Raw genomic sequence first — 576,716 nt, forward strand, 5'->3', positions numbered from 1 at the left:
CTTGGCTATTGTGAATAGTGCCGCAATAAACATGGGTGTGCAGGTGCCTCTGGAGTAACCTGTGTCACAGTCTTTTGGGTATATCCCCAAGAGTGGTACGGCTGGATCATGTAGTAGATCTATGTTTAGATTTTTAAGAAGCCTCCAAATTTTTTTTCCAGAGTGGTTGTACTAGTTTGCATTCCCACCAGCAGTGTAAAAGGGTTTTTTTTTCCCCGCATCCTCTCCAACACCTGTTGTAAGTGGTGTTGCTAGTGATGGCTATTCTAACAGGGGTGAGGTGGAATCTTAGTGTGGTTTTTTTTTTTTTTAAAGTGAATTTAAGTTTATTTGTAAGGTGCTATACTAAAAAGCTTGAAATGCTCAACAGTAACCATCAATAAGATGACTTTACAGTGAGAGATAATCTTTGCGATCTCAACTCTGAGTACTTGCTTAAAATGAACAATTTTGACACAATAGCTCCCGATATCCCCAAGTATTGAATATTAGGAGACAAATTAATACTGCTTTTGAATATGGAAGGAGATTTTTATGTGGGATTCTTTTTTTCTTTTTTTTTCATTTTCTTTTATTTTTCATATGTGCATACAAGGCTTGGTTCATTTCTCCCCCCTGCCCCCACCCCCTCCCTTACCACCCACTCTGCCCCCTCCCTCTCCCCCCCACCCCCTCAATACCCAGCAGAAACTATTTTGCCCTTATTTCTAATTTTGTTGTAGAGAGAGTATAAGCAATACTAGGAAGGAACAAGGGTTTTTGCTGGTTGAGATAAGGATAGCTATACAGGGCATTGACTCACATTGATTTCCTGTGCTTGTGTGTTACCTTCTAGGTTAATTCTTTTTGATCTAAACTTTTCTCTAGTACCTGTTCCCCTTTTCCTATTGGCCTCAGTTGCTTTAAGGTATCTGCTTTAGTTTCTCTGTGTTAAGGGCAACAAATGCTAGCTAGTTTTTTAGGTGTCTTACCTATCCTCACCCCTCCCTTGTGTGCTCTCGCTTTTATCATGTGCTCATAGTCCAATTCCCTTGTTGTGTTTGCCCTTGATCTAATGTCCACATATGAGGGAGAACATACGATTTTTGGTTTTTTGAGCCAGGGTAACCTCACTCAGAATGATGTTCTCCAATTCCATCCATTTACCAGCGAATGATAACATTTCGTTCTTCTTCATGGCTGCATAAAATTCCATTGTGTATAGATACCACATTTTCTTAATCTATTCGTCAGTAGTGGGGCATCTTGGCTGTTTCCATAACTTGGCTATTGTGAATAGTGCCGCAATAAACATGGGTGTGCGGGTGCCTCTGGAGTAACCTGTGTCACAGTCTTTTGGGTATATCCCCAAGAGTGGTACGGCTGGATCATGTATGTTTAGATTTTTAAGAAGCCTCCAAATTTTTTTTCCAGAGTGGTTGTACTAGTTTGCATTCCCACCAGCAGTGTAAAAGGGTTTTTTTTTCCCCGCATCCTCTCCAACACCTGTTGTTAGTGGTGTTGCTAGTGATGGCTATTCTAACAGGGGTGAGGTGGAATCTTAGTGTGGTTTTAATTTGCATTTCCTTTTTTGCTAAGGATGGTGAGCACTTTTTTCACGTGTTTTTTGGCCATTTGAATTTCTTCTTTTGAGAAAGTTCCATTTAGTTCACTTGCCCATTTCTTTATTGGTTCATTAATTTTGGGAGAATATAGTTTTTTGAGTTCCCTATATATTCTGGTTATCAGTCCTTTGATGGAAAATATTTTCTCCCACTCTGTGGGTGTTCTCTTCAGTTTAGAGACCATTTCTTTTGTTGAGCAGAAGCTTTTTAGTTTTATGACATCCCATTTATCTATGCTATCTCTTAGTTGCTGAGCTGCTGGGGTTCCATTGAGAAAGTCTTTGCCTATACCTATTAGTTCCAAAGTATTTCCTACTCTTTCCTGTACCAACTTTAGAGTTTGGGGTCTGATATTAAGATCCTTGATCCATTTTGAGTTAATATTGGTATAGAGTGATATACATGGATCTAGTTTCAGTTTTTTGCAGACTGTTAACGACTTTTCTCAGCACTTTTTGTTGAGGAGGCTGTCTTTTCTCCATTGTATATTTTTAGCGCCTTTGTCAAAGACAAGTTGGTTATAGTTGTGTGGCTTCATACCCGGGTCCTCTATTCTATTCCACTGGTCTTCATGTCTGTTTTTGTGCCAGTACCATGCTGTTTTTATTGCTATTGCTTTGTAGTATAGTTTGAAGTCAGGTATCGTGATACCTCCTGTATTGTTCTTTTGACTGAGTATTGCCTTGGCTTTTCGTGGCCTCTTGTGTTTCCATATAAATTTAACAGTAGATTTCTCAATCTCTTTGATGAATGTCATTGGGATTTTGATGGGAATTGCATTAAACATGTAGATTGCTTTTGGGGTTATAGGCATTTTTACTATGTTGATTCTATCTATCCATGAGCATGGGAGATCTCTCCACTTTCTATAGTCTTCCTCAATCTCTTCAGAAGTTTATAGTTTTTCTTGTAGAGTCATTCACATCGTTTGTTAAGTTTACACCTAGGTATTTGATTTTTTTTGAGGCTACTGTAAATGGTATTGTTTTCATATATTCTTTCTCAGTTTGTTCATTGCTCATTGTTAGTGTATAGAAATGCTTATGATTTTTCTATGTTGATTTTATATCCTGCTACCTTGCTATAGCTGTTGATGGTGTCTAGGAGCTTTTGAGTAGTTTTTTGGGTCTTTAAGATATAGGATCATATCATCTGCAAATAGGGATATTTTGACAGTTTCCTTATATGTATTCCTTTTATTCCTTCTTCTTGCCTAATTGCTCTGGCTAGGAATTCCAGTAGTATGTTGAATAGGAGTGGAGATAGTGGGCATCCTTATCTTTTTCCTGATTTTAGAGGGAATGGTTTCAGTTTTTCACCATTAAGTATAATGCTGGCTGTAGGTTTGTCATATATAGCTTTTATAATGTTGAGGTACTTTCCTTCTATTCCTAGTTTTCTTAGAGCTTTTATCATGAAATGGTGTTGAATCTTTTCAAAGGCTTTTTCTGTATCTATTGAGATGATCAAGTGGTTTTTGTCTTTCCTTCTGTTAATGTGGTTTATTACATTTATTGATTTTCATATGTTGAACCACCCCTGCATTCCTGGGATGAAGCCTACTTGGTCGTGGTGAATGATCTTTTTGATGTGTTGTTGAATTCGGTTTGCCATTATTTTATTGAGGCTTTTTGCATCAATGTTCATTAAGGAGATTGGCCTATAGTTCTCCTTTTTGGAGGTGTCTTTGCCTGGTTTTGGGATAAGTGTAATACTGGCTTCATAAAATATGCTAGGCAGTTTTCATTCCCTTTCTATTTTGTGGAACAGTTTAAGGAGGGTTGGTATTAGTTCTTCTTTAAAGGTCTGATAGAATTCAGCAGAGAATCTGTCAGGTCCTGGACTTTTCTTTTTGGGAGACTCTCAATTGCTGCTTCAATTTCATTTTGTGTTATAGATCTATTCAGGTGATTAATGTCCTCTTGGTTCTGTTTTGGATGATCATAAGTATCTAGAAATTTGTTGATTTCTTCAAGATTTTCAAATTTATTTGAATTAGGTTCTCAAAGTAGTCTCTGATGATTTCCTGGACTTCTTTGGTGTTTGTTGTTATCTCCTATTTTGCATTCCTGATTTTACTGATTTGGGTTTTTTCTCTCTTCATTTTAGTCAGGTTTGCCAGGGGTCTGTCGATCTTGTTTATTTTTTTCAAAGAGCCAACTATTTGTTTCATTAATTCTTTAATGGTTTTTTTTGGTTTCTATTTCATTCATTTCAGCTCTTATTTTTATTTCTCTCCTATTTGTTTTGGGATTTGCTTGTTCTTGTTTTTCTAGGAGTTTGAGATGTATCATTAGGTCATTGATTTGAGTTCTTTCAGTCTTTAATATATGCATTCATGGCTATAAACTTTCCTCTCAGGACTGCCTTAACTGTGTCCCATAGGTTCCGGTAGGTTGTGTTTTCATTTTCATCTACTTCCAGGAACATTTTAATTTCCTCTTTTATTTCCATTGTTCATTAAGCAATGAATTATTCAGTTTCCAGATGCTTCCATGGTTTTTGTCTTTATTATTGTTGTTGAGTTCTAGTTTTATTGCATTGTGATCTGATAGAATACATGGTATAATTTCTATTTTCTTATATTTGCTGAGACTTGCTTTGTGCCCTAAGATATGATACATTTTGTGGAAGGTTCCATGGGCTGCTGAGAAGAATGTATATTGTGTAGAAGTTGGATGAAATGTTCTGTAGACATCAACTAGGTCCATTTGATCTATGGTATGTTTTAGATCTTGGATTTCTTTGTTGATTTTTTGTTTGGATGACCTATCTATTGATGATAGTGGGGTGTTAAAGTCTTCCACAACCACTGTGTTGGAGTTAATATATGCTTTTAGGTCCTTCATGGTATGTTTGATGAAATTGGGTGCTTTGACATTGGGTACATATAGGTTGGCAATTGTTATTTCCTTTTGGTCTATTTCTCCTTTTATTAGTATGGAATGTCCTTCTTTATCTCGTTTGATCATTGTAGGTTTGAAGTCTACTTTGTCAGATAAGTATTGCTACTCCTGCCTGTTTTTGGGGGCCATTGGCTTGGTAAATTTTCTTCCAGTCTTTCATTCTAAGCCTATGCTTATTTCTATCAATGAGATGGGTCTCCTGTAAGCAACAAATTGTTGGATCTTCCTTTTTAATCCAGTTTGTCAAACGCTATCTTCTGATGGGCGAGTTAACTCTGTTAACATTAAGTGTTAGTATTGATAGATATGTGGTGATTCCTGTCATTTAGTTGTCTTAGTTGTTTGAAGGTTTGATTGTGTGTACCTTAGTTGAGGTTACTCTCTACTTTCTTGCTTCTTCTTTTCCTGTAGTTTAGTGCTGCCTGTCCTTTCATGGTTATGTTGGGTTTCACTTTATGTGTGCAGAATCCCTTGAAGAATCTTTTGTAGTGGTGGCTTTGTGGTCATATATTGTTTTAGCTTCTGCTTATCATGGAAGACTTTTATTGCTCCATCTATTTTGAATGATAGTTTTGCTGGGTAGAGTATCCTGGGGTTGAAGTTATTTTCATTCAGTGCCCAGATGATCTCTCCCCAAGCTCTTCTTGCTTTTAATGTTTCTGTTGAGAAGTCTGCTGTGATTTTGATGGGTTTACCTTTGTATGTTATTTGTTTTTTCTCTCTTACAGCTTTCAATATTCTTTCTCTAGTCTCTGTACTTGTTGTTTTAATGATAATATGTCATGGAGTAGTTCTATTTTGGTCAGGTCTGTTTGGAGTTCTGAAGGTATTTCAGCATGTTGATTGACTGCCATGACTATACAGACCTGAAGTGTGGAATCAGGAGACAGTGACTGTGGAGCCCCCACAGTGTCCTTTGACACTGGTGTTTCCAGCCATGTCGGGGTCTTCAGGAAACATTCGACACCTCCCCCATTTAACCCCCTCTTTGATCATTCATGAATTCCAGGAAGACTGGCTCAGTCTTCCTTCTTGGGCATGGTTAACACATTATTGTTGAATTTTTAAAAATTTCTTAAGTAAATGCAATTAATACTAAAATGACTTGGCATGAATTTTATTTCAAGATCTTACTAATCAAATTGCTGATTTTTTTCAACAAGGATATTGCAAATTTTCACATTCATCAGAGGTGTTTGTGTCCCTATTTCATGACAGTATTACTACTTATAAATATTTTGCTAAACTAACAGAAGAAAACGGTATTTATTTTACTGTATTAATTTAAAAGATCTTTTGTTGGTTTTTTTTTTTTTTTGAGATAGGGTCTCGCAGCATAGCCCAGACTGGTCTTGATCTTGTGATGTTCCTACCTCATAATTTAAAATTCTTTATGTTTTAGAAATGTTGATTTTTGTTTTGTGCTTGTGGGTTTTTTTCTTGTCCTTTGTCCATTCCTTTGTGTTATTTACCTCATTATTTACTAGAACTATTTATGCTGAAAATATGAAAGAGCTATCATGTTACAAATTTCCCTTTGTGCTACTATATCTAAATTTGTTTCATAGCATTTTTTGCATGTTAAAGTTTTCTATTTTGTTGTTGTTTTTTTTTTTTTTTTTTGCTTTTGGTGGTATCGGAGGTTGAACTCAGGACCTTGTTTTGCTAGGCAGGTGCTCTACCACTTGAGTCACTCTGCCATCCTTTTTTGCACTGGTTATTTTTGAATTACTGCCTTGCTTCATGCTCAGGCTGACCTGGACCTCAGTCCTCCTATCTATGCTTCTTGTGCAGCTGGGATGACCAGTGCCACTGGATTGAGACATTGATTGAGATAGGATCTCACAAACTTTTTGTTCAGGCTGTCCTGGAACCATGATCCTCCAGATCTCTGCCTCCTGAGTAAGTGGGATTATAGCTATGAACCACATCACCTGGCCACCTGTTAAAATTTAAAATAATTTTTTTATGTAGTAGTAATATTACTCTTTTCCCTTATTCTTTCTTTGTTTTTGTTTTAAAAGGTCTTTATTTACTTTGTAAATAAAGATAAAAGGAATATTCAATTCCCACACCCCCAAATTTTGTTTTATATTTACTTTAAGTTTTCTAACTTAGGGAATTGATTTGTTTTTTAAGAAAGGTTTTGTAGTTCTCTTCATATAAGACTTATATACTTAAGGTACATCTCTGGTATTTTATCAAGTGCATAACTATTGTGAATAGAATCTTTTTTTCATGTATATTTATATATATGATATTTAAGTTTTCTGGTTATAAGAAAAATTTTTTGTACTTAACTGCTCTACTCCAAATAGTTTCTTTACTGGTTTTCTTAGATATAATAATTACTTACTCATATACTTTATAAATGTTATATTTTATAAATGTTATATTGCCGGACATGGTGGCTTACACTTGCAATCTGAGCTCTGGGGAAGCTGAGGCAGGGAGATTATAAGCTTGAGACCAGCTGGGTTATATAGTGAGAGCCTGTCTCACTAAACAAAGCAAAGCAAAGCAAAGCAAAGCAAAGCAAAGCAAAGCAAAGCAAAATAGCTGTAATGTCATATCCTTATGTCTAATAATTGTACCAGTTATTTCTGTTTCCTATTCTATTTGTGTGGACTCAAGTTTACAGAGTAGGTTAAAAGCACATGATGAGGGTTGGTGGAGTGGTTCAAGCAATAAGAGCACCTGCCTAGCAAGGTGAGGCCCACCTGGAACTGGAGTTCAAACCCCAGTGTCACCAAACAAAAAACCCAAAAAACAAAAAACAATGAGAGTGGACACTCTTGATTGTTCCTATTTTTTAATTTCAGAGTTTCACTGTCAGCTAAATGTTGGTGGTTTATTGATACAATACATGCTAATAGATTTCTTCTTATTATTTCTAGGGTTTTTTTTTGTTTTTGCAGTACTGGAGTTTGAACTCAGGGCTTTGCTCTCACTAGGCAAATGTTCTACCATTTGAATCATGCCCCAGTCCTTTTTGTTTTATTTTTCAAGTGGGAGTCTTTCATTTTTGCCTGGGCCTTACTAGACCACAATTTATACCTTCTATTTATACCTCCTGTGTAGCTGGGATGACAGACACTCATCTCCACATCCAGCTTATTATTGAGATGGGGGGTTTTGCTAACTTTTTGCCTGGGCTGGTCTCAAACTGCAATCCTCTGATCTCCACCTCCAGAGTAACTGGGATTACAGGTGTGAGTCTGTACTCCAGGTTGCATTAATAGATTCTTAAATATCTTTTCTCATATTTATGTAGTAAATACTGCTTAACTATAGATGGTTATTTTAAATATATTTTTCTACTGAATTTATTAAAGGTATTTTGTACTTAATATTTAAGAATGTGAAGTATCACATGCTACAAAGAAAACTCTGGATCAATCCCAGGATCTAGAAATCAGGATATGTAAGGCTGGCAGAGTGGCTTGAGTGGTAAAGCAACTGCCTAGAAATCAGAATATGTTAGTTTTATAATGTGCTCCGGATAGATTTTCATCTGTTTGATCTATTTCAGATGTGGCACAGGAATTCATGAGTCTACGAGGGTTTGAAAGAAGTTGCCTATGAAATAATCACAGCTTTATAAGCAGGCTTTGGGAAGATAATTCCTCAAGAGCTTTTCTCTCTTTCTTTGTCACCAACCAGTTCAAGTTTTCTATTTCCTGAGACAATATTGATTATCTATATTTTCCATGAAATTCCACTTTCCATCAAGATGCTAAAATGGTTGTCATTAGATCATGCATATACTGTGCTTATAATCACAAATTATCATACCCTACACTGTCACTATCCTTTTAAATTTGCTTGCTTCCTCTTTATAAGCAAAAGGATTTTTGTGTGTCTATTTTGTTTGAAAATCATGTTGTTTTTATTTATCAAATATTATAATTTTTCTGATTTTAATTTTATTGATCTTGCCTGGCAGTATTAATAACTCACCCCTCATTACTCATAATTTTAGGAATTTCTTAAGATATTGTGGCTTATGAAATTTTTATAGACATATCTTCTCTAGTTAAGAAGCTTGGTAGTATTTTTATTGGGGTCACTGTAAATACATGAATTAATTCAAGAAAACTTGACAGTTTGTAGCCAAGAGGATAGTATGATTTTGACTTATTCATGTATGATTTTCACCAAGAGTAGTACGGTAATTTTAATCTTCCTTTGTGTTCCTTAAGAGCCTTTAAATTTTTCTTCTTGATGAGGTTTCTTTTTGGGTGATGCCAAGGTTTGAACTCAGGGCCTTGTGCTTGCTAGGCAGGTGCTCTACCACTGTGCCACAACCCTAGCCCTAAATTTTTTTTCTTGTAGATTTTATATATATTCTCTTAATATTTTCCCTTTTTTTGTTTTCATGTTTGTTGTTACTATTATAAATGGAACTTTTCCTCCATTGTATCTCTTAGTCAATTTCCTTATTTATATTAAACCATTGATTTATTAGCTTTATACCTGGTCATATTACTGAATCCCCTTATCATTTGCAACTTCATTCTTCTCTTTGATTTTTGGGAGATGTAATTATATTATTACCAAATACTTATTCTTTCTAATTTTTATCTCTCATCTATTTTTTTTACCTAAATCTACTAGATCTTAATGTCTAGAACACTATTAAATAATAGTGGAGATAGGTGATTCACCTTTTTCACTCTTGATTAATGAAAACACATCTAGGGCTTTCCTATTTAGCCTGATGATGATTTATAGTTTGAGTGGCTATATTTTAATTCATTAGTATTTTAATTGAATGCTGGAAAAAGATTCAGTTGTGTTTTGTTCACTATCAGTTTAATCCATAAACCTGATGAACTTAAATGTATAGAAAGACTCTTTTCCTGATTTATAGATTGTTCTGATATCTGAGCACAGATGTTTTAAATTTTTATTTTTTATTTTTCTTTTATTGATTTATAAGCATTTTACAGTTGTTCCAGGAGTATATTGTGACATTTATAAAAGTTCTTACAATATATCTTAGTTAGATTCACCCCTCCATCTTTTGCCTTTATCCCCCACTCCCCTTTTCCTTAGAACAGTTTCAACAGGTCTCATTGTTCCATTTTCATACACGACAAGTACATAACATTTCCACTGCATTCACCTTCACCCTTCCCTTGTTTCCCCACCACCACTGGTATCAACCCCGGACAGGACTTGCTTAGCCTTCCGAGCCTTCATTAAAAAATTGTTTTGATGGTTATACAGGGAATTTCATTGTAACATTTCCATATATGTGTGTATTATATCCTGAATTAGTTCATCCCCTCCATTAATCTCCTTTCTATCTTAGCCTTCCTCATATGGTGAATTCAATAGGTTTGAATGTTCCATATTTATACTTGCATAAAAAGTACATCAACCATTTTCACCATTTTTACTTTCTTCATTTACCTTTCCCCTCTCATTAGTGCCCTCCCCTTAGCCTGACCTGTTTTATATTCTTGTCCTTCATTGTTTAGGTGTCTATTCATTGTTCAATGGGATTTTTGCCTTGGTATTTTACCTATAAGTATATTGCGCTTAAGTGAATATAACTCCCGTCCACTGTACTTCCTCACCCTTTTCCCTCTATGCAGTCTTCAACAGTTGAATGCAGTTTTTAAAAAATACTTTTTTTCAGGGGCGAGAAAGGGACATGTGAATAGAAGCATACTCATGAGATATAAACTAATAGAGAAGAAAGTTTTGCTTTATCTCGGTATAAAGAAAGTCCTGTGTGATGTAAGTAGATGAAAAATTACCCAAGATGAATAAGATCTTTTTGATTTTTAAGCTAATTATTTGACAGCACTGCACAAACCATATCCAGTCTGGCGATCACACCCACTTTGTGCAGTCTATTTGGAAAATGATTATTAATGGCAGATGCATTTGTTTGAATTTAGAGTTCATGCAGCAGTCATTAGTCAACTCAAAACCAGCATATTCCATGCTATTCTCATCCCTATAAATTTTGATCTTGTTAGGGACCAAATGGTTTCCAGGAAAGGTAAAGCAGAAGACATCCTTTCTAAGTGTTGTGGATATACACATCGTATCCATTTATCTCACCATTGTCTTTTGACTAGTCATTCTATGTTTAAGGACATTCCTGTTTGTATCCTTTTTCCCTAATTTTGGAGTTAGAGTTCAGTTTCTAGTTTTTCTTGACCAAGGATAATGGCATGGGTGACTCGGCCTCTGCCAATGAACCCACCCAAACTTTCTTTTTATAGTAGATGAAAGCAGAATTGCTTTCTAATGAAGGTGGCCGATTGGAGTGGATAAACAACAGCTTTTATAGGCACCTTGGCAGTGATCCTTATGATGAGGATCTATGCTCATGAACCATGCCTGTCATCAGTCTGCAGTTCCTGTCTGGTTAGTACCAAGTCCCATTACCTTGTCTTCCTACATATTCTGGAAGGATACTTACTACCCTCTAAGAGAGTGCTTTTCTGCTTACACTAGTTACAATGCACTCTGCTTTACAACCAAGAAACCTAACCAGCTTGTACAGAAGGGAAAAACCCACTTAAACCACAGTCCATTCAACAAATAGTGGGAAGCTAAATTTTGGCCTATTAGGTATATACTCTTGGGATGTCTCTCTGTATAATACTTGAACAAGTTATAAAATAGAAAAAAGAAAACTTAAGTTGGCCAGTTTGGTCTTTGCTGGGAAATGGTCCACTGTATAGTTTTACATGATGTCAAATGTTAAGTTTAGTTGATTGTTTATGGTCATTAAACTTGCCTTTTGTTTTGGCACCCAGGCAACACAACCTACAACTTAGAGAACACTGTAGATTCCGCATGTGTTTTTGTATCTGGCCTAGGATGAGTTTTATAAATGCAGATAAACAAAATTCCTTGGCTTAAAATTTGCTAACATAAACATGCCTGCCTGTGGGTTCTGGAGCTTTGTGTCTGGACTGTACCCTTTATGGTTCTCATCTTGGATGGTGGCTGATGAGAAACACATGACTGTGTTTATGATGCAGCATGTAGTTTCCACAATGCAATCCTTGAGGCATCTGCTTTATCACCTTACACTATTGAGGACACTCCATTGTATTTTTCAATTCAGTTAGTGACATTTTGATGTGACGAGATAGAGAGAGAGAGAGTAGATCAACAAGGATTAAAATTCCTAAGGTCTTCCCAAGTGTTGGAAGATAAAAATCTTCTGTTTGGTAGAATTTGTTACATAAAATATTATCTGTAAATAGTAGATATAACTAAACCAAATAGCTTCTAGACTGAAAAGGAGAAGCACGTGTATCACTTAGATTGTATGGACTAGTGGTAGGGAAAGTATCAGTTATACTTTTTCCCAATAAAGAACTATTTGCTCCACTTTAATAAAATGAATAGCTATTACATTGAAGGCTGGGTGATACAGCCCCACTGATGGGTTAGTATCTGGTGGAAGTGGTTCTCAAACCAGGTCTGCCTGACAGCAGAACTTGCTTTCTTCCTCTCTTCCCCACTGCCACCCTTTCGTCTGCCATGTTAGTATAAGGAAGGCCTGTCCTGCCTTGGGCATGGCCATCTGCTGCTCATTTGACCCTTGGCATCCTGGCTACGAGTGGCTTCAGCTCTCTGTCCTGCTAAACAGAAATTTGACTGTATGTATTCAACTATTTCTGAGTTTCCAGAAGATACATTTCTGTAGGAAAGGTTTCTTGGAAAACATATTCTCTGGTTTTTTTAATAACCACAAATGACAAGTTAATTTCTCTAAATCATTTGTGTTCTCAAATATCTAGTGCAGGTACTCCCTCTTAATTTTCTGAGCATCAGGAAAGTGAAAGGGTGGCAGTTCAACCCTAGGGAAGGCAAGCACTTCAGGCACAGCAAGTCTTATTTCTTTTTTAGTTAAAAGATTTCTTTCCAGTTTCTTTTTTTAAATTAGTCTCCAATTATAAATGGGCAGAGATGCTGTGAACTTTTGACATGAAACAGCACAGTTTCAAAGGCATTGTACTCAGAAGGCTAAAGGACTCTAATTTAAACAAACTCCTTTAAACTACTTAATCAAATCACAGCTTCAGAAGAACATGGCTATTAGCTAGAATGAGACTATGTATCTGGGTGTATCAAGGCCATTTATTTTTCCTGAAGCTAAAGCATTGCCAAGCTTTTGAGTTAGTGGTTGAGCTGTGTGACATTTTCTTTCACTGAGGAATCTCATTCCCCCCACCACCCCAGGCCCAGAAGAGGCAGCCACCTTCCCAGAGGTCACCCAGGGCTCTCTATTGCCCTGACTGAAGGATATTATTAAATTGTCCTTTATGTCTTCACAGCTTTAGATAGACTCAATTTCCACTCACTTTTAATCTAACTCTGCCCTTTGATGTCTGAAGTTTGCTATTTACCTTCTGCCTCCTTGAATAAGCGAGCCTCTTGCTTCCGAAGTTCCACTTGCCCACAATGCAAACAGACCTCAGCTCCTGTAAATTCTGCCTACCAAGGACAGCCTTGACATCTGTAATTTCAGCTTGCTTGTCATTTCCTTGGTTCAGGCCTTTGTCATTTCTCACCTGGATGGATGATCACAGAGCCTGTTAAGTGGTCTTCCTTCCTCCTCTCTCTCTAACCTTACCCCTCAGTGCTGTCAGGCTGTTCATTGGTGTCAGACCTCTGCTGAAATGCTTCTAATGGCTTTACGTGTCTTTAGGGATAAAGTATAAACTCCTTAATATGGACGAGAGAGAATGAGAGAGGAAAGAGAAAGGAATGGAGAGAGGGAAAGAGGAGAGAGATAGGTCTAGGTCTTTTCTTTCCCTGGCTCCTGCAACCAGATACAAACCATTCCTTGTGCCTTCCATTCTCTTATGCATCACTTCCCTTCAGCCATGTCACCATGTTCCCTCTTATTTCCAACATCCCCTTCCTTCCATCTGGCTTTGTGACTTTTCTTAGTTCCAGCTCCTTGGGAAGCCATTCCTGAGTCCTGCAATTCTGATGAGAACCTATTCTCTGTGTCCCCTCATCATGATTCCCATTGCTCTGTTTTGTACTTTGTATTTATCTGCTGCCCAGTTGAGCTATAAAGAAGAGGCAGCGGCTTCCTCATTCTTGGATCCAGAAGCTTAGCATGTAGTAGGAATAAATGTTTTGATGGTTGCTGACCAAAGGAATCTCAATTCCTACTGTTTGTAAGATAACTTGCATCTTGGCCTCTGCTTCCTGGCACTCTTCCCATCCCAGCACCTGACAAAATCACTCCCATGATTTCATTGTAAACATAAAGAGATATCTTAAAACTCTCCCTCTCCTTTTCCTGCTGCTCTAGTCCCAAGTTACACTTTATTTTTAAGACATTGCTAACTGGTTGCCTAGTTTAAGATGTTACTTATCTTTGTATCTCTAATGGTCGGCCTAGGACTGGCTCATGAAAGTTGTTCAGTCAGAGATAAAGTACATTCTCAGATCCCAGATGAGGAATCTGAGGTCTGAAGAGATTATTGTCTTACCACCATCCTTTAACTGCTGTCTTATGCAGTTGGTATAGACCCATATATTTTGACTCCAAATCCCCCCACCCTCTGTCCCCTAAGACATTCTTCAGTGTTGGAGCCTATGATATGTTTTATAATTATACTATTAATCACTGAGAATGATTTGGGAATTTTCATGTGAACTTGAGCTGGTTTTATATGAGTGTTGGCACTTTCATCCTTCTTCCTTGCCAGACATTGCTCCTGAAATACCATCTTCCTTGTAAAAACTTTTCCAATGAGTCAGCCTATGTCTTTTACGTGTTAAACTAGTTTGTAAACTCTCCCTATTTTAACCAGTAGAGTGACTATATATTATATGAAAATAAACCCAACAAGTAATGAGTCAAATACAAGGAAATATATTTTTTTTACTCATGTAAGATTCATGGTAGATGTTCCAGATAAATGGAAAAATAGTAAGGTGGCTTCTTGTGGTTATTCACATTGACTTTGTGGTTATTCGGATTGACATATCACTCTGCCATCATTAAAACAGCTTCTAAGCTTGCTGTTTTTGATATCTCTACCTAAGAAGCTGGAATACAATGAAAGAGAGGGAAATAAATAAAACAAACATGGTGGTGGTGTGCAAGGAGATGATTGTGGGCTAGGGCAGGAAGTAAGGTGACAAACTTGACCTCATTTTACTTGAGTCATTCTGATTTTAGAACAGAAAATCTCATATCCAGGGAAACTCTCAGTCCCAGGCAAAGAAGGACAGCTGACCATTCTCCATGGACATGGTATACTTCACCTCTACTCATATTCCATTGGCTATAAGTCACCACATAGTCACACCAGACTGCAAGAGATACTGGGAAATGTAGTTTATCTGTGTGCCCAGGAAGCAATCTGAGTCTCACAGAGAGCTTTCTGGATAGACATTGAATGTTTCTTATAGCTATAGACACTGAGCCAGAAGAGTGTAAAAATTGATTCAATAGAGGAAATAGACACAGAGCAGTAGAAAAAAGACCCAAATCCAGACCAGGAGATTCTGCCTGAATAAAGCCTTTGTTGGTGATTGCATTTTCCAATACAACCCTTCAAAGTGCTTAGAGTGGGGATTTTCATGACTTGGAATAAATACAATCATGTTTTAAAATCTCTTCTCTTTTCATCCATACTTGGGTTATGAAGGATTCATTTGGAGAAAGCCTATGATTTCCACTGTATTTCATGAACATGTAGCTCTCAGGAATATCTTCTAGCAGACACAGTTTGACCCATGGTATATATAAATCCAGCCTGTATATAATTATATTATCATTTGTTGTAAGCTTCCTAAGTGCCAAGCACCATACTAAATACTTCGGTTATATCATCTCATTTTATTATCACAACACTAAAGGGCTTTAATTTCTTCTCTATTGAAGATGAGGAAATGAAGGCTGATATAGGTTAAGTAACTTGTTTATCACCATACAGCTTTATGTTACAGAATTAGGATTTAGCTACAGTTCTTTCTCACTCTAATGCCTGATTGCATGTATTATACTTGAGGGACTCCAGATAGGGGAACATAGTGTAAATTTTATCATAAGCTGAAGTCTGTCCCAATACTATAATTCTCTAAGATGAAATAAAAGTTAATATATACATATTCCAATAACACAATACTTAAATAAGTTCTGTATTACAGTATATTTTCCTATTTCTAGAAACACATTTCCAAAATGTGGTGTGTGTGTATATGTATGTGTGTGTGTGTGTGTTTATGTCTGTGTTTCTGCATGTGTGTATGTGTTCAAGGCCAGACTCAGTAAGCAAGTACACTCAGTGCATCAGTCACTCAGTGCATGTTTAGGGAACACTGAGGTGTGCTGTCCCGATCTCCCCTTTTTCAGAACTGGGGTGTTTATTCCCTCAGCTTCCAGGAATGTTGGTGACTGAACTCTCTTAGCTCTGTTCTTGCGAGATTTTTTCTTTCAGCTAAAGAGTGATCTCTTACCCAAGATCATGCCTCCTTCCAAAGGGCATTTCAAATCTAATATGGTTGGTCAATACAAGAATATAATTATCCTTGTTCCATTGATGGACACCTCTAAAGGCCATCCAAGATCTAGATTTATGTGTAGGACTGACTGGAGGTCTTAATGTTATTATGTCTGACAATAATGCTTCCTTCATGCCTTTATGGCCAATGGTTCTGAGAACAATTCCCCAAAATAAACTTCCTGTGTGCCAATATCCATCTCAAAAGTTAGCTTTCTAGAAAGCCCAAAACACATTTTTTTTTTGGAATTACTGATGATTGAACTCAGGACCTCACACTTACTAGACAAGTGCTCTACCACTTGAGACGTGCCTGCCAATCCTTTATTGCTAATAGTTTGATTTTTAGATAGGGTCTCATACTTTTGACCAGGCCAGCCTCAAACCATGATCCTCCTACCTCCACCTCCAACTAGCTGGGGTTACAGGCATGTACCACTACACTCAGTTTGTTTTTGAGATGAGATCCTGCTAATTTTTGCGATCTTTCTATCCCTACTTTCTGAGCAAAATCAATTTTATGCCATGCGAAGTTGTCATCGTTTATACACTTTTAATTATAAAGACTAGAACCTCGAGCACAGGACATTTCAAGCATTCATGTACACTATACACACATTCCTGAAATAGGCATAGCTTATCAAAAAAAAATACCTTGTTATGCCCCACTGTGTTGTTCCTTGTATGGTAGGCCATGTGGAAAAGACTGAATCTGGCATGTGTCTTTGAAAATAAGGATGTGAATATGTACAAAAGTCTTAATTTTGAAATTTTCTTTCTTTCCTTTGTTTTGTTAGTATTACTTATATCTTTCCTCTCTTCCTTTTTTTTTGTTTTTGTTTTTAATAGTGCTGGAGTTTGAACTCAAGAACTTGAGCTTGATAGGCAAACACTCTACCACTGAGTCGTAATCCCAATTCCTTTCCTGCTCTTCTTAACATTCATTATTATGCTGTAAATATAAAAACAGGAATAAATTTAGGGTCAGGGTCAAAATAGGCTAGTTAGGAAGATAGGTATACTTTAGCAGAGCATCCTATAGATCTGAAGATATTACCTTCTAAATGTTTCTTGACTTCATCTATTTCCTTCTTTCTTCTTCATTTTCTTTTGCCTATTTTGATCCACCAGTCTTACCTTAATTACTACAACAGATCTCTGGCATATTTCCTGTCTCCTGTCTTTTTCCCTTCAACAGATTTCCATATTGTGATCCACAGCATAAATCTGACATATTGACACAGCCATTTAAATCTTTCACAGATTGCAAGCTATCCTCCAAAATCCCTTCCCAGAGAATAGCGTTATCTTTAGAAACCAGCTTCTACATTTGACATGATCCCCTTGTTTCTAGGTGTGACCATGTGGTTAGTTTTTGCCAATAGAATGTCAGCAAAAGCTGTGTGGGTCACTTCCAGGCATAGCTTTTAAGAAATAAATGTGGTTTTCCATGCTGTCTTTTCATCTCTTCTGGTGGGAAGCAGATAAGGTGTCAGAACTTTTAGAAGAGCTGTCCAGAAGGTTCTGCTTCAAACTATTACATGAGCAGGAAATGATTTTCTGTTTAGTTTGAAGCAATATAAACATTGAGGTCTCATTGTTGCAGCAGCTAGCCCACTCAAACTAAGAGTATTTTCTACTCCTAGGATAAATTTAAACTGTACCATGGCTGACAAATCCAGTGTGATTTACCTTCTTCTTGCTCTTCAGCCTCATTGCTTGGTGAAGACCACAGGCTCCAAAACACTTCCAGATGGATTCAGATCCTGTTCTCTTATTAGATTGAAAAAAGTACTTAACTCTCTGTGTTTCAATTTACCCCTTAGAAAAAGGACGTAATATGTGTCAAGAGCTGTGAGAGTCTGATATTTTACTCTACTTGCAAGCTCCCTTGCCATACTTCCATGGATCCTGGTAGAAGACATGAAACTCTGGTTCAGACAAGAGAACTTTATCATTCACAGGAAAGCAGACAACATAAACTACATGTTTTCATTGGTTCCTTCTGTCCTTCAAGATCCACTCAGTGATTCAAGTCCAGACAGATCCTGCACAGATGATGGTTTTACATCACAGCTAACAAACCCCCAGCTTAGGGCTCCTAACCTTTCAAAATAGACCATGAGCAAATCTGTGTGAATTTTGCCCCAGCAGGAAACATTTGTATAATAAATAGAAAAAAAAAATCTTCCCTCTGCTTTGAAAGAGACATAACCTTTATCTGTGAAGACTGTTTGTAATACAAAAATCTTTGAAAAACCAATAACAAAAACTGCCCAATGCCTTTGCTCATGAAATGTATAGAAATTCAAGACACCCAAGGAGAAATGTCTCCTAACAGTATTACCTATCTTACTAGATTATTGTGAGGACTAAGTCAGTTACCGTCAATAATGACTTAGAACAGTGCCTGGTACATAAACCCTTGAGAAATGGAAACCATTATTACTATTTTCCCTGTTCCTACTACTTCTTTATGTTGGCCATTCTGAGTTATTTTCATTTACTCAAACATTTCATGCTTACTTTTACTTCTGGACCTTCAAACTGGTCACTATGTCTGGAATATATGTCTTCCACCTCCACTCTATTTCTGCTTTTCCTCCACTTTGGGCCCCAGCACATGGTCTTAGATGCCCCAAGTCTGTGCTCACTCACTCCACTCACTCTACTTTCCTCTCTTACAACACTTAGCAACCATAAGGGGTGATGTTGTTTGTTAAAGTGTCTTACATTTTCCTGGAATGTAAACTCTGAGAGGTTAGAGAAAATATGAAGCAACACAAAGAGATTCTGGTTACTTAAGGAAAGCAAGAATTTAGTGGAAGATTTCTGGGTTATTTCATGAAGTCAAAGTTGGACTTGAACAATTAAAGGGGTGAAGGGACAGATCATCTCATTCTCAGTGACCTCAAATCCATTTATAACTCTAAGAATCTCCAGCGTTTGTGTGTATCTTTTACAAATTTCAAACCAGAAAGACAATCTAAATTCAGCTTAAGGTAGGTAATCCCCCTGGAAAAGTCAGCTGTGGTAAGTGGATGGAGTTAAATAGTATGGACATGCTACTAGTGACTATTTCCAGTGCAGGGACATCAGACCAAAACAGTTATCCCCAGGATTGACTTTTGCTGACAATATGCCCAACATGTACTTTTCACAATTCCAGGCTTGTCTCCTCCAATTTCTTTCCACATTGCTGTAGGACTATTCTACCAGTAAGTTATGTCTCAGCTTCGAACCCATCCTTTCTACTTTCTACCTTTGTGACACTGGGACTGGGACTCTGCAAGCCATATTTCTTCTCTCTTCTTTTTCTTTTCTTTTTTTTTTTCCTTCAGTATTGGGGTTTGAACTAAGGGCCTTTGACCCAGTTCCCCTCTTTTTTTGTCTGTATTTTTTAGGTAGTATCTCATATTTTTTCCTCAAGACAGCCTCAGACCACAATCTTCCTATCTTTGCCTGCCAGGAGCTAGGACCACAGGCATGCACCACCAAGCAGCACACATTTCTGCTTTGTTAGATCTGTAGTCTCTGGCAGTGAGGAGGAGCATTGCAGGAAGCTCTCAGGGTAGAGGTGGGAGAAGTGACCAGCGCCTTCCTGCCAGCTTCCTGTCTTTGTTAGTGTTACTCCCACCTCACACTTCACCCACCACTTCATTCCAGTAGAAGAATTTGGATCCACTTTGCTGTCTTTCCAGCACTCACAGAGCTAGTCTCGTCATGCCTACTCAGAGACACCAGCATCAGCCAGGCAGTGCCTTCTTCAGAGTGTGTGTCCCCACTCCATGGGTCCTAGCCTCTGAGCTGACACCAGCACTAGCTGAGCCGCACCCTCTCCTCAAGGGTCTGAGTGTTAGCTCCATGGGGCTTCTTCCTCAGGCTTCTGTTTTTAGCAATTTTAACCTTTTCCTCTCTCTCTAGGGCTGGTAGCTACTTTGTGCTGTTCTTACTTCTGTGATAGTATGTTGTTCTCCTTTTGCCTTTCCATTTACCTGGACGATACTTACCTTTGTGAATCACTGCTGTGATTTCTGCCTCCTGACTATATACGGACTGATGCAAGGAGTGATTTTTCAAATAGAAATCTGGCCATATTACTCCTTTGCTTGAAATGCTTTGCTGGTTACGCCCATGTTCACAGCAGCATTATTTGCAACAACTACAAGATGGAAAAAATGTGAATATCCATCATAATATGAGCAAATAAATGAAATGTGGTCTATCTATACAACGGGATACTATTTAACTTTAAAAATATCAAAATTCTGATACATTCCATAACATGGACAAACTTGGAAACCATGGTGCTAAATGAGTCAGTGGCGAAAGGACAACACTGTGTGAGTCCATGTAGGTGAGGCACAGGTGTCTGAAAGCAGGTATATTCAGAGAGACAAAGGATAGAGGTAACTAGAGATTGAGGGGTAGCAGAATGGGGAGTACTGTTTAATGAGTATAGAGCTGCTGCAAAAGTTTTTGGAAATTGATAATGGTGTTGGCTGCAAAATAACATGAATGGGTTTAATGCCATTCAATTGCACACTTAAATGGTCAAAATGGTAAATTTTATGATATATATGTATCACATTATATATGTGTGTATATATCACAATAAAACAATTTATATGTATATATATACATATCACAATAAAACAGTGGTCAAAAAGCATGCTTCAGTGGTTGACATTGACTAAACATTGGTTTAATGAATTGAAAAATATAACACCACCACACAGGGTTTGCTTTGAGCTTTCCTTGAGTAATCCTTGGTTGTGGTGGGGTCCAGGCTGTGCATTTGAGAGTCACAATTCCTGGGACTTCCTCTTATGTCCTGGGCACTCTGTCATATTTGGATGATATCAACTACTACCAAATGCAGGATTCTTGGAGGCTCATTTTTCTCTCTCCTCACACGCAATGTTTTTAGTATCTCTTGAGATGACTGTGTTCCATGACTTCCCACCAGTCAGTATATTTATTGCAATAGTCTCTCTCATTGGACTCAAACTGGCCTTCAGCATGGATATTCTTATCAATTTACTTTCTGATTCAAGACGGCCATCCATGTGGTATTTCTCTTTTTATCACATTGATGAAATCTTCAAGTTCTATGGTCAAAACCTTGTCATTAGGCAGGAAGCAAAAGAATATGCAAGTGAAATATCTCTGGCCCACACCTTTGTTTGCCTTAGAAGAGTCATTTGCTTTTGCATGGAAGATTTGGGCTCACTGATTGTCCTAATATTCACGATAGCAAAAAGGTAACTGAGGTGATAATATACAGTTTCAGCCTCAGAAGATTTTTTTTCTCTCCATTATCAATTTTCTTCCTAATATGCTAGTTCAGTGGAAGAAACTTCAGGGATAATAAAATTTCTCTCTCTGTGTCAAGGAATGAGTACAATTTAGATATTTTTCTCAGGTAAAATAACGTCAACAAATGTGAAACCTGTCTGATGCTTTCATTTTCTTGGTGAGACATATCAAGATAAGTGAGCTTGCTGTCAGTCTCTGAATCTAGGTAATCTTCCACCAAGCCCTTTCTAATCTTCCCCTCTTCAGGTCACAGAAGACCCATTTACTCATAAAATTCAATGTTAGGTTAATTTGATGAGTATGTAACATTCAGTTAAAATTATCTCCATAAAGTTTCCTTATAAATTTTGTAGCCTAAATAGTGACAGAGAGAGTACTTATTTCTTTATGAGTGTTATAGTTAACATTGCCTTAAAGGAGGAAATGTATTTAGGGCCAAGGAAAATATAGTCACAAATCAGAAAAAGGAAAGAGTGAGACAGAGAGAGAGAAAGAGAGAGAGAGAGAGAGAGAGAGAGAGAGAGAGAGAGAGAGAGAGAGAGAGAAATGAATTAACATTCATTTTACTTAAAGGTACTGTCATTTAACTTGTGAAGTTAGGGCTAGTTTTGGGATTTGGGATAACCTCTGAGGAAACTACTTTCTGGATTTTTAATCACAAACTCCTAGTGCCTTAGAGCATACTGGTGACTGACAGGAATGGCACAAAGGAGGCCTGATGCATTTTCAACCTCATACCCACAGCTTTTCTACAGAACTTCCTTCACATTGTGCTATCCCATGTGGTGAGTCATTTGTGGAAAGCTATCAGAAAGACTCATGAAATGACTGAGGAAAGGAGCTAATATTATGTGTGGATGGACGATGGACATGGCACTGGGCTAGACTACAACTTTTTGTTCATTAGTGTTGAAGCCTTGGGAAATCATATGTCTTTTGTGTGTTTCCATTTTCCTATCTGTATGGAGGGAGGAGGATAAAAAATATCTGCCTCAGAGGATTCTTTTTAAGAATTGAATGGGATAATACACAGACCTTAGAATAGTACCGAGCATATATTAAGCATTCAGAAATTAACTAATGTGCTAGCCACTTTTTGCCATTGTGACAAAATATCTAAGCAAATCGACTTAAGGGAGGAAAGATTTATTTTGAGTCATCATTTCAGAGGCTTCAGTTAGTGGTCAGCTGGCTCCATTGTTTATGGGCCTGTGGTAAGGTAGAGCATCATGGCAGAAGGGCATGGTAGAGCAAAGTTGCTTACCTCATGTTACTCAGAAGCACAGAAAGAAACAGATAAGGGCACAAGATACACTCTTTTGGGGCATTACCCCAATGACCTGCTTCTTCCAGTGAGGCCCCACCTCCCAATAACGCCATCAATGGATTCATAATTCAAATGAAGTTTGAGCCTGTATGATCCTTTCGCTTCCCAAAAGTTCATCAGCTGGCATCTAAGCCTTTAACACATGAGCCCTTTGGGAGACATTTTCGCCTGTGTAGGTGTTGAGATTGCACAGGGTAGGTAGGGGTTAACTGAACAGATTTTGACACAGCTTGCCTTGGTTTACATTCCTCTCTACCGATTAGTAGCGAAGTCCAACAATGTGTTACTTGACATCTCTGTGCAAGAGTTTCCTGATCTGAAAACTGGAGATAATAATAGTGTCTACCTCATAGAGTTGTTGTGAGGATTTGAGGAGTAAATAATTTAAAAATATTGGGGATATTAACTGCTATCTATATAAACAATTATAGCTTAAAGGATTTATAGTAATTGTCCTTCCCATGTGAGCTTAACTCTGTTATCTACCTGCAATCTCAAATCTTTGAGAAAGCAGTATTTCTGACTTACCTAACATTTTCCTTTAGATTCTGTAACTATGGTGAATCAAAAACACTGAGCGTATACATGATTCATTGCTAAACATTTCATATGTTTCTCAAAAGGCTAAAAGTAAAGGAAGGAAGAAGAGGTAGTCTTGTCTAGTGAGAATGAACCAGATGGCTAAGAAAAGAATAGAGCACTTTCAGGAGACAGAAAAAACATCAATGAAAGGCAAGATAGGTGGTGTGACTGCACAGCCAGACTGATTGGTGAAATTGCTTAAATCAATTTTGGATGCTGCAAGACAGAGCTGTACCAAAATGGTAACATACAGAGCAAGGCTTGTGCTTCCCCCTCCCTCCCCACTGTCTTCCCTGGATGCCTTTATATTTTTAGCCTGTGGAGTTAGAATAATTAATGCCCAAGAGCAAATAGTGGTGGAAGCAAATTTTTTCTTGGCAAAATGGCAGCAGGTGCTGCCGAATATTTTCTAAAATGTAAACAAATCATCCAGCTCCATCAGGGAAAGATAATACACTCTAATCCTGAGTCACTGCAGGATTTCCACCTAGTGCAGTTTTCAGTTTGACTGCTCCCACATCATCATAAACTTTACCACCTGGTGTGCATTATGCACTACATTACTCTGAGAAATCATTGGTGTTCCAACTGCTAGAATAAAATAATCAGGCACAAGTTAGGGAAAAAAAATCTCCTGCTTGATATAACCAGTTTGGGGATCCAGTGGAAATGGCATCAACTTGGGGGTTTGGATTTTCCCTTGGGTTTGCCACCAACTGCCTCTCACTGTGCCTCTGATTTTATAATTACAAAAGAAGGTGTGAGATTCAGTAATACTAAAGATTCCTTCCAGCTCTGAATCCTATGATCTAATGTTCAGTATGACTCCAGGGGACTTTGGATAGAAAGCATCTCAGGTACCTTTATGAAAATACATTCCAGAAATTCAGAACCCATTCCCCCATCTTGTGGAGTATCTTCCTCCAGGGTCATACAGTGCCCTTTCCATGCCTTCTGGAAGTTCTTGGCTTTCCATTGCAATTCATGCATTCTCCCTCTCACCAGGTCTCCCAGGCTTGCTATGTTCTATAATGTACACTATTTGAAATGCTATCTCTGTTTCACTTCCTAGCTTCAACTTCAAGTGCAAATTCATCTGGTTTTCAGCTCCCTTCCCAAGCCATACCCCTAGCTAGATAGCTTTAGAAAACAACATACTAAAAATATTCCTCTTTTAGGCTATCTCTCTTTAATGTGAGTTTAACCCAAAGGAATGGTAGCATTTTAGTTGCTACAAATGATGGGAGATATTTAACTTGAACCTATAACTTTTGGGAATCCCAAATCACACACATAAGCAATTGTCTACATGTAAAGTCTACTTGTATCTATTGGGAATTCATCTGATGGGATGGGAGATATGTCACAAACAGACAAGACTTCCTTCCTTTAAGAAACCGAAGATTTATTTACAGTGATAAATTTTTCATTTTAATGAAAAGCTCTAGATTTTTGTAAAGATATAGAGATTGGTATGTAGGTAGATAGATAGATAATGGAATTTATCATTTTTGCAATTTTGTATAATTCAGTAGCATTAGGGAGATTCACATTATAATATTTTATCCATATTCTTATTTAAAACTGTAAGTATGAGTGTGTAAAAGTAAGTATTAAGTTATATCCTCACTTTGTAGAGCTCATGTTCTAGGTGTAGCCAAACAAATTCACAGGATATTTGTCATGACATCAAGAATTTTCAGGTAGCCTTCCTTCCTTCGTTCCTTTTTTCTAAAATGATTTAAAGCAGATTAAAGAAACATATACAATAAAACAGGGTGAAATAATTTGAAGATTTCTGGCAAACAGAAGGGGACGGTAGTGAGGTAGATCCATATGTAAAGTTAGTACAGAAAATGCCTATGTTAGGGTCCTATAAACATGTTACAGACAGGTTTCAAATTTTATGATAACCCTCCCAGAGCAAACTTAATAGGGAAACACAATCCATTACAAGATTCAGTGTCCTGCCTTTGACATAAAACAAAAACCCATGTTCAATAGCATAACTTTGGCTTGATATGAGGCCAGAATAAAAGTCCTCCTGTGGGTTATAATTGAGAGGATACTATGTAGTATAATGAAAATCCATCTGTACAGCCAATATACTAATGAATCTTTATAGACTATCTCTTATTAACTTCCTTCAACCCAGACTAATGGCATTGCCAGTAAAAGTAGTATGTTTCCAGTGTTTAGCAATCTGTTAACTTGTCTTAACCCAAAAATATATTTTAGGGAGTCTGTTGTGAAAAAAAGATGTTTGTCTCCATAATCCTTGAAGTGGTCTGAGACCTTGGTACATATGTATGTTGAATTGCTCTACCTCAACAACCACTTCTGTTTATTTTAGTGTATCTTACAATGTTAGAATTCTCTATCTGTGTCCATGAAATGAGAAAAAGTAGTATTATTGTCCAGGACTACTCTATTTTTTGATAATGAAGCCAAGTCCTCTCTATGTAAGAGAATGTCTGTCTATATTTATGGAACCCCTAGTTGTATGAACTGCTCTTCCCAAAGGAGGTGACCCAGATCACATGGCTTTCTAGTTAAATGAAAGCCTTTCTCCATCAATTATTAGTCTTAATTTAAGAGATACTATGGGTTAAATTCTAGATCAACAGAAATGACCAGTGTCTCTATGGAGTTATGAAGATTAGCTGTTTTTATTCATCTTAGAGGAAATTAATATCTAGAATATATAAATAACTCCAAAGTTAAACACCAAAAAAAATCCAATTAATAAGTGAGTAGATGAATCAGAAAGACAGCTCTCAAAATAAGAAGTAATAATGTTCAAGAGATACATGAGAAAATGTTCAACATCTTTAGCCATTTAGAGATTTGCAAATTTTAGAGAAATGCAAATCAAAACAACAGTGAGATTCCATCTCACCCCAGTCAGAATGGCTATCATCAATAAAACAAAAATAAACAGCAAATGCTGGTGAGGACACGAGGGAAAACAAAACCTTTATACACTGTTGTAGGCATGTAAATTAGTCTAGCCAGAATGGAAATTAGTATGAAGGTTCATCAAAAAAACTAAAAATAGAACTAGCATATGATCCTGCTATACCAGTCCTGGGTATATGCCTGAAGGACTTTGTCAGCATACAACAGAAATACCTTCACACTCATGTTTATTGCAGCACTATTCACAATAGGTAAATTATAGAATCAGCTTAAGTGCCATCAATCAATGAATGGATTAAGAAAAGGTGGTATATATGCACAAGGGAGTATTATTCAACCATAAAGAAGAATTAAATTGTATTGTTTATAGAAAATGGATGAAAATGGAAGATACTATATTAAGTGAAGTAAGTCAGACTTAGAAAAGACAAAAACCACATGTTTTCTTTCATATGCAGAAACTAGAGTTTAAAAAAAAGACATGAAAGTAGGAGAACCATTTGAGAAGATGAAGGGGACCAAAGTGAGGGGGAGGAAGGCCAACAGAGTGTAATAGGGAAGGGCGAACATGAAAAGAGTGTGTTATATACATGTATGAAAATGTCATAATGAAACCCATTAGTTTTTACAATGAAAAGATTAGCTCATTCGTCATTATTTTTTGCTCTTTAGCATTTCTAGTGTGAGGAATTGTCTTGTTTTGAGAGTCCATTATATGACAGGAACCACTGGAGAAGCCATGAGTTGGGAGAGCTCCTCCCTGACATGTCTAAGCCTTGGCAATGTGTCCAATCAGACAGGTGCTCTGAAGTGAGTGGGTACAGAAAAAGGGACTGTGAGATTATTTCTTGGTATTTCTCATGGTGATTTAATAGCAACCTCTATAGCTATCTGGTGTCTACTTAGTCAAGTGACCAGGAAATATTTGGCAGTACCAGCAGTTTCTTCCTACAGCGGGACTATGCCTTTACCTTGGGTTTTGTGTGATTTTTTAGCCTAATTATTCAGCCTTTTATTAGGATTCTGAGATAAACAGTGTTTTTTTTTTTCCAATAATTCCCTTTCAAAATTTTTATTTATTTGCTTAAGGTAGTTGGGTTAGAGTAACGAATCTTGATCATACAGCCTGAAACTGTTTCCTTCTCATGACACGAAAAACTTGAGAAAAGTTTACTTTAGTTTTGTCCACTTGTTTCAGAAAGTGATACAGAGGTCAGTGCTGATACAAGGTTTAGTATCAAATTATCCATACCTACCATGCCTAACTACAGGCCAATCGTACATCTATAATCAGGTGACCCTTTTTTTAATCGTTTTTTGTTCTGCAGTACTGAGGTTTAAAAGGGTTTCAAGATTGCAAGGCAGGTGTTCTACCTCTTGAGCAATCCTTCCAGCCCCAGGCAAGACACATTTTAGATGGAACATTCAGTTAGCAATTAGGTCTTTAATTTAGGGAACTTTAAAAAGTTGCATAGCTTCTATTCTGGCTTTAACTTAGAGGGCCATATCTACAGAGCTCATAAAGGCAAAACAAATGATCAGCAGTCAAAGTCCACATTGAGAATGGTCCTTGGGCCTGGTGGAATGGCTCTAGCAAGTGTGATGCCCTGAGTTCAAATCCTTGTGCTACAAAAAAAAAAAAAAGAGAGAGAGAATGGTCTTTGCACTTCTCCGGGGGCTGAAACTCTTCCCTAGAATGTTTCAGTAAGCTTGAGTTTACTAATAAAGTGGGAAATCCTGGACTGGAGCACAAGCAGCCTAAGAAGCATAACATCCAGGTGACTGGCTTTAATTTGTGAAGCTGGAAAAGCAGTCTTGCAGATCCAAATATGAACTCGGATCTGAACTTCTAAGCACTTACCTACTGTGTTTACCATATGGCTTGTAGGTGCACAAATAAAATCTAGTCTCCATCTTCACATGAATTTCTGTCTTGTGTGTATATGTCTTGTCTTCTATATCTTATAAGAACATTGTGATTGGAGTTATTCCCTACCCACTTAACTAAAAGAAGATCATATAATCTCAAGATTCTTTACCTAATTATATCTGCAAAGACTGTTCCCAAAAGAGGTCACATTTACAAGTTTAAGGTAGACATATCTTTTGAGGAGTCACTATTCAATCCACCTCAGCATCATTTGGTCCATATGAACATAGGCAGAGTCTGTTGGCTCCTATGCTGACCTGAGAGCTGACTAGAGCTAGTATTGGTTGCTTGTATTCTGTAGGGATTTCTGGAGGATGTTTCTCTCCCTTTCTATACTCCCTGTTGCTGGGAAAGGTCAAGCTTCTGTGAAAAACCAGGAAGGAGTAGTTCATTCTACCTTCATTCCCAATGGAAGCCTTTCATCTCAACTCCCCAAGTAACAAAACACAACACAATATAACAAGAGAAAACCCCATTTTCTAATGAGTCCCATCCTGTTGTAATTTATAACATTAAAGATAAATTTCTAATTATTTTTTATTTCTGTGTTTTTTATTTTAGAGGCTCCTACACATTTATGCATAAGAAAAAATTTATTATCTTCAGACATTTTAGAACTGAATACCAACTTACCATAATTATTTTGTGTCACATTATTTATGAGCCAAATCCTTTTTTGACTCCAAAGAAACCATGGTGTTAACCTGGTTTCTGCACTGTTTTCAGGTCATGTTTTTTCTTTATCGTGGAACTAACCATTGGAGAATGAAATTGATTACAATGGGCACTCACATTCATTTTTTTAGAGGAAATTGCAATTTATGATGTCTTCATATGCATTAGCAACTGTTCCTTAAAATATCCTCTCAAGAGGCAGAAGAGGATGCAGAAATTATAGTCCACCCTTGAGCATGGACCTCCTGCATTTCCTTGCTTTCTTGAAACAGTCAGTGAGGGTAAAGAGGGGAGAGGAATCAAAATTCACCCCAGCCAACTTTGCCACTTGTTAGGCTCTCTGGTAAAATGCCTTGTGAGGAAATGGCTGGAGTTATTGACTACCAGGAAACTTTCAGTGTGGGGTGTGAACAGCTTTCTGAGCCATTCATATCCCATATGTCAGAGGACAGGAAGGTGGGGTCACTATGATATTCTAATTTTGAAAATTCCTGAAGGAGTCTAAAGTCAGAACATGGCATCATTATGAAGTATATTAAAATTATGTAAAGTTTACCCATTGCTTATTTCCAGGCATTCCTGGTTTTCATGAGATTTATTACTGTTATTTTTATTCCAGAAGGTGGTCATCTTCTGGTAAGATGTGAGAGTTGTGGAGGATAACACTGATAAATCACAAAGGTAAAGAAAATGCCTTATAAATCTTGTGTTTTAGAGTTTTTTTTTAATTAAATCTTTTCCAGAACCTTGTTTTTCAGCCTGAGGGTGGTTTGTTTTATAATGAAAGTTGCTCTTCATCAATAGTGCTAGAAGGTAATCAAATTCAGTTCATATAACTAGAAAATCTTTCTTCTTTAATTTATTTTTTAGACTTTGTCACCTAGGAAAGAGATTCAATTCCAACCTATTGGATTTCAAGCCTACTATTACTGCCATGTAATAACTGCTGCTTTAGCAGGAAAGAATACCAATGTTCTTTCCAGACATTGTTTCCAAAATGGATGCTGTGTTGAATGTCAAGAGAATCCAGAGATATTATTAAATAAGAAGATTTCATATAATCTTTAGGAAACTTCCCAATGAGTAAGTTTTTGCATTTATTTTGTTTAAAAATAAATTTCAAGCTTGATGTCAGGATTAGACTATGTCTTTTTAATCCTAAGAGTCTATTGCCCAAGATAAATTATTTTCTAATTTTTCATTTTTTGAGGGGGGAAGTCCAATGTTCTACCTGAGTAATTAACTTAAAAGAGAGTGTTAACAATGTCACCTTACTTCATATTTTTCATGCACTTCTCTTAAAAATTGCTTCCCTGTGCCCAAATTTGGGTTTATTGGTCAAAGTCATTCTTTCACTTCCCTATAAATTTGAGTAGATGCTCAATAAGTTTTAAAATATTTCATATTTTTAGAAAATGCTTTCTAGTGATTGGGTGCCATGTTTTGTCTTTCATTGGCACCTAATGTGGTACCAAGAGCATAAACATGGTTAAAATTCTACCTCAAAGAGTAAGAATCTTTCCAATTAATTTCTTTTCTGCTTTTACTTGGTCAGAACTAATTTCTGCTGCTTAACGTAAAAAACCAAACAAGTACTGATATTCTTTGCAGCCTTACAAAGTTCATACTCTAGTGGAGAATCTGGACTAATAGATACAATTATATTACACATTGAATTTTGAAGCCTACGATTTCTTTTCTAAAAATTGACATGCTATTTGCCAAAGCCAAAGGAACAGAAAACATCTAGAGTGCCAGAAAACCATAAAGCTATCCCTAAATCCTGAGACCTAATATGGAAACCATGAGTTTGATCTAATGTCCTGTCTGATACTTGAATCTGATCAGACTTCCTCCTGCCACACCCGTCCTATGGCTTCTTGGATCAGCTCTGACTTTTAGGAAGTCCTTCTTCATATTTAACTGAAATTTGTGTCCCTGAAATTCCTCTTTTTTTATTCTAGTTTTATTACCTGTGGACTAAATACATCGTTCTTCTTCACTCAGCAAAACTACTACTAGTAGTAGTAGTTTTCACCATCTACTATGGTGAAAAACTTTTGTATTGTGGCTAACAGATTGTTTTTTCCACAGAGGGAGCATACTGACATCCACCAATATTTAGAGGGAAAACAAGTGCTAAGAAGACAGAGAACCATGAGGCATGTCTTCTAGTGCATCTCACCTATATCTCACATGAGAGGGAGGTTTCAGGGAAGGTTTCTCTAGAAAGTGATTCTAAATTTGAACTCTGAAGGATGAGTGAGAATTATCTAGGCAAAAGGAGAGGAAGGGAGAGAGTCTTTCATTAGAAGAGAAAGCAAGTGTCAAGTGTGAGATAGGAAGGAGCTGAGCAATAAAAGGAAGCCAGTTTGACTGAAGCACAAGAACAAAGTTGGGGGACAAGGGAGGAAAGGATCTTTCTTTCTCCCAGAACCAGGTAGAGTTCTGCTCGCTTTTGAGCAGTGTTCATTTGTTCATTAATAAATTCATTCATTAAGTTATTCAACTGATATTTGAGGAGACCTCTCTGTGTGCTGAGTACTCTTTTCAGGACAGACGGAGAGAACAAATGAACAAGATACTTGTCCTAAAGAAACTTATGTTCAGATTAGGGGAGAAAGACAACAAACAAATGGAAGATGTAGTCTGGAAAGTGATAGGTGCTATAGAGAAAAATAAAGCAGAGAAGAGAATGAAAGTATGGAGGTTTGGATTTAGCTCTTAGGGGTTGTCTGTAGTAGAAATCAGAGAACGGTGTTATGCAGGATCAAAGTTGTGTTTTAGCTAGTGAGTGTAGAATAAGTCAGAGGATGGCTGAGTTGGAGGCAATTGTTGAGGTGAAAGGTAAAGTGAACTGAAATTAGGATCAAGCAATATGGCATGGGTAAAAGGAGACAGATTTAGTGATATTTAGAGGCAAAATATTCCTTGCCTCATTGACTCACTAGGAAATAAATATTTCTGCTTATTCAAAGGTCCCATATGTTTGACTAGGAAATCTGCGAAATACTATACCCATACTATTTCTATATATATAAATGCGTACATTTCTGTATGTATTTATTTTCATCGTTGCTTTTGAGTATACAAAAACCAAAAGATTAAGCTGGAATAAAAGTTGGCTATGTTGAGCCCATGTAAATCTAGCCTCTAAATAAAAATGAAATCCCCAGCACAAGGTCATTATGAATAGAACCTTCTAAATTTGGTATAGATGTTTATCTTACTTGCCCAGGGGAAGAGGCTGAGAAAACTCAATGTTAGTGCTCAAGTTACAGCATGGTAGTTTATTCTCCCTTTATTTTGAGATCATTTTTCTACTCAAGTGGAGAATTCTGCATGATGCCAAAAGCACATTGGCATTAGTGAAGTATGGGAATCAGCTCTGGGGTCAGACCCAGTGGAAAAAAATCAGAGCTGCATTTGAGCTTTCTAAGGTTAAACAAAGCAAAACAAAACCAACAACAACAAAAATCAAAATAGTGGATCCAGGTGAGGTAAGAAAAGTAGAAATGGGCTCTTTGGTACTAACTCAGAAATTCCAACTTTTCTTTTGTCCTGTCTCAAATACTTCTTTTTTTTTTTCTTCCAAATACTTCTTGAGTATTCAAAGGCCCACAGCCTTTGATCTGCAGTCAATTCCTTTCTTACTCCAAATTATGTGTTGGCACTTGAGTTCTCTTATTTTTTTTTTCATTTTTCTTTTATTATTCATATGTGCATACAAGGATTGGTTCATTTCTCCCCACTGCCCCCATGCCCTCCCTTACCACCCACTCCGCTCCCTCCCTCTCCCCCCCCAATACCCAGCAGAAACTATTTTGCCCTTATTTCTAATTTTGTTGTAGAGAGAGTATAAGCAATAATACGAAGGAACAAGGGTTTTTGCTGGTTGAGATAAGGATAGCTATACAGGGCATTGACTCCCATTGATTTCCTGTGCGTGGGTGTTACCTTCTAGGTTAATTCTTTTTGATCTAACCTTTTCTCTAGTACCTGTTCCCCTTTTCCTATTGGCCTCAGTTGCTTTAAGGTATCTGCTTTAGTTTCTCTGCGTTAAGGGCAACAAATGCTAGCTAGTTTTTTAGGTGTCTTACCTATCCTCATCCCTCCCTTGTGTGCTCTCACTTTTATCATGTGCTCAAAGTCCAATCCCCTTGTTGTGTTTGCCCTTGATCTAATGTCCACATATGAGGGAGAACATACGATTTTTGGTTTTTTGAGCCAGGCTAACCTCACTCAGAATGATGTTCTCCAATTCTATCCATTTACCAGCGAATGATAACATTTCGTTCTTCTTCATGGCTGCATAAAATTCCATTGTGTATAGATACCACATTTTCTTAATCCATTCATCAGTGGTGGGACATCTTGGCTGTTTCCATAACTTGGCTATTGTGAATAGTGCCGCAAGAAACATGGATGTGCAGGTGCCTCTGGAGTAACAGTCTTTTGGGTATATCCCCAAGAGTGATATTGCTGGATCAAATGGTAGATCGATGTCCAGCTTTTTAAGTAGCCTCCAAATTTTTTTCCAGAGTGGTTGTACTAGTCTACATTCCCACCAACAGTGTAAGAGGGTTCCTTTTTCCCCGCATCCTCGCCAACACCTGTTGTTGGTGGTGTTGCTGATGATGGCTATTCTAACAGGGGTGAGGTGGAATCTTAGTGTGGTTTTAATTTGCATTTCCTTTATTGCTAGAGATGGTGAGCATTTTTTCATGTGTTTTCTGGCCATTTGAATTTCTTCTTTTGAGAAAGTTCTGTTTAGTTCACATGCCCATTTCTTTATTGGTTCATTAGTTTGGGGAGAATTTAGTTTTTTAAGTTCCCTGTATATTCTGGTTATCAGTCCTTTGTCTGATGTATAGTTGGAAAATATTTTCTCCCACTCTGTGGGTGTTCTCTTCAGTTTAGAGACCATTTCTTTTGATGAACAGAAGCTTTTTAGTTTTATGAGGTCCCATTTATCTATGCTATCTCTTAGTTGCTGTGCTGCTGGGGTTTCATTGAGAAAGTTCTTACCTATACCTACTAACTCCAGAGTATTTCCTACTCTTTCTTCTATCAACTTAAGAGTTTGGGGTCTGATATTAAGATCCTTGATCCATTTTGAGTTAATCTTGGTATAGGGTGATATACATGGATCTAGTTTCAGTTTTTTGCAGACTGCTAACCAGTTTTCCCAGCAGTTTTTGTTGAAGAGGCTGCTATTTCTCCATCGTATATTTTTAGCTCCTTTGTCAAAGATAAGTTGCTTATAGTTGTGTGGCTTCATATCTGGATCTTCTATTCTGTTCCACTGGTCTTCATGTCTGTTTTTGTGCCAGTACCATGCTGTTTTTATTGTTATTGCTTTGTAATATAGTTTGAAGTCAGGTATTGTGATACCTCCTGCATTGTTCTATTGACTGAGTATTGCCTTGGCTATTCGTGGCCTCTTGTGTTTCCATATAAATTTAACAGTAGATTTTTCAATCTCTTTAATGAATGTCATTGGAATTTTGATGGGAAATGCATTAAACATGTAGATTACTTTTGGGAGTATCGACATTTTTACTATGTTGATTCTACCAATCCATGAGCATGGGAGATCTCTCCACTTTCTATAGTCTTCCTCAATCTCTTTCTTCAGAAGTGTATAGTTTTCCTTGTAGAGGTCTTTCACATCTTTTGTTAGGTTTATACCTAGGTATTTGATTTTTTTTGAGGCTATTGTAAATGGAATTGTTTTCATATATTCTTTTTCAGTTTGTTCATTATTAGTGTATAGAAATGCTAATGATTTTTCTATGTTGATTTTATATCCTGCTACCTTGCTATAGCTATTGATGATGTCTAGAAGCTTCTGAGTAGAGTTTTTTGGGTCTTTAAGGTATAGGATCATGTCGTCTGCAAATAGGGATATTTTGAGAGTTTCTTTACCTATTTGTATTCCTTTTATTCCTTCTTCTTGCCTAATTGCTCTGGCTAGGAATTCCAGTACTATGTTGAATAGGAGTGGAGATAGTGGGCATCCTTGTCTGGTTCCTGATTTTAGAGGGAATGGTTTTAATTTTTCTCCGTTAAGTATAATGCTGGCTGTAGGTTTGTCATATATAGCTTTTATAATGTTGAGGAACTTTCCTTCTATTCCTAGTTTTCTTAGAGCATTTATCATGAAATGATGTTGGATCTTATCAAAGGCTTTTTCTGCATCTATTGAGATGATCAAGTGGTTTTTGTCTTTGCTTCTGTTAATGTGGTTCATTACATTTATTGATTTTCATATGTTGAACCACCCCTGCATCCCTGGGATGAAGCCTACTTGGTCGTGGTGAATAATCTTTTTGATGTGTAGCTGAATTCGGTTTGCCATTATTTTGTTGAGGATTTTTGCATCAATGTTCATTAAGGAGATTGGCCTATAGTTCTCCTTTTTGGAGGTGTCTTTGCCTGGTTTTGGGATAAGTGTAATACTGGCTTCATAAAATGTGTTTGGCAGTTTTCCTTCCCTTTCTATTTCATGGAACAGTTTAAGGAGGGTTGGTATCAGTTCTTCTTTAAAGGTCTGATAGAATTCAGCAGAGAATCCATCAGGTCCTGGACTTTTCTTTTTGGGGAGACTCTTGATTGCTGCTTCAATTTCATTTTGTGTTATAGGTCTATTCAGGTGATTAATTTCCTCTTGGTTCAGTTTTGGATGATCATATGTATCTAGAAATCTGTCCATTTCTTTAAGATTTTCAAATTTCTTTGAATATAGGTTCTCAAAGTAGTCTCTGATGATTTCCTGGAATTCCATGGTGTTTGTTGTTATCTCCCCTTTTGCATTCCTAATTCTACTAATTTGGGTTTTTTCTCTCCTCATTTTAGTCAGGTTTGCCAGGGGTCTATCGATCTTGTTTATTTTTTCAAAGAACCAACTTTTTGTTTCATTAATTCTTTGTATGGTTTTTTTGGTTTCTATTTCATAGATTTCAGCTCTTATTTTTATTATTTCTCTCCTTCTATTTGTTTTGGGATTTGCTTGTTCTTGTTTTTCTAGGAGTTTGAGATGTATCATTAGGTCATTGATTTGGGATCTTTCAATCTTTTTAATATATGCACTCATGGCTATAAACTTTCCTCTCAAGACTGCCTTAGCTGTGTCCCATAGGTTCCAGTAGGTTGTGTTTTCATTTTCATTGACTTCTAGGAACTTTTTAATTTCCTCTTTTATTGCATCGATGATCCACTCTTCATTAAGTAATGAGTTATTTAGTTTCCAGCTGTTTGCATGTTTTTTGTCTTTACTTTTGTTGTTGAGTTCTACTTTTACTGCATTGTGGTCAGATAGTATGCACGGTATTATTTCTATTTTCTTATATTTGCTGAGGCTTGCTTTGTGCCCTAGGATATGATCTATTTTGGAGAAGGTTCCATGGGCTGCTGAGAAGAATGTATATTGTGTAGAGGTTGGATGAAATGTTCTGTAGACATCTACTAGGTCCACTTGATGTATTGCATATTTTAGATCTTGGATTTCTTTATTGAGTTTTTGTTTGGATGACCTATCTATTGATAATAATGGAGTGTTAAAGTCTCCCACAACCACTGTGTTGGCGTTTATATATGCTTTTAGGTCTTTCAGGGTATGTTTGATGAAATTGGGTGCGTTGACATTGGGTGCATACAGATTGATGATTATTATTTCCCTTTGGTCTATTTCCCCTTTTATTAGGATGGAATGTCCTTCTTTATCTCGTTTGATCAATGTAGGTTTGAAGTCTACTTTGTCAGAGATAAGTATTGCTACTCCTGCCTGTTTTCGGGGGCCATTGGCTTGGTAAATCTTCTTCCAGCCTTTCATCCTAAGCATATGCTTATTTCTGTTGGTGAGATGAGTCTCCTGTAAGCAACAATTGTTGGATCTTCTTTTTTAATCCATTTTGTCAAACGGTGTCTTTTGATGGGTGAATTAAGTCCATTAACATTAAGTGTTAGTACTGATAGGTATGTGGTGATTCCTGCCATTTAGTTGTCTTAGTTATTTGAAGGTTTGATTGTGTGTACCTAACTTGATGTTACTCTCTACTGTCTTGCTTTTTCTTATCCTGTGGTTTGGTGCTGCTTGCCTTTTCATGGTTAAGTTGGGTATCACTTTCTGTGTGCAGGATCCCTTGCAGAATCTTTTGTAATGGTGGCTTTGTGGTCACATATTGTTTTAGTTTCTGCTTATCATGGAAGACTTTTATTGCTCCATCTATTTTGAATGATAGCTTTGCTGGGTAGAGTATCCTGGGGTTGAAGTTATTTTCATTCAGTGCCCGGAAGATCTCACCCCACGCTCTTCTTGCTTTTAATGTTTCTGTTGAGAAGTCTGCTGTGATTTTGATGGGTTTACCTTTGTATGTTACTTGTTTTTTCTCTCTTACAGCCTTCAATATTCTTTCCTTAGTTTCTGAACTTGTTTTAATGATGATATGTCGTGGAGTAGTTCTATTTTGATCTGGTCTGTTTGGTGTCCTGGAGGCCTCTTGCATTTGTATGGGAATATCTTTCTCTAGATTTGGGAAATTTTCCGTTATTATTTTGTTGAATATATTACGCATTCCCTTCGCTTGCACCTCTTCTCCTTCCTCGATGCCCGTGATTCTCAAGTTTGGTCTTTTGATGGAGTCAGTGAGTTCTTGCATTTTCTTTTCACAGGTCTTGAGTTGTTTAATTAATAGTTCTTCGGTTTTTCCTTTAATTACCATTTCATCTTCAAGTTCTGAGATTCTGTCTTCTGTTTGTTCTATTCTGCTGGATTGGCCTTCCATTTTGTTTTGCAGTTCTGTTTCGTTCTTTTTTCTGAGGTTTTCCATATCCTGGCAGTTTTCTTCTTTATTGTTGTCTATTTTTGTCCTGAGTTCATTTATCCATTTATTCATTGTGTCCTCTCTTTCACTTTGGTGTTTATACAGTGCTTCTATGGTTTCCTTTATTTCTTCTTTTGCTTTTTCAAATTCTCTATTTTTATTGTCTTGGAATTTCTTGAGTGTCTCCTGTACATTTTGGTTGACCCTATCCAGTATCATCTCTATAAAATTCTCATTGACTACTTGTAGTATGTCTTCTTTTAAATTATTCTTGTGGGCTTCATTGGGTCCTTTGGCATAGTTTATCTTCATTTTGTTGGAGTCTGGATCTGAGTTTCTGTTCTCTTCATTCCCCTCTGGTTCCTGTACTAATTTTTTGCTGTGGGGAAACTGGTTTCCCTGTTTTTTCTGTCTTCCCGTCATTGTCCTTGGTGTTGTTACTGTCCCTGTACTGTGTGTAATTAAGTATTTTCTAGCTTGTAATAATAACAATGGTAATATTTAGAATGGAAGAGTGAGCTGAGATGGAAAGCAAGAAGTTAAAGAAAAGGGGAAAACAAATATACAGACAAGAGGGAGAAAGCAGAACAAGGTATCAGACAAGAGAGTTTCAAAGGTATAAACAGGGAGTGTTAGTGTACTAATCGACAGTAAGCTGAATAGACATTAGAGAGACAGAGAGAGGATTGAAAATCAAAGATAAAAAAAATAAAAAATAAGTAAATGAAAGTAATATCTATATATAAAAATGAATTAAAATAAAATGGAAAATAGAAAATTAAAAAAAAAAAAAACTTCCAAGTTTATATGCAATGCAGTTTCAGTCTTAATAATTTGGGTGTCCGTCTCAATCTCCAGTCCTGGAGTTGGTGCCTCTGTTGTTGTTCTGTAGTTGTCTCATCAAAGGGGATGCATAAAGTAGAACAAAACTACACACTCACACACACACACACACACACACACACACACACACACACACACACACAAAGCCCCACCAAGTGTCCCCATTTCAAATGCAATACAGTTTCAGTAAGTTTTTCGGCTTGCAGGTGTAATTCGGTTGTTCTCTCATCAAAGGTAGGGAGAAACAGAAAAAAAAGCGTCTGGAGACAGTTCTGAGAGTGGTATCTGCAACTGTGGCTTGCCTGCCTGCTGCTCTCAGCCTGTAGCTGGCGGCGTTATTTATGCAGATCTCTAGGGTGAGCTTAGCACTCACCTGGTCCTGCAGGCTTTATTTGCTCGGAGTTCTCCTGTGCGGGAGCCTCTGCTATAGGCTTTCCCCTTTCCAAGCACTGGGAAAGGTGACACTGCCCCGCGTTGTCAGGCCTGCGTGTTTATTTACAGTTCATGTGGGAGGTGGGTCTTCCCCCCTCTCCTCTGAAGGTTTCCTCCCACTGCCACTTTCAGAGGCTTTCCTGCTCCTGCTTACTGGGCGGTGCTGCTGCTCCTGCCGGCCGCCATGTTTGTTTACACCTCACGTGGGAAGTGGGTCTTCCCTCCTCTCACAATCTTCCCCGCTCCTGGTTGCGCCCCGCTCCCACCAGAGGCTCTCTGGCCTGCCCAGCTTGTTTATTTACAGTCCCGGGAAGGATTCCCTTTCCCCGATCTTCAGCGCTCAGGGCGCCCCACCCTCTTTCCAGCGTGTCTTAACTGTTCTTATTGCTTATTACTCAGTTTCTCTTTTTTTTTTCCTGGGTGGAGGTCAGTCTGTCCAGGGGGCTATGCTGCTCTGGCCCAGGCTTGTCTGTGGGGGTACCGCGGTACCATGAAGCTCACCTGGTCCGCGTCTTCCCAAGCCGTATGGGCGCCGGCCACTGGCGGCCCTGGGGGCCCTCCTCGTTTCTCCGTTTAATGTGAAGTGGAGATTCTCTGCACCGGCTGGAGATGTGGAGGGGTCAAAGTTATGCCTTTTGTCAGTGATTATGCCTGCAAAGTGTGTCTCCAGCATCTCTCCAAGATTTCACTATAGGAGGGTCGCTTTCTGCTTCCTACCTCTAGCCGCCATCTTGGAATCTCGAGTTCTCTTATTTACAAGCAGGAAAATACCCATCTTCCAGAACAGAGAATAAAGTAGTACCATTTATTGAGCTCTTGTTATAACGAAACACTGCTCTACTATACATGTATCTTCTTATTTAATTCTTAAAGTAACTGTGTCAAGAAGATGTTGTTAATGCTATTTTTCAAGTAGAAAAACCAGTTCCAAAGATGTTAACTAGCTTTGTCCCATGTTCCTAATCAATAACTGAATGGGTAGATTTTCCTGCCAACACAGTCATATGCCTAAGCGGTTGTGACACTTCATTCAAAGACAAGAATGCTAGAGTGAGTGTATCGTTCTACTCCCAAGTTCTGTTCTAGCCAAGCCACTTGTGTTGAAGGTGGAGATTGCTAATGATGAGTCACTCTTTTGTCTCTGCCTAAAATCTCTTTGCACATGTTGTTCACTCTGCTTAGATGCCCTTACTCTGTATCTTCTCCATCTGGCCCTTTCTCATTTTATTATTCCAATAAAGGACATTTTACCTACCCCACCTTCTACCACCATCCACTACCATCCTTCATAGCACTTGTCATCATTAAAACTTCTCCTGTAAGGTTTTTAAAATCTTTTCCCTCAGATCATAGGACCTTGTCTCCTTTCCCTACTGCTCTATCTATCACCATCATCTTGATCTTCACCCGGTACAGTAAGCCAGGCTCAGAAAGTCGCATCTTTTCTCTCATATATGGAAGACATATAAATACAAATACAAGCATTTATATCACCGTATTTTATTTTCCTCATTCAGATTCTTAAACCTGGGGAAAAATCCTTGGGGGAAAGTTTGTCCTACACTTTGGACTTAGTTGTCTTTTATTTGTCAACAAGAAGATTAGGTAGCCAGCTGGGGATGAGAGCGAGATCTGTAGGCTTGAATAATGTTGGAGCTTACCTTGATTGCACACAGAATGGTAAGTGAAGGTGATGTGGTTGCTTGCTGGGGAATAGCTGGTTGTAGAGAGAAGAAGTGATCAGAGCACGAATGCAGAGCACTGGCTTAGAAGTGAGGGAAGTAGGATTTGGTGGAGCTGTTAAGTGGATATATCAAAAAAGAAAAACCATTTGTCCTTATCACAGAGCCTTCATTGTCAGGCCTTTCTTGGTGGTGGTGGTTCAGATTTTGTCCTGCGTATTCTTGGCTGTTGTCTTCTTGTTTTAATAGAAGTTAAGAAAAATCTTGTCTCTTCTGATATACATCCAAGCTCAAGGCCATCGCTGCTTAGGTAAATTCCTAGATTATGTAAATTTTAAAGCTTGTTAAGATCTCCTGCTCTTAATATCTCTCCAAATTGCTATTATTCTTGCTTGACATTGTGACACTCATTTCCCATATCAGTGGTGGGACATGAATGTGGTTTCTTATGCCAGTGGATTTAGCATAACTGATTTTCTACTCAGATGCTGTCACTTCATTTCTCTCCTATATGCTTCTTATCACTAGATTCTTGTGGATGGCTCCTCAATAGTTTTGTCAGTTTACACATTTTTCTGAGCTCTCATGAGACATTTCTTACTATGTTGCTTTGATGTCTTTGAAGTCATACACATCAGATTTGGATTCTGGCTTTGTCACTTGCTAGATGTGTAACCTTGGCAGTTTTGTATAACCCATCTGTACCATCATTAACTCATCAAGAAAACTGGGTTTATTCTAGGATTCACCCTTTGCATCCAAGGCTGCTTTGAGGATTAAGTGAGACAATTTCTCCAATGCATAACCCAGTGCCCAGCACCCAGTAGAATCAATGGTACTGGTTGTAGCTGCAACTACACAGAAATCTGTAAGAGATCTGTAAAGATGCATCTGGTGAAAATTGAACCAGGAGCTCCAACATTGCCAATAAACAAAGAAACGAGAATGAAACCTTCTGAGGCTGAGCTTCATCCTCCCTTTGTAGCAGTTTCACATTACTTCTAAGTGACAGAAGAATCTCTGCTGGTGTTTTAATCTAAAATGTCCCCCAAAGGCACAAATATGAAAGGCTTAGTCCCCAGTGTGGTGATATTGGGAGGTGGTGGAACTTTAAGAGGTGGTGGGAGGCATTCTGATCGTTAGGGGTTTGCCCTTGCAGGACATAGTGGGACTCAACTCCTTCCTTATTCTCTGAGCTGCTCCTGGCCATGGATGAATGGGCTTCCTCGGCCATGTGTTCCCACCATGATGAACTGCTTCAACACAGGTCCAAAAGCAAGGGGGCCCAACTACCTATAGACTGAAACCTCTAGAACTGAGCCAAAATAAAAATTTCTTCTTTTAAAATAGATTAATTTGGGCTTTTTGTTACATTAACAGAAAGCTGACTAACTCTGTCTCTCTCCTTCATTGTTAGTTACCAATATCAGAGAGCCAGGCTTTGGTTTTATAAATGGGGCAGGTGGGTTTTCCTTAGAGATGCAAATGGAATAGTTAGGTTTGGCAAGTTCTGGGGATTTCATTTGGCCAACTGAAAAGGGTATGCCATGGCATAAGCATTCAGGAAGGAGAAATGTAACTTAGCTGCCTCTTTCCAAGCATTCATCTTGTTTTCAACCAGGGGACTCTGGGAAAAATAATTAACTTTGTCTTCTGATCAGTCGGTCTCATCCTTTTCAGAGACATCTTGGAGCCCTAAGTTAACTTCTTTGCTGGAGGCTGACAGTTGGAATAAGATATTCACATGATGAACAAGAAGAAATACATATCCCTTTAAGGTAATTTAGAAATAGTTACTAGATACAGCAAAAAGGAGTGAGGTGAAAGAATATTTGAATTTCCTTCCCTGGTGAAAACCATCATCCAGTGCTTATAATGCATATAATAATAATAAGACCTAATTTATAACCAAGTAGCTGAAAGATGCTCTCACATTTGCACCTAGAGATAGATTTTGTGTTCTCTGAGGTGAGTCCAAGTAGGAGCATTGTCAGAAGTAGCTAGGAACTAATGTAAACTGTTCTGGTTTATCTCAATGAACTTGGATTCTTTCCCCACCATCTTGCCTGTGCTTCCATAGGGGCACATGGATTTGCTGGCACTTATTTTACCACATTTGTCTAAACATGTAAGCTGAATTAAGTCTGTCAGATACTCTGTCTACATCTGTCCACTTGTTGCAAGTGGACTAGTCATGGATAATACTTGGGTTGATGCAAAATATAATATCTTTTGTCAATGCTGGGGCTAGAACCCAAGACTTCAGGCATGTTAGGCAAACACCTTACTGCAAGCTATGTCCCAGATCTTAGTTCTCAAGGCAGGGTCTTCCTATGTAGCCCTGGCTGATCTTGAACTCATTATGTAGCTCAGGGTAGCCTTAAACCCACAGTCCTCCTGCTTCTGCCTTCCAAGTACAGGCATGTGCCTGATCACAATATTGGACTTTAAACAAAACTTTCATTTAGTTGATTTGGATCCAAACTTTTTGTCATATGTTTCAGATCTTTATTTCTAAAGTTGGTATTTTACTTATTATCTTGTTCTTCTAAGGATGAAGCAGGTAAGAAAAAAAGAAAAGCTTTCATTTCCTTGTAATCAAGCTAGTACACAAGTCTTGAATGCTTTGCTATTTGTTGTTATTACAGCATTATTCTACCTGGTCATAAATCCCCCTTGAGAATGCTTTCTTGAATGAATTAAAAAATAGTGTAAGAATTTTTTTGAAACATTGGAAGTGAAAACTCAAGAGAAACAAAATTAAAGTAGCTAATGATCCCACTGAAGAAAACAAGGTTCATTTTCAAGACCGATGCATGAGCCAATTCCAACAGCAGTGAAATAATTCACAGAGTTTTACTAATATGGAGATCATGTACTGTTGACAGGTAGGGACATTGGGGAAAAAAACAGTAATTTAAATTTTTTGAGTCATAATTTGATTTTAGAATCATTGTCATTTAGGACCCAGAACATTTTTTATTTAATAAATATGCAGTGTGACTTTTTAAAAGAAAATGAATTCAAATCCATCTTTTAAAACAAATGTGCATACAGCCTAAAGACACTGAGATATCATCTACTGAGAAAACTCAGTAGCATTTTCTTTTCTTAAATGGTTTTAAAGACAAAAGATCAAATATAGTTACATTTAAGTTCTAAAGAAAAGAACACAATTTTCCTGAACTGCTCAAAGCAGCTGTTATCCACAATATACCAGTGACCTAGAAAGGCCACGCCAAAAAGATAACAGTAAAAATAAGTATCCTATGCTGCCATGAAGTTGTGTTAATCATTTCAGGAGGAATAGGTGGAAATAATGTAAAGATGCCCCAAGTAGAAGGAGTCTCATTAGTAAAGGATGGGAATCTATCATGATCATGGAAGAAATGAAGATTGCATTAGTACATAAAGGTCTGTTTCTTTACCATGTCAAAAGTCAATAAAAGGAGATTGCATTACAAACTGAAGCAATCCATTAAACCAACCAGAAGAGAAATGGCTCAAGGTTGTTTTCACAGAAAAACAAAAAACAAACAAAAACCTCAGGCTGGGAGTGGTAGTGCACCTCTATAATCTCAGTTACTCAGGAAGCAGAGATAGAATTGTGGTTTGAGGCCAACCTGGTGAAAAAGTTAGTGAGATCTTGTTTCAAAAACAAGCTAGGTGAGATGCATCTGTAATCATAGCTACTCAGGAAGCAGAGGCAGAAGGATCCCAGTGTGAGGCCAGCCTGGGCAAAAGTGTGAGACCCTATCTGGGGCATGGCTCAAGTGGTAGAGTGCAAATGTGAGGCCCTGAGTTTTATCCCCAGTACCACCAAAACCAAAATCAAAACCAGAACCAAAACCTCAACTCATCCAGAAGTAGGAGTTGGTGACTCTGAAAAGACTAAGGTGCCAGCATGGGAGCATCATGTACTCTGCATGGCAAGCACAGATAGCTTCTGCTTTTGAAATTTCAGAACTTCATTGATCTTGACCTCTAACTCAATGATTCTGATTTCCCATGTCTTTACATCACAGGCTGCTTGACCGAGTGGTTCAAGGTGCCCTAGGAAGGGAATAAGTGTCCCTTCACCACAGTCAAGTTCAGCCTTCATTCAGTGGTACCCAAATTGCTTTCCAAGGGCAGCAGACTCAATGGATGCTGAGCCGACATTGGCCATTGGAGAATGTGTCAGTGATGGCTAGCACAGGTCTGGAGGTGAAGGCTCTCCCTGTAGAAGCAGTTGGGTTTTCCTTAGAGATGCAAATGGAATAGGTAGGTTTGGCAAGTTCTGGGGATTTCATTTGGCCAACTGAAAAGGGTATGCCATGGCATAAGCATTCAGGAAGGAGAAATGTAACTTAGCTGCCTCTTCCCAGGTATTCATCTTGTTTTGAACCAGGGGATTCTGGGATCAGTTGGTCTCATCCTTTTCAGAGACATCTTGGAGCTGTAAGTTAACATCTTTGCTGGTTGCGGAGTCTCATGGGCAAAGATGGTCCCCAGGACCCCTGTTACACTTGTGGTCTGAGTAGAAGTATTAAAGAGCAATTTCTTGTCTGCAAATTCTCCCTAAAGGATTCAATCCAGAAGGACAAGGGCCCACACCATGTGCCTTTTCTTTTCTCTTTGGCATTACACTTCAGGAGCTGACTAGTCATAGAGATCTTCCTAAAGACCACTTATCCATGTTGCCTAAGAAGGTGCATCAGACTGCCTTGGATGGATCTGCTCTAGCTCACTGACCAAGGAAAGTCTAACTAAGGAATTACAAACTGCTATGTCATCTGCAGAATCTTGTCACTGGTGACTAAGGCTATAGTTTCTCAAGACTAAAAAATCTGTCTTCAAACTAAAATATCTCAGACCATAAAATGGCTTATCAGCTATAAAACAAATTAAGACTTTCTGCAAAGTAATCTCCAATGTTTCCTCTAGTTTGTAACTTCTGTTTCTAAGCATGTGACTAAAATGAAAATGAACTTCACTGTTGTTTGTGAGTCATGATTATGAATTGAATGTAAAGTGATATCTCAAACTTCAGCTACGGACACCAAGTTTCCTGCACTGTACTGTCCTCTATCCCTGACAATTTTCCTTTTAATTAAAATGCAGCCTGATAGGTAAAATCTTGGGAACATAAAGCAGTTATGTGATTCAAGCAACAATCTGTATGCATGTGTGACCTATTTAGCTTTTAAAATCCTATTTAAAATGTCAAAAACCACATGAGAGAACTCAAACAAAAGCACACAGGGAGTCCCATAAAGAGACTGTTTTGATTATTCCAGTGATTAGCTCATTTCCTCTCCTTCTAGTAATTTCATTTAGAACAGTCTTCATCTTAAAGAACATGTAGATTTTTAAATTTATTTTCTAGTATGCTATAAAACTGGCAAGTGGCCAACCATCTATGAAACTGCAATTATTACTATTATTTAAACTTTATCAGACCTCTTCACAAACTGTGGAATTAATTCTTACTCACAGAGTCAAGGTCAAGAAAGGCAAGAAGGAGACCCACCTTTGCACAAAAATAAGTATTATTACTCCATGTTTCAACCTATCAGCCCACAGTCCTAGAAATGGTATTTGTGGACATTGTTGGGAAACTTCCAAAAGAAAAATGGTTTGATTCATTGCCATAGGCATCTATCTGCTCTTCATCCCCTAGCAATCTATTTCTTCCCCCATGAGGAATATGCATCCATTCGTGCATGCGTTTACTCATCATTCAACATTTCTTGAAATGTGTGGTTTTGTTAGTGTCTGAATAATTCTAGCAAAACTTCGTCCTTTAGGCTCACATGGTTTTTTCCTTTGGTCTTTTTTTTTTTAAAACACATATTTACCAATGAAACAGTAGTGATGACATGTGAGATACCTCCATGAATGAGAATCCACCAACAGTCTCATGATGGTGAGAAGGTATACAGCCTGGCCTGCTATTTTTACCTCGGACAGTGACATATAATGGCAAGAAGGCATGGCTTCCCATTGTGTTGCCAACCTGCCATGGGGAGGGACAAGTTCTCTTAAAGTCAGGATGACCACACTTCCATCCCGATTGGTTGGGACAGACTGGGTCTACACCTGTTGTCAGGGGTATTACCAAGAGTAGCTGCTTTCTCAGTTGAAAGTGTGAATAGTGTGAATAATGAGTTGTATCTCAGCCTACTTAATGCTCTATTGTCGTTCTCACATCTATTTGTCTTAGCACATTTTTAGCTTGTGCCATCAGTTTGGGACAATGAGTTCAGGAAGATTACTTTCCATTGTGTAGAGTAACACTTACCCTTTTTCATCCTGAAATGATCCTTCAAGCATTATGAATTGGTTCTAGCTCTAATGCTGAGGCTTGATGAATGAACTTATTTTCATGCTCTCACAGGTTTTTGTCTGTCCATACCAGCTCTTTGTCCACCCAGACAGAAGGGCTTAATTTCAGAGCTTATTCCCAGAGACTTTCCTCTTCTGATCATTAGTTTTCCTTGTTAATCAGGCTGCATTAGTGTTGGGAGGAGACTTGTCTAGATGTTTGATAACTGATGCACAATGGCTTGTCCTTTCAGGCAAAAGACCTGAAAGGAAGATCTGGAAGGGCAGGGTTTTCCAGCTGTATTATAATTTTTTTTGAATTAAAGACTTTTTACCACAAAGAGAATGAAAGGCAGAGACCCTTGCTTAGGAGGTCCATAGTGAGTCCTCTGTTGATATTTGCAGAAATAAGAAAGATAGAAGGAAAAAGAAAACAAAGAAAAAAGGAAGAAAAAGAGAACCATGTACATAATTAAGATGATACATTACACATTCAAAACCTTATCTGCAGGTAAAAGAACTTTGTTGTATTATACCCTAACCCTGAACCCAAATGACCAAACATTGTAAGTGACTTTTAAAAAGCTCCCTAAAAGGGTACATGTGGGTAGAAATGGTGATTTCTTCCTAAGAACAGAAATTTTATACGAAGAAAGTCCTCAAGAGTAGTAGAAGAAAAAAAAAGAACATTTTGTAATAGAATTTCTCACTCTTGTACTTTGTACTTATGATTAAGAAGACAGAGTTCATTAGAATAAGATGTTCAAGTGCCTTCCATGTTCAAGGTGTTTTGTTGGACACTGAAGGAAGAAGAGCTGGATCTGATTTCAGCACCTGCTATTTCACACATTACAATTTGTTTTTCTGTGTAACAGCTAGACAATACAGTGAATTATAGCCCTCCTGCTGAATTTTAATTTTTTTCTATTTTTCCTCACATTAATAGTCATGAAATTCAAGTGCTTCCTTATCTTACCATTGCAAGAGCTTTCAAGTATTTGGGAAGCCCAGTGTTTTAAGAAAATTATAATTCATTGGGGAACTAAATGCAACATGACATATACATTTATTGTTTATGCTAATTGGGCCCCAATTTGGAATTGGAATTTCTTTTGGAATTGCTGAGTATTTGGTCAGAAGCTGGGCTAAAGTTCAACTTTATTTCAGCTTTGATCAAGGAGCTTACTAAATAAAATTAAACAATACTTTAAAGAGTTAAATTTTCAGGAAAACTCTTTAAAACCATGAGTCACATTTTTTCTTTTTTTAAATTCATTTATTCATATGTGCGTACACTGTTTGGGCCATTTCTCCTCCATGCCCCCTGCCCCCTCCCTTTCCCCCCTACCCTTATTTATGTTAAGAAAATGTCATTCTAACTATCAAAGCAGATCATGATGGATCTTGATTTAAGAGCATTTTATAGAGTACTTTTTAAAGCACTTGGTGTGCAACTGTTCCTCTTCTTCCCGAAAACTAAATATTTTTCTTTAAGAAATATTTTAACTATATAACTCAGACACAGTCGTCATGGATCACTTAATTTTTTTTTTTTGGTGGTACCAGGGTTTGAACTCAGGGCCTTGCACTTGCTAGGCAGGCAATCTACCACCTGTACTATACCTCCAGCCCTTAATTTTGAAGAGCTGATTGCGAACACATGACAAGAAATGATGTAAATGTTTATGCAATTTACTGTAGGTACTTAAAGGGGTACAGGGTGAACGTAGGTTGGGGGAATGATTTAAGGTTTTCTGTAAGTTCTGAGCAGGAATGTGGGCAGTCTCTACTTTACAAATGTTCTACTCTGGCTTATCCTTAGGTCTGCTGTTGTACCAAGGGCAGCAACATAGAACTTTTTTATGAGAAAAAGTTTCTCAAGGGTAAAGTTATATTTTCCTATATGAGCTTTCAATATTTTGCTACATGAGTTATAGCCCCAGAACTTCTTTAGTACCCTAATAAATAATTAATTTCACAAATTACAAATGTGTTTAATTTGGCTTTTTTGAAACTATAGTTCTGAGACCCACTGTGCCCTTCCTAATTTGGAAATATTTTCTCTCTGGATTTTATTTTGATGTGTACCCAGCTATCTGCTTTCGATGCTATTTCTAGCATCCCAAGGGACCTGCTTCCAAGGTTGTCATAGTGCAGATAAACACACAAGAAACCCAAGAACCTGGTGCTTTCATAAAGCATTTATTTTTATTTGAAAACATTATACAGGCATTACATTTTGCCACAGCCAGTCCATAGGGGAGCATGCAAATATCAAAATTGGACAGTTTGTTCAACTTATCGGTGTAAATTTCTTTTTTGGTTCATATTTTCCATCTGTAGTGTCAGGATTAGTGTGCTTTGTTATGTGGCTTAACAACAGAATCCTACCCATGGGGTAAAATCTGTACTGATAGCTAGCTGGGGACTACTAAATGGTTACAAATCAAAAATAAACCCCAAACAAACAATACTACAGGCTTGTCAAAAGGTTAATAGCACAAGTTAGCAATATCTAAACTAAACATTGAAACATTTTCATGGGACACAGTGGTGCAAATTTTCCATTGCTTGGTCTACCTGGATGTGTGTTTCAGAGTTTGAAGCTGTGGGAGGGTATGACCAAGGCAAGCACTGTCCCCCGTGCAAGTGTTCACTTATATCTGGTGAGGTTTAGGAAGAGCTGTGGTTTGCTCTTGATCAAGTTTTATACAAATTGCTAAAGTCTCATTCCATGAAGAGAGAGTGGTGGTGGATTGAAAAGCTCAAATTCTTGCTGGTGTCTACTAAGGTTATGAAATCTCAGAAACTAAAACCGCTGGAGTTAATAGTGCCCACTCCCATTTCCCACCCGCTCCCAAAGGATCAATGTGTTTATACAGAAAAAGCATTTTCCTTTGTTACTTTTTGTGTGTTTTTATTTCTTTAAGGGTCAGTCTGGAACTCCTGATCTTGGACAATTCAATGTTTCCAGCCTTTCTAAATGGAGACAAACCAACACAGTGAGGTAACTCAGTGACATGAAAGTCTGGTGACAAGCATAGTGAATGATAAAGGGTTTGCAGTGAGTTCATCTTGACATTCACACTTGGTTTCCATACAATGGAGTCAATTAAAACATCCTATAAAATAATTCACATGGCAACTTTTAGCCATCAATTGATTGCAAACCTTTTGGAATTAAAATTTTACAAAAATTCCCAGTCCACTGGGTGGACTTGGAAATAGTTTCAGCTACTTGCTTCTCATTACTAAGTGTCTACGAATTAGTGTCATAAAAATGAATCAAAAAGACGAAAACATTTGGTTTAAAATAAATACTAAAAATTGCAATAAATCAAGCAAATTATGCAAACCAAAGGAATGTAAACACAAAAATAAAACCACAGTCTTTAAAGGTCTTCAGATCTGAATGGACAAAATATTCAGAGAAAGGTATTTAACTGGTTTAGAAGGCAGCAGAAAGCAGATGTTGGCAAGGTTGTTTTGATGTGATCTAGCTTTAACATTGACCTCTTCCCCCCTCCCATACACGCACATAAAATGAAACATTATTTCTGAGGAGAAATCTGCATTATCAGAGATCGGTTTTCTTCCCCTCTCCTAGGGCAGTACCACCCATCCTTTGTAGAAGGCAGGCAGATGGTATGGGCTACCTTTGCTTGCCATATTTAGGTCTTGTTCAAGCCTTGCTCTGTGATCTGTCCTCTGTAGAGACGTCACTGGTGTTTTGCCTTGATTTCTTGCTTAAGGTATATGGATTGGAATTGCCCAAAGTTTCACAACTATTTATACGAACCCTGTACACTATCAAGGATTTTTTTGAATGGTATTGAAGTCAGTCAAACTTAAAGAGGGCTTTACATACTGACACCTAAAATCTATTCTAAATTTTAGAGATCTGTGGTGCTTCTTAATTGGTATGTATGGGGGGGAAGGGACTTTTTTTCTTTTTAAGGGCAATAGATTAGATTAGTGACATATCAAAGTCTTATCAAGACTCTGCAATTTTCTCTGTATCTGTTTGAATGCTGTGTTAATATATTCTACTACTGGATGGATACCTTTTGTGACCAAAATGCCAAACTTTTCAGTGATAACATCTTTAACACTACCAAGTGACTAGAGCATTTGAGCTGTTCTCAGAAACTGTTCCACACCAGCACCTTGACTTTAGGAGGTGGTATAACCACTGACACTCTACAATAAAGATAATTTCCGTGCTGGCATATTTCAAAAAGAGGGCAGAGGACCACCATAGCTTTTCTGGTGCCTTGAGTAATTTCCATATTATCAGTAAGAAAACCTAGAAAAAAAATTTAAAAATAATTTTTAAGGAGAGGCTAGAGGGAGGGGCATGAAAAGTTTTTAAAAAACATATATAACCATAAATGCAAATGATAGTATTTCTGGGGTTCCATGAGCCACAGAAATGAAACAGTCCTTATCCTGTAATTATAGGGACTTGATTAGCAGAGTCACATGGCACAAAAGAAAGGCAATGGCCTAGAGTGATCAGAGATTGAAATATAAAAAAATTTCAAATGTTTGTTTTATATCTATTCCTAGAATAGAGAATTATATGGTCAGTTGCCCCTCCCCACAAGGGTCACAGCACAAAATACTTATTGAGCAGGCAATCCAACAGGTAACAGAGGAAACCATCAGCCACCAAGTCCCTAGGATGAGGAAACTTCTCAGAGGTGGAGCTCTTGTGGCATGTATTATTCATATAGTCTGTGCAAAAAAAATAAAGTATGATCCTTAAAAAGTGACTTGCCATAGAAAAGTGGGATTAATGCTGACTACATGTGGGTCTGGCAATAGTTCCTGTCAGGAGTACAAAACCTCCCCCTGAAAGTCAGTGTAATAACAGTAACAACAATAATACAAATCATAATAACAATACTACTTGCTTTTGATTGAAAAATTTTCACAGTAACTAATGCAGAGGGGTCGGGATCAGGACACACCCTAGCTAGGCATCTCTCCAAGTAAGGTGAGTTGGAGCCTGTGTCTCCAGTGATCTTTAGCTTGTTCCTTTTACAAGTTTTCCGAGGATCTGCTACCTGGCAGTCCACCTGTGTTAACTGCACCCAGTAAATACCTTTCTCTATGTACAATACAGAGGTGATGGGCAAACACATGGCCCCTGAGCTGTCCTCAGTGGGCAGGATGGGCCTCATCCTAGGCCACACGCACATGAGGCTCCTCTTCGGTCTCCTGGCCCAGGCTGGTGTAGGTGACTGAAGGCTCCAGCTGAGCTGTGGTTGGTAAGTCCACAACAGGTCCTGAAGGATTGCGGAACTGCTTATACACTCGGGGGTCCTGTGCTATGTACGTGGAGGTGGAGGAGTAGAGCACCAGCCCGATGAGGATGGTGAAGAAAGACAGGAGATAAAGTCCTGAAAACTAAAAAGCACAACAGCAAAATGATTGAGCAACTGGAGCAGAGCCACTGACACATTACCGAGACTCAGGGAGGCAGGTGGAGTTGCCTCCTGTTGAAACAGGCAGTTTGATGAGTTGGCTAATATTCTTGATGGAAAGTGAATTTTCTCTTCCTCAACTAGCTTGGTCTTATTGATTCCCCTTATCTTTTTTCTAGGCCCCGTGGCTAACAAGAGGAACACTTAGCTAATTGCTAATTGTCCCTAATGCCAATCTGAGTACTTAATATGTTTGGAGGGCTAGTTAAGCACAAATTAAAATATATCTAGCTACAAAAATCTCCAACATTACTCTGTAAAGAGTTGGTTGTCTATGGCCTCATTAAACTCAGAAGAAATACAGATATTCTATTTAAGGTTGTAATGAAGCCATAAACAATGAAGCTCTCGGTGATAGCTGCAGCTGGATACTGTTCTTTCACCTTAATCCAATGCAGACACTATTTGTCTTCCCAGTAGGAAGTGGTATTGACTTTGGTAACTATCTTTGCAAGATTAGATTAGCCTTGGACAGAAAAAATAGCATAACATTCCATTCCTGCCCCACTCATCTAAAAGCAAACCAAACAGGGAAGAATATGCATCATTCTTCTTCCTAAATTGCTTGACAATTCAGAGGGAGTGTGTATGTGTATTGGATAAGGATAGCTATTGATTTACATGAGACCCAAGAATTACAACTTTTGGGCATTCCTGAGTAGCTACACTGGAAGTAATTACCAGGGGTAATTACCAGTTTACCAAGGTAAAATTCAGTGTTTCCATTTCTCTTGTTTCACTAATTCATTCACTTCACTCAAGAAATAGTTTCTTGAAAAGCCTTCTCTGTATTGAACATTGAACTATGTACTGGCAAAGAAAAATGAAAAACACAGTTGGTCCTTGCCATCAAAGAGTTAGTAGTCTCAATGGAGAAACACAGTACAGATAGAAACAATACCATGTACTCAAGAAATGCCAAATCTCATTTCAGTCAATAGCTATCATTCCAGTCTTGACCACATCCTGCATCTATGGGAAATAGGGGATCAATTTTATTTTCTTATTCTATTTTTTATGTTCACACTCTAGAAGAACAACTAGCAAAAAGAAGACAAAAATTCATGGGAAACCCTGAGATCCTATAAGGTTGCATAGCTCTAATAAAAAGTTAGAAAAGCTGGTTATAATTGGTAGTTCAAGAATAGGAAAGGCAGTCTTGAAAATGACACACAGAAAAGGCATCCTTGTGGCTAAAAGTCCTTGACACAGTGTTTTTTCCCTGATCGTTTTCTGTCTGAAACAGCAAGGTAGCTAAGACTAAAGGTGATTTTCTAATTTTCTTTCTAAAGCACTCCTCATCTTGTCCTCTCCCCACACCATTCCTTTATTTTTCACAAACCATATAATAATTCCTCAGTTGGATTTACTACACAGCTTGTAAGGTATTTACTTAATTAGCTTGCAATGCTGCAGTTACTTTTCCCCAACAGAAATAAATGTGCCTTGTTCTTTGATTCATGAATTTGTTAAATAAAATGGGAGGGAAAGAAGGGCTCCAACTTTGTACTGTTGTATAAGATCTCAGAAAACCCATTTAATCCTAAATTTGCTTCCTGAAATTCTACACTCAAGAGTTTCTTCAGTTCTTCAGTTTACACTTTAGTGCACGAAATGGATTTATTTTAATTTTTATACCATGTAAGATATTTTGTTAGTGATCCTCACTTTTGAAACTCCATTCACATATTTACTTTCAAGCAAAGAACCTTGCAGGGTCTTAGGTGTGAGCCCACCTCTCTTGCTGCAGTTGGAAATAATGCGATTAAGAATGAGGGAACTTGCAGTTACCACTTGCCTTCTAACCACCAAACTGGATTCAAATCCTAGCTCTTATCCTCACTAGCTATACTTCAGATTCATGCTTCCTCATCAATCAAGTACACCAACTATGTAGAGTGGTTATATAAATTAGATAAAGCATGTGAAGTAGTTATATTGTCCTTCTTGCAGCAAACATTCAATTCATACTAGAATAATTGTTGTTATTGTTTCAGTACCACTTAAAAGGATCAACCCTTTTTGGACATGGAATCATAAGACTGCATGATAATCCATCACAAAGTGTTTTCTTGGGACACAGCTTCAGAATGATAGTTCATAGTGTATTTCCAATTTATTTCTGTTTAATTCACACAAACTAACTCCAAAATTGTTCAAAAGATAGATAGCATGGAATTTTATATGACAGAGGCATTTTGAAAGTCATCCAAAAAGTTTTATTAATTTATAGTAGAGAGAATTTTCATTTCCCCAAAAAAGGAGCAGTTAGGCAAGCATTATAATTAATCAGGATAAATACTGAGTATTATAAATGGTGACAGAAAGGTTTGGCTTATTTTTTAAAAGTAAGAAAAGATTTCATTTCCCCCTTCTTTTTTAATGAGGGGTAACTAATAGAATAATACCCAATTGTGGATGCTGCACTTACCTTGCAGAGCATCCACTTCAAACTCCAATCAAACAAGACTTTTGTGCAGTCAAGACTACTTAGCTTATTAATTGCAGAGAAATACTTATTTCTCACTCCCTAAGCCAAGAGAACAGGAGGTTCTCTAGAGTACTCAATGAGGACTGAAAGCTCCCTCTGTCTTTCAGATGAGCAAGTTTCAGTCAGAGGTTTGTGGTCTCTGCTGAGGAAAAGGACTGTTGTCTGAGAGTCTCTGTGGTCATAGAAAGGACATGCCCAGTATTTACCCTGCCACTCTGCAGTTAGCTTTGCTGCTGTCATTTCCCATCTTCATGGGTCTTTGTGACATTCCCATGATGAGAATCCCTGTGTGTTGCTTAGAGAAAGTTGACTGAGACACATGCCACTATACAGAATGGGATGGATTTGGAGCCTGTACAAAATCCTTTAACGTCCAATCAGGGGTTAAGCCTAGCTCTTAGACAGTTGGCATATCAGTGTGATTGCTATTTAGTTAATGTGGCATTCAGCATATCATTAAGGACAGACCAAATTTTCATCTTATTTCTGGCATTAAACATCAAGTTGAATTTTAATAAACTTATGACTTCAATGAACTAAAACCTATCAAGTAGAAAGATCACATGGTTTGAAAGTCATTTCAAAGTAGATTTATAAATATATCAGCTACAATATGTGAGGAAGGGAGCAATTTTTCAAGGGCAGCTTTCTTTTCTCTTGCTTGATTAGTTCGACAGCAGAGGTCAGCAGAGGAAAACAAGGGTAGTCGCAGACAGGCATAAGATAAACTAGGAAGAGACCCTGATTTAAGTTCTACTTTTACTGAGTGTGTACACTAGTGACTTGATTTGTTGGGCTTGTTTTTTATTTCTTTCCTGGGAAGTGTTCCTTAGAAGAGATTCTTTAGGACATATGCTTCTGTGTAATACAGTTTCCTGATGTCAGACTTGGATCATTTTGCTAAATATCTCTGCTTATTCTTATTAATGATGAGAACTAATTGTAATTTAGTGTGTAATGGAAACTTAAATACTTTTATCTCTTAAAGCAATGTATGACAATTTCTATATCCAAAAAAGATTTAATTGAAAAACAAAATATTATTCATGCAAGGCAGAAGGACTGGAAAAGAGTAGCCAGTGAGATTTCCTAGAAAAGGGGGTTACAGGGGAGTGAAACTTGGGGTGAAGCTCCCAATGTTATATGAGAAAAAAGGAGAGATCTAAATTTCACTTGGAGAGCCAAGAAAGCTCAGAAGTAATGAAGTGTGAAAGAGGGAGAAAATCAGGCCAAATTAGATAAGAAAAAGTTACAGCAAAGAAAACTCAATAGTAAGAAGGAAAGGGGACTGCAGAACTGGATAAACACAAAATGTTATTTTTGTTTAATTATGCCAGTTTTTGTTCTGTCTGTCTCTCTCTTAACACACACACACACACACACACACACACACACACACACACACACACAGAGCCTGTATGACCCTATTGCTGACCTATTGTGATTTGTCTTCTGAACTTGCATTCTAATAATGGACATTTATTTCTCTTATGATTTTTTTTATGATGGTGGAGATCAAACCCAGGACCTTGCACATGCTAGGCAAGTGCTCTACCACTGAACTGCATCCCCAGCCCGCATTTAGTTTTCTTGAGAGAAACTGATTCAACACTACCCTGTTTGGCTTCTCATGTGCCACAGATATATGAAGAGCAATACCTTCCAGCCCACAGGTGTTTCCCAGATCATCTATTGATACGCAGAAGAAGAAAATACAAACTACCTCACATAATGGCTCGAGGGTGATATTATCTACTTTTGCTGGCCTGCTGTTGAAAGAGGCATAGCATTTGGAAACATGATAATGCTGACACTTGAAACTTGTTTCAGAGCCGCATAAGGAGGCTACACAGAAATGAAATCAAGGACATTTCTAAGTGTTCTTAGATATGGCTTTTGATGCTGAAATATTTTGCTTATTCCATGGATATAGGCCATAATGTTTACTTTCTAGTTATTATTCAGTTTATTCTTTTAAAAAGATACTAATCTAACTAAGCCTTCCCATATTTTTAATTCTTTGGCCAAAAACATCTTTGAGGGCACAGTATGGGAATCTGCAGTTAACAGATGCTTCAAAAATCAGTGCAACCATGGGTCAGTAGAACAGCAAATGGCAGTGACTGGTCATTTTCAAGGTTATGTGGCATCAGCTGATAAATGTGGACTCAAGAGCTTCTGGGAAGAATTTCCATGCAAGGAAATTGACCAGGCGTTTATGCCTAGAAAACATTAAATTTTTAAATTAAGCTTGTGAGAACTGTCCTGAGTACTCTTTGCAAAATAAAACAAAGTGTCCCTTATTTTCCTATACTTCCCTACTGTGTAATATAAAATGCACATATAAGATTAAGTCAACTGGCACACTGAACAGTGATTTATAGATCAAAAAAAGAATAAATAAACCCAATTCTGTTTAAAATGGAAGCAAATGACCAGCTTGGAGGTCCTGGGTACCAGGGTGGTATAAAGATGCATCAGTGACTAAGTAAGGTAAAATGCAAGTTGAAAGAGTAAATCATTAGTTAAAGGTGATGCTTCTCTAGTGGAGAATCATGAAAAGCGAGTCCTTGGTGTGTTGAGTCCCCACGTTACATGTGGATTGAAGGAAGGGTCCTTTGGTAAAGTCTTGGAAGGGATGTAGCCAATCTGCTGGTGGCCTGGGGTAGGAGTGAGAAGACCACTCAGCAAGAACAATGCATATGGCATCCATGTGCTTCTCAGAGGGGGAGGACCACACCTTGAGGCCAGGAGTACAATGATTCAGATGCAGAGTGCAGAGCTGCGATAAGCTGTTGGTCAATGCTGAGCCTGCTGTAAGCTCTGCTCTGGTTAGGATCTTGTGACGAAAGGCTCTGTCTGGGTCTGATCTACTGCCACTGGGTCAATGCCAGTTACTATTCAGGCCAAGGGAACAAGACAGACCTGGCTCCACAGAAATACCAACACAAACAAGTTGATGCTGGACCTTCTAACTTTGGCTATGCGCTAAATTAACAAGATCATTTTTGTTATTATTAAGTATATTAAAAATATAAAAGCTTGACTTCTGGGTTAGCTGAACTGGAAATAAATAGCCTGGAGAGAGATAAGCTTTTTCAAATACTTTCCAACACCTCAGTTATTACCGTACTCTTGTCTTCTGTTATTTTTCCTCTTCTTTTTTTTTTTCTTTCTTTGTAAGGAAGAAAAGGTCTAACTCTTTCTGGTTCATTATTATAATATTGTTTTCTTTTGGGTTATACCATGAAAAATACTGAATGTGGGCATGGCACACAGTCTACTGGTAAACATTGAAATCAGTTGTCCTCATAAACTAAGAAAACTAGCTCCCGGTCCAGTGCCTGTTCTTTCTCCAGGGAATTCAAATCTCAAATTCGTGCTAACCTAATCATGGCAGAAAATAAAACACTGAATATCTTACTCAGAATGTTAACTTGCTTCTCTAACCAAATTAGAAAACCAAGATATTGCTAAGATTTAATACTTGGAAAACATTGAATTGGTAAAAAGAAGAGAAGTAGCAACCAGGTCCTATGCCTTTCTGTGCGCCTGGCATTGTCACCCAGGGCAAGTCCATGCCCTGAGCACAACCCCAGTTCAGTTTATGAGGCCTTCTGTTTGGTTTGCAAAACCAATTCATATGACATTATAATTTGTGCAGCCAATCCCATCTAAGACCAATAAAGGTTCTTTTACAGGCAAATATCTTCCCCTGTGGGTAATTTCACACATGAGCACAGCAACAGAGAGCTAAAAATGGATTTCCGCCATTACCCTTTATATGACAAACAGACATTTTCACTTGGTTTGATGAATTGATAGAAATCCTGTTCATGCAGATTTCTATTTCCTACAATCCAGTTTTATTTTTAAAAGACCATAATAGCTAAGCCAAGAGTAGATCAGAAGGGGCTTACTCTGTGGGAGTGTTTAATTGTAGTCTCGGTTACAACCAAGTCTATTCAATGACTCATTTATGTCACCTTTCATGCATCATTCTTATTATCACTACATAGTCAAGAAGGGATTACATTTGTGTGGGAGGCACACTGAGCAGTGGCCTTCACTCCACTTGGACTCTGCATCACCATACATCTATTTCCCTCAGCAAAATAAATGGTGCACACTGGGTTGGAGTATTATCAGAGGAAACTGAATGTAAAAAAAATCAGTGAAGATTGCTTAACTTGTAGAGTGATAGTTTTACAGCTCAACACATCCCAAAGATCACCTGTCCCACTCCAGTAGAATCAAGGGATGGAAATGGAAGTGCCACCATTCACTAATCACCCTGGTGATCCACTAGCAAAAGTTTTAGTTCTGAAGGGAAGCAGGCTTTCCTCAGGACACAGAGAAATGATTCCATTGAACTTGAAGTTAAATCTGTCACCTAGCCACTTTCAGCAGCCTCATGCTGGGGTGATTAATCCTTATTCCCATGGGAAAACTGAACTGCTACTTTACCATGGAAATGAGAAACAGTGTGTCTGGAATAAAGGAGATCCCTTAAGGCACCTTTTAGTATTGCTGTGCCCTGTGATTAAAGTTAATGAAAACCTACAACAGTCTTTTCTAGGCAGGACTACTAATGGATCAGACCCTTTAGGAGTAAAGGTTTGAGTCATCTTATGAAGGAAAGAGCCATGACCAGCTGGGGAATGCCAGTAGCCACAGAAGCTAGAAAAGGAATGACTCTTGCATACAGCCTTGGACAGTGCACAGCTCCACTGAGCCTGGGATTTAGCTGGTGAAACTGATTTCAGACTTCTTGCCTGCAGAACTGCAAAAGTGAAAGTTTCTGTTGTTTTAAGCTACCACGTTTGTAGTCATCTATTCCAGTGGCCATATGAAGCTAATAGACTCAGTCATTAGTTATTCATCCAATAATTAAGTGAGCGTAACTGTGTACTGAGTCCCTGACTATCGCCCACTCACCCATCCATTCAGTAAATACTACTGAGTTCCTATTATATGTCATGTGCTGGGGATATGGTGATAAATACAGATAACTCTACTTTCCAGTCTATTGTGTGAAACAATAAAAATAAGTTGAAGGAGTTAATCTTTAATACAGTTTTGGGAAATGCTATGAAATAAATAGGTGATAGGCTGATATGAGAGAGTTTAGTAGAAGCTACTTATCTAGTTAAGGAAAGTCTTCTGTGAGACATGAAGGATCAGGAGCAGCCATAGGAGGATCTTGGAGCACAGAGGTAGAAGTACATCAAAAGCAGAGACCCTGAGGAACAGGACCTGGCTAATTCAAGGGCCCAAGGATAGTTAATGTTGTTGATTTCTTATGCTTAATAGTGATTTCACAGTCAAATGCTTACTCCGTACCCATCACTGTTTGATGGAATTTATATTATTTACCTTTTTATTAGTTTACATTATTCACTTCTTATTAGTTAATGAAGAAACTATTACTATTTTCTCCCTTTCTAAGAGGAGGTCATTGGAGCATAGTAGGGTCAAAAGTGACTGTTGGAGACAGACAGGGACAATGTTTCTTTGGAGGTCAGCCAGGCATGTACATTTTCTCAAAATGCAATGAGAAAGAGATGTCAAAGTGTATTCAGGAGAATATCATCTAATTTGTGTTTTATTTTATTTAAAAAAATTTTTTATTGTGCTGTGTGGGGATACATTGTGGCATCTACAAAAGTTCTTACAGTGTATCAAATGTATCATACTTGAATTCATTCCCTCCACCATTCTCCTTTATGTCCCCCTCCCCCTCCCTCATTCCTGGAATAGTTTCAACAAGTATCATTTTTTACATTTACATACATGTGTACACAGTATTTGCACCATATTCACTCTTCTACACCCTTTCCCCACATCTTCCCTCTTCCCACTGGTACCAACCAGACAGGACCTGTTCTGCCCTCCCATTCTCTGATTTTCTAAAAGAGAAAAAAAAAAAAAAACAGATGACATTTTTGTTTAAGATAGATACACAGGGAGTTTCCTTGGACATTTCTATGTATATAGGTATTATAACCTGAATTGGTTCATCTCCTCTATTTTTCTTCTTTGTATGTTAGTCCCCTTCTTATGGTGATTTCAACACGCTTATATTTTATATTCGTTCTTGTATGGCAAGTACACCAACCATAGTCTTCTTCTTAGTTTCTTCTTTTACCCTACTCCTCTCTTATGTGGCCTCCTCTTAGCATGACCTATTTTTCTTATTGCTGTATTTTTATTAGGTCTATATTTCACATATGAGAGAAAACATGCAGCTTTTGGCCTTCTGAACCTGGCTAACTTCACTTAAGATGATGTTGTCCAGTTCTATCCATTTACCTAAACACAACAAAATTTTATTCTTCTTTGTGGCTGAATAAAATTCTGTTATATATAAATACCACATTTTCTTAATCCATTCATCAGTAGTGGGGCAGCTTGGCTGTTACCATTACCTTAGCTATTGTGAATAGTGCTGTAATAAATATGGGTGTGCAGGTGCCTTTGCTGTAACCTAACTTACATTTCTTCAGGTATATCCCTAGGAGTGGTATTGCTGGATCATATGGCAGGTCTAGTTTCAGGTTTTTGAGGCGCCTCCATACTGTTTCCATAGTGGTTGTACAAATTTACATTCCCACTAGCAGTGTATGAGGGCTCCTTTTTCCCCACATCCTCACCAGCATTTGTTGTTGTTTGTGTTCTTGATGTTAGTCATTCTAACAGGAGTGAGGTGGAATCTTAATGTGGTTTTGATTTGCATTTCCTTTATGGCCAAGGATGGTAAACATTTATTTATTTATTTATTTATTTATTTATTTATTTATTTATTAACTATTTGGACTTCTTCCTTTGAAAAAGCTCTGTTAAGTTCACTTGCTCATTTCTTCACTGGGTCATTGATTTTTTTGGGAGAGTTTAGTTTTTTGGGCTCCCTGTATATTCTAGTTACTAATCCCTTGTCAGATGTACAGCTGGCAAAGATTTTCTCCCATTCTGTGGGCAGACTCTTTAATTAAGTGAACATTACTTTTGTTGTGTTGAAGCTTTTTAATCTCATATAGTCACATTTGTCTCTTAGTTCTATTTAGGTAGTCATTGTTTATGCCTGTTAATTCCAATGCATCCCCTACTGTTTCCGGCACTAGTATCAAAGTTTCAGGCATTATATTAAGGTACTTAATCCACTTTGAATTGATACTTGTACAGGGTAAGAGACATGGATCTAGTTTCAGTTTTCTTCAGGCAGATATCCAGTTTTCCCAGCGACATTTGTTGAAGAGACTGTCTTTTCCCCATTGTATGTTTTTGGTGCCTTTGCAAAAATCAGGTGGGTGTAACCATGCGGATTCATATCTGTGTCTTCTATCTTGTTCCACAGGACTTCACATATATATTTTTGTGCCAGCACCATGCTGTTTTTATTGTTTTGGCTCTGTAGTATAGTTTGAAGTCAGGTGTTGTGCACTGATTTTTTTGCTCAGTATTGCCTTGGCTATTTGCAGTCTTTTGTGCTTCCAAATGAACTTTAGGGTAGATTTTTCAATCTCTGTGATGAATGTCATTGGAATTTTGATGGGAATTACACTGAACATGTAGATTGTCTTTGGTAATATAGCCATTTTCACAATAATGATTCTACCAATCCATGAGCTTGGGAGATCTTTCCATTTCTGTTGTCTTCTTTGATTTTTTTCTTTAATGGTTTATAGTTTTCCTTGTAGAGGTCTTTCACATTCATTGTTAAGTTTATTCCTAGGTATTTCATTTTTCTTGAGGCTATTGTAAATGGAATTATTTTCCTATATTCTCAGTCTGTTCATTGTTTGTATGTAGAAAGGCTACTGAGTTTTGTAAATTGATTTTGTATCCTACTACTTTGCTGAAGCTGTTTATGGTATTTAGGAGTTTTTTGGTAGAGTTTTCAGATCTTTTAGGTATAAGATCATGTCATCTGCAAACAGGGATAGTTGGACTCTTCCTTTCTAATTTTTATTCCTTTTATTTCTTCTTCCTGTCTGATTGCTCTGGCTAGGAATTCTAAGACTGTGTTGAATAAAAGTAGAGAAAGTGGACACCCTTGTCTTGCTCCTGACTTTAGAGGAAATGGTTTCAGTTTTTCCCCATTTAATATGATGTTGGCTATAGGCTTGTCATATATAACCTTTACTATGTTGAGGTACATTCCTTCTATTCCTTGTTTCATCAGAGATTTTTATCATGAAGGGATGTTGAATTTCGTCAAAGGCTTTTTTTGAACCTATTGAAATAATCAGGTGGTTTTTCTTTTTGCTTCTGTTAATATGCTATATTACATTTAATGATTTGCGTATGTTGAACCATCTCTGCATCCCTGGGATGAAACTGACTTGATTATGGTGTATGATCTTTTTGATATGCTGTTGAATTCAGTTTGCCAATATTTTATTGAGAATATTTATATCTGTGATTATTAACAAGATTGGCCTGTACTAATTTGTGTTTTAAAAGGATCACTTTGGCTACTGGTAGAAGATTAACTGTCAAATGGAAGAAGTAGAAGCCAGAAGACCAAAAGACTATTTTAATGGTCTAAGATAGTGATGGTGGTTTAAACTAAAGATGTCAGGAGAAGTAGAAGAAAATCTGTTTGGAAGAGGGCAAATGAAATGTGGGAAATGAAGAAGAGAGAAATTAAGACTGAATTTCAATTACTGAAGCCAACTGCTTTAGGGTACATGATTCTATATTTCTCATGGTACACTTATTTCCATGATTATTTCCTATATCATATCTTTTATTAACAGGGATTACATTTGTCTTCTATAGTGCCAATATAAGCAATGTGTTGTTATAGGTACAATTCCTACCAATATTTACTCCATAAATATTTATCCAGAAAGATTCCATTCATCTCCTTCTTGCAGCCTAAGAAGTGTTCTCAGAAGAGAATCTTACTTAGGAACGAACATGACTATCACTTTCTTGGTATGAAAGTCTTGCTTAGCAAACAGAATCACAGTCAATCTCTTCAGAAATATTTTCCTATGTACCATCTCATTTCATTTTCAAAACACTAGTCCATCAGAGAAGCATGGAAGACCACATCAAACATTTTAATGCTGAGGAAGTGGGAGGTCTAGCAGTGAACTTGGGTCTTTTATCCTGTGGTGAAAGCTAACAGTGCTTGGAACCTTGAGATTTCAACTCAAGTCTCCTCCCACTTTTCTAATTGTTTGATTAACAGCACTACAAAGTAATTAATTATTTTTGTTTCCTCCATTCTTTATACTCATACTACTATGAGCATCCCATATTTCTTTTGCATAGAGGAAGGACCATTCAACATATATTGGAACCTTAATGGATTATTGAACTAGAAAGCTGTTCTTTCTCAATTCATAGAAATAAGCAATTATCAAGAAATATTATTATGGATGGGGGAGAAGGAAACCCTCAACAAAAGAAAGAAGAGCTTCCTACAACCATATCAGAATTCTATATTTCCTTCTCTTTCATGTACCTGGTAGTGGCAGGAAACACAGAAAAATGAAATAAATGAATGAGTGATTTATTTGTAAAGAATATTATGATATAGCAGCTGTCAAAAAAGAAATCATGTTATGGTTTTATGGTTAACTTTTTCTAAATTAGCAGTTTGGGATCTTGGTAAATAGCTTACATCTTCTAAATAGCCCTCAAAAGTCACTTTTAAATTCAGAATATCATGCAGAAACACAGGCCCAGAATTTTTGGCTATTCCAATAAAACCTGGCAAGGCCATTGTTAAATTTCAAAGTATTGTATCATCCTTGAAGTCCATGGTGAACTATAAAAAAATGTGAGACATTTAACAGCACTTCTAATTTTCCCCTTTAAATTAAACTTTGTGTAAAAATAAAATAAAATTGTCTGGTGTCTTAAGATTCAAAAAACAAAAGTGAACTTCAAGTTCTGCTACTATTATATAAATACATCTTCCCCTCAAAATCTGGAGGTGTCCCCTAGGTCTGACATCCATGAACCAGTATGTCCATAATGATCTATGTTTTTCTCTATATTTTTGAGGAAGATGAGAATGGCGACGTATCATCAAGCTACAACAGACCTGTAATTTAGACAACACTTTCTTCACTGTCAAATTAGCCAGTGTGCATAATGTCTTCTTTTCTTTGGACAAGTCAATTTGAGAATATGATTATTATTACCTGATATAATTTCTCGTAGGGTGCACTATTTGTACAAGATCAATGGAGAATGCTCTCCCTGTTTCCAGATGCCTTTTCTTCCTACATAGTTCATTGTTCTATGTAAGATAAGGCTTTAATATTCTTCCCTCTCACATTTTAGTTCAGGTTTACTGGTTTGTTTTGGTCCCCTGCTCATAGCCTTCATATAAAATGAAACCTATAAACCATGGAACTGAAGACATTTCATGGCCTTGAGTGCATGCCACTGAAATCCTTATAACAAAACAAACAGATATGGCCTTAGATGCCACTAAGAGCTTAAATATAGGGCATGCAACATTCCAAAATGGAGTGGAAATAAGCACAATTAGCTTTGAAAACAAGTCTGCAGATTTGAAGTACAAAGAACTTTATAACATTTTGTGTATGGCTTTTCCTTTCAGCAACTTTATGAAAACTTTCTGAAAGTTTATGAAAACTTTATTTTGCAGAGGAAATGGTTGGGTCCTGGAACTGAAGACTGGGGAAAAGTTTCAAGGACAGCTAAAGTCCACACCAGGGGTAAGAAAACTAACAAATCTGGCAGCTGCCTGGTTTTGTAAATAAAGTTCTATGGGGACACAGTGAAATACATGTCATAGTTGGTTAGTTGTGAAGAGAGTGTATGGCTTGCAAAGCCCAAATATTTACAGGCTAGCCCTTTACAGAACAGTTTTGTTGACCTTGGTCTATATCTATGCCTATAGGTATAGATACATAAGCATACTAGTGATAATGACATGAATAATAAATATGAATATTAGATGTAATTTTTGCTCTTTAAATAAATTCCTTAGCAAATCCTCAACCTTTACTGTAAATTCATTCTTCCATAATCTCATGACACTGCATATAGTTACTATAGCATTAAATTGATTTTCTAATCTCAATAGTCCCTTAAAATGTTCCTTAATGAATCAATCAATCCAATTAGAGAAGATATCATAGCAGTGGTTTGTAATTGTAAGATTTAAATTTTTTGCGTTTCAGTTGGTTTCATCAACTTGAGACATAAAGATCCACATCGATGGAAAGCTTTTTAGCTGCTCATGTTCAAATTTCTAGACAATGTTTAGCCTAAGAAACTGAAAGTTAATCTTATTTTCGTTTTCTTTCTTTCTTTTTTTGGTGGTACTGGGTCTTGAACTCAGAGCCTCATGCTTCCTAAGCAGGTGCTCTACCACCTGAGCCACTCTGCCAGCCCAAGAAGGTTAGCCTTCAATGCTTCTTATAAAAATAAACTTTGATTCAATAAATATTACTGGACATCTACTATACGAGGCACTGCACTAGGCACCAGGGAGACAGCAGAGAAGAAGCCATGACCCTTGTCAGTTCAGAGCTTAGTACTTACTTCCTACATAAAGTCAGTCCTTTTGTTTAAAGATAGGTTGGTTAATCATTAGCAACACCACCAACAACAGGTGTTGGCGAGGATGGGGGGTGGGGAAGGAACCCTCTTACACTGTTGGTGGGAATGTAAACTAGTACAACCACTCTGGAAAAAAATTTGGAGGCTACTTAAAAAGCTAGACATTGATCTACCATTTGATCCAGCAATACCACTCTTGGGGTTATACCCAAAAGACTGTGACACAGGTTACTCCAGAGGCACCTGCACACCCATGTTTATTGCGGCACTGTTCACAATAGGCAAGTTATGGAAACAGCCAAGATGCCCCACTACTGACGAATGGATCAAGAAAATGTGGTATCTATACACAATGGAATTTTATGCAGCCATGAAGAAGAATGAAATGTTATCATTTGCTGGTAAATGGATGGAATTGGAGAACATCATTCTGAGTGAGGTTAGCCTGGCTCAAAAGACCAAAAATCGTATGTTTTTCCTCATATGCGGACAACACAACAAGGGCAAACACAACAAGGGGATTGGACTTTGATCACATGATAAAAGCGAGAGCACACAAGGGAGAGGTGAGGATAGGTAAGACACCTAAAAAATTAGCTAACATTTATTGCCCTTAACGCAGAGAAACTAAAGCAGATACCTTAAAAGCAAATGAGGCTAATAGGAAAAGGGGAACAGGAACTAGAGAAAAGGTTAGATCAAAAAGAATTAACCTAGAAGGTAACACACATGCACAGGAAATTAATGTGAGTCAACTTCCTGTATAGCTATCCTTATCTCAACCAGCAAAAACCGTTGTTCCTTCCTATTATTGCTTATACTCTCTCTTCAAGAAAATTAGAGATAAGGGCAAAATAGTTTCTGCCGGGTATCGATGGGGTGGAGGGGAGAGGGAGGAGGCGGAGTGGGTGGTAAGGGAGGGGGTGGGGGCATGGGGGAGAAATGACCCAAGCATTGTATGCACATATGAATAATAAAACAATTAAAAAAAAGAATATTCATAGCAGCATGGTGTGTAAATGAAGAAAATTGGAAATCAACTGTCTGCCACAAAAAATGGGTAACTAAATTAGTGGGATAATTAAACACTGAAATACTATATAGTGATAAAAACAAACAAGAGCTCCCTGCATTGATATTGATGAAATTCACAGGCACAATGCTGAGGGAAGAAGTGGTCTCAGAAAAAATTAAAGTGGCACCCACAGTCACTGTGACAATGAAAAAAAATTCCCTCTACATTTCCAAGCACTAAGGAGTGATTACTGTACTCCAGACCATATTAATCTAGGGTAATGATACTATTCTACTTTGGACATTTACTTTGAAATTCTTGTTAGTCATCTAGGTACAGATGCCTAAGTGATAGAAAGACATTTTATTTTCAACTATTAATGACACCATTTTTCTTAGCACTACTTCTTAGAATTTGCAAATAAATTCAGTGGTTAGTTGCTATTCATTTATGCTCCCTATAGCTATTTAATAAATAAAAGTTAGAATAAAGGTTATGGAGGATAAAGGAGAATGGTGGAGGGGGTGAATTCAAGAGTGATATATTTGATATATTGTAAGAACTTTTGTAAATGCCACAATGTACCCCCACTCAGCACAATAATAAAAAAAATTTTAAAAATACTATGTACAAAAATATAAATAAGGTTTTGGTAAAACTGCATGTAAAAAAAAGATAGATTGGTTAGAACACAAAGGAAATGGTTAGAACACAAAGGGGTCATTTCTTCCACTTTCCCCTGCCCCCTCCCTTTCCCCCCGACCCCTTCCCTTCCCCCTTATCCCCCTGCTACCAGGCAGAAACTATTTTGCCCTTATCTCTAGTTTTGTTCAAGAGAGAGTATAAGCAATAATAGGAAGGACCAAAGGTTTTTGCTAGTTGAGATAAGGATAGCTATACAGGGAGTTTACTCTCATTGCTTTCCTGTACATATGTGTTATATTCTAAATTAATTCTTCTCAAACTAACCTTTTCTCTAGTTCCTGGTCCACATTTTTGATGACTATCCTTTCAGATGTGTCCATGTGGACACAGACACATGCTTGTTTAAACATCTCCACCTATAAGTGTGCATGTGAGTATGCCAATAAAAGTACTTTCGAGTAAAGATGTCAGAGGGAAGCAGGACCACAGAGTTTCTCAATGCTCAAAGCAAAGTCAGTTAGAAATTTTGGAAGCAACCACACAAGAAAAAGAGCAAAACTGTATGCCATAAACTTTGACAAATAGTAGCTAAAGGAGAGCCGAGAGGATTCCAGCATAGCTCAGCACTGTTACGAACCCAGCTCTCCCTAGGGAAGGCAGCCACAAGGAAGAATGGAGCTGGCACTCTCTGAGATTCTCAGATTCTCCAATGAGAGAACCAGTTGAAGCAGTGAACAGGCAAACTCAGGAAAAAGGTAAGGAACTGCCATCAGAAATGGAATCCTTTCATCTCCTTTCCCAGGTACTTGGGGAGGCAGGGAGTCACTGGGACCTGGCATTATTGGGGGCTCTGTAGTGAATTGGGTAGTGGTTCAAAATACAAAGGGGTCATACTTTTAAGAATGGGACAAGTCACAGAATAACTGACCTACAAATGTGAAGATGTCAAATAAAAAGAATCAAGAAGAAAAAAAAAAGAAACACCTTGTAAACTTGTTTTGGAAAAATAAAAAATACCCCAAACTTCTTAATGATAAAATCTAGTCACTCAAAAGAATGAAAAAGGACTGAGTACCATGTTCAATTCTAAAAACAAACAAGCAAAAATGTCTCCAAAGTTTTGATAAAAAGAAAATTCAAACTTTGAATATAGGAAAGTTATCCTGTGACTGTAAAGCCACAAACATTTTTAAGGAAACAATGATTAGAAAACAGCCCTTATGATATGAGCACTCCTGGAAGATCCACTATTAGTGGAGTGGTGCTTTTGCAGCAAATATGAAGTCTTCCCTCTTCAAAACACTTAGCTACCATTTGCTTTCCAATTTCAGAGAAGATATTTCCTATTAATGTACAAATTTCATTGTGTTTGGCATACACAGAAACCCTGCTTCTGGATAGACCAAGTAATGAGATCTATCCAATTATGAGATCAATCAAAATAAAGAATTCAGTAAAGAGAAGCCTGCATTTCCATGACTTATGGAATAGCAAATGTAGTATGAAACTATGGCTTAAAAATATAGACTATATTTATAGAAGTTAAAATGATTGGCAATATAAAAACAATGCAACAAGTCTGGAAGTAAGGGAGGGATAGTATTAATCATCTTTCATACATGGCATTAAATCAAAACTCTCCAAAATTTAAATATAGAAGTGGAAAAACATATCTCATCCATGGTGGATCCTAGAGATGTGTAAAGTAGTAACTTTACTTCAGCCTTTAATGTTTGAGCCAATCTCTGCTCTTTATATTAGCATAAAGATACTCTGATTTCTGTGAACTTGACTCACTAATATTCTGTTCCACGGGAGATGAATCTAGACAGGTCTGCTGACAAAATGTGCAGGATGGGGCCAGACCATGCACGTTGGTGATAAACTCATCCCCTGCATCTCCTGGGAGACAGTCAGCTGGTTTTGCCTGGCTCTACTCAATCCAACCACAAGATTTTCCAGTGGAAACTTCTGTAACACTTCTAGCCTATTCCATTTTCCCTTACTGCATGACCTGATGTGAGTTCAAAATATCACTTTTGTGATGTGGAGTTTATGAATACACTTACATATTCATAATACTTCTGGCTGTAATTCTGTGGTTTCTTTAAAATTTATTCCTTCGTTCTCTATTCCTTTAATATTTCTGGTAAATGGAAAAATTTAATGTAGTAGAAACTGGCTACTTGTTCACTAAACTTATTTCCTTTTATTCCTGCACAAATGGCTTGACTACATTTCCCAGCTTTCCTTGCAATTAGCTGTAGCCATGTGACTGAGTTTTGGCCAACAGAACTGGTAGGAATTATAGACACTGCCATAAATATCTCCAGACATTGGGAAACATTTTCTTAAAGGGCTAGCTAGTAAATATGGCCATTGCAGCACAAAAACAGCTATGGATAGTGGGTAAAGAAATGGGAATGACTGTGTTGCAGTACAACTTTATTTACGAAAAGAGGTAGCTGTTTGATAGGTCATAGTGTTTTGAACCTTACCATAGGGGATGGCAGAGCCACAGATGGAAGGAGCCTGGGTGTGTGATGGCTGCATAGAAGCAGCATTTCCCCAATACAAGAAGCCAGCAACAGTTGCCCAACTCATTCAGCAACTGAAAGCCTCAGAATGGGCTGTACTGAGTTACTGTGTGAGGAAAGCCAGGTTCAAACATTCATTGCTTTATTACATTGGGATTTCATGTGCAGTGCTTTTGGACCTCAGTGATGCTGGTTTCCCCAATTCTCTTCTCAGTTTTCAAAGTATTGAAGACAGTCATTAAAGGCTCAGTATTAATTTTTAAATCTCCCATGTACCATTACATTTGGGCACAATGAGCTTAAAATTCACAGCCTTTTAAGATGACATTCTTACAAAAAGAAATATAACAGGCTTCTTATGAGGAAATTTTTATAAATATGATGAAAGGCATTGCTTTAATGCTCATCAGCTGTCACAGGTTCAGGCTGCCTGCCCTGGCTTTGAAAGCACAGTTGCATTACTGAAATTGCTCACTGCCACAGAGGATCAACAGGGTTGCTTGGCCCAAGATGCTTATCCCTGTGCAATGGAAGATTCCACTCTTAATGAGTTTCCCATCTCTGCAAACTCTCTGGCATGGGCACTCAGATGTTAAGGATATTTGAAATTGCTGGTCTGTTCAAGTTTCAGGGACTTTAGAACCTGCAAGATGAATTTTAGTGTTCCTATCATCTTTATTTATAAATAAAGAGGTAAGCACCAAAATCATGGCTGGCACATAGTAGGCACCAAATAAATAAATATTTGTTGGATAAAATTCTTTTAAATTGAATGTATAGCAATATATTATTAAGATGACTCCATCTCCAGAGTTAATAAATATTGTCTGCCAAATCTGTTACAGCAACCACAACAAAACAGTAAAAAAAACTGGCAGATGCTGAATGTAATTGTATTGGTGAGGGTCAGGGTGGGCCATGGACCTGTCCACCTGGCCTCATATATGTAACATGGAGTATAGAAAGTTGATATGAAGAATTTTTCAGCCGGGCTCAGTGGCTCACACCTGTAATCCCAGATACTCAGGAGGAGATTGGTTTGAAGCCAGCCCAGAAAAAAGTATGACCCCATCTCAACCACTAAGTCAGATGCAAAGTACACATGTGTCCCAGTGGCATGTTTCCCAGCTACATCAGACACTGTGGGCAGGAGGATTGCAGTTTTAAGTGGCCCCAAACAAAAATGTGGGTCCTACTTGAAAAATAGTGAAAGTAAAGAAGGGTAGGGGGTGTGGCTCAAGTGGTACAGCACTTGCCTAGTATGCACAAGGCCCTGAGTTCAAATCCCAGTACCAGAAACTTTTTTGATTTGTTTCTTTTATATTAGTGCATATTAATTGTATAAAGGGGTTTCATTGTGATAGTTCTATACATGCAAATTCATCCTAATTAGTGTTTCTTATCCCTGGGCTCTTCTTCAAAAAAAATTTAATGGGGTTCGTTATTCTATTTTCAAACATGTGTATGAAATACTTTGATCATATTCATCCCCCCTTCTGATTTTTTTTTAAATCTTAGCAATTATAAAACAATTATCTGATATAACGATGAGGCTAAAACATGTGGAATGTTTTCTAAGAAAAATAAGCAGCAAAATTTTGTAAGATTCACACCAATCACATTATCTAGAATATTTGAAGTAGTCGTTTTGGACATTTATATATAGTTTTTGGTTGTACCGGGGTTTGAACTCAGGGCCTCATTCTTGCTATACAAGCATCCTACACTTACAGTCACACACTTGAGTCACACATTCTGTCCTTTTTTGCTTTCATTATTTTTTAGACAATGCTTTATGCTTTTGACTGGGGCTGTCCTTAGACTGTGATCCTTTTGAACTCTGCCTCCTGCACAGCTGGAATGATAGCTGTGCACCACCATGTCTGGTTGTTCTTAGAGATAGGCTTTCATGGGCTGGAGGTGTGGCCCAAGTGGTAGAGCTCCTGTCTAGCAAGTGTGAAACACTTAGTGTGAGCCCAGTGCTACAAGAAAGAAAGGAAGGAAGGAAGGAGGGAAGGGGAGGGCAGGGGAGGGGAAAGGGAGTGAAATAGGATCTCACTTTTTTTGCCCAGGCTGGCCTTGAACCATGATCATCCTATCTCTGCCTCCCAAGTAGCTAGGATTATTGGTGTGAGCCACCATACTTGGCCTTGAACAAATTATTTTAAAAGTTCTCTCTCCATTTTTTTACTAATGAATATCTGAGTGGTAAAAACATTTTCCTGATGCAACAACAGAAATTTTATGGAGCCCTTGTCTTCCTAAGATATTACTCTTCAAAGACGGTCCTGTGGCTTTAGGCTGTTCAGCCCAGAGAATGACAAGCTAATGGCCTAGGTGGAGTGTTTGACAGAAACAGGAGAGAACTTAAATGTTCATTTTTCTCTATCAATTTCTAGTTTATTTTAGCAAAGCCACAAAAATAATATGTTCTTATGAAGCTCCTCTCAACTTCAACTATTACAGCAATATTAAGCCTTAAAAAGGCAATCACAAATGTGTGAAGCAAGCTATCTTCTATTTTAAATGTCAGGCAGACGGAATAGTCTGCACATTCAGTGTTGGTGGCTATTTTGCTGAAGAAATGTCGGGGCATGATGGCATATTGTGGAAGAATTGATTAGTGTTTTATTTTAACAGCCTTCAAGTGTTTTGTATTTCTGGTTATCACCTAAAGATTCTATTGTAAGAAACGAAGGAGTCAAAGAATTCAGCTGAAAATGATACAATATCTTCTATATTTTTATGCAAGAGACCCCAGGTTTGGATTTTCTTTTTTCTTTTTTTTTGCAGTACTGGGGTTTGAACTCAGGGCCTTATACTTGCTAGTCAGGATCTCTACCACTTAAACCATGGGCCAGCCCTTTATTGTGTTGGGTATTTTTGATAGGCTCTTGTGAACTATTTGCCTGGGCTGGCCTTAAACTATGATCCTCTTGACCTCCACCTCTGGGGTAGCTAGGATTATGGGCATGAGCCAGGGGTGCCTGGCTCAGGTTTGGCTTTTCAAACAAAGAGTAAGTTAGTGAGAACTCACATAAAATATGTTAAGAGCTACATCTAGTTATTAATCTTAAAATTAATAGCCCAAAAATGGAAAAACAGGGGTCTTTCTAGTAAATACAAAGCCTTAAGTACCACCAAATATGAAATGAGATAGAAACTACTAATCCCAAGTCATAAATTTAATCAGAAAAATGCATCATGCATTTTTCTGGCAAACAGTAACATTATCTAGTTTAATCCTCTGAAAAACTGCACAAGGCAAATCTCATCACCTTGAAATTTAGAATAAGTAATTGGCCCAAAGAATTTAAACAGCAAATACAAACTACAATTTAAATCCAGCTCCTCTGACTCTGAAGTCCAGGCCTTCTCACCACACTGTACCGCTCAGTTCATAATTCCCCCAGGAGACATGGAAGGAGCCCTCCCACTCCAATGTATTTTCTCCCTACATGACCTAGTGCTTTTTGTTTTTTAAATCATATTCACACTAGCAGTAAACCAGAACAATTAACTGTAAGGATCAGCTGGTAAACTGAACAGAGCACATTACGTCTTCAGGTGATGAAGTAAGTCTTCATCACCCAAACATGGCTTCTGAACAGAGCGCCCTCCAGTCCCAGCTGGTCCGACTTGAAGCCAGTGCACCCTGGTTGTCTAGTGTAACTATTAATTGTTCCCCTGTGGGAGGCAGAATAATGGACCCCTCCCTGTAATATGTGCACATCCTAATCTCTGGAGCCTGTGAATATGTTACTTTACATGGTAAGAGTAGATGCCATTAAATTAAGGGTTTTGAGATGGTGAGATTAGCCCATGAGCCTAATATAATCACAAGGTCTATGAGAAGGAAATGGGAATGGCAGAGTCAGATTTGAAGATGCCATACTGCTGGCTTTGGAATTGGAGGAAGAAGCTACAATCCAAGGAATGTAGGCAGCTTTTAGAAGCTTGAAAGGGAAAGGAAATGGGTTCTTCCTTAGAGCTTCAGAAACAACACAATTGCCAAAACTTGGTTTTAGACCAGGGAGACTTCTAACTTTCCAGAACTATAAGACAGTAAATTTGTGGTAAGCTACTTAATTTGTAATAGTAATGGTAAGAAATGCCATTTCAATTTCAAAAGTGTTCTGCTTGTACAATACATATAGAGTCTGTAAAGATCAGATTTTGACCTTGAGAAGCCATTAAATCATCAAATTGGAAAGATTCCAAGTCAGTTTCTTCCTGAGTTTAGCTTTAGGGTCTCTGAGGTCCAGTAAAGCTCTTTTCTGCTACTTTTCATGGATTGCTATAGATTTACTGTTCTGGATCAATAACACTGTCAGGTAATAAAGAACAGAAACATAACCACTTTCCAAAAGCTGTAAAGTTAGAGCCTGCAAGAGCACTGCACCTTCCAGATGGTCTAATTTAGAATTAGGACACTTGCTTACCAGGACGTTGGGCTTTCCGTCCAGTCAGCACTAAGTCAGAGATGATGCTGTGGACTGATGGTAGGGGGAAGGAATGGATTTTTTCCAAGGGTATAAAGTGAGAAAAAGCAAATAATCGATGTTGGGCAGGAGAGTCTTGTTTAGTCATTTAATTCTGCCTGGTAAGCAACATCTGTGAAGAAGATACCCTCCCCTCTCAACTTACAGATATTTATAACCAGGCCAGAGATGATGTAAAGATATCATGATGAAGTGAAAGAAAAAGCTATAACTGCAGGCTATGGTAAAACCAAATGAGGTCTCAGGGGTCACTGGGCTGACCTTCAGCACTGACTATGAGGTTTCCACATTCTCTTTCTCATACTAACATCCCTTCCTGCCTTCTCCAGCCCAAGACAGTCCGTTCCATATCTGGATGGCGACTTGTTACCAATGTTTCTTTATACTTAGCAATAATCTTATTATCACCACCCTTTGGCCCTAGGTCCAGTTGCCTGCAACCACAAACAGGGCTTACCCTGGCTGTACACTAGGATCACCTGGGAAGTCTTGAAGCATCAGATGCTGTGCTGTCTCAATCAGTGGGTGTTTTGAAAATTCTCTAGATGATTCTGATGTGCAGCTCTTTTTATGCAGTTAAGAATGCCTCTCCTTAACTGGATCTTCTCTTCCTTAGGCTGACTTTGAGCTCTCCCGTTAGAGTAGACAGTGCAAACCAAGTGGCAGTTACTAATAGCAGACCAAGGAAAGCAACCAGGGAAGACTTGGAGGCTCAAAGGCCATGGTGGGAGTTACTTGGTTTCTTCCATGTTGATAACTTTAGCTATGAACAGATAAACTCAACCTCATTAAAATTAAAACCCTCTGTGCTTCAAAGGATAATGACAAGAAAGTGAAAAGACAACCAAGAAGGGGAGAAATGTTTTCAAGCCATATGTTTGACAAGGTCTAGTATCTAAAACATGTAAAGAGCTATTGCAACTCAATAACAACTAATGCAATAAAAAATGGACAAGAGACTCAAACAGACATTTTTCCAGAGAAGACATAAAAAAATAACAAAGCTCTTCCAATATCTCCTCCCAAACACACTTCCCATTACCATGAGCATTTGTGTGTGTGTGTGTGTGTGTGTGTTGTCCTCAGGTTTGAACTCAGCATCATGCTTGAGACAGGCAAGCAGGGCACTGAGGAAAACCCTAGATTTTTCCAACAATGACTATTTTATTATAAATTCAAGAAGTGCCTGGGAGAGTCTTTTAGAAACTGCTTAAAGCAAAAGAGAGTGTTTTTTTTTAAATCTAAATTAAGTGAGTACTTATCTTATTTCTTTGCTTATATTAAATACTGTTGTGTATGAAACAATTAGAAAACAATACAGGGGTGTTTATTCATGAACTCACCATGTGGTACCAATGTAAATACCATGGTAGTGAAGGGAAGGGAGAGTAGAGGTTTGTTTACTTTGTTACTGGGTTACTATGTTAAGAACTATACACAAAGGATTCCCAACTTATTTTAAATAAGATTCTGAAATTATTTTAAAATTTTTGTTTCAAATTAGAAATAAAAAACAAGTATATAGATCTAATCCCTGGTTCTCAGTATTTAGCAATGCATGCAGACGTTTGCTGCTGTCATTACTGGGGGTGCTACAACACCTCACAACTTGAGTCTGTGAATGATGCCTAGCATCCTATAATGCAGAGGACAGCTCTCTTCCCATAGCAAGAACTCATTTCATGCCACAGAAGGAAAACTTCAGGTTCAATAAAGTATAACCATTCCATGGAAAACTACACAGCCTTTTAAAAAAACTTGTAAATGAGTTATTCTCAATTCTGACTGCATATAGAATACACAGTGAATCATCTGAAGAGATTTTAAAAAGCCCCACTCCTAATTAATCAGGATCAGCCCCTCTGGGATAGGATCTAGGCACAGCCATGTTTCATATTCATTCTAGGTGACTGTAATTTATGGCCAGACACAAAAAGCACCGATTTAGATTCATTATGTAGAGATATTAAATAACATGGAAATACATACATGCTAAGTTCAAATAAAATGTGACAAAATTATGCACAGTGTAATTAAGTTTTTGTTAAAATCCGTGTGGACTACAAAATATACAGGCAGTATAAAATGGTGCCCGTGTGCAGGAACACCTGTCTGTATTTTATGACCTTCTCACATGGCGAGGCATTTCTTTGCAGCAGATGTCAATAAATCGCTATGGAAAGTGCTGTGGCAGTTTCTTATAAAACTAAACATGCCAGGACCACACAGCCCAGCAATGCTATTCTTGGGCATCTATCTCAGGGAAACAAAAACTTCTGTTTACACAAAAATCTGTACATGAATGTTTTAGCAGATTTAGTGTAACAGCCCAAAATAGAAAAAGTCCTGATGCCCTTCTCCAGGTAAATAGCTAGATATACTATGATACGTCCATAACATGGAACATTATTCAGCAATTAAAATGATGAACTACTAGATGTAGTCAACAATGTGAATGACTCTTCAGAGAATTATGCTGAGTGAAAAAAAATCAATCCCCCAAACTATTATACCATATAACTGCATTTACTAGCATTCTTGAAATAACAATCTTACAGAAATGGAGAACAAATTAGTGGTTTCCTGGACTTGTGAGTGGGAAGTGGCTATGGTCATAAAAAGGCATTAGCAATCCTTGTGATGGAGATGTTTCAGGTGTTGACTGTATCAATGTAAATTTCCTAAACTTGGATCACAGTTTTGTAAGAAAATGTTACCATTTGGGGAAACTAGGTAAAGGGAAAATTGGATCTCTCTGTATTATTTCTTAAAAGTGCATGCAAAAGTTTAATTTTAAAAAATGACAATAGGAATTAATTTTAGCTAGGAAAAAACACTGTGTTGGAACAAGCCCTCTTTTTACAGAAATCTGTCTTTTAAATAGTTCCAAAATATATGTAATAAAAAACAATGCTTAAAGAAACCAAAATAGTTATTACCCTCCTAAATTGGCAAATACAAGAATTTAGTTTTGAGACAGCACAGCTTTTGTTCTGATGGGTGCAGAGAGGTTAATACATGGTTTCCTCTTGAGCAAAGTATCCTAAGTGTGGGTATCATACAAATGATGGAGGAGAGGATGGATTGTGGAGAGTTAGAATTTACCTGATGTATCAGCCCTCTCATGCTTTTAAATGAGGAACCCAGGTCTAACACAAAGTCTGTGGAAGTATGAGAAGTAGTAGGCTCAAATAGGAATGGCACAGTTCAGGTACTTCTCCACTCAAAGCCAGTGGTTTTCCAATTCATGGGGCAGCCTGTTAGCATTGCAAACATCCCCAGGGTTTGACTCTCTGGTTCTGGGTGTGGTTCATGAATCTGCATTTTTAGCAGGTACCCAGAATGAAAAGACTTTCTGAAATACTGCTCTAAAGGATGCTGAGAGCTGGACTGTGTCTGCACTGCCCAAGAAGGGACCCAGTCCACAATCAGAACAATATATTTTAGTCACCTTTCTTTAGGAGCTGATAAAGCCAATTACAGAATTAATTGTTAAGGACTGACCTCATGCTCAGGTGTGGACTAGGAATAAATGCTTAATTGTAGAGGAGAAAGGAAAAATAGTGGTCACTCTGCTGGTGAAACCATGGCCAGATGGTCTCCTGGGCTCTGGAAAATAATTGGGCATTTGAAGGAAGCTGATTCTCCCAGACTGTAGTCAGCAGAAGCCTGAGAGGAATATATCCACGATCTTACCCCTGTGAGGACATGGGGGAGCTCACAACATCGAAATAGCAACATGCATGCAAAACATGTTTGGTCCCAGGTAGTTTCTTCTAGCTGTTATTTTGCCACTAAATGGGAAAAAGGCCCTATATGAAAGACAAACTCATGGGGAAATGGAGAGGTGCTGGTCAAGGGTACAGACTTCAGTTATAAGGTGATTAAGTTCTAGAAACTTAACATCCAGTACAGTGACCACAGCAAATTTGGATTATTCAATTAGCTGCTTTGCCTCTTGCCCTCCCAAGTACCTACATTCTTCAGCTCATCATTTCTCCAAGATCCCCCAAACCCAGTTTTATCTAGTTAAAGGAGCTCTGCCCACCAAGGTGTCCCATCAGCTGGCCACAGTTGTGTGCTGCTGATATTAATGATAATATAACTGATGAAGCACTTGGCTATCATACACAGACAACAATCTCCTCTCTCTCTCTCTCTCTCTCTCTCTTTCTCTGTCTCTGTCTCTCTCTCTCTCTCTCATCATTTTGTCTTTTGCTTGCTCTACTTTGGTCTTATTGCTTGAACATTCTATACTTGGCCTGTTTTACACTGTGGCATCTTCCCCATTGACCCTTACCTTATGGGACTAGTGAAGGAATGGAAAGTGGGTCTCTCCTCACATTCCAATTCTAATTGATTGTTAATGGATGCAGCAAGTGTGATGTTAAGAATAACATTGGACCTTGGTGTGTCATAATCCATTAGTCATGCCTGCCTCAGGAGAGGAAGTGTGTAGCTATGCATTCTGAGAGATGGCTGGCTATCTTTGGAGGGGACAGTTTCTTTCTTTCTTCAGGGCTGATATGCTAACTATAAATGTTTCACAATATCTCTTTGCATTCCTTCACTCAAACCTCATTCTTTTAATAAGAAAACTATTTCTAGTACATTACCATTTTCCATTCACATCTGCTATAAAAAACATCTGCAAAGCAGAAACTGAAATTGTGTCTTTTCTCCAAAGAGAAGATAATCTGTCAATGCCTTTAGAAGAATACATTTTGTGGTTGCAGCTTGAGAATTGTACAAATCTTCCTAGTTTCAGGTTGGAAAAAGAGTAGCTTACTAGGTTGAATGATATAGGAAAAACTATCTCCCATTATTCAAAAGCTCATCCCCTATCTTTTCCCATCAGTTGTCTATAGTTCCTGGTCTCTTAGGACAAAATATTGCCTCTGTCTTAGAGGTAAAATGTGAATAGCCAAGTCATGGGTCAAATTCAAGTCAGAGTTGAATTCCTCCTCCCTGCACAAAATTAGGGTATCCCACACCATGGGGATTCCTACCAATGTTTGTTACTTCCTGCAAAGTGTCATTGTCACAAAGGAACTCAACTTACCTTGTAGTGGAAGAGAAACAATCCACAGAACAGGCTGTACAAATCCGCTGTGAGCAGAGACAGATTGACAGAGGTGGCACTGGTTTTCTTTATGACAACTGGCATAAAGCTATAGAGACCAAACATGCAGGCACTAAAGCCAACATAGAGCAGTCCTGGGGAGGAAAGAGAAGACGAGTTCAGAGCTTTCTGCAGGGCATTGTCAGCATTCACTGTGAGAGCACCATCTATGACTCACCATGCCATATTTACCAGTGTTTATTATTGGCTAATCCACAGCTAAAACAAAATGAAAAGTCAAAATACATTTGTGGAAAATAACTTTCTTCTTCTCACTACACAGCGGATACTTTGCTTCTTCTGGAAGGAGAGCCTCTTAGTGGAAATACTCAGAGGCTTGCTTCTGAGTGATCTTCCCAACTGTGTGATAATTAATGTTTGCTGGCCATGTATTTTTAAACTGTTTTTTAACCTCTCTTTTTTTTTATTTGCAAACTAGGACAAAACTGCTTGGTATCATGTATTGCTCACAACAAAGAACATAGATATTCACATTGAAGAGTTTACATGGCAAAGAAATCTGGATTTGGAATATTGAAGTCCTAACAGTGTATCTTTGGGAAGATCATTTCTCTGAGCACAGGACATTGTCAGTTTCTTCAAAATTCCCAAATTCCAATTCAGTCCAACCCCAAGACACTGAGACCTGCCCTTGCATTAGCTTTTCTAGCATACTGTGGACTCTTCACTGTGTGTGGTGACATATGTTGAAAATGCTATATGGCCAATCTCTTTTCCTCAAAAATTCTCTCTCTCTATGTACACACACACACACACACACACACACACACACACATGCTTACATATGTATATGCTTACATATAGAGAGATTTGTGTTTATACTTATGCCTGGATTCACAATTGTTAATACTAATTCCATGAGTGTTCTGTTCCAGATAGTGCCAATCAGGAGTTTATAGCTAATTCTAGATTCTATCTTTTCCCAGATGTTGATACAATGCAAATGCAATGAATGAATAAATGAATGAATGAATTAATTAATAATGCTAATTTCTCTACCCTGAAATAATAAGGCACAATTCAGAGGGTCTTTGGACATTATAACATAATAAGAGAAACCTTTACAAAGAAATCCTTGATTAAGTATGTCTAGTGTAGGCTGTGGACAGATTGTTTCCTCTGAATCCTGTGAATTTCAGGTGATCTGGCAAGGGCTGGATAGTCAGCCTCTCTATGAAAACAAATGATTCCTCCAGAAACAAATTTGGTTCAGTCCTGTGAAAAGTATTTAAGGGCACAAGCCTTCATTCTACATGATTCTTATCCTAAGTCTAAGAAAAGCCACATTAGATCTATATAAAATTATTTTGAGAATTAAGTGAGCCACAGTACCACAGCCCCCTCTAGTGCAGTGGACGTGCCTTCCACACTAAGAGGGAGAAAGCCTCCCATTTTCTTATTTCAGTGAGGTGGGAGGCCTTGTGTGTGTATTCTGTCATAGTATTATCAGATGGATTTTGATTCTCCATTAATTTCTCCAAAACAGTCAATTTCCCAGCAGATGGGTTTCATACTACTTATAATTCATTTTCCTTTTAACCAAGTTACTAAAAATGCATGAACACTAGATAACCTATGACTAATACATGAAAAGATGTAGAAATTAGTTCAGTATTCCCTAAAGAAATCTGTGATTAACAGACTAAGGACAAGATCCATCTTTAAATTACTAAAAATAATCAAAAGTGAATCGTCCAGACACACCAGAGCTTTTTTAAAGAACATCACTGATTTTTTTCTTTTGTGGTACTAGGGCTTGAACTCAGGGTCTACACCTTGAGCCACACCACAGCCCTTTTTGTGTTAGGTATTTTTGAGATAGGGTCTCTTGAACTATTTGGCCAGGCTGGCTTCTAACCATGATCCTCCTGATCTCTGCCTGCTGAGTTGCTAGGATTACAGACGTAAGCCACTGGTGCCCGGCTTTATTTTTATTTTTTGAGACAGGGTTTGTCTAGTGGTCTAGGTGGCCAGGAATTTTCAATTCTCCTGTCTCAACCCCTCTACCCCAATACCAGTGTCAGATTTACAGGCATGTACCACCAGGCTCAGCTTGATATACATTTTTAAATTTTAACTTTGGCTACTCTGTTGAGAAGGATGAGGAGGAAAGTATGGGAGGGGATCAAAGAGGAGTGTAGATCTTCCAGGCAAGAGAGATTGACAGCTCAGTTGGTCTTGTTCCGCATGGCAAGCAAATAGCTGGGTCTGTAGAGACTCAGCAAGCCCTGGGGATGCCTGGAGGTGGGTAGTGAGGGAAGAAAGGGCGTCAGGATACCATTGGTTCTGGCTAACACAGACACTGGGTGATACCTCTTACTGAGACAGAGAGAACTAAGAGAGGACCACGTGTTTGGGAGAAATAAAAGCTCCATTTTGAATGTGTTAAGTTTCAGGTGCTCATGCGTAATCTACAACGATCTATCCAGTAGGGAGCTGGACATGTCGCTGGATGAAGCAGAGAAGACATAAGACTTGGTGAGCCAAGCAGAGTAGGCAAACAGTCCATGGCAGACTCCTTCCACTACTCGGGCTAACTCAGACATTCTCAGTGTATTTTTTAAAGTTGCAGAAATCAGAGATGGGGACAGAATAAAATACAAACATTATCACAGTTGATTGCTTTTGCTAGGTCAACTAGTATTTTGGTGTACAAATACCAGTTTTGTAAGTGAAACACTACCAGTCAAATGATCACATACTTGAACAAATAGTTGGGATGCAGGATGGGTTTGCTTTGCTAGTTAATGAATGTCAGCAATGCATCTGAAGACCCAACTTGCTGACCATTGTAGGGTTTTCAGTTGACCAGCATAATTAAAGAGATGAACTGAATTACTTTTTAGTTGGCAACTAAATAATGGCCACTATGACTACATTTATAGACAGAGTATATGTATAACCATTTTTATTTAAAATGTTCCCTTTCTCACTGAGAATAGTGAATAGGTCATTATTGTCCTCATGCACTAAGAGTTTTAAACTACAGTGATTGAGAACAATACTACCAGCTGATACTGGTTGAGTATTTACACTGTGCTATATGTACATCTTAATTAATCTCAACAAGAGAATAAGGTTGCTGGCTTACAGTTATTGTTATTATCCTGTTTATATAGGCAAGGGATAGGCTTGTAGAGAGTATTAGTCAAGAAACAGTCTATACCAGATTCAACAGGGGCTACTGAATGCAGTGAAAGCTATAGGGTGTTTGAATGGGTGACAGGGGAAACAGGGATGGGGAGGCAACCAGAGATTAAAATAGCAGTAAGTCACTCATACTTCTAGTGCTAGAGAAATATAGGTAGGAGGCCATGGCAGCAGTGGTCAGAAGTTAGGGAAGCCCTGCAGAGGTAGAGACCTGACTCCAAACAGTGGGAAATAGGTAAAAACACTGGGTTTCTTTCTCTTTCTTCCTCTCTCCTTCTCATTTCCCTCTGTTGCAAATCCATTGACCAAACATGTCAGAAACCAGTTGACTAGGAGGCCTGGGAAGGGTAATTTGCATAAGCAGAGCAGCAGAAGGGGAAAAGAGGAATCTGTGAGAGACAGAGGCTGAGAAACGCCATTGGGTTTTATTGACAGTCAGACTTTAAATTCTGAGCACATTTCTATGTTGTTTAATTATTATGAAGAGAAATGGGGTTTTTAAAGAGCATCCTGTTGATGTGAATGAACTCATTTTGTACATGACCTGTGTACGTGGGCCATGTACACAGTATATGTCTGTGTGTGCTGTGTATATTTTACCTCACCACCTTCTTTGGGATCCCACTGGTGTTCTGTATTTCTCTTTCCCTTGAATACACTAGATTTTGAAAATATTGTTATTATTTCTTAAAAATAACGGCCAGGTCAGATGACTTTTCAGAACCTATGTATTAGGCCAAGTCTAGAAAGGGTACCGGGCTGGTTGGCTCTGCTAAGACAGTGAACATTAGTCCCATAATTAGCCACAAGTATAGTCAAGTCACCTCGACTTCCCAGGCATCAGATTTCAACAGGGATACAAAGAAAGGTGTATTCTTAATTTTAAAGTCCTCTCTGCTCTGTGGTCCTGTAATCCCATCTCCAGGGGAAGGACAAGTCTCTTGTTTTGACCTCCAGTAGAACAGCAACAACAAAAAAACCCAACACAAAACAGGCATTAACCACAATATCAAAAGTGAAGAAACCCCTCCATACCACAAACCCCACTTAACTGACCCCAGTACATCTTTTCTTTCCTAGGACATTTGACCTTCACTTCACCTTACATTTGTTCACACATTCATTAACACAATATGGCAAATGGGATAAAGCGATATTTAGATTATTTATTAGATTTCTGGCTGTGAATCTAACATTTCTGCTCCCCAGGAGGGCACTTCAGTTGTATTAAGTCATACATTTTACTTGCGTCTACTGATTAATCACAACCAGTCTTTTTGTCCAATAGAGTAAAACAAAGGAAGAACAAAAAATGATAACTATTATCTTTTTCCTTTTAATCACTCCATATCTTGCAATTGGTCCACTTCGTAGGAAAACAACAATCTATCTTTTTTTAAAATGTCTTCAAGTCCAGAAAATATAAAACCTCTATTATCCCACTTATTCTATAGGGGAAAAGTTCTTACTTCATTGATGAAATGATAATATATGAACTCTATGAACTGCCTTGTCCAAGAGACTGCATGAGATAGCTTAGTGTTGTATAAAGAATGGAGAGAGAGAGAGAGAGAGAGAGAGAGAGAGAGAGAGAGAAACTCACTGACCATCTTGGGTTCTCTTCTCTTAACCCAAACAATGTGAGCTACTCACCAGGATCCAGCAACCACAGCTGGGCACAACTCTTGGGTCACTCCTAGGTAACTTCCTTAAGAATGTGGGGGAAGGTGAGAGGAAGCTTCCTTTCTTGATGTCTCACTTCGGTGTACAAGTTACAGTGGCTGCTCTGCCATCTCCCAGTTCCCCAGAACAGAATTCAATGTCAAGTCTAAAGCCTCCTGCCACTGTCTCCACCAGTTCCCCTTTGTTTTTTGAGAAGAGAGAAGGCAGAACGATACCCACTTTCTTTGCTGTCATTCACTCATTTGCTCGTTTAATAAATGTTGATTCACTGAATGCCATGTGCCTAGCACTGAGCTGACAATTGGACCACATAGTTGGCCAGGGTGAGCTAATGAGAACAAAGGTGGCCCTGGTATTAAAATCTCAAACCCAATACTAAAAGTGCTTCAGAAAGAAGATGAATATTTGATTCTCCTTCCGGGCCATTTTGCCTCATTTCCAATCAGGAATTAAATGGATGGCTCTGTAATGTGTTCCTTTTACACTGTCTTCATCATCTTGAACTACAGGGGACTGACATTTTAATGGCAATATGAGGCTCAGGATAAAACTATCTTTTGATGACACATTTAACTAACATTGAATTTTAACAGAATCCTGGTGGATGTGCATGGGATACCCACATAATTAGAGGACAACTCTTTTGATTAGTATCATTACCATCAATATCAAATTCATTTATACTCACAGAAGTGAGTATGAATTATATATATGAAGTGCTGCAAAGCATGAATAATATTTGTGAGTCCTGGCTTTGAGAGTCACAAAGGCACATGCTTCTGTAATATGAAGTGGTTTCCTTTTCCACCTACTCTACTCTTCTCCCATCACTCCCTCCTCTCTATTGATTTTCATTTAATTGTAACATTTTTCACCCACACAAGAGAAAACACATAGTGGTACACTGTGACAGACATAAGGGCTTGCCAGCCCCTTGAAATCACTGAGATAGCCCCTTGGGAGAGTCATGCAAATTTCTTCTGTAGCTCAGTGGCTAGGGACAGGTAAAGTGATGCAGGGGAGTTGATGTCATTGTTGTCTTTCCTTGTGAAAGGAGAATGTGACTGAAGCTGTCAATTATATCAAAGCTACATAAGGAGCTGGAGATGGCTTGAGCTGCCAGCTTCAGTGTAGGGCAACACCTGTATTTTCCCCTCCCATTTTTATTCATTCAGCACACACTTGCTAAGCACCTCCCCAAGTTCTGTGTTCACTGCCGGGACTCCATGCCTCAGGATAGACTTCCTGAAGGTGTCAGTGGCAGTGCCTTCACATCTAATGATATGATCCATCATTAGAGCATCACCTATGATCTGAAGCCCTGTCTTAAATTTTTTAGAGGAAAGTGATTTTAAAAGCAGGTGGGATCTGAGATGCCCTGCATGACCAGCTCAAAGTGTGTCTGGCACTCTCTCAGTCCATTTGGAGATCAATTAACTATTTCTTATGTGCAATCCGCGCCTTTCTGAAAAGGTTTTTATGGACTCAGACTGCCCATTACATCGCTTCCTTTCATGCCTTTTTGTTAAATTCTGTTTCTCCCTTTAACTAAAGTGCCACATTTTAATGATCACATCAGTTTTGTGTTTCTTGGCTAGAGCAAATTGCTGTCATTTCTGCTACCATTGCCTCTGGGCATTTTCCTTTCTGGTTAGTCTTTAACCTAATAACACACTTCTGTGTCTACCCTAATGGCACCTTGACAGTGATAACAGGCAGAAGCTCAAGTAGGAAGCATAATGACTCATGCAATGCAGTCTCTTACAGTGTGCAGGAATTCCTAAAATGACAAGGGGATTTCATCTGTTTGTCCCCTGCCATTCTAAACCCTTCCTTGTTTGTCCCCCACCCCCACGTAGATCTCACTTTCAAACAAATTTTTCAAGTTTACTGAAAACTGCATCTTAGATGAGCAAACCCCTTACCTATTTGCCAATCCCAGGGAACCTTTAACAGCTCCTTGTGCTCCATGATAGCTCTGTGGAGTCAAAGAAAGTGAATCTGATAAATAAAATGATAATGTGTTCTACTTCTTTTTTAACTTATCCACCTGCCATATTTATACAAATATTAAAGCAGTCAGTTGAATTTCAGAGTTAACTTTGGGTCACATAGAGGCAACCTGTCATCTTTCCCTGAAAGGCCTTGCTAGGTGTGTGGCAAGTTGCAGTGAGACTGTGTAGCCTGTAAACCTTCGCTGTCCTCATCCAGTCTGCCCATGGTCTGTGTTCCTTCTTCAGCGCTTTTTAAGAGGCAAATGGCAAAGTTCAAAATAGTTCTGTGCTTGCAAGTTTAATCAACTTTCATTTTTGGGAGAAATGGTTCTCTAAGTTACAAACATACCTGATAGCCATCTGGAGGCCTCCTCCCTAGAGATTCTGATTCAGCAGAGCTGGGTGGGGCTTATGGAGATGCATTTCTCACTGTTCTCTTGTGTCAGCGCTATGAGTCCGCATAACAGACTTTGAGAGCCTGTCTCTAGAAGAGGACCAGGAGCGAGGTTGGCACATCTTCACCAGCATTGCTTTGGTTGCAGGGTACCCTCGATATGCCCCATTTGCCTTTATTTTAGTAACAGTGTCTTCCAAGAGCTCAGTTAGCAATAACAGACTATAGCTGTAGCAAATGAGTGCTAGATCTCTGAATACATATTTTGGATTCAGGAATAATAATCCATAAAATGAGCCATCCATCTACAAAATGTTGCCTGTGAAGAGTTGAACTAGGCAATTCCTTTTCCTCTCACAAAGCCAGAGCATCGAATTTAGGAGTTTAAAATGTTATCACACTTTGAGAATGAACCCCAAATAAATCCTTCTCGGAGTCTTTCCATCTCTGTGCTTTGTTTGCTATGGAGTTTTTCACCAGGTGCTCAGGACCCTGAAATCGGAGGATTGCTGGAAACAGCCTTTATGCAAAACATGCTTAAGATGGTGCAAAAATACATTCCATAAACAATTTCAGACACTGAATCAAGTACTTGTTTTGTGGAAAGAGCTTTGGTGAAATAGAATTACTTGTTTGTAGTAAAGGATATGGTGAGATTAGACTGGAGGTTACACTATCATTCTTTACTCCTTACATGAAGCTAAAATACATGTTCTTTACAACTGAAAAGTTATGCTTTGTTGGATACTTATGCTCACAAAAAATTCTGAGGCACATGTTGACTTACAAACTCCAATTCCAGAATGATTGCAAAACTGGTGCTTTTGACTTTTGGATGTCTGGTGAATGTCTATTTTATATATTCATGCTCCCAATCCTTTCTGCTTTACTTATTTTTCAGATAAGGTTTCACATTTTTTGCCCAGGCTAGCTTCTTCTTATGCTTTCCTCATAGTTGGGATGACAGGGACTATGCCCTGGTTTTTTCTAACTTTTTGCCTATGCTGAACTTGAACAAGGATCCTCCTGATCTCCATCTCCTGAGTAGGTGGGATTACAGGTGAGACCCATAGCATCTGTTCTAGAAATGCTAAATTCTTAGTTGAATTTAAAATATGGTTTGCTCTTGCAAATCCATGGGTATTAAATGTACAAACTTACAAAAGGGAAATTTTAAGCTGTGAATGTCCTAGCAGTTGTCACTAGTAAACAGAATGTCCCTTTTTCAAAGTGCATCAAACTATGACATTTGTGCTTAATATTTTTAGTTTTCTAAATAATAACCGACTCACTGGTTTGGGAGAATGGATGTATTTCTAATGCTTTCTTGCAAATTATCTTCAAAGTCCACTAAGTGTTTCATAATAGTTTATAACAAACTTGTTTAGTTTGAAAGAAATTTAATAATAAAGATCTGAGTTTGCAGACAAGACCCCTGTGTGGGAGGTTGGTGATGGTTTTCCTGCCTTAATTTTATACTTCAGAGACAAAAACCATAAAAAAAAAACAAACCCTCATTTATTCTATTCTTTGACTTTCTTGTTATTTTTACTTACAATTGAATTCCACTGAAAAATGCACCGAAGAGACCAATCATTCCCAGGAATTCTACTCGGCTTAAGGTTCGGATGATGTATTCTTCCCAGACGTTAGAGATACCATAGAGTGTGGCTCCTCCTAACACCAGAAGGTCCCCTACCAGCTTATTTTCCCCTAGGAATTAAAGAAAGCAGAAGGATTCTCATTAAAATTTTCTTAACAAGAATCTGGCACTAGAAAATTGGGCTTCCTTTGTGTATTCTGTTCTGACATTTTTGTAAGAAGTCTTACAATTTCCAACTGAAATTGACTAAAGTTTTTAATCTGTTCTCTAGGTGTGTTCTGATATAAGAAGGTAGGTACTATTAACACATGTTAATATGTGCACATGCTATTTTCAATTCAGGGCATTTTCCAACTATTTCATTAACCTATTGTAGAACCAAAAGAATCAATTCTCACCTTCTAATACACAGAGAAAGAAGGTATAATAGAGCAGTCAACAGTACATTTTGACCATGGGCAAAATGTGTTCATGCTTAGGACAATGATGTTGATGGGATTTATGAGTGGACACTTTCAATACCCTAATATAAGTAACATGGGAGTGAAAATATATGTAATTCACTACCACATTAATACTTACCTTTTTCATAAAATAATCTATTTGTTTAAAATCAGTTTGGGTTGGTTTTGATTTTTCTCCAGTTTTTAATGAATATATTCATTTCTGTATTTCCGTATTTTCTACAATTAGACAAACTCCAGGAAATGTGGAGCCAATGAGAGAGGAGATTAGAAATAAGCAGCAGAGCAGCCTCACTGGTGGGCTCTCTACCCACATGGCCTCAGGCTCTGTGATCAGCAGTCTAGCAGTTCAGCAGACATGCAGCTCTGGATCAGCACAGATGGAGGATGGGAAGGGTGCTCACTATAAGAGGATTCTAAGCAAAGGCCTCACCTTACATTAGCCCTGGATTCCAGGGTTGGCTGGAATAATCTACAACTGTAGAACTAGGTATCCATTGTTCAGTTGGGAACCTTGTGCATCCTGGAGGTAGTGGATTCACATGAAAGAATCTAGACTGGGCTAGGGGGGATCTCTGTGTGTGATCCACCTTGGTCATCTCTAATGGTGCTGTTTTTTCCAAGGTAATTTCCCCTTCCTGGTAAGGACTGGAGAGAGGGAGGAAGCTACTCTGAAAAGCAGCACCTTATTGGAGTCACTGTCAAAGGAAGGGAGCTAAGAATGTGACTGTGGGAGAACTGGGAGCTTTTCTGGGCCCTAGGGAGTTGCCATCACTACCCAGTTGAGCTGAGAACTTGATGAGGTCCTGATGAGAAACCAGACTTGGTAAGAGATCCCTGGGCACATCTTCTAGGGAAGGTAAGGCTGTTGTGATAAAGTGAAATCTTCAGCAATCTGATTAATTTCTTTTATGTGTCAACTCAAAAATCATGACAAACTTTAATTTTGTGTAGTTTATTTGAGGAACAACCCATAAGATAAAGCATATCTATAACTAAGGTTATGAAGAAGATGATTCAGCCTCTTTTCATTCTGGAAACCTTCCAGAATCTTGTGATCACATAAAGTCATTATTATGCATATCAATTATTGTTGTACTAGCGAAGTCTGAAAGGGATGCTTAATGGAACTCTTGGTTAATAAAACTAATTTTATATGAATGAATTCAGGAAAGCTAAGTGAAATGAAATATTTTTAAAGGAATTAGGGGAACATCAATCTATCTTTTTACTCACTATTTTGGTGAATAGTATCATCATTGTTTTTCAAATTTATTTGTATAGTGATGGTCTATTTTGTGAACTGGACTTCCACCATAGGAACCTACTCACCAGTACTTTGAGTTTTCAGCTATTCAGTGATAATTTTTGACAATAATGCAATTTTGTGTAGCTGGAAGTTATCAATGACAAAAGATTAAATATTATTTATTACAATTTTGCTGGTAATTATATTTGTCACTTTTTAAATCATTTTAAAGTAGATACATGTATATATTGCATTTGCTACATTTTGGGTGTTAAAGTTCCCCAGTGGCCCATGTTTAGAAAGCCTGGTCCTCAGCCTGTTGTGCTGTTGGCAGTGGGGTAGAACCTTTAGGAGTGGAACCTACAGGAAGGAAGTTAAGTCACTGGGAGCATGCCCTTGAAGGGGGTCCTGGGACCCCAGTCACTTCCTCTTACTCTCTCTTTCCAGGCTGCCATGAGGTGAACAGCACTCCTCCTACCACTTACTCCCACCATGATGCACTGTGCCACCACAGGCCCAAAGCAGCGGGACCAAGTACCCATGGATTGAAACCTCTGGAACCATGAGTCAAAATAAACCCTTTCTTCCTTTTAAGTTGATTCATCTCAGGTATTTGTTATGGTGATGCAAAGCTGACTAACACAGAATATATAAAATTTTAGTTTATTAAATATAATTAAATTAACCAGAATATAATTTTATACAACCATATATAACAAGGAACTAATTTTGTTTTTTGTTTTTTTAATTATCATATTATTGTTGTACTGGGGGTACATTTTGACATTTACAAAAGTTCTTACAATACACCTTAGTTGAATTCACCCCCTCCATCATTCTCCTTTATTCCCTCCTCCCCCTATTCCTGGAGTAGTTTCAACAGGTTTCATTTTTCCATTTCCATACATGAGTACACAGTATTTCCACTGCATTCATCCTCCTTCCCCTTTCCTTATATCCACCCCCTGCCCACTGGTACCCCCACACAGGACCTGTTTTACCTTCCTGTTCTCCAAGGAAACTAATTTTGTATCTAAAATTTGTATCTAGTTAACAGGAAACAACAATATATTACCCCAGATTTATACAATTAATGCAGTAAAAAATGGAAGAATGGTACTAGCTTTTGCATAATGTTCATGGGTTAAAATTAGGTTCAGTAAGCCTGTCATTTATGTATGTATGAAGCCGCAGTAAGCAATAAAATTTAGCAAATTTTATGGACTCATTTAGAATTGTGAAATGTCCCTCTAACTGCATGCTTCTTTCTCTTTATTTCACATCACTGGTATATATGACACCTACTGTATTTCTCTTCATGTCTGTGGCTTTTAATCTTCCCACCTGTTTTCTTATAAGTAAGGTTGAAGGACATAGATAATGACAGCTTTATATTCTGTGTGGTCCTGAGCATAGATCATGGAACATTATATATTCTCAATAAATGTCTAAATGAATTGAGCTGACTGAAAAGGTCTTAATCATTCCATGGCAAATGTTTTAAGTGGAAATAGCTTTCAATTCAGGTAGAGTTGGATATAATCACATCTCTGTCACTTACTAATTAAGTAACATTGAGCAAACTATAGAGTCTTTCCAAACTTCAGTTTCTTTATCTTAAAATGATGTTATTGTGAAAATAAAATGACACATGTAAAATGCTTAGCATAGTATCTGACACTTTAAAATATTCACAAATGGTAGTTAAAAAGACTGAATCAATCTTTTCATTTGAATAACCATCCGTCTCTTTGGGTTGGGCATTTCTCATTCTGGATTGCTCCTTGATTCTAATCAACCTAGTCATAATTGCTTTGCAAGAATTGCTTTTCCTTATGAGATTATTTAATCAACAGTAATATCATGGTTAGAGGCATATTTATTATGTGTTGTGGTATAAGAAGAGGGATGGTTACTTAAAATCATTACTTACTACAAGGTCAAGAACTAAATGGTGAGTTACACTATTCTTGCATATTAAAAGACTATAGTACAATTCATGAAAATGCACCCATGCTATTGAATAAATTTGAATTTCAAATAAGGACCAACTGTCTTATTTTTCTGAAACTCAGGTTTAATTCCCAAAAATCTCACATCTGTGCAATCCTCTACATTCTGGTCTCCCATAATGTCTACATTCTTCCTCACCTCTGTCTACAGTAGGCAAACCTGATAGTCAAATTTCATCAAAAGCATTATTCTGGGTACATCATCCTGAATCCTGACATTTTTATTTTGTATCTGGAGTGCCTGGTGCCATCTGCAAAGCTTCTTTCAAGCAGGCTTACATGCTGGATAGCCAATGAAGAAATGTGCTAACAAAGTAGAATTAAAGTAACTATTTTAACTATAAAATAGAGTAACTTAGAATGGGTCAAAATCAATGTGCTTAGGGACAGAGTTGCCAAATCTTAAGGTGACACATGGATTAAGCAGATAATAGACCACTTCAGCATGTTTCAGCCACATCTGTTTAAAATAAAACAACTGGCCACTTTAGAAAGGCTCTACAATGGATTTACTGTTTTTAATACTACTTTCCTAACACTTCATTTGAAAGCCAGAAAACATTTTTTAAAAGATTAGTTCAATGCAGTAAATCAATTCAAGTTAACATTCCAGGCTTAAACCTGCAGGTTTATCAGGAAAACCATCTTTCTTGACTATGGAATGTAAGATGATGTCCGGGATGAATGGCTAGGGTCAGCAGGCATGGTTTTTCTAACAAAGGTACATACTTCTGCTTAGTGTGCATTTACATAGTATGCAGAAAGCTGAGAAAGTGTAACTAAATGTGACTCTAGAACAACTGACTATACTTTATCAGACAAAAATATCATCTGATTAGTTCAAAAGAGATTGTTCATGTCAAGATTACTGAGAACATGGATAGAGCATAAAGTTGGCCCTTTCATATATCAGCTATTGACATGCTATGGAATCAGAGCTTCACAAAGGAGAATTTGGGAAATTCCGGGTGTGTTTTTCTAGTCCATCTGTTGAGGTGGGATTGATAATGTTGAGACTGCCAGTCTAGGGGCTGAGGCTGTCTCTCTTTTGTTCTGTGTTAGTCCTGATCCCCCAGCTCTGTGACCTTGGACAACACACCTGGCTTCCCTGGTTGATATTCTCACATACCAAATATAAGGGAGCTGAGCAAGGTCCTTTTCAGGTATAAAGTTCTATGGTGCAATAAAAATGACATTGTTTTAGAAACTTCATAGGACCATCTCATAAAGTGAAATGCCCACAACTTTGACTCTTTATTTCCTAGAACAGAATGCAATTCCAAGAACTATACAAAAGTTGGTCTTTTCTATTCTATTCTGATGTTAACAAAGGAGGCCCCTCCCTTTTTTTTCCCTTCAAAAATCCCCTCCTGTAGCATAAGGATTGGGTATATCTTAAAGACTTGCAATGCTTTAAAATGGGTCTTCTGGAAACCGGGGCTTCCCAGTAAATTCAAGGCAATTTGATGAGTAAATTGTGAGGCTTTACCTTATGAGTCTATAAACTGTGATTGAATAAGTCCTCCCCACAAAACAAATACAAAACCATGCATTAGAAGACTGAGCTTAGCTCTCTTTCATAAAGACATTGAGCATCTTGGGTTCAGGGGCAGACTGGCTCATTAGCATCATCTCTAACCACCTGGTCTAGCCCAGCAGCTCTGGCCTCCAAATTTTCCTATGAGAAGATGGTGACTCAGTTTTGAAGACTACTTGAATGTTTCTGGACTCATGTGGAAAGGGCAAGAAAGCTGTGTTTTGCACCCTTCCTTCACTCTAGAAATATGCATTGAGCACCCTCTATGTGTTGCTTTTGTAGTGTAGAAAACAGTGTGGACACAGACACTAGGAAGCCTGGGTTCCTGAGATTCCACAGACATTCCATTTCCTGCCTTGGCCTCACCCCTGAAAATAAGTCACCTGGTGAACATCCAAACTCACCGGCTCCCTGATGCCTTCCCACAAGCACATCCGCTCCCACCATGCAGCCCATTCCCAGGATGCAGACAACGATGCCAATGAAATGCACAGCCTTGTACCGGATCAGCAGGAAGAACCAGGAGAGCAAAATAACGACTGGGATCACAAAGCAGTCCAGGAGCTGTTGGGAGGAGGAAGGTAACCAAAAAGAGGTTTAGGGGGACACTGTTTGTGTCACAGAGAAAAGTTGTTCAACTGGACCCAGAACAGATGCAGTTAAAATAGACTCAGAACTATACACAAGTTAAATTTGTTTTCATTTCATTGTAAACATCCCTTGGAAGGAGGATAGATCAGGGAAAGCCAGGCATGGGAAAAGCAGCCAGGAATTCAAAGCTAAACATGGTATTAATGAATAGCTTGGTTTAAAGCAAGCTATTTTATTTGCTTTAAGATTCACACTCCTTCACTATGCTACACCATTTAGTAAGAAGGAAAATTTAGAAAAAGGAAAAAGAGCAGCTCTTCTTCTCTGACCTTACCCACTTGCCCTAATAATTAGTGAGCTCTAGGACCTGAGCAAGGATATCTTAAAGAAAGACATTTCTCCTGGAAACAAAATGTTTGAGAAAATGACTCCTTTGATCACCAAAGTATTTGCAAAGGAAAGTTTTGGGTTTTTTTAATTATTATTATTGTTGTGCTGGGTTGGGGTACATTGTGGCATTTGCAAAGGACCTTATAATGTATCAAATATATCATACTTGAATTCTCCCCTTCCATCACTCTCCTTTATTCCCCCGCTCCCATTCCTGTAATAGTTTCAACAGGTGTCATTTTTGCATTTATATAACATGTGTACAAAGTATTTGCACTGTATTCGCCCTCCTATACCCTTTCCCTACCACTTCCCCTCTCCCACTGGTACCAACTCCCACACCCATGCTTTAGTCAGGACCTGTTCTGCCTTCCTGATCTCCGATTTTGCAGAAGAAAAATGATGTTTTTGCTTATTTAAGATAAAGATAGCTACAGAAGGAGCTTCCTTGTGACATTTCCATGTATAAATGTATTACAATCCCAATTGATTCATCTCCTGTACTTTTCTTCATTCCACCTTAGTCCCATTCTTATGGCGGTTTCAGTTTTAAAATTCTGTATTCATCCTTGTATACTATTTATCTCAATAGGACACCTGTCTTGAAGGAGCATCTAACAGAACATTTATTTTCATTAAAGGGATGCTCAAACATTTATGTCATAATGACCCACATTTAAAATGAATGATCAACCTTGATATCCCTGGGCCCAATTCGCAAAACATCATAACAGGAAGAATGATTAAATGTACCAGATGTCTAGAACAGGGGAGAACTTAGGTCAGTGTGAGCCAAACTCTCAGCCTGCTTTTCCACCATAAATATCTCTATGTCAGACCACTCACTATACCCGTTATTAGATATGCCTGCACCCATGTCTGAGTTGTCTACTATCCTTTCTTTGCTTCACTAATAAACTTTCTTGGTCTTTACTTCAATGTGTCCTAAAATTCTTTTTCGTTACAACCTCCCAAACTTGGTGCCCAAAGGCCAGGGAGAGGCCTACTCCCTTTTGGAGAACTCCCCCCTGGGGCCTCAGTAGTTCTAATAGCTCTCTGAGCCTGGAGGGGAAAGGAAGAAGACAAACCAATAATGCAAACAAATGGTGAAGATTTTTCTGTCCTTTCTGGGCAGCTCTGTCTCCCATCTTCAGAACCATGCCATGCTCCTTGGGAACCCCTGAGGCCTATGGAGGATCTGAGCCATCCTAGGTAGTTCTATTACCTTAGAAATAGATCTGGGAGTGGGTGATGAGAGCACAGAGGTCTTAGAATTTTTTTCACGAATTATTAGAACTTAGACAAAAGTTGAACTTAACTTCTCCCAACTGTTTCCCTTTTACCAGTTAAAATTACTGAATCTGTCATTTCACTCTTAAAAGAAAAACAATCACTCTAAATATTAGCATAGAATTAGTGTCAATACTTTATGAATACATTAAAAATACTATTGTAAAGAAGATTAAAGGAAAGGTTGACCAAAGAATAGAAAAAATAACTTTGAATTCTTTTTTATACACTTTGAACAAACGGTGAGATCCACGTGATGTGAAGGCCTGAGTATTTTTGCACATGGCCTCCATCACATGGAGAGATAATATGGTGCTCTGGGAAGAAACCTGTGCTGGGAGCTAGAGGAGGACCCAAATTGGAGTACTTGATCCTTACTTGAGGCTGTGTGATCTTAGGCAATCACTAACTCAGGGGGTCTCTATTTTCTGTTAGAATGAAGACAGCAACCCTACCATTTCTACCCAGTGACCAGTGTGAAGTTCACAGATGATATATATGAAAGTATTTTGTAGCTGGGGTGGCACATATCTATGATCCCAGCACTCAGGAGACTGAGGCAGGATGACTGCAAGTTTGAGGCTATTCCAGGCCATGCCTAAAAAAAGAAAAGAATAAAAAAGCATTTTGCAAAGCATGAGGCCCTCAAAGCCTGTCTGTCTCAACCTGCTTACATACCTGTACTCCGGGCTCCATGGATAGGGCTCAGTCTCTGCCACCCTGGTAAAACTTCTGAATATACTAACTAAGACAAAGTCTCCACCAGAAAAACTGATGTCCCCCAGGACTTCAAAGCCCATATGCCAAATGAGAACTATAGTCCACACAGCTCCTTGCTAGAATCCCATAAAAGTGTCCCACCACCCAACAGCCGGCACAGGGCAGTGACCACTAATTCTCCCTCACTCTCATTGCCTACATTCTGTTAATCACCATGTTCAGTCACTTCCGGTTTCTAAACATCTGTTATAGTTATTCATGCCACCCTCTCCCACATCTGCCACCTAGTCTAAGCTAGGGTCTTCTTCTACCTGGAACACACTCTTCTTGCTTGTCTCAAGGCCTTCACTCTTGGATTCCCCTCTTTCTGGAATTCTCCACCCTGCTCTTGAACTTTTTGCCTCCTTTCCTTCAGGTCTGCATTTAGGTGTAGCCTAAGAAAGCCTCTTGGATGCACAGGTGAGGTCAGGTCCCCCTTGATAATGTCCTTACCTCCTACTTCTTCATACTGCCAACTGCAATAGTATTAATTAATATGCAACTATTGGCATAAAGTCTGACTTCCTCACTCATCTGGAAGTCCATGCAGGCAGGACTGTGTTCCCAGCAACCAGGATACTGGTGGGTTTATGAGAATATCCAATAATAGTTATTGAACAAATACATACACAGATTTTTAATAATCAGAAAATCAAAATGAGTCTCTCAGATTCATTAAAGGCTGAAAAAGATTTGGATAGTCACAAAGTATCCCTGCTACAAGAATGACCTCTTGACAGAGTAAACAGTACTCAGAATCTTCCCTATCCCCAAAGCTTTTCGTGATCTGTGTGGGCACTCATGCATCTCTATGCACTGGTCTCCTTTGCAAAATGAAAACAAGCCCTCAGAATAGGCAGCTGCCCCTGGGGTTGCTGGGAGATGATAAGGTCACAGCAAGGAAGCACCACGTGAGTGCTGAGTAGCCTGTGAGGTCTGGGAGCTGGAGTGCTCTCGGTGGGGTGAGGCAGCCAGTAGGATCATCCTGTGCCCACAGTGTCTCCCTGCAGTCAATTAGCAATGTAAGTTAGTGAACCTGCTTGATGTGGTAATGTGCACTAAGGCAGGTTTTGTAACTGGCCTCAGAAGCCATGTAAGTATATTAGGAGATTTCAGTTTGCCAGTGAAAACTGTTCACTGGGCATAAAACAGTTGGTATTTTATTTTTAAAATTAAAAATGATTGAATCAAGTTGAAGTATTGCTGGGATTTCATTATCTGGTGGGATCTGAAGGCTTCCATTCCTGAATTATTGAGGGCAAATTCGGCCATCATCCAGTCTTTGAAGAGGGCCAAAGTGATCCTTTTTGTCTCTCAGTGTCATAAGAAACCCTAAAGCATTTGACAAGTCCTGGGGTGTATTTCTATATTGGTTTAGGTTAGAAATTCCTTATTTGTAAGTCTCAGGTGGTGCTGTGGGTAAGGTGAGACAGAAAAAAGTGAAAGGAAAGAATACAGTCAAGCAGGGTTTCCAGGCATATGGGTGAGGCAAGCCTGGAGGCTCAGTACACAGTGGAGCTATAATTAATGACAATGAATTAATTAATGGACAGACACGTGGCATTGCTGACTGACGGAAGGGACGTTAGAGGGAATGGAGGTTGCTACTGGCACTTGAAGCAGGGCAGTTCATTTTGCAGGACCATCCCCTGCTCTCCACAGGGCATTTAACACTGCTGGCCTGACCCTTCAAGCCCTCCTGTACGTTTATGAATCCCCTTGGAGGGCAGTACTGCTCAGTTTAGAATCATCGAGACCCATTTCTTTAAAAGTTTGAAACTCACAAGTCCCAAGAGGTGAAGTGATGTGCCTAAGGTCATACAGATTGTTTGTATCAGTAGCAGCTATAAATAATGAATTTTCGAACAATATTTTAATGAAGGTCAATACAGGGATATTTAATTGGTACAGATGGAGGTCTTACCATGACATATGTAAGTACAGATAACAAACTATTTGGTAGCTGCTGTTAGTAAATAGGCCATTATTTTTCAGGGGCTTTTTTTTTTTCTGCCTCCAGCTTCCCCTCTGTGGTCATATAGCATAGAACATACTGACAAAATAATTTCCCAACAGTTTTCTAAGTAGTTTAACTTCTTAGCAAAGAGGTTACTAGAGTAATAAAAAAAAAGAGCATTATAGTATCTGCCTACAACTGGGATTATTAAAAAAAAAATCTACTTTGGTTCTGTCATTATTCTGTCTAGAAGATTTAACTTTCTTTACATCCATTTCTCCATCCAAAAGGGAAGTGTAAAGTGCTAATATCAAAAGATAAACAAGAATTATTTCATGGCCGTCTTATGCTTTGAAAAATCTAAGAACATTAAAAATACTTTGAAGCATGGCATGCTGGTGCATACCTATAAGCCCAGCACTTGGGAGGCTGAGGCAGGAGAATTGCAAGTTCAAGGCCAGCCTGGACTACACAGAGAAACCCTGTCTCAGAAAAACCAAAAACCAAACTGAAACAAACACAAACAAGCAAAAAAAACCAAAACACTTTAGGGAGAAAGTGTTTATTACCCTTAGGTTTACATAGAAATTTTATTCTAGAAAAATTTAAACTAATTTTATTCTCCTTGTGTCATAAATCCTCAAGTGAGACATGTCAGAGAGATCTATCCCATTATCTGATGTTATTGACGGAGCCACAGAGACATACAACGTTCAAGGGCTGGAGCAAATTCTCCAAAGCCAAGCTAACAGAAGCAGAATTACTGTTTGTGCCTTGTAGTTTTAAATAACATTTACAGAAGCTTGCATTAAGTCTACATCTACTCTTTTTAAGAATCATTATTCTTTAACTTAATCCTCTTCATAACAGCCTTCAAAGGAATCATGACTGTATCCATTTTTAAAATAAGAACCTGACCATCCAGGAGTAAAGCCAGTTAATGTGAGAATTTGGGCTAAAATACTTACTTCTGGACTCTTAGTTTCCTTATTTAATCACTCAACCCAATTGCATTTATCAAACACAACCTTATAATTTCCTATAGTGGAAGTCTGAGTAAATAAAAAATGCTGTGTCCTCATTATCATCCAAGATCCTGCTGGCTCCAAACAGAGCTTTCCCACTGAAGTTATACTCACAAAGACACTGTAGAGACAGACAGGCATCAGCTCAAAATATCCACAGGTAAATACAACCAAAGTTAAAGGGAGAAAACTCATATTCTATAGAAGAATTAGGTTAAATAAAACTAGTGGAATGACAAATGAGAAAGTCATGGGAGCTGTGAAATTAGAGAAAATGTAAAGTCAAAAAAAAAGTACATTCTATCATTCAGCTAACATTTCTTGGGTTTTGAGTGGAGATAGTAGATGAATACAGAAGACTGAAATATGTTTTCTTCCCTCAGAATACTCATCATCCTGTAAGTAGATGCTACATTCATGGTTAAATTTTTGTTGTGTGACTACATAACATGTGATAAGGGAGGTAACATTGTCACTCTAGGACTCCTAGTGTAGTACAGATATGCAGTAAACAGTTACTCACCCTGGGTAATTCTGAACTCCTGAAGTACATGGCTTTAACTCAAGGTCTCATGCTTACTGTGCCAGTGCTCTATCACTATAGCCACACTCCCAAGTCCTTTTGCTTTTAGTTTGCTTTTGAGATAAGGCCTCATGCTTTTGTTAGGCTGGTCTCAGACCATGATCCTTCTACCTCTACCTCCTGAGTAGCTGGGATTACAGGTATGCACAACCATGCCCTGCTATTTTAGCTCTTTTTTTGAAATACAATTCATACACCATAAAATCGACCCTTGTAAAGTACACAATTAAGTGGTCTCCATTGTATTCATAGAGTTGCACAGTCTTCACCACTATCTCATATCAGACTATTTTCACTATACCCCAAAGAAATCCCATACCCAATAGCAGTACTCAACATTCTCTTCCCCAGCACACCTGATGACCAGTGATCTACTTTCTATGTCTATGGATTTACCTATTCTGAATATTTCATATAAATGGAATCATCAATATATAGTCCGTTATGACTGGCTTCTTTCACTTAGCACACTGGTTTCATGGTTCAACTATGCTGTAACATGTATCAGTGTCTCATTTCCTTATATTGCGAAAAAAAAGTGCATAGATGAACCATATGGGTTTCGTTTCTTTGGGTAGATATGAGAAGTGGACTTGCTGGGTCATATTATAACTCTGTGTTTAACATTCTGAGGAACTGCCAAACTATTTCTAAAGTGGCTCCACTATATACAATCACACTAGCAGTGTTCACAGGTTGTAATTTCTGTACATCTTTATCAACATTTGTTATTTATTTTCTTAGATTTTAGTCATTCTCTTGTGTATGTAGTGCTCTTTTTGTTTTCCTGTAGTGCTGAGGATCAACTCCAGTGCTTCACAAGTACCCCAGTCCTGTTTATAATGCTTTTTTAAGATAGAGGGAGTTTAAATATTTATTCATAAGTTCATTTTTAGAAATTTCTTTTCTCTGCAAAAAAATCATCTAGTCACCTATATGTTTGTGAGGGGAACGAATGACAGTGGTGACTCCATTTTGGATGAGGGAGGCCATTTTAGAAGCAGACATCTAAAGGAATATGAGAAATAACAGGCCTCTTAATAAAAGAATAGGATGCAGCTCAGGGTGTGGGTGGCAGGCCCCATCTTGCACAAACAAGGCCAGTGTGAGGTGATCTGACCTTCCCAGAATGTTCTGCTGGATAAGGATGTGGTTGGGTAGTTACCAATCAATTCAACTGTGATGTATTTGGTGTATTTTAAGAACTTTTGTGAAGGATTCCAAGATGGCGGCTAGAGGTAGGAAGCAGAAAGCGACCCTCCTATAGTGAAATCTTGGAGAGACGCTGGAGACACACTTTACAGGCATAATCACTAAGAAAAGGCATAACTTTGACCCCTCCACATCTCCAGCCGGCGCAGAGAATCTCCACTTCACATTAAATGGAGAAACGAGGAGGGCCCCCGGGGCCACCAGTGGCCCACGCCCATACGGCTTGGGAAGACGCGGACCAGGTGAGCTTCATGGTACCGCGGTAGCCCCAGAGACAAGCCTGGGCCAGAGCAGCATAGCCCCCTGGACAGACTGACCTCCATCTGGGGAAAAAAGAGAAACTGAGTAATAAGCAATAAGAACAGTTAAGACATGCTGGAAAGAGGGTGGGGCGCCCTGAGCGCTGAAGATTGGGGGAAGGAATCCTTCCCGGGACTGTAAATAAACAAGCCAGGTGGGCCGGAGAGGCTCTGGCGGGAGCGGGGTGCACACCCAGCAACCAGGAGCGGGAAAGCTTGTGAGAGGAGGGAAGACCCACTTCCCACGTGAGGTGTAAACAAACATGGCAGCTGGCAGGAGCAGCAGCACTGCCCAGTAAGCAGGAGCAGGAAAGCTTCTGAAAGTGGCAGTGGGAGGAAAACTTCAGAGGAGAGGGGGGGAAGACCCACCTCCCACATGAACTGTAAATAAACACGCAGGCCTGACAACGCGGGGCAGTGTCACCTTTCCCAGTGCTTGGAAAGGGGAAAGCCTGTAGCAGAGGCTCCCGCACAGGAGAACTCTGAGCAAACAAAGCCTGTGGGACCAGGTGAGTGCTAGCTCACCCCAGAGATCTGCATAAATAACGCCGCCAGCTACAGGCTGAGAGCAGCAGGCCACAAACCACAGTTGCAGATACCACTCTCAGAACTGTCTCCAGACGCTTTTTTTCTTTTTCTCCCTACCTTTGATGAGAGAACAACCGAATTACACCTGCAAGCCAAAAAACTTACTGAAACTGTATTGCATTTGAACTGGGGACACTTGGTGGGGCTTTTTGTGTGTGTGTGTGTGTGCATGTGTGTGTGCATGTGTGTGTGTGTGTGTGTGTGTGAGTGTGTAGTTTTGTTCTACTTTATGCATCCCCTTTGATGAGACAACTACAGAACAACATCTGAGGCACCAACTCCAGGACTGGAGATTGAGACGGACACCCAAATTATTAAGACTGAAACTGCATTGCATATAAACTTGCAAGGTTTTTGGTTTTTTTTTTTTAATTTTCTACTTTCCATTTTATTTTAATTCATTTTTATATATAGATATTACTTTCATTTACTTGTTTTTTATTTTTTTATCTTTGATTTTCAATCCTCTGTCTCTCTAATGTCTGTTCAGCTTACTGTCGATTAGTACACTAACACTCCCTGTTTATACCTTTGAAACTCTCTTGTCTGTTACTTTGTTCTGCTTTCTCCCTCTTGTCTGTATATTTGTTTTCCCCTTTTCTTTAACTTCTTGCTTTCCATTTCAGCTCACTCTCCCATTCCAAATATTACCATTGTTATTATTACAAGCTAGAAAATACTTAATTGCACACAGTACAGGGACAGTAACAACACCAAGGACAATGACGGGAAGACAGAAAAAACAGGGAAACCAGTTTCCCCACAGCAAAAAATTAGTACAGGAACCAGAGGGGAATGAAGAGAACAGAAACTCAGATCCAGACTCCAACAAAATGAAGATAAACTATGCCAAAGGACCCAATGAAGCCCACAAGAATAATTTAAAAGAAGACATACTACAAGTAGTCAATGAGAATTTTATAGAGATGATACTGGATAAGGTCAACCAAAATGTACAGGAGACACTCAAGAAATTCCAAGACAACAAAAATAGAGAATTTGAAAAAGCAAAAGGAGAAATAAAGGAAACCATAGAAGCACTGTATAAACACCAAAGTGAAAGAGAGAACACCATGAATAAATGGATAAATGAACTCAGGACAAAAATAGACAACATTAAAGAAGAAAACTGCCAGGATATGGAAAACCTCAGAAAAAAGAACGAAACAGAACTGCAAAACAAAACGGAAGGCCAATCCAGCAGAATAGAACAAACAGAAGACAGAATCTCAGAACTTGAAGATGACATGGTAATTAAAGGAAAAACCGAAGAACTATTAATTAAACAACTCAAGACCTGTGAAAAGAAAATGCAAGAACTCACTGACTCCATCAAAAGACCAAACTTGAGAATCATGGGCATCGAAGAAGAAGAGGTGCAAGCGAAGGGAATGCGTAATATATTCAACAAAATAATAACGGAAAATTTCCCAAATCTAGAGAAAGATATTCCCATACAAATGCAAGAGGCCTCCAGGACACCAAACAGACCAGATCAAAATAGAACTACTCCACGACATATCATCATTAAAACAACAAGTTCAGAAACTAAGGAAAGAATATTGAAGGCTGCAAGAGAGAAAAAACAAGTAACATACAAAGGTAAACCCATCAAAATCACAGCAGACTTCTCAACAGAAACATTAAAAGCAAGAAGAGCGTGCGGTGAGATCTTCCGGGCGCTGAATGAAAATAACTTCAACCCCAGGATACTCTACCCAGCAAAGCTATCGTTCAAAATAGATGGAGCAATAAAAGTCTTCCATGATAAGCAGAAACTAAAACAATATGTGACCACAAAGCCACCATTACAAAAGATTCTGCAAGGGATTCTGCACGCAGAAAGTGACACCCAACTTAACCATGAAAAGGCAGGCAGCACCAAACCACAGGATAAGAAAAAGCAAGACAGTAGAGAGTAACATCAAGTTAGGTACACACAATCAAACCTTCAAACAACTAAGACAACTAAATGGCAGGAATCACCACATACCTATCAGTACTAACACTTAATGTTAATGGACTTAATTCACCCATCAAAAGACACCGTTTGACAAAATGGATTAAAAAAGAAGATCCAACAATTTGTTGCTTACAGGAGACTCATTTCACCGACAGAAATAAGCATATGCTTAGGATGAAAGGCTGGAAGAAGATTTACCAAGCCAATGGCCCCCGAAAACAGGCAGGAGTAGCAATACTTATCTCTGACAAAGTAGACTTCAAACCTACATTGATCAAACGAGATAAAGAAGGACATTCCATACTAATAAAAGGGGAAATAGACCAAAAGGAAATAATAATCATCAATCTGTACGCACCCAATGTCAACGCACCCAATTTCATCAAACATACCCTGAAAGACCTAAAAGCATATATAAACGCCAACACAGTGGTTGTGGGAGACTTTAACACCCCATTATCATCAATAGATAGGTCATCCAAACAAAAACTCAATAAAGAAATCCAAGATCTAAAATATGCAATAGATCAAGTGAACCTAGTAGATGTCTACAGAACATTTCATCCAACTTCTACACAATATACATTCTTCTCAGCAACCCATGGAACCTTCTCCAAAATAGATCATATCCTAGGGCACAAAGCAAGCCTCAGCAAATATAAGAAAATAGAAATTATACCATGCATTCTATCTGACCACAATGCATTAAAACTAGAAACCAACAACAAAAATAAAGACAAAAAACATGCAAACAGCTGGAAACTAAATAACTCATTACTTAATGAAGAATGGATCATTGATGCAATAAAAGAGAAAATTAAAAAGTTCCTGGAAGTCAATGAAAATGAAAACACAACCTACCGGAACCTATGGGACACAGCTAAGGCAGTCTTGAGAGGAAAGTTTATAGCCATGAGTGCATATATTAAAAAGATTGAAAGATCCCAAATCAATGACCTAATGATACATCTCAAACTCCTAGAAAAACAAGAACAAGCAAATCCCAAAACAAATAGAAGGAGAGAAATAATAAAAATAAGAGCTGAAATCAATGAAATAGAAACCAAAAAAATCATACAAAGAATTAATGAAACAAAAAGTTGGTTCTTTGAAAAAATAAACAAGATCGATAGACCCCTGGCAAACCTGACTAAAATGAGGAGAGAAAAAAACCCAAATTAGTAGAATTAGTAATGCAAAAGGGGAGATAACAACAAACACCATGGAAGTCCAGGAAATCATCAGAGACTACTTTGAGAACCTATATTCAAAGAAATTTGAAAATCTAAAAGAAATGGACAGATTTCTAGATACATATGATCATCCAAAACTGAACCAAGAGGAAATTAATCACCTGAATAGACCTATAACAAAATGAAATTGAAGCAGCAATCAAGAGTCTCCCCAAAAAGAAAAGTCCAGGATCTGATGAATTCTCCACTGAATTCTATCAGACCTTTAAAGAAGAACTGATACCAACCCTCCTTAAACTGTTCCACGAAATAGAAATGGAAGGAAAACTGCCAAACACATTTTATGAAGCCAGTATTACACTTATCCCAAAACCAGGCAAAGACACCTCCAAAAAGGAGAACTATAGGCCAATCTCCTTAATGAACATTGATGCAAAAATCCTCAACAAAATAATGGCAAACCGAATTCAGCAACACATCAAAAAGATTATTCACCACGACCAAGTAGGCTTCATCCCAGGGATGCAGGGGTGGTTCAACATATGAAAATCAATAAACGTAATAAACCACATTAAGAGAAGCAAAGACAAAAACCACTTGATCATCTCAATAGATGCAGAAAAAGCCTTTGATAAGATCCAACATCATTTCATGATAAAAGCTCTAAGAGAACTTGGAATAGAAGGAAAGTTCCTCAACATTATAAAAGCTATATATGACAAACCTACAGCCAGCATTATACTTAACAGAGAAAAACGGAAAACATTCCCTCTAAAATCAGGAACCAGATAAGGATGCCCACTATCTCCACTCCTATTCAACATAGTACTGGAATTCCTAGCCAGAGCAATTAGGCAAGAAGAAGGAATAAAAGGAATACAAACAGGTAAAGAAACTGTCAAAATATCCCTATTTGCAGACGACATGATGCTATACCTTAAAGACCCAAAAACCTCTACTCAGAAGCTTCTAGACATCATCAATAGCTATAGCAAGGTAGCAGGATATAAAATCAACATAGAAAAATCATTAGCATTTCTATACACTAACAATGAGCAAACTGAAAAAGAATGTATGAAAACAATTCCATTTACAATAGCCTCAAAAAAAATCAAATACCTAGGTGTAAACCTAACAAAAGATGTGAAAGACCTCTACAAGGAAAACTATGCACTTCTGAAAAAAGAGATTGAGGAAGGCTTTAGAAAGTGGAGAGATCTCCCATGCTCATGGATTGGTAGAATCAACATAGTAAAAATGTCAATACTCCCAAAAGTAATCTACATGTTTAATGCAATTCCCATCAAAATTCCAATGACATTCATTAAAGAGATTGAAAAATCTACTGTTAAATTTATATGGAAACACAAGAGGCCACGAATAGCCAAGGCAATACTCAGTCAATAGAACAATGCAGGAGGTATCACAATACCTGACTTCAAACTATATTACAAAGCAATAACAATAAAAACAGCATGGTACTGGCACAAAAACAGACATGAAGACCAGTGGAACAGAATAGAGGACCCAGATATGAAGCCACACAACTATAAGCAACTTATCTTTGACAAAGGAGCTAAAAATATACGATGGAGAAATAGCAGCCTCTTCAACAAAAACTGCTGGGAAAACTGGTTAGCAGTCTGCAAAAAACTGAAACTAGATCCATGTATATCACTCTACACCAAGATTAACTCAAAATGGATCAAGGATCTTAATATCAGACCCCAAACTCTTAAGTTGATACAATAAAGAGTAGGAAATACTCTGGAGTTAGTAGGTATAGGTAAGAACTTTCTCAATGAAACCCCAGCAGCACAGCAACTAAGAGATAGCATAGATAAATGGAACCTCATAAAACTAAAAAGCTTCTGTTCATCAAATGAAATGGTCTCTAAACTGAAGAGAACACCCACTGAGTGGGAGAAAATATTTGCCAACTATACATCAGACAAAGGACTGATAACCAGAATATACAGGGAACTTAAAAAACTAAATTCTCCCAAAACTAATGAACCAATAAAGAAATGGGCACGTGAACTAAACAGAACTTTCTCAAAAGAAGAAATTCAAATGGCCAGAAAACACATGAAAAAATGCTCATCATCTGTAGCAATAAAGGAAATGCAAATTAAAACCACGCTAAGATTCAACCTCACCCTTGTTAGAATAGCCATCATCAGCAACACCACCACCAACAGGTGTTGGCGAGGATGCGGGGGAAAAAGGAACCCTCTTACACTGTTGGTGAGAATGTAGACTAGTACAACCACTCTGGAAAAAAATTTGGAGGCTACTTAAAAAGGTAGACATCGATCTACCATTTGATCCAGCAATACCATTCTTGGGCATATACCCAAAAGACTGTTACTCCAGAGGCACCTGCACATCCATGTTTCTTGCGGCACTATTCACAATAGCCAAGTTATGGAAACAGCCAAGATGCCCCACCACTGATGAATGGATTAAGAAAATGTGGTATCTATACACAATGGAATTTTATGCAGCCATGAAGAAGAACGAAATGTTATCATTCGCTGGTAAATGGATGGAATTGGAGAACATCATTCTGAGTGAGGTTAGCCTGGCCCAAAAGACCAAAAATCATATGTTCTCCCTCATATGTGGACATTAGATCAAGGGCAAACACAACAATGGGATTGGACTTTGAGCACATGATAAAAGTGAGAGCACACAAGGGAGGGGTGAGGATAGGTAAGACACCTAAAAAATTAGTTAGCATTTGTTGCCCTCAACGCAGAGAAACTATAGCAGATACCTTAAAGCAACTGAGGCCAATAGGAAAAGGGGAACAGGTACTAGAGAAAAGGTTAGATCAAAAAGAATTAACCTAGAAGGTAACACCCACGCACAGGAAATCAATGGGAGTCAATGCCCTGTATAGCTATCCTTATCTCAACCAGCAAAAACCCTTGTTCCTTCCTATTATTGCTTATACTCTCTCTACAACAAAATTAGAAATAAGGGCAAAATAGTTTCTGCTGGGTATTGAGGGAGGGGGAGAGGGAGAGGGTGGGGGCAGGGGGGAGAAATGAACCAAGCCTTGTATGCACATATGAATAATAAAAGAAAAATGAAAAAAAAAAAGAACTTTTATAAATGTCACAATGTATCCCCAGCACAATAACAAAAATAAGTAAGTAAATAATCCCCTACCCCCCCCCCCAAAAAAAAAACCAAAATATAGTCACTAGGTGGCCAGTTTGGTGGGAAGCTGACTAACTACCCACTAATCACAAGTATAGTATGTAATCTCAAAACAGAATAGCTGAACCTAAGCTAGGCAGAGCCCTTTGTCACCCCCTAGATTCTGGCTATGATATGGCTTGGCCCCTTGAGCCCCTCCCCCACAGAAGCTTTGCTGACTTTTCAATAAACCTTGTGCTTGCTTTACTCTTAGCTCCTGGTCCATCATCCACATTCATGGCCTTTGCTTGGACACGAACTCAGGATCAGTGATTCAGTATCAGTTCTTTTAGTAATTTATGGTTATTTTTTTTTTAACATTTAAAAATTTCAAGGACTGGGATATCTCAGTGGTAGCATGTTTGTCTACCATGCATAAGGGCCTAAGTTTGATCTCCGTTGCAAAAAAACAAAATTTCTCTTTAATCAAGTGTATAATCCCCATACTTGTACTCTGGAGGTGAAGGCAGAATGTTCAAGAGTTCTGGGCCAGTCTGCAGTAGATAGTGAGAACCTGTCACCCAACATCAAAAAACAAAACAAAACAGAATTTTAATTAATCTAGAGTATTTCGTTACATGAGAATGTTAATATTTAATTTTATTTTTTGTGACAGTCAACTTCTTCACTGCATTTGTTTGTCCCTTTTTTGATGGCATGTAATATTTTCTTCATAGTGTATTTAATATATACAAAGATCTGTTTAAGGCTCATTTTATTTACCATATAAGCAAAAGTATCATGTCATTTTAATGGCTGCAGATTAATAAATGCATCTTAATGTTTTCTAAGGTAAATTGGGTTTTACTGTTTATTGTTTTTGAAGCTAGCTTACCTATTCTTATTTGTTTTTTTCCAGATAAAACTTACCATTATATTTTCCAGTCTTCACCTTCCCCCAACCTCAAAATTCCCTGGGGACTTCGAAAAGTTTTTATGGTATGTCAAATGTTAAATGAAGCCTTTGGGAACAAATCTATACCTTTTTTTCCCCAAAAACCCTTACAGAACTTCAACTGAAAATTGGAATTTGAGTATTTTCATTTATTATGCTTATTGGAAAATATCAGTTGGATATATATTGTACTATTCAAAATGAGCAGTGACATTGATGTCAGATAAATGTAATAGAGGGCTTAAGTTTGTATGAAACAAAACAGAAAGTGTAAACAGTCATATCATTAAATGTTATATTTTTAATGTAACATAACATTTAATATAACATAAAAGTTAAATGTTAACTTTTTTCTTTGATTATGCAAAATTTTATCAAATAATCCAAAGCATATTCAAAATTCATTTTATTTTTAAAAGGATGAGTAGCTTTGACTAGAAATGTGGGAAAAGTCTAGTAGACTGCTTTTAACAAAAGGCAGGAAGGAATTTTTTCTAAAAGATCAAATTTGTAATTTAGATTTTACACCTTTCAAAGAGTTACTTTAACTCATGAAAAAATCAGATTACCATAAAGTTAGCATTATGGTATTTTGTATTTTCTGACGTATATGCTTTGTAACATGAACAAAGATGACAAGAAAATCTAGAGAACTAAGATAAGAGAATTGCCCTGCAAATTAAGACCAGATATTTCAGGAAATCTCCACAGCATTCCCATTTTGTACTTACAAACTTAAAAACTTCCAAGGGTTGTTCTTTATCTTCAAGTTATGGCCCTTAACTACCTTCAGAAAAGCTGACTCTATTGTGCTTCCATTCTGATAAAATGTCTACTTTGAGTCTGTCTTTTGTGTCTAAAATGTTGCACGTACTGTTTTCTTCTTTAATGTTCAATGCCTGTGGCTCCAATCACTTACTTCTCTCCTGTGGGATCTAACCAGCAGAGAATAATAGCTTGATCCATTTGAAATTGCCATTTTTGTAAGACAAATTGTTGAATATTGGCAGTTTCACATGGTTCACCTAAAAGACCCAAGAACGCAAATGGAGACCAAAGAACAGCTGAATAGACCTGAATTGGAGAAGGCAGTCTTGCCTCTTAGCTCCCACTTCAATTTTAACTTTGCCTCGTGTTCTAGTCAGATATTCTGGGGGAAATGGTCATCAGGTCTTGTGCCCTGTGTTGGAGGTCTTTCCAGCAAGAGATATTCCTTATTAATCCATAGAGCCACCAGAAATGAAGTACTCTGAAGACTGTTTTTTCTTCCTTTTAAGGTTAAAGTATCATAGTCCCACAAAATGGTAAAGTCCTCTGTTAGATTTTGAATTAATCATTTTGCCTTTGGAGTGGCACAAGTAAGAATGGAGAGTTTCTCCCATTTTCTCAGCTTTGGAAAGGAATGGGAGTCTTCTCTGAGTTGGGTGATACCATGGGGGAGAACAGGAATCTCCCCACATTTCTTCTATACCATGCTGGATTTGGGTGACATATATGTTCATGTAAAAGTTTATTTCTTGATCGAGGATCTACATGTAACGTTGCATAAAAATCAGAAGAAAATCAGATCTGTAAGAAGAAAATGTTCACAATGGTTGTCTTTCAATGGGATAACTGAATCTTCACAGCTCCGTGGCCTAAATTCCCTGTGGTTTCTAAATTTCTTCTCTTGAGCATATACTACTTTCAAAATATATAAAACACTATGCTTTGAAAGTGTGAAAATCTACCATGCAGAGCAGTCTTTCTCAAAGGAAACTGATGGCTTATAAATTAAAAAAAAAAGAACAGCAACAACAAAAAAAAACCCAAAACCAAATGCTCCCATTTCAGTAGAGCATAATGAGATGACCTCATCCCTCTGTCAATTCTCTCTGCCCAAAAGAGACTTCTTCAGCAGCCTTCAGCTCCTCATTAGCACTCCCCTCCAGCTATTCACAGGGCAAAACTACCCTCATTGGCCCAGCTGTCAGAGACTGAACCTGAGGCAAGTGGTAGGTGATTCCAGGAAAGAGTGCATTTCCCTGCTCTTCTCTCCCTGCTTCTAATTGGCAATTCTCCCTGGTTTCTAAAAGTGACATATATTATAAATTCATCTCCAGTGAGCACAATGGAAGCATTAACAGGAAAGGATCTTTATACTTCAGACACACACATACTGGACAAAAGTCCTCTTTAAGATGACAATCCCACTGAGGAGAGTAGGCTGTAGTTTGGGAACTGCACGTTCACATTCTGTCAATAGTCACTTTAATTCTGTGGCCTGGATATGTCGCCCTCCTGCAGGCATTTAAAAATCCAACCAGGAGTACAATACCAGGAACTGTAACTTCAATCTACAACAGACTTTTCTGGTAGACAACAACTGACCGCACACCCACCCCCATACCTTCTCAGCAGACTTTTTTCCTTCCCACTGCTAGTTTATTCAAATCCTCCTCCCCCCATACCCACACCTTAGGCCTCAGTGTTTAAGTTTTACTGCCTTAAAATACTCACATTGGATGAAGCCATGTTTCTCTTATGTTGCTCAAGAGAGCCAAACTAATAAGATTTGTCACTGCGCTTTCTATATGAGGGCCGTTTTCCTGAGAAATGTCCAATTTCTGTGATTTAGAAAAGATATTTACCCAACTATTTTTCTTTTTTTTCCTATAAGTACAGATTTAAGCATGTGAGTTTTATTTTATTTATTTATTTTAATGCTGAAATTCAGTTTTAATAAACCACGGTACTAAAGTAAAAAGTGTTTGGTAAGAAGCAAAGAAACAGTGTTGGTACGCAGGGTAGAAAAACCTGGGAGATGATACAGTATCTACTACCTAATTTTTGTTTCATATATTGGCATTCACAAGTAAAATGCCCAACTATACAAAACTTACGTTACATAGCACATATAAGAATCATCTTTGTAGGTCTTAGGACACTTTTCTTATTGTTATCTTGATTATTACATTTATTTACACACTAAAAAAGATTTGTATAAGCATGTGAATTTTATGTCACCTTATGCCAGTCATGAAAATTTCCTAGTTCTTCAAACATGTTCACTTTACTTTTTTTGGTTTCAATTTGGGGGTGGTGGGGAGGGTGAGGACTGCTATGCACTGAAAATCTGGGACAAGTACCTAGAAATCTAGGTGACCGGAAGACACAGATAATTAGACACAAACTCTCTAGCTCCATTTCAGGGAAATTTGCCTCACATGGTGCAGAGCTGTCCCAGAAGAATTACTTTGGGGTGAGCATCCTGGGAGCTTTATTCACCTTAACAACCTTGGATTATCAGCAAAATAGATTCTAATGTAAAATCAAGGAATTAACATTTACTGAGTGTTTGCTCCCGGTCAGGTGCAATGATGGGTTCTTAGTTTTATCATTTTACTGTATCAGGAAACAGAGTTCTAAAGGTAATAGGAAACTAACTTTTTTGAAGTCACATGGCAGTAAGTGTGAGAGCCAGTGATCCCCAATCTGCCCTTTCCTACACAAAATGAGCTTAAGTATTCAAAGTCCAGATAGAGCAGAAACTCTATAAAGATCCAGTTTTAAGAAAGGTGGTAACTTCAACTCAGGGTAGCAAGCTGTGAGCTCTCTCTCTTACTCTATTGGAAAGTGATCACTGGTTGAGAGTACTGCTCTGTGTTTTTTATATTAAAGAAAGTGTAGGCTGTAAGACAAAGCATATGAGAATTAGAATCATTTGTTTTTAGTGGTGAGTCTCTGCTACTGAGTGCTCTCTTGAGTGTTTTGGGGGAAGTGGTTGCCTTAAGTTAGCATCTTATATTTCTTATTTATAGAATTCATGACACGGGAACATTAATGATAACAACGTATTTCAAAGCACATATGGAGGAGATGAAAGTTTTCTGATAAAATATTAATTCTGTATTAATTTTGCATGACTTTTGATTCCTCCCAGGACTAAACAGCAGGGAGAAGCAATTTCAAAAGCTAGAGGAAAACATCATGCACTTTGGGGGGTTTATTTCTAGGTCTAGTTCACTATTTTGGAGTTTGTTAACAGAGAGAGGGGAAAGAGAGAGAGAGAATCTATGTAATCCCAGTGGCCCAGGACGCAGTAGCAGGAGTATCTTTAAGTTCAAGACAGGCTGGTAAAGGTAGCAAGAAAACTGTCTCATGAACAAAATAAAAGCAAACAAGCTGGCAGTATAGCTTAAGTGGTAGAGCACCTGCTTAGCATGCACAAGGCCCTAGGTTCAGTTCCCAGCACTGAAAGAAAAAAAAAAGGCAAAAATCAAATTTTCCCATCAATTACTTGCTCATTCAACAGATAATTATTGAATGCCTACAACTTGTTTAGCATTGCCATGGGTGCAGGGCATATCAGGATCAAGTGGACTATGGCCATCTAATATACATTTCTTTTCTGCATTTTACACTTAGTTTCCTTCCCTAAGGACTTGCTTGGCACTGTTTTTTGGAATCCCTCCCTTTTTCCTCTGGACCTCTAATTGGTATCCCACACCTCCCCATTGTCCCCCATCTTCTTTCTTTTCTACTGGAAGCTATCCTTCACCATATTGTCAGGTCCTGACCTTCATCTTGATACCCAATTGTTCTGTAGCTATGTATTCCCCTCCTACAGTCAAACTGTGAAGACTGATCTACAGTCACTGCTTCTGGTCTGTTGGTCTCACCATTCCTCTAGCTGTCCCTTTGGGGCAGCTCCCTTCACCATGATCGCCAAAGTCGACACTTTTGACTTCTCTAATAAACTCTTGCAGCATTTGGCACTATTAACTACTCTGTCCTTGAATTCTTTCCTCCCTTCATTTATCTTTTTTCCCTACAGTCTTTCTGGCCCTTCCTTCCATCTTTTTTGGATTCATCTTGTTCTTTTTGTCCCTCACAGTTGGTGGGTCTGAGGATTCATTTATTTTCACATTCAACATATGCTACTCTGACTTCCTTTCCTGCCAAAATTTCTTGAAAAGTTGTCTTCAGTCACTGTCTCCATCTCTCCAACTTTCACTCAACACCTCAGCTCACCGCAATCTGCTTTCTATTCCCTGAACACCAGCAAAATTGCTCAAAAATACATTCCATTTTTAACCCAGTAGGCAATTTTTTTTTCAGTGTTGGCACCTGAACTCAGGGCCTCATGCTTGCTAGGTAGGTGCTGTACCACTTGAGCCACTATACCAGCCCATTAGACCCATTTTAATCCTTGTTTCAGTAAAGAATCTGACAATTCTTTCTTCTTTTGGTGCTCCTAACTGCCACCCCTGACCTTCACTTACCCCTCAGGCCACCTTCTCACTGTCCTATGGGTTCTTCTTGTGGGGGATCCTAGATCTCCTGAGTCGGTGTTCTCAGCACCGACTGGAGTGTCTTTTCTCATGGCTCAACATTTAGCACACATCATTCCATCTACTGTGGTGGCTTTTAAAATCATCTGTATGCCAATGGCTTCCAAATTTACATCTCAAGGCTGGATCCACTTCCTAAACTTCAGAGTCATATCACTACCTGATCTGATGCAGATATACCAAAAATGCCCACAGTTCAGCTAGCTCAAACCTAAACTCATGTCTTTGTCCCTACATTGATTCTCCTGTGATTCTTTCCTTGGTGAATGGGACACTAGTGACTTAGGTGCTCAGGGGAACCCTGAGTGACAACATCTAGGGCTCACTCCTCTCTTGAAGCACTTTCTTGACTTGGCTTCCACATTCTCCTGGTTCTTTTCTTGCAATACTGGACTCTTCTCTGCCAACTTTCTTTTACTCTTTGAATGTTGTCATGCACCAGGACTCAGTTTTCTTCTCTTTTCTATTATACTCATTCCATTGTGATCTTACCAGAGCATAACCTTCATTGCCATGTCTATGAAAATGACAGCCAAGTTCATAATTCAAGTTCCCACCTTTCTGCTGAACTCCAGACACATATATCCAGCTACTCATACTACACTCTACTAAAAGCTCAAAATACACGACAGAAGCGGAACTCTTTGCTTTTCTGTATCATGCTTACCCTTTCTCAGTTTTCTTCATTTCATGTCATGGTACTACTGCTCACCCAGTGACTTAAGCCAATAAATAAGGAATAATTCTTTATTCTTCTTTTTCCTTCTGACATTTCATACGAATGTGAAAAACCTGTTGGCTTTATCTTCTAAATGACTCTAACCACCTCTGGCTAACTACACAGTTAGCACCTGGCATCCAGTCACCATTATCTTTCAGGTGGTAGCTTAACTGTCTAACCACAGTCAGTTTTCCACAAGCAGCTCTACAACTGTAAATTAGGTCATAATTTGACCTAATTAAGTGTTCTGACTTTCCTAAGAACAATTCCAATCTCCATTCCTTGATTTATTATACTTTATATAACCTGCCCCTTAACTTCTTCTTCAATTTAATTTTGCAACTAGCAACTTCATTTACTCTTTCCATTTTTTTGCTGTTGTTGGTGGTGGTGGTAGTGGTGGTATTGAGGTTTTAGCTTAGGGCTTTGTACTTGCCAAGCATGCACTCTACCATTTGAGCCACACTGTCAGCTCTTTTTATGTTGGTTAATCTTGAGATAGGGTTTCATTTTATGCCTGGGCCAGCCCGGATTGCAACTCTCCTATCTGTGTGTCCTTGTTTAGCTGAGATGATAGGCCTGTACCACAACACTTAGCCATTGGTCAAAGTCAGGAGGTGGGGGAGGTCTCCCAGGCTAGCCTCAAGCTGAGATTCTTCCAATCTATTCCAGATCTCTGCTTCTCAAGTAGCTAGGATTACAGACTTGAGCCACCTCACCAAACTTCTTTCTGTTTCATATATACTATGCTCAAAGTCTTCACTCTTTTACTCTTTGCATATTTTACTCTCTCAAAATCTAGTAAAGAGAGATAGAAAAACAAAAACAAATACACTTTAGAAACAAAGCTTTATAAGCTCTATTCTCTAAGTCTATTGACCACGGAAAAGTGTACATAGTATATACTCATGTAATATATGGTGAATAAATATTTGCTGAGCACATGAATGGATAAAAGAGGGATTGACCCTTTTTCACTGATATATTAAAGAAGTGATGTTTTGCCTTTTCAGCCACTTAAACGTCTTCAGAGTCTCTTCACTTGTCCCATCTTTTTGCTCCTTCACGATCAGATGATCAGAGTGATCTTTGCAAATTGCAATCCTCATCATGTTAACACTACACTAGAAACTCTCAGAATTAAGTCTGAACTCCCTGATGTGGCTTAGAAGTTCCTTTGTGATCTTTCCCTTACCATTCTTCATCCTCTTCTTTGACTATTTCCTCCTTCAAACCCTATTCTGTCAATTATAGAAGACAGCAAATTCTAACATTATGCCCATAGTTAACAATACTGTACTGTGCACTTAAAACTTTGTCAAGAGAGTGTTCTTGCCACAGTAAAAAATTGAATCAAAAAAAAAAAGCAGTACAAAACAACTCATACTGAAGTATTTTTAGTTCCTGAACATGCCTGGTCTTTCTTGACTCATTTCTTTGCATATGCTCTGGGATTCTCATATTTCCAAGTCTCCCTTGCCAACCTTTGCTTGGCCCACTCAGAGTTAAATTATCAAATTCAGTTTAGATAATACTTCTTTTAGCAAGCCTTCTTTGACTCCCTAAATCTTGATTAAGTGACACTCCCCTCCCAGGGACTCCTATTGATCTCTGGAATCTGCACTAATCATGCTGAAACACAATTAGCTTTCATAAGTATAGGAATTTTTCTCTCTTGCCCTCAATTTTATCTCTTTCAGCGAGGATGGGGCTTGGCACACAGTAGAGCCCCTATAGTTTATTAATTCATTCAAAAATATTAATGGAGCACTTACTATGTGTCAGGCACTCTCCTAGGAAATACAGAAACTGGCTAATTAAAATATTCCTTGCCCATATGGAGTTTGTAGTCATATAAGATGGACAAGTAAAATATATGGTGTGTCAATGGTGATAAGAACTATGGAGAAAAAGAAAACAGGGCAGAGGTAGGAAGTATGGCATGGGGTAGGAGGCTGTGATTTTAAACAGGGTAGTCAGGGAAGTGCTCACAGAAATGGCAATATCTCAGCAAAATCCTAAAGGGCTTACTGAACTTCCTGCCAGATAGCAGGTGTTGAATGAATGAATAACAAATGAAGCAATGAATGATTTCTATTTTTCTGAACCACTTGGGAAGATTTGCTATCGTTGAGGAAACTAGAAGGGCATGGAGTTGCTTATTGAGATGATTTCCACTACGTGGAATGAAAGGTGAGTTCTGTGCAATCCCTACTTCCTGTGGTTATTCTTTGGCCCAGATGGTGTCACAGCTCCTAATCTGCTCACAGACTCCTACCTAATAGCTCCACAAGATGCCCAGTCACGTTCTGACTTCTAGTTCAAGAGCTCTTGAGTTAGAAATGATCCCAATGCAGAAGATAGAAGAGGTAGGAAAGAAGAGAGGAAAAATAACTCCTCCTATCTTCTCAGATGTGGTGTTTCTGTGAATTCTCATTATCTGAGTCTTTAAAAGTCTCAGCAGCTTTAAGACAGTCTTAAAGCTGCTCACAGGTTTTTACTGATTTATGAACAAACACGTGTTCTGAAACGGATTGCTAAAGGAGACAGGCTACATACATTTTCTTTGTCTTTTTTTAGGTGCAAGGACTCTCTCCTACTTTGAGCATTTATTACAGGTGAATTTTGTGCAGTGATCAACTCAAAAGGAGCACTTCTGTCAATGGAAGCAGTTAAGGCCTAGAAGTGCTTTGATCTGTGCATGGCAGGCAGCACCCGAAGGAGCCCATCTAGGCAGTGCTGAGGGAATTGACGTCCTTAACTACAAAAAGAGAACAGGTCCCAGGTAGGATCCTTTTCTCACAATGCAAACAAAGGCACAGATGGGCAAGGGAAGCCTGCTCTTGCACCCATAATTTGGATCAAGGCCCTCAGAAGATAAATACCTCCAAACCTGACTATAGGATAAGATCTTCATTTCAGCTGCTATAATAAAATACCATAGATTGACTGGGTGGCTTATAAACAACAGAAATTTATTTCTCACAGTTCTGGAGGCTAGAAGTGTAAAATCAAGGCACCAGCAGATTTGACATCTAGGGAAAGCCTACTTCCTGGCTCATGGATGGCTACTTTTGCCATGTTCCCACATGGAAGAAGGGCTATAGGGGTCAAGGGGGGGGGTCTCTTTTATCCCATTCATAAGAACTCCACCTTCTTGCCCTAATCGCTTCCAAGGGCTCCCTCCTCCAAATACCATCATATTGTAGGATAAGGATTTCATATGCAGGGGGTGGAGATGGCAGAACAAAAACAGTTAATAGCAGGTAGGGAGGAACTAAATATTGTCTCTAATGCTATTGTAAAAAAATTGACCACAAATTCATTGACTTAAAACAGTACAAATTTCTTACAGTTCTGGAGGTCAAAAGCCCTAAAACCAAGCTTTGACATGGCTGTGTTCCTTCTGCAGGCCCTAGGAAAGGATCCTGTTCTGGCTTTTGTCAGCTTCCAGAGGCTTACATGCATGTCTTGGCTTGTCACCACTTCCTCTATTTTCAAAGCCAAAAAGTGTAGCATCTTCAAATCTCTTTCTGATTCTGTGACCCCAGCTTTCATTGTCACATTTCCTGCTCTAACTCTGTCTCTCTCTTCAAAGGACCTTTGTGATTACATGGGGATCATGCAGATAATTTGGGATAATCTCACGCCTCAACATCATTACTTTAATCACATCTGCAGAGTCCCTTTTGCCATTTAAAGTAATGCATTTGCATATTATAGGGATTAGGACATCCATATCTTTGGAGGGCCATTATTCTGCCTCTTACTTCAGCTATGTGCATGCATAATGAAAAGTGTGCTTTGAAAGTAATTAGGTTTTTTTCTTTTAAAGGAAGAAGAAAATTGCCACTTTTGAGCAAGAAGTGCAGGTGTTTACATACTTAATCTTCTGTGATGCACTGGAATTCATTCATCCAAACATGTTTGTCATTCAAGATAGTCACTATGGAAGGTTATGGTTATATTTTAATGAGGCTCTCATCACTCAAAACCATTGTGAACCCTTTGAAATTGCCTTGTGAACACTCATTAATAGAAGCAATTGCTCATTCTTTGAGGATAGGTTTTATTATTTAGAAAGAACCAAAAGTTGGATTAGGTTAGATATGTTTTTTGGATCCAAAACAAATAAATAAATATGGAAAACTATAAAGACATTTACATGACTTAAAATTGGCATTGAAGGAGATTTCCAAAGAGAAATTCTAAAATATTTTGAACAATGGTAGCCACATTAGACTACATGTATAATATTAAAAGAAAACCAATCTGAAGAATAATGTGGACTTGCATATATAAATTTTGCTATATTTATTAAATCACTTTGTTTCTGTCTTACATAATAAAATGTTAATACTTCAAGGACATTTTCAGTTAAAAAGTAAAGAGAATTCTTATGTAGAAAGATGTTTTCTAATAAAATCATTTGGAGATTGCTTAATTTCTTAATTTTTACATTGTAGTGCCTAATTATAGAAGCAATTCATTACAAAGTAGCACTTTTCAAGTCTATTATTTTTTTCATACTGTGTTCTCTAACTCATTTATAGGACATACTAGTGTTTTTTAAACACTAGTTTTTTAAAGTGAGCCAAATATAATTATTGACTTTAAAATCCTCAAATCTTGTAGTCAACATAGGAAATCTTTGATTTTCTCCTTTATCTCATTAATAATTTTTAGGAAGTAATTATCTGGGAAAAAACCTATGAGATTATCCATCATGCTATTTTTCTTGGAGAAAACCAGGGAGGATGACTTGGAATAAAAGCATAATTCTAAATTTCTATCAAAAGATTTATTTATAAAAATCAATTAAAAGACAAATGAATATGTTCAGCTAACAAGTACACTGTAATTGGGAGGATCTTAAAATGTGGCTAACTGGAACAATCTGAGTTTCTTATTTAATTTAATTACAATTAGCTATCTCAAGACTTGTAAGTCATCATTTTCCAAAGAAAAGACAATTTGAGTTTAATATTTTTATTTACTTGGCCATTAGAAAACTTTTGGTGTTTAAACACTATTCTTTCTCTTTGTGTCTCTATGCCTGTCTCATTCCCTCTCTTTCATATGCACACACACACACACACACACACACACACACACACACACACACACAGGCTCACTAAATCTATCTGCACTTCCTAACTTAAATGAATGAGACATTAATTTGAGCTATTCATTTTGTACCTTTGTCCACTCATAATTGCCCAGCTGTGTTCTGTAGGGGGTGCTCATGTCTTGTAGGTCTAATGTAGCCAATGGTGACAGATTACTGTTTGTAAAGGAGGGCTGGGGAAAATCAGGCTGGGCCTCCTTTGTCTCCCTGTTAGTCCTATCCACACTTATCTACCAAACATACCAGTCTAGGCAATTTGGCAGCTAGCTCTGAGAATTTAAAAATGAAACTCTGTGGTGTAATACTGGGCTACAGGAGTGTTTTCATTTTCCACAAATTCAAATTCAGTATATGAAAAAGAATGCCTAAGGAAACAAATATGAGTTATAACTAGTACAAAATGATTTTTCTGTTTACTTGTATGTTAAAAATATAAATAATTAACAAAAAATCTCTTTGAAAATATTATTTCAGGAACATGTTCATTACAGTTGAGGCCACAGAAGAAAATTTCTTGATTTTATATGTGAAACAATGGCATTCCAGAACTTTGGCACTAAGAAAACATGATTCCACATAGAATATTATTGTGCCTATTGTGCAAATCCCTGTGATGGTTTCACTCCAAAATAGAGTGGCTTGGAAGAATTTTGTTCACACCTAGGAGCAACTTCATTAATCTTTACAGGATTTCACCTCTATCGACAGGCAAGTGGTCTCACCTGAGCTAACACTGTCATCAATCACTGGTAAAGCTTATTAGAATGTGGTCTTCCTAACCTTTTTCTGTATTGCTAGTAAGTTCCTTTACCTGGATCTTGCAACTGTGAAATTCACTGCTACTGTTAGATTTGCAGCCAGTGAGAGTGTATGAGAGGATGGGATGGTTAGGAAAAATGTGTATTCTTTACCTAGATCCCTTAAATTGAATGAATGAAAGGATACATGAAATGGAAAGGGTCTGAGTTAAAAGGAGTTGGTGTTTATTGAGCATCTAGTTTGTGTTGGTAGTGGGTCTCCCAGTGTGACTACCTAGCTGTCATAAGGATCTGAGACAAGCCAAGAATGTTGGGGGCACTATGGAGAGGTCCCTTTGTAGGAAGGACAGAGGAACTGCACCAAAGAGGGAGTCAGAGCCTACTTTAGGAGCTGGAGACAGCATAAGAACAATAGGATGCTTATTGGTGGTCACATTTATTATAGCCTTAGAGCTGGCAGAGGAGCATGGGCCATCAAGTGCAATATTACATTTACATACCATAATCACATCAGGGAAAGGATTTTTATTCTCAAGTATAGGTAGGAAAACTGGTGTTCATATAGAGAAAGAGAAAGGAGAGAGAGAGAGAGAGAGAGAGAGAACAAACATGTAAGGACATCTCATTTATAACCTGTCTCTGTGCACCACTGGAGCTGAAAATCACCAGTGGCCTGCTTTATTGTCAGATTCATACTGTCAGTAAAACCTAGGTTTACACATCCAGCTCAAATGTCACCTCTGGAGTCCTCCTTGTCAGGCATGGAATCAGTACTGTAATCCCAGGGCATTTTGTGTATAGCTCCACTTTATTCCATTTCATGCGGTATTATAATCTGCTTACAGATTTGTCTTCCAGCAAAATAGGAACATAATTTTGTAGATTAATTTCCTCCTTAAATCATGCCCCATACAGCATGTACTCATAAAACTGAGCCACGAAGAAAAAGAGATCAGGTCCTTTATTGAACAAAGAGGTCACTGATCAATTTTAAAACACAAAGCTAACTTGTCTTGACTTCTTTAGCAAGGAATGGTCTAGAAGTTGGGAGCATGAAGAGAAGAGACTTTAATTTTGCAATCCTCCCTGCAGCATATCAAGAACGGATATTGCCAGTGATATGAGTGTTTCTTCCAGAATGTGGGAGGTTGCCACTTCCTCCTTTGAGACTGAGCTAGGAAGCCTAGTGTCCCTGGAAGGAGGAGAACAATAGAAAAGGAAGTCCACGTCAGAGAGGAAGAGCAAGGCAAGTGTTTGTCCCTCCTACTCGTGGACTGCAGGAAGAGACAAAGTTGAATCCTATGTGCCAAAAAAAAGGGTTCCCTCTTTGAATTGAAGGTGCAGAGGGAAGAACGAATGCTACAGACTTTGAGGGGGAGCTAAAAGCAAAGTGTGTATTTCCTTTGGGACAGTGCCACACCAAGTGGAAGAGGCCAAACCGGAGAAAAAGTTGGAGGTGAAGTGTGTTTAGCAGGCTGCTATTGCTCTCAGAATCTTCTTCAGCTCTGTGTGACTGGAAGACATCTAGAAGCCCAAGTGCTCTGCCCAAGGGGGCAGACTGGCTTATCCAGGATGGGTAGAGGGAGGGTCCATGTGTCAGGAACCACTAAGGCTGGAGAAAACATGCATTTGATCCTGCCTGAATTCTTTATTCATTTTTTACCTTCACTCTCTATGGTAACTGTCACTTTCTGCTTTATGTGACAGTCATGCTTCCTTTGCTTTCCTCTGGGTTTACAAATGCTGCCTGGAGGACTAGCCCACAGGAAAGCTCCCTTCCATAGACAGGATTTCTACAGAACATTTAAAGGCAGGTTATATCTTATATCAGGACCAAAGGCCAGGAGGGAAGATGCTAAATATTTCAGTTATCTTTACAAAATTGGGTGTAAGATGTCTGGACCTAAAAAATCTGAAAGAGATTCAAAATATCATTTTCCCCTTGAGGGAAGAACTTCGGTTTTAAAAGCCTTGCCTTTAAATTGACTTAAAACATATCTCTTGAATAGTTATTGAACTTCCACACTCTTGCATCACAGACAGGTAAAAACATGGATAAGGGGGGAAATACAGCCTAAAAGCCAATCTCATGATCATAAACTCAAGACCTTGGGTCCCATTTCTAATGCATTTTCTCTCTGGGGTCATCAGGAGGTGGAAATTCAAGTTGGTTGCAGTTAAAAAAATAAGTCAGCTTAGTGACCTTCTTTCATGTATCATAATTTCTTGATAAGAGGACCACAGTTACATGAATCCTAAGTAGGAAATATTTTTCTCCCGTGTCTCCAAGTAACTATGTATGTACTTTTTTTTTTTATCATCACATTATATTGTAGCCTTTTTTTTTTTTTTTTGATACTGAGGATAAAATCCAGGGCCTTAAGCATAGTAGGCAAGTGCTCTCTCTACCACTTGAGCCATGCCCTTAGTCCTTTTGTTTTGTAACTTGTCTTTCAGATAGGGTTTTGCTAAATTTGCCTGGGCTAACCTCCAACTCCCCCTTCTTCTGCCTCCACCTCCCAAGAAGCTTCTAATTATGAATATAACTATCTGTTACCCCATGTCAGGACTCAGGTCTGATCTGTAGTTATGTCCTCTGCATCTAGTTAGGCCATTTGTTAGTGAGTAAAGGAATATCTATTCATGTGCCTTCAACTGTACACTCCAAAAACACACAGAATGTAGATACCTGGGATTTCTTTGTGTTTGATACAACTTAATTCTTGGCCTACTGAAAATTCAGAAAGAATGGAACCAGAAAGGTCTGAGAGTTAAGGAAGCAATAAGATGAACTGGGGTATATGTATGTTTTCCATGCCTTCTAGGATCACACTGAGGGTTGGATACCATACAACACATTGGAAAAGCCGGCATTTGTTCCTATATGCCCACATCAGGGAAGAGAGGCAGAAGGAGAATTATCAGGACTGGAGGGATTACTCTCTTGTTCTTCGCTCCTCAGGGAAATTGAAGAATGTGAAAAGTTCTGAAATATGCACCATGTGAAGAGGAGATTTGGTGTCAGAGGTAAAAGCCCTTCAAGCATGGTTTGCGAGAGTAATGAAAATAATTCATAATACTAATAATTTGGTAGTTGAGTTAATTCCATCTACCAAACTATTACGTTTGAAGAGACCCACTTTTTTCTGTCACAGTAGCACTAGTTTAATCTGTTTGCACTTTAGTACTACATGGCTAGAAAAAGATGAATAATCTTTGGACAAGAAGTTGTAAAGTTGGTTTCTACTGAAATGGTTCATATAGCACAGTTATAAAAACAGCATAGCAGTTAAAATGTATCCAAATGTCATTGCTAATTTGTCTCAAAGTTACAGCCATAACCTATTCACTTTTTGCAAGTTGAGATATAAAAGCCCACAAATGTGTCTTTAAAATAAAATCCTTATAAATCTAACATGATGGTGTTACTATCTCTCTTTTTAACTTTCTGATAAAGAAAACAGCTGGGTTTCTTCACTTCAATGCCTCTCTTTCATCATCTTTTCCTACATAGAAATTATCTTTTTTTTTTTTTTGCCACTGTTAACTTTCTTTAGCTTCTGATTATAAAGGCAAAGTTAAAAATTTTTTTCCAAACAATGTTCAACATTATTGGTCATTAGAGAAATGCAAATTAAAACTGCAATGAAGAATTACAACTGAGGCCAATAAGAAGAGGGGACCAGGAACTAGAGAAAAGGTTAGATCAAAAAGAATTAACCTACAAGGTAACACACATGCACAGGAAATTAATGTGAGTCAACTCCCTGTATAACTATCCTTATCTCAACCAGCAAAAACCCTTGTTCCTTCCTATTATTGCTTATACTCTCTCTTCAACAAAATAAGAGATAAGGGCAAAATAGTTTCTGCTGGGTATTGAGGGGGTGGGGGGGAGAGGGATGGGGCAGAGTGGGTGGTAAGGGAGGGGGTGGGGGCAGGGGGGAGAAATGACCCAAGCCTTGTATGCACATATGAATAATAAAACAACAACAAAAAAGAATTACTACACGCTTTGGAATGGCTAACATTAAAAAATGAATCACCACATGTTGGTGAGGACAGGAAATAACTAACTCTCATATACTGTTGGTAGGAATGTAAAGTGGTACAGCGACTCTGGAAATTATTTTTAGCAGTTTCTAAACCTAGAAAAGACCCACCAATTGCACTTTTGAGTATTTATCCTAGAAAAATGCATACTTTTATTGACACAAAAACTGTAAATGAATATTCACTGCAGCAAAAAAAGCCAAAAACTAGAAACAATTCAAATAACCTCAACAAGTAAATGGTTAAACAAATGCTAGTATATCCATACCATAGATTACTATACAACATGTAAAAAGAGCAAACTATTAATACATACAAGTATTTACATGGACTTAAGAACATTAAGTTTAGTGAAAAAAAAGTCAATCTCAAAAGGCGAAATACTATATTATCCCATTTTATATAACACGTTCTAGCTGACAAAATATATAGATGAACAATTAGTGGTTGCCAGCTGATGGGGAACAGGGTGGTGGGATCAACGTGACTTCATAGGGGTAGTGTGAAGGAGGACAGTTCTGTATCCTGACTGTAGATGTGATTACAGGAACCTATATATGCTATCAAACTGCTTCTAAACATACACACACACACACACACACACACACACACACACACACACACACATACACACACACACGCACATGCACATATACGCATGCATGCAGGAAAGAAGGTAAAATGAATGGATGTAGTATAGTAACAATATTGTATCAATGACAATATTCTGGATTTGACATTATGCTAAAGTCATAGCAAAATGTCACTATTAGGGAAATCTGATCAAGGGTTCAAAGGACTCTATTTTCTAAAAAAATCCTGTAAGTTTATAATTATTTCAAAAAAATATATTTTTCTTCTTAAGGTTCATGCATGAATTGTGACATTATGGGAATAAGTTTGGTGAATAAACTGCAAGTCAAAGAGATAAAGGAGGGAGAGGCACTTCATGTCTTTTTACTCTAGTTTTTAAGAGGATCAGAAAACCAGAGTACTTGGTGCTCTGCAAATCATTAATAAAGACCCTCTTCTTCAAACAAGCATGAGTGGGTCACATCCTATCATTCACTTCCTCAGAAGTTTTCAGGACTCTCTGTTATCTACAAAATGAAGTCACACTCTTCCTTCTGACACTGAAGACCTTATGCAATACAGCCCAAACTTATCTTTTCACTCTGCCATTCTTTATTGTTTTCTAAGTACCTATTGCTTCAGTTTGTTCTCCCATACCATAGCTGGAGTTATCTTTGAAACTTGGCAGTTGAAAACCTTCTGATGGCTTCCCATGACACTCAGCCTAAAGACCCATGGCCACCAAACCCTGTAAGGTCAGTCCCCACCTCTTCCTCCAGCCCAACTTGACCATTGCTCCCTTCTGTCTCCTTGCCTGGAAGCCTTGGTCAGAGCCTTTCGTGCTAAGGTCCATCCACCATAGGGCCTTAAATATGTTCTCTTCTTTGCTGGGTCTCTCTCCCTCCCAACTAATCTTCTACTGAATACTTTCAGATCTCAGTTCCAGTCTCAGTTTTCAAGAAAATCTCCCCATCTCCCATTTAAGCCAGGACCTCTGACAACTATTCCAGTAAAACTGTTTTGATTTCCTTAAGAATGCTTATCCTTGATGATCACGATATGTTCATTTGCTTGGTTATTGATGAAAGGCTGCCTTTCCTTCTTGACAGAAGCTCCATAAAAATATAGACTGTATGTATTTTTCCTCACAAGTGCATTCATCACCTAATATAATGTCTTGAACACAAAAGTACTCAGTAATTATTTTTTAAGTGACTGTGTGAATTGAAAAGGAATAATTGTTCTCTAAACACAGTCCTTGGGTTTTCTGTCCCACGCTCTGTAATGCTGTTGATTCTATGTGCAAGGTTATACTCACGTTTCATTCTCTTACATGCTATCCAATCTCACATACCCTTCTGAATAGGCACTTGCTTGACTTTGCACATAGCCATCAACACTGTCTCCTTTGAAAATTCTAGCACTGGACATCTCTCCTTGTGGTCTGCATGGGCTTACTATCATTAAACTATAAGTCTTCTCCCCTTTTATCAGTTCGTAAGTTCTTGGAGAACAAGGCTGATTCATTATTCTTTATATCATCTGTAGTAACTAGGGTGTTTCTTAGATACTTAGTAAATGTATTTTCCTTACTGATTAATAGGAGTAAAACATATAATGTGCTCAACAGATATTTATAGAAACAAGAGATAGTCATTATAGGTCTTTATGAGTTACAACAATTTGCAATGAGTAAACAGAATCAAATTAGTAAGTAACAATGCAGACATGGTTCCCAGAGCAAATGCCTTTTGTTCTATTTATTATTATTTAATAGATTTACATATTGTTGATGGAAAAAATAGTTCTAGAAGTATTGGATCAATTTCCTTATTATACTGCCACTTCTTCCTTTCTCAATAAATTACAATGAAGGTCAGTTGATATTTCACTGGAATTTTATTTTTTCTGTCTTACTACAGAATTAAAATAAACTTTTCCCTAGAATGTGTCATTAATAGGATATCAAAAAGCTAATTTGACAAAAGTTGCAGGATGGATTAGTGCTGTTGTATGATGGAGTTGAACAAAAATACCTGAGGCTCTGAGCATCAAGCTTAGGAATAAATTGTCATTGTTTCTTCCAAACACACACACACACACACACAAACTTGAAAAAAGAATTGGAAAAAACCCCACAGGAGTTAAGAACTCAGCAATTGTTTGTGACTTTTTGATGCTCAACAGAAAAAGAAAAGAAATGAAAATACATCAAATATATTTCCAAAGGGGAAAACCACTCATCGTTTTTTCGTAGGTCCATTTATAATTTTTGGTTCCAGGCTAATGGGTCCAATTCTTCAATGAATCCAACCTACTCTTCCTGTATATCTATACCTGCATAGAAATTATAGGAGCCTCTAAATTTAGGTAGAGAACTGCTGGGAATTTCTCTGCCCCTAAATACCAGTAGACTATGCAATTCAATTAACCTCTTTAAAAGCATTTATTATCTTACTAGATAATAAATTAGGTACTAAAGATTTAAAGGTGACCAAGAGTTATGCTTGCTGTGAAAGAACTTAGTTTGGTGGAATAGATTGGAATTTGAGAACATCATTCTTAGGCAGGAGACTGTGAAAATAGGAGCACAGAAGATAAAAAGTTCTGTTCCTATTATGAGGCTTGTGGTAGTGAGGTGAGGACTAAATTGGGTATAGGGACACCACAGTCAATTCTCCTATATCTGTCTGCCTCACACTTTCCTCAATGGGTGACAGATACATAATTAGGTGGAATTGATCCCATCCTGATTCTAGAATTGGATGCTGTCCCACTGAAAATGTCAGTAGTCTTCCTATAAACAAACATTTGCTTAAGGCTGTAAGAGAAATTTCATCCAGTATTGGTTCAGGGTGTCCAGGTCTAAACCAACTAGCTCACAGCAAGCCCCTGGCCATTCATGCAGTTTTGTCAAATAGGGCTCTGGACTTCTGTTTGGTGATTGTGGATGAACATATTTTCTGTCTCTCATTGGTCATGAAGGAAGGAGCATGTAATCCCAATTTGTGCTGTCAGCCATCTTATGCCCATGAGAGGGCCTGTTTTAGGATAAGCCATACAAAAGATAGAAGAGGGAAAAGATGAAACTGAGCCCCTGTGACATCATTAAAACATTTGACCAATTATCTTGAAGACTATCCCTTTTCTAGATGTTCCCATTATAAAAATCAATAAATTTCTTTTAAAAAAGTGGTTTTAGTTGGACTTTCCCTTATTTATGATTTAAAAGCATGGTACAAAGACCTTGAAGTGAATTAGATTTCAGTGGGTAAGGGATGGAGGAGAGAGAGCTGTTTTAAGTAACAGAAAACACTTGACAAAAAGGTATTAATAATAAAGAAAAAAGTGTGTGTGTATGTGTGTGAAACCTAAAGGCTTTAGGGGGCCTCTGTAGTGGCAGACAGCTCAGTCTGTGAAAAGGAGAGAGAAACATAGTAGCTATCTTAAAGCATAACAGATTTTAGGAATTTTGTCCTTATCCCTTTAGGAGATCGCAAATTCCACACACTAGAAAGAACTCAAGGAAAAGATCATTAAGCAGCTTGCTTACTTAATCAAAGTCTATTAACATTCTAAGAAGTTGTGATAAAAATAGATTTATTTTTATGCTTATTAATAATTATCCTGCTGACACAAGATTAGTTGGCAGCATTCTAAGACACAAATTATTTTTCTGCATTGTCAATGACCATTGTAGTATACTCAGAACAAAGAGGAAAAAGTTCTCCAATTATACTTGATTTAAGAAAAATTAATGACATATAAATGAAGCTCAAGTTAATTTTTATACAGCCAGTCTTCCTCCTGTTGGAAAACTTGTAGAGTAGTATTCAGATTCCCAAGAGATTAAACTGGAAACAATCTATGTTTGAAAACTGAAGAAGTTGAGAAAGGAAAAACCAACAGTACCTGGACACTGGTCAGAGTTGTGTACTGGTAAGCCTTGACCATCAGATAATTGGCTTCCAAGTCTATCAGTCCTAGGATCATATACTTCCACCACCTTCGCCGTAAAATTGCCAGGAGGTTTTCTTCTCCTGTGATACAAAGTTAAAAAGAAATGGGTTAGGTTCTTAACACATAATAAATGATATATTTATACTGGCAAAATATTACAGCATTGTATTTTTTCCATAAGCTTACCAGATATTTAAACAAATGAATCAGTCTATTAAAGACTCATGTGTTTTTACTTGGCATGCGATGTCCATGGCAGGTTTTGGCTCTTTGTAGTAGTTTCTATGCCAGAGTAAGAGTGGGCAGGTTATTAGCTCACCAAGCAAAACATTTTCTTGGGTGTAGATGGAGGAAAAAATAATTGCATCATGTGAAAATGAAAGGAAAATTGAGCTAGAAAGGCTGCGTAGCACACAAAGCCCAAATTATCCTAAACTTCAGGATTTTGGTAAAATAGATACAAATGGAAAGAATGCAGCTAAATGGGAAAAGTCTTGTGTGTGGCAACAGGTATGTAGAAGACTCCAAGATGCTATTCTAAGGGCTTCTTTAGTCTTGAACATCACATGCACTCCAGTGGCGTGTGGAGAGTAAGAATGTTCCCAGTTACTCCGGGACTGAAAAGACTTCCATTTGACGGTTAATGCTGCCAATAACTATAATTTTCACTATCATGCCCCTTTTATGGTTTGCTTTGGTGGTGGTACTAAAGATTGAACTCAGGGCCTTGTGCTTGCTAGGCAAGCTCTCTACCACTTGAGCCATACCCCCAGTCCTACCATCTTGCCTCTTAAACTGGCAGTATCTGAACAGACTTTGAATTGCTTCATTCTTGCTTTCACATGTATTTCAAGTTGAAATAATTTTTAAAGGTGGCACAGTCATGCTAATAATATCTCTTTGTAGTCAGTCTGTGAGTTCCTCATAGACAATGTGGAATATACAGACACTGAGCAAATGGTGACTATATATATTATTTACTGCTGCATAACTAATTATCACCAAACATAGCTGTTTAAAACAAATATTTTAAAATGTTTTGGAACACAGCATAATCATGCATTTAAGTAACTGCCTGTGTTTGTTTTTCTATGACACCAACAAATTGTATTAATGGCCACAGATTATGTACAATATTTACTACTGACGCTTTACAGAAAAAAAATTGTTCAGTTCAGTTCAATTGGCAGCTTTGCCATGTTAATTGACTAATTCTTCTAGATCTTAATCTACTTTAGTAATAGTTTTAAAAAATGTTTTTGGTTTTATTAGTCAATGATATTATTCTTTTCTCCCTTTTTTCCTCCAATCTATTATTTTCTTTCTTCTTGTCTTTTTCTCTGCCTCTCCTCCTTACAACTATTTAAGGTGAATGTCACTTTTGTTTCAAAACTCTTATTTTTCTTTCATGTAGTGTAGTAATTTTACATTTAAGTACCAATTTAAAAGAGTACCACAACTTTTTCTTGGTGACATGTTCATTTGCCTTCAATTCCAAGTGTGCCCTAACTTTCCTCTATATCCTTTTTTTAAAACAAGTATTATATAAAAGATGCTATTTAAAAAAAATAATAAAAATAAAAAAAAATAAAAAAATAAAAAAAATTTTAATCTCAGTTTTTGTGGGTCAAAAATCTGAGTATGACTTAACAGTATTTCTGGCTTAGGACCTCCTAGTAAATTATAGACAAGTTGCCAGCCAAAAGTACAGTCTCATCTGAAGGACTTGCTGGGGAGAGATCTGCTTCCAAGCTCAAGCACATGGCTCTTGGCAGGCCTTTGTCCCCCACCACGAGGGCCTTTTTTCACAGTGCTGCCTGAAAACATGGCTGTGAGTTCACCCCAAGGATGAGAATGGAGAGAGAGAGAGAAACACACAGAGAGAGAGAGAGAGAGAGAGAGAGAGAGAGAGAGAGAGAGAGAGAGAGAGAACAGATAGGAGACTGGGTTTCTTTTATAACCTGATTTGAAAAGTGACCTGTCTATTCTACTCCTCTGTTCTTTTAAAAAGAGTCAAAAGGTCCAGTCTATACCTAAGGAGAGAGAATGCCAGAAAGCAGGAATCATTGGAATCTATCTCACAGACTTCCTGCCCAATGATTTACCCTGTTGGTACCATAGCTGTGCTTTCACTGATCCTCAGGAACCTCAGCAGAACCCCACATCCTCACCTGTGTCTCTCTGGGCCACTCTCAGAAGTTTGGACTCCTGATTTTTGCCTTTGGCCTATAGTCTTTCTAACTTTATGGAGACTTGGGAGCACAAAGGTTTCTGGCTACACAGAGACTGTTATAGCATGGGTTGTGGCTAGTTGGCAACAAGAGAGAAATGTCCCATGACCTTTGGTAGCTAGCATTGGGTTCTAGTCTCAGTTTTAATATCACAATTCTCACAGTCTATGCTCCTACCATGTTCAGTTTTTCTATCTCAGTGAGCTCTATTAACTCCTATTCATTGTTCAAAATTCATTTTCTGCTCTTTTCTCTTACCTCAATCTCCAACTAGGTGATACGTCCTCAATTCTGTATAGTCCTTCTGCATGATCATGACTACATAGAAATGGTCTCTTCACTAGACTGAGATTTTGGGTGGTAGAGTTAATGTCTGGATCAGTAAGGGTTAGTTATGTTTTTTGAAATGACTGAATTAAGGAATTAAGAAAAGTGTGCAGTGCCATCTATCTGAATATTTCCACAGCCAGGTTTGGAATATGAGTCACTCTTTGCATGGTTTTGCTTCAATCATGGCTGGTGGATGGTCATTTCTTCACAGTCATATCACTTTGTCAGTGCCCTTGCAGAGCACTTCAGCCTCTCTTACGTACCTGCGCATTGGATAAATCAACATACATATCATGATTTGTCTTGTAAACTAGTGATCCTCAACCTCATTGAATACTCACATCATCTGGAGTGCTTTAAAAAAAAAAGTCTGGAAAACTTAATTAGAAATTCTCATTGGTGATGACCAAGGGCTGGGTGTTGGGCTGATGATCAAATTTAGGACTTACAGGTGGTTGATATCCAGTGGCCATTTTCATGGTGACATGGACTAGGAATTCCTAAGAGATATAGCCACAAAGTAGTGAAGACCCTTCAAACTAAAAGAAATGACCATGACCAAAGCATTTGGCCTAAAATATGCTTTGTCTTGTCTTTGGGTTTTTCCATGTGCTAAATCCTCTGCTTGGACTACTGTTCCCCAGTCTCTAAATGAAGTACCAGCATGTGCATTTCTACCAGGAAGACTTCCTTGATACTCATACCACTCTATACTGGGTTGGGTGGCCCTGCTATGTGGTCTGTTAATACCCTGTGCTCATCCCTCAGATAGAACTTCTCTTTCTGCTTTATAATTACCTTTTTTTCTTGTCTCTGCTATTCGTTAGATTATTAACAATTTGAAGAGAATGGCATTATCTTGGTTCTAACTTTATCTCTAAGACCCAACAGTATACGGTGAGCGTCCATAAAAATATAGAATGTATGAATTGCATGTTTAGCAATCTAAGTAATGTTAATTAACATTGAAATTGAGGTACTTAAAATATATCTACTATAAACATTAATGTTCCAGCCAGTCAAATTGTTTTCTAATTAAAATGCAGACAACACCTGACAAAATTAATTTGGTGCATATTTTACATATAATACACTATACACAGAACATAAAATGGTTAATAGCATATTCAGCCTCAAAGCTGTCATTCTAAAGTCATAGGTCATTATCATCCCAGTTGATTTACACAATGAACTGTTACCAAATCCAGAGCACAGAAGCTGCATCTCAGTTTATTAAAATGAAAAAGCAGGTTATAGTAGTACTGTTTGTTCTACTAATCAAGGACATATCCAAAGTGTAATTTATTACATTTATTTGAAAAAATGATTAGCTGCCTTACTGACCTGCTGAAAACATCTGCAAAGCAAAGCACCCTAAATAAATGCTTGCATACTGCCTCATTTGGAGTGTCTGGAAATATACAATACACTTGCTTAGCAGAATTATCTAGGAAGGAGAAAGAGCGCTTTTTACATTTTTTGACTAAGTAAAAAATACAACCCTCAAAAGGACTGCTTGGGGATTTATCTACCTGACTCCCACTAACACTGATGTACAATAGACCATTAAAACTCTTTCTAAAATAATGAAAATACATTCTTAGTGTCCCTGTGCTAAGCCCTCTCCAAACTTCACGAAATTGGGCCATCCATAAGAAACACCAGTGCAACTGGTGATATGTTAAAGCTTTGAAATCCCCTCTGCCTTTTTTTAATTAACTGGGAAAAGTAATAAAATTCATGAGTAGAAAATTTAGAATTATGGTTTGGCATTTAAATGCATTGTTTATCATTTTTTATTAGCAGTATGATTAAATATTAATGAAAATATCAGAGAATAAAGTAATAATGTACCCTCCACCTTGATTTAATAAATGTTAACATTTTATGATGTTTATTTCAGTCTTTTTTTGGGAAAGAAAATGAAAACTACAGATGAAATTGAAAACTCCTCTCTGCCCCTACCAGATACCATTTTAGACCTTCCTCCCTCAAATCTCTTGATATTGTTGTGTATCCTTTATGTTGCTGTTTCTGTTGCATATTTTCTACACACGTATGTATCAAAAATAGTATATAATTTTCTCTGGCATGTTTTAAAATTTTACCCAAAGACTTATTGTATACATTATGCATGTTTTTGAGGGCTACTTGTACTTAACATTGTTTTAGTAATATAAGTGCATTGTTTAATGTAGAGCTAATTTGTTTAACTGATGTATATTACTGTTTTCTGATTATGTCACAATTTGTCAGTCTTCTACCTACAGACATAAACAATGTAAACTGTTTATAGCTTGTCGCTCTTGTAAACAATGCAGCAAAGAACCTGTATATCCTTGTACATGTAAAAGTCTATAATTGATATAAAGTTTCATTTTGCTTTTATTCCCTTTTTAAGGCTATGCTAATTAAGTATGCCAATATTCACAGGTGTGAAAAAACAATTAAAGAAAGTTATTCAGATTTAAAGAAACATAACATTCCAGCAACAATAACAACATCAATAACTGAGAAGAGAGGGAAATTATTGATAATTTCGATCATGTGATTTACAACTAATTTTACTAAGCATCAATGGAATGATCAAAAGTGTTTCTAAAAATCTTTTAAAAGACACTTAGGTGATACTTATTAGATATCAGGCAATGTCTATATCTTTATAAACATTCATTTACCTAATCATATAATAAGCTTATTCACTACATACTGCTATTAGCCCTGTAACAGATGTCAAGAGTGAGTCTGGAGGAATTAAATAACTTGTAACAGAGATGAATAAGGATCTGAACTTATGACAATCAGGCTTTACACTTATCAGCATTACCCCTCCCCCTTCCTTTTGGGCAGTACTAGGGTTTGAACTCAGGAGTTCATGTTTACTAGGCAGACACTTTACTACTTGAGCCATGCCTCCAGCCCAGCATTGCACCATCTTTTGCCCCAGTGAATTGGAAATGTGACATTGTCCTTGTGAGCCAAGTGTTCCTCATTAAAGGATTTTTCCTGCCTATCTGTCCAAACTCACCAGCCAACTCTGGATAGCACCTGTCATATGGAAGCCTCCATGCACAGTACCCCTGAAGATGCAAGTGCCCAGTCGTGCAACTGTGTGTCCTCCCCACCTGAATGTGTTCCAGCACCAGGAGTTCAGTATGAAGGACCGACATTTCTCTGCTTGACATAATTTCTCTTGTGGAATGTGAAATAAGGCTTTAAATCAACTTCATGGCTTAAAAAAGTCTAATTACAAGTCTAATTGCAAGTGTATTATAGACTTGCTACAGTGTCTACTATAATAACAATGGTCACACAGGGGTGTGACAAGGGTAGTGGTGGCTACCAAGTGCTAAGTAAATGAAAGGCAATTTTTGTACAAGGGTTGAAATGTGAAATGTGGTCCACATTTACACTGGTGACTAGAAAGCTAAAGAACTTTGTATTCTTGTGCCCCCCATCATCAATGTGGTAATGAGTAGAGTATAAAAACACTTCAAGATAGCACCCTAGGTGAATTCAGTTAAGGGAACAAGAAGCTGCATCATTCTTAGGACCACATTTTCACAAAGGGCTCTCCTGTGATCCTTCATGGTGTTACCACTCACACCAGAACTCAGCACACATTGCCACAACAGGAGGGAGGTGAGACTCTGACTTGAACAAACACCAGCTTGGCTAACAATTTGAAGCCAAATTTTGCCTCTTTTACCAGAATGCCACAGGCAAATCACGTATTAATCAGTGAATGTGAAAAGAAGAATGTCTTGTGACAAAGGTTTTAATTACTTTTTTTTTGAGACAGGGTTTCACTCTGTAGCTTAGGCAAAGTTTGAACTTACTTTGTAGCCTAGGCTGCCCTTAGACTCACAAACTTCCAGCCACAGCCTCTAGGTCCTGGGATCATAGGCATGAGCCCATGCTCAACTTTCTCACTTCTTAAAACTGAAATGCAATATTAGAATTTAGAGTTTAAAATGACTCTGCTTATTTAGAAGAGTGATGGATTAATTGGCAATTATGGTGAAATAAAAATGTAAATTGCTCATGAGAATGATTATATTGTCTATCATGAACCTGAAGGTAAGGATAAAACACAAAAAAGGATAATAAAGATTAAATTTTAGTTTTTTAATTTATTTTTATAGGCAGTGATATTAGGAAGAGCATACAAGGCCACCCAATAATATTTGTGCTTATTAGCAACAGTCTGGCTGCCTCCTGCTATATGGTAGGAGGTTACCTGGGTTAGTGGCCCAGTAGCTCAATCCTCTACTGTAAAATAGGGATGATAGTAACATTTGCTATTACGATTTTGGTCATTACATTACAGATTAAAGGTAATATAAGTAATGAAAACATCGAATGCAAGGTATATGCACAAGGCCTCTGAGTAATTGGTAGAGTCCTGCAATCCTTGACTCCTCACTCCGGTTAATTGTGTGGATTACCGTCACTGGGCCATAGGTGTCCAGTTAGGCATTATTTCTAGATGTGTCTATGAAGTGTTTCCAGATGAAACTAGCATTGGAACCAGTGGGACTCAGTAAAGCAGACAGCCCTTCCCAATGTGGACGGGCATCATATAAACCACTGAGGGCCTGAAGGGAAGAAAAGGCAGAGGAAGGGATTTGCCTTTGGTTTGAGATTTGTTCCACTGGTTTTTCGGCCTTTGGACCAGTTTTTCTGAGTCTCCAGTTTACAATGGACAGATTGTGAGTCTTCTCAGCCTCCATAATCACAGGAGCCTAATCTCATAATAGGTCTTTCTCCCTCTCTCCCTCCCTGCCTACCTACTTACAAACTCTATGGACTCTGTTGCTCTATGTAGCCCTGAGTTCAAACCCCAGTTCCAAAAAAAAAAAAAACAAAAACAAAAACAAATAAAACCCCTCCTACTCATTCTTCAAGACCCAGTGTAAATGTTAACTCCTTGGAAAGCCTTCCTAAAATCCCTGCCATCCCTTCCCAGTCTCTTTCAGTACTGATATTTTTCTTTTTAGTATCCTATACTGCCTAGAATAGTGATTGAGATATTTACTCTATGTAAGATTGTTATTACGGTAAGACAGCTGAGTAAGACCTTTAAAATCTGCCCAGTTATATGGCTATTTTTAAGAAATTACTAACATGAATTTGGAAAATACCTAAAAGCAAGTGAAAATAAATCATAATCACATTAGGTTCTGGTAACTTTTGCTTTGACCTGGATATAAGCCTATATGCAAGATATGATTGCATACAGGATAGAATTCCTATCACTAAGTTTATTTTATTTATTTCAGAATTACCTTTTATGCATTGATAACTACACTAAGATATTCTAGCTCTAATTATTAATTCAATTTATTGTTTGCACTGAGGCAAATATTTCAGCATATGAATACACACATATACATCTATTTATATTTGGTATAGTACAATATTTGGTACATATATACATATATTTAGTATACTGGTGGTTGAACTTAGAAGGTTACAAAAGACTTGAACAGATATCCCTGCCCCGAGACTTTCTCAAAATTCCCCGCCTCCCCTGCAGCATTGTATGACTTGCAAAATGACATATTTCACCAACCCAGACACCTGTTCTCCCTTCCTGGAACCAACTACCTTGGTTTTCCTCCTCCCTCCCTACTTAAGGACCATGCTTTACTATGACCCTGCACCACTTACTTTCAGATTCTTCCAGGCATATTTGGTGCCCCTCTCTGGCTTTTAATAAAGGCCCGTCCAGTCTGTTGAGGTCGATTTGTTTTCTTTCTCATCTACCCTTGCTTCATTAAATAGTTTTAACCTAACAGCACTCAGACCCTCCTACTTTTGTTAGGCAGGCACTCAACCACTTGAGCAATACCTCCAGCATATGAACAATTTAAAAGCATGAATCAAGGGGCTGGAGAAGTGGCTCAAGTGGTAAAGTACCTGACTAGCAAGTATATAGGCCCTGAGTTCAAATCCTAGTAAAACAAAACAAACAAAAAACATGAGTCAAGTCACTTAAACTAAAAAACCTTTGTATCCTGGATTTTTTAAGCAGTCATTTTTTATAAAAGCTCAAATATGATTTTATGTAGTACATTTATACCTTCACTCTCAAATATCTAAAATTTCTGTGGTCCTGATGTGTTTTAGGAGAGAAAACACAATTGCTAACATTTTCTTCTGTATGTATATAAAAGTTAATAGTAAGTTTTTCCAGATATTACTATTGTGTGGTCAGTTAAAACAGACAGACAAACAAACAACTTTTTAGGATATCTCAAATTCCATATGAAAAGACTGAACGTCAACTCTTCAGCTCTGTTGGCAAATACCTATGTGTTACAGGTGATTCTACCACTTAATGAAGATAGTACATGAAATCTAAAAATTCTCTTAAGCAACAAGATTAAAACTGTCTATACAGTTCAGAGAATTCACATTAAATTCTTAGAAAGAACACCCTACAAAGCTATAAACCTGCTTGAATGGCTGAATGCTATCTGTAACTGACAGGTGCCTCCAAATGTTATGCTGTTACATGATGAAACACAATCCAATGTTTCCATCTCATGTTTCTAGTTTTTTAAAAAATTATTTTATTAGTATATAATAGTCGTATAGGGGATATATTGTGATATTTGCATATGTATTAAAATATAGCTTGGATTTTTTCCCTCCATCATTCTCCCTCTTCCTTCCTCCTACCCCCCAGTTTTAATAGACATATTTCATCATATAGGTCACCTAAATCTCAAAATTAAATCCATTAAAACTGAACTTCTACTCATACCCTAAACTCTATCTAGTTTATACCTCTTGAGTATAAAATCCCCTTCAAAGTCATATTAACTTTTTCTTTATCATTTGCAGTTACCTATACAGGCAGGCTTTTGCTGTTTAAAGTCATCCCAAGAGTCCCTTCCTTTTGATTTGAACAGCAAGTCTGCCAAATTGGGCCATTTCCTGGGGCCCAACCCTGTTGCTTAGCTCCAGTGGACAGTCTTCTTGAGAAGACAACAGGGATAGCATTCTGTGGAGTCAGTCATGTTTCATGGCAGCCATGCCTTCCTTCCCTTTGGTGGTGCAACATGGGGAAGGGAACTTGAGGCACTCAGCAGTGGGTTCTCACCTAGGCTCTTACAGGATGATGTTGTAGAACTTAGTTTTTTTAATCCTCAATCTTTCTCAGGTACACATCACTGTTACTATGTGGACCTGCCTCCATAGGTGCTCGTGAGGATTAAATGAGATATTTGTAAACTGCTTGCCTGGCAAGTAAGTCTTATTATTATCTTGATTTTATTGTAGCTGGATTTTCCATCATGGCAAAACTCCTACATAAGGTAACTGTGTAGGTAGTTGTGTAATAAAGAACGTAACCTTGCCCCCAAAATGGCCAGGCCTTTCTCGTTGGCTAACAACATGACTTAGGGTTAGAGTTGGTCATGCCAGAAAGACCAGCAATGTGATTTAGAGTGAGGGTTTTGGGTTGTGCCTAGACAGCTTAAGACAGAAGACTGAGATCAGTCCTGTGAGCAATCAGTTATGCCTGCATAATGAACCCCAATAAAAACTCTGAACATGAACGTTTTAGTGAGTTTCTCTGATTAACAATATTCTGTGCATATTGATATACAACAGTGTTGGGAAAGTAAGTAATGCATACTGACTTCATGGAGAGAGCATCATGGAAGCTCTGTGGTGAGCATATCTCCTGAACTCTGATCGATGTTGTTCTTGCCCAGCTGATTTTAATCTGCATCTTTTCCCTATAACTGTAACCATAGTATTAATTATAGCCTTCAGTGAATTCTGTGAAATCTTCTTGCAAATTATTGAACATCAGGGTGGTTGATAGAGCTTCTAGCACCCCAAATTTGTATTTGGTGTCAGAAGGGAGAATAGTCTTGTGGGACAGCAGTAGTCTCTCTAAATTTCCTTGGTTATCCTGAATTTTTGCAGTTGGCATGAGAGGGATAGATTTGGAACTGTGCTAAGCCATTGTAAGAGCTTTCCCTCAAACAAGTAAAATTTGTCCTCTTCTGCTGAAGAACTTGAGTAGATACAAAGCATAGCCCAGCAAAACAAGACCTCCAGGCTTGGATTCAAAGTAAAATGCACACACACACACACACACACACACACACAAGTCTGCTTTCCATGTAATTTTAAACAATATATGTAGTTATTTGCTCTATAGAAAGAGTCAAAATTTTGTGCTTTTTCCTTTAAACTTTCTGTGATTGTGAAGATATCACTTACAACAAGAAACACTGTTCAGTAACTCCACACGATTATTAAGAGTTTGGCTGGGGTGAATGGGAGGTGGATACTTTGATTTGAAATTATTCAAAGTAATCATAATGAAACTACGCATTAATACAAAACTCTTTATTTTACTAGGGTGAGCCTGCTGAGAAGAAAATGTATTTGTCCTTTTTAATGACAAGACTATTTTCCTTTTCTTCATCCCATTTTGTGAAAAGTGACCCTATTTGCCTTCTGGAACTATACTGTAATTGGCTCTGATGCCTCCCAACATTAGGCAGATGAATCTGTCAGTTTTGTGAATTTTGTTTTGAACAAAGAGCTGTGTAGCAGTTAATGACGCACGATGTAAGGGGAAGAGGCCAAAGCAGGCTTGCCTCCGGATGCCTGCCACTTGCTGAGTGTATTCAAAAGACAACATGACAGAAGGTGCCAGCCTGTGCTTTTGAGGGCTGACCTTGAGCTCTGACATGAGAGCATCTGTCATGACGGACACATAGGTTAGACCCAACATGGGAAATTAACAGGATGGAGTGTCAATGAGCCAGATGCCTGGAAAGAAAGAAAGCTGGCTGCCTTGCTTTCCCTACCTATCCCCCACTCTCCCATTGCACATGCCAAGTGGAGATCCATCATGGCCACTCTGTTAACTGTCATTTATTTTCCACTGAAGGCCATTTGTCGGGGAGTGGGCCACTGGCACCATGCATTCATCCTCTCACTTAGCTGGGACCCTAAATACCAGGTTAAAAGCAGGAAGCCAGGGAGACCTGAGGGAAAGCACCGATTGCCACCTAACTGACTGGATCCCCCTGGGGAAGTGTGCTCATTTATAAAATGAAGAAAACATCACTTACTTAAAAATGTTGCTGTAAGAATTAAGTGAAAAAATGTGTATAAAGTGTCTGGCTCTAGTAAACACTGGGAAAATGATAGCTGTTTTATTAATAGCCCCTGTGAGGGAGGTGTTTTTCAGATCATGAAATTGGATGGATAAGAAGTTAAATAACTTTTCCAAGGTCTGTTCTGATTTTTTATTATCAAGTATTTATTACTCTAAGAATGATGCATTTTTGTTTACATGGCACATTTAATAAAACAACTCAGAAATATTTTTATTCATATTATCTTTTTCTGAAGTTAACTTCAGAAGAAAGGGGGTATTTCATGAGCAATGAATAACAGTGTACAACACTTCTAGAATACATATACAGATATGTATATTCCCAGCTGAAACTATTGGAGAATGTATTTATAGGGTTAAGAAGTTTCCATTATATCAACCTAGTAGTGGCAAGCACCATAACAACCCAGATTATCATCTTTAAACACATTTTCCACTAAAAGAAACAATGGTCTTCAGAGAAATGGCCAATTGCAGATCTAGGTCAAGAAACAGAATGTACAAATTGAGTCTTAGCATCTTGTCACACGAAAGAGAAATGAAGATTTCAAATCCTGTAAGAGTTGTATCAAAAGGACACAGGGACCAACTAGAAACCCCTTCAGAAGAATCTTTCAGAAATGTGTGAAATAGTTTTAAATCCATGAATTTCTAATTAATTTATAAATAGCAGCAACCACAAGAATCAACACCTGACAAATATTTATAAAAAAACAAACTGGAAGATGTTGCTAAACCATGTCATTAGTTTGAAAATTGGTAAACAAAGGAAAAGAATCAAGTCCACCCTCTCCACCTAGATTCTATGGGAACTCTACTATTAAGTAACTAAATATTAGATGAGACATTTGTGTTTATGATGATATTCTAGCTAACGAATGAATAAGAAATGAGAGAATTAGAATATCTAATTTTGTATCCCCTAATGAATAAATGGATATAAACCCTAGAGATCAGGCTAATAGCTTTACAAGAATAGAGACAACCAAGGGTTGTTTCATGTGCTTCCTGATGAAAGGACAAATTACCATCTCTGAACACATATAAAAAAGTAAAATAAAAAATGTGATCAAGTCCTTGTATTCAATTACTATTTTAGAAAATGGAGATGTCAGATGAACATGTTAGAATACACTGAACAGACTCAATCAGCAAAATTCAGATTTTGATTCGGTGTATAGTGTATTCTATATGCTGTATAAGATATAGTGTATCCTATAACCCAGCTACTCAAAGTTGGGGCTGCCAACTGGCAGCAACACAGAGCTTGTTAGAAATGCACAATCTCAGACTTATTAATCTAGACTTAGTAATTCAGAATCTGCCTTTGGGGATGTGTGCATTATTGTTTGAGAAGCACTTCTCATGTTGGTTAAATGATGACTTCTTCAACAAATAAATTGAAATAAAAATACAAGAGTAATATATAGATTGAAATAATTTAAGGAAAAACATCAACTACTTGCAATGTACAGATCTTATTTGTATCCAGACCCAAACAAAATGTAAAAAACATGTATCTATGAGACAATTAAAAATTTGAACACTGACAGGCTATTTGGAATTCATGTTCATTTTAAATGTGATCATGGTATTGTTGGTTTTGTCATTTTTAAGTTATTATCTTTTAGAAATATATATTGAAATGGTATAAAATGTCAGATTGGATTCAAAATAACATGGGGAAGTTGTGAGGGTAAACATAAGGTGAGTTTGACCATCAGTTGAAATTTGTTGACGGTGGTATACTGTTCTACTTTTTTACATGTTGGAAATGTTTTATAATAAGCAAGTTACAAAAAAAAGAATTCCATTGTGAAGATAGGCTTTAGTCAACAGTGTAACATTGGCTGGACATATGAATATCAGCAGTGTCTGTGTGCCTGCAGACCTCGTTCCTCCTTCTCATGGCCTTGAATCCTAGTGGCATTTTACTCTTTAGCACCCAGAGGATGCACAAGTTGAATTATATTATGTTCATGTCCTCATTGCCATCTTGGAGGTTAAGAAGACTACTTGACAACTTTTCTGGCAAAAGTTCTGACAAGCTCTTAGTAGCTAAGGACCTCTTGTTCATTTCCTTGCGTTCTGTTTTCGTGGTGGTGGCTTGGCCTTGTACTAATGACCAGGTAGTTCTCTACCCATGTTACTTCATTTACCAAAAAAGCTTGTCTATGTGTGGACCACAAAAATCCCAATAGGGAATCTCTTGATGGTTTAGTGCAGTGTCTGTACCAACTCCTGAAGCTTCCTAAAGCTGCTTCTAGAGACATCCCCTCTGTAGGGCTGGTTCTGTTATCTTCAGTAAGGATGGGCCTGTGAAGGATGAAGTAACTAAGCAAGGTAATATCAAATCCAATAAGAGATGGCTTGATTTTAATTGCAATTGGCAAGAAGAAGAGAGAAAAAAATGGCAAATAATAAGCCAACATCCCAAGAGAAGCCCATGTCATGTGATAAAGACATTGGGAACCACAGACACCACAGGCCACAGTGTAATGAGGCTCCAGGATATTAGTAACTGTAGTCACACACATAGTCCTCAAATAAGACATTCAACAATGCTGAAATATTTTGGAATCAAGAAAACAAAGTAAAAATAGATGAAACCACTGACTTGGTTGTCTGTAAGATTACATAAATGTTCATTTACTTCTTGATCAACACCAGATTTTTGTCATTTTCCCCAGCTTTGTCAGGTCTGGTTCTTGAATTTGAGTATTCATTAGAATCACTTAGGGATTTTTCCAAACTGCTGATTTCTGGGCTTCACCTCAGACGTTTTCACTCAGTACATCTGGGCTGGAGCTCAAAAATCTGTTTCTAAAAGCCTCTCAGAGAGTGTAATGCTGCTTGTCTCTGATTACATTTTGGCAATCTTGATTTAAACTAATAAATAAGTTGGGCCTGTTTCTTTCTGCAGGACAATCTCTAGGGTTTGGTACCTGTTAGCTGGTGACTAGAAGCAACTGACAAAGTATTTTTTGGCATAGGGATAAATTTCATACCTTTTTATGGCAGTCAGAACCTAGGGGCCTGGCGGATCTATTTTTCCTCAAATGCAGTATTAGAAGTCTTCCTCCAAACCCACCCTTCGGAGAGAAATTTCCCAAGTTTGACCCATATTCAGCTTTTCTTTGAATTCGTAAGTCCTTATGGATTGTCTTATTGATTTGGGAACCTCACCACACCCTTTTTTCTGTTTTGAAAATGTTGCACACATGTTGTTCTGTACTGAACAGTAGAAATTTTATAATCCTTGTCATACTTCTTTTTGAAAATAATGGGGGTTTTGTTGAGCCACTACCACCTATACACTCTCAAGATTCAGGGTTAGTTTAGACAACCACTGATGTGAGGTGAAATTTAGGAACTAAATCTGAACAGAATGCAATTCAGAAATCACTGGTTATAAAACAGACTTTAATACAATGGTCCAATGTCTGTGTGTTTCTTCACACTCAGAGAAACAATGGGATCTTAAAGACAAATAAGAAAAAAACTCTAGATTTCCAATCAGTAGTCAAGACAAGAAGTAAAGAAAGAGTCACAGGCTAAAATTAGGACTCTTAATGCAAATCTGGAAGACAATTCAGGCCATTCTCCAAAATCATCCCATTGACCATTTGCACTCTCTTTACTTCCATCTTGGATCTAGCTCAAAGGCCAAACTTGGAGTATCCATTCTCACACCCACAGTTACCTAATTAGTCTATTTTTAGATCTAACGTCAACTGAAGAGTATTCTTTTATAAAGGTTATGGCTAGAAGTCTGAAGGTTGTGGATATTCAACTGGCAGAGACATGAAGCTGCTAATATTTCTGATTCTCTAGGAAGAAACTTGACTGTGAACAGGTATAGAAGTGTCAAATGACACAATTGATGCTTCCTCCTTCCTCCTTGCTTTTTTTTCTGGAGAGATCTCTTATTTCTTCCTTGATAAAAGAGATTGGGACTCATCAGTGGTCTTGTATAATTGATCCCAAAGTCCAAGAACTGAATTCTACTTCAGAATAAAGACTGGGCCACCTGCCCAGTCTGTGACCTGCTGTCTGTACCATGCCATCTGTCCTACAGGCTCTAACCAGGGCAGGGAAAATTAGGCTCTTCTCTTGATGTTTCTGTGATGTGGCTGGCCTTGGCAAGTAAACAGATAAATAAATAATGTTTCAAGAAAGTTACATTTGCAGGAGAGGAAATTACTAAACTGGCCTTGCAGTATGCTATTAGAGTTTAATGAAGGCTTGTTGAGATGCCACTGTGGTATTTTTAGACCTGAGGTCAGAGGAGAAAAAGCAGAAGGGCATAATTTCAGCAAAGAATAACTCAAAGGTCTAGTTAGGATGAGGCAATGACATTCTTTTCATGATTGTTATTTGTTTCTCCATGTAAAAATATATATATAACATAAATTTACATTGCAAACAATCTGTTTGCAGTACTAGGGTTTGAACTCAGGGTCTTGTGATTTCTAGGCAGGCCCTCTACCACTTGAGCCACACTCCCAGCTCTTTTTGTTTAAAGTATTTTTCAAATAGGGTCTCATGTTTATGCCTGGGCCAGCCTGGAATATGATCCTCCTATTTATGATTCCTGCGTAGCTGGGATGACAGACATGAACGACCATGCCCAGATATTTATTGGTTAAGATGAGGTCTTGCAAACTTTTTGCCTGTGCTGTCTTTGAATCGTGATGTTCCCAGTCTCTGCCTCCCAAGTAGCGAGGATTACTAGGTGTGAGCACCACGCTTAGCTATTTTAAACAGTTTTAATTGTATAGTTCAGTGCCATTAAATACATTCTCATTGTTGTACAACCATTATCACTATTGACCTCTGGAATTTTTCATCAAAAACACTGCAAACAGTAAACAATAAACATTCCTCCTTCTCAGGCCACTAGAAGAAGAACCACTCTTTTACTTCCTGTCTGTATGAATTTGACTATTTAAGATACTTCATATAAATAGAAACATACACTGTTTCTCCTTTTGTGTCTGGCCTATTTCATAATGTTTTCAAGATTCAACTGTGTTGTAACACGTACCAGAATTTATTCTTTTTTAAAGGTTAGTAATATTCCAATGTATGTACACAATATATTTTGTGCATATACTTATCCATTGAAACACATTTGAGTTGTTTCCACCTTTTGGTATTGTGAATAATGCTGCTGTGAACACTGGTGTACAAATATCTGTCTGACATCTTTCTTTCAATTCTTTCTGTAGAAGTAGAAAATGAGATGATACCTTTTATAAATAAGGCATATGAAGTCTGGTGACAGGAAACTTTTTTCTCCCTATTGTTTTGGCTCTTGTTTATAAACATTCACTTTGGCTCTTTTAAATCACTTGAGTCTCAGGCTATTACATGTCAAATCAATTTGAATCACTTTAGTGTCTAACTCAGCTTAAGGTTACTCTCCGAGAAAAGCAGTAAGTGTGGTTGTGGGTCTTACACATTGTTATGTTTACACTTTATGAGAAATTTGGGTAGCTGCTATTTTTGGATTGAACTGAAGTTTTGTAATGTAAATGTAAAATGTGTACTTTCACATTCTTGTGAACCTCATGAAGTACTACTCTGTGTTCAGAATTTTGTGGTCTTCCAACAAAGATAATGAGGATATAGTTCCTGTGTAATAAATATAATCTAGACAGTTAATGCATATCATGTTTTATGATGTGGGCTTACTTGTATATAAATTACCATAGAAAGCCTCTGACACAACTAATTTCAGCCATTATTGACTCGTTGCTCCCTAGACTTAAAATAATTTAAAAGATCCCTGTTTACTTTCTCCAAGTTATTTGGGGAATAAGAAAGTAAGAAAGTTTTCTTTGTCTCCTATATAATGTGCTAGTCATAGGAATGATAAAGTAGGAATTCTAAAGGCTATGATGATCTAGATAGAGTAAAAACATGGCATACCTAATATTCAAAATCCTTAGGGTTCCTGAAACGAATGGTGTTCATAGTCCTATGAAAAAATGCTATATGAAATATACTTTAACATCTGTCAAATGAACTTCAGGTGACAGGAAATTTAGTTGAAGTGACAACTAAATTCCTTTGATGGTGAGTGATGGTGCATGTCCTTGCTTCACAGTCAGAATGCATCCTATTCACCCTGCTACAATCAGCAAGCTTTTCTTCTGTACATAGTAGCCATATAAATATATTAGACATTAGCACCGGAAGTCCTGCAGTTCTTTCCATGAACAGAATCATCAAATACAAGCCAAAAAGTGAGAAAAATCTCTACTAGAATAAACAGACCATCCTACATTAGCCAAACTATTAACTGAATCACATAAGGATTGAGTAGGTTAGGCAAGTAAGATCAAAATGACTCACCTCTCTTAGTCCATCTCCACTTCTGCCACTTCCCATTGTGGAAGAAGCTTGTTAGCATGATTCTCATTGTTACAGGAAGTCACACTAAACTCCCGAGTTTCTCTGCCTTCATGGCCACCATTGTCTTGGTGTCTCTGTTGCCTAGCAACAAGACCATCTTTAACCTTTAATATATTTAGTTTAAAGTACTTCTTGGTCTTTTACTTTTGAAAACTTTCAAAAATACCCTATTTCTCATACACATTTTAAATTCTCTCTCTTTTTTTGAGATGTAAGACTGGAAATTCATGTGCAATTTTCAGGTCTTTTCTGCTTCATCTATTTACCTCAGTACCCTACAGTCTGGACAAATAGAGATATCCCCAAGGAACAGAACATGTCTGAATGTCAAGGAGCACTGTGATTGACAGCTACTTCCCAGATTTTTAGGGACTCCTACCTCAAAGTCCACTTTTCCTGAGGCAAGGATACCGGTAACCAGACCAAAGACAGGCAGGGATTCTCCTTTTCTTCCTGATACTAAGGATGAAGTCCCTGAAGAAAGGTCTTTGCTCAGAGACTTGTGACAAAAATACTAAGGCAGTGACTGTCAGTTATCATCGAATCACTTACAAAAAGTGAGGGAGAGAGTGACCGAATAGTAGAATACAAGTCACATATTCATTAACAGGACTACGTATGTCATTGATTCTCTATGTTCCCTTTCCATTTCAGTCCTTATCCCTCCAGTGGGGCATGCCCTTTTTCTCTTTGTGTTTGCTTAGGTGTTGTTTACATTAAACCTCATTTCTCAGGGAAACGAGAGAGAGAGAAGAAAGTGTACAGAAGCAAGTCAAAGACCAAGTGCTGAGAGAATGAATCTAGTACAATGGGTGCTGAGCCATTCTCTGACAGTGGAGTCCTGAGAGCTGCTAACCTCCACTTTTCTCAGATAATAAGAAATTTGAATCTGCCTTCTGTGGATTCAAATTCCTTTTGATGTCCAAGAGAATCCATGCACATACCACACATTCAATATTCAATCTAGGGCCTCAATAAACACATCTTTACTGGGTTTCTACTGAAGATGCTTGTCTTCTTGAGAAGTTTTTCTTATCAGTAGTCTTCAAATTCCTTTAATTTCACCTAGAGCTCACATCAGTTCTCTACTTTTGCTGATGATTTTGCCTTTTGTCTATGTATAAGCAGACTATATTTGGAATCCTGTCCCTTCTTCCAATACTGGTGCATCCCTTGTCTAGTCACAGCAAGGATGTGATCCTTTAATATTTTACAGATAGCATTCAGTCTTCCATTCTTCATCTTTCCTCCCCTCTTGCACTGCAAGTTATCTGCAATTATTTTCTTGTATCCCCTTTTATATCAGTTTATAGCTCCAGGGCAACTGCAATGGAGAGACAGCCTAGAGGATGTTTTTCCTGGTGGGTTTCCAGTCTAGATCCAGTCTTTCAGGGAACTTAACAACCTGGACCCTAAAGCTGACCATGTAGCTGCTATGAAGTTCCTTCAAGTCAGATTTCTGTGCCTGCTTGACATACTCATTGTGTACCATTGGAAATACTCTCCAGGTGAAAAGGCTTTGTCCTACACCTTACTTTATATATTGAACATGTGGGCTAAGAAGATTGCATAAGAAGACTTTAAAAACATATATGCCATCACATTGGGTTGGTAGAGTGGCTCAAATGGTACAGAGCCTGCCTAGCAAACTTGAGGTCTTGAGTTTAAACCCCAATTCTGGCAAAAAAAAAAAAAATCACATTTCATATATTCCAGAGGAGGCCTACAATGAATTACTTTTTTAAAAAGGGGAATAATTTCCTGTTAAAATGCCAATCACATGCTAAGTTAATCTTCTGTAAGTGGTGATTTTCCTGTTATGTTTTCATAAATGAAGCCCAACTACATGTAATTTCATGACAACTATAATAATTTCATATCATAAGCCCCTTGAAAATATTTCCACAATGAGGCATGGCTGAAGTTACTCATACTTTTTCCAATAGGGACTTTTTTTTTTTGTGGTACTGCGATTTGAATTCACAGTGGTCTACACTTTGAGCCACTCCACCAGTCTACTTTTGTGATGGATTTTTTTCAAGGTAGGGTCTCACAAACTATTTGCCTGGGCTGACTCCAAATTTTGATCCTCCTGATCGCTGCCTCCTGAATAGCTAGGATTATAGGCATGAGCCACTGGTGCCTGGCTGGACTTTTAAATTCTAAAGTTGCAAGATCCTCAAGGGTAAGGCTATTCTTACACATCTTTGTCCATTTCCATGGTGCCAAATGTAGTGTCTTACACACAGCAGACATTTGTTGAAGAATGAATAGATAAATCAAGCATCCTGTGTCATAGTGGTGAACTTGAGAATATTTTGACTTTGAAACACAAATAATACAGAGCTATGCCAATTTTAAAGATTCTACTCAAAATCATTTTAAAGAACAAAGTAAAACAAAGAAATAAAAAATTCTATGTAAAGTTGGAAGTCTCCGTTTCTTTCAAGTTCAATATGATCATCTCCCATTCTCATAAGGAGTTTATGAATTGCCTCAGAAGCCATTTTTCTTTTATATGCATTTGTACACACACAGATGTGGATATGCAAATGTATGCATATCCCAAATAATATGTATTTGTAAGAGTTTTATAAAATTTAAGACACTGGTATAATACTCTAATTATTCTACATATCATTTTGCAACTTGCTTTTTTTCACTCAACATTGTGAATTATCCATGTTATGCATGAATAAATCTGGTTCATTTTTTAAAAATATGCAGAACTGCATGCTATACTTTATTCATTCTTCCCATCTCTGGAACCACAGTTTATTTTCAATTTTGCTATCATAAACAATACTGCAATAAACAAGTCTCTGGTCCTGTGTAAAACTTGCCAGCACCCATACTTACTGGTTCATAGACTAATCACATTTTTCACATTTCTAGCTACATTCAAATAACTCTCTAAATTGTTTCTGCAAACTTACTCTCCACCAGCCGTGTAAGAGTTCCCTTCTTCCCATCCTTGTCAACACAAATGAAACACATTCTGCATGCTTATCTCACAAGAGACAAGAAGGGTAATCTCTCATCAGTTTTATGTTTTGTGACCAAGGCAATCAAGCTCAATAATCCTTAAATAATTGCTAGCATAGTGCCAATAATTATAATATGCCAGAACTTGTTGATCTGGGTTTTTGATATTAGTACATGGATTCTAATTAAAAGCTAAGAGAGAGAAAGGACTTGGAGCTGAGAAGTTATCACTTAAACAGAACTGGAGTGGGCCCTTATGCACTGCTGAATTTAAAACAATTCCCAGACAGATTAAAAATTACTTTAACTTGTGTTAACATGTTTACAATAAATGTGATGCATACTTCCACCTGTAAGTATTTTTTCCTTCAGTACTTTTGGCTTTAAATTTTTATAGACAAGATTCAGGTGAGATATGAATTATCTCCAAATATAAATGCTATTCAAGCAGTAGGAGATTTCCCAAAGTTAGTTGTGGTAACTATGGCTGTTAGAAAACTTGGTTAACTATTATCTTAAAAGATTTAGAAAATGACTACAGAAAGAATGTGAATAAGTACTGACTCTAGGATTATTTCTACATCAAGATTTTCATAACTGAAATCAACAGACACCAGCTGTGATGGCTGTAATTAGAAAAGGAAAATGCTAAAGGCTGGGGAATTGGGTTTGAAAAGTCATGACTTGTGGGACAATTATGTAGGAAAAATAGTGTTCGGTCAGGCATGGTGGTATACAGATGCAATCCCAGAAGTCAGGAAACTGAGGCAAGAGGATTGAGAGTTCAAGGCCAGCCTGGGCTAAACAGTAAGTACCTGTCTCAAAAATCCAAGGACTGAGGATATAGCTCAGTGGTATAGAGCTTGCCTAGCATGTCCCAGGTCTTGGATTCAATCTGCAGCACTCAAACTATATGTATATATGCATACATTCAAAATGTATGTGTGTGAATATATAATATACATTATATACTCACATTCAAAATGTATATATATATATATATATACATATTCCTTTTTTAATTTTTTCTTTTTTTGTTGTACTGGGGCTTGACTCAAGGCCTTCACCTTAAGCTACTCCACCAGCCCTATTTTTGTGAGGGGTTTTTCGAGATAGGGTCTTGTGGAACTATTTGCCTGGATTGGCTTTGAACCTTCAGCCTCCTGAGTACCTAGGATTACAGGCTTGAGCCACTGGGGTCTGGCTTAGATATATTCTTTTTAAGATGCCTTTGCTATAACAAATCAAGACCATCTATGTTTGCAATAATCTCTACTCTGTTCAAGATTTAAGACCTGGAGAAGTACAAACATTGGTCTGTCTTAGATCACATGTCCCACTCTTGGTCAGAGAAAGACAAGAGAGGAGGATTCCAAGATGGCGACTAGAGGGAGGAAGCAGAAAGCGTGCTTCCTAAAGTAAAATATTGGAGAGATGCTGGAGATACACCTTGCAGGAAAAACCATCAAGGAGAGGCAAAACTCCGACACCTCCATACCCCCAGCTTGCACATAGCATCCCCAGTCCACGTTAAATGGAGAAACCAGGAGGGTTCCCTCACCGCCAGATGCCAGCTTCAAACCTGCTTGGGAGACGCAGACCACCAGGTGAGCTAAGCAGCACATGGTACTCCCAAGACAACCCTCGGCCAGATCAGCATAGCCCCTGGACAGACTGACCCCCACCCAGGGAAAAAAAAGGAGAAAAAACAAACTGAATAATAAACAAGCAGCTGAAAAAAAAGAAAAAAAAAGACATGTAACAAAGAGGGTGGGGATCCCTGAGCTCCAGAGAGTGGGGGAAGGGCACTCCCCACTTGAACTATAAATATACAAGCTGGCCAGAGAAGGCAGGAGTGGCGGCACCTGCCCAGCAAACTTGGAGAGGGGAAAGCTTGTTGCAGTGGCTAAAGTGTGACACGTTCCACTGGAGAGTGGGGGAGCAGCACCTCCCCACAAGTACTCTAAATAATAAAAAAAGACTGCAATTGCAACAGGCAGGTAGGGCTCTATACTGGAGAAAACAGAAGGGGCAAGCGTCCAGGAAAACTCTAAATAAACAAAGCCTAAAGGGTAGGTGAGTGTAAAGCTCATTGCTGAGATCTGCATAAATAAAGCCTGCAGTAGCAGATGGCTGACACTAGGTGGCAGGTGAGCCACAGCCTCAGATAGATATTCACAAAGCTGTATCCAGACTTTTTTTTGTTGTTGTTGTTGTTTTTCTCTTCCTTTGATGAGAGGACAGAACTAGGACTGGATGCTGAAGGACTAACTGAAACTGTATTGCATTTGAACTTGGGATTTTTTTGTTTTTTTCTTTTTGTTTTTTTCCCCTTTGATGAGACAAAGACAGAACTTCTTCTCAGACACCAACACCAGGACTGGAGGCTGAAGAACTAACACCAAAATTATTAACACTGAAACTTTATTGCATTTGAAATTGGGGATTTTTTTTTATCCTTTCTCTGTCTCTCTAATGCTTGTTTAGCTCACTGTTGATTAGTACACTATCTCTCCCTGTTTATTTCTTTGGCTCTGTGTGTGTGTGTGTGTTTATTTGCTTTGGATTTCTTCCCTTTTTCTTTACCTTCTTTGCTTTCCCTCTCCTCTCACCCTTCCACTCTAGATATCACTGTTGTTATTATTACAAGCTAGGCAATACTGAATTACACACAGTACAGGGACAGTAACAATAGCAAGGGCAATGATGGGAAGACAGAAAAAAGAGGGAAACCATTTCCCTCCCAATAATAAATTAATACAGGAACCAGAGGGAAATGAAGAAAACAGATACCTAGATCCAGACTCCAACAAAATGAAGATAAAATATTCCAAAGAACCCAATGAAGCCCACAAGAACACCCTAAAATAAGAAACCCCGCAAGTAGTCAATGAGAATTTTATAGAGATGATAATGGATATGATCAACCAAAATGTACAGGAGACACTCAAGAAATTCCAAGACAACAAAAATAGAGAATTTGAGAAGGCACAAAAACAAATAAAAGAAACTACAAAAGCACTGTATAAACACCAAGTGAAACAAAGAACATGATATATAAAGAGATACATGAACTCCGGACAAAAATAGACAATATTAAAAGGAAGCGACTCAGGATATGGAAAACCTCAGAAAAAAAGAACAAAACAGAAATGCAAAACAAAATGAAAGGCCAATCCAGAAGCCTAGAACAAGCAGAAAACAGAATCTCAGAACTCGAAGATGAAATGGTAATTAAAGAACAACTGAAGACCTATTAATTAAACAACTCAAGACCTATGAAAAGAAAATGCAGGAACTCACTGACTCCATCAAAAGACCAAACCTTTCCTCCTAAAATCAGGAATGAGACAAGGGTGCCCACTATCCCCACTCCTATTCAACATAGTACTGGAATTCCTAGCCAGAGCAATTAGGCAAGAAGAAGGAATAGGAGATTCCAAGATGGCGGCTAGAGGGAGGAAGCAGAAAGCGAGCCTCCTATAGTGAAATCTTGGAGAGACTCTGGAGACACATTTTGCAGGCATAATCACTGAGAAGAGGCATAACTTTGACCCCTCCACACGTACAGACGGCGCAGAGAATCTCCACTTCACGTTAAATGGAGAAACCAGGAGGGCCCCTGTGCCGCCAGTCGCCCATGCCCAGACGGCTTGGGAAGACGCAGACCAGGTGAGCTTCATGGTACCATGGTACTCCCACAGACAAGCCTGGGCCATAGCAGCATAGCCCCCTGGACAGACTGACCTCCACCTGGGGAAAAAAAGAGAAACTGAGTAATAAGCAATAAGAACAATAAAGACAGGTGGGAAAGAGGGTGGGGCGCACTGAGCGCCAAAGATTGGGGGAAGGGAATCCTTCCCGGGACTGTAAATAAACAATCCGGGCAGGCTGGAGAGGCTCCAGCAGGAGTGGGGACGCGCCCCAGCAACCAGGAGTGGGAAAGCTTGTGAGAGTGGCAGAGGGAGGAAAACTCCACAGGAGAGGAGGGAAGACCCACTTCTCACGTGAACTGTAAAGAAATATGGCAGCTGGCAGGAGCAGCAGCACTACCCAGTAATCAGGAGCAGGAAAGCTTGTGAAAGTGGCGGTGGGAGGAAAATTCCACAGGAGAGGGGAGAAGACCCACCTCCCACATGAACTGTAAATAAACACGCAGGCCAGAGAACGCGGGTGCAGTGTCACCTTCCCCAGTGTGCTTGGAAAGGGGAAAGCTTGTAGCAGAGGCTCCCGCACAGGAGAACTCTGAACAAACAAAGCCTGCAGGGCCAGGTGAGTGCTAAGCTCACCCCAGAGATCTGCATAAATAAAGCCGCCAGCAACAGCAATCTGACAGCAGCAGGCAGGCAAGCCACAGCTGCAGATACCATTCTCAGAACTGTCTCCAGACTCTTTTTTTTCTTTTTCTCCCTACCCTTGATGAGAGAACAACCGACTTACACCTGCATGCTGAAAAACTTACTGAAACTGTATTGCATTTGAACTTGGGACACTTGGTGGGGTTTTTTTTTTTGTGTGTGTGTGTAGTTTTGTTCTACTTTATGCGTCCCCTTTGATGAAACAACTACAGACAACATCTGAGGCATCATCTCCAGGATTGGAAACTGAGATGGACACCCAAATTATTAAGACTGAAACTTCATTGCATTTGAACTTGGAGGTTTTTTGGTTCTCTGTTTTTTTTTCTTTTTTAAATTTTCTATTTTTCATTTTATTTTAATTCATTTTTATATATAGATATTTCTTTCATTTAATTATTTTTTATTTTTATTCTTATCCTTATTTTTTTTTGATTTTCAATCCTCCCTCTGTCTCTCTAATGTCTATTCAGCTTACTGTCGATTAGTACACTAGCACTCCCTGTTTATACCTTTGAAACTTTCTTGTCTGATACCTTGTTCTGTTTTCTCCTTCTTGTCTGTGTATTTCTTTTTCCCTTTTCTTTAACTTCTTGCTTTCTATCTCAGCTCACCCTTCCATTCTAAATATTACCATTGTTATTAACACAAGCTAGAAAATACTTAATTGCAAACAGTACAGGGACAGTAACAACATCAAAGACAATGACGGGAAGACAGAAAAAAACAGGAAAACCAGTTTCCCCACAGCAATAAATTAGTACAGGAACCAGAGAGGAATGAAGAAAACAGATACTCAGATCCAGACTCCAATCAAATGAAGATAAACTATGCCAAAGGACCCAATGTAGCCCACAAGAATAATTTAAAAGAAGACATACTTTACAGGTACTCAATGAGAATTTTATAGAGATGATACTGGATAGGGTCAACCAAAATGTATAGGAGACACTCAAGAAATTCCAAGACAACAAAAATAGAGAATTTGAAAAAGCAAAAGAAGAAATAAAGGAAACCATAGAAGCACTGTATAAACACCAAAGTGAAAGAGAGAACATGATGAATAAACAGATAAGTGAATTCAGGACAAAAATAGACAACATTAAAGAGGAAACCAGCCAGGATATGGAAAACCTCAGAAAAAAGAAGGAAACAGAACTGCAAAACAAAACGGAAGGCCAATCCAGCAGAACACAGCAAACAGAAGACAGAATCTCAGAACTTGAAGATGAAATGGTAATTAAAGGAAAAACCAAAGAACTACTAATTAAACAACTCAAGACCTGTGAAAAGAAAATGCAGTAGGCCAATCTCCTTAATGAACATTGACGCAAAAATCCTCAACAAAATAATGGCAAACCGAATTCAGCAACACATCAAAAAGATTATTCACCATGACCATGTAAGCTTCATCCCAGGGATGCAGGGGTGGTTCAACATACGAAAATCAATAAACGTAATAAACCACATTAACAGAAGCAAAGACAGAAACCACTTGATCATCTCAATAAATACAGAAAAAGCCTTTGATAAGATCCAACACCATTTCATGATAAAAGCTCTAAGAAAACTAGGAATAGAAGGAAAGTACCTCAACATTTAAAAGCTATATATGACAAACCTACAGCCAGCATTATACTTAACAGAGAAAAACTGAAACCATTCCCTCTAAAATCAGGAACCAGACAAGGATGCCCACTATCTCCACTCCTATTCAACATAGTACTGGAATTCCTAGCCAGAGCAATTAGGCAAGAAGAAGGAATAAAAGGAATACAAATAGGTAAAGAAACTGTCAAAATATCCCTATTTGCAGACGACATGATGCTATACCTTAAAGACCCAAAAAACTCTACTCAGAAGCTTCTAGACACCATCAATAGCTATAGCAAGGTAGCAGGACATAAAATCAACATAGAAAAATCATTAGAATTTCTATACACTAACAATGAGCAAACTGAAAAAGAATGTATAAAAACAATTCCATTTACAATAGCCTCAAACAAAATCAAATACCTAGGTGTAAACCTAACAAAAGATGTGAATGACCTCTACAAGGCAAACTATAAACTTCTGAAGAAAGAGATTGAGGAAGAATATAGAAAGTGGAGAGATCTCCCATGCTCACAGATTGGTAGAATCAACATAGTAAAAATGTCGATACTCCCAAAAGCAATCTACATGTTTAATGCAGTTCCCATCAAAATTCCAATGACATTCATAAAATAGATTGAAAAGTTAACCATTAAATGTATTTGGAAACACAAGAAGCCATGAATAGCCAAGGCAATACTCAGTCAAAAGAACAATAGAGGAGGTATCACAATGCCAGACTTCAAACTATATTACAAAGCAATAGCAATAAAAACAGCATGGTACTGGCACAAAAACAGACATGAAGACCAGTGGAACAGAATAGAGGACCCAGATATGAAGCCACACCACTATAACCAACTTGTCTTTGACATAGGAGCTAAAAATATATGATGGGGAAAAGAGAGCCTCTTCAACAAAAACTGCTGGGAAAACTGGTTAGCAGTCTGCAAAAAACTGAAACTAGATCCATCTTTATCACCCTATACCAATTATTAACTCAAAATGGATCAAGGATCTTAATATCAGCCCCCAAACTCTAAAGTTGGTACAGGAAAGAGTAGGAAATACTTTGGAATTAGAGGTATAGGCAAGGACTTTCTCAATGGAACCCCAGCAGCTCAGCAACTAAGAGATAGCACAGATAAATAGTACTTCATAAAAGTAAAAAGCTTCTGTTCATCAAAAGAAATGGTCTCTAAACTGAAAAGAACACCCACAGAGTGGGAGAAAATATTTGCCAGCTACACATCAAAGGACTGATAACCAGAACATACAGGAAACTCAAAAACCTAAACTCTCCCAAAATTAATGAATCAATAAAGAAATGGGCAAGTGAACTAAACAGAACTTTCTCAAAGGAAGAAATTCAAATGGCCAAAAACCACATGAAAAAATGATCACCATTCCTAGCAATAAAAGAAATGCAAATCAAAACCACACTAAGATTCCACCTCACCCCTGTTAGAATAGCCACTAACAACAGGTGTTGGCAAGGATGTGGGGAAAAAGGAACCCTCTTACACTGCTGGTGGGAATGTAAACTAGTACAACCACTCTGGAAAAAAATTTGGAGGTTACTCAAAAAGCTAAACATTAATCTACCATTTGATCCAGCAATACCACTCTTGGGGATATACCCAAAAGACTGTGACACAGGTTACTCCAGAGGCACCTGCACACCCATGTTTATTGCAGCACTATTCACAATAGCCAAGTTATGGAAACAACCAAGATGCCCCACCACTGACGAATGGATTAAGAAAATGTGGTATCTATACACAATGGAATTTTATGCAGCCATGAAGAAGAATGAAATGTTATCATTCGCTGGTAAATGGATGGACCAGGAGAACATCATTCTGAGTGAGGTTAGCCTGGCCCAAAAGACCAAAAATCATATGTTCTCCCTCATATGTGGACATTAGATCAAGGGCAAACACAACAAGGGGATTGGACTTTGATCACATGATAAAACGAGAGCACACAAGGGAGGTATGAGGATAGGTAAGACACCTAAAAAACTAGATAGCATTTGTTGCCCTCAATCCAGAGAAACTAATGCAGATACTTTAAAGCGACAGACGCCAATAGGAGAAGAGGACCAGGAACTAGAGAAAAGGTTAGATCAAAAAGAATTAACCTAGAAGGTAACACACATGCACAGGAAATTAATGTGTGTCAACTCCCTGTATAGCTATCCTTATCTCAATGAGCAAAACCCTTGTTCCTTTCTATTATTGCTTATACTCTCTCTTCAACAAAATTAGAGACAAGGGCAAAATAGTTTCTGCCTGGTAGCGAGGGGGTGGCGGGGAAAAGGAAGGGGTGAAGGGAAGAAAGGGGGAGGGGAGGGGAAGAAATGACCCAAACATTGTTATGAACATATGAATAAAAGAAAAAAAAAAAAAAAGAAAGAGAGGACACCTTGAGGAAACTTACACCAAGACATACACAAAGTTTATTTCCCTGAGAGAATGAGGAGTACTGTAGCTCAGCTAGTTGTGACTGGATGTTGAGTGGCCCAAAACAGCATATGAATTAATCAAATGCCTATTTAACATCCATCACCAGACAGGAATGACCAATGCAGACATGGTTTCTGAGCCTCAATGGGCTGACATAAACCCAGTGAGCATGCAAACTAATTCGAGTAAGACTGTGTGATTCCAACCCAACTTTAATGTCTCCCAACATAATCAGGCACCTCCTTTAAGTATTGAAAAGGATGCCTTATAAACAGGGGAACTGGTTTCTTTAAAACGGAACTCAACTATCCCTTGTTCTGCAAAAGCTCTCTTCCTACTATTATACACCCCTCCCTCGCTTCCCCTTTTCTTCAGTAGTCCCCACTACTGAATTGAAACCAGGGCCTCATGCAAGCTACATAAGCTCTCCACACTTGAGCTATACCCATAGTCCTTTTGTTTTTATTTTGTTTTTGAGGTATGCTCTTGCTACATTTTTGCCTAGGCTAGCCTCAAACTCATAATCCTTCTGCACCTGAGATGCTGGGATTACAGAAATATACGCCATGCCTGTTTTATACTCCCATTTTTTTTTTTTACTAACTTTAGAAACAATGTCTTAAACCTCAAAACAATGTTTTACTTTTTCCTCTTTCTTGCCTAGTCAATTTTGATCCTTGCTCATTTTGTTTATTTGGTATTTCCCAGTCATCGTTTTTGTATGTCTACTGTGTTGAGTCTATTTAAATGTTTCACTACTTCTCACTTAAACCATTGTGCTATATCCATGCTTAATTTCAAACCACTTGACTTCACTGTACATATTAGAGCTAAATTACTGAATACATTGTCTAAGGAAGGAGGATGAATGGAATGGGGTGGGGATGGTGATTTGCTGTTGGGAGTAAAAATGTTACTTGTCTATTGTCACTTATGTTTTTGGTTTCTTAACACCCACCACACATCTTTATAAATTCTTTTTTCTTCATATTTATAGAAAGTCCATATAAAAATAAAAGACACAAGTCAGGCATGGTAGCTCAAGATACTAGTGACTTGGGAGGCTGAGATCAGGAGGCTCGCAGTTCCAGGCTAGCCTGGACAAAAAGTCTGTGAGACCCCATCTCCACCTATACCTGGGTAATAGGGTGCACCTGCCATTCCAGCTCCATGGGAGACTGAGATTGAGAAGTTTGAGGCCAGACTGAACAAAAAAGTTCATAAGACCCCGCCCACACACACCTTAACAGATACAAGCTGGGCATGGTGGTCCATACCTGTCATCCCAGCTACAGTGAGAAGCATAAAATAGGAGGATCGCAGTCCAGGTGAAGTGAAACCCTATCTAAAAAATTACGAGAACAAAAAGGGTAGAGGCATGGCTCAAGTGGTAGAATGCCTGCCGAGCAAGCACAAAGACCTTAGTGAGACAGAATTAGTCACTACTCTCTCATCTCAAAGGGGAAATAACTAAATGACTCATCCACTTATGAGGTTAAAGCCTTCTAGAAGATCTAATCCTGAAATTACTGTTGCTACTATTAGAAAATACATTTAGACCTAAGTCAAAAATCTGTAAGAAATGAGAAGTTCTCTAAGTTGGCCTAAGAATGCATAGCTTCTGCCTCTGAATTAGCTTACTACTAACTGACACACAAAGGTATGCAATGAGGGGGAGAAAGACTAGGAGGATTGCACCCATACTCACAGGTGAGAAGGTAGAGACCTTTGTGCCCTGGAAATGAAGTGCTTTGGGTCTGTCAATTTAGTTCCATGCATATGTTGGGGAGAACTTCCCCTGTCCCTGGTCCTCTATGATCCCTAGTTCTCTGGGGTGAATGTTCCTATTCCACTTTGCTCTGTGGCCACATTGCAGGATGGACACATTGGGGAGGATTCCTATGTGGTCTATACTTCTTGAGTAATCCACTTCCTATGACTGGTGGCTTGTTGGATAATCACGCTGTCAAGAGCCAAGTCAGCAAGAAATACTTGGTCTCTTTGGCAGGGCACTACAAATGGAAACAAATGTTGCTGTTCTCCTGTGACCCTTGTCCTCCACTGACAGCTCACGTTTCAAAGTTCCAGGACAGAATGTCCCACTGCCTTCATTTTGGATGTCCATCTCTTCCCTTTTGTGAGGTACGGCCTCCCCTATGGCCACGTGGTCTCGGATAAGGAAAGGGGAAGATTCCCTAACAAAAGGTAGGCTTCTGGTGAAAGTAGGGTGTGAGATGCCTGTTGACTAAAAACAACAGTTTACCCCAGAAGGTTTTACTAGATACAGTTCTATTTTCTTTCATGGTACCTGTGTATTGAATTGATTCTGAGAAAATATACAGTTAATATCCTTACATGAAGAATCCAATTATTTAGGTAATGCATTAGCTAAGTTCTTGAATGCCTTTCCATTCAGCTGTTCACAGTTCTAGTTAAGGTCAGACAAGGAATTTATTATAGTAATGACCTATTAACATTACTAGAGTTTCTAGCCCTACAGAGAAAAGCAATGAAAATATTAAAATGCTATTGTCAGTGTGACAGGTTCTCAGTGTTCTTGGCACAAACCTTATTAAGGGTATGCTCATATGGACCTGGTTGTTCTTCAATTGATCATGTATTCTTTAAGGACTGATAATCTGTAATGATTAATGTCAGTCATTTGGTTCTCTGGGGTCACATTTATTCATTTAGCAAATACTTCTTGAGTGCCCAGTAAGTTCCTTTGTATATACATCATTCATAGCAGGTATACAATAGTCATTTGACAAATTGATGAGTGCAATGTGGGCAGTGTGAAAATGAATTACACTTACATGTTGTGCACAGAGATCTTAAGTCTTAGAAGAGAGACATGAGACTCAGATACATGCATAATTATAATACAAGATAGAAAGTAAGAAAGGCCAAAAAGACAATGGAAATTCAGAAGAAAGAGGGCTTCCTTTTGACTAGAGGAGTATATTGGTTTACGTAAGATGCCACAACAAAATAATAGACTGTTTCTTAAACAACAGAAATTTATTTTCTCACTTCTGAGAAGCTCAGAGGTCCAAGACTGAGGTTTTACAGAGTTTATTTCTGAGGCATCTCTCCTTGGCTTGTAATGTTCCTATGTCTTCTACATGTAATTTCTTTTTTTTGCAGTACTGGTGTTTGAACTCAGGGCCTACATTTTGAGCCACTCCACCAACCCTTTTTGTGATTGGTTTTTTCAAGATAGGGTCTTGTGAACTATTTCCCCAGGCTGGCTTTGAACTGTGATCCTCCTGATCTCTGACTCCTGAGTAGTTAGTATTACAGGCATAAGCCACCATCACCCAGCTTGGTATTTTCTTAGGTGTCCTAATCTCTGTTCATAAAGACACCAGTCATACTGCATAGGGTTCCACTTACATGATCTCATTTTACCTTAATTACCTCTTTCAAGATCCTATCTTCAACTACGGTCACATCTGATACTGAAGGTGTGTCTTTAAAATAGAATTTGGGGAAGATATGATTCATACCATAAGAGTTGGTTATGTTAGCATAGGCAGAGAGGTAGGTATGAACAGGAATGAAGAAATGCCCCAAGCTATAAGATTCTATTCCCCTTTGAGGAAGGAGCATCATAAAATCCCAAATGAGCTAAACTCTAAACCAATGACTAAGATAATGGACCTATGTCATCTTTTTAGAACACATTCCCCATATTAAGGCCAGGCATGGACTTGAGGGTGTAATGACTGAGGGGAGGAGGGGGAAAAATGGGGAAGGAGGGAGGTTGGAGAAATGACCCAAACAATGTATGCACATGTGAATAAATGAAAAAAAAATTAAAAAATAAATAAATACAAATAAATAAAACATTTTTAAATTAAAAAAAAAAGAAAAATGGGGATATACCCAAAAGACTGTTACTCCAGAGGTACCTGCACATCCATGTTTATTGCAGCACTATTCACAATAGCCAAGTTATGGAAACAGCCAAGATGCCCCAGCACTGACGAATGGATTAAGAAAATGTGGTATCTATACACAATGGAATTTTATGCAGCCATGAAGAAGAATGAAATGTTATCATTCGCTGGTAAATGGATGGAATTGGAGAACATCATTCTGAGTGAGGTTAGCCTGGCTCAAAAAAACCAAAAATCGTATGTTCTCCTTCATATGTGGACATTAGATCAAGGGCAAACACAACAAGGGGATTGGACTATGAGCACATGATAAAAGCGAGAGCACACAAGGGAGGGATGAGGATAGGTAAGACACCTAAAAAACTAGCTAGCATTTGTTGCCCTTAACGCAGAGAAACTAAAGCAGATACCTTAAAGCAACTGAGGCCAATAGGAAAAGGGGAATAGGTACTAGAGAAAAGGTAAAAAAAAAAAAAAAAAAAAAAAGATAAAAAGGTCAGGAATAGACCTTGAGGGTGTAATGACCACTATTTGACCTTCCACTGGTGGCCTTAAACTGGGAATGGCAAAGAAAATCAAATGCACAGGGCTCTGCCCTCACTTTCTCAAAAGTACAGGTATATAGTCATATATACCTGTATATATGTGCAATTATTAAACCATTAGGGGAGGGCTATAATGGGAGGGCCTCAATTTTGTACCATATGGTAACCTTACCTATTGGATAATAAAACCCCAAGCTCTGACAGCTTCAAGAGCCCTTGTCTGTCCTCATGTCTTGAGGTATAATTCCACTTTGCTAATATAGATCATTCTTTGCTACCTTGCTACTCCTGGAAATATGGCTCTTTTGTTGTACCTGGGGCAGAGTCTTAGACATTGTACCCAAAGAGCTGAGGAGCATCTAGAACACCACAGCACTTGTTAAAAATTAGGGATAGACTCATGATGGGAGTACAGCACCTACATAGGGCTCCACTTTGACTCAAGTATGAAATAATTAGCATTTCACTTTAACTTTGCCAAAGTGGTTGGCTTAGGGATGGTCACAAACCTAATCAAAGCCAGGGGAAGTTTTGCTTTTCCCTTAAATGCCTGAAACTTGAAGACTGAAGGCTGGACCTGAGGTAGATTGCTTATAATCACAACAAAAGAAAAGGCTTGTTTGAGAATGGATCTTACCCAGGGGAAGACAGAAGGAGCAGAAATCAGGAAGTTTGGTCCTAAGGCATCACCTGAGCCAACCATGCTACAGTAGGCCAGTGGTGCCCTTTGGTTTTCCAGTCTTTTTTTTTTTTTTTTGTATTTTATTTTCTTTTTCTGTTATTTCACTTCATTTTTATTCAAATAAATTAGAATTTGATTTTTTTTTTACATTTGACAACATGAGAGTCCCAACTGGTATATACTCCAAACGAGACTTACCACTGGTCAGATGGTGAAATCCTAATAAGGAAAAATGCCTTTAGAAGGAATCAAAGAACAAAGGACATGATGTCAGGCATGGTGGCACAGGAGGTGGAGGTGGGAGAATCATGAGTTCCAGAATAGCATGGGCTACATAGTGGTTTAAGTGAGACCCTGTCTTAAAAAGAAAAGGAAGAGAGGTAGGGAAAGAGAAATGAGAGCCATAAAACACTTGAATGTGTTGGACAATTCTTAATTATTGATGAATAAAATACTAATTATGATCATGTGACAGTGGCCAAGTCTGTATTAGCAGAGTTACTATCACTTCCACCTCCCCTTCCTTTTACACAGGCACTCTAACCGCTAAGGAGGAGCTCCACCTGAATGGTTAAGATGTTAACTGCTAAACAGTCTTTCTTTAGATTTGCAGAACCCAGAGCATCTGGTGACCTGGGTAATAACACCCCTCCTTAGTTTTTAGTTCCATGAGTAAACTAACACAAAGCATGAAAATTGCTGAGATTTAACTTGGAGAAAAGTAATATGTCTACTTTAAGAAAATATAGGGACAAGGCCTGGGGCGGGGGTCAAGGTTTATTGTAATGATCTGGCCAGAGGGAAAAAAAGATCTGGATTACACAGATCCCAATCAGCACATAGCATTCCTGCTCACTGTTTCCTTGTAACTCCTTTCCCTCCCTATAAAAGCCCTTGTGCCCTTGAGTTACCCAAGATCAAGCTTTGAAGCTGATGGCCCCTCGACCTTCTCAAGAAGCTGGTCTTTGAATAAATCTGGTTTCTTCCAAACAATTCTTGTCTCCTGAATATTTGCCTTCAAGACCTGAACAGCCCAGACCATATACTTGTAGCAATTAGATGTAATTTCCATCTAATAAGAAGAGCTAATCATTCAGAGGCAGAAAACTATAACCCTTGTCACCCTCTTCTATCCTATCATGCTCCTCAGGGTGGAAGAACTGCTGCAAATGGGTGCATATTTGCATAATTGGGGTCATTATGTTCTACTTGCTTTAACTGAGCATCTTAGAATATCAGTGGCATTGTTTCCACTGAATTATAAAATAAAGATAACTTTTTATAGCATACCACTGAAATTATATGTACTTTTTTTTTTTTTTTTTTACTTTGGGATAGAAAAGGTATAGATAAAATTTTTAGAAAAGGTGGAATTAGAAATTCTTTCTGTTCCTTTTTTGTCATGTGGGTTATTGTGGAGGGTGGGATTGAGAGGAATCTTGGAAAGTTAATATAATATTTAAGATAATAAAATATAAAACTTGGGTACAACATTGCTGGATCCTCACTGCACCAGAGACATATAAACTCTTTAAAGATTATTGAAGGCAATTTTATTACTTTGCTAGCCAAGGGTCAGGTTTTTTTTTTTTTAAACAATTATCAAGACTGAATGGTCATGTTACCAATGAAGTGAAAAAAATATAATATGTGATAGTCTTAGTTCCAAAATTCTGTACACAAACATGTAATTGTTCAATTATACAAGCAAATCTCCCTACTTGTTAGAATATTTAACAGGTGTTTTCTTGTTTTATTTTGTTTCAAGGCAGAATCTTGACATTTGTTTCAGGCTGGGCTTGAACTTGAGATCTTCTTGCCTATGTCTTTCCCAAGTACTAGGTTTACGTCATGCACCACCACTATGGCCAGAAACAATTATTTTTAAAAGTGTTTTTAGAAAGATTCTGTAAAACAATGTAAAAATGCCTATGGTGAAATAGTAAGTGAACAGAAAGCACGTATGAAAATTGTAAACAAGTATGACTTCGATTATGTGAAATAAAAGGGCAAATTCTTAAGAATAGAAAGGTTCTAAAGGTAACATCAAAATGTTAACAGAGGTGTTTGCGATTGGGTGATAACAAATGGGTAATTTTTCTGTCTAATTACTTGTATTTTCCAATCTTTCTTTAACAAGCATGAATTACTTTCATAATTAAAAAGCACTTATTATTACATAAAAAAAATCTGTGCATTCCAAGTAATAAAAGGGTTACATTAAAATAAATTTCTCTTCACAAAATAAGTTTTAACTCTCATAATTTAAAAGATTTAAGAAATCAGAGATAATTTAATCCATAATACCAAAGAATAAATGTCATGGTCAAAGGAAATTGCAAAGTCATTTGTCATTATTTTAGGAGCTTTGCTCACACTCGGTGGTGGGCTTTCATTTTATTACCTGGATTAGAGAGATAATTCCCAGGGTCATACATGACTGGAACCTAAAGAAGTGGCGATCTCGTCACAGCTGGCTAAGCACAGGGTAGCAGCAGGTTACAGACTCACCCTGGTGCACCGGTGCCTCAGAGCATGCATGCAGGAGTAGAGGAAGCTGAGTCCTGCATGGAGGGAGCTGGGACCCCATGGCCAGGGGCAGAGGTGGGGAGAGACAGAGAGAGACAGAGAGAGAGACAGAGAGAGAATCAACCATCTCTCTCCCTTGATGTTTCCATTTTCTTTTAAGGGATCCATTGCCCCTCTGAGAATGGAAATTAGGAGGTAGGGACTGATTAGGCAGGTTAGGGAAAAGGGGATTCAATAGAATGTACTATTAGCCCAGAACCACAATAAACAGGATGTCGGATGTTGTGAAACCACTTGCTACAGTCTGTGAACCACGTGTGACTGAACTCCAGAACCAATCAGAGATGAACAGAAAAGCATACATGGTGGATTGATGGGATCTACTGGTTGACTCTGGTGGGCATTGGAAGAGCCAATAGTATTGGGACATGGTGGGTTTCCCTTCAACCGGGAAATAAGAATCTTTATAAAACCCCTCAACAGAGGAGCCTCAAGTGGCTCAGCCTTTCTGAGACCCCTCCGGCCCTTGTGGGAGCTTTTTCACTCTTTCTTTCTGCTTAAATAAAACCCTGCTCTTTTGTTTACTCCATTGTCCTTGACTTTCATTCTTGGATTTCAGGAGACAAAGTTCTGGCAATCACCACCGCACAGGGAGACCATCTCAGCATCTTCCAGCTTTCCATTTAGGACAGAAATCAAAATTCTTAAACCTTGAAGGGAAGAATTTGCTGTTATATTTTAAGTAAAACTGGGCTTCATTAATGCCAGGTGGCTAACTCAATGAAATATTTAAATGTTAATGGTATTATGCCTAACAATGGAAAGATCTTTATCTTTAATTAAGGGAATTCCAAGCAATGGTGAGCTGATGGGCAAATGGGATGGAGTTGAGGAGGCAGAGCTGCTGCAGGAGAGAAGAGTTCCCAGAAAGATACTTCAATTTATCATCACACCACTGCATGTATACCCAGGAGAAATGTTACAACCTTGAATGTGTATGCATTCATCTTCAGTAGATACATCCGATTTTCTCAAGTGACAGTACAAATTTATACTCTCAGCAGACCGGTAGACCAGCAGTCCTGTCACCCATATCCTCATCAACACTTAATATTTTCTTCTTCTCTTTTCGTGGAGGTGGGGAACAGGGTCTCAATATGTAACTGGGCTGACCTGGAATTCACTATGTAGCCCAAGCTGGCTTTGAACTCATGATCCTCTTGTGTCAGCCATTAGAGTGCTGGAATTACAGCACACATGGCAACATTTAATATTTTCTTTTTAAAATTTCTGCCATTCTGATGAGGGTCTCCTCAGTTTAGTTTGTATTTTTCTAATGCAAAATGAAGCTAGGCATCTTTTAATATGTTTATTGGCTGTATGGATATTTTTCATGAAATGCCTGTTCAAGTCTTTTGTCCATCTTTTTTAGGATGTAAAATTTTTATTAGAAGCTAAAATAATTCTTGGGAGACTCTTGCCCCCATTATTCAAAACTCATTTTGCTCTGGTTTTCTCACAACATGGAACTCTGAAGCGATTCCTTGCCTTACCAGCTAATTCACACCCATGGGGTAACTCCTACTACAAGCCTGTCATTATCATTACTGTTATTCAAGTAGTCATTTTCAGATAGCAGCTACCTACTAAATAAATATTGTTTCTGGTAGAACACAATTATCTCCATGTGGCTGTTGACTGGTTTTACTAATTTTGCACCCATTAATAAATTTATTTCAACATTTTTTATTGACTCTAAATGTGGAACACTTTGAAGTTTATTGTTTTTTTTTTAAAGAACTGGTTATAGTGTTTTATTGATTCCTTTACTTATAAATAAGATAAATAAAATTTTTGACATGTGTTCCCTTTAAACTGGTATGAGAATCATGATTGCCTGTGCCCTGGCCAGCTCTCCCCAGCCTTGGGAACCAGCTCTCTGTGAGTCCTAGGCTTCTGTTTGTCATTGCTGCCTGCCTGTGAATCACAAAGATGCTTGCCTGACTTGTGAGAGTGTTTTGTCTCACCAGACTCATATTCTGGCAGTTGGATTTATGCAAAATCTCCTGCCAAATGTAGGATCCTTAGAGGTAACTGACCAGGTGTTTAAAGTCCACTTCTGGGATCAAGAGCCCCTCTTGGAACTGATACAAGTACAAGGTGGTCTGCTTGTGGATGTGCGCATCTGTGTGTATCAATCAGTTCTAAAATCATATGCCCAGTGCAACAAGGACTACCTCTGGGAATGGAAGTATCAATATTTAAATATTCTTTATGCTTAGATGTAATTTATCATTTTTCTGAAGTAAGTTATTTCTCTAAGAAAATTATTTATCTTTCACAAATTTGTTTGCGTTTTTAAAAACTCAATCCCTCATGCGTAATCTCCATTTCTGCCTGTTGCCTCATGCAAAATTCTCAAAAAATGTTTCACACGAAAGAGGAAACTTTTGTGTTCATTTTACTTCTGTAAAAGAAGCTCACAAGATCTGAATCATATCATGTCTCAGAATAGAGCAAAACTAGAACACTTGAGCACTGTCCAATTCATGGGTTCAAAAATGAATTTAACCCAAAAGAACATTCTTGTAAAAATAAAGCATGTTTGTCTTCACATATTCATTAAAGTTCAGGCTGATTTAACTATCTGAATGAGTGGAGAAAATAACCACAGCTTTTCTGACCATTTACATGTGCCCTAGGACTGAGAGTATGTAAGTCAATTGAATATCTCTGGGTGAAAAGCATTCCAGAAAAGAGTATCTATGATATAAGAATCACCCCTAATAGGACAAAAATTTTTTTCCTCTGTAAATTTTCCATAACTCCAAACTGAGGGAGAGATGGCAGATTCCACTTGGCTAGGGATTCTACATGGCACCAGGACCAGTGATGCAGGAACTTCTTCCCAGCATGCCCCGGAACAGAGAGGACCCCTGTACTTCCATACTCATCCAGCGCTCCGCTTACACGCAGGGGATCAGGTCAAGGACAGGGAAAGACCGTGTGCACAGAGGGTGACAGAAGCCCAGGAAATACAGGGTATATCCCATACCACCTGGAGGAGGGGAGAAAGGGATCTTAAAAGGGGAAATCCCAAAGGATGTCAGCAGACTACCGATTTCTGGGTTCCTTCCTGCTTTTACTTTCACGTTCTGTTTCCCCAGTAAAACTTTGCTAAGCACTCTTGCTTTTCCTGCCTCTTAATTCTTCATCCAGAAGAGAAAAAGAATTCGTACCCCTAGACGGTAACATCGTTGGGGGCTTGTCCAGGATATTGAGAGGCCTCAACAATCACCATCTCAAGGTCAGTATCTTCCAGGCCCAACGAGGAGGGGAGCACTCAGAGAATGACGGTGAGCATCCATCTGGCGCCCGTGTGGCTCTGTTTCAGGGAGTCCCTCAGCCACGACTAGCATGGCTGAAACTCCTGGCCTGTATTACTTTCCCTTTTCAACATGAGTGGGGGGTGGTCCCACTGCCCCCAACCACAGTGGGCTTCCTTCTTTAAAGACATTTGGGAACAGAAACTCCCTGCCATGTCCTGCTATTTGCTCTCCCAGTTATGCCCTGTCACTGCCCCTTCTGGCAGCCTTTTGTTTGGCTGCTTTTCAGTTTCTCCCATCCCAGACTTAGAATTCTATGCCCTCATTAGGCACCTCACTTCTCACACCCCCATTGTTTCGCATTTGGGTAAAAAGGACATTCAAGAAAAGATGAAAGATAAGTAAGGAGAGTATGGTTCTCATTTTATTTGGGTGCTTCCCCCAGTTCCTTGAGGAAAACCTTGGATTCTCTTATCGACCTAATGCCTGCCCTTTCCATGCAGTGTGACATCAGATCTCCAGGACCCAGGGCAGCTATTCCTTTGAGCCTACTGGCTTTAGGGGACCTAAAAGATCCTGGGACCTTTTACTTAGTTTGTGCTATTTGAATTGGCTGCCTTTGATAATTGGAGAATGCAAAAGTATCAGGGATATAAGAGGAGGAGAGGAAAGCAGAGACTCGGGTGAGACCACACCAGTAATGGCAACCCAAGTCTCGACAGATTCCAGAGAAACTGGAGACCGGGTAATGGTTGGAGGGGAAGACTTTCCCTGGTAGAGGGGGTCAGGGCCTAATTGGAGACTTCCGATTGGGGACCTTAACTTACAAGTCCCTTTTTCTTATCCACAGATGGGCATGAATGAATTCCTCCAAAATCCCTAAAGGATCTCCCCTTGCCTGCCTGTTGAAACACTGGAGGGACTTAGACCCCCAGAATCTAAAAAAAAAAAAAAAAAAAAAAAAAAAAGGCTCTAATATGCTATTGGATTGAGGTTTGGCCTAAGAATCCACTGGGAAATGGTGAAACTGGCCCGAGGATGGCAGTATTAACTATAATACCATCCTCCAATAGGATCTATTCTGTAGAAAAGAGGGAAAATGGACAAAGGTCCCCTACGTCCAGCCCTTCCTTTACTTGCGAGACCATCCTAAAAGGGTAGAAGAATATAAGCTGGATGCACAGACTCTTGCTGTATTCTGCTATAGGGTACCCCCAGAGCCTTGAAAAGAACTGGATCCTCCCCTCCATCCCTACCCAGAGGCTAACTAAAAAAAGGATGATTCCTTTTGTGAACCCAAACTCTTGCCACCTCCATTGGCTTCTCCCACTCGAAGAGTCTGTATCCCAATCTAAATGACATGAGAAAAACCCCAAGTCCCTTTTCCCCTTATCCTCCATACCCAAGGGAGGGAGGTGCCTCAAAGAAGAAGGATCCTAGGTCTCACTCAGGGATGTTTCCTCTATAGGCAGTGCCAGGAGGAAAGTTCTGAGTTCAGCTTGTCCATACCCCTTTTTCTCTAAGCAGTTCCTGAGAAGCTACACTGACAAATCAGAGCAGTATGTGCAGACCTTCCAACAATTAACCCAGCTGTATGATATGGCATGGAAGGATAGCATGTTATTACTGGAACAGACTTTCACCTCCCTGGAAAAACAGCATGTTTTGGAGTAGGTAGTAATGGCTAGGAACAATTATTATCTTTCCTTCACCCAGACCCAGAGGCAGCAAAAGCAGGTTCCTACAGGGGAACAGGTGGTCCCCTTGAAGGATCCCCAAATGGGACTAAGGACAAATGTGATGAATGGGAAAAAAATTAATTCATATATTGCCTGCTAGAGGGATTAAGAAAGGCTAAGGTAAAGGCTTTTAATTATTCCCAGCTGGCTGCTGTCCATGAGGAGAATCTTGAGCCTCCTGTAGCCTTCCTTCAACTGTTAAAGGATGTCATCCAGAAGCACACTATTGTAGAGCCAGGGACACAGAATCAGCTCCTTTTTGATAGTTCCTGAGGTACCAACCTTGCTTTTAGGGTGAGATATATTATCCAAAAGGTCCAGCTTCTTTTGCCTTCTGGAGAGTAGTATTGCCTGGCCTTAATAGAATCTCAGGTGGATACAGTTGTATGGACAGATGGTCAGATCATGGGGAGGGTCCGAATGGCTATTTTGGCCAAAGTATGCCTCAAAGACTACTCTCAATTCTTTCACCAAAAACAAAGTCCACTGAGACTGGAGATCAGAGAGGGCCTGATTCTCATTTTCAAGGGACTTAAAGAACAGAGGTTCTTGGTTGAGTCCTCCAGCCCCTATAACACTCCTATCTTGAGGGTTAGGAAGGAGTCCAACAAGTGGAGGTTAGTTCAGGTCCTCCAGTTGATCCCTCTTCACCATATAGTCCCAAAACCCTATACCTTCCTGGCTTAGACACCTCTTGATACTACCTATTATTTAGTTTTGGACCTCAAGGATGCCTTCTTTTACATTCCCTTACACCCCAACAGTCAACCCCTATTTGTCTTTGAGGACCAAACCCAAAATACAGATCAACTTACTTGGACCATTCCTCCCCAGGGGTTTAGAGACAGCCCTATCTGTTTGGATTGGCTCTAGCTCAGAACCTAGCAGAATGGGCCAACCCACAAACAGTCCTGCTGCAATATGTAGATGACTTTTTCTCTGTGGGCTTTGGAAGACAACACTTCCTGGGCTACCGAATCCCTTCTGAACTTCCTGGCAGGCTGGGGTTATAAAGTGCCCAGAGAGAAGGCTCAACTGTATCAGACCCAAGTTACTTACTTGGGGTTTGTTTTAACTAAAGGGAGAAGGCCTTGGGAAACAACAGGATACAGCCAATTTTACCCTCCCTCTTCCTAGAACTCTAAAACAGAAGAGGGCCTTTTGGGGAGTAACAGGTTTTTGCAGGATTTGGATCCTGAGCTATGCAGATCTGGCTCGACCTTTACACTAGGCCCTCTGATAGGCTCAAAAGCACTCCCAGCCTTTTATTGAATGGGACTGTGCCACCACTCCCAATGAGAGTCCCTGCTCTGAGCCTACCCATACATTCCAACTATATGTCCTTGAGAAAAAGGGACTGGCCCAGGGAGTGGTACCACACATGAGGGCCCACCCCCCACCCCCACTCCCAGCCAGTAGGATATCTGAGTAAAGAATTAGATCAAGTAGCTACCAGATGACCACAATGCTAGGGGGTTCAGTGAGCCTTTTGATCACTGAGGCCCAGAAGCTTGTCTTGGGCAGGCCCCTGATAGTTTACACTCCACATGATGTAGTAGGAAATCTAAACTCCAAGGGAGGCTTATGGCTATGACAGCCTCAGATACTGGGCTCTTTTACTAGAAGGATCTGAGATCCACCTTACAAGCCTGCCAAAACCTCAACTCTGCTTCCTTTCTGTCTGGTGTTGAAGGGAAACCAGAATACTTATGCAAGGAAGTACTAATGGAAAGTTGTACTGCTAGATCTGATCTAACTGACCACCCCCTGGACAATTCTGATTTGATACTATATACAGATGGAAATTGATTTGTCAGAGATGGGATCAGACATGCAAGATTTGTGATGGATTCAGATTTTGTCACAATTCAGTCCGGTCCCCTACTTCCCAACACTAGCGCTCAGCTTGCTGAACTAATAGCTCTGACAAAGGCCTTGAAATTATCAAATGGGAAGAGGGTCAATATCTACACTGACTCCAAATATACCTCCTAATCTTCCACACCCATGCTATTTGGAAGGAATGGGGAATGCTAACTGCCATAGGGGCCCCTGTTAAGTATTCACAAACAATCCTCACCCTCCTAGATGCTGTTTTATTGCCCAAACACGTGTCAGTGATTCATTGCCCCAGCCATCAAAAGAGAGATAATACTATAGCCAGGGGAAACTGAGCTGCTGATGAGGCTGCAAAAAAGGCATCCATTAGGGAGTTCTCGGCCGGTCCTCTTCTTTAAAAGGGATCCCTAATTTTCCTGGGGAGGCCCCATTACCAGCTGGAGGAAGCCTGACAAGCCTCAATCCAGGGTGGCCATCTGGATCATAGAGGCTGGTAGATCTCCAATAACGGTAATCTATGGTTTCCTAGAGCCCTTGAGTGGAAGGTTTTAAAATCACTTCATCAACTCTACCATCTAGGAAATATCCTAATCTTAACAAGGAAGGTGTTCAGGGGAGTAGGGCTCAAGGTCATGGTTCAGCAGGCAGTTCAAGAATGTGAAATATGCCAAAGAACAAATCCCAATAAAAGGTACCTCAAGTCCTGGGGACACAGAGGCAAGAGACTTATCTTGGTGAGGACTGGCAGTTGGACTTTACCCTTATGACAGGAGGCCTAACTTAAAATTGTTGCTAGTGCTAGTGGACACACTTATGGGATGGATAGATGCTTTCCCTTGCACAACTGAAAAGGCTAGAGAGGTAGTCAGAATCCTAATAACTGAAATCATTCCCTGATTTGGCCTCCCTTTAAGTCTTCAGAGTGATAACAGCTTCTCCTTTAAGGCTGAAGTGACCCAGGGGATCTCTCCAGCCTTGGGGATAGATTGTCATCTTTACTAGGCTTGGCGGTCACAATCCTCTGGTAAGGTAGAAAAGATCAGTGAGCTCTTAAAGAGACAACTGACCAAACTCATCCAAGAAACCCAGTCCCCATGAACTAAACTCCTGCCCATCAAACTCCTCAGACTTAGAAATACCCCTGGAAAGCAGGGCCTGACCCACTTTCAGTCTCTATGTGGCAGGCATTTCTTACTAACAATCTCCTTCTCCATCCAGAGATGGTCAATTGGTGTCCCAAGTTATCTAACTTGCATAATTCCAGAGAATTTTGTGTGAAATCAGACAAGGACTTCCCAGGGAACAAATGAGTGGACCCCCTCTCTTTTGCACCAGGGACTTTGTCTTGATTAAATCTCCAGACCCTGGCCAAAACTTGAACATCCCAGTCCCCCTTGGGAAGGCCCATTCCCACTCCAATGGCAGAGTCAGTGGCAGGACTAGACTCCTGGATTCACCATTCAAGGATAAAGTGCTGGAACCCTCCAACGAAGGTTGCCCATCACCACTGGAACAACCATCACCAAACCTGACAGCTCCAGATAGTACTTTCTCCTGTGAACCTACCCAGGGAGTCAAGCTACTCTTCAGGAAACAGACTCCTTCTTCTCCAGATAAGTGATGCCCAGACATTTTTGGGACTTTGTTGTCTTTGGAACAGTCATAATAATTGTTTTCAGTGTGGCACTATATTCCATAGTCCCCTCTAATTGGACTGTCCCAGAGAAATTCCTCCTTTGCTTCTCTTTCTATTCTATTTCTATCCTATTTGTGGGTATCCTCTACGTCTCACCCTCCAATGAGCTCCTCTTCAAAGGCTTGAAAGAGCAGTGGCTTTGGTAACAACATTGGCTGGTGTATCCTGTGGAGTAGTCAACAATTGTCTTACCTCCAAAAACCTAACTAAAATGGTGGAGTTGGTGGCAGAGGATACAGGACTGCCCTTTAAGGACCATTTCTGCTGGAGAATTGAGGGATGAACATTGAGGGGGATGTGTTGTTGCTAATACCTCCTGCTACAAATACATTAACACCTCAGGGTAGAGGAAAGGGTGGACAAAATACTCCAGCGAGCAAAATGGCTTAAGAAACAGTCCCTACAGTTTTGGTCTCATCCCAAGTATGGAACCACATCAAGGCGTGGCTGCCATCTGTTACGTGGTTCCTTCCCTTTCTGGGGCCATGGTTAGCTATTCTCCTGCTCCTTATCTTTAGACCCTGCATTTTCAATCTTTTAGTGAAATTTGTCTCTTCTTATTTAGAATCAAACTCCAAATGGTCATGGAGATGAAATCATCACCACTTCAGATCCACCACAGTCTGCTGGACTGGCCAGCATTCCCGTTCAAGGATGTGCCCTGACTGCACCCCTGCAGTGTCCCTGTCCAGCAGGAAGAAGCCAGTGTGGTCATTGCCCTGAATCCTTAATGGCAGGTAGGGTGCCATCTGAGATGGGGGAGTGAGCTAGATAGTAAGAGACAGGCAGTCATGGGAAGATGCCACATTCCACGTGGCTGGTGGATTCCACATGGTGCTGGTGAGGCAGGGGCTTCTTCTTAGCAACATGCCCTGAGACAGGGAGGACCCCTGAACTTCCACACTCACGCAGCGCTCAGCTTGCCATGGACAGAGGGTGACAGAAGCCCAGATAAACTGAAATGCAGGGTATATCCCATGCCAGCTGGGGAAGGGAAGAGAGGGGATCGTAAAAAGGGAAATTCTGGAGGACATCAGTAGACTACTGATTTCTGGGTCCCCTCCTCCTTGGAGGAGATCCCACTTTTACTTTCACTTTCTGTTTCCCCAATAAAACTTCGCTAAAATCTCTCACTTTTCCTGCCTCTTAATTCTTTATCTGGTGGAGAAAGATCCCACCACATGATCCCTAGACAGTAACAAAACAACAGATTTAAGGACCAAGAAGAGGCTTATGGTTTAAAGCAGCATTTATCTTGTCTGCAAGTTTAGTAGAGTGATGCCTTTACAAACCCGCTGCCAGCCTTGCTGGGGCTCTCCCAGTGGGGAGCCAGCTGTTTCAGAAAGTGAGCTTTTCAAATGTAAAGCAGGATTTTGTCTCCCTTCTTCTCTCTGAAAGCAGACAACTTAAAGACTTGAAAATTCAACCCTGAATTGTTACAAGGGCAATTGTAAGGGCTGGGTACAGTTTGGGCTGCAGGCCATGGTCTTTATTTAGGCCAAAGCCTCAGAAGGCAGGAGATCAATTGTTATAAGCTCAGAGTTCTGTATTTTCCTGAATCCTCTTTCATCCTGCTAATATAATCCTGGAATCAGATAGGGAAACTTTTACTTAATCACATAGATAGTGGGGTTTGTCTGATCCTCTGAACTTTCTAAGCTTGATGGGAGAAAATAACTTCATAATAAGGTAAAACTTTATTCCTGTATTTTACAGTAAAGGTAGCAAGCACAAAGGCTCATTGGAGTATTTTAAAGAAAACAATTCTAACATTACTAATTTCTCATAACATCTAGTTTTTGCACTTTGGGAGAGTCAGAGATACCACTTAAGTTATTTGAAGATTAAAAAATAAGAAGGAAGGAAGAAAGAGGAAGGAAAGAAGGAAGGGAGGAAAAGAAGGAAGAGGGGAAAGAAAATTAAAGAAAGGGGGAAAAAAGGAAGGGGGCAATTACTAGGCATAATATCTAAGACATATGTAGGATCTTTTCCTAATTGCATATATATTTAAGGAATGCAACATAATGGTTGTGTTTTGCAGTGCTGGGGATCAATCTCAGGGCCTCCTGCATGCTAAGGAAGCCTTCTATCACTCACCCACATTCCCTAGCCCCATATGATGTTTTCATGTGTTTATACAGTGAAATGCTACAGTCAAACAAATTAACGTGTCCATCATTTCCCATTATCTTCTTTTATGGGTTAAAGAACCTAAAATCTAATTCTCTTAGCAATATCCACTATATGCTTACAATCTTATTACCTATAGTCCTTATATTGAACCTAAAAAAGGATGCAACCATTGACCTGACTAAACCATTTAGTCTCTCTCTGACCTGTTCCTTTTTGTGATTTACTCTTTTCCTTGGTTTATCTTAAATTCTAGGATCACAGGTTTCACAAATACACATCTTGTGATGGAAAGTGAAGTTGCCCCCCTTACCAATAGTTGGCCTTGTTGGTGACAACAAGACTTTCCATGACCAGCCTCAGAATAATAATCAAGCAGACCACAACCTGACCAAGACTGCTAGTGATGCAAACCCCCTTGCCTCTGGCCTTTGTTTATTTGTAACTCCAAAGCTGTTGGTGAGGCCCCCCAAACAGCACTTGAAAGGAATAGGAGGTCTCAGCGGGCCCCAACCCCTTTGTTGGAGAAACCAGTACCAAACACCCCGTGTAGATAAGATAAGCAATGCGGCAGGGTGCGGTTAGGGCATATAGAATGTGAGGAATGTGAGCAGGAGGTATGTGCAAGATGTGAGGTACGTGCAAGATGTGAGGTACGCGCAAGATGTGCTCTGCCTGCTTGCCCAATGTTGATAACGAAAATATGCACGCCACCGCAGTCTATATAAGATTTCCCCTAAAGAGGCTCAGGGTCGTGTTTTCCTAACCGGTCCTGCGTGTCCGTGTGGGAGCTCGACCCTGGCTAGCCAGCCCAATAAACTCTGCTTTGTTGATTGCATTCACGCCTGGCTCTCTGTCTCTCGGGGGAATAGGATTCCGGGTCCTAACATTTGGAGGTCCCACCGAGATTTCATTTTCTCGAGAGACAGAACCTGCCTGCGAGAAAGCAGGGGCGATCCCAAGTCCTAGGCGTTGGGAGGGGATCCCAGACCCTCATTTGGAGGAACTTGAGTGTTCCATTTGGGCCGCGGTGGGGATTCGGCCAATCCCCAGGGAGATTCATTCTGGGACTCTCGCAAGGAGGACCACAGGGTCCTATTGGGAGAGGCTTTCCTCTCATTTGGGCTCGAGCATTTTAGGAACCCTGGCGCCAGGTGAAGAACTAATTGAGCTAGTCGACCGACCACCCGTCAAGTGGACGCCTTTCGGCCTGATATCCCAGTTGGACGGTGAGGAGGTTGAATGGGGTGCGCACCAGTGTGAGAGAAGGACCGGTCCGAGCGAGTGCTGGAGAGTGTTGTGTGTGTGTGTAATTATTGTTGCCTTTACCCTTTTTGTTCTATCTCTCTTGGCGTTTGAGTCTCCTTCCACAATGGGACAGGGACAAACAACCCCAAAGTCTCTGATCCTTTCTCACTTTTCAGAAGTTAAAGAAAGGGCCTTAAATGCAGGTCTGGTCATCAAGAAAGGTAAGTTCGACACCTTTTGTTCTGCAGAGTGGCCCACCTTTGGAGTCGGGTGGCCCATTCAAGGTTCCCTCTCCCTAGACCTGATCACTAAGGTTAAAGCAGTCACTTTTCAGCCAGACAATCGAGGCCATCCAGACCAAGTTCCTTACATTTTGGTTTGGGAGGATCTGGTGAGGAACCCTCCCCCTTGGTTAACAGTTTTTCTGACTCACCCCTCCAGTTCGGCCCCCGGGGCTAAAACCCCAGTCACGCCCGCCTTGGTCATAAAGGAGGAGGAAAAACTTCCTCTTCCCACCTTGACCGGTCCTCAAATTAGGGCATCTCCTTCACCATCTCCGGTCTTACCAGAGAGTTCCCCCCTTTACCCATCCCTTGCAGGGGCAGAGGAAGATCGGCCGCCTCCATACGTGACTCCCCCTGGCCAAGCCAGTGCCCCGGAGGAGGAAATTTCCTCATCCTCCTCAACAGGACTGGCAGCAGGAGGAGGAATGGGTCGAAGACTTCGCCCCCGAGGGATCTGGGAAAGGGAGGGGGAAGATGGGCCCCCCTCATCAACACAGGGGGAGGAAACTGTCCCTACACTTCCAGTCCGGATGGTGGGCCAAGGGGGACCGGGAGGAGGGCAACAGTTTCAGTACTGGCCCTTCTCCTCCAGTGATCTATATAACTGGAGGACGCAGAACCCGCCCTTTTCTGAAGACCCCAAGTGTCTCATAGATCTCTTGGAGTCCATCATGCATACACACCGTCCCACTTGGCATGACTGTCATCAGCTGCTCAATACTCTTTTTACGATGGAGGAACGAGAGCGCATCCTCAACGAAGCGAGGAAGAACGTCTTGGGGGTTAATGGGAGACCCACAACTCTCCAACCGGCCATAGACGAGGCTTTTCCCCTACGCCACCCTGATTGGGATTTCGGGACCACAGAAGGTAGGGAGTGTCTTCGGATCTACCGCCAGACTCTTATGGCCGGTCTCTGAGCGGCCGCTAGAAGGCCCACCAATTTTGCAAAAGTGAAAGCAGTCGTTCAAAGGGAAAACGAAAGCCCGGCCGGTTTCTTAGAGCACCTCTATGAGGCATACCGTCAGTACACCCCTATTGACCCTGAGGCGGACCTCCACCGGTCTGCTGTGGTACTCTCATTCATTAATCAGGCAGCTCCAGACATTAGGAGAAAACTCAATAAACAGGAAAACTTAGGGGAGATGACTATAAGGGAAATGCTACAGGTAGCGGAAAAGGTCTTTACCGCTAGGAAAAGTCCAGAAGAAAGGGAGGAAAGACAGAGAAAGGAAGACAGGGAGGCCCAGGAGAAATTGAGAAAGGAGGACCGGGAGTTCCAGGCTAAGGAAAACCGAAAGCAACAGAGAGAAATGGCTCGTATTTTCGTAGCGGGTGTCCGGGACCAACCCAGGGGAGGGGGCCACGCCAGGACCCCGGATAAGGAACACTGTTTTTACTGTAAGGAAACGGGGCATTGGAAGAGAGAATGTCCTAAGTTAAAGGGAAGAAGAGGGTTTGGAAGGAGACCAGGGGAAAACAGGGAAAGGGAACGAGCAGTAGAGCAGGCCAGAGTCCTTCTAGCCGGATAAGAGGACTGAAGGAGACGGGGCTCAGACCCCCTCCCCGAGTCCTGGGTAACAATACATGTGGAGGGGAAGCCGATGGGGTTCATGGTGGATACCGGCGCCCAATATTCGGTTTTAAACAAGGCACATGGACCTTTGAACAAGGCACGAACAAGTGTTGCTCAGGGGGCCACCGGTACGCAGTTATGTACATGGACTACCAAAAGAAAGGTGAACTTAGGAAAACACCAGGTCACACACTCCTTCTTGGTCGTCCCTGAGAGCCCCGCTCCCCTGCTCGGACGGGACCTACTCACCAAAATAGGGCCCATATCCATTTTGAACCAGATGGAATAATTGTGACTGATCGAGAAGGGAGCCCGATTCATGTCTTGTCCCTATCATTGGCTGACGAGCATCGTCTGTTTGAGAGTCAACAGGAACCAGGAGGGGACATGACTCATTGGGTAAAAAGATTTCCCACGGCCTGGGCAGAGACTGCGGGAACCGGCCTCGCCAAACACCTCCCGCCCGTAGTTATACAATTGAAGGCTTCTGCTCTCCCCATTCGGGTGAAACAGTATCCTATGCCTGAGGAGGCCCGAAGAGGCATAGCCCCTCATATCCACAGGCTAATAAAGGAAGGAGTACTGCGGCCTTGTCAGTCTGCCTGGAATACTCCTCTGCTCCCCGTCCGAAAGCCGGGAAGCGGGGACTATAGGCCTGTGCAAGACCTACAAAAGGTAAACGAGTGGACGGAGGACATTCATCCCACCGTTCCGAATCCCTATACCTTGCTCAGCCACCTACCCCCCTCGCAAGTATGGTATACAACCCTTGATTTGAAAGATGCTTTCTTCAGCATTCCATTGTCAGAAATTAGTCAGCCGCTATTTGCTTTCGAATGGCAAGAAGATGGGGGCCAATCCGGACAGCTCACTTGGACCAGACTGCCGCAAGGATTTAAAAACTCTCCCACCCTGTTTAATGAGGCCCTGAGCCAGGACCTGGAACCTTTTCGCCGGAGCCACCCACGAGTCACTCTATTACAGTATGTTGATGACTTACTGTTAGCGGCAGAAACCCGAGAGGAGTGCATCAAGGCTACTGAACACCTGCTAACGGAATTAGTTGAGCTGGGGTATCGGGCAAGTGCCAAGAAAACTCACATCTGTAAAAGGTCAGTGACATATTTGGGTTATCGGATTGCAGATGGGGCAAGATGGCTGACTGATGCCATGAAACAGACTATTCTGGCTATCCCATCCCCGACATCCACTAGGGGGGTGAGAGAATTCCTGGGCTCCGCGGGGTTCTGTAGACTCTGGATTCCAGGATTTGCGGAAATAGCCAGATCCCTATATGAGGCCACCAAAGAAGCTCCAGATTGGAGTTGGGGAGAGAGAGAACAACAGGCCTTTGATCAGCTAAAAGACGCTCTTTTGCAGGCCCCTGCCTTAGCCTTGCCAGATCCTACAAGACCATTCACTCTGTTTGTAGATGAGAAAAAGGGGGTAGCCAAAGGAGTCTTGACCCAACAGCTAGGTCCCTGGAAGAGACCAGTGGCATATTTTTCCAAGAAATTAGAAGCAGTAGCGGCAGGATGGCCCCCCTGCCTCCGCATCATAGCGGCCATTGCCGTGCTGGTAAGAGAAGCCGATAAACTAACCTTTGGACAGGCCCTCTGGGTAACGGCCCCTCACCCGGTGGAGGGAATCCTTAAACAACCCCCTGGGAAATGGATGACGAATGCCAGGCTCACCCACTACCAGGGGCTCTTGTTGGATTCCCCTCGGATCACATTCACAGATCCCGTAATCCTGAACCCTGCCACCTTGTTGCCTAACCCGGAACTTCAGACACCTGTCCATAACTGCAAAGAATTCCTCTCCGAAGTTACACAGGTACGGGCTGACCTAAAGGATACCCCCCTGTCCGGCTGCAAATTAAACTGGTACACGGATGGAAGCAGTTTTTTCCAAGATGGAGCCCGAAGGGCAGGGGCAGCTGTAGTCGACCAAGAAGGAAACAAGGTATGGAGCAGTGCCCTCCCACCCGGAACATCAGCCCAAAAAGCGGAATTAATTGCGTTGGCAGAGGCCCTGGAGAGGGCAAAAGGAAAGCGAGTCAATATCTACACCGATAGCCGCTATGCTTTCGGTACCATCCATGTCCACGGGGCCATCTATCGCGAAATAGGATTCCGCACAGCAGAAGGAAAACATCTAAAGAACCTAGCCAAAGTCCAGCGTCTATTAATGGCAGTGGAAAAACCGAAGGCAGTGGCAGTGATGTATGTCCCAGGCCACCAGTCTGCCAAGACGCCGGAAGCTGTCGGTAACAACAGAGCAGATCAAGAAGCAAAGAGAGTAGCAATGGTGAGTCCTCCCATGGAGACAGGGCAACCTTCCACGGTTGTGGCGATAGACGTGCCGGTCCCAGAGCTCCCTCCGCTACCCCCCCGACCAGAATACTCCACAGAGGATTTCACTTGGATGAGAACCCACTCCCCCTTTAGAGAAAGGGAAGACGGATGGAAAAGCGACTTGGAAGGCAAGTTAATTCTGCCTGAAAAACTCGGACGATTCCTGTTGGCTAACTTACATAAGTCCACCCATTTGGGGCGGAGAAAATTACTAGACTTGTTGACATCTGCGCAGCTCCGATTTCCGAACCAGACCATAGCAGTCCGCCAAACTGTGGAAGATTGTGCCAGCTGCACGATCATGAAACCAGGACGAAGGGAGGGGCACCATACAGGTACTCGGGAACGGGGGAGGGCTCCAGGAAGAAGTTGGGAAGTGGATTTTACTGAGGTAAAACCGGGAAAGTTTGGGTACAAATATTTGCTGGTATTTATAGATACCTTTTCAGGCTGGGTGGAGGCTTTTCCTACAAAGAAGGAGACGAGTCAGGTAGTGGCAAAGGCTTTGCTAGAGGAAATCATACCCAGATATGGGGTGCCCGAGGCAATTGGGTCAGATAACGGTCTGGCTTTTGTTAGTAAAGTCCTGCAGGGACTAGCCCAGACTATGGGGGCCAATTGGAAGCTACATTGTGAATATAACCCCCAGAGCTCAGGGCAAGTAGAAAGGATGAATAGGACACTAAAGGAGACCTTAGCCAAATTGGCCCTGGAGACTGGCGGTGATTGGGTGACGCTCCTTCCCTTGGCCATCTTCCGAGTCCGGAACTCCCCTTATGTCCATGGGCTAACCCCCTTTGAGATCCTGTATGGGGCTCCACCCCCCATCATTCAGAGGACCTTAAGCCCGGGACTAGGTGATCTGGCCCCAAATTACCTGACCATGTTACAGGCTCTAGCTAAGGTGCAACAACGGATTTGGCCCTTAATTCAAGCATACCACGCTGTTGAGAGGGTCCCGGCTCCGGAACATGGCATAGTCCCGGGTGACATGGTATGGGTTAAAAGGCATCAGTCCAAAACCCTAGAGCCTAGATGGAAAGGACCTTATGTTGTACTGTTTAGTACCCCTACCGCCCTCAAGGTTGATGGCATCGGACCTTGGATCCACCACTCCCACGTGCGTCGAGCCAATCATCAAAAACAAGAAGGGGTCAAGGAGTGGACTGTACGGCGGCACCCAGACAACCCATTAAAGCTAAAGCTTTTGTGGTCCCGGGAACATGCAGAGTCTTCAGGAGCAGCCACGGATGGGGTGGCTGATCGCTCTGATCTTGCTCAATGCCCAGAGCGGGAGCCTCGCAGAAACCAACCCTCACCAGCCCTATAAGCAAACCTGGATACTCACCGATGGGGAGACTCATACCACCCTCAACGAGACTACTCGCACTGCCCCCATAGGAACTTGGTGGCCAGAGCTTCAGTTCTGCTTCAGAGACATCAATCCTGCCTACAAGTCTACTGCCCCGGAGTCAGCCTGACGTTATGGGTTTTATGCCTGCCCCGGCCACAAAAAGAACCAGGAATGTGGGGGGATACAATACTCCTTCTGTAGGTCGTGGGCATGTGTCACATCCAATGATAGTGAATGGAAATGGGGGATATCAAAATCAGACCTAGTCAAATTTGCCTTTGTAAATGGGATATTAAGGGGGCACAGAATTCCGATACCCACCCATAAATGCCAGCCCACGGATCTAGATAGAATCAAGGTCACTTTCACTGAAACTGGCAAGAAGGACACCCCTGGGTGGATACAAGGTAAGGTGTGGGGACTTGTGTTTTATAAATATGGTGGACATGCTGGCTCGACCATAGTGGTCAGATTAAAGATTGAGCCCATAGGGCCACCGTCCACAGCAGTAGGCCCTAATAAGGTACTTAGGCCGCCCAATGTAAAGCCATCTCCCCAACCTTCCACAACTCACCACCTTCCCTCAACCATAGCTCGGGCTAATGTGACAACTCCAAGACCATCAGAAACCAGCCCTCCCTTGGTGAGACCCAGTCTCATGACCGGATCTAAAGACCCCCTCTGGGACCTAGTGGACGCTGCATTCCTGACGTTAAACCACACCAACCCTAACATGACTAACTCCTGTTGGTTATGTTATGATGTGAGGCCCCCATTCTATGAGGCAATAGGGCTAAACACCACTCACGATACCTCATCTGAGGAAAACCCTACTCAATGTTCCTGGGGAGACCGTAGGAGAGGTCTGACCATACAGCAGGTAAGCGGCCAAGGAACCTGCTTAGGAAAAGTGCCAAAGAACAGACGGGACTTATGTACTGTTATTAACGCCAGTTCTACCTGGGAAAATGCTATTAAATGGGTAATTCCAAAGGACAATGGGTGGTGGCTATGCTCGCGGTCCAGACTCACCCCATGCCTATCAACTAAGGTGTTTAACAGCTCTAAAGAATTCTGTGTTATAGTGGTTGTGCTGCCCCGCATCCTCTATCATTCGGAGGAAAGTCTATATTCATACTGGAATATAGGAACAGGTGAGAGAAAGAAGAGAGAGCCTATTTCTACACTAACCGTTGCTACCCTACTTAGCCTAGGGGTGGCTGGGGCAGGGACCAGCATAGCCTCCCTGGCTACTCAACATAAAGGGATGTCTTCGCTGCGCGCAGCCATAGACGAAGATATAGAGAGAATAGAAACTTCCATTAGCCACCTAGAAAAATCCCTCACTTCTCTGTCTGAGGTAGTACTTCAAAACCGACGAGGTCTGGACTTGTTGTTCCTCCAAAAAGGGGGACTATGCGTTGCTCTAGGGGAAGAATGTTGTTTTTACGCTGACCATACCGGAGTTGTTCGTGACTCCATGTCTAAACTCCGAAAGAGCCTGGAACAAAGAAAACGAGAAAAAGAGGCAGGGGAAAGCTGGTTCGAGTCCTGGTTTAACCAGTCCCCATGGTTGGCTACCCTTTTATCTGCACTGGCAGGGCCAATAATAATCATCCTATTACTTGTTACCATAGGACCCTGGATTCTAAACCGACTTATGACTTTTGTCAAAAGTCGAATTAAGACTATCCAACTTCTGGTCCTCCGCCAACAATATCAGGCTCTTCATCCCCTTGAGAATGATTCCTCAATTTAGGCTGTAAAAAAAAGGGGGGAATGAAAGGAATAGGAGGTCTCAGCGGGCCCCAACCCCCTTGTTGGAGAAACCAGTACCAAACACCCCGTGTAGATAAGATAAGCAATGCGGCAGGGCACGGTTAGGGCATATAGAATGTGAGGAATGTGAGCAGGAGGTACGTGCAAGATGTGAGGTACGTGCAAGATATGAGGTACGCGCAAGATGTGCTCTGCCTGCTTGCCCAATGTTGATAACGAAAATATGCACGCCACCGCAGTCTATATAAGATTTCCCCTAAAGAGGCTCAGGGTCGTGTTTTCCTAACCAGTCCTGCGTGTCCGTGTGGGAGCTCGACCCTGGCTAGCCAGCCCAATAAACTCTGCTTTGTTGATTGCATTCACGCCTGGCTCTCTGTCTCTCGGGGGAATAGGATTCCGGGTCCTAACACACTTAGATTTGACTTCCCCAAGAGCCTACATTGAGAATAAACTTGTTTCTTGCTTTATCATTAATTTTTTTTTTTTTCCAATTGATCTTTAGAGGCTAGTGGCAGGGCTTGATTGGTCTGCTGGGACTCTCCAATCAGGCCTTTGACCAGCATGCTAACAATTCTACATAAATGCAATTGTGTACTCTTTGTTCTACATCTTCCAGTTTCCTGCCCCCCATTATACTCTTTGTTTCTGTGTTTTAGACTTTCTTTTTATTTTTTAAGATTCCACATATAAGTGAGATCATGTAAGATTTTCCTTTCTTTGGTTTATGAAAATTATTTCATTGTGTGTGTATGTATAATTTGAAATTATATTGCAAAGATATATTAATCAAAACAGAATGGTATTGGCATGAAAACAGATACATAGACCAGTGGAACAGAAATTAACTTTAGCATATATGGTTAACTAATTTTCAACAAGGGTTCTCAAAAGACACAAATAGGCAACAGATATTTTCGTCAATAAATGCCGTTAGGAAAACAAAGAAGGAAATTACAGTCTTATACCACATACAAAAAGCAACTCAAAATGGATTAAAGACTAGAAACTATAAAACCCTTACAAGAAAACATAAAGGAAAAGCTCCTTGATTTTGATCTTGGCAATGATATTTTTTACAGATATTACACCATAAATTTAGGCAACAAAGGCAAAAAGAAACAAGTTGGACAAGTATATCTAAATGAAAATTTTTTTGCACAATAAAAGACATAAGTAATAAAATGGAAAGGAAGCCTGTAGATTGGGAGAAAATAATTGTAAACCATATATGTGATAAAGGGTTAATACCCAAAACAAATAAAAAATTTACACAACTCAATAGTAAAATAAATAACCTGATTGAAAATGGGGCAGAGGACTTGAATAGACATTTCTCCAATGAATATGCAAAAAAATAGCCAACGAGTATATGAAAAAGGTACTCAACACCACTAATCATCAGGGAAATAAATGCAAATAAAAACCACAGTGAGATGTCAGCCCACAATTCTTAGGGTAGTTATTACCAAAAGAAAACAACACAAAGCAAACAGGTGACAAGAGTGTGGTGAAAAGAAAACCCTTGTACACTGTTGATAAGAATGTAAATTGGTAAAAAAAATCATGAATTTTCTCAAGAATTTAAAACTACTGAACCATCCAGCAATGTCTGTTCATGGGCTAGTACCCAAAGGAAAGGAAATCCACACTTCATAGAGATATCTGTGCTCTCATGTTTGTTACAGCATTATTCACAATTACCAAGACATAGAAATGACCTACCTGTCTGTCCTTAGACAAATGGATAAAGAAAGTGTATGTGTGCAACATATGTATATTCTTACTGTGTAAAGGAGGATTATGCAGCTTTAAAAGTAAGTTTTTTACATGCCACTGTTATCAGTGTTCTTATAAGTTTAAGGCTTTTCAACCAGAAGTATAGATTTTTTGGACTGTGTTTTTCTTTGGCTAGACTTTCCCAAATGAAGAAGTTTGAAAGACAGTAGAAACATAACTATGTAAAACGAATTTCCTGAGAATCAAAAGCACCATCCCAGGGAAAGATTTAAACATTTTCTTGGGAGTTCAAGACAAGAGACCTCTTCCTGAATCTGTGAGTCTGCGTCAAGTTCTAAGTAACAGGGTAGCTTTCTTTCTCAAGGTAAAGGTAGCTATTCAATGAAGTAATCAGATACAGAATTAAGTTCTTTGGTAAGAACTGACTGCTCCTTGACTTGAGCAAATGTATACATCATATAATGGGCAAATAGGAATTTTGACTGCTCTTCTTGAAACAACACTGTCTGCGGGGCCCAGAGACAGTGAGTGACTTGAGTCCATGTCTCCCTGCTTGGAGCTGGAAGATGGTTTATACGCTAGGAGAGACAAGGGCTTCTCCCTTGCCTGTCACAAAGACTATTTTTAACTCTCAACTGAGACAATTCTGTTCCTGGCTCAGGCACCTTTTAGATTGACATGCTTCCTAAAATTGAAATGACTCACAAAAATCAGTACTTTGAGTGGGCTACAGTCATGGTTCATACACTTCTCAGAGAGCTGTTTCATCTAGAGACATTTTTCTAGCTGCCCACATCCCAGACAAGTGGGGGGAAACCTGATTGAGGGGTTGTCAAGGAAAAAACCAAAACAGAACCAAGTAAACTCTGTTATCATTGAAGAAAGCCTGTTGTGACCAAAAGGTGAAAGAGTGCAGGAATGAATTCAGCTTCTTTTGGTTGTTTCTTTTTCACTTATGCACTCAGAAAACTTTCATGAGTTGGTTATCTTTTTTCTTGTATCTGGGGAAAGGGGGTTTGACATTAATGGAATACTTGTCAGTCTTAGCAAAGATGGTGAGGGAGAAGGAAAAGGAAATAAAAACATGCTCTCAAAATGTGAGTTGGATAGAAAAGCAATTTCAGCATTGGCCTTTCCATGAAAGAGCAGGGAAAAGAGAGGTAACATTCATGTAGACTGCCTTGTGCAGCAGGGTGCTGTTACATAAATTATCTTATTTTACAGATTTTGACTCTGTAATAGAGAGCATAGCATAGTGAACAATCCCAAGTCGTGCACATCAGAAGAAAATGAGATTCTTCCAGAGAGCTAGAGAGAGAGAGAGATTGAGAGAACTGGGAGGGAATGAATCTATAGAAAATATCTGTCCTTGCCAGCTTGAAGAGATGGCCCAGAGCTCTGGGAAACTGGCTTTGATTCAAATTGTCTAGGAAACTTATCACAAGCCCTTTAGCAGTTCACCAGATAGGAAAAGCCATACCTGTATTTGAGTTATAAGGTAGAGTTTTCTGAATTTGCCATTTTCCCAGGCATGAATAACTTGTATCCTCATTTGGATATTATGGACTGCTGGTCTTACTCAAGTTGTTGTTTGAGACAGGGTCTTGTTATGTAGTACAGGCTGGCCTTGAACTCACCATCCTTTTGCCTCCACTTCCCAGTTGCTGTGATTACAGACATGTGCCTGCACTGGGCCCCTCTTACTCACTTTTACATGTCTAAAACCTAGCATGGTATCTAGCAAATCAAAGCAGCCAAGTAAATGATTCTTGAACTAATGCCATGAGCAGGGAACAAATAACATATTTGTTATTTGAAACTTGGGCAGGCTCATTTCCAGCAAATTTGGTCAAAACAAAATACTTACATTGTCTAGAAATGATTTCTTTAAAATCTGGAGATTGATAAGAGGGGAAAAAGGCAGTGATTTACATGGAATAAATAAATGCTTTTATGATGCAGGAGTGGCAGTGACTAAAGCACAGAACATTTGGGTAGGTGGAGCTGAGCTCCTGGGAAGCACCTGGGCTGCTGCACTCATTTCTACTCACACTCACATTCTAGATGGGAGACTGATATTACACAAAACATGAAGAGGACTCCAGATATGGCCATGTTATATGTTGGCACCTCTGTGTATGTGTGTGTGTGTGCGCATACATGTGTGTAAATATGTAGAGAAGACAGTGCTGGACATGGTGACCCTGGGTTGAGGAGGTCGTGTGAGTTTGTCCCCTGGCTGGAGACCATTAGGAAAAAACTTAAGCTGGTCAACTTTGTCTATTGTACATATGCATTCGGATAAAATTGTCATGCAAACACATCAATCCTCTATTTTTGTGGGTGTTAACAAAGCAGAGTTGAATAAAAATAAAATGTTATATTTTGGAGGGGGAGGTTGAATCTATTCATTCTCGGCATATGTGTGAAGCTCTAATGGGTGCCAGACAGTGTGCTTATTATACTGAACAAGAGAGACCTAATCTGTGACATCACACAACTTAACACAGGAGTTTAGACCTGGGCTCACAGACTCACAAAGTCCCTACACGACGAAAGTGCCTACAGGATGAATAACAGACTGCGGCCAACTGAAGGAAACCTGCCATGCGTGGAGCGAGCCACAGGTCTCTCTCTGCAGTTATTAGTCATAAGATCCACTGCTAGATTTTCAATACAATCTGGAAATCCAATTGTTAAGTGAAATGCTCTGATTTTACAAATGTATCCAACTAATTAAAATTTTTATAAACATCACGTGGGTCAAACACAACACCATCTGCAGTCCTGTTTTGGCCTGTTGCTCACCAGTTTGCCACTTCTATGTTAAACAACTTTAATAAATCATCAATGAACAATCACAGCACTGCTTGAAGTCATAAAAAGGGGCCCCTTTAACAGTCAAGGAACACTTTGCTGAAGAAACTGTATTCAAATTACTATATGGGTCGGGAGAGCATTACCTACCTTGTTTGATTATGTTTTCCTGCTGATATTGTGGCTACAGACTGTTTTGAGACCTTTTTCCTCTCTCTGTATTTCCCTCTGCCTATCCTGTTCACGCTAGTGCTGACTTTATGTTTTATTGCCTCAGAGCCAATGGGGCTCTGAGCCAATGCAGAATTAGCCTGCAAATCTTTCTGGCTTTTATTTTCCCCAAGCCTAAGACCATAAGAGTCATTTGCAGAAGAGGTAAAGGAAGAAAGAATTTCCAGTATAGGCAATCTTAGGTAACCAAGGGACAAAGTAGCACTTATATCCTACCCCAGGCAAGAAAGAAATTCTTCCCAGACTCTTCTCAGTGGTAGAAGAAGAAAAGAAGAAATATAATGGGGTTTCAGAGCACTGAGGATCCTGGCTAAGTGCCTATTACTAACGTTATCATTGCTGCATCTAGGGAAAAGGCTCTGTGGGCAGCGTAAAAAGTTTATCTATGCCCCAAGCATGGCATCAGAAGCTGCTGGACCAGAAGGGGATATGCAGAGAGGACAGCAGGTAACCAAATCTCCTCTATGCCTGTGACCATGACCACAAAACCTCTGCCCCATCCTTGACATGGGAAAAGATCTTGGAGGGGAAGAAGGATGGGAGAGCCCCAAGGGTGACTAAGGTGAAGTTTTCTTCCTCCTCTTAGGGGTGGCTAAAGTTAAACCAGGTAGAATCTCAGAACACATTATTTTCTCCACATCTGAAGATATGGCTTGAAATTCAAATCCATTATACTTTTTACTTAGAAACGCCACACACTAAAATATCCATGTTTTCATATGAAGTTTTTTCAGAAACTTTTTTTTTATTTTAAATTCAAATATGTATGGCACATGTTTTTCTTTTTGGCCATTAATTTTTTGAAGGACTCCAAAGACAGTTCTGATTACCTCGCCCTAAACAGGTATAGGACACTCTGGTCCCTTGGAGGACTTGTAGCAAGAAACAGGAGGAGGGGAGTTGGGACATTTGTTGGTTACTTATGGCCCTTAGGTGCTGAATAAAGAAGGCTGTACTTGGTGTTAAGTTATTCTACCTCACAGAGCAGTGGAAGAGTTCCATGCAGCAGTGTGGCTTGGAAATGCTTGGGACTAGATTTCTGGGAATCCTGCTCTATGTATGGCATGGCTAGCTACCCCATCATAGAAACATTTTTGAAACTCTTTCTCTTAATAATTATTCTAGAAAACATTCATAGTGTAGCACTGTTGTAGGCAAATGGGGATATGTTGTCACCCTACTCCCCACTATAGGGGAGACCCTTTCCTTCTGTATGTTATGTTGCAATTTGTGCTCTGTATCTTGTTAGGAAATCATCACATCCTAGAAAATACCTAGAAATGGCTGTTTTATAAATCACAGAAGAATCTGAACCCATGCTAAGTTGTATTCTGGTCCACTAGCCATTCAACAAAAATCTTTGCTGAAAAATCCACTGTTTCAAGATAGGTCGAAGTGTAAAGGTATTTCTCTCTACTTCCTTCCCGATACAGAAAGATCAAGAAAATGAATGAAGGTCAAAGGTTAGAGAATATGTGTACTCTTGCTGTGAAGGAGGAATTCAAATAAACGATTTAAAAAACACAAAAGAAAAGAAACATTAGAAAATTGTGACAGGAAAAAAGATGGGCTCGTGGTAATTTGCAAAATGCATCTCCTAATGTCACACTAATCACAGACCACATGTAGGTCTTAGGCCTACTTGGCCTTATTTGGGGCAGCACGTCTACCCAGTTGGTGGAATTAACTAGTTTGGTATTCTAGGTAACAAGAGATTATTGGGAAGTACATGTTTAGGATTCCAACTTGATGGCCCCTATTTAGTATTGATCTCTATGTCTAGTGTTGTTATTTCATGAAATAAAATAGCTTCTTTGAGAAGCTATTTCTTCCTGTTTATGCATGTCTAAACAGTTTTAGCTCTCAACCATCCAGGTGGACTTCACCTCTAACCTTAATTTTGAAGAGTAGAACTTCAGCTTAAATTGTGACCACAAAATACACACAAGCCATTCAATCATTTGCTATCCATCATGAGTTTCAGAGCCCTGAAGCTTCAGAAAATAAAGATCTTCACTGCTGGTACTATTCTAAGTCATCTAGAGTTACCATGATAGACTGCAGCAATCTGAGCCATGCAGTTTTTCTTGTATTGAAAACACATTTTGAGAGAGGTGTTTAAAGTTTTAGAGATAGACCAAAGATAAATCTTTGCAGGGAAGCATTTCCAAACAATAATAATAAACTTTAATTTCTCCATTTGAACAGAGGAATCAAGACAACTACTTAAGTTTTACTATATTGGTCTTTAATAATTAAATTTGGCCAGAAAAATGTCAAGGTTATTTTATATCACAGGTCTTTGGTAAGTATAAAAGTATAATCATATTACAAATGTTTTGTGCATTGTACATATAATTTATATGAAAACAATAATACCATTTCATAATAATGAATAATATAAAACCACATCTATTGCCTCTTGATTTATTTTTAAATTGCTTTTTATGGTAGTGTTTATTAATGCCTTGAGTCTATTCTATGTTCTATTAAATTTCTTTAAGCCTAAAGGAAGACTAAGGAAGGAGATAATAAGGGATAAGTAGAAAATAATAAATTAGAAAACAAAGACATAATATAAGGCATCATCCCAGTCAAAAGTTATTTCTTTAAAAAATAAATTATCAAGCACACTTTAGAGCATTACTTGATTTATCAATTATTGAGAGTCACCTTTAGTAAGTAGGCAGTGAGTCTTCTCATCACTGATATTTTCGCTTAAGTATTTTATCAAATATATCTAAAGAAGCCCTCTTTTTGTGTTTCCAAGCTATTTTTTTCCCATTCCTTTAATTTAAACCTTAAAAAAAGTCTTTCCATTTTAGTAATTTCAATTTTTATAATCACCACACAGCTATAATTTTAAGAATTTGTTCTAATGACTTATTTTTTAACTCAAAAGGTTTATGCATTTGCATTGATTGTAATGTCTGATCGATCTCTACTCATTTTTGCACTTTATTTTTTCCTTTGGTGATGCCAGGGTTGTAACTCAGCACTTTATGCTTGCTAGATGCACTCTGCTGCTTGAGCGACACCTCCAGCTCTTTCTGCACTGGTTAGTTTGGAGATAGAGTCTCACTTTTTGCCCAGGCCCTCCCGGACATTAGTCCTCCTATTTTATGCTTTCTGCCATAGCTATGTGATGGCAGGTGCCTGCCAGTATACCCAGCTGTTTTTCTGCTGAGATAGGTTCTTACAAACATTTTTGTTTGGACTGGCCTAAAACTGATCCTCCGAATTTTAGTCTCTCAAGTAGCTAGATTGCCAGTGTGAGCCACTAGCTCCATTTCTGAACTCCTTATTTGTCTCATGTATTGTTTATTCTCCTTGTTGTACATTTTCCTTTCTCTTGGATTTATTGAATTTCCCTGTTACGTTTGTCTTTTCTGGAATAGTTGTAAATTATGTATTTTATTTTCATTCTTTTAGTGGTTGCTTAAGAAATTGATAGTCTAGTATCTAAAGTTGACTTTACTTTTGTTCAAAGCAATACAAAGACCTTGGAACATTTTAAACCCAAACACTACATCCCAAGTTTTTATTTTATTGCAGACTGTGGCTTAATGTTTTCCAAATTAAAATCTCACAAATAAAATAGTATCATTATGCTTTACACAGTTAATTCATTTGTATAGATTTATATTCACATTTGTCATATTCTTTACTTTCTATTCCTTCTTCAATTGTAGACCTACTGAGATTGGTTTTGTTTTGAATTTCTCTTATGGAAAAAGTCTGTCTGTTCATAGTAAACTCTATTTTATTTGCCAGAAAGTACCTTTAGTATACCTTATTTTTTAAAAAGATAATTTGATATTGTACCAAATTATGTATAATTATGTATAAAAGGATAATTATGTATGTAATTATAGATTTTGTTATCATTACACTATTTTCTAGATGTTATTGTTGTTCATCTGATTCTTATTCTTTGTGAGTAGTCTATCCTTTTTTTTGTTTATAATCTTTTCTTTGGTGTTCTGCAATTTTATTTTGACATATCTGGATGTGGTTTTGTATTTGTTATCTTGCTTAAGATTCACTCGACTTTCAGAACCTAGGAATTTGGTTCTTTTACTAACTCTGGAAAATTTGTTGAAATTATTCTTTTATACTTCTCTCCCTTTCTCTCTATAATTTCCTTCTAACATCTGAGTTAATGTAGCACATTTTCATTCTCCATGTCAACAAACATCTGTTTCATATTTTTATCTTTATCTTTTTGTGCTACATACTTAATAAATTCTTAAGAACTTTCAACTTACCAATTCTCTCTTCAGTGGAATCACATCTGTTGTTCAATTTCTATATTGGCTTTCTAATTTCATTCACTATATTCTTTATTTCTAGAGATCCTATTTGGGTCCTTTTGTTCATTTTTCTACCAGGTCAATTTTTGATGGTTTGCTTTCTTGTCATAAAATGAAAACTCTCTTTTATTTATTTAAACATATTTACTTTAAATTCTGTATTTGGTAATTTCAATATTGTAATTTTCACAAGTGTGTTTCTGCAGTTTATTATTATGCTGGATTTTACTCATTGTGGTTACACAGTTTACTTAACATTAAAAACAAAAATTTGGAGCTGGTGAAGTGGCTTAAGTGGTAAAATGCCTGCCTACCAAGTATGCCTTGAGTTCAAACCAAGGCCAAAACCAAACCAACCAAAACAACAGCACCAAAAACAACTTGGGGCTGGGGATGTAGCTCAGTGGTAGAGCACTTGCCTAGCATGCACAGGTCCTGGGTTCAATCCCCAGCACAAATTATGAGAAAACATAAACTTCTCTGAGCAAGTTAGAGGTTCATGTCATATGTCTTGGAACTTATTCTATGGGTATTCTTTGTGATCTGATTTGAAAATGTGATCCTCCAAAGGCTCTGGAATTGTTTATGTCAAAAATCCTAAAGAAACAATCTGCAGCTACTTCAAATATAGCCTCAATGGTCCTGAATTCATATGAATGATATGATTTCTGGCCCCAAATATGCATATAGATGGGCTTTTGGTCAGAAATTCTTGGGGTTGGGGGGTTATCCATTGGTTCTGCTCTAACCAGGTCAAAAGTTTAGACAAGTACGTGTTCCATCCCTCTCTTATGGGCTAGGATTCATTCTTGTTCATCCATGAGAGGGTTTTCTTTGGCAGTTTTGAACTTCCTCTAGTTCTATATTGCATATTAATTGCATTCCAGGCTTTTCCTTCTGAAAACCGTACTGGTGACCGTTAAAAGTAGATCATAGACTACAAAGAGCAGTTGCCACATAGGGCAGGGTAAAACATGTCAGTGTGAACTGCTGATCTACTACTTAAGTCTGGCCTCCACAAATTCCCATAACATATCTAGAAGGCCAGTACTGTTTTGAAAAAGACTTTAAAAATATTTTTCCCACAATCCTAGGGGTGCTGCATTAGGAAGCGTTTCCCAGAACATATATCCTATATTATATTTATAAACATTGACAAAAAAAAAATTAGAATTCTTTGAAGATTAATTTTAAGTCTCAACTTGACTAGGCTAAGAGGTACCCAGAGATAACTGGTAAAATAATATTTCTTGGTATGTCCTTAAGGGGACTTCTGGAAGAGAACAGTGTTTGGACCAAAAGACTGAGTAAATAAGATTGTCCTCACCAATGTGGGATGACACCATCTTTTCAATTGACAGATAGAATAAAAAGGTAAAGAAAATGTTCTCTTCTGGAACTCAGACGTCCATCTTCTACTGACTTGCACATTAGACTTCCTGGTTCTCCAGCCTTCAGACTCTGGGACTTATACCAACGACCAGCCTTTCCCTGTCATCAGGCTTTTGGACTCAGACTGAATTACACCATTGCCTTTTCTAGCAGCTCAGCTTTTAGATGGCAGATCATGGGACTACTCAGCCTCAATAATTATGTTAGCTAAATTCCTTAAACACATACAATTCCATATTGGCTCTGTTTCTCTGGAGAACCCTAATGGAGCACAGAAAAGAAGCATAACCAAGCAACTTGTCCACAAAATTTCTGAGATAAGTTTGGCTCCAACGAGCTTCTGTTCAGCCCCCATTGTATGCAAGGGGTATACACAAGTTTATCTAAGATAAATAATGAGTTTAATCTCTAGAAGAGAGATGAATCAATTTAGTCATGGATCCTCTACTTTAAAAACTTTCCATTAAATTTTTAAAACTTATGACTCACCATAAAATATTCTAAAAGAAAATATTCGAAACTATGTTGCTATTATCTAAGTCTAGTTTTGAAAGACAAAGTTGCCAAACCTCCATGGGTGAATCTATTATATGTTAATCACAGACCTAGGTTTTAAGGGCACAAATCTACTCTCAAAGGAGCTAAAATATCCTGGGGGAAAGATAAGAGAATTACCGTTAGGATAAATTTTATATCTATGCTGGGACTGTCTTGGGTTTCTTTATAGGTTCTGTCGGTCTCCTCCAGTTGACTATGGCTAGGAGCAGGGTCTTCTCAGCAGTGATGGGAATTTTCTCCATATACAAGGGTCAACGAGATTAAAAAAAAAAAATCTGGGCTTTATTTATATGATTCTACTTAGACTACTTGTGATTCCTACCTCCTTAAAAAGCAAACGATAAGTAAAAGTGCCCATTAGAAAGGTAAAATATGGAAAATTTCACTTTTAAGGTTAAAAATAACATTTACTAAAGTAAATTATTTTCAATAGGATGGTCAGCTGAATTCAAAACAAAAGTAAAAAGATATGATAGCTTTTTATAAAGCAGCTGTAGGAACACCAGGTCTTCCCACACACATAGGCAAATAACTGTGCGCTAAAAACAAGGCATTCTAACAGAGAGGTATGGAAGAGAGAGTAATGGGAAAAACTGAATATGATGAAAGCATATGATGTACATGTATGAAAATATCATAACAAGACCCATCTTACGATGAGCTGGATTTCTTTGGAGTTTCCTCTTGTAGCAGGCACACTGATGTGTGGGTATAGTACCAGCTACTGGCGAGGCATGAAAATTGCTTGAATTCTACAAGTTCAAGGCTAACCTGGGCAACATAGCAAAGAGTTTAAGATTGTAAAATATCAGAACGTTGGACAGTGATTGATCTCCCTTCTAGTGTGGCCCATTTTTCAACAGTTTTCAGTACACATCCTTATATCCTCTACCTTCACATCTTATAGTATGCAGTATTACTGATGCTCTATTATTCTCTTTTCCTTACCCTATTTCTCTAAGTTCCATAGAGTAGTGGAGCTACTATTACAAACATGTTCTACGTTTGTGTTTGTATATGATCATGCTTGTTTTTGTGTATATGTTTATCTTTGGATCTATATTCCCCGTATGAGGGAAAACATGTGCCTTTTGTGTTTCTGATCCTGGCTAACTTCACTCAGCATGATGTCCTCCAATTGTATCCATTTACCTTCAAACTCCATGTCATTATTCTTTGTAGCTAAGTAATACTTCATGTGTATATGTACCACAATTTCATGATCCATTCATCAGTTGTAGGGCATCTGGGTTGTTTCCAGAGCTTGGCTATTGTGAATAGTGCTGTGATGAACATCGGTGTACAGCTGTCTCTACTGTATCCTGTCTTACGTTCTTTTGGCCCAGGAGTGGTATCACTGGATCAAATAGCAGTTCTATCTCTAGTTTTTTGAGGAATTTCCATACTGCTTTCTGTAGTGGTTGTACTAACTTGCATTCCCACCAGGAGTGCTTAAGGGTTCCTGTTTCACCACATCCTCGCCAGCATTTGTTTTTATTACCATTGATTATGGCAATTTTAATTAAATTGTTGAGATGATATCTAAGTGTTGTTTTGATTTGAGTCTCTTATAACCAAGGAAGTTAAACACTTCTTCATGTATTTACTGGTCATTTGTATGTCTTCCTTTGAGAATTCCCTGTTTAATTCATGTGCCCATTTCTTCATTGGGATGTTGATTCTTTGACTCTTTGACTATTTTAAAAAATAAATTCTCCATTTTTTTCATGAATGTTGTCAATCTCTTCTAGTAGAACTTAAGATTTTTTACCATAATTATTATAAATTCTGATAATTTTTCTGATGATTCAACATCTATGACTTCTCTTCCTTCATCTTTTCCTATTGATTACTTCCTTTTTTGACCATAAGTTGCATTTTCTTGCTTCTTTACCTATCTAGTAATTTTTTCTTATATCTGGACATTTCATGTGAAGAGAACAGTAGAGACTGAACAAAATAATATTTGCTTCCAAAAACAGGCATGTCCTTTTAAAATACCAGTCCTCTTGATGGGAGTACTGAGTCAATCTGATCAGGAAAACTGGGCTTTCTTACAATTGTAGTTTGACTCAGCTCAACGTTGTTTTTGAATATTTTGAAAGCAGAATCAATACTCATCCTTCTTCAGGCATAGGGTCTAAGAGCAGAAAGCCTGCCTTAGCCCATGACTTATTACATGTGGTTTGGAGCGTGTACAGTTAAAATAAACAAGCAGAATTTCAAAAACAAAAATTTTAAATTCCTGTGTATATCATGCCATTCAGCTGGTGTGAAGACCAATGGTCCAGCCCTGTTGTCAGTTGTGTTTAAGTCATTGTGTGATCTGCTGAGTATGTCCCTGACCTTAATTTTTACGAAAATATGCCACCCAAAAAGCTAATGGTGCCTAAAAAGCAAGGTGAGTTATGGTAATCCTTCCACGTCCAAAATGACATTTAATACACTTAATTGAAGTGGTAAGGTAAAAAAATTCAGATTTGTTGAAAGATGACATATTTTTAGCTGAAGTACTACTGTGGGAAAACAACAGGTATCCACAGTATTTGAGATAAAGAGCATGAAATAAGGTCTAGTTTTTGGTGAGCAGTATTAAAGTGTACAACAGTAATTTTTGTGACAGTAATATAGCCTACCTTGTGCAGTTTCAAGGATGCTCAGACCTACTGTATATACAGTGTAGGTAAATTTGACTAATTTTAGAGTGCTGAACTCTATGCATTCTGATCATTTGTGGGTTTTCCTGAATGGCAAACTCCTTGGAACCATATACTCATGACATGCACAGCTGACACTGTACTACTAAAGTTCTGGAGATCTTTTGTACTTTTCAGCCAAGTGACCAGCCTTCTGAGCCATTGAAGATGTGTCTGCTTCACAACTCAGCTGAGTGCTGTTGTCAGTCTTCTACCAAGCTTTCTGCATATATGGAATGCTTTCTGCTTAAAATGCCTCAGAAGGATTTATCTCAGTTCTCTGGTCCTGCCTTGGCAGCTGAAAGTTTACAATGCCTCAAGCTCATTTCTCTCACATTTCCTGTGTACCTCCCCATACCTTCAAGGGATGCTGCCATGCCCTCTTGAGGGAGGCTTCACACACCTCAGGTGAGATCCCCTCCAGTTCTCTGATCAACCCTTCAGACTGTGATAAATGATTTCCTTAGCACTAGGCAAAGCCTCATGGAACACAGTTTGTAGGTATTTGTAGTTCTCTTCTAGGTTTGGTCTTTTATAATTCTAATCTGCTTTATCTGCCTGCATATGGCCATTAAAACCTAAAATTCTAGCTGTTTTCTCTTCTATGGTGGATTCCCTTCCTTTTCATCTGCATGGATGAGAGCAGCTGTGAATTTCTTCTCTCCTTAGTGGGAATTTGCTAGAGTTTTGCATATTTAGGTTTTTTTATCTTTAGCTTTCTGGAGGGTTCAGAAAAACTGACTTTGTAGCTTAGCAGGCTTGTTTTTGTTGTTAGAATGGGAGCGATGGTCTTTTGTGATTTATTACGTCCTAAACAAGCCTCTGTAATTTTTGATAAATTAATTAATCTCTGAGCCTTGGTTTCTTCATCTGTAAAATAACCTTTAGGATCATTGTAGGGCTAAAAAATAATGGAACTGTTGTAACTCTCATTTGCTTTCTCTTTCTTCTTGGGATGATACTTGAATAGTTCATAGTGTAGTTGTAAAATCAACAAACAAGGTGTGCCATTTCTTTCTCCTTTATTTAATTGTGCTCTTCTCTTTGTCAGTGTTCATTCAACCTGAATAAACTGATGTTTCACCTGTTGCTTCAAAAAAATTCTACTCATATTAGAATATTCTGGTTTTGTTCAGAGCTATTGCTTAAGTAAATTAATATCCAACTCTAAAAAGTCACACATCTAATTGAATACTGTCTCTCAAACAGCATTAAAGATAAACATTTTAATGAAATCAGTTACAAATTCCTATCTCTGAGCACATAAAATGATCAAATAGTTTAATAATTTTATTTAAAAGTCATCTTTATTTATTGAGCCAGGAAATCTGAACAACAGAGATATTAAGATGATCTGTTTAAGGAAGAATATAAACCATAGTAGAGACCATTTTTGAATGGAATTTTACTGTGCTGATTCCCATAGCATTCTTCTAAACTATGCTGCTAATTTACACATTTTTGGGGTACCTGGAACCTATTTTTATGCCACATCCATTATTATCATTATTATGTTTTTCGGGTTTTTTTTAATGGTACTGAGATTTGAACTTAGGGCCTTGCACTTGCCAAGAAGGGGCACTCTACCACTTGAGCCATGCTCCCAGCCTTTATTATTGGATTTTTGAGACAGGGTCTCACTTTTTAACCCAGGCTGGCTTCAAACTCACAATCCTTCTGTCTCAGCCTTCCAAGTGCTGGGATTATAGGTGTATACCACCTTCATTATTTTTTTAAGAAGATATAAAAAGAATATATGATAAACTTACTTCACTCTTTTGTATTAAACATTAATGAAAATGCCACAAGTGTACACAAAACCATATGTAAGTGGCACTGAGCTGTAGAAACAAACAGAATATTGCAATAACCTTGCATTAATACTGGCTTAAATTCCCCTGTGCCTCTCCACATCATTCTTCTCACTGAACATCAGTATGCCTCCCCTGGAATCCAAAATTCAAATGTTGGAAGATACCCAATGGTCATCCCTTGCACTTGCTTTCTAAGCAAAAAAAAAAAAAAAAGAAATTTTTAAAAAATGAAGATTCTGATTAAGCCCTCACTAAACTGATTCAAGTGCTTTGGTTTACATGATACCCTAAAGGATTATTACTGATGTCATTTATGTGCTCACAAACTGTGTTTACAGCAATAATGGAAGCTAGGCTTGGGTAGTATTAATAACGCTACTAATTGCAGTACCATAAAAGGTTTATGGATGCAATAAATTTCAGTATTATTATCCAGTGCTCTGGCAGTGGCATTCTTCAAGAGGAAGGTGTCAAGAGGCTCATTGGTTTTTCCTTCTTTGCACTAATTCATGAAGAAATGAAAACAAAAGGCTGAGTGAAAGAAAGAAAGAAAGGTACCCAGTGGAATGAACCCTTACACCAAGAACAGACTGTGAGGGATCATTATCATTGCACATTTTTATTTCAAATATGAAAGTTATTTCATGTTGCCAATAAACATTTCATTAATAATGAAGGAAATTATATGTAAAACAATAAGATATTTTCACCTTTCAGAGTGATAAAAACTTAATGATAGCGTCATTGACTGGAAAAACAGGTACTCTTAAATATTGTTAGTAGGCTTTTGAATTGGTAATGCCTTTTGGGGAAGAGGAGGGTGTGGGGGGGGGAAAGAATTTTGAAATATTTATTAATATTTAGAATGTCCTTTGATTTAGCATTTAAATTTTTGGAAATCCAAAGAACCTGATATTCTCACATGCAGGGCTGAGGATGTAACTCAGTGACAGAGTGCCTGTCTCATGTGCATAGGTCCTAGGTTTGATCTCCAGCACTACAAATATTCAAATATATATTTATAAGTATGTTTCTTATCAAATAGATGATTCAATAAGTAATTCAAAATTGGAAACAACCTGTATGACTACTAATTTGAGGCTTGTCAATACTATTGGAGCAATGAAAAACTATAAGGTAAAAATACATGCACTGAGATGGATAATTTTCCAAGGTACAGAAATTAGCAAGTGAAAAAAGCAAGCTGCATCTGCTCAACAAAAGAAATGGTCTCTAAACTGAAGAGAACACCCACAGAGTGGGAGAAAATATTTGCCAGCTACACATCAGACAAAGCACTGATAACCAGAATATATAAGGAACTTAAAAAACTAAATTCTCCCAAAACTAATGAACTAGTAAAGAAATGGGCAAGTGAACTAAACAGAACTTTCTCAAAAGAAGAAATTCAAATGACCAAAAAACACATGAAAAAATGCTCACCATCTCTAGCAATAAAGGAAATGCAAATCAAAACCACACTAAGATTCCACCTCACCCCTGTTAGAATAGCCATCATTAGCAACACCACCAACAACAGGTGTTGGTGAGGATTTGGGGGGAAAAGGAACCCTTTTATAGTGCTGGTGGGAATGCAAACTAGTACAACCCACTCTGGAAAAAAATTTGGAGGCTTCTTAAAAATCTAAACATAGATCTGTCATATGATCCAGCAATCCTACTCCTGGGGATATACTCAAAGGAATGAGACATGGGTTACTTCCAGAGGCACTTGCACACCCATGTTTATTGCAGTACTATTCAGAATAGTCAAGTTGTGGAAACAGCCAAGATGCCCCACTACTGATGAATGGATTAAGAAAATGTGGCATTTATACACAATGGAATTTTATGCAGCCATGAAGAAGAATGAAATCTTATCATTCACAAGTAAATGGATGGAACTGGAGAACATCATCCTGAGTGAGGTTAGCCAGGCTCAGAAGACCAAAAGTTGTATGTTCTCCCTTGTATGCAGACTTTAGATCAAGGGCAAATGTAGTAAGGGGACTGGACTTTGGTCAGATCATAAGGCGAGAGCACACAAAGGAGGTATGAGAATAGGTAAGAAACCAAAAAAAACATGGTAACATTTGATGTCCTCAATGCAAAGGAACTAATGCAGAAACTTTAAAGTGACAGAAGCCAATAGGAGAAGGGGACCAGGAACTAGAGAAAAGGTCAGTTCAAGAAGAATCAACTTAGAGTGTAACACATATGTACATGAAAGCAATGTGAGGAATCTCCCTGTATAGCTATCCTTAACTCAACTAGCAAAAACCCTTGGTCCTTCTTATTATTGTTTATACTCTCTCTTAAATAAAATTAGAGATAAGGGCAAAATAGTTTCTGCCTGGAAGTGAGGGGGTGGGGGGGGAGGGAGAGGAAATGACCCAAACATTGTATGCACATATGAATAAAAGATATATTTAAAAAAACAAAGCAAGCTGCAGAACAAGTTGTATAATTTCTAGCATTTACACGAAAAACACATTATAACTACCTATATGAATTTAAATACATAGAAAAATGCCATGAAAGACGAATAACAACATTTTAACAGATTCTCTTTGAAGAAGAGTGGGGTTTATGTGGTAGATGGGAAGCATTGCCACTTTTTTCAAAGCATATTTATGTCTGTATCTGAAATGATCATAAACAATGTTTATAGTGACATGTTATGTAAACAATTTAAAAGATTAAAAATAAAATTTAAAACTAGTTATAAAATACTATCATCTCAAATACTGTTTCGGAAGCTCTTGGCTCTTCATGTTTCCTTCCTAACATGTAGCAGTTTTTATAAAGTACACATCTGTCTTAGAAGCAGTCCAAACAAGGTATTTAGTCAGAAGATACATTATTAAGGTGTTTCACTTTATTTTAATTTTTAATAAAATTGAATTGATTTTAAGTGGCACATCCATATTAAGAGATGAATGGGTTCTTTGAGGTTAGCCATAAGGCTGTAGTGTGTAGTAGTAACTAAAGTTCTTTCTTACAAAATTCACACCTGAAATACTAAACATTTTTTGTATAGGGATCAGAGTCTCCCACTCTGAAATCCAACATAACTTGGCTTGCACTTTAGAAGAGACCCAGCTCAGAGATAAAAATTAGCATACTATGTCTTTGGCCTCTTTTCCTCAAGTAGACGGCTAATTAGTAAGCAGGAATAGTAACATCCTAATACCTTGATTTTTGAGCTTCTTTGAGTCCTTATTAAAAGACCCTATTTCCATTTGTAGAATAACACAGAGAACTGATGATTTCACTGAATATGAGAAATAATCACTTTTTATTAACCAATTCCTTCCCTGACTGTTGTTTGTAAATCCTGATTTCAATCAGAATCATAAATGAAGAAGGATTTACGTGGTCATCCAGTACCTAGTTTATCACTGAACTTTGGCTTATCATAAAGCTTTAAAAGCGTGTAATTGTGATGGAGGTGTGCCAGGTATCAGAGATAGAAAGCATCTTGAGGATGGCAGTAGCAGTACAGGTGAGAGGTGACAGTGGCTTGGCTCAGGACTAGGGCTAGAGTTAATAGGAATTCAGACAGGCACCTGCTGGGGAGTCATATAGCACTGGATACACACTAGCTGAACAACTATTTATGAAATTTAGCTACAGACAACTTTGAGTCAGTCAACATATTCTACACCAGGCTAAACATCAACCCCAGAGATGAAGTATATTCTCTAAGTTAGTCTGTGAAGTATATTTAAGTGTTCACCACGGAGACTTGAATAGATACACAGGGCAGTGAGGTTGAAGATACCCTTGGTTAGAGAAAGATAGGCTTTCCTGTTTTTCTAATGAAGCCATGTATAGATTTATATCATGATTCATATACAAAATTAAGAGGATGCATTAAAGGCTTCTCAAAGTAATCATAATCATTGCTAAATTTGGTTGGATGTTATTTGTGCTGCTTTTTGAAAAAAAGTAGGACTAACAGAAATTGTGCAAATCGTGATCTTGCCATCAAAGGCACCATTAATTTACACTTCTAGACTACCCATAATGGTAACCTGATACTGTAATCAATGTGGTGACCACTTGCTGAATGGAGTATGCTATACACTAAGAAAATAAGATGGACTCCTTAGGGAAATGCCAGAGGCTGATACTTTGTTTCTCATCTGCAGAGTCTAATGGTTCCAATGAATAGTTGGGATTCCTTCTCTTCTATCATGTTTTTGGATAAAGCTCTTGAACCCTGATATTCCCCACTGTGTTTTCATTGTCATTTTTCTCTTTATAAGGTTACTGTGGTTTCTAATTTTTATGTTAAAAACTTGGCAAAAACTGGCATTTAGTATGCTAGTAAGTACTGAAGGTACATCCCCAAGTCACCAAGAGAAAGTAGACTTCTTAGAGGTGTAAAACTAAAAAAGTAAAGGGCTATTTGCCTTCTGCATGAAGGAGTTACTTATGTAAGGCAATATGATGCAGACCTGTGATTCATATGTGACTGCTGGTAAGGGAAAGGCATGTCTATCAGGATGTAAGAAGTCATTAATAATCATGAAAATAGCCAACTGGTGGAGCTTTTAAAAGTCCACCAGCTAAAAAGTCACCATACCTAAGTCTAAATAAGGAGGGGTGTGTGTGGTATCTGTGCAGTATTCTCCAGGCGACAGTGGGCGGGGGGGTGGGAGTGGTAGTATAAGAACTTGAGAACTAGATGTTACTCTACTTAATATAAGGTTGGGGTCCTAATGCAGAGGGCAAATGTGCCATCAAAGAAAGACCAATGTACTGGTTATAACTGCGTATTACAAATTCTGCTTAGTAGCTAGGAAGGGAAGTTATCATAGGATGGAGAAAAGAGTCACAGAGCAGATGGCAGAGAAGGAAGTGCTTTTACAATGGAGGTTTTGTGGAGATAAGGAAAAGGAAGCCCTCAGATTTGTACTCTTACAGTCACAAAGACTGCCTGTCGGTCTCTTCCTGCAAACTTGGGGGATGCAGAAGAAAGGACATTGGCTTTATTCACTCAGGTATCTTTCACACTTATCAGCATCACACCAGATGGAAGAAGGCACTTCTAAAGCACCTGCTGAAAAAATTAATAATGAATGGAATAATGGATGACTGAACATTTGAAGTAAGAAATGAGTGATGGAGAAAGGTAAAAGAACTGGGATAAGAGAAACCTGAATCAGATGTACTCAGGTTTGTGTGTTCTGGAAGGTTCTATATGAATCAATCATAGGCAGAGCTAACACTATAAAACACTTCTGGGGAGAAGTTGTTCCTTGTCTTGTGCACTAAGTTGACACCCCAATTAAGAGGCACTCTCATGCATGAACACATTTATCAGAGTTTTTGGTGAGATACCTAAATCACTCTACATATCTGAAGTCAAAACAACAGAAATCAGGGGCCGAGAGTCAGTAAATTTCCATATAGTAAATAACTTACAATTTTACCAGTGCAGAGACTTCTACATTTATGTCACTTACATAAGTTATGCCCACACATTTCTTTGTTAAAAGAAGTTACTAAGTTCTTTAACGTTATTTTTAGAAGTTGAGTTCTTTGCTTGCTTCTGAATGATCTAACTTAAGTTTCTTTTAGTCTAACAAAAGTTTTCAATCAATAGCTTTCTTAAAGCTGTGCTGTAATGGTCCTAGTTCAACACCACACAGCTGGAAATTTTGACCTCAGCAAATGACATTCACTAAAGCCAAAAGTTGAAATGTGCTTGTAGGTAGAGAAGCTACTGCTTTGAATCTCACAAGGCCCCAATGCTCCATTGAGTTTTTCTACGATGTGTTCCTCCTGTTCAACAATGGCTGAGCAACACATTCATGATCTATGATACATGGCCTTCCCCTTTTCAGCTATGACACAAAGGTAGCCCCCACTGCTTTATGTCCCCTAGAACACTGCTGCCCTTTTTCATCTTGGATTTTTATTTCTTTTCCTTTTACCACCCTGATTTTATTTTTTAACTCTGAAACAGAAAGAATGATCTTACCTGATCAAAAACTAGAAGCAAGGGTCAAAAAGTCCTTTTAGTGAGCTCATCCAAGGACAGTCTTGTCCTTGGAGTAAGACTAGATCTCTGCTTGTAGATTTCTTACTCTGGTATCCGTTGAAATGGACTTAAAAGGCAAATGCTCTTCATTATACCAAAAAAATTGGTGGTGATTTGGGATTCTGATTATAAAATAGTGACTCAGTTCTCCCTCTTGGAATGCATCTGACGATTTCTGCTGTTGTAATGATAGAGTCTTCCTATGTATCTATGGCCATTGTCCCAAGATCTGATATCTTGCTGAAAGTTTGCAGGAACAGAAATGTTACCCTGTCCTGGTTTTGGCCAAACCACCCTTCTTTTTCCTCAACTTTTCCAGCTGGCATGAGCATCGGCCATAGGAATTTGTTTTTCCTAGCTGCTCGGGTCTGCTTTGTTTTCTGGTGCGTTCAGTGGTTGCTGTTCACAAATGCATTCTGTGTGTTGTGGAAGAAAAAATATTCAGGAAAGAAAGTGTTTATGCTTAGTTACAACATACTTTAATTGGTATCCTTGGGCTCTGAGTCTTTTATTGAGCAAAGAATAGTAACTTGGAGTGGTTATCTGCAGACATGCCTTGAACTGAATCTGAATTTTCTCTCCTTTCTCTAGATTTGTAATGACTTCTCTGTCTCCATCAAGGGAGTGGGAATGTTTTTCTTCCCATTTGTCTTATCAATTAAGGATGTGTGAAAAGGAAAAGACTGGGCTGAAGAGAGGAAACAGAAGAGATAGGGAACACATACATACACACAAATAAGGAAGAGAGAGAGAGAGAGAGAGAGAGAGAGAGAGAGAGAGCGAAGATATTCTGCCTAAAGATTTCATGGTCCCAACCAAGGCTCTAGAGCAAAATACTCATTTGGGACAAGCATTAGCCTAGGAAATTGTCCTTCCATTTCTTTCCTTTGGCTATCCTTTCTTCCTTTCCCAACTCTCACTTAGGTATTATACCTAAAAGTCAGAGGGTAGCCCTCCTGGCTCCTTCTGAACAAAGACTGTGAGTGCCTATAACACCCAGAGTTGGCTTGATTTTCTTAGGCCAAAAGACCCCACTCTATAGCATGGAGTAGGCAGTTTTGGAATTAAGCATTTTGGAACCAGTCATGTACTAGTATAAAACATCAGTGAATTCTCTCACTCACATTGGCTACTGTAGAGGTAAGAGAATGTCTGAAATGTCTCTTCTATTTAGCCCCTCTATGAATCATACCACTAATGACTCTGACATCTAGGTGAATATATGTTAAAATATGGCTTTTGAATTTCAGAAGTCCTCCATGGGAGAATTTATTCAAATTAAGGGTTTCATATATAAAACTCAAATTGAAGGGGAGAAGAATCAACATTGATTAAGAAATCTAAGCTGATGAGGCATATCACATCCACTGAATTCTTTCTATATGACTTAAACTGTAATAAGAGATTTACCATATATCACCTCATTTAGTTCATGTGAAACCCATACAGCAGTTGCTGTTATTATGCAGACTTATGAAATGAAGATACAGCACAGAGAAGTTATGAAAACTTCCCAGGGTGACCCAGTGGCACTTGAAGTTTGATTGAATCAAGAAATAGAAAAGCTGTAGGTCCTAGTTGTTTAAAACACACATATGTATATTTAATTTAGTGGGCCTTAAGTAATAAATCCTAAATATAGTCCCTAAAGATAGAGATTTTCTTAGAAATGACTAATTAGGCAGCTAAATTTAAAAGAAAGTGATCCTAGTATTATTTCTTAAAAAGAAGTATTAGAACCATAAAACAGATACCTTAAAGCAACTGAGGCCAATAGGAAAAGGGGAACAGGTACTAGAGAAAAGGTTAGATCAAAAAGAATTAACCTAGAAGGTAACACCCACGCACAGGAAATCAATGTGAGTCAATGCCCTGTATAGCTGTCCTTATCTCAACCAGCAAAAACCCTTGTTCCTTCCTATTATTGCTTATACTCTCTCTACAACAAAATTAGAAATAAGGGCAAAATAGTTTCTGCTGGGTATTGGGGGGGGAGAGGGAGGGGGCGGAGTGGCTGGTAAGGGAGGGGGTGGGGGCAGGGGGGAGAAATGAACCAAGCCTTGTATGCACATATGAATAATAAAAGAAAAATGAAAAAAAAAAGAACCATAAAACAAAAAATAGAAACAAAATAAATTCTGATAAGATTTTCTTTTATTTGGAAGTTACTTCTTTCATGTTTTCCTCATAAAATCACTGATAAATTACTGAAGGGCCTCATCACTCCAATCTACAACAGAATCCACCCATTTCCATGTATCACCTTCAAATTTATTTAGTGATGACATCTGCCTCCAGGTCCTCAAAAGTCTCAGATATGGAAACCACTGAAACCAAACATTCACAGATGCATAGGCTGGGAATGCTAATCTAAAGACAAGCACAGTGAAGTTCTAATCCTTGAAGAAAAAAATCACTTGCTTCGTCTTTTTTTTTTCCCCCTTGTGGATCTCATGCAGCAGACTGCAATAGTGTTTGCAAGATGCCTAACTGCTGAGTATTTGATTTAATGAAAACTTGGGGAAAGCAATTCAATTCACTGCAGGAGTGGCTTTGTTCTTCCATTATGATTCTTCTTTAATGGGAAAGATGATTGTATGGATAAACTCTATTCCTCTGAATTTTTACATTAATTACATACAAAGCACCATTTTGGCAGAAGGGGACTTATCTGCTTCAGGCGATACAGTTATCATCTTGTAACCACCCTTCAGTCTCCCACATGAACACTGGAGCTGCGTGCCAGGAATGAGTATTGCTCTACGCCAGCTCTCAGCATGGATGGACGGATGCTTACAGATTTCTTGAATTAACAATCAATGTGGACTCCAGATAAAACAGACCACTCCTCCCTGAATGCTTATGTGTTATGTAGAATGAAGGAATCACAAGGGCATTCATTAATGAAGTATTTGGCATAGGGAATGAGGGAGGGGCTAATAATAGAAAGTGTGTGCATGTGTGTAAGTTTATATAAGGATTCATTAAAAGGAGAAGATGGTGTTGTATATTCATGTTAATTTCTTTCCATCCAAAAGTCATATATTGCACTGAACAATACTGAGAGCTCTGTGTAAGGTATCAGTTTGCTTGAGAGTCATTCATTTTAGCACAAACAGGAGATACACTATTAGATACTATAAGTTTGATTAAGACTGTAGGAGACTCCGTTTCAGATTCATCCCATTAGTACTGCCTATATATGGAATGTATATGTTTTGCATTGTTTGATGGATTATGAGCTCAATGGATCATGCAACACAAGCAAGTTTTTTGGAGTAGGTACATTCTTTGGAAACTGTACTCATTCTTGTAGTCAATGCCACATTGAAATGAGACACTTGAAATGGCATTTCCATAAATTATTTATTTCCATAAATAATGAAAGAATAGGTACATATTGGAAACTCTAGGCCCAACAATATATTTTTCCCTCAAGGTAACCACAGAGTAATAGAAGACAGTCAATTAATTTTCTTTCTTTCTTTCTTTCCTTTTTATCAGTTACATTGAAGTATAATTCAGAGATGATAAAATTCACCCCTTTCAAGTGTACAGTTTGAAGAGTCTTGACAAATGTATACAGTTATACACCATCTAGAATTGAGATATAGAGAACATTACCATTGCCCTAAAAGTTCTTCTTTTGGTGATTCTTTATAGCCTCCTTCCACCCCCAAGATCTGTCAACTATGGATTTTTTTTCTGTCCTTATTGTTTTGTCTTTTCGAGAACAACATATTCTATGCAGTATCTAATTATACAGCATGTGAGCTTTTGTGCCTGGTTTTTTGAGCTAAGGATAATGTTTTTGAAATTAGTTCACATTGTTGCATGTATCAGTACCTTATTCCTTTTTATTGGCAAGTGGTACTCCATTGTGTGAATTTTCCATATTTTGTTTATCCTTTCACAAGCTAATGGGTACTCAGGTTGTTCATAGTTTTTAGCAACTATGAGTGAAGCAGCAAGAGGCATATGCCTACAGTCCTGTGTGTGGACAGTACACTTTCTTTCCAAAGAAGTTAAATCTGTTAGGTAATAATGCAAATATATATTTAACTTTATAAGTAAATGCCAAGTTCTTTTTCAAAATGGTGTTACTATTTTGTACCCCACTAACTAAATAACAGAGTTCTAGTTGCTCTATGTATTGGCAGGGAGCTTTGCTAAAAGTAGATTTTAGTTTCTTCTTATGATTTTTCTCTACCAATTTTCCAGCATGATATGTGTAACACTCAGCCCCAAGCCTGTTCTTCCTTTTTCCTTGAATTATAAGCATAATTCCATGAACATCTACCAAGGATTCATCTCAGGAATCCCTAAGGTGCAATTGTTCTAAACCATGGGGTCTAAAATTCTCCAATTATACTTAAGAAGTAAAAATAAATGCGACTTGACAAGGAATAAGTCTGGAAGTTTGCCAAATAATTTCCCACAAGAGATGTTTTAAGAGATTCCAATGAACATTACCTCACCAGATTTAGGTAGGTGACAGTAATATTCTCCCAATGACTCCCAAGGGAGTTAGAATTCCACATTTACATTTGCCAAGTGCTTTCTTATTCTGCCAACCCACTAACAGTCCCTTCTCTTCAGTGATTTAGTCAAGATTATCCAGAGCATTAGGAATTGACTGTGTATGAGCTCAGCTCCATCTTCTGCTCTAAGAAAACCCTAGATTCTGGTTCTGTTTCATTGCATTAGCCTGTGCTTCTATTTTTGGTAAACATTAAGGAATATTCCAATCAAGACAGGGGCAAAGATTCACAGACAGTGCCATATTCTCAGAACCATGATCTTCAGGGGACTCCAGGATCTGGTAAACTATAAAATGCAAGATACCTACATTTCCAAGATTTGTAGTGACCCTCTGAGAGGACTGTTTTATTTTGTATGAAGTTCAATTTTTTTCTAATTAAATAAATATTTCAAATCTTGCTTATGAATGCAGTATTAGTACTTTTAGAGACTTGCTTCATTTTTACACTCACAAAGAAATACATAAATGATTGAATAAATATTTTAATATCTATGTTTCAGAATTTGCTGGAAAACAAAATATATGGACTATTCATCAAATTGCTTTTAGTTAGTAGATTGTTTTTCATTCAAAACCAGAAAATATTATAAAAACACATTTCAATGAAAAAGCAAAACTTTGAGAACCAGTTAAGAGGAATACTGAAGTTGTCAGTATTCTAAAAATGTTCAGTGGTGGCAGCATTTTATTTCCTCCCCAGGGTTTGTATCTAAAACATGGCAGACACTTCTGATTCTATTTATGCTTTCATTCCTGATACTCATTTTTTTCTCACCTCCATGACTAAGAATGAACACAAGACCTGAAAGTATTTTACCCTCAGATCTTGCTTTACCCCACAATCCTTACCTCCCTGAGTCAGAGACAAAAATGTAGAAAAATGGTAGTAGAAGAAAGGAAGGGAGGTTCCAAGATGGCGGCTAGAGGGAGGAATAGAATGCATGCCTCCTACAGTGCAATCTTGGAGAAACGCTGGAGACGCACCTTGCAGGGAAGGCCACTGAGAAGAGGCAAAACTTTGGCCCCTTTACACCTCCAGCCTGCACAGAGAATCTTCACTTCACGTTAAATAGAGAAACCAGGAGGGCCCCTGGGCTGCCAGTTCCCTGTGCCCAGATGGCTTGGGAAGACACAGACAAGGTGAGCTAAGCGGTATGTGGTACTTCCACAGACAACCCTGGGCCAGATCAGCATAGCCCCCTGGACAGACCGACCCCCACTGGGAGAAAAAAGAGAAACTGAGTAATAAGCAATAAGAACAATAAAGACACGTGGCAAAAAGGGTGGGGCGCCCTGAGCACCAAAGGAGGAAAGGGGAATCCTTCCTGGAACTGTAAATAAACAAGCCGGGCCTGGCTGGAGAGGCTCTGGCAGGAGTGGGGGGATGTGCCTAGCAACCAGGAGTGGGAAAGCCTGTGAGAGTGGTTTAGGGAGGAAAACTCCACAGGAGAGGGGGGAAGACCCACTTCCCATGTGAACTGTAAATAAACATGCAGGCCTGAGAAAGCAGGTGCAGTGTCACCTCCCCCAGTGTGCTTAGAAAGGGGAAAGCTTGTAGCAGCGGCTGGCACACAGGAGAACTCTGAGTAAACAAAGCCTGCAGGGCCAGGTGAGTGCTAAGCTCACCCCCAAGATCTGCATAAATAAAGCCTCCAGATACAGCAGGCTGACAGCAGCGGACAGGCAAGCCACAGCCGCAGATAGCCATTCACAGACCTGTCTCCAGACTCTTTTTTTTCTCTCTCCCTACCTTTGATGAGAAAACAACCAAACTACACCTGCATGCTGAAAAACGTACTGAAACTGTATTGCATTTGAACTTGATACACTTGGTGGGCTTTTTTTTTATGTGTGTGCGTGGGCAGTTTTGTTCTACTTTATGTCTCCCCTTTGATGAGACAACTACAGAACAACATCTGAGACACCATCTCCAGGATTGCAGGCTGAGGGATGAACACCAAAATTATTAAGACTGAAATTTCATTGCATTTGGACTTGGAGGTTTCAATTTTTTTATTTTGTTTTATTTTATATATATATATTTTTCCTTCATTTACTTTTTAAAATTTTTATTCTTATCTTTACTTCTTTTATTTTTTATTTTCAATCCTTACTCTGTCTCTCTAATGCCTTTTCAGTTTATGGTTGATTAGTACACTGTCTCTCCCTGTTTATATCTTTGAAATTTTTTTGTCTGTTTCTTTGTTTTGTTTTTTTCTACTTGATTATTTGTTTTTCCCTTTTCCTTTAACTTCTTTGCTTTCCATCCCCTCTCACCCTTCCATTCTAAATACCACTAGTGCTACTATTACAAGCCAGAAAATACTTAATGGCACACAGTACAGGGACAATAACAATATCAAGGGCAATAATGGGAAGATAGAAAACACAGGGAAACCAGTTTCCCAACAACAAAAAATTAGTACAGGAGCCAGAGGGAAATGAAGAAAACAGATACTCAGATCCAGACTCCAACAAAATGAAGATAAACTATGCCAAAGAACCCAATGAAGCCCACAAGAATAATTTAAAAGAAGACATACTACAGGTACTCAATGAGAATTTTATAGAGGATACTGGATTTGGTCAACCAAAATATACAGGAGACACTCAAGAAATTCCAAGACAACAAAACTAGAGAATTTGAAAAAGCAAAAGAAGAAATAAAGGAAACCATAAAAGCACTGTATAAACACCAAAGTGAAACAGAGAACACGATGAATAAACAGATAAATGAACTCAGGACAAAAAAAAAACAACATTGAAGAGGAAACAACACAGGATATAGAAAACCTCAGAAAAAAGAATGAAACGGAACTGCAAAACAAAGCGGAAGGCCAATCCAGAAAATAAACAGAAGACAGAATCGCAGAACTCGAAGATGAAATGGTAATTAAAGGAAAAACAGAAGAACTATTAATTAAACAACTCAAACCTGTGAAAAGAAAATGCAAGAATTCACCGACTCCATCAAAAGACCAAACTTGAGAATCATGGGCATCGAAGAAGGAGAAGAGGTGCAAGCGAAGGGAATGTGGAATACGTTCAACAAAGTAATAACAGAAAATTTCCCAAATCTAGAAAAAGATATTCCCATACAGATGCAAGAGGCCGCCAGGACACCAAAGAGACCAGATCAAAATAGAACTACCCCACAACATATCATCATTAAAACAACAAGTTCAGAAACTAGGGAAAGAATATTGAAGGCTGTTAGAGAGAAAAAACAAATAACATACAAAGGTAAACCCATCAAAATCACAGCAGACTTCTCAAGAGAAACATTAAAAGCAAGAAGAGCGTGAGGTGAGATCTTCAGGGCACTGAATGAAAATAAGTTCAACCCCAGGATACTCTACCCAGGAAAACTGTCATTCAAAATAGATTGCTCAATAAAAGTTTTCCATGATTAGCAGAAACTAAAACAATATGTGACCACAAAGCCACCACTACAAAAGATTCTTCAAGGGATTCTGCACACAGAAAGTGAAACCCAACATAACCAGCACCAAACTACAGGAAAAGAAAAAGCAAGAAAGTAGAGAGTAACCTCGACTTAGGTACACACAATCAAACCTTCAAACAACTAAGACAACTAAATGGCAGGAATCACCACATACCTATCAGTACTAACACTTAATGTTAACGGACTTAATTCACCCATCAAAAGGCACCACTTGACAAAATGGATTAAAAAGGAAGATCCAACAATTTGTTGCTTTCAGGAGACCCATCTCACCGACAGAACTAAGCACAGGCTTAGGATAAAAGGCTGGAAGAAGATTTACCAAGCCAATGGCCCCCGAAAACAGGCAGGAGTAGCAATACTTATCTCTGACAAAGTAAACTTCAAACCTACATTGATCAAATGAGATAAAAGACATTCCATACTAATAAAAGGGAAATAGACCAAAAGGAAATAATAATTATCAATCTATATGCACCCAATGTCAATGCACCCAATTTCATCAAAAATACCTGGAAAGACTAAAAGCATATATTAACTCCAACACAGTGGTTGTGGGAGACTTTAACACCCCATTATCATTAATACATAGGTCATTCAAACAAAAAAATCAATAAAGAAATACAAGATCTAAAATATACAATAGATCAAATGGGCCTACTTGATGTCTACAGAACAATTCAACCAACTTCTACACAATATACATTCATCTCAGCAGCCCATGGAACCTTCTGCAAAATAGATCATATCATAGGGCACAAAGCAAGCGTCAGCAAATATAAGAAAATAGAAATTATACCTTGCATACTATCTGATCACAATGCAGTAAAACTAGAACTCAACAACAAAAGTAAAGACAAAAACTTGCAAACAGCTAGAAACTAAATAACTCATTACTTCATGAACAATGGGTCATTGATGAAATAAAAGAGGAAATTAAAAAGTTCCTGGAAGTCAGTGAAATTGAAAACAAAACCTACTGGAACATATGGGACACAGCAAAGGCAGTTCTGAGAGGAAATTTTATAGCCATGAATGCATATATTAAAAAGACTGAAAGATCCCAAATCAATGACCTAATGATACATCTCAAACTCCTAGAAAAATAAGAACAAGCAAATCCCAAAACAAATAGGAGAGAAATAATAAAAATAAGAGCTGAAATCAATGAAATAGAAACCAAAAAAACCATACAAAGAATTAATGAAACAAAAAGTTGGTTCTTTGAAAAAATAAACAAGATCAACAGACCTCTGGCAAACCTGACTAAAATGAGGAGAGAAAAAAAATCCAAATTAGTAAAATCAGGAATGATAAAGGGGAGATAACAACAAACACCATGGAAGTCCAGGAAATCATCAGTGACTACTTTGAGAACCTATATTTAAATAAATTCGAAAATCTTAAAGAAATCGACAGATTTCTAGACACATATGATCATCCAAAACTGAATCAAGAGGAAATTAATCACCTGAATAGACCTATAACACAAAATGAAATTGAAGCAGCAATCAAGAGTCTCCCCAAAAAGAAAAGCCCAGGACCTGATGAATTCTCCACTGAATTCTATCAGACCTTTAAAGAAGAACTGACACCAACCCTCCTTAAACTGTTCCACAAAATAGAAAGGGAAGGAAAACTGCCTAACACATTTTATGAAGCCAGTATTACACTTATCCCAAAACCAGGCAAAGATACCTCCAAAAAGGAGAACTATAGGCCAATCTCCTTAATGCACATTGATGCAAAAATTCTCAACAAAATAATGGCAAACCAAATTCAACAACACACCAAAAAGTTTATTCACCACGACCAAATAGGCTTCATCCCAGGAGTGCAGGGGTGGTTCAACATACGAAAATCAATCAACGTAATAAACCACATTCACAGAAGCAAAGACAAAAACCACTTGATCATCTCAATAGATGCAGAAAAAGCCTTTGATAAGATCCAACACCATTTCATGATAAAAGCTCTAAGAAAACTTGGAATAGAAGGAAAGTTCCTCAACATTTAAAAGCTATATATGACAAACCTACAGCCAGCATTATACTTAACAGAGAAAAACTGAAACCATTCCCTCTAAAATCAGGAATGAGACAAGGATGCCCACTATCTCCACTCCTATTCAACATTGTACTGGAATTCCTAGCCAGAGCAATTAGGCAAGAAGAAGGAATAAAAGGAATACAAATAGGTAAAGAAACTCTCAAAATATCCCTATTTGCAGATGACATGATCCTATACCTTAAAGACCCAAAAAACTCCACTCAGAAGCTTCTAGACATCATCAATAGCTATAGCAAGGTAGCAGGATATAAAATCAACATAGAAAAATCATTAGCATTTCTATACACTAATAATGAACAAACTGAGAAAGAATGTATGAAAACAATTCCATTTACAATAGCCTCAAAAAAAATCAAATACCTAGGTGTAAACCTAACAAAAGATGTGAACGACCTCTACAAGGAAAACGATACACTTCTGAAGAAAAAGATTGAGGAAGACTATAGAAAATGGAGAAATCTCCCATGCTCATGGATTGGTAGAATCAACATAGTAAAAATGTCGATACTCCCCAAAGTAATCTACATGTTTAATGTAATTCCCATCAAAATTCCAATGACATTCATTAAAGAGATTAAAAAATCTACCGTGAAATTTATATAGAAACACAAGAGGCCATGAATATCCAAGGCAACACTCAGTCAAAAGAACAATGCTGGAGGTATCACAATACCTGACTTCAAACTATATTACAAAGCAATAACAATAAAAACAGCATGGTACTGGCACAAAAACCGTCATGAAGATCAGTGGAACACAATAGAGGACCCAGATATGAAGCCACACAACTATAACCAACTTGTCTTTGACAAAGGAGCTAAAAATATTCGATGGAGAAAAAGCAGCCTCTTCAACAAAAACTGCTGGGAAAACTGGTTAGCAGTCTACCAAAAACTGAAACTAGATCCATCTTTATCACCCTATACCAACATTAACTCAAAATAGGTCAAGGATTAATATCAGACCACAAACTCTAAAGTTGGTACAGGAAAGAGTAGGAAATACTCTGGAGTTAGTAGGTATAGGTAAGAACTTTCTCAACTGAACCCCAGCAGCACAGCAACTAAGAGATAGCATAGATAAATGGGACCTCATAAAACTAAAAAGCTTCTGTTCATCAAAAGAAATGGTCTCTAAATTGAAGAGAACACCCACTGAGTGAGAGAAAATATTTGCCTGCTACACATCAGACAAAGGACTGATAACTAGAATATATAGGGAACTTAAAAAACTAAATTCTCCTAAAACTAATGAACCAATAAAGAAATGGGCAAGTGAACTAAACAGAACTTTCTCAAAAGAAGAAATTCAAATGGCCAGAAAACACATGAAAAAATGCTCACCATCTCTAGCAATAAAGGAAATGCAAATTAAAACCACGCTAAGATTCCACCTCACCCCTGTTAGAATAGCCATCATTAGCAACACCACCAAGAACAGGTGTTGGCGAGGATGTGGGGAAAAAGGAACCCTCTTACACTTTTGGTCGGAACGTAAACTAGTACAACCACTCTGGAAAAAAATTTGGAGGCTACTTAAAAAGCTAGACATTGATCTACCATTTGATCCAGCAATACCACTCTTGGGGATATACCCAAAAGACTGTGACACAGGTTATTCCAGAGGCACCTGCACACTCATGTTTATTGCAGCACTATTCACAATAGCCAAGTTATGGAAACAGCCAAGATGCCCCACCACTGACGAGTGGATTAAGAAAATGTGGTATCTATACACAATGGAATTTTATGCAGCCATGAAGAAGAACAAAATGTTATCATTCGCTGGTAAATGGATGGAATTGGAGAACATCATTCTGAATGAGGTTAGCCTGGCCCAAAAGTCCAAAAATCGTTTGCTTTCCCTCATATGTGGACATTAGATCAAGGGCAAACACAACAAGAGGATTGGACTTTGAGCACATGATAAAAGCGAGAGCATGCAAGGGAGGGGTGAGGATAAGTAAGACACCTAAAAAATTAGCTAGCATTTGTTGCCCTCAACTCAGAGAAACTAAAGCAGATACCTTAAAAGTAACTGAGGCCTATAAGAGAAGGGGACCAGGAACTAGAGAAAAGGTTAGATAAAAAAGAATTAACCTAGAAGATAACACACAAGCACGGGAAATTAATGTGAGTCAGCTCCCTGTATAGCTATCCTTATCTCAACTAGCAAAAACCCTGTTCCTTCCTATTATTGCTTATACTCTCTCTTCAGCAAAAATAGAGATAAGGGCAAAACAGTTTATGCTGGCTATCGAGGGGGTGGGGGTGTAGGGCGGGGTGGAGTGGGTTGTAAGGGAGGGGTGGGGGCAGCGGGGAGAAATGATCCAAGCATTGTATGCACATATGAATAATAAAACAATAAAAATTAAAAAAAAAAGGAAGGATTATTGCCTATACCTATTATGTAGGAAATGCTGAAAGTAGTTCTGAAGCCGTAAGATTTTTATCATAATTGATAAGAGAAGATCCTTAGCAAAAAGTTTGTTGATAAATGTTTTCTTGGTAAGAAGTGTTGTCTAGTTTCATCTTTGTTTTTAAAAGCCTGTCATGTTTCTTGCTTCTGCATCACAAAAGGAAGAACTAGTTGGTCTTCAACTGGACTTATTTTCTCCCCTTATAGTCATTGCATTTTGTGTCCCTTAGCTTCCTGATTTCAGCTAACATTAAAGGGAATTGTATTATTGGGGTAATAGTAATAGTAATCTACATTTTACCTAAATTCTCAAACTTGATCCAATGTCAATAGAATCATATTTTTAAGATACATTTCTTTCTACAGTTATATTACTATAACTCTTTGTTAGGATAGTAAGCATATTTTGAATCTTAGACCAATCTGAAAGAAGATACAGCTCCATGTTAGGATAGTAAGCATATTTTGAATCTTAGACCAATCTGAAAGAAGATACAGCTCCATGAAGAGGATGAAGAGGTAGACTTAAAATTTGTCCAATAGGATATAACTTTTTTTGGGGGGGAGGCGACAGTACTGGGGTATGAAGTCAGGGTCTTGCAAGCATGCTACCACTTGAGCCATGCCCCCAGCTCTTTTCGGTTTATTTTTCAGATAGGGGCTTATATTTATGCCTGAGTGACTTGGACCTTTATCCTCCTGTTTATGCTGCCAGCCAGGCTGGAATGACTGGTGTGTGCCACATGTCCAGCTTTTTATTGGTTGAGCTGGGAGTCTCTTGAACTTCTTTCCTTGGCTAGCCTCTAACTAAGATCCTCCTGATCTCTGCCTCCCAAGTAGCTAGGATTTATAGGCATGAGTCTCTATGCCTGACTCTAGATATAATTTTTTAAAGGACAATGATGCCTAAATTCTTGTAGGAATTAATGATCAAGGACAAATTCAAAACTCTACTTCAGGGCTAGACTATATACTGGAGCCTACTACTTCTGAGTCTTTTGATCATTGGTCCAATGCAAATTTGATAGGGAAAATTCAATTTAACTTTGAGGTAAAACTTTGGCAAGGTTTTCATCATAATGTCATCTTTAGTGCTCTTGAAGACTTCCTACCTATCACATCATGTTCAAGGGTGACAATCATAAGTTTTAAAGGCCGCATAATTAAAATGATAGAAATTTGTTTTTAAAAAATAGATCCTTTACTGTAACTCCTTGCTGGGAGAGAAGTGAATACCAGCACCTTGCTGCTCAGCCCTAACTTACAGCCCTCAAGGGATGCTGGGAAAGAAGGAGAGACCGTGGCTAGGAGTGTCCCTCCCTGCACATGCCAGACTTTCATCCTTGTCTCTGCATTTCCTCCCAAATCTTGAGATGCCTGAGTAAAACGATTATTATGTCTCCAGAACAGAGTACTGAATCAGCCTACACAAAATTAATGTAATTACTATCTTGATTTCCAGATGTTAGCTTAATGCCAGCCTATTAAATCTCTGAAGATGAAGCTAAAAACAAACAAACTTTCTGAGTAAACACCCAAATAAAGCATGCTAGTAATTTAGTGATAATTTGAGGCAATGGTAAAAATCTCTAGAGAGGACATTTTAGAAATTGATTCTTTCTACAGCTCAAGACAGAATAGGCTTTCCTATGTTTTTTTTGTTTTTATTATTGTTGTTGGTTTGTTTGGTAGTACTGGGGTTTGAACTCAGGGCTTTATCCTTGCTAGGCAGGTACTCTATCGCTCAAGCCACACTTTTAGCCCCTTTTCCTCTGGTTATTTTTGAGACAGAGTCTTACCCTTTTCCAGAGCCAGCCTGAACTAATCCTCCTATTTATGCTTCCCACAGTAGTTTGGATGACAGGTGTGTGTAACCATCTATAGCTTTTTGCAGTTGAGAATGGTCTTGTGAATTTTTTGCACAGGCTAGCCTGGAACCACGATCTTCTGATCTCAGCTTCCTGTGTAGCTTGGGATGACAAGCACATGCCACCATGCTCATCTATCGGTGTAGACAGGGTCTTACCAACTTTTGCCTGGGCTGGCCTCAAACCTTGACCCTCCATATCTCAGCCTCCCAAGTAGCTAGGATTACAGGTGTGAGCTACAAGCATCCAGCTCAGAATAAGCTTTTCAAAAACTTTGTTTTCTTAGGCTATACATCTAAATGATATTCATAGAATTGTGAATAACCCAAAATTATTACCCTATGGTTAATAGGGTAATAAATATATTACCCTATAATATAATATATATATTAACATATATTCTATGTATATTTATATTACGTATAAATATATATATAATCAATATAAATATATTGATTATATAAGATAACCTATGAAGAGTATAATGAACAGTTTGAAAATAAAAATATGAATGTTTTTAAAAAAGAAATTGATTTTCTCCATCACTAATTGGGTATGAGAATTTCCTAGGCTTTTTTTCAGTCTTTCTTTCTGAAGCATCTCAAGTTCCTTACTGCTCCTAGTCTTTGCTTCTTTTCTTTTGTCCCTCTTCTACATTTTCCCAAATTGTCCTTTTTCTGCTCTATAAATTTTTATTAGGATACATTCATGATGGGGGGGCTCATAGCCACAATTCCTCTTAGACTTATGTTGTACTTTAGTTGCATTGCCCCCCTTGTCTCTCCCTCTAAAAGTATAGCCCAGGCTGGCCTCGATCTCATGATTCTCCTGCCTCCACCTCGTTGATTACCAACGTGCCTCGCCATGACCAGCTGATTTCTTCCTGATGTCAGTGCTGTGTTTCATTGTGCCTTACACCCCAGGGCTGGTTTCTTGTTCAAGGTTTTGAAATTCAAGGGAAACAAACCTCTCCTTCTGTATGAAAGGGTCTCCCATCCCCTCGCTGCTTCCCCTGAATTTCAAATGGAAAGGCTGTGGTCATGGCCTTGACAGCCCTGCCTGTGATGGATTTCTACCTCATCCTAATCTATACCCCTAAGCAGCTTCCTTGGTTTTCTCATTTATGAAGTTTTAGATAATGATAACTATTTCCTTTGATTATAGGAATAAAAAAGGGATAATTCACATACACAATATAAAGGTTCAATAAATGGCATTATTCTTATCAACTTTGAAACTTTTTCTACATTTAATTTTCAGTTTCTACCTATAACTGCTGAAATTGTTCTTTCTTTTTAAAATGTTTATTTTTTTTTCCTGATGCATGTTCTTATTAAGCCTCTGCATTCCTGGAAAGTAAGATGGACAAGAACCCAAGCTACAATTCACCACCTTGTAGTCCAGACTGGTTCTAAAAATCACTAGAGAAGATGAATTTACTGCTTTCACACTAATTTTTTTTTTTAAGTATAAGAGTGTTGCAAAATTGTTCTTAATGCCATCTTATTCTGTTTTTCTCTTTTATTACTCTTAATTATATTCTTTGTACTGAGCTAAATAATTCTGCTATTTTAATATTGATCCAAGCTCACATCGAGTGATTTTTTTTATATTCAAGCCTTAGCTCTTCTTGATATGGCCAACCTACACATTCCCACAGTCTCTCGGAGGTGAATTTCTAATTATACACCTCCCCCATTTCTTCACTTCCTAGACTTCTTCCCCTGGCTTGCAGCACCACTCATGAAACAGTGGGAATAACTACTATCATTCAAATTTATTATTTCTAGCCCAAAAGACCAAAAACTGTATGTTCTCCCTCATATGCGGACATTAGATCAATGGCAAACACAAGAAGGGGATTGGACTTTGAGCACATGATAAAAGGGAGAGCATGCAAGGGAGGTATGAGGATAGGTAAGACACCTAAAAAATTAGCTAGCATTTGTTGCCCTTAATGCAGAGAAACTAAAGCAGATGCCTTAAAAGCAACTGAGCCCAATAGGAGAAGGGGACCAGGAACTAGAGAAAAGGTCAGTTCAAGAAGAATCAACTTAGAATGTAACACATATGTACATGAAAGCAATGTGAGTCAACTCCCTGTATAGCCATCCTTATCTCAACTAGCAAAAACCCTTGTTCCTTCCTATTATTGCTTATACTCTCTCTTCAGCAAAATTAGAGATAAGGGCAAAATAGTTTCTGCCGGGTATAGAAGGGGTGAGGGGGAGAGGGAGGGGGTGGGGTGGGTAGTAAGGGAGGGGGTGGGGGCAGGGGGGGAGAAATGACCCAAGCATTGTATGCACATATGAATAATAAAACAATAAAAATTAAAAAAAAACTTATTATTTCTAAATCACACTAAGGAACCATGCCTATAACTGTTAGAGGCTGAGTTGACACTTTATTCTTAAAGTAATTATGTCTACTGATATCAAATTTTAAAAATAAGCACAGCACTTTTGAGAGGTAAAGGAAATTAGCTTCTACAATACTTAAGAAATCCAAAATTAATTCAGTCTTAGCTTGTTCATTTTTATTCCTCCCCTAAGATGAAAACTTGTATTAGCCAAGTCATTATAACTAAGTAATATTATTCTGGACTGAAATCCAAACAAGGAAATGTAAAAACAAACTGATAGCTCTTCTTTTGTATAAACAGTCTGATAAAAGTTTCAAAAATTGTTAATATTAGAATTGATGTATTCAGCTATCTGCATGTTCTTATTTATTATTAAGGTATGTAATTATCTTCACATTTTTTACTGATTATTTTTCAGTGGATATTTTATAGTTAACAGCTACAATTGAAGGGAAATTATTGGCTCTTTCTGGGCCATAGATAATAGTGTTTATATCAGATTTGGTGGTAAAATCATGAGCCTGTCAGGCACACTGTCTTGGGATGTACCCCAGGATTTTCAATTACAGCTACTCCTTACAAAAACATTTTCTTGCATTGACTCTTGCAAGAGTTGTTTTATTGCTTTAATTATATCAAGTTTAAAATAATTTAACACCTTGCCTGACCATTTGTGGTAGCATTCTTTTCTTTCTTTCTCTCTGTGTTATTACTAGAGTAATTTGTATTTTTATTTTTATCTTTCTTATGTCAATTTCCCAAAGAACACACGTATTTGTCTGCAATTACCGTGGGTAGCTCTCGACTGGCGTATTCAAGAGAGCTGCATCAGGATTGTTCCAGGTTCCAGGGAAACACTTTATTTAGATTCATTGAGAAGCAGAAGTAAGGTTAACAGGAATTCTGATTGTGAACAATTGTACTTCTGTGTCTATACATATATTTCCCACTTCCTGCTGAATTCACACAATTTATGCTTTTTTGTGATTTATTCATTCACTTTTTGCAATATTACTGCAAAATAGCAAAATGAGATTTGGGGGCTTGAATTGCTGATGTTGCAAGTAATAAAAAGTTATCTCATCATGGCTCACATTCTTTTAAGTGTTTGTAAAAGCCATTTCTCTTGTGTTTGGGAGCGCTTACCTTGTCTGACGGCTAGGGTGGTGGTGTAGACCAAGAAGAGAAGTATATAATTGAGGAAACTCTGGAAGACTGGGGTATTGGCGTGGAAATCTTCTGAGAGGTACTTGCTGGTCAAGCCAATGCCACAGACAAGGAGGGACAACACCTGGCCCAGAGCCACAGAGATTAGCATCTCCCTGAGAAATGAACAGAAATATAGCAAAGATCAGCAGGAAGGTTTTAAAACATAGCAGTGAAAACTTTCTGGTCACTTATAACATGCATTAGGTTTCTTTTAATCTAGCACAGCAATGCTATGGGGGAAGTACAGCTATTAATAAGACTTTACAAAGGTTGAAATGAAAATCTGAAGTGGTTATAGAATTGCTCATAGTCACATAACAAGGAAGTGGCAAAATCTGGATGTGAGATCATAGGAATCAGGCCTCCAGCCACTGTACTCCTGAGATTGCAGAGGGGAATGAACATTATCTTGATGTCTACCATAAATGTTAACTGTTTAGTGACAGAGAGAGTGCCTCAACCCTGATCAGGAATGAATATATTCCAGCCTCATCCTCAGGTTCATATACCAATAAAGGGAGACCCTTTCCTTTATAGATCAGACTTCTCGATCCAGAACCACTTAGGCAAAAGGGCTATACAAACTCTGAAAATTCAGAAGGGCCATTTCTTGTGCAGTCTTAGACTTTGGATCTCAATTGCTCTAGGAAGCTTTAATAAGCACTAGGTGTCTGCTTTCTTTTCAAGTTACAATGGCCTATATATCAAAGCTGTTATTCCTACAGTAGATTCAGTACTGTGGTGATGTAAGAAAGCCTTTCAAATTATGCAAGTATTTTCTTTGCCTTTGTTCTAGACAATGCCCCATGTAGACCACTGGAGTAGAGAGTGGAGGCAAGAGTCAAAGCACTCAGTTTGCATGGAAATGAAATGCCCACGCAAGCTTTACAGTCACATGCACATGCATGCTCTGACACAGGAAAGCCCTAAATACACAGCAGACTTCTGCTCTCCCTGAAAGTCTCATCTGACTTTTCTGGTTTATTTAGAGAAACAGAAATTTATATAAAAAAGTAAGAAATATTATTTCTAAACACAAAACCTTTGGGCAAAGGACTTGAGGTGTTACATATTATCTACTCCATGGCACATGCAAGTCCATTTTTCTGGAAGGAGCACAGAGTCCTGGGGAGTACTTTGATGACATTTTCATTTAAAACAGAAAAGGAGCAGCCACACTTTGTTCTTTCCCTTTGCTTTCATTAGGAGGAAAAATTGTGTCAAGGCTGTGGATCGTTTAGAGGACACTTTCCTGAAGTTAACCTATTTCCAAGTCTGGTCCCTGATCACTGAATTCAGTCTTTAAAAGCTGTTGAAGACATATTTTTTTTCAACAAAAAGTTTAAAATGTCAATCTGCTACTTAAAATCCTACTACAGTTCCTTTTGGAATGCAGTGATCCATAAGGCCTATGGTAGATGATATGCAAACAGCTGGCAACATTCTCTTTATCTTCATGCTGCTACTCCCAAAGGAGGGGGGTCTATTTCTCCTTTTCTAGAAGTCACGCTGGCCTGTGCCTTGCTTTGGTAGGAAGAGTGTAGGGGAAAGAGAGTCATGTGACTTCTGTGCCTAGCCTAAGGTAGACACTGAAGATTGGGAGACCCCAGGGAAACAAAAAGAGAAGCCCAGCCAGCCACAGCTGCTTCAACTGAAGTGTCAGAAATGTGAGTGAAGATTCTGGATCCTCCTGCCTCAATAAAGTTATGCCAACCTATGCCACAAGGAGCAGGGATGAACCATCTCCAGAGAGTTGTGAGAAAAACCAAATGATGAGGCTTTAGCATAATGCAGTTTTACAATGGTTATATAACAGCAAATAACTGAAACAATGTGCTAAATGTTTTCCCTCTACTCCTACTATCTCTGGAGCCTTATCTCCAGCTTCCTTTACCCCATGTTATTCCCCCATGAAGCCACAGTTCCAGCCTTAGGGAGCTACTTGCACTTCAACAATGAGTCAGGGTCTTCTTTGCCTGTATTCCTTTGTATAACTTATTATTTTCAGAATGTTCATACCTGTACCAGTCTGCCTTCTAGTCATTTGTCAAGAATTGGCTCAGCTGTCATTTTCAGAGAAGTCTTTCCTGCTCTCTCTTCCTGGGGTGCATCTTCTTGATCTCCTTCACTACTTCCATCTCAATGCATGGAAATTATTGCTTTTATACCTCTTTTGCCTTCATCAGAATGAGAAGGTTATGCAATGTTCTTCGATATAGCTATAGCCAAGCAATACCATTCAAGAGGAGAAAATAGAATGATTCAAAGACAGCCCAAAGATAAATGTAGCCAAAGAAAGAAAGAAAGAAAGGTCAGAAGTTCTTGGGATGTAGCTCACTTAGCGGTAGAGTGCTTGCCTAGTGTGAGACAGGTCATAGGTTCAATCTCCAGTACTGAAAAAAAATAAATAAAAACATCCCTTCTTTAAATAAAGGAAGAGGTACAGAGAAGAATCAGAATTAACTCAAATTTTTTAAGACTAAGAGACGTGTAATATTCACTAACAAAAATTGTGATAAGGATTCACTTTTAGTGGAATGACAAATATTTTAGTTGCATTGAATTTGAGCTGCCAGATGCATTTCCAAATGATTCAGCAGTATTAGAAATATGGGATCATGCTTGGATAGGGAGATCAGCCAGGAAATAAATATGCAGAAGTTATAAAAGTGATGGAGAGAAAATAAGAGGGCCCCAGGAAAATCCTAAGACTGAACTTGGGAGAAGAAGAAGAGTCACATCTCTAGGATCAGAAGTGGTTAGAAGGTGTCATAAGGAAGGCCAGGGTAGTTCTTTGTGTCAAAAAACTCAAGGGAACAAAGATGTTCATGGAGGAAATGGCTGTCATACTAAATGCTTAGAGAATAGAGAGAGGACTGGCAAGAGACGATTTGTAGTGACTCCAGCCTCTAAAAAACAAGTTTTGGTTAAATGGGGAGTCCCAACGTAATACTGGTGTTATGGAAACCAAGGCAATCGCAAGTTTCATAGAAGGAATGGTTAGTGGGGACCAAGTGGATAGGAAGTGGTGAGAAACAAAAAATGCTAACTTTGAAGAATTCAAAGAATTCTTTGAAAATGTTTGAGCTAGTTACCATGTAACACAAGACTAATCATGAAAGCTAAAATAAAAATGCTTAAAATGATTTAAACATTAATTTACAGTAGATTACTGATTAACCTATTGTTGGGCCACTCTTTTTTTTTTTTCTTCAAAATTTTATTAAGAGAAAAGGGAAGAAAAAGTAAGAGGAAGCACTGCAAGAGAAGAAAGCAGAGGGCTCCTTTCAGGTGGCATGAAGCACTCATCTTTTTAAATTATTATTCTTTTTACATTTACCCACATGTGTATACATTGTTGGACCACTCTATTTACCTAATAACTTAAGTGAAAGAGGTAAGGGAAGAATTACAGCTAGCAAAATAAACATTTGTTCCCGACGCTGTGTAGTCCCACTGAAGAATGCTATGTATGGAGCAAGTTGCCTACGGAAAAGGTGAAAACTGCTGCAATGACCATGTAATTTCTGTATTTCTTTAAATTGTCACTGTGGTAGTCAAAACTTTGTTCCTGAACAAAATCAAGCCACACAAAATTACAGACTACTTATACAACAGAATACAATTTTAGTCTTTCTTGTGCATGTGTGCCAACATTACTATAAAATAGCCTTCTATATGCATACACTATGCATGTAAAGATGAATAAGACACAATCTGAGTCATTGAGGAGCTCTTAAATGAAAAATTTGGAGCTGTGTTCCTTAATAACTTAGTACAAAATGGAGCCAAGTAGGTGAAATATCAATAATTCATACTTAATAAGTTCTTACTATATGTCATGTCCTGGGCTTAAATTTTCATATTATCTTATTTAATCATCAGAATAAATATATGGTGGATATTGTTATTGCTATTGTTCCGTTTTTACAGATAAGTGATGTATAGAGAGGTTAAGTAGCCAGTCCAAGGACACAGAGATACTCTCCTTTCACTTGCCATACTGGGGAGAGTTTAGATGGAAACTAGGTGATATGATTCAAATCCAAATTTCTGCATTATTATTCTGTACCACTATTATGCTGCAAAAAAATTATTTGCTGTGATAGAGTGCACAAAGCATAGAGCTAACCTAAGTAACCTAAAGGCTTATTTCCAAACACATTTTGGAAAAGGTAAAAATCAAAACAAATGAACCACCACAACAAAAAAACCTGGCCACACTGAGTCTGTGATGGAAACTCTTTCACCAAAATATATCTGTTCTGTGTGTCTAACAAGTGGTCAACACAAGCCTATTCTTTTTTCTTTAGTCAAACAAACAGCGAATCTACAATATTTGATTTCTGCTTTCAATTAGTGGCCATGTCATTCAGCTGCTGCTGGTGTGATTTGACAGAGAATGTAAATTATGATTTTATAGGTCGTGCTAATGACCATGACGTGTAGAACAGGCAGGAGTGGAAGGAACCTTTTATCAGATTAGTTCATGAGTCCTTTCCAGACTTAAGGGAGCTAGATATCATACATGTTGTAGCCTGCAATAGCTAGTTACTAGAATCATCAAAACAAAATAAACAAGTAATAAAAATATAAATAAATCTAAATGCCTAAATGTTGACACTCTTCTATGTTCCTTGCCCTGCCACCTTGTTTCCATCAAATTCTCTTTTGTTCTCTTTTAGCACAAGATAAATCCACTTGTTGACACAGTAATGTCCTCTTTACTTTAGGATCTCTTTAGTTCATTTACTGCCATTCTAGCTCTCCTAACTAGTTTTGTTTGACTCTTTGAGTAACCAGTACAGTTGATCTGTGGCCTTTTTACTTAACTTTTCATAGCTTCAAGGAACTACCTTGTAGAGAAAGCTTTCCCTTGACCACTACCTGCTCTCTAAGGCTAGTTTAGTGACCTCATCTGTGTATCTCTATCTCTACTTGTATGCACCATACTGTATAACTCATGAGCTCCTGAAAAGAAAGGAATGCTAGTAACTTCTGTGTTCAAAATACTGCTTTGAAAACTGCCAGACAGAAAGAAAATAGATGCCCAATAAACAAAGAATGAATGAATTTATGAGTGAACAAATATCTGTACATGAAAAGAGAAGAGTCTTGGAAAAACTGAAAGATGGCTGTTTATCTTATCTTGAAATGCTACTAGCACTGAAAGACAAAAACAACCTTATTTTTACTGTATTCCATCTGCCAGTTAGACACTTAGATTAATAAGCTATTTTCTGAACAAGCCTGGTAAGGTGCAATCTTGCAAAAATGATGCTAAATATGGTGCAGGGTGAAATTTTGCATAGCGAGCTGTTGGGTATTCATATAGTATACAGAATAGCATACCAGATGCATTCTAACATAAGATACATAGTTCCTATAATTTTAGTAGCAGAAATGGAGAGGAGGTTATGATACACATTTTCATCTTCTTTGTTTATGCATTTAAAAGGACATCTTATCCACTTTAAATTCAGAAGGACCAGACAATGAAAAATGCATGAGTCTCAGGAAACATAGTGCTTCTGGAAGCTGAATACCAGTTATAATAGAGCTTGTATTCATAAAGACTGACATAACCATTGTCACTAGCACTTTGTTCTGTTAAAGAAACAGACTGTAAAATTTTGAGAATAAACTTGTGCTACAAATTAGATATTCAAAATAATAAGAATAAAAATAAAGCATAAATTGTATCCTGTTTTCTTCTATAAGTTATAAGATTATATTCTTTTTAAATGTCTGAAGAATTTCAACACAGTGTTACATAATCACTTTGCTGTGTAATTCTTTGCCATGAGAATGAAACAATTATGTTATAATTTTGAGTTAGAGCAAAGCAACCTTTCTGTGGAGGCATCTTCACTCTGATAATGATTCTAAGGCAGGTCATGTAAGATCTGAGTGAGCACATGAATTCAGAGATGCATACATAGAGATACTTAAGTATGTTGCTTGGACTCAAAACAATACCACCTGAACGTGGGAGAAACATCTTCTACCATATTCTTTGACAAGATTTTTGTTTGCAAAAGTTAGGCCACTGACTTCTAGAAGCTCTTTGCTGACAGGTTTTTACTGCATTCAAGCATCTGTAAATTTTATGTGAGAAGATTTTTAGGCAAGAAGCAAATACATACCTCCAGAGACCTGACATTAATTGGGGTTTCTTTCCCTCAGATTCTGTATTCATGAAATTGAATCTATTTTCTAAACTTGTGCTTTCTATTTTGTTTCATTTTTACTCATTAGGTAGAAGAAACAAAATAAGTCACAAGGAAACCTTCCTGAACATAATATTTCATTGAGTCTATGAACTAATAAATGTAGGAGACATTTGAACTCTGGGGTGAGAGAATGAGTCAAAAATGCTCAATGTTTTGTGTCCAGAGAAGCAGACTCTGGAAAAGTTACCAAAAAAAAGAAGGAAAAGTTACCAAATAGGAGTTGGAAACCCCTGGCCCTATCAGTTCCCCTAATTAAGTTCCATGATCTTGTATATCTCCCACTTTGGGCTTGAGATTCTCCATGTAAAATAAGGACATTATAACTGGTGTGTATATATGACATCTCTTCCACTCCCCTTTAAATCCTTTTGATCTCAACTGTGTCCAGGGTCCCTGGCCACTTACTCTAGCAATGACCAACTCTGCATAGACTACATCCAACATCATGTAGACCCAGTGATCCTAAGCTTTAGGTCAATGCTGTGCACCTTCCCCTTTTTCTACACTGGGGATTCTCTGTTGATGCTGACAGCCAGACCTTGTGGGGACCTGATTGGTGTCCACTCTTATTAAGAAACCAGCAAGTGCAAGATAATAACTACACTGAACACTAGGAAACTCTGGCAGACAATAAATTCTTCTCTAGTCTTCCTGCTGCAAGTTGTACAAAGGATGAAGTCATTTATAAAGGCTCTTTGAAGATGGCTCTGTCTCTTAAGGTTCTTGGTGTTGTAAACTACCTTTGAATGGTATTTCCCTCTTCCCTTCCTTACTCCCGCTCTGTGGGATTATAACCCTTGTAAAGCAACAACACATACAGACCTCTGTCTGCTTTCTAGGGAACTCAGCTTTACATTTCTGTCTACTCCATAATTCCAACTTTCTTTTAGAAGACATTTGAGCATTTCAATTCTGGAAATTTGTATCTTCAGTCTTAAAAAGATTATGTATTTGATTAAACTCTTTGGTAGCTAGGACACCAGCAACATCTAGCCATTTATTACATACAAATTGTGGAGTTTTGCAATTAATCGCAGTCAGTGGCATATGCTAAGGCCTGCTGGGTGCAGGTTGTAAGAAAAGAATGCATGGCCCTGCTTCTAAGGAGTTAAGAGGCCCTTGGAAGGTAAATAAGTGAGATTATCTAAATAAAGAACTTAAAATAACTATGTACTCAAGTAAATCAATATAAAACTGCTAGAAGTAGTTGCTCAATTTTAGTCTTTAAAAATGTTCTTGGAGAACATAATTTTGAGTCTTCAAAAAAATAATAGTAGAGATGTGGTTTGATATTGAGAAGTTGGCATGTCATTGCAGGGAAGGGATTGCCATGTTTTCTCAGAAGCAGAGACAGACATGGAATCAAGTGGCTAGCCAATAAGAAGTCATAATAATAGAAGGGATGGATCCAGACAGGTGAGCAGTAAAGGAATTTAAAGCACAGGGTAGAGTTTTATTCTGTAAGAGGTATTCTTTGTCATTTATGAACAAGGGAAAGGAAGTAAGCACCAGTCATAATGCCCCCAAATTTCTCTTGTCATTTTGTTAGTTAGAACCAAATCTTCATTTTATTATAGTAAAAAATAATTTCAATCAGAGGCAAGATTTAAAAACTAGAGAGTCAGGCGTGGCAACACACATCCCAGCTTTGTGCGAGGTGGAGGTAGGAGGATAGCTGTCCAAAGCTGGCCAGGGAAAAAAAGCATGAAATCCTATCTGAAATTCAACTAAAGCAAAAAGGGCTGAGGGGTGTGACTCAAGTGGTAGAGCACCTGCCTAGCAAGCTTTAACACCTGAGTTCAAACCCTAGTACTAAAAAAAAAAAAAGAAGAAGACAAAACTATGTATCTTTGAGCAAGCGAGATAGCCTTACTAACTGCTTTGCCTGCATAATACATCACCTCTGGTTGAAGCATGCTACAACATATGTACTTGCACACCAAAACTGCAAAGCTGCAGTGATCAAATACTTGCATCTTCAAATCTTTAGCATGGCTTTTATGCACCTTTCAACCTTATTTGTTGACAGAAAAATATGTTTTTATTCTACTGCCATCTTGGTTTTTTTGCATATTATAGCCATCTTGCTGAGAAAGGAAGAGGAGTTTTTGCTAATAGCCTAAGTGTTTGGATTATTTATTAATAATTAAGAAATGCCAATTGAGCTTATTAAGCAACTATCACTATACTTAATGTAAACATTTTAAAATAATGGATTATATGCCTTTAAATACAAACTCCTTCCCTCCAAAATTGCAGAACTTATCTTTGTGTGTGGTTGATTAGATTTTGAATTATTGACTAACTCTGTGTCAGTCAATATCTTAAGCTACAATGTACCATTTGAAGTGAAGTCTATCTGTAATAAAAGTGGATTTTAATCCAAATTTACAATTGTCTTGATAATTACAAATGTTTTTGTTACTCATGATATGTTTTGTTTTGCTTGTTTTACTTTGTAATGTGACTGATGAAGAAAGGTCCAATTAATAAGTTTAAATTGAACATTTTTATTATACAATTTGGTATTATATTTGACTCTCAGGAGCTGTTTTCAGCCAACTGTTCTCTTTGTGAAGTTTAGTTACTGAAATGATAAAATCCTTAATCTTATTACCTAGGTCCACGAGTCCCTTCTGATAGCACAGCATCCATTCTTGTGTCAAAGAATCTCATATACCTTAAAAGAATGGCCCACCTACAGAGGCAGTAACAAAAGACCGCATATTATATAACTCCCTTTATAAGAAATGTTCAGAACAGGCAAATCTACAAAGACAGGAAGCAGTTTGCTTACGGGTGGGTTGGGGGAGGAAAATAGGGAGTGATAACTAATGGGTATTGAATCCTTTTTGAGGTGATGGAAATGCTGTAAAATTGTAGCGTTCATTGTACACATACATATGCTAAACTAAAAACTACCAAATCATAACTTTAAGTGACTGAATTGTACTATAAGTGAATTGTGGCAGAAAATACTAAAAACAAAGAATGAATAGGGGAAAAGAGAAAAGACTAAAAGAGAAAAAACAAAACAAAGAAAAGGAAAACAAAATTGCACAGTCATTTAACGAGAAAAAAGACTTACAAACTGGCTACATGCGGGGGGTGCTCAATTTATGATAAAATTACCCAAGCTTAAGTACATTTTACTGTTTTCCTCAACATATAAAATAAAGATTTTTTTCTTTTCACATATAAGGTAATATTTTCTCTCTAGATCCTAGAAGATAATATTGCATTTCCCCAGGGATGTGTACTCCTACTTCGGAGACAACTGACTTATAACATTTTAATCCTTTTCTTGGAAGCTATGAACCTTTGCCACGTTCTTTCAGAGAATCAGCATGGTGCAGTAAAATTAGCACATGTTTTGAAACTGAATAAATTTGGATTTAGATCCTGACTCTGTCACTAACTAATTGAGACCCATTTTCCTCCCTATAAAAGTGGGATAATAACATGTATCTCAGAAGGTTGTCATGAGGATTTAATAAGACAGTATATATAAACTGCCTCCTACAATATGTGGTCCATGGTGTGTACTCACAATAATAGCTCCCATAGCATTAAATACATCTGGAAGTGCCAATACTCTTATTGATTACTTAAATCTGTCTTAAAATTATATTATGATACATTTAGAAGAAAACTCAAGAAATAGTGCTAACATACATCAGAGATTGATTTCTTTACTAACTAATAAATGTATCCTCTGATTAGAAAAGTTTAAAGGTTCTTGCCCTTCAGAAAATTCAGGAATGATAGCAAAAACAGAAATGAGGAATATTTAAGGAGTCTTACACGACAAGACTGTGATGAAGCTAGCAGAGCTGTCTTAAGTAGGAACTTTGTCTTTAGTTCTCACATTTGCTAACATCTTGGAGAGCAGGACAGTAGGGAGGCAACCTTTTTAGGGTAACTTTGTTACTGCTTCCCTTCTTTATGCATTTTTAAATGGCTTTGACATTTTTCATTATGAAATGCTTTTAGCTTTGCATTTTGAATTATGTTAGTGAACCCGGAGGCCAAATGGCAAACTTCTAACTTTGAAATCTATTAAATAAATAAAAACAAAGTATGCAAGTGAACTGATGACTCACTGAAGAAAAAAAAACCCTATGTTAAATTCCATTAGTTTATTACATATTTACCAAATTTTTATGCATGAGGTATAGTGTATTCGAAGTGAAGACAATTGGTAAAATTAGATTCCACTAAGTGCCAAACTTCTCCACACACAATTAAAACCTGTTTGAAAAATGAATAATCAACTGAGATCATCAATTATGCCTTTTACTTGGAAGAACATGCTGGGAGCTTAGGCTAACTAAGAAGGAAAGTTATATCTCATTTTAGAAGACAAATACATCTGACTTTTGCTTTCACGTAGTAAAAGATCCTCTGAATGGAAGCTAGTGAACATTTTTTCTTCCTTTCCTTCTGTAAAAAGATTTTTCCAATTTCAACAATAAAGGAGTATTTTTATCTCAGTGCTTCTGATGGAGTACTCTGAAAATCGGTGGCTCACACTTGTAATCCTAGCTACTCAGGAGGCAGTGATCAGGAAGATGTGGTTCAAAGCCAGTCCAGGCAAATAGTTCCGCAAGACCCTATCTCAAAAAAAAAAATCCCTTCACAAAAAGGGACTGGTGGAGTGGCTCAAAGTATAGGTCCTCAGAATTATACCAAAATCCAATTTTTGCAGCATGGGCTAGGCAAAATTTATTCTGGAGGTAAAGGTCCCTATAAGGATAAAAATCTGGATATTTTCCTTACATTAGTACTACGATGACTGGGAAGAAATCTAACCTGTTGAAATTTTTATTGTAGTGATGACTCTAACAACAAAGGAAAATTCTATGGTTGCCACTCTAGCTTCAGGTTTAAAAGAAGAAAAGATAACTAGAAGAAAGAGATGTCCTACAGTGGGAAATCCCAAAAGAGTCTCAGCTGCCTTTATAACTGAAGAGAACTGAAAGAAAAAATAGTGGGAGAGAAAGCAGAGCTCCTCCTGAGGCAGGCTGTCTTTCTTTGGAGGATGTTTAAAGACTTGAGGGCACAGAGGGCTGATAGAGAATGAACAAATAATAAAGTTACACTGATGACTGTCAAATGACAGCTCAGGATTGCCCATATGGTATAAAATGTTCTACCTTTTAAAAAGCTACCAAGACCAAGCATAAAACAAGTGATAAAGAATCAAGTGAAACAAAAATGTCAGGCAGACTACAAATTAAGGGTGCAATAGTGATGTTTATTATAAATGAGCAGTCACCTGAAATTCAAGATCTGTGAAACAGAGATTAGCTTGTTCTTACAGAAGGAGCCACAGCCAAGTTTACAAATGAAAGCCAGTATCAGGACCACTTTGATGAACATAAATTGTATACTCACCTTTCTCCTACTTGAGCTCATTGTGAAATAACCTGCTAATATAATGTGATGTGCTCTGATAGACCTGCCTTGGTGAAACCCAATCACTAGAATGGAAAGACAAGGCTTTGTGCCTTCCTAATTCACAATGTTTCAGTCTGGTCTGCTTTTCAAGTGGCCTTTTGTGGACTGGTAGGGAAAGCAGTCACCATGTTTTCCAATTAAAATTATTTGCAAACCTCTGCAAAATGGATCGAAAGTTTATGGTCCTCAAGCTTCATATATTGAAATCCTACACCCCATATACTATGTGATGGTCTTAAGAGGTGGGGACCTTTGGGAGGTGATTAGGTTCAGAGGGTAAAGCCCTTATGAATGGAGTTAGTGTCTTGTAAAAGGAGCCAAGATCTTTCTTGCCCTGTTTCTACCATGTGAGGATGTAGCAGCAGTCTACAATCAGAAAGGACCCTTCACTCAACCATACTAGCACCTTAATCTTGGATTTCCATCTTCCAGAGAAGAAATAACTTTCAGTTGTTTACAAGCCAACTAGCCCATAGAATTTCATTGTAGCAGCCTGAACTAATAAGACACACCATTTTTTCCTTTTTACCTATGTCAAGACAGGTAAATCCAAGTCTTTTCAGATCTTTGACACCTGCACCTTGCTCACCTAAGTCACACAGTAAAGGCTGCAATGATGCTTCCAAGCTGTTCAAAATGTCCAAGGGCATAGAAGACATTCAGTGAGTATGTGGCAAAATATCCAGTTAGAAAATATTAAGATTTTGTCTTTCAGATAAAAAAATGAGAATGGTCTCATTCAGTGTTTTAAGGTTCCACTAAACAGGAAATTAAATAACATTTCAGTAAGTAAAGTAAGCACACCAATTTAACTCTAACTTTTTTTTTGCTAAAGGTGTATTTTCTATTCCCCCACTCCAGTTTTTGGAATCATCTAATGCTCTTCTAATATAATAGCTGCAGTGATGCCCTTGATGTCTAAGAAAAATGCTGAGGTATCATGGCAGCATCAGCACACTGTTGAACAAAAAGGGTATCGGCTCACTTCCTACTTGTGAATGCCTCAGCTATGAGTAACTTGGAATTAAGAAAATAAGAAAAGACACTCATTATTCCCTTTTGTTTTTGAAATTACAGAAACATATATCCTTGCAAGATTTCTGTAAAATATTAAACAGATTCATGGCCAACAATAACTCAAAAGATAGTCTATGACTTTCCTGGAAAATAAACTAGGTCAGCATCTTCTTAATTCCATTTACATAGTACTCATATGGTGAAGGCCTTTTGAGATTGTGTTCACTAAGATCAGTCTATCCAAACAGCATGTCTATTCCATAAGACAAAAGTAATTTCCAGACATTTAGCATTTTTGAACTATCCCTAAAGAAAAAAGTTTTAAACTCCATCCTTAGTTCCCTTGATCCCCTGAAGTTGTCATCATGACTGTGAAAGTGATTTGAATAGAATCTGAATATCTTTTTTTTCCTTTTTTGAACCTTGGTGCATATATGTCTGATGAAAAACAAGGGAGGAACTAAAATTTCCCTTTTGGAAGTTAAAGTGAACTAATATGAAGAACCTATCTCAGCAGCACACACATTGCCCAAGAGATTAAATTTAAATGATTCATGCATGACATGCATAATGATGAACACCCATTTTGTTTCTCTTAGGATCAGTTAATGTGCATGGATTATTTTGGATAGAATACTGTGGGACCAAATAACTCCACTGCATCTTTAAAATAAAAATAGCAAATTAAATGAATCAAGGTGCAACATATAAAATGATGTATGCATTCTGCTGAATTTAATTGAATTCTAATTAAATTACTTGGAGGAAGATAAATTAGATTGTTTTTCTAGCACATTTCAGATAAACTTAATGAAGTTCTATAAGTGAAAAAGGCAGAATGGGCCTTGTTTAATGACTGGTTGCTGATATATTTCCTTGGAGTGAAGAAGAGGTCAGGCTGACCTTGGGTCATTTCTTCCTTGAGTGAGACAGATATTACATTAACTTCAGAAAACCTGACTAAAAAGTGACTAGGTCATACTTTATGTTGATGGTAAAATAACTTATTGAGGCATTTAATTATTTGATTTTCCCTCTATATTTTTTCCTCTAAACTTTTGAGCTCCCTGGCATCAGGATAGTTTCCATTAAGGAGCAAACAGGGCTAAAACAAATGTTCACTGCACCATCATCCCATTTGTTTCTGGAAACCTATAGAAGGGATTATGTCAAAATAGGGAAGGATGCCCTAGAGAGAAGAGGGACAGCAGTACCAAACTAAGAAAGAATTCCCAAAACTAGAATAACTTCTCCAGGTGATAAGCAACCAGCTCCACCCACCCATTTCAATCTGGGGAAGGGGAGGATACAGACATGTAGGTAGAGTGGCTTGGCTCTCAGACTGCATAGATGCCTAAGGGTGGCAGAAAACCTGCAGTGTTCACAATAGCTAAGTTATGGAATAAGCCAAGATGCCCTACTACTGACGAATGGATTAAGAAAATGTGGTATTTATGCACAATGGAATTTTATGCAGCCATGAAGAATGAAATGTTATCATTCACAAGTAAATGGATGGAACTGGAGGACATAATTCTGAGTGAGGTTAACCTGGCCCAAAAGACCAAAAATCATATGTTCTCCCTCATATGCAGACATTAGATCAAGGGCAAACATAACAAGGGGACTGGCCTTTGATCACATGATAAAGTGAGAGCACACAAGGGAGGTATGAGGATAGGTAAGACACCTAAAAAACTAGATAGCATTTATTGCCCTCAATGCAGAGAAACTAAAGCAGATACTTTAAAACAACTGAAGCCAATAGGAGAAGGGGACCAGGAACTAGAGAAAAGGTTATTTCAAGAAGAATTAACCTAGAAGGTAACACATACACACAGGAAATCAATGTGAGTCAACTCCCTGTATAGCTATTGTTATCTCAACTAGCAAAAACCCTTGGTCCTTCCTATTATTGCTTATACTCTCTCTTCAACAAAAATAGAGATAAGGGCAAAATAGTTTCTGCCTGGTAGCAAGGGGATGGGGGAGGCAGAGGGAGGGTGCGGGAGAGGTAAGGGGGGGAAGAGGGGAGAAATGACCCAAACATTGTATGCATATATGAATAAAAGAAAAAAAAATCTGCAGTGTTTCTAGATTCCAAAAGACAGTGAAGACTTGGAAATTATGCATACTGGTAGTGTGTGTGTGTTTGATATATATAAGACTCTGGTCGTAGAAGAATAGGTAGGGTTGGAAGGAGTGATGAGGGTGAGTTGGGACAGGGGGAGGGAAACCCTCCCCATCTCCAAAACGGCTTAGAATTTTCTCTGAGTCCAGAGTCTAGAGATGTTGGAGTCAGATTTTGTTTGTTTTGTGAAAGTTTGTGGAACAAAGTTTATTACACTCTTGAAAAAAATTATGTCCATTTTGGTTAGCTAAGAAGTAATCCATGAGTAAAGTGTTTTGCTTCCCTAAGAACACTTCTTTTTCTACACATTTGGCAAATGCTTAGCATTTGATTATGGGCAAGGGCTATTTTTTTTTTTTTTTTGGCTTAGAGTGGGGGTATGAGTAAATTCTGAGAGTGTGAGGAAAGGGCAGAAAGGAAAGGTTTGGAAAGCTAAGAGATACTTAAATGTGATAAAGGATGAATGAGCAATAGGTAAGGGACCGTGTGCAGTAGTATCTAGAAAAAAACAGAGCTATTCATATGACAATTATTCATTTCTTTAAAATAACACCATATAAAATCAAAGCAGAGTCATCAAGAACCTCAAAAGTTCCATGAATACATTGATATTGCCTAATGTAAATTCCAATTCCATACACAATCCAAGGAAGTTGGGAAACCAGGCTCTTTGAAGAACAGAACATGATGGCGACTGTGATACATATTTCATAAAGTGTTCTCTTCTATGAATTCCCAGTGCTGTCTGAGATATATTAGTGAGAGAGATGAGCAGCACTTTTTCCACTAATTGATCCTTTCATGTTTGGCCATTAAAGTTTGGCTAAGTTGACAATCCAAGAATGCACTGATGAGCATTTTGCCATTTTATATTTATGGAAATAATTTATTAAATATATATGATTGTTTTGGGGGTGGGAACCAGTGGGAAAGGGGAGGGGAAAAGGAGAGTGTGATGGGGAGGTGAATATGACCAAAGTATATTACATATGTATATGAAAATAACATAATGAAGTTCATGAAAAACTGTAAAAAAAAAGGCAGGGAGGTGAGAAGGGGATATGGAGTGATAGAGTGGGTAAATTTGATCAAATAGAGTACATGCATGTATGGAAATATCACAATGAACCCCCTTTGTTTTACAAGTAATATGCATAAACAAAAAATGAGAAAAAAGCATACAACTGAAGGTAGAATAGGGCTCAAAATGTTTTGGAATATATAAGAATAAAAAAGAGGAGGTAGAAGTAAATGGGTTGAGTTAGTCAGTTCTGTTACTATAACAAATACCTGAGAAAATTAACTTACAAAGAGAATAGGTTAATTTGAGCTCATAGTTTCAGAGGTTTCAGACCATGATCAGGTGACCCCATTGCTCTGGGCCTGTGGTAAGGCAAAACTCATGGCAAGGAGGTTTAGAAGCAAAACTACTTACTTCAAGGCCAGGAAGCAAACAGAAAGGAACTGGGATCCCACTATCCACTTTGAGGGCATGACCTCAATGACCTAAAGACCTCCCAAAGGCTCTAGCACCTCCCAATAGCACCATGCCAGGGACAAGCCTCCACCACATGGACCTTTGGGGGATACTTAAGATCTAAGCTATAGTATTGGTTAATGAGGAAGAAACAAGGCGTCATCTTCTACTAGTGCAAAAGTTCCTTCAAGATATAAATTCTGTGATTTGATACTAACAAAATCCGAAACTAAAAGAAATAAAAAGGTTTATTCCTACCATGGCATGCATGTTAGCATAGAGACCTAAAAAGTCCCAAAATAGAGACAATAAAATAAACCTGAAGGTATTTTTAATGATCTGTGTTAAATGTTTCAGCACTGTAGGGACAAGTGTATGTCCACATTGCTTCAAAGACAAAAGTGATATAAACATAGAACAGTGTGCTGAAGAAAGTTAATAACCATAGATTAAGCGTGAGACAAGAGTAGAAAGACTACTGAGTTCTTTACAAATACTCTAAGGTAAATGCAGACGATTGCTAACATGAGCAAGGTTACATTCACAGTATACTATAGCCAGCTACGGGCAGGCAATGGGTAGGAAGTACTCATGTTGTTATAGCAGAGCGTCATGAAGAAGGTGCTATAAATGAGACTCTCCATGGTGCTTGATGGTCATTGTCAAACTCTGTGGTCAACACGATGGCAATATCCTATGATATTTCATATCCTGGTCGTCCCTGAAGCCTATACATAGAGTGGCAACCCAAGACTCAGACTTTCATGAGATGTCTGGCAAAAGTGAGTGTCTGCCTCCTACAGCTGTGAGGAAGACCTGATTGAGAACTTCAACATCACTACATGACACAGGGGTTCAACACCTGGCACTCTTCTACCTCTACTGAAATATCTGAAGAACTGGTGAAGGAAATATGTTGGTGAGAATACGAATTTTGTACATACTATATTTGTAATGAGTATCAGAAATCACCCAAATGTGTTGCTCCAGCTCCAACTTCCCTTCACTCCATGGGTAGCAGAAGTCTTCTGAATGTTTAGAAGCTAGCAGGTGTTTAATCTGTTCATGCAGAGACAGAAGCTGAGATCCAACTGGACTGTGGTGCAAGTGGGAATTTCAGCCAGCCTGCAAAGCAGCCAAGTCAAATGAAAGGCCTTGGCAGGGTTCCACACAAAACCCCATACACATGGTCAGTACCAACTTCTAAATGCTTCCAACAGAATTTCACAGTGCTTCCATCTTCACCTTCATTTCATACGTGTCATTTAGTTCAACAATCTAAACAACTTCTTCCACAGAAAACACATTATAGAGGTCACTTAGTACTGAAATTCCTTGAATTTTTTTTAAGAAAACTATGATTGACAGAGCATAACTTGAAGAATGATTTTGAAGGATAAAGTGATTATTAACCTTTTGGTGTATCAGCATGTTTCTAATTAAGAAACAGAATTGGAATTTAGATACCTTGGTAGGCTTGTGTATCTTAAGCATATCTGAACACTGAAGTGGGCGAGTGGTTTTGTGTTTTCATGGTGCCTCACAGGGTGTTGTTGCTGTTTCAGAAATAAAGAGAAAACATTCCCTCAAGCTTAGAGAGGTGATGCACTTGTTCCTGATCTACATCCACATGATCTTCATTGATTGGCTTAGCCTTTGGGTAACTCCTGTTATGAAGGAAGCTTTCCAGCTTCTCCCTTACTCTGATAGAAAAGGAAGTAAACACTCAAGTTTTAATCCCTGTTTGACAATATGACAAAGTAAACTTGAAAGAGGAGATAAGGGGTAGTGAAGAGGAGAAGGAGGAGGAGGAAGACGAGGTGAAACAAGAAGAAGGGGAGGAGGTGAAGGAGGAGGCAGCAACACAGACCCTGATGCTCATTTCTGCTACTCACTGGAGGGAAGAAACTACAGGTCTCGAAAACCGCACAGTTCATTTCTGAGCAACTATCCAGGTATGCACACATTGGAGAATTTATCTTTCAAGTGTCATGACTTTCTAGTCCCTGGCTCCACACCCCAGGCAGAGTACCCCATAGATCATATTCAGAAAGCAGAAGCAATCACAGAGCAGGCTTCCTAGGTATTGACCACATCAAATCACCTTGGTCTAGACTTCTGCCTCAAATTATCTTTGGGTTGTATTTATTAAACTCTGCCTATCTCATGACATTATTCTGGAACTCAGCACTTGTTACTAACCAGCCTTCATCAACCACCTGCTCCTGTGAGCCGCTCATTTGTAGACCAACATATTTCTCCTGGCTCTGAGGCCCTAGGGTGCTGAATCAGAGCTGGAGGCAGCCAGCATTTCTAATTCCCTGTTTCCAAGTGGACTTGACAGATGCAAAAGCCAGTGCTCCAAAGGCAAAGAGAAGAATTTCACAATAAGTAGTGAGATAATGGACCGAAGACACAGCCACATTATTGGCTTCTGAAGCAAGACTTTCACCTGTCTTACAAGGTGCTCTTCTCTAAATCCCAATAACCACCTTAAGCAGTTTACCTTTGAACATGGTATAAAGGACTGTCCTACACAGCTAGTTTCATCTTTTACTGGTAATGCTATGTGTGACTTCCTGTTATATATCTTTACTAACTTGTGATTTCATGAGGATTTGAACTTTCAAAAATGAGTTGTGTTTTATCTTCTAAAAAGAAGGTAGATTTACACAAACACATGACACTCACGGTGAAACTTCCTTTATGGTCTCAGAGACACCAAAGAAAGAATGGTATCAAGACAAAGGAAGGAATAAATGTTAATTAAGAAGGCTCTTGATGGAGAGAAAGGCAATGCTTTTAAGAAGCAGGCCACCCTATCATAGCCAGTAGGGATCCAGAGTGGGTTCATAGTCTCAAAGTCCTAGATACTGAGATTGTACAAGGGAAGTCAGAGAAGTATGGTCACATCTCTAGGAGTTAAGCAACCATCAGTGAACTGAAGAATCTATTTAAAATATTTTTAAAGTCTATAATCATCAATTAACAGCAACAAAGTAATGATCCATATCTCTGCATGACAAGAAGAAAAACAAAAAAAAAAACTTAGAACTATTTCTAATTGAAAGCTGTTTTTTAAAAAATTTAACTCCAACATAAAAATCAAGACAAAATGTTCTTCCTTTTGGTTATTCTGCATATTGAAATACTTCTTTGCAATAAAATTGGACTATTATATTCTATCAATATGGTTAACCTTTGTATAAAAATTGTTCTATGTAGAAATTCATTTTCTGTAGCCAGAATTGTCACCATGACCAGTTTTATTTGAAAGAAATAACAAGGTTTTTTTGTAAGAAACTAAAAATAGTCTGTCTTTAAATTTGGAAGGGAAAATATCTTCCAAGTTAAGGCAATCATTTTCTGCTCATTCATAGCCCTGGGAACACATGTTTTTGAGGCTGTTTTCATTGTTTAATTTTTTTTTCTTTCCTTTTTTTTTTTTTTGCCATCAGATAGGTTCTGCCTGCAAAGCTCTGTGGAATGGAGCTTCCTCCTGGATGCAGGGATAGATAACAGATCACTGATACTAGGAAGACATTGTACGTATAACACCGAAATCTCTTGTTCAGATAAACTACATCACTACTGAATCAGTCTCCAGGGACATAGATAGGTCCATGCCAGCTACAACTTGTATCCAGATGTGATATCCCAGGAACCATATAGAATCAGCTGTCAATTCCTTCCTTCTCTCCAAGGGAAGAAACACCTTCAGTCCTACAGCTTTCCTTTTCCATCCCATGTCTTTGATAAGAAGCAATGTGGACTCCGATGTTGTCTTGATCACTCAAGAAAATCCTGACAACTCTGTTGACACCAAGAAAATCACAAGGTCATCCATCTGCATTTCTAAAGATGGTGATGTAAGCAGAAAAAAAACTACACTGAAAAGAATCACAATAGTATAGGAACTTGACAAATAATGGAAGGAATATTTGAAAATAGAATATCCCTGATACTGTTCAAATCATACCCCATGAGCAAATATCTTGGGGCATCTAAGATGTACCACAAGATAAAAGAGAATTAACTGTTTCATGTATAGAGAGAAATAAATGATTTTAGATATTGCAGCTAGTGTCATATAATGACAACAATATTAGTAATAACTAACATTTACTAAGCACTTACTAATCACCAGGAATTCTAAAGGTTTTAGATATATTACTCCTACTATAACCCTATTCTATAGGTATTTTTATTATTTACATTTTACAGATGAGGCAACTGGAGGTACAGAGCAAGTTAGTTACTTGTCTAGCCACACACAGCTGTAACTCCACATACAACACATACACACAAACACATCAAATATATGTCTACTGCTTTGCCCACATCTTACTTTTATTTTACTTCACTTTTTGTCATATATTTTGCCCTCGCTAAGTATTCACAATTAAAATTTTTGCATCCCTCTGAAGTGAGATAGGATGGGGGCTAGGGAAGGAGAAAGGCATTGCAACTCATTGTGAAAGTCCTTTATTTACCCTCTTGTGCTTCTTGAGATGATAGCTTTGAAAGAATTTGGGCTGTTCTTTGAATTTTTCACTAAATTTGTATATCTACTTTTTGAGGTACTTTTTTTAAAAGAGCATCTAAAGGATGGATTGCATACCTGACACTGGTAGTTTATGGCATTTTCTTAAAGAAAAACTTCAAAATATTTTATATTACTTATTTTTAGAAAAATCTATTGAAGAAAAATCATTAATGTTAGCATAGAAATTCAATGATTTATCAGCATGATGATATATATTGCTTAAATGAGTATATATTTATATATCTACCTATATATGTATATAGTTATAACATCATATCATATAAGAAATAGTACATTCACCCATCTGACTTTGAATGTCAGAATACAAAATTTAGAGTTATTATATCAGCAGGTGAAAACCTACATCTATTTGTTTCATGAGAGTAGAAAAATAAGAGCCAGTATGCAAAATTTGCATCCTCTTGTATTGCTGATAGCAGTATAAACTGAGAAACAGTACTGTTCTTATTTCTTGACACTGTCAGTAATATCTGTTCTGAGAATATAAGAAGATCAATCAAAGATGGAAAAACTAGACTTATACCATGACTGGTACTTATAATAATAAAAACTGGAAATGACCTAAAAGTTACTGTAACTTAATGGTTAAGTTATAGTATATTAACTTGATTGAATAGTCGGCAGCAGTTTCATATCAATGCCAAAAGATTTCAAAGATATAAAAATGCCTAAAATATAATGTTGAGTGAAAAACCCTATAAAACCCTATAAAAATTGTTTCTGGGCTTTGACTACAAGTGCATAAAATTGTTTTATGCACATTAGCAGATTTTTTTCCTTTTTGCTTTTTATGTGTGTTACAACTACAACTTTGATGGCTAGATAAACATTTTTTAACCATTAAATCTATTCTCCTCTGTTAAGTTAATCATGAAATAACTTGGAATTACAAGGAAAAATATGATTGATCAAAATTTGTGTGTTTGGGAAAGTGTGATGTTGGACCAACAAGCGTTTATGTACTGATTTATCACATGCAAGCTCACATTTCATATTCTTGGTGTGGGGGAAACACTTGTTATCTTTCTATGCAAATGTTTTACTGAGATTAATTAGAAGATTGTAAGGTATTCTGAAGTAATAGCATGAAAATGTTTCCAGTTATAGAAAACATGAAATACTTATAAAAATTCTACATATTTTCCTTCTCCTTTTATTGACTTTGGTTACTTGTATTTAAATGATTTATGATCTCTGATCCCTTTACTGTAATCCATCTGAAATCCTTTCTGATTATAGCATAATATAAACAGGTAAGAAATAATAATAATAATGTGCTTCATGCATACAAGTAGTGGCAGTTCTCAGAATATAAAATTGAAGATGAAATTGAAAAAAAAAAACCCTGCAACTGCTTTAACGGATACATCTTTCCATATTACTGAAAATTTATGTACTATGACAGGCCAAGTGTTGTGCACTTGGTGTGATCTATCCAAAAAACTACTAACATTTTTTTCTTAAATTACAACTTCCTCAGAAATACACAATATTCTATAGTAAAAAAATTCTTTTTTACTGGTTTCTGTAGAGGAAACTGTCTTCATTTTGCTGATGAGAAAACTAAAGCACACACTTCGTAGGATGCCTATGGAAGCTAATAATATTAATAGCTAAACTTCATTGAAATCATCCTATGTGGCAGGCATTTACATAGCACTTTACAGGTCCTGTCATTTAACCTTTAAGGAAGTGCTATGATTAATTTCCAGGTTACAGAGGAGGAAACAGCTGAAGAATGGTTATTACTTTCTCTAAAGTTTCAAGTTAGGAAGATAAATATCTCAAATTGCCCATTACATAATGCTTAAAAAGCTTATAGTGCATTTTGAAAATATGTAGTTCAGAAACCGTAGCTATGTTGTGTGTAGGGGGAAGGAGAGTTTGGAAGTTTATTGGAGAGGCAACAGGTAACCTAGACAAGAGAAAAATATATGAAACTTATCCAGTGTCCTCATATTTAGTGAAGAAATCCCTAAACTAAAATATTCTCAAAATAAGGCTTTCTCAGCTAGTCTGTCTCATAAAACACAAGAGAGGATCTTGGGTTTTAGTTGCATTATGTCTTTTTTTTTTTTTAGAAGGAATCAACGTTTTATTGTGCCAGCACAGACCCAGCAGACTCATGTCCAAAGGCTGCGCCCTGAGAACAAAGAGGCCTCACCTTATACACCCTTGCAAGCAGGTTACAGAAGCAAAAAGCAAAGCTCAACCCACTTGTGGCTACATGTGACTTCATTGGCTATTTCATTTTCTCAGTGCTATGTGACCTTCTTCATGTTTCAATTCTGCAAGTTTTACCTCTCTGCTTTGCCATCCCTTCCTCCTGCCTCATTATCAGAACACAGTCAGTCTGTTTCTTTTTCTGGCCCTCCTCCCTGCTACAAAATGGGAGGTATAAATAGGAGAGTCACTGTCTAGGATGGTCTGGGCATAAATTTGAGATTCTATCTCAAAAATGACTAAAGCAAAAAAGGGGAGGGCTGGGGGCAGGACTTATGTGGAAGTGCACCTGCCTAGGAAGGCCTTGAGTTCAAACCCTAGCACTGTCAAAAAAAAAAAATAAACACAGTACAAATACACATGTTAGTGTAAGCCTACACAGGTCACAGTCATCACTATGACTTTCTTTACCTTTTTGGCCCACTGGATGACCAGGAGCCATCATCTTCTATGACAGTAATGTCTTCTGAATACCACCTGCAGGACCTGCATATCACTATATAAAAGTGACTTTTTATATATTAGTGGAAGGATTTTTTTTTATTTACTTATCTTTTTTTTTCCTTTTTCTTTTATTATTCATATGTGCATACAAGGCTTGGTTCATTTCTCCCCCCTGCCCTCACCCCCTCCCTTACCACCCACTCCGCCCCCTCCCTCTCCCCCCCACCCCCTCAATACCCAGCAGAAACTATTTTGCCCTTATTTCTAAGTTTGTTGTAGAGAGAGTATAAGCAATAACAGGAAGGGACAAGGGTTTTTGCTGGTTGAGATAAGGATAGCTATACAGGGCATTGACTCACATTGATTTCCTGTGCGTGGGTGTTACCTTCTAGGTTAATTCTTTTTGATCTTAAATAGGTGAAGGTTGTTCCATTCCTTTGGTGACACTGACTTAATATTCATAATAATTACAATAAAAATTAAAGTAAGGACTTCCATTGCATATTGTTGACTCATTTCCAAATTTATTAGCCTGGGTCCAAAAAATTTGCAGCAAGTCCCATTGACTCACTCTCCAGAATTTCTCTCAGATCCATGCCTTACCCTACCACAACTACCAACACCCTAATATCCACCACATCTTCTCTTTAGACCCAGACAACATGGCTGTGCCCAAAATGCCCCCCTTTCAATCTAGTCTCTGTGATACAGATAAAGAAATCTTTATTTAACTCCTTGGCTTAAAACTCATTGACACTCTGACCTCCTCCTCCCTTCTCACTCTTCTGCAGCCACTCTGGCTCCTGGATGGTGCTTTCTGTACCTGGGCCTTTCTGCCTTCTTCCCACTCGCACTGCTTGGAATGCTTTTCTCTAGTTTTTCTCAGCCTTTGTATGTGAGTCCACAGAGTACCTTCTTAGAGAAGCCAAGTCTCATCTTGGCAAATATAAAGCCCTGCCATCTTTATTCTCTACTATTGCTTCTGGTGACTAGCTCTAGACCCTGATCGCATTCCATAATTATGATTCCTTCATTTACATATTTATTTATAATTTGTCTTCCCAACTACACACTAAGCTGAAGGCGTTGGACATCTCCTGTGTATTGTCTTGCACTTTGCCTGTCACAAAGGAGAGATTTAACGAATATTCAAAAGGTCAATAACAATCTAAGGAAAACTAGACAGGGAGCAATGACTATGTTGAGTAAGATATTGCTTATTTATTTATTGCCATGAAATGTTCAAGTATAGAACATTGAGATTCAAAGATAAAATGCAAACAGTAGCCATCACAGATCATTTTCTAAATGTTCAACATGAATTAATTCATCTAATCTTAACAAAAGCCTCTAAGGAGAGTACTGTTCATATCTTTCTTTTACTGATGAAACACTAGTCCCTCAAAAAGTCTGTTTCACTTCTGAAGATTTTAAGACACTAACTATTCTGCTTCTGAAGGTTAAACTCCAATTGTGTATGTTTTGATTTTTCTTTCCAGTTCTGGCAAATTGAACCCAAATTCATGGGGTACAAAGTGAAGTTTGATTTTTGAATACAATATGGAATGATTAAATCAAGCTAATTAATATATCCATCAGACAAATATTTAGCATTTTGGATTTGAGAACATTTGAAATTTACTCTCAATAATATCGAAATTTACAGTACTTGAATATTAACTGCACTCACTATATTGTGCAATTGATCTCAAAAATAAAATTAAACTTATTCCTCCTATCTAACAAATCCAGTATCACTTCTAACTCAATGTTTCCATCTCCAAATGCTAGCAGAACTTATAGCTTTGGGAACTAAGCCAAATGAACTGAAAAAAAGAATAGCAATTATCCATGGGCAGGAGCCCAAGAGCTGCTCCAGGCTCCTAGAACTTGCCAGCCTTCCTCCATTGCTGATCTGGCTGGCTAAGAGTGGAAATAATGATATTAACAAGGTCACGTATTAAATATGCCTTTTCCTTAAAATTGTATCAACTCACAGGTGTCATCTGGCTGGCTTCACTGCTGCTACATTGGCAAGCCATCTGGCAAACATGGAAAGTCAGAGCCAGCATAGGACTCTGGCTGTGAAGCTGCCTGCCCACTGTGTACCTGGAAGAACTCTCAGATTTTTATGAATGCTAATGAAGGAGAGAAACTGGAGCAACAAGGTTTAGAGGCTTAACTTGTACTTCCCAAGTAAACCCAAGAATACTCAGGGTATGATCACAAATGGGCAGGGCCAATCAGAGTCTAGTTCTTCTACTTTCCAGAACCTTCTCAAAGGCAAAACTTACTTACTCTAGAAAAAAATCTAGAAAGTAACTATATGTCATTATATAAACATACTGCATCAATAGTAATTATGTGATCCAAACCCCATAAACTCTAAATAAAATTGTTCACAATTTCATGCATACAGTTAGCATCTTTTCTCAAGTAACTGTGTAGTTAATCTAGCATAGAAGGAAAAATGACACATAACTCCCTATAACAACAGATTTTAGCTAGTAGTCAAAAGCAAAACCTGAATGTGTAATTCTTAAAACACTATTTTCTTCTTGCTTTCTATGATTTTTCTCTTACAAAGGCACATGCCTGCAAGCACTTACTTACATACCTGCGTATCTGAAGATATACAAGTTTGTGCAAATTGTTTCTTATGTAGTCAAGATTCTGGAGTGTGGGAGTAAATACTAGAAGTTGAGCTGCATGATTACCTTTCTTTCTTTTGTCTGTGGTTCCTAGTTGATTGAGTTTTACTTTGTTATAGTTTACTGTTTGTCATCTTCATGATAAGTGACTTTGGGGCATCACCTAAAGCAGGTCAAGTAAGTATGAACCAGACTTAGTGACAACACAAGGTAGAAACCTCAGTCAGCATGAAGAAGGTAGAAACCTTGAGGCTGCTCTTTCCAGGTGTGAGTATAGGTTGTTAATATTTTATTCTTTCCTCTCTAAGGAGAGAGAAAGATATTGTGACTCAATACCATAAAGGGGACTCTTAGACTCCTAGCCTGGAGAGCGCAGTTCAGAGAAAGTGAACCTTTACCCTAGCACTGCCATTAATTTTATCTTTTAAGCTAAATCCATCAGATTTAGCAACCTTTGCCTTTGCAATCAAAGGGTAATTATATACTAATTTAAGAGCATGAGATTCTGAGTGGCCGTAAGAATCATGTAGTCCAACCTCTTCATTTGAGTTGAGGAAAATAAAATTCAAAGAGGCTATGTAGAATAATCCAAGGTCACAAGTTGCTAGTAGCAAAGTCAATTTCTAGAGCTCAAAAGTCCTAATTCCTACTTCAGACATCATCTTTTAATATCTCTCAGAGCTCTTAGTGTTTGAGAAAAAAGGATATACTCTGAGAAACCATGACTCCTTTGAGACACATTCTACTCTAAAGACATCTTTCTTCTTGATTTGTGTAGTTGCAGAGGCCAACTTGCTGTGTATAGGATTGACCATGACCACTCTCCTCTAACAGATAGAGGCAAGCCTGGCTGATGTTGATTACCCCGAGCCTACTGTACAGGTCCCTGTATGTCCTCTTATAAGGAGTTCCTCAGTCAACTTAAGCATAAATACCTCCAGAATTCTCCATTGACTCAGAGTTTCCAGAAACTCATCACCAGGACAAAAGTAGACAAGCCAGTTGTTTCAGAGGATAGTAGCATGTTTTCATAATAGGTAGGAGTTCACTGTGGGCTACAGAGTGTCAATTCCAAAGTGTTTTCCATTTAAGCCTAGGAGTTTGTCATTCTCATTAGGGAAGACCAAAGATTGCGACTTGCATCAAGTCTGAAACTGATTATCTTCCAAAGCACTAGCATATAGAATAGCAAGACACAGAAGGGAATCACCATTGCAAAGTATATATAGGTAATTTCTTTTCTTGTCATTTACTAAATATCTGTGTAGACCCCTTTTCCATGGGAAGTATAAAAAAAAATCTGTCATTTGGCATTGAATTTCTGAGTCATCTTTTAACACCTACCAAATATATTACCTTTGGTGGCCAGTTAAACCCAATAGTTAAATGCTGGAGTTAAAGCAAAATGTAACTTGGGTTGAACTTCCCTGTTAATTTAGGTAACGGTGAGATAGTTTTCCTTTAGATTTCCTTGGTAATTGCCTTCACCCTCTACTTTAATTGAACCTGTAGATTTAAGCCAAAGAAGTGTTTCCCCCAAGGTTTTCTCTTTAGTTTACAGATAAATATTTCTTTTACAACCCAAATGGAGCACAATACAAGCAAAAAAAGTATGTGTGTCAGGGGATCTTTTGAGAATAAATCCTGTTCAAACTGCCAATTATCCACCATCTCCTCACTGAAAGTAAAAGCTAGTCTTTTTTCCAGGTATGAGACAGTCTGCGGCTGCCAGCCAGCTGTTAATTTCCTCTCTCCTACTGGGGTCTCTGTTTCTACCTAACTTCCTGCTTTCAGCCCAGAGCCTTGGGCTACTACTAGTTGATAAACGTTCCAAAATGTTTAGTGCTTTTCCTGTTCCCTATTCATCATGGAGCCACTATTAGGTGTTGAGTGTTATTTTTAAAGCCAGCTGTTAATTATTTGTATGCCAATTAGCCAGGGTCTGGAATTAACGAAATTCTGCCTCTTCTCCTTTTCTTGCCTGCTGCCTGCCTTTTGGCCACAACACGGCTTGTTAGTTCCTTCATGAAGGAATGAGGGGCAGAGTTGAGATAGGGACCAACATCCAGAGACTCAAAGAAGTCTATCTTGTTATTTGTTGGGAGATCTGGTGAATGTTTGGCAAGGTAAGATATTAAGAGCATATACTAAAAGTAAACTTTCTTTATCATGCAATATCTCATTTCCCAAGCTCTTCCAGATACCCATTGCTAAGGTTAAAATTGGAAGCTGACAGAATTGCACTTTGTAATTTATACTGTGGCAGGGAAAAAAATGTTTCTGTGACTTGGTAAAAGCTTGTACAAACATCTTTGCTTGATATAAAACTTTTTCATATCAGCAAAAACACGGGACTCAACTACTGGAAATCAAGCCACCTCCATGCTGTCTCAAGTTCATCATAGTTGAGCTGCAATGGTCCCAGCTCACAAGAGAGTCTATGCTTCTGTTGTATTTCCATTTTTCCCTTGAATAAAACAAACAAAAAAACCCCAGAAAATAGAAATGAGGGAGTAAAGATATTCTGATAGTGGACACAAAAATGCCATGCTAAACTTCAATTACACTAAATTAGTGTATCATTATTTTACAGCAGTTGCAATACAAAAATAAAATATCATTAGGCTATAAACTGAATCCTAAAAATAAAAATTCAGTCCATTTTTAAAAATCAGCTTCCCGTTTTCTGAGGGTAATTTTCCACCCTAAAGAAAATATAATTTTGAAAGGAGACATCTCTTCCTCATAGGATTTGATAGCAACATTGGATTCTGAAAGACTAGGACAGCTATTCAAATACAGAGTACATGAGGAGCTTATTCTAAAAACTTCATTGTTCTGTTATTACATCATCTGATGATATGCATTATATTGGTTTCTAAAGATCTGAGAATTTGATTTTCTCTCATGTCTACTATAGTGTGTGGTTGACATGTCTGAATCTTCCCTGCAACTGAGAAAAAAAGAGAAAGATCTGAGGAGGTCATATAAAAAATGAATTTAAATATCAAGCGGAATTTAATACTCTTGAAGGGGATGTTAAGCATCCCAATGCATCTGTAAGGGAATGACAGAAGGTCTTTGAAGACAAAAATTTACATGAATAACTTAAATGCGATTCTGCGTGAGAGGTTGATTGAGATGGTCCTAAAGGAAGTTCATTAAGAAGGTATTTGTACAGTGGAGAAGAATCTTTCCAGACAGCACGGGGTTCAGATCTTTGCTCTGCAACTTACTACTGGTGTGACCTTGAGGAATGCACATAATCTTCATTGCTATAATTTTCACATCTGCAAAATGCTGAAGAAGATGGTAACTCCCAATGGCTTTGTAAAGATTAGGTTAGAGCAGTGTAAGAAGTCCTTAACAAGCTGTCTATCATAATATGTTTTTAGAAGGTAAATTACTTTTAATACGGTTCTTTTCAACTTTCTTAAAATAGAGAAGTGACACAGAATCTAACTTGTACCTCTAAATAGCTCCTCTGAGCATCTAATAAATCAATGAGCATCTCTATGCTAATGCTAAGCATGGTAAATCAAGCAATAGCTACAAGAGATAGGTGCTAAATCAATCTTGCCTAATCTTTGGTTTTTTGATAGTTTATAATTAGAAACTTCTTTCCATTGCTTTAATTTATTTTTTATTTATCTTGAGGTACTGGGTATTGAACTCGGAGCCTCACACTTGCAAACCAAGCATTCTATTCCTTCAACCATGCCTCCCAGACCATTTGCTTTTAGTTCATTTTTCAGATAGGGTCTCAACTCTAGCATTGCCTGGGCTAGTTTTGAACTGTGATACTCCTGTCTCTATCTCTGGAGTAGCTGTGATTACAGATTTGTGCCAACATGCTGGGCCCTTAATTTATTTCTAACTGGTGTCCTGCCTACTTCAAGAAAAGCTGGAGGGGGGGCGGGATATGAGATCACTTAAAATAAGAAAAAATATATTTCTGATAGGACTGTTAAAAGCTTAAACTAAAAGAGAGTTTAAAGGACAGCAGAAGAAAAAAAATTATCACACCAGGAATAGAGATAATTTAGTTACTGCAACTGAGGTTTGAGTCTAACATTAAGACCCCTGGCAACCAAGGCAAAAGAACTCTTCATTATTAAATTTTTAAAGAACTTCAATAGATTAATTCTGCTTATATTATTTCAGTGTGCAACCTTCCTAGTAGTTGCTGCTCCTTTCCTGATGCTTCAAGTTACCCTTCACTTTCAGGCATCTACTTTTCTTAATTCAAGTTTTTAAGGGTTGAGCCCTTGCTCATATTTTGGAGGAATATTTCTTGAGAGAAGGTGGGAATTTCACATAAGTAGAAAGCATGAACTGACCATCTCAGGTTCACAAGGGCTGAATTGTGTGTAAAAAGGTTTGGGTAAGATGTAAGGATAATATGGCCAAATCTTTTCATCCTATGTTTACTTGATAGATTTTAAGGGAATGTGTACCTTTGTGGGTATTTTAAGCATCTGTGCTCATCAAACATGAATCTCTAAGAGATCTCTCATCTACTCAGAGAATGAGTTAAACATGATTGTCTGGGATGAGAGAGCATTTGGAAGATGTGATACGTAAGGATGTGGTACTTATACAAAATCAGGCAAGTTTTTCAGGAATTATCCAGACAGCTAAGGCTGCATTTGCCTGGTTATAGCTAACTCTATTTGTAGTATCATTGCTTGTCACCAGACAAAATAGGTTTAAAAAAATGTTTTGCTCTGAATATAATTCTTTAGGCTCTTCAGAACCCCTGTGTGACACACCAAATTGCCAAAGTGCCTACTCTGTGCCAAAGTATAATAAACTTCTGTGTTTATTATCAGTGATCAGATTAGCCCAAAAGAAATGAAGACAGGCTCTTGAATTGGAGGTTCATATGTTCCAACTTGAGTCTAGAGTCCAGAATGTTTCTTTGTTTATGCTGTGGCCATAAGCTGCATTTTCATACTATTTTTTTCCTAGTTTCCATTTCAAAGATTAACCTTTTCAATATGTGACCTTACTATTTTCATAAAGACTTTCATCATGTTTGACTTTATAATTCATTTTATCTCTAGCCTCTTCATCAATTTTATACTCAATTTATTAAACTACAGTTGTACAAAATGTAAGCTATTTATGTAATTTGAATTGGAAACCTACAAAAAAGAAGCCACAGTGGTCTGAATTGTCCCTCAAAAATGTGTACCTATTTTTTCATCCTGTAAAATGAACATAATCTATGTTTCCTATACGTTTTAGGCAAACTGACAAGATTATTGAGATTGTGTTAGGTAACTCTCATGGGTACTGCATAATATAAACAATGATACTGAGTAAATATTATGTGATAATGAGTTCTTACTACAAAATTATTGTGCATCAGACAGAATTATTATACACTAACCAATAATATGTAAATCTCTGTGCTCTCTATAAGAAAATATTGTTACTGCTGAACTATCTTATGTTGTATATAGCATCCTATTTTAAATTTTAAAAAAGCAGAATACTTATGCTCTAACTCTTTTTCTTTAACACAAGAATTAATAACCATCAAGCAGTATTTACCTGATTTAAGTAATTTTGTCCTCTGAGATCTACAGTCACATAGCTTCATTAACATTTCTGACTCCAATGTAAGTCTGAAGGTCACCTTTGCTATTTTGGAAGAACTTATATTAACAAAGACAATACTTTATTATTTCTTTAGGTCAACAAGAATCCATGTCTGAACTCTAGGAATAAGCAAAACAAAAACAAATCAACAAACAGAAACCACATCTATTCCTAGAAGCTGCCATTTTTGTCTCAGCGTTTTCATTTACATCTTGCCATGGGTGTAATAAATCAGTGGTGCATGGTACACAGTGGTGCACCATTTCAGCCTTACTGGGAAAAGAGGTTCATTAGCTCCAGATTTGTCCCTTCCTAACTGTGTTCTGCTCTGCTTACCCTTTAGATTTGTTACTTTCTCCACACACGAAGGGTTCTAAGAACTCAGAGATGCCTAGATTCTTTCCATTTTCTGTTTAAAGACAGCCCATTCTAAAAATGGACAAAAAGATTTGAATAGCATATAAAGAGATGCCCCACATCATTGATAATCAGAGAAATGCAGTTTAAAACCACAATAAGTTTCCATTCTATCCACACTAGGATGGCTAAAGTTCTAAAGGTCAATGATACAAAGGGCTGAGGATTCAGAACCACTGGACTTTAATATGTTGCAGGTGGGAATGCAAAACAATATAGAGACTTAAATTTTGGAAAAGGTTGAACATACATTTCCCACGTGAACCAGTGATTTTTGCTCTGCTATTTTATTCAAAAGGAATAAAAATATACATCCATTCAAAATTAGATGCATGAATGTCATAGTAGCATTATTCAAAATAGCCCAGAACTAGAAGCAGCTTGAATCTTCATTGCTTTATCTGGTGAATAGATAAACAAATTATATTATATCCATACCATTTAATATTGCTCAGCAACAAAATGGTATGGAATAGTAATGCATACAACAAAGATGAATCACGAAACCATGATGCTGAGAGAAAGAAGTCAAACACAACAATGTTCTGCATGACTTCATTTATTTGAAATTTTAGAAAAGTAAATCTGTCTGCCTTAGTTTGGGGATCTGAAGAGATTTACTGCAAAGAGGCATAAGGAATCTTTTTAGTGTGGTAGAAATAGTCTGTATCCTGATTTTGTGATAGTTGCATGAGTGTATACAATTACCCAGATCTTTCTGACTGTACATTTAATTCATGAATTTATTGTATGTGAATAACACTTTAAAATTTTTTACTCTGCACTGTCGCTTTGACTCATTCTATTTATTACAGAGTGATAAAGTTGACTCTAAGTTATTGACCTTGCTACCAAGAAAGTAAACTCTGATAATCTCAGAAGTTCCCATACTCCAAGGTTGTTCTCAGGACACATAGTATTTCTTTCCTTCTATTTATGTTTTTAAATGGAATTGCTGCAAGTGTCAATTTCTGTTATTTCTCTCTCTCTCTCTCTCTCTCTCTCTCTCTCTCCTTATGCCATAAGCAATAAGCACATTGTCATTGAAGGAATAAGCAGCTGTACAGAAATGGCTACTCCTTCTCATAGGAATGTAGTTAGTATTCTTTATAAGACTCTTTTGAAAATGTTTGCACTAATAAAAGTGATACTATTTGAAATCAATTATATTCAAATAAAGTTGTTGGTGCAACAAGGCATAGATCACTTACCTCTCACCCATGTGCTGTAGGTCTGGGAGTGACAATTTCATTTCAGTAAAGAAAATTGAGGGGTTAGTGGAGTGGCTGAAGTGGTAGAGCACCTATCTAGCAAGCACATGGCCCTGAGTTCAATTCCCAGTACAACAAAAACAAAAAGAAGAGTGAGACCTATAAGAGTCCTCAGCAGAATAAGAATTGTTTTTTCAAGTTACATGGACTGTATATGTATAAAGATAAACCTTCTCAAATCTACAACTATTTGGAATTAGAAGGGTTACCTTGTGAATTAATCCCTCTTCACTAGAGATAATGAAAACTAGGTTGGATACACAGCAGTGCAAATGTCACAGATGTTATCTCAGCATTGGCTAAGAGGTGAGATTGCTTGATTTCCAAGGTTTCACTCAATACTGAGATTCTATTATTGGATTAAATCATTAATGACCTTCTCATCTGCAGTTTCAGCAAAGTCAGGGGTGAAAATCTAGACTGCACAGGGAATGAGCTAGTGGGCATAGTCTGCTTGTTGGACTAAGTTTGAGAAGTTGACCACAAAGAACAGAAAAAGTGAGGTGAAGAGAAATTGGGAGATAATCAATGGAGACTAAGGTACAGTTAGATAGGAGCAAATTCTGGTGTGCTGTTGCATAGTAAGGTGAATACAGATAACGAAAATGTGCTATATCTTTTAAGAAGCTTGAAGAAAGGATTTTAAAAGTTTTTGCCATAAAGAAATGATAAATGTTTGAGGAAACAGATATGCTAACCTGATTTAAACATTATGCAATGCATGCATATCATTTGAAACGTCATACGGCATCCCAGAGGTATGCAGTTTTTACATATTAATTAAAAAATAAAATTTAAGGACAGGTGCAGTGGCTTATGTCTGCAATCCCAGTTACTCAGGAGGCAGAGATCGGAAGGATCATGACCAGAGGCCAACTCAGACAAAAAGTTAGTGAGACCCTCATCTCAACCAATAAGCTGGTAGTATGTTTCTGTTATCCCAGCTATGTGGGAGGTCCTGAGTAGGAGGGTTGCAATCCATGTTGGCCAGGGCAAAAAACAGGAGACCTTATAGGAAAAATAAGTAAAGGAAAAAGAGCCAGGGGTGTGGCCCAAGTGGTAGACTACCTGCTTAGGAAGTGCAACTGAGTTGGAACTCCAGAACCACAAAAATAATTGTCATCAGAGATGTAAATTATAACAAAGCCACAGTTTAGAAGGGATTGATATAATAATACATTTATTATTATTACAGAACTTATGGTCATCGAATTTAACATAAAGCCAAAACACTACTTCACATAAATTGTCAAGTCTCTTCATTTTATTGTATATTGCTTACTCTGTACATCTTTGCTGATAATAAAGACGGCTTGAATTAAGTTACAGTTATAGTCACTGCATTCAGTCAACACATATTTAAATGTCCCCAGAAGAAGGACTTTATTTTTATAAATGTTTTCAAGTTTTTATTAACTGCAAAGCTGCAGAATGTTGAACATGGGTACATTTGTTCTATAACCCAGTGGTCTTCAAACTAGGCTATATACACCCAAGGAAACTCACGAAGGTTTGCAAGTATGGTCAGGTTGAAGACAATGAACCTCTAGATCACCAGCTTCCGTAGGAGTGCTTTCCTAGGCAGATCTGCTGGAGAACCCCTGCTGAGTGGCATGGCTTTCACCTCTCTTTGACAATCCCATCGCCCATACTGCCTCTCCTAAGATAGAAGGAGTACTTGGGTACAACAAAAGTTGAAATAGTTTATCAAGGCACCAAGTCAGACTTGCATATTTGAATTTTTTAAAGAAGGAAGTAAAAATGTCCATGCTTACCTCTAACAGATCCATATTAAGTCTTAAGATAAAAATGAAACACATATCGGGGGTAAGTTATGTCTCATATTTTCTTTTTGTTCCGACTTGAATAAGAAACATACTAACTTTTTAACACTTTTTTAAACTATAAAAGCCAAATATATACTGGGTATGGTAAATCCATATTTATTTTATCACTTGGGTGTAAGTCTGTGACTTTGTCAACAAGTTCTCTGCCTATTTATACATCCTTCCATTAAGATTTATATTCAGCTACTGGAGTTATGTAGTGTTTGGGGAAAAATATGAGAAGGAAATTAGAAAGATAAGATTAAAATCTAACTGAATTGTCCATATTGTTCTGTATAAGTAGCTTAAGAAGCACCTGAAACAGGACAAAGAATGTGTCCTACCAGCCAGTTTCAGTGTCTGTAAAACAGACACCACCCCAAAAGCCCCGAATTATGGTTGATGTTATATGTTGTATGAATTGTAAAATACTATAAATATAAGCATTTGTATTGTAGAATAAATAGGACAAAACAACCACTAAAACCACCCCTCTATCCTTGATTCTCCCATCACCTCACAGCTCTATTTGTTGGTTTCATTACTCATCTTCTCCCATTTTTCAACCAGACAAGTGCTCAGGGTACACTTGCTATCTGGTCAGTGCACCTTCCTCACTTCTAGCAACCCTGGTACTCTCTCTTCCTCTACAAATCTTCCCTTTATTTCCTGTCCCTGCAGATAGGTGATGGCTAGCTTTGACAAACCAAGCATGGATCATTCTTCCTGGGATACCATGACAAGCTCATCAGTGGGGAATTATGAATAGAGCTGCACCTGAGGGACTCAGCTGGACCAACCATAGGTTTAAAACAAAGTTGTGTCTTTGAACATAACAGAGAACGACCTTGATGGTGATGGCTAAGGTCAGGGCTAGCTTCTTTAACTGCACATATATAGTAATTCAATTTCACAAAAGCAATTATATCTCTTAGACTGTGCTTCTCTGAACAGTCATTTTACTCTTTGAGTGCTTGAAAATTTAATTCCTCATAATGACAGTCACAGTGTGCTGAAATTATACAGAAACACACTTTGAGTTACACATCCTCACTTGATTAGAAGACATCAGCAAAACATCTGCCTGGAAAAGTAGCACATTGTAAATACTATTAGTTCCTGTTTTATATCAATGTGGAATTGTACTTGCAATAAAATCAACTGATTGATGCTAGCACTATCTGTGGCAAGAGCTGATAGAGCTCCAAAAGGGAATGCAAGCTTAAAAGTCAACTAAAAAATAGTCTGAATACCAAATTAGAAGTATCTAAAACAAACACCCTCTATACCAAGTGGCTTCTACCCACATCTAGCGTTAAATCAGCATGGCTATTAAGTGTAGCAAATTATGTGTCTCTCAAACCACTTGACTTTAATTTTTTTAATTATTTGCTTACATTTAGTGAAAACAGATATTTTAAATCAACCCTCTCCTGATATTACCCACAATTCCAATTCAAAATAATAAGATGGGTCTTTTCCAAACCTAAATCACATGAGTTATGGAATGAAAGTGAAAGGCTTCAAGGAAAGTCTTCACTGGTTAATGTGAGAGAAGGAAGAAAATTAGGAGGCCACACTGCTTTGGGGTGAGTCTGAGGAATACAGTACTGTCAATGCTAAGCACAAGAAACCAGGGGAAAATAAAAACAGTAATTCACTTGGTTGCTGAGATATTCCAGTGACACAGACCAGATGCAGGAAGTAAAAATGGAATACTATTGTGATAATAACATAGTATTTATAAAGAGAAAAATTAAAGTGTAGAGGCCAAACATGACCCAATTCAGGCCAGAACTCTGTTACTTAAACTTAGCAGCCCTGGGCTAAATTCAGCAGCTTCTCCCAGGTATGGTTCCCCACCAGTACGATAGGGATAATGCTACTGGCTATCTCCTATAAAAACTAAGTGATAGTAGCATTTCTGCTCCGTCTTATGTAACGTTCTATATTACACCATGATTAGTAGAAGACAAATCATTGGACACTGCAGATACATCGTTTAACAGATGATGGCGGACGGCACTGCAATACATTACAGATACAGCACAGAACAGAAGACAGACAATTTTGTCATGCTATCTTTAAAACTGGTGGGCTCAAATATCCTCCAGCCTTAGCCCTCACAGTATCTGGCACTACAGGTATATACCACCATATCCAGTGTAACAAAATGCTTTTTAAGTAAGTAAAATTGCACAGCATTATTAAATGGTATTGGAAAAGTGTTTTTTAATTCTGTGCTCTAAAATATGAAGAATTTGGGGAGGAAATTTAGAAACACACTTAATAGGCCTAAAACACTTCCTAAGAAGAAAAGTTAAGGAAACTGAATCATAGCTGAAAAAAATGCTATTTCAGAGGCTACATTAACATAATTTTCCTTTCTCTGAAGTTGGCTTTGTCTGAAGTTAATATAAGTGTGCCACCTTTTTTTAAAATTAGTATTAGCATGGTTTATTTTTTCCATCCCTTTACTTTTTAAAAAATAGTTCACACAAGTTGGGCAGAAGGTACAGAGATCTCCTACATGCCCCCACACCCACACCGACATTGCTTCTTTTGTCATACATCCACTACCGGAGTGGGACATCTGCTCCCATTGGAGGACTACATTGATACATCATTACCATTCAAAGTACATAGTTTGCATTAAGATTTGCTCTTGGTGTACATTTTATGCCTTCCCTTTACATTTAATCTATCTGTGTCTTTATATTTAAAGTGGGTTTCTTATAAACAATATGTAGATGAGTGTTGTATTTTAAATCACTCCAGCAATCTGTCTTTTAATTGGTTTATTTAGACCATTCACACTTAAAAGCAATTGTCGACTTAGTTGGATTAATATTCACACTCATAACTTTTCTATTTGCTGACATTAATCTTTGTTTCTGTTTTTGTCTTCCACTGTTTCTCTATGTTCTTTGATTTCAAAGGGACTTTTACATGGTTTTATTTTTTCTCTTCTTATAGAGAATTGATTGTTTTTCTCTAATTGATTATATTTCTTTAAAGCAGTTTTTACTGGTTTCCCTAGAGTTTGCAATATACATTTATGACTAATTTGAGTCTCCTGTCAAATAATACTTTATTGCTTCACAGTTCTCAATAGGAGTTTGTATTTTTATGTCTCAGAATTATTGCCTTTATTCTCTTAACAAATAATTACTAAATATCTACTATGCATGTGTTTCTGGTGTTCTGTTTGTGAAGATACTATGGGTCTTTTGAAATTATGTGAGCTATTCATACTGTAAGGCAAAGTTATTTAGAATAACTCCTCTTTCTATGACACATTCCTCTCCTTCCCAGGTACATAGCTCAACTTTTGTTTTTGCTGTTTTTCCTTACATTAAAGGCTTAAATCTTCTCCAAGTTCTGATATTCTAAATGCTACATGTTGAAACTCCATTATATCTTTCACATTCAATTGAAGCTGGATTTGAGTATTGTTTATACAAAATATGGTCCTTTCTTTTTTTTTTTTTACATAATTATCAGATAGAATTTATGCATGAACCTCAAGCAAAAACTTGTTTTCTTGACAAAGAATAAAGGAAAGGATGGTAAAGCAAAAACTGCAAGAGGTATCAGTTATACTTTCGGAACTTGGGAACTAGAATTCCCAGTGCCATTCCATTCCTGGCCATCTTGACTTTGGCCAATGACCTGGCACAATCATAAACCTTTGGAGAATTAAATTTTTCCATGTGTTCCACATTTGCTGATATTACCCTTTTGACTCTGAGTAGGTGAATCTCTTAAATCCAATTACTTTAAACACTCAAATTATACTATAAAGCATTGAGTTACTTTTTCTTATCTTTTTCCTCTAAATCTTATCTTTCCTCTACTATGATTCCCTAATAATAAAGAAGTTGTTCCCCATGTGAAGTTCCACTTTAAATTAAGCTGTTCCTTGGACACTCTTCTTCATTTACTTTCACTATGTGTTCTTGTTTTTGTTTTTGTTTTTAAAACTTGATGCTATTATAATTTACCCAGAAGAAATGCTTTCAAAGACGCACAGGCAAAGAGGACTTCAGAATGATTCAAAACAAAGAAAAGCAATAAGGATTGCAATTTAATCTTATGAGAAGTTTAATTTTCCCAGTGTGAGAAAATAATATACCCATGAAATGTCACTGTAACATAAGAAGCTAAACTCATTTCTCACTCTATAGTTTGATAAGAAAAAAAATTGAATGGGTAGTAGTTGATTGATAGTTTTCAGTATGAAGAAAACAAAGTATAAATAGCTCCAAACAATTCCCCAACCCATTCTCTAGTAATAACATGGTGTAACAACAGACAAGGCATTTCGCAGAAATGAGTGTTCCTGAAAAAAGATTCTCAAGTAATTTCCTTTCATTTAATCATACATCCAAGCTATTTCTATTCATGTATATTAAAAAGTAATGCAAACAAAGACCTCCTAGTACTTTGAACATTTTTGAGAATCCTTGCTTCTTAAAGAACTTTCTGACCTTTCCCACCACAAGAAGCTATGGACAGACAGGCTGAACATCTCAGGGCCTAAAATAAGAACAAATAAATCACAGTTTAAAACATCCACAGTGATTCCTTCACATTCTTAAGCAATTTACCCAGAAGTATTTTAGCACTGGAGTAAATATGATGACTGAAATAAACAGGTCTTGACCATGATAAAAACTCACTTTGTCTTTAATTACAGAAAAGTTATGGAAGTAGTAAACTCGCACAGTGAAATATCAAGTTTCAGAGAGTTATTAGATCAGTGAGTTATATGGAATTACAATGTACACCAGACACAGACTTTTATCCTCTGAATAATTATGTGGATAGTACACCACAGTTATACACTATTCATTCTTTCTGGAATGATTCAGAAAGCAATTCAACCCAGCACAGGCCCTCAGGGTAGGATCAGATATTCTCATTGTGTACAGTCGTGTGGGAACTAGGGCTGACAAAGATCTCTTATTGATAAAACTCTAAGCAAGGCAGAATTTGTTTCAATTTGAAGGGCCGCTTAGAGATTTTTTGACCCTGGAAAGGTTTAAAATTCTTCCTTGATCCTAGCACTGTTCACACTACTGTCTCCATTGACCAGTCCTACACAGATAATTCTGATCACAGGCACACACACATACACACATATATACAGTCGCTTATGTGTATAAGTGTTTCTGTCTAACTTACATACAAGTCCAAAAATGGCCAATAGTATGTTGAAAACTTTTTTTAAGATGCAGCAAAATGCATCCAATCTGAAACTGGTCCAATCTATATCCTTACTTTTTTTGTTCTGTTTTGTTTTTGGTAAGACTGGGATTTGAATTCAAGGCTTCGTGCCATATCCTTATTCTTCTTAGATCTAGGAACCAACTGAAATATTGCCTTAGGGAAAAAGAATCCAGCATTGACAGTCTATGTGTTAATTTTTCTAGCTTTTTTGAGCAATGAATACAGTGTTTCTTGATATATGTACTGTTATAAGATCTGCTAGCATTCCATTTTAGGAAAAATAGCCAAGAAAAAAATGAATATTTGCATATGTTCTCCAGTTCTCTTACAAGGTAATGTTGAGTACCTGTGCAGCCCAAAGGGAAAAAGAGTTTGAAAGTAAGAGTGCAGTATGTGAGAATGGGAAAAGAAAATAAAGCAGCAACTGATTGGAGGTGTTGGAAAGAAAGAAGTAAGGAAGTTTTTGTTTTCTTTTGTCTTTGAAAAGGCATAGACTAAGACAACTTTAAGTATTTATAAGAAAGATCCAGGTTTTTAATCCATCCATCTGTTGATTTAAAAACCATTTGTTGAACATTCACTGTGTCTCAGATGTTGTTCCAAACACCAGAGAACAGCAACAAACAAGATAGGCAGATTCCCATCCTCACTGAACTTGCCATCTAGTTGGGGAAAACAGAAATAAATGATAAGCAAACAATAATTTCAGCTGGTGATAAATGCTATGAAGAAAATTAAACAAGTGTTGTTGGGAGGTGGAATTTCATTTACATATACATAATGGTTAGAAAAGGCCTCCGTGAAGAGGTGACATTTTAACAGAAGCTGAAATGATGAATATGAACCTATCATAGTTTTGATACTAAATGTCCCCGAAAGGCCCATGTGTTAAATGCTTGGTCCCCAGTGTGGTACTATTGAGAGGTCCTGGAATCTTTAGGAGGTGGAGCCTAGTGAGAGGTCCTTAGTTCCTCAAAGAGGATTGTGGTACCACAACTCCTTCTTCCTTTTTTTTCCTAATCATCATGAGGTGAGCTGTTTGTTCTGCCATCCACTCCTGCCTTTACTATAGTGCTTTTATTATACCTAATGCAATGTGTCTACCCAGTCATGACAAGAACCTCTAAAACTGTGAGTTAAGATAACCCTTTTATCTCAAGTATTTTGTTATAGTGAACAAAGCTGTGACTAGAAAGTCATAAAACAATATGAGGCCAAGAGCATCAGAAGCAGAGGAAACTCTGAAGCAGGAACACACAACTTGGTGTATCCAAAGTGCTTACTAATAACCAGGAAGTGTGGCATAGAAGAAAAAGTGGTAAAAAGTAAAACCTGAGAGGACGGCATAGCCAATTGACCACAGAAAGGACTCTGAATTTTATTTTAGTCATGACAGGAGTGTCATAAGGAATAAAGAAATATATAGAGTCGCTGAGGGTCTTTTTGAGGTTGGTGACCATGAATAGATCATCATATCATCAGCTTCAATGTGTGATTTTTCTTTATCAGCACTCCACTGGTCAGGAAAAGGCACAAATTAAGCACAAAAGTGTGAAATAAAAATTCATGTTTTATCTGATGGATGTGGCAATAATAACCAAGAGAGAAGAAATTTAGGTGTTGGCAATAGTCCTGTTACAATGTAGATCTTGGAATCTAAGATAGATAATGATGCTATTAAAAGATGTGTAGGAAATTAATAAAGAAGTCAATGAGTTGGATGGAACAAAGAAGCAGAAAGAATACGAAAGAATGCTAATGGTGTGAGTAGCTGAGGAAGCAAATCGAACAAGACAAGGTGTCAGTCAGGATACTGACTGCCTGATTGATTTATTTTGGTGGTGGGGATGATGAAGTTTAGGAATAGATATAGAGTAGGTTTCTGGTATGGAATATAGAAGGTTGAGGAAGAGGTGATAAATAAGTGAAGAAACTGAGGCTCAAGGTTTTGGACTCTCACATGGACACTGAATCCTTGCACTGGAGCCTTATTTGAGATGGAGACTGAGATTGTGAGCCAATTGCTACTAAACTCTTCAGTGAGTAAGCAGAACTGGGTAGTAGACAAGCAGGAAGGGGTGGGAAGTATCGGTCAATGGTGTGCTCACAAAAGAAGGGGTTGGGGTACAGATGCGATGAAGCAAATCGAGCAACAGTTCTACTGCCTCACCCGAAGGATGCAATCTCAGTCATCCTTTGTGAAGACTGGAAAAAGTCGTTTCTTCAGGAGAGCCAGATGGAGCAGAGGGACAGCTCTGAGGTCAAGCTGTAGAGATAGGGGAGTGAAGGAACAGCTCTGGAGGGGACATCAGAAGAAGTCCACAGGAGAGAAACAAGAAGGCCCCTGTGTAAGGCAAAGATGTTTCCAGCATCAAGGCCACAGAAGGGACTAGAAGAACTGAACTTGGAGGAGAAAAGTTATTCTTTGGGAATAGAGAGCACATGAACAAGTAGATTTAGCCTCAAGAGTCTTTTTAACTTGGAAGAATACTGGGGTGAATGGCTGGAAATTACTAGAGGTGGAGTGACACTGGTCATAAGCTTTGCAGCTCCTACCTTCAGGAGAAATACTGACACTTTCTAGTATGATATATTCTTTCTTTTCTTTTTTCCTGGTGACACTGGGGTTTGGACTCAAAGCCTCATGCTTGCTAGGCAGGCACTCTTACCACTTGAGCCACTCCACCAGCCCTTCTTTTATGATGGGATTTTTGCGTTAACAGTCTCACAAACTATTTGCCCAGGCTGGCTTCAAACTGCTATGCTCCTGATATCTGCCTCCTGAATAGCTAGGATTATAGGTGTGAGCCACAGGCACCTACCTGTCTTTATTTTCAATTCTTATCTAAAATATCATATTAGGGGCTACCTTATTTTTCCCTTCTACTTACTTGGTTATCATACAACTTCTATATTTCCTGAATTGGAGAAATAAATCACAAATCACAAGAACAATGTTAGTGAACTTACCCAATTCTCCCTAAGAAAATACCTAACATTTGTGGAGCACTTGCTATGTGTTTGACACTATGCTTCATGCATCATCTACAACTCAAAAGAATCCTACAAAGCCATCCTTATTATTTACATTTCATGCAGCTGCAACTTGAACTAGGGAAGTTATCATAGCTGACAAATGGTGAAGCCAAGATTTGACTCTGCTGAGTATTATTCTAAAATGATAAGCCATACAACTTCAGAACCATTTAATGTCTAAGACATTAGACACATCTAAATATCCCAGTGGAGTATTTAAATACTAGTACTTAAAAATGGAAAGGAAGGAAGGAGGGAGGGAGGGAGGGAGGAAGAAATGGAGGGAGGGAGACAGAGGAGGGAGGGAGACATAGACTTGTGAACTGGTATGCATGTACATGTGTTCTCTGTGATTCTGTGATGGAGTTAGCTGCATTTCAGTGTTTTGATTTTGTTTTTTTGGTTTTTTTCCAGCAGTTCTAGAGTTTGAACTCAGTTTGCTTGGCAGATACTATACTGCTTGAGTCCTTTTTGCTCTAGTTATTTTGGAGATAGGGTCTCACTTTTTGCCTAAGCTAGCCTGGATCATAATTCCCCTATTTTATGCTTCCTGCTGAAGCTGGGATGACAGCCATCATGCCTAGCTTTTCTCTGTTGAGATGGGGTCTTGTGAACATTTTTGTTCAGGCTGGCCTGGAACCATGATCCTCCTGATCTCAACCTCCCACATATCATGGAATGGTAGGCATGTGCCACCGTGCCTAGCTATTGGTTGAGATGGGACCCTGAAAACTTTTTGCCTAGGTTGGCCTGGAACCAAGATACTCCTGATCTCAGCCTCCCATGTAGCTTGGGATAAAAGGCGTGAACTACTAGCACCTGACTCAGTGTGCTTACTTTTTAAGTGTAAGTTGACTAGATGATATCTACTGATAAAACATAGTAATCAACTGCAAACAACTGCCACCCGACTTGAATGATGGAAAACTAAAATGTTAAATCAAAAAAACTCCACACAACAAACAATAGCAACAACAACAAAACATTTCAAGACTGTCAGACAATCATCTGAGCTTGGACATATACATAAACCAGACCCTCTGGGTTGTAATCCACCCCTGCAAAGATCCACTCTCTCCTGCTCAAGGAAAGGAAAGGACAGAGGCTGACATTGTACAGATTAGCAAACATATCTTTTGTTCATTCAGTACCATGTAGCAGCTCCCCTCCATCTCTGAGGCAGTATGTTCAGCCAGTGAATGCATTTGCATACTCTCAGGGCACCCAGGCCTGGGCAGCCCAAGCTTGGACATGGAAGGCAGTGGCCTGGGTGGACACAACCCCAATGCTGTAGCTGCTCTATCCAGCCCACCTATCCATAGCATTGGACTGGTCTTCTGCTTAGATGGGCATCAGGGCTGGGGAGCCAAATGGCACTTTGCATAGTAATAAAGAAATGTTCTCAAATAAGCCAGGCAGCTGGTTACTAATTGTTCATATGATAAATTAGACACTGACTCTTAAAGTTGATGATAAGCCTCTGCTAGGAATAGTTTTACATTAGAAATACAAACATTTGATATTCAATATATTCCTGTAGGTACCTTCTGTGTCTTAGGAACTACAATCAATGTTGACTTAATCTTCAGACAGCTTTGAGAGACAGACCTCTTGATCAACCCATTTTTATAGACAGGTAAATGGAGGCTCTGTGGTGAAACCTCTTGTTCAACTATGTGCAGAGAATGGGTGTGCACATGGATCTGAGTGGATCTAGAAATCCAGGTTCTCTCTACTCTCTGGTTTCCTGGCATCAGATCAGGCTGTCTTAAGGAAGAACTTGATATAATTATAGCTTTCTTCTGGATGGACATCAGTGCTTCCCAGAGAGACATTAGTTTTGCCTGTGGCTGACAGGGACAGATCTATGAGAAAGAGAACTCAGAGAGGACAGGAGGAATTCAACCTCAAAGTCCATGGATGAGCTCTCCAGGTACCAAGGTGGCTGCCTTCTTCATATCCAAAACCACTGATTTCAGAGCACAGGCTGCTGTGCCATGCTACGTAAGTGTCCTTTATACCTATGGGTGCTTCTAACTCATTGTCAGGTAGGACAGGGTCTTGCTATGTAGCCTAAGCTGGACTGGAATTGGCAATCCTCCTGCCTCAGTCACCTGAATGCTTGTCCCATTACCTGCACTATTTTTTTTTCTTTAATAAAATAGAAAAAGGAAAATCTCCTTTCGGTACATGAGTGTTATGCACTGATTTTTACTGCTTAAATCAACAACTATACCTAATGAAGCAGAGTGGGGCGGGGGTCAGGGGGATGCAACTGTTCAAAAGCTACATAGCTATCTTAAAACCTCATTTCTGCCAGACCTGCAGGGAGAGAGTATAGAGCAAAGGAAACATGCCCCTGAGAAGGCAAGGCCAATCAACCTTGAAAACAGCCAGGCCACTCAGATGCAAGGTCAGGCCAAATTAAGCATCCCTTCACCTCTTCCTCCTAGAAATCCTGATTAAATTCATCAGATTTGAGAGCTTGAACTTCAGAGAAAGAGGGCTTGAACATAACAGGAAATCCCATGTCTTGAGTGAGTCATAAACACAAGTGTGTAATGTGCATATTTCTATCATAGCTGGCCCTTTAAAATAAAAGCCTCCATCCATTATAGCATGCATTCCTCAGAGCTCACCCCAGCCTTTATTTAAAGCTCTTTGCTCTTTTCTCATTTGCTTGCTCTTATTTGGAAAGACCTGCATTAGTAGCACACAAGCAGATTTTCATGGAAGATTGCTTCTTCTGATGTTTTATCCATCCCTCCCCCCAATCCTCCCCTCATTTTTTATTCTAGGAGCCCCTTGGAATTAGAACAGCTCTCTCTCCCTTCCCATTATTTGCAAGTACCTTAGTACAGTCTTTAGTTCCCAGCTATCTATTCTTTTCAGAGGCCAGACTTGGTTAACCCAAGTATTTTCTCATTTACATGTGAACCAACACCCATTCACATGCACTGTAATTTACATGTTGGGTATATAAAAGCTTCACAAGGCACAGTCCCCTGGCTCTCAATTCATACAGCAAATCTGTACTCCTTCACTGTGGCAAAGACCCTTTGGTGTTTAGTTCATCTGCATGTGAGCTCATTGTAAATTATTGCTGAGTTTTGCTCACCAGCAGCCTCCACCACACAGGGCTCTCTAGCTTTTTCCTAATTTAAACACTCTCCCTCCAGTGTTACCTTTTCTGACTTAGTGTTTACTTGCAAATATTCCAGGAGAAATTCTTCCCCTGCCTGTGACAGTGAGAGTATTGCCTGGCACAGAAATAGAGCTGCTGACCTAAATGATGTCATAAAATTCAGATCTGAACAGGCATCCCTATTCTACTACTTTTCTATGCTGTACTTTTGCATAACAAAGAATTAGCTGGTTTTTGTCCCAAGTTCCTGGGAGGTAACCTCTAAACCCATGGAATTTCCTGAGTAACTGAAGTATTTTGCTATTTCAGGGTGGTCCCTCCATTCACCATACCTGATGGTTTGTACTAATGAGGTAACTCCAGATGGGGCTGTCCACACCAGAAAGACCAAACATGTGATTAGAAGGCTGGAGTTTGCACCACATGGTATCAGCTATACCTCCTGGGAATGGAGGGTTCTGGAGATTGAATTCATCAGTTGCCAAAGATTCAACCCAGCACACCTACATAGAGAAACATCAATAAAACTGAACACAGAGCCTCAGGGGAGCTGCCCTGATTGGCAGTACCGTAGGAGTGTTATACTTTGATCCTGGGAGGCCAACATGTCCATGAGGATGATAGGAGCTTCTCATTTGAAACCTGGACTTTGCCTATATCCCTCTTCCTTTGTGAGTTCTATTTTTTATTTTTTTTTGGTGGCACTGAGGTTTGAACTGAGAACCTCATGCTTGCTAGGCAGATGAGTTCTAATTTTTATACTTTTGCTATAAGAAAACTGTAATCATTGTATAGTACTTTCCTGAATCTTATAAATTATTCTAGTGAGCTATCAAGCCTGAAGGACTCTGTAGGGACCCAAATTAGTAGCTAGCTGATCAGAAGTGAGGGTGGTCCTGGGAACACCTCAACTTAAGGCTGGCATATGAGTGAGGGCAGTCTTATAGAGGACTATGCCTTTAACCTCAAGTTTGGTTAACTGACTCTCAGTGATTGTGTTAGTCCAACTTTTCATTGACGTGATCCATGTCTAAGCAAGGGAGGAAGGATTAATTGTGGCCCAGCGTTTCAGAGGTTTAGTCTATCATGGTGGGGACGGTGCAGCAGAGCAGACAGCTCACCTCATGGCGGCCAGTAAGCAGAGAGAGAGAACGCCTGTGCTAACTGGTTTTCTCCTTTCTCCCCTTTTATTCCATTTAGGTCTCCCAGCCCATGGGATAGTACCACCTTCATTTAGGGCTGGTCTTCCCTACTTCATTAATCCTCTCTGAAAACACCCTCACAGATACACCTGGAGGTGTGCTTCACTAGTCTTCTAGGCACTTTTCAATCCAATCAAGTTGACAATCAAGATTAAGCATTAAAAGGACTTAATTGTGCAAAACGTAGAGATCATTTAGAAAGGCCCCTGCTCAGGGGATATACACAAGTCTGGCCTAATAGTTAAAAGCAAGCCTAGGATTTGGTACCAGCTTGCTTTCTCCAAATCCTACATGTGTACCTGCAGCTTTTGTGACTTTGGACAAGTTATTTAAACTCTTTTACCTCCGTTTCTTCATTTATAAAAGAAGATAACAATACTTTCTTAAAGTGTTGTTGTTAAGAATGAGTTATACATGGAAAATGCTCTCAAGTGTTTATAAATGTTATTTATTATACACAAATGAGTGCATCACTTTTTTTCTATTAAAAATAACCAAGAAGCATAGGTTATCAATTTCTTTTCTCTCTTTTTGCCATAGTATCAAATCATGGTTTTTTGATATTTAGCCAAGGGCTAATGTTTTTAGACCACAGGAGGGACAAGGTTGAAAAATTACCCACTTGTTTACATGTGGTTGTGAGCCCCAGTCATTCATGGAGCATCCTTTCCATGAGGATGCACAAGGTGGGCATCTCTACAGATGCATATGGTACCTACAGTAGCAGTTCATGGCTGACCTCAGATGGGCTCTTGGCCACTAGGGCAATTTTAATCTAAAGTCATTCCCTTCAGCCACCTTGTTACCTCCATTTAAATGAAAGATTGCATGACAAGCCAGGTGTGGTGATACACCACTGTAATCCCAGCATTCAGGAGTTGGAGACTGGAAGATCATGAATTCAAGGTCAGCCTGGGCTCTATATGGAATTCAAGGCCAGCCTGAGTGATAGAGTGAGAACTCTGTCTTAAAAAAACAAGATTGCATGGCAGCATTTCAGGCTCTAAGAGGCAGCTGTAACCATGGAATAAAGAGATTCTAGGGGAGGGAAAAGGAAGAAGAGGAAGAGAGGTAGAGAGAGCAAGTGGAAGAGAAAGAGAACAAATGTAATGCATGTTGTCTCCTTGTTATATTCTTTCCCTAATTGATAGTTGTAGCATCTGAATCAGTAGTTTTCAAAGCAAGATCTCCCAAATGACAGCATCAGTCTTACTGAATCGGAGACTCTGGGGGTGGGTCCTGAAATCTAATTTAACAAGCCTTCCATTTAGTCAATCTGTTGCTCAATTTGAGAACCACTGCACTAGATGATTTTTGTTACACCAAGTGAGGTTGCCTTCAGATCAGAAAACGCTGGCTTGGCTTCATGGTGCTGCCATACTCACCACATTCCTGCTGAAATCTCACTGGTCTCAAGCCTCAAGGAAATGATCTCTGAGCATTACTCCTTCATGTAACTTCCCTAGCAGTGGTATATTTCCTGATGCTGCGTTCTCCCTTTGATCTCTGGCCCATCTACAATACCATTCATCATTCACAGACAGTCCTAGAGACTGTGGGAAGCAGGTAACTTAAAGAATAAGTCCACATAAGTGGTAATGTGGTGAGTACAGATGCCTTCCAAGAAAAAGCCAACCTCAATGGTGAGAAAATGAAGAGAACCAGAAAGGGACACAGTGAATGGGAACAAGGAACAGCATCCTCCTTCTTTTCTGCATATGTATGTTGTTAAGAAAATAAAATCAGTAGTACCCTTTGTCCAGACTATCATAAATAAAATTCCACATTCACTTATTTTATTTAAGGGTGTACCATGAAATACATTAACTTAGTTATGAAATAAGGAATACATTGAAGGAAATTTCCCTGGAAAGTCATTTGAGGAGGCTATTTTGATATAGAGACTAGTGTAGAAAAAAGATGTAAGATAAGAGTCAGAGGAGATCTAAAGAAAGGAAAACCAACAGAAGAGCAGTGAGTCTCCTCATGGTGGGGCTCCTTCCACTATCTTCACTCCTGGTGTACAGCACATGAGATTTCTGACTCTAGGAAGTTTGGCAATTGGAAACCTGGAATGATGAGAACACCACTAGCTCTCACACCTGGAGACCTGGATGCCAATCCTAGATTTACTACTCTAGTTACATGTAAACCATTAGGACAGTCTGAGCTTAGGTTTCCTTAATTGTAAGAGGATGATACTCATTGTTGCTCTGTGTACTTCATATGGTTATTGTGAAAATCAAAATAGGCACACAAACCCCTATATAACCTGGAGGTAATGACATAAGCCCCACTTGTCCACTTGTTCATTACATCCTCATCTACTAAAACTGTGCTGACATGTAACAGATAACTAGGTAAGCACTTATTGAATGAAGCAAAGTTACCTTGTTACTACTGAAGAGTACTGGTGAGAATTCTCTACTCATGCTGTGCCATAATATAGTGCACAGAAATACATAGCCATACTAGACTTATTTTTAGAAAGGAGACATGTAGTTCTTAGAAATAAACCTATTTATAACTAAATGTGAGAAGATTAAGGAATACTTAAACCACACCTATTCACTTAGTGAGACTGAAAAATTCACTCTAGAATAATTACTAGGTAACTCGTAATTATCTTGGATGATTATTACAGATTTAAGCCAATGCTGTTTTTTATGGATTAGTATACTTTGCTTAATCAGTGTAAACAATGACCATCATGGCAGTATCAGCTGTTGTGGCTGGTGTTGGCAGCAAAATAATTCTCTAAATGAAATTTGTAATTTGAATACGCTTTTCTGCATAAGCAATCTTCAGGGGAAAATATCACTCTGCCAGAGCCAGCTCTAGCTGTGCTCTTAGACTTCCTATTCCTGACAGCTGACATTTAGACCAAAGTGGTTTCCATCACTTTGGAGTCCAAAAGGAAAAGAAATTGAGATAAATGTATATCCCTAAAGCACAACTGATGGAAACCTCAAAAAAAAGGGGGAGGAGGGAAGCTCATTGATACCAATGAATATATACTCATAAAAAAATAAAAAAGTAAAGGGGTTAAGGATATGCTCTGACCCAGGACAACTGAAAATGGGTTAGAGGTGTTTTAAAAGAAGCTGTTTACCAGGGACCTCACATTTAATCCTTGGACACAGACATTCATTCACTCATTAGACAACACTTACTGTCCATATAGCGGTGTGGCCAGGAGTAGGCAAATGAAAGCTGAAAGGTATGAGACCAGAAAGGCAGGTGGGAAGTGAGGTGAGATTCCAGTATGGATGGCCTTGCAAATCAGTCTCAGGGTAAGGCAACTGGAAGCTATTATGTGAATTTTAAAGAGGAGAATAATAGTTTTGGCTTTCAGAAAAATTATGTGGGCTGCAAAGAGAAAACACTGAAACAAGATTAAAGAGGAAGAAGACAGTCAAGAACCAAGACTTCTGAGATCCTGAGTGGAGGTATAGAAGATGCAGAAGAGAGGTCAGATCCAGCAAATACTTAGAGAGGTAGAACTGATAGGATTTCATGAGCAACACTATTTGGAAGAAATGAGAGAGTGAGATTCTTACTTGAGCCAAGGCAGTGAATATGGACACCAGAGAAAAAGAGTAGATTTGGGGTAGGAGAGAGTGATAACATGAATAATAAAATATGTTTCCTGTCATGATTCTGGATTTTCAGTATTGTTGTGTCATGTCTGTAGTTAGATACTGAATGAATAAATGGTCCAAAAGGAAGGCAAGAGGTATATCCTCTTTAGCTCATTGAAAGGTTCTCAGTAGGAAAGTCTGAGAATGAAGAACACAAGAAATGAAGTGTGATTCCTGGCAGTCAGTCCTTGGGCTTCTGAAAAATACTGAAAGCCCATCTATTGTGCACTTGAAGGGGATGTTGCAACAATGCCTGGTGACTAGAACTGCTCAGTGTGTAGCCAGCAAAACCTGAATCAATCACTAGAAACTCAGCCAAGAGAACTATGATTATTTACTTATAGCCTGGTTTTTCCAAAAAAGATTTGAGATGGTTAAAAGAGGCAGTATGTCTACAAGGATTTGTTTTACAAGTGCTTTTGTTCTTTACAACTCACATTCACTGCTTTCTACTATGCCTTAACAAAAGGAGATGTGGGGTACAGATTTTATGGGCCAAGTTTGTACCAAGGCTTACTGAAAAATATTTGTGTCCATATAACTCAAACGTATTTAGTGTTGCCTTGTTTTTATTTATTCAATATTTGTTAATTGCAAAATTCATCCTGAATCAGCAACTTTCTTGATCTAAGGGAGAGTCTGAGACTGGAGCAGAGAAAATTCATAGAAACAAGATTTAGCAGCAATATTCCAATTTTTCATTAATCCAATTCCTTCCCTCTCTGCACATCTGAGAAGGTATAAAACCACCCAATGCTACATCTCTCACATGGCCTACATTCTTACATTACTTTTCTGCCAAAGTAAACTTTGTAAATTGGAGATCCAAGTGTGTGGGGAATAATGAACGTGTGTCAAAGGACCTGTGTCAACCCTAAACAGAAACACTGACCTCCATCTAGTACACAATCATCTTCCCCCAGTCCTTTTACTACTTTTTTCCTTTATTCCTTAGCTGCTTCTGTTCAACCCCCCTCCATTTTCATACTATCTCAGCCCTCCATCAGCAATAATTTCAGGTTCCAGTTCTCATGTCCCTGAGTTCCCTGTTGACTCTGTCCAGTTCAGTCTGAGAACCCTATTATGTTCCTTTCTCAGAGAAACCAAAATTTCAGGGCTCACTGTGGACCACATACACATTTTTTACATTAGGTTATGAGTACCTAATTTCTTTGGCAAATGACCCCAAAGAAAATAACTGGTTCCCACAGCTGTTTATCTAAAGACTAACATGATGAAGAGGACTGATCATAAATTTCTTAAAGAAAAATAAAACAAACTATACCAACAAAAACCCTATCCAGTATGTTGTAGAATTTGATATGTATAATCACCTTGCTGGATAAGGAATATAGTCTAGATTTTATGGACAGAGAACATAAAAATCTGAAAACTGAATATCATACCCAAAGTTATGCAACTGGCCTCTGTATGCTCCCCCACTCCAATCTTTGTCCAATACCATGCTTTTTATTCAATGCTGGTGTATGTCCTGAACAAAAAGCATAAACTCAGACTCATGACCATAAACCTCTTGAATACTGCTCAGGAATCTTACCCTAGGAAATTTGCCCTCCTTTTCCCTCCTTAAACTCTACTTTGTCTGCCTTCCTCATTCTTAATTGATGACTTTTCTTCACATTTTATTGAAAAATGGAAGCAATGTTGTGAGGTCTATCATTTCCTTGTCACATTCTTTACAAATTAACTTCAACTGGTCCATTAGACTCTGTCTTCCCTAGTATTTCAATGGAAGAACACTTTCTCTGCATCAACTGCATCTACTCCAGGGCTTTGTCTTCACTTTTGAAGGGAAAGTGCTGTTGTGAAGTACAACTATGATCTTTGTCTTGTCAAAGATAATGGTCAATTATCAATCATTTTTTTACTCATCATCTTGGTACTGTTTTCCCTTGGATTAGAATATACCACATCTCCTGATTTTGTCCCACTTTACTGGAGATTCTTCTGCACTCCCTGAAGGTGTTTGGGTTTGGTCTTCCAACTTCTCCAAGCAATTTAGGAGCTCTAACAATCTACTAGGTATTGCCACTTAGATGTCTAGCCGTAATTGCACAATAACAAGTCCAAATCTAAATTTTGGATTCCTCCTTCAACCCATCCAAACCTGTTCCTCATTTAAGTCTCATTTCTTTCATTAGTTAAAAACAATTTACCCTCCCACCACTGGAAAAAACAGCAACAAAAATCTCAATTCACCCAATTATTTGAGACAAGAATTTAAGTGCCATGTTTCTTTTCAATTTCTCTCTTTTCCTTGTGCCCCATTCAATCCACCAGGAAGTCCCATCAGGTCTTCCTTCAAATACTATTCCATTTCCAGTCACTTCTGACCAGCACTCTCACTTCCACTCTAGTCCCAGCCTCCATATGCTTTTGCTTGGACTACTGTGATAACCTCTTGTTCTGTCTTCCTTCTTCCACTTGTGAGCCTCCATAGTTCATCGTTTTCACAGAAGTTAGAGGGATGTTTTCAAAAATACTAATTAAACAAAGTCCATTCTTGTTTAAAACTATTTTTAGACCCTACACTAATTTTCCACAGAATTACCCAGTTCCTTATGATCTAGAAGGTGAATTCTGCCAATCTTTCTTACTTTATTTCCTACAGCTCCTCCCTCACTCAACAGGCTTCAGTTTCACCTGCCTTCTCACTGTTCTTCAACCATGACAAGCCCAATCTCACCTTTGGGGTTTTCATGCACCCTGCCTGCTGATTGGCAGAATTTTCCCACAAATGTTTGCATTGTTGGCTCATTTCCTCTCATCATTGAAGTCTCTGCTCAAATGTTACCTTCATGTTTTAAATGACAAGTCTCTTACCACTTCATTTTATTTCCAACATAACTTTTATTAGGATATGAATTTCTATCTTTTTTATATTCTTTTTTGTCTCTTATATCTTTGATTATCTGTTTCCTTGCACTATGAGATAGGCTCAAGGAGGGCAGGAACCTTATGTCATTTACCACTGCCTCCCCATTGTCAGATACTTATTGGGCATTCAAAATCCATTTTCTCCAGGAAAGTAACAATACTAGGAAATGTGACTTCAAGCATGCTTGACAGTTAAACAGGAGTCACCACAAATTTGGGTATGCCAAAAGTTTCCAAAATTTATACCCTTCCTTGGGTGTTAAAATGTGCCAGCAGTGCCCTAGAGAGATACAGATCTTATCACAGTTTTCATAATTATCTTGACATTTTTAGGTTCTAAATCCCCACTCTTAATCAGTCACACATCAGAATTAGTTCATACTGCTCAAAGGCATGCAGAATCTAGACAGATTCCAACTGATCAATCTGTTTCCAAGACATTACCAGCTGCTGTTTTAATCATTTATGGGACCATTACAGTTTTTCGGCTTTGAGTCAAGAATCGAGGCATTGTTTTTTGTTTCATGAAATTGGCTTATGGAAAAAGGACTTTCTTTCCAATTTTGCAAAGTCAGATTGGAGGCTGATAGTTATCTAAGAGAGAGCTGTCAACAGAGCAACCTGTGATCCTCAGATGTTCCCAGGAACTAAATCCATGGTGGAAGACTAGACTTTCACTGGCAATACAGACATGAAAGTAGTAGGTCTTTAAAGTATCTATGTAAACCATTACTATTGCAAAAGTTTGTTATGTAGCATCTTGAGGCCTTTTTGTGTGTGTGTGTGTGTGTTGTTGATTTTGTTTTTTAGCGTTAGTTTACCACTAATTATCAATGCCACCCTGTCTTTCTGAACTGTGCCTCCTGCATAGGAAATATCACAAAAATGATTAAAAGGAAATAGAAATTAATAGCAGTTTATGGCAGGAAAGGACTTTGGAAGTAATGAGTGCCTAGTTCCTTGGGAAAAGTGGCCAGAGATGATGATTTGTCTAAACACCCTACTCAGGCTCCTTTCTTTCTTTTAAGCTTTGGACACACAGAAGGATGAGCCTCATCATGGCTGCTTATAGCCTCCAAAGATGTATAAATTAGGAAATCCTTAAGCAGTACCTACAGTGAGGCCCTCTCAAAGCAGAATTTTTCCCTTGCCATCCTGGCCCTCAATCCTAGTCTCCCTTCTTAGTAAATGTAGAAGTGGTCATCAGATGCTCATGCTTGAGGTCTAAGCCCCTATTCACTCTCCCTTTACCTTCCCACACTACCTCTATCCAGCCCATCAGCAGGTCCATCAATCATATCTCCACCACAATTACCTATTCCAGACACCATCATTCTTTCTTGTATCTCTGCAATAGCTTGTTGAATGATCTCCCTGCTTCCAGTCTGGTCCCCAACAGTGTGATGTATGGTAGGTCTTTTGCTCCTGAATTTCCATATCTGCTACTGATCCGGAAGGTGCCTTTACTTAGAAAATGATGCCCCTCAGAATAAATAAAGCCCTATCTGTAAAGCCTGAAGAATGTACAGTGTCTTCCTGCTAATTAGCTAGGCTAACACTTTATGCCAGGGTGGCTGGCTTTACAAGGCTTGATCAGTTACTCCTTTGGTTAAATGCCCTTGCCCCGTGTACCACCCGCTCACTACCTGAACCTCCCACCCCTGTACCTCCCACTGTCACCAGGCTGTCTTTTAAGACATTCTTTTTATATTCAAGAAAAGATTCATCACTGGTAGAGTGGCTCAAGCAGTAAGAGCACCTTCCTAGCAAGCATGAGGCCTTGAGTTCAAACCCTAGTGCTGCCAAAAAAAAAAAAAAAGATTTATCATAAGTAGTGCTCATTAAATACTTCCTGTATGAAAAAAGAATGGATGAATGTTCAACAGCCATGCTGCAAATAAAATATAAGTGGAAAAAAGACAGAAATGAACAGAGAGAAAGGCTGCAAGGCTGATAGATACAACATTCTTTTCAAATGGGCTATTTTTCATGATCAGATGGCAACCCTGAACAGATGAAATGACAGTAGCCCTCTGTAACCTTCCTTTCATTAACTACTGTTTACTACATGGTACCAGGGTATAAATATTTACAAGCCATAACCTGTGTTCATCAAAGAGGCGGAAAATAAATAAGGAATAAATAAAGAGCTAGGAAAATAGATCAAAAGATATTCCACTACAAGTAGTAAATTTGAAATCAGTGCTAGGAATAAATAGTGCTTTAGGCAATGAAAATATATTTTCACTATGAAAAGACTCACATTTTAATTTGGCTAACTACTTGAAATAACAATTAAAAGTAACTATTAAACTAACCTGATGATTATATTAGCCATATCAATGATCTGTCATATAGTACTTTAAAAAATATGTGTGACTATAAAATACAATTTAAATGTTTATTGCTTTGATTACTACTGTAAATCTAAAAATTTAAACCAATTCGGTATTAGCTGAGTAATTTCTGGGTGCAAAATTAATGTTTGGTGTTTTAGGGTGAATAAAGATGAACATGAGATTTCTAAAGTGCTCACTATCTTATATGAGTAAGAAGGGTTAGATAAATATTATTAACACTGAAGAAGCAATAAATACATATGTGTTACCATATAGACAGAGTACAGTATCAGCACAGACCTGGAAAATAGGAATTGAACTTCATGCATGGGGAAGATTTTGACAGAAATTGTTGGAGCACAGACACAAGGGCATGTACATGGGCTGCTTTCCAGAGATAGGTAGAGGACAGGCAGGCAAATTCAATTCTGGAACTTTGCACTGAGACCTAGTAAGAGTAGAAGAATAGCGATTACTGTAACTACTTTCTGACATTCCATCTCCAAATGGCAAAAAAAGGGGGGGCCAAACCACACAAAATCACTCCACAACTCTCACCCATCTTAGTAAATGATACCAATGGTCACCAGACGCTTAGCCAGAGGTCAAGGCTGCTCTTCACAAAATACGGAAAGAAGAACATACAATTAAAGAAAAATGTCTGACTGACACACACTAATAAGTAACTCTAGTAAGATTAAAGACCGAGATAAACTGAGGCTGCTGAAAATGATGGGAGTCAACATTAAAAGTTTCTTAAATTGGAACTGATACCCAAGATGAAGGAGCCTAAAACCTGGCCTGAGCAGATGCTCCAGGTGTTTCTGAACAACAGTTGTAGCAGAATCCTCCTTTCTTCTTTGGCTTCAGACTGTCACTGAGGAGATTTGGAAAGAAGAGACAGGAATGAGCCTCTGCAAGAGAGGTTGACATTCCAGGGAGGTGAAGGATTATAAAAGAATATGAGGCTGCTCTGAGTGAGTTCAAGTAGCATGACCTCAATAAATCACATCTCAAGGTAACCGCAGAACTTGCAAATGAGCAGCAGGATGGTTGACATCGACCTTCAAGAAAGCACAGAAAATAGAAGGGGCACACAAGACCAGAAGAAGGCATAAGCTGGCCTGATTTCCACCAGATGGAAGAAAGAGAACTTTACAATTTACAAATGGACAGTTTAACAGCAATCCCATGGAAAATTCTCAAATGGGGGAAATTTGGTCATTAAAAATAGTATAGAAGCTATATGAAAAATACATAGAATTGTAGAATTTCAGGACTGGAAGGATTCTTCAAGGTAATAGTCCCCAAATCCATCAAATGCTTAACATTTAAACAGATTTGTGACCCAACTTAAGTTTGAACACCTCAGTGGCGAGAAATATTACCTGTCAATGCAGCTCATTCACATGCTCCTATATTAGACATAATCATATTAATTCATCTAGAGCAAGTTATAAAAACCATGTATTAGTATTAGTATGGTGCATCTTGAGGATAAGATAGAAAAACAATAGGCTGAATGATTGCACGCTTAGCTACATTTGTAACTAGTTGAAATAGACTTTACTCAAAGAATGTTGCTAATGAATTTGTGAGAAGAATATTTTTATTTTAATTTGCATCAGGAATATATCACGGAATTTGGTCCAAACTGGAACTGGCAAACCATATATAGAAATCATCTCAATGGAAGACATGACAGCTGGGGAAAGGAGCAAGTTTCCTCTGATCCCTGCCCTATCTGTTCAAATTTTCTGCCAATAATTTAATAATCTTCCAGTTAGTTCAATGACTTCTGTAATTTGGACTTCCTTTATCACCTTAGCCAGAAACAAGATCACAAACCTTTTGAGTCCCATTCTTTTGAATGGGTATTTTTATTTCAATATCACATTGATGCATACCATACACTGTATTTTTTAGTAGATATTTTTGTACCTGTCCCTAGGATCCCCAGATCCCCCTACTTTCTTTCTGAGTTTTAACTCAAAATCACAGAGCCTTGAGAGATCATTGACCCAGTCAGCTCCAGGCTGTTCCCCACAGGCACGAGCCAAAGGTAGGGCCTTGAACATTTCCAGGCTCTGATAAAGGTGCTCAGGTTGTTGCTCAAAACACTGAGAAAGACTGGCCCTGTCCCTGAGCCCAAACTCTTCACATTCTCATGTAAACCACACCCCGAGTCTCTTGCCACAGACACACCAGCACCCCTTTCTCTCATGATCCAAGACAAGAATATAAGCTGCAGCACTCTGTTAAGTAAGTTCCCCTAAGAGATGCTTTGATCCAATTGCCTTGGTATTTAGCGTGTCTTTTTCTGGAAACCCAATGGTCCTTATCTTAAGAGGGTCTGGAGAACTCCCTTGTGGGAGAATTCCTCTGCCCTGGTTTTCAGGTTACTCCAGACAATTAGGTGGGATACAACTGCCTCATATCCTCTTATTACTAGAAGGTAAAATAATTGCAAGCAAATATTGTCTTTGACTATATTCTGTATTTCATTTAACACTTTATAATACAGCTGGGCACCAGTGGCTCATTCCTGTATTCCTAGTTACTCAAAAGGCAGAAATTAGGAGGATCTCGGTTCAATGCAGCCCGGGCAAATAGTTCTCAAGACCCTATCTTGAAAAACCCTTCACAAAAAAACACAGGGCTGGTGGAGTGGCTCAAGGTGAAGGCCCTGAGCTCAAGCCCTAGTACCATAAAAAACAAACAAAAAACCAAGCAGGACTGAGAGAACAGCTGTATATTGCTAAGAAATAGTCAGAAATGTCTATGAATGCACATGTGTAAAACCAGAGCTGTTTTATCTTTTAAAGGATCCATTCCAATTTAATATGAAAAACAATCAGATTGGGGGAGAATGTAAGTGATTTATATGGTTAAACTCCCTCACTTAATTTAGGAACTTTAGAATTCTTTTTGAAAAAAGTTCTACAAAATCATGGTTTAGAGATCAAGGTTTTTGGCTTTGAAGCCAGACAATTGAGCTGGAATCAGGTGCGAAGACCTATCTATAACCATGGGATTCTGGGCAAGTTACTTAAACTCTGTAAGTCTCCACTTCATCATATGCAGAATGAGGGAATCAAAGCATCTATCTCATCTGGAATGCTGTGAGAATTAAAAACCATGCACTTGTAAAGGGCTTAGAATAGTATCTGTCACAAAGGTAGCAGTCACAAAGTGCCAATGTTCTGTGTCATATATAGGGAAGAAGAGTGACCAACAGTCAAAATTCCATTCAAATAATGGCAAAATTGAGACCAGCAAACACAGTTTGCATTAGTGATGCTGAAAAAGATGTCTTTCATAACTTGAAGTGGCAATAATGATCTCCACTAAATGATGCTAATTAGTAACAGCTAAATGGCCAATTATTATTAATCTGTATCTAGATATTAGTTGTAACATATATTGCCAAATACCAACCAAAATCCATCACAGAACATTTTTAAAGGGCACATGATACACTATAGAACCGAATACTAAATTACTTTTTGTCCTTGACTTTATAGTAAGGACATGAGAGCATTGCTGGATTTAGTGAAAACGATTCCTTTAATTATTTGCTTTCAACATCTGGGAAAGAAGCACTTCAGGGATGATTTAATGATTTGAATTACACTTTTTTTTTTTACCTTAACATTTCCTCGTTATTTCTTTTCTTATAAGCATCACTAAGCAGGTTTTGGTAAGCTGTGGGGTGCTCAAGTTCAAGGTCATAGTCTCAGTGTAGAAACACATGTACATACAAATGCATCAGGACAGCGTGAGCCTTATTACTTTACCACCTAGGTCAGTCCACTTATCTTGGAAAGGTTTATAAAAAGCCTTTTTAAAGTATCTGCCTATACATGTTTATGCCATAAATTCAGGTTGATAATATTAAGTGTAGCACAATGTAACTTACATTTCAGTCACCCACCCATCCTACTAGGCCACTAAAAACAGCCAGGTAAGAACTTTAGTTTCCTTGCCCCAGAAGTTCCTGATGTGGGACTCCCTATAGATTTCTGTTTAATGAATACTAGGCTTTTGGGCCAACAAAGCAACTCATTGTGTTTGTTTTCTTAGAACAGCTGTTGTTTTTCTTCTACTCAATGATTCTTTCCTTTTCCCTCTTTGGGGAGCCACTATGCTTAACCCTCAGTGGTCCTGGTGGATGTGCTGGTGACCCCAACCCCAAAAGTGGGGAGGGAGTTACCCAGGCTAACCATTCAGAGTCCTCCTTCTCCAGACCATTGTGACAAATGCAGGGTGGACAGGTGATTCAGTTAAGATTGATCAGAACTTTCCTCCAGATTTGGACTATAGATATTACCAAAGAGAGGCACTCTTTTCTTTTGGATTGCTTAAAGGAATAGGGTTGGGCCAATAATGGCCAATTTTTCTTGCCATTTGAAGAGAGCTGAAGTCAATGTAATGAGAAGAACATTTTCTTTTCTTTTTCTTTTTCTCTCTCACAGTACTGGAATCTGAATTCAAGGTCTTACACTTGCTATGCAAGCACTCTACCACTTGAGCCACACTCCCTAGTCCTTTTTGCTTTAGTTTATTTTCCAGATAGGATCTCCTGTTTTTGCCCAGGAGCAGCCGGATTGCAGTTCTTTAAGGAAAAGACAGAAATTATAAAATTTCTTAAGTTTTCCTTTCCTAAAAGAGATAAACTTCAGGCCCTGTTTGTTCCTATAACTTTCTAAAATTACTTCCTGAACCCTTCAAATTTTAGTCACTTCTATTACTTATTATTATCATTTTATAGTAAAGATGTATATAGTTTAAATCCAGACATCTTCTTTGGGCAGGTTTAAAACTAGGCTTTGTTCTTACCTATACACATTTATTTTGATCAGTGCATCTCACCTGGGGCTAGGGTATGAACCAGAGTCACCAATTGGTTTTTAAGAAAATTAGAGTTGTCTAGACCCCAATCTCAGCAAGTTCAATGATCTATAAAGCTCAAAGATTGTGACTCCAACATACATTTTAAAAAACATTATGGTGCATATATATTCCTGTGGCTTAGGAATTATCTGTTTTAGACAGGTACCTTATTTAAAGATGAAGGGTCCCAATTTAGTTGATCATCAGGATCATAGTGTGCACTTTTTAAAAACAGATTCTTGAGACAGAGTCATGGAGATTTTGATTAAATGGGTCTTTAAAAGTTTTTATGGCTCCCCGGGTGAAACTCATGACAATTCAAGTGTAAGAACTACTGGATTAAATGATGAGGTAAGCCACCCTCTGTGAATTCATGTTCACAGCACTCTGCAGACTCAGAGCAAAGAACCTTTGAAGAGAAACACGGGCTGAGAATTCATGAAATTTAGAAAGCTCGGTATTGACCAGCATCCATTTGTTCATTGACATCACTAAGTTCTGTCGAGTCAGGCAGAAAGAATGGGCCAGGTCACACTATCCATCACACAAGAGCAGATCAGGTTGTTTTAAGAGAAACATAGGTGAAAGGCAGTAAGAGTTCTCAACTACAGCATCAGGCTTCATTAGTCTTGTCTTTTCTTCATAGCACAAGTATTGCATGGCAACTCCACAAGTTTGTCCTACATATAAAATGCTTTTATATGCATTATATGCATTATATGAGGGGGCAGGTGTTGAACCTCAGGGACTTGTATTTGCTATCAGATGCTCTACCACTTGAGCCATGTCCCAGCCCTTTTTGCTCTAGGTATTTTTCGAATAGGGTCTCATGATTATGACTAGGCTGGCCTGAACAATGATCCCTCTACGTATTCCTCCCACATAGCTGGGATGACAGGTTCCATGCTCAGCTTGTTATTAGTTGAAATGGAGTCTTGCTAACTGTTTGCCCAGGCTGACCTCAAACCATAACTCTCTCCATCTTAGCCTCCCAATTAGCTAGGATTACAGGTGTGAGCCTCCATGCCTATCTTAAAATGCTTTTTGAATTTGTTTTTCTATCATTGCAAACTTCAGTGAGTGTCCCCTGGACCAAATAGGAGCAAATGACAGTAAAAAGAAGAGAAGATTAAAGATTCTATCTGAAACTCTGAGTTTTTGAAATTAGTCATGAGGAAGAGCTGCAGCAGAAGACTATGGCTCACCAGCTTCTCAGTTGTCCACAAAGGTTCTGCTCTGAAAGTAAATCAATATACACAATAGAGTGGAAAAAGAGGCTAGGAGTTAGTATTCCTAGGCAAACACTGGCAAAATTAATAAAAGGGTACTTAATTGCTGTTAGGAATACTGCTGATTTCCTCAATAGCTTTTACTCTCTGCACTCACTGTTAACAGCTTTTCTTCCCCCTTATCCTCCAGGCTGAAGACAGTGGAAATAGCACTCAAGATAGCTCTGTTTCCCTCCAAAGTGATGATGCATTTTATCTCTGTAGCCACTAGAAACCCAAGCACATATGTGAGGACTCCCACTGTCTTCCCAATCACTATTTCAATCTACCCCAAAGAGCTCCTGCATATGCTATAAGCACTTTCATATTATTTCAAACCTGGCTTAGCCTCTAATAGTCCAATTAAGATCATGGCAAAGCCATTAGAATCAATAATCACACAAAAAAGTAGTCTGAACTGATGCACTTTTTAAACCAAGCAACCAACTTATTATCCTGTACCTTCTGTCATACTACTTTAAGATGTATATCAAAGCTTTATCATGATTTGGTAAATCAATCGTCACCATTTTTGAAAACAGACCCCACACATACATGCTATCAGGAGGACAATGAAAGCCTCTCTCCAGAACCCATCAAGCCAATGTGACCCCATCAACCCTCCACACACAGCAGTGCCCTTTCACCAAAATCAGAGCTGAAGAAGTGGGACATAGGGCAAGAGCAAAGAAGAGAAGCTGACCAGAAACTGGCTGGATAAATAGTATTGCTAATGTATTATGGAGAGTAGTTTGGATACATTATTCTGATGTTTTTTCCTACCTTGCAATTCCCCATTTATTAAATTGGTGGCAATGTTATTTCAGAAGCTGTGGAGATCATCTAGGAATAAAGACGTTAAATTTCAGCTTTGAGTCTCAAGCTAATTTTTTTAAATTCAGAATAAGATAATAGTTATAAAAACCTGACAGCTAAAAATTAATAAGCATTCTAATCTCTAAGAGTCCCCTAATATATTAAGATCAAAGTGGAGATATGAGCATGCTTTTCTATAAATCTCAACATAAAGGACAAAAGAATATGGTGCAGGGAAGAATTCCAAATAACAAGAAGGAGAAACAGAATGCCCTTCTACAAAGGAGAGAGAATTGAGTGACATGATGCAATCTGAGTGACTTGGCTCACCCCCTCATACATATGTGTGTGTGTGTGTGTGTGTGTGTGTGTGTGTGTGTGTATAATCTTTTGCAGCATTGGAGTTTGAACTCAGGGCCTCACACTTACTAAGCAGCGCTTTTACCACTTGAGGCATTCCTCCAGCCCCTGCTTAACCCTCCTTAAAACATGAATCTCAAATTAGAGTGGTTAGAGGGAATCACGGAGCAGGTAAGTTGTTCCTTTGTCTAAAAGATATCTCAGCATCATTTAAGTATCCACATTCAGCCAGTACCAAGAGCATATGAGAGAAGACTGAGAAAAATGTCAAGACAAACAGGTTTGAGACAACCTTACAACTGCCCACCTCAGTCAGGTTTCTAGGTCTCCAACAGGTGCAAAGTTAAAACGTAGATTCCTATCTAGCAACTTCATGTCTACACATATAGCTAAGAGAACTGAAATTAGGAACTCAGATACTCATGACTCCATGTTCATAGGAGCAACATTCACAACAGGCAAAACTGGAAACAACCCAAGTTCAGTGGACAAACAATATGTAGTATATACATACAATGGAATAATACCCAATCACAAAAGGGATGAAAATCTGATGCATGCTATTTGGATGAGTCATAAAGAAATTACATTAAGTAAAAAAAGAAAATAGACACAAAAGTAGATTATTGTAAAATTCCACTTATATGAGGTACCTAGGGTAGGGGATGGAAATACATAGGGAAAGAAAGTAGGAGAGAGGTTAACAAGAGTTGGGGGAAAAGCAGAATTGTTTAAGGGGTACAGGTTTCTGTTTAAGATGATAAAATTCTGGAAATCAATAACAGTGACTGTTGCACAGTATTAAAGGTACTTAATGCCACTGAATTGAACACTTAGCTATAGTCAAATTGGTAAATTTTATGGTATAGATATTTTGCCACAATTATTTTATTTTATTTATTTATTCTTTTGCGGTATTGGAGCTTGAACTCAGGGCCTACACCTTGAACCACTCCACCAGCCCTTTTTTGTGAAGGGTTTTTTTTGAGACAGGGTCTGGTGAACTATTTGCCTGGGCTGGTTTCGAACGATAATCTTCCTGATTTCTGCTTCCTGAGTAGCTAAGATTACAGGCGTGAGCCACCAGTGCCTGGCCAAGTTATTTTTTTTTAAGTAGAACTTGTGGCCTGACAAAAAGACCAGGAGACTGCAAAGTATTAAAAGGCCATAATGGAAACAATGCAGGTCAGCAGTGGATGCTCACAGGACACCAAAAAAACAGCCCCAAGTAGCTATGGCTCAGAACACCCAGTATTTAGTTAAGCCAAGGAATAGTTTCATAAAGTCCAGCAAAACTCAAAAGACTCACACCACAAGGGGAGAGCACATACGGGAGATATAAGAATAGGTAGAAAACCCAAAACATGAAAGCATGTGATGTCCCCACTCCAGAGGAACTAATACAGAAACCTTAAAGTGACAGAGGTTAACATGAGAAGGGGATCAGAAACCAGTGTAAAGATCAGTTAGAAATGAATCAACATGGGTTGTAACACATGTGTGCTTGAAAGCAATGCTAAGAATGTCTCTGTATAGCTATCCTTAGCTCAACTAGCAAAAACACTCTGTCTTCCTTATTATGCTTATGTCTTTTCTTCAACAAAATTAGAGATAAGGGCAGAACAGGTTCTGCCTAGAAGTGAGGGAGGGAGGGGGGAGACCGTGGGGGAGGGGAGCAGGGGGGAGAAATGACCCAAACAATGTATACACATGTGAATAAATGAATAACTAAAAAAAAAAAAGGTGGCACCAGATCCAGAAGGGCAACATCTATCTCCCTACCAAGCTGTGCCAATGCTGAAAAGCTGCACAAAGTTCCTCCTGTACCCTGATGCCACCTTGGGAGAAGAATGCGAGGAGACAGTGAGAAGGAAAAGCAAGAGTCCCAATAGACAGTAAACTCTGAACTGGGATTGTATAAAAATCAAAGTGTAATCTACCACCATGGAAATAAAGTTTCAAGGGACAGGATAAGATCAGTTGTACAAATTTTTTATCTTGTTTGTTTTTTTTTGCAAGCTCCAGTCTTCTACTGAACCTGGTATGTGACTATAAAGCTGTAGGCATTCTGACTAACTTAGTGATAGGGTATACATTGCTATTTTTCCCATGTCATTTCTAAAACATGTATTTGTTTAAAGATTTTTTTATAATATTGAACAATCAAAATAGAATAGGTATATTTGCTCTTCCTTCTAAATTGCTAAATCCTGTCCATTCTTCTTTTTATAAGTAGACTACAAAGTCTTCCATCTTTTTCATTTGGAATGCATTCAACTTGAGCTATCTTTATGTGAGGACATATTTTTTGCCTTACATTCTTTCTATAAACTTTGAATAGAATAAAGAAAGAATGAATTCTGAGTATTTCTCTCACCCATGAATTAAAAAAAAAAAGTGTTCCACCATCTGTGATGCCTTTGAGGTAACATCAGTGAGATGAGAAGCTATTAAAAAAACAGGTTCCATTGCTTTACTCTTTGCAGGACATCAATTAAAGAGACACTTGCCTTCTGACATTTTTTTTTTAAATCTCAGAAGGCAGAGCTTAAATTGACTACCAATGGCAAGGTTAACCCTCCACTGAGAAAAACTTAGTGAGCTAGAAAATTAAAACACAGCCAGACAAGGTGAAATATGGTTTAAGTAATACATTTATGGTTGGAGACGAAGGACTTAGACTATGATTTCTTATGTTTCAGAGCTTTCTGGGAATTCTTTTCCTCTACTACTAAATGCAATTAAAATATTTCTCAAGTTGGAAGACTGCAACTTTCATGGGAACCTCTAGGGTTGGATGTAAGGTCTACATTGTCCTCAATACGACGACAAAGCTTCTAAATAAAATCAACTTTTTTTTTTCATTCCTTTTCTTTCTTTCTTTCTTTTTAAAACAGGGTCTCTCAATGTAGCCCAAGATGGTCTCAAACTCTTGATCCTTCTGCTTCAACCTCCAGAGCGGTGGGATTACTGGCATGTCCCCCCACTGCATCTAGCTCATAAAACTATTTTAGCTCTCTTCTACTGTCCAGCACTTTTAGATCATATACTGCTTTGTTGAAGTTGAACATGAATTATCCCTTTCCATTTTTATTATGAGTAAATTTAAGTCTCCAAAGTCAATTAGTCAAAAATATACCTTTTAAAAAAAACATTTGACAGAATTTTATCCATTCCATTTCCAGTCAGTGAACCTATAAATGTCTTTTAACTTACATTTTTAAAGGTTACTTCCTTGTTCGTCTTATAAATCCATCAAATGATTATGTTCCTTTTTTGCACTTTCCAAGGTGATATATTGGAAAACTATGACACATGGTTCAAGAGTTCTATCTGGATCTTCTGCTTGTCTCCATCTGCCCATAAGCCTCTGCCCCACTGCAACTCTTGGCAGAGCCTTTCCTCTCAACCTCTAAAGAGCTGGCTTCTCTCCTCTGCACACTCTATGCTTTGTACCTGGATGTGTCTGAGTATTTACAATGAAGAACATGTCAATGTCTTACTCATACATACACAAATCTAGAAGATGTAAGTTCTCCAAAGATTAATTTACAACTCATTAAAATGTCAATTTTTATTTATTTTGTGGTAGTACTGGGGTTTGAACTCAGGGCTTTGTGCTTGCTAGGCAGGCGCTCTACCACTTGAGCCACACTGCCAATCCTTTGCTTTGGTTATTTTGGAGACAGGCTTTGCTTTATGCCAGGCCAGGACCATGACCCTCCTAATTGTGCTTCCCCACACAGCTGGGATGACAGGCATTGCCATGACATCCAGCCATTGACTGAGATGAGGTCTTGATCATTTTGTTCAGGCTGGCCTCAAACCACAATCATCCTGATATCTGCTTCCCAAGTAGCTAGCATTATAGGCTTGAGTCGTAGTGCCCTACTGTCATTATTTTATTTTTTCCCCCTCTGCTCCCCAACCGGCTTTAAATGTGGCTATTTCTCTGTGTGTGTGTGTGTGTGTGTGTGTTGTTACTGGGGTCAAGGTCTCACACTTGCTAGGCAGGTGTGCTACCATGATCCACCCTTCTTTTTATGCTACCTGTGTAGATGAGACAACAGTGCCTGCCTCCATGCCTGCTTTTTATTGGTTTAGGTGGGGTCTTGCTGACTTTTGAACCAAGATCCTCCCAATCTCTGCCTCTCCAGTAGCTACGATTACAAGCATGGGCCACCATGCCTGGCAAATGTCAATTTTTAAATTAAAAAAATAAAAAACAAAATTGGGAAACTTTAATATAGGTGGCAGAGGGGAAGGAGGCTTGAAAAATCATTCTAAAGCAAATCTAAAATACAGTTGCACAAAAATAGATGAGAAAGTTTCAAGAAAAAGAGCGCTGACTTTATGCTTAATAAATACAGAAAATTTATAATCCTATAAAATTGAAGCAATTTGATGGCAATCAAAGAATAAATACTACCTAGGAAAAGAGCACATATAATTGTATATAATTTAGCACATAATAAAATAGTATTTTCAATTCATGGTGAGAATATGAATTATTTAAAAAATAACATTGGAAATAAAAGTTAGATAAAGCTTCTTACCTTATATCTTAATGAAAAGCAATTTTTTTTTCTTTTCTTATGGTTCTAGGGTTTGAACTCAGGGTTTCAAGCTTGCTAAGCAGGAGTTCTACCACTTAAGCTATACCTCTAGCCCCAAAAGTAAATTCTTTATAGATAAAATATTTAATATAAACATTGAGCATAAAAGTACCCAAAGAAAATATAGAAAACAATTTACATACTTTGGGGTGACAAAATTTTTTCCAAGCATAACACAAAAAGCAACATAAAAACAGAAATCATAAATTCAGGTAAATACAGGGGCCAAACAGATACCATATCTGAACAATTATCAGATTAGATAAACAAGTTCTGCTTTTTCCACCAAGATCATAGTAAATTTTTGGTAACGAGGGTGATGCTGGGTCTTGGTGTTGATGAGATAACGGGGGAGGGTGAGCACTATATCACCTGCTTCATTTATAGGGGAAGCTGTATGTAGAAATAGAGGCATGGAACTACCAGATATTTCACAATTCTATGGAAAAGCAAATTTTAACTGTTGGCATGAAAGAAAAAAGACAACACTGGGTGGGATAGCAAAGTCTGATTCAACTCATTTTGCCATGAAGGAAAATACTGATCAATTTGACAATATAAACATTATTCTTATGTCCATGAAAAAGTCACAAACATGCATGTACAGATAAATATTTAAAAGTACGTATCCATTAAGCTCCACAATCAACTCCAAAGATCAACCCCGGTTGTTTACAAAAATAAAGCAGTAACAGATCAAAAATACAGCATTTATAATAGGTTGTCCTGTAACTTAGTGACTAATGTACAAATATAAATACAAGTGCAGCTTTAAATATTATATCAGTCAGGGCTTTACTGCTGGTTGTACATCTAATTAAATATTTGTCATCTTAATCTTCACATTAAGTTCCAAGTACATCTTGGTTTACAGTTATAAAATGTTTCTTGAAGAAAACAATGTGGATGTGTGACTATAAGATCTGATGGACTGCTCAGTAATGCTAAAAGGATACCAATATAAAATTAATACTCCTTTCAGAAATAACACGAGTTACCGTTTAGCATGTAGATTAAGCTCTTATTGTATCATTATGAATATATGGTAGCAATTAATGCAAAATCACTCAAGAAGCTAAAAATTCTCCAAAGTATCATTAGAAGTGAGAAATGTTCCAACCCTTATTTATATTCTAACCAAAATAAATAAGATGTTGACTATAGCTTCAAGAAGAATTTGACTAATTTAAACAAAAAATTAATTTTGAATCTTTTAAAGATCTAAAAAAATTCACTAAACATGTTCATGCTCTAAAATGAAAAGTGCACAGGCATAGAAGAGGGCTGTGTGGACAGCACCCTGGAGTCAAGCTTCAGCACTTAGTTAGCAAAGTTGAAACACAAAACCCCAATCTACTTTTTAAATCTACATTACAAAGTAACTAGATAGATAACTGCTGGATCACTTTGCTTTGTACTGTTACGAATCACCAGAACCTCAAAAATAACATTGCAGTCCCGAAGCTCCTGAACTGAGAACAGAAGAATGTTGACTAGCCTTACTATCAATGAAGACCTGAAGTATCAGGTAAGTCAAGGTTAAGAGATGTTCTGGCGGAGGTCAAGCACAGGTGTAGGAGCTTTTGCAGAGAAGTTCTGATAGCCAGGCTGAACAAGAGAAATCCAGTCAACACTTGAGAATGGGAACACAACAGCACTGCGTTGCACAACCTGAATCACCTCACTTTCTGTACCATGTAGGAATGGTTTAGTTATCTATGTGACAGTTTAACATGACCCCAGTTAATCTGAAAGAAGCATCACTGCTTCACATGACATAAAGCTTTACACATTTCAGGGAACAGGAAGAACATACTAGTAGTCTGTCATAGACTAGAATAGGCTAGAACTTAACTCCCAACTTTTGGTGTAATACTGTCAAAATGTAGTTAGCATTTTTTTGGTTTTAGTTGTTGTTTTGCTATTGATTGTTCCTTGCAACACCAAGGTAAGGGTATGACCATCTTAATAACTAACAATATAGTCAATATTTATTAAGTGCTTACTATGTTCCAAGAACAATACTAAACTATTTGTAAGCATTATCTCATTTAATCACCATCACTACACTTAGAGGTGCTTATGTCAGATGAACAGCTGAACTTTGATGAATTTCAGCAAATTCCAAAGGTCATTTAGGTCATACCTGCAGAAGCAGATCTCAAATTTAAGCTGTCTTGACTTCACAGCCAGAATTCTCAAACACAAGAGTATATTTTAGTCTAATCCATAGAGTATAAAATTCAGAAAACTCAGGGATACAGTTAGCTATTTAACTGTTTCACAGCAGAAAGTGGCTTCTATTTTTCATCTTCCTTGTACTTTGGCCACTATCAATGTGATTTTTGCATTTTAGTTAGTAGTTCACAAATATCAGTACACAAATGTCCTCCTGAGAACTCTATTAAAACAGAGTCCAAGACTTTTGGTTAAAATATGAAGGTTAGACAAAAAGTATCTATTTTTCTTCTTTCTAGGATTATCACTAAAATGCTAGTAAAGGACTTATAAAGTCAAACAGGAGAGAGGCCATCAGTGGATAAGATAAGTGAAAAAATTTCCACAAGAGAAAAATTGTATGGAAGAGCAGCAACTGTTGTAATAAGTCAAAGGGGACTTTGGTGTGAAAAGATATACAGCGCCATCTTCCCTCGCTCCTCTCCTATGAAGAAGAGGAGCTTATGTCTCTATTTATCCCAGGTAAGATTTCTTCAGAGGGGAAAGGAGAACCATAATTTAGAATTCTAGATTTTCAATGAAGCAAGTCAACTCTAACCTCAGACACCTAAAATGAAATCAACACAATCCACATACAGAACTTCTAATTAACTTTCTACTTACTGCCTTATTTCTAAATATATATATGCAACCAAAAGAAGCTCCAACATTAGAGCAAAGCAAGTTAAATATTGTTTGGTGGCTCCAGCCTGTAATCTTAGCTACTCTGAAAGCTTAGAACTGTGCTTAGGAGTATTGCAGTTCCAGGCCAGCACAGCAAAATGTTCACAAGACACTCTCTCAACCAATGGCTGGGCAAAGTGATGCATACTTACCAACTCCAGCTACACAGGGGAGCACAAATAGGAGAATAATGGTCCAGGCCAGCTCAGGCATAAAGCAAGACCCTATCTCCAAAACAACCATCAAAAGGGGCTGGCAGGGTGCCTCAAGGAGTAGCATGCCTAGCAAGTGTGAGGCCCTGAGTTCAACCCCTCATTACCACCACCACCAACAACAACAACAACAAAATTATCCTGAAGGGAAAAAAAAAAGAAGAACAAGAATAAAAAAGTAAGAAAAAGAAATCCCTTAATTTGTACGCTCACAGAGATTTGAGAAGATTTTATGTCCACAAAAGGAACGGAGAATAAGAAAAATGGCTTAAAAATTAAACATTATCATTTGTGTACTTTCAATCTTAAAAAGTAAAAAGTTTGAGGAAAAAAGTAAAGAAAAACTCTCAGAATAAAAAGATATTTAAATACAAATGATAATATAAGAGGTATAAAGAATTAGTCTAGGAGGTCTAACATCTGAATAATATGAATTTCAGAAATAGTATCAGGGAAATAGAGAAATTAACAAACCCAACCATTCATCTAGAAAAATCAATGAAGAGAAGATCACAGCAAGAGGTATCTGTGACATTCCAGAATCTTTGGACAAAGAAAAGATACAAGATACTTCCAAGGGGGAGGAGGAAGAGAGGCAGGTTGTCAGTGTTGAATAAGTAAATAACATCAGACTCCTCAACAATAGCAGATGCTTCAAAGACAATGGAGAAACCCTAAAAGGTTATCAGAAAAAAAAAAAGATTCTTACCATTTAATGCTATGATTCAAACTTATCAATTGTATGAAATAAAATAGATTTTCAGCCTGGGAAAGGGCCTTGAAAATTTACCTCCTTTCTGAGAATGAGAATCTGGAGAAAAAGGGAGTAAATCCTGGAAGGTGAAGAGAAAGATATAAAATTCAAAATTCCTGCATACAACTCAGGAGACAGGGAAAGGAAGTCCTAGGGGATGGCAGCTGTGCAGAAGAGATCAGGGAGGGATAGTCACGATTGGGGCTAAAAGTTGGAAAGATTCAGAAAAGGAAAAAGGACTCATGGTGGAATATTTACTGTGATGAAAATAAGCGATATATTATAATGGGAAAATAGGGAAAGAAATAAAGCAATGAGAAACTCCAGGAAAAACAAAATGCTGTACAAAAAAGGAAACACTGTGTATTTACTGTGAGCAGTAAAGTAATAGTGTAAGCAGTAATGAGTAATGCACATACATATTATTTAGTGATACAGAAGTAACTACCAGAAGAAAAAGCTGCAATAATTTAAAATAAAACTTGGTAACAAAGGATGGGTGATGGTAGGGTGGGAAGTGGTGCAACAGGGAAGAATTACAGAAATTTGATGGTGTTGTAATTTTTAAGATATATACCTGCATGCATGCAGGTATATATGCATGTGTATATGCATACTTCTTTTTATGGGATTTCATTTCCTGGTACTTAACTCCTATCTATCTAAGAGTATAGATTTACTATCATTGTTTAAGTAGATTTCAGCTTCTTGATGCAAGATTTATGTTCTCACACCTGCTGTGCCATAGAAGTAACATAAATGTCAGTTGGAAATAAAATTCACTTGATAAAATTTAGTGCTATTTCTCTGAAACTTAGGTTTTCCCTCTATCTGAAGGTAGATTTTCTTTAACCTCACCTAGATTCCCTTAGCCTTCACTGAATAACACATTATGCATTAATTATTTTTAATTAAATGAAAACTCATGCATAAATGATGGTGGAGTCTGTTCTTTCAGACACAAAAAGTACAGAGCTCATGTTTATGTGCTCAGCATGAAGTAATCTGTACTTTATCATTCAGAGGTGGTAAAGACATATAATTATTCCTGTTAAAAGAATATTTTAGTAGCTAGATATTGGAGAAGTCAGTAAAGAGGCTTGCTGACCATACGCTTTATACCAACTCTTCTGCTTTATTTTTCATAAAACTGTTAAAGTTGAGTGGTAAGTTGGAGCTTCAAGAAAATAATTCTTACTAACCTGAAGAATTTTCGTAGAACATCTTACCTCTTTAGGCCTGATCCTAGACATGGGGAAGATGCCTGGCAAAAAACAAACTAAATAAACTTCTAATTTATCTCTGTCTCTCTCATATTCAAGGAAATACTGGTCTTTGAATTAAGAGTCAAAAACCTTCCATGTTAACATTGGTCAGCCCCTCAAATGGGCTTTAAGAAGACATGAAGACTTTAGGTTTGATCTATCCTGTAATGAGAGTTTAATGTTACCTTGACACAATAAGGAAATTGTCAAAAAATACAGGTGATCAAAGGAAGAGTTGTATGTTATATAAATGTGGGAGTTAATATCCACAAGCATTAAAGTAGTCTCAAGTAAATACGTGTGTTTTATGCCAATGGTATTTGAAATTGTGACTAACAATTCTGTCAAGGAAAAACCATCTTATATCATCTTTTTATTCTCTAAATTATCTCAGTCTGACATAGGAGCCAAAATTTATTATTGAACATTTAATAAAATTCATTCTAATATATGCATGGTTTGGGCTATGTACTGTATATTTATTGTTAATAGAATATTTCTTTTTCTTAAAGATTACGTAAGAGTTTATTTGAATGGCATATCTTTAGAGGTAAGGGCTAGAGACGAGATGACATATTTCATGGCAGCTCAAAGGAGCTATTGTATCTAATTGCTATTTTGTGTTTAGAACCTCACAGGCAGAATCAGGGTCCAGTAAGGAGTTTTGTGTTGCTTTGGTGATGTCTGTTGGTTCAGGAGCACAGTGGAACATTAGAGTCACATAGACTGGTTGGCCACCTGGTATAACATGAATAGTGTCACTGTGGCTGGCATGCTGGCCACAGCTCCTGCAGGCATCTGAGTCACACACTAGTACAGTCCCACAGTATAGCTGAGGGCAGCTATGACAATGGTCCCATAGGCAGAATATTTGTCCTTTAATTAATTTACTTTTAATCTTAAGTGTTGACCACAGGTCTTGTTCTAAGAGAAAATCACAGAATTTATTTTCTGTTTAGTGGTATTTGCATGACTCCTCTGTAAATTCTATAAAAGAAAATTTTAAAATGATGTTTTTTAATCACAGGCAATGTCACAAGATATTTATCAAGTTATAAGATAATATATAGAGTATGCCTAACACATTACTGATGTCTAATAACTAAAGATTATTTCTAATGGTGCATTTTCCTTTGTATTTTGGTTTCTCCAGTCACCTTGAGGGGTATAATGGAAAGTTTCCCTTGTATAAATCTTAACTCCCTTTCTCACCTCACCTTCTGCTGAAAAGTGGCAAATAAACTGCTAGCAGAAGCTTCTAGTGGCAATAATCACCTTTTTTTTTTTCCATATTAGAAAAAATGTTAAAGTGAAGGACCATGTGCTTTCCTCCAACGGAGGTAGGTAGGGAGAAGAGAGCTAGTTTGGACCGCCATCACTCCCCACTTCTTGGTTTCTCTTCTGAAGAGAGAAAGGATTGATTTCATCTTACATGTCTCTAACTTTCATAAAAACTGCACTGTGGCTGCCACTCTAGATCTTTATTCTCTGTGATGGCTAATTTTAGATGTCAACTTGACTGGATTAAGGGATACCTAGAGAGCTGGGAAAGCTTTATTTATGAGTGAAGTTTGTGAGAGAGTATCCAAGAGACTGACATGGGAGTCAGTGGACTGAGTAAGGAAGATTTGCCCTCGATGTGGGTAGACACCATCCAACTGGCTGGGGGCCTGGGCAGAACAGAAAGGCAGAGGAAAGGAAAATTCACTCATTCTCTTCTAGAACTGGGGCACCCTTCTTCTGGGCTTAGACATCAGAATTCCAGGTTTTCCATCATGTGGACTCTAGAACACACCAGCGGCCTCAGGTTTCTCAGGCTTTGGACCTCATGGAGAGTAATACCATCGGTTTCCCTGGTTCTGAGGCTTAAAGACTTGAACTTAGCTTCTCTACGAGCTTTTCTGGACCTCCAGCATGCAGACAGACCACTGTGGGACTTCTTAGCATCCACATTTGCATGAGTCATAAATCTTCTCTTAAATATTTATCTACCTATATATCCTATTGCTTCTGTCTCTATGGAGAATCCTAATACCTTTCCTAAATTATAAGTAAGGAAGTCCCAAATCTGAAATTCAAAATGGAAAAGAAAATCTTAAATCTAAATACTTCCTCCATGCTTAAATGTTTTATTGTCATTTTCATGATCTCCCTATTCTCCTTCTCCCTCTAAAGTGGATTTTCTGTGTAAGCCTATAGTGTCACTCAAAGTCATCCTAATACTTCTGAATTTGGGGTCATCAGGACCTTAAACTAGACTCTGGTTTCTACCTGCCTAAAGTAAATGTATATGTGTGTGTGTCTTCACTGTGTGTGGCACATTCATCCCTTGATATCTGTGAGAGATTGATCCCAGGAGCCCTGCAGTTACCAAAATCCATAGATGTTCTAGTACCTTATATAAAATGGCACAGTGTTTGCATATAACTTGTGAACATCCTCCTACATACTTTAAATCATCTCTAGATTGCCTGTAATACTAAATGCGATGTGAAAGTCATATAAATAATCATTATGCTGTATTGTTTAGAAAATCATAATAAGAAAAAACTCTTTACATGCTGAGTTCAGATGCAATTTTGTTTTTTAAGTAGTTTCAGTCCGTGGTTGGTTGAATCCATGGATATAGAACCCTCAGATACAGCGGGCTGTCTCACACACACACAGAGTGTTTTATAACAAAGAGGGACTACTTATGACTCCTTGGTAGTAGGCAGTGATGGTTGAAACTAGTCAGTTCATGCCCATTTTCTTAGTTTGTCTTGTGACATATATTATGGAACCTGAGTATATGGGGCCAAAGTTGGAGGGTACAACTATAGACTAGATTTTCCTCCAGAAAATAAGACTGAAAGCTTGTCCTCACTGTCATGAGGTCAGAACAAGTGAGCTGCAACAGGTACTACTGTTGCCCTTTTATCTTCTGCTGCCCCTTCTTGCTAAGAGAAGCTTGACTTTGCTCAAGTACTGGGCAGCAATATGCTTCATGGTCCCTCTCCAGCCATGCTAGTCTCAAAATATGATCCCTTATCAACATTAGCATTACCTGGGAGTTTATGAGAAATGCAAATTATTTTCTCTCATCCCTGAATCAGAAACTCTGAGCATAGGACCCAGAAACTGTGTTTTAACAAGTCCTGAGAACCACTAGTAGTTCAGTGATTCTCAATCCAGGCTGTACATTAGAACCATCCAAAGAGATTTAAAAACTGCCAATGTTTGAGTATCATCCCCAAAGATTATAATTTAATTTTTATGGAATGGTACATAGACATTGATTGGGGGGAGGGGGAAGCAGAGTTAAGGATGAGAATCATTGATCTGACCCAATATATATTGACTGCATTTCTTTACCAAGTAAGGGCTTAGGTATGTACATGGGATGGAACGTGTTGAGACATTAAGAGTTATGGCAAGACAGGTGGGTGTAGGGTCAATAGGGATTTTTCTGAAAAAAATTTTTCACTTTAATAAGGATCACGAGACAGTGAATTTTCCTTTCTGTCTTTGGATATTGTTGTCGATGACATAATGCTTGTAATCAAGGGAAAGCCAAATTTTAGGCTGTAGTATAATTTATCTGTTCAAGTTAATGACTCTGAAACTACCTCAAACCTTCTTTAACAACATAATAAAGGCTCTTAGTGACTTCAGGTCAATATATTTGTGGATAAAAGCACACTAACAGATATACTAAGTGGTCTTGACTTAATGTATTGCATTTAATTGTGTGTTTCAGATGAATAAGAAGGTAATCTTTGGTATTCCCAATGTCCCAAAATGTAAGCACTTTAAAGAAAACATATTGAAGACTTCCTTTTGTATTGGAAGATATTCTAATAGTCATATTCTAGTAATATTTTTCTTTATTAGTGGTGAAAGATTAGCACTGTTAGATTGTTTGAAAAGTAATCTAAAATTCTTTATGTTCTAGAATTATTCCATAATTGTGAAATAATGTTGAAAAAATGAAGAATTCAGTTATTGTGCTTTTCAGGTCTTGAATCTCATACAAAATCTTACTTTAATCATTTCAGTCATTTACATTGCTAGTCTGTGTGATGATTGATTTTTTGGTATGTAAACACATCTTCTGAAGTCTGGTTGCTCCAATTCAAAGCCAGCAAATAAAAATAAACTTCAAGTAGGATAAATGCCAGTTCATGTAAAGTAGGTATCTCACTAGCTGTTCTTTTCATTTGTTCTGTTTTTGCAAATTCCCTACAAGTACCTAGAAAATTTTCTACACAGGTTAAGGAAATTGGCCCTTCCTTGCTTCTCTTCCATCTCACAAGAACAAGTGTTCTTGCTTGTCTGGCCCTCCCCCTGTGCACGTAGTTTTGTCAGGCTCTTTCCTCCAAGCCTATCCTTTCTTTTTTTCTACCAGCATTTCCCAATCTCTCCCAGAAACAAGTCCAAATCTTCTCATCACCCTGAAAAGTTCTCTTGACCTGTACCTCCACAAGTCACTACACTCTGAATACTCTTCTCTGCTAAACTTCTGGAAAGAAATGTTTATACCTCTGTGTTCAAAGTGTGGCCCTAGACCAGCAACATCAGCATTCCTTGGTGTGAGAGACAGAATAACAGTCCTCAAAGACATCCAAGTCCTAACCCCGTGACTATGATATGTTGCATTGCAAAAGAGAATTTGCAAATATTAAGATTAAGGACTTCGAGGGCTGGGGATATTGCTCAGTGATAGAGCGCTTGCTTAGCCTGAGCAAGTCCCTGGGCTGGATCCCAGCACTGAAAAAGAAAAAAAGGCAAGGACTGGGAATGTAACCAAGTGTAGGGTACTTGGCTAGCATGTGCAAGGCTTGGTTTAGTTACCCAGTATGTCAGGGACAGGGAATGAGGATAAGCCAAATGCCAATGTTAACAAAAGAAGTAGTTTCCTAAAGTTAAATTAAAAAAAAATTACTTCTCATGCCTGTGACACTTTGTATAAATGTCTCTGGAGGTCTTTGTTAAAAGTGTATATTCTGGAACTCTCCTTAAATTTCTCATTCAGTAGATCTTCATTTTTTAAGAAGCACTCAGCTGAATCTAATTCAGATGTCCTAAGAACAATGCTTTGGCAACCAGTACTCTATAGCATAGTGAAAAATAAACATAGTAAGTTTAATTGTTTCATGCTAGGTTGTAAACAAAATCTGTGAAAGAGTTGTAAAATTATATGCAAGAGAAAAAATTCCTTCAATTATACTAGTGATGATTTATTTTCCAAATTATGCAAAAGTGAATAGTCCATATCATTTTACAAATCTAAAATTTTCTATGGTGGTATATCTTTACCTAGTTTTCATGACATTTGTTTGCACTGTAACAATAAAACTACATTAAATTTAATTAGCTGAAATATTTTCAGCCAGTTTTATGCAAATCTTCCTATAAGGAGTCAGTTCAGATTTCACTCAATAATAATACTTTTAGTTTTAGTTTTCTACTTCATGTTCAGAATGCCTTTTTTGTTGGGAGTATTTCCTGACTTAGGCAAGACAATGCAGTGTAAGTCTACCAAACAACAATTAACAGTAGAAGAACAATGTCTACAAAATCAAGTTAAAAATTATTCAGCCTGCTCTGTCTGTATCTCTTAGCTTTTGCAGAAAGCAGGCTATTTCTGCAAATACACTATTGAATGAGTTCATGCTCTTGGCTTACTCTCCAGTACTAACATATCCAAAAGCAGGATTTTTTTTTTTTTTTCCTGTTCAGCCTGTCTGGGAATTTCCATGTGATCACTCACTTTCAGCAGACATAGGATTTTACTCCTATCCTTCTGTACCTCATTACAAACCTCTGGTGGAAGACCATACAATAAACTCACACAGTAAATTCTGCTACTTCAGGTATCTGTTGTGACCGTCCTCATCACTTTCATCCCAAATTACCTAGATGAGCTATGTAATGGTTCCTTCCTATATTAATTAGGAGTATAACCTTGCATAGTTTCCTGTGGTTTGGGTAATTCAATCCTCACATCAAATGGAGTAGTCAGTGTTAAGATACTGAAAAGGATGAAAATGTATTCAAGATAGCAGCCCTTAACAGAAAGAGAAAAAAAGCATGACCACAGATAACCAGCACAACTGTAGATAACCAGTACACATGGGGTATACAGAAAACAAAATAAATTCCTCAAGGTGTTACAAAGTTTAGGACACAAATCCAGAATTTTTGTTTTATTGTTTATTCATACAAAATTAAGTCTGAAATTTCTAGATACCCTAAGTAACTGAGACTTCCTAACAGAAGCTTTCATTCTGTACTTAGAGGGCCCACCAAGTCCAACTTGGTTCCTTTACACTTGACTTTCAGTTGTCCTTTTGTAACCTGAACAATAGCAGCCAGTTCCCCAAACACATGGGAAGCCTGAGTAAATATAAAGGGTACTGCAGAGTGTGATGGTTGTAGGTGTGCTGTGATTTTGAGCTTACTGTCTACTACCTATGTCAAGCAAAAGTAATTCCCAGTTCCTCAAGTGCCATTAAATGATCAAAACCTGCAAAGATGCAGTGAGTTTGATTTCTCCAATCTTGACAGACACTTTCTTGATGTGATCAATCATGTCATTCTATGTATTATTACACATTCCCTGCAAGTAAATTAGTAAAAGAAGTTGGTACTAAGTTTTCAACAAATTTATCTCCAAATTACCCTAAGTTTCTTCCAAGCATTTGTGAAACCCATCATCAGTCTGATTATTCACAGTAGAATCAACAATACTGCAAGCACCAGACCATGATTTGCTGTCCAGGATGAAGTTCAAAAAGTTATGGTCTTGCACACCACTTCCTCACAATAGTCAGTCCTCCGTGATTACTGAGAAGGAAGAATGACTTCACTGCATGGGAATGCAGTGTCCAGTTGTATTCAAAGCCTTGAGATGGGGCTGGGTGCAGGGGTGGAGGATGGCTTTTTGACCCATTTCTAAATTTCAGAAACAATCAGCCTTTTATATAGTGAACAATCCAGAAGAAAATTATGTCAATAAAAATACAAAGAGAAATGCATACTTATTACATAATTTCCTTTATAGAATTTTTGGTTATTTGTCCAGTCCTTAACCTCACAGAGAATGAGTCTTGAAAGGCACTGGGCTGGGGGGAGGACAGTAGCATATACAGAAAGGACAGAATTGAGATCTTTCTGCTACTTAAGACTTTCTTTTGTTTTTCAAGATTTTCTATAAAGGGGTAACAAATCTTACTCCATTGCAAACTTGCAGTGAAAACAATTTAGAATATTTCTGTGGACAAATGATGACAAATACAAAAATTTATGGGAAAGCACTAAGTTAAACAAAAAAATTTATGGAAAGCTTCATTCAAAGTAGATTGTTTTCTCCTCCCTCGAGTCTAGACTATAACTCTGCCTTATGTTCATGTTGTGACATCAAAACTTAACTTCTCTTTAAAAATAAAACCAATATAGCCAAACCCTACATTCAGAGATAAATAAAGTGCCTTTAAAAACTTACCCCTTTAAACAAATTATATCTTGCTCTAATTGTTGTTTTTAATTAAAGGAACCAGCACATATTTATTTAATATAACTTTAGGAATTTTTATTTTTCACTTGCTGTCTAATTTTCTGAACATTGTGAGCAATCCATATCCTTTTTTGTGGGGTGTGCGAGAGCTCAAGCTGGCCTCCCACACCTCAGCCTCCCAAGTGCTGGGATTACAGGTGTGTTTAACCATGCTAGGCTTCAAACTTCCTTAGTAAAAATCAGAATATTTTTCATGTGATTTTTTTTATAAGAAAAAGGTTTTCTTTCACCGTGTTATATGATATCTTCATGTAGAACTACCATGTTTCTTTAAAAATTATGTATTTTCATGTACTCAAAAATCTCATTCTGATTTTCTTAGTAGAAAATTTTAAAAAATCTTAAAAGTTCAAAATTATTATTTTTTAAAGGATAAGTTTTATCAGCTTGGTACATTTTGTTTAGCAGTTTGTTAGGGAAATAACTTGACTTTGATACAAATAAAAGGCATCTTAAAACCCATTTAAATGGATCTCTTTTCAGATTTCATATTAGGAAATATGTATAGCCAGCCAGCCCTCTGTTAACATTTGCAAAAAGCTTTCTTTCTTATAACTTTGAGGGCCTTTTAAACGTGGTTGTGCACTTTCCCCAAGTGACAGATTCTATAGACAATCATTGGTAGGAAGCTCAGAGATCAAAAACAATCTTTAAAACAAAGCATGGAGGTACAAGCCTACAATCAATCCCAGGACTCAGGAGGTGGAGGCAGGAGGATGGCAAGTGAGAGGCCACACTAGGCTACACATTGGGACCCAGTCTCAAAAACAAAAAACAAACAAAATAATCCTGGGTATTGTATATATGAATTCTTTACTTTTAGCCACATTTTCTAAAAAAAGTATTTAGTGGAATATGAATAAAACTATAATTTAACTATGGCTTAAACTATAAATGAAGATCTAAGCCATACATACAAATGTCAACATGTAGAGATACCAATGTTTAAAAACACATAAGTGTATATGTGGATGTATATTTATGTGTGTGTGTAGAAAACAGTGCTATGTATCTCTATCTCTAACTATATCTAATGGGTCTTACAAGAATCGTCATGTGTTCCATTTTTATGATAGCATTTGTTTGAAGCTATCAAGTAAGCAATCTTGAGGAGTTCACTCTTGTTTTATAATTCAGAAGAATCAAAATCCATCATTAAAAGGCAGTTTTGGAGGGATAGGTTGTACAGGTTGTACAATTGATTTCCTCTAAAAATAACCAAGAGAATGTCTGGCAGCCTGTCTTGGTTACCAGCAGTTTCCCTTCATTAAATCTAATTGCTATATGGAGGCCATTTCAATTGATGCATACAAAATGCAATTTCAAGTCCACAATTGTGGCCTCTAGCCACTCTGGGGAGAGGATAGTCTGTTCCTGTCCTTTTTAAGTTCTCTATAGGACAGGGGGATACTTGAGACTGCTAATGACTATCCATTCAATGAATGCTACTTGGCTTGAACTTGTTGATAAGTTTATCAAGAGGATTCACAGTATATTTGGAATGTGAGATGCAAAGATTACTAGAGACGGAGGAAAAAAATGAAAATGAATGGATGAGTGAGGATCACGATTATGCAGCTGAGCTTGGGCCTATGATTACCTGTGTGTTTTCAACCTAGCCCTATCTCTTAATTGTGCAATTGCAGACAAGGTTCTTAATTTCCCTGAGCCTCAATGTCCACGTTTGTACTATATGAGAAGAGCAACACTGATCTTGTTGTGAGGATTAAGTGAATTGATGCATTTTAGCTATTATATTACCTCTGTTCTAAGGAGGCAAAATGATTGTGTGCTATTTAAAAAAATTTAGTCTTTTAATGGCTCATTCATTTATCCACTTTAATTTTCCGATTTTTAAATTTTCTTAATATTCTCTCTCTTAGAAATTGTACCTTATCATGAGAGTTTAATGCTTGATGTTTCTAAATGTTTTAGGGAATATTCTAGATTATAATTTACATTAGCACAACAAAATAATAAGCACAACAGGAATATGTGTATCCTTTAAGTAGTGATATATGGACAATTTTAAATTACTTTTAAAAATTTAACATCATTGAACTTATATATACATATGCACACACATATATACATACATATATACATCTATTTATATACTAAAGTGGTAACAACAGATGTAGAATGGGACTTATATCCACTTGGAACAAGAACTCATATATGAGCAAACTCATTTAAAATACCTAGCTACATGAATATTATATCCAATAACAACACTTTATAGATTAGGTGTTCAAATAATAACTACCACTGATCAAGTGCTACAGGTGGCAGGCACTTTATATTTGCCTGTCTTTGTTGTTGTTGCCTGTTTTTATTTTTGGTGATGCTGAGAATTGAATCCAGGACCTCATGCATGCTAAGCAAGCTCTCTACTCTGAGCTACACTTCTAGCACTGTGTTCATCAAATATGAATTCTTATTATAAGCCACTTATACAGGTATTATTCCCTATTTATAGACTCACAGAATTAAGTAAGGAAGAGAGGCACGTGCAAGTTCAAGTCAGGTGCTAAAATACATGTTTTCCTTGTTCGTTATCTGGCTTTAATACTTATAATTTATTTTTCTTTTTACCAGATATCATTATCTAGTCCCATGTAACTATATGTTTACCTCCTCTTTCAGATGTAAGATATTTAAGGGTATAAACAGTGTGTATTTTTAATATCATTCACAAAAATTTTTTATAAAGAGCACATAAATGCTCTATTTCTTTTATCTTTCCAGAATGGTTTCATTAGATCAGTAGAACATCTTTCAATCAGTGACCTCCGTGATTGTCATTAGGGCTATTTACAAGTACTAGATCTCTTGCTCTAGTATATGGCAGAATTTTGGAATTCTCTCCTTGCTTCAAAGTGGAATGGGGGGGCATAAATGGAAATGATAAATTTCACTTCTAGCAGAAGCTTTTAGAGTCAGCACATCACTCTCCTTGCCCCCTTTTCTCTGCCATAGTACTTGTATGAAATCATGGGTGCAGATGGTACCTCCACACTTGGGTTTCTATGATGACAACTCGAAATGGAAATGTAGAGTGAACAAGAAACAAACATACTTACTGCAAGCCACTGAGATGTTGGAGTTTTTTATTATCACAACATAACCTACTTTATCTTAACGGTATCTTAGAATCTAATCAATATGGCATCTACTTTATGATCCCAACTGAACATTATAAAAGGTAACTTCACACACACACACACACACACACACACACACACACACACACACACAAAACAGAAAAGAAACACTGCTGTAGCATTTTATGATGATTACTGGGGAACAGCCCACCAATCAGAATTCATCTTCCTTAAATTGTATTCTTCCAACATTTTCCCCTTTGTGCTATCCAGGCACAGACAGGATAATGGTGGTAGGTTTGGGATTAAACAAATATTAAGCCATTCTCCTAAGTGAACTCACTATGGAACAACATGATGCAATGCTCAATTCCCACATAAGTGAATCCAAGGTTGACAAAAATACCAGATAGGGAGCATTCTGTTCTGTTGTACTGAATAGGACAGGTAACTCAAACATGTGGAAGACATTTCCACTGGCTTCAGTGATTAAATATTGAGGTTTATGTCTTCCCACATCCTGAATAACTAATTAAATTATCCATAGGATGATTAATTGCAATACAATCATCCCAATGAGTTAATATTGTGACACCTTTTATTATCAGAGGATATTTTTAAAGTTCCACAAATAATTTCAGTGAGAAATGAAATGTTTTGTTACATCTTAAAAAGGTTATGAATTGCTTCTTGCTATTGATGGCAAATTACTCCAGATTCTATGGTCTAAAGTTGAGACTTTCATTACATTTTTCACTGCAGCAAAACTAAATTAGAGTTGATCTTATTATAGAAAAAGAATTGCATTCTATTTTAAGAACTGTTTTTGCAATTCCAACTTGTAATATCAGAGACCAATAAAAAATAGCAAAGTACAGATTTATAAGAAAGAAAAACATGATTATCAAGGCAAATAGCACTCTTAATAAGTTGACTATTTCAAGCTATTTAGAGATCCTACAATAGAAATATTCACTTACTGTGAAGTTGCTTTGGAAAGTTTTAATAGTATGATGAATTGTGCATTTTTTAAGCATTTGCAATTTTATTTATATATTCCCCACCTTGTTCCATAAAAATCTCAAGGTGGTATTCAGGAGTGCATATACAGCAAAGATTTTTAAAAAGACATGAGAGAATAGAGTCTCTGAAAAATGAATGTCTGGAAACAAATCAGGGGTAAGTTAAAACAATAATTTACAAAGTGCATAATTTCTAGATAATGAAAATAAGCCAGTTCCCTGGGATCTTGGTTTGTGGATTATTTTCAGAGAGTCCAGCCTGAATTACTGGAAGAAAAAAGAGCCTGAGTCTAGATCTTCAAATTTTTTTGATTTTTTGCCACATGTGGCAAATAAATAAAATCTGAACAACATAACCTATTATTTAGTTAGCTTTTCATCATTAGACAAAATACCTGAAATAAATAACTTAAGGGAGGAAGGATTTATTGTGGCTCATGGTTTCAGAGGCTTCAGTCCACGGTCCTTGGCTCCACTGATTCTTAGACTGTGGTGAAGCAGAACATCAAGGTGGTAGCCTGTGGTAGAGGCTACTCACCTCATGGCAGACAAGAAGCAGAGAGAGCAGCAGAAAGGGTTCTGGGCAAGATCAAGCCTCCCAAGGATATGTTCCCAGTGATCTATTTCCTCCAGTTAAGTCTACCACCTAGTTTCCAGCACCTCCCAAAATAGCACCACCAGCTGAGGACCAAGCTTACAACACATGAACCTGTGGAAAGCGTTTCATATTCAAACAATAACATTCATGTCTGTTTTCATACCTTGCATGTGTAGAAATCTGTACCAATATATCACATATATTAAAACACATGAAAAACAAATTATACTTAATAGTTAAAAGTTGCATTATTTTCTTCCTACACCCCAGGAAATCACTTTCCCTATGCCTCCCTCGACACACAAGAAAAAAAGTGTGCTGATGCTGTCTAGCCCTTTGAAGAGAAGAGCACCTGCTGGACAATCTCCTCTCTCTCCCTCCCCAAACATCTCCATTTGCTTTGGATGTGCAAGTCTCCATGCATTTGGCAAAAGAGGTTGTCTTCCACAAGTCTTCTGCTTCTAAACAACAAAAATTGACTCCATAAATGTCTTTTCCTTTTCTAGTTGCCAGGAGCCCCCATTTCAAAGATTTTTCTATGAAGAACCATAAACTTGATCTACTTACACAGCATATGCACACAACAATCAGATCCCTTACACATGGTTTTTGTCCAGAACCTTTTGGTACATCAGTACTTTTCCAGTATTTTGCTTCTTCCATAGCAATCTTTAGCTGAATTTCAAAACTTTATTAACCAAAATATCTGAGCTAAAGAATAAGACCAATAGCTATCCGGCAAATTAGGAAGAAATTATTTTGCTTTTTTACTATACCTTCCTAGATTCATTAATTCTTCAAAATCCACCATAAAACTAATCTTTAAGAATCCCATAGTGTTTAATATTATCCTTTGAATTCCACAGCATCCTTTCTTCCTGCTTGGGGCTATCAGAAGGATCCTCTGGGGTTGGTGAAAATGTTTATCTATCCAAGGATCTCATGCCCCATCAGCATCTCCATATTATTTCATCATTAAAGTCATATCAAGGCATTTGAATGGCAAGTTGTAAACATCTTTAGCATGACATTGGTACAACAGTGCAGTAAACACTAATCAAACTAATTCAGTGCTTAATTTCATTTGCCGTGCTAAATGGTTCATGTGACATGGCAGCCTTAAAGAGAGCCTTCTCATCGAGTTTGGAGTTTAAATTTACATAGAGCAGAGGCAATCACTCCCAAATGCAATTGTCTCATTATCACCAAACCTATATGTGGAGAAATACATTTAGACCAGGATACTTATATGCTTTAGTTTCTTATTAGACTCATTTGCTTGTTATCTTTAAGAGGCTATTAATGACAAGGTACAAAGAAAAAAAAAGTTTTCCTGCTTGTCAGTGCTGCCAAACAAGGTAGTCTAATAATCAAAACAAAGACACATCATTCTTAACATTTTTGTTATTAGTTTTCCCAAATACAAAGCAGGTAAAATATAAAAACCAATTCTCTACTACCCTGGGGCATTAATTACTAAGATAGAGACTGTCAAGCTCAAGAAAATTCCCATAAAAAGTCTTTGTATAAAGACAAAACTTTTTTCTCTTCCACACTTGAACACACAAACTACTCTCAGGCTCACTGAACTAGAATGCAAGGTATCAACTTCACTTTTTTTATTATGATAGTATTGTCTGTGGTTATTTTGTCTGCCTGAGAATACAACCAGACTTGAGTTGAAAAACTGGCTTGAGCCTCTTTAGCCTGATCAAGTGCTGGCAGATATAGTGCTACGCAAATGTGAAAGAGAGCTGTCTTCTTCTAGGAATTTGGGTTCAGTTGAACTAAAACATCAAAATGTCCTCTTTCATGTTTCCTTAATTTGCAATATGTTATGAGACCAAAATTGCTTTTGAGATGTGTATCAATCTGCTTAGACTAAATCAGGATTTATTTCTTAGATGAAACCGTATTAATTTTTAATGGACATAACAGGATATTATCATTGAAAGGACATACGATAAGCATAATTGTTTTAAAGAATGATGTAAAATTTTAAATTATAAACTATTTTATTTTATTTATTTATGCTTTAATAAATCATAAATTTACATTATAGTTTAGGTAAAGGGCAATTTAAGAATAAAATAAACCTAAAGATGACATATGCTAGAGATGAAAGATTTACAAAACAACGTGATGACTTCTGATTATACAGTATTTGAGGCAACATAAACACTTTTAGAAATGTTTCACAAATTGTTCAAGTAATCCATTGATTATTTCCAGTTTTAGATTTAACTATCTTATTGATAGACTCGTTATTCCAAACTAAGATAAATCAGTTACTGTTAAATAATGAATAAGTCAGACATAATAACCAACACTTGTCTTTCTGAAATGCTAATTACTGGCAGAGGACACTGGTCTTTGTCCCTTTCTTTAGATACTTCTCTGCCTTTCTTCAAAGGAGGAGTTGCTGATCTCATTGGTCTGATTCCAGGATGACTTGGACAGCCTCAGTAGTAAATGTGGTCAGAACTCACACATGGGAAAATAGCTCTCTCTTCCATTTACTTCTTCCTTGTACTTAGATTAAAACACCTTCTGGGGCTCTTCTAAAAGCAGTTCTTAAGTCAGATTTGGGTTCTCCTTTTATCTCAACTCTCCTGCTTGGGGACTACGTAAGGTTAATCACATGATTAACCTAATTATGGCTGGACTTAGTAGAAAAGACAATCTACCATTAAGCCTGAGTTATGAAGTTCAACCCAGTGACTAAGGAATCATCAAGGAACCAGCCATTGTCAGTTCTCATAGGAACCAAAGCTTTGCCATGAAGTATTCCCAATATGTTCGGATGGCATGTCACTACTGCCTAATATTGTCTGAAATGATAGAAAGTCTTTGATATCTTGCTTCCTGGCCCAAGGTCAAACCCAGACACCCTCTTAAACACCTCTTAAGTCAGCATTTAGGATTTTCTCCAGACTGCCTGCCACTCAATGTTCTAGGCACTTTGTTCCTTTTTAGTAAAATTGGAAACATCTATAGTTTCTGACTTGCTACCCCTTCTACCTACTTTCCATCCTTCAGAATAGCACAGTAGTTTTGTATGCTTTGCTATAGGAAGACTTCTTTGTCTCTGGTCTAGTTTCCTGACTCCTCGTCCCCCCACCTTCGCAACCAATTTCCTTGCTCTGTGGATTATGTAACGCAAGGGAGATGTATTCCTTCTCTTTTCTCACCCATGTGCTAAACCAAGTGCCTTCCCATTTGGAAGAGACTTCAAACAGAAATAAAAAAGACTTGAGCAACTGACCCAGCTACAAAGGGGTTAGAATTCATCTTGAAATCTTAATGTCCAGGATAATCCCAGGGACAAGGCTGATGCAGAGAAGCTGAGCCATCCCAAAGGAAAAGCTACACTAAGTCCTCTTCTGGAATCTATAGAAGTAGTCTCTCAAGGCCTGGTCTGTGGCCCTGACTCTTAACTATGAGCCTGTTATGGATGCAAAGGCAAAATTAACTCTTACTTGGTGTATCTCCTGCCTTTCTGGTTTGATCATGGACGGGTGCCAATCAATGACTATGTAAATGCTTCCCCCAGAGGCCTTTCTGTTCAAACACAATGTTTTCCTCAAGCTTGCCCATGATTTGCTTTTAACTTTGCCTTCAGAGTTCCTTTCTGTGAGAGTCTGGAAAACTGCAGCTTTGTTGTAGACGACTGATGACCTGATGTTCTGCTACCAGAACAATGGCAACTTTCTCAGAAATAACTTATTGGGCTGAAGATTATCTCCCAGCATTGTCACAAGATAACCAAGTGTAATTATGATTTACGTTGATTACCATATTAATGTTATAATATCAAAATAATTTACCACTTTGAAATAGACTTCCTCCTAAAATGAAAGTTTCTCCATTATTTGATTACATGTGGAAGCCAACAATGACTTTCAGAGATGTCCAATGTCAAAGAAGCTTTTCTTCCAAATGTTCACTATACTATCAAAGACAGGTTCCTTAAATCAAAATGTGATTAATAAAAAAAAATAGAAAAGAGTGACTGAATTATAAATATTTAATCAATGAAAGTCATTGATAAATCAGAACTATATTATGATGCTTCATGATTTATTGTTTAAACAAATCAACCTCAGGAATGCTTCTACCCATTCAAAATTTAAAGTAGAATATAATAACAAATAAATCTTCAAACAGTGATAAAATAACATCTACTAATATTTTAAAGTGACTCTAATATCTAAACACTCAAGCATATTTATCAACTGATTGAAAAGAATTGGAAGTACAATAGGCATGTATAAAAATATCATAATGAAACCCATTTGTAAAAATTTCAAGAAAGATTTAAAAGGGGTTGAGTTGGGGGATAAGAAAGAACACTAGAGTGGTGAATATGATCAAAGTATATTATATGCATGTATGGAAAATCACAATGAAACCTCCCACATTGTGCAACTAATATGCATGAAAAAAATTTGAAAAAAAGGGAAAAGAGTGAGGAATGAAACTCACTCAATTGACTCAGTAGCAGGCTTCTCTCATACAGCTGGAGAAACAGTGCTTCCGTAATATAAATATTCTACCTGCCCATCATCAGTTCTAACAGAGGTGAGTGAATTAGTATCATAGAGGGAATGAGGTGACAGGCAATGTGAAGTATCAGAGACACACATAGAAACAACTCCCTCAAATCACATCCCCATGGAGCCAAAATAACATATAGAGTGTAAGACCCTGAAAAAACCTGACCCTAGGTTGTAATTGTACCAAGAGAAGGGAATTACATTCCCAGGTAGAAAAGAACCTTTGTATGTTATCCCAAAGTAAGATATTTAGACCACTCAGTCAAAAGACATTCTTTAAGGATTCAGAAACAGCAGCGTGAAGTATGGCTAAACCAGTATCTTTTTTATTTTTCATTCACACAGTGGATGAACATTTACAGGAGAGAATTTTATTGCTATGCTTTCTCAACACAGCCAAATAAATTCTGTTCCCAGGGCTCCCTGTCTCTGAATGACCCACAGTTTAAAAAGCTCTTCTCCTGCCCCAAAGCCTTGCTCATTGCTAACTCATTGCTCATTGCAAAGTTATGATGATCACAAGAAAATCAAGATTCCAAAAGATACCTTACAGATATCATGAAAGGAAGTAAAAATGTTCCCAAAACACATAACTTTACTAATTATCAAGAGTGTTCATTAAAACAATAAGGTAATACCATTTGGCATATATTAAATTAGAGAAAATAAAATTCTCAATGCTACCAATATGGCATAATACAGAAATATATTGCTAATATTGATTTAACAACTAGGTTTTACTTTTGGAGCATAATATGGTATTATATATCCAGAATCATAAAAGTGTTCTTGTTCTTTGACCCACTAGTTGTAGAATTTATCCTTAAAAACTCTCAAGCAAAAATAATATGTGCACAGACATGTTTATTAAATAGATACCTGTAATACAAAAATAAAAACACTAAAAATAGGAGAATGTTTAAATAAATGCTGGGCTGTCTGTCCAATAGGAAAACATTCAGCTGTCAAAAATTACAATGATGGACACTTATAAAAACAACAGGGAAATGTTAACCATACATTGTTAAGTGAAAAATAAATACTAAAATATGCTTACCATTACTATAATTGATGAAATAAACACAGATAAGGACAAAAACTGGAAGGAGAAATACTTCAAAATGCACTGAAATGCTAGGATGATAGGGTTACAGAGAACCCTATTATTAATATTAATACTAATAACCCAATATTAATCACCTTAGAGATTAATATTGTCATATAATATTTTATAATTTAAAATAAAGGTTTTGGGGATAAAGATTATTCCTTCCCAGACATCTGAGAAGGATCTGAAATGCCAGGACTATATTTTATCCATCTCTGTAATGATCTAAGCACTAGCCTACCATGTTAGAGCATTATCACATACCTCATTTTTAGACAAAAATGTAGACTTTTAGTCATCTTAAATCTTATCATGCCTAAGAAACCCCAAAGTAATGCATTGTCTCTATGGAATTCCAGAGAGCAAGAGAATTTCATAACTGAATTGCTAGTTCCTAAAATATCTAGAATCAGCAAATTTGGCTGGTTTGAAGTCCTTACATCTTTTTACTTGTGTATGTTTTCTTACTGATAAATTACCTTTGCAAAATGAAGTCACTTCACAATACTGATGCACATCCTTTTCATGACAATTTCTGCTCCATTTAAGATCTTCTATCAAAGTTAGTGGTGACCGTTCTTGTACACTGCTGATTTAGACAAGGAGCTTTGGGAGAATGGCAAACCCTTTGGAACATAACAGAGTCTGTGTGGATAGGATTGTGCAATAGTAACCAGATATTGTTCTTTTTATACAGAAGACAAAGAGGCAGAGTCTCAGGGATAATTCAAGTTCAGAGTCAGAGTCTTTGCTCTACTTCCTCAGTCTCCTATTAGCATTTAGGGAATTCTGCTTTTAGATTGTTTTAGTAGTTTGAGATTCAGTGTGAATAACACTTAGGGAAGTAAAAATCACTTTTTGTGTAGTTTATTTGAGATTATAGTTAGTTGTGTGTTGTATGTTGTGTGTTTATGTTTTTGTTTGTTCACCCAATAGTTTTAGTCAAAGAGGGAGTTGGGGGTGGTTACAAAGTTACTCTTTTTGACCTACAGTAGTCTCTGCTAGACTAATGGACTAAAGAGATTGCGACATGAAACGAGGCAGGATTTGTTCCTGAGAGTCATGGAGAATGAAAGAGTGGCGGCTGGAGAGAAGCCTGGAGGGATGGAACCTGATAGGCTAGGGAGGTAGTCTGACCATTATATTACTCAGGCAGTTATTAGGGCTTGATCCTGTCAGGGAAGGTACTGAAGCAATCCAGGTCCTGATCATCACAGCTCTAGTTCTCCCTGGCACTCTAATTTGCATCAAGGTTATTTTCACACATAAAACCTCCCTGAGCAAGACAAGCCATTAACATCAAAAGTCAGTTGGCAAGCTGGGCCACAGTATCTCTCCTGCAAGATCTTCCTTCCTTGCACTCCTATTGCACTTGGTAACTTCAACCATAACTCTGAGCTCTGAATATTTGCCTAACATTATTCTACTTTGATCTGATTCCTTCCCAACAGTGTGAATTGCTGTAAATAAGTATTACATATTTCACATTTGTAAATATGTAATATTTACAACCCACAGATATGGTTTGGATATTGAAGGTCTCCCAAAGGTCTATACATAGAAACTTGGTCCCCAGTGGCTGTTATTGAACAGTACTTGGCTTTTAAGAAGTGGGACCTTCTGGGAGGTATTAGGCCACCGGGAGAGGGGAATGTTCTTGAAGGGGAGTGTAGGTCCCTGGTGTATGTGTCTGTTTCTGTCTCTGATTCTCTCTCTCCTCACCCTCTTTCTCCTCTCTCTGTCTCCTCTCTTAACTTTGTTTGAAGATGGTGACTATTTGCTCCTGTACATGCTCCTGCCATGGCCCTCATCAGAGGCCAAAAAAATGGGACTGCCCAATCATTGCTTCATAGCTTCATTGGTACCTGTGTCTGTTTTTTTGTCACAGTGATAGAAACCTGACTAATATACCTCCCTTACTCTGACACTAGCACAGTGATATCTGTATAGTGAGTAAATAGAAAATTTACATTTATTATTAACTTATTTCCTTTTTAATAAAACATTTGGAAAATTCTTTAATTTGTTTTCCAAAAAGTGACACATAAACATCACACTCACTACAATATATAATTAGGAAATTATTCAATTATTCAGTAAGGTACTGAGCAATAGTCAAGTGCAAAGCTGTCAACAGCACTGGCTCCACAATGGTTACTTAGTAAGAATCAACACATATTGAATAAAGGAACAAAAGGAAACATACTTCAAGCTTCTTTTATAGAAAATTAAAAAACATATTTCTAAGAGAAATGTATTTAGAATGATAATTAAACAGGTACAATTCTTAAAAGCAGTGCTTAATAAGTAGTAAAAAAAATCAGCAATCTATATAATTAGGAAACTGACTTTGGAGTAGATTTTTAATCTAGAATATACAAATTCTTAACATAAATGCTTTAATGAAACAAGTGCAATTTTCTATAATTTTATTTGATAGTAGAACTGAAAAACTTCTATCAATGCACTCATCTTTAAAGTCAAATGCTAGCAGACACATAACTCATAAGAGTGTCTATTATCTCAAGATATTTCTCTACCCAAAAGCAGCCAGAGCCCCCTGCTCAATTATGTCCTCTCTTTCTATCTCTCCATTCAAGGTCAATTGCTAAGGAATGATAGAAATCACACTCTTCCTACAATAATCTTACTTTAATGACTACTCTCTTCTTAGGATGAAGGCCAAGTTCCTTAAGCAAGGCCTACAACAGAATCTGGCTTGATCTGGCTCACCTTCTGCATGGCCTTCTGCTCATCTCCATCCCTTCTCCCATCAAGGATTTTCTTCAGTTCCTCAAGCCTTATGCTCACTCTCCTGCAGTCTTAATTGCATTGTTTACTCTGCCCAAAACACTGTTGCTACTCCCTTTTCTTGCTTTACTTGGATAACTTTTGTTTCTTTTCTTTTCTATCTTTTTTCTTAGTTTTTTAAGGCAGTATCACACTACGTAGCCCAGGTTGGTGTCAAACTCCTTATACTGCTCCTACCTCTGCTTCCTGAGTGCTGGGATTATAGGAGTTTACCACCACACCCAGCTTTGCCTGGATAATTTCTGTTCTTCCTTAACTATTATCACTTCAAGGATTCTTCTCTGGCCTTGTTCCTCTCTCTCATGGTCAAGGCACTGCCCCTTCTTTAATCTCTCATTTTCTCTGGACTTCCATCATTGTACTTATTGCACTGAATATAGTTCCCTGCGTTTTTTCTCTTTACATTTTTTTAGGTATTTTCTACATGAAATAGTAAATTCTTTGAGAACAGATGCCATCTTGTTTATTATTTCCAGTGTTGGTTGTACATTTTGATTGTTAGAATTACCTGAAGATGCTGAGGACATGGCTCAAATGACAGAGTACTTTCCTAACAAACATGAGCTCCTGAGTTCAAGTTCCAGTATCAAAAAAAAATTTCCTGAAGATTAGGGCACTGAAGTAGTTAAACCCTCATCATTGCAAAGATAAATGACATGAGGGAAATCACCTTACGTATTTGCTAATAAGAGTCCTTCGGGGGAGGGGTACATTTGATTTCAAAGAGGCTCGCTCAGTCTTTGAAGAAATTCTTTACGAAGTTTGCTCAACCAACATGTCTTTTTTATCCAAGGCAGTATAAAGCTGACTACCAAAGCTCATATCTACTAAAAACTGCTCAAATGCTTCAAATAAAACCTAATATCCTAGAAACAGTGATCACAGCCATCTCTCAAGGACTCGAAGCCTGTACAGAAAGCACCAAGTATGTGAGATGAACACACTAGATTTCATGTCTATAAACATAATTCCCTTTTAAATTTGGAGAGGATGTTATAAATCCTTTGTACCTAACATTTGTAAAGGTAAGAACAATAGAATAAGAACTGTCACATCCCATCTGACACATCTACAATAGAACTACCAATCAGTCTGAATTGATGGGGTAGCAAAATAGCAGAGCCTTTCAGTAACTAAAATAGAACATTCCTTTCCCCCAAAACTTCTTGCCTTCCTGTGTTCAGCTGAAAACAAAGGTGTGTAATAATTATTGAAATTTCCAAGAGTATGCCTTTTATACAAAGAGTATTTAGGAAAACACTTTTTAGTAAATGACTTTCTCCTAGGTCCCAGCTGCTGAAACTAAAAATTTAATCAAAGAAAATGTGTTTTCAGTATCTGAACTTTTACTTTGGAAACAATTTCATCGCAGAATCTGAAATTTGGATAACTTAAGATTTTAGCTTAAATTTAGGTGGGACAACTTGAGCTGTGATAGAATTTGGGCTTCTCTTGCCTCATTGGTTTTTGGTTTGGGAACCATCAGTGAAACCCAGGGCAATGAGCTGTCAAGGCTCAGTCCCTGTGTGCCTCAGTTTACTCATATATAAATGTGGACAATAAAATGGGACTTGTCTCCTTTTTTGTTCCTTCCAGAAGAACACTAGCATAATGCTTGTAAAGCACTTTGCATCACATGTGGCTCAGATGATCTGTGAGCCAAACATGGTCCACAAACATCTTTCCAGACTTTTAAAAAACTGACTTTCTTGCCAATATACAAATTGGCAATATACAAAGCTCCCCCTACATGTGAGATTTCTGACTTCTTGAAAAGGCAAAGGCCAAGTAGTAGATACTATAGGTCCCTGTGCACTGCTATCTTTGTACTTATTACACTGTGCTTGGAAAGACAGCTCCTCTACAAACCAAGGCTTCCTACCTCAAGTAGGTTTCTGTCAACAATTATCACCAATTTCCTAGTTTCTCAGAAGCTTTATTCAGAAGGTTGTCAAAAGTGACCCAGTCCCAGTCACATAGCTCTGAAGTATTTGTTATACCTGAAATTCAAACCCACCCTGCTCAACTTCAAAGCCCATTCCCAGGTCTTCATGCTATTCTTTGCAAACACACGTTATAAAATGTACTAATATCATATATCTCACATTTGAAGCATCATCTGATTTGTTTCCTATTTCTAGAAAAACAGAATAGACAGACATGAAAGGAGCCTTCAGAATATAATAGAACTGACACTGGCTGCACAGCACCATGAATTTTTAGCCAATGAATTCTAAAAACCCTATTAATGATATGCCACCATCGTTATTTTGAGTAAGATTAGATCTAAGACTTTGGTAAAAGTTTACCTGAACAGTGTATGAAAAGGTGTTGGTTTAGTCTAGTTTAAAAGATGTTAAATGTTGCTTACAAAGCCAACTCACTCTAAGGACAAACATCCATGAGTCCCTATTTTTGTTTTTAATGAGTGTTCACAGATTTCTTTAAATGCCTACGCATTTTAAGTATTTGGCACAACACTGGAATACTCTCTAATACAGCAGATTTATACCCATCTGACTGAGCCACAAGTCCATGAAAAAGATTCCACTTATCCATCCACTTTGCCTCTTGAATTAACTGGTCTCAGATTCAACTCACAGATAACCAATAGCTGGAAAAACAAATAATGTCAATGTTAAAGAAGAAAAGTTACCCAAGTCAAAGAATACCATGATATCCTCTCCCATTCCTCCAATAACCCTCCTCCCCCACTGTAATAAACTTATCAGCATCTGCTGAGAGCCTGTACGAGGTAATTTATCTAGGCCTCTGGATAGTTCCCATGCATTTTGATCATTCCTTCTATCCACCTCTCAGAAGTTCACAATCATACAGGCTCATAGGCAGAAGATCCCAGTAAATCCCAAAGACATGGGAATCAGTTCAGTGCTTTTGTGTACCTCTGATTAAGAGTAGGAGTATAAGTTGCGTGTTTGGAAATTAAGACAAATATCTATGGGAGATAATGCCCAATAGTAAAATTTTGAACTTGAGAGCTTCTGTATCAGTTCAGCTCACCAAACATCCATCAAGAGCTTCCTGGAAGCCAAGCTCTCTGTTTAGCCCTTAAGACTTCCCCTGCCCATAGACAAAATATATCTAGTGAATGCTCTTAGATCTTCTTAGCTCAGAGAAATACTGCTAACTTATTTCACAGCTAGTAACCTAGAAATACTTTCTAAATATTTTTCCTTTCTGATTGTAAAAGAAGTTTTAATTCTTTCCTCCCTTTCCTCCTCATTCTTGTTCACTTGTTGTTCTTTGGCTCTTCCTCCTTTTCTTCTTTCTTCCTCCTCCTCCTCCTTCTTCTTTCTTCTTCTTCTCTTTCTTTCTCCCCCTCCCTTCCCTCCTTCTCTCTCTCTCCCCCTTCCTTCTTTGAGACAGCCTCTCACTATGTCGCCAAGGCTGCTGTCCTAAACTCAAGCTCAGGTGACCCTCTTGCCTCAGACTCCTGAGTACCCAGCGCTCCAGGTACAAGCCACCACAGCCGGTGTTCTCATTTCAAAATCTTTTCACTATGAGTGACAGAGCATTTGATAGATAATACAGTGCCAAAAAGTGAAGTTTCACCTATTTTGATACTACAAGGCAAATTATTTATGAATGAATTTGCCAGAGTTTCCAGAAAGTTCTTATTTTGTCTTTGAAAAAAGTGGTATAAAATAATTTTAAAGTCTTTTCTTGAAAAATTCTTTTCATATCTACTAGTATATACAAGACTTAGCCTTGAGGCATTCACTTACATTTATATCAACATACTAATATAGTTATATTAAATTATGTATATAGTTATATATAAATACATTTATGTGATATTTATGTAATATGATATATAATTATCACACTAAGAGTGTTCACAGATTTTCCTTCTCCTCCCATTGCTTCTAATTCCCCTTCCCCTTTCCTAAATTAGAAAGATTGCAGCTTGGGGAGGTTGCAGAGGAAGCAGACTGGATCTGGAAGGAGAGCTGCCTAGACAGGAGTAGGGACAGCATTTCATAAGTGCAGCTATGAGTTATGTGTTTCCCCCTCTCTCTTTAAAACACTTCAAAAGACCCGAATAATTCTTAATTATTTTGGCTATTAGTTGGCTATTCAGATGTGCATCTCCATGTGTTAAGGACTTCTGGGAGAAACAGAGTCTACCAATCAGAGCCTAGGTAACTCTGGTAAGGACACCTCAGAAAACACCCTCTCCTCAACCTTAACCACAGATCCAAAGGGAAAATCCCTGAGAAGGATTTCAAGCAGCCCTGACAGATGTAGAGAGTTCAGAGAAATGGAGGGACACAGAGAAAGACAGGAAGGCCAGGTGGGAGGGAGGGGCAATGGCAGAGGCAGGGATGGAGCTGCAGAGGATCTCCCTGATGGACACTCCAGTGTGGGAGAGTCCTGCACCTGCATCCTGGCACCTGTACAGTGTTGCCAGCTCACCACATTCCAGCCAATTAAGGGGTCCAAAGGCAGCCCTCCTTGCCCCTCTCTGGATACTCACCACAGACTTGATGAACCCAAGGAGAAGAGGTCACATCCCGTACAGACAATAGAGAAAATCAGATTCCCCTAAAAGGCTTATTTAAAAGCAATTCTCAAATCAGTAGCAAAGGTAAAAACTATTTTTTTCTTCCTATAGATGCAAGCAAAAGATTTTAAAATAGTTCTTTATGCTGCCTATCTGGTAAAGTTGACAAAAGGAAGAAAGTTAAATTTCCTACAACTACATAAGTATACATTACATTTGAAATATTTTTTAGAATTAAAAGAAGACTGAGTGTGAGGGAATGTATAACACCAGATTTGTATGAAAATCCACTCATCTGTTAAATAGCTATGAAAATTTACTATGTACTAATTATAGCTTTAGATACCAGATAATAGTTGAAAGTAAGATAGACATTGCCCCTCCCTTTTTTACCTGGAGCCTTAAAAGTTTCCATTTACATATCCTAAGATGCCATCACTACAATGCCATCTGCTACATAAACTGCAAAGAGTTAGTTTCAGAAAAATATAAGCCAAGTGCTAGTGGCTCATGCCTGTTATCCCAGCTACTTGGGAGGCTGAGATTCAGAGAATCACAGTTCAAGGCCATCCCCCCAAGGGTAGGGGAAGCTCTTGTGACCCTATCTTAATGGGGGAAAAACTGGTCAGGTTTGCACAGGGAAAAAGCAAGACCCTATCTAAAAAAATAGCAAGAAAAAAAAGGGAGTGTGGGTGTGGTTCAAATGGTAGAGAGCCTACCCAGCAAGTGCAAAGTCTTGCATTCCAACCCAGTACCAACAGCAGAAGGAAGGGAGGGAGAGAGAGAAAGAGAGAGAGAGAGAGAGAGAGAGAGAGAGAGAGAGAGAGAGAGAGAGAGAGAGAGAGAGAGAAACACAAAGGCCTACTAAAAAACTCTCCTCTGTGAATGAGTTGATGCTAAGATACTTTTCCTAGCTCAGGAATAAGGGAAGACACAAGTTGAAAGCCAGGCTGTCATTTAACAGTGAGCTCATTTAATGCTCTATTAAGAACATAGGGTAGACTTAACAGATGACAAGTAAAAGAGAACCATCAATATTACAATCCTATTTATTTTTGCTCTGCATTTATTGAGCACCTACTCTGGTTGGAATGTCCCCTACAAAACTCAGGCTGAGTTGGTATTGGTGGTATAGCAGTGAACATAGCTTCCTTCCACAACTGGAGCTGAAATTTAATTGCCATTATTACAGTATTTAAGAAGAGAGAATGTTAAGCGGTCATTAGGTAATTAGGGCTCCTTCCTCATGAATGGATCAGTGATGCTCTCAGGAGTGGGTTAGTTATTACTCTTGTGGGTTTGCCATAGATATGGTCCCCCTCCTGCCCTTATCTCTGTCTCACACATGCTCACTTGCCCATTTAACCATGTTATGATGCAACATGGAGGCCCTTCCCAGATGCCAGCACCACCCTCTTGGACTTCCCAGTCTGCAGAACCATGAGTAATATTAGCTCTGTCCTTTATAATGTACCCTAATCTGTGGTATTGTGTTGTAGCAGCAGAAAATGGATTAAGACAGCACCTGCAGGTTGTGGCTACTCAGGGGTAGACTGCTTACCCAGCATTAATGAGGACCAGGGTTTGATCCCCAGCATGGCAAAAAAAGAAAAAAAAGTATCTGCTAGGGGCAGGTCATAGATTATATATATGCTGCTAAGGAGTACATGAAAAAAATAAAATGTATGATTCTACTCTCTTGTGGCCAAAATTCTACCTAGTGAGATAAGTCACCCTTATAAATAGGATACTAACAACCCAGAACATACAACAGCTGCTCCTAAGAACCAATTTAGATGCAAACTCACTAAGTGAAACAGGTGTCTGGGGTGCGCTGCAGGAACTTCCAGCATAACCTGCTCTAAATGGAGTTACCTTTCCTTCAACCGTGCTCTTCCTTCTCTGTTTTAGTCAGTGAGCCATTGCTCACCCAAACTAGTCCTACCAAAAGCTTTGCTATTCCCAAATCCTCCACACTCAATTAGTCACACATATTGGTTACTTTTAAGATAGAACTTTTTCTTTTTGTTCATTCATTCTTACGTTGTCTAAATTCAGATCCTTACCATCATTCATTTGGACTCGTCCAGTAGACCAATGTGACCTCCTATCTTCTGCCTACCCAAGATCATCCTTCATATTGTCACAAGGTTAACCGTACACATTTATTTTCCCCATCACCCATAAAGTCCAAGCTCCTCGATAAAGTGAGAAAGGCCCCATTTGGTGTTCATTCATGTGAGCAGATAATTAAGAATAGGATGACATGATACAACCTCTTGCAATTTAATGCTCAAGTTTCCTGTGTTCATCTGAAAGCTTGTATAAATTCTTATTCACTTGTTGATGTCTTTGCATATTCAAACCCAGGGTCTGAGATGGTCTTCCCCATTTTCCTTATACCACAAACTTCTACTCAGTTTTTGAAACTGTACTCTGGTAGAAGTAGCTGTTTATTCCACAGAGCTGATAAAGAATATGCCTCATTTTTTCCATTGGATGTAGTATTCATCATGCTTATACTTAATGACCTGTTCCTATGAATAAGCACCAAAATACTGGTGCAACCATTATTCTTTGTCAGCAAATAATGGGATTTGAAGGGCAAAGACAATGTCATATCTTTGTATTTCTAAGGTTGTATCATTACATGAATATATATGGCAACTATATGGTGAATCTCAACAGTGCATTGAGTTAAGATTACTTTGAAGCTTGATATGTAAAATGGAATGTTTAAATTTATAGCCCTTAATGAACATCCAACCTTGAATTTCTAAGATTGTATACTGTACAGATATCTAGAGTAATTAATTTGACCACATAAATGTTATTACCATGATAATATAAAATATTTAAACACTGTTAGAACTATGGCTGGCAATCCTCCTAACCCATCACTCTTTTGTTCTTTATAGAGGCAACCTTTTTTTTATTAATAAAAGGGAACTGGAAAATTTTCTAGCTGTTATCTGGCAATGTAATTTCTCAACAATCCACCCCTCCTCCACAAACTACCTTCAAGTTCTGGAAAAGCAACAGCAATGGCAATATTATTTGAGGACACTGAACATTAACAAGAGCAGGACAACTAAGGGAGGCAGCCAAAACCTGAAGAAATACTCAACATGGGGATTAAATGCCTCAGTTATATTTTTTTCTACAGATTTTGCTCACACAGTAAATCTGCAGTAAGGCAGCCAAAATGACAGAAACTTCGCCATCTTTCCAGCTACATGTCTAAGGAAAGGAGTCCCTATAGCCAGAGAGTGGGAGACAAATCCCAAAGAGTAAAAGACAGAAGAAGGAAATGCCTAATTCTACATTAGACCACACAGGTCTCAGTCTAATACAAAAAAATATACCCATGTCAGACAGACCCAAACATCATAGCAAAGGCTTACAGAACTGAAATGAGATTTGAGCTACTGCCAACAGAAACAAGATGGAAACAAAGTTGTTTGTCTCCTATAACCAAAATAGGTTAGTCATCCAGTAAGACCAAGCATTCTTCAAAAGATTATAACAAGTCTATAGCATTTACAATGTCCAGGGTACAATCAATAATTATTTGACATCCAAAACATCCAAAGAAGTAGGAATATGGAAACTTGTTTGCTGTTGAAAAGATAGGCAACAGAGATATTGAGATAACTCAGATGCTGAAATGATCAAAGACTCTTAAAGTGGCTATAGTAATTCTTCTATGAGAAGAAAAGGAAAACTAACTTGAAATGAAAAAAAAGGAAATCTTACAAAAGAACTGTAAACTATAAAAAAAGACCACATTGGACATTTTAACTGAAAAAAATACAGTCTCTGAAATAAATTTTAAAAAACCAAACTACCAGATGGACTTAATGATAGAGGAAACCAGCAGAGAAATATAAAAGGCAGCAATAGAAAATATTCAATCTGGTTTTTTGATAAAGAAACCTGAATGACAGCCTCTTCAATAAATGTTGTTGGGAAAACTAGATATCCACATGTAGAAGACTGAAACTAGATCCCTGTCTCACACCCACTACCAAAATCAACACAAATCAAATCAAAGACCTTAATATAAGGCCTGAAACTTGGAAACAATTACAGGAAATAGTAAAAAAAAATATACTGGAACATATATGCATAAGCATTGACTTCCTAAATAGAACTCCAATGGATCAGGAATTGAAAGGATGAACAAATGTGACTGCATCAAACTAAAAAGTTTCTGCATGGTAAAAGAAACAGTCACTAGACATAAGAGATTACCTACAGAATGGGAGAAAATCTTTGCCAGCTATTCATCTGATAAAAGAGACTAACAACCAAAATCAATAGGGAGCTCAAAAAACTAAACTCCCAAAGAATCAACATCACAGTGAAGAAATGGCACGTGAAATAAATAGGGAATTTTCAAAGGAAGAGGTACAAATAGCCAATAAATACATGAAGAAGTGCTCGACTTCCTTGGCCATAAAAGAAATGGGAATCAAAGCTTCCATTATGGAAAGAAGTATGGAGATTCCTAACTAAACTAAAAATAGAACTGCCATATGATCCAGCAGTACGACTCCTAGGCATATACCCAAAGTAATGTAAGTTAGGATACAATAGAGACACTTGCACATTAATGTTTACTGTAACACTTTTCACAATAGCCAAGCTATTGAAACAACCCAGATGTCCTACAACTGAAGCATGAATTAAGAAAATATAGTGTATATATACATAATGGAGTTTTATTTAGCCATAATGAAAAATGAAATTATGTCATTTGCAGGTAAATGGGTGGAACTGGAAGACTTCATGTTAAATAAAGTAAGCCAGATTCCGAAAGACAAAGGCCACATGTTTTCACTAGAATGTGGAAGATAGATCCCAAAGATAAATGTATACACAAAAATAAACATGGTCATATATACATTAATATATAGGACTTATTTGTAATAGTGGAACTACCCTATGGAACTTGGGGGAGGAGGAAAAGGGAAAGAGAATGATAGTCAACAATATCAAAATACATTATTGGTGCAAGGTAAAGGACATAATGATATGTAGTGAAAGCTGTTGAACAACAAGGGGCAGGAGGGAGAGTAACAGAGGGGGTTGAAACGATCAAAGTAAGGTATACTTACAGCTGAGATACATGGAGAAACTTTGGAAGTAAAAATGAAAGCCAGGATTTAGGTATGGTAGGGGACTACTTGTGGAAGGGGGGAGGAGATGAAGGTGTGGCAGTATGGTTGATGGTCTTAATATATATATAAAATAGAACAGTGCCAGGAGAGTGGCAGTGGGAGGGGAAAGGAGGTGGGAAAAGAGCATGAGACAATAAAAAGATCTAATATATAGTAAATGTAACAATTACATACATTACATATTAGTAGTATATGACACATTACATGTGATATTACACAAATATTTGATGATTTATGTATAGGTTGTCATTTGTTTCATTGAGACATGGTCTTGCTTTGTAACCCATACTGACCTTCAATTTCTATCCTCCTGCCTCAGTCTTCCAAGTGCTGGGATTACAAGGGTGCACTACCACACCTGGCTAAACTATTTTTAATGGGAAAAAATGAGAAGAAAAAAAATTGAAGTAATAGTAGCTGAGCACATCTCAAATTAGGTAAAAAAGACAGAGATAGACTTATAGACTCAGGAAACTCAGCAAACCCCACGCAGAATAAATTCAAAGAAAATCATGCTTAGATACATCATAATGAAGCTGCTGGAAACTAAAATAATGGACAAAATATTGAATGACCTAGAGAGAAATGACACATTATATATGGGGGGACACATTTCATTCATAGAATTCTCTTTGGAAATCATGTACATCAGAATACAATAGGGCAATATCTTCAAAGTGGTAAAGAAAAAGCCATCAAACCAAAATCTTGTATCTAGAAAACATGCCATTGTATAATAAACACAAAATTAAAATATCTTCTGAAAAATCCTAAGATACCTATAAAACCTATTACAGCTAAAAAATGAATTGAATACACCAATATATAAAAATTTTATTTCAATACACGAGCAATGAAATAATCCAAAAAAGTAAAATGAAGAAAATACATCTTAATCACATCAAAAATAATTAAATATTGTTAAATAAGAAAAGACATGTACACTGAAAACTACAAATCATTGTTGTAGGAAATTTAAAAATACTGAAATAAATGGGAAAGCATCTTATATTCTTTGATTGGAAGATTTAATATTATTAAGATACAGAACTCCCCCAAATCAGTCTAATCTCTATCAAAATAAAGACAGCTTCAGATAAAAATAAACTAAAACAAAAAGACAGGTGTCTTTTTTATAAGAAATACTAAAGAAAGTTTATTGGCTTTATCAAAAATAATACAAACTTGGTTTTTAAACAGTAAAGAAAAATTTAAGAAGTGGAAATATCTAGAAATATATAAAATGCTATGGGTTTCTCATTTGAATTTTCTTAAAGGTCTACCTGCTTTGAAGTGAAATTCAGAACATTTTCCCAGTAGGTTTTCCATCTTTGTAAATATAGTACATATGGTAGCCATAACATAAAAAGATGCCAGGAGAGCATGGCAATGGGTTCTATATGGTTGCAAGGCAACTATATTTCACTTTAGGTGGTGCACTATTAACTCAAAGTAGATAGAAAAAAATCAAATTTACATAGCCAGGAGCCAATAAACAATTAAAAATTCAACACCAAAACATATTTAAATAATCCAAAAAAAGGCAGGAAAGCAGGAATAAAGATCAAAAAGCAGAGAGGATAAGTGGTAAAAAAAAAATGATAAAAAGGTAAAATTCACATCCCAAAATACTAATGATTATGTAAAATTCTAAAGGTCTAAACATTCCAAATAAAAGGCAGAGATTGAAAGAGTAGACAAAAAGCTGAACCAAATTCTATTGTGTCAATCCAGACACAGAGAAGTTGACAGAAGATGGAAGGAAAATGTGCAATATACAAAGATTAATTACATAGGCTGAAGTTGCTATATTAATAACAGATAAAATAGACTTCAAGATAAAATGTATTTCCAAACATTAAGAGACAGAAGGACAATTCATCAGGAAGAATAATTATAAATGTAAATGTACTTGATAATAAACCCTTAAAATATACAAAACAAAAATAAACAGTATTAACATGAGAATCAGACAATTCTAAAGTCATAGTTAGACTTTAACTATGTTAAGAAATACCTCTTTATCAGCAAATGACAAAGCAATCACACTTTTAAAGAGTTAGCAAAGACAAAGGATCTGAACAACAACATTAACCAACTTGGTCTAATTAGCATTTACATAATACTGCATCTTACAACTGCAGAGCATTCTTCTAAAATGCGTGGATGGGATCCAAGATGGCAACGAGACAGAGTCGCAGACCTCCCAAGCTAACCCAGAGATCCTGCGGAGAAGCTGGAGACACACCTGACTGAGTAAAGCTCCAGGGAGAGCCAAAAACACTGCACTCTAAAGACTTAGATCGTGGAAGGCTTCACCACACTATGATCTAATAAAAGAACAGCCAGCCTGCCAAATCCCTGCCCCATAGGACTGCAGAGCCGCTGCTCCATTCTGCTAGGCTCTCCGCCGCTCAGGCTGTGCCAGGCCACTGCTGTTCTCACCCACACATGGCGGGATACCCGTCCCTCAGCCACGCTGGCCACACCACACCAGAATACCCACCCCTTGGCCATGCCACTGGATCCATGACCACTGGGATCCCCACCACCAGTCTGCACCAGACCCCAGCCAGGAACCGATCCCATAGCTCCCCAGGATACCCACCTCTCCCCCGAGCCCACTGCCCTTCAGGCCCTGTGGAGCCCCAAACACGTGTGGGACAACCAGAACCCACCCCGCCCATCAGGCTCTGCCTGGCTCCAGCTTTGTGTGGAACTGGAGCCCTGCTCTGCTGGGACAGGCACCATCCTGGTGTGAGACAGCCGCATCCACCAGCCTGTCAGGAGCCCCGCTCCCTGTGCGGAGCCAGGCCCAGCTCTGCAGGCTTTTGCAGATAACCGCTCCACCAGGCTCCCGCTGGGCCAAGACTAGAGGCCTCCAATCATGCCTAAGAGACACTCACAGACTGGACTGGATAGTAAAGAACAAAAGACAACTAAGCCTGCAATCCTACTGTTCCAGAACTGGTGATTTTTTTTTCTCCCTTCTATGAGGGCTTGCCAGTCTGGTTTGCTTTTTGATCACCCACCATCTCTCCCATTTCTTTTTCCTTTATTTCTTTCCTTTTTTTTTTCTCTTCTCTCTTCCTTTTATCTTCCCTTCTCTTTCTCTTTTTTATCCTAACGATTTTGTTATTTATATTGTAACCCAGCTAATACCAAATTACACATATTCCAGGGACAGTAATGGTACCTAGTGGAAATATCGGAAGAAAAAAAAGGGATGGAACCATTCTTCCCCTCAAAATAAAGTAGTACAGGATTTACAGCAAAATGAAGAAAACGATACCAGACCCAGACTCCAGCAAAACAAAGATAAACTATACCAAGGAACCTAACAAAGAACATAAGAACACACTGAAAGAAGAAATTCTACAAGTAATTAATGATAATTTCATAGAGATGCTACGAGATATGGTCAACCAAAACGTACAGGAGGCACTCAGGAAATTCCAAGATGACAAAACTCAAGAATATCAGAAAACACAGAAACAAATAAATGAAATCATAGAAGCCCTAAACAAACACCAAAATGAAACAAAGATCACCATAAGCAGAGAGATAAATGAATTAAGGGCAAAAATTGATAATATTAAAGAAAAAGTAACCCATGATATGAAAAACCTCAAAAAAAAAAGAATGAAACAGAAATACAAAACAAAATGGAAGGCCATTCCAGCAGAATAGAATAAATAGAAGACAGAATCGCAGAACTTGAAGATGAAATGGCAATTAAAGGAAAAACTGAAGAACTATTAATTAAACAACTCAAGACCTGTGAAGAGAAAATATAGGAACTCACTGACTCCATCAAAAGACCAAACCTGAGAATCATGGGCATTGAAGAAGGAGAAGAGGTGCAAGCAAAAAGAATGCATAATATATTCAACAAAATAATAATGGAAAATTTCCCAAATCTAGAGAAAACTATGCCCATTCAGGTGCAGGAATCTACCAGAACACTGAACAGACCTGACCAAATAGAACTACCCCATGACTTATCATCATTAAAACAACAAATACAGAGACTAGAGAAAGAATGGTGAAGGCTGTAAGAGAGAAAAAACAAATAACATACAAAGGTAAACCCATCAAAATCACAGCAGACTTCTCAACAGAAACATTAAAAGCAAGAAGAGCATGGGGTGAGATCTTCCAAGCACTGAATGAAAATAACTTCAATCCTAGGATACTTTACCCAGCAAAACTATCATTCAAAATAGATGGAGCAATAAAAGTCTTCCATGATAAGCAGAAATTAAAGCAATATATGACCAACAAGCCACCACTACAAAAGATTCTCCAAGAAATACTGCACACAGATAATGAAAGCAAGCAAAACCATGAAAGGGCAGGCAATACCAAACCACAGGAGAAGAAAAGACAAGAAAATAAAGAATAACATTGTTTCAGCTACACATAATCAAACTCTTAATCAACAAAGACAACTACATGACAGGGATCACCACATACTTACAAATAATAACACTGAATGTTAATGGACTGAATTCCCCCATTAAAAGACACCAACTGTCAAACTGGATTAAAAAGGAAGATCCAACAATCTGCTGCCTACAGGAGACCCACCTCATCAACAGAAACAAGGACTGGCTGAAAGTGAAAGGATGGAAGAAGATTTACCAAGCCAGTGGTCCCCAAAAACAGGCAGGAGTAGCCATACTTATCTCGGACAAAGTAGACTTCAAACCTACTTTGATCAAACAAGATAAAGAAGGACACTCCATACTAATAAAAGGGGAAATACACCAAAACGAAATAACAATTATCAACTATATGCACCCAACGTCAATGGACCCAATTTCATCAAACATACCCTGAAGGACCTAAAAACATATATAAACTCCAACACAGTGATAGTGGGAGACCTTAATACTCCCATATCACCGATAGGTCAACCAAACAAAAAAATCAATAAAGAAATTCTAGAACTAAACCACACCATAGATCAAGTGGACCTAGCTGATGTCTATAGAATATTTCATTCAGCTTCTGCACAATATACATTCTTTTCAGCAGCCCATGGAATCTTCTCAAAAATTGATCATATCTTAGGGCACAAAGTAAGCCTCAGCAAATATAAGAAAACAAAAATAATCCCATGCATTCTATCTGACCACAATGCATTAAAAGTAGAAATCAACAACAAAACAGCAGTAAAAAACATGTAAAGAATTGGAAGCTGAAAAACACATTGCTCAATGATGAGTGGGTCATCAATGAAATAAAAGAGGAAATTAAAAGGAAGTTAATGAAAAGGAAGTTAAAAGAGGAAATTACTGGAAGTTAATGAAAATGAAAACACAACCTACCAGAACCTATGGGACACAGCAAAGGCAGTCCTGAGAGGAAAGTTTATAGCCATGAATGCATATATTACAAGGACAGAAAGATCTCAAATGAATGACCTAATACTACAGCTCAAACTCCTAGAAAAACAAGAACAAGCAAATCCCAAAACAAACAGAAGGAAAGAAATAATTAAAATAAGGGGTTAATCAATGAAATAGAAACCAAAAAAACCATACAAAGAATCTATGAAACAAAAAGCTGGTTCTTTGAAAAAAGTAAGTAAGATTGATAGACCCCTGTCAAACCTGACTGAAATGAGGAGAGAAAAAACCCAAATCAGTAAAATCAGAAATACAAAAGGGGAGATAACAACAAACACCATGGAAATCCAGGAAACCATCAGAGACTACTTTGAGAACCTATATTCAAATAAATTTGAAAATCTTGAAAAAATGAACAGATTTCTAGAAACTTACAACTACCCAAAACTGAACCAAGAAGATGTTAATCACCGAATAGATCTATAACACAAAAAGAAACTGAAGTAGCAATCAAGAGTCTCCCAAAAAAGAAAAGTCCAGGACCCAATGGATTCACTGCTGAATTCTATCAGACATTTAAAGAAGAACTAATACCAACCCTCCTTAAACTGTTCCATGAAATAGAAAGGGAAGGAACACTGCCTAACTCATTCTATGAAGCCATTGGTACTCTCATCCCAAAACCAGACAAAGACACCTCCAAAAAGGAGAATTATAGGCCAATTTCCTTAATGAATATCGACGCAAAAATCCTTAATAAAATAATGGCAAACTGAATCCAACAACACATCAGAAAGATCACACACCATGACCAAGTCAGCATCCCAGGAATGCAGAGATGGTTCAATATACACAAATCTGTAAATGTAATACAGCACATTGATCAACCACTTGATCATCTCAATAGACACAGAAAAAGCATTCGACAAGATCCTACACCACTTCATGATAAAAGCTCTAAGAAAACTAGGAATAGAAGGAATGTACCTCAACATTGTAAAGGCTATTTATAACAAACCTACAGCCAACATCATACTTAATGGTGAAAAACTGAAACCATTCCCCCTAAAGTCAGGAATGAGACAAGGGTGCCCACTATCCCCACTCCTATTCAACATAGTACTGGAATTCCTAGCCAGAGCAATTAGGCAGGAAGAAGAAATAAAAGGAATACAAATAGGTAAAGAAACTGTCAAAATATCTTTATTTGCAGATGATATGATCCTATACCTTAAAGACCCAAAAAACTCCACCCAAAAACTCTTAGACACCATAAACAGCTACAGTAAGGTCTCAGGATACAAAATCAACCTACAAAAATCATTAGCTTTTCTATACACCAACAACGAACAAACTGAGAAGGAATATATGGAAACAATTCCATTCATAATAGCCCTCCCAAAAATCAAATACCTAGGAGTAAATTTAACAAGAGATGTGAATGAACTCTACAAGGAGAATTACAAACTTCTGAAGAAAGAGGTCAAGGAAGATTACAGAAGAAGGAAAGATCTCCCGTGCTCATGAATCGGTAGAATCAACATAGTAAAAAACGGCTGTACTACCGAAAGCAATCTACATGTTTAATGCAATTCCCATCAAAATCCCAATGACTTTCATCACAGAGATTGAAAAACCAACTCTGAAGTTCATTTGGAAACACAAGAGACATAAATGGCCAAGGCAAAACTCAGCAAAAAAAGCAATGCTGGAGGTATCACAATACCTGACTTCACACTATATTACAAAGCAATAACAATAAAAACAGCACGGTACTAGCATAAAAACAGACATGAAGACAAGTGAACAGAACAGAAGATCCAGATATGAATCCAACACAACTATACCCACCTCATTTTTGACAAAGGTGCCAAAAATATACAATGCAGAAAAGACAGCCTCTTCAACAAATGTTGCTGGGAAAAGTGGTTATCCATCTGCAAGAAACTGAAACTAGATCCATGTCTATCACCCTGTACTAGAGTCAACTCAAAATGGATTAAGGACCTAATCCTTAATCCTGAAACTCTGAAGTTACTAAAAGAAAGAGCAGGAAACACTCTGGAACTAATAGGTATAGGCAAGGACTTCCTCAATAGAACCCCAACAGCCCAGCAACTAAGAGAAAGAATGGACAAATGGGACTTCATAAAATTAAAAAGCTTCTGCACAACAAAAGAAATGGTCTCTAAACTGAAGAGACCACCCACAGAGTGGGAGAAAATATTTGCCAGCTATACATCAGACAAGGCACTGATAATAAGAACACACAGGGAACTTAAGAAACTAAACTCTCCTAAAATCAATGAACCAATTAAAAAATGGGCAACTGAACTTAATAGAACTTTCTCAAAAGAAGAAATTCAAATGGGCAAAAAACACATGAAAAAATGCTCACCATCTCTAGCCATAAAGGAAATGCAAATCCTTTGAGATTCCACCTCACCCCTGTTAGAATAGCCATCATCAAAAACACTACCAACAACATGTGCTGGCAAGGATGTGGGGAAAAAGAAACCCTAATCCACTGCTGGTGGAAATGCAAGCTGGTATAACCACTCTGAAAAAAAATTTGGAAACTCCTTAAAAATCTAAACATAGACCTACCATATGATCCAGCAACCCCACTCCTGGGGATACACCCAAAGAAATACAACACAGATTACTCCAGAGGCACCTGCACACCCATGTTTACTGTGGCACTATTCACAATAGCCAAGTTATGGAAACAACCAAGATGTCCCACTACTGATGAATGGATCAAGAAAATGTGGTTTTTGTACACAATGGAATTTTACTCAACCATGAAGAAGAATGAAATCTTATCATTTGCAGGCAAATGGATGGAACTAGAGAACATCATTCTGAGCGAGGTCAGCCAAGCTCAGAAGACCAAAAATCATATGTTCTCCCTCATATGTGGACATTAGATCTAGGGCAAATGCAGCAATGTGGTTGAAATTGGATCACATGATAAGGGGAGAGCACATTTGGGTGATATAGAAATAGGCAGAAAACCTAAAACATGAAAGCATTTGATGTCCCCCACTCCGAGGAGCTAATACAGAAACCTTAAAGCAACAGAGGTTATCATGACAAGGGGATCAGTAACCAGGGTAAAGATCAGTTAGAGATGAATCAACATGGATCATAACACGTTACACAAAAGCAATGGTAGGAATATTTCCGTATAGCTATCCTGAACTCAACTAGCAAAAACGCTTTTTCTTCCTTATTAGGCTTGTCTTTTTTCTTCAAAAAAACTAGTGATAAAGGCAGAACAGGACCTGCCTGGAACTGAGGGGAGAAGGAGGGAGAGGGTAGGGGAGGAGGGAAGGGGGGGAGAGGGTGGGGGAGGAGGGAAGGGGGGAGAAATGACCCAAACAATGTATGCACATTTGAATAAAAGAATAAAAAAAAGAAAAAAGAAAAAAAATGCATGTATGGAATTATAAGGAAGAGCAGAGACTGGAATTTAACATAAGTCTTAAGAAATTTAAATGTATTTAAATCATACAAAATTTATGATTTGACCACAATTGAATTTAACTGGAAATTAGCAGTATTAAGATATTTAGCAAATCCTCAATTATCTGGAAGTTAAACCACATTTCTAAAAAAATCACAAGGTAGGGCTGGGGATGTAGCTCAGAGGTAGAGAGCTAACCTAATATACACAAGGTCCTGGATCCTATTGCCACAGGTAAATGAAAACAACAAAATCATAAGGGAAATCATACAATAGCTTTAACTCAGTGACAATGAAACTACAATATATTAAAAATGGTAGAAGCAGCTAAAAATGGTGCCTAGGAAAACTTATATGCTTTTATTACATAAGAAGAATCTAAAAATCAATAACCTAAGGTTCTACCTCAAGAATGTGGAAACATAAAATTAAACTCCAAGTTAACAAAAGGGAGGAAATAACAAAAGAAGTACGAGAATAAAACAGAAAACAGGGGAACAATAGAGAACATCACAAGCCAAAAGCTGCTTCTTTGGAAAGATGAAAAAATACAAAAAAATCTCAAAGGCCAACTAACAGAAAACAGAATGAGGAAAGATTTACCAACACTGACCTTACAGACATCAACAGATAAAAAGAGACTATTAAGAACAATTATATGCCAACAAATTCTACAACTTACATGAAAGAAACAAATTTATTAAAAATAAAACTCAGCAAAATTGACACTAAAAGAAATAGAAATTGAAGAACCATATATTTATTAAAGCAACTAAATTTCCTATTTAAAAAAAAAACTGTCCTCAAATGATAACTGCAAACATAAGTGGTTTCAGCAGTAAATTCTAATAAATACTCAAGGATATAAACCATTCTTATACAAAATTTTTCAGCAGCACAGCAACTAAGAGATAGCATAGATAAATGGGACCTCATAAAGCTAAAAAGTTTCTGTTCATCAAAAGAAATGGTCTCTAAACTGAAGAGAAAACCCACAGAGTGAGAGAAAATATTTGCCAGCTACATATCAGACAAAGGACTGATAACCAGAATATATAAGGAACTTAAAAAACTAAATTCTCCCAAAACTAATGAACCAGTAAAGAAATGGGCAAGTGAACTAAACAGAACTTTCTCAAAAGAAGAAATTCAAATGGCCAAAAAACACATGAAAAAATGCTCACCATCTCTAGCAATAAAGGAAATGCAAATTAAAACCACACTAAGATTCGACCTCACCCGTTAGAACAGTCATCATTAGCAACACCACCAACAACAGGTGTTGGCGAGGATGGGGGGTGGGGAAGGAACCCTCTTACACTGTTGATGGGAATGTAAACTAGTACAACCACTCTGGAAAAAAATTTGGAGGCTACTTAAAAAGCTAGACATCGATCTACCATTTGATCCAGCAATACCACTCTTGGGGATATACCCAAAAGACTGTGACACAGGTTACTCCAGAGGCACCTGCACACCCATGTTTATTGTGGCACTATTCACAATAGTCAAGTTATGGAAACAGCCAAGATGCCCCACCACTGATGAATGGATCAAGAAAATGTGGTATTTATACACAATGGAATTTTATGCAACCATGAAGAAGAACAAAATGTTATCATTCGCTGGTAAATGGATGGAATTGGAAAACATCATTCTGAGTGAGGTTAACCTGGCCCAAAAGACCAAAAATCATATGTTCTCCCTCATATGTGGACATTAGATCAAGGACAAACACAACAATGGGATTGGCCTTTGAGCACATGATAAAAGCGAGAGCACACAAGGGAGGAGTGAGGATAGGTAAGACACCTAAAAAATTAGCTAGCATTTGTTGCCCTTAATGCAGAGAAACTAAAGCAGATACCGTAAAAGCAACTGAGGCCAATGGGAAAAGGGGACTAGGAACTAGAGAAAAGGTGAGATCAAAAAGAATTAACCTAGAAGGTAACACACACGCACAGGAAATTAATGTGAGTCAACTCCCTGTATAGCTGTCCTTATCTCAACCAGCAAAAACCCTTGTTCCTTCTTATTATGGCTTATACTCTCTCTTCAACAAAATTAGAGATAAGGGCAAAATAGTTTCTGCGGGGTATTGAGGGGGTGGGGAGGAGAGGGAGGGGGTGGAGTGGGTGGTAAGGGAGGGGGTGGGGGCAGGGGGTAGAAATGACCCAAGCCTTGTATGCACATATGAATAATAAAATAAAAAAAAAAGAAAACTGAAAAGAACCCAACTCTAACACCTGAGTAAAAACATTACAAATTATACCTTAATAAGTTGGAGAGAGAGAGAGAGAGAGAAAAAGGAAGGAAAAAAAGAAAACCTGTAGCTCCATTACTATGCATCCTGAAACAAAGTTTTGTTTTATTGTATACAATGATATTAGTACAGAAAGACCTCACAGTACTTGTTTGTAATTCACCCTCAAAGTATTTGGTTATAATTCAGCCTTGGGTGAAATATAATATGAACTCCAGGGATACTTTTGTAATGATTTTATTCTATAGCAGAAAAACTACAGCCCATTGGCTGAATCCAGTCCAGACCTGTTTTTTTGTCTGCAGGTTTAAAACCAGTTTTTCATTTTTAAAGTGCTTGGAAAGCAAACAAATGAACAAGAACTAATGTCTACATGTGTCCCACAAAACCTAAAATATTTACTGTTTGGTCCTTGCACAAAGCATTCACTATCCTTGACAGAGTAGCAAGTTTATGATATTAAGTCATTTTATTGTTCTGTAAAGAGGACTAGACCAGAAACTCAGGTACCTGCCAATCTCCTATCCTCTTCCTTCTACTTAGCTTTTTCCCCCTGTTAATAGATCCACTCATTCAATAAACATATGAGAAGGTGCAACTGTTTCATTATATCTGTAATACAATGAAGAACAACTTAGACTTAGGCAGTGTAGACTCCAAAGACCTACAGATTCACAAAAGAGATTTAAGTGTGTAATCAGTAGATATTTCAATCATTCCTACACAGTTTCACCAAAGCTGTGTAGATAAACATGTGTTCTCACTGCTGTAGCTGACTGTGCACTAGGCATGAGATGACATGATTCTCTGGATGGGAGTTTTTTCATTGTTTAATATAGAGGTAACAGTACACTTCAAGATAAAAGAAAAAAAAACCAATGAGAATAAAGGTAAGAAGTAAATATAAGATATTATTGTGACCTTGTAGCTTCTCCAGTTCACAATGTTTTAGAATTGAAGCTTTCCCTATAGTCTCATATTTAAAATAAAAACAAACACAGTTGAACATTAATGAAAGATAATGGCTAAGAGGTTTTATTAATGCATCTAAAAATAACTTCCTATTTTAAAGTTAATGTAAAAATCTCCAAATTCAAAGGATATGCATCTTAATGTGTTAAAAAGCATTAGCTAACATTTACTTAGCCACTGACAATTATTCTAAATCCAGAGGGTACAAGAAAGACTACATAAAGAAGTCAAGGACAGTATTCATGTTGGAAAAAAAAATTAAATGTCATTCAACAAGATGCAAATGAGGATTTTTTTCTGGATACAATGCTTGGAGTCAATTATTTCATGAAGTAGAAAAAAATCTAACAGCAGGAAGACTTGGCAGAGAAAATATCTATGTATGAATGCTCAATGAGATAATCATGCTTATAAGGCAATCAGGTGGCCAAAATAGTCAGATTGACTTGAATTTGCAGGAAAGATGTCACCAGAAGAAAAAGGGTATACAACTAATGGCACATCACCTGAAAGCCACTGTTCCCAAGAGAATGGACAGATTTGTGAAAGGTGAAAAAAAGACCAAGAGGAATAACTATATAACTCAAGAAATTAATAGGAGGAAAAAGATTTTAACCTACCTAAAATAAAGATCAAAGGAACCTAGGACAAGAAACTGAGTTGACTTCTACAGGTGTTTAATAAAACCTTAAGTGCCAATAGCTTTTCTATGTTATAGGCGAGAATAATGACAAATTTCAGACTAAGGCAAAGAAACAAACTGGATAATATCAAATATGTTAAAAAAAACCCTAACATTAATCTTCCTAACAATCATTACAGTTTTGCACCACCATGCCCAGCTCTAATTATGGTTTTTAAATATTTATGCTAAAATTTTAGCATATGTTCTCATTGTACACCCATCTGAACCAGCCTTAGATTCACAAGAAACAACTCTTTGTTCCACCAGAACTCCTGGCAGGTCCATGTAAATAGGTGGGAGACTAGAATCCCTATCTCTGTGCTTTGCTAACACTAATCATCTATAAATTAGCTAAGTTTATAGCAGACCTCATGCCTGAACTCAAAGGTAATATTTCACATAGAAAGAACTTACACTTTATGATATTTACATTTGCTTAAAAATTACTCCACAATATTCATCACATCACACTTAGTATGCAGGATAAATTTAACTGATTTAAGGGACACCTCTCTTCTGTTGCTGAAATGCCACCTCCAAGAAGACTTTCTATAGGTAAAAGAAGGAAGAATATGTGAGTAGGACTTGCTGCATAGCTCAGTTCCTAACTTTAGGGCTTAGTAATACACATTAGCATAGTAAATTGTGCCCAGTAATGAAAAGATAGATAATTTAAGCTATTTCAGTAAAGAAAATTTTAAATTTTGTTGCACTTTTAAAATAAACTATTTAATCTTGTAGCATTTACTAAAAGTTGTCAGAAAATACCAGACAGGAAACACTGATAAGAGACGGTGTCCCTATTTCCCCTCTCATGTTATTTGTCCTTCTTCACTGCTTGTCAAGGTCACCAATGACATTTCTTCTAGAGGAATACAGTTGTCTTTTCTGGATCCTTATACCACCGATCGTTACATCTAGAGGATCACAGGTCCTTCCCAAAACAACTTCATCTGTTTACACGCTCCCTGCTCTGCTTGCTGGTTCTATGAACAGCCTTACCCCACTTCCATCAGTTATTTGTTATCTGATCTTTATTTTAAAGTTTTAACTAGATGTATCTTCAAAAGATAAACATTTGTCTTTCTTTTCATTTTTCATTTTTCTGTCCTTGGAGATATTAATCATATATTTTTTACTTTCTTTTCTTTTTCTATTTTTTTTTTAAATTGAGACAGGATCTTACTATGTAACCCAGGCTGGCTTTGAACTCACTATCCCCCTGCCTCAGCCTCCTGAATGTTGGAATTACAGGCATGTGCCATCTATGTTTTCAACTTTCACTTCTATAATGATCCTTTCTTGACCATAAAATGGGAAGGTATATATTGCAAACCATGTCTCTAATAATGCATATGTATATTGAATACATGAAGAACTCTTACAATCCAATCAATAAGACATAAACGTTATCCAGGACTATATTTCCAAAGAGCAAGTTAGGATCAATTGCTAACTTTTGCGAAAGAATACTGTTTCCGCTGGCCATGGTGGCTCACCATTTTAACCCGTTACTTGGGGAACAGAGATAGGAGAATCATGATTCAAGACCAACCTGGGTAAAAATGTTACTGAGACCCTATGTCAAATAACAAGCCAGGTGTGCTGGTTCACTGCCTAGTCCGAGTTAGGCAGGAGGCATAGGTAGGAGGATCACATTCTGATGCTGGCCTGGGCAAAAAGTACAAGGTCCTATCTGAAAAACAACTAAAAGCAAGTTGTAGAGTTCTTGCCTAGCAAGCACAAGGCTTTGAGTTCAAAACCACCAGACTGCCAAAAAAACAAAACAAAACATTGTTTTAAAAACCACTGTCTTCATCATCTTCAACTGGATTTTCATCCCAAATTCTTCAAAGTCTGCCACGGGACATACCAGTTTCCCTGTTCACAGGACTTGAAATGTTGGAATTCTCTTTAATGTCTGCTTCTCTTTCTCTACCTTTAGTGTTACCCCATTGGTTGCCCATTCTCTCAGGTGGTTTCTTTGTTCTTTAGCCACCTTCCCCATCCCCATCCCTGAACCTTCTTTTCTTCCACCTGTGTACTATAACATTCACCACCTGTACCCCTGCCTCAGTGTGGAAGCTGCAAACCAGTCACACATCCTTCTTAATTTGTCTTGCATGTCCAAGCCAGACCTCCTGAAGGATAAGCTTTCTGCCCTCATTTACTTGCCTACTCCTTTCTGTAAATCACCTCTAGCTCCTTTAGCTTTCCAATTTCAGGCCACAGTCATTTTCACTGATCTCATGAGACCCCTCAAGAGGCTATAGTCTTTTGAAAAAGGTCAAGGATGAAAGTTGGTACAATTTTACAAAGAAAATCTCACTGATATTCATTACAGTGAGAAAAAAGAAAAAGAATACAGAGATAGGGCAAACAGTGAAACTCTTAAGGAGTTGGTCTCACAGTCAATAATAACACAATCAACTCTCTGTCACATGTGTTTACAGAATGGAGCAGGTCAATGTATAAGACAATAAAATATTCAGATATATTTTGGATTTTGGATTTGAATATGAAATCTTAGAATGCAAAAAAGAATTTTAAAATTATAATAACCTTGCTCTATACCAAACAAAGATAGTTCAAAATGAATCACAGGCCAAAAAATAACTCCTAAGTTCCAAAATATGTAACCTCTAGAGAAATGCAAGAGAAAAATCTTTGTGATCACTCTGGGTGGGGCAAAGAATTCTTAGATAGGACACAAAAACTTTATCAAATCAAAAATGTTTGTCCTTTGAAAGGCACTGTAAAGAACAAAAAAAGACAAACTACAGACTTGGAAGAAAAAAACTGAAAATCATGCGTTGATAATGTGTGTGTCTGGAATACATGAAGAACTCTTAAAATCCACAAAACATTTTTTTTAAGGTTGAGGGTATAAGAAATCTGACAGTTGCTGTGCTAAAGAGATGAGTTCCTCTTATCAAGACACATGGAAAGATTTTTACTATCATGAATTCTTTAGGGAAATATGGAGCAAAACTACAATGAAATGCCACTACTCATCTATGAAAAAGGCTGAAATCAAAAAGACTGAGCATATCAAGTATTGGTGACAATGTGGAGGAACTGAACTCTGACAATTTGCTGGTGAAAATACAAAAGGTACTGCCATTGTGAAAAAGAGACTAGCAATTTCTTAAAAAGTCAAAAAATGTTAACCAGAGGGAGGAAGAGAAGGAAGAAAGAGAGGGAAGGAGAGAAAGAAAGAGAGAGAGAGATAAAGAGAGAGATACCCATGAAAGGCTTGCACATTTATGTTTATAATACCTTCTACATAATTGCTAAAAGCTAGAAATAATCTGAATGTATATCTAATGACAAATGAATGAGCAAATAGGATAGAATATTTCAGTGACAAAAGGACTGAATTACTAATGCATGCCTCAGCATTAGGTTAAGCAAAAGAAGCCAAAAACAAAAGGCCACATATCATATGATTCTATTTATAAGGTACTCTGCAAAAGACAGATGGAAATCAGATCAGTGGCTTCCAAGGACTGGCAGTGGAAAAGGCATTAACTACAAAATAACCAGGTAACTTTCTGGGATGATAGAATTGTACCACTTATGCAACTGAGTGTATTTGATAAAACTCCTTGAACTTGACATCTTAAATTGGTGAATCTTACTGTATGTATATGCCAACAAACAGGACTTGAAACAAAATCAAGACTTTTTTTAGTATCCTCGAAATTTTATTTGGAAATGACTTTTAAACTGTCAATACGAGTGTCCAGGATGATCCAAAATGGCGACTGGGACACTGACACAGACTGCGTGAGCTCTGTGAATCAAGCACCTTGCTGAGACACTGGAGACACACATGGCTGAGGTACTGCATCGGGGGAGCTGAAACGTTGGCATCCTGAACCCCTAGCCCATGGAAGACATCTCCATGCCATAGTGCATTGAAAGTACAAGCGGGCCCCTACTCCATTGCTGTCTGCCAGGCCACTGCCCAGCAGACCTGCCAGGCCTGTGTCACTCGCTGGCTCATGAGGTTTCTGCTGCCTGTGAGCCCACCAGGCCTCCGCCCCACAGAAGAGCTAGGCCGCAGCAAATGGCCTGCCAGGCCTCTGCCCCACAAAACAACCGGACTGCAACCCCACCAGACTTCCACTCCACAGGCCCACCAGGCCATCGCCTTTTGGCCTACAGGCCACCGCCCCACCAGGCCACCACCTCACCAGGCTGCCACTGCACAGAGGGGATGCCCGCTGGCACACCAGCTGTCACCTGTCACAGGAGGGCTCCAACACCACCAGACACTGGCTCCAAACCTGCCTAGGAGATGCAGACAAACAGGACTGGATGCTGAAGGAGTAACAACAGAACTACTAAGATGGAATTCTACTGTCCCTGAATCAGGAATTTTTTTTTCTTTCTTGTTTCTCTTTTCTTTAAGTATATATCTGATGGTCCACCATATCTCCCTGTTGATTTCTATGGTTCTCCTTTTTTTTTCTTTTTCTTTTTTCACCTTCTTTCTTGGTTTTGTTAGTTCTACTATTGTAAGTTAGCTAATACTAAATTACACATAGACCAGGGACAGAAACAGTACCACATGGAATGATGGGAAGACAAAAAAAGGATAGAAAACCACTCTCCCCCCCCAAATAAATTAGTACAAGATTCAGAGGGAAATGAAGAAAAGGGATACCCAGATCCAGACTCCAACAAAATAAAGATAAACTATACCAAGGAACCCAATGAAGCCGACAGGAACATCCTGAAAGAAGAAATGCTGTAAGTAATCAATGAGAATTTCATGGAGATGATACTAGACATGGCCAACAAAAATGTACAGGAAGCACTCAAAGAATTCAAAGACAATAAAAATAAAGAATATGAGAAAACACAAAAACAAATAAATGAAATCACAGGAGCCCTAGTTAAACAAAATGAAACAGAGAACACCATAAGTACAGAGATAAGTGAATTAAGGCTGAAAACTGACAATATCAAAGAGGAAGAGGCCTATGACATGGAAAACCTCAGAAAAAAAGAACGAAACAGAAATACAAAACAAAATGGAAGGCCACTCCAGCAGACTAGAACAAGCAGAAGACAGAATCTCAGAACTTGAAGCTGAAATGGTAACTAAAGGAAAAACTGAAGAACTATTAGTCAGACAACTCAAGACCTGTGAAAGGAATATGCAAGAACTCACTGACTCCATCAAAAGACCAAACCTCAGAATCATGGGTATTGAAGAAGAAAAAGAGGTGCAAGCAAAAGGAATTTATAATATATTCAAGAAAATAAATGCAAAAAATTTCCCAAGTCTAGAGAACACTATGCTCATTCTGGTACAGGAAGCCTCCAGGACACCAAATAGACTTGACCAAAATAGAACTTCCGCATGACATATTATCATTAAAACAACAAGCACACAGAAAAGAGAAAGAATATTGTAGGCTATAAAGAAAGAAAAAACAAATAACATATAAAAGTAAACCTATCAAAATCACAGCAGTTTTCTCAACGGAAACCTTAAAAGCAAGAAGGGCATGGAGTGAGGTATTCCAGGCACTGAATGAAAATAACTTCAATCCTAGGATACTTTACCCAGCAAAACTATCATTCAAAATAGATGGAGCAATAAAAGTCTTCCACGATAAGCAGAAACTAAAACAATACATGACCACCAAGCCACCACTACAAAAGCTTCCCCAAGGAATTCTGCACACAGAAAATGAAAGCAAACAAAACCATGTGAGGACAGGCAGTACTAAACCACAGGAGAAGAAAATACAAGTAATCAGAGAGTAACATTGATTCAGCTTCACACAATCAAGCCCTTAAACAACAAAGACAACTAAATAACAGGAATCACTACATACCTATCAATGCTAACACTGAATGTTCACAGACTTAATTCCACTATCAAAAGACACCATTTGGCAAACTGTATTAAAAAGGAAGATCCAACAATCTGCTGCATACAGGAGACCCACCTCATTGACAGAAACAACCACTGGCTGAGGGTGAAAGGCTGGAAGAAGATCTACCAAGCCAATGATCCCTGAAAACAGGCAGGGGTAGTAACACTTATCTTGGACAAAGTAAACTAAAAACTTACATTGCTCAAACGAGATAAAGAAGAACAATCCATACTAATAAAAGGGGAAATACACCAAAAGGAAATAACTATTATCAACTTATATGCACCCAACATCAGTGCACCCAATTTCACCAAACATACTCTGAAGGACCTAAAAACATACATAGACTCCAACACAGTGGTAGTGGGAGACTTTAATAACCCCCTTATCACCAATCAATGGTCATCCAAACAAAAAATCAATAACAAAATTCTAGAACTAAACTACACCATAAATCAAATGGACCTAGCTGATATCTATAGAATATTTCATCCAACTTCTGCACAATATACATTCTTCTCAGCAGCAAATCAACATAGTAAAAATGGCTATACTACCAAAAGCAATCAACATGTTTAATGCAATTCCCATCAAAATCCCAATGACTTTCATCACAGAGATTGGAAAATCTACCTTAAAGTTCATTTGGAAACACAAGAGGCTGCAAACAGCCAAGGCAATACTCAGCAAAAAGAGCAATGCTGGAGGTATCACAATACCTGACTTCAAACTATATTACAAAGCAATAGCAATAAAAACACCATGGTACTGGCACAAAAACAGACATGAAGACAAGTGGAAGAGAATAGAGGATCCAGATATGAATCCATACAACTACACCCATCTTATTTTTGACAAAGGTGCCAAAAATATATGATGGAGAAAAGACAGCTGGGAAAAGTGGTTATCCATCTGCAAGAAACTGAAACTAGATCCAAGTTTATCACCCTGTACTAGTATCAACTTAAAATAGATCAAAGAGCTTAATATCTGACCCGAAACTCTGAAGTTAGTACAGGAAGGAGCAGGAAACACTCTGGAAGTAATAGGTGTAGGCAAGGACTTCCTCAATAAGACCCCAGCAGCCCAGCAACTAAGAGAAAGAATGGACAAATGGGACTTCATAAAATTAAAAAGCTTCTGTACAATAAAAGAAATGGTCTCTAAACTGAAGAGACCACCCACAGAGTGGGAGAAAATATTTGCCAGCTATACATCAGAGAAAGGACTGATAACTAGAATATACAGGGAACTTAAGAAACTAAACTCTCCCAAAATCTATGAACCAATACAGAAATTGGAACCTGAACTAAACAGATCTTTCTCAAAAGAAGAAAATCAAATGGCCAGAAAACACATGAAAAAATGCTCACCATCTCTAGCCATAAAGGAAATGCAAATCAAAACCACACTAAGATTCCACCTCACCCTGTTTTGATGATGGCCTGTTAGAATAGCCATCATCAAAAACACCACCACCAACAGGTGTTGGCGAGGATGTGGGGCAAAAGGAACCCCCGTACACTGCTGGTGGGAATGCAAGCTGGAAAAAAATTTGGAGGCTTCTTAAAAATCTAAACATAGATCTGCCGTATGTGGGATCCAGCAACCCCACTCCTGGGGATATACCTAAAGAATGCGACACAGGCTACTCCAAAGGCACCTGCACACCATATTTATTGCAGTGCTATTCACAATAGCCAAGTTATGGAAACAGCCAATATGCCCCACTACTGACAAATGGATCAAGAAAATGTGGTATTTATACACAATGGAATTTTACTCAGTCATGAAGAAGAATGAAATCCTATCATTCGCACGTAATGGATGGAACTAGAAAACATTATTCTGAGCGAGGTTAGCCAGACTCAGAAGACCAAACATCATATGTTGTCCCTCATATGAGGACTTTAGATCTAGGGCAAATGCAATGTTGTTGGACTTGGGTCACATGACAAGGGAGAGCACACACGGGAGGTATGGGAATAGGTAGAAAACCCAAAACATGAAAGCATTTGATATTCCCACTCCACAGGAATTAATACAGACACCTTAAAGTGACAGAGGTCAACACGAGAAGAGGATCAGGAATCTCTCTGTATAGCTATCCTTAACTCAAGTAGCAAAAACGCTTTGTCTTTCTTATTATGCTTATGTTGTCTCTTCAACAAAATTAGAGATAAGGGCAGAACAGTTTCTGCCTGGAAGTGTGGTGGGGTGTGGGGGGGAGACAGTGGGTCAGAGGCCAGGGGGGAGGAACTCAAACAGCATATGCACATGTGAATAAATGAATTAAATAAATAAATTTCAAAACTGAAAAAAAATGTCCAGACTCTACAGAAAACATCCTCAGGAATGTTTTTCATTTTTTAAAAACTGTTCACAAACATTTCTTACATAATTCAACATACAACAGAGAAATGGTGCGTCATTTTCTTTCAACTTGCATACAGTGTAAATGTAATACCATTACATAATCTTCCTTCAAAGAGTACCATATATAAATACTAGGGACTTATTTTGTGGTGAGAACGAGCCACACTCAAGAGGAGCCTGGGGAGAGACAACAATTGCACACAATGTGTTGTCTTAGATAGAACTCTGCTGTAGAAAAGGGCCATTAGGAAAAAGGAGGAAAATCAGAATAATGTATGCAGTTCAGTTAATAATGTCTTCTTGGTTCATTAATTATAATACAATCATGTAGGATGTCAACAGTAGGGAAGTCTCTAAGTTTCTGCAATTATTCTTTCTTCCTCCTTTCCTTCTCTTTTCCTTCTTTCTCTCTCTCTCTCTCTCTCTCTGTCAGAGATTATAGGCAAGTGCTGTGCCACCGAGCCACACCCCCAGTCCTATCTTTGCAACTTTTCTATAAAGCTAAAACTTCCTAAAATACAAAATTTAAGAATACGCAAACATTAAATGTTAAAATATCATAAAACACAAAACATTTCAGGTGATAAAGATTTGTCATATCATGTGAGATCCACCTATAGGGAAGCAAGTCACTGGATATATATTAATTTGGTGACAGGATAAAAATTGAGGATGAATTTTATGAGTACAAGTAAACTTAATATTCTCAACATTTATTCTAATATTGTTGGGTTAAAATGTATGAGTTTAAATAATTGCTTTACTAATGCATGTAATTTCTTTTACTGCAGGTTCACAAAGAAGTCATGCAATTTTATACTGAAAGTTATTAAAAAGCATATGACCTATTTATAGAAATTCACTCTGTAGCCAGGCATGGTGGCGTGCACCTGTAATCGCAACACTCAGAAGGCTGACAGAAGATCAACAGTTCAACACCAGCCTGGGCTACATAAGTAGATGCTGTCTCATAAAATCACAAGAGACATGAAAAGAAAAGGAAGAGAAGAGAAAAAGAATAGAGGAGAGGAGAAGATTAGGGAAGGAGAGGAAAGGAAAGGAGAGGAGAAGGGGAGAAGGAAAGATAAAGAAATTCACTCCATGATGAGTTTTATCTAAAATAAAGAAGACCTGAAGAAATGACTGACTCTTCCAAATACAGACACTATATCTTAATATTAGGGAAAATAGAGTTTTATGTTCTTAATTTGCACAACAAGCCTTCTAAAATAAATTAGGAAGAATTTGACACTCCAAGATATTAATCATTTTCCATTGCTAAAATTAGTTTTTCCTTTGACCTCCAGAAACTTTTATGTGTAAATTATAGTATGTTGGAGAACATATAGTAGAAGGAATTATAAAAGGATTATATTTTGTTTAATAAGCTAGTTTTTTTTTTTTTTTTTTTTAGGATGGGAGATAAGTGAGCATGTTGGAATGCTGTGAGAGTGGTCCCCTAAATCTCATAACTTGTTCCTATTGAACTAACTGCTTCAGAACAAATCACAACTCTGGTCTCAGATTTCTCATGTATAAAATGAAAATATTATAATTCATAATTACTTAGCTCTAAATTCATTCTTGCTATAAAATTTAAGGTGTGAATATAGTAAGTATACCATAAGCCTAATTCTCCAACAACCCCAAGGCTTCCCAGGTATACGCTCTTTGCAATGAATGGAAACGGGTGGGAATTTACACCTCTGTAATAGAAACTGAGTGCAGAAGTTATGATTACTAGGCTGAGCAGACCTAACACACTTGGATTTCAAAATTTGCTTCTTGTTCCCTTGACCCTGGGAATGGTTTTCAGTAGGACAGAGAGAAGCTTCCTCTTCCACAACATAAAGAAATCAGCATTCAGAGTGACTCAAGGAAAAAGAAAAGACAATTTTCTCATGTTTGTCAGAAAACAGAACATTTTAGGAATACTGTGCTGAAGGTGATAACCTTAATATTAACATTTCTTGGGAACTCCCCATAGCTGTCAGAAAGCAGACATCATGATATAGGACTTGAGGTCAGAGACATCAGATTTTCCATTTAAATAGGCACAGATGAATAGTGAGGGTCAGCCTTTAAATATATCATTCTACCAAATCCCTTCCATACCCATGACTTCTCCAGCATCCATCATTTTTATTACCTTAGTTATTTATATAGATGACAAAAGAAGAGAAGGAAGGAAAGTGATATTCAAAGAGAAAAATAAAAATTTCCACTCAGTGATTGTATTTTGATCAGTCCTCAGATGGTTTCCTCCTTACCAAGTCCTCCAGGTTCACCAAAGACAAGCCTGTGGTGCAGACAATCACCTTTTCCTGACACAGCAGGCCACAGGGGCATGCAAGTTACCAACACCACTCAGGATGCTCTACCCTTATTGCTGTAGAAATTTCTCTATGCACAACCATAGCACTAGGTTTAGTATCCAATCATTTTAATATCCAATCTACCCCATCCAGAACACTACAAGTTATCTTTGACTCTTTACTCTAGCTTCTGATTACAATTCCTCTTAAAATCCAATCACTGTTTGGTTCAAACTATCTCCGCTTTGGCAGAGTGGCTCAAGTGATAGAACACCTACCTAGCAAGTACAAGACCCTGAGTTCAAACCCCAGTACCACCACATAAATAAGTGAACAAATAAATAAATTAAATTAAATTATTTTTTTAAAGTCTCTGATTTATCCTTTCACCTCAATTCCCAGTGCCTTTCCCTTCACTAAGTCTAGGTCCCCAACTGAATTATAATAGCAACCCCTTGGCTCCAGTTTTGTGCCTACAAACATTTTTTTCTAAGTGTATGTTAATTGTACAAAGGGGTTTCATTGTTACATTTCCATATATGCATGTAATGTACTCTGGTCAAATTCACCCCCTCTATTGCATTTTTTTGGTAGTACTGGGGTTTGAACACAGGATGCTTGCTAGGCAAGTGCTTTACCACTTGAGCCACTCTGCCAACCCCATTGCTTTTTCTTATTCCCCATATCCCTGTTTTTGAACAATTTTAATGGTTCTCATCCTATTTTCATACATGCATATGAAGGACATTGATCCTATTTACCCACCTTATCCTCTCCTTTCACCCTACCATCTCTACTGATTCTCATCCACGAACAGGCCCCACCCCATTTTATACTCTTGTAATTTTCTATTTAGGTCCACATTCCACATATGAGAAAGAACATATGATATTTGTCTTTCCCAGTGGCCTTATATCCTTTAACATGATGTTTGGCTATTGTGAATATCGCTGCTATAACATGGGAGTGAAGTACCTCTACTGTATGCTGACTTTAATTCCTCCAAGAATGACATAGCAGGATCACATGCTATTTCTATTTTTAATTTTTTGAGGAGCTGCCATACGAATTTCCATAGTGACTGCACTAATTTACATTCTTACTAATAGTGAGAATATAAGGGTTCCTTTGTCCCGGCATCCTCACCAATATTTTTTTCTTGATGATTGCCATTCTGACTGGGGTGAAATGGAATCTCAGTATCATTTTGATTTGCCTTTTCTTTATGGCTAAGGATATTGAACATTTCTTTATGTGTTTATCAGCCATTTGTACTTCCTTTTCAAAGCCATTTGTTCAATTCATTTTCCCATTTATTAATTGGATTGTTTGTTCTTTTGGTATTTAGTTTTTTGAGTTTGTTATATATTCTGGATATTAATCCTTTATCCAATGAATAGCTGGCAAATATGTCCTCCCATTCTGCAGGCTGTCTCTGGATTCTGATAATTGTTTTCTTTGCATGTAGAAGCTTTTTAACTTGATACAACCCCATTTGTCAATTCTTGTTCTCATTTCCTGAGCAACTGGAGTCTTATTCAGAAAGGCATTACCTATGCATATATCTTCAATGATCTTCCCTATTTTTTCCTCAAGTAGTTACTAAGTTTTGAGCCTTACACTTAGATCTCTCATCAATTTTGAATTAATTTTTATGGAGTAAGAGATAAGGGTCTAGCTTGAATCTTCTACATGTGGATATGCAGTTTTCACAATACCATTTGTTTAAGAGTCTTTCTTTTCTCCAACATATGTTTTTGGCTCCTCTGTCAAAATTCAGATAGCTGTGGTTATGTGGGTTTATCTCTGAGACTTGTATTCCATTTCACTGGTCAACATGTCTGCTTTTTTGTCAGTACTATGCTGTTTTTGTTACTATCATTTTGTAGTATAATTTAAAGTCAGGTATTATGATACCTCTAGCATTGCTCTTTTTGCTGAAGATTACTTTAGCTATTTGGGGTCTTTTGTGCTTCCTTAGGAATTTTTGTTTCTATGAAAAATGACATTGGAATTTTTATAGGAAATGCATTGAATCTGTACACTGCTCTCAATAGTATAACCATTTTCACAGTATTAATTCTGCCAATCCTTGAACATGGGAGGTCTACTCATCTTCTATGGTCCTCTTCAATTTCTTTCTTCAAGGTTTTATAATTATCATTGTAGAGTCTTTCATCTCCTTTGTTAGGTTTACTCCTAGATATTTAATTTTTTGAGGATATTGCTAATGGGATTGTTCCCCTCAATTTCTATCTCAGTAAGAAAACTACTGAGCTTTGCACATTAATTTTGTATCCTACTATTTTCCCAAAAGTGTTTATCAGATCTAAGAGTTTTTTGGTGCAGACCTTATCATTTTAAAAGTATAGAATCGTATCATCTGCAAACAGGTATAATTTGACTTCTTCCTTTCCTATTTGTGTCCCTTTTATTTCTTTCTCTTGCCCTATTGCTCTGGCTAAGAATTCAGGCAGGGAAGGGGGGAGAAATGACCCAAACATTGTATGCACATATGAATAAAAGAAATAAAAATAAATAAATAAATTATACACCCCCCAAAAAAAAGAATTCAAGCATTTTATATATATATATAATTTTATATTTTTTATTATTCATATGTGCATACAAGGCTTGGGTCATTTCTACCTCTTGCCCCCACCAACTCCCTTACCATCCACCCAACACCCTCCTTCTCCCCCCCATCACCTCGATACACAGCAGAAACTATTTTGCCCTTATCTCTAATTTTGTTGGAGAGAGAGTATAAGCAATAACAGGAAGGAACAAGGGTTTTTGCTAGTTGAGATAAGGACAGCTATACAGGGAGATGACTCACATTAATTTCCTGTGCATGTGTGTTACCTTCTAGGTTAATTCTTCTTGATCTAACCTTGTCTCTAGTTCCTGGTCGCCTTCCACTATTGGCCTCAGTTGTTTTTAAGGTATCTGCTTTAGTTTCTCTGCGTTGAGGGCAACAAATGCTAGCTAATTTTTTAGGTGTCTTACCTATCCTCATATCTCCCTGTGTGCTCTCGCTTTTATCTTGTGATCAAATTTCAATCCCCTTGTTGTGTTTGCCCTTGATCTAATGTCCGCATATGAGGGAGAACACATGATTTTTGGTCTTTTGGGCCAAGCTAACCTCACTCAGAATGATGTTCTCCAATTCCATCCATTTACCTGTGAATGATAACATTTCATTCTTCTTCATGGCTGCATAAAATTCCATTGTGTATTGAGATGATCAAGTGGTTTTTGTCTTTGCTTCTGTTAATGTGGTTTATTACGTTTATTGATTTTCATTTGTTGAACCACACCTGCATTCCTGGGATGAAGCCTACTTGGTCATTGTGAATAATTTTTTGATGTGTTGTTGAATTCAGTTTGCCATTATTTTGTTGAGGATTTCTGCATCAATGTTCATTAAGGAGATTGGCCTATAGTTCTCCTTTTTGGAGGTGTCTTTGCCTGGTTTTGGGATAAGTGTAATATCAGCCTCATAAAATGTGTTAGGCAGTTTTCCTTCCCTTTCTATTTCATGGAACAGTTTAAGGAGGGTTGGTATCAGATCTTCTTTAAAGGTCTGATAGAATTCAGCAGAGAATTCATCAGGTCCTGGACTTTTCTTTTTGGGGAGACTCTTGATTACTGCTTCAATTTCATTTTGTGTTATAGATGTATTCAGGTGATTAATTTCCTCTTGGTTCAGTTTTGAGTGACCATATGTATCTAGAAATCTGTCCATTTCTTTAAGATTTTCAAATTTATTTGAATACAGGTTCTCAAAGTAGTCTCTGATGATTTCCTGGACTTCCATGGTGTTTGTTGTTATCTCCCCTTTTGCATTCCTGATTCTACTAATTTGGGTTTTTTCTCTCCTCATTTTAGTCAGATTTGCCAGGGGTCTGTCGATCTTGTTTATTTTTTCAAAGAACCAACTTTTTGTTTCATTAATTCTTTGTATGGTTTTTGGGTTTCTATTGTGTTGATTTCAGCTCTTATTTTTATTATTTCTCTCTTTCTATTTGGTTTGGGATTTGCTTGTTCTTGTTTTTCTAGGAGTTTGAGATGTACCATTAGGTCATTGATTTGGGATCCTTTCAGTCTTTTTAATATATGCACTCATGGCTATAAACTTTCCTCTCAGGACTGCCTTTGCTGTGTCCCATAGGTTCCGGTGGGTTGTGTTTTCATTTTCATTGACTTCCAGGAAGTTTTTAATTTCCTCTTTTGTTTCATCAGTGACCCATTGTTCATGAAGTAATGAGTTATTCAGTTTCCAGCTGTTTGCATGTTTTTTGTCTTTACTTTTGTTGTTGAGTTCTAGTTTTATTGCATTGTGATCAGATAGTATGCACAGTATAATTTCTGTTTTCCTATATTTGCTGAGGCTTGCTTTGTGCCCTAGGATATGATCTATTTTGGAGAAGGTTCCATGGGCTGCTGAGAAGAATGTATATTGTGTAGAAGTTGGATGAAATGTTCTGTAGACATCAAGTAGATCCATTTGATCTATTGCATATTTTAGATCTTGAATTTCTTTATTGATTTTTTGTTTGGATGACCTATCTATTGATGATAATGGGGTTAAAGTGGGGTTAAAGTCTCCCACAACCACTGTGTTGGAGTTAATATATGCTTTTAGGTCTTGGATGCATTGACATTGGGTGCATATAGTTTGATAATTATTATTTCCTTTTGGTCTATTTCTCCTTTTATTAGTATGGATTGTCCTTCTTTATCTCATTTGATCAATGTAAGTTTGAAGTCTACTTTGTCAGAGATAAGTATTGCTACTCCTGCCTGTTTTCAGGGGCCATTGGCTTGGTAAATCTTCTTCCAGCCTTTCATCCTAAGCCTATGCTTATTTCTGTTGGTGAGATGGGTCTCCTGCAAGCAACAAATTGTTGGATCTTCCTTTTTAATCCATTTCGTCAAATGGTGCCTTTTGATGGGTGAATTAAATCAGTTAATATTAAGTGTTAGTACTGATAGGTATGTGGTAATTCCTGTCATTTAGTTGTCTTAGTTGTTTGAAGGTTTGATTGTGTGTACCTAAGTCGAGGTTACTCTCTACTTTCTTCCTTTTTCTTTTCCTGTAGTTTGGTGCTGCCTGCCCTTTCATGGTTATGTTGGGTTTCACTTTCTGTGTGCAGAATCCCTTAAAGAATCTTTTGTAGTGATGGCTTTGTGGTCACATATTGTTTTAGTTTCTGCTTATCATGGAAGACTTTTATTGCTCCATCTATTTTGAATGATAGTTTGCTGGGTAGAGTATCCTGGGGTTGAAGTTATTTTCATTCCATGCCCGGAAGATCTCACCCCATGCTCTTCTTGCTTTTAATGTTTCTCTTGAGAAGTCTCCTGTGATTTTGATGGGTTTACCTTTGTATGTTACTTGTTATTTTTCTCTTACAGCCTTCAATATTCTTTCCCTAGTTTCTGAACTTGTTGTTTTAATGATATGTTGTGGGGTAGTTCTATTTTGATCTGGTCTGTTTGGTGTCCTGGAGGCCTCTTGCATCTGTATGGGAATATCTTTCTCTAGATTTGGGAAATTTTCTGTTATTATTTTGTTGAACATATTGCACATTCCCTTCGCTTGCACATTCCCTTCGCTTGCACCTCTTCTCCTTCTTCGATGCTCATGATTCTCAAGTTTGGTCTTTTGATGGAGTCGGTGAGTTCTTGCATTTTCTTTTCACAGGTCTTGAGTTGTTTAATTAAAAAATAGTTCTTCGGTTTTTCCTTTAATTACCATTTCATCTTCAAGTTCTGAGATTCTGTCTTCTGTTTGTTCTATTCTGCTGGATTGGCCTTCCGTTTTGTTTTGCAGTTCTGTTTCATTCTTTTTTCTGAGGTTTTCCATATCCTGCATCATTTCCTCTTTAATCTTGTCTATTTTTGTCCTGAGTTCCTTTATCTGTTTATTCATGGTGTTCTCTCTTTCACTTTGGTGTTTATACAGTGCTTTTATGGTTTCCTTTATTTCTTCTTTTGCTTTTTAAATTCTCTATTTTTGTTGTCTTGGAATTTCTTGAGTGTCTCCTGTACATTTTGGTTGACCATATCCAGTATCATCTCTATAAAATTCTCATTGAGTACCTGTAGTATTTCTTCTTTTAGATTATTCTTGTGGGCTTCATTGGATTCTTTGGCATAGTTTATCTTCATTTTGTTGGGAGTCTGGATCTGAGTATCTGTTTTCATCATTTCCCTCTGGTTCCTGTACTAATTTTTTGCTGTTGGGAAACTGGTTTCCCTGTGTTTTCTGTCTTCCCATTATTGCCCTTGATATTGTTATTGTCCCTGTACTGTGTGCCATTAAGTATTTTCTGGCTTGTAATAATAGCACTAGTGATATTTAGAATGGAAGGGTAAGAGGGGATGGAAAGCAAAGAAGTTAAAGGAAAAGGGAAAAACAAACAAGTATCAAAAAAACAAAACAAAGAAACAAATAAAGAAAGTTTCAAAGACATAAACCGGGAGAGACAGTGTACTAATCAACCATAAGCTGACAAGGCATTAGAGAGACAGAGAGAAGACTGAAAATAAAAAAGAAAAAGAATAAAGATAAGAATAAAAATAAAAAATAAGTAAATGAAAGAAAAAAATATATATAAAATAAAATAAAATAAAAAATAAATAAAATAAAAATTTTTTAAAATCTCCAAGTTCAAATGCAATGAAGTTTCAGTCTTAATAATTTTGGTGTCCGTCCCTCAGCCTCCAGTCCTGGAGATGGTACCTCAGATGTTGTTCTGTAGTTGTCTCATCAAAGGGGAAAAATAAAATAGAACAGAACCACACAAAACAAAACAAAACCCCACAAAGTGTCCCAAGTTCAAATGCAATACAGTTTCAGTAACTTTTTCAGCATGCAGGTGTAGTTTGGTTGTTTTTCATCAAAGGTAGGGGGAGAGAAAAAAAAGAGTCTGGAGACAGTTCTGTGAATGGCTATCTGCAGCTGTGGCTTGCCTGTCTGCTGCTGTCAGCCTGCTGTATCTGGAGGCATTATTTATGCAGATCTCTGGGGTGAGCTTAACACTCACCTGGCCCCACAGGCTTTATTTACTCAGAGTTCTCCTGTGCGTGAGTCTCTGCTACAAGCTTTCCCCTTTCCAAGCACACTGGGGGAGGTGACACTGCACCTGCTTTCTCAGGCCTGCGTGTTTGTTTACAGCTCATGTGGGAAGTGGGTTTTCCCCCTCTCCTGTTTTCCTCCCACCACTGCTATTCCAAGCTTTCCTGCTTCTGATTGCTGGGCATGTGCCACCACTCCTGCCTTCTCCAGCTGGCTTATTTACTTACAGTTCACATGGGAAGTGGGTCTTCCTGCCTCTCCTGTGGAGTTTTCCTCTCTCCACCACTCTCACAAGCTTTCCCGCTCCTGGTTGCTGGGTGCGACCACCCTCTGAGGCCAGACCCGGCTTGTTTATTTACAGTTCCCGGAGGGATTCCCCTCCCCCTCTCTTCGGCACTCGGGGTGCCCCACCCTCTTTGCTACGTGTCTTTATTGTTCTTATTGCTTATTACTCAGTTTCTCTTTTTTCCCTGGGTGGGGGTTGGTCTGTCCAGGGGGCTATGCTGATCTGGCCCAGGGTTGTCTGTGGTAGTACCACATACCGCTTAGCTCACCTTGTGGTCTGCATCTTCCCAAGCTGTCTAGGCATGGATGTCTGTCAAGCACTTTATTTAATAAAAGTATAGAAAGTGGACATCCTGTTTTGTTCCTGCTTTTACAGGAAGGAGCTTCAGTTTTTTCCCATTTAGTACAATGCTGGCTATCACGTTATACATAGACTATTATATTGAGATACGTTCCTTCTATTCCTAGTTTCTTCAAGATTTTTATCATGAAGAGATGTTGAATTTTGTCATAGGCTTTTTTGTATTTATTGAGATGATAATATGATTTTGTCCTTTATTCTGTTTACATGCTGTAGTGCATTTATTGATTTGCATACGTCACACCATCCTCACATCCCCAATTAAAACTAACTTTATCATGGTGTATAATCTTTTTAAATGTGTGGTTGAATCTGGTTTGTAAGTATTTTTTTTGAGAATTTCTGCATCTGTATGCTTAGAGGAAATTAGTCTGTAATTCCTTTTTTTTTTTTTTTTTTGTCATGTCCTTATCCAGTTATCGGGGTAACACTGGATGTGTAGCTTAAGTTTGGTAGCATTTCTTCCCTTTCTAGTTTAAGGTATAATTTGAGAAGCAAGAGGTCTGATAGAATTCAGCAGTGAATCTGCCCAGTTCTAGTTCTTTCTTTGTTGTGAAACTGTTTATTATTGCTTCAGTTTCATTGCTTGTTATAGATCTCTTTTGGTGGTTTCAACCTTCTGGTTCAGTTTTGTAGGTCATATGCATCTAGAAATTTATTCATTTCTTCTAGATTTTCCAGGTTATTAGGACACATTCTTGAAATATTCCCTAATGATGCTCTAATTTTATTAAATTTGGCCTTCTCTCCTTCTTTTGGCTAATTTGGTTATAGGTGGTTGATCTTGTTTATCTTTTCAAAGAACCAACTTTTTATTTCATTGATTCTTTGTAATGTTCTTTTGGTTTCCATTTCCTTAATTTTTACCCCAATCTTCATTATGTCTTTCAGCTTGTTCTTGTTTTTCTAAGACCTTGATGTGCATTGTTAGGTTATTTGAGATTGCTGATTGTTAATGAAACCATTAATAGCTATAAACTGCTCTCTTAGAAATATTTTGCTGTCACAAATGTTCTAGTATGTTGTGCTTTCATTTTCATTTGTTTCTTGGAATCTTTTCATTTCTCCCTTATTTCTTCAATTACACACTGATTATTCAAGAGGGAATTGTCAATCTTCATATCCTTGGATATTTTCTCTTGATTCCTAGTTTTATTCCATTGTGTTCTGACAAAACATAAGAAATTATTTCAATTTTTTTGTATTTGTTAAGGCTTGCTTTATGTACTAGGATATGATCTACTTTGGTTCTCCAAAATTGTCTTATTCCATGGGCTTCAGAAGAATATGTATTCTGAGACTATTGGGTACAATAACAGACATTTATAGATGTCTGTTAAGTCCACTTGATCTACAGTATCATTTAATTCTGAAGTTTATTTGATGATTTTTTTGCCTGTATTACCTGTGTATTGATGAAAGGAGGATACTGATGTAAGCCATAATTATTGTGTTGGAGTCTATTTGTGTTTTTATGCCCAAAAATGTTTGCTTTATGAAGTCAGTATGCTGACATTTGGTGCAACTACAATTATCATCTCCTCCTGATGGACGGTTCACTTTGTCAATATGAAGTAACCTTCTTTATCTCTTCTGACTAATTTTGTTTGGAAGTCTGCTTTGTGAGATATGAGTATAGCTACCCCTGCTTGCTTTTGGGCTCCATTGTGTCGAAAATCTTTTTTTGTCTTTTCACTCTATGCCTATATTTTCTTTACCAATGTGGTACAGTTTTTATAAGCAACAAATTGTTGGGTCTTGTTTTTTAATCCAATCTGTCAGTCTGTATCTTTTGATTGGAGAATTGAGACCATTAACATTCACAGTTAGTATTGAAAGGTTATTCCTGGATTTTATTGGTTTTGTAGTGTTTGATTCTCCCTTACTCCTCATTTTCTTATCTCCTAATTTAGTGAGATTTATTCTTTCCCATATTTTCAGGCTTGTGTTTACCTTCCTCTTCTATGTTTAGCATTCCTTTAAGTATCATCTGCAGTGATGGTTTATTGGTCATGATTGCTTTATTGTTTTGTTTATATGGAAGGTTTTCATTGCTCCTTATTTCTTTTTTTTTTTTTTTTGTCCTTTTATTTTCAATTATGAAAGATAGTTTTGCTGGATGCAGAAATCTAGGTTGCCCATTTTTGTTTTCTCAGGCTTGAAATACATCCTTTCATTCCCTCTTCGCTTTTATAGTTTCTGTTTATAAGTTTGCTGTTATTCTGTTGGGTTTAACCTTTATATGTGATTGACGTTTCTCTTTTGCAGGCTTTGATATTCTTTCCTTGATCTATATGCCTAAATTTTTAACTGTAATATGACATGGGTAGGTTCTTTTCTGCTCTTGTCCATTTGGGGTCCTAAAGCCTCCTTCCTGCATTTGGATGACCATCTCTTTCTCAAGATTTGAGATATTTTCTGCTATTATTTTATTAAATATTTTTCTGTGCCTTTGGCTTGTACTTTTTCTCCTTCTATGAATCATAGGTTTCATTTTATAGTTGTAGTTGTATCCCAGAGGTCTGTTAGGTTTCATTTGTACTTCTTTATTTTTTTTTTCTATCTTTATCTGCATGTTATAACACATCTACCTTATCTTCAAGTGCTGAAATTTCATCTTCAATTTGATCTGTTCTACTGGAGAGACTTTCACTTTATTGTTTTATTTGACTTATTGAGCTTTTCACTTCCAGAATTTCAATTTGATTTTAAAATCAGAATTTCTACATTGTTATTGAATTTGTCCGTCATGCTGCATTGTCTTATTTCATTTGGCTCTTTGAATTTTCTTAGAAATCAGACATTTATTCATGCTCTTTTTTATGTCATTGATCATTCTTATAATCATTTTTAAAAATTATTTCTCTGAGATTTCATCTGCTTCAGTATCATTAGTGTTACAGTGCAGTTGTCAATTTCTGGAGGAATCATATTGCCTTATTTTTTCATATTATTTGTATTTCTGCATTGGGATTTTCACATCTAGGTCAAGTAGTTATTATAGTCTTGCAGCACATTGTTCCATGTGCTTAGGACAACAGACTTAATCCCCAGTACTGCTCAGACTGAGGTAAACTAGTCAGAGTCTCTTGTAGAAGGTCAGTGGTCTGTTTCTGGTCTGCTTTCACTGTGGAGGTTTCCCTTCTTTGTGTACTGGTAGCCATTGCTGGCTGTTGGGAGCTTCACAGCTTGTGAGCCAGGAAAGTTCCCACTTGCTCCACACCACAATTCCCCCTCAGCTTATGTTCCTTAGGACAGCAAATGTTCAAGCCTCAGAGTGAATTTGAATGCATCAGAAAATAAGATGAGCACTGAGTTCTGCACTGGCTAAGAGAGAACTGAGGAACCTAATTGCTCTGCTTGCTGGTCTCAATACTTACAGACCTCATTCAGCAATTCAGTTGCTTGTGAGGAGGAGGAGAATGGAGAAGTAGCATGATTCAGAGGGTCTAGATGTGCAGCTCTCAATCCTGCCTGGCGGCAAATACACACCAGAGTGCAATTCCTGGAGGTGGGTCTGAAGATTGACCTGGCAGCTATCACAGCCCTGCATTCAGTTCCTGGAGGTGAGTCTCATTGCTTTCAGATCCTGCCAGGGGAGAAAGCTGTAGAAATCACATGATTTAGAGGATCTGGACTTGGGATTCTCAGACTGGCCTGATAGGAAACACATACTGGGATGTAATTCCTGGATGTCAGCCTCAGAATTTCAGACCCTGCCCAGCAGTTTGTCTCCCTGTGGGATGAAGGAGGCTGTGAATATCATATGGTTCAGAAGGATTGAGTCAGTGCCCTCAGAATGGTCTGGCAGCAAAGAGACACTGGGATACAGTTCCTGGAGGTGGGCTTCAGTGCTCTCAGACCCTGCCCAACAGTTCATTTCTCTGGATGGGGCACTGTGGAAATCATGTAATTCAGCAGGCCTGGGCTGGGGACTGTCTAACACACCTAGGGTAAATATATACATCAAAGAGGTAGTCTCTGGGAGCCAAATACTATGCAAGGCACAGGCTCAGTGCTTTGCTTCTGCCAGCTATGGATTTCAGTCCTCATCACTTCCTCTCTTTGAATATAGTCCTGTGTTATCTGATTCTTTTCATTCCCAGTCAAAACAGTGGATGTTTCTAATCCACTAACTTGCCCTGCCTCTCCCCAAACATTTCTACATATAGCATTCAGATTAATATTTACAACCTTTTTATTTTTCATTAAACACATAAGTTTGTAATAACTTCCTGCTTTCTATTTCATACATTCTATTTCATTTTCAAGGCTTCCTCCTATAATTCTTCTCTTCAAGTTTATCCAAACTTATTTCTCAATATTCCTTTATGTATTCCCTCTTCACTACACCAGTCTAATTTTCTCAATTACACAGAAAGTTCTCAACCATTTCCTCTATGCCCTTATAGCCACAAATACTTCTTTATCTATGCTTTGATCTCTATTTATCCAACCTTCAGGAACCAACTGAAGTCCTACCACCTTCATCTCCCTGGACCTAGACACAATGATGATCCTTACTCTGCCTCAAGTAAAATTTTAAGCCAGAAGCATAACTTTAGTTTCTGCATTTTTATACTAAGAAGACTGAACTTTCTAGTTGTAACATTTTAAAATTCAATAATCCTTCTAAGTCTCCAGTCCAAATAAGACTTTCTTCCTAGCTTTGAACCCTTTCACCCTTGTTAAGCACTTGCATTTAAAGTATTTTCTTTGCAATCATTTCCCTTCACTTTTCAATCAGCTAGTATACTTTTTGAGGGTGGGCACCATGCCATATTTTGCTAAGACACTTGGCACATAATTAGCAGTCTACTATGCAAACTGGTTGGTTATGTCACACAGCCTGTGCTGCATATATGATGAAATTAGTATTCAGATTTAGTTCTACATAATAAATACATCATAATATGTCCTAATAATGTCTTTGAGACACTATTATAGTGGAGAGACTATGAGGACTGATTATGACTAGTTTTAAAGAGGAAGAAATATCATGTCTTTTTCCACTGAATCTTCAAATGTGTCTATATCCAGCCTCTGGTATTGTTTCAAATGGTGTGGCATTTGTCTAGTACTTTGAAAAACACTCTTCACTGAAAATGGAAAAAACCCACAGTGAATTAGTTCCATCATATAAAGGTATAACAAAAATGGGATGAGTGTTTTGTTAAAAATGACTCTTTACTGAAAATACATAGCAATTTTATTGAGGAAAATCACCACTGTCCAATGTAAAACTAGACCTATGTCATTCCCACTAGCATTGCCCAAGGGGTTCAATCTGAAATAGAGTTATAATGGATGAGGTTAGAGTCAGTTAGGATGATATATTAATATGTACATTACATAAGCTGAAATAGGGACTAGGGAGCTATTGAAATAGGTATGTAGGAGTTATTTGCACCTAAAAACTAAAAATCAATGTGAAAAAATTTTAAACTTTCCTCTCTTGTCCATCTTCTCCAATCCTTAATGTATCCACAAGAATGTTTCATCATATTACCTTCTGATAATGCTAATGGAATATTTCTATGAAAAATAAAAAAAAAACTTTTAGTTTGCTTCAACTATCTAATTCTGTATATTTCTATATTTTGTCTTTGTTTTCAAACATGCAGAAGATGCATTCAACTAGCCACACATAAATATCTTTCATTATTTGGCTCTGAAAATATCAAGTAAAAATTTATTTACTTATTATATAATATAGCGAATATAGAGATAAAAAGACGTAATGAACAATGTCAAATGCCAGATTTACTATGCATTTTAGTATATTTAGTACCATCAAGTACAATTGTCATAAAGTAAACTGAAATTCTGTCATGGCATGTGAATCAGAATGTCCTCAAAGCTCTCAAGCTGAAAAGGAGCCAAAAAAAGGTTGATCAGTCCAGTATGAACTTACCATCACCTAACAATACAAAATTTTAAAACATGCAGCTCTACTAGGGGCCACCACTAGCTCTATGGGGTCAGCAGTGGACCCCGAGGATTTTGGATGAGCAATATTGCTCATCATCACTAAATATTCAAGGGTTCTTATAATGTCTTACATCTATACTCTCAAATACAAAATCTTTAGCTTTCATAGAAAGATATGTTTAAAAGATCCCTATTTGAAATAGTTTAACATTAATAGGAACAATAATTGCAACAAATATAAAAGTGGGTACAATTTGCCAGTACACAAAGAGCTTTGTATCTACATAATGAGCCAGTAGTCATCTAATCTCATAATAACCTTGTTAGATAAGAATTTTTATGATCATTTTTCAAATGATAAAAGAGATGTTTGGACAAAATGAGAGAAAAAGTTCATCCTTCGATTACAAGCCTGATAATACTGGTTCCACTTAAAGAAGCAGGATTTTGATAATGACTACTTGTGAGACACCATATGAACTGCAATGTGCCACTTTGGGTTAATGCTAGAGGACTTTAAAAGTGAAGTGTAAAATAATGATAAGTTCCATTGACTTCTTTATGCATTTTAAGAGATTTGATCTTCTATCAACTTGCCATTAACTATTCTACAAAAAAAGGGCTTACTATGATCTAGTCTCTTTTATTATGATGATCTTAGAAAACAAAATTAAAAGGGAACTTAACTGGGAGCACTTTATTTAATGAGCAGGGCTTACATAAGTGTGCAGAAATAATACCCTGGAGCTATTTTATACAAGAGCCACAAAAGATCTACCACAGATGAATGACAGAAACATAATTAGTGTGAACTCAGGCAGTTGCCAAGTTGCTATTATTTAGAAGAGCACTCTCTACTTGAAGTTAAGCTTTTGCTACCCACTAAGTATCACAGTCAGCAGAAACTGAAGAATAGTGATCCAAGAGCAGATGATCCTACTGTGAATTCCAGGGAATTTTATTAGCTGATAACACAGCCAAGACTAAGCTGCTCAGAAATCTCTGATGAGAAACTACATTCCTACCTAGGCTTGCCTAGGACTCTGCAACATGACAAAACAAGACAAAGGAATACAGTTGTTCCTTGGCAAATTTAACTTCAATGAAAAGGCACCTGATCCAATAAAGATATGCTTGCCTTTTACTCCCACACTCCACATCACACCCCACTTGCAACTTCCCTGTAAATTCAGGGAAGACTGGGGGTAGGGGCTGATTCTAATGTGACCATTGGATGTAATCTTGCCCACACTGTGGCAACACTAAGAACATCACCAGGTTACATAGGTTACCTATTTTTCCTATTTTCACTCTCCTAGATTCATTCTTGTGTGTATGTGTGTGTGTGTGTGTGTGTGTGTGTGTGTGTGTGTGTTATCAGTATATATTAATTATCCAAAGTAATGGGTTTCATTATGCCATTTCCATACTAGATTGGTTCTTGAAGCAACTGTCTTTTTTAGAAATGTTCCAGAGAGAGAAAGATAGGGTATTTTGCAGATATCATTTTCCTGGAAAGACTGTGTAGTCATATTCTTGATTATTTGATTCAGCCACATATTAAAGGAAAACCCTGGAATTTCACCAGGAGAGGAATTTGGGATTAGGGGGCTCTTTTATGTTGTTGATATGTGATAGGATGACTCAGAATCTTTTCCTTTTGAAATATTCATTAGAAGCCTTGCATTTTATAGAGAGCAGTGGCATACCTAGAATCCCAGCACTGGCAGAATCATGAGTTCAAGGCCAGCCTGGGATACATAAGGAGAGCTCTCACAAAAAGCCATGTCAAAAAGTGCTATTAAAAGTCTTAAAAAATTTTTTGTAATGATAAAAAGAACCCAGGACACCAGCAAGGAATTCAATGCTGATTAATTCAAGCATTAAACAACTATTTAAGTAACTGACATGGTACAGGTACTGATTCCATAGCATTATTTTCACACAGTAGCTTGGAATCAGTCATTCTATACAAATAGAAGTTTTCAAATAAGGAAAATTTGCAGTTCAACCCTAAAATACTGATTCAAGAAAAAAATTCTATTCAATTTAAAAGGGAAAGGATATAAATCATGCTACTTTTCCTCCTACCCTTGCTGATGAGCTAAGTTCAACAAAATAATGTTTTTAAATATGTAAAGTGCTTACAGAAATCCTCTTTCAAAAAAAGGTAGGTAAATTGCAAAACAGGTGCTCTACCATTTGAGCCACACCTCCAGCCCATTTGGGCTGGTGGAGTGACTCAAGACAAAGAGCACCTGCCTAGCAAGCTTAAGACCCTGAGTACAAGCCCCAGTGCTGCAAAAAAAAAATTTTTTTTATCGTCTTTCATTGCCTTTTTAAAAAAATCAATATTTCTGAAGGAAACAACCTTACATAATGAATGATTTTTTTCTATATTCAGTATGAAACTTTAACTATCCAGCAGTATTTTTATCCCAAGGATTGAAATGCACACACACACACACACACACACATACTGATAGCCATAGCTGTGAAAACACTTATTCAAGACACAGGAGACTGGGCACCTGCTTCAAGTACATCCTGATTCCCTAAGGCTGGCTTAGAAACATTCCATAGAAGAAATTATGAATGCTGTGGTTAGAAAAGGATTTTACAAACTACAGCAAACTAATTCCAAGACTAGGAAGTGGTAAATAGCAGGGGGAAGGTTGAAATTCTCTAGAAACAGAACTCCTTGAGCATGAAAACTGGTTTTAGAAAGAGGATATGTTTTAGAAATCACTACATCTTAAAAAATTGATGCAATCATTTGCATTTGATAGGTTTTTTTAAAAAAATTAAATCATCCCAAGAAAACTGGATTAATTTTGTTAATTATATTCCAAGGTAGCACATACATACAGATCTATTTAGTAAATCACTGGATTTCTTAGCTGTTCATTATAATATGACAGGCATTGGCTATTTCTGAGAAACTGTCAAATACAGGGATATACTAATATAGTCCTTACCCTTAATGAGTTTCTAGTATAGTAGAGAAGTGTAGAATAGGAATGAGGAAGGTATCTTAAAAGAATTTAGAAATATGATATAATTATTTCAGGTTGGAAAACAAAGACTTTTCATCCAGGTTAGTCCTTGAAAGTTGAAGACGTATCAAGAAAAGACTTGAATTTAGGAAACTGTTTAGAGAGCAACTATTTTATTTAAATTATTTTTTATTTTTGTGCTGCATGACAGTACACTGTGGCATTTACAAATGTTCTTACAACATATCAAATATATCATACTTAATTCACTCCCTCCGTCACTTTCCTTTATCTCCTCCTCCCACCATTTCTGGAATAGTTTCAACAGGTATCCCTTTTCCATTTACATACATGTGTACCCAATATTTGCACTATATTTACCCTCCCATACCCTTCCCCACCTCCTCTCCCTCTCGTTGGTACCAACCCCCTTAGGCAGACCTGTTCCACACTCCTGTTCTCCAATTTTGTAAATGAAAAAAAATGGCATTTTTGTTAGTTTAAGATAGCTACACAGGGAGTTTCTTTATGATATTTCTATGTTTATATATAATATATCCTGAATTGTTTCATCTCCTCCATTTTTCTTCTTTCTACCTTAGTCCCCCTTTTATGGTGGCTTCAACAGGCTTAAAAATTCTATATTCAATTCTTATATAGAGAATACATCAACCATATTCACCTTCTTAACTTCCTTCTTTTATACTCTCTCTCTCATATGTGACTTCCCCTTAGTGTGACCTGTTTTTCATAATATTGCTGTATTTGTGTTAGGTATTGTATTATATTGTATTCCAAATATGAGAGAAAGCATGTGGCTCTTAGCCTTTTGAACCTGGTTAACTTCACTTAAGATGATGGAGAACAGTTATTTTGAAATGAATGAGAAGTAGGGAGGGGGGAAATGAAAGAGAGAGAGAGAGATTGGTGTCCCTCCTGTTATTGGCTCAAGTGGGCTTGATCTACTTACTCATCATATACCCGCCAGCCAGTATGAAGTATGGATGAGCTTAGGAGGAAGCTAGCTCATGCAGTGAAGATGCCCCTGACTTGCTCTTAGTCTGTTGTTACTGAGCCTATGAATCTGAACACTTGTTCTATGACATGTACCTAAACCTGCACTTATACTTCCTTCAGATTTGGAGTTCCTGCTCAGTTTGAGGAGACAGCAACTCTCTCCAGCTGTCTCACCAACTTCTTCCTCTGAAGTCCTCCATAGCCTATGAGAAATTCCATGCTGCATCCTCCCATGACCACATCCAAACCTGAGAAGACACCTTAGTGTCAACTTAATTTTAAGGAGATTACATGAGAAGTAAGAAGTGTGAGTTTGGGTTTCAAAATCTGAATGCCTCTGGCTAGCACAATGGCTCAAGTGGTAGTGTGCCTGCCTCAAAAGCATGAAGCCCTGAGGTCAAACCCCAGTACTTCCAAAAAAAAAAAAAAGTCTGAATACTTCAATTTATTCCCAGCATTCGGTTTCTATCTTTACCAATTCTTGTTTGCAATTTGTTCCTGTGCTTAAAACAAACTAACATCCTTTGTGAGAAGCTATCAATTTTCACAGCCATTAAGATCCTAGTTTAATTCTCATGAAGAATTCCTCTCAGAGTACTCCAACCTATAAAGCAGACAACCTTCCCCGAATCCTGACAGCCCTTACACTGTGGTACACCTTTTGGTATCATCATAGTAGTAGATAGCATCTACTGAGGGTTCACTTTAACTGGGTGTTTTATATGCAACATCTTATGCTATCTTATGTACCTTCAAAGTAAGTATTAATATATTCATTTCATATGTGAAGAAAATTAAACTCAGGTCAACCAGTTTACATAAGACAACTTAGCTAATAAACATTGATCCAAACCCAAGTCTGATAATAGTAGGCTTCGATTACTAGCTAATGTTTATCTAAGTTTATGCAGTAAATAATTCTTGTTCTGTATTTGTATAACACCCAACACAGTGTGAAGCATACTACAGGTGCCTAATTAATTATACACACAATAGTCACTATAATGTGACTGAAAAGTCTCTCCAAAAGTGAAAGTATAAAATAATTTCATTTTGATCCACAGAGTTGGATGGATTTTCCACAGAGCCAACATAACAAGCTATGACTATAGAACAATAAAACAATCAAATCTATCAATTCGATGAGAAAAAACAAAGTGGTTTTAAGACATCATAAATCAAAAACTGATTCAGTGAGGTTTTCCCATTTCAAGAGGCTTTGCTACACTGGCTTCCCGGTTTCATTTCTTCTAATCATTAGCATAGTCTCAAAAAAGCTGTGGTATGTACTGAAAAGAGAAATTCACTTCTTCTTACAGACATAATCATCCAGAAAATAACTGTATTATTGTTATACCTTGTTGGCTGAATTGAAAATATTCTGGTTTTTCTTTTACTCAAAATAAAGAAATTATGTCCCCTTTGGGGGAAATCTAAGCCACATAGAAATTATGACATCTCACCCCATCTGACCTTGTAATTCAAACACTGTAGCTCAATGTTTAAAGGCTGCTGCCCAGCCTCCAAAGCTCATCCACGAATGTCAGATACACAGAAAGTTGGCACCTGGATGAGCTTCAAAGTCCCCACATGGGCACTGGAGTGAGCTCATCACATCAGCTAAAAACCAGCCTTTGTTCCCAGTGTCACGTCTTGCCTTAGTAGGAGATGGTTTTCTTACAATCACATCCATTCATGAGGCCAGAGCACTGGGGTCCACACTGAACAACTCTTCATTGATCTGCAGAAAACAGGGAAATAGCTGTCGTGTTTTCCCAGTGATGCCATTAATATTTAAGTGCCGTTCTCTGGAGGGTGGGGCAAAAACCCAACCTCCAGAGGAAAGGAAACCTCCTTGGAAAGGGCCCTGACCTATTTTCATGATTACTTCTGCAATAATGAATAAAATGCTCAAAAAGGAAAAAAATTACATCTATCTAAACTCCAAGAAACTAATCAGAGAAGGCTAGTATTGGTGAAAGAGAGGTTAACAAAATTTGCACTTACTGCTGTAGATAACATAAAAAAATTTCTATCTAAGCAGAGTGCTCAATGATTTGTAATAGTAGCCCTCATTTCCATTTTGATGGTTGAACATGTTATTAATGAATGATGATGTTAAGTAATGATACCTGTAAAATGGCACATAGCTTAGAATTCAGGGTTCTCCCTGAATCTTCCCATTATCATTGAATTACAGAAAGCAGCTCTTACTTCTGGGAGGGTAAGTGATTTGCCAGGAGCCATTTAATAAGTTAGCAAGATGAATAAGGGGCAGACACTAGGCCCACACTTAAGCATGGCTTCTCAAAGCATGGCTCATGCATCTCAGTCCAGGCCTCCCAATCAGGAAGTAATTTCAGAAATGAGGGGTGAGAGAGCATCTAGCTGATCCTTCCTGCTGCTATCATCATGAAGACTCTGTTAGTCATGTTTTCAGAGGGTTCATTCTTCTATTTAGTTTATTGTGTTTTCTTTCTCCCATTTATTGTTCCTGTATACTATCTCCTGAGACAACTCCAAGTTCAGAAGGAAGAACAAAATGATGATTGCTAAGTTTATTAAAAGTTTTTTTTTAATCACAAATCTAGTTAAATATATTACTATACATTTCCCTGTCTTTTTTCTCTCATTTTCCTTTGCTGCCTGCATCTTCTTCTTCTCATCTTGGTCACTGATATTACAAGCCATGGGATATCTCTTCTGATGATACTGAAACATAAAATTTTTTTGCTGGCGAGGTGCATGGGCTCAAGTCTTAGCTACTCAGGAGGCAGAGATCAGAAGGATTGCACTTCAAGGCCAGCCTAGGGAAAAAGTTCACAAGACTTCATCTCAACCAATGACTGGATGGATGGCATGCATCTATTATTCCAACTAAGTGGGGAAACACAAATAGTAGGATCACTATCCATGCTGGCCTACATAAAGTGAGACTGTATCTCAAAAATAACCAACATAAAAAGATTTGGGGCATAGCTAAATGGTAGAGTACCTGCCAAGCAAGCATGAGGCCCTGAGTTTAATCTCTAATACTGCCCACTCCACCAAAAATTTCCCAATCTTTTCCTTCCAGGTTTTTATTTTTCTTAAAGGTTCATCTATACAACTAACCCTATTACTAAAAACAGTAAAACTAGTAACATTGCCAGGCGTGGTGGCTTAGATCTGTACTCACAGCTACTTAGGAGGTATAGATTGGGAGGATCAGCAGTTGAGGCCAACCCAGGCAAAAAGTTAGTAAGATACAGTTTCAATCAATAACTGGGCATGGTGTCTTAGGAGGAATGTATAGGAGGATCATGGTCTAAGACTGATCTCTGGCAAAAAGCAAGAGCTTATTTGAAAAATAACCTAAAAGCAAAAAGGGGTTATATGTGGGGCTCATATGGTGCAGAGCTTACCTAGCAATTATAAGGCCCTGAGCTCAAACCCCATTACCACCAGAAAGTATAAATAAATTAAAAAATAAGGCCCCATGTAGGCCCGGAATGATGACTCACACCTCTAATCCCAGATACTTGGGAGACACAGCTCAGGAGGATCATGATTTGAGGCCAGCCTGGGCAAAAATTACAAAGACTACTATCTTGGTGGCACACGGCTGTTATCCCAGCTAGATATCATGCTAGAGGCATGGCTCAAGTGGTAGAGTACCTACTTAACAAGTAGGTATATATACATATATATATGTATATATGTATGAGGCCCTAAATTCAAACCCTGTACCATATATATTTTATATATATCATATATTTGTATATATATGATATATTTAATGTGTCCATTCTGAGAATCCAAACCATTTCCCCCTTTTCTGGTTGACTTATAAGAAGCAGAGATAAATATGTCTCATATCTCTTGTCCCTCAGCCCAGAGCTTCTATCTCTATTTCAGGGTCTTTCAACCATTTTGGGCTGACTAATTCTGCCTTGTGTGGGGCTGTCCTGTGAGTTGTTGGATGTTTCACAGCATCCCTGAACTCCACACACTACAAAAAATACCGATGAAATTCAGAGGATCATTAGGGAATACTTTGAAAACTTATATTCTAATATACAGGAAAATCTAGAAGAAATGGACACATTTCTCAATGCACATGACTACCAAAATTAAATCAAGATGATATGAACCACCTAAACAGATCTACAACAAGCCAAAGATTGAAGCAGTAGTAGTTTCCCAACAAAGAAAAGCCCAGGACCAGATAGATTCATGGCTGAATTCTACCAGATCTTTAAAGAACTAATGCAATGCTCCTCAAGCTATTCTATAAAATAGCAAGGGATAGAGCCCTACCAAACTTATTGTATGAAGCCAATATTACACTGATACCAAAACGAGATAAGGATGAAACAAGAATGGGAAACTACAGGCCAATTTTCTTCATTAATAGATGCAGAAATTCTTAACAGAACACTCACAAACTAGAAAATTTTTTTATTGTTTTTACATTTACTCACATGTGTATACATTGCTTGGGGCACTCTCACCACCCCCCCACCCCCGTCCCCACCTCCCGCTACTGGGCAGAACCTGTTCTACCCTCTTGTTCTGTGATTTCGTTGAAGAGCAAACATAAGAGATAATAAGAAAGACATAGCATTTTGCTAGTTTGAAATTAGGACAGCTATACAGAGAGATTCCTGGCACTGCTTCCATGTACATGTGTATTACAACCCACATTGGTTCATCTCTACCAGACCTCTTCACTACTTTCTAGTCCCATTCTCATAGTGGTCTCTGCCAGTTTAAGATTACTTAATTCACTCCTCTACAGGGAACACATCAACCACATTCAAGTTTTAGGTTTCCTTCCCTTTCCCTATTCCTTCAGTGCACATTCTCCCCTTAGTGTGTGACCCATGTCCAATAATATTAGTGCATTTGTTTTCTGTCTATAATCCACATAAGAGGGAGAACATGAGAAATTTGGTCTTCTGAGCCTGGCTAACTTCGCTTAAGATGATATTCTCCAGTTTCATCTGTTTACTTATGAATGACAAAATTTCATTCTTCTTTGTGGCTGAATAAAATTTCACCGTGCATGAATACCACATTTGCTTAATCCATCCACTGGTTGTGGGGCATCTTGACTGTTTCCATAGTTTGGCTATTCACAAACGAAATTGAATAAGACATTAAGAAGATCATACACCATAAAGAAGTTGGTTTCCTTTCAAAGGATGGTTCAACTTACACAAATCAAAAAATGTAGTATAGTACATAAACACAATAAAGGACAAGAATCACGTGATTATCTCAACAAGTGCAGAAAAGCCCTTTGACAAAATTCAAGACTGCTTCATGATAAAAACCCTGAAGAAACTGGGAATAGATGTAACATACCTGAACATAATAATGGCTAGATATGGTAAACCCATAGCTAGTATCATACTAAATGGAGAAAACTGAAACCCTTTCCTCTAAAGTCAGGAACAAGACACAAGTGTCCACTCTCTTCCCTCTTATTCATTGTAGTGCTTGAATTCTTAGAGCAATTAGGAAGAGAAGGGAATAAAAGGGTACAAATATAAAAAAGAAGATAATATGATTTTATGATTGCAGATAACATGATTCTATACTTCAAAGACTCTAAAGACTTCACCAAAAAATTCTTAGACCTGATAAATATTTCCAGCAAAATAGGAGGATACAAAATCAACATACAAAACCCAGTAGCTTTTCTATACAACAACAAAAAGGCTGAAAATAAATCAAAAGAATAAAGACATTTATCGTCACCTCAATATATTAAATAGCTAAGACTAAACCTAAGGAAGTGAAAGACCTCAGCAATGACAACTATAAAACTGTGAAGAAAGAAATTGAAGAAGATGGACAGCCCTCCTATGCTTATGGATTGGCAGAATTAATATTGTGAAAATGACTATACTACTGAAAGTAATACACAGATTCAGTACAATTCCCAAAAAGATTCCAACATCATTCTTTGCAGAAATAGAAAAATCAGTATTAAAATTCACATGGAAGCACAAAGGACCTCAAATATCAAAGTACCCTGAGCAAAAAGAGCAATGCTGGAAGTATCAGCATATTGTGGAAAATAGTATGATATATCCTCAAAAGGCTAAAAATGGAACTACCATATGATCCTGCTATAGCATTCCTGAGTATATACCTGGAGAAATCCAGGTCATTATACAATAGAGACACCTGCACACCCATGTTTGTAGCAACACTATTTACAACAGCCAAATTATGAATTCAGCCTAGGTGCCCATAAATGAATGAATGGGTAAAGCCACACAGAGAAAGACTTGGTCTCTCTGTCTCTCTTTCTTTTTTTCTCTCTCTCTCTCTCCCTCTCTCTCTCTTTCTCTTATATGTGGACTCTAGATACAAAAACAAAAAGAATGACATGAGTATAAAATGGAATCTGCTTGGTTACAGGAAACCACTGGGAGGAAGAAGGATGAAAAGCAAAGGGGATGGGGAGTGAATATGATAAAATTTCTTTATACGCATGTATGAAAAGTGAATATTTATAATCCTATTAAAAAAGATTACTAGACGGTGTGAATTTGATCAAAGTGTATTATATGCCATATGGAAATATCACAACGAAACTCCTTGGTACAATTAATATATGTCAATAAAAAAAGGTTTTAAAAAAGGAGTGTTTGCATTAAACATTGAAAAACTGGACATGTACTTTGGCCCAGGAAAGAGAGATCTTCTTGGGCCATAAAGGAAATTTTAGCATCTTAGATTGTGGAGTTAGCACTCTAAACACTGACATTCCCCTATGTACTATCAAAATAAAATTTAGTTAAGAAGAATCTTTTTAGTCAATTTGCACCTATAAAAGAATACTTTTTTAAAGAAACTAAATAACAACATAAACATTACATGTGAACATAGTTTTCATCTTCAGGATCAACTATAAAATAGTGAATAAATTTCATTCATTTCTTCCCTAACATCCAAATTTCCTCAGAAGTATATTCTTTCAGTTAGAACTGGATGCCTGACACTAGGACAAATGATTCTTGCATAGACTTGGGTTGAATATAAATCTAAGAGAAAATATGATTAGACCAATACGAACTTAAAATCTTTTCAGCAAATGAGACTAAAATTTGTACTAAGGAACTGAGCTTGTCATTTTTAAAGTAATTTTACTGAGTGGATAATTATAAGCACGCTAGAAAGTGGCAACGAAAGACAAAAGAATAGAGGGTGTTACAGTGTTTTATGGAGCGGCAGTCAAAAGATGATTGGACTTATAGGACTCAAATTGCTGCTTTGCCTCTAATTAGCTCTGTGACCCTCTGTGCCCAGTCATATTAATGCAGCATAGAAAACTGCAGGGAAGTTCATCACAATATCTATTTTCTTCCTACTTATTTTATTTTCTCAAAAAGTCCACTTTGCCTTCCTTAGATTTAAAAATGGGAAGATGGCACAACAAGCTGGACCAGTTGGCACTCTGAGATCTCATAACTTATGTGACTCACAAGCTCAGGTGATCCTGATTTCTTGTGACACTAACATTTAAGCATCTGTAAACTAAATCTAATATCTAATGATAGAAAGTAAAAGACAATGACCATCTTCAGGATCTCTTGAAACTGACTAATCTCTCAGTTCCCTATCCTCAAAGGCAGGAGCAAGGTCTACTGTGTGTCCTACCCTGAGCCTGAGCACAGTGTCTGCCACATGACGGGCACACAGTAAATTCCAAATAATAAATGATTAATTCTACACACCAAAGTTAACACAATGTATCTCTTTCACTTGATCTCTTCATTGTTAACCGACTGTATTTAGAAAATGATAAATGGCACTAAGGGAAGTGCATAGGTGTCGGGACAATTATTTCTAAGGGCTATCAGAATTTTAACTTCTCCATGTTCTATGTCCAATAACTATAATAACACCATCTGAAATTCTTAATATAGGTCATTAGTGTCTCATAACAGAGGAAAACAAGAGCAGAAGAGCCAGACTGAGGAAAAGTACAAAGAAACCAACTCCAGAGGGAGTTTAGGTAGTGGAAGCAAAATATTAAAGACTGTTATTCCCCGCAGCAATAGACAGACTTTTTAAACTGAGGCTGCTGCCATCTGCAGTTGTCACTGACCATCTGCTTGGGCCTAATCTGGTCTGTCACTAGCAGTGAATACAATTTTAGATCTTCTTCCTCTAAGTAAATTCCAGGAAAGCATCTCTTACTCTTTTTGGAGTTGTGAGCTAAATTTGCACCCTTGACTATTTTGACAAGAGCATTAAATTCTCCATGAGGTAGGCCCAAGGCCCATCTAACCTGACATCTTGTGAGTGATGACAGCCACATGCTACAATGGCTTACAGTGAACCTCGTCATGGTTCAGTCTCTGGTTTGTTTTTAAAGGTCAGAGTTGCAATTAATTTAAATACTCACCAACGTCAGGCATGGGCATGATAGGCAGAATTCTCAAATACCTCCCCCACAAAATTCCAGCTGCTTAATATGCATACCCTGCACGATCCTTTCCCCTTGAGTGCAGATGGAGCCTGTTAAAAGGATGGGAAAGCCACTGCCTTGATTAAGTTATGATTACAGAAGATTCTCTCAGACTGGAGATGTAGCTCAAGTGGTAGAATGCCTGCTTTGCAAGTGTGAAGCACTGAGTTCAAATTCCAGTCCCACAAAAAAAAAAGAGATGTTAAGGTTCTGTCATAGCTGGAAGAGGATTAGAAGTGAGAGAGATACACTGGAAATGTGGTGGAAGAAAGCATATTTCCATATGGTGGAAGGGTCTATGGAGACCATAGGAACTGCAGTTGTCCTCTGGATGCTGGAAGTGACCCCAGAAACAGCAAGACGGGATGTCAGTCCTATAAGCTCAAGGAACTGAATTTTTTTTAAAGTTTATTTATTAGTATATTATAGTTGTATCAGAAGTACACTGTGACATTTACAAAAGTGCTTTCAATATATCTTAGTTAGATCCACCCCTTCCATCTTTCTTCTTTACCCCTCCTCCTCCTTCTTAGAACAGTTTCAACAGGTCTCATTGTTCCATTTTCATACATGAACACATACCAATTCTACCATATTCACCTCCTACACTCTTTCCTTATGTCCTCCCTGCTCCCACTGGTACCAAACTCTAAACAGGACTCATTTTATCTTCCTGTCCTTCTTTACAAACTTTGTTTATGATAGTTATACAATGAGTTGCATTGTGACAATTCCATATATATATTCAACCCTGAATTTGTTCATCTCCTCCATTATTTTCAACCCTCTTCTGGTGATTTCAACTGGTTTGCATGTTCCATATTCACACTTGAATAGAAAGTACATCAACCATATTCACCTTCCATACTTTCTTCATTTACCCTCCCCCTTCCATCAATATCCTTTCTTACCTATTTTACATTCTGTCCTTCACTGCTACGGTGTCTGTTCATTGTTCAGCGGGATTTTTGCATTGGTATTTTACCTGTAAATGTATTGTGCTTAAGTCAATCTTACTTCCCTCCACTGCTCTTCCTCACCCTTTTCCCCCATCCTGTATTGTTCAACAGTTTCAGTGTGTTTCACTGTGTCTTGTTTCCTACACAGATACGATGTATTTCACTATTATTCACTATCTTTCTTTCCTTCTTTTTCTCCTCCCTAACTGAGTTCTTCAGGAATGATCTGGAAAGAAGACCTGAGCTCCAGATGAGAACTGTAGCCCAACCTTGTGAGACCCTGAGCAGAGGTCCCAGCTAACCCATACCCAAGCTTCTGACACACAGAAATGTGAGATAATAAATGAGTAGTTGTATAAATTCACTCGGTTTGTGGCCATATGCTGCATAGCAACAGAAATTTAATGCAACAGATAAAGAATCATGACAACATTATAAAACCACGTGGATGAGAGGAGTGAGTGATGAGGAAACTTAAGTTCAATATACCTTATGAGAAAAGATGAGCCACAGTTTAAAATGGATGAACTATCCTTTAATATATGGAGTAATTCATGGTATGGGGAAATGGGCTGTAATGTAATGAATGTCACTTCTATAAAGTTATTATGATCATGGAGATGAAAGCTATGTGGCATAGTACCTGCTCTCCACTGCCTAGCACAATGTCTGGCATATAGTAGGTGGTCACTAAATGTGACAACTAATGTTGTCAGATTAACAAACGTTGAAGAAATAAGTTAATTAATAAATGTTTTCTTGGGAATTAAGAAAGTAATTAACATGTTCTTTGATGATTTAGTATATACTTTACAACTTTGCGGTATCTAAAGTGTTTTCCATTTTACCATACATGTAACAGAGTGGTGATAGAACAACTCATCTCAGTTGCTACCTCTGGGAGTGAATTCAGGTGGGATTATATGGGAGAATATTCATTTTTCTATTGAGTACCCTTCACATGCTTGAAAATTTATGCAATTAAGTGTCAAATTTTTCATCACAAAAAATGCTAGAACAAGAAAAATGTACTACTTAAGAGTATATCATAGAAAAGTCTAAGTTTCAGACAATGAGCAAAATTGAGAATAGCTAAGTATTCTCAATCATTAATAAAACTCCCAGTGATAAAATAGAAACTGTGAATGTTAAAAAGAACACCCAAATTTTGGCTGATATCATTTCTACAAGAACATTTGGAGAGATTAATCAATTTCAAAATCTGAAATGAATAAAAATAAAAACTACAAAACAGAGTTCTCCAGACACCTAAATTATCCTGTGTAATCATGAACTTTCAAGAAGAAATAAAAACTTGGTAAAAAAGTAACAAATTGAAGATGACCTGTTCACACTTATCCAGGTTACTTACAACATTTCAAAATACAAGACCTGCAGACAAAGAGTGCTAACTAGTAACAATATTTTAGTAATTTACATCCTAAGTTGCTTTCATACACACTTTTCAGTTGAGTCTCACAACATCCCTGTAAACTAATGAAGACATCACTATCCCTGTTTTATGAGTGAAGATGCAGAGGCTGAATGAGAACAAGTCTCTTCTCTCCCTGTAGGGAGCAATGCTGCTTTTTTCTTTTTTTTTCCTTTGACTTTCGTTTTTTCATTTCAAGTTCTGTGAAATCTGAAGGTTTATACAATTTTGAGTGCCCTCTTAAAGAAAAAGAATACAAAGTCACTGATACAAAATTGGGTACAAAATGTAACTTTAAGGCTTTACATACATTAATTCATGTAATATTCATAAAACTCCATTAAACACTGTGATTATCTACATTTCACAGATGGAAAAAACTGAGTTCTGATTTAGACTTCCTCTATGATTCTCTCAACATCTATATAACATATTCTTAGCTTATGTCCAGAGCTGTCTCTTGAGAGAAATATCAATAATATCAATGCCCACACTTCTATCTAGATAGCCCAGCTAAAGGAAAATCTACATGACTCACCCAGCCTCATGAATGAGACTCATCCCGAGACTGCCACCTGCAGATTAGCATGAAGCCAGGACCTAGAAGCAACCAGAACTTCCAGTGTTATAATGATAATTACAGGGATAACTATGTCTATAGAATCCAAGGAATACTCCTCTTTTCATTATTTCTTGGTTTGGTTTGTTGGAAAAATTAACTTAACCTCTTCAGGCAGCCCTAAGCATATATAGATAAAATCTCAGTTGGGCTCTAGCCAGGGAAAATCTAAGGAGACAGAGCTTTGAGAGAGCATACATTAAAAATTATTTTACATCAGGGTTCCATACGTATTGTATAATTAAACTCCTTTGGATATAATTGAAGACATCCCCATTGTCAGTTCACCCATGATTCTCTTTCCTTATAAATGCATCAGTGGATTCATATAGATATAGCTATATAGACATGTAGATAAAGATATTGACATAGATAGATATATATAGATATAATATATACTGTTTTATTTGCTGAGCAGAATATGGATATTGCATGCAGAAATACCAATGCTTCATAAGACTTGCTTTGCAAGTGATGGGAAAGGTAAAGAGGTGAAGTAAACTTTGAAATGCATATATAACTGGAGTGATATAAAACAATACAGTAAACCTTCCTTACTCATGAATGTATCACAAATGGTTATGACTAAGCACAGTCAAAAAACATTTCTGTGCACATTATGCAGCTCAGTTGATGCAGAAAAGCTCTCTGTCAGTCCTGTAGTACTGTCAGCTGTGTTTAAATTCTGTGTATCCTGATCATTCATAGTGTTTCCTAAATGGTGGCCTCTTTGAACCCATAGACACCAGGGTTTATTGAAGTATATTTGAAGTTGTATGAATGACTGCCAGTATTTTTTGAAGTTCACAAAAATAATTTTGAGTTTCTTCTTATCTCTTATGCTTTTTTTCCTAGACAATTTAAAAATTCTCATATATACAAAAAATAATTTTTGCACATCTCTGGCATTGTGTCTGATAGCAAATAGTCACCTGGGGCAGAGTCTAATATGACCTTGGGAAACTAGAAAGAGGGAGAGACCAAGATGGCAGATAGCTGACAGGCCCTGGAACCCTGAGCTACAAAAGGAATATGCAAGAACTCTGTCTGTTCATCAAAGACCAAACCTATGAATCATGGGCATTTGAACAAGGAGAAGCAGTGCAAGCCAACAGGCTAGATAGTATATTCAATAAAATAGTAGTAGAAGTTTTCCAAAATCTCAAGAAAGAGATACCCATTCAGGTACAGGAAACCTCCAGGACACCAAACAGACATGACCAAAATAGAATCTAATTGTTTTAACTATATAGCATATTATAGTTAAAACAATTAGCACAGAGAACAAGGAAAGAATATTGAAGACTGTAAGAAAGAAAAACCAAATAACATATAAAGGTAAACCCATCAAAATAACAACAGTTTTCTCAATAGAAACCTTAAAAGCAAGAAGGATATGAAATGAGGTATTTTATGCATTGAAAGGAAACAATTCCAATCCCAGGAATGCTCTACCCAGCAAAGCTATCATTCAGAATTGAAGGAGGAAAAAAATAATACATGACCACTAAATCACCACTACAGAAGATTCTGAAAGGAATCCTACACACAGAAGATGAAAGATGGGAATTATTAAATCTCAAGAGAAAAGCAGACAGGTACTGAGACAGTAGCATAGAATTAGTTGCACACACACAAACCCTTACACAATAAAAACAGCTAAATGGCAGGAATCACCACATACCTCTCAATATTAACACTGAATGTTAATGGGCCTCAACTCCCCATCGAAAGACATAAAATTGCAAACTGGATTAAAAAAGAAGACTGAACAATTTGTTGTATACAAAAAGCCCACCTTACAGACAGAAACAAACAAGGGTTTAGGGTGAAAAGAAATGGCTCCTGAAAACAGGCAGGAGTAAGCAATACTTTTATTGGATAAAGGAGACTTCAAAACTAAATTAGTCAGAAGAGACAAAAAAGTCATTTCATGCTACTAAAAGGAGCAACACATCAAGAGGAAATAACACCTGCTAACTTATATGCACCCAATGTTGCTGCACCCAAATTCATTAAACATACACTACTGGACTTAAAAACACACATAGAACCAAACACAGTGGTGATGAGAGACTTTCATACTCCTCTATCACTAATAATCAGGACATCCAGACAAAAAAATCAACAAAGAAACTCTAGAATCTAATGACACCATAGATCTAATGGACTTGACAGATGTCTACAGAGTATTCCATCCTGCAATAGCACAATATAAATTCTTCTCAGCAGCCCAGGGAACTTTCTCCAAAACAGACCATATTTTAGGTCACTAAGCAAGCCACAACAAATACAAGAAAACTGAAATAACCCCCTGAACACTGTCTAACCACAATGCAATAAAACTAGAACTCAACAACAAAGAAACAGCAGAAAACGCAAAAATACCTAGAGACTGAACAACACATTGCTCTGTGATCAGTGGGGTCATTGAAGAAATAAGGGAGGAAATAAAAAAGTTCCTGAAATTTAATAAGAATGAAAGGACAATTTACCAGAATCTGTGGGACACAGCAAAGGCAGTCCTAAGGGGAAATTTTATAGCCATGAATGCATATATAATAAACACAGAAAGATCTCAAATAAACGACCTAATGCTTCAGCTCAAACTCCTAGAAAAAGAAGAACAAGCTAAACCCAAAACTAGCAGAAAGAGGAAAATAATAAAAATAAGGGTTGAAATCAGCAAAATAAAGACAAAAAAAAAAAAAACATACAAGGATACTTCTTCTAGCTATCTTAAGCAAACAACAATGTCATTTTTTTTATCTTCAGTAAAATTGGTGAACAGGAGGGCAGAACAGGTCTTGCCTTGGGAGGAGGGGGTTTATATCAGTAGGAAAGGGAAGGAGTTTGAGAAAGGGCATGGGACAATGAATATAGAGAAATAATGTATAAACATGTATGTAAATGAAAAATTATACGTGTTGAAACTGTTCCAGAAATGGGGGATGGGAGAGATAAAGGAGAATGGTCAAGGGGGTGAATTCAAGTATGATATATTCAATATATTTTAAGTTCTGTAAATGCCACAATGTACCTCCACCCAGCACAACAATAAAATTAAAGAAAAAAAAAACCAGAATCAAGGCAACAAAAAGCTGGTTCTTTGAAATGGATAATAAGATTAACAAACCCCTGGCAAACCTGACTAAAATGAGGAGGGAAAAATGCGAATTAATAAAATTAGAAATGAAAAAGTAGAGATCACAACAAACACCAAGGAAATCCAGGGAATCATTAAGGACTACTTTGAAAACCTATATTGAAATAAATTGGACACATATGACCATCCAAAATTAAACCAAGAAGACAAAAATCACCTAAATAAATATATAACAAGCAAAGAAATTGAAGTGACAATAAAGAATATCTCAAAAGAGAAAAGTCCAGAACCTGATGGATTCACTGCTGAATTCTACCAGACCTTTAAAGAAGAACTAATACCAACACTACTGAAACATTTCCATGAAATGGAAAGGGAAGGAACACTGCCAAAGTCATTCTATGAAGCCAAACCCACCAAGGACACAATAAAAGTGAATTATAGGCCAGTTTCTTTAATGAACTTAGATGCAAAAATCCTCAATAAAATATTGGCAAACTGAATTCAACACCATTCAAAAAAGACCATACACCATGATCAAGTCAGTTTCATCCCAGGAATGTAGGTATGGTTCAACATATGCAAATCAATAAATGTAATAAGGCATATTAACAGAAGTAAAGACAAAAACCACAGGATCATCTCAATAGATGCAGAAAAAGCCTTTGACAAAATTCAACATCCTTTCATGATAAAATCTCTGATGAAACTAGAAATAGAGAGAATGTACCTCAAAATAATATAGACTACATATGACAAGCCTATAACCAACATCATGCAAATGGGAAAAAACTAAAACCTTTTCTTCTAAAGTCAGGAAGAAGACAAGGATGTCCACTTTTACTCAAGATAAGTCTTGGAATTCCTAGCCTGGGCAATAAGATAGGAAGAGGAAATAAAAGGAATATGAATAGGAAAGGAAGAAGTCAAACTATCCCTATTGGCAGATGACATGATCTTATACATAAAATATCTGAAAACTCCACCAAAAAAATTCCTAGACATCAAAAACATGATCAGCAAAGTAGCAGGATAAAAAATCAATTTAAAACTCTATAGCCTGTCTATACACCAACAATGAACAGAGAAAGAATATAGGAAAACAATTTCATTTACTATAGCCTCAAAAAAAAAATACCTAAAAATAAACTTAACAAAGGATGTGAAAGACCTCTACAAGGAAAACTATAAAACACTGAAGAAAGAAATCAAAGAAGACTACAGAAAATGGAAAGATCTCCCATGTTTATGGATTGGCAGAATCGATATTATGAAAATGGCTATACTACCAGGAGAAATCTACATGTTTAATGCAATCCCCATTAAAATTCTAAGGACATTCATCACAGAGATTAAAAAATCAACCCTAAAATTAACTTAGGAGCAAAAAAGACTGCAAATAGCAAAGGCAACACTGAGAAAAAAGAGCAACACTGGAGGTATCACAATACTTGACTTCAAACTATCCTACAGAGCCATAGCAATAAAAACAGCATAGTACCGACACAGAAAGAGACACAAAAACCAGTGGAACAGAACAGAAGACTCAAATATGAATCCATGCAGCTACACTCACCTGATTTTTGACAAAGATGCCAAGAACACACAATGGAGAAAAGACAAATATTGCTGGGAAAACTGGATATCTGCATCTAGAAAACTGAAGCTAGATCCATGTCTTTCACCCTGTACAAGTATTAAAGACCTTAATATAAGACCTAAAACTCTGAAGTTAGTGCAAGAAAGAGCAGGGAATACACTGAAAGCAATAGGCATAGGCAATGACTTCCTAAATAGAACTCAAATGCCTCAGCAACTAAAAGAAAGGATCGACAAATGGGACTACATAAAATTAAAAAGCTTCTGCACAACAAAGAAATGGTTTCTAAATTGAAGAGACCACCCACAGAATGGGAGAAAATCTTTGCCAGTTATATATCTGACAAGGGATTAATAACCAGAATATACAGGGAGCTCAAAAAACTAAACTCCCCAAAAATCAATGATCCAATGAAGAATTGGGCAAATGAACTGAACGGAACTTTTTCAAAGAAGAAGTCCAAATGGCAAAAAAAGAAAAAAACACATGAAGAAATGCTCAACATCCCTGGCCACAAAGTAAATGCAAATCAAAACCACGTTAAGATTCCACCTCACTCCTGTTAGAACGGCTATCACCAAAGACACAAAACCAAATGTTGGTGAGGACGTGGGGAAAAAGGAACCCTTTTATATTTATATTCCTACACTTTTGGTAGGAATATAAATTAGCACAACTACTGTTGGAAAGCAGTATGAAGGCTCTTCAAAAAAACCTAAAAATATATCTGCCATATGACCCAGCAATACCACTCCTATGGATATATCTGAAGGAATATAAGTCAGGTTACAATAAAGTCACCTGCTTGTTTATTACACCATTATTCACAATAGCTTAGCTATGGAAGCAGCAAAAATGCCCCACTAGTGATGAATGGATTAAGAAAATGTATTTATATACAATGGAACTTTATTCAGCCACAAAAAAGCATTAATGAAATCTTGTCACTTGCAGGTAAGTAGATGGTACTGGAGAATATCCTCTTAAATGAAGTTAGCCAGGTTCAAAAAGCCAAAGACCATGATTTTTCTCAGATATAGAATATAAATCTAATACAAACATAAACAACGTTATGAAAAACAGGTCAATAAGGGAGATTTACATAGGAGAGAGGGTGGGTAAAAAGAAGGAAGCTAGAATGGTGAATATGGTTGATGTACTTCCCATAGAAGAATGAACATAGAATTTTTAGGTCTGCTGAAATTACCATAAGAAGGGGATTAAGATATAAAGGAGAAAAATATAGGAGATGAACCAATCCAGGTTATAATACATATATTCATAGAAATGTCACAGAAAACTCCCTGTACAGCTATCTTAAACAAACAAAAATACCATTTTTTGCACAAAATTGGATAACAGGAGGGCGGAAGAGGTCCTTCCTGGGGCGGGGGTGTTGGTATCAGTGAGGAGGGAGGATGTAGAGAAAGAGTATAGGAGGGTGAATCTGGTGCAAATATTGTGTACCCATGTATATAACCAGAAAAATGTGGCCTCTTGAAAGTATTCCAGGAATTAGGGGAGGAGAGATAAAGGACAATGATGGAAGGGCGAATTCATCTATGATGTATTTGATATAATGTAAGAACTTTTGTAAATGTCACAATGTACTTCCAGCACAACAACAATAAAAAATAAATAAGACAAAATTTAAAAATAAACTTGAAAGAAATTCTTATTTAGTACAATTGTGTACATATTTGCTTTGGAACTAGGGTCCTAAAATTTTTAAAGTCTGTGCAAATCATTACAAAATCTGAACACCAAAATGTGTGTGAGATTTTTATGTTAGCAAATATATATGTGGAGGTTTTATATTCTTCTCTTAAATGTTGGTACTTCAGAAAAAAAAACCAATCATATTGTACGGACAATTATTTACATCCACTGAAGCACGTAAGTAAAATATAAATATGAATAGCTTAAATGTGCATGATAGTCTCTGTAATGTTTCCTCAGTCATAAAGAATACTTATTTCTAAATATGAAAAAAGGTATCAATGGATCCTCCCACTCCTCTGATTTTAATTCATTTAGAATTTATTCAATAGTACTTTCTTGCTCCTACAAAAAAGAGACTATGTATACTTTCTTCTCTGCACACCTTCAAATAAAGAATGTTATGATGATTTATGATACAATAAAATTCATCCAATCTATTAAAACGTGCAAATAAAATGTATTTGTTCATTTTAAAACAGAACTTTGAGTATGGCCCTTTGTGTGTGTGGAAAATGTAAATTCATTCATTGCTTCATTCACTGAATAAATATTTATTCAGCATTTGTTCTCTGTCAGGTCGTATGTGCCAGGTGTGTAAGACAACATCCCTGTCTTGACTGAACTTAGCATTGAGTGGAATTCTTAAAGGCCCTCATGTGCTATTTAAAACAACAATTGGATATTTTTCCCAATTTATGTTTCAAATGGGAATAGACATTTGGAATTATTCCTCTGCTTTATAATAAATACCATGGTAAAAATGGCAGAAGCAACATATTTATAAATAAAAGAATATATGAATATTAAAGTCATTGGTTTAAAATAGCTACCTTGCAAAGCAGTAAACTCCATGACACTGAAGCCGGGTGATGGAAAGCCAGAAATGCTGCATGGGAAATTCCTACACTAGGGGAGATGTCAGGAGAGATGGTCCCTCAAGATGCATTCTAATTCAAAGAATGCTGAGGTTATAAAATTTTATTTACTGATCAAAATATTTACTAAGATGCCAAATCCACAAATGATAAGTCATTGGCATTCACTTTATAAGATCACTTTAAGGTGAATTAGTTGGTTGGCCTAAAAATTGAAAGAAAATTCAGGATGTAAATTTCGAATGCAGACATTATTCAATACAATGCGTATGTGTTCTCATTTTTCTTAGATATTTGAGAATCCCTATGTATTCAGATGCAATTTAACTTTGCCAAATTATTTAATTTTGTCAGAGGACAAGCATTCCATCAACTGACAATATTTTATGCCTATCTCAAAAAAAAAAGAAAAAAGCCTGCAATTGCAGCACTCAGAGGCAGGAGGATCTTGAGTTCAAGGCCAGCTTCTTGAGTGTTGAAATTGCAGGCGTGTTCCACCATGCCTGGCTTTATTTATTTATTTATTTTTCTTTTCACAGATAAAACACAGTAGCTTTGGAGACAGATGAGATGCTAGTATTAACAGCCTCAAGGTTCTGAGCAGGTACCTTGCTTTCTCTGACCTTCAGTTTCTTCCCCTGTAAAATGAGAGTACTCATATCAACCATCTCATAAGACTGTGGTAAGAATTTGAACAGTTAAAAAGAATTCTTGTGAGGAAGTCCTCAAAAGTTATGAAAACAAAAGTTGATCCCCAAAGATATCCATATTCTAATCCTTGGAACCTGGGAGTATGTGGCATTACATAACAAAAGGTGCTTTGCAGACAGAATTAAGGTTATTGATTTTAAAGTTGGAGGATTATTCTGGATGACTGAGGTGGACCCAGTCTAACGACATGAGTTCTTAAGAGAATTTCTCCAGCTGGGGTCAGAGATACATCACAGGTGAAAGTCAGAGGTTAAAGTGTAAGGTTCCCAGTAATGTGAAATTGCTGGCCAGAAGGTGGAGGGGATGTCATGATGAAGCCTGCAGGTGGCCTTTGGGAGCTAAGGGGGATTCCTGGCTGGTATGGAAACAGGAACCTTAGCTCTACAACCACAGGGAATTGATTTCTGCCAACAACTTGAATGAGCTCCAAAGTGGATTTCTCTCACTCCCACTCGGAGCCTCTAGATGATTGTTCAGGACAGGTGACACCTTGATTTGCACTTGTGAGATCCAGTAGAGGAAGCAGCCAGTCCACTCAGACTAGGGCCCTAAAAAACCATGAGATGACACATTTGTGTTGTTTCAAGCCACTCAGTGGGTGATAATTTGGTATGGCAGTAGCAGAAAACTAATATATTTAGGCTTGTCCTAAGGTTAATCTTGGCATCACCATTATTTACATAATTCAAATATGGAGTATGGCATGGGTAAATGTAAAATACATTTCTGTTAAGGAAACAAGAAGGTAGTTAATAGCAAAACAAAGTGAGGATAACTGTCAAAGGTGAGAATGCTCAGATTTCTAGAAATTTCTTCAGGCTAGGATCTTAATTAAGCTATAATTATTAACAAATAAAAACAGAGCTGTTCTGGGGAAAATAATAGAGTCTTTCAAGGATTAGTCCTAATTCATTTGTAGTATTTGAATTATGTGGAAGAATATAAAACGATTTCTTCCTCATTCACTGCCCTTTACATAGTACCTAGCACACAGTAACTATTCAATAAAATTCTATTAATTGGACAAATGTAAAAATACTTGCAATGACTGGAATGGAACAATTATCATGCTTCTCATTGAACTGGTATTGCTGTAGCAACATGTATTTGAAGAACTGCTATAACTTCAAACACTTCAGAGTTGCTTTGGCTAATGGTTATATAGAACATGTGGTTTAGGGTAAACATTGCCATAAGAAGCCAGATGTCTGAGCAGTGGTTTGAGAGTGGGGCTAAAGAAGGAAGTTGCTTCTCTTCATGCTCCAGAAGAACTCAATGCATGCTGGCTGTGTCCCAGCTCAGACCAGGCACCCGGAGGGCAGAGAGAGCGTGTTTCTATGGATTGGCTCATCAGGCTAATGAGCTGTTGGCACTTCTGTCCCAGGGCAGTTGAAACTTCTGAGGCTGACTGAGCAGGAAGAGAGAGCTTGTAGATCCCTTGTGATAATCAGGGTCCTCAGATTTCTTTGCATGAATGACTGCATTATGCGCAGATGTTCAGTGCACTTCCACAAGCTTTTATGGATGAATAAGTGACATCATTATGGTGTGATCTGACCAGAAATGAAGCATGGCCCTATGCCATCAGCTAAATTTCTATCTTTCTGACAGAGATTGCTGAGGATGATGCTAATGGAACTAAAATACTCTCCAGAGATACTGATGACTCCTGGAAAGTCTATAAATTAATCTCAAAAAAATTGAATTTCTCTCTGTACCGTTCTAGCTTTAAAATTCTTTCACATCTGACTGTCTTTTCTGAACATTTAAAAAACAACCATAAGCCATTCCATTAAAAATAGATGTAGCCAAATGGAAACATTTCTAATATCTATAAAGCTCAGTATTTTTTCACAGTCAGAAAGGCATATCATGTACACACAAATCACATTTCCTAACTTGACTTCCCTAGGACCAGGATCTTTAGACTGGCCTAGTTGAGTAAATGAAGGATAGGCTTTGTATTTATCAAATGATAAGTGGGTGGCAGATGAGCGATAAAGAAGGATATGGATGCAAAGGAAGAGGGGATATATACTAAAGACCAGTTGGAAGGGTTCACACCTGTTCCGATGCACCTAAGATTCAGAATATCAAACGATATTCTGGTCCACCTTTAAGCCATCCTCTTTAATCTCCCCAATTCAATAACTTAATGATACAATAATTTCAAGTATCTTGTCAATGAAAATAAATAATTTCTTGCATAAAGCAGGGGGTATGCAAGAAATTGAAAAAACATTTTTTATGTAGAAGAAAATTTACCTGAATATCAGATCTCTGTATAGGGAAGGGCATTCTGTGTAATGAATAAACTCAAAAGAATCTATTGATAAATTTAGCTAGATTCACTTAAATCCTTCTCTATCAAATGTGCCATAAACTAAAGTACTTCCCACAAATACAAAGAGAAAGATTGGTATCCTTAATACAGAGTTAATGCTTACAAAAATTTTGAGGACATGAGGGAAGTTGATCAATGGATATAAACAGACAGAAGTTAAAAAATAAGCAATAACTACATGGAAAAATTTACCCCATTACTAATCAAATATATGTAAACTAAAGCAAGATACTATTTTTTCTAAGAAATAAAAAAAATATTCCTTTTTAAAGTAATAGCACTGTGGACTGTCAAAAGTACCAAGAGACATCTTGCTGGCAGACATGCAAGCTAGATGCAAGTAACTCACAGAAACAAAATCAGAAATGGATTAAAAGACTATGCAGCAGGCTATTCACAGAAACTTACTTAACACATGAAGCTAAAAACACTCAGAGATTGTCATCTGTAACCACGGCTTATATGTTGAAATTATCTTCGAAGATTTCTTAATAGCAAGAGAATAGTTTTCATGATATGGTGAGTGAAAAATCAAAATAAAAAAACCTCCACATTCAGTACCAACTTTCATTATATAATTTATTTTATCTATATAAGAAACCTCTATAAGCATGCATACCAAAATAGGAGCAGTGATTGTCTCTGGGTCTTGGGAGGAAGAGACAATCGAAGATTCCTCAGTAGGAGACTAGTAGGTGTCACCAGCAAAGCAGAGGCAACAAGGACATTTTTTTTTCTGAAATAATCTCATGATTAAAAAAACAAAAAGGACTGAGTCAGTGTAAAATCATATGAAAAATGAGAACACTATTGTATTGCTATATATTTATTGTACAGTTTAGAACTATTTTCATTTTAAAATACAAATGTGGGCTGAAAGAGCTGTATCCTTCTCTTCTTTGTTTAATGCCTTTGAGTATTTTGATAGGGTCCAGGTTATAAAAGATTTTATTTTTTTCTTTACATATGCCTTTTCAATAACTTATGCAATCAGCTTGTCTACCTGGGTTTCTAATTAGAAAAAAATAAGAGACACCACACCACTCCACTTGTAAATTCATGCCATGCAATGTTTGTGACATTTGGGGGACCATTCAATCCATCCCCACAAGTTGGCCAAATCTCATCAAGTCCTGGTCATTTATGAACACTTACACGAGAACCCACAGCCAACTGGTGAACGGGGCCCGCACTCCCAAGTGTGGCTAATACAGTGCTTGATCTGAGCCTTTTCTCATCTTTCTGTATCACCTCTGTTCTATCTACAACCCTAACCTCTTGCACTTCCTTAAAAAACAAGAATAGGTTTTTAAAGGACAAGGCTTTCTTCTCAATCTCTTACATGTCCTCTGGTATTTAGCACAGGGCTTAGCCCAACAGGTACCTGCTTACAAGAAAACCCCCAGAACAAATGAACTAGTGCACAGTTGGCCTTCCCTCTGTATCTGCAAGTTTATCCTTTGATTCAACCAACAAGACTGAATTTATCCAGGGGGGGGAAAAATTGTACTGAACATATATGTTCTTTTTTCTTTTCATTCCCTAAATAATGAGCATAACAGCTATTTACACAGCATTTGCATTGCATTAGGTATTATAAGTAATCTAGAGATGATCTGAAGTATATGGGAAGACTGCATAGGTTATATGCAAATACTGTGCTGTATTATATAAGGGATTTGAGCATCCAAGAATTTTGGTGTTCTCAGTGGTCCTGGAAACAATGCCTCTCTGATACAGAGGGACAACTGTACATGTACTTAGTCTGTAAAAAGAAAATGTGAGCACCAACAATTGATAAGTTGCCTTGAGTTGCACTATTTTATACCACAAGATGTACTATTTCTTTTGTGACTTTGGAAATGGCAGAAACAATATACCTCTTCAGTCATCTAGTAACTGCTAGGAAAATTTGCCACTAGATTAAACTGGAGAAGACGTTCCACTGGGGAGAGTGAGGAAGGAGAAGCATATGGTACATACTCAGTGTAAATATGAGTCAAGACAACTCACAGTTCCCTGTGGCTTTCAGAATGAGACAGAAGTTCCTTGGTGTGTAGTTCTAGATATTTCTTAGAGAAAACAACTCTGATTCCAACAATTAGAGTTCCAAATTCTATTCCTGCGCTGAAAGTCAGGAGAACACTGGAATGAAGGTTCTTTACCTGATGGTTTTTTAATTTTTCAACGATTCAGGTATCCTTAAAATGGAAGCCATTCACATAGCCACTTTAAACCAAGGGAAATGGAAACTGTCGGGCTCCACTTTAAATCAAATATGCAGCAGAAAGAAAATTCTGTATTTAGGTGTTTCACTGTCAAGATGATATACTAAATTGGATTCAGCTCAGCTATAAAAAAAAAGAAGAACAAGAAAAGGAAAAAGTATAACAACACAGCTTGCAAAATGGAAAAACCACTGTCATTTGTCAGACCAAATGAACTTGATGTTTCTGTGAGAGCTCTGCTATAAAATAAAGTTAGAGGATTTGTTCTAGTCTTCATTTTTGCCCTTGTCTTACAGCATAACATAGCTTTATTAGTGTTGCTAACATTTGTTGTTTTACTTCATTCCATAAATTGTAATTGTATTTTGTGTTCATATTCATTAAACAGTGAATTAAATCCAACAGTAGGTTTAGCAGTTATTCCCAGTTTTGAATACATAACTTTAAACACTGTGTTTAGAATTTAAAATTTTTTAATTAATAAAAAGCAAATCATTTGTAAATCAGAAATTACAATTTCCGTTTTTATCCCCCCTCCTTGCCAATGAAGGAAAAAAGCTTCAGAATATTCTAAAATTAAATGCCTGATAAAATCCCCTCAAAATAAAAAGTATGTTTGAAAATCAAACCAAAAATTCTTGTAAGTGCGAGGCTTTTTTCTCCAGATGTGCCACTCTACATGCCCAAGAATCCCCAATTATCTGACAGGTTATAGGCAGAACGCCTTCCCTTCACAGCTGATAATCTTTCCAAAAGCACAGTACACCAGTCTGACAGCACAGAGACAGTCTCCCATTTGGGGACAGAGAAAGGAATAAAATATGTTCAGCTAAAAATGGTACAAGGATGCTGCTCATGTAACCGTTCTGTCTGGAGACTGAGACTTGTTATTTACTATAATGCAATGCTGGAAGTGCTGGGGTTTGTGGAGTGGCCAGGGAGTGAGGGAATCACTGAATGCAGGTAAGTGTTACAGAGCTGACCTAGGAGAGGTCACTGTCCAGGAATCAATCACCTGGGACAAGACTGAGCTGGCTCCCTGGGTACTGCTAACTTCCTCTCTATCTATCTAGTTATAGAACAAGGCTCTATAACTAGAACCTCTCTATAACTCTCTATAACTAACCTCTCTATAACTATAGAACCTCTATATAACTATAGAACCTCTCCAAACTCACCAAATAGGATTTCTTTTATTCTGTTATTTGTGTGTGCATAATTTATATATAACATAACATTTACCATTAACTACTTTTACTTGTAAAATTCAGTGACATTAATTATATTCATATTTTTGGACAACCTTCTAATCTATCTCCAAAATTTTTCCAGCATCCCTCATCCCAAACTGAAACTCTATACCCATAAACAAAACCCCCATTTGTCCCTTCCTCCATCTCTAGCAGGATGTTAATAATAAATATTAGGAAACCGACTTTCTTCCACACTATGAAGCTATAGTGTTTATCTTCTTCATGAGAGATGTTTTGTGCTGACATTTTCATCAATATAAAAGAAATCAGCTAATCATCAGGTTTAATATTAATAATAGGTACATCTATCTCAGATACTCAAATAATATCATTGAAATAACTTTCACACCAAAGGCTTCTCTACAAAGAAGAGAGAGATTTGGGGGCTGAGAACGCCATCCATTTACTTCTGTGCCAACTTGGAGACTTGAGAGTTCTGCTGTATTCTAATTAGGGTTTTCTGTTTTTCTCTTGAGAGGGGTCTTCCATGGCTTAGAGAAATCCTTAATATTTGTTTATCAAACTAAATTAAGAAACACAGAATGGACTGTGACATTCTGTTAGTCTAGGTAGGCTTACTGGTGTGGAACAGATGGCAAAGAGCTGCAAGCAGAAAACCTACCATCTTACTTCCCACCTAAGAGTAAAATAAATATGGTAGCTCTGGTGAGTCCTACACAAGATACTTACTGTTTTACACTTACACCTAGTGCATTTATTTAAATACTTTCAAGCACCTGCTGCACTCTGCACTTTGCTCAGAGTGAGTTCCCTACCATCACAGATCTCTTGAGACGTGATATGTGTTCTCCCCGCTGCTCTCAAAAAGATGAAGCTGAAGAGAGCTTGCAGGCTTTCTCTCCTCCCTGCAGCAGGAAATCCTAATCATTCTTTTCTGAATGTCCTACCACTGGTGGGCTCTGACTACAACTAAAGCTTCCAGCATCCTACAAGAAACTCCATTTGTACAGCTTTAGAAAATGCACTGCTTAAAAATGACTGAAAGTTGTTGGTTATTTAAAAGTCATAAAATAATGTGTTTTGGAGAAATTCACAAGTTTAATTTTCATGTGTCTAAGCGAAGACAGCACTTTACTGACCAAGGCTCTTGTGTCTTCAGGGCACAATCATTACTGAAGTATCAAGTATCTTTGCTCTTCCTAGATTCATTTCCTTTCTTTCCATTCCCCATTCCCATCACACGTCTAAGCAGGTAGTACCAGGCATTGTGATACCTGGCATAAGGGAACAGAAAGTGGAAGAAACAAGCTCAAATTAGCTGATAAACTCTAAATCCAAGGAATGGGCTGGGTAGCCTCGAGGAACAGAAAAGAGAGAGAGAGAGGAGGGTAGATAAAGGAGAGAGAAGAAGAAAGAAAGGAATTGCCACAAGCATGGACAGAGAAATAGAAAGAGCTCAAAACAGGTCTATACATACATAGTTGATTGATTTAGTCAGGCATGAGGCACAGACTCACCCTATTAACCTGACTTTTCTAAAAAGCATCCTTCAGTCCCAGCATTTTATTTGGACACTCTTCCTCTGCTCCTTAGTAGCCTATACACTTCCAAATCACTACCCTCATGTAATTACGGAAATCAACTCTTTACATGTCTGTATCTCAGAACTCAACTTGTTACCTGTCATGGGGGAGTTAAGAATAAACTAAGCCTAAGAGTACAAACACAGGGTGCTGTCACGAACAAAAACTCTTCAGAGCTGCAGGTGAGAAATGGCACCTTAGAAATATTTGATGTTTTCTGTCACATTTAACAAGTGAAGTAAATACAGAGATTCCTCATCTTTCAAAATCCTCCAGGGTAAAGGGATAGACTAGCAATTTTCCACAGAGAAGATGAAGATCAAACATGCTTATGCAAGGTTGGGGTCAGTCATACAGAGGTAAATTACCCGCAGGTGCTCAGGGGCAGCTGTGATCAAGAACAGGCCTTGAGCACAGGCCAATCAGTGAGCTTTTCTAACATTCAACTGCAAACATCCCAAAATCCCAGGAGGCTCTACCACTTGTCAAAAAATAAATAGAACATATAAAAACTCAAAAATATAATCTCAGCAAGATTTTCTGAATTAAGCAAGAAAAGCAAAGCTAATAATGGACTATTTGCTATTAGTACGTCATAGGTCACTAGGATAACATAAGAGATACCTTTCTGAAGTTCTGCCTAGCCTGCCACCTTTTTTTTTTGGTGTGACTGAGGTTTGAACTCAGGACTTCGTACTTGCAAAGTAGGCACTCTACTGCTTGAGCCACACCTCCAGTCCATTTTGCTCTGGTTATTTTGGAGATGAGGTTTTGTGAACTATTTGTCCAGGTTGGCCTTGAGCCACTATCCTAATCTCAGCCTCCCAAGTAGCTAGGATTACAGGTATGAATCAGCAACATCCAAGACTGCCACTTCTTTTTCTTGATTATTTCCCTCTACCCCAGCCTGAGCTCTGGTTTTCACCTTTAAACTCAGGTAGTACCTATATCCCTGGCCAAAATAGACTGACTCTGGAGTGGCCACCTGATCCAATCTAAGCCAAACAGATTCTCTCTTCCAGGAATTGGAAACTGGGACATGACTCTCTGATGAGCTGTAAAAAGGCCATATTCCAATGTGTGAATGGGAAAAAAGAAAAGGCTACTTTGCAAAGAGCCACACCTAAAGGAGACACAACAAGGAATCTGAAATGACACCGTCTGGCCTAAGACAGTGAGAAAGAGATGAAAACTTAGCTGCCACCTTCCAAATAGTCTCATGGAGCCTTGCCCTGTCCCTTGTGATACTCCATCCTATTAACTGCCTTTGGGTCACATGACATTCCCTGAGTCACATTTCTATTTATCATGCAGTTTCCTCTTTTCAATCAAGTTAGTGATACAGCTCCAAATGACCCTATCTCGAAAAAACCCTTCACAAAAAGGGTCTGGTGGAGTGGCTCAAGGTATAGACCCTAAGTTCAAGCCCCAATACATACAAAAAAAAAATTGGAAAAGGAAAATAATGCTGATTTCTGTAAAGATGTGCACGGTGTTATAAGATGTTACATGGTGTTAGAATAGTATAGGTTGTGGTGTGAATATACAAAATTCTATTCTAACACTGTTAAATTTTTTAGCAGAGTTTAGAAACTCTGAAGCTTAATATAGTCTCTAAAACTACAGCCCTAACCACTAATCCTAATCTACTTCGTGTAGCCTATTTTTCTCTTTTCATCATTGCAAAGCCAAGTCAGTAGTATAATTAGTTCAGCCTCCATATTAGATAGAAAGAAGACTTCTGTGGATGCCTGGAGTAGACTTGTACAGAAACATCTAAACAAGTAGATGGCAATGTTCTAATAAGAATGTAAGGCTGGTTAGTGCCCTTTAGGCACATTTGACTCTAGCTGACGACTCCCAGGCTTCTCTGATGTTCTCCCTCACTCACCATCACCACCCTAAGTTCAAGCCCCTCCAGAGGATTTCCTGAAGTCTCTTTCTCTTGTTCCTCTTACTTCTCTCCCCAAGTTAAATAGTCAAGGGATTCTGCTCTCAAGTTAATTCTCCCTAGGTGGTGTCCTCCAGCACCACACCTTCAAACATGTTTGTTTAATTACCCTATCTACATTTCTCCCACCATCTCCTCCTGCCCTCCAACTTGGAATTTCCAACATCTTTGACTGCATGTTCTACCTCTAACCCAACAAGGCTCTAACCCAACAGTGTTTTAAAGTCTCCTTTTCATCCTCAGTTTCCTGTCTTATTTAATGACAATTCAAAATACCCTAGCTACATGGGATCTTTCTCTCTTCTCCCACAGGCAGAGCTGTAGGGGAAGCTCTTTCTCTCCTTCCCTTGCCTTTCCTTCTACTTTTATTACAAGCCAATAACTGTCTTCCTACATTATGAACTGATGGTGTTTCTTTATTGCTTAAAATAACCCAGGGTTCCCTGCTACCACAGCATTACTGCAAATATCTTTTCAATCTGAGAGAAGTGTCTTCATTCCCACTCCTTAGATGCTTTCTGGGATCACCTCTTAAACTCCTTCACTTTTATCAAGGTTTATCTCACATGTTACCTACTTTGAAAAACCAAATGGTTTCTATATAATTTTCTTTCGTGGACTCTGCAGTCCTCCTATGACACTTTGTGCATATTTCTAGCATTTCTACAACATATTCTGTTTACTTTTTCTATGTGTAGCTCTTTCTTAAAAAAACAAAACAAAACATTTGAGTTCTCAAAGCTAGAGATTTCATAAGCCCAACAGCTAACATACTACCTGGCATAAGAGGTACCAACAGTATAAAAAGTCTACGAAAAATAAGTGAATGAAAACAGAACTTCCTTTCTGTTCCAAGTTAGTTTTTTCCTGAAACACAATATATATCTAGAAATTATAGCATCTTCCATTTAAATGTATAATTGATGAATTAGACAGTCACCTCAACACAAAGCACTACAACTGGATGTTCAATCCACTTCTTCTAGTTCTACAAGGTCATTAGGGCTTTAGAAATGAGAATAATTAGGCTTTCCTCAAAGGTAACTAATGCTATCCACAGTTCCCACCATCCCCCACATTCCTTTAATGATGAGCATCCTGGAACCACAGGTCTCCAGAAAGGCATTTGGAGGTCATCTTGCCCATCTGATCACCTGCAACTCAGTTGGAAGGTTTAGTTATGTGTGTTTCTATAGCTTTCCCATAATTTTTAAAAAGATGTTAAGGATATGCCATAAACAGTCCCTGCCTTGCTGCTGCAATCCTACATTTGAGGTTTTGGACAACAGAGCAGGGCAAGCACAAGCAGAAATCTACCCAGTGCCTGAAAAACAACTGGAGGTCCCAACTCCTGCATGAGGGTAGAAGGAATTTTATAACTGTACTAACAGCAACTTCTTACCACAATGAAGGAAATGGAAATTCTGATAAGTAATTTTTTTTTTTTTTTTGGTGATCCTAGGGTTTGATCTCAGAGATTCACACTTGGTAAGCAGGCACTCTACCAGGAGCTCTTTGAGCCACTCCACCAGCCCTTTATCTTTTGTGTTGGGTATTTTCAAGATGGGGTCTCATGAACTAACTGCCCAGGCTAACTCTGAACAGCGATCCTCCTAATCTTTGCCTCTTGAGTAGCTAGAATTCCAGGCATGAGCTACCAGCACCCAGCTCTCTGATAAGTAATTTTTGTTGGCAGAGTTAAAAGAAACACAAATTAAATATTACTGGTTATATATATATATATATATAACCTCCATCATTCCATCATGCCCCAGGCCCCAATATTGGAAACCACATCGGCTGGATCCAATGGATACAAGTCAAAGGACAATGACGGTGATGATCTGGACACATCCTAGTGGAAACAGAACTAGGTTTTCTCTGTTTCTCTCTTACCTTGAACCCTCTCATATGACCTTGGCCAAGAGCCTAAGAGAAGAAAAAGAAAACATAACAATAGAATTTTAATGCCTCTGTGCTTTAAAAAGAGTGATTTAGGCAAGATTTTCTCTTTTTGATGTAAAGGCAGGGCACAGCAGGATTGGGAACATACCAGTATACTGACTAGTAGAGAACAAGCTGTGTAGTGAAAGAAAAAGAGCTATTAATACTTTCTGGATGTGGGTAAGGTGAAATGAATGCATCTGAAATCTACTTTGGTTAGAAAAAGGAAAAGTATTATGAGGCCGAGCCAATCCTTAAGCTGCAACTGCTGGTATTTGCTTTATACACACTGTAAAACCTTCTTAACAGTTTTTAAAAGGCCAGAAGCTAGCTAGCACTTGCCTCATAAGGAAATCTTCCAATAGCATAATAGAGGATTGTGACATTTATGGGCTGTACAATGAAAAGCTCACCAACCTGACTCCATCACTGCTTTTGAATTTAGAATTAGTTGGAGCTCTTTGATGAAGAAGGTGATGGGCTCTAGAGATGAGTGGAGCTTCTCTCCACCAGCTTTCTGTCTAAATCAATGGCATCTACTCACAAATGAGCCAGACAATAGTACAGGAAAAATTGACAAATGTATTCACAGAACATAAAAGAACTAATAACACCAGGCAAGCAGGGAAGAGGTGGAGCCACGTGGGAACAAGATGGAGGGGACTTAGGCAGATGACACAGCTTAGGACAGAGCTCCACAGGAGCCAGAAGGACAATTAAAGGACCCATGAAATGAACCACAGGATAATGGCAAGGTTGCCAGATAAAATACAGGACATCCTGCTTAATTTGAATTTCAGAAACTTAAAGAATAATTTTGGAGTATAAGTAATGTCCTAAGTATTACATGGGACATACTTATATAGAAATAGTATTCTGTATGTATCTGAAATTCAAATTCAATAAGGTGCCCTATATTTTTATTTGTTAACTCTGGCACTCCTAGATGAGGGGAATGAGGCTCAAGATGAGAGAATGAGAACTAAAAATCTGAGTCTTTTCACCCAGATGAAGTAAGTCTCATCTAAGAGAACAGTATTAAGTTGTCATAGGAAAGAAACTGTAAAAAATGCAGATTCTGGCAAGCCAGAGGGTTTTGCCCAAAGAAAGATGACCTGGGTTTGAAGCAAGCCAGGAGCCAAATCAAGCGGCCAGTGAGGAACAGACTGTGATGGGAAAGGAAGTAAAATTTTTATAATGAGCAAGTATGTGCTGTAGATAAATAGCATAAAAATGGTGTGGCTTGCTGCTCATTAGGGTGAAGATGTGGGGGGATATGATGTTGGCGTCCACAAGAAAAGGTACATCTAATCCAGCCTGGAGTAAAACATGAAGTAATGTGGGAAGGCTTATCTGGATTTGGAGACTCATGCATAGTATCAAGCAAATATCTGGCAAACTGGGAACAGCAGGGTCTAGAGACTATGGAAAGAATTTTCTCAATAGGAATATTCTTTGGAAATGGAACCAGATACGAAATAGGCCCTTGGTTCTGTTACCTAATTTTCTAAAGCAGGAAAAAATAAGGCACCTTTTCTCTGCTCTGGAGGGAGAAGGTAGGTCCCGTAGGAAAGCAGGTTTGGTCCCTATAAGTAGACCTGAGGAAATAATACAGTAATTTTTGCACTAAAAAAAGTGCATTTGTTAGTCGACCAGAAGAGGCTTTTGGTGCCACATGAAGCACAATCTTCCTAAACTTTAAGCAAAATTTGAGTCTACTCACAAATTACATAATATTTATTTCTCCTCAGTGTTTGCTATTTAAGCTGCTTGTTTCTCCTAGAAATCTGTTACTTAATGAAGCTAAAGCTTAAGTTGCTGCTTCTGGGGTTGGCACTGTGGCTCATGCCTGTAATCCCAATTATGCGGGAGGCATAGGTAAGAGGATTGAGGTCCAAGGTTGGCCCAGGCAAAAAACAGCACAAGACCTTATATAAAAAAACTAACACGAGAAGGTTCCGGGAGACATGACTCAAATGGTAGAGGGCTTTCCTAGCAAGTACAAGGCCCTGAGTCCAAACCCAGGTACTGCCTTAATAAGAAAATACTACTGCCTCTGAAAATTTTCCCTTATCATAAAAATTTTTGATAATTACCTGAATTATAAAAAGAAAATCAATGACTAAAATCACAAAGGTATTCAACACATGCAAAAAAACTTAAAACTTTTATAATCAATATATTTAAAAGTCATAAGCAATTAAATGGCAAAGTCATTTCCCAGCAAATGACTAGGAAATACCTCAAGTACAGCAGATAAAGATGTAGCACCTTCACACTAGTAAAAGCTCATTTGACAAGATACAATCTTCCACAGCACGTAAAATATGAATGGATAAAAGTTACAAAAAGAGCCTTCTTAGAAAAAAGAAACACAATAGCTTAATGAACACAGAAAATAGTTAACTTCCCTAGTAATCAAGGAAGTCCTTATTGCATCATTAGCTAACATTTCTACCTATCAAATTAGCTGTTTTCTTCAGTATGAAATTATTCAACACTAATGAGGGTACTCAGAAACTATCAGCCATTCTCCTATTGTATATATTGGTTTTTAAAGAACTTTTTAGAAAGTAATTTTTAAGCAGTACATGCCAAAAGCCTTAAAAATAATCATGTTTTCCCAAGTAGGCATTCCACTTCTAGCAATCTGTCCTAAGTAAGTTATCAGCTAGGTCATTAAAGAAGTACAAAGACATTCATCACACTATTCTTTATGATGGAAAAGAAGAAAAGCATACAAATGTTCATTAATAGAAGAATAATTAAAGTAGAATACTGAACAGCCCTTAAATTTACTCTTAAAACAACTCAACATTTATATTTACATATTTTTTAATGTCTTCTGTCCTGAATAATACAGTGAAAAATGAACAAGAATTAAACTGCATAAGAAAACAAAGAACAATCTTTGTCACATAATCCAACGACTTTGTGATATTATTTGATTTATTTTGCAACCCAAAAATTTGCAAAATTTGAAATAATTCTAAAAGGAAAGGAAATCAACTAGCAGTCTTCTTTCAGTCAAATTTTCTCCAATTTAACCTTGAAGATAACAGGTTTGAGTAAATTTATTGTTGCCATTTTAGGCATGAATATGAATTAGCGCCCTCTTGTGAGCATGGGATAGAATTTTTTTTTTAAATGGGAAGATTATTTCATCTTTTTTTTTTTTTTTGGTGGCACCAGGGTTTGAACTCAGGTCTTCACACTTGCTAAGCAAGTGCTCTTACCACTTGAGCCACTCCTCCAGCTTCTGGGCAGATTATCGAAGAATTTGACTTGGTAGAATGTGAACAGGAACACATCTGACATTTCTCCATCACTGCCTTCAAAAGAATTTTTAAAATGGATTTGGAGCTGAAAGGAACTTCAGTATATTTGATCTTGGAAGAAAACATATATTTGTGCTCAGCAGACAGAGAAGTCCATCCTTGAGGTAAAATCATCAAAGAATTACTGATTATTGATGTTTTTAACATGCATTACATTTGTACAGGAAAGTGCCTGACATTCAATAGAGTCGTGGCTTGTTCTAAAATTCAGAAGAGACAAGTTGAATGTCCTCTTGTCCTGTGCCACTTGTGAGGCAGAGTGGTCACAGTGGAGCACAGACTCCATGGCAAATATGATCTACTGTGCTTACATGTAAGGCTCAGAATTTCCATAAAAGAAGTCAAAGCCTTTCTGAAAGAAAGAAAATAATTACTTTTGTAAATTCTTATAAAAATCCATAAATCATTTTTTTAAAAAAATAAAAATTATAAAAACTTGCTAGGCCAAGAACAAAATCAAATTAAACATAATCTGGAATTGAGACCATAACATCTTCAGCATAGAACAAAGCATGTGTAGAACAGAATCAGTTCTCCTTTATGTAGATTGGTAGATTGCTATCTGCCAAAAAAAAGAGACTCACAATCTCCCCCATTTTAATCTGGGCTTATTTATAGCACCTTCCTATAGTGACATCACATCTGACTGACAAGCCGAGACACACAAGTCATTCTAACACATTAAAGTAGGAAGATCATATTAAAATGAAAAGAATTTTTCAAGACACTAGATTCTGTTTCTGTACTTCAGCAACACTGCCAGGCTTTCCCTGGGATGCTGCCAGCCAATCCCAGGTCAAAGTTTTAATTGGCATTCCCAGAGAGAGGATTTTGAATTGTAATAAGGCAGCACATTGTCTGTAGGCGTGGGTAGTAAATGCTAACCAAAATTTCTTTTTTACTTTCTTTCTTATTTACTTATTTTGTCAAATACCTTCTTCAATTTTTTCCAGCTATTTAGTTTATCATTTATTTTGATGATGGATATTATTACTGAAGGGTGAGTGAATGACATTGGAAAAACATTTTAGTCAACTTGTGTCTAAATATCAATGGAAGGATGTAAACATTTCCATCTGTTCACCTCATTATTCACGATAAATAGAGAAAATCCAAGTTCCAAAGCTATGCATTCCTCACGGACTTAACTTACATCATGACTCTCAAAGTGTGGTCTAGGGGCCTTTCAGAGTCCCCAAATCCTTTCAGGAGGCCCTAACCATCAAAACTATTTCTATAATCATACTAAAGCATTATTTACCTTTTTTACTCTCATCTGCCTTCGAGTATACAAACTCTGTAACAGACTGATGCAGAAGCCAATTTGCAAGTCCACCTATCTCCTATTAAACCAGGTATTAAAAAGAGTCGTGAAAATGTAAAACAATGCTACTTTCTCACTAAATCATTTTTGTTTTGGAAAAAAAATAATTGTTACTTATATTAACTTGTAATGGGGTTACTTTTGTTATTATGAGCAATGTATAAACATTTAAAATTTTTTCTATTTTAATTTCTAATGATAAATATGAATTAATATACTCCACATAAGCAAAAGCTCTTTGGGTCTTCAATAATTTTAAAGAATGTAAATAGACCAAATTCTTGAGACAAGCCATTGTAGGCAATTTTGATGCAGCATTAACAAATTATATTAATGACAAACTGATGAACTCATACACCTCCAAAACATCTTTCTGGATGTTTGCTTTCATAAGCAAAGCAACCTTCTGCTCTGCTCCAGAGCTGAAAAGTACTTTTTGTTTGATTTTGTTACTCAAAACCCAAATTTAATTTCATTCTGTGCAGAATTACCTAATAAGAAATTTCAAACACCACTCATTCGTTCAATAAAAATTTACAAAGAATCTGTCATACTCAAATACAGCAATATGTTGTAAATCTCTAGTTTAGAGATAAAAATGTCTTTTCAGTATGAAAGACTACATCTACCCCTAAATAATAAGATCTAACATTTATTAAGTTCATACTATATGCTAGATACTGTCTAAGTGCTTACACTTAACAAGGATCCTATATACTATTATTATTCTTGTTTTAAAGAAATGAAAACTGAGAACAGAAGTGAAACAATTTGTCCAAGGGAAAGGACTGATAAGTAGCAAAGCCAGGACTAAGACCACTGGAGTGTCTGCACATAACCTCTAGAGTATACTGGCACCATCATCAAGGTTTTGAACCCAGAGGTACAGATTAACTGAACATGACAGCACAAAAACCCCATGCAGCATCAAGATTGGCTAGCGTTAGTTTTCTTTGGTGAGAGCTGAAATATACCACAACGTTGACTTTACCATTTAATCCTGGAATCTGTAAATTAAACTAAAAAAACAAAAGTAAACATTTTAACAAAAATAAATTTTTTTTGTAAATAAAATTTACATTTTAACAAAAGTAAAAATTTCTTAACTTGCTTGCATTTAAAAGTTGTGAAGAAAGGATCCTTCACAACTTTTACCAGTGTTATGGTTTGGATATGAAGTATTCCCCCAGAAGGTTCATATGTTGAAGATTTGGTTCCCAGCTGGTGGTGCTATTAAGAGGTGACTGGATCATGAAGGTTCTAATCTCATCAATGGATTAACCCACTGATGAGTTCATAGCTAAATGGGCTTTTAGGAGGTGGCGCCTAGTTGAAGGAAGTAGGTCTCTAAGTGTGTCTTTGAAGGGTATCTTATCCTTCACCCTTCCCTCTCACTCCCTCTGCTTGCTGGCTGCCATAAGGTGAACAGCTTTTTTCTGCCACCATGATGTTTCTGCATTGCCCCAGGCCTAAAAGAAATAGGAGCAGAGTTGACCACAGACTGAAATCTCTAAAAATGTGAAGCAAAATAAATCTCCCCTCCTTTTAAGTTGTTCAGGTCAGATGTTTTGTCTTAGTGATGCAAAATGACTAACACAATCAGTGTGATGGTTCATCTTAATGGTCAACTTGATTGAATTGACAAATGCCTAAGGGATAAATAAAGCACACCTGTGGGGATGCCTGTGATGGTGTTTCTGGAGACAATCAGATCATGAAGACTCTGACCTAATGAATGAATATGATGAGATTATAGGGAGGTGGTGAAAAATAGGAGATAGAGTCTAGCTGTAGGAAGTAGGTCACTGGAAGGATATCCTTGGACTATGTCTTGCCTGGACCCTTCCTATATTCCCTTTTCTTTGCTTCATGTCCAAGTTGTGAACTTCTCTATTCCTCCATGTCCTCTCCTCCATGATGGACTGATACCTCTGAAATCATGAATTAAGATAAATTTCACCTCCTTCAAGTTGTGTTTCTTTACAGCATTTGGTCGTAGTTATAAAAGAGTAACTAACACAGCCAGTAATTATAAAATACAGTTTCTATAAAACAAGTCTTGACTTTGAAATGTAAATAGAGACCAAGAAAGTATACCATCATCATGTGCCATCCAGTGACATCTATTTTAAGGTAAATAAATAAATCAGTTGTTAGACACTATGCTCCTCTTTCTCAAATTCATATGTTAAAGTCCTAACCCCAAGTTCACCTCAAAATGAGACTGCATTTGGAGAGAGGGCCTTTATGGAGATAAATGAAACAAGGTCATATGTGTGGACACTAAGTCAACATGACTGGTGTTCTTATAAGAAGAAAGAGATGCCTGGGGCACATATACACATGTGTGAGAACACAGGGAAAAGGCAACTGTTTGCAAACCAAGGCAAGAGGCCTCAGACAATACCAAACCTGCCAACACCTTGATTTTTGGACTACCAACATCCAAAATTGTGAAGAAAAAAAATTATTGTTGTTTATAAGCCACCAACTTTATGGTACTTTGTCATTGCAGTCCAAGCAGGTAAAAAAGCAGCAGTCTTTTTAAATTCCAGTTTTAACCTCCAAAATTATCCTTGTCAATTTGTTAAACTGTGCTATGTGGATACTTTTTTGAAAAGAAAATTAGATGTTTTTTGTATTTCCATACTGAGAATCTAGGTATGGGTAGCTTGCAAGTGACACCAAGTAGAATTATAGGTAATGGTCAAACTCCTCTGTCCTCAGAATCTGATGAGGAAAAACTGAGAAAAAAAACTAACCTACAAAACACAGCAGCTGGAAAAGTGTATTTAGAAATTCAAGGCCATACTTGCTTATTCCATTCTAGAATCTTACAAAGGGGTGGTATCCTCAGCTAAAGTACTTTCTGAACTGTCGTGAAGAAGAAAAAAGTTATAGGTGGCAGCTAAAGTGTGCTATACTGATGTTAGTAGTTCCTACCATTGTTACAGCCAGGAGAGTTCCTTAGAGAGAAACTGGGTTAAAGAGGACCATTACAAGTGAACCCTGTAAAGAATGTATGAATGTGTCCAGCTTCAGATACAGCCACTGGTCGCAGCAAAGTGCACTGTCTAATTATACTATCCTAGTCAATCCATTGCCCACAGAAACCTCAGTATCAAATGGTAAAAAAAAGTCACAAAATTCAGACAGAATCAGTATTTTGTTTGTTTGTTTGCAGTGCTGGCTTGTGAACCCAGGCCTTGCACATGCTATGCAAGTGCTCCTACCACTGAGCTATATCCCCAGCCCAGAATCACTAAGAAAGAAAAAGAAGAGGAGGAGGAGACCAGTTTGAAACTGTGAGGTCTGGTTATCCATATAACTATTAGAATATCAATTAGTTCAATTTTCTGGAAAGCAATGTGAGAATACATATTAAAAGCCCTAAAAAAAATGTCTCTTATGGGAGATGGAGACTGGCTTAAATGGTAGAGTGGCAAGCACAAAGCCCTGAGTTTAATCTCCAGTACCACACATACATACACACACACACACACACACAGCACCCCCACCCCTCTCTCTCCAATAATTATTATTCTTACTGGAATTTATCCAAAAGGGTTGACATGACCAGAACCCCTAAAGACTTATTTATAAAATACTACCAATAGTAAAAAAAAATCCAAAAAATTAAAAATGCTTGTTTTCTGAGTTATGAAGTTGTGGATGATTTTTCTTTATGTTTTCCTTTATATAAGATTGACCATGTCACTAGAGTTCTGATCATATAAACTGGTTAAAACCTCTGAGTACCTATAAGCTCAGTCTTTCCTTTTAGGAAATGCAGACACAAATGAAGAATATAGTTGTGTTTAAACACACAGAAAGTTATTTTAGCTTACAGGTGAAAATTTGAGAACTGCAGAGAAATGTATTGTGAAAATATTTTATAATAAAATTCCTTGTTTCTCACTTCAAAAAGGACTGTCTATCTCAGTTTGTTTCGGTCAGCTGAAAAATAACCATCCAAGATAAGAAGACACTTGGGAGAGATAGTCTTATACTGAAGATATGAAATAACTTTCAGCCAATAAAAAGACATTTTCAGGGCTAGATGGGCCAGTAATATAAAAGAATCATCACCTAACTTCTCTCTGGAGCAAAATGGGTAGTGGAGTTATACAACAGAGAAAAGAAAGAAGACTCAAGCAGGTCTCAGTGCTGCCAGAATAAATTTTCTGTGACCAGAGTTATTTCCCCAAAGAGGAGTGCCCAAACCTCTACGTGCCTCAGAATCATCTAGACAGCCTTCTACAAACAGATCTTTGGGCATCATCCCACTGAATCAGAACTTTGGGGACCAAGGGACAGTAGGATTAGCAATTACCCTAGATGTTTTCAATGCAGGTAGACTTTGAGCCAGGTTTTTCAAGTCTTTAAATATACAAAGGGTTGCTATTAGATTTCCCAAACTAGGAATATCGGCATCAATCAAAATCTCACTAGATTTATAAAAATGAGCAGCGTGTTCCACTAGTTGCTTTAATCTCATTAAATGTAAATTTCATTAAAAATAGTTGCGATAAAATATTGGTAGGGTTGGTGCTCTCCACGTCTTCTTTCAACCAAGTTTTAAACTCTGTTCAATTTCTTACCCATCCTTCACTGTAAATCTCCACCATTCAAAAGAGATCTTGATGATGAATCTGCTAATCTCTCTGCCAATTGTATCAGAAATGAAATGAAAATAGTGTTCTGGAAAAATATTTAACAACATCTTTGATCTTTACAATATTTTGATAAATGCACACACACACATTCTTCTCTGGATTTCTCATCATAACTGAGAATTCAAAGAATTGAAAACAGAGGAATTTTTGAAATAGGGACAAATATTGGTTTCTTTTTTTATGCCCATACTGGATTGAAATTACTCCTTCAATCTCTTCTTAGCTCTTCTCTTTACATGGCTTTAAAGCAACTTACTTTTTGGTAACAGCATCCACCAAGAAACAGATTTATTGAGCTAACTTTCATTAATTCATTCATCCAATAAGATTATTTGATGATCCTTTTGTGTCTCAATGACTTGTTTATTTAAATGAACATTAATGAGTCTTAGAACTCATAAATTGCCAAAAGTCAATAGTTAGCATTGGAGACAAGAGCAAATAAAGGCACAATATGCCAATTTGTCAGGAGAACAAACATTATCCTGAGGTATTAAGGAGTCTCAGGAAGGCCTAACCACTAGTTAAATAAACTATAATGGGAATGGCAACATACACGTCAGCAGGAATAACTTACTCACTTCTGGGCTACTGATACACAGTAACAGTAACATTTGCTGGAGATGTGGCTCAAATGGTAGAACACCTGCCAACAAGCATCAAGCCCACAGTTCAAATCCCAGTACCACAAAAAAAAAAGTAAAATTTTTGGTGATGGTTTAAATTCATAAAATACCCTCTTAATGGAGTTTTTTGATTGTAGAATCTCATTTGTTCGTTTTTTAAGGATATAGTATAGGTTTTCTTCTTTAGTTTCAAATATATTTTAGATATTTCCATATTATATATCTTTTACCCCTTCTTCCAGTTGCTTTCTGTGTTTCAACATTCATTTTTTTCTTTCATTCTTTTCAGGTCCTTTTGCTACATGCTCTATGAATTCCTACTTTGTGTATGAAATACATTCAACAATTTGGATGATGTAGGCAAAATAATGTTAGACATTTTTTAGCTATTTTATTCCCAGCTAAGTGGACTTTTTGTGTCATCTCAGAATTGAGAAATGAGGCCCAAAGCTGAAACAAACCAAGGTATCCAAAAAGAAGCACCAGTGACACGTGGGGCCACCAGAAACAATGTTGCCCTGCTGTTGTGGCCTGAACTGTAATCTCTCCCTTGTCATTCATGTTGGAGTCCTAATACCCAACATCTCTGAATGTAACTGTCTTTGAAAATTAAAGTTAAAAGGAAGTAATTAGGGTGGTCCTAGCCAATATGACTGATGGTCTCATAAGAAAAAGTCCAGAACCAGGACACGAAAGGAAACCCATGTTGAAGAAACAGGGAAAAGATCGCCATCTACAAGCCAAGAAGAAACCAACTCTATAGCTGGGCATGATGCCACATACCTTTAATCTCAGTACTCAGAAGGCAGAGGCAAGAAGATCTCAAGTTCAAGGCTAGCCTGTGCTTTATAGTTATATAACTATATGTAGTTATACAGATCCTGTCTTAAAAAACCAAAGAAGATGAAGAATGCCGTATGCCAGTGGCTCACGCCTGTAATCCTAGCTACCTGGGAGGAAGAGATCAGGAGGATCATGGTTCAAATCTAGCCAGGACTAATAGTTCATGAACCCTAATCACAAAGAAGGGCTGGTGGAGTGGCTCAAGCGGTACAGCCCCTGCCTAGCAAGTGTGAACTCTGAATTCAAACCCCCATACTGTAAAAAAGAAATAAAATAAAGATGAAGAAGAAAAAGAAGAGGAAGAAAAAAACAACCTCACTGACTCCTTCATCTCAAACATTTAGCCTCCAGAATTGTCTAAACTTTTGTTGTTTGAGCCACCTAGTCTGTGTTACTTTGTTGTAGCAGTTCTGGAAAGTTAATGCTCCTAAGCACTTCAGCCGTAGGGATGTAATAATGGAAGTCCTTGGCTCTGTGGGAAATAGTGCTCCTGGTGGAGCATCCCACAGAGGAGGAAAGAAGGTTGCTCCTATCACCCTAATTCAGAGAGAAGGCCTCCAAGATATTCATTCAAAAAGACTTGGATAAATGTGAGAAAAGAAAAGGAGTAATTTGTTCCCCAGTTGGACTTCTTTGGCAACAGGTTTGCCTATCTGAGTAGGGCTCATGAGAAATAGATATGGCAGGACTAAGAAAGAGTTTGCCAGTAGCTTCATGTTTGCTGCTACCACTTGGTGGGCCAAGGACTTGTGAATAGTCCATGGGTCGTCTGTTCACTAGAAGCTGTGGGGTAAGCACCTGGTGGTTGGAGCTGAGTGAAGAAAGGTTGGTCAGCACTTTCACCTCAGACAAAGGTGGTACCCCTGGGTTCTATTGGACAGGCAACAACTGAATGATGACAACACAGAGACAGCTCTAAGGGGTAGGCACCATCAGTCAAAAAAATGACAAAAAAGGAAAGACCTGGGTCCCTTCAGTTACATGATAAAACATGACCCTTATAGCCAATCCTAGAAGGGCTCACAAACTAAAACAGAGAGGAAAAGGTAGTAGTGTAGGTCCTACCTTCAACTCCTTAGGTCCTAGGTGGAGACTGCATAGGAGAAGGGGGAAGTTTGCAAAAAAGTATGAGAATTAAAGTTTAAACTTGACTGGCTAAAGTAGCAAAAAGTTAAAGCAGCCAGAAAAGTTAGGGATGCTTCCAGGATGTCATGCAGACTGGGCAAACAGAATATGAGAGAGTACAATACAAAGCAGTAAGCCAACAAACAAAATGTCCTCTTGATACCCAAATAAAGTGAGGCTTGTCAGTACAATGAAAACAAAACACAGGACTGGTCCTGGAAACTAAGAAAAATACTCAAGAATTGGCAAAATGCCTTCAAAATTTCAGAAAAAATAATTATGTAGAAAACTAGAGTTTAAAAACATCAGTTAACAGCTTGGTTGGAAAGGTATGCTTTTACATTGTTTCCTTTTCTTTCCTCTATGATTGTATAGTACACAATGATTATTTTAAGAATTTAAACAAAAGTAATTGTCATCTTCAGAATGTGTGTCTTAAATCATAACGGTTTTTGTGACACAAGATACCTCAAAATTACAGTTATAACCACCAGTAGAACAAAGACTCCCTAAAAGAGGTACGCAGCCAAAAAACAATGAAAATACTGCATAATCACTAAGCATTTCCTATATGCCAGGACTAAGGATGCTGAGAAAGTGGCATACATTGTCTCATGTATCCTCACCACAACCCTATGAGGTAAATTCAATTATGCTCACTTCATAGGTTAACAATGATGTGTTTGTGCCAGCCAATGAGATTATTGTTAAATATCAGGAATTTTGCAAACCACAATTGTTGGGAGCTGGAAATTGCAATAGTGGAAGGAGTTACACCACGAAAATTGGCAAATGTTACAAATCAGGGATCCCAGCTCCCCTACTAACTGGCATGCCACAGCATGAGGAAGCAAGGCTCAGGGGTTTAAGATGTTTGTGTAGCTCACAGAGCCGAGAACGATAGAGCCAAGCTTAGGTTCCAGTGTCCCAGATGCCTAGGACACACTGTTCTCTCCACACATACATTAATGTCCAACCTCATAAAAAGTGGGTGGAGTGCAGTTAGAGTGCCCCAGCTGGCCTACAGTCTCCTGCTGTCTGCATTTTTTTAAATGCTTCTCTAACACATTACACTCAGAGGACACTTTCTTCTTTGATACCTCAGGAGGACCCCTGTCTAACAGCTGACAGGAACTGGCAGGCCCTCCAGAGAAGTACAGCGCCTGTCAGTGGGAGTGCAGTGGTGGGTGTTAACAGCTTCCCTGCATTGTTGCCCTTTTCATCCAAGCTTTGTTTGCCAAGAAAGGGAGCAGCATCTGCTCTCCGGGTAAGCAGATGATTATACAAGACCCCATGGTCTCACATCAAAGAAGACTGCATCTTAAAACGTTTTGTGTGTACATGTGGTGATGGTGTTCAAGGACCTGAATTCTAAAAAAGCAAGAAGGAGGTCATTTCAAAATGTAAACAGGCTGAAAGATCTGCAGAAACAATGGGAATCTTCAGTAAGTGAAGGGAGAAAATAAATAACTCCCATTGCCTTACAAAACATCACACCTTGGGTTTTGTTTTTCTGCATTAACATATTAAGAGAATATTTTATGGGCTGTGCTCCTTTCTCATCCTTACACAATAATGAAGAATAGAAATTGATAGACAAGATGGGAGAAGGAAGGCTTTTCCCATCTTGCATTTTAGATGTGGTCACATCCCTGCTTGGTACTGGTCTGTCTAGACCTGAATTCTAAAGAAATGTTATATACCAAAGACTCCATCAGGGTGTAACAGCTCATGCCTATGGTTCCAGCTACTCAAGAGGCAGAGATTGGAAAGTTTACAGTTTGAGGTTAGCCCAGGCAAAAAGTTAGCAAGACCCCATCTCAACAAAAAACCTGGGCATGGTGGTGCACACCTATCATCCTAGCTATGTGGGAGGCAAAAGTTGGAATATTGTGGTCCAAGCCCACCCTAGGCAAACCTGCAAGACCCTATCTTAAAAATAACTAATGCAAAAGGGGCTTGGGTATGGTTAAAATGGTAGAGCCTTCCTAGCAAGCATGAGGCCCAGAGTTCAAATCCCAGTACCACTAAAAAAAAAAAAAAGACTCCAAACCCCCAAATGGTAACTGAGTGACTCAATCTATAACGCAAGAGTTAGTAAACATCCAAATGTTAGAAACATGCCCCAAGATTCCTTATCAATGGTATCATCAGAGATTCTCACACATACAAACATGCATTTCTATTTGCAAAATATTCCATTGGTAAATTGTGTCGTCAACACTTATTGTCATCTTATTCTGGTCGTGACTTTTCTCCATATATTTTTATCTATAATTTTATAAGACTAAGCATTACAGGCTAGACATAAATGTAAGGAACAGCTATAGACTTAGCTATATCACATTAGAATTATAGAAAGAACACACATTAGTTTGTTCAATAAATCTCTCATTGTACAGTGGATTGCTAGGAAAGACTAAATTTGTATGTTGGGTTGGGTAAATAACATGAGACTTCAGAATGGACCAGTATAGAGATTAAAGAAACTAACAGAGGAATCAAGAAAAATGGTAGCCAAGTCTCCCAGGAACCACTGGGCTTTATGTTAACTGAGCAGACAGGACAACTCAAAGGGGGAGGAGGAAGAGGTCAGACAAACACAGGGTTAAGAGGCCCTGGAATTCACTTTTCTTCTAGACTGGACCAAACAACTCCAGAGTCTGAGACTGAGTTCTTTCCATTAATCAGTCCTTTGTTTGAGCTGCCTGAGAGTTAGCTGGAAAGGAAAAAATCACAAGTTTTCCATTTGGTTTTATTAAATGTTCTCATCCTGTGGAGATGACCAGAGGTCTTGGTGTCCTGCCTGTTTTCTGAATAGTTTCAGTGATAAAGCAGAATAAAATGTTGCCAGGCTAATTGAATATACTAGAGATTCTACAGTTATCCATTCATGAGAATTCAGTTGTCTCATTTCCAAGTTTCTCATGAGGTTCCTTGTAGAGATTCTTATTATAAATAAGCAACCACCCAAGTACTGAGCACAGAAAAAAAGAAAATACACTTAGGAGAAATGTAACACATTTTGATTCTCTGTTTGATTCCCTGTTCATTATTTATTTTTCTTCCAGGTAGACCTGAAGCAGATATTACAATCCTATGTGGAGTTGTGCCAGGTTAGTCAAAGATGAATGCTCTGGAGCAGAGTGTCACACGGCATGTGTCTTTCTCTTCCTCAGTGCTTAAGTCAAACTGAAGAAAAGTTTCTAAATACAAAAAGTATGGTCTATGAAAGACTGCAAGTTTCATACAACAATGTACAAATAAGAAAAAACAATGCCATCTTTCCTAAAATAAACTCTAAGATACCCCATCATCCCTCATTTTCTCCCTGATTTTCTAGTCACCTGGCCTTTGTATCTACCAAGCCTATATTAACAATTTGTCCTTTGTTCCTTAAGTGTGGGTTAATGCACAACTTTCCTTTCTGTCCCAAAGATACTCTCATTCATACTCCCACTAAGTTGGGGGTGGATATACTAGAGATGTTGCTTTACCATTCCTCCCCTACCTCATGCGTGAGCTCCACAACATCAGGACAAACCTATTCAGCTTTAGTTGCATCATGCTGGGAGTAAGAAGGCTAATATAATTAGATGTCTTATTTTCATATGAAATACATTAAAACTTGCTAACGTATATTCTACTGATTCTTTAAAATGACCAAGTTGTTGATAACCTAGTCTGCACACTACCATGTCAGCTGGCAATATTCAGTAGTGAAGGTGTGAAATGCTTGCATTTTATACAAATAAGGACATTCAAAATATTATCTTCAAGGGATCTAAGTGCTTTATGAGTTATCTAAACTATACTCAAGGTAGTGGCAGTGTCTGAATCCACACATGTGAGGATGCAAGAAAGAAACACAGAAGCAAACATGAATAGTTTCTAGTATCTGTCATTCCATCTAGACTGTCAGTCTCTCCAGGGCAGCTGTCTGCCAGCCATGTTCACCTGTTATCCCCAGCAGTCTCCATCATGCCTTGCTTAATTAACAGGGGTTTAATAATTTTCCAACAGACTAAATTAAATTATCCTTAAAAGACAAGACTATACTAGAAAATATGTTGATTCAGAAAGGTCCTGAATTTGAATACTGCCATGTCAGCTGTTACCTGTCTAGAGCCTCAAATAAATCCCTTAAGATCAAAGCTTTCCATTCTAAAAATTAAAATAATAACATGTAACTCATATGTTTCTGGAGAAAATTAAAGAAGCACATGAACATATTTATCACATTACAGAAGATCAAAATTAATTGTTTCAATTTATAAGTATTATGTACACAATTATATATGTAAGGTATTTTACATACTTTAAATTTATCCCAATAGCATCTCTTTGAAACCTCTTGGTTCAGCAGATTATTCTTCAACCAAACATAGAAAAGAGTCATGCTTTCTTTTTCTTATCCCATGTATTATTTAGCCCAAAAGTTTGTTTAGTGAGTCCTATTTTTACACTCATGAACTTATGTACAAATATACTTTATTTATTTTTCTTATATCTCCACTATAGCAAGGCATGTCTATTTTAGAATGCTACAATCGATTTCCCTCTCCTATGACATGCTGGCACCTGGACAGAAACTCTTTGTTGCAGAGCAATCCTGAGCCTTACAGAACTTTGCCTGTGGCCCTGGGGACAAGAGATTTAGTTACTGAAATGTCAAATGCCCCTTGTTACACAGAAGTCTCACTTGTAAGACCTAGACCAAGGGGACATTAGTATAGTATATTTGAAAAAAAAGCTGAGTGTACACCTCCCAAACAGCCCTAATGAAAGAACTATGAGGCTGCTTCAGTCTCCCCTGCTTGTAATTCCCTATCCTACTCAGAGTGCTTTACTATACCCACCCCAGAGTCCTAGGATATTAAGAAAGAGCAAACACTGACATAGCGTTCACAGTGTGTCACACCATTCTAAAGGTTTATGTAGATCACATCAACAAAACTCATGACAGTCCTATGAATATCCCTATTTTATCAAGGAAAAAACTGAAGCCCAAAAATTTCAAGTGACTCACCAAAGACCATGCAACAAGCAGCAGAGAGGTTAGGATATGAACCAAGTAGTTGACCTCTGAAGCCCATTCTCTGAGCAATTTACTAAGCCACTTCTCCAGGGTAGGAATTCCACAGTAATGGAAAAACCAATTAATCCAGGATTCAGAAATTCTGGAAATGCAGAGTTCTACCAAATGAATTCATTATTACTGTAGTCTTTCACTGAAGCACTCTTTTGCTTGTATGTTTGTTTTGTTTTTGAGACAAGGTCTCTCTACATATCCGAGGCTTAATCATCTTAATCATCTTAGTCATCCTGCCTCAGCCTCCTAAGTGCTAGAAATGCAGGTGTGTGCCATGACACCACCTTCACTGAAGCACTCTTTATGGTTAACAAACAACTATCCCGGAAGTGAGATGCAAAATTATTACTCCTGAGGGGTGCTGGTGGCTCACGCCTCTGAGAGGCTGAGATAAAGAAGATCTCAGTTCTAAGCCAGCCTGGGCAAAAAAGTTTGAGAGACCTCATTTCAATGGAAAAAAAAAAAGAAAGAAAGAAAAACTGGGTATGGTGGCATATACATGACATTTCAGTGATGGTGGGAAGTATAAAATAGGAAGATCTTGCCCAAGCCAGCTTGCACAAAAAGCAAGACCCCCATCTCCAGAATAACGAAAGCAAAAAGGGCTGGAGGCATGGCTGAGCAGTAGAGCACCTGCCTAGCAAGTGCAAAGCCCTGAGTTAAACCTCAGTACTGCCAAATAAATAAAAAACAATTTGTTACTCCCCCTAAAACACAACCTTATATATACCCTTATAGCCCTACATAAATCTTTTAAATTTCTCAATAAATAATCCAAACGAATACCAGATTATACAACAAAACTATTTTCAGATGTTTTTCTCAAGCTCTCATCTAAAATTCAAGCTCTTCTGAATGCTTGGTCAAGTCCTTTTGGAAAATCTGAATGCATATTTAATATGATTACAATGTTTTACACCTTAATGCTCCCCTCCTTTTTAATGTAATTCTAGTGCCTTTCTCCAAAGAATGGGCCCCAGTGTTGTATAGTTCAAGGCTCACTTAACCTCTGAAAACTGAGTGTGACAAAGGTTTTTCTATAAGACATGAGGTGTGGCCAAAAAAGAAGTTAGGTCCAAGTAATGCTAAGATATTCACAGAGTGATTGGAGTCTGTCTTTCTTTTGATAAATGCTCATTTCACCCAGGAATATGTTTAGAGAAGATGGGAGAAAAAGTGATGATATGTTGGATGCCTAGGCAGAATCATAAATCATCCAAGGTACCCATTGCTCATGGAACATCTCACTAAAGAAAAAACCACCCTCTCGGGGCCAGGAAGGAAGGCATCACTGCAGATTAGAATATTGCTCCATGAATGAAAATGGGAAAAAGGGATGTCCACGTTCATCTTTCCTTTGCCAGGTTTTGTTTTGATGGTAAGAGTCATGACAACTGCCTGGCTTTGAAGTTCGATATTTGCTTAAAGAAAATACTGAAACTATGTGTGTTAAGGATGGGGTTTCCCTGACCTTTCTGAGGTCTGCTGAAATCCTTACCTACCAATGGGAGCCTTAGTGACATTTGGTGAGTCCTGAGAATTCCCAGAGATTAAATGCTTTTCTTGTAGGTGTTTTAAAATGGCCTCTGCAAGGCTCCCGATTAGCTGTCGGCTGAATCAGATGGCAGTAGTCCGTTAATGAGGCCTGGATGCACTTACACAAAGGAACAGTCATGCTTTCAACCTCGAGTTTTATCAATGAACTGACTGGATTCCAGGCACTGTCCCCACGTTGCCTAGTAAAAGAGCACTCATTGAAGGTTTAATCACAGTTTCACATCCACAATGGAAGGGCCAGAATCGTTCACCACACAAGCCAGTTTAACAGCACAACAAAAGATAGTACCATTGCTCGGCTTTGCCCTGTATGTGTTCTCTCAGCTGGGCAAGGCAAAAGAAACAAGGCTTGCTCATCTTCTGGGAAAGCCTGATGCCCACAGTGCTCCAACATCCCACTGTCCAGAGAGGCGATGCCCTCACACTAGTCACTGACTGCAAAGAGCTTCAGATGCTCCACTCTGTGTGCTAGGAAGGCAGTCTGCCATTGCTGGGAACACACCCGTTTATGAACTGTCAAGCAGTTATCTGTGAACTACCCTGGGGCATCCAACATGATATATTTGATATATTGTAAGAACTTTTATAAATGCCACAATGTACCCCTCCACCCAGCACAACAATAAAGAAATGAATAAATAAATAAACAAACAAATAAATAAAATTACTGTGTTAAAAAACACACACACAAGTAGTAAGGATGGGAAATAATAGGCTTGGAGCAGGGACTACACTCAGTTGCCATTGGAGGTTCTTAATGTTCCTGTAAAGCAGCTCATACATACCTCCCACATGGTCCCCATAGGCCAGAGCACAGCTAGCTAGTGTAAGACAGCACAGTTTTGATCCCTCCCTCCATTTCTTTTACTATCATATTTGCAGGTGAAGTCCCACAGTTATAAAATGTCTACACAGGTGATTTTCAGTCCTTCATTCTCTACTCCTACTGCTGGTTTTTATCACATTAGACCACCTTCATGCCAAGCTGGATGCCTGCACTTGAATTCAGACATGAACCATTCCACTGAACAAGGCAACAATGGCAGGAATCAGCACAGACATGCATGGGAGTAGAGCACAGCTCTACATAGCATTTGCATGGCATGTAGTAGCATACACGAGGCCCTGGGTTTGTTTCTCAGCACCAGAAAAAATTAGAGGAAGCAGCAAGAACTTGAAGCTAGATACAGTACAATCCTGCACTGGAGGAAGTTCCATCAGATTTATGCTAGGAATTATGTCAGCTGCTCTGAGAGTGGTAACTGTAAGCTAAAACAGCTCTGACTCCAAATATGAATCCATTTCTCAAACCAGTTGTTATAAATTGATCTCGAGCCATTGAACAACGGACTCCAAATGTAGCTTTGGAAATAAGGTATCTATAGTTTGAGGAATTAATAAGTATTATAAATGCAGTTAAACTATTAATTTTTGCTTGCAGATCCTAAAAGGTACTTCTTCTGGCAATAGCAATTTTTAAATCTCTTAAACATCAGAAGCTTTTATCCTGATAAATAAAATATAGCACAACAGATTAAGAAGCAAAAATATCATTGTCAAATTTTAGTAAACCAAATACTGAAAAATGTATCAGCTATAAGAAAGAATTTTCTCATGGTAATTTTTCCAAGTGAAGTATCATCTCTCAGATACTTGGAGCTCTCCAAGAATGGGCTGTGAAACTTAATTTAATATTAGGGCTAATAAGGAGATCAAAATAAATTATAGATAAGCTAATATTTAATATTTTCAAGGAATTATAAAATATACTTAAAATTCCAATTTTTACACTGAGAATATTTTAATATTTAATGACTACAAAAACCTTGGGGTTGTCGCTGTGTGTGTTTCTTGTATATTTAACCACTTACACTAATGAGAAAACTGAGGAACAGACAGGCTTAGCCTGTGATGAGGTACCATCAGACATCTGAATGTAAAATCTGGATCAAAAGTCATCACATGGACGTTTTGGGTCTACATAACCCATATACTTGGCCATTGGGTGCAGTAGAATGAAAAGCCAACTGAAAGAAAGACTTTTACCTGCAACCACTACTTATCTTGAAAATTCTATAGATGTAGCCTGAGCAGCATTATCTTGGTGACTTAAAAACTCTTGTCTTCTTGATCACCATATTCATTTTGTTCATCACCAATAGTTGCTCAACTGGCTCTCTCCATGCCCCACTTTTATAATCTGTGGTTGACCAAAAGCTATTATAAACCTATTAAGAGTACCATAAAGTACCAAGTTGCCCAGCTTTTCTTTTCTGCAGTTATTAATCATAATAATTGCTTATAAAACTCAATGCTATACTTACCAATATATGGGGCTAAAGATCTTCTTCATTCAAAGATCCCTAAAAGATGTCAAGAGGTACTAGAAGGATGGACAGATGCCCTGGTAGATACCAGCTGCTCCAGCAACCCATTCAACTGATGTGCCTTTTCACTTTCAAAATGATTCCAGTTCTAGTAGTAAATTATCTGCTTTCTGCTCACTAAAAGAATGACAGCTACCCAGTCACAGATACCTTCCTATAGAGCCCAGTTGGAGATGTGAAAATCTTCCTACTTCCGAATCGGCTGAAGTCCCATTACTACTTGTGAACTCTGAAATACTCACAATATAAAATGGATAGACATGGAATTATATATGCCTGCTTCCTTGGCCTACTGGTCTAGTGCCTGGCTTATACCTAGATGGAAAACAGTAATGACTTTTATATTTGTTGATGCTTTGCTGATAGTACTGGTCTCTAAAAGTAGATTTATAGAAAGGATTTTCCTAATGTTTAGTAAGAGGATTTGTAAAAATGAATTTCAGGGCTCCATATTTCTATCCACCACTGGAAATATGTGCCTTTAGAATGAACTATGTGAGAATTATAGAAGTATATCTTTTATGTTCATGTACACAAATAAGTACATATGTGTATATGCATGTGTATAAATGAATACATATTTGAAGAAAATCAATAAAAATTAAAACAGTTCTTATAATAATAAAATCTCTAATGATAAGGCTGTCACATAACTATGTAAGAAAATTTCAGCTCTATATAGTTACAAAACAATAAATATAATTTTGCCTTTGATTTTATAATGAAAGTGATTTTTAGTTCCTTTATTCCATCCTCTGTCTGTTGTAGCCCAACTTGAAAGGAAGGGATCCCAGTAAAGGATATAAAATAGCATTTCTGCTAACAGTTAAAATACAGAATAAAAATTAAAATAATAACCATATTCTACTATGGTTTAGCAGAATCTCACTCTAAGCAAATCAGTACCTCTGATATGAATCCTTATGAACGCTGTCCAGCAGAGCCTGTGAACCCCGGTCAGCAAGGACAAGGTTTTGCTTCCTTCCTGCTCACTTCTTTCCAAATCAGTCAGAGCACTTACAATTGTTATCTGGTTCATATGTAAAGGTTTGAGTAATATTTCACTTGAAATATCTTTTGCTTTCTTGAAAATCAGAAACTAGGTGACCTCATTGAGTTCAATAGTTTCTTCATAAGTTTTTACCAAAATTAGCTTCTCCTTTTGTTCTGTTAGGCTAAAGATTATAACCACAGGACCTTTATTGATAGGCAAAATAGGATTTTCTCTGTTTCTAAAGATGATTAAACCAAAGACCAAATCAATCCTCTCCTGGTAAAGTTTTTGATTTGTCATTTGTTATGTATCTTTCTCTCTTTGTAATTAAGAAGAACCAGTCTTGAATTTGATGAGCCCCACAGGGAAAGGAGATATTGACAACCTCTGCGGAGAGTTCATCCAGTGAACTGCATCAAAGGCAGCCAGATGGATTTAAAGACATCAGCCAAGGCAGGAGGAACAAGAAGGGGATTAATCAACCCAAGTTAACATCAGATGATTGAAGGAAAAGAAAAAAATCCTCTTAAATATTTTCATTAACATTTTCTGAAATAAGTAAATCCACTCTTCAGCATGCAGGAAGAAATAGGCCATGGAACATCACACATGTACAAGATAGAGGAAAGAGCAGCCCAGCAGCACAAGTCTCTAAAGGAATAGTTGATTGTGCATTCCAATTAAAAACAGACTTAAAATATTAACCTTCTCAACAACATCCACCAATGCCTCAACTGAAATAAGCCAATGACCAATATCCACTGTCTGAAAACTCAGACTCACTGTCTCTTGTCCCTCACACCTACAAACACCTACACACACACACACACACACACACACACACACACACGAGAAAAGACTCAATCCATCGGAATGCTGATCACACCATGCAAGCTATTGTTCTGTCAAAAACACACACACACACAAAAAGGAGAGAAATTCATTCATTAAAGCTGCAGCAGATGGCCACTCTGCAGAAAGACTCAGCATGAGGCAGGCCACCGGCTGGCAACCACAGCACAGGCAACATTCACTCCCAGCTGCACTGCTAGGTTCCTTTCAGAAGCTGTGCATTCCACTGGCAGACTCTGTGCAGGAATCCCTCAGGCTTAATGGATAATGTTAGACCCAATACATCGCAGTCAGGACAGAATCCCATTCCATCTCCTTTGGCTTCATCACCCACACCCCCTACTTGCACCACGGCCTTTCTTTGGCAAGGATTAGGACTCTGGCAAAAAGAGCATTCTTATGGGGTCCATGAACACTGGCCTGTCTGAACAGGAGTCTTTTTCCAGTCTCTTATCCTTCACATATTCCTTGTCCTGTGGAACACAAAGAAGCAAGTTCTTTAAAAAAAAAAGCCAGAAATTTAAAAGAAAGAAAAATAACATCATGCCTTCAACCTTGCAGAAATGTTTTCTTTTACTTCATTGTTATTTTGGTGTTTTTTTAGGAGTAGGTATAATATACAATATGATATAATATTGTATTTTCCTAATTTTCTCCATCACCTTCAATTCCACTAAATGAACTGATTTCATTTCATTTGTCTCAATGAAATAAAGTCACACTGCTGAATTTTCAGTGATTATTTTTCCATTTCCTTTGTCCAGATTGCTATCATGATATATAACTCTTCATCTATTTTTCATAGATAACATACATACTATTGGAATAAATTCATTATGAAGAGAAATATTCTCATTTGAGTATAAGAATAGAACATTCAATAGAAGTGAATAAAAATTAATTCATTCACTTATACAAGTCTATGATTTTTATTTTAGTTTAGACATATTAAAGAATATAATCTTTGGCTATATGCTAAAGAATTTTAAAATATTTCCATTTCTTAAGAATGAGTTGAACTATTTAAAATTCCCTTATTTACCAACACTGATATCTCAATACCTGTAGTTGTAATTTACAAAATTATAATCTAAAACTGCACATTTTCAAATTAAAGTTGCAATCATGTTTACTGTTAATGTTTTTAAATTATTTTGAATGATTTCTCCATCATCTAGGTTTACAATGGATATTCTCTACTTTACTTGAACTTATGGCAACATGTGCCAGGAATGCTTGCATATGGCCAGTGTCATATGCATTGGTCTTTGAGTAACTTCTCTGGAAAGTGAATCTCCTTGAGAATAGAGACTGTTGTATGCCAAAGATCTTACATGGAATCCAGCACAAAGTATTTGATAAATGGTGCTCAATTCACGTTTATCAACAAAACTAGCAAAAACACAAGTCTTTAATGTTAAGAAGAAGCAGAACAGAGTTAGTAAAACTCTGGCTCTAGAGTTTATTGGATTATGGCTCAAGTCTTTGCATGATGGCAGTGTGTGCTCTGGGATGCTACTTAATCCCACAAAGCATCCAAAACTTAAAAGTTCATAGAGTATAGAAGGAATGCAATTCAGACATGCCCTATTAGATCTGTAGCTTCTGATTATTACAGTGCGAGTCAGAGTCAAAATCCTTGCTAAGGAAGAATGTGAAAGAGCTTGAAGAATACATCTCTATTAGTTTATTAAAGAAGATTTCTAATAGTTTATTAAAGAAGATGCTTCTGGGCAGAAACAACCGGAAGAAAGATATTGGGGTGTGGTCATGAGGAGAGGAAATAGTAGCATGGAGTCAAACTTGATTAAAAGACTATGAATGAAAATTGTAATATAGATGAAAATGCTATGCCAAATATTATTCAAAAAAAATGTGAGACTCTACCCAAAGAAGGGGGCCTCTAAACCTGCAAACGGAGAAAAATTTCATTTCACAGAACACTAAAGAGAATGTATTATCAAGGGCAAGGATTCCTGTTCCCCACACACCCCACCGGAGAGAGACATATGTTACTGAAGATGAACGGTGTAGATGTTCTGTGACTACCAGAAGATGCACCAGCTTCCTGGAGCCCTTGCCACCTACACCACCATTCACAGCTCCCTCAGAGAAACTGATAGTGGCAGTAGGTTAGAAAATGAAAGCCGCATAGATACAGGTGAACAGGTGGTATTTTCAAATCTTATCCAACCTGAAAGTGATAATTAGATGAGGGAAATGAGCATATGAGGTGTGAACAGTAAGTTCCATGGATAGTGTTGAAGGATGGAACTTTTTTTTTTCCTGTGATCTGGTTCACAAATGCCAGGGTTATGGGCTCCTGGAAGAAGTCTGATGGAATTTCACATAAACCAGGCTTTGGCAGGAGAATTGCCAACCTAATGGAGAGATTTTAAATTCAAATTTGTGGAAAGAAAAGGAAAACTAGTCAGAAAAAATAAAACCCTTGTCAACTCTGACATGAAGATATTTGACAGAAGATATGTTATAGAGAAGAATAAATAATAACCTGTAATGGAAAAGGTTCCTAACAATTCTAAGAAGAAAATAATAGCATGACTATTAGGATTCATGTATTAATAATGTTAACATCAATTGCACAAACTATACCTCTACAGCTTACGAGCTGTATGACTAAAAAACCACTCACATTTTCTATCGTAGGACACACATCTGCAAAAAAGGTATTAATACTGTATTATCTCAAAAGTTTGTTTGAAAATTCAGTGTGTAAATACTCAGAAAGCATTAAGAGTAGTGCCCACCACAGGGCATAAAACAACCTACATAAACCTGTCTCCTGCCAACTCTTCTGATTTGACATATCCCTGATATGCCTTCTAAACTGTGTGCTTCTTTCATAATAATTTTCCCATACATAGATTGCCTCCTTGCTTGGAATATCCTTTGCTCTCGTGTTCTCTGGAAAAGTCTTATTGATCCTTCAAGGGCTTGACCTCTTATACAAAGCACAGTCCTTGCCAGGAAGTTGGCTATTCTCTCTTTAAGTTTTTTTAACAACCCTCCTCTCTACTATAGCACACACACACTGCAATATAATTGCTCATTCACACTTGAATGAGAACTCTTTCAGGAAAGGGAGTTAGCTTTTGGATACTTTATCCCCAAAGTTAAGAGGATACAAGTTAAAACTTGATACGCAATTGATTCTGAAAAATGTTTCCTCAATAAATGAATAAAGGCCATGATGACAAATCTAGAACCTCCATCAGAATCCAGAATGCTCTTACCTTTGAGCATCAGAAGAAAAGAATGTAACTAGAAATCAAAGCAAAGAGAAAACAACCAATCCTCAACCCCATTCCCCAAGTATATGAAAACAATTTAGAAAGCAATGGACCTAAATTCAGAGTAAAGCAAAGGAACAGATACTGTTTATCTAGAATCCAAACTATCACAGAAGAAGTCATTTTTCAATACCCAGTCAAGTCCAAAGTATTTAGAATTGGTATGTGTTGAGAGGAAAAGGTGGAAAAAAATGAAAATGTTATTACTTCATTTCTGGCTCCCATGAACTTAACTCTGCTACTTAACACAGTTAAGATCTGTCTTAGTGAAAATGTGTCATTTCTGCTCATATTTCTAGTTTTTTTAGGTTCTTTTACTACCATTTTACTGAAATTTGTTTTATAATGAAAAGAAATGTTAAAATATGAATTAGCCTAATAACACACAAAATGTTTATTTATCCTACTTCACAACTACTTCTTAATCCCTTTGTGTTGCCTCCTTCTTTAACTTTTACTGTAGGAGTGTGACCCAGGTCTCAGTCCTTGGTCTTCTTCTCTCCTTTGTCTGTGTTCACTTCCTTGGAGATTTCAGCCAGTACCAAGGTTTTAAATATCAATTGTGATTATATTTGTGCATGTCCAGGGAGACCTCTCTCCTACTCCAGACACTTGCATTCAATTGCTTACTCAAAAATCCAACATGAAAATGTAAATTCATAAGATGCATTACAAATACAACACTGATCTGCTCATTTTTCCCTTGCCTCTCCTCACCGCACCCTCCCCTACATAACTGATGGCAATCCATTCAATTACTCTTCTTCTCTCATACCCCACACCCAGACAGTCTGGAAATTCTGATGGCTCTATCTTCAAAATATATCCAGAATGCTACCAACTTTTATCATATTCACTACTGCCATTATCTCACATCTGGGTGAGTGGTGTCACCTTTTAAATAACCTCCCTAAAGAATGCTGGAGGGGGGATTCAAGTATGATATATTTGATATATTGTAAGAACTTTTACAAATGCCACAATGTACCCCCACCCAGCACAACAATAAATAACCTCCCTAATTTTGCTCTTGTTCACCTATGATTGTCTCTTCTCAACACAGTGGGTAAAGTGATCTTTTATAACAGAGTTCTTCGAAATAAGATTATACTCCTTCTCTGTGAAAATCCCCTGGTGACTTTCATTCCACTGGGGTGAAAGGCAAAGTCTTTACAATGGTCACAGGCCTCTCCTCCGTGATCTGGCAGCCCCCTCTCCCGCCCCGCCCCATCACCTCTAGAACCTTTTCTAACTGTCCTCCAAATCGTCTCTGGACCTCTTAGCCGCCTGCTGTTGAACATCTTTAGCACCAAGAATCCTAGGTATTTGCACCATTCCCTCTGTCTGGGGAGCTCTTCCCCAGGTACCCAAACAGCTTGTTTTCTCATGTTTTATTTGCTATTGTTGCTTTGGTTTTGCTTTGATTGGTTGTGGTGGTGAAGTTTTTGATGTTGTTTGTTTTATTTTTTTAGACAAAGTCTCGCTATATAGCCCATACTAGACTGAAACTCACAGTCATCTTGCCTCAGTTTCCTGAATGCTGGGATTGCAGATGTGTACCACCACACCTAGCTTCCTTATGTCTTGTCTCAAAATTGTTTCCTTAGTGAGGCCTTCCCTAAACACCTTTATCTCAATTTTCACCACCCTTACCATATATTCTATCACCTTTCAATTCAAGTTTTTCTCCTTAGCCATTACAATATCAAATGTTTTAAATATTTATTCTATTATTGTCTTTCTGTCTCATTATTGGCTTTCTGTTTTGTGTTGCTATAATAATACCACAGACCAATGATATCACAATTTAAAGAAATTTACTGTTTTCAGTTCCAGAGGCTAGGACGTCCAGGACAAGGTCCTAGAATCTGACAAAGCAAAAGTGTGAAAGCCTGCAAGATGTGAGAGAGCCAAACTCACTTTGATCAGAAACTTGCTCTCAAGATAACTAATCCACTCCTCTGTCAACAGCATCAATCCATTCATGATTCATCACCTATGAGAGGTCTCACCTAACAGCATCAAGACTGTTGCACTGGGGACTGATTTCAACACATGAGCTTTGGGAGATATTCAAGCCATGGCTTCTGTCTTCCTCTACATGGATATATGCTCCATGAAAGCAGATTTTTGTCTACTTTGTTCACTAATGTTTCCTCAAAATCCAAAAACATTTTGGTACCAAGTAGATACTCAATAAACACTTGCCTAATGAATGAATGAACTAGTTTTAAAAAGTTTTCCCCTTTTCAGATAAGGTTTTTGAAAAATAAGGATAAATGGGCTATTCTGTAACTGTTAAAGAAAAAAAAATAGTTCTCAATGGTTCAAATTCAATATCAGGCAGCCTAAATAGCCTAGTGTCCCAAAAGGTCAATGCTTTTCTACAGACATTCACTTCTACTTCTTCAGTAATGTCACATAGCATAAAGTTTTTAATTAGTCACTAGTGGTTTTCCTCTAGGTCAAAGCACTTAAAAGAGTTTTACATGAAGGTTGTCACCTCAGAGGGAGAAATATTATATGATCTTTCATAAAATGGGAAAGCAATGATGAACTGAAGAAGGCTGACTGAATGTCATGGAGCCTGAGGTCTTACCCAAGCTCCACCCTAGAAGAGCTTCCAATTTCTCAAAACCTCAGCAACATACACTTCAATTAAACACAGAATCAGGGTTGATTGAGTGGCTGAAGTGGTAAAGCACTTGCCTAGCAAGAGTGGGGCCTTGAGTTCAATAGCCCTCCACCAAAAACTTCACCAAAAAATAAATAAAAAAGAATCAGCCATACTGTTACCTTAGAGTTGTTGTGAAAATATTTGAATAGCAATCTTCAGGTTGCTTTAATTCTTGCACCAACTCTGGTTGGAATAATACAGCAAAAAGAAAGAGTAAGAGATTTTGTTATTCAGTTCTAAGATAACAGCATAAACTACAATTTCTATCAAAACTTTTTGCAACTAATGGGAAATATTCACCATTTTAACAACTATAATTTTCTCTTAGGATCCTGGTTTCTCTTGTAATGGTCTCATCTTTAGCTTTTCTGAGATCCATCTCTAAAAGTTCATTCTGAATGGAGAACCACAATACTGAACAACTTATGCTTTTTCCAAAATTAAAAATGCCCCTACAGAGTGAAAGGGAAAGCTAGCTATTATCCAGAAGAGAAGAGTTTCCCATTATAATTCTGCCACAAAAACACATGGCAACTTGAATAAGCATGACATCAACAGTGAAGACGGTGGAGTCTCATTAAGCCTGCAATACTGGAAACACATCCATCTTTACTTGCAGGCTTAAAAACTAGAGAACAGGAAAGATTCTAACTTTTAAGAAGTGATCATTTTAAATACTTGCAACTCTATAATTATCATAAGGAGAGGTTAACTTTTCTTTTTCTGAAAAGCTGTAAGGAATATTGAGTTACTCTCCCTAAAATACGGTCTACTTACTTGTGAAACTGGATGACGATTGCCTATCTCCTAGGATGTTGTGAAGATTAAGTGACATATGTGCCAAGTATTGAATACATAGTACTAACATGGTAACTATGTATTTTTTTTAAATCTCCAAATAAGAAGAAACATATTTATCTATTGTAGATCCTTCTGAATAGGTTCAACTCTGTTCCAATTGTTGACTACTTGGTGATATTGTCCTGACCAAGACTTGGCAGCATTAGTGACTAGTGCAATTGTCAAATGGCCCATGTATAGAAACAGTTCTGGCCCTCAGAACCCTGCAGCTTTCCCAGGTGTCCCGCCAAGAAGGACTGGCCCATACTGCCCTCCAGTTGTCAAATCTGCTGTCTCTTGCCAAAGACAGAGCCAGTAACATCTATGCAGGAATCCTCATTTGTAACAGTAAAAACCCTTGAATTTCAGCATAACTGAAGCTAAAAGTAAGAATGGCTTCTTACTGAAATAAGAATCACATCTCAAAAACTGCTTACAAAATACTCTTTAAACTGAATCCTTTAAAGTTGAGTTAAATTTCCCTTGTTTGTATGCAGGCATTTTCTCTCTAGAACAGATGCATCCATTAAGATGGTAGTAAAGTAAGCTGAAACAAATCAACAAATACTTATGTATTTGCATTTAGAATTTCTCTCTCTCTCTCTCTGTCTCTCTCACTCTCTCTCTGTCTTCCTCACCTTCTTTCCCTCCTCCCTCTCCCTCTCTTCCACTCTCCCCCCTTCCTGTGTGTGTGTGTGTGTGTGTTGAGAGAGGTGGATCTCACGAAACAAAGTTCAAAACTTTTTCCAGGAAATAAAAACAAAAATATTTCTGTGTCACTCAGCCTTCCATCTCTATAAAAACTTCCTGATATAATCAACTTATGAAGAAAAAAAATTATTTTGGCTGACAGTGTGGGAGGTTCTGGCCCATGACTGTTGCACCACTGCTTCTGCACCTGTCCATGCTGTACATCATGGCTGCAGCACACAAGGCAGAAACAAAACACTCACTTCTGCCAGGAAATGAAAAGTGTGGGAGGAAGCGGCGACCTGGGTCCCAGTATCTCCTTTGAGGGCATTCCCCCAGTGACTCAAATACTTCTCACTAGACCCCACATTTTAAAGGTTCTGCCATCTTCCAGTAGCACCTCTCTCAGGACTAAGCCTTTACCACATGAACTTTTTGGAGACATTCCAGATCAAACCTATAGCACTAGCTTTATAATAAACCGACCCAGTATTTCTTTCACTACATTTCAAACTTTTCAGCTATTCAATGCATCCTCCTTTTGCAATGTGGTCCTGAATTTCCAAGCCCAATAGCAGAATTTATATAAAAATTGGCAACAGAGTGGGATATTCTGACCCCATGACTAGATCTCAGAGATGATTCATTCCCTTCTTATACCCAGATTTATCTTTTTCTTACTAATGTTCTCTGAACATTAGCGAACAACGTGTGTGAAAGATCACACACAGTAAGCAAACATGAGAACAGGATTAAGTTCAATTGTAGTTACATAACTCTCCATAATTGTTCATGTTTTATTTTTGAATAGCAATCACAAATATAAAACAAGCACACCAAATACAATTACAAGAAATTATCTTGATAAATGATAATGGATGCATCATTTTTTAATGCATTGTTCACACTTTCAAAGCTAGATTGCACATCTCCACGAAGAGACTGGATTTGTGGATGATGCAGGAATATTCTCAAGGACGTGTTATCACCAAAGTTTGTGCTGTCATAACTGACACTTAGAAAGTCTGAAACACCATCTTTAATTCAGATTTATGCTTATCAGAGCACACAAGAGCAGGCAAAAGGGACCACAACTAAAGGCAGATGTAGCAACAAAAAGTGATGGAAAGCAAAAGACTTCTTTAAGCACCAGCAAAAATCAATTATTATACGAAATAAGGTTCAAAACTGTTTCAGACTTACAAATATGGGAAACTTTTATTTTCTTTGAGTCAGCCCAGTAGTCCTTATGCTCACTGCAACAATCAAATGAAAATATTTATCCATCATAGAACATTTAAAACAGAGCCAAGTCTTTTGGTAAAGATTTGGGTAATTTCCATTGCAATATGATTTCCATTATTTCTGATCTGCTACTGATGAATGTTTGAAGCATAAACTTTCCACAAAATTTCACATTGACATCAATGTCCATAGTCTCAACAAGTAACATTAATTCAGTTGGTTCAATTTTTCCAACATTAAATTTGTCAACTTTTTTTAGTCCAGTGAAATTTGAATGGAAAATATTAACAGCATAACAGCACACCCAGTAATAACCATGTATTTTGCTGATGCAGACAAGTTTATTGTATCTCTTGCCTAAAATCTCATTTATAAGCTATGGTTTCATTGGAAACCTTGGCAGTTATTATATTTTTTCTAAACTACAACAACATTTAAATTGGTTCAGAAAATGTGGGTTTTGGTTACCTCCACAGGTCTAGTCTCAACAAGAAATTCCAGTCAGCAGTAATGATCTACCAAACAATCTGGTTAGAGACATACACATCACATTCAACTGGAATTTGAAATACAACATGGTATATTTTAAAAATCCATTAACAGGATCTTCAAAACCCAATCCAAAATGGATCAACAATAAGATCAGTGCATTTGAGAAGAAAAGTTGTTTCAGAAGCACTTGACTACTGATTGTGTTAGAATTGAAAGAAGTTGAAAGTGGTATGCTATATTAATAAAGGATAAATTTTGGACTAAGAGATATTGATCATAATTTTTTATGACCTGGCCAAGAAGTAAAAACTATCAGATGTTAACTCATTCATAAGTAAATGCATTACTTGTAAGAATAAGTAATATAAAATATAATTCACAATAGCTACAACTTCACATTATCTTGCTAATAATAATAAAAACTAAAAACTGATCTCTGAAAATTAGATTTAGTAGAAATAACATGAATTTGGCAATGAAAGAATTAAGTCTTAAAATTTAATCATGCCAGTATTTCGTCAAGTTTGGACATCATAAAATAACAACTTCAATGACCGAAGATATAATCATTTATATTTTTCTATATTTTGTAATTTTTTTCTTTTGAGATGATAAATTGTAGCTCAGGTTGGCCTTGAACTTGCTGTGTAGCCCAAGTTGGCCTTGAATTCACAACCCTCCTGCCTTTTGCTCCTGAGTGATGAGATTGCAGAGGTGTACCACGATGCCCAGGCTATCTTTAACATTCGAATACATGCCAAAAAGTTAAACAAGGTATCGAATCATAAAAACTATATGAGATATATGTGATTCAATGAATCTAATTCCAGTAAAGTAATAATAAACCTAAAAAACTGGAATTATATGTTTTGTACAGAATGGAGGTTGCTTCCAGAAAAGACTAAAATCAATTAGTGTTGACTGAGTATTAAAATTTTAAGTTCATTAACACAAAGTCATGTCATTCTCACAGTAAAAACAGTCTATGCTAAACTAGTGTCTATCTCTGGACTACATTGTCAAAAAAATTGTGTTCCCCTTTCCTTTTTCCTAGGCATTTAATATATTTAAGCTTACACAATTCATATCCTGTAATAACAGCAGAATTGAGTCTAAATCACAGAAGGAAAGCACAGGCCAACCTTGCTGTCAATAAGATTCAAGTTCAAGATCTCACTAGTTTTGCCATCTCACACAAGTAACCAATGTCTATAAAGTGATGTGGCACCTCAAAGTGTTGTTGAGAGGAATAAACAATAATTTCAATAAAATACACATTTTTGGCTTTTTGGTCACTCTGTTCTCCTCCTTGATAATCACATTTACAATCTTGAGAAAGAGGTGTTCCTGGAGCACTGCATGTGTTTAAGTGTCAGGTAACTATCATTCAAATGATGACATGAAGCTGAAGCAGAAAGTGTGCTTAGTTAACTTCTGAGCGAACAGCAACCACTACTGAGTCACTATTTTCCAGATTTGGGTAAGAAATCCCAAGTTGGGAAAAGTCTGTTTTCATTCAGAAGAGCCTCAATTAAATAAGAAATATGATCAAATATATATGGTGTTTAAATATAGGTTTATTTAAAAAGTTGACCAGAAAGTAGAATAATGATTACTAGAGATTGGGAAGTGTGTAGGAGGAGGGGTTTGATCAGTGCATGTTGTATGCATATCTGGAAATATCAGACTAAACCCCATTAACATGTACAATTAATACATCCAAATAAAAATAATTTTAAAAGGAAAAAATAGATAGGCTTAAATCTTCAATGGTACTTGAACAACTCTCTCCATATAATGAATTTGTTTCTTAACCAAGAACTAATCTATTGCATTATTATATCTGAATCAATAATCTCCAAAGGCAAATAGAATATTGTATGTCTTAAAGATAAGTAGGCATATCCCAACCAAATGAATTGCTCTTGACCATTCCATGATTCTTGGTTTGCTTGTTATTCTTGGTAGTACTTGTTATTAGCTTTGCTATGTTGTGGGTTGGCTTTGAATTTAGGGTTTCACCAAGGATATTACTACTGCTCTGTAAATCTTTCCACCTTGGTTATAGATACTTTAAAAAAATGAAAACAGTTAAGGCTTTACCTTAAATGCAAACAATGTGGAGTGACTAATTTGTTTCTAAATGTTCTAAAACAGTGGAAAGTGTTTCTAACATGTTTTCTCATCTGACACATAAAAGCCTTAAAATAATTGATTCTAAATACAGATTTTTCTCAAGAGGTACTAGAGGTTTCATTTTATTTCAGGAAGCACTTTCTTCAATATGAAATTTATAAATCAGAAAGGTATGTCTATATTCTTTAAATTAAATGTAAACAGCACAGCCAGTATGTGGGCATCCAAAAAAGAGAGAAACTGTGACCAGGAATCAAATTTGATATTCTGCCTTCAATCAGTGAGCATATAGATAGTAATGCAACTTGCCATTATCGCATGTTTAAGAAAAATTTACAGATGCTGAGCTATAATTTTAAAAAGCATACCAGGCACATCTTTTCTACTCTTTTACCTGTATTAGAACATTTAGGATGATTTTATATCTTGACTATTTTGGATAATGCTGCCATAAACAAAGGGATACAGATATTTCTTAGAGGCACTAATTTTTTAAAAAATTTACTTTGGATTGATATCCAAAAGTGGGGCTGCTGAATCATATGATGGTTCTATTTTTAAGTTTTACAGAAACTCTAGTACACCTTGAGTACTACATATAATTGTTATTAACTGCACCTCAATAAAGCTTGATAAATAAACAAATAAGCACACAGAGTTAGTATAGATAAAATGTCCTGGGTGACACTTAGAGTTAAAAGAAACATATACCCTCCATGAACACTTCAACAGAAAGTGCTCTAATGGTTAACAAAGGCTGCACACATTGCTGTTGCTGTCATAGTCATCTGTGTTAGTCAACAAACTGATTTATAAAGGATTGAAACCAATGAGCTCAAAAAAGAGCTCATTTATCTTTATGTATCTCTCTTCCCCTGCCATAAGTGTTTCTCCACATGTCTCCTCCATGCCATTGCCCACCCTGTATTTAGTTAAACCGTGATGGCTAATGGCCACCGCAGGGAAAAGGCTGGCTTAAAACAGCATCCACTGTATACTCTTTGACTGTCACAAAGACAGCAAGGTTGCACATGTTCACTTGCCTGTCTTCCCCTTCATGCTGTTCTGGACCACAGGACAGCAGGACCTGAGGAACAATATGTGAGGTCCCTCCATGTCACCACGGAGGTACCACCAAGGTACACTGATGCAATGATCTGAACCCATTCTACCTGTGTGGTCCTTTCTCTCTGGGCTAATTGAAAAGGAAACTCTCTTAATTCAAATGCAGAGAAGGAAAGTAATGTAGACATAAGCTCCATCTTCCAATTACTTAATAAGTCACCTCCTCCCCACTTTTCCTCTTTCACAAATGCCATAGTAAGGTGTCTTTGTTATATTTCCAGGTTTATACTCCTTAGGTCCATTCTAACTGGCTCTTCTCAGGAGATTGTTGAGACAAAGGTATTCTGAACTGCAATTGACTCAATTTTTTGAGAAACCTTTTGTGTCAAAAAATTGCAAAGATGAACTGCAGATTGTAGAAGACCAAGATCTAAATGCCCATGTTGTCTTAGTATACCTTAACACTTAAGGATATCAGAAGAAAAGCATGCACCTGAGGAAAAAAAATAAATAGGAAAATTACAAGTAGTCCATGGCTGGGCGGAAGAGAGACTCAAGTCTGTATGAGATGTAGACTAAAGTGACACTGCTCTCATCAGTACATTTTTGCATCCACTGAATTACATTAGGGATGGAAGCCTCCTTGGTGTGTGGGGGAACACATAGATGTCTCCATTTAGAGTTCAAACACATACAAGCACATCTGGAAGAACTTTGGAAGTAAAAGGAATGGATATACCAACATTCAAGGAGGACAAAGGAGACTGCAAAAGAAAATCTATTTTGAGAACAGAAGTTGTCTAACTCAGCAAGGCAGCAAACTTAAGGGTCAAGGGAGAGATGCAATTATGGGTGCTGCATTCAGGAGACTGGCACTTAAATCCATTAGGACAAAGCTGGTCAGTGATATATGCATATTGCAGGCAGGCTTTTTGTAACTGGTAAAGTCATCACACTCAATTCAGCCAGTTTGGGCCCAAGAACACTTGTTCTGTGAGCTTCTTAGGTAAGTGTTACCCAAAAAGGGAGAAAATGTTCTCCTTCCCACTTCTCAAATGTTGGCCATGCTGTAGGGAGCAGGCTGAGTTTATCAGAAGTCTGAATGACTTAACAGGTATGCAATTTTCTGGGGGCCAAGTGCCCATCGGGAGAGCAGGGCAGGCCTGAGGGACAGTGGGCTCTGTGCAGAAGAAACAAAGAGACCAGAGCAGGGAATTCCTGACTGATACCTGAGGTGTGAGGAATTCTTGAAAGTTTGCCAAGATAGATTGAAGCTTCTGTCAGAACAAACAAGAGATTTTAAACAGTGAGATTGAGTTATTAATGTCAATATGACCTAGTATGGTAGTATTAACCAAAATCAAGAGAGCTAACTTTTTTTTTTCTGGTTCTGTGAAATTTCAGTAAGATTTATTTCTAAGTCATGTTTCTTAAATTGCTTAAGATAACAAATTAACAACTAGCATTTGGCAGAGATAAGAAAATCTTGATTTCAATAAATCATCTTCTGATGTTCCCACCAAAGGGGGAAAGAAAAAGTAGAAATAGGGAAATCATGAGACACTTAGGTTTCTCTTTCCCAAGGCCTTAGTTCCATTGGCTTTGATTTAATTCTTATGTCATAGATAATTGGACAGTCTCTAAAAATGGCTCAATGACCACCAAGGAGGAAATCATACCTCCAAAGGAGATGCAACCTAGAAATGCATGTGGACCCAACTGTTGTCTTCTAGCCAGATTCATCACAAACTGGAGGGAAAATGTACTAGAGGCTGTGACCTGGAGTTTGTGTTCAATCTGAAATTTGTAACAATTCCCCTAAATTTTAGTTCATTTTGAGTCAGAACAGCTCAAAATGGAAGAGTTAGAAATTGGGATTTTTCTTGCTTTTACCCAATACATCATCTCTAGGGATAAAAGCAGTAGTATTTTTCCAACTTAAATCCAATCATTAAGTAATTCTTTTATGTTTTTACAACATAGATGTTGGAAGCATTTTTGAGCTGTTCTGAGCTAGTAGCCTGCTGTGTACAGTATTTCTTGATTTATTATCTATTTATTCAAATGAAAAAACCCTGGGGAGAGCAGAATTATTTTCCTTAAATAAATGTTTGATTGCTATGCCTTAAATTGAAAGGAATTTTTTAATGGTTGATAATGACACTAAATTGATCATTAATTTGTTTTTAAAAGATGAACTTTTAAACAGTTTTTCATTCTAACATGAAGAAAAACTCGGTAACAGAAGGCTATAGCATATGCTTAAATGTTATCACACAGTCCTTCCATTGTAGATTGAATTTTTTCATTGTGCATTGCATAGCATTCTCCTTTTTATGTGTTTGAGCGTATGCACAGAAAGTTAAAAATTAACATTTTAGAATAAGCACTAATCCCACATAAGAGTGTAGTAGAATGATGAATTTGAGCCAGAGAACTGTTAGATCAGATACCAGCTCCTTTTTTTATTTGGGGTCCACAGACAAGTTAAAGACTGTGAACTTGTTTCTTCCTTCTCAAAGTGAGGACAACCACCACTATCTTATAGGACCTCTATGAAAATTAAATGAGATAATGAACTATAAAGCATCTGGCATCATTATCATGATGGAAACATGTTAAAGGGCAAAAAGTACTCTTATAAAAATGTAATTAGGGATGGAATGGTAAGTGGCTCAAGTGGTCAGGTCCCTTGAGTTCAAACCCCATACCACCAAGCAGTGTAATTAGTAAAGCACTTCAGAATAACCATGAAGATGATGGAAATCACACATATAATAACAAACATAACAGGAACAGTTATAAATTGGAATCTACTAATTTATTCTTATAGATACCTATATAAGCTATAAATAAAGGGTTCTACACAACTCCTGCCTTGTAATTCACATCAAGACATTTTTGTCTAGACCACATTTAAAAAATACAAAAACTTTTTAAAGAACTTATTTTATTAATTAAAATAATAGGAAATAAGAAAAATGACAGATTCTTTTATCCCTATATTTTCCTTCTTCAAGTTCCTAAAACTACCAGAAAACCTATTTGCAAAAAAAACCAAAAAATTAAAAATTCACAAGAGTGCTAGAAAATAAGAAACAGTGGAATTAATGGGCAGAAATATTGAGTTTTTCCAGAAATAAAAGACAAGCAGAACCACATTGATGGGAAAAATTATAATGCAGCTCACAAGATGAAGAATTTGGTAGCAAAGACGAGAGCAACTGTGGGACATTCAAAACTTGGAGGTAACAAAATAGCAGAAAGGAGTCCGAACGCACCTGTCTGTAGCATTTCCTACACTCCCACCTCCAGAACCCCACCACCAACAGCAGCATCTGCCTGTGCATCTATGAAGACAGAATGTTGGAAAAGGACTTGGATGGTCATTGTCCCCATATCAAGAAGGGGAACATCTGAATATCACATCTCAGAGCACATCCCTAGTCCTCCCCAAAGAAGGCAGAGTGTTGTAAAAAGAAACATAATTTACACATAGGCAAGCAAGGAATCTCAAATATGAAAATGAACACACATAAGAATCATCAAATACTCTAACCCATGAAGGAGGATACCAAATTCAATGGAAAAAACTACAAATACCTGAAGAAACAGACAACAGAACAAACAGAAGGTGACTTTCAAAGAAGTACACAACTGCTTCTCATTATTTGTGGATTCTATATTTATGAATTTGTTTACTGGATAAAATTCATTTGCAATCCCAAAATCAATACTCCCAGAACTTTTGTGACCATCCATATATAATATGTAGAGTAATGAAAATTTGAGTAGCCTGACATAAACATTCCCAGCTGAGGTCAGTCATAACAACAAACTGTCTTTTGTTTCAACTGCCATTCTGAAAGCAAATATCCTTTTTATGGTTTGTTTAGTATCATGTTTCTTGTGTTTTGTACTTTTTTATTGCTTATTTCATTGTACAAAATAACCCCGAGCATAATCTGAAGGACCGCCTAACTTTCTAAGTATTAAGAGGCCTTGATGTGCTTTCTGAAGAAAATATGTTAGGTGAGCTTTATTCAAGCAGGAGGTGTAGTGCTGTTGACTGTGAGATCAATGTTTGTGAATCAACATAATGTATTAAGTAAGGCGTCTTCAACAGAAATACACATGAAAGAAGGTTAAATATTGATCAGCAAGTGAAAATGCTGTGACCAGAAGCTCATAGAAGCCTAATTCTGTATTTTCCCTAAAAGCAATGGTTTGGTATTTGGTAAATCAGTATTTGCAATTCACTATTTTTAGCAACTTTATAGAGCATAACTACCGTGAATAATGAAAACCAAGTATGTAACCAATATCATCATGTGGAGAAGAAGGCAACTGCATTCAAAAGAAAGATCAGACTTATAGATTCTTGTGAAATAAATATATGATGACAAAAAATATATATCAATACAAGACTGAATAGCAAAATGAACACTTAGAAGTAGAATAAAGTCTCAAGTTAGATCAAGCCAGAAATGATGCCAAAGAGACAAAAAGATGAAAACCATTTGAGAATTTTGAGACTAGAGAGAGGGATAGAAATTTTAACATCTATGAAGTAGGATTTTTCAGAACCAAAAGAAGGAGAGAACAGAGAACATTTCTCAAAATCAAGGAAAGATATGCTTCTGACCTAGTGGAATGAAGCAGGGACACTAGAGTCCACATGTAGATACATCATGGTAACATTTTAGAACACAGGATAAAGAGTGAATTCTACAAGTTTCCAAAGAGAAAAATAGGTTTTCCTACAAAGGAACAAGATTCATTTTAACCTCAGACTTCTCTGGAGTAACACTGGATGATAAAAGAAAATGGAAGATATATTTTCAAAAGTTTTGATAGAAAACAAATTTGACCATAAAACCTGTATTTAATCAAATGAGCATTCAAGGGGAAATAAGTTTTTTTTAGGCAAGGACTTTGAAAGTTTATCACTCATATATCCACTCCAAAAGAATTACTTATGCACTTTAGGAAAATAAAAATAAGTAAATAAATTCATGAGGAAGATATAGGACACAAATTAATCATTACTGAGTAACATTACTTTAATAGTTGTTTGGACATACACTTTAGTTTTACAGACTTCTTTGATCACCATTTAATATATTTTAAAATAATGACTGGAAAAGTATTACAGGTACAGTGGGGAGACAGAGAGAGTACTTTGAAAACAGAAAAAGACTGAAGGAAAAACAACATCTCTGGAAGAATTGTGCAGTGCTGTATTTCATGGACTCTCATGGCCATTGTTACCTTGTAGAAATAAGCACAGCCCTATCTGGGAAAAGAATGCTTTGAAATTCCAGAGCTTAAAGGTTCAAAAGGGGGCTGGGAGACATTTTAAGAATTAAAGGGAAACTGCATTATCCTTTGAAGCTAAAAGTCACAATCCTAAAGATTTTTTTCCTAAAAGAGCAGTAATTAGAAATGCCACTTGGAATTCCTGATGGCCAGTTTTGGGTTCAGCCTGCTTCCTTTTTGTAACTTAATGTAACTAACATTGAGAACTTGTGACTGAGCAGTGTTTTCACACTGAATCATCCCACAATGCTGAGGCTCTGATATAAATGATGCATCAGAGCTCCCACTTACAATGATGTGTTTTCAGAAAATGAAAGTAATGTACCTGAGGGGCTTGGTCATTGCTTCTAACCACTAGATATAATGTTATTTTCACTAAGATTTTATATAAAACAAGAAGATCTCTACTGTTTAAAACACTTGAAAATTAAGGAAACATGGGCTTTGAATAAAAAAGATCTTGGTTTGAATCTCAACTACAGTATTATCCACATGAACCTGCATAACTTACAGAACTACTCTGAACCCATTTTCTCAACTGCTGAAATGGAGTTGATAATTTCTAACCATTTAATAAGTGATCATTTGTAGAAGGTTGTTTTACATATAAAATTCACTGTGTTTGGTACTGGTAGATGCTCAAGAAGTGCTTGTTCCTATAACACAATCCCATGTTATCCACTAGTGACATGGTTAACAGAAAGTTTTGAATTGTGAAGGCAGAAATCACAATGGCCTGGTTTACTCTGCAGTGATATATACTGAATCTGCTTATTTAAATTCCTTCCTTTAAGAGACCAGTATTCATACAGATGAAAAGAAAATCTAATTCTGTTGGCTTTCATCTGAAACACCACAGTTACTGTAATTGATCTTGAACTTCCATCCCTTTCTGTGGCTCCAGTTGTGCTGCTTATCCTATCATAACTCATGGTTACAAGTTCTAGCAGTGAATTTCCTTCTTGTATTCAGATTTATTTAATGCAAGGGGTACCGAAAGTAAGAAATAAGGCAAATCATTAGTCAAAGAGTAAAATCAGTCCAATGGAAAAGGATAGCAGGTTTTCTTGGTGTAGAATTTATGCATAAACAATTTGAGACTGGCTAAGTGACTAGTTTTCATGTCAGAGGGATCTAGCAGGATAAACTGTGGCACTGAACTTTGTATCTTATTAAATCAAGCATGAAAAAATTCTGTACCTTGAAATTTGTTTTGTTATACAATAATATTAGAATACTCCTTTAAGTGAAAACATTAAGCATAATGGTTTCGTTTTAGTCTTTTAGTCTTATGTTTGATATTTATACCTTAATCAAATATTATCCCAAAATAATAAATTGTTAATTTCATAACTGAGAAACAAATGCTATCCAAAGCAACTTCAATTTATTGAGACTAGAATTCACTTTGCAACTCACAAAAATATCCTCTATACAGTGAGGTAAACCCACACATGAATTGCTGAAGCTTTCTTTGACACCATTATTTCTGTCTAAAAATAGGTCCTTAATAGTTATCAGACATTACCTTATCAAAATTTGACTCCCCAATGCAATCCTAGAATATCTTCTTAATATGATTCTCTGAGTTTGTCCTAGCTAAAAACACCTTCAACCCTACTAACATGTTTCCATTAGCCTTTCTACAAGAAATCATTTCTTCTGTCAGGAATGGCTTCATATGTTAGTCACATTGAAGTGCACGACATTTTTGAAGAACACAGACTGTCCTTAAAAGGACTAGACACCATGGGTTTTGATTTATAGTTAAAAAGGTGACTGCTACCCTAGGTGCCAACCAGCAACTGTTCAATATAGCTTAACTTTCTAAAATCACCTGGCAACTGTTTATTCCTTTTGTCTGTGTTCATGAGTTTCTCTCCACAGTGTCTTGCCCCATCTAGCAAACCAGTGCTCAATAGATGTCCTTCATAATAATCCCCACTTTTCTAATTATGATTGAGCTGAAATTGGTGGTAAATTCAGCTTCAGTGTGAAAAACAACATAGGTCAAGATAAGCAGAAGAGCATCCACTAAAGGAGTGAGGTCTAAGCACCCCAGTCCTCAAGTAGAGTGTTTAAAAGTACACTGGTAAGTTAAAATATGAATGCAGAATATTCATAAAGTGATAGACACAAGTGTATTTTGCAATTTGTTGACACAAGAGTCCTCTCTGTCCACAAAAGTGACTTCCTGACTGGTGTGCAATCTCTAACATTCACAGTGACAAGAGAGAGGCCTGGACAGTCTTAACACAAAAACAGTTTTCTCTATCCTTCTTTCCATAAAAGAAAAGGGAGGAAAACATTCTTTTTTTCCTGAAATTTTTCATAAACCAAGATGCTTAGGAGATAGTTCTGACTAGTGTTCTAGGTAATGTGCATAGATTTACATTCTCTGCTATTCTTTTTTTGGGGGGAGGGGTAATTAATTACTATGGCAACCACTACATCAGAAGACAGCTATACTTATGCAGGAATATTGTAAGAATGGCATACATTCTTTGAAAAAAATGCTTAAGAGTAAAGGGACTCCCTTACAAATGATGTTGCTTTAAAGATGATTTGCTACTCTAAAATAAACAATTTGGAGTGCTTCATAGGGCTTTCTAAAGAAGGAGGCAGGAAGAAGTAAAACCTAAATACTAAATATGGTATGCGCCAAGAAATAATTTAAGATGTAAATATGTAAAGTTTATAACTCCTAATAATGTATACATGTCCAAAAGACATTATAATAAGAAATAATTCCTCTCACATTATAAGAGAAATTAATTATCATTAAGAAATAAGGACTTACAAAAAGTACATTCCTAGCAAGTAAGAGGCCCCATGTTCAAACTCCAGTAACTTCAACAACAACAAAACAAAAGGCTTAGATCCCCATCTGTGACCCACCTCAATATGCATCACCTTTATTTTACCAGCATCAGTGTAAGTCTCTGTGCAATTTCCAGCTATAAAGCATACACACTCGCACACACACAGAGAGAGAGAGAAACAGGAGTCAAACAAGTTTTGAGCTTAACCTTGGAGCATTAGTAATAGTGACAGTAATAGCCAGTTCTAAGAGCAGCACCTTGAAGAAGCTCAGCAAGGAGGCAATGGACAGTATAGATAGGCATTGGGCCACGGTAAAATGCTGGCTTGTGCAGCTCTGAAAGCCCCACCACTAGGTGGATCAGAACTTCCTAAAGATCACGTTTGCTAATTGCTTACAAAGAAAAAGGCTGATAGCTACTCCACATGGTCCTTTGGTTTTCTGAAAATTTTATACCATCCTTGAGAAGACATGAATAGAGCAGCACTAAGTTATACCACAAAGCTAGTTTTAAGAAATGAAGGGCTTCACTGACCAACAAACAGACTCCTAAACAATGAAGGACAAAAATGAAAAACAGGGATGCTAAGGGGAGGGCACTGATGGCAGAGGGAGGGTAAAAGAAGTAAAGAAGGTGAATATAGGTAATGTACTTTCCATATAAGAATGAATATAGATTTTTTTAAACCTGTTGAATTCACCTTAAGAAGAGGACTAAGATAGAAAGGAGAAAAATGAAGGCAATGAACCAGTTTGGGATACAATACATATATATATACATGGAAATGACATAATGAAACTCTCTGTATAGATATATTAAACAAACAAAAATGTCTCTTTTTTCCTCAAAAATGAAGGACAGGAACATAAATCAGGTCCTGTCTGGGGAATGTACTGGTGGGAGGGGGGAAGATATAAGGAAAGGGTGTGGGAGGATGAATATGGTAAAAATATTATATACTCATGTATGAAAATGGAAAAATGAGACCTGTTGAAACTATTTTAAGAATGGAGGAAGAGGGGATAAAAAAGAATGGTGGAGAGGGTGAATTACACTGAGATATATTATAAGCACTTTTGTAAATGTCACAATGTACCCCCAGTACAACAATAATATAGTAATAAATAATAATTAAAAAAAAAAGAAATGAAGGATTTGAATGCCCTGGTGTTCCCAGAAGAAAAGCCTGAGTGTCTAAAATTTGGCTCATCTAGCATCTTTCATCTTAGATGTGAGTATAGAAAGTTAATTTACCTGGGTAGACACCACAGAGGCTTACAAGGGTGTTCTTTGTTGCCATCCTTGTAGGTGTAGTGTGATGGGTAAGATTACTGACTCTAAAGCCAAACTTTATGAATTAAAATCTTAGCTCTATTACTTGCTTTGTTATCTTAAACTTTGTATGCCTTGGTTTTCCTCTATGTTAAACAGCGATAATAATCATTGAAAAAAAATGAAATATATATCTTAGTTTGTTCCTGCTGCTATACCAAAAATACCACAGACCGGGTAATTTACAAATAATATAATTTTTTTCCGGGAACTTGGAAGTCCAAGATTAAGGCATCAGTAGATTCAGTTTTAGTGAAAACTGTTTTCTACTTCCTCAATGGTGTGTTCTTGCTGTGTCACATAGGAAGGCAGCTCTCTCTTTTATAAGGGCACCAATCCCCCTGATGAGGGTGGGGCTCTCATGCCTACTCACCTTCCAAAGGCATCACTTCCTAATACTTACCTTGGGGTTAATGTTGCAACATTAATTTTGGAAGGATACAAACATTCAAATCATAGCAATGTGTTGGGTAACAATAGTGAAAAACAGGGTATTTCCCCACCTTGATCTGAAAGCACCTCTCAAAAACCAGTAGCAACAATTAAGCAGATAACTAATTGTAGTAGTTTGATACTGTATGAAGCAAGGTTAGAGACCTCTATTCAGGCACTTTTAGTCTTTAGAAGTTTAGGGAAGCCTAGACATGTTCCAGCCTACCTTCCCCACCTCATACAATTAACTATGTCCACATGCAAAGGAAAAATCCCTATGAGTGAGTTGAATGCATGTGGAGTATAAAGATTATCAAATGACATGCCAAGAAGTGACTGACCCATAAGAGAACGAACATGACAGGGTTTGAGCCATTCACTAGTCAACTATGAGCTTAGAGAGAAACAGGCCACATTCACAGTGAAAATAGATGGAGCAAATTGAACAATGTCTTCAGAGATCATCAAGATGAATCAGTTACAACTTCATCATGCCTGACACTGGAATCCTTAGAGAACTAACACCGGTAGACTATGATTGTTTTCTCCATTTGTTTTTATAACAGTTTTCTGGAGATAAACATTTTAAGAATGAAAAGTAACTTGGTTTTTGAAAGATATTTTTTCTCTTTGGCAATGCAAGCAAGAATAGACCTAAATTCTGATAAATGATACAGGCATCATTATAAACGTAACTACATCAAATGCTCATCAGGTTTAAAATAGAACCCAGTAACTTTCTAGCATCAAAATCAATCAAACAACAGCAATAATTATAATAGCCCATGTTTTCTGAGTGCTAATAATGTGCCAGGTGCTAACAATATACCCTGATAACATCACTATGGGGTAGATCCCAGTACAATCTCCATTTGCTAGTTGAGGGTTTAGGGATTAAAAGGTCAAAGAGTAAAGGAATCAAGTACTTGCAGTCTGACCCAGAACCAGTGCCCTTAACCTTGCTCTATGCATTCCCCTTTAGAAAATTACCCTGGAAAGCTCTGAGTGCTGCACACAATGGATTATTTTGCTCCATAATGACTCAGATTCATTCTACTTGCTCAAAAACACTTTCCAAGCACCCACTGTGACAGAAATCTGTGCCAGGAACTGTAGGGAGTCAGGAAAAGAAATAAGATTGGGACCTGCCCCCTCACCTCAATAGCCTACAGTCTAGTAGGAAGATAAGAATGAAATACAAACAAGTATATTTCCAGTCAATCTCTGGTCAGCAGTTAGAAAGGATAAAATGATATGAGCATCAGATTGAAATATTACCTTTCCTAAGATGGTTTTTTGCTGTTTAGGCACCTACTGAAAAGGTAATTTAGCATTAAGGCTTAGCAAAGAAGTCTGCCTGGGTCCTGTGCTTTGAATCTGAGGAAAAAATTTAAAAGTCCATATCTAAATTCTGAATACTTTAGGGCCTTCCTTTCAAATAAACCAAGGCACTAAAAATAGTATTCCTATGAAATGGCTCCAAGGTAGTTCTACCCTCTGGGAAAATGTGAAACTGTCACACCCAAGTTTAGTCCTAGGAGGTATCCACTAGGGAGTTTCTTTTCTAAGAAAGTGTCCACAAGGAATTAGGGGAAGGGGCAGCTAAGTGTGGCAGTGCTCCATACCTCACTCCATCTGTTGTAACATGGCTCCTGGACCCCAAGCCTCCCAAACCACAGTTAAACCTGAGTCCCAGGTGGTACCAACTATAGAACTACAAGTCTTGGAAGAGGATGTGATCCAAGCAAGGCCAAAATCATTTTCTGGAATTACAATTAGGCTATGGAAAAGCAAAGCCCCTTTCTAATGCACTATTGAGTTGGAGGATGGGAGTCCTGCCTTCCTCAGGAGACAGCCTGTCTGCAGAATCACACTAAGAGGAAATAAGCAGAGCCAAGATATGAAGCAAAAGCGACCTTCCAACAGCATTCTTTTAGCCCATATCCAGTTACCTCAGACTTCCCAAAAACATGAGACAATCAACTACATGTTTGCTTTTCCAAGTTTGAGTTAGGTTTCTGTCACAGGGAGGAAACAAAATGGCAATGACTCACATCTACTCTATAAAATGCTATATAGAGAGAATATGAGTTTGAAATCAAATAGGTTCAAGTCCTAGCCACGCCCCTCAGGATCAGTGCATTTTGGAGCAACTTAGTAGACTTCTCTGTTTCAATATCTTCATCTTTAAAATGGAAGTGAGGGTTTGAGAAGCTTCTACAAGATAATATATGTAAAGCATTTGACAGAGTGACTGGCTGATTCACAGTAATTCCAGGATTCCTAAGAGTGACATCACTGTTACCATCATTGTTATTGTGATAGTTTAATTTTATGTGCCATCTTGGCTAGGTTATGGTGCCCCACTGTCTAGCCAAGCATTAGTCTAGATATCACTATGAAGGTATTTCATAGAAGTGATTAACATTTACAATTATTCGACTTTGAGCTAAGCAAATTACCTTGACAATGTGATGGGTATCATCCAATCAGTTGAAATTTGGGCTCTTAAAGCCTAAATTGAGATTTCCCAGAGAATAAGGAATTCGACCTCAAGACTGTAACCTAAAACCTTGGCTGAGTTTCCAGCATGCTGGTTTGCCCTACAAATTTCAGACTTGCCAGTCCTTACAATTACAAGAGCCAATTTCTGAAAATAAATCTTCTCTTCATATGTGTATATGTCTGTGTGTGTAGCACACAATATATTTTATATGCAAAATATGTATTACATAAAAAGTATAGACATATCCTTTGGTTCTTTTTCTCTGGAGAATTCTGGCTGATATACAATCATCATGACTGTCTAGCTGTTCCCTGGCCCCTTTGCAGCAGAGTACACAAAGCTCACTGAAGCAAGCCACTAGTATACTTGATTGACTTCTGCAACTGTGTTTCAAGAAGCAAGAAATGCCCAAGATACCTTCATGAAAATAACTGTGCCAGTGATCCAGTTCTCATCTGTTTTCCTAAGGACTTATATTTTTTCAAAACATTAAGTTACTGTGTTTCAACCAATTGACTTGGAAGGAATTTGTTTTTAAGCAATGCATAAAGAAAACAGATTGGCTCTGGCCCTTCCCTAACTAATAGGTATTGACACCTAAAATTATAAGGCCAGGCCTTGGGTACAGAAATTGGTTCAGACTGAGGAAGCTGAAAGGTACACATTATCACCAATGATGCAGAGAAATTTCCTCCATGTTCATTAGGGAGCAGTGTCTGCCTGCTCTCTCCTCCCTCCTCCCATACTCAGGAAACTGTATTTCTATGATCATTCTTACTCATTACCCATTTACTATGAGGCCAGGTTCTTTGCTAAGTACTTCACATATTTTTTCTTGATTACACTTTCCCACAATCCTCTTTTCTACTCAGAAAACACTCACAAAGCAGCATGTTTCTGAAATGGAAGCAATGAAAGTTACATATTTGGGATGAAATGGGAGTAGAAGGAAACCCTGCCAAATGCCTCTTAAAAGCTGCAACATCTGCTCACTAAAAATAGCTGCTTACACAGCCCAAGGAAAGAATCTGTTCTTTTCTTTCAACTCTGATCTGAAAAATCTGTTTCCATGAATCAGTTCATCAGCTATCGATTAGTTTCTCTCATTAGCTTTTCTAATGGCTGCAATAGAAAATACAAGACTGCTTTGTAGGCAGCAAATGGAGAGAACCCTACCCAACAAGTGTCTATGCTGCAGCCCAAAATCCTGACCCCAGAACTCAAAGCTTGATGGAAGCACCTTCTCATTCTTTTATTCAACCAATAATTATGGACTACAATATCTATCACCTGGAAAACACTGTTCTATATATTTAAAAAATAACAGAGAGATGTCCCTGCCCTGAAAGAATACACCTGCTTTTCATCTATGGCTTCCAGATGTATCTCTTCTGAATACATGCACTGCAGACAAGTTAAGGTTTTGGGAAGCCTCTTACTCCAGCATCTCCCATGACACAGTTCCTTTTTTGCATCTCCTGTGAAACCAATATCCCTTTTCTCTTCTCCTCTGCTTTCCTCCTTGGCCAAAAATAAGAACATCTTCTGCTTATCAATCTTTGTCCTGATTTTTACTTCTGATCCTTCTAGGGTAAAGATTAGAAGTTTTTACCAACACAATAATTATGTCTTACTTCCAAAGACGAACTGATAGCACCGTAGTTAATATTTATCTCTTCATATTTTTTATGGTACTGAGGTTTGAACACAGAACCTCATGCTTGCTGGGCAAGTGCTCTGACACTTGAACCATACCCCTAGCCCACTTGTCTCATAATTTTCAATTCAATCTCAGCCCCCAGACTATGAAGGAACACAAAGAAGATCTGTCTTCCTCCTTTGGAACTCTTCTTTCAACTTTTATTAGGCTGCATATTAGTACAGCATATAACAATGGCTAATATGTTTCCATCATGATGCCAAGAGCTATAAATGTATTATTTTACTTAATCCTCTTCAATCTCCCTTTCAGGTAGGTGTTCTTATTCTAATTAACAGCTGATGAAACAAAAAACTTAGAACTTTTAGATAACTTGCCCAAAGTCACATGGTTGGCATTAAATGAAACCAAACATTGATGGCCATCAAATCTGACTCACCTTTCTCTTATGTGGCAATTACAAGCAAAACCCATGGTTTTAGAAAGATTAAGCATCATAACTCTCTGTTTCTCCTCTGCAACTATTTCCAGCTGTGTTCTTTGCAGGTCATCTTGCTGTACTCAAATTCACTGTTCATAGTGCCTATAGCCAGATCTTATGAACATGCAGATAATCATGTTACTCTCCTTCTTAGAGTCTCCAGCGCTATGCATTGTTCTTAAAAAAAAACCATACATACAACAAACTTCTAAAGTGCTGCATGATCTGGACCCTACCTACTCCTCCAGACTTTCCATCTCTCCCTCTCACATGTGGCTGTAGCCAAATGAACCTATTTTATTTTCTTCAATGTACCATGCTTTCATCCACTCATAGGTTTCTGATATGTTGTTTTCTCTGCCTAAAACACTACTTCCTATAACCTTCACTCTCCCCACAACACACACACACACACACACACACACACAAATACAGTCCTTCTGTTCTGGTCATGTCTTCTTTCTGTAGTTGTAAGCTTGGCTGTCATCTGCTCAGATGCCTTCCCCAACCTTTTTTATTTGATGCTCTCATGGTGTTCCATTATACTACGTGAGACCTTTCATACACTCATTCCTTGCATCAGCCTTATCAACAAATGATAAATGGATGGTGAAGTGGGAAGAGCCTTTTTCCCAGAACTCCAATCTCCTCAATATATTTATCAAACACACTATAGGTTGGCATGGTTATCTATGACATCCATGTCATAAGAGCCCATTCTTTCCACCCTCAATGGAACCACATCTTGGGCAAACCAACCCTTCACATTTTAGACTGGAGCAAACCTGATCCTGCTCTTCCTTAGCAGAGTTATCCAGACTGAACAAAAAGGCCTGAATGATATTCAAAGAAAGGCATCAGTTTCAGAGAGATGTGAATGGTATGTATCAGTCAGGGATGCTTTCAGCTGCAAAGTAAATAAATCCCAAAATGACTTGACTTAAGAAATTAATTATACCATATAATGAAAGTCCAGCAATAGGGCAAGCTACACTCATATGGTATGCCAGTCACTCTATTATCTTCAAGGACCCAGGCAGTTCTCCCTCTCCAGTCTGCTATCCTCAGCATCAGTCACATCCTAGTGCTAGTTTCATTAGGTATCATAAGGTGGCTGCCTATAATAGCCAATATCAAGATGACTTCTCCTCTATCAAATCCAAGAAGAGGAAGAAACATCTCTTCTCCTACCTTGATAAGTCCCTCTCTTCAACCTGTTTAAGACAACCTGTGACCCTGCCCATTCCAAAACCAACAATAATCTCCAGGACCAGGAGTCCAGAAGGATGCCATGAACTCATCTGGAGTGATATGGATCCACTAAAAAACTAAATGAGAGATTTTAGAGAACAGAATTTCTAATGCCAGCAATAAAAGGGAAAGAACACACTTATTTCCATCTAACATGATTATGTTTTTCTCTCTGTGACATGGTTCCTGAAATGCCACATGTAAATACTCTATACTCCTTTTGACTGGGTGATTGTATTTCTTCTTGCTGATGTTAGCTTCTCTTCAAGTTAATCATCTTCTTCTGCAGACAAGCTTATGTTGAGTCAGCATTTAACATTTAGAGGCATTTTGTTTACAGCAGCTATCAAAACTGCCTCACTCAACCCTGCACAGAGGCAATACAAATGACATCAAGAATGTAAGCCAAATGACTACATTACTCTTTTTAATGTAGAAAGATCTTTGGTAGTATTTTAAAGCAAGTGTCCATCACTCCATACCACATAAGGCAACTTGCTTTTGTGATGCAACAAAGCCTGGAGAGAGGAAATGTTGTCGTAGTTAGCAATTCTCGGGCACTCCCTGCTCCTCAAGGTGTCATGTGCTTCCTGGAGCAGGAGTTTAAAAGTCAACAAGGTTAGCTGACACTATTAAAAACGTGCATGCCAATTTCCATTCAATTCCATTACCGGTAACTGTCCAGTTAAACTGCACCCACCTTTGCAGGGTATGTCTACATAAACTGAGGTATCTAATGATTCCTTGTTTGAAGCTCTAAGAAGGATCTTTAACTTATAAACTCTTTCTACATGGGCTTTCTCCAGTACATAGTACATATGAGTGACTGCTGAAATAGCTAAGCTCTGATTTTATTCTGAGGCCCTAGCAAATGAAGAAGAAAAATTATACATGCACTTTGAATGTAAACCTCACCTGATTTGTCAAAAGGTCTTCAGGCTGTATTGTTGTGTATAATCACAGATATTAAGAAACAGGATTAAATGACTAAAAACCACATGAAGAAATGTTCACCATCCCTGGCAATAAAGGAAATGGAAATCAAAACCATATTAAAATTCCACGTTACTTCTGTTAGAATAACTACCATCAAGAACACAAATGACAACAAATGATGATGCGAGGGTAAAGGAACTCTCAATACACTACTGATAAGAATGTAAGCTAGTACAACCACTATGGAAAACAGTATGGAGGCTTCTTAAAAAACTAAAAATAACCTGCTATACAATCCAGCAATACCACTCCTAGGGACATACCCAAAGGACTGGGAATCAGTTTACAACAAAGGCACTAGTACACCCATGTTTTTTGTTTTTTTGCAGCACTATTCACAATAGCTAAGCTATGGAAACAACCTAGATGTCCCACTACTGATTAAAGAGTTAAAAAAATATATGGTATTTATACACAATGGAATTTTACTTAGCCACAAAGAATGAAATTTTTCTCATTTGCAGGTAAATGCATGGAAGTGGAGAACATCATCTTAAGTGAAGTAAGCCAGGCTCAGAAGGCCAAAAGCCACATGGTTCTCTTTCATGTGTGGAATATAGACCTAACACAAATGTAGCACTATTATAAAACACTGGTCACACTAAGGGAAGGTCACATGTGACAAGGGTAGGGAAACTAAGAACTTGAATAGGGTTCATATGCTCACTATACAAGAATGAATACAGAAATCTTAAACTGATTGAAACTACCATAAGAAAGGGTCTAAGGTCTAAGAAAATTAGAGGAGATAAGCCATTTGGAGTTATAATACATATATACATGGAAATCTCACAAGGAAACTCCCTGTGTAGCTACCATTATCTCACACAAGCTAAAATGTCATGTTTTTCATTTTATCTTTTCTTTTTCACCTATAAAATTGGGGAACAGGAGGGCGGAACAAGTCCTCCCCAGTGGGAGGGAGGTGTGGGGGAAAAGGGGTAGAAGGGTGAATACAGTGCAAAAAAAGGTATACACATGTAAGTAAATGCGAAAATGATACCTTGTGGAGACTACTCCAGGAATTGTGGAAGGGGAGGATGAAGAATGGTTGAGGGGGTGGATTCATGTGTGATATATTTGATAAACTGTAAGAACCTGTGTAAATGCTACAACGTACCCCCCACCCATCACAACAATAAAAGAAAAAAAAAGAAGAAACAGGATTTAGGGATATACTTCAGATAACTTGCCAAAAATTCTCATAGCTATTGAACAGATATATTCTGAGGTGCTTACTGACCATGGTGCCTCCGAAAATCAGGTAAGGGGATGCTTGAACCCAGTGGTGGCTTTCTGGACATACTTTAAGGACAGCAAAGTTGATCTCTGATGTCCTCCCATATGCTTATGCACTCTTCTCCCCTAGCCTAAAATGCTTAGAGCTCAATATTGGTACAACTCCCCCACTCTAAGAATCCACCCAGACCTGTCCTTATGTCCAATTTCCCATGTTCCAAAGATGCTTTAACTAATGCTCCCATCCTTCCCTGTGACTGATTACAGCTTTGAAGAGAAAATAATCTAATTGGTTACTGAAATAGTAACTGATTAAATCAAAATGTACTCAAGAGCAGAGACCCAACCCTGCCTGTGTTTGGATCTCCTAACCATGTTTAGGATTGTGTTTTCCTTAAAGTACACATGCAATGAGTGGATATCAATCTAATTTTATTAATTTTTTTCTTTTTCTTTTTTTTGTGGTACTGGGGTTTGAACTCAGGGCCTACACCTTGAGCCACTCCACCAGCCTTTTCTTGGTGATGTTTTTTTCGAGATAGGTTCTTGCACACTATTTGCCCAGGCTGGCTTTGAACACCAATCCTCCTGATCTCTGCCTCCTGAGCAACTAGGACTATAAGCGTGAGCCATCGGCGCCCAGCTAATTTTGTTTAATTTCTACACAGTGATGTATATAAAGAAAAAATTTAACTCAAATTAACTTCTAACTGATAGAAATTGTTGAGGAAGATATTTATGAATGGAAACAAGAAATAGGGTTCTCAACTTCCCCTTGAAATAAAGCTTTTAACTTGAACTAACTACCATACCACCCTTAGGTTTCCTTCCCCAGTCCACCACAAGTACAGCATTAACTCCTTCAAAAATGTTATCTTATCTCTTCCAACTACCCTTTGTAGTTAAAAAAAAAAATTCAGTCTTGGAAATTTCTTTTTTATGGAAAGAAGGAAGGGAAGGAGAAAGAGAAGTTGGGAAGGAGGGAGGGAGGAAAGAGAAGGGAAGGAAAAGTGCATTATAGATTCTGGCCCTTTACCTGCTTAACAACTGAAAAGGAAGAGAATCCTCAGGTTCCTAAATTCAATTCTAGCTGTAACAGTGGAAAACTAGAGATCATGATCTGGCTTAGAAGTCTTCTGGTTGTTGTGCTAATTCACCAACTCATAATGTAACAAACTGCAAACCCAGTACACAGGTTAATGAACAAACCTACTTGCCATTATGGACATACTTTTCATAATCACTGTTTTCTTTGACAATCTGATATCTAAAAAGAGCTACCTGATACCCATTGCTATAATGCTTTTCAGAAAAACACTTCTCTTCTGTCATTCTGGAAGACACACACTCAGGTTGCAATTAACTTTGAGATCAGGGGATAATAATTAAGGTCTCTTCACATTGGATACAATTGAGTCCATTTATCAGCATTAGGTTACAAATGATCAATTTTCTAAAACCAGTGCAAGCAAGCACATAATTACTTGTACTTTTAGGATTGAGAAGATTTAGCTTTTATTAGGGAAGGTCAACCAAAAAGGCATGTATCCCATTAAAGGCAGGAAATAAATTAGAAGCATGGAAGAAAGCAGAAAATTTTTAACTAAAAATAGAATTTTGCCTGAAATGCATTAAAAGCACACAAACCGTCAGAATCAGAGGAGGTAAAAAAAAAAATCCCTGTACTCATAGGTAATTCCACCTTGAATATTATTGTTTTCTTAGGTGATACCAATTCATTGTGGTTCCAAAATACAAATAAAACACATTAAAAACAAACCAAGTCTGAGCTCCCCTTCCTTGCCCTGCAAAAAACATATGAAATTTGAAGGCTATTGTCAAATAATGAAGACATATTACTCCAAATGGATAACTATCTTCTACCTATCAGTCTATGAATGTGTGCGTGTGAAAGAGACAGAGAAACAGAGAGATGGATAGACAAAGCCTTATTATAAATAAATTACAATAGACATTGTTTGGAAAATTATATGTTATATGTATATAATTATGAAATGTGCATTATACTTAAATGTTTAAATATCCCCAGAAACTTCGCAAAGGAAAAGTAGAAGACAAAGAAAAGGTCAAGACAGCATGGACTGATGATCTTCACTGCTGTATCTCCGGAGCCAGCAATGGCTCTAGATCTTAAATAAAATCTAGGGGCAGCATTTGGGAGTGGGTCGGAGTGTTTTAGTTGTCCCTTCTCTCCAGAGCAGTTGGGGTCAGTTCAAGGAGTCAGAACACAGTCTTTCTTGCTATGCAGACAACTTCAAAACCTTTTCCTGACCGGCTTCCATACAATGGGTGTCCTAGCCCCTGTGGTCCTGGCATGCCCGGGCATCATGAATGAAACCAATCATGAGCTCTTCTCCAGCGCTCAGTGGGCAGAGTGTGTCTGCAGGTTTTTGTGAAGTTTCAGACTTAATCCCGCAACTAGCTAAAAACTGCCTTGCACTATTTCCAAGGGCAAATACCTCCTTTCGGGTTGGATTGAACGCCACTTGCCAGGCTTGCGGTAGTGGAGGGACACAGCTTGGTTGTGTGAAGCTCTCGAACTCCTGGACTGCAGACAGTCTGCGATCTCCTCCTTGGCCCTCCAACACCACCTTCCCCTCCCGCCCCGCTGCCTCCTCTTCCCGGCAGCCCGCACCCGGGCTTCCCGCAGGCCCCCGCCGCGCCCCGCCGTCTGTGAGGCTCTGTTGGGAAAGGGCGGCTCTGAGAGCGCAGTGTTTCCCTGGCCTGCAGCGCGATCCAGATAGAGACAGAGACGCCAGCCAGCCCGGGAGCCTGGTCTCACAAAGAGCTCCACTGATCGCGCAAGCATCTGGGCTTCCCTCATTAGCACATTAAAGCTGCTCTGTCCCCTCTCTCTGAGCCGCTCTGTCCGCCTCTATGGAGCCTTTTAGGCCCTCGCTCAGTTTGAAACCAGCCCAGTTCAAGAGGCACTAACCCATTCTGAAGCCTGTCAAAGTCTCCTGCGCAAACGACAGGTAGACAAGCCCCATCCTAGCTCTCCAGACTCCAGAAAGCATGCCTGGTGCCACCTAAGTCTTCCTGTTCCCAAGAGGAGGCTTTCTTTAAAACGAAAAGAGGAAAAACTAGATATTATCTAGCTTTTAAAATAAAAAGAAAGGAGGGGAGAGGAGGGCAGGAGAGGGAACATTGATATAAACAGACTAAAGCCTTGCTCATAGATGCATGTGTCTCCCTTCAGACTCTGACAAGGTAAGTGGCTGTGTATGGAAGTTCACTGGGGCTGAGAAGGCCAGTCAGCATGTATCATGGCCCTATTGATATAGCAGAGCCATGAAAACCCAGGTTCTCCTTTTAATTTTGTGACCAGGATAACAATTACATGGTGCTTGGCAGCTTCCCAAGCCCTATCCCTGATGCATTTCATTTAAAAATCTTCAAACATCCAATGGGAAATAAACTAGGATTGTTTTAACTGCTTTACAACTGAGAAAATTGAGCCTCCATAAGTTGTCACTTGCCTGAGGGAGAATGTGTTACTTTCTCAAGGGGACACAGTCACTCCAATGGCCCAGGCACAAAATCTCCAGTGACCTTTTAAAATCTCTTAATTCCCTCTTCTCTCTCCCACTTCCAAATATAATCAGGCCCAAGTCCTACTGAGATCCCTCAAATACTGCCTGCCTGCCCCAGTACCCTCACTTCTTCACTGAGGGTTTTAGCTTAGTTTGGGCCCAATTTCTTTCTGAATTAACCCTTTCCAAGGTGATTCTAAATAACAGTGCCTTAGTTCTGCCCAACACCCCACACACAGCATCCCCACCACAATGTCACACTTACACATGACACTTTTTTAGTATGTTTCCTTTCTGACTCTTCAAAATGACTACTTCCCACTTGTCTGTGTGTGTGAATAAACACCCACAACCCTCCCCCAGCACGTTCCATTCACATCTGAAATCCTGGCCTGAGTTCTCCAGTAAGAGAAGCCACCTGACTGGCAAGAACTGCCTTTCATTCCCACCACCAAATCTACCAATTCAGCTTTTTTCAGCCTCACACTGCCTTCCCTCCTATGCTATAAGAGCCTGCCCAGCTCCTCTCAAGACCAGTCCTCTCCCCTGTGCTTTGGCTCCCTCCATCTGAGCCTTCTCAAAGTTCCCTCCTGTCTCTGTCCCCCTCCCCGCTGTACATGCAGGTTTTCCTTCTCCATATATCGCTCTCAGCTGCATGCAGATCTGTTTTTTAAAGACTCTCCCTTTACTCTGCTTCTGGTTTAGGTAAAACTTCTCAAAAGATCTGTTCAGACACACCTTCCCACCTTTCATTCCCTCCCCACCCACTCCATCCAGGCTTCCACAAGCACCCTTCCCTGAACCTGGGTTTGTCTCAGCTCCCAAGGTCCTCTATATTGCCACACCACTGATCATTTCTCTGCCCTTTTCCTTACTTATCCTCAGCACAATGGGTGGCCTACTGCCTCCCTCTGTCCCTCTGTCTCTCAGTCTCTTGGCACTTCACTCCCTGGTTTCCTTTGTAATTCAGACCCCTCCTCCAACTTTTGCTAGGTCTTCCTTCTCTGTTTGACTCTGAAGGTTGGCATGTTCCTCAAATGATTCTTGTCACCCCCCTCTCTTCCTTTTTCTCTATGTTGCTTGCAGGCAAACTTATCAAAGACCCATGACTTTCAAATCCAAATTCCAAGCTCTAGTTTCTCCCCAGAATTCCATATTCCAACATTCATTTGACATTTTCAATAGATATCTCTAACTAAACTAGCCAGAAGTAAATTCTTGATTTTCTACCCACAAAAACCCTCTGCCAGTCTTCCTCATCTTGGAAAATGGCCTGATCACCCATCCAACTGCTTAAGCCCCCACAGCTGAGAATCTTTCTTTATTCCTCTCCCTCAGTCACCTCATCAAATTACTCAGCCAGCCCCAACGACTCCACCTCCTGATGCAAATCACTCTGTCCACCTCCACTGCTACAGGCCAGTCCAGCTACTAACATGTATTTCCTCCAATGACACAGACCTTTGCCACAATCTGTTTCTCCACAGCAGGTGAAGTGGTCATTTCAAAATATTAACCCAATAATTACTCCGCTTAAAATCTTCCACTTGCTCACCATCCCACTTAAAAATGACATTGCCTCTCTCCCTCTCTGATATTCTCCCTTGCCACTCTCTTTCAGTTCATTATATCTGTTTTTCTCCTCTTAGCATCTCTGCCTGGAATGCCCTTCATCTTGGCCCCCCAGTGGTCAGTTCCTCTGGTCATTATGATCTTAGCTTCAGTGTCACAAGAGAGAAGCCTCTTCTGAACACTCAAGTTAAAGTGCCATTGCCTCTTTGTCACACCACTCCATACTGCATACTAGATGCCACTACTGGCTATTTTTCCTATGTGGTTATGCCCCGGCACTACAATGGAGGCTCCATAAGAGTAGAGTTTGCTTCTGTCTTGTTCCCAAAAGTATCACTGACACCCAGATAATGCCTCTCACCTGGCTCAGTAATTATTTGCTGAATGGGTGAGTGGTGCCTCAGTTCACCTCAGAACTTGAGGTGAATTAGTATCAGTGGTCTATCCACTCATTGGACTGACCTACCTTTCTGTCACTTAGACCTAAGACCTGCTCTCCTCTACTGTGCAATCCCTGAAAGGTCACACTCTCCACTTACAGCTTATTCTCCATATCTGGTTCACAGCCCTATACTTCCAAATAGTTTCCATGCCTAACATCCAGGTGACCCTTTAAAGCAAGGACCACAACTGAACTCCAGGCCATTTGGCCTGAGACTTATCATAGCAATTATCAGCTTACTCTACCACTTAAATGTGTTAGCTTTCCATCTTTGTGACAAAATACCTGAAATAATCAACTTACGAGCAGGAAAGAATTATTTTGGCTAATAGTTTAGAAGTTTCAGTCCATGGTCGCTTGGCCCTATTGCCTCCCAGCCCGTGGTGAGGTAGAATATCACAGTGGCAACTATGTGGCTGAAGAAGCTGCTCGCTTCATGGCAGAAGGGAAGCAAAGATAGAGGCAGGAACTCCCATTGAAGGGCATGCCTCCATGACCTAATTTCCATTCGGCCTCACCTCTTAAAGGTTCTACCACCTCCCAATAGCAACCAAGCCTTTAGCACATCGGCATTTGGGGGCATTTGAGATCCAAACTCTAGCACTCTACATCGCCAATAAGCATGTAAAGATTCACAGGGTCATGAGTAGCACAAGTGTAATGTCCCCATGATGATGGTTCCCCTCCATCCATGATTAGATGCACTCCTAGAATCCAGGTTCACTGCTGCCCCCTCTTTGATATCTAGATGGGACCTGTACCTTTCATGTTTTCTATTATAAAATATCAGATTTTTTTCTATTCATTCAAATATTGTTTAAAAGACAATACTTTTGTAAAACACAATAAAAATCAATTATAAGAAAAATGAAATGGCAAAAACCAAATAAAGGACTAATTTTTTCCAACATTATTACAAAAGACACAAAAGTGCTCTGTCAAACTTCTGCAGATATTTTAAATGCTCAGTTCTATTTCTGTTCTTATCACAGTCAGATCACTCAGTTTGGGTCTGGTATGGTTCCAAAGACCATGCTCTGAGTAGCTTGTTTTGTCCTGGCTGCCTTTCTAGCTCACTCACCATCCTAGGCCCCTTCAGCCCTAGTGAGCAGGTAGGTCTCTTCTCTATAGCAGCTTTTCAATAACCTTTTAATCAATACGTATTGAATATCCACTATGTTCCAGGCCTGTTGGGTGTCTTCCCAAAAAATAATCTAATCTTTCTCTCCCTGACTCTGGTCCAGATTTTGTTCCAATCAAGCACTTCCCTCTCCATCCTGGCTGCCTCCACTCCATTTAGACTTACAGCTCCTCTTCCCTAAATGTCTTCAGTACCCACTAACTGATGCCAAACTCCAGTCCCTTCCCTTTCCCTCTGAATCACAGATTTTTCCCAGAATCATGTTCAGGCACTTCTCTGATCATGCTGTATCTCTGCACAATAACCTACAATAAGTGATAGAATAAAGTCTAACCGCTTATTAGTACATCTAAGGCTTTCCATTATCTGGGCCATCCTGTATTTCTGGCCCTAACTCACTCTACTGCCCTTCATTCACATCCTATCTTCAAACTGGACAGTTCATCTTTCCCCCAATCTTTTGCTACCATATGTTCTCTCTCTCTCTTTTCCTTCTCATGCATGTTTCTATTCTAGCCATCTTTTAATGCCAAGGGTAGATCCCATTCTTGACCCCTTCTGCCTTGTCTCTAGCCTAGCACAGTCTATCTTTCTATGGTGCTTCAAAAGCACTTAATATGGTGAACACATAAATTTGTTTCCCCTACAGAAAAAGATAGCAATTTTTTATTAGAAGAATAATGTGTAATGTAATGTTCTATAATATAAAATTGAAGAACTTGAGCTACTATATAAATGCTAATTTTAACTCAAACATTCTCATTAGGTGTATCAAGTTACATAATGAGGTATCCAATCCTACCAACCTATCCTAAGTCTTTTAGTATCTGAAATCTGTCCTGTTGACAAAACACAAGTGTGTGCCACGCCCCACAAAGTTGCTTACGCACTGTCAGCTCATTAGCATTTTCAGACACTGTTTTCTTGAGTTATATGGCAACGACCTTGATAGGTTCAGTCTGAACAGGAGGATAGGATTCAAATCTCTTCTTTTTTTTTTTTTTTTTAAACCCTTCTGTACTGGGGTTTGAAACCAGGGCCTTGCACTTGCTACACAGAGGCTCTACCACTTGAGCCATATACCCAGCCCATCTCTTTTCCTTCTAACACACTGATGTTACATGAGCATCAACAGATGGACCTTTTTTGTTGTTGTTCTGGTTATTTTTAAGCCATAAATGAAACAAACTTAATTGTCTACAAAAAGAAAGGTCTGATGCTTTAATCTGTGTATACCTCAAGTCATTTTGTGGGTTTGGTCTTCGTGAGCAGCTTTCCTAAGGGCATAACAATGGGGATTTTTTTTTTTATGTTAGCTTGAAAATCTAGATTTAAGAAGTGATGTATGTTTCTTTCTACTTTATTTAAATTGTTTTTTTAACAGATTATATTAAAAGGGTAAAAATAGGCCAGGCATGGTGGCTCATACCTATAATCCCAGCAACATGGAAGGTAGAAATGCAAGAATCACAGTTTGAGGCCAGCCTAGGCAAAAAAAGTTAGTGAGACACCATCTCAACAAACAAACAAGATACAGTGGCTCATATGTTTAGTCCCAGCTACAAGGGAGAATTGTGGTCTAGGCCAGTTCCAAGCAAAAGCACAAGACCCTATCTGAAAAATAAACTAAAGCAAAAAGGCCGGGGAATGGCCCTGAGTTTAAAATTTTACTACTGCCCCCAAAAAAAAGGAAAAGAAGGAAGGGGAATGAAGGAAGGAAGGAAGGAGAAAAAGAAAAGAAAGGGTAAAAACAGAAACTTCACCAATGGCACCCAGAAATCATACCACCCTGTGGTTCTATGGATCACCATTATGACATGCAAGAACCCAAAGTACAGTAGGCCCAATAAATATTCACTGAATAAAGTCTGCCAGGAAGAATGATCAATGAACAAAGGAAAGAGATATGTCTTACTCAGAATACTTTGTGCTTTCTCAGAGTCAAAGATGATGATGAGCTGTAGTCTTATCATTCTAAATCTGGGTATAATTAACATGAATTAGTTTTTAAAATCTATTGTTTATTCAGTTACAGAAGGCCTGCTTAACAAATTTGTTTAAGATAGAATAAGTAGGAATTGGGGGCTTGTAATCTCAGAACTTGCAAATTTTTTTTGAAAAAAAATTTCAACTTTGCAATACTTGAAATTTCTTCTTAACTGTTTTACATTCAAGTAGTCCCAAAATGTATAAAGCCATAATGACAGAACAAGAAATTCAGTATGGATTGCAGATTATGATTTCAGTATCTAGACATGTGGAACATGCATAATGTAGAACAATTCAGATTATGGAATGCAAGGTTTCACTTTAAATAGCAATACACATACCAAGTTCCCCAGTTAGATTGTGAGGTCATTCAGTGCAAGAATAACATTCTGACACATATCTGACTTCCAAAGAGGACTCAGTATACAGTAACTGCTTAAGAATAAATAACTATATACTCATACATCTTCATGCCACAGTCAAAAAACATGCCATTTTTTTTCTATATGTTTACTGGAATTTGACCTTTTAATCATACTTCTTTACAAGGATAATCAAGAATGAATGTGTTTGAGCCACATATAATGAATGTTCATTGGCCTGAACTCAAATGAAAAAGCTTAAAAAGAATCCCAAAACTGCTAGTGACACTTCACATTCTGCATTCTTCTTTTAAGAGAAATGTCAACTAAAAAATAAATCATCTCTTGTATTAAGTGACCTTAGAACTGTGTGAGGTGCCATCTCGATTTCCCATCCCATCTACTGCCACAGTGTGTGCAACAGAAGCAGACATGTATTGTGATAGTCCTGAGGCACAGAAGGACTTTGAGAAAGTAAATGACAAAGAAAAATTACACCAACATGCTTTTTTACTATGAATTAATTAATTAGAAATGAATCATATTTGTCCACGGTAAACCAAATATTGCTTTAATATGAACACACATTTCTCAAGGGACTGTGCAAAAATACTAAATGACCTTTTATTTTATTTTTATAATTTGGCCCAAATATTTTAAAATAATGCATCTTCACACATCCTTTATTTACAACAGATCCTAGAAGTGTCTGTTTTTAATCACACCATCCAATTCCCTTTGGAATATTTTGTATCAATTATTCTCATTAAGAGTTGGTCCTCCTCTTTTCATTTTGACATCTGTTAAAAGGAACAGCCTGAGGAAGAACCTCACTATCAATTTCTTAAAATAAATCGATCAAGTAAATTATAATGTGTCTCCATCAACTTAATAACTAGTTTAGGCAAAACCCTGTTTCTTGGCAGCCATCCCGTTGTTTCACAATGTTCTGTCTGCCTTATGAATGACTCAGAAAGCTTCTGCATACATACTGACCCATCTTACGTGGCAACATCCCCACTTGGGACATTGATTTTCTGTAGGCTTGCTACAACCTCTCCTCTGTACCACCCTTAGTGTCCCTTGGTTTACAATTCAAAGCAGTTTCAAAAACTTGAAAATTAATTTAAAAAAAAATCTAAATGTAAGTTGAAAAATCAGTTCCAAATCAAACAAATGGATGACCCAGGTCACTAATGGTTCTATTCTTATGACAAAACATCTCTACTCTTAAGACTCAAACAACAGAAACCCCTTCATAACTTGAGACAACCCAAGTTATTAAAAAAAAAAAAAGCATTTCTAGGATCTGTAGCATTTTTTAGAAGAAAATGGGTCAAAACTAGAAATCTGTGGTTATCTTGTGGAAAGTTAAAAATAATATTCAAGCAGTAAAAGTTCAATGAAAGCACACATATTCAAAACACAAAATAAACTATCACTCATTTTTCAAAGAAATTTTGCTAACTAATCATTTCAGAGGAGAAAACCTTCAGGCACTTTCATATATAGATAGTATCTACTCCTACATGTTTCAAAGAAATCTACTTGATCAGCAATTTCTGGTATAGGGTCACCAACTGTTGCCCTTGAAGAATTTTCTTTTTGTTATATCTGGCTCACTTGTGGCAGGGTAATAAATACTACTCCACTATAAAAAGAAAAAAGTGAACAGTTTCCTATAATTTTTCTTTGTTTGAATCAATACATTATTTTGTACCTTTGGAAATTAAAGAAATAGTAATTACTCCAGCATTTAAATCATCTCACTGTATCTCACTGTCAAAACAATTCTGAAGAAGACATTCATTTTTTAGCTGGTTAAAAAGGAATCATCTAGCACCTCCTCTTTCACCAAAGTCTTGGATAGCATTATATTCTAATCTAATTGCTAAACAATCAGTGAGATGCCCCAACTGTCAAGCATCAATCCAACTCTGCAAGCCTTTAAAGTAAGGAGAGAGAAGATAGTGCTTACTAAGGAAGTAAAATAATGCAGGATACTATAAGGTAGATTTTATTTAGATCATATTCCACTTCCATTCTAAGCTTTTGAGACCAAGTACTTTTAATTGTTAATCAGTACATCTCTCTTTAACCCTAGGCAGACAGGATATAGACATGTTATGTGTTTGCATTTCTTCCTCTGGGTTGGCAGCTAGCTATGGCCATCAGCAGTCAGTCACAGTCTGACACTCCCATCCCAATCCTGTCCCGCAGCAATGTTCCTTTGGCCAATGGAATGGTAAGAGCTGACTATGGTGCAACTCCCCAGCTGGTCAATGAAGAGACTGCCCCACCAGTCTAGAGCATCAGAATGCTGCCAGCTGTCTTTATGAGTGCCAACAGTTGGGTGGATATTTTTATTGTGGTTTGCAGCTTCCAGATTTGGAACTTCTTTCTTCTAGGAACTAGGCTGGTGCATCCAGGGGTAAATGAAAGGGAAAAGCGGAAGGTAGTACATGGGTAGGGCAAAGTGGTAAAGGAAACAGAAGCATTAAAGGAGAAGGAAAAAGTGGTAGATTTTGAGTTTTCAGGAAATGACCAACAAAGATGCTTATGATTAGAACCCAAAGGATCCACCTTATAGCCATTACTGACTCCTACAACACAACAGGAGGGTTTGAACCAGAGGGCATCACACCTAAGCATTGGCAATCACTACAACTCCACTCTTGCTTACACACTTACTTAGAGCTTTCTACTAATACTTTCTCTTCTTGACATATTCCTGGCACAAAAGCTAAGGCCATCAGCATGCTAAATAAAGTATTCCATCAAAAATTTTAAAATGTGTTCTGATTGTTTTCAGTCTCCTTATTAAAGATGTCTTTTCTCAAAACAAATGTTTTCTCCTTCTTCTTAAAAGATAAGGAAAGACCATTTACCCATTATAATATATGATTTTGAAAATTCTGAAGAACTTCCAAAGACAAGTAATTGTTTTCAGTTTAAGTCTAAAGGCTACAGCCCCGAATTCCATTCGTAGATCTATCTGAGATGAAATGTCATTGACTCAGTCTAAGCCTAAGTTCCTCCTTTACACATTAGGAGAAATTCAGTTCATGTCCCAGATCACAGAAGACTCAGTAAAATACAAAATTCCACCCATGACTTCACTTTATTCGCCTGTAATTACTCCCACAGACACCTTAGACAACAAAAATGAGTTGAATAAGTTTTTTTAAATGCAGTTTTCTACTTTCCTAAGTGTTTTCTTCAGTATTATCTAATTTTCAAAACTATGGTACAGGTATCTGACAAATATCATTAAACATATTTTACAAATGAGGAAAACAAGACCCAAGGAAATAAATAACTATGCCGTAAGCCACCTAGCTAACTAATGGCAAAAGAATGACAACTGCCAAGTCCTCCCAAGCCTACCTCAGTGACCTTGCCATTCTGCACTCTAAGATTCATTATGTATCAAGAAATGGCCTATACAGAGTCAATAACTTATAAATAAGCATAAACAAATCAATTATTGCACCAGTGTTTTCTATTTGATGTGAAACACTAATAATCAAAAACATATTCTGCTTAAAATTTAAATTGCCAATTTCAAGGCATCCGAAATTCAAATTAAAAACTGCAAGTATTCAGAAAGAACAGGAAACTCACATAATATGGACAAAGCCATCACCTTCTTGACTTATTCTGCTTATTATCTTTGAAATGCAGTATTTTAGAATATGTTATTCTAAGCTACAAATGACAGGAAAGACCTGACTTTCTATTTTGAACTCCTATCTTACTTAGGGCTGAATTTCTTCTTGTTTGATAACAAACGGAAGCAAGCAGAAGTGCCTCTAAGTAAGTTATAAATGTTAAGTCTTCACAAGAGATTCTGAATGGCATGCAACCCGAAATAATATTTTCAATATTCTATTTCTGCACATATTTTGTGCTCTCACTAAAGCTTTAAGCCCCAAACAGTTCGATGTGAACTCCTCGGGCAATCTCTGCTACCCAAAACAGTGCCACACAGAAACCTGTATGAACACAGAGATCAGAAGAGTTACCCCTACAGACATATAGGAAATCACACACGCACCCAAATACAAACGCGAAAACCCCACTGGCGTGTGTGTATGTGTGTGTGTGTGTGTGTGTGTGTGTGTGTGTGTGAACTCCTCAATCATTTTAAGTTACTAAAGTAGCAAAAGTCCCTTCCACACCACAATCGAGTCAGGGGCACTGCCCCCCCTCCCACGTCCCCCCATTTTCACGTTAATCCTAGTGCTCTTCCTAAAACACCCCTGTCTGATCGATCCACTACGCAGATTACAGTGGTGGAGGCGCCTGCGGTCCTCCGGCTTTAGACAGCTTGGGAATGACCAGGCACCTCCTCGCACCCTTCCCGCAACATTTTGCACTTTGCGTGGGTCTGGTCCAGGCCTCTAGCCTCCTCTTCCAGGCTCCAAGACAGAAAGAATCCGAGCGGAGACCCGAGCGTCAGGCAGAAGTGGCTTCCCTCCCGGGTCATCTGGGGCAGTCGCCCAGACCCTGTCCCTTGGGGAAGAGGTCGGAGGGGTCGGGGCTGGGCTGGCAACAACGCGAGGATGGCGATTCCCACGCCATCCCCGCAGCCTGGCGCCTTCCCGCCTCCGCCCTGACCACGTCCCCGGGTCCCCTGAGCGCAAGCTAGAGTGAGAGAGGGAAAGGCAAGTGAAGTAACACGCGTGTGCGAGGGCGTGAGTGCCAACACACAGGGCAGCTGTAGGTACGAAAAACCCCGCCACTCCCCGAACTCGCTCCTCGGGCCAGCGGGCATCCCGGGCGCTCCAGGGCTCCCCGCGCCAGGACAAAGCTGTCGCGGCCTCTCCGCGAGCGCTGGGCGACCGTCGCCTGAGCTCCTCGGTTTTCCCCGGCCGTGACCCAGTCCCAAAGGACCTCGGGGGAGGACTCGGGGCCCCGGGCCCGCAGCCCTTGTCCCCCCCTGCTGTCGCCGAGCACCGCTGCTCACCTGTTCAGCACTTTGCGGATCCTCTGACGCACGCCAGCCCGGGAGGAGGCGGACAGGCTCCCGCCGCCGCCGCCGCCGCCGCTGCCCTCGGCCGGCAGGTTCTCGATGGTGGTCACCACATGGTTCGGCGGGGCTGGCGGCGGCGGGGGCTGCAGCTGCTGCTGCGGCGGCTCGGGGGGGATCATCGCGGCGGAGGCGGCGGCGCGGCGGTATCAGAACGCAGCCGGGCGCATCGTGCGCCGGCTCCGGGCCCGGGAACGCGCGGAGGACCCGGCCGAGCAGCCCCGGCCCGGGAGGCGGTCGGTACTGCCTGCGATGCTACCGCCGCCGCCCAGCCCAGCGCTCACTCCTTCCTCTCTAGTTCCAGCTAGCGTACCCTCGCTCCCGGGCCGCCGCCGCCTCCGCCCCGGCTCTTCCCGAGCTCCCAACCCAAGTCCTGGCACGCCCCGCGAAGTGGTTGCAAAGCGGGTCGAGCGGAGGCGCGGGGCTGCTGGGGCTGCGCGGAGGAGCCGTGCGGAGAAAGGAATGGGGCTTCGGGGCTTCGCCTTCTCTCCCCGTGCCCAGGTTCTCTCCCGGCCGGCGGCGGCAGTAATGCTGGCGTCGCTTCAGCCTGTGGCCCGCTCGCGGAGAGAGCTGCCGTCTGTGTCTCACGGAGTGAGAGACCGAGAGTGAACCTGGAAAGCCGGGCGGGGGCGCAGCGGCGGCCCGGCGTTGGGGGGCGGGGGGCTGGGGGGGCCGAGGCGGGGGATGCGCGCGCTCCGCTCCCGCCAGAGGGCGCTGCGGAGCGGCCTCTTTGCCCTGACCCTCTCCTCCTGCGTCCACCGAGGCCCACCGGCCAGGTTGTGGTGGTTTTGTATTTTGGTCTTTGGGTTTTGCGTTTTTTAGGAGCAGACTTGGGATAGATCCTCTTTATAGACTTGCCAGCGCCTCCTCATTCCTGCCGATCCGCCGCTGAATCCAGCACCACCGGCTCGGGACAGCGGCAGGACGCAGAGAAATGAGCTGGCCCCAGATTACACACCCAAATTGTGTATCCTAAATATTACGCCTACACCCATCATCCTAGGACTGGGGAAAATGGGAAGAGAAACGTCTTCTCACCAAGAATCCTGTCTGAGGACTGGGAAAAACAAATCAACCCCAAACGTCTCCACCATATGGTGCGCTGTTAAAGAAAAGTAAGCAGATTTGAGTTCGGATCGCACCTGTGAAACTTTCTTAAATTCTGAGACATTCTCCTCTGTGCTACAGGGATGAGTGAAATGAGGTAAGCCACCCAACAGAAAGGCCCCTACGGCTTCAAAGTCTTTCACCTCCAAAAGGGAAAACGCTGTGTGTCTGCCACAGAAAAATTAGCTGTGAACAAGAGCACATTCTACCAAAGGAAACTGACTGTCCCAGGCATTTCTCATACCTACTGATCCAAATCCCGATTAGTAATTGAGTCGTAAGAGAGAAATTTTTCTAATGTTTCTTTATCTAAATTGCCAGGATGAGGAGGGTCTTGCAATGAAAAACGATATGTATTTAAGATTTTTTCCACTTCACTGCAGAATGGGGAATTAATTGCCCTGAGTAAACGTAATGGTATGTTTGTTCACAAGAAAGCATGCCGATAACACCACTAACTTTAAATGCTCTCTAAACCAGCAAATACTAATCAGGGTGCTGAGGAGCAAATTACTTTCCTAAAAAAGGTATGTACTGTGTTTTCTCAACAGAATGGAAACGGTAAGGAGGGGAGGTTAAAAAGATCAGACTCATCGTTCAGTGAACAAGTAAGTTTCTATCCCTTTAACAATATTAGGAGTCCTCTTTTTTATTATTAAACAAATCTGAGAGGGGCTGGTGGAATGGCTGAAGTGATACAGCACCGCCTAGTAAGTGTGAGGTCCTGAGTTCAGACCCCAGTGCCACCAAAATATCTATATCTGGGCAAATGGATATCTACAAGAAACCTCTCCAATCTGTATTTCAGTATCTGTAAGACCCTGGTCACTTCCTGAAATATTCCTAAAGTCTCCTCCTACAAAAATTAACCCAAATCAGAACAGTTTCCCTTTTGTAATGAGCATGTGGTTCCATTCTTTCTCAATGACCTTTCATTCTAGAATTTTTTCTGCCTCAGATTTGCACAGGACACCCTGAAGAATCTCTATAAACAAGACCAAGGCTTGTTTGGACATTAAAATTAATGTCCAAGGTTAGGACATTAAAATTCCAATAGAACGCAATCAATTTGCCCTTGGGAGACCCACCAAATGTAGCAGGCATGAGTAAAATGCACTTCAGCTGAACCTGGCAGCAAATCATGGTAGGAGTCTCTCTATTAAAAAAACATTTATGGTAATTTCAGGTGTCTTCTTTGAATAACTGGTGGCTTCAGTGCCCTCTTCTTTCACCGTTTGGCTTGATTCCCTTTGAGTGTTTTTGGCACATCACAACTCAGTGCTGCAATTGCACTTCAGTGTCTGCATTTGTATCTGGTCCTTTCTCTAAAGGGACTACTGAATCCAAATGATCTAAATCACCACCAAGTCAGGAAGGGAGAAAAAGATGAGATAAGAACAAGATGAGAGATGTAAAATTTTAATCCTGCTGCTAAGAAAGACCTCAAAGTAGCCCCAAGCCTTCTGTTTTTGTTATTCCATATTGTAGAGGGGTACCACATCAGATTCCTTCTTATTGTAAGATTCTGTTCATGTTCCATCTCTCAAGTGGCTAAGTAGCATTCAAAAGAGAAACAGGTGTCAAAGGTGCAAGTATTATAGTACTGAGTCTGACATGGAATTAAACAGAAAATGTACGGGGAAGGCCAGCCTTCATTTGTCCTGCTACAAGAGTTGTGTTTATCTCCTTGACCTCAAAATCAATCTTCCATCAAAAAAAAGATGGATAAAGGCAATGGGTCAATTATCTGTGTGTAGTTTTTTAGTGGCAGCATGTGGGTTCCAGGGCCACCCTGATCAGCTTACATCTCACTGACCAGTTGTGTTTAGTAACATGATACTTGTACAAAATTTCCATTCCACAGAGTTCGTCCACTTGAACCATTATATCCCCCAAGCATTTCTGAACACACACACTCACACTGGTTCTGTGGAATTCCTTAAAGAAGCAGAAGTTGGCTATCAGCTACACCCTTTTTTTTTTTTAATATTGCTCATTTAAAGACATTGCACTCATATAGGAAAGGGTAGAATTTGGCCTAAGATTCAGACCTCAGAGTCACCAGGCATTTTGACTAATTTGTTTAGCATCGACTGCACCTGTGCATTATACCAAGAAAAGCTGTACAGTCATGGTTCAAAAATGATTGATGTTCCTCCCTGAATTACTGAACAGTTGCCTAGAATTGCTTGTATTGCAGCAAATGCCCAGTGGCCCATATACCTTCCCTGTGCCATTCTCTTAATATCTTTCTTTCCTATGTTGGATCGAATTCTCTCCATTCACACTACTAAGTATGCAGCATCTCTCATTTAGGAGAAAAGAAAGCCAAACAAAAGAAAATTTGTGGAGAGGGAGAAAAGAAGAGGAACATAACAGGTATGTGCTTATATATACATCCAAGAAATTGATTAAAAAATAATTGGGATATCAAAGCACAGAACTTTAGTGAGCATCCATCATTAATAAAGACAGCCTGTAAGTGATATGTAAAATACACACAAAGCAGGGAAACAGACAATAGACAATAGGTTTCAAAGATTGTTCACACATTTTATACTGTTTATGCTTATTTATGCAATTTTTGTTATGCATGTTGAAAACTTACTTCCTTGGGGTAAACTCAGAATACTGTTTGTAGATTATAATTGACCTTTCATGCTCAAAGAGATGGAGAGTTAGAGAAGGAGATTAGTATTAGTAATTGTGAATAAAGGCTAATTTTGCAGAGTCAGGCTACATTTTGATAGTTTTCAAGTTTCTAAACATTATTTGTCAATTGTTCCATTTCCAGAAGCTTATCACCTTTGTCATAGTGACATAGTAAACCTCTGTCAATAGGAAGCCTACCATAATCAATGAAGGAATTAATTCATTAGTATCAAGCTCCATAGTTGGGAATACATCCCAATACATTAGCAAAAATGTATGTGGGGGGCTGGAAGTGTGGCAGGTGGTAGAGGACCTGCCTAGCATGTACATATGCCTTGGTTCAGTCCTCAGCCCTGAAAAAAAAAAAACCTGTGAATGATACTCCAGAAGCTCTCACTATTTTAAATTCTGCAACCAGCTATCAATTGTCTGTGAATTGGGAAGCAAATTCTTTGTATAAACCTCACTTATCATTTTCAATTGGTAACTTCAACATCTTCTCCCTCTAACATGTTTAATCCATAAAAATATAGATGCATAATTTTGAGTAAAATTGTAGCAACTCTAGTGCATTATTTATATGCTGACTTAGTGGATAGGCAGAAAGAATGTTACAATAGAAATCGTGGTCAAGGTAATCTCAGTTCCAATTCCAGTTCTGTTGACTGGCTGGGTTAATTTTAAGCAGCTATCTCAAATTTTCTGAGCATCAGCGTCCTAATCTATAAAAATGAGGATAATAACATTATCTTTCAGGATGCAGACTAGAAAGAATGCATCTAAAGAATCCAACAAAAAAAGGTATTTCTTTAAAATAATTGACATGATGGTGTAGTTAGTCTTGGAATTAACTTCCCACATGAACAATTCTAAAGGCTAGATAAAAATGGACACAAGTGAATGAAAGTGTATGATCTTTTAAGGAAAGGAAACATGTAAGAAATAAAGCACATCAGATAAGACCATGTTCCTCCCATCTTTCATCCTGAGGGCATTTCCAAACCACAATGCAGAAAAATGGTGTCCAATCATGGAGGCAGTCTCACAGGGTAGAAGAGGCATTTGGTGAGCAAAGTTATATATATAAAAAAAAAATAGACCTAAGAGAAATAGCCTAAAAATTGTGAACACTCTTCTCTAAACCAATCCTAAGCTTTATCTGTTCAGTGCAAGACTGGAAAACTTAGCAATGAAACTAGCTAAATAAGACTCTGGGAAACTCAGCAAAGAAAACCGCTAAACAGGCACTGAGGAGCAGCGCAGTGCTAGAGGTTGGTATTAGGCTCAACCATTATAGACAACTGGCAAACTCCACACATTGGGTAGACACTCCAATATAGACTACATGCTAGATTTGAGGAACATGTCACAGCAGTAAGGGCTGTGTCCTAGGACTAAGTGAAAAACAATAGACTCTCCCAAACAGAGCTTAAAGCCAAACCTCAGCATGATCAGGCTGAGGCACTGGCAATTTGACTGCCTTACAGATTAATACCTAATGTTTTTTGAGAAAGATACTATCATCCAAAATCTCTAAACCTGCATCTTCAACATTCAGGAATTAATCAGAAATTAGCACACATGTAAAAATTCAGAAACAAGTGAATGATAATCTGTCCCAAGGGTTAGCAGATGTTTTCTGGAAATATTAAATGAAACTCTGGGCTTCATGGGCCATATAGTACCGGTTACAACTACTCTGGTGCAACTTGTCTGCTACTGCATGTGAATATGGCCATTGACAATGGGTAAATGAATGAATGGCCATATTTTAATGAAGTTACTTATTAATAAACATTGAAATTTGATTTTCATATACCTTTCATGTGTCAATAAATATTCTTCTTATATTTAAAATGTAGCAACCCTTAAAGATTTGGGAACTGTACAAAAGCAAACTAAGATCCATCATAAATATAGATGTAAAATATTAGCAAACCAACTCCAACAACATATAAAAAGGATAATATGCCTTGACTATGATAGTTAATCTTGATTGTAACCTTGATTGGATTGAGAGGCACCTAGAAGATTAATAAAGCATACTACAAGATGCATCTGTGAAGGTGTTTCCAGAGAGAATTAACCAAGAGGGAAAGACTTTCCATAAACATGGGCAACACCACTGAATAGTCTGGGGGCCCAGAGAGAATACAAAGGGGAAAAGGAGAAAGCCAGTTAGTGTAGGCATTTTCTCTCTCTGCTTCCTGACCATTAGGATATGAACTGCTCAGCTCTTCCACACTATTCCCACCATATTGGAACAAAGCTTCTGAAACCATGAGCCAAAATAAATACTTCCTCCCCTTAAACAACACTCCCTTTAAGTTGTTTTTCTCAGGAATTTTTCACAGCAACCAAAAAAGTGACTAACACAATGACCAAGCAGGATTTATCTTATCATCTGACAATGAGGTAATATAATATAAACCACATTAAAAAAACAAAGAGCAAAATTTTTATGCATACTTGACAAAATTCAATATCCATGCATAGTAAAATCTCTAAAACTTGTAAAAAAGGAATTCCTTGAATGTGAAAAGCCATTTACAATAAAACTTCAATGAAAATCATATTTAATATTTAAAAACTAAATGTCTTCCAAGACAGGAACAAGTCAAGAATATCTGCTTAGCCATTTCTACTCAGTATTGTACTGGAAATGTAATCAATTCAATCAGTGACAAAAAAGGCATTCAGAAAGAAAAGAAAAAAATAATCCAATCTCTCTTCCCAAATGACATGGTCTTTTAAACAGAATATCCTAAGTAATCACGAAAAAAATACTATTAGAGCTAATAGACAAATACAGGAAGACTGCAGGATACAAAATCAATATACAAATATCTATTAGATTTGTATACACTAGCAATGTGTATACATCTAATGTATTAAATTAGATGTAATCTAAATATGAAATTAAGAAATAATTCCATTTCCAATTATCAAAAAAATCAAATACTTAAAAATAAATTTAGCAAAAGTAGAATCAGATGTTTATAGGAAAAAAATCACAAAATACTGTCAGAATAAATTGAAGAACATGTAATAAATGAAAAAACAATTAATGTTTATGAATTGGAAGACAAAATGTTGTTAGGATGGTGCTAGGGTTGTATGTCATTTATCCCCCAAATGTTCACATGCTGAAGCTTGGTCCTCAGCGTGGCAATTTTGAGAAGTGGTGGAACCTTTAAAACATGGGGATTAGTCCAAGGGAAGTAGATCATTGGAAACACTGCCTTCAGAAGAGATTAATGCCAGTGTTGTAGAGTGAGTTTTTGTAAGACTTAGTTGTTATTTAAAAAAAACAAAACAAGACTGGCCACTTCTCAGTCTCTGGCTTCTGTTCTTGTCCTCTGACCTATCCCTCTCATACATGTTCACACTGACACCATTCGCCATGTTGTCACACAGATAAGGGATCCCTCACCAGAGGACAAACTGATGGGGCAGCCCAATGTGGATGTTTGAATTACAAAACTATAAACTACATGAACCCAGCTTCAGGGATTTACTAACGCCATAGAAAATGAACTGATATAGTTGAATTGATATATAGTTTAATATTTCTCAAATTGACCTACATATAATACTTATGATTTAAAAAAAACCCCTATCAGACTTTTTTGCCCAGAAGGTAACAAGCTTATTCTAAAATTTGCATGGAAATATAAAGTGCATTGATTAGCCATGAGGAAGAAGGACATTCACTTACCACTTTCAAAACTGCTGTAAACCCAGTTATCAAGACAGTGTGGAAGTGGCAAAGCCACAGACATGTAGATCAGTGGAACAGAAATAAATCTTTACATTTATAATCAACTGAATGGTTTGCTAAGACAATTCACTAGAGGAAATTCCAGCCTTACAACAACTGGATTGTAATTGTCACAATGTACCCACAATGCAAGAATAATATGATAATAAAAAAGAAATTGGATTGTACATTTAGATGTAAGACATACAACAATAAAATTTTAAGAAAAACCCATAGGAAAAAAATCTATAAGACTTTGAGTTAAGCAAAGCTTTTTTTGACTTAACACCAAAAACATAATCCATCAATAAGCAAAGAAATTAATGAAGTAGACCTCACCTCATCAAAATTCAAACTTTTACACTTCAAAAGACACCATTAAGGAAATAGAAATACAAGCTACAAATTAGGAAGAAAATGTATGAAAAGCAGAAATTTGATAAAGGATATGTGTGCAGCATGTGTTTTATCAACTCTATAAGTTACAAGCAACCCAATCAAAAATGGGCAAAACAGTCGGGCGCCAGTAACCCATATATGTAATTCTAGCTACTCAGAAGGCAGAGATTAGGAGGACCATGGTTCGAAGCCAGCCCTGGGCAAACAGTTGATGAGACTCTATCTCAAAAAAAAAAAAAACCACCACAAAAATTAACTGATGGAGTGGCCCAAGGTGAAGGCCTTGAGCTTAAGCCCCAGTACCACAAGAAAAAAAACTGACCAAAAGAAAGTGATAAAGTACGTAAATTAATAAAATTAAGGATGAAAAAGGGTTAGAGGATATTACCACATATACCACTGAATTCTAGAGGGTCATTAGGGAATATTTGAAAACTTAAATCTAATAAATTGGAAAATCTGAAAGAAATAGATAAATTTCTAGACACATTTGACCTACCAAAATTGAACCAACAAAGATACTTTAAAAGCATAACAAGATAAAAAATGGACAATGAGATGGTAGAAGAAATAAGGAATCTCCCAACAAAGAAAAAGCTGGGACCAAATTGTTTCATTGATGAATTTTACCAAAACTTTAAAGGAGAAATAATGTCAGTGCTTCTCAAGCTATTTCACAAAATAAAAAGGGGAAGAACACTTCCAAACTCACTCTAGGAAGCCAAGATTACCCTAACACCAAAACTGGATAAGCACACAACAAAAAGTAAAACTACAGACAAATTTCCTTGATGAACATAGACAAGAAATCCTCAAAAAATACTTGCAAACTGAATTTGGCAACACATTAAAATATCATGAGCCATAATCTAACTGGTTTCACTCCAAGAATGTAACAATGGTTCAACAGATGCAAATCAAAAAATGTAATATAGTACATAAATAGAATCAAGGAAGAAAACACATGATAATCTCAATAGATGCAGAAAAAGCCTTTGACAGGCCAAGTGGCTCATTACACTAAATGGAGAAAAATGGAAAGCATTTCCTCTAAAATCAGGAATGAAATAAGGGTGTCTATGTCATCATTCTTATTCAGTATAGTCCTTAAAATCTTGGTGAGAGCAATAAGGTAAGAGAAATAAATAAAAGAGATACAATTAGGAAAGGAAGAAGTCAAATTATCTCTATTTGCAGATGCTATTACCCTATATTTAAAAGACCCTAAAGACTCCACTAGAAGTGGAGTCTGATAAACATTTGCAGCACAGTAACAGGTTCCAGATCAACATACAAAAATCAATAGCTTTTCTACACACCAACAACAGATTTGCTGAAAAAGAAATCAGGAAAACAATCTCACTCAGAATAGCCTTAGAAAGAACCACCTAGGAATAAATCTAAACAAAGATGTGAAAGACTTCTATAATGAAAATTTTTAAACACTGAAGAAAAAAATTGAAGAATACCCATATTACTAAAAGATTCAAAGCAATTCCCATTACAATTCCAATGACATTTTTCACAGAACTTTAAAAAAATCCTAAAATTCAAATAGAAACACAAAAGACTTCAAGTAGAAAGGTATTAAAAATGATAGAGGTATCACAATCCCCAAATTCAAATTATTCTGTAGATCAGTAGTAATAAAACAGCATGTCATAGCACCAAAACAGACACATAGACAAATGGAATACGATAGAGGACCCACAGAGCAACCCATGTAGCTACAGTCATCTGATTTTCAACAAAGGTACCAAAAACATAACTTCAGAAAAAAAGGGAACCTCTTTTACAAGTGGTACTGGGAAAACTGAATGTCCACACATAAAAGACTAAAAATGGATCCCTACCTCTCATCCTATATAAAATATGTTAAAAAAGGATTTAATGTAAGAACTGCAACTTTGAAATTATTAGAGGAAATCACCGGGAAAACCCTTCAAAATATAGGTCTAGGTAATGAATTTCTGAATAGGCTTCTAATAGCTTAGAAAATAACAAGAATTGAAAAGTGAGATTTTCATCATTTTAGCATTTAATTGACCTCAAAACTTCCTCTCAAATTCTTAATGTCATTCTTACCAAATTTAAGCACCATGAACCATTCTTACAGTCACCTTCTCTCAAATTACCTTAATTTCTTCCATCTACCTGACAAACCCCTACCTGGCTGGTTTCATTTATCACCCTTGTCTGTTCATGTACCTAGCAACTGGGGGGAGAACACAAAACCTGCTAAATGATTTCATTTTCATGGTCTACAAATCTTATGCACATTTTTCTCTTCTTATTTTATCTGAACACTGCATTATTTGATGCTATTGACCTTCTCTTTAGTTCTCTATTCTTTCTGCTTCTGGAAGGACATTTCTCTTTCTTTTCTCTGACCTTCATGGTTTTCCATCTCATCTTCATGCTTTCTCCTTCTCTTCCAATTGCCTCTACCACAGTCCTCCACTTTTCTCATTCAGTGCATGATCCTGGGTAACCTTATCCTGTTGCCATTTCCTGCTTCTATAATGACTCCCTGGTTCAGTTGTATCTCAGAATTATCTGATAATTCCTAATCTCAATCCTTGATGTCCTTGAGATACACTATATCCCAAAACACTTCCTGCCCACCTAGTCCTACTGCTGTGACACTTGGCTTGGTGAATAACATTAAACCTTACTCAGTTACTCAAACAGTCTTGGGAGATAGCCATACTATGCCTTCTCTCTCTCACATACTACTCCAGTAACCACACCAGGCAGTATCATCTCCTAAAAACCCCACCCTATCCCAACACATCAATAAGCTTTGTTCAGGCCCTTCTCACATCTTAGTTTGGAAACTACTGTGTTCTCTAAATTGGGCTTCCTATCTGAATCTAACCCTGCTCCAATACTTTCTTCACTGAGTCACCGGAGTGAGAGGCCAAAACATAAACCTATCCTTTTCACTTCTGTTATTAATCTTATAAGCCCTACAGCCTTTGGGATAAAGTTCGAGCTCCTTGACTTAATAGAAGGCTCATTTATACTGTAACCATTTGCCAAATCTATTTAGCTTCATTCTCTCTCATTCCTAGTTTGAACCACATTTACACAAACAGAATGCTCAATTTTGCTACTGTGTAGTGCTGTCTCATAGCTACCTGGGCCTTCCCACATTCTGGTCATTTTGAATGTTCTTTTCTTACCTGGTCCAGTTGACATTTATTGATCAAAAACTACCTCAAGAGTCACCTCCTCCAGGAAATATTCCCTGGTTCTGCAGTTTCATTAGAAACCGTCATCAGTGCAACCACAGACCTCTCTAAGAATACCAAACACAGCATCGGATTTTCGGTGTGTTTCTGTGTGGATTGTAAGCTCCATTAGCTAAAGTACCTTGTCTTATGCAACTTCCGTCCCAACCCTTATACGGTACCTGGCATGGCATACACATAGTATTTGTCAAATAGCTCACTGACAATTAAGAAATGGACTAAGGAATCTGTTCTGTATACTCTCAAAAATAGATAATGCTAAAAACAAAAAACAAAAATAAAGAAGAAAAGATGAAATTAGGGCTTATCAACTAGATTTCATTTAAGTTGGAGGAAGAAAGCTAACATGAAATGAGATATCTAAGTAAATGTATTGCTTATCCAAGTTAGAACTGCTCTAAGAGAAGGCCAAGAGTCTTCTTAAAAGTGATGCAGTTAAGCTTTTTATTTATACAGAAATTGTTTCTACAAGCCCTGGCTATCTAGCCTATTTTTATTGTCCTAGACATAAGTAAATGACTCATTCAGATAAAGTTGCTTATAGAAGACTTATTGTGTTGAGATGCTTTCTTTATACATCTTATTATCTGACCTTGATAGCAAAGAACTATGCACTGTTATATTTGTATGCAACTCACCAAAGCAAGTAAAAAGGAAAATTGTGCAATTATTTGGTGAAGGAAATTAGCATAAAGCTTCATAACTCAAGTCAAAATTTTTTAATAATGCAGTGTATCTTAGCCTGAATAATTTGAATAAATTAAACCCTTGCTTTAAAAACTCTTTAGTAGCAGAAGTGAACTAATTCTAAAAAATTCTTTTGTTTAAGTTTTGGAATGTTTTGCAGTTTTTTCCTCACATATTTTGTATGCTTATTTGTTTCCCTTTGGCAAATACTAAATGAAGCTTTTTTTTCCCTGAGCATTTACTAGTGTGGCCAAAGGCTATCTGCAAATATAACGAATGCAAGAGGAAAAGAGGAGGGTGCTTAAAAATTGGCTACACATAATAAAGTTTTAATTAAAACTTAAGTACTGGCTGGCAGAGTGGCTCAAGTGGTAGACCACCTGCCTAGCAAGGGTGAAGCCCTGAGTTCAAGCCCCAGTACCACCAGAAAACAAAAACAGATGCAATAAAACTTGAGTATTTCCTTTGAAAGCTACACTTCTTAAGCACTTACAATATAGCAGGCACTTTGATTAATTCTAAGGTACAAAAAATGATTAAGGCAATTTCCCTGCTTTCTAAGAATTCTCAATTTAGTGAGGGAAACAGAACTTTATACAACCAATTAAACCATCACATGGTTAGTGCTACACTGAAAGAATGAATAACATACAAGGAGGATAAGAAGGTAGGTGCAATTTGCTTCATTAAAGAGTTGGGAAAGGACAAGTGTGGGGAGGGATTTCTCAGAGAATTTGGTCTGGCCTTCATGGCTATATAGAATTCTCAGTAGAGGGTAAAGGGTCAAGAACAGAAAGACACTCCTGGCAGAAACAATGAAGTCAACAAAGACCTGATGGAGAAGTGTACATCTGTGTGGAGTTTGCATGGATGGAGTTAATACAGAAGATTATTTAACAACTGCATTTCCCAGAGTTCAGCTATTTTAAAAATAAGTTGTACCGCTATTTACTTAATGCTGTTTTTAAATGACTCTCTAAAATGTAAATGCATACTTTAGCTTCATAGTAAGCAATAATATTCATGAAATCACACATTCAAGGTGCTAATCACATTGTTCTAATAGCCCTTAAAATGAAAATAAGCACTATAACGAAGTAAATGCTTGCCATCCATACCATTTAAAACAGTCTCTTATGCCACCAAGGGCACATGCTCCATATACTGGAAATATTGCTTTGCAGATTTTATGAACTGTCATTTTAAGTTCCTAAATATGGGAAAAAGTGGGGGAAATGGTGTTCCTGTGAAAAGATTGTCTCACAAAGCAGTTCTGAAATTTCTGCTAGAGTTAAGCAAGAAATGATTTTTTAAAATTCAGTCACAAGTGATGAGAGAGAAAGTTAATTGAGTGAGGTGAGAGGAGAAAGGGATCATGTGAATGTACAGAGGAAAAAGCTATTTGGTCACAAGAATTTAGTAGAAAGTGCAAACTGGTAGGTAACCTTAAATGGTTAGTTCATTTTTTGGTCAGATACTTAGAGTTGTGTCATGTATTATTGTAGCTACTAGCCACAAGCAGTTATTTAAATTTAATTTATTTAAATTAAGTAAACTTACCTTTCAATTCCTTAGTCACACTAGCCACATTTCAAGAACTCAGCAGCCACATACGGCTTGTGGTTACTGTATTGGAGAGGCCACATAAAGGACATATTTATCATTAAAGAAAATTCCTTTTTTTCAAGCTGTAATAAAATAATGAAGTCAGGTGCCATGGCTCACGTCTATAATCTGAGCTACTCAGGAAGCTAACATTAGGAAGATCATGGTTTAAGGCCAGTTCAAGCAAAAAGTAAGCAAGACTGCATCTCAATCAATAAGCCAGATATGGTGGCATGTGCCTGTGGTCCTGGCTATGCAGGCCATAGGTAGAAGGATCTGGGTCTGAGGCCACCTGGGCAAGAACCTACCTAAAAGGTAAATAAAGCATGAAAGGGCTGGGGTTGTGGCTCAAGTGGTAGAACACCTGCCTAGCAAGCACGAAGCCCTGGGTTCAAACCCCAGTACCACCAAAAAAGAGTGAATAATGAAAATTTTACAAATTTAAGATGTGCAATATGGTTAAATATTTTTATATATGTATATAATGTGAAATCACTACCATTATCAAGCTAATTAGCACATCCATCACCTCATATCTACCTCTGTGTGTGTGTGTGTTCATATGTGGTGTGTTTTTGTTCATGTGTGGTGTGTGTGTTCATATGTGGTATAGGTGTGTGTTCATATGTGGTATGTGTGTTCATATGTGGTCTACATGTGTATGTGTGTTCATATGTAGTATGTGTGTGGTGAGTGCACGTAAGGTTGACTCTCTTAGCAAGTTTCAAGTGTACAATACAGTATTTCCAATATACTACAGTAATTTTGCTGTACATTAAACCTCCAGAAGTTATTCATCTGACATTACTTAAACATTGTACCCTTGGCCAACATCTCCCTCATGGGCAATATTGCACTAGACAAATAGGATGCCAGGACTTATCATGGTCAAACTATATTACTCCAAGAAGAAGATTCCTAAAATGGAGCTATGGGTGCAGGAGTAGCTATGCTTTACTCACCAGGGCAGTTAGAGGACAGTGCCTTGATCAGTAGGGAAAACAAGACTTATCATAATCAGAAATAAGGTTACTGTTCTGATAGGAACTTGTGATATTTACCTTGAGCATGATTAACAATGGTGAGATGTAAAGAACTAAGTAATCAGGGCAATCCCAAATTCCCTTTTGCTGTTGCTCAAGTTTACTGGTGCAGCTTCCTCGGAATGAAAAAGGAAGAAAATTTATACTTTTAGTTCATGTCCCAACTATTCAAGTCTATGCTTGGAACTCCAGATCTCTACTGAGTGCCAACTATGGACTTGGCCCAGGCTACCTACCAGCAGGTAGATGGTCCTATCCTTCATCATACCTGAATAATTTCTCCTATCCATGTATATCCTCTGACTTTTCCTTTTCAGCTCCAAGAATATGATTTTTTTTCATTTATTCATATGTGCATACAATGTTTGGGGCATTTCTCCCCATTACCCCCCGCCTTCCCCCCACCTCACTTCCAGGCAGAAACTGTTCTACCCTTATCTCTAATTTTGTTGAAGAGAGAGTATAAACAATAATAAGAAGGACAAAGCATTTTTGCTAGTTGAGATAAGGATAGCTATACAGGAAGATTCCTAGCATTGCTTCCATGTACGTATGTGTTACATTCTAAGTTGATTCTTCTCAAACTGACCTTTTCTCTAGTTCCTGATCTCCTTATCCTATTGTCCTCTATCGCTTTAAAGTTTCTGTATTAGTTCCTTTGCATTGAGGACATCAAATACTATCATGTTTTTTGGGTTTCTTACCTCCCTTGTGTGCTCTCAACTTATCATGTGACCAAAGTTCAATCACCTTGCTGTATTTGCCCTTGATCTAAAGTCCACATATGAGGGAAAACATACAATTATTGGTCTTCTGAGCCTGGCTAATCTCGCTCAGGATGATGGTCTCCAGTTCCATCCATTTACCTGTGAATGATAAGATTTCAAAGAACGTGATTTTATAAAGTAGTTGTTATTGTTTCTATTTGTTATGACAATGTAATCACTTCTTCTGAACTGGAACTTTTCTATCAGTAAAAAAATTAATAATAAGAATATCTGCAATAAAGTCTAAACAAAATGACACAGCATATAAGAAATGCTTACTACAAACATAGAAGATGCCAACAAGTACATGCAACATATTCAGTACATCCTTCTGTATACTCTAGGATAGGACTGAATTCAGTCTACCAACTTGTTCCTTCCGCTGGACACATGGCAGCTTCAATCAACCAAAGTCATCAAGTCCTCTGTGCAGTACACCAATACTGTGATACAAGTGGCCTCTAGGCTTCTTACAAAATATAGGGTATGACTCTAACCTTCAAGGAACTTAAATCTAAGTGAAAATAGAAGTTTTTCAAGGGCAGTCCATCAGTGAGAATGGATGGCTGCTACCAAAAAGGCACCAGACAAATACTTAAAGTCCTGCCAAGACCACCACCATCTTTGGAAATAATTGACAGCGTATAGAGGACATCGGGGCTACAGGAAAATTGTACATCTTACCACTGAGTATTACAACTTATTGGTTTCTTTTCTAGAAGGATTTGAAATGGAGTGGGGAGACCAGAGTTCCAATATCAGCAATAGTGAGGGTTCAAATCTCAACATCACGTCCCCAAATTAGACAAATCACAGAATCAATATATAAAGTGTATGAATGCAATTCCTAGCTTAATTCATGCATGAAAGTATATTTCATTTTTGAGTAAAGGCCCCAAAAAACTATTTAGAATATAACTTGTATAAAAATAATCACCAGAGTTTTTGGTTTAAAGTTCTGACATGATTTCTCCAAATACCCACAAAAATATTGTAAGGAACCAGAAAGAATATGCACATTTCCAAAACTATAGCCCCAAACTGGTAACCAGTTGACCTGTAATATTTGGGAAGAATTTCCTCTGTGTGTACCACATAAAACGAACCCATGCAGTATCCACATGATAATAGGGAGCAAGACAACTTCATTACTTCCCTCTGTTTAATTGCTGGGTCAGACAAACAACACTGATCAGAAAACTGGGCAAGTTGCCATGTGAGTGATGCTTCTTGGGAAGCCAGAGTCCCTCCTCCACTTCAGTTTCTAGCAGCACCTCTCTTTCTACTGTCACACAGAGCCTTCTCCCAGAAAACAAAGGGTCAGGAAGAAGAAAGGGCTGAAAGAATTGATGGTGATATATCTGGATTCTTGGTTCTCAGGAAGTATTTAGGTGAGTGTCCTGGAAGGAATTAATGAAAGCATTTGAGGATTGAAATTCTCATATATGTCATTTACTCAGAGTGCTATAAACCCAGAAAGGAGGGTGAAAAAGGATCTCATTTCAGCTCAACAGAACTGCACTAGAAGAAACTCTGCTGAACACCTGAAATGGGGCTATGAATCAAGTATTATCTAACTATTTCTGAGAAGGGCTTTTAACTACTGCCCAATGGCAAGGAGAATTGAGCCAAGAGTAACTGACAATTTCTGCCTATTGACAAATACTGGATTTGGATTAAATTCTCCTTCTTAGAAGATAAGAATTTTTTAAAATTCAATTTCATATAGGTCAGGATTATTAGCTCAAAGCAGCAAAACCCAAATCTAATCATCTGAAGCCAAAAAAAGATTTGCTGCAAGAAAAGGAGAGGGGACATTTTCATCTATTCATTCAACAATCCTTGATTAAACCCCTCTTTTATGCCAAAAGCTGAACGAGGCATTAGGGATATAGAAATGAACAAAAAAATCAAAGCACCTGTCCTTACAGAGCTGATGTTTTATTAAATATTTAATGCAATATCAATTATAATAAAACCAATAAAGAACAATCTACCAGAGTAGGAGGATAATGGTCCAAGAAGCACTTTCTGAAAGTGTGCCTTTTAGGATCTGAAGGAGTCAACAAAACCATCTATATATCAGTAAGAAAGGAATCCAGACAGAGAAAACAAGTGCAAATGATGTAAACTGAAAACAGGAGAGTAAACATGACAGAGTGGCTAGAAGAGATTGTACAACACAGCAGCAAGAGACAGGACAGAGAAGTTGTTCAGGTATTATGGCCATCAAAAGGACTTCAGCTTTTAATTTCAGTGTTACGTGTATTAGCTTTATAATTTGAAAGAATTACAGTATGCTGTGGAGGGAAACCACACACACATATATATGCTCATAGACAGACTTCAGAAAATGTACTGTTGAGAATGGTAATGAATCCTGGGACATGATAAATGCTACAGGTATAGCACAAAGCTTCTGAAGGATGGACACGCATAGGAGAGATTCAAACAAGTAGCTGCTACAGTGGGGCATCTCAGACACAAATAAGAACAGGTTGAACAAGGTCATAAGCTTTAGTGGGTTTTTTTTTCTCTTGAACTATAGAGAAAGTTGTATTTAGTGTAAATGTAAAGTTTTAACATTTTCTTGTTTACGATGCCATTTCCTTTGGTTCTGCCAAAATCTTGATGAAATCAGATAAAGAATGTGGAGAGTGTAGAGATGCAGTGGGCTCCCCATGTTGGTTTCCATGGAGAGAGCAACCATGTCTGAAAGATTGTGTCCAGAAGTGTTGAAAAGCAAATCAAAGTGAAGTGAGTAAGCTAATCTATGAGGGAACTGATAGGAACAGGAGCTGCACATGAAAGGGAGGAACAGCTATCAGACAACTAGGGGAGGACTTAAGACAGCCTTCTCTCTTTCTAAATATATTCTAGAACTCTGGTGTTTCACTGGGGACATTTTTTTGCATTTTGATGGAACAATTCTTCCCTTCATAAGTTTATCCCATGCTCTGCAGGATGTTTAGCACCCCTGCAACTGCCTACTAAATACTGATAACTGGGCATCAGTCCACTTCTAATTTCTCATCCCAGCCACCACTTACTTCACAAAAGACTTCTATAAAATATTCTTTCTTCCCAGTGGGGTTTCTCCCATACCAAAAAGCATGATCATCTTGTCAAAGTGTCATGATACCCTTTCCCATGGTGCCGTTGTTTAACTGTCAAGCCTACCTAGAAGACAGAGGTAGACCAAAGATAAATTGCCTAAGTGAGAGTGGGAGGACCACCTCAGTTAGGACAGTCACATTAAATGTGGAGGAAGTTAATATTCCTAAAGGGATCCCATTTGAGAAAGGTGACTGTAATTGCTAATTTGTTGCCATTTTTTTTAAGTAATTGGGGTGTTTTAAAAAGGAAAAGTCAAATCTTTTCAAATGAATTTTTTTCCAAGATCTAAATGCCTGTTAGTTGAAAAGATAAAAGGGCATAATCAGGTGTTACCTCTGCTGATTAATGAGATCATTATGGAAATCCATTTGGGGTTTGGGAGTATTCCTTAAGTTGGTTAGTGTGGCCAGTCTTAGGAAAGGGGTGTTGATAAAATGGAAAGAAAGTGAAAAGTCATTTCTTTTCTCTCAACAATTTAACTATTTCATGTTATTTCACAACACACACACACACACACACACACACACACACACACTTTTTTCTCCCCACTTGCAGGAGAATGCCATTTTTAGAATGTCTAGAAAGAAATGAGTAAAAGAGATAGATAACACTACATAACCATCTCTCTATTATGTTGCTTCCTTCAAAATCAGTAATGAATTGCTTAGAGAAAAAATGTTCCCACTGTTCTCCTAAAAAGGTGTTTTTTCAATGAAACACAGTCATTTTATAGGACAAACCGAAGGGTAAATTGGTGACCTCCGTCCTTAGAGAAAATATGTATGTGGGAGAACCAAAAGAAGACAAAGAATGCTTTAGTCTTTTTGTTCCTTTATTTAAAAGAACACTACAGTTTGCACCTTCAGTATAACATTAAAATGGGTTTGTGTGCAGTGTGTACGTTCTGCCCTGTGAACCAGGATGATTCTGACTAAGCATTTCCTCCCTCCTGTATCCACATGGAGCCTTTTAAGGGAAAAACAACTGGGTGAGTGATCTGCTCACAATGCTGGCTGTTTGTGGTATGGCTGCTATTTTCTAATAAATTGCTGTAAAAGTTCTCTCTCTGAGAGGGAATGAAACTGGAAGAGAATACCTTTAGAACAGAGTGGTTGTATAGAATGAAGGAGCACTGGTAAATCCCTGTAGGTGTGAAAGCAGAGACAAAGGCTCTCTCTACTCAATGTTAGACCCATGGCCCTAAACCAACTCAGTCCCAAAGAGACCAGTCCAAACTACTGGGATTCCCTGATGCTCCTTAAGGAAACTCAATACATTATTTCATCAAATGTTCACTCAATTCTTGTATTTCTAAATTATTTCTCAGTAATTATTGGATAAACATCTTTGGAACAACTAACATCAACTAATCCCTCATTTAATTTACATCTTTCTCTTTTCATAGAGAAGTTAATAACAGCCAATAATCTTTGATTTCAGATTTCTCTCTCCCATAATTATTTCCTGGAAAAAAAACCAACTATATCATGTCCAATAGCAACTTCCATTGTCATGGGTCAAACTATATGGATGAGTAAACTTTTAAGATTGTATAAATATTGACATTCAGTGGACTCTCTAGTCTCTAGCTAACATTAAACATACTTTGATAATCAGTCATAACAAATAACCAGGAATAAATATCTAGTTCTATATTGCATTTTTGACTCTAAGGATAAATCCATTGCAACTTAGCGCCAATGACTACATTTTCATAAAATTATATTTAATAAACATTATAAATAATAAATATAGTATATTATGGTTAACAAATATTTTAAAGGGCTTACTAATTCAAGCATACAGGTATAATTTTAATTGAAGATATCGATTTTTTAAAAATAAGACACCAAAGTCCAGGCACAGTGGCACATAGCTATAATTCTAGCACTTGAGAGGCTGAGGATCATGAGTTTGAGACCAGTCTGTGCTACATAGTGAGACCCTGTCTAAAACAAAACAAAACAAAACAAGCAAAAGACAAAAAAAAAAAAGGACAACAAAGAATTATACCACATGATATTTGCTTTTAAAAAAATGGAGAATTTGAACTTTTAAAAGGTAACTCTGGTTTACCCAAGCATAAGTGACTCAAATTTTAGTCAAAAGTGGTTGTCATTAATGAGATGTCTGAATTAAGTGAGGGAAGTTAGTTGAGTGATTCAGACATTATAGTGTGAATTATTTAGAATGTATCTTTGATGAGGTCATTTCTTCTGCTTTAAAATAATCTGAACAATGAAATAGTCACATTTTATATCTGATATTCAAAGTGGCATCAATGGAGAAGTTTGGTTAAAAGTCAAGAGAAGGTTGTTTTGATTGCTTTTTTGTTTTGTTCTCCAGCAAAAATTTTAATTAGGGGCTGATGCTTAACTTAGTATAGTGTGTACTGAGCATGAGCAGGGTCCTAGTTTTAATCCTTTTTTTATAATTATTAAAAATTATAATTAAACTTATAGTATTTAACTTACTTAGTTTGTTCAATTCATCCTGACAATAAAGTGCTTTAACGTTGAGAGTATCTGGTTATGTAAAATTTTTCTCAATATTATTACCTTTTAGCTATCATAACTATAGTGAGACAACCACAAACAACTAACTTTTACAAAGACTATGGAAGAAGAAAAAGTAGATAAAGCCCAATAGAATAAGAGCATTTTAATACAATTTTTCAACCGCTGATCCATAGGCAATACATTTACTCCCATTCTGATGTGCCCCATATTGGCCTCTTCCTTGGCAAGAAGTCCAAAATTTGATCTACATCTCTAAATCTAGACAGATTTTTTTTAATGTGGGGCTGGAGTATAAATATTGTCCCTATAGATTCCAATACTGAGAATTTAGGAACATTTGTGTTTGCCAAGAACTGTTCTATTCTATTAGGACTGCATATCAAACATACTTCAGATTGTTCTCAAATGAAAGAGAGCTCATCCTAAGTCTAGCATGAGTTTTCCACTCACCTCTACCAGTTTTACGGTGCCATTTCAAGCCACAGTTGACTGTGGTGGAGAATTCTGAAACTTTTCACAACTAAATTCATTTTTGAAAAGCTATGTCATATACTAGAAGGCTTAACCTTTTTTGAAACTATTGCAGTTAGCATAGGACAAGGGAAAGTAAAATGGAAAAAAGAAAAGAGGTGCAGACAGTTCTGGCACTAACTCATGGTGTGATCTTGGATCATGCTAAATTTCTGGTGTTTATTTCCTTAGCTGTAAGTAGAATTTCTACTCAACACAACAGATAAAGCTAATGTGAAGACACTGGAGGTGTAACTCAAATAATACAGGGCCTACTTTGCAAGCATGAAGCCCTGAGTTTAAATCTCAGACCCACCAAAAGAAAGAAAGAAAACCCCCCAACATTTCCACTGAAATTCAAAAGGTCCTAGATAGGATAATAAGAAAGTGAAATGTATCAAAAATGAGTTTAATAATAGCTATGCAAGGATATAGTGGAAAAAGTTATAAAATCATATTTAGGTATGCAAAAGATTTGAATAAATGAAAAAATAGAGCTATGTTCATGGAGAGAAAAATCATTATTTAAAAGATATAAATACTTTCAGATTTAATGTATATTAAATTCATCTGCAGTCATAAAGTCCAAAAATTTTGTCAGAATGCTACAAATATACTAGGATAGGCAAGAATAAAAAAGTAAGTTTGAAGAGGTATGAGAAAAGTGAACTTGCTTTGCTGGGTATTAAGATTTAATATGAAGAAATAATTACAAATGTGTAATATTTGCACAGGTCTGTAGAACAAAGCAGAGAGCCCATAAACACCCCCACACATACATGGGATCTTGTCATAAGACATATGTGATGTTACAAGTACAGCAGGAAAAGATAGGCTTTATAGTAAGATGTCTTGATGAAGGATATTTGAAAAAATAATAATTTAGATCTCCTATGCCATTTGAAAAAATACAAATGAATTGAAGACTTAAAGGAGAATAGGACTTAAAACACTTTAGAAAAGATTATGTGAGAGAATCCTCATGACCTTACAACAGAAGATTCTTATAAAAGCACTAACATCACAAAGGATAAAGAAAAATGACTAATAAATTGTTTATGTCAAAATTTAAAACTTAAAGGCAAGACTGAGACTGGTAGGAAATATTTGCAACATACCTATGCAATAAAACTCAAAGAAAGTTACATAAATAAATTCAAGAGTCTTAAAAATCACCAAAAATGAAACAGACAAACCAAAATGAGACTGGGTGAAGGACATGAATAGGGAATTCATATTGAAAAAGGACTTTTTTTAATTTATTTTTTAATTATTCATATGTGAATACAATGCTTGGGTCATTTCTCCCCCCTGCCCCCAACCCCTCCCTTACCATCCACCCCACCCCCTCTCTCTCCCCCCACCCCCTGGCTACCCAGCAGAAACTATTTTGCCCTTATCTCTAATTTTGTTGAAGAGAGAGTGAATGCGCATTCTCATTTGTAACCAGGGATATACAAGCTAAAACAACTTTTCCTAAAATTAGCAAAACTTCCACCTGATTATTAATAGGATGTAAGAAAATAGAACTTTCATAAACCATTAGGAAAAGAATAAATTGGTATAATCACTTTGAGTATATAACAATTTCTATCATAAAAATTGTGCAGAAACCATAACCTTGCAAGTTCAGTTTAGAAACATTTGTACTCATACCAAAGGAGACCTACAGAGAAACCCTTTGCAGTATTAGAGATCAAGTTGAGGTGATTTCAAGATGGCAGAGGATGCAGAAAACCTGAGCTCCACCATTTCAGAAAAATACTTCAGAACTGTTGTAGTAAAAATCGAGTAACTGATTTTTTTAACTAACATGTAGGGTACACAAAAAGTCCAACAACCAACCCTTAAAATAGCTTGTTTTGCACATTACTGCAGAGGAACCCAACACTGGCTGAGACCAGTTTGCCCAGCAGAAAGCCATTTTTCCAATTTTTTTTCTTTCTTTAGCTTTCTTTCTCCCAACTGTGAAAAGCAAAAACACAAGGCAGAGAACTGCAAGCAAATTGAGAAAACATCTGGGACATTCTGGATCTAACATATGATGCATAGACACAGAACCTCAGTGTCCTGCCTATCCATACCTCACTGATCTGACCCGAGTCAATCTGCAACCCCACCAGGTAAACATGACACATCACCTGCCCTGGAGGGAACCACATAGTCCACAGCAGCTGCTGGGCAGATTGCACCCCTCTGGACAAAACTGGTGGCCATAAATGGAGGGTAAAATTTACCTCTGCCTGGTGGGGGGTGGGGCACAATGCTGACCTGCCCTAGGGTGAGTGGTGGCAGAGCAACACAGATGCCTATCTGCTGAAATCAACAACATATTTGACCACCTTAGAGAAGCTGGTGGTGAGCTGAAAAGTGATCCATCAAAAAGTTCAATTTCCACTTGCCTGTGAGGAGAAGGGACTGATGACTGCTCACAAACCAGCTCCTGGTGGAACTACCTCAAAGAACCCACCTGCACCAAATGGCCCATTCCACCAAGGAAAGCCTGGGCTCAAATACCCTGAGTAGATTCCCTTAAGTCTGTCCCATAGAGAGGGGCAACATCCATCACCACATAGCCCAGCATAGCAACCATAAGAAGGGACAGAGACACTGAGAAAGCACCTGTCAAAAGTACCAGCATCTGGATTTGAAATCAGAGGAAAGAGTCCAGAGTCAGGGAACTGATTTATTTTTCTTTTTATTTAGTATTTTTATTTTTATTATATTTTATATATTTTTTACTTTCTTCTACATTTTTTTACAATCTATTGTTACCTGTTCCCTGTTCCATTCTGTCCAAATATCAACTTGCTTAGCCCTCTCTTGCCCCACTTTCCTGTCTCTCCTCCAACCTTTTTCTCTTATTTTATCTATTCTTTGTCCTTTTCTCTCCCTTCCCTCCTCTTCTCCCCCTACCTTCTCTACACTCACTGAATAGTCTAATATACCAATTTTACCCATTATCCCCATCCTTCCTTATCCCCCTGCAATCCCTGACAGGAGCACCTTCCACCCAACAAGTGAACTACACCTTTACACACATTAAGGCCCCATTGACAACAGCCCCCACACTTAACATCTCTTTTGCCCATCATCCCATCCCTTCACCCTGTCCCCTCTTCTAGCATCATCTTTTCAATTACCCAAATATCTGTCTCTAGCCAAACAACTATTATTTCCCCAATACCCACTCTTGATAGACAATATCACCAAGGAGTTTCTTATATTATGTAACTAACTGGTTTGGCATTGAATTTGTGAATTTGTTACTGTCTAGTTATTCTTCCAGGTCAGGGAGGGAACAGAAATATTATAACAACCCAGCTAATAACTAAGCTAGTCAGCACATAGAAATTAAGTCAAGGGAAAGAAAACAGGTGGTTAAAACCCCCAAATAACTAATCAACAGCACATAGAAACATGGGGAGAAAAACAAAGCAGGAAAATATGACTCCTCAAAAGGCTAAAAATAACATAATTAAAGGCTTAAGGAACATGAAGGGACAAATCCCCAGTTGCTGACCTCAAAAGAATGATGATAAGAAAATTCTACTATTTTGAGAGAAGCTTAAAGAAAACAGGCAAAAATAATTCAATGACTATCAAGAGCACAAGGATAAAAAAAACTTGAGAAAACACAGAAACAAAGGAACTCAGAGAGGATTTCAACTAACTCCAAAAGAAGCAATTAGACAATGCAAAAGAGGTATATGAAATATAGAAGATGCAAGATATGAAAGAGGAATATAACAAAGCTGTGGAAAGCCTCAGGGGAAAAAATCAAACAAAAATCCTGGAAATAAAAAGTCCCTTACATCAACTAAAAAATATAGTTGAAAGCCACTCAGGCAGACTGGGACAAGTGGACTAAGACAACTAAATGACAGGAATCACCACACACCTATCAGTACTAACACTTAATGTTAATGGACTTAATTCACCCATCAAAAGGCACCATTTGATGAACTGGATTAAAAAGGAAGATCCAGGAGAATTCCAAGATGGCGGCTAGAGGTAGGAAGCAGAAAGCGAGCCTCCTATAGTGAAATCTTGGAGAGACGCTGGAGACACACTTTGCAGGCATAATCACCGAGAAAAGGCATAACTTTGACTCCTCCACATCTCCAGCCGGCGCAGAGAATCTCCACTTCACGTTAAAAGGAGAACAGAGGAGGGCCCCGGGGCCGCCAGTGGCCGGCACCCATACGGCTTGGGAAGACGCGGACCAGGTGAGCTTCGCGGTACCGCGGTACCCCCACAGACAAGCCTGGGCCAGAGCAGCATAGCCCCCTGGACAGACTGACCTCCACCCAGGAAAAAAAGAGAAACTGAGTAATAAGCAATAAGAACAGTTAAGACACGCTGGAAAGAGGGTGGGGCGCCCTGAGCTCTGAAGATTGGGGGAAGGGAATCCTTCCCAGGACTGTAAATAAACAAGCTGGGCGGGCCGGAGAGGCTCTGGCGGGAGCGGGGCGCGCCCAGCAACCAGGAGCGGGGAAGCTTGTGAGAGGAGGGAAGACCCACTTCCCCCGTGAACTGTAAATAAACACGCAGGCCTGACAACACGGGGCAGTGTCACCTTTCCCAGTGCTTGGAAAGGGGAAAGCCTGTAGCAGAGGCCCCCCTCTCCCGCACAGGAGAACTCTGAGCAAACAAAGCCTGTGGGACCAGGTGAGTGCTAGCTCACCCCAGAGATCTGCATAAATAACGCCGCCAGCTACAGGCTGAGAGCAGCAGGCAGGCAAGCCACAGTTGCAGATACCACTCTCAGAACTGCCTCCAGACGCTTTTTTTTCTTTTTCTCCCTACCTTTGATGAGAGAACAACCGAATTACACCTGCAAGGCAAAAAACTTACTGAAACTGTATTGCATTTGAACTGGGGACACTTGGTGGGGCTTTTTTTTTTTTTTTCTTCTGTGTGTGTGTGAGTGTAGTTTTGTTCTACTTTATGCATCCCTTTTGATGAGACAACTACAGAACAACATCTGAGGCACCAACTCCAGGACTGGAGATTGAGACGGACATCCAAATTATTAAGACTGAAATTGCATTGCATATAAACTTGGAAGTTTTTTGGTTTTTTTTTTTTTTTTAATTTTCTATTTTCCATTGTATTTTAATTCATTTTTATAAATAGATATTACTTTCATATACTTATTTTTTATTTTTTTTATCTTTGATTTTCAATCCTCTCTCTCTGTCACTCTATTGTCTGTTCAGCTTACTGTCGATTAGTACACTAACACTCCCTGTTTATACCTTTGAAACTCTCTTGTCTGATACCTTGTTCTGCTTTCTCCCTCTTGTCTGTATATTTGTTTTCCCCTTTTCTTTAACTTCTTGCTTTCCATCTGAGCTCACTCTTCCATTCTCAATATTACCATTGTTATTATTACAAGCTAGAAAATACTTAATTACACACAGTACAGGGACAGTAACAACACCAAGGACAATGACAGGAAGACAGAAAAAACAAGGAAACCAGTTTCCCCACAGCAAAAAATTAGTACAGGAACCAGAGGGGAATGAAGAGAACAGAAACTCAGAGCCAGACTCCAACAAAATGAAGATAAACTATGCCAAAGGACCCAATGAAGCCTACAAGAATAATTTAAAAGAAGACATACTACAAGTACTCAATGAGAATTTTATAGAGATGATACTGGATAGGGTCAACCAAAATGTACAGGAGACACTCAAGAAATTCCAAGACAATAAAAATAGAGAATTTGAAAAAGCAAAAGAAGAAATAAAGGAAACCATAGAAGCACTGTATAAACACCAAAGTGAAAGAGAGAACACAATGAATAAATGGATAAATGAACTCAGGACAAAAATAGACAACAATAAAGAAGAAAACAGCCAGGATATGGAAAACCTCAGAAAAAAGAACGAAACAGAACTGCAAAACAAAACGGAAGGCCAATCCAGCAGAATAGAACAAACAGAAGACAGAATCTCAGAACTTGAAGATGAAATGGTAATTAAAGGAAAAACTGAACAACTATTAATTAAACAACTCAAGACCTGTGAAAAGAAAATGCAAGAACTCACCGACTCCATCAAAAGACCAAACTTGAGAATCATGGGCATCGAAGAAGGAGAAGAGGTGCAAGCGAAGGGAATGCGTAATATATTCAACAAAATAATAACGGAAAATTTCCCAAATCTAGAGAAAGATATTCCCATACACATGCAAGAGGCCTCCAGGACACCAAACAGACCAGATCAAAATAGAACTATTCCACGACATATCATCATTAAAACAACAAGTTCAGAAACTAAGGAAAGAATATTGAAGACTGCAAGAGAGAAAAAACAAGTAACATACAAAGGTAAACCCATCAAAATCACAGCAGACTTCTCAACAGAAACATTAAAAGCAAGAAGAGCGTGCGGTGAGATCTTCCGGGCACTGAATGAAAATAACTTCAACCCCAGGATACTCTACCCAGCAAAGCTATCATTCAAAATAGATGGAGCAATAAAAGTCTTCCATGATAAGCAGAAACTAAAACAATATGTGACCACAAAGCCACCATTACAAAAGATTCTGCAAGGGATCCTGCACACAGAAAGTGACACCCAACTTAACCATGAAAAGGCAGGCAGCACCAAACCACAGGATAAGAAAAAGCAAGACAGTAGAGAGTAACATCAAGTTAGGTACACACAATCAAACCTTCAAACAACTAAGATAACTAAATGGCAGGAAACACCACATACCTATCAGTACTAACACTTAATGTTAATGGACTTAATTCACCCATCAAAAGACACCGTTTGACAAAATGGATTAAAAAAGAAGATCCAACAATTTGTTGCTTACAGGAGACTCATCTCACCGACAGAAATAAGCATATGCTTAGGATGAAAGGCTGGAAGAAGATTTACCAAGCCAATGGCCCCTGAAAACAAGCAGGAGTAGCAATACTTATCTCTGACAAAGTAGACTTCAAACCTACATTGATCAAACGAGATAAAGAAGGACATTCCATACTAATAAAAGGGGAAATAGACCAAAAGGAAATAATAATCATCAATCTGTACGCACCGAATGTCAACGCACCCAATTTCATCAAACATACCCTGAAAGACCTAAAAGCATATATAAACGCCAACACAGTGGTTGTGGGAGACTTTAACACTCCATTATCATCAATAGATAGGTCATCCAAACAAAAACTCAATAAAGAAATCCAAGATCTAAAATATGCAATAGATCAAGTGGACCTAGTAGATGTCTACAGAACATTTCATCCAACCTCTACACAATATACATTCTTCTCAGCAGCCCATGGAACCTTCTCCAAAATAGATCATATCCTAGGGCACAAAGCAAGCCTCAGCAAATATAAGAAAATAGAAATAATACCATGCATACTATCTGACCACAATGCAGTAAAAGTAGAACTCAACAACAAAAGTAAAGACAAAAAACATGCAAACAGCTGGAAACTAAATAACTCATTACTTAATGAAGAATGGATCATCGATGCAATAAAAGAGGAAATTAAAAAGTTCCTGGAACTCAATGAAAATGAAAACACAACCTACCGGAACCTATGGGACACAGCTAAGGCAGTCTTGAGAGGAAAGTTTATAGCCATGAGTGCATATATTAAAAAGATTGAAAGATTCCAAATCAATGACCTAATGATACATCTCAAACTCCTAGAAAAACAAGAACAAGCAAATCCCAAAACAAATAGAAGGAGAGAAATAATAAAAATAAGAGCTGAAATCAACGAAATAGAAACCAAAAAAACCATACAAAGAATTAATGAAACAAAATTGGTTCTTTGAAAAAATAAACAAGATCGATAGACCCCTGGCAAACCTGACTAAAATGAGGAGAGAAAAAACCCAAATTAGTAGAATCAGGAATGCAAAAGGGGAGATAACAACAAACACTATGGAAGTCCAGGAAATCATCAGAGACTACTTGGAGAACCTATATTCAAATAAATTTGAAAATCTAAAAGAAATGGACAGATTTCTAGATACATATGATCATCCAAAACTGAACCAAGAGGAAATTAATCACCTGAATAGACCTATAACACAAAATGAAATTGAAGCAGCAATCAAGAGTCTCCCCAAAAAGAAAAGTCCAGGACCTGATGGATTCTCTGCTGAATTCTATCAGACCTTTAAAGAAGAACTGATACCAACCCTCCTTAAACTGCTCCATGAAATAGAAAGGGAAGGAAAACTGCCAAACACATTTTATGAAGCCAGTATTACACTTATCCCAAAACCAGGCAAAGACACCTCCAAAAAGGAGAACTATAGGCCAATCTCCTTAATGAACATTGATGCAAAAATCCTCAACAAAATAATGGCAAATCGAATTCAGCAACACATCAAAAAGATTATTCACCACGACCAGGTAGGCTTCATCCCAGGGATGCAGGGGTGGTTCAACATACAAAAATCAATAAACATAATAAACCACATTAACAGAAGCAAAGACAAAAACCACTTGATCATCTCAATAGATGCAGAAAAAGCCTTTGATAAGATCCAACATCATTTCATGATAAAAGCTCTAAGAAAACTAGGAATAGAAGGAAAGTTCCTCAACATTATAAAAGCTGTATATGACAAACCTACAGCCAGCATTGTACTTAATGGAGAAAAACTAAAACCATTCCCTCTAAAATCAGGAACCAGACAAGGATGCCCACTATCTCCACTCCTATTCAACATAGTACTGGAATTCCTAGCCAGAGCAATTAGGCAAGAAGAAGGAATAAAAGGAATACAAATAGGTAAAGAAACTGTCAAAATATCCCTATTTGCAGACGACATGATCCTATACCTTAAAGACCCAAAAAACTCTACTCAGAAGCTTCTAGACATCATCAATAGCTATAGCAAAGTAGCAGGATATAAAATCAACATAGAAAAATCATTAGCATTTCTATACACTAACAATGAGCAAACGGAAAAAGAATGTATGAAAACAATTCCATTTACAATAGCCTCAAACAAAATCAAATACCTAGGTGTAAACCTAACAAAAGATGTGAAAGACCTCTACAAGGAAAACTATACACTTCTGAAGAAAGAGATTGAGGAAGACTATAGAAAGTAGAGAGATCTCCCATGCTCATGGATTGGTAGAATCAACATAGTAAAAATGTCGATACTCCCCAAAGTAATCTACATGTTTAATGCAATTCCCATCAAAATTCCAATGACATTCATTAAAGAGATTGAAAAATCTACTGTGAAATTTATATGGAAACACAAGAGGCCACGAATAGCCAAGGCAATACTCAGTCAAAAGAACAATGCAGGAGGTATCACAATACCTGACTTCAAACTATATTACAAAGCAATAACAATAAAAACACCATGGTACTGGCACAAAAACAGACATGAAGACCAGTCGAAAAGAATAGAGGATCCAGATATGAAGCCACACAACTATGAGCAACTTATCTTTGACAAAGGAGCTAAAAATATACGATGGAGAAATAGCAGCCTCTTCAACAAAAACTGCTGGGAAAACTGGTTAGCAGTCTGCAAAAAACTGAAACTAGATCCATGTATATCACCCTATACCAAGATTAACTCAAAATGGATCAAGGATCTTAATATCAGACCCCAAACTCTTAAGTTGATACAAGAAAGAGTAGGAAATACTCTGGAGTTAGTAGGTATAGGTAAGAACTTTCTCAATGAAACCCCAGCAGCACAGCAACTAAGAGATAGCATAGATAAATGGGACCTCATAAAACTAAAAAGCTTCTGTTCATCAAAAGAAATGGTCTCTAAACTGAAGAGAACACCCACAGAGTGGGAGAAAATATTTGCCAATTATACATCAGACAAAGGACTGATAACCAGAATATACAGGGAACTTAAAAAACTAAATTCTCCTAAAACTAATGAACCAGTAAAGAAATGGGCATGTGAACTAAACAGAACTTTCTCAAAAGAAGAAATTCAAATGGCCAGAAAACACATGAAAAAATGCTCACCATCTCTAGCAATAAAGGAAATGCAAATTAAAACCAAGCTAAGATTCCACCTCACCCCTGTTAGAATAGCCATCATCAGCAACACCACCAACAACAGGTGTTGGCGAGGATGCGGGGAAAAAGGAGCCCTCTTACACTGTTGGTGGGAATGTAGACTAGTACAACCACTCTGGAAAAAAATTTGGAGGCTACTTAAAAAGCTGGACATCGATCTACCATTTGATCCAGCAATACCACTCTTGGGGATATACCCAAAAGACTATTACTCCAGAGGCACCTGCACATCCATGTTTATTGCAGCACTATTCACAATAGCCAAGTTATGGAAACAGCCAAGATGCCCCAGCACTGACGAATGGATTAAGAAAATGTGGTATCTATACACAATGGAATTTTATGCAGCCATGAAGAAGAACGAAATGTTATCATTCGCTGGTAAATGGATGGAATTGGAGAACATCATTCTGAGTGAGGTTAGCCTGGCTCAAAAGACCAAAAATCGTATGTTCTCCCTCATATGTGGACATTAGATCAAGGGCAAACACAACAAGGGGATTGGACTATGAGCACATGATAAAAGCGAGAGCACACAAGGGAGGGGTGAGGATAGGTAAGACACCTAAAAAACTAGCTAGCATTTGTTGCCCTTAATGCAGAGAAACTAAAGCAGATACCTTAAAGCAACTGAGGCCAATAGGAAAAGGGGACCAGGAACTAGAGAAAAGGTTAGATCAAAAAGAATTAACCTAGAAGGTAACACCCACGCACAGGAAATCAATGTGAGTCAATGCCCTGTATAGCTATCCTTATCTCAACCAGCAAAACCCCTTGTTCCTTCCTATTATTGCTTATACTCTCTCTACAACAAAATTAGAGATAAGGGCAAAATAGTTTCTGCTGGGTATTGAGGGGGGGAGCGGGAGGGGGTGGAGTGGGTGGTAAAGGAGGGGGTGGGGGCAGGGGGGAGAAATGAACCAAGCCTTGTATGCACATATGAATAATAAAAGAAAAATGAAAAAAAAAATAAAAAGGAAGATCCAACAATTTATTGCTTACAAGAGACCCATTACACTGACAGAAATAAGCATAGGCTTAGGATAAAAGGCTGGAAGAGGATTTACCAAGCAACGGCTCCCAAAAACAGGCAGGAGTAGTGATACTTATCTCTGGCAAAGTAGACTTTAAACCTACATTGATCAAATGAAATAAAGAGGACATTCCATACTAATAAAAGGGGGAAAAGACCAAATAAAATAACAATTATCAACCTATATGCACCCAATGTCAATGCACCCAGTTTCATCTTACATACCCTGAAGGACCTAAAAGCATATATTAACACCAACACATTGGTCATGGGAGACTTTAACACCCCACTATCATCAATAGATAGGTCATCCAAACAAAAATATCAATAAAGAAGTACTAGATCTAAAATATACCATAGATCAAATGGATCTACTTGATGTCTACAGAACATTCCATCCAAATTCTGCACAATATACTTTCTTCTCAGCAGTCCATGGAACCTTCTCCAAAACAGATCATATCCTAGGGCACAAAGTGAGCCTAAACAAATATAAGAAAATAGAAATTATACCATGCATTCTATCTAATCACAATGCAATAAAACTAGAACTCAACAACAAAAATAAAAACAAAAAACTTGCAAACAGCCGGAAACTGAATAACTCATTGCTTAATGAACAATGGGTCATTGATAAAATAAAAGAGGAAATTAAAAAGTTTCTGGAAGTCAATGAAAATGGAAACACAACATACTGGAACCTATGGGACACAGCAAAGGCAGTCCTAAGAGGAAAGTTTTTAGCCATGAGTGCATATATTAAAAAGACTGAAAGATCCCAAATCAATGACCTAATGGTACATCTCAAACTCCTAGAAAAACAAGAACAAGCAAATCCCAAAACAAATAGAAGGAGAGAAATAATAAAAATAAGACCTGAAATCAATGAAATAGAAACCACAAAAACCATACAAAGAATTAATGAAACAAAATGTTGGTTCTTTGAAAAAGTAAACAAGATCAACAGACCCCTGGCAAACCTGACTAAATGAGGAGAGAAAAAATTCAAATTAGTAAAATCAGGAATGCAAAAGGGGAGATAACAACAAACACCATGGAAGTCCATGAAATCATCAGAGACTGCTTCGAGAATCTATATTCAAATAAATTAAAAAATCCTCAAGAAATGGGCATATTTCTAGATACATATGATCACCCAAAACTCAACCGAGAGGATATTAATCATGTGAATTGATCTATAACACAAAATGAAATTGAAACAGCAATCAAGAGTCTCCCTAAAAAGAAAAGTCCAGGACCTGAAAGATTCTCTGCTGAATTCTATCAGAACTTTAAAGAACTAATACCAACCCTCCTTAAACTGTTCCATGAAATAGAAAGGGAAGGAAAACTGCCTAACACATTTTATGAAGCCAGTATTATACTTATCCCAAAACCAGGCAAAGAAGGAGAACTATAGCCCAATCTCCTTAATGAACACTGATGCAAAAATCCTTAATAAAATAATGGCAAACTGAATCCAACAGCACATCAAAAAGATCACTCACCACAACGAAGTAGGCTTCATCCCAGGAATGCAGAGGTGGTTCAACATATGAAAATCAATAAACATAATAAACCACATTAGCAGAAGCAAAGACAAAAACCACTTGATCATCTCAATAGATGCAGAAAAACCCTTTGATAAGATCCAACACCATTTCATGATAAAAGCTCTAAAAAAACTAGGAATAGAAGGAAAGTACCTCAACATCATAAAAGCTATATATGACAAACCTACAGCCAGCATTATACTTAACGGTGAAAAACTGAAACCATTCCCTCTAAAATCAAGAATGAGACAAGGAATTCCTAGCTAGAGAAATTAAGCAAGAAGAAGGAATAAAAGGAATACAAATAGGTAAAGAAACTGTCAAAATATCCCTATTTGCAGATGATATGATCCTATATGTTTAAGATCCAAAAAACTACTCAAAAGCTCCTAGACATCATCAATAGCTATAGCAAGGTAGCAGGATACAAAATCAACACAGAAAAATCATTAGCACTTCTGTACACTAATAATGAACAAACTGAGAAAGAAAACATGGAAACAATTCCATTTACAATAGCCTCAAAAAAATCAAATACCTAGGTGTAAACCTAACAAAGGATGTGAAAGACCTCTACAAGGAAAACTATAAACTTCTGAAGAAAGAGATTGAGGAAGACTATAGAAAGTGGAGAGATCTCCCATGCTCATGGATTGGTAGAATCAACATAGTATAAATGTCTATACTCCCAAAAGTAATCTACATATTTAATGCAATTGCCATCAAAATCCCAATGACATTCATCAAAGTGATTGAAAAATCTACTGTTAAATGTATATGGAAACACATGAGGCCACGAATAGCCAAGGCAATACTCATTGAAAGGAAGAATGCTGGAGGTATCACAATACCCGACTTCAAATTATATTACAAAGCAATAGCAATAAAAACAGCATGGTACTGGCACAAAAGCAGACATGAAGACCAGTGGAACAGAATAAAGGACCCGGATATGAAGCCACACAACTATAACCAACTTATCTTTGACAAAGGTGTTAAAAATATATGATGGAGAAAAGACAGCCTCTTCAACAAAAACTACTGGGAAAACTGGTTAGCAGTCTGCAAAAAACTGAAACTAGATCCATGTATATCACCCTATACCAATATTAACTCAAAATGGATCAAGGATCTCAATATCAGACCACAAACTCTAAAGTTGATACAGGAAAGAGGAGGAAATACTCTGGAGTTAGTAGATATAGGTAAGAACTTTCTCAACGAAACCCCAGCAGCACAGCAACTAAGAGATAGCATAGATAAATGGGACCTCATAAAACTAAAAAGCTTCTGTTCATCAAAAGAAATGGTCTCTAAACTGAAGAGAACACCCACAGAGTGGGAGAAAATATTTGCCAGCTACACATCAGACAAAGGACTGATAACCAGAATATATAGGGAATTTAAAAAACTAAATTCTCCTAAAACTAATGAACCAATAAAGAAATGGGCAAGTGAACTAAACAGAACTTTCTCAAAAGAAGAAATTCAAGTGGCCAAAAAACACATGAAAAAATGCTCACCATCTCTAGCAATAAAGGAAATGCAAATTAAAACCACACTAAGCTTCCACCTCACCCCTGTTAGAATAGCCATTATAAGCAACACCACCAACAGCAGGTGTTGGCAAGGATGTGGGGAAAAAGGAACCCTCTTACACTGTTGGTGGGAATGTAAACTAGTCCAAACACTCTGGAAAAAATTTGGAGGCTACTTAAAAAGCTAGACATTGATCTACCATATGATCCAGCAATACCACTCTTGGGGATATACCCAAAAGACTGTTATACAGGTGACTCCAGAGGCACCTGCACACCCATGTTTATTGCAGCACTATTCACAATAGCCAAGTTATGGAAACAGCCAAGATGCTCCACTACTGATGAATAGATTAAGAAAATGTGGTATTTATACACAATGGAATTTTATGCAGCCATGAAGAAGAACGAAATGTTATCATTCGCTGGTAAATGGATGGAATTGGAGAGCATCATTCTGAGTGAGGTTAGCCTGGCCCAAAAGACCAAAAATCATATGTTCTCCCTCATATGCGAACATTAGATCAAGGGCAAACACAACAAGGGGAATGGACTTTGAGCACATGATAAAAGCGAGAGCACACAAGGGAGGAGTGAGGATAGGTAAGACACCTAAAAAATTAGCTAGCATTTGTTGCCCTTAACGCAGAGAAACTAAAGCAGATACCTTAAAAGCAACTGAGGCCAATAGGAGAAGGGGACAGGAACTAGAGAAAAGGTTAGTTTGAGAAGAATTAACTTAGAAGGTAACACACATGTACAGGAAATCAATGCATGTCAACTGCCTGTATAGCTATTCTCATATCAATTAGCAAAAACCCTTGGTCCTTCCTATTATTGCTTATACTCTCTCTTCAACAATATTAGAGATAAGGGCAGAATAGTTTCTGCCTGGTAGTGAGGGGTAAGGGAGGTAAGGGAGGGAGCCGTGGGGTGGGTAAGGAAGGGGGCAGGGGGAAGGGGGGGAATGACCCAAACAATGTATGCGCATATGAATAAAATAAAAATTTTTTAAAAAATAAAATAAAATGACTTCAGTTCTGACACATAAAAAAAAGAAAAAAATAGATGAATCCTTAGGCAACAGACTAAGAGCTGTGAAAGGAACATGCAAGAAGTCTGTGACTCCATCCAAAGACCAAACCTTCAAATCATGTGCTTTGAATAAGGAGAAAAAGTCCAAGCCAGAGGTATATGTAATATATTCAACAAAATAATAGGAGAAAATCTCCCACATCTTGAGAAAGAAATGCCCATTCAGGTGCAGGAAGGCTCTGGGACACCGAACTGACTTGATCAAAATAGAACCTCTCCAAGTCATATTATAGTTAAAACAATTAACACAGAGAACAAGAAAATCAAACAATGTATGAAGGTAAATTCATCTAAATAGCAGCAGATTTCTCAACAGAAACCTTAAAAGCAAGAGGGGCATGGAATGAGGTATTTCGATCACTAAAAGAAAACAACTTCAGCCATAAGATACTTTACCTAGCAAAGCTATCATTCAAAATTGAAGGAGGAATAAAAACCTTCCATGATAAACAGAAACTAATACAATACATGACCATAAACCACCACTACAGAAGATCCTAAAAGGAATCCTACACCCAGAAGATGAAAATAAACACAGTCATGAAGGAATGGGAATTATTAAAACTCAAGAGAAGACCAGATAAGTAATCAGAGAGTAGCACATAAATAGTTACACACATACAAATCCTTAAACAACAAAAACAACTAAATGGCAGGAATCACCACATACCTCGCTACAAGAACACTGAATATTAATGGACTCAATTCCCTCATCCAAAGACATCAAACTGCAAACTGGATTAAAAAGGAAAACTCAACAATCTGTTTTCCAAGAAACCCACCTTACAGACAGAAATGAACATTGTTTTAGAGTGAAAGGGTGGCAGAAGATTTACCAAGCTATTGGTCCCCCAAAACAGGTAGGAGTAGCAATACTTGTATCAGATAAAATAGACTTCAAGCTAAACTACTCAGAAGAGACAAAAGTCACTTCATACTAATAAAAGGAGCAATACAAGAAGAAAAAATAACAATCATTATTTTATATGCACCCAATATCAGTGTACCCAGCTTCATTAAACACATTCTACTGCCCTTAAAAACCCAGGTAGATCCCCAATACATTGTAGTGGGAGACTTCAATGTGCCTCTGTCATCAATAAATAGGTCATCCAGACAAAAAGATCAACAAAGAAACTCTAGAATTTAATGACATTGTAGATCTAATGGACCTGACAGACATCTACAGAGTATTCCATCCTGTAACAGCATAATATATATTCTTCTCAGTAGCCCATAGAATCTTCTCCAAAATATACATATTTTAGGTCACAAAGCAAGTCTTAACAAATACAAGAAAACTGAAATAACCCCCTGCATACTGTCAGACCATACCATAGTAAAATTAGAATTCAACTACAAAAGAAACAGCAGAAAATACTCAAACAACTGGAGGCAGAACAACACATTGCTCTATGATGACTGGGTCATTGAAGAAATAAGGGAAGAAACCAAAAGGGTTTGGAACTTAATGAGAATGAAAACACAACCTGTCAGTATCTATGGGACACAGTGCAGGGAGTCGTGAGTGCATATGTTAAAAACACAGAAAGATCTCAAATAAATGACCTAATGCTGCATCTCAAACTCCTATAAAACCAAGAACAAGCTTAACCCAAAACTAGAAAAAAGAAAGAAATAATAAAAATGAGGGCCAAAATCAATAAAAATAGAGACCAAAAAACCATAGAAAGAATCAATGAAAGAAAAAGCTGGTTCTTTGAAAAAATAAACAAGATTGACAAACCCCTGGCAAATCTGACTAAAATGAGGACAGAAAAGACCCAAATTAGTAAAATTAGAAAAGAAAAAAGGGGAGATAACACAAACACCAAGGAAATCCAGGGAATCATTAGGGACTAATTTGAAAAAAATAAATCAGAAAATCTAGAAGAAACAGACAAATTTCTAGACAAATAAGACCATCCAAAATTGAGCCAAAAGGATATTAATCACTTTACAGATCTATAACAAGAAATGAAATTGAAGCAGCAATAGTCTCCCAAAAAAGAAAATTCCATGACCTCATGGATTCTCCGCTGAATTCCACCAGACCTTCAAAGAAGAACTAATACCAACGCTCCTCAAACTTTTTCACAAAATAGAAAGGGAAGGAACACTGCCAAACTCACTCTATGAATCCAGTATTATGCTCATCCCAAACCTGTACAAGAGCATAACAAAAAAAGAGAACTATAGGCCAATCTCCTTAATGAACATAGATGCAAAAATCCTTAGCAATATATTGGCACACCAAATTTGACAGCATATCAAGTCGGTTTCATCCCAGAAATACAGGGATGTTGAGTGGTTCAACATATGTAAATCTACAAATGTAATATATCACATTAACAGAAGCAAAGACAAAAACCACATGATCATCTCAATAGATGCAGAAAAAGCTTTCAACAAAATTCAACATCCTTTCATGATAAAACCTCTGATGAAACTAAGAAGGAATGTACCTCAACATAATAAAGGCTATATACACCTATAGCCAATATCATACTAAACCAAATCAGGCTATAATACATATATATGTATATGGAAGTGCCACAAGGAAACTCCCTGTGTAGCAACCTTAAACAAGCAAAAATGTCATTTCTTTTTCAAAATTGAAGTACAAGGGGGGCAAAACTGCCTGAGGGAGTTAATACCAGTGGGACAGGGAGGTGGTGGGGAAAGGGTGTGAAAATGAATATGTTGCAAATACTATGTACACATGAATGTAAATGGAAAAAAGATACTATTGAAACTATTTCTTGAATGGGGAATTGAGGGATAAAAATGTATGGTGGAGGGGGTGATTTCAAGTATGATATATTTTATATATCATAGAACATTTGTAAATGCCACAATGTACCCCATCCAGCACAATAAAATAAAATATTAAAAAATAAATAAAGTTGAAATCTTTGTTTAATAATACTAATAATAAAAACCAGCCATACATTAAAAAAAAAAAAAAAAAAAAAACCAGCCATAGTGGAAAGACAAATAACATATATTCATAAACCAGATCTAGGTGTGTCAACATGGAATTTATAGCAAAAAATTTAGAACAACCAAAATATCTTACATTTTGCTTCTAGAAATTTTTTTTCTTTGGGCAGTTCTGGGATTTAAACTCATGGCCTCATACTTGCTAGGCAGGTGCTTTACTACTTGAGCCATTCCACTAGACCTCAGCTTCCAGAAATTTTTTTTAACTCTCCTAGCAACTGTATAGAGGAATAATTGGAGCACAAATAATCAGGATCTGGGAATATTAAAATACAGCAAAACAACAATGAAATCCTGTAGAACTCAACAATATTGATGATTAACTGGCCTGTCCACAGAAGATCAAACTGCTTCCACCCACCACAGCCCAACTTCTCCAGCTACCTAGCACTGCCTGGCATTGCTTGCCTTGGTGCCACCTTCTCACCCATGTACCTGTTGGCCTGCTCCTCCCACAAAGGAGCTAAACCAACATAATGTTATCCTACTTAAAGGACTGGACAGAGGAACGCATTCTACCAAGATTTACAGCATCAAAGGAAAGAACATTAGTGATTTTAGATTGTAAACTCTTTCTGTACTCAGTCAAGAATTCATACTCTCTATTTAAGAAATGGAAAGAGTAGTAATTGAGGCACAACTAGGAGCTATTCAGCATTGAAGGAAGGAAACTAGCAAAAGAAAAATGATATCTAATACCTAATGTGATTCTGGTGACTTTTTCTCACCACCTTTCTGACCTTTGCTTTAAATTTACTGTATTTCACCATCCAAAAGTGTTTAGTCTAAAACCTCCAAACTTCATAACAGTCTCTTATATTATAGCACTTATATTCCAGTCAGAAATCACTGTTTCTTTTTTAAAAAACTTTATAAATGTAATGATAAATGATTGCATGGATCTTATGATAAACCAGACAAGAATTTTAGAATTGTTTTTAAAATACATGTAACAAGGAAAGTTACCATCTTAATAATTTTAACTCTGTTTCTGAATGTTTATTTCTGTATCTCTTCTCTCACATATGTTTAGAAGGATCCTGCCTGTCTTACCTCAGGAGTCCCTGCACTCAGAAGAGTGCCTGGCATATAGTAAGTGGTGAATAAATCTTGGCACAATAAATTAAAGAATTCTTCACAACTGCTCCATTTTAGAGGAACAATAAATGATACTTGAAGACTTAGAGTTAACAATTTTAAGTTGACAAATATCCAAGATAATTCAAGTAAAAGTGATGTTCAAAATAAATTAGCCAGAAAATTGTTTAACCTCCTTGTTGGATTATCACTGAGGCCCCAATCTCAGTATGTAGACCTCTCATTGTCACCAAAGAAAGTTTTAACCATTTATCCATTTCCCTACATTTAAAGCTCAGTTCAACTTCTTTATTTTACTATGGTCATGTAAACCTTTGAAACTACACTTTCTGCGTCCGCTCTCAATTAAACAAAGATAAATCCTGTCATTTTACACAGATCAAGGTGTTAATATCTGTCCCTTCCTTTTTCAAGCTATGAAAATTAATTTTAGAAATTTAGATCTGTTATATGTATATCTTTTTGTTTAATATCTATAACTTGTATTTTATATATAAATATATATCTTTGAACCCCATGTCAGTTTTTGTTAAAAAGCCAAAAGTGCAAATCTTACTTTTTACCTATAATGCCTACAAGAGATGTATTATTCACTTAAAAATAATCTAAATTAATTTTCAGTGTGGTATTTAGGAAACTTGAACAATGAACTATATTGATTATCTATCTAGCTAATTGGTTACTGTCCCAAAGGAAAGCTTAATTCATAAATAAGTTTAGGTAGTAGCTTATAAGTTTGTTAAATTTGGGAAACACTTCTTGGGATTTTTATGTTCATGACTTTTTCAATAATAAAGATATACTCACTTTAAACTTTTCAGCAAAAAGAGAAGGATTGGTCACATATGGGTACATAAGAGCCAGGCTTTGGACCAAAAATTGTGTCATGGTTATGTTCCAACATGGTAGGGTGAATACAATTTCTTTTCATCCAGACCACAATATTTTTTTACCATTGTATTAATCGTCTACAATATACTGCAGTAGTCCCCCTTTATCCACAGTTTTGCATTTTCAATTTCCATTACCTGCAAGAACATCAAATGTAAAATTCTAGAACTAAACCATTCATAACTTTCAAACTGTGTGCCATTCTGAGTAGTATGATGAGATTGCTCACCATCCTGCTTTGTCCTGCCTGGGATATTAATCGCCCCTTTGTCCAGAATGTACACATTCCGTATGCTACCTATCCATTAATCGTTTAGTTTCCATCTTAGTTGTCAGACCATTTGCTTTGGAATTTCAGGCCTTGTCTGTACAGGGCAGTGTTATCTGTGATTTCAGCTTCCACTGGGTGTCTTGGAACATATCCCCCTCAGGTAAAGAAGAACTATTGTATTTACCTAAATTCAAGAGGCTCTAGGGGTGGTTAAGTATTTAATTGAACCAATTTACCCATCCATCAAGCCTTGCATGTGCCTCAGCAGTGCCTGTCCCTGCTTCCTGACCCCTGTTCCAGAATACAACAGAAGCACACAAAGGAGGAAAACCAGTACTATCACAGATTTTCTTGGAATCGCTTCCAAATTCCACACCATGAATGGAGTGACCATATATTATATGGTCCAAACCAGAATGAAAAGGCGCCCAAAAGGCAGGCTCACAAAAATAAACCAGTACAGTCCATGGTGTGTGGTCCCTCCAGCGTGTACATGATGTTACTGAAAATAATGGTGCTAATAATGTGCTTTTAGGAAACTGTGCCCATTATATTTCTGTTTGGCATTTGTTCCTAATCCCGTGACAATGGAGTTATTATTTATATTCATCCTGTCTCATACTCCTTACATTTTGCTTTAGTTAATGAAAGTTTTCTGCCTGATATAACAAATGCCATCTTCAATCACTGCCTGAAGGGACTGTTTCTGTTACTTATTTTCTGGTGAGTGCTTTGTCACTAGCATTCAATTTCATTTGCTAGAGCAACTTGTAAATATAACACCGTCTGAGAATGCCAAGGCTTTCCTGCTTCTTTTTTTCTGAAATTGATCTATTTCTAGAAATCCATGTATAGCCACCTGCTTTTCAGTCTATTCTTTCAGAAACCCCTTGCACTGGATTGATGCAGAGTGCATGATGAAATGTGACTTTGTTTGAGCTGGCAGTCACATGACTGGGGACTGCTGACATTTGAGAAAGATGTGCCCAAGACTTTGCTGAGACTTTGTGCTAGCTCACAAAAGTGACAACTCCACCTTCAAGATTCATATTTAGGGGCTGGAGGTGTGGCTCAAGCAGTAGATTGACTGCTTTGCAAGTACAAAGCCCTGAGTTCAAACCCCAGTCCCACCCAATAAAAAAACCAAAAAACCAAGATTCATATTTAGCCAGAACTTTTTTTTTCAATTAGCCTTTGCTGTTTAAAATAAATACAGCATAACATCAGAATTATATGGTTATACTACTATCTGGCAGCATGATGATTGTTTCCTATCTTACATAATAATTTTACATATATACCCCAGTGTTTTTTTTTAAATTCGGAAAGTAAATTCATCAGTCTTCTCCATGACAATTTACATCCCTCTTACAATATTTCTTCATGTTGCCACACTGTCTCAGTTCCCTATTTTGTAAAATGAAACTTTGACCATGTTGTTATTTCTCAATCGTTTGAGAGAAATTCTGATCTTAGAAATGCATTTACTTCTCAACTACTATGCACATAGAAACTTATCAAAATCAAATTCATTTCTTTTAGCTTCTTGGAATTTCCAAAACATTATCCACATTTTTGCCCTTCTTTTGCCTTGGAAAGGGTTGTCAGGTCATCTTTAGCAAGTATAAAAACTGTATGAAAGTTTAGTGGCCTATCCAAGAGGTTTATGTTTCTGAGACTGGGTTTGCAATTTCCTTCAGCATGAAATACAGAACAGAATGAACAGTTCTGACTGTAAAGCACTGTCAGCACCACAGGGAGGAATAACCATAACCAAATTCCAGGGCTCACACTTACTGAATGCCTGTTATAGGTCAAGTGCAATGCTAAGTACTTCGGATATGTATATCTCTGACTATAGTCACAAATATCATATGAGTTAAATATTATCACCATGTCAATTTCAAAGATTAAGAAACTGAGGTTTAGAAAGTTTAAGTAACTTGCTCCATTACAATGATAATAGGGTGTAGAGTCAACACCTATTAAGAAGCCGTTTGACTCCTGAGTTTATGGCATTATCCACTATTCCTGTTTGTTGATTCATACAGTAGTGACAAATGTGAAATAATGTGCCTTCGAAGAAATTACAAATAATGTAAGTATGCCGAGAAAGACTTTAAGTAATATTCCAGTCAGAAAGAAAAATTATCTAGGCTGTTTAAACTTTGGAAAAATAAGACTTTGGTTGTAGGATTTGGTGCCTTCTGGGTATGCCAACAATAAACATTTACTAGAAAAATAGCATGTAACTCTTAAGAAGATATAAGTTTATTTGGTTTTAGAATGTGATGTGGAAAATGACACTACAGATTTTGGGAAACTTATGCTAGGAAACAGTGTGTAAGAAAAGATTTTCATTTAGTCATTCTGCAAATACTTATCAAGGATCTGTTATATGCTAAGAAATGTTTTATGAACTGAAGATATAGGATGAAAAGTGACAAAGTCCCTTCCCTCACAGAACTTAAGTTTTAGATAAGAAGACAGTTCAATGTTAACAAGCAAAAAAAATACACTTTCAGATATTAATGGTAAGGAATTGTGAAGGGTCTGAGATTGTACCCTTCCAGTCACAGTCTCAAGGACACTGGTGGAATATGAAAAATTTTGTATCCATGCAGAATAAGAGAATGGAGAGCCCTCCATCACAGGGGCTTTCTTACTAGTATTTTTCAGGCATGTCCTTCAAGCTTTCCCTGCTGGTGTACGTGGAAAGTTTGTGTCTGCTCCTATGAAAGACAGGAAGAATACACAGGGCAGATGGGCCTGTGGATAGCAGAACTGTACAACCCCAAGGTGCACCTGTCCTGACTACGGATGTGTCAATCATCAGCTCACTGAGGTGTGAAAAATGATGCTTTTACATCCTGCACACATGTGCCCCGATTTCACCTTAAGGAGCTGTAGGACAAAGACTGGAATCTTCTGAGATCCTCTTAAATAACAGTTATTTTGAAAATAAAGTCACTTTATTTAATTTTCCCAAAAAACCAAATGTTTGGGAATAAAGGTTTATAAATAGACCTTTAATTCATTTGTCTTTTTGACATAATATGTAGAGAGCATTTTTTCATGAGTCCTAAATGTTAAAAATTTAATTCTAACATAAAATTACTTTTTATAACTTTATTATTAATGACAATTTATAATTACATACATTTTGTGGGTCTAAAGTGATATTAAGATTTGTGAATATCAAGTAGAATAATTACCTCAAGCCAATTAATATAGCTATCATTTCAAACTCTTATTTTGGAGAGAACATTTAAAATTTACTCTTGTAGCAATTTTGAAATGTACAATTCATTACATTTTACTATTTTTACAATACTGTGCAATAGAACTTTTAAAGACCCTTATTTCTCCTATCTAATTCTAATTTTATGTTAGAATTAAATTTTCAACATTTAGGACTCATGAAAAAATGCTCTCTACTTTTTGGCCATCATCTCCCCTCTCTCCCCAAACACCTGGCCTCTGTGACCACCATTCTATTCTTTGCTATTATGGGATCAATTGTTTTAGATTTCCCATATAACTGACAGTATGTGGTATTTGTCTTTCCATGTCTGGCTACTTTCACTCAGCATAATGGTTTCCAACTTGATCCATGCTATTGCAAATGATAACATTTCCTTCTTTTTGAAGATTGAATCGTATTCTAATATGTGTGTAAACCATATTTTCTTTATCCATTTATGTGTTGATGAATAACATAGAAAGTTAAATTGGTTGATTCCATAAGTTGGTTATTGTAGATAGTGATGCAATGAATATGGGAGTATAACATCTCTTAAGAAACTGGCTTTCAATAATTTGGGTAAATGCATAAATGTGGGATTGCTGGCAAGGTTATTCCATTTTTATTTATCTATTTATTTATTTATTGTTGTACTGGGGCTTGAACTCAGGGCCTTCACCTTGAGCCACTCCGCTGGTCCTTTTTGTGATGGATATTTTAGAGATAGGGTCTTGAGAACTATTTGTCCACGCTGGTTTTGAACCACAATCCTCTTGATCTCTACCTCCTGAGTGGCTAGGGTTACAGGCATGAGCCACCAGTGCTCAGCTTCTATTTTTAGTTTTTTGAGAACCCTCTGTACTGTTTTCCATAATGTGCACTAGCATTTTCTTTTTCCAACATTCTTGACAATGATTATTTTTTTATCTGATAACAATTCTCATTCTGACAGGTGTGAGATGCTTTCTCATTATGGTTTTAATTTGCATTTCCATAATGATTAGTGATGTTGAGCTTTTTTTTTTGTACATCCTGTAGCCGTTTCTGTGTCTTATTTTAAGAAATGTCTATGTAGGTCACTTGTCCATGATTTAATGAGATTGTTTTCTTGCTATTAAACTGTTTGAGTTCCTTGTATAGTTTACATATTAACCCTTTAAAAGATGCATGGATTGCAAATAGTTTCTACCAATCATTGAGCTGTCTCTTCACATTGTTATTTCTTTTGCTGTACAGAAGCTCTTTGGTTTAATGTAATCCCAATTGTCTATTTTTGCTATTATCAATTGCACTTTGAGGGCCAAATCCAAAAGGTCGTTGGCCAAATCAATATTGTATAGTTTTTCTCCAGTTTTTCCTCAGTAGTTTCATAGTTTCTAGTCTTAAGATTATGTCTTTAATACATTTTGATTTGATTTGAATATATGATGTGAGATAAGAGTCCAACTGTATTCTTCTATATGTAGATATCCAGCTTTTCCAACATCATTTGTTGAGAGACTCTCCCTTTCCCATTTTGTATTCTTCACAATTTGTCAAAAGCCAATTTACTATATGTGTGGATTCATTTCTGGACTCTCTATTCTATGGATCAATGTGTTTATTTTTATGCCAGTATCTTGCTGTTTTAATTACCATACCATTGTCATAGTTTGAAATCAGATAGTGTGATATCTCCTGCTTTGTCCTGTTCATCCATGATTGACTTAGCTACTCTGTGTATTGCATGTGTGTGTGCACATGCACACATACACACACGTGTGTATATCACACACACGTGTGTGTGTGTGTATTTCCATATGAATTTTAGGATTTTTTCCTAAAAAAGCAGTCTACCTTGATAGGAATTGCATTGACTCTTTAGATTGTTTTGGTTAGCAGGGACATTTTACCAATATTGATTCTTCCAATCCGTGAATATAGAAAATAGTCTCATTTATTCTTGTTTTCTTCCATTTCTTTCACCAACATTTGATTCTTTGCAGTTTAGAGATATTTTACCTCCTTGGTTAAATTTATTCCTAAGTATTTTATTTGTCTGGTGCTATTGTACAAGTGAATGTTCTCTTGATTTGTTTCTCAGATTGTTCATTATTAGTATATAGAAATGCCAACGATATTTGTATGTTGACTGTGTATCCAGCAACTTTACTATATTCTTTTATTAGTAGTTCTAACAGTTTTTTTTGGGTGAAATACTTTTTAAAAATCATTTTATTAGCATATATAAGTTGTACAGGAGTATTTCACTGGGACATTTCCATATATGCTTACCTTGGTTAGATTTACCTCCTCCATCACTCTCCCGCATCTGTTATTCCTCACTTCTTAAAACAGTTTCAACAGGTTTCATTGTTCTATTTTTGTATAAGTATGTAAAGTACATTAACTGTATTCACCATCCTTCACCCTCCCCATTCACTCTCAGCCCTTCCACTGATACCCACATCTGAACTGAATCTGTTTTACATTCCTGTCCTTCATTTTTAAGTGTATATTCATTGTTGAAAGGAGTTTCACCTTAGTGTCACACACATGAATATATTGTACTTTAACCAGATTAACCCCCTCTATTACTCTCTCTTTCTCTCTTTCCTACCCCCTATTATTCATCTCCTTTCAGTGCATTTCGCTGTGCCTTCTTCATACACAACTGCAGAGTTTGATAATATTCACTATCTCCTTTTCCTGTCTTCTCCCCCATAGTCTCCTCAATTAGTACTATTGCAAACATGTATGTATATATATATATAATATGTATGTGTTTATGTATTCATTTATCTTTCAGGTCTAACATCCACATATGAGAGCAACCATGCAGCCTTTGTCTTTCTGAACCTGACTTACTTTGCTTAACATGATGATCTTCAGTTTCATCCATTTACCTGCAAATGACATAATTTCCTTCTTCCTTATGGCTAAACAATACTCCATCATGTGTATATACTATTTTTTCTTAATCCAGTTCTCAGTTATAGGGCATCTGGGCTATTCCATAGCTTGGCTATTATGAATAGTGCTGTAATAAACATGAAATGTACACGTGTCTCTATTATGCCCTGATTTGCATTCCTCTGGATATATGCCCAGGAGTGGTATTGCTGAATCACATGGAAGTTATTTTTTTATTATTCATTTATTCACACGTGCATACATTGTTTGGGTCATTTCTCCCCCCTGCCCCCCGCCCCCAACCTCTCCCCCCCACTCCCCCTCTCTTCTAGGCAGAACCTGTTCTGTCCTTATCTCTAATTGTGTTGAAGAGAAAACATAAGCATAATAAGAAAGACAAAGCATTTTTGCTAGTTGAGTTAAGAGTAACTATACAGAAAGATCCCTAGCATTGCTTCCATGTACATATGTGTTACAACCCAAGTTGATTCATCTCTATCTGATCTTTACACTGGTTCCTGATCCCTTTCTCATGTTGACCTCTGTTGCTTTAAGGTTTTTGTATTAGATCCTCTGGAATGGGGACATCAAATGCTTTCATATTTTGGGTTTTCTACCTATTCCCATATCTCCCATATGTGCTCTCCCCTTGTCATGTGACCCAAGTCCAACAACATTGCTGCATTTGCCCTAGATCTAAAATCTGCATATGAGGGAGAACATACGAATTTTGGTCTTCTGAGCCTGGCTAACCTCGCTCAGAATGATGTTCTCTAGTTCTATCCATTTACTTGTGAATGATAAGATTTCATTCTTCATGGCTGAGTAAAAGTCCATTGTGTACAAATACCACACTTTCTTGATCCATTCGTCAGTAGTGGGGCATCTTGGTTGTTTCCATGACTTGGCAATTGTGAATAGTGCTTCAATAAGCATGGGTGTGCAGATGCCTTTGGAGTAACCTGTGTTGCATTCCTTTGGGTACATCCCCAGAAGTGGGATTGCTGGATCATATGGCAGATCTATGTTTAGATTTTTAAGAAGCCTCCAAATTTTTTCCAGAGTGGTTGCACTAGCTTGCATTCCCACCAGCAATGAACAAGGGTTCTTTTCCCCCCACATCCTCACCAACATCTCTTGTTGGTGATGTTTTTGATGATGGCTATTCTAACAGGCTATCATAAAACAGGGTGAGGTGAAATCTTAGTGTGGTTTTAGTTTGGATTTCCTTTATGGCTAGAGATGGTGAGCATTTTTTCATATGTTTTTTGGCCATTTGAATTTCTTCTTTTGAAAAAGTTCTGTTTAGTTCAGTTGCCCATTTTTTTATTGGTTCACTGATTTTGGGAGAGTTTAGTTTCTTCAGTTCCCTGTATATTCTGGTTATCAGTCCTTTGTCTGATGTATAGCTGGCAAATATTTTCTCCCACTCTGTGGGTGGTCTCTTCAGTTTAGAGACCATTTCTTTTGTTGTACAGAAGCTTTTTAATTTTATGAAGTCCCATTTGTCTATTCATTCTCTTAGTTACTGGGCTGCTGGGGTTCTATTGAGGAAGTCCTTGCCTGTACCAATTACTTCCAGAGTGTTTCCCGCTCCTTCCTGTACTAACTTCAGAGTTTTGGGTCTGATATTAAAGTCTTTGATCCATCTTGAGTTGATACTATACAGGGTGATAGACATGGATTTAGTTTCAGTTTCTTGCAGACAGGTAATCACTTTTCCCAGCCACATTTGTTGAAGAGGTTGTCTTTTCTCCATTGTATATTTTTGGCACCTTTGTCAAAAATAAGGTGGGTATAGTTGTGTGGATTCATATCTGGATCTTCTATTCTGTTCACTTGTCTTCATGTCTGTTTTTGTGCCAGTACCATGCTGTTTTTATTGCTATTGCTTTGTAATATAGTTTGAAGTTGGTTATTGTGATACCTCCAGCATTGCTTGTCTCTTGTGCTTCCAAATGAACTTTAGAATAGATTTTTCAATCTCTGTGATGAAAGAAATTGGGATTTTGATGGGAATTGCATTAAATATGTAGATTGCTTTTGGTAGTATAGCCATTTTTACTATGTTGATTCTACCAATCCATGAGCACAGGAGATCTTTCCATCTTCTGTAGTCTTCTTCTATCTCTTTCTTTGGGGATTTGTAGTTCTCCTTGTAGAGGTCATTCACATCGTTTATTAAGTTTACTCCTAGGTATTTGATTTTTTTCTGAGGCTATTGTAAATGGAATTGTTTCCATATATTCCTTCTCAGTTTGTTCATTGTTGGTGTATAGAAAAGTTAATAATTGTTGTAAATTAATTTTGTATCCTGCCACCTTGCTGTAGCTGTTTATGGTGTCTAGGAGTTTTTGGGTAGAGGTTTTTGGGTCTTTAAGGTATAGGATCATATCATCTGCAAATAGGAATATTTTGACAGTTTCTTTACGTATTTGTATTCCTTTTATTTCTTCTTCTTGCCTAATTGCTCTGGCTAGGAATTCCAGTACTATGTTGAATAGGAGTGGGGAGAGTGGGCACCCTTGTCTCATTCCTGATTTTAGGGGAAATGCTTTCAGTTTTTCACCATTAAGTATGATGTTGGCTGTAGGTTTGTCATATATAGCCTTTACAATGTTGAAGTACATTCCTTCTATTCCTAGTTTTCTTAGAGCTTTTATCATGAAGTGGTGTTGGATCTTGTCAAAGGTTTTTTTTTTGCATCTATTGAGATGATCAAGTGGTTTTTGTCTTTGCTTCTATTAATGTGTTGTATTACATTTACAGATTTGCATATGTTGAACCACCCTTGCATTCCTGGGATGAAGCCGACTTGAACATGGTGGATGATTTTTTTGATGTGTTGTTGGATTAAGTTTGCCATTATTTTATTGAGGATTTTTGCACTGATGTTCGTTAAGGAAATTAGCCTATAGTTCTCCTTTTTGGAGGTGTCTTTGTCTGGTTTTGGCTTCATGAAATGAGTTAGGCAGTGTTCCTTCCCTTTCTATTTCATGGAACAGTTTAAGGAGGGTGGTATTAGTTCTTCTTTAAACATCTGATAGACTTCAGCAGAGAATCCATCAGGTCCTAGACTTTTCTTTTTTTGGGAGACTTTATTGCTGCTTCAATTTCATTTTGTGTTATAGATCTATTGAGGTGATTAATATCCTCTTGGTTCAGTTTTGGATGGTCTTAAGTATCTAGAAACTTGTATATTTCTTCAAGATTTTCAACTTTATTTGAATATAGGTTCTTAAATTAGTGTCTGATGATTTCTTGGATTTTCATTGTGTTTGTTGTTATCTCCCCTTTTGCATTTCTGATTTTACTGATTTGGGTTTTTTCTCTCCTCATTTTAGTCAGGTTTTCCAAGAGTTGTCAATCTTATTTATTTTTTCAAAGAACCAGGTTTTTGTTTCATTGATTCTGTGTGTGCTTTTTTTTGTTTGTTTCTATTTCATTGATTTTAGCCCTTATTTTTATTATTTCTCTCCTTCTGCTTGTTTTGGAATTTGCTTGTTCTTGTTTTTCTAGGAGTTTGAGATGTAGCATTAGGTCATTGATTTGTGATCTTTCTGACCTTTTAATATATACACTCATGGCTATAAACTTTCCTCTTAGGACTGCCTTTGCTGTGTCCCATAGGTTCCAGTAGGTTGTGTTTTCATTTTCATTAACTTCCAGGAACATTTTAATTTCCTCTTTTATTTCATCAATGACTCGTTGATCATTGAACAATGTGTTGTTCAGCTTCCAATTGTTTGCATGTTTTTTACTGGTTTTTTTTGTTGTTGAGTTCTAGTGTTAATGCATTGTAATCAGGTAGAATGTATGGGATTATTTCTATTTTTTATATTTGTTGAGGCTTGCTTTGTGCCCTAGGATATGATCTATTTTGGAGAAGGTTCCATGAGCTGCTGAGAAGAATGTATATTGTGCAGAAGTTGGATGAAATATTCTGTAGACATCAGCTAGGTCTGTTTGATCTATGGTATGATTTAGTTCTAGAATTTCTTTATTGATTTTTCATTTGGATAGCCTATCCATTGGTGATAGGGGGGTATTAAAGTCTCCCACTACCACTGTGTTAGAGTCTATATATGTTTTTAGGTCCTTCAGGGTATGTTTGATGAAATTGGGTGCATTGATGTTGGGTGCATATAAGTTGATAATTGCTATTTCCTTTTGGTGTATTTCCCCTTTTATTAACATGGAGGGTCCTTCTTTATCTCGTTTCATCAGTGTAAGTTTGAAGTCTACTTTGTCTGAGATAAGTATTTCTACCCCTGCCTGTTTAGGGGGCCACTGGCTTCATAGATCTTCTTCCAGCCTTTCACCCTCAGCCAGTGCTTATTTCTGTCAATGAGGTGGGTCTCCTGTAGGCAGCAGATTGTTGGATCTTCCTTTTTAATCCAGTTTGACAAATGGTGTCTTTTGATGGGGGAATTAAGTCCATTAACATTCAATGTTAGTATTGATAGGTATTTGATGATTTCTGTCATTTAGTTGTTTTTGTTGTTTAAGGGTTTGATTGTGTGCAGCTGAATCAATGTTACTCTCTGGTTACTTGTCTTTTCTTCTCCTGTGGTTTGGTACTGCCTGTCCTCGCATGGTTTTGTTTGCTTTCATTCTCTGTGTGCAGAATTCCTTGGGGAAGCTTTTGTAGTGGTGGCTTGGTGGTCATATATTGTTTTAGTTTCTGCTTATCCTGGAAGACTTTTATTGCTCCATCTATTTTGAATGATAGTTTTGCTGAGTAGAGTATCCTAGAGTTGAAGTTATTTTCATTTAGCACCTGGGATACCTCACTCCATGCCCTTCTTGTTTTTAAGGTTTCTGTTGAGAAATCTGCTGTGATTTTGATGGGTTTACTTTTATATGTTATTTGTTTTTTCTCTCTTACAGCCTTCAATATTCTTTCTCTATTCTCTGTGCTTGTTGTTTTAATGATAATATGTCATGGGGTTGTGTTATTTTGGTCAAGTCTGTTTGGTGTCCTGGAGGCTTCCTGTACCTGATTGGACATAGTTTTCTCTAGATTTGGGAAATTTTCTAATTATTTTGTTGAATATATTACAAATTCCTTTTGCTTGCACCTCTTCTTCTTCAATGCCCATGATTCTCAGGTTTGGTCTTTTGATGGAGTCATTGAGTTCTTGCATATTCCTTTCACAGGTCTTGAGTTGTCTGACTAATAGTTCTTCAGTTTTTCCTTTAATTACCATTTCATCTTCAAGTTCTGAGAGTCTATCTTATGCCTGTTCCAGTCTACTGGAGTGGCCTTCCATTTTGTTTTGTATTTCTGTTTCATTCTTTTTTCTGAGGTTTTCCATATCATGGGTCACTTTCTCTTTAATATTGTCAATTTTTGTCTTAATTCACTTATCTCTCTATTTATGGTGTTCTCTGTTTCATTTAGGTGTTTATTTAGGGCTCCTATGATTTCATTTATTTGTTTTTGTGTTTTCTCATATTCCTTATTTTTGTTGTCTTGGAATTCTTGAGTGCCTCCTATACATTTTCGTTGGCCTTGTCTAGTATCATCTCTATGAAATTCTCATTGATTACTTGCAGGATTTCTTCTTTCAGAATGTCCTTGTGGGCTTCCTTGGGTTCCTTGATATAGTTTATCTTTGCTTTGTAGGAATCTGGATGTGGGTACCCATTTTCTTCATTTCCCTCTGAATAATTTACTATTTTATTTTTGGGGAGAGAATGGTTTCCATCTTTTTTTTGTCTTCCCATCATTCTATTTGATACTGTGTCTGTCCCTGGACTATGTGCCATTTAGTATCAGCTAACTTACAATAGTAAAACTAACAAAACCAAGAAAGGAGGAAAAAAAAAAAAGAAGGAAAATTTAAAAAATAGAGAACCAAAAAAATCAACAGGGAGATATGGTGGACAATCAGACAGAGAACATGACAAACAAACACTTAAAGAAAAGAGAAAAAAGAAAAAAGAAATTCCTGGTTCAGGAACAGTAGAATTTCAGTCTTAGTAGTTCTGGTGTTACTCCTTCAGCGTCCAGTCCTGTTTGTCTGCGTCTCCTAGGCAAGTTTGGAGACGTCAGGTGGTATTGGAGTCCTCCTGTGGCAGGCCAGTGAGCGGCACCCTGGCGGGCCCATGGAGCAGAAGCCTGGTGGGGCAGAGGCCTGGCAGGCCAGTGAGCAGTGGTCCAGCAGGCCTGCAGGTCCATGGGGCAGAGGCCTGATAGACCAGTGAGCAGCAGAAGCCTGGCAGGCCTGCAGGGTGGAGACCCAGTGGGGTCACCGACAGCTGCGGTGTGGGGGAGGCAGTCTGCTTGTTCTTTCCATGTATTGTGGTGTGGAGAAGACTTACATGGGGTAGGGGTTCAGGGCACCAACATTTCAGCTCTCCCTCCCTGTGCTTTATCTCAGCCAAGTGTGTCTCTGGCATCTCAGCAAGATCCCTGATTCACAGAGCTCATGCAGTCTGCATCTGTGTCCCAGTCACCATTTTAGAACCTCCATATGGAAGTTCTATTTTTAGTTTTTTGAGATGTCTCCATGCTGCTTTCTATAGTGGTTGTACTAATTTATATTCTTACCAGCAGTAAATAAGTGTTTCTTTTTCCCCTCATCCTTGCTAGTATTTGCTGTTGTTTATGTTCTCAATGATAGCCATTCTGACTGGAGTAAGGTGAAATCTCAATATTGTTTTGATTTGCATTTTCTTTATGGTCATGGATGTTGACTTTTCTTTGTGTATTTATTGGCCACTTGTATTTCTTCTTTTGAGAATTGTCTGTTCAGTTCATTTTCCCAAATATTGATTGAATTGTTAATTCTTTGGGAGTTTAGTTGTTTGAGTTGTTTATTCTGGTTATTAATCTCTTGTCAAATGTATAACTAGCAAAGATTTTCCCCCATTCTGTAGGCCATCTCTTCAGTGGAATAACTGTTTACTTTGCTGTGCAGAAGCTTTTTAGTCTGATGCAGTCCCATTTGCCAATCCTTTGTCTTATTTGCTAAGCTATTAAAGTTCTATTAATGAAGTTATTGCCTATGCATATATATTCCAATGTTTTCCCTATTCTTTCCTGCAAGAGTTTCACAGTTTCAGCTCTTGCATTTTGATCATGTTTGTCACCCTTTATAAGTATCAACTCAAAGTGGATTAAGTACCTTAATATAAGACCTGAAACTTTGAAGCTAGTTCAGGAAAGAGCAAGGAATACACTAGAAACAATAGGCATAGGCATTTACTTCCTCAGAGGACTCAGTTGGCTCAACAACTAAGAGAAAGGATTGACAAATGGGACTACATGAAATTAAAAATCTTCTGTGCAACAAAAGAAATGTTTTCTAAATTGAGGAGGCCACCCACAGAATGGAAGATCTTTGCCAGCTATACATCAGACAAGGGATAGATAACCAGAATATACAGGGAGTTCAAAAAAACTAAACTCCCAAATAATCAATGATCCAATGAAGAAATGGGCAAATGAACTGAATAGAGCCTTTTCAAAGGAAGCAGTCCAAATGGATAAAAAACCATGTGAAAAAATGCTCACCATCCCTGGCCAGAAAAGGAAAGGCAAATCAAAACCACACTAAGATTCCACCTCACTCCTGTTAGAATAGCTACCATCAAGACACCAACAATAACAAATGTTGGCAAGGATGCAAGGAAAAAGGAATCCTCATACACTGCTGGTGGGAATGTAAGTTAGTACAACCACTATGGAAAACAGTATAGAAGCTCCTTAAAAAACTAAAAACAGATCTTCCATACAATCCAGCAATACCATTCTTAGGGATATACCTGAAAGAATGTGAGTTAGGTTACTATAAAGGCACCTGCACACCCATGATTATTGTTCACAATAGACAAGGTATGGAAATAACTAAGATGCTCCAGTACCAATGAGTGGGTTAAGAAAATGTGGTATTTATACACAATGGAATTTTACTTAGCCACAAAGAAGAATGAAATTTTGTCATTCACAAGTAAATGGATGCAACTGGAGATCATGTTAAGTGAAGTTAGTCAGGTTCAGAAGACCAAAAGCCACAAGTTCTCCTTCATATGTGGATTATAGTTCTAAAACAAAGGCAGCAATATTACGGTGCATGGTCACACTAAGGGGAGGTCATGCACAGGAAGGATAGGGCAAAGGAAGGAAACTAAAAAACTTGAATGTGGTTGATATGCTGTCTGTACAGAAATGAATACAGAAATATTAAACTGCATGGGGACACCATGGGAAAAGGACCAAGGAGGAGTGAAGAGGACTATAGGAGATGAACTAATCAGGGTTGTAATACATATATGCATGGAAACATCACAAAGAAACTTCCTGTGTGGCTATGGTTATCTCAAACTAGCAAAAATGTCATGCTGTTCTTTTTATCTTTTTTCTTCTACAAAATCTGAGAACAGGAGGGTGGAACAGGTTCTGTGGGGTGGGAGGAGGGATGAGGGGGTTGGCACTGGTGGGAGACAGGAGGTGGCAAGGAAAATGGGTAGGATGAATATGGCAAATAATGTGTACACATGTATGTAAATGCAAAAATGATACTGTTGAAACTATTCCAGAAATCGGGTGAGGGGGGAATGAAGGAGAGCAGTGGAGGGGTTGAATTCAACTATGATATATTTGATACATTGTAAGAATCTTTATAAATGTAAATGCCACAGTGTACTTCCACCCAGCACAACAATAAAGAGAAAAAAAGATCGTTGATCCACTTTGAATTGATATTAGTGCAGAGTGAGAGACAGGGATCTAATTTCAGGCTTCAACATGTGGTTATCAAATTTTTACCAGCACCATTTGTTGATGAGGCTGTCTTTTCTCCAAAGTATATTGTGGCCACTGTAGCAAATGGCTACAGCTGCTAGAGATAGATTTATCTCTGGGTATTTTGTTCTGTTCCATTGGTCTTCATGTCTATTTTTGTGCCAGGAACATGCTGTGTTTATTGCTATGACTCTGTAGTATAGTTTGAAGTCAGGAATTTTGATATCTTCAGCATTGCTGTTTTTGTTTGGAATTGCCTTGGTTATTCAAGAACTTTTGTGGCTCCATATGAACTTTAGGATTGAGTTTTCTATCTTTGTGAAGAATGGCATTGGAATTCTGGTGGGGAGTACATTAAACACTAGATTATTTTTAGTTGTATAACCATTTTCACAATATTGATTCTGCCAATCCACGAACATGGGAAGTCTTCCCATTTTCTGATGTCTTCCTTGATTTCTTTCTCCAGTGATTTATATTTGTCATTGCAGAGGTCCTTCACTTCCTTTACTAAATTCATTCCTAAATCTATTTTTTTGAAACTATTGTGAATGGAATTATTTTTCTGATTTCTTTTTTAGTCTTTTCATTGTTGGTGTATAAAAATGCTACTGATTTTCATGTATTGATTTTGTGTACAGATACTTTGCTGAAAGTATTTATAAGATTTAAGAGTTTTTGGCAGAGTTTTTAGGGTCTTTTAGGAATAAGATCGTATCATCTGCAAGTAGAGATAATTATATGTCTTCCTTCTCTGTTGCATCCCTTTTATTTCTTTCTTCTATTTCTCCATTCTGGCAGAGAAATCCATACTATATTGAATAAAAGTGGTGAGAGTGAACTACCTTGTCTCATCCCTGACTGAAGAGGAAATGGTTTCAGTTTTTCACCATTTAATATGATGTTGACTATAGGTTTGTCTTATATAACCTTTATTATGTTCAGGTACATTCCTTCTATTGCTAATTTCTTCAAAGCTTTTATCATAAAAGGATGTTGATTTTTGTCAAAGGCTCTTTCTGTATCAACTGAGATAATAATGTGATTTTTTGTTCTTGCTTCTGTTTATATACCTTATTACATTTTTTGCTGATTTGTGAATGTTGAACTATCCTTACATCCCTAGGGAAAATAAATCAACTTAGTGTGTTGCTGAATTTGGTTTACAAATTCTTAATGCTATTAAGAATTTTTGCATCTATGTTCATTAAAGAGACTCATCTGTAATTCTTTTTTGTTGTGTTATCTGGTTTTGAAATGACTGCAATACTGATTTTATATAATAAGTGTGCTAATGTTCTTTTCCTTTTCTACCCCATGGAAAAGTTTGAGGAGTATTGGTATTATTTCTTCTTTATAGGTCTGGTATAATTCAGCAGTGAATTCCTCAAGACCTGATCTTTTCTTTGTTGGTAGAGACTCTATTATTGCTGCAATCTCTTTGCTTGTTATTGATCTGTTTAGGTGGTTTATATCTTGTAGGTTCAATTTTGATCAGTCAAATGCATCTAGAAATTTATCCATTTCTTCTAAATTTTCCAGTTTATTTGAATTTAGGTTTTCAAAGTATCCTCTTTTTGTTCTCTGGTTTTCTTTGATGTTTGTTATGATACTTCCTTTTTTATCTCTAATCTTATTTATCCAGTCTTTTCCCTTCTTCTTCCAGTCAGATTGGCTAAGAGTTTGTCAATTTTATTTATCTTTTTGGGAGAACCAACTTTTTTGTTTCATTGATTCTTTGTATAGTCTTTTTCATCTCTATTTTATTAATTTCTGCCTTAATTTTTATTATTTTTGTGTCTGCTAGATTTGTGTTTGTCTTTTTCCTGTTTTTCTAATAGCATAAGGTACATAATTAGGTTTTTTATTCATTATCTCTGTTGTTGTTTTTAATATGGACACTCAAAGCTATAAACTTTTCTCTCAGCACTACCTTTGCTGTATCCCAAAGGTTCTGGTAGGTTTGTATTTTCATTTTTATTAGATTCTAGTAGCTTTTTTATTTCTCCCCTTACTTCTACAATGAGTTTTTTAGTCTCCATGTGTTTGAACATTTCTGTAGTTTCTTTTGCTATTGAGTTTTAGTTTTAATTTCAGTTCAATCTGTTGAAGTTTAGTTTTATTCCATTGTGGTCTAATAGAATATGGAGAATTATTTCAACTTTCTTACATTTGCTAAGACTTGCTTTATGTCCTAAAATAAGAACTACTTGGACAAAGTTCCACAGCTGCTGAAAAGAATGTGTATTGTTCAGTAGCTGGATGAAATACTCTGTAGATGTCTGTTAGGTCCATTTGATCTATCATGTTAATTAATTCTGAAGTTCCTTCATTGATTTTTTTGTCTAGATGACCTATGTGTTGGAGATACTAGAGTATTGAAATCTCCCAATATTATTGTGTTGGAGTCTGTGCTTTTAAGTCCAATCGTGGTGTTTTTTTTTTTTTAATGTAGTTTGGTATATCAATGTTTGGAGCATATATGTTAACAATTGCTATTCCCTCTTGATATGTTTTCCCCTTTATTAATAAGAAGTGACCTTCATTTTCTCTATTGACTAATTTTGTTCTGAGGTCTATTTTTATCAGATGTTATAGCTACTCTAAATGATTTCAGGGTCCATTTGCTTTGAAGATCTTTTCCCCTCTTTTATTTTATGGCAATGTTTATCTTTGTCAGAGAAATGTTTCTTGTAATCAACAAGTGGTCAGATCTTGCTTTTTAATCCAACTCACCATTCTAAGTCTTTTGATTGGGCAATTGAGACCATTAACATTCAGTGTTAGTATTGAAAGGTATGTGACATTTCCAGCTTTTTGTTTTTGTTTTTCTGATGTTTATTTTTCCCCTATTTCTTGCTTGATAATATACTTGGCAAGTGGGGTTTATTCTTTCTTGCATTTTCCTGGCTGCATCTATCTTCTTCATCTGTAAAGGTGGTCATGAATTCCTTTTAGTTTTTGTTTATTGTGGGAGGTTTTTATTTCTCTCTCAATTATGAAGGAGAGTTTTGCTGGATAGACAAGTCTAGGTTGGCAGTTGTTTTGTTTCAGGGCTTCAAATATATCATTTCCTTTACTCCTTGTATTTATTAGTGTTTGTATTGAGAAATCTGCTTTTATTTTCATGGGTTTGCCTTTATGTGTGACTTGTTGCTTCCCTTTTTGCAGCTTTTGATATTCTTTCTTTGTTCTTCACATTGCAGGTTTTAATTATAATATGTCTGGGTGTATTTCTTTTCTGATCTTGGCTATTTGGTGCTTTGAAAAGCTCCTGTATCTGGATGTCTCTCTCTTTTTCAAGATTGTGGAAGTTTTTTATTATGTTATTGAATAAATTATCTACACCTTTAGTTTGTATCTCTTCTCCTTCTTATATACCTATTTTTGTTACAGTTGGTCTTTTGGTGGTATGCCAGAAGTCTTGCATATTCCCTAGTATTTTTTCATTGTCTTGGATTTAATCTAATTCCTGTACTTTATCTTCAATCCTTTTTGCTTTATTTCAACCTTTTCCACTCTGACAGCAAGAATTTCAAGTGAAGTTTTTGTTTAGGATATTGTATTTTCATTTTCAAGAGATCAATTTTATTGTTTTCAGGATTTCTATACTGTTATTGAATTCCTCTTTCTTATCCTGCATTGTCTTCTTTATTTCATTCAGCTGTTTGTTTTAATTCACTTCGAGTTCAGCTAGTTTATTTGTATCCTCTTAGAATTCATTCAGTTGCTTATATATCTCTTTCATTGTCATTGTTTTTTCTAATTTGTTGCTTGATATTTCTTCCTCTTCATTCTCACTTAAGCCCTTTATTATGGAGTTGTTGGCATTTGGAGGAGATATAGTGGTTTGTTTTTACATGGAATTTTTTATGCTGGGATTTGTGCATCTAGGTCCAAGTTTTTGGTTGGGGGTTTCAACCATCTGTTCTTTGAGTTACCAGTTTCTCATGGATTATTTAAGGTTGTATAGTGGCTGTGTTGTGGTGTCACTAGTCTTGTAGTGTGAGGGTTCAGTAGTCAAACATTTGACTTCAGTACTCAAAACACTGAGTTCAACTCTTCACTCAGGAAGAGGAAGATGAACTGTAAGAACTATCACAGATGAAAAAATCACAATCTTGAGATTATAGTAAATCACAATGAAGTTCAATCATTAATTCTGCTCTAGTTTATTTAGAGGAGTATAGGAGTAAAAAAGAATCTTCATGGTCTAAGAAGATCTAAACTAATTAAGATAATAATGGAAAGGAGAAAGGTTGGGTAACACTAATGAATAATACAGGGTGTGTGATTTTATAAGGCAGGAAGGGTTGATGACTTTGCTTACTAATAGGGGTTAGTAAGAAAGTAGGGTAAGATAGCTAAGAAAGATCTAGTTATGTTGTATTGGGGAAGAGAGGAGGAAAAGACAGGAAGAAAATTAAACATACGAGCAAAAAAATACTGAAAAATAAAAAGATGATCTGGCAATCCAATAATCCAACAGTTAACAGTGTAATAATCCAACTGTTAACAGTGTAATAAAGAAGGAATATAAATGGAGAGATAGAGATAGAGACAAAATACGAGCAAGAGAGCAGTTCTAATTAGAGATGGGAGGAAAACAAATGGAGGAGGGAGATAGGAAAAAGATGAAGAAGATAAGCTTTGAGATTGAATACTCAAAGGTGGTTATTGTGGTTCATATGCAATGACTGCAGAGAAAAGAAAAGTAGAAAACAGAACTAAAAAGGCAATGAGAGAGAACTAAACAGACAAAGTTTTCTAGTCAGATACACACAAAAATCAATACAAACAATTTTTTTGTTTATTTATTCATTTAGTCATATGCACATACATTGTTTGGGCCATCTCTCCCCCCCTGCCCCCTGCATCCTCCCTCTCTGCCCCTACCCCCTCACTTTGAGGCAGAACCTGTTCTACCCTCTTAATACAATTATAATTCAAAACCCAACAATGACTAAAGCAAATTTATTTTTAAAAAATCAGAAATTTCAGTTGCTTTCCTGAGCATCTGTCTATCTATCTATCATCATTTTTTTCCCTTCAAAATCCAAGTTTTTCAAGCCAGTTGATGGCAGTCTAGCTTGAGACTTGACTGGAAATGGAGTCTGGGCTTGTTTCCAGGGTAGGGGAGGTGGTGGTGGAGATTTGAATACAATATCCAGTAAAGGCCTCTGAGATCTGAAAATTTAGCCAGTCTTATACTTCCCACTAAGCTTGTAGTTTCTTCTCCCAAATCTCCAAGAACTCATAGTCAGCTATAGTTCCAGATCCCATGTTGGAAGTTGGTGAACTGTGCTTCTGTGCACAACACAGCAGATTCTTAGCTGTAGGTAGTAAACATATCCCATCCAACTGAAGGTCTCTATCTTTTTTTTCTCCACTGTGGGATCTATGTAGGTGTGTCTGTTTTCTCCTGTTTTTGTTTTTTGGTGGTACTGGGGTTTGAACTCTGGGCCTCATGCTAGATATGCAAGTACTCTATTACTTTAGTCAGACCTCCAGACCTCTTGTTGTTTTTCTTGCTGGATTCTCCACAAATTAAGAGTTGAAACAGGGAATGCTACAAGGATTCTGTGCCTGCCTGCAGGGTGCACCTGCTGGACAAGACTGTGGTTCCATTGTTCTGCTTTTGCCCACAGTTACTGGTATACTTGTGGGCTATTGATGGAATCAAAAAGAGTTTGCTTTCAGCATTTACTATATTAGTAGTTTTGCAGGGAATTAGAAGAGAGAATTTCTGTTTATTGTGGTGTATCCACAAAGAATTGTGGAAGGCAATGTCACTCTGTCACCATTATGCCATCACCTGCCAGGTTCTCACTTTTACCCAGGCCATCCTAGGACCACAAACTTCCTACCTCTGCCATGCCTCCCACATAGCTGAGATTACAGATGTGAACTACCATATCCACCTTATTTGCTGAGATGGTGTTTTGTTAACTCTGCCCAGGAAGGCCTCCAACTGCAATCCTTCTGATCATCACCTCTCAGGTAACTGAGATTGCAGGAGTGAACTACTATACCATGCCCCAGAAACTTCCTGAAGTTGTTTTTGAAACAAATATTTGTTGAATCAGAAAAAAACTGACAGTATTTTTAAGTTAATTGTTATCTTCAGACTTCAAAACTCATCCTACAACCTTGAAGCACACCTAGACCAAGGCCATAGAGCATATAAACAAACAATAGTGACAATTTATATCAAGAGCCACTCCCACATGGTCAAGAGTTAAACTCAGGTAAGCAGTCATTTTTTCTTTTTAGCTGGTAGGAAAAGAAAAAATAATCTTTCATTCTACCCCCAGGACTAGATTCCAACTGCTAAGACTGTCCTCAGGAATTACAGTTTTCAGAATAGGCTCAAAGACTAATCACAGGTAATTGTTACGTGCCTCTAGTAACATTTCACTTTCTCGTTGCATACATGTCTCGCTTATTTTATTTTATCATAATGACAACCTGCTTACTTAAATTTGATATGAAGAAAGCCAAACTTCATAGCACTAATGCAATAGAGTGGAAAACTGGAAAGATGCATCCATGTCATTACAAGCCCTTGACAATACTAAGTTCTGCTTCCCATGCACATATATCATGCACTATGCCCTAAGATATAGCTTTTCAAGATCTTAAAAAGACACTGCTAATGCATCATTAGAAATGGTTTTCATGGTTTTATGAATGTGTTTAAGTCAATGTTTCTCTATGTGTATATTTTGCCTCACAAGGGAAAGTTGCCAGTGTCTGAAGGCCTTTTTTTTTTTTTCATGTCACAACATGGGAGGTTTTGTGCTATTGGCATCTAGTATAGAGGTCAAGGATGCTTTTAAAGATTCCACAATGCACAAGACACACAACAAGGAATTTACAACCCAAAATGTCAATATTGCTGAGACTGAGAAACCCAGAAAAAACTAACATGTGACAACTACATGTTATCTGTGAATTATATGCCCTTATTCCAAAACAAGCACAAATATTTGAAAAGTTAGCTTATTTTGATTGTGTAAAACTTTTATCTATATCAAAAAGATCACACAAAGAAATGCATTATTTCTAATATTTTCATATTTGTCAGTGTTCTGTATGAGAAAAAAGGAACAATAATTAAAACAAAGTTTGATCCTTATGTCTTATTGTGCAGAAAAGAGCCATTGTAAAACACATTTAAAATACTAATAATCTCATTTTAACACTTCAATTATATACCACTTCTGCTAGCCAAAGAAATATTTTTAAAGTAAACAAAAACAAAGATGAGTGTTTTTAAATGCACCAATTTATGATGTTTCCCCAACAATATCCTTAAGCAAAAATAAGTTTCTACCACAGTTTAACTGAAGATCTATGAAAATGACACTCTAGAAAATGTGGTGCTGATATAATCCTTCAGATAGTTGGTTGTTTCAGAAAATAATTGCAGATAACAGAATCCCCTAAAGCTGATTTATGAAGAATAATGTAGTCTAGAAAACCCAATGCAGTTTGCATAATATCTTGGAGTGTCCAACTATGTGAGTTTGAGCATACCAGCAAGAGTAGAGTAACAAGAGGTAAAGTCAAAAGACACCACTGGACCCAGATGGTGAAATACAACTGGTCTCCCCTCTCCTCTCCAGTGGATACCCATGACACTGAATCAGAAACTTTGCTGTAGTTCTCAGATGGGTCTCTGCCATCATTTGTGCCAGGAGACTCACACTCTGTCTCTGTGCAGAGCCATCACCTCCTATTGCTCACTGATACCCCCAAATCAGTATGGTTGGATGTGCTTGGTGGAAGATGAATTGCTTGAGTACGCTAGATGCTAGAAAGTATGAAAATATAGACTTTTAGCTTTTAGGCCTTGATAGTTTAAGAATTCACGTTAAAAGGAATTGGAATGGCTGCTGAGTGAGTCAAATTATAGTATCAACCATAGTCAGGTAGCTCACATTCCAATGCAACCTCAATAAATCAGTTAGGATTAGGGTCAGTTACATATAACAAAAGCTAAACTGAATTACTTCTTGGGATATCAAAGATGTTCTTCTCTAACATAAAAGAAGTCTTAAAATGTAAAATATTGCAAAATTAACCCCTATTCTTCACTCCTCCCTACAACATCCTTTTTGTTTTACAAATTGCAGCTCCTCTCACTAAATAGGTAGACTCTATGTCCTTAAATCTAGGCTGGTCTAAGGTCTTGTTTTGGCCTATACAATGAGACAGAGTTCTGGTGTTCTAGTTCCTAGCCTAAAATTTAAGGGCTTTTATATGTTTCCACTTGTTCTTTTGGGCCTCTACCATTACCACAGAAAGTAGTACTCAGCTTGTCTGTTGGAGCATGAAAAGCACACTGAACATAGCTGAGTTATTCCGATTGTCTTATTTGAAGCCAGCCTAGATCAGCCAACTCCCTTTGTTGTCTGCTGTCCCCACAAGTATAAGAGAGCCCAGAAGCAGATCAATTGAATCCCACATATGTGAGAGAAATCAATATTTCATTTTTGTATGCCATTAATGTTTTGTGGACATTTCTAACTTAGTATTACTGTAGCAAAAGGTAACTAATATATAGTCAAAGCAGTCTGAGGCAAATATGAGTACTCAGAGGTATTAGGGACCCCAGATTCTTTTAATATTAAGCTCTGCATTCTCGATTTTTAGCCTCTATTTCATAGTGTAGCATGGGTGCTTAGCCATCTGATTCAAAGTCCAGCCAATGGGGGGAAAAGAAGGAAGGAAGAGGAAACTTATTAAAACTTTTATATAGGAAATTAATTATAGTCACATTAAACGTCAATAAGTGCAGACTGTAATTTCATAATCTCTGTTCTTATTGTCTCTGCCCAGAAGAAAATGGAGTTTTATCACTAAACAAGGGGTAGACAGATACTGCGGACACTGCAAGTTAATAAAATATTATGACAGAAAAAGGTAAAGTATTTCCTCATTTTCATTAACATTTGGGGCTCCTGCCAAGCTATGGCAGTATTCTAAACTTAAAGCACCTTCTTTCTGGCAAGATTGTTTAAGTATAATAATAATTAAATAAATATTAATATTCATGTGTCTAAAACAGAAATTTTTATTGAATTTTACTACTCTGTGCAATTCTTTTTTTTTGCCAAAGTATAAAGATCTTTCTTGGTAATAGTCCTGACAGAGTGCTCCAACTGTCACTTAGCCAATGTTAGCAAGTGCTAGAACAAAGCAGCATTCCTTTTATCAGCTTAAATGGCCACCCAGCATAGCAGCAGTTTATATCTGGGCTGAAAGACTAGCTTTGAACAAGTATTTGAGGTATGGTAAAAGGACCTGAAACAGAGGGAAATAGCTTCAGAACATAAGTACAGGGCCATATCTACACCATACAACTTACCTGGCTACAATTAATTACATTCTTGAGTAAAAAGTCAGAAACTAGTAAGAGAAAATGCACCAAAAATTTAAGCTATGATAATTTAAACTATGCATCAATAATTTGAACTATAGTTTCCCTATTCTTGAGTTCTGAATTTCAAAATCAAATTCTGAATTCACTTGAATAGAATTGTACTTTTAAGGATGTTAAATGAAATTTGGATTTTTACACATATGTCCTGTACACACACACACATGCACATGCACACCATACTACAAATTGAAATCATTTCCCCAACAACTCTGACTTTTAGAGCTACTCATTTTTGCTTGTCAGAGTCGATCTTCACAATCTCTGCAGAGTGAACAGAGACATGACTATGTGAAACTGAAACAAAGGCACACACCTGACTTCAGATGGGAAAATCATGTAGGTCCTTCTTTCAGAAATTTATCATTGACCCAGCAACTCTAAGCACTAAAACTGATGACCTGAAAGAATTATAGCCATTTGGTGCAGAATGCCTGTCTAGGCATTGAAGGTCTATCTTCAGAGAGTATGAAGAATGAAACAAACAAGAAGAGAGAAATAAAGAGAGAAAGAAAAGGGGGAGAGACAGAGACAAAGAGACAGAGTTTGTCTCATTTTCTAATGACTTTCCTAACTTTAGGCTTCACAAAGCCACGTCAATCAAGCTCCTCACCTCCTTTACCATGATTCCCTCATGGATCCAGTCTATAGTAAGCACTTTCTCCTCCATGCTTCCAAATGGATTTTCTGAATCTATAAATGGTAAGCTTGTCACTCTGTCATAATTCTGTTGTTATGCATTTTTGTATTTGCAGGGCCTAGCAAAGTACCTCTTGCTAAATGTTAAACATGTGATTGAGTGAGCACAAAAATAACATATTAGTAAATACCAATTAATATAGTGAAAATTGTGCATGTACATTGTTTAGAGGAAGGGTTGACTGAATATAGAGAAAGGTTGACTGTATTTGGATTAAAGTTCACCCAGCAACAGTATAGCTCAGACCTGAGTGGCCTGGAAGATTGATCTATGAAAATATAACTCACATCATTCAAAATGAAAAAAAAAGAAATGTTAATTAAATTTTGCTGTTATAACTCTGACCCCCTTAAGTCCTTAAGGAAATGCATCAGTTTCATCAGGTAATAGCTTTTCTGTAAGAATCCTCTACACATACATGTGCATGAAGTGACCCTGTAATGAGGCACACTGGTGAGGTAAGAGGAATCAGCAGTCTCAGTAGCACCTACAAGGTCAATAAGAGGCTGTTCACATATTGAGAGCTGTCAGTTATTGTTTGCATTCTGACTGTTGCACTGCTAAGATAGGAATAAACAACCAAAATGTGGGCCAATGTCAAAGTTTCTTAGATTTCGTTGACACATGAAGAAACCAACAAACATGAAAGCAAACCCATCATATAATTGTCCTTATCAGAATTCACACATTGAAAAGTAAATATCCAGCGATAATTCAGTGGTATGGTAGGCACTTACATCTTGTGAACTTTTTTGTATATATGTTACATCATGAAAAAATGTAAAATTAATCTCCATAGCTCAGTACTAAGTAAAAAGGAAAACTCACTCATGAGGAGTCACATATTAAATTTACCATTAACAATTACATATGTAATGAGGTCAAAGAGGAATTAGATACCAATAATTGAACATAGAATGATGTCTTAAGTTTTCATTCTAGTGCTACTTTTATTCAAATGATATTTCTTAAAAATAAAACAGCAGGCAATAGTCATGTTGACAATTGAATTATAAGAATAATTCTGTTTCTCAGTCCTCCTCTGAAGTACAGATATTTAAAGGCAATTGTTATAATCGGCATTTTCTGTGGCTACAGTTGGGATGAAAGTGACATCAATAATTTATTTCTCTCCCTACCCAAAGGACTTTCTGAGGCATTTGAGGAAAAAATAATAAAAAATGATGATGTAGTAGGGTTAAAGTATCATCTTTATTATTTTTTAAGATATAGCAACCATGTATTTCTAGTATTACACCTCAGAATTAAATAGACTCATCCACCCACTCTCAAGCAGGGAAATCCACAGGCCCTTTCCAGAGAGCAGAGCCAACCTGGAATAACTTAATAATATGGAGAAGCATAAGAGCATACATGTTCTGTGGGTCCTCCAGAGAAGGGGAATGAAAGACATGGAACTACATGTGTCTGGTTTCTCCTCTGAAACTCACCAACAGGTAAGATTGAATGGAATAGTGGAAAACAAGCATAAAGACAATAGTGACATCTGAGAATGAAACACAAATTGAAACATGTTGAGCATTGAATTAATTCATTTCCTACAACAAGGATAGAAACATGGAAAATGGGAAGGCAGTTTTCCTCCATCCACAAAAGCTACTTTGTTCTTTACTGGTCTCTGAGCTATACCTTCTCACTATTTTCAAAACATCCTTCTTCTTTTTTTCTTTTATTATTCATATGTGCATACAAAGCTTGGGTCATTTCTCCCCCCTGCCCCCACCCCCTCCCTTACCACCCACTCCGCCCCCTCCCTCTCTCCCCCACCCCCTCAATACCCAGCAGAAACTATTTTGCCCTTATTTCTAATTTTGTTGTAGAGAGAGTATAAGCAATAATAGGAAGGAACAAGGGTTTTTGCTGGTTGAGATAAGGATAGCTATACAGGGCATTGACTCACATTGATTTCCTGTGCATGTGTGTTACCTTCTAGGTTAATTCTTTTTGATCTAACCTTTTCTCTAGTTCCTGGTCCCCTTCTCCTATTGGCCTCCGTTGCTTTAAGGTATCTGCTTTAGTTTCTCTGCATTAAGGGCAACAAATGCTAGCTAGTTTTTTAGGTGTCTTACCTATCCTCACCCCTCCCTTGTGTGCTCTCACTTTTATCATGTGCTCAAAGTCCAATCCCATTATTACGTTTGCCCTTGATCTAATGTCCACATATGAGGGAGAACATACACTTTTTGGCTAACCTCACTCAGAATGATGTTCTCCAATTCCATCCATTTACCAATGAATGATAACATTTCGTTCTTCATGGCTGCATAAAATTCCATTGTGTATAGATACCACATTTTCTTAATCCATTCGTCAGTGGTGGGGCATCTTGGCTGTTTCCATAACTTGGCTACAAAACATCCTTCTTAAAACTATACTGTAATGGGTAAATATTGATTTTCCCAGCTGAAGTATTAGATCCATGAGGATAAAGAATATATTTGTTATTTTCACTGTTTATCTAGGATCTAGCACAAGACCTTTTACCAAGTGGATGCTTAAAGATTATTCATTGAATGAATAAGTGCATAGCTGAACATGAATAATACCCCAGCATAACTTGGAAAAGTTTCAGAGGTAGGGCTTAAGAGCTACCACTATTGACACAGAAAAACTGATTTTTTCTTTTGTGTGCAATCTTTTTTTTAATTTATTTTTTTGGCAGTACTGCGGTTTGAACTCAGGGCTTCTTACTTACTAGGCAGGCACTCTACCACTTCAGCCACACCCTCAACCTTTGTATATGATCTTTTAAACATAGCTCTGTTTGGATTTAATCATCTCTCTCTCTCTCTCTCTCTCTCTCTCTCTCTCTCTCACACACACACACACACACACGACTATTTGTGATGGAATAACCTATTCTACTGAACACAGCTTGTCTCATGACTGGGTAGCCAGGAGGATTTCAAGACTGGTAAAACGGGACTGGCTAAAGATGACAGGCTCTGTTGGAAGTGATAGTGTCTGCGGATGTAGAAGATATGGAAGATAACATAAGCAAATGAAGAGAAACATTTTACCCAAGTAACAGCCTTTTCTATTTGTTCCTTGCATGAATGTATGCTATTTTAAAAGTAATAACAGCTTGTAACACTTTGGGAGCAGGGCGGGAATGGTCTATATTCATTTAACCTTAGAATGTACTTGCTGTAAGCATCAAACTAGGCAATGCAAAACATATTCAATGAATTTTAGTCACACAGATCTCAGCTCTGTGCTAGTTCTAGTTATATGACCTTAGTTAAATTTCTTGTTCTCCCAAAGCTCGGTATGTTTTTAATCTGGAAAATGTTGGCTGCTTCACAGGGTTGTGGTAAGGATTAAGCCAACAAAGTACATGTAAGGTATGTAGGAAGCTGCCTAAAACATACATAGCTGTGAAGAAATGGTAGCCATTGTTATTTTGAATCTTCAAACTCTGTGGAATCTGTAAATCACTAAGTAAATGTAATGATTCTTGTCATTAGTATTATTGTAGCAAATTTCACTGCTGTTTCAAAAAAAAGGCAACAGCCTAGCCTAATAGAAGATGTTTTGTTCCAAATCTATTTAGTGTACATAAGGTAACAGCTCTGCATTAATAGTTGCCTCATTCCCCAGTAGGATATGAGTTGTATTATAAGAGAAAAGGTTATGCCCTTGTTAGGCATGTAAGTTGTGCTGTGAAGCAGAAAACTACATATCAAATGTGTTCGGCTGTCTCTATCACTTGTCATACTGTCTCATTTGTTAAGTTGAGAATTACATATAAGTTCATACAATTTAGGAGTTTTGATTTTTTTCATTGCTCTTTAAATTTTTTTCTTTTAAAACTGTAGTTTTTACTTGGCAGCTCTAAGATTGGATATTTAATATGGGACATTGTCACTATCGTGGACTTCAATATATATAATCATTAAATTAAGATTTCCAGTGACTCTGTTTCTGAAGTGCATTGCCTCTGGTTTGCATAATGTACAATATATTCACTGCTGTGACTCACTTTGCATAAATCGATCTCATTAATATCTTATTCATCTTCTTGCTTTCCAGAGTCTTGAATCAAGTTAATTCTCTGAAGGAGGAAGCATAAGAACTCAGGCAGCTAGGGAGTTCTGCATAATTCCATTCTGTTGTTCAATAAAATCTGTACCACAGAAGGTCACATGATTTATTGGCGAATTTTAAGTCTGCTGCCTCTTTGTTTCTCTGGAAACAAGAATGCAGATTTGTGTCTACACAGAATGTGCAGAGAATGGGAGTAAAGGAGTTAATGGAAAAAACTGTGCATCCAAGCTGTGACAATGAATCACAGCAATTTCCTTCATGGATATTCTACTGGGAGTCCCAGTTAGAAAAGAAAAAAAGTAGAAGCACCATCCTTATTAAAACTTGCAGCAACAGACGTTGTATTCTGTCAGCATGAAGGTTTGTGTCACCATGCGATTAAGGGTGTAAGATTACCATTGAGGACTAATCAAGGTGCTGACAGCCATCTTACTTGGTGACATGAGTAGATGAAAGGACACATGTGGAAAGATTCCCCAGCTGGGCTTTGTGTGAAATCACAAAAAAGAGAAAATATCCCCCTCAGAAAACAAGGTGAAAATTGCTCAAAGGACAGAAGGTTTCCCTCTCTAGGATAGCCTCTTGAAAAGCTGATGATAGCATCCATAGCCAAACAAGAAACAAGTCTCTTGTCAAGACACTTTTTCTTACTATCCATAGAAAGTTGAACGTACTTATTTTTTCCAATCTCAACAACATGGTTGTTTCTTCCTACCCGAGTCTACTATAGATGTCAATTTTCTCTATATAGAATGTAATCTTCATTGTGTCAATGCCCCTCAGTCTTCTCTGTAGAGCTCAACAGTAAAACAGTTCTGGAAATGAAAACATTTATTTCTCCATGAAGTACAAGATAACTGAAATAGGAAAAAATGCCATGTTAACACTTAATACCCGAGTCTACTCCTGGTTTCCTATCTTCTACAATTATAGAGAACCAATAATGGAGTTTGAGAGCAAATTTCCATTGAAATCTTAGAAATTTATCTGACAACCATTGATTAAGCACCAACTGTGCCAGATTTTTTTTTCTTTTCTTTTTATTGTTGTGCTGGGTAGGAGTATATTGTGGCATTTTTAAAAGTTCTTATAATATATCAAATATATTGTACTTGAATGCACCCCCTCTTTATACCAAACTAGGAACACAAAATAAAATTCATTCATTTATGCATAAAAATGTGTTAAATATTGGAGTTTCACTTTCACTTTGAGTCACAAAGGAGTAAATAACATTGAACTTATTCTTCCACTGCAAACAACCATAAAACTGGACAGATTACAAGAAGAAAATTTTTCAGGTATTGAATAACAGAGAACACTGGTTTTAATGCTTGGAAAACAAAGAATACAAATGAGTTACACAGTCACTGTTGTTCTCTTCCTCGGGGCACTTTCCTGACAATCCAGAGATGTAGAGTAGAGGAAGAAAACATGAATTTAGTGAGCTGAGGAAGAAAAGAAACGAGCTGTTGAGAGGCTAGAATTGTCATACATTATTGTGCAGTCAAGAGGAAGCAGCACAGAGGATCCCCAGAAATCTGGGTGTTTCCTCATGTTCTTGCTGAGGAAAACATCTCTCCCCTGACTTGCAGGTGACCATATTCTCCTTTCACCCATTCACAATTTCCCCTTCTAATGCATGTCTTTGTGTCCAAATTTCCCTTTTTTTTTTAAATAAGGACTGTAGTCATGCTGAATTTGGGCAGACTAATGGCCTCATTTTCTGTTGGCTATCTCTGTAAAGATCCTATCTTCAAATAAGTTGACACTCTGGAACCCTGGAGATTAGGACTTCAGCATATGAACTTGGAAGGTGGCATGGAACACACAACTTGACCCATAAAAAAAGAAAATTTTAAAAATTTGTCAATTTGTAAATCCAAATTTGATAAAATATGCTTTAAAATAGAAATAAAATATTTTTCAGATAAAACTAAGGGAATTTTTTGGTAGTCAGAACTTTTTAAAAATATACTAAGGGAAGTTCTTTAGATTGAAAGCAAATGTTATGTAGAATGTCAGAGCTGCTAGAAGAAATTAAAAGCTCCAAAAATGTTCAGTACCAGGGTAAATATAAAAGTCTATGTTCCTTATTTTCCTAGTTTATCTAAAAGAAAATTAACTGTTTAAGGATAAAATGGTAAAATTACATTGCACTATTTATAATACATGTAGAAGAAAGAAAACGTGATAAAAGAATAAAAGATTTATACTGTTATAAGCATCTTAAATGTTATTGAAGTGGTGCAATGTTGATTCTGTATAGCCTGTGATACAGATGAATAACATAATTCCTAGTGCAACTAACAGAATTGAACAGAGAGCTAAAAAGGAAGAAAACTGGAATTATAAAAATTTAATCAATTAAATAAAAACAGGGCAGGAAACACAAAAGAAGATCAAACAAAACAAAACAAGACAGGTGGGACAAGTAGAAAACTAGCAGAAGATGGAAAGTTTAGACTTAAACACAGCAGACTGTATTTTCCAGTGGAGATAATGTCTCCCAGCTTCTACAGACTGTGTAGCTTAAACCAGGAATTAATTTCTTCCTAGATCTGGAGGTTAGAAGTCCAAAATCATGGTCTCAGCAGGGTTGGTTTCAATCTAAGGACTCTCTCCTTGACTCTTAGTTGGCTCTCTTTTCCCTGTGTCTTATAATATCTTTCCTCTGTGTGTGTCTCTGTGCTAATCTCTTCTTATAAGGACTTACTAGGTTAGTGTCACCCCATATAACCTCATTTGTCCTAGCTAACTTTTTAAAATTCCTATCTTTAAATATAGTAACATTCTGGGGACACTAAGGGAAATACACTAATTTGGAGGACACAATTTAGTCCATATCAGGGGTTTTGCTATTCCCATCATCACTGCTTTGACCAACAGGTTATAATAGAAGCAACAGTGTCAGTTTTAGGCGTGGTCCTGATCTGACCTGACAGTGTGCTTTAAATGGTAAACTACTAAGCAATAAAGAAGATCGAATGACTGATAAACTCAGCTTGGATGAATCTCAAAAGGAGTCAAATGCAAAAGAATGAATATTATATGGTTTCCTTTACAGGAAGTACAACAATAGGCAAAAGTAATTTAATCTGATAGAAATTAGAACACAATTCCCTCTGTTTGGGGGAGTGTGGTTTTGCTACAAAGCACTAATGAGGGAACTCTCTTGGGAATGGAAGTGTCTATAACTTGGTTGACTATAATTTGTTAAACTTAGCAAACTGAATACTTAATTCTATAAATTTTATTGTCTGTACTAGTTTCCTACTACTGCTGTAACAACTTACAACAAAATTAGTGTCTTAAAACCACACAAATGCATTATGTTATAGTTCTGGATGTCAAAAGTCCAAAATAGGTCTCACTGGGCTAAAATCAATCAGCCCTGTCATCAGGGCTGATTCGTTCTGGAGACTCTAGGGCAAAATGTGACAGCAAGAACCAGTGAAGTCTTCCTGACACTGTATTATTCTGACACTGACTCCTCTGCCTCTTTCTTCCACTTTTAAAGGACTTATGTGATTACAGTGGGCTCATCCAGATGATCTCAGATAATTTCCTAATTTTTTCATTTTTATTAGCATACAATCGTTGTTGTAACAACTCTGAATAGCCTTACACTGTACATTGGTTAAATCGCCCCCTCATCTACTCCCCTCCTTCATCCTTCCCATCCCATGTAAAGCAATCACATGAGGTTCATATACTTAAAAAAACAGAACGATGAAACCTCTTATAATTCCCTTATTTTAAGTTTCGTTGATAAGCCATCTAAATTTCATCTGTAACCTCAATCACCCATGTGAAAGAACAATAACAGATTCTACTTTAAGACAAATATCTTTGAGGTGTCATTATTCAGCCTACCACATTTTATGTAAATTTCACTTCAATAAAAGTGGTTGTTGTTAAAATTGTTAGTGCCTAATATATGCTAGTAACTATTTTAGAGGCTTAAATATATATACTTACGTATTTATTAATTTTTGTCTGTATTCTCTACTGGAATCCAAGCTTCATGAGTTCAAAGAAGTTTGTTTGGGTTACTGTGATTAGAATAATATCTAGCACATAGTAACATTTCAATAAAATATATATTGACTAAATGAATATGAACTCAATGAGTTTTATTTCTCCAGATTCTATTAGTGTGATTGAGCTGATATGTTGGCAGAGCTTTATGTAGGCAAAGTCATAGAAATTAAGAATTTATAAGCTTTAACAGAAAGCAAATGTGTGTTTTCAACTATTGAATGCTAGTTTTAGAACACTGCCATCATCTCACAGGCTATCCAATCCCTAATGCCAAGACCGAGGGACAGAGCCTTTTATTGAAGGAATTAGCCTTTATGTTATGAAGTGGAAACTTCCTTAGGGAATAATTGGGTTCAGGAAAAGCACTCAAGAATTTATTTTGGTTATTTATACAATTATTCTTTTTGAAACTGAAATACATTATTTCAAATTAAAACTTTTATTGTTAAAAATACCACAAAAGTGAATTTATTTCCATCTGTTTTATTAAATACTTTTCTAAAGGCTTATAAAAGTCAACACCAGAAAATATGGTATTTACCATTTCTTCCATTTTAAATTACTGGGGCTTTTTCTTCATAACTTCATAATGTCAAGCATGAAGACATAAAGTCTGTGAAAAAAGACGTTAGGTTTTTTTGTTTTGTTTTTTTTTTTTTTACTGTGCTTGGAGGAGAATGAAAGCATTGCCTCTTTCTGTTTTCCTCCATAATATATTTATGTTCCCTTAGGAAATAAATGCAAAAACAATACGTAAATGCACCAACAACTTCTGGCCTCCCTTTTACTCTGGTTTGTGTTTTGAATATTACAACTAAGAGTCTATGGTTCTTTATAACTCTGTACATGTGGGAAAAATAATTTATTCCATTGAAAGTCAGGACAATTTTGATTAAATTTTTATTGTAGCATGATCCTAACAGAATTAACATAGAGAAATACCCTGCAATATGTTTCTTTACTTCCAAAGACTACTAATGAAAGACACCTTATTTTAAAGTCATTTTCTGTTTTAAAGTTCACACATGATCCTCTGCAGTATTAAAGATCACGATAATTAGATTGTTTTTCTTTAGATATGTTTCCTTTAATGTCTGTGCGTGTGCGTGTGCATGTGAATGTGTGTGTGTGTGTGTGTGTGTGTGTGTGTGCTCCTACAGTTTTCTGTGGAAAGAAGCAAGCAAGAGCTTTAATATAATGTACATAAAAGAACTTTGAGGAAATCAGAACAGCCAATGGGATTTGGGAGATTTAAGAATTCTTTAAAAAAATAATACAGATACATTCAAAATGAGAAACTAAGCTGGGCAACAATGGCTTACTTCTGTAATTCTAGCTACTAGGGAGGCTGCGGTTCAAGGCCACACTGGGCAAAAAGTTTGGAAGGCCCTATCTCAGCCAATAGCTGGGCATAGTGGCAGGAGGACTGTGGTCTAGGCTAGCCTGGGTAAAAAATAAGACCCTCTCAAAAAATAATCAAACAAAAGGGCTAGAGGCATGGCTCAAGCAGTAGAGCACCTGCCTAGCAACCATAAAGCCCTGAGTTCAAACTCTAGTACCACCAAAAAAAAAAAGGGTGTGGTAGCTTAATCCTGTAATCCCAGTTACTTGAGAGGTAGAGATTGAGAGGATTGCAATTCGAGGCCATCCTGGGCAAAAAGTTCACAAGGCACCATCTCAACCAATGGTTGGGTGCAGTGGTGTGCCCCTGTCATCCCCAGCTACATAGGCAAGCAGAGATAATCCTAATACAGAGTAAGACCCTATCTCAAAAACAACCATCACAGAAAGGACTGGCAGAGCAGCTCAAGCGGTAGCACACCTGCCTACCAAGTGCAAAGTCCTGAGTTCAACCCCTGATACCCCCCCAATAAAAAAGGTGGGAAGCTAAATTTGGGTCACATTGAAGAAAAATAATTGTTACAGAAACAACTTGCTGGACAAAGGAGGGGTTGTAGAAACTGGGTTGGTTCTGTACTTGGCCACTTGAGCTATGTAACACTGAAGAATAAGTCAGATAATATCAGGGGGGAATTTTGATTCATTATAAGATATTGAATGTCAAGTTCAGATAAAGGGCAAAAGAAAATTGTCGATTTGAATAGGAGTCTTTTGGAGGCTCAAGAAGCCTAGAGACAACCCAATACATCTTCTCAAAAATCCTGAAATAAATAAAGGTCAAGAAAAGAAATAATAAGACCTAGGGGTAGATGTAGAGGAGTATTAAGAGAGGAAAGCATGCTTTTAAATTAGAATGATGGCTAAAGAGAGGAGAAGAAAGAAGCAAATTCAAACTAGAAATTAAAGTGCGAACCAGAAATTATGCAGAAAGCAAAAGAAGGAATCCAAGGATAACCTTACAAAGGACTCAAAAGGCATGTTTTTAAACTTCAAAGAGAGTTAACCAGGTTCAGAATCTGAGGGAATATTTCATAATCATAGAGCAAAAGTGCAATCTGTGGATTAAAAAGCAAAGAGCAGAGTGTCTTTGGTTGTTGTTTAGAGCACTTAGCATAGTTCCTTGAACATGGGCAGTATCTGATTAAAAAACGTATTTGATAACCTTTTTAGATTACTTCAGGGAAAGGTAAGATCTCCACTTTCAAGTAGTCATGAAGCAGAAACACCAAAAACAATCAAATAACAAACACACTGTTATTCTAGACCTAAACAAAAAATATTAGAAAGTAAGATAGAGATAATAATAATAATCAATCCTAAACTTACAAAGAAACTTGAGAATTTAACTGAACAAAAGTGAAACAGAATCCACAAGCCCTCAGATCTGCGGGTCTGATGGAATGCTCTTGAAATTTGTCCACAGGAGAGGCTGAGGAGGAGACTTCAGTTCTAAGGTCATAGGTCTGATTCCTCCCTGGCAAATAAGCTCACTGGACAGAAGAGCAAACTTCCAATGTGGGAGAAGGGAACCCGGTTTCTTTAGGTGAAATCTGCTGCCTGATCTACTGCCTCAGAGCACTTTGAGATGTTGTTTTAAAATATTATGATCAAATAAAACTTCCTAAGTTTCTAATTGCACGTTACTGTACTTGGGTCTATAAATAAGTGAATTTTAACAGACAAGGAAAATAGCCTAGCATAAGCAAATAGCCAAATACATATTACTCACTTCTTACCAGTATGCATCTTGAATCTTTATACACTTGTCTTCTTTCATTTTTCAAATTTCTGCTTCAAGCTGCATACTGCAAATACCTGGTCCATGAGTCAATAATGTCAGTAGTTGTGAAAAACATGTACCCGTACAAAGAGATTCAAAATGGTCACCCTCTTCAAACTATAAACCTGTAAATAAGATTTAAGGGATGACTAATGAATAGAAAAAATAAGTTGCAAAGAAATAATTTGTTTACTGTGGGCATTGCAATATGTAACACACCAAAGAATGCCTGGGGACATGGTTCAAGTGATAGAGCATCTGCCTAGCAAGGACAAGGAGGCCCAGAGTTCAAACCCAAGTATTGTCAAAGAATGCTTTTCAGACTTGTAGACCAGGAATATGAAAAATTGCCACTTTTTTCAGTACTGGAGTTTGAACTCAAGACCTTGCACTTGCTAGGCAGGCGCTCTACCACTAGAGTCATGTCTCCAGCTCAAGAACATAAAAACTTAATCTAGTTCTAAAGCTTCTTACAGAAAGAATCTGAGCAACTAAGAATTAAACAATTAACTGATCCTCCCAATTCAATCTACATATCATTTAACAGTTTTCAATGCCTCACAGTTCTCTGTCATGATCGTCTTGAACCATCATTATGACTCAGAGCTCAGGGAAAATAAAGTCATTTTTCTGCATGAAGAAATCTCTTAAGATCATGTTTGAAGTTAAACTGCTCTCACATTATTTACCTGGTTTGAGTTTGTTGGAGGAAAAGCATGATGCAGTTGGGAAGAAATGCTCCTCTAGTTTGAAAAGATATTGAAAGATCCAAGATGAAATTGTTGCTCTCAGAATAGGACCTGCTAAATTTGACAATGACAATTAGAGAACTGAGGAACTCATGTGTTCTCCCCTCCACCCATCTGCCAGATTGTACGTTAAATGAAAACAAGTCAAATTGAATTGTGAATACACACAAATGTTTATTTACCAGTAGGTATAAAAACAGCCATAAATGTGTTCCTGTAAGTTAAAACGTCTTCTCTGAGTACCCCTATTGTGAACTGAGTGTTTGTGCCCCTCAAATTTGCCCCAGTTTGATGGTTCTTGTAGGTGGGAACTTTGGGTCATAATTTAGTTTAGATGAGGCCATGATGGTGAAACCAATGATGAGATTAGTGACTTTATATGAAGAGAAAGAGAAACTAGAATGATTCCTATCCCTCTCGCTCTCCTTCCCCCTCTCTACTCCTACCTCCCTCCCTCCCTTCCTGCCTCTTCTTCCCTCCCTCCCTCCACCTCTCTCTCTTTCTCTCTCTCTCTCTCTCTCTCTCTCTCTCATCTCTCATCTCCCTCTCTCTTTCAACTAAAATGCTAGAAAACCATCTGAAATGCCGACTAAATCTGCAGCAACAACCTGGAACTCTGTTTAAGGTAAATGTCACAACCCCAATTGTATGACAACCATGGGGTCTATTACTCCATTGTCTCCACCCAAACAGCCAGCAAATAATCAAGAGGAAAACAGCAAGGGCCACAGGTTTCTTTGGTAGCTCTGGCCTCCTGTGGATGCACACTCTGATTAAGACATTTAAGTGGACTGGCTTAAATCTCTTTACAGAGGAAATTTCTGCCAGCCCGCTCTGGACAAAGGATTTCAGGTTGAGGATGGCACCATTTACCATCTGACTGCACGCTCGCTGTAGTGGTGCATTAGAATTCTCAGTCACTGACTAACCAATTAGCTCCATTTCTGACTGAATAATATCCAGACCTAAAAACAGAAAACCATTACTCAAAATGGATAATGACAGGTAGACATGCCATTAGGTTTGTGTACAATTATACTATTATAGTTTGGATATGAAGTGTCCCCCAAAAAGGCTTATGTGTTGAAGGCACGGTCCCCAACTGGTGGCCTGTTGTAAGTGACTGGATCACAAAGACTCTGATCTAATCAATGCATTCATCCATCAATGAATTTATAAGTTGATGGCTTTATTGGGAGGTGGTGGAAACTAGGAGGTGGGGCCTAGTTGGACCAAGCAGGTCACTGGGGTGTGCCTTGGAAGGGTATTACTTGTCCCCAGACCCTTCCTGTCTGTCTCTCCACTTCCTGGCAGACACACCATAAAAAGACCCATCCCACCGCGAAGTGAGTGCCTTTGCTCTTCCAAATTCTTCCCATCACAATGTTCATACCACAGTTCAGGATCCACAGCGCCTAGGGATCATGAACTGAAACAGTGAGCCTAAGTCTTTCCTCCTTTGAAGTTGCTTAGGTCTTGTATTCTGTCACAGTGACAAAACAACTAACACATAAGCAATGTTAAATTACGTAATTAAATTAATGGCTATTTCTTCTAGCACCCCTAGATTGCTTGGAGTCTACTGCCTAACTAAAATATGTATGATGGCTAACACTTTTGCTTATGTATTTTAATATTTAATGTATGAGACCAGGAGTTTATAAAATACATTCCTTGAATTTAGGTTTTTAAAAAGCATACATTCTCATGCTCTCCTCTGTGTGTAATAGTTAATTGCATCTTACAAAACTAATATTAGAAGCATTGAATGCTCAGCAACATAGCAATACTGTAAACACTCTCCTGTGACAAAAAGAACTTTGAACAAGTTGCTCCTCCCTGTAATCACTTGGCCAAATGTGAAAGAAACTTCAGAAAATTAAATTTGCAGAGTGGCTGCTGCTATGGTTTGATGTTTTTTCTCTCCAAAACCTATGTTGAAATTTAATTGTCACTATAGTAGTGTTAGGATATGGAACCTCTAAGAAGTGATTAGACCAGGAGCGCTCCACCTTCACAGGTGGGATTGGTACCATTATAAAAAGATGAGTTTGAGCCAGGTGCCAGTGGCTCACCTGTAATCCTAGTTACTTGGGAGGCTGTGATCAAAAGAATTGAGGTTTGAATCCAATCTAGGCAAACAGTTTGAGAGACCCTTATCTCCAAAAACAACCAGAACAAAATGGACTGGAAGTATAGCTCAAGTAGTAGAGTGTGAAAAGCCCTAAGTTCAAACCCTTGTCCTACCAAAAATAAAGAGGTAAGGTTTTTTTGCCCCCCTAGCAATAAGAAGGCCCTTCCCAGATACTATTAGATTTTGGTATCAGACTTCTCAGCCACAGAAGTGTGAGCCAATAAATTTTAATCATTATAAATTACCCAGTCTCAGGTATTCTGTTATAGTAGCAAGAAATGGGTTAAGATACTGCCTAGTCTTTACAGCTGAAAGTTGGCTAATGACCTGATTGAGTCAGAAACTTAGCTAGAGAAAATCTCCTTCAAAGGTTTTCAGTGAAGCGATAGCAGCTGATGGAAAACAGAGCTAAGTAAATTCACTCAATCTAGATCTTTCTTTCAAAGGCCAGTATGGTACACAGAATGACTAAGTCATTAACTTCAGTTATATCCTTTTCAAAACTCAAAAATTTTTCACAGAGGTAAAAATACATTGAAAAAACCCAAACTATGTACCTTCAGTTAATTTAAGTGTATGCCTAAGATTTCCACAGTGTTAAGGCAATATCTGTTCTTTACTTATAATAATTTGACCATATATAAATTCATATATAAAATATATTGCTATACTCATTTTCCTACTACTGAAAAAAATTATATTTTCAGATTATTTTTAATGACAAGACAGAGATCAGCAAATTGACAATGCAAAACTAAGGTATACAATCTTGAAGTTCTTGTTCTTACGGGGCTGTCATTTAACTCAAGTGCATATGGTACAAAATGGGTTGTTAATTTTAAACACTGAGTATATAGATTAGAGTAAGCAACAAATTTCATGACTCATTGGTATAGAAAGTAAATATCAAATTCTCTTTAAATTTGTTTTAAATTCTGTTTTGAACATTTGGAAACCTCTAGACAAATATTGAACATTAGACATCTCATTTTCTAAGAGATAAAAAAAAAATCTCTAGACCTCCACTCCTCTTCCATTGCAAACATACAGACTAAAATCATGGGTAAGGAACTGAAAATGAATTTTTATTAGCTGACACTGAATCCACAAACCATGTCTATCAACTAAACAGACTCAAAATCGTTATTAAATGATGCTAAACCTTCACTTTAGGGTACAGTGCCCTGGATGCTGTCTTATCACTACTAGATTTGCACGGGAACAGCGCCTCCTGTTGGTGCATTCATGAAATCCAACTTAAACTAAGCTGCAGTGTAGGGGCTTCTGAGAAGACTGAAAGTCCCCCCCACCCATTTAAAATAAAATAGCATTTTTCTGTGCCTACAAGGGTGTTCTGCTAGTGTCTACACAGCCAATTGTGCATACATTACACCCTTTTTAGGAAGAAGGAAATTTCCCGAGCTATCAACAGAATAATAATAAGTTTATATCTTCTGGACTAGAGGGCACAGGCTAATCTTTCCTGGTTCAACAGGAGAGAAAACTCATTTAACATCCTAGATTTTACTGTCAACTATGGAATGGTCATCTCTGGAATTCTCCTGTATATGAACATAAGGGGCAATAAAAGAACTAGACCTATAATAGCTTTCATAAGAGCATTTGTTATGCACGTGGCACTGTTCTATGTGCTTGTTATGAATTAACCAATTTAATTATTATACTAACCTTATGAAGTCAGTTTTATTATTATTCACATTTTGCAGATGAGGAAACAGAGACAGTAACTCTGTTCAGTAACTTTTCTAAGTTCAAAGAACTAATAAGTACAGGACATAAGCCCAGGTGATCTGGCTACCCAGCCCACACTATTGACCACTGCACTGTTCTCATGGATTCATTCCATTACTTTTTCTTTCTCAACACCGTCTCTGCACGTGTTCTGTCTGCTTCTTTCTATGTATACCCTGTGCCCACCCCTCCTTGAATAAAATCTTACACAAGCTTCACAGACTCTCTCTTTGAAAATAAAAATCTCCCAGTAGTTTCAAGGCATACGAATAGCCACCACCAAGTAAATAACAGACAAGACAAGGTAATGTTAACTTTTCAAAACTCCAAACAAGCATATCTCAGCACCTAGCACCTCTCTGGTGGTGGCTGTTGCAGGCTTCTCTCTGGGAGAGGAGCATAAGTCGTATGCTCCCAGTTTAATCTGCTAGTTCCTTCTGTTCCCCAACTTGTTAGCTATGGCTTCCTCTCAGAGGTTGGTAGTTTGAAGGGGAAAGGAAAGCAGGAAGAAGTTTTCCTGACCTGCACTGAGCCAATATTCGCTCCTTCTGGCTACATTGATGTTTGAAACTAACTCACATCTGGAGTGAGATTTGTGAGCTCTTGGAGAACCCCTATGACTGTGGTCACCCCCTACAGTACGCTTTGTGGGTCTTGCCCTCCAAATACCTTTGAGCTCCCACTTGGCTTATCAGAGATTTCAGTCCATAAATTCTGGCTCCAGTGATTCTGGGCCCATGATGAGGCAGAACGTCTTGGTAGCAGAAGCATGTAGTAGAGGAGTGTCTTTACCTCATGGTGGACAGAAAGCACAGAAAAATTATGGGGCAGAGACTAGCTATAACCTTTAAAGGCATGTCCTGGCAACCCACTTCCTCCAGTGAAGCCCTACTTCCAGAAGTTTCCACCATCTTCCAAAATAGCTCCCCCAGCTGGGCACCAAGCATTCAAGCCTATAGGAGACATTTCATATTCAAACCATAACACCCACATGGAAATGACACTCCTTCACCTCATCCCATATGAGGTTGTGGTTATTTCCTAAACCTCAGCCTTCTACTCCACAGCACCAGGCCAATTTCCAGCCTCCCTTTGACCCACTTGCTCACCATGTTGCAGGAGACCCAGCCCCAGTTCTCCTTGAAGGCTTCACATTTTCCTCGCAGAGAGTAGTGAGCCCCTTACACTCTCATGTTGTTATGTCAGCTTAACAGCCACTCTCTCAAGACAACTCTCCAATTTTCAACCCAGCATTTTCAAAAGAGCTGGATTTGATAAACTCAAAGGGTCCTTCTAGCTCCAACATCCATGGGGGTTTCAGTGTCTTTGGAATACATAATTCTATGGTCCTGCCAGGTGCTATCCCCCTTCACCACCTGTGCCACCACTCTTTCTTTTCTTTTCTACTTTTTTATTTGGCAGTACAGGTCTTGAACTCAGGGTCTTGTGTTTGTTAGGCAAGTGCTCTACCACTTAAGCCATGCTCCAGTCTCTTTTTTGTTTTATCTTATTTTTCAGGCAGGGTCTCATGCTTTCTGCCCAGGGCTAGCCTCAAAATACCATCTCCTCCCTATACCTGAGTAGCTGGGATTACAGGCATGCACCACCACACCCAGTTTGGAGGTTGTTTAGTTTGTTTTTTGTTTATTGTGTTTTTATTGATGTAAATTAATTATACAAAGGGGTTTACTTTCCATACATGCATATTTTGATCAAATTCATCCCCTCTATTACTCTTTGTTAACATATCTCCTTCCCCTCCCCCTCTTTAATAGATGTTAGTTTCATTGTATTATTTTCATATATGCAATTTTACTTATATATATAATGTACTTCAATCATATTCACCTCCATCATCCTCTCCTTTCCCCCTTTCCTCCTAGTGGTTCCCCCCAAAACAGTTCCCCTTTTACAGTCATATCACAGCCGTATTATTGCTATTATTGTCTAGATTCTACATATAAGTGAAAATATCCACTATTTGCCTTTCTGAACTTGGCTTATCTTGCTTGGCATGATCTCCAGTTCTAACCATTTTGCTACAAATGACATAATTTCACTCTTCTTTATGGATGAATAATTGGGGTTTTTTTTAACTGTATCTCTTTTATTCATCATTCAAGTTTATTCAGACAATATTGTAATGGCACTGGAAATGGTAGGAAAACTAAATGCATTTTAAAACTTGATCTGCCCAAAGTCTGTTATATACAAAGCCATGCCACTAGCTCTTAGAAAAAAGAAAGCATTTGAAATTAATTTGATGTGAAGGTTAAACATTAAGACCAACCTCAAAGTATGGGATGTGCAAGGTTTCAGTGAAAGAAGTGTTTTCATTACAGTGAGTTTTCAGAAATGCTGAAGTAATGTGTAAGCTTTGAAACCTTCAAATCTTGTAAAGTTTTGAATGAAAGCCGAAATAATGCATAGTTTCCATGGCTTCCAATTTCCTGTTTGACCTCAGAAATGTACAGATGATCTTTTCCATGTACCACTTTCATGACTGTGATAGCCTTCTTCAAGGTTTCCCTCCTGCAGTTTTGTTTCTGGGCCCTATGTACAGCCTTCCCAGCCTCAACTACATGAAGGCCACATTCAGGGAGTACATAGGACAGTGCTTACTGTAGGGCTTATTATCTTCTGTCCACATCACCGGGCTCCTTCCCAGTCCTGCACATACAAGCAGGTGCCCATGTTCTCATACATTACGTGCAACATGCACATGTTGCTGTCCTCAAACACAGAGCTCACCTTCTCCTGGATAAGCTCACACATCTCTAGCAGCCCACTAGGGGATTTGTAATGTTCGGCCCTCTGGAATTCTGCAATGACATTGCATGTATATCTGACTATAGCTGAGATGGAGTCTACCTTTGGGGACTCATTGAGGGATTCCATGATGGCGACTAGAGGGAGGAAGCAGAAAGCGTGCTTCCTAAAGTAAAATCTTGGAGAGATGCTGGAGATACACCTTGCAGGAAAAACCACCAAGAAGGGGCAAAACTCTGACTCCTCCACACCCTCAGTCTGCACATAGCATCCCCACTTCACATTAAATGGAGAAACCAGGTGGGTCCCACGCCACCAGATGCCAGCTCCTACCGGCTCCAGAGAAGCAGACCACCAGGTGAGCTAAGCAGCACCGGGGCACTCTCACAAACAACCCTGGGCCAGATCAGCATAGCCCCCTGGACAGACTGACCCCCACCCAGGGAAAAAAGAGAAAAAAACCAAACTGAATAATAAACAACAACAACAAAAGACACGTAACAAAGAGGGCGGGGCACTCTGAGCACCAAAGAGGGAGGGAGGGGCAATCCCTCACAGAACTATAAATAAACAAGTGGGCCAGAGAGGGCAGGAGTGGCAGGGCCCACCCAGCAACCTTGGAGTGGGAAAGCTTGTAACAGTGGCTGTCGTGAGGAAAGCTCCACTGGAGAATGGGGAAGGGGCACTTCCCACATGAACTGTAAAAAAACAAGCCGGCCAGAGAAGGCAGGCATAGCGCCACCTCCCCAGTGTGCTTCGAGAGGGGAAAACTTGTAACAGTGGCATTTGCACCCAGCAGAACTCTAAATATACAAAGCCAGCGCGGCTAGGTGAGTGATAAGCTCACTCCTGAGATCTGCAATCAATAAAGCCTCCAGCAACAGCAGGCTGACAGTAGCAGGCAGGTGAGCCGCAGACTCAGATAGACATTCACAGAACTGTTGCCAAACTCTTTTTTTTTTTCTCTCTTCCTTTGATGAGACAATGACTGAACTAGAACTGGATGCTGAAGGACTAACTGAAACTGTATTACATTTGAACTTGGGATATTTTGTTTTGCTTTGTTTTTGTTTTTTTATTTGTTTTGTTTTTTTGTTTTTTTCCCCTTTGATGAGACAATGACAGAACTACTTCTGAGACACCATCTGCAGGATTGGAGGCTGAGGGACTAACACCAAAATTATTAAGACTGAAACTTTATTGCATTTGAACTTGGGGATTTTTTTTTATCCTCTCTCTGTCTATCTAATGCCTGTTTAGTTTACTATTGATTAGTACATGATCTCTCTCTATTTATTTCTTTGGCACTGGTTTTTTTGCTGTTGTTTGTTTGTTTTGGGTTTTTTTTTAGTTGTTTGTTTTTCCCTTTTTATTTACGTTCTTTGCTTTCCCTCTCCTCTCACCATTCCATTCTAAATACCACCATTGTTATTATTACAAGCTCGAAAATACTTAATTGCATACAGTACTGGGGACTCATTGAGCCTCTGAATTACCACCTTGGACTTGAACTTTTCCTTGGTGGTTCACTCCTGGCATTCACAGGTAAAGAAATAGGAGCCTCTTAAACTGATCACTCTTGTCTTCTGTTGAAGACAGGAGGTCAATGTTGCTGGTAAACACTTCTCCTGAGTAGATATTTCCTTACTTCTGCCAGTGTCCCCTTTTTGGTCACAATGACATTAGGGCAACAGCTATGATTCATCAATTTGGTTTTTTTGAGACAAGATGTCACTAACTTTTTTGTCTAGACTGGCCTTGAACTGAGATCCTCCCATCTCTACTTCCTATGTAGTTGGGATTATGGATGTGTGTACTAAACCTAACCCAAATCACCAATCTCAAATGTGGAGAATTCATAGCTGTTCTAGGCATATGTGATTGGCAAGGAAAGAGCCTTGCTTTGTGTTACAGGTTGAGCTGACCAAAAGCAGATGTTCAGGCAGAATTTGGTATATAAGGAGTTGTTAAGGATCAACATCTGTGGAAAGGAGGAAAAATAAACAGTATAGAATGGAAAGAAAGCCTTTGGCATAAGCAAAACACAGCCTCAGCCAACACAATAGGGAGCAAATATTGCCCATCAGAGTTGACTTTCAGCAGGACAAAATGTCCAGGACTTTATATCTCTTATTTTGACCAGTCAAGCCTTTGAGTAGGGCTGTTCTTGGTAACCAAGGCAAACCCTGAAGTAGCAGCCAGCTTCTTTCTGTGGACAGTTGTGCAATAAGTCCTCCACTGAAGAGCATCTGGGAAATGCATCTCATGTCCAGAATATTCTACTTACCTGATGTAGAAACATTTGTGCTCTTGTCTGTCCCAGTTATACTGGAGAGAAGAACATAGAATTTACTTTGCTTTTTATTATGGAAGGCATCAGAAATGCCTAGCTTGTTCAAAGGAGGTCAAAAGCTTCATGAAATTGGAGTATGTCTATAGTAAGATATCCATTTCCAGAATCAATGGAGGACAAAGAGAATCCACCTAACCTGCCATAAAGTACTAAGCTATTTGTTATCGTAGTCAATGACAAGAGCCATCATAATGGACACCCCCCCACCCACATGCATCCACCTCTCCTCAGGTAGGAGAAAAGAACTCTTAAATCTAATACATTATTTGAATGAAAGTGAGTGAAATTTATACCAATAATTAGAGAAACCAATTGTAAAACAGAGCTGTTTTCAGAACAGTTTTTGTTCTGTTTACAGAAACTGGCTTAATGATAGAGCCAAATTATTTAACAGCTACACTTAATTAAAAGACAAATTGACACAGGTGCCTAAAGAAAGGGTCTATGCAGTTCTGAGAGCAACTTATGAGTGTGCTCATTTCTAAAGTTATCCAGAAAAATGTAAAAGATCACTATAGAAGAGCAGCAAGGCCAGTTAAAGTTCTGACTTAATTACAAGGCCAGCTCCAAACCTGGGAGCCAGATGGGGATCAAAGAAGGTATTAAGAAAACAGCCTCAGGTACCCACTTCCTAGCTCAGGAAGAGTAACAAAGCCCCAAACTCTATCTTTCCATATGTTCAGTTAGTCACCCAAGCTGTGAGTATAGAAACATGTAGACTGTCAACTCTTCATCCTGAGTTATTTATGGAAAACCAAAGGGGTAGGTGATGCTGAGTGAGCAGGTGGATTTTAGTAAAATATTTTCCTGGCTGCTTTCACTTATGCAAAATTTCAAACTGAAGAAAGCAACATAATGCTAATTAAAGCTGTAGTTCAGAGTTTGCCAAAACTGCTGGCTTTGATGAATGAGCCTTTCAAAGCCTCCCAAGCTTGTGGAAGTTCTACCAGTCAGCATGTATACCTCATTCAAAGGTTCTCTAGTTAAAGAGCTTTATTATACCACTAAGGGGGTAAGTCCTAAATTATTTTAAAAGAATAACTTCAATGATTACTATTTTACACTTGCTTTTAAAAACCAAAATATTCTAAACACTTGTACTAAAACTTCAAAAGATGTGGAAATGCTTCAGAGTTGGTGACTCATTGTTGGATAAAATTCCTGGTAACCTCTGTTCCCATCTGGTGATCCTGAGAAATAAGCAGTTCTCCATCAAGGCGTTTGTGGGCAGAACCAAAACGAGATCGAAAGGCTAAAGGACCAAGGAAGACTGAAAAACTGAGGAGTTTCAGGTCAAGAGCAAATAAAACGTTAATGAAATATTTATTCTGGAGATGAAAGTACTGTATCTCCTTTTACATTACAGGCCAACTGTGGGAGACAATGCTAGTGTTCACTAAAAGAATGCCCTTCAGATGGGTGAGGTCAAATGACTAGTTCTAACCAAAAAAGTGTAAGCAGGAATGACCTGTGTCATTTGTGAGCTGAAGTAATAGAAAGTCTACTAGGGCTCCTTCTGTCTTGCTAGTCTGCTAGGAGGAGGTGGTGTGATCCAGATGGTACAATGCAACATGGCTGAGTTTCCCTAATTCTCAAATCCCTGATTCTCCTGATTCCTGATGACCCTTTCTTACCTACATCTAACCATTGTTTTGAAGTTAGTGAGATCCTTTACATCTGTCTTTACCCTTTTTCAAACTTACATTTGCCCATAAGCACATACACTACTTTACATATGGTTATACTTTAAATAAATGGAATCTTGCAATATAAACCAGTCTTCATGTTGCTTTTCTGTTAACAGAAAAATCAACATCTTATTACATGTAATATTGAGTGAATGTGCCACAATTTATCTATTTTCCTGCAAATGGTTCATCTCCATTATTCTCCCTCTTCTCCCATTCCCCTTCTCAAAATGACTTTGACAGATCAGTGTTCCATATTCATACATGTATAGAAAGTACCTCAGCCATCCATGTTCACCCTCCTTTACCCTCTCTATCTATTCCCCCCTTCCTGCTATTACCCTCCTCTAAACTTGATCTGTTTTACATTCCTGTACTTCATTATTTTAGTGTCTGTTCATTGTTTAGTGGAGTTTTGCCTTGGTATTTTATCTGAAAATATATTGTACTTTGACCTTCTATTGCTCTTCCTTATCCCTGTTCCCTTACCCTGTATCGTACAACTGTTTTCAGTGCATTTTGTTCCTACACAGATGTGATGTATTTCAATATTATTCAATCTCTGTAGTTCTTTTCTTCTTTTTCTCCTTCCTTAGTCTCCTCTAACAGCCCCACTTTTGGAAACATGCTCTGCATATATACATATATGTGTGTGCATATATATATAGGACAATGCTTGTATTTGTATTGGATCTACCCTCCACATATGAGAGAAAAACAGGCAATCTTTGTTTTTCTGAACCTGGCTTACTCATTTAATGTGATATTCTCCAGTTCTATCCATTTACCTGTGAATGACAAAATACCATTCTTCTTTATCATTGACTAATTGGCTGTATTTTTTTTTTTTGGCAGTACTGGGGTTTGAACTCAGGGTCTCACACTTGCTAGGCAAGTGCTCTATCACTTGAGTTACTCCACTAACCCATGTCCAGCTTTTTGAGATAACTTTTATTTTTTTAAAAAAAGGCTTTTCAGTTTTTATATAATCAAATTTATCAGTCTTTTTGTTTATGTCTTCATGTCTTTATGTTTAAAAAATTATTCCTTATGCAGAGATTATAAAAGTATTCATCTATATTCTCTTCTGAGAGTTTTAAAATTCTGTCCTTCATATTTAAATCTGTTTTGTGTGTGTGTGTGTGGTGGTACTGGAGTTTGAACTCAAGGCTTTGTGCTTGCTAGGCAGGTGCTACACCACTTGAGCTACACCTCCAGCCCAGTATTTAATTCTTTAATATACCTGAAATTTCTTCAATTTATCTAATGTTATTCAATTGTAATGATACTATATAACAATGTTCGTCCTTTCTCTGCTGATTGATGGTGGCATCTTGGTCATGGATATAGTATTAATATAAGTGTGGGCTTTTGCTAAATTCTACTTCTACCAATCAGTTCCATTAATCTTTTAGTTTATTTCTGGGGAAATAAAATACCACCTTGTGTTGCAACTGTTTTATAATATGTCTTTACATCTGGAAGACAAGCTTCTCCCTTGCCTCCTTCAAAACTGTTTTAGTTCCTCTCAGACTTTTATGTGAAAGACCTCTTGGTCTCCTTAATATGAATTCCAGGGTTGGTTTGTTATATTCCACCAAAAATTCTCTTGAGATTTTATCATAATTTCATTGAGTTTATAAGATTTTTTTCTAGAAAGAAATAATATCAATTACAGGATCAATTCTTTCTATGTATTTACATAGTATAAACTTCTATTTGTTAGGTTTTTTCCCCTTATGTGCTTCCAGTAATATATTTTAATATTCTTCATGGATAACTTGCTCCTACTCATTTCTAGTTTACCTTTGGCTTTTTTGCTGGTCTTTGAATGGAATCTGTCTTTCTCTGTCTATTTTTATCTATTTATTTTGATGCAAAACAAATGATTTTTATACATTTATATTTTATGCAGGAATTGCTTCTCATGCCTTTGGTTAAGATCAAGTGTAGTGTATTTTTTGCAGAAAACTTGCTGAATAATTTTATTATATCTAATAATTTGTCCAAAAATTCATTTGCATTGTCAACACATACAGTATAGTCTTGTAGAAGATGTTGACTTTTTTTCATGCCTCTACCACATTTCTTTTGTCTTATCACTTGCAACTTCCTTTGAAGTCTTGAACTCAGTAAGAGGGAGGAACATGCTCAAAAATCACCTAGCAGAGAGAACCCAATGGTAAATATCAGAATCTTTTCCCCTTGTCACTATATAAATACTTTTATCTCAACAAGATTTCCCCCCTTAATCTCTGGTAGATTTATTAGATCAATTTTAGATGACTGTACAGTATTTTTTAATTAGATAAGAAGGAAGGATTTAATCATCTTAACATTAAAAGTAGGTTGGTTGAAAATGAAGTAACAAAATTAAGATAGTACCTTTTTACATTTAAGTAGTCACAGGAAACTTTCCTTACATGCTCAAGTTACATTGTTTAGCAACAGCTCCTCACAAATCTATTATCAGCATGATCACTGAAAAGAGAATAAGCCACAAACCTAATCTGCACATGCTAGATACAGTTATATCTAGAAACAAATGAGTAAATACTATGTTTCAAAGTATATATATTCCCCTTGCAGTATAAGCCATTTTGGAGACATTGTAAGGCTATATCATCTCAGTATGAGTCATATTATTTGAATTTTCTCTATTCATAGTCAATATCATATATGCAGACAATCACTTTAACATTTTGACATTTTCCAAATTTGGGGGACAGATCCCTTTCACTTGAATTAAAAAAAAAATAGGCAAATGACCAGAGTAGTCCAGTCCTATCTTTTCTAGGCATCATCTCTGTGGTGTAAATGTGTCCTGAAATTCACATGATGCAATCATAATCCCAAGGTGATGGCATCAGGAGGTGGGGCCTTTGGAATGTGAGAGTGGAGCCTTCAAGAATGGAATTAAGTAGAAAGCAGCAATTTCTTTTGGGAGGATGAGCTTACAGGGAGTTTTCACATTCTACATTTGAGCATTTAAATGCATACTTTTTTTCTTGTGATATTGGAGATTGAACCCAGAGCCTGTGCTTGCAAGGGAAGTGCTCTGCCACACTCCCAGCCCTATACTTTGAATTTTTGTCATGGAGCCTATGTCACTTTTATAATCAAAACAAAATCAAGATAGCTCTTTTAAAATAGAAGAGGGTTCATTTACAAGTTTATAGAATGTTAGTGAAATAGTATTGTGCATATTTTAATGGAATATTACTAGCTTATAAGTTTTAAGTTTTTCTAATGCTTATGTAAGTTTTTCTAAAACTTATTAAATATGTACATCTAGTTAGGTTATTTGAGCAAAAATACCAGAAATTCTACTACCCAATTTTGCTTCTAAAGTGTGCCAAAACTATAAACATATAAAATGCCTTCATGGTGGTTAAGTAGAGGTCACTGGGGTCTTTCTAATGGAAACTGCTTTCTCTTCTCATGGAAAATATGTTTTACGCTTCCTTGTGGTTTCATGTAATTCTATGAAATTTTTCACTGAAGAATGGCTTCATGTGTGGGTGGTAATTTCTAAGCTTATGTTGTTAATCAATGTGTATTTGAGGTTTTTTCCCCGCTTCAAGTAATTAGCCATTAGGGCAAGAAAAACACATTTTTTGTGTCAAATATGCAGCAGATTTCAGCAAGTTTTTTTAAGGCTGGCAAAGAAACACTAAAAAAAAAATCCAATATAAAGACTAAGGAAACACAATAATCAGGAAAATATTGTTTATGTTTTTGTGTGTTGACTGGCTTGTTTTTATAAAATCAGTTATTTAGGTTTTGCCAGCAAGCATGACCTTGTCTACAATCAGCTAGCAGTAATCTAACTGGAGATTATTTCACTAAGGGAATCTCTGTTGCCAATGTAACGCACTGTTGTGAATGTGCATGTTATCAGAGACACATTAGGCTCAGGAGCAGATTTTTTTTTTTTTGTGGTATTAGGGCTTGAACTCAGGGCCTATACCTTGAGCCACTCCACCAGCCCTTTTTTGTGAAGGGTTTTTTTTTGAGATAGGGTCTCTCGAACTATTTGCACAGGCTGGCTTCAAACCGAGATCCTCCTGATTTCTACCTCCTGAGTAGCTGGGATTACAGACATGAGCTACCAGTACCTGGCCAGAAGCAGATATTTTTGGCACAGTCTTCCTTGGTACCAGTCTGACTCACAAACAGAAACTATTTACCAGTGGCATCAGACTCTTTTGCCATATACTATAAAGCTTAGTCAAGAACAGAGATTATAATGAGAAGAGCCTGTGAGCAACATTTAAGTGAACATTTTAAACTAGACCTTGTACTAAATTATCTTTTCATACCCTGACTAGTATGCCAAACTGTACCTGAATTAATCCAAGTCAAAAAGGTATTACAGAATAAGAACTCAATTTTAATCTTGCTTAAGAAGAAGTTTGGATACAGGTCCTCCAGGGTAGGGCAGTGGTTAAATGATGAAAGAACTCTACATGGGCATCTTTGTGATTCTCTTGACCTTTCCACTGAAAGATGGCTGCAGCAGCTCCAAGCACCACAAATTTAGTGAAAAGGTCCAAAGTAGGAAGACAGCATTCTCCCTGCCAGACTGTAGATATCCTTTGTGTTGAAGATCTAGTAAGATTTTTCCTAGAATCCTCAAGCTGACTTCTTATGTTCCATTGACCAGACCTCTAAACTAATCATCACAAAGGAGAAAAGAGTTGCTATAATTGATTTAGCTTGGTCATGATTCATCCTGCAGTTTAAATAAAATTGGATTCTAGGACTGGGGAATAGCTCAAGAGGTAGATGCCTGCCTAGAAAGCATGAAGACCTGAGTTCCAACTTCTGTATATCTCCTCACACACACACACAATAGGATTCCATTAACAAAGAGATGGGAACCCAAACATTGTATGCACATATGAATAAAATAAAAATTTAAAAAAAAGAGATGGGAAAAATAATCATTGAGCAGGTTATGGGCAGCATGTGACAGGGAAGATAATATTCCCATATTTATGGACAAGGCAGCCCTTTGAACATCCCAGTGTTCAAAACTTTCTTTACAGCTTTCCTCCTAAGAGTCATCCCTGGAGCAGTAAGCATATTCCCATAAAAAGCCCCAATTTCAGGGAAACAGTCCAAACACAATTGCCCCTAACTTGAAACTTGTACTCTGCTGAGAATTCAGAACACATTCATCAGCAGCCTTTTATAGTCCTCTGTAAAATGGTGGTGACCACATTAACCTATCATGAAAAGTAAGTGGATGAAAACATCCAGAGTACACTTGTGTTGCCATGGTGTGCTCCTCTCCTGTTCTCTACCAAACAATCATCCTGGTGCCTGCCAAGAATAAGCACCTATTTTCCCATCTAGTCCTGAATGCACACCTTTGGGTTTGTGTGTTGGGGAAAGGTATACCACCCAGTATACAGACTGGTCTCATCCCAAGCCCCTCCCAGCCAGGATTTTTTGTTTTGTTTTATTTTCAGGTTCGAATTGCTTATGGCAAGAGCTGCATGTGTGGGCCAACCTGTGAACAAAATAACAGGAAGGTAAAGGCATAAGAAACATACGACAAAGTAATAGCAGAAAATTTCCCAATTCTTGAGAAAGAGATGCCCATCCACATACGGAAGGCCTAGGATTCAAAATAGAAACTTTCCTCAGCATATTAAACATTAAGGCTGGGTGCTGGTGGCTCACTCCCATCATCCCAGCTATTCAGGAGACAGAGACTAGGAGGATTATAGTTCAAAGCCACAATCAGACAAATAGTTTGCAAGATCCTATTTTGAAAATACTCAACACAAAACAGGACTGGTGGAGTGGCTCAAGTGGTACAGTGCCTGCTTAGCAAGTGTGAGGCCCTGAGTTCAAGCCCCAATGCCACCAAAAAAAAAAAAATTAAACAGAACAAGTAAAGAATATTGAGAATATTGAAACCTACAAGGGAGAAGTGCCAAGTTATCTAAAAAGAAGATAAACCCATCAGAATAGCAGCAGATTTTTCAACAGAAACCTTAAAGGCAAGGAAGGCATAGAATGATATATTTCAAGTGCTGAAATAACTGCAAACCTAGATGACTCTACCTAGCAAAACTACTATTCATAATGGAAGAACAAATAAAAATCATCCTAGTTAAACAAAAACTAAAACAATTTATGACCACTAAACTAGAACTCCAGAAGATATTCAAAGAAGTCTTACACACAGAAAAGCAAGATAACTGTAGCCATGAAAACATAGGAAAAAATAAATCTAACCAGATTAGCAGATAAGAAAATGAAGAGTAGAAAAGAAAAAACACTAAAAGAAATGGCAACAAAATGGCAGGCATTACCACATACCTTTCATATTAAGTGTTAATAATATTCATATTAACACTGAATGTCAATGGTCTCAATTCCCCAGTGAAAAAACATAGAATGGCAAGCTGGATTAAAAAGCAAGACCTGACTTTTTGTTGCTTACAAGAAACACATTGTGAAGACAAGATGGCAGCTTGCTGACAGGCTCCACTTCCCTAGGTTTCCATGAATCTGAAATAAAACTCCAGGTAAATGGCTGCAAGAATAAATGGGCAGATTAGTACACTAAAGAGAGGGTACCAATATAAGGAAAGATGGTAGCTAGAGTTACCAATCCCTACTTAAGCCTCTAAAAGAGCAAATCTGCCATGGGTGCATGGGCATGGACTGAAACTTGCTACATCCTATGCACCCCTACTTGAGTTTTTGTTGTGAGTTGTTTTTTTTTTTTTTGTCTTAAGCTGAATTGCTTCCTGAAAGAACCACTCTTGAGGGCCACCCTGTGTGTAAAATAACAGCAGAGAGATCTAAGAGCAGATGGGCATCCCTTGCCTGAGCCTTTGGACAGAAGCCAACTGCTGACTAGCATCCTTACCATCACCAAGACCATAAAGACCAGCCCGGAAACCAATCAGATGAGCTAGCCGTTTCAGTCCTGCAAGCTACAGCACAGGCTGGTTCAGCATGCAGGAGCACATTCAACCAACCCTGAAAAATCTTTTGGCTAAGAAGGGTGAATCTGAGATCCCCAAGAAAACTTTTGGCTATATGGACTGATTGAAGTCTCTCAGCTCAACCCAATGAAGATGGGGTGAAGCTATTCAGGCAGCATATCTATCCAAAGAAGGGGTGGGAAGGAAGCAGGCTAGCCAGCTAGAGCTTAGCATTGAAGTCTCTAGCCCATGACAAGGATGGCACTGAAGTGGATTGGACAGCTAGCTAGAGCCCTAAATCTATCACCCAACCCAGCAACATACACTTAAACACAAGTGCCAGGAACTATTTGTCACTCGCTCTCCAAATAAAACATTAAACTGAAGGCCTACATGGAAGGGGGTGGGGAGCTCATTGTGAACAAGCCAGAGCAGCCACTGGATTCCCTGAACATGGAAAAAGCACAGGCTCTGAAGTGGCAGAGTACTTTCTAACTCTGTGCCATTAGCTGTGCTCGGAGAAACCACCACTGATCCCAACAGCTACCTCACACTCCTGGAACTACCACACCTCACTCTGGCAATGCTCAAATCCACATCCCCCTTCATAGGTTACAGCTGGGCAATCCAGGGCCCTGAGGAAACAAGTTAGTAAACAAAACAGTAGAACTACTAACAAAAGCCTGGGGACCAGAGATTGGAGGGGAGTATCCAGTGTACCAATAGAGTACAGAAGATAGTCACTCTTCTCAACAAGAAAGAAATGCTGACTTTTCAAAAAAAAGTTTTTAAGTTTTAACTTGTTTATGCTCATATTCCCAGATTTTCTCTGTACTTTTTCATTTCTTTTCTTGTTTTTTTGTCTCTTTTTCCCTTCACTTTTCCTTTCTCTTATTTACATTTAAGCCATTTAACTGGTGGTATATTCTACCTCCTTCTTATATTACTCTCAACTTTTCTATCCTTTTTCAATCTCTGACAATAGTTCTTTTCTCCACAATTGAACTATATCTCTACACACTATGTTTTTTGTTTACTTGCAGCCCTAACACTCCACACCCCTTTTCCCCATCTTCCTCCTTCCTTATCTCTTCCTCCACCTCCATACTTTTACTACCTAAGTTTTAACTCCAGTGCAAACAAGTCTTATTTTTTCTAACCCCCTACTGTACCATACAAGAATCCTAGTCCCCTTCACATATAACATGACTGATTATATAAATAATGCTTCTACTTCATGTAAATACCTGGATTGAGATTGAATTGGTAAATTTGTTGTTCCTGAGTTATATTCCCAGGCCTGTAGTCAGAAACAGCACAACATCTAGCCACTAACCTCTCCTGCCAGAACACAGAAAATAATTCAAGGGAAAGACTTCAGGTGACTAACACTTCCAGCCAACTGATTGAATACAGGTAAGCAAATCTCAAAGAATCACAATCCAGGAGAGACAGACTAGCAAATGAGTGGAGTAGAGGTGAATCTCAAAAGAGAAGCATAATAAATATGAAAAATCAGGGGAATTTGACTTCATAAAAGCACAATAATCACACAACAAAGGGGCTGGTGAATAGTGAAGGGAATGAAATCTCAGTTTCTGAAATCAAAAGAAGGATGATAAGAATGGTTAATAAGATAAAAGAAGACATACAAAAACAAGTCAATGGAATCAAAGATAATACAAATAAACAGCTAAACAAATTCAATGAGAATGCAAAGTAGCAACTAAATGAATGCAAAGAGGATACAAACAAACAGCTGAATGAACTCAAGGAGAATACAAATAAACAGCTAACTGAAATAAGGAAGACAATGCAAGACATGAAAGGGGAATTCAATAAAGATAAAGCCTGGAAAAAAAATCGAAGCTCTCACAATGAAAAATTCTTTAAGTCAAATAAAAATTCAGTTGTGAGACATGCCAGCATACTGAATCAGTGGAAGACAGAATTTTAGGGCATGAGGACAAAGTAGATATAATAGAAAAATATAAATATATAGAAAAAAGAATGAAAAAATATTAATGGGATATGCAAAAAATATGTGACTCAATTAAGAGACCAAACCTCCAAATCAAGGACATTGAAGAAGGAGAGTAGGTGCAAGCTAAAGCATAGGGAATATATTCAACAAAATAATAGCAGGAAACCTGCAAATATTGAGAAAGAGATGCCCTTTCAGGTACCAGAAGCACCTAGGACACCAAACAAACATGATCAAAATAGAGCCTCTTCATGGCATATTAAAACATTAAATACAGAGAACAGGAAAGAATATTGAAACCCACAAGGGAAAAATGCCAAGTCACCTAAATGGCAATACTATTAAATAAGAACAGATTTCTCAATAGATACCTTATAAGCAAGAAGGGCATAGAATGATGCATCTCAAGCACTGAAAGAAAGTAACTTCAAACCTAAATTACTCTACCCTGAACAACTATTACTCATAATTGAAGGGAAAATAAAAACCCTCCATAATAAAGTGGCACAAAAGTTATGACTACTAAACCAGCACTCCAAAAGATACTCAAAGGAATCTCACACACAGATGATGAAGATAAACAAAGCCATGAAAGTATGGGAATAAATAAATCCATCAGATGAGTAAATAAGCAAATGAAGAGTGGGAAAGAATCAGATGCTAAAAATAAAAAAATAAATAAAATTTAGAAAAGCAACAAAATAGGAAGAATTACCACATACTTTTCAATATTAACACTGAATGTTAATGATCTCAATTCCCCAATTAAATGACATGGATTAGTAAAATGGATTAAAAAGCAGGAACTGACAGCTTGTTACCTAGAAGAAATGAGTCTCCTTCACAAAATAAACATTGGCTTAGGATGAAAAGATAGAAGATTTTCTAAGAAAATGGACCCTGAAAACAAGCAGGAGTAGTTATGCTTATATCTGATATTTGTCAGAAGAGACAAAGAAGGTCAGTCTGTATTAATAAAAGAAATAATACATCAAGAGAATTAAAAAAAAATTTTAGCTAGTGTGTGTCTAATGTCAATGTACCCAACTTCATAGAACAAACACTATTGAACTTAAAAGCACAGATAGACCCCAAACAATGATAGTAGGATATTTCAGTACTCCACTATCACCAATAGATAGGTCATCAAAAAACACACAAAAAAAGAAAAAAAAAAAACAAAGAAACCTTAGAATTAAATGGCACTATAGACCAAAAGGACTTACCAGACATCTACAGAGTATTTCATCCAGGAACAGTACATTCTTCTCAGCACATATTTTGTCCAAAATAGATCATATTTTAGGACACAAAGCAAATCTTAACAAATATAAGACAACTGAAATAACTGTCAGTATTACATCAGAAATAAAACTAATTTAACAACAAAAGAAAGTACAGAAAATATTCAAACACATGGAGACTGAACAACACCTTGTTGACTAACCAGTGGGTCACCAAAGAAATAAGGCGGAAAAACAAAAAGTTTCTAGACTCCAATGAAAATGAAAATACAACATACTATAACTTATAGGATACAGCAAAGGCATGCTAAAGAGGAAGTTTATTACTGTACCTACATTTAAAAAGAAAAAGACAGAAATATCTCAAATAAATGACCCAATACTGAACCACAAGCTCCTAGAAAAATAAGAACAAGCTAAATCCAAAATTATCAGGTGGAAATAAATAATGAAAATTGGGGCAGAAATTAATAAAAATAGAGAGACCATCAAAAAAACTACACAATGAATCTATGAAACAGTTGGTTTGTTGAAAAGAAATTTGAGATTGATAAACCCGTAGTCAATCTGACTCAAATTAATAACATTAGAGATAAAAAGAGGACATCACAACAAATACAAATGAAATCAGAGGATCATGAGGGAATATTTTGAAAACCTGTATTAGAATAGACTAGAAAATCTAGAAGAAATTAATAAATTTCTAGGCTCATTTGACCTACCGAAATTGAACCAAGAGATTATAAACCACTTAAATTAATCTAGGAATAGAAGAAATTATCTCAACACAATATGTGACAAACCTACAGCCAACATTGTACCTACTGAGAAAAAACTGTAATCATTTCCTCTAAATGAGACAAGGTGTCCACTCTCCCCACTCTTATTTAGAATATTACTAGAATTCCTAGCCAGATCAATAAAACAAGAGAAAGTAATAAAAGAGCTTCAAATAGGGAACCAAGAAGTCAAATTATTACTATTTGCAGATGATATGGTTCTATTCTTAAATGACCCTAAAAATTCCTCCAAAAAAACTCCTAGATCTGATAAACACTTTGAAAACATAGCAAGATATAAAATCAACATACAATAATCAGTAGCTTTTCTATATAGCAATAATGAACAGGCTGAGAAAGAAATCCAGAAAACAATTCCATTTACAATAGCCTCAAAAATAAAATAAAATTCATAGGTATAAACCTAAACAAGATCAGGAGGATCGTGGTTCAAAGCCAGTCCAGGAATATATTTCATGAAATCCTGTCCTGAAAGAACTCATCACCAAAAAAAAAGAGGGCTGATGGAGTGGCTCAAGGCATAGGCCCTGAGTTCAAACCCTAGTATCACAAAAAAAGAGAAGGTGAAAGACTTCTATATGAAAACTATAAAACTTTGAAGAAAGAAATTGAAGAAGGCAACCAGAAGATGGTTCATGGATTGGCAGAGTTAATATCATGAAAATCACTGTACTATTGAAAGCAATCTACAGATTCAATGCAGTGCCCAACAAAATTCCAATGTCATTCTTTGCAGAAACAGAAAAATCAATCTTAAATTTCATATGGAAAAATAAAAGACCCCAAATGCCAAAACTAATCCTGAGCAAAAAGAACAATTCTGGAAATGTCATAATATTGGACTTCAAATTATACTACAGAGCTTCAAATTATATAAAAACAGCATGGTACTGACATATCAACAGACATGAAAACCACTGGAACAAAATAGAAGACCCAGAAATACAGCCACACAAATAAAGCCATCTGATTGTTAACAAAGGAGACAAAAACTTACACAAGAGAAAAGACAGCCTCTTCAAAACTGGTGTTAGGAAAACTGATCACCTACCTGCAGATGACTGAAACTTGATCCCTATCTCACCCTGTATAAAAATCAACTCCAAATGGACCAACAATCTTAATAAGAACCAAAACTTTAAAACTACTACAGGAAAAAAATAGGGAAAAATCTGGATGATACAGGCATAGGTATTTATTTTCTGAATAGGCCAATTGCCCAGGGAAATAATAAGAAGAATTGACAAATGAGACTGCATCAAACTAAAAAGTTTCCATACATCAAAAGAAACAATTACCAGAATTAAGAGACATCCCACAGAATGGGAGAAAATCTTCACCACCTATTCAACAGATAAAGGATTAATATTCAGAATATCCACAGTTAACTAAACAACAAAAGAACATATAATCCAATTAATAAATGGACAGATGAATTGAACAGTCAGTTCTCAGAAGAAATTAAAATGGCTAATAAATACACAAAGAAATGTTCAACATCTTTAGCCATTAGAATGCAAATCAAAACTACATTATTCCATCTCATCCCGTCAGATTGGCTATCATCAAGAAAATAAACAACTAATGCTGGCAAGGATGTGGAGGGGAAAGGAGCATTTATACACTGTTGGTAGTAATGCAAACTAGTGTAACCACTGTGGAAGTCAGTATGAAGTTTCCTCAAAAACTCAAAGTAGATCTACCTTTTAACCCCACACTAGGGCATATATCCATGCAAGTATAAATCAATATACAAGAGTGGTACCTACATACTCATGTTTATTGCAGCTCTATTCACAACAGCTAAACTGTGGAATCAACCAATGAATGGATAAAGAAATACTATTGAATATTACTTAGCCATAAAGAAATTATGTCATTTGCAGGAAAAGGAATGGAGCTGGAGATTACCATGTTAAGTGAAACAAGCCAAGCTCAAAACACTAAATATCACATGTTCTTTCTCATTAGTGGAACATAGATCTAAAATGATTATGATGATGATTATGATGACAATGGTGATGGTGATAGTGATAATGCGACCTAAATGTGAAATTGGAATGGTCTGGGAAGGATTAATGGGAGGAGGAAGGAAAGGACACTTAGGGGTGAAGAGGATCAAAGTATGCTACATATATACTCAAAGGTAGCATAATGAAATCCACCAAACACCGTTTGAATAAAGGAGGTAGAGGGAGGGAGAAATGGTAAACCTGTACAAACTAGTGTATGCATGTATGGAATTACCAGAGTTAAAACTCCTTGTATTACTAATATTAGGGGTTAGTATACTAATTATATAATTATAATATACTTATATAATAATTAGTATATAATTATAATGTACTTATATAATAATTAGTATACTAATTCAAAAACATTAAAAAACTAATTTTATAAAAGAATCTATTTATATCTACTGGAATATTAATCCAAAGACATAGATAGATCTAGAGATAGATAGAAAGCACAGAGCATATGAGTGAATAGGAAAATATTCACAATTGTTTAATGTAAATGATTGGGGAGTATTAAAGTGTTCACTCAACTATTCTCCAACCATTTGATATATTTGAAAGTTTTCATGATAAAACAAAGTTGGGGAGGAAAAAATAAAGAAAGTAAAGAAACCCTCACATCTGTTGAGCACTCAGACATGTCAGACTAAGTTTTGTCTGGAGTTTCCAGAAGGTTCAGTCATCTGGGAGACTTGAGTGGAGGTGATTGGAACCACCAGGAGATCTGGTCAGGAGAGCCCCAGGAGTCTCCTGAGAAAGACTGCATCTCAGATAAGACAGAGATAAAGTTAGAACCCCTGAATTCACACAAATAACTCAGATGTGCAACAAATGTAAATTATTTTCTATACTTCATCTTTTCCTTCAGCCTTTTATGTAACTAATAATGAAGAGAAAGTTAAACACGAAAGTTAAAAGTCACTTTCCCTTCTAGTATAAAATAGTGTCTTTCAAGTAAATGGTCTTCCAGGTAAATATTCCATTTTCAGGTTCTCTTCATCTTTTTTAGGTTTTCTCCATCTTTTCTCCCTGTGTAGCAAAACACCAGAGACAGCTCACACCATGCCCTGGCAGTGGGCAAAGAGTGTCTTGGGCTTCATGCATCAAGAACCTGATAATTTCCTCTGTGATGTCCCTCACTCCTCTTGGCCACTGTCATTCACCTGCTAGCTATTCTTTGGCCCTTTCCAGTTTCCCCATGGAGTGGTTAAGCTGCTTTTACACTGTGCTGACATCTGTCATTTGGAAAGGGGGAGGCCAAGCTCCCGCCCAATGTTTCCACACACATTGACCACTACTTAACCTGGCCAAGGTCTCTCCTTGGTTACTTCAGCTATCTGATCCCTCATGCTGAAAAACTCCTCTGCTCTCAGTGCCTTGGTTTGCAGGATGTGACTTTGCAAGGGTGCACACGGCCCTACTGCCTAGCCCCTGGGGCGCCTCTGACTTCACACTTGTATGAGTTTCCTGCTGCAATAAATTGCCACAAGTAGTGACTTAAAACAATAGAACACTATTCCCTCACAGTTCTGGAAGCTAGAAATATGAAATCAAGATGTTTGGTAGGGCTGATTCCTTCTGCAGTCTGTGAGGGAGAATCTGCTTCATGCCTGCCTCCAAGCTTTTAGTGCCTACAACCAGCAATTTCTGGTGTTCCAATTTCTGCTTCCGTTTTCACATGGCTTTCTCTCTGTATGTCTCTTTTCTCTTATAAGGACATTTGTCATTAAATTTAGGGTTCAACCTCATCCACCATAATCTAATCACAAGATCCTTACCTTAATTCTTTCTGCAAAGATCCTATTCCAAATAAGGTCACATTATGAGGTTTCAGGTATAAGTAGCTTATAGGAGGCACAATTGAACCCACTAGCACTCTAAATTCAGTTTCTCTTACTTAGTCTTGGCACCTCCTCAGGCTATGCTCAGAAGAGTGAGGCACAAATACCAATACTTTGATTTCTCTAGATCACTCTTGAAGTTTCTGCTGCTGCTGCCACCATCTACCTTCCAAGATATGATCTCAAGAGGGGTAAGAATTCAACTTAACCTCACTAAGTACAGAATCAAAACCAAAAGGAGGACAACATCACTGAGTGGCCAAGTAAGCACTCAACAAACAGTCCTCAACATGACAAGTTAACAATTATTTTCATGACTATGGTGATTATAAGTAAAATGAAAACACAGTAATGAAATTTTCTTACATAATGCATCAAAAATAATCACTCTCAAGGGCTGGCAGAGTGCTTCAAGTGGTAGAGGGCCTGTCTAGCAAGTGTGAGACCCTGAGTTCAAATCCCAGTACTACCAAAAAAAAAAAAAAAACCCTGAAAGGGGGCAAACAAAAATAATCACTCTCAAGTCATTAACAAACATAGCCTTGCCCATGGTTACACAGCTAGAAGAAGCACACAGCATTCAAACCAAACCCTCACCCATACCTGTGATCTCTGTTGTTTCAGCTCAGGAAGGTCCAGGAGCTTCTACAAGAACATCGCAAGCAGATAGCAAACTTCTTCCAGATGACAGAGAGCTGGAGTCAGCTTCTGTCCATGGAGCCCCAGGCAGTCCAAGTCTCACTTGAGAATGAAGCCCAACAGGGCTGTGGGGAGCCAGTGAGCCCAGAGTCTCCCCATCTCCCATCTAGTTACCAGAGGTCCTGCTGGAGTCCAGCATCAAAGACTAGCCAGCTGCTATGGACTCCAAAGACAGACAACCTGCCACCATGCTGGAACTGCGAGCCTCAGTTTTAGCAAGATGTCCTTACCCATCATTTCTGGCAGACTTCTGCTTTGGTCTATGATCAGGAAGAGAAGCATAGAATGACCGAGGTGGTGCTGGGCCTGGAAAGCATGGACCTAGGGCTGTGTGACTCAGAACCAGAGCCATGCACAGAAGATGACAACTTCAAAGCCATGACCACCATCCCGGCCAAGTCTACCCAGCTTGAGGCTTCCCAAGAAGCCTCAAGAAGGTAATGCCCAGCCCTACGCAGCCCAGGAGGTGGCCAGTGGTATGCCATACATTCATGAAGCTCCTATCCTGAGGAATTCAAAGACGGCTGTACACTGTGTCCTGGAAGATCCAAGAGATTTGCTGTTCCACACAAACTGCAAAAGATGTGTGTGTTGAAACACTGGAAGCCTGTGCAGGCCACAGCCATGAGCACCTTCACCTGTCACACCTTCACCTGTGACAAGACTGGCAGCAAGGTATGGAGCTTGATTAGCCAGGTGGCTGGGGACAGGGTCCCTGATGCCACCTGTTGCCACAAATACAGATCTGTGAGGCATACCTGTGCACCTGTCTGCTGACCTCCGACAGCAGACCCTGTTGGCTGGTGGCTACAACCTGGCCAGTGTGAGCGTGTGGGACCCGTCGGCACCCACCATTTGTGAAGAATGAGCTGTTCTGTGAGGGTTTCTCCTGCCAGGTGCTGGTGGCCTTGACTGGCTTTACTGATGGGACTGTCAGGATATGGGTCCTGTGGGTCAGGGACCTCTCCAGCCACCTGAATGGGTCCAAGAGCATTGTGGTCAAAGACCAAGCATCTGGACTAGGGGTCTGGACACCTGAGGCAGTTCTGGGACCTG

At 37.7% G+C, this 576,716-nt stretch overlaps 2 protein-coding genes and 2 pseudogenes across 3 annotated transcripts; 2 read left to right on the forward strand and 2 right to left on the reverse strand.

Moving 5' to 3' along the window:
• Window positions 1–49,043: 49,043 nt before the first annotated feature.
• Slc35f1 (solute carrier family 35 member F1) lies at window positions 49,044–471,024 on the reverse strand. Of its 2 annotated transcripts, none has more exons than XM_074075687.1 (8): window positions 470,341–471,024; window positions 226,808–226,983; window positions 130,752–130,879; window positions 94,726–94,885; window positions 89,013–89,169; window positions 86,994–87,046; window positions 80,155–80,309; window positions 49,044–52,272 (listed from the first exon to the last, which is right to left on the reverse strand). In XM_074075687.1, exons 1-8 carry the CDS (start codon window positions 470,523–470,525, stop codon window positions 52,048–52,050), a joined length of 1,239 nt encoding a protein of 412 aa, XP_073931788.1. In that variant the 5' UTR covers window positions 470,526–471,024; the 3' UTR covers window positions 49,044–52,047. The 2 variants fall into 2 exon arrangements, with proteins under 2 accessions (XP_073931788.1, XP_073931785.1); XM_074075684.1 differs by lacking the exon at window positions 470,341–471,024 and adding an exon at window positions 458,792–459,171.
• On the forward strand, window positions 172,023–186,724 carry LOC141413923 (uncharacterized). The gene is made up of 4 exons (XM_074048109.1): window positions 172,023–172,067; window positions 177,162–177,333; window positions 183,750–184,526; window positions 185,276–186,724. Exons 1-4 carry the CDS (start codon window positions 172,023–172,025, stop codon window positions 185,278–185,280), a joined length of 999 nt encoding a protein of 332 aa, XP_073904210.1. The 3' UTR covers window positions 185,281–186,724.
• An 84,626-nt stretch (window positions 471,025–555,650) lies between the features above and the next one.
• Window positions 555,651–557,788, reverse strand: LOC109674771 (N-lysine methyltransferase SMYD2 pseudogene; annotated as a pseudogene).
• An 18,157-nt stretch (window positions 557,789–575,945) lies between these two features.
• Window positions 575,946–576,716, forward strand: part of LOC109674772 (transducin-like enhancer protein 6) — a 1,098-nt pseudogene continuing 327 nt past the window's right edge.

This window comes from Castor canadensis, chromosome 1 (assembly GCF_047511655.1).
Source record: "Castor canadensis chromosome 1, mCasCan1.hap1v2, whole genome shotgun sequence".
Taxonomy (NCBI): Eukaryota; Metazoa; Chordata; class Mammalia; order Rodentia; family Castoridae; genus Castor; species Castor canadensis.

What these genes read in the sequence shown, in the direction of transcription:
- LOC141413923 (XM_074048109.1), top strand. Translation starts at nt 172,023, where the DNA reads ATGGCAACCCAAGTCTCGACAGATTCCAGAGAAACTGGAGACCGG. An exon ending in CCAGAGAAACTGGAGACCGG is followed by an intron (nt 172,068 to 177,161) that starts GTAATGGTTGGA and finishes CTTCTTATTTAG; the next exon opens with AATCAAACTCCAAATGGTCA. An exon ending in CCCTGAATCCTTAATGGCAG is followed by an intron (nt 177,334 to 183,749) that starts GTAGGGTGCCAT and finishes GTTTTTTCCAAG; the next exon opens with ATGGAGCCCGAAGGGCAGGG.
- Slc35f1 (XM_074075684.1), bottom strand. Translation starts at nt 459,156, where the DNA reads ATGAGGGAAGCCCAGATGCTTGCGCGATCAGTGGAGCTCTTTGTGAGA. An exon ending in CACCCTAGCCGTCAGACAAG is followed by an intron (nt 130,880 to 226,807) that starts GTAAGCGCTCCC and finishes TTTGTATCACAG; the next exon opens with GAGAAGAAAACCTCCTGGCA. An exon ending in TCCCTGGGATTGGCAAATAG is followed by an intron (nt 80,310 to 86,993) that starts GTAAGGGGTTTG and finishes TTTCCTCCCCAG; the next exon opens with GACTGCTCTATGTTGGCTTT.